Source organism: Hyperoodon ampullatus (genome assembly GCF_949752795.1).
Source record: "Hyperoodon ampullatus genome assembly, contig: SUPER_X_unloc_1, whole genome shotgun sequence".
NCBI classification, from domain to species: Eukaryota; Metazoa; Chordata; class Mammalia; order Artiodactyla; family Ziphiidae; genus Hyperoodon; species Hyperoodon ampullatus.
Window position 1 is genome coordinate 4,154,234 of NW_027641097.1, and position 576,716 is coordinate 4,730,949.

Consider the following 576,716-nt stretch of genomic DNA (forward strand, 5'->3'; position numbering starts at 1 on the left):
AGCTCCATGACGCATGTCATCAGAATGATTCATGGCCTTCTCATTCAAAATGCACCATGCCCTTGTCATCACAATGCTCCATGACCCCTGTCATCACAATGCTCCATGACCACAGTCATCACAACGATCCATCACCCTTGACAACACAATGATCTTGGACTCTTGTCATCAAAATGCTCCATGACCCTTGTCATCACAATGATCCATGCCCTTGTTATCCCAATGCTCCATGACCCCTGTAATCACAATGTTCTGTGACGCTTTTCATCACAGTGCTCCATAACCCTTGTCATCAAAATGTTCCATGCATTTGTCAGCAAAATGCTTCATGAACTTGTCATCACAATGCTCCATTCCCATTGTCATCAAAATCCTCGATGAAACTTCGGTTCACATTGCTTGATGCCCTTGTCATCACAATGCACCATGGTCCTTGAAATGAAAATGATCCATGACCTCTGTCATCACAATGCTCCATGCCCACTGTCATAGCAATAATCCATGAAACTTGTCAGACCCATGCTCCATGCCCTTGTAATCACAATGCTCCATTACCCCTCACATCATAATGTTCCTTGACTCCAGTCATCACAATGCTTTATGACCTTTGTCATCACAATGGTCCATCCCCTCGTCATCACAATGCTCTGTAACACTTGTCATCACAATGCTCCATGACTTTGTCAGCACAATGCTCCATGACCCTTGTCATCACAATGCTCCATGTGCTTCTCAAAACAATGCTCCAAGACACATGTAATAACAATGTACCATGCACTTGTAATCACAATGCTCCACAATCTTGTCATCAAAATGCTCCATAAACCTTTTTATCACAATGCTCCATGCACTTCTCATCTAAATGCTCTCTCACCACTGATATCACAATGTTCCATCACTAGTCATCACAATACTCCCTCACCCCTGTCATCACAATGTTCCATGACCCCTGTCATCAAAATGCTACATGCCCTTATCATCACAATGCTCCATGACCACTGACATCACAATGTTCCATGACCCCTGTCATCAAAATGTTCCCTGACCCTTTTCATCAAATTGCTCCATGACCCTGTCATCACAATGGTCCCTGCCCTTCTCATCACAATGCACCACGCACTTGTCATCAAAATGCTCCATGACCTTTGTCATCACAAAGCTCCATGACCCTTGGCATCACAATACTCCATGCCATTGTCATCACAATGCTCCATGAACACTCTCATCATATTGCTCCTTGCCCTTGTCATCACAATGCTCAATGGCCTTTTCATACAAAGCTCCATGCAATTGTCATCATAATACTCCACAAGCTTGTCATCCGAATGCTCCATGAACATTGTCATCACAATGCTCCATGACCCCTGTCATCACAATGCTCCATGACACCAGTTATCACAATGCTCCATGCCCCTTGTCACTACAGTGCTCCCTGACACCCGTCATCACAATTATCCATGGTCTACACATCACAATGCTCCCCGGTCTTGCCATCACAATGCTCCATGCCCTGGTCATCAGTATTCTCCACGTCCTTGTCATCACAGTGCTCTTTGACACATCTCATCACAATTTTACATGCTCTTTTCATCAAAATTCTCCATGCCCTGGTCATTGCAATGCTCCATGACCCCTGTCATAGCAAGCTTCATGCCCTTGTCATCACAATGCTTCACGAATTTGTCATCAGAATTCTCAATGGCCCTTGTCATCACAATGCTCCAAGCCCTTGTCATCACAATGCTCCATTACCTTTGTCATCACAATCCTCCATGACACTTGGCATCACAATGCTCCATGCCATTGTCATCACAATTGTCCATGACCTAGGTCATCACAATGCTCCCTGACACCTGTCTTCACAATTCTGCATGATGTTGTCATCACAATGTTCCATGCCCTTGTCATCACAAGGAGCCATGCCCATAGCCATCACAATAATCCATAAAACTTGTCAGACCAAAGCTCCATGTCCCTGTCATCACAATGCTCCATGCCATTGTCATCACAATGATCCGTGACTCCAGTCATCAAAATGCTTCATGACCTTGGTCATCACAATGGTCTATGCCCTCGTCATCACAAGGCTCTGTGACAATTGTCACCACAATGCTCCATGAACTTTTCATCAAAATGCTTTGTGACACTTGTCATCACAATGCTCCATGCCTTTATCAGCACAATGCTCCATGAACCTTGTCATCACAATGCTCCATGCCCTTGTTAGCACAGTGCTCCATGAACTTTGTCATCACAATGCTCCAAGGCCTTGTCATCACAATGCTCCATTACCTTTGTCATCACAATCCTTCATGACACTTGGAATCACAATGCTCCATGCCATTGTCATCACAATGGGCCATGACTTAGGTCTTCACAATGCTCCCTGACACCTGTCTTCATAATACTGCATGACTTTGTCACCACAATGCTCCGTGCCATTGTCATCACAATGCGCCATTCCCACTGTCATCACAATAATCCATGAAACTTGTAAGACCAATGCTCCATGGCCCTGTCATCATAATGCTCCATGCCCTTGTCATCACAATGCTCCATGACCCCTGTCATCACAATGCTCTCTGACACCAGTCATCATAATGCTTCATGACCTTTCTCATCAAAATGGTCCATGCCCTCGTCATCACAAGTCTCTGTGACCTTTGTCACCACAATGCTCCATGATCTTTTCATCACAATGCTCTGTGACCCTTGTCATCACAATTCTCTATGCCTTTCTCAGCACAATGCTCCATGACCCTTGTCATCACAATGCTCCATGCGCTTCTCAGCACAATGCTCCACATCCTTTTCATCACAATGCTGCTTAAACATTGTCATTACAGTGCTCCTTGCACTTTTCATCAAAATGCTCTCTCACCACTGATATCACAATGTTCCATCAATATTCATTCCAATACTCCATCACCCCTGTCATCACAATGTTCCATGACCCCTGTCATTAAAATGCTACATGCACTTATCATCACAATCTTCGCTGACCCCTGACATCACAATATTCCATAACCCCTGTCATCAAAATGCTCCATGAGACTTTTCATCACAAAGCTCCATGACCCCTGACATCACAATATTCCATAACCACTGTAATCAAAATGTTCCATGACCCTTTTCACCAAATTACTCAATCACCCTGTCATCACAATGCTCCCTGCCCTTCTCATCACAATGCACGTCACCCTTGTCATCAGAATGCTCCATGACATTTGTCATCACAAAGCTCCATAACACTGGGCATCACAATGCTCCATGCCATTGTCATCACAATGCTCCATGAACCCTCTCATCACTTTGCTCCATGACATTGTCATCACAAAGCTCCATGACGCTTTTCATCACAATGCTCCATGCCCACTCACATCACATTAATCCATGAAACTTTTCAGACCAATGCTCCATGCCCTTGTCATCACAATGCTCCATTCCCCCTGTCATAACAATGCTCCATGACACCTGCCATCACAAGGATCCACAGCCTTGTCATCACAAGACTCCATGACCCTTTTCATCACAATGCTCCAAGACCCTGTAATCACAATGCTCCATGCAATTGTCATCAGAAAGCTCCATGACTCATGTCATCAGAACGCTCCATGGACTTCTCATTCACTATGCTCCATTTCCTTTTCATCACAATGCTCCAAGACCCATGTAATCACAATGCTCCATGCCCCTTTTAATCTCAATGCTCCAAGAACCCTGTCATCCCATGCACCATACCCATCATCATAATGATTCATGCTATTGTCATGACAATGAAATCAATATGCTCCATGACTTCTGTCATCACAATGCTCCAAACACTTGTGATCCCAATGTTCCATAACACTTGTCATCACAATGCCCCATGACGCTCCTCATCACAGTTAACCATGGTCTTCTCATCACAATGCTCCATGAACTTTGTCATCACAATGCTCAATACAATTGTCATCACAATGCTCCCTGACATTTGTCGAGAGTATGCTCCTAGAACCCAGCCCTGACAAGGCTCCATGCCTTTTTCATCACAATGATCCATGCCTTTTTCATCACAATGCTCAAAGACCCCTGTAATCACAATGCTCCATTCCCCTTTTCATCAAAAACATCCATGACACATGTCATCAGAATGCTCCATGGCCTTCTCATCACAATGCTCCATGCCCTTGTTATCACAGTGCTCCAAGACCCCTGTCATCACAATACTCCATGAATATTTTCAGCCCAATGCTCCATGATCTTCTCATCACAATGCTCCATGATCCCTGTCATCACAACGCTCCGTGCTCCTTGAAATCAAAATGATCCATGATCTCTGTCATCACAATGCTCCAAACCCTTGTGATCACATTGTTCCACAACACTTGTCATCACAAAACTCCATGATGCCTGTCATCACAATACTCCATAACCGTGTCATCACAATGCTCCATGACTTTTGTCATCACAATGCTCAATACACTTGTCATCACAATGCTCCCTGACACTTGTCGTCAGAATGCTCTTTGAACGCTGTCATGAAAAGCCTCCATGCCTTTTACATCACAATGCTCCATGCCCATTTCATCACAATGCTCCATGCCATTGTAAACACATTACTCCACAAGCTTGTCATCAGAATGCTCCTCGGCACATGTCATCACAATGCTCCATGCCCCTTGTCATTACAGTGCTGCACGATGCTCGACATCACAATTATCCATGGTCTTCTCATCACAGTGCTCCACGGTCTTGCCATTACAATGCTCCATGACACTTCTCATCACAATGTTACATGATGTTGTCATCACAATTTTCCATGCACTTGTCATCGCAATGATCCATGAACCCTGTCATAGCAAGCTCCAAGTGCATTTCATCACAGTGCTTCACGACATTGTCAACAAAATTCTCAATGGCCGTTGTCATCACAGTGCTCCATACCCTTGTCATCAGAGTGCTCCATGACCGTTGTCATCAAAAAGCTCCAAGCCCTTGTCATCACAATGCTCCATTACCTTTGTCATCACAATCCTCCATGACACTTGGCTTCACAATGCTCCATGCCATTGTCATCACAATACACCAAGACATATGTCATCACAATGCTCCCTGACACCAGTCTGCACAGTGCTCCATGACCTTCTCATAACAATGCTGCATGCCCTTGTCATCACAATGTGCCATGCCCACTGTCATCTCAATAATCCATGAAACATCTCAGACCAATGCTCCATGCCATTGTCATCACAATGCTCCATGCCCTTGTCATCACAATGCTCCGTGACTCCAGTCATCACAATGCTTCATGACCTTTGGCATCAAAATGGTCCATACCCTCGTAATCACAGGGCTCAGTGAAATTTGTCACCATAATGCTCCATGAACTTTTCATTCACAATGCTCTGTGACCCTTGCCATCACAATGCTCCATTCCTTTGTCAGCAGAGTGCTCCATGACACTTGTTATCACAATGCTCCATGCGCTTGTTATCAAAATTTTCCACAAACTTATCATCAGAATCCTCCATAAAACTTGTCATCACAATGCTCCATGTACTTATCATCAAAATGCTCTCTCACCACTGATATCAAAATGTTCCATCACTAGTCATCACAATACTCCCTCACCACAGTCAAGACAATGTTCCACGGCCTTGTCATCACAAGGCTCCATGAACCTTGTCAGCACAATGCTCCAAGACCCCTCTAATCACAATACTCCATGCTATTGTCATCACAAAGCTCCATGACGCATGTCATCAATCTGCTCCATGGCCTTATCATCACAATGCTCCATGCCCTTGTCATCACAAGGCTCCAAGGCAACTGTAATCAAAATGCTCCATGCCACTTTTCATCTCAATGCTCCATGATCTCTGTAATCACAATGAACGAGGCCCATCATCAAGGAGACTTATCAATACATAGGTTTTAAGATTCTTACTAGTCAGATATATTCCTCTGCGAGAAATATGGGGTTTTCAGTCCATTTCACTGAGGAAAGTGTAGGTCTTGTCTATTCCGTATTTGGTTTTTGGAACGGTAACTGTACTAATATCAAACTCTGGATTTATGCATCACCCCACCTCTCCTTCCCCATTAAGCAGGCATAAGAGTGTTTTCTAAATGGGAGACTCTGTTCTCTTTCCTAACTCAGATCATGTGTAGCCATGTTTACAGGACCTTCATAAGTGATATCTAATGATAAGTTTCTTTTTCTCTGTGACTTATTTCACTTAGAATCATCGTAGCTGAATCCACTCATTTTGCTGCTACTGGCCTTATAACATTGATTTCATGGCTGAGGGATATTCCATCGTACGTAAGTAACACAATTCCTTAAACCATTTTTGTCTTTCCTAGGATATTTAAGGTGTACCCAAGTAGAGGTTCTTGTAAGCAGTGCAGCACTAAATTTTGCGGTGGCTTTGTCTTATTGATATTCAGTATTCCCAAGGTATATTCCCTAGACTGTCATGGCCCTTGGCTCTGTAGCTCTGCTGTTTCCTTGTTTTAGGGAACACAATGCACTCCGCCAGAGAGGCAGTTGGCAATTTACATCCTGCCCATCAGCATAACTAGGCTCCCTGTTCCCCAGGGCCTGTCTTGCCTTTCTGGTTTTTACACATTTTACGGATGACCCTTTTGACCGGTGGGAAGTGATACTTCATTGTAGTGCAGATTTGCATTGCCCGCTTTCTTGCTTGGCAAAAAAGGGCGAATGAGTTTTCTCCTGAACATATTCAGGAGAAAACGCATACGCCCTTTTTGGCCAAGTGCATCATTGTCAAAGTTGTGCCCCTCTTCCTGTGCTTTAAAGGCGATTCCTATGTACCTCTTGAAATCTGATTCCTGCTATTCTGGCTCGATTTCAAGTCCACCTCGTTGCCTTCCCTCAACAGATTTTTGGACGATTGTTGTCCTTTATTACTCTGCCAGTTTGTGCAATGCTGTGCCCCTGAGCTCCATTTTTCAACTCGTTTTTTCTGAGCTGACCGCAAGTCCAAAATTTTGGTTCAGGAACTATACTGGTTCCCGGCGGGTGTCTGAGAATTTGGTTAATTCATCTTCCTGCCGGGAAATTAGAATGATATGTGCCCGTCCAAATGCCTAACAGCTACTCTCTCATTGGTTCTCCCTCTTCCCTTTCATTGTCAACCAAATTGGCCACCTGTGAGAACCAGGAGCTTAAAAGGGCTGTCTCTCCAAGTTGGGAGATTGATACTAAAGCAGTTGGAAAGTCAAACCGGAGCACCAGGAGAGGGATTATTAGTTGAGTTTTAGAATCCTTTCATATTCACAGTGTGTCCATTCTGTAGGTCTCCCGTACCTGTTATAGCTGTAGTAATATTCCCTTCATCCTGGAGAGTTGGGACCCTAGGAATGTGTGCCACGCATTATTGCTTTAAAGGGTCTGCATTTGCTCACTGAATCTCACCAATGCTCTCAGTCGCAAGTGACCAGCCTTATGCCATCCAGCTGTCTTTGTAGATAGGGTCATTCCAGGTTTCATCAGAGCCCCTGAAGGAATTGTAAAGAATTTCCCTGTTTTTTTGTTTTGTTTTTGAAATTCCTTTTTATAGTGGGTTTCAACTGATACTCACTGCCATGTTTATGCCAGTTTAGACAAACTTAATTCCCTTACGGAGACATATCAATACATAGATTTTAAGATTCTTACCAGTCAGATATATTCCTCTGAGGGAAATATGGCGTTTTGAGTCCCTTTCACTGAGGAAAGTGTAGGTCTTGTTTATTCCGTATTTGGTTTTTGGAACGGTACCTGTACTAATATCAAACTCTGGTTCTATGTATCACCCCACCTCTCCTTCCCCCTTAAGCAGGCAAAAGAGTGTTTTCTAAATGTGAGTCTGTGTTCTCTTTCCTAACTCAGTTCATGTGTAGCCATGTTTAGAGGACCTTCATAAGTGATATCTTATGATAAATTTATTTTTCTCTGTGACTTATTTCACTTAGAATCATCGTACCTGAATCCACTCATTTTGATGCTACTGGCCTTATGACATTTATTCCATTGCTGAGGGATATTACATCGTATGTAAATAACATAATTTTTTGAAACATTTTTGTCTTTCCTGGTATATTTAAGGTGTACCCAAGTTGAGGTTCTTGTAAGCAGTGCAGCCCTAAATTTTGGGGTGGCTCTATCTTATTGATTTTCAGTTTTCCCAAGGTATATTCCCTAGACTGGAAGTGCACTTGGCTCTGTAGCTCTCTTGTTTACTTGTTTTACGGAACACACTGCACTCCTCCAGAGAGGCAGTTGGCAATTTACATCCTGCCCATCAGCATAACTAGGCTCCCTGTTCTCCATTGCCTGTCTTGCCTTTCTGGCTTTTACACATTTTGCGGATGTCCCTTTTGACCGCTGGGAAATAATACTTCATTGTAGTTCAGATTTGCATTGCCCGCTTGCTTGCTTGGCCAAGAAGGACGTATGCGTTCCCTCCTGATTATATTCAGGAGGAAATGCATACGTCCTTTTCGGCCAAGTGCATCATTGTCGAAGTTGTGCCCCTCTTCCTGTCCTTTAAAGGCGATTCCAATGTACCTCTTGAAATCTGTTTCCTGCTATTCTGGCTCGGTTTCAATTCCGCCTCGTTGTCTTCCCTCAACAGATATTTGGACGATTGTTTTCCTTTATTACTCTGCCAGTGTGTGAATTGCTGTGCCCCTGAGCTCCATTTTTCAACTCGGTTTTTGTGAGCTGACCACAAGTCCAAAATTTTGGTTCAGCACCTATACTGGTTCCCGGAGGGTGGCTGAGACTTTGTTTAAATCTTCTTCTTGACGGGAAATTAGAGTGACATGTGCCCGTCCAAATGCCTAACAGCTACTGTCTCATAGGTTCTCCCTCTTCCCTTTCATCCTCTGCCAAATTGGCAACCTGTTCGAACCAGGAGGTTAAAGGGGCTGTCTCTCCAAGTTGGGAGATTGATAGTAAAGCAGTTGGAAATTCAAACCAGAGCACCAGGAGAGGGACTATTAGTTGAGTTTTAGAAACCTTTTATATTCACACTGTGTCCATTCTCTAGGTTTCCGGTACATGTTATAACTGTAGTAATATTCCCTACAACCTGGAGAGTTGGGACCCTTGGAATGTGTGCCACGCATTATTGCTTTAAATGGTCTGCATTTGCTCACCAATCCTCTCAGTCCCAAGTGTGCAGCCTAATGCCACATCCAGGTGTCATTGTAGAGAGTGTACTTCCAGGTTTCCTCAGAGTCCCTGAAGGAATTGTAAAGAATTTCCCTGTTTTTTTGTTTTGTTTTTGAAATTCTTTTTTATAGTGGGTTTGAGCTGATTCTAACTGCCATGTTTATGCCAGTCTAGACACACTTGATTCCCTTATGGAGACTTCTCAATACATAGGTTTTAAGATTCTTACTAGTCAGATATATTCCTCTGCGAGAAATATGGGGTTTTGAGTCCATTTCACTGAGGAAAGTGTAGGTCTTGTCTATTCCGTATTTGGTTTTTGGAACGGTACGTGTACTAATATCAAACTCTGGTTTTATGCATCACCCCACCTCTCCTTCCCCCTTAAGCAGACATAAGAGTGTTTTCTAAATGTGAGACTCTGTTCTCTTTCCTAACTCAGTTCATGTGTAGCCATGTTTACAGGACCTTCATAAGTGATATCTTAGGATAAGTTTCTTTTTCTCTGTGACTTATTTCACTTAGAATCATCAAACCTGAATACACTCATTTTGCTGCTACTTGCCTTATAACATTGATTTCATGGCTGAGGGATATTCCATCGTACGTAAGTAACACAATTTCTTGAACCATTTTTGTCTTTCCTAGGATATTTAAGTTGTACCCAAGTTGAGGTTCTTGTAAGCAGTGCAGCACTAAATATTGAGGTGCCTCTGTCTTATTGATTTTCAGTATTCCCAAGGTATATTCCCTAGACTGGAAGTGCCCTTGGCTCTGTTGCTCTGTTGTTTCCTTGTTTTAGGGAAAACAATGCACTCCTCCAGAGAGGCAGTTGGCAATTTACATCCTGCCAATCAGAATAACTAGGCTCTCTGTTCTCCAGCGCCTGCCTTGCCTTTCTGGTTTTTACACATTTTGCGGATGTCCCTTTTGACCGGTGGGAAGTGATACTTCATTGTAGTTCAGATTTCCATTGCCCGCTTGCTTGCTTGGCCAAAAAGGACGTATGAGTTTTCTCCTGAATATATTCAGGAGAAAACACATACGGCATTTCTGGCCAAGTGCATCATTGTTGAAGTTGTGCCCCTCTTCCTGTGCTTTAAAGGTGATTCCAATGTACCTCTTGAAATCAGTTTCCTGCTATTCTGGCTCACTTGCAAGTCCGCCTAGTTGCCTTCCCTCAAAAGATTTTTGGACGATTGTTGTCCTTTATTTCTCTGACAGTTTTTGCATTGTTGTGCCCCTAAGATCCATTTTTCAACTCGTTATTTGTGAGCTGACCGCAAGTCCAAAATTTTGGTTCCGGAACTATACTGGTTCCCGGCGGGTGTCTTACACTTTGGTTAATTCTTCTTCCTTCCGGGAAATTAGAGTGACATGTGCCCGTCCAAATGCCTAACAGCTACTCTCTCATTGGTTCTCCCTCTTCCCTTTCATCCTCTGCCAAATTGGCAACCTGTGCGAACCAGGAGGTTAAAGGGGCTCTCTTTCCAAGTTGGGAGATTGATAGTAAAGCAGTTGGAAAGTCAAACCGGAGCAGCAGGAGAGGGACTATTAGTTGAGTTTTAGAAACCTTTCATATTCACAGTGTGTCCATTCTCTAGGTTTCCCGTACAGGTTATAGATTGAGTAATATTCCCTTCAACCTGGAGAGTTGGGACCCTTGGAATGTGTGCCACACATTATTGCTTTAAATGGTCTGCATTTGCTCACCGAATCTCACCAATCCTGTCAGTCCCAAGTGTCCAGACTTATGCCACATCCAGCTGTCATTGTAGATAGGGTCATTCCAGGTTTCATCATAGCCCCTGAAGGAATTGGAAAGAATTTCCCTGTTTTTTTGTTTTGTTTTTGAAATTCTTTTTATAGTGGGTTTGAGCTGATTCTCACTGCCATGTTTATGGCAGTCAAGAAACACTTCATTCCCTTACGGAGACATATCAGTACATAGGTTTTAAGTTTCTTACTAGACAGATATATACCTCTGCGGGAAATATGGGGTTTTGAGTCCCTTTCACTGAGGAAAGTGTAGGTCTTTTCTATTCCGTAGTTGGTTTTTGGAGCGGTACATGTACTAATATCAAACTTTGGTTTTATGCATCACCCCACCTCTCCTTCCCCTTTAAGCAGGCATAAGAGTGTTTTCTAAATGGGAGACTCTTTTCTGTTTCCTAGCTCAGATCATGTGTAGCCATGTTTACAGGACCTTCATAAGTGATATCTTATGATAAGTTTCTTTTTCTCTGTGACTTATTTCACTTAGAATCATCGTACCTGAATCCACTCATTTTGCTGCTACTGGCCTTATGACATTGATTTCATGGCTGACTTATATTCAATCGTATGTAAGTAACACAATTTCTTCAATCATTTTTGTCTTTCCTGGGATATTTAAGGTGTACCCAAGTTGAGGTTCTTGTTAGCAGTGCTGCCCTAAATTTTGCGGTGGCTGTGTCTTATTGATTTTCAATTTTCCCAAAGTATACTCCCTAGACTTGTATTGACCTTGGCTCTGTGGCTCTGTTGTTTCTTTGTTTTACGGAACACAGTACACTCCTCCGTAGAGGCAGTTGGCAATTTACATACTTTCCTTCAGCATAACTAGGCTCCCTGTTCTCCAGGGCCTATCTTGCCTTTCTGGATTTTACACCTTTTGCGGATGTCCCTTTTGACCGGTGGGAAGTGATACTTCATTGTAGTGCAGATTTGCATTGCCCGCTTGCTTGCTTGGCGAAGAAGCGTGTATTCGTTTTCTCCTGAATATATTCAGGAGAAAACGAATAAGCCCTTTTTGGCCAAGTGCATCATTTTCGAAGTTGTGCCACTATTCCTGTGCTTTAAAGGTGATTCCAATGTACATCTTGAAATCTGTTTCCTGCTATTCTGGCTCGCTTTCAAGTCCACCTCTTTGCCTTCCCTCAACAGATTTTCGAACTATTGTTGTCCTTTACTACTCTGCCAGTTTGTGCATTGCTGTGCCCCTGAGCTCCATTTTTCAACTCGTTTTTTGTGAGCTGACCGCAAGTCCAAAATTTTGGTTCAGGACCTATACTGGTTCCCGGCGGGTGTCTGAGACTTTGGCTAATTCTTCTTCCTGCCAGGAAATTAGAATGACATGTGCCCGTCCAAATGCCTAACAGCTACTCTCTCATTGGTTCTCCCTCTTCCCTTTCATCCTCTACAAAATTGGCCACCTGTGATAACCAGGAGGTTAAAGGGGCTGTCTCTCCAAGTTGGGAGATTTATAGTAAAGCAGTTGGAAAGTCAAACCGGAGAACCAGAAGGGCGATTATTAGTTGAGTTTTAGAAACCTTTCGTATTCACAGTGTGTCCATTCTCTAGGTTTCCAGTACATGTTATAGATGTAGTAATATTCCCATCAACCTGGAGAGTTGGGAACCTTGGAATGTGTGCCACGCGTTTTTGCTTTAAAGGGTCTCCATTTGCTCACCGAATCTCACCAATCCTCTCAGTCCCAACTGTCCAGCCTTATGCCACATCCAGCTGTCGTTGTAGATAGGGTCATTCCAGGTTTCATCAGAGCCCCTGAAGGAATAGTAAAGAATTTCCCAGTTTTTCTGTTTTGTTTTTGAAATTCCTTTTTATAGTGGGTTTGAACTGATTCTCACTGCTATGTTTATGCCAGTCTAGACAAACTTGATTCCCTTACGGAGACATATCAATACATAGGTTTTAAGATTCTTATCAGTCAGATATATTCCTCTGCGGGAAATATGGGGTTTTGAGTCCCTTTCACTGAGGAAAGTGTAGGTCTTGTCCATTCCATATTTGGTTTTTGGAACGGTACCTGTACTAATATCAAACTCTGGTTTTATGCATCACCCCACCTCTCCTTCCCCCTTAAGCAGGCATAAGAGTGTTTTCTAAATGTGAGACTCTGTTCTCTTTCCTAACTCAGTTCATGTGTAGCCATGTTTACAGGACCTTCATAAGTGATATCTTAGGATAAGTTTCTTTTTCTCTGTGACTTATTTCACTTAGAATCATCGAACCTGAATACACTCATTTTGCTGCTACTTGCCTTATAACACTGATTTCATGGCTGAGGGATATTCCATCGTACGTAAGTAACACAATTTTTGAACCATTTTTGTTTTTCCTGGGATATTTAAGGTGTACCCAAGTTGAGGTTCTTGTAAGCAGTGCAACCCTAAATTTTGCGGTGGCTCTGTCTTATTGATTTTCAGTTTTCCCAAGGTATATTCCCTAGACTGGAAGTGCCCTTGGCTCTGTTGATCTGTTGTTTCCTTGTTTTAGGGAACACAATGCACTCCTCCATAGAGGCAGTTGGCAATTTACATCCAGCCCATCATCATAACTAGGCTCCCTATTCTCCAGGGCCTGTCTTCTCTTTCTGGCTTTTACACATTTTGCGGATTTCCCTTTTGACAGGTGGGTAGTGATACTTCATTGTAGTTCAGATTTGCGTTGCCCGCTTGCTTGCTTGGCCAAAAAAGGACCTACGCATTTTCTCCTGAATATATTCAGGAGAAAACACATACGCTCTTGCTGGCCAAGTGCATCATTGTCGAAGTTGTGCCCCTCTTCCTGTGCTTTAAAGGCGATTCCAATGTACCTCTTGAAATCTGTTTCCTGCTATTCTGGCTCGCATTCAATTCCGCCTCGTTGCCTTCCCTCAACAGATTTTGGTACGATTGTTGTCCTTTATTACTCTGTCAGTTTGTGCATTGTTGTGCCCCTGAGCTCCATTTTTCAACTCGTTTTTTGTGAGCTGACCGCAAGTACAAAATTTTGATTCAGGACCTATACTGGTTCCCGGCGGATGTCTGAGACTTTGGTTCATTCTTCTTCCTTCCAGAAAATTAGAATGACATGTGCCGTCCAAATGCCTAACAGCTACTCTCTCATTGGTTCTCCCTCTTCCCTTTCATTCTCTCCCAAATTGGCCACCTGTGCGAACCAGGAGGTTAAATGGACTGTCTCTCCAAGTTGGAAGAATGATAGTAAAGCAGTTGGAAAGTCAAACCGGAGCACCAGGAGAGGGATTATTAGTTGAGTTATAGAAACCTTTCGTATTCACAGTGTGTCCATTCTCTAGGTTTCCCGTACATGTTATAGCTGTAGTAATATTCCCTTCATCCTGTAGAGTTGGGACCCGTGGAATGTGTGCCACGCATTACTGCTTTAAAGGGTCTGCATTTGCTCACCGAATCTCACCAATCTTCTCAGTCCCAAGTGTCCAGCCTTATGCCATATCCAGCTGTCATTTTACATAGGGTCATTCCAGGTTTCATCAGAGCCCCTGAAGGAATTGTAAAGAATTTCCCTGTTTTTTTGTTTTCTTTTTGATATTCGTTTTTATAATGGGTTTTAGCTGATTCTCACTGCCATGTTTATGCCAGTCTAGAAACACTTGATTCCCTTACGGACACATATCAATACATAGATTTTAAGATTCTTACCAGTCAGATATATTCCTCTGTGGGAAATATGGGGTTTTGAGTCCCTTTCACTGAGGAAAGTGTAGGTCTTGTCTATTCCGTATTTGGTTTTTGGAACGGTACCTGTACTAATATCAAACTCTGGTTTTATGCATCACCCCACCTCTCCTTCCCCCTTAAGCAGGTACAAGTGTGTTTTCTAAATGTGAGGCTCTGTTCTCTTTTCTAACTCAGTTCATGTGTAGCCATGTTTAAAGGATCTTCATAAGTGATATCTTATGACAAATTTATTTTTCTCTGTGCCTTATTTCACTTAGAGTCATCGTACCTGAATCCACTCATTTTGATGCTACTGGCCTTATGACATTGATATCATGGCTGAGGGATATTACATCGTATATAAATACCACAATTTTTTGAACCATTTTTGTCTTTCCTGGGATATTTAAGGTGCACCCAAGTTGAGGTTCTTGTAAGCAGTGCAGGCCTAAATTTTGGGGTGGCTCTATCTTATTGATTTTCAGTTTTCCCAAGGTGTATTCCCTAGACTGGAAGTGCCCTTGGCTCTGTAGCTCTGTTGTTTCCTTGTTTTAGGGAACAGAGTGCACTCCTCCAGAGAGGCAGTTGGCAATTTACATCCTGTCCATCAGCATATCTAGGCTCCCTGTTCTCCAGTGCCTATCTTGCCTTTCTGGATTTTACACCTTTTGCGGATGTCCCTTTTGACCGGTGGGAAGTGATACTTCATTGTAGTGCAGATTTGCATTGCCCACTTGCTTGCTTGGCCAAAAAGCGCGTAAGCGTTTTCTCCTGAATATATTCAGGAGAAAACGCATAAGCCCTTTTTGGCCAAGTGCATCATTGTCGAAGTTGTGCCCCTATACCTGTGCTTTAAAGTCGATTCCAATGTACCTCTTGAAATCTGTTTCCTGCTATTCTGGCTCACTTTCAAGTCCACCTCGTTGCCTTCCGTCAACAGATTTTCGGACGATTGTTGTCCTTTACTACTCTGCCAATTTGTGCATTGCTGTGCCCCTGAGCTCCATTTTTCAACTCGTTTTTTGTGAGCTGACCGCAAGTCCAAAATTTTGGTTCAGGACCTTTACTGGTTCCCGGCGTGTGTCTGAGACTTTGGTTAATTCTTCTTCCTCCCGGAAATTAGAATGACATGTGCCCGTCCAAATGCCTAACAGCTACTCTCTCATTGGTTCTCCCTCTTGCCTTTCATCCTCTACAAAATTGGCCACCTGTTAGAACAAGGAGGTTAAAGGGGCTGTCTCTCCAAGTTGGGACATTGATAGAAAAGCAGTTGGAAAGTGAAACCGGAGCACCAGGAGGGGGATTATTAGTTGAGTTTTAGAAACCTTTCGTATTCACAGTGTGTCCATTTTCTAGGTTTCCCGTACATGTTATAGCTGTAGTAATATTCCCTTCAACCTGGAGAGTTGGGACCCTTGGAATGTGTGCCACGCATTATTGATTTAAATGGTCTGCATTTGCACACTGAATTTCAAAATACCTCTCAGTCCCAAGTGTCCAGGCTTATGCCACATCCAGCTGTCCTTGTACAGAGGGCCTTTCCAGGTTTCATCAGAGCCCCTGTAGGAATTGTAAAGAATTTCCCTGTTTTTTTGTTTTGTTTTTGAAATTCCTTTTTATAGTGGGTTTGATCTGATTCTCACTGCCATGGTTATGCCCGTCTAAACCCACTTGATTCCCTTATGGAGACATATCAATACATAGGTTTTAAGATTCTTACTCGTCAGATATATTCCTCTGCAGGAAATATGGGGTTTTGAGTCCCTTTCACTGAGGAAGGTGTAGGTCTTGTCTATTCCATATTTCTTTTTGGAAAGGTAGCTGTACGAATATGAAACTCTGGTTTTATGCATCACCCCTCCTCTCCTTTCCCCTTAAGAAGGCATAAGAGTGTTTGCTAAATGTGAGACTCTGTTCTCTTTCCTAACTCAGTTTATGTGTAGCCATGTTTACAGGACGTTCATAAGTGATATCTTATGATAATTTTCTTTTTCTCTGTGACTTATTTCACTTAGAATCATCGTAGCTGAATCCACTCATTTTGCTGCTTCTGGCCTTATGACTTTGATTTCATGGCGGAGGGATATTCCATCGTACGTAAGTACCACAATTTCTTGAAGCAATTTTGTCTTTCCTGGGGTATTTAAGTTGTACCCAAGTTGAGGTTCTTGTAAGCAGTGCAGCCCTAAATTTTGGGATGGTTCTGTCTTACTGATTTTCACTTTCCCCAAGGTATATTCCCTAGACTGGAAGTGCCCTTGGCTCCATAGCTCTGTTGTTTAATTGTTTTAAGGAACACAATGCACTCCTTCAGAGAGGCAGTTTCCAATTTACATCCTGCCCATCAGCATAACTAGGCTCCCTGTTCTCCAGGGCCTGTCTTGCCTTTCTGGTTTTTACACATTTTGAGGATGTCCCTTTTGACTGCTGGGAAGTGATACTTCTTTGTACTGCAGAATTGCATTGCCCGCTTGTTTGCTTGGCCAAAAAGGGCGTATGTGTTTCCTCCTGAATATATTCAGGAGGAAACCCATACGCCCTTTTTGGCCAAGTGCATCATTGTCGAAGTTGTGCCCCTCTTCCTGTGCTTTAAAGGCGATTCCAATGTACCTCTTGAAATCTGTTTCCTGCTATTCTGGCTCGCTTTCACGTCCGCCTCGTTGCCTTCCCTCAACAGATTTTTGGACGGTAGTTGCCCTTTATTACTCTGCCAGTTTGTGAATTGCTGTGCCCTTCAGCTCCATTTTTCAACTCGTTTTTTGTGAGCTGACCGCAAGTCCAAAATTTTCCTTCAGGATCTATACTGGTTCCCTGCGGGTTGCTGAGACTTTGGTTAATTCTTCTTTCTGCCAGGAAATTAGAGTGACATGTGCCCATCCAAATGCCTAACAGCTACTCTCTCATTGGTTCTCCATCTTTCGTTTCATCCTTTTCCTAATTTGCAACCTGTGAGAACCAGGAGGTTAAAGGGGCTGTCTCTCCATTTGGGAGATTGATAGTAAAGCAGTTGGAAATTCAAACCAAAGCACCAGGAGAGGGACTATTAGTTGAGTTTTAGAAACCTTTCGTATTCACAGTGTGTCCATTCTCTTGGTTTCCCGTACATGTTATAGCTGTAGTAATATTCCCTTCTACCTGGAGAGTTGGGACCCTTGGAATGTGTGCCACTCATTATTGCTTTCAATGGTCTGAATTTGCAGACCCAATCTCACAAATTCTCTCAGTCCCAAGTGTCCAGCTTATGCCACATCCAGCTGTCGTTGTAGATAGTGTCATTCCAGGTTTCATCAGAGCCCCTTAAGGAATTGTAAAGAAATTCCCTATTTTATTGTTTTGTTTTTGAAATTCCTTTTTATTGTGGGTTCGAGTTGATTCTCACTGCCGTATTTATGCCAATCTAGACACACTTGATTCCCGTACGGAGACATATCAATACATACGTTTTAAGATTCTTTCAAGTCAGATATATTCCTCTGTGGGAAATATGCGGTTTTGAGTCCCTTTCACTGAGGAAGGTTTAGGACTTGTATAATACATAGTTGGTTTTTGGAACGGTACCTGTACTAATATCAAACTCTGGTTTTATGCATCACCCCACCTCTCCTTCCCCCATAAGCAGGCATAAGAGTGTTTGCTAAATGTGAGACTCTGTTTTCTTTCCTAACTCAGTTCATGTGCAGCCATGTTTACAGGACCTTCATAAGTGATATCTTATGATAAGTTACTTTTTCTCTGTGACTTATTTCACTTAGAATCATCGTACCTGAATCCACTCATTTTGCTGCTACTGGCCTTATGACATTGATTTCATGGCTGAAGGATATTCCATCCTACGAAAGTAACACAATTTCTTGAACCATTTTTGTCTTTCCTGGGATATTTAAGGTGTACCCAAGTTGAGGTTCTTGTAAGCAGTGCAGCCCTAAATTTTAGGGTGGCTCTGTCTTATTGATTTTCAGTTTTCCCAAGGTATATTCCCTAGACTGGAAGTGCACTTGTCTCTGTAGCTCCGGTTTTTACCTGTTTTAGGGAACACAATGCACTCCTCCAGAGAGGGAGTTGGCAATTTACATCTCACCCATCAGCATAACAAGGCTCCCTGTTCTCTTGGGCCTGCCTTGCCTTTCTGATTTTTACACATTTTGTGGATGTCCCTTTTGACCAGTGGGAAGTGATACTTCTTTGTAGTGGAGATTTGCATTGCTGGCTTGCTTGCTTGGCCGAAAGGGGCGTATGCTTTTTCTCTTGAATATATTCAGGAGAAAACGCATAAACCCTTTTTGGCCAAGTGCATCATTTTCGAAGATGTGCCCCTCTTCCTGTTCTTTGAAGGTGATTCCAATATAACTCTTGAAATCTGTTTCCTGCTATTCCAGCTCGCATTCAGGTCCACCTCGTTGCCTTCCCCCAACAGATTTTTGGACGATATTTGCCCTTTAGTACTCTGCCAGTTTGTGAATTGCTGTGCCCCTGGGCTCCAATTTTCAACTCATTTTTTTGTGAGCTGACCACAAGTCTAAAATTTTGGTTCAGGACCTATAGAGGTTCTCAGTGGGTGGCTGAGAATTTGATTATTTCTTCTTCCTTCCACGAAATTAGAGTGACATGTGCCGTCCAAATGTCTAACAGCTATTCTCTCATTGGTTCTCCCTCTTCCCTTTCATTCTCTGCCAAACAGGCAACCTGTGAGAAACAGGAGGTTAAAGGGGATGTTTGTCCAAGTTGGGAGATTGATAATAAAGCAGTTGGAAATTCAAACCGGAGCACCATAAGAGGGACTCTTAGTTGAGTTTTAGAAACCTTTCGTATTCACAGTGTGTCCATTCTCTAGGTTTCCCGTACATGTTATAGCTGTAGTAATATTCCCTTCAACCTGGATATTTGGGACCCTTGGAATGTGTGCCACGCATTTTTGCTTTAAATGGTCTGAATTTACTCACTGAATCTCACCAAACCTCTCAGTCCCAAGAGTCCAGGCTTATGCCACATCCAGCTGTCCTTGTAGAGAGGGTCATTCCAGGTTTCATCAGAACCCCTGTAGGAATTGTAAAGAACTTCAATGCTTTTTTGTTTTGTTTTTGAAATTCCTTTTTATAGAGGGTTTGAGCTGATTCTCAATGCCATGTTTATGCCTGTCTAAACCAACTTCATTCCCTTACGGAGACATATCAATACATAGGTTTTAAGCTTCTTACTAGTCATATATATTCCTCTGTGGGAAATATGGGGTTTTGAGTCCCTTTCACTGAGGAAGGTGTAGGTCTTGTCTATTCCATATTTGGTTTTTGGAGCGGTAGCTGTACGAATATCAAACTCTGGTTTTATGCATCACCCCTCCACTCCTTTCCCCTTAAGCAGGCATAAGAGTGTTTTCTAAACGTGAGACTCTGTTCTCTTTCCTAACTCTGTTCATGTGTAGCCATGTTTACAGGACCTTCATAAGTGATATCTTATTATAAGATTTTTTTGTGTCTGCCTTACTTCACTTAGAATCATCGTACCTGTATCAACTCATTTTGCTGCTACTGGCCTTATGACATTGATTTCATGTATGAGGGATATTCCATCGTGCGTAAGTACAATTTCTTGAACCAATTTTGTCTTTCCTGGGATATTTAAGGTGTACCCAAGTTGAGGTTCTTGTAAGCAGTGCAGCCCTAAATTTTGGGGTGCCTCTGTCTTATTGATTTTTACTTTTCCCAATGTATATTCCTTAGACTGGAAGTGCCCTTGGCTCTGTAGCTCTGTTGTTTACTTGTTTTAGGGAACTCAATGCACTCCTCCAGAGAGGCAGTTGGCAATTTACATCCTGCCCATCAGCATAACTAGGCTCCCTGTTTTCCAGGGCCTGTCTTGCCTTTCTGGTTTTTACACATATTGCGGATGTCCCTTTTGACCGGTGGGAAGTGATACTTCTTTGTAGTGCAGATTTGCATTGCCCGCTTGCTTGCTTGGCCAAAAAGGGCGTATGCGTTTTCTCCTGAATATATTCAGGAGAAAACGCATACGCCCTTTTTGGCCAAGTGCATCATTGTCGAAGTTGTGCCCCTCTTCCTGTCCTTTAAATGCGATTCTTATGTACCTCTTGAAATCTGTTTCCTGCTATTCCGGCTCGCTTTCTTGTCCGCCTCGTTGCCTTCCCTCAACAGATTTTTGGACGATAGTTGCCCTTTAGTACTCTGTCAGTTTGTGAATTTCTGTGCCCCTGAGCTCCATTTTTCAACTCATTATTTGTGAGCTGACCACAAGTCCAAAATTTTGGTTCAAGAACTATACAGGTTCCCAGTGGGTGGCTGAGAATTTGATTAATTTTTCTTCCTTCCGGGAAATTAGAGTGACATGTGCCCGTCCAAATGCCTAACAGCTATTCTCTCATTGGTTCTCCATCTTCCCTTTCATCCTCTGCCAAACTGGCAACCTGTGCGAACCGGGAGGTTAAACGGGCTGTCTCTCCAAGTTGGGAGATTCATAATAAAGCAGTTGGAAATTCAAACTGGAGCACCAGGAGAGGGACTATTAGTTGAGTTTTAGAAACATTTCGTATTCACAGTGTGTCCATTCTCTAAGTTTCCCGTACATGTAATAACTGTAGTAATATTCCCTTCAACCTGGAGAGTTGGGACCATTGGAATGCGTGCCACGCATTATTGTTTTAAATGGTCTGCATTTGCTCACCGAAACTCACCAATCATCTCAGTCCCAAGTGTCCAGGCTTATTCCACATCCAGCTGTCATTGTAGATATGGTCATTCCAGGTTTCATCACAGCCCCTGAAGGAATTGTAAAGATTTTCGCTCTTTTTTTGTTTTGTTTTTGAAATTCTTTTTCATAGTGGGTTTGAGCTGATTCTCACTGCCATGTTTATGCCAGTCTAGACACACTTGATTCCCTTATGGAGACATATGAAAGCATAGGTTTTAAGATTCTTACTAGTCAGATATATTCCTCTGCGCGAAATATGGGGTTTTGAGTCCCTTTCACTGAGGAAAGTGTAGGTCTTGTCTATTACGTATTTGATTTTTGGACCGGTACCTGTACTAATATCAAACTCTAGTTTTATGCATCACCCCACCTCTCCTTCCCCCTTATGGAGTTATAAGAGTGTTTTCTAAATGTGAGACTCTGTTCTTTTTCCTAACTCAGTTCATGTTTAGCCATGTTACAGGACTTTCATAAGTGATATCTTATGATTACTTTCTTTTTCTCTGTGACTTATTTCAGTTAGGATCATGGTACCTGAATCCACTCATTTTGCTGCTACTGGCCTTATGACATTGATTTCATGGCTGAAGGATATTCCATCGTACGTAAGTAACACAATTTCTTGAAGCATTTTTGTCTTTCCTGGGATATATATGTTGTACCCAAGTTGAGGATATTGTAAGCAGTGCAGCCCTAAATTTTGGGGTGGCTGTGTCTTATTGATTTTCAGTTTTCCCAAGTTATATTCCCTAGACTGGAATGCCCTTGGCTCTGTATCTCTGTTGTTTACCTGTTTTAGGGAGCACAGTGCACTCCTCCAGAGAGGCAGTTGGAAATTTACATCCTGCCCATCAGCATAACTAGGCTCCCTGTTCTCCAGGGCCTGTCTTTCTTCCTGATTTTTACATATTTTGCGGATGTCCCTTTTGAACGGTGGGAAGTGATACTTCTTTGTAGTGCAGATTTGCATTGCCCGCTTACTGGCTTGGCCAAACAGGGCATATGCGTTTCCTCCTGAATATATTCAGGAAAAAACACATACGCCCTTTTTGGCCAAGTGCATCATTGTCGAAGTTGTGCCCCTCTTCCTGTGCTTTGAAGGCGATTCCAATGTACCTTTTGAAATCTGTTTCCTGCTATTCTGGCTCGCTTTCAAGTATGCATCGTTGCCTTCCCTCAACAGATTTTTGGATGATAGTTGTCCTTTATTTCTTTGCCACTTTGTGAATTGCTGTGCCCCTGAGCTCCATTTTTCAACTCTTTTTTTGTGAGCTGACCGCAAGTCCAAAATTTTGGTTCAGGAACTATACTGATTCCCGGCGGGTGGCTGAGACTTTGATTAATTCTTCTTCCTGCCGGGAAATTAGAGTGACATGTGCCCGTCCAAATGCCTAACAGCTACTCTCTCATTGGTTCTCCCTTTTCCCTTTCATCCTCTGCCAATTTGACAACCTGTGCGAACCAGGAGGTTAAAGTGTCTGTCTCTACAAGTTGAGAGATTGATAGTAAAGCAGTTGGAAAGTCAAACTGGAGCACCAGGATAGGGACTATTAGTTGAGTTTTAGAAACCTTTCATATTCACAGTGTGTCCATTCTCTAGGTTTGCCGTATATGTTATAGCTGTAGTAATATTCCCTTCAACCTGGAGAGTTGGGACCCTTGGAATGTGTGACACGCATTATTGCTTGTAAGGGTCTGCATTTGCTCACCCAATCTCACCAATCTTCTCAGTCCCAATTATCCAGCATTATGCCACATCCAGCTCTCATTGTAGATTTGGTCATACAAGGTTTCATCAGAGACCCTGAAGGAATTGTAAAGAATTTCCCTGTTTTTCTGTTTTGTTTTTGAAATTCCTTTTTATCGTGGGTTTGAGATGATTCTCACTGCCATGTTTCTGCCAGTCTAGACAGACTTGATACCCTTACGGAGACATATGAATATATAGGTTTTAAGTTTCTGACTAGTGAGATATATTCCTCTGCGTGAAATATGGGGTTTTGAGTCCCTTTCACTGAGGAGAGTATAGGTCTTGTCTATTAAGTATTTGGTTTTTGAAACGGTACCTGTACTAATATCAAACTCTGGTTTTATGCATCACCCCACCTCTCCTTCCCCTTAAGCAGTCATAAGAGAGTTTTCTAAATGTGAGACTCTGCTCTCTTTCCTAAATCAGTTCATGTTTAGCCATGTTACAGGACCTTCATAAGTGATATCTTTTGATAAGTTTCTTTTTCTCTGTGACTTATTTCACTTAGAATCATGGTACCTGAATCCACTCATTTTGCTGCTACTGGCCTTATGACATTTATTTCATGGCTGAGTGATATTCCATCCTACGTAAGTAACACAAGTTGTTGAACCATTTTTGTATTTCCTGGGATATATATGGTGTACCCAAGTTGAGGTTATTGTAAGCAGTGCAGCCCTAAATTTTGGGGTGGCTCTGTCTTATTGATTTTCAGTTTTCCCAAGTTATATTCCCTATACTGGAAGTGCCCTTGGCTCTGTAACTCTGTTGTTTACCTCTTTTATGGAGAACAATGCACTCCTCCAGAGAGGTAGTGGGAAATTTACATCCTGCCCATCAGCATAACGAGGCTCCCTGTTCTCCAGGGCCTGTCTTGCCTTTGATGTTTTTACACATTTTGCGGGTGTCACTTTTTAACGGTGGGAAGTGATCCTTCTTTGCAGTGCCAAATTGCATTGCCCGCTTGCTTGCTTGGCCAAACAGGGCGTATGCATTTCCGCGTGAATATATTCAGGAGAAAACACATACGCCCTGTTTGGCCAAGTGCATCATTGTCGAAGTTGTGCCCCTCTTCCTGTGCTTTAAAGGCGATTCCAATGTACCTCTTGAAATCTGTTTCCTACTATTCTGCCTCGCTTTCAAGTCTGCCTCGTTGCCTTCCCTGAACAGATTTTTGGACGATAGTTGTCCTTTATTACTCTGCCAGTTTGTGAATTGCTGTGCCCCTGAGCTCCAATTTTCACCTCTTTTTTTGTGAGCTGACCACAAGTCCAAAATTTTGGTTCAGGACCTATACTGGTTCCCGGCGGCTGCCTGAGACTTTGGTTAATTCTTCTTCCTGCCGGGAAATTAGAGTGACATGTGCCCGTCCAAATGCCTAACAACTGCTCTCTCATTGGTTCTCCCTCTTCCCTTTCATCCTCTGTCAAATTGGCAACCTGTGCGAACCAGGAGGTTAAAGGGACTGTCTCTTCAATTTGGGAGATTGATAGTTAAGCAGTTGGAAAGTCAAACTGGAGCACCAGGAGAGGGACTATTAGTTGAGTTTTGGAATCCTTTAGAATTCACAGTGTGTACACTCTCTACGTTTCTCATACATGTTATAACTGTAGTGATATTCCCTTCTACCTGGAGAGTTGGGACCCATGGAATTGGTGGAATGCATTATTGCTTTAAAGCGTCTGCATTTTCTCACTCAATCTCACCAATCCTCTCAGTCCCAAGTGACCAGCCTTATGTCTCATACAGCTGTCGTTTTAGATAGGGTCATTACAGGTTTCATCATATCACCTGAAGGAATTGTGTTAGAATTTCGCTTTTTTTTTTGTTTTGTTTTTGAAATTCATTTTTATAATGAGGTTGAGCTGATTTTCACTGACGTGTTTATGCCGGTCTAGACAGATTTGATTCCCTTACGGAGACATATTGATACATTGGTTTTAAGATTCTTACTAATCAGGGGCTTCCCTCTTGGCGCAGTGGTTGAGGGTCTCCCTGCCGATGGAGGAGACACGGGTTCGTGCCCCTGTCTGGGAGGATCCCACAGGCCGGGGAGCAGCTTGGCCCATGAGCCATGGCCATTGAGCCTGCGTGTCCGGAGCCTGTGCTCCGCAACGGGAGAGGCAACATCAGTGAGAGGCCCACATACCGCAAAAAAAAAAAAAAAAAAAAAAAAAAGATTCTTACTAATCAGATATATTCCTCTGCGGGGAATAGGGGTGTTGAGTCCCGTTCACTGAGGAAGGAGTAGGTCTTTTCTATTCTGTATTTAGATTATGGAACGGTACCTGTGCTAATATCAAACTCTGGTTTTGTGCATCTTCCCACCTTTCTTTCCCCTAAGCAGCCATAAGTATGTTTTCTAAATGTGAGACTCTGTTCTCTTTCCTAATTCAGTTCATGTTTAGCCATGTTTACATTTCCTTCATAAGTGATATCTTATGTCAGAATGCTCCATGGCTCTTTTCATCATAAAGCTCCATGATGCTCGTCATCACAATTATCCATGGTCTTCTCATCACAATGCTCCACTGTCTTGCCATCACATTGCTCCATGTCCTGATCATCACAATGCTCCTTTACCTTTGTCATCACAATCCTCCATGACACTTGGCATCACAATGCTCCAAGTCATTGGCATCACAATGGACCGTGACATATGTCATCACATTGTTCCCTGACACCTGTCTTAACAATAATCCATGACGTTGTCTTCACAATGTTCCATGCTCTTTTCATCACAATGCACCATGCCCACTGTCATCACAATAATCCATGAAATTTGTGAGACCAATGCTCCATGCCCCTGTCATCACAATGCTCCATGCCCTTGACATCACAATGCTCCACGACCCCTGTCATCACAATGCCCCGTGACTCCATTCACCACAATGCTTCATGATCTTTGTCATCACAATGGTCAATGCCTCGTCATCACAAGGCTCTGTGACCTGTGTCACCACAATGCTCCATGAACTTTTCATCACAATTCTCCATGACCCTTGTCATCACAATGCTCTATGCCTTTCTCAGCACAATACTCAATGAAACTTGTCATCACAATGCTCCATGCACTTGTCAGCAAAATGCTCCACCAGCTTGTCATCACAATGCTGCATGCACTTCTCATCAAAATGATCCGTCACCACTGATATCACAATGTTCCATCACTAGTCATAACAATACTCCCTCACCCTTCTCATCACAATTTTCCCTGACCTCTGTCATCACAATACTACATGCCCTTATCATCACAGTGCTCCATGACACCTGGCATCACAATGCTCCATTAGCCATGTAATCAAAATGCTCCATGATCCTTTTCATCACAATGCTCCATGACCCCTGACCTCACAATGATCCATAACACATGTCATCAAAATCCTCCATGACATTTGTCATCACAAAGCTCCATGACCATTGGCATCACAATGCTCCATTCCAATGTCATCACAATGCTCCATGAACCCTCTCATCACATTGCTCCATGCACTTGTCATCCCAGATCTCCGTGACTCTTGTAATCACAATGCTCGATGTCCTTCTGAACACAATGCTACATGCCCTAGTCATTACAATCCTGCATGATCTATGTATCACAGTGTTCCGTGCCCTTGTCATCACAATGCTCCATGCCCACTCTCATCAAAATAATCCATGAAACTTTTCAGACCAATGCCCCATACCCTTGTCATCACAATGCTCAATTACCCCTGTCATAACAATGCTCCATGAACCCTGCTATCACAATGTTCCACGGCCTTGTCATCACAAGCCTCCATGACCATTGTCATCACAATGCTCCAAGACCCCTGTAATCACAATGCTCCTTGCCCTTGTCATCACAATGCTCCAACACCCCTGTAATCACAATGCCCCATGCCACTTTTCTTCTCAATGCTTCATGAACCATGTCATCACAATGCACCGTGCCCATCACCATAATATTTCATGCTATTGTCATCACAAGGAAATCAAAATGCTCAATGACCTCTGTCATCACAATGCTCCAAAACCTTCTGATCACAATGTTCCATAACACTTGTCATCACAATGCTCCATGACTCTTGGCATCACAATGCTCCATGCCGTTGTCATCACAATGAGCCATGCCCACTGTCATCACAATAATCTATGAAAATTGTCAGACCAATGTTCCAGGCCCCTGTCATCACAATGCTCCATGCCTTTGTCATCACAATGCTCCATGACCCCTGTCATCACAATGCTCCGTGACTCTAATCATCACAATGCTATATGACATTTTATATCACAATGGTCCATGCTCTGGTCACACAAGTCTCTGTGACCTTTGTCACCACAGTGCTCCATGCCCTTGTCATCACAATGTGAAATGCCCACTGTCATCACAATATTCCATGAAATTTGTCAGACGAATGTTTCATGCCCCTTTTATCACAATGCTCCATGCCGTTGTCATCACAATGCTGAAAATCCTTCTGAGCAAAATGTTCCATAACACTTATCATCACAGCGCCCCATGATGCTCGCAATCACAATTATCCATGGTCTTCTCATCACAATGCTCCATGACCTTTGTCATCACAATGCTCAATACCCTTCTCATCACAATGCTCCCTGACACTTGTCGTCACTCTGCTCCTGGAACCCTGTCATGACAAGGCTCCATGGCTTTTTCATCACAATGATCCATGCCCTTTTCATCACAGTGCTCCAAGACCCATGTAATCACAATGCTCCTTACCCTTGTCATCACAGTGCTCCGTGATGCATGTCATCAGAACGCTCCATGGCCTTCTCATCCCAATGCTCCATGCCCTTGTCATCACAATGCTTCAAGACCCCTGTAATCACAATGTGCCATGCCCCTTTTCATCACAATGCTCCATGAGACTTGTCATCACAAGGCTCCATGGTCTTCTTATCACAATGCTCCAGTACCTTGTTATCACAATGCTCCATGATCCCTGTCATCACAATACTCCATGAATATTTTCAGCCCAATGCTCCTTGACCTTCTTACCACAATGCTCCATGACCCCTGTCATCACAATGCTCCAGGACCACTGTCATCACAACGCTCCATGAACCCTGACAACACAATGATCCGGGACTCTTGTGATCAAAATGCTCCATGACCCTTGTCATCACAATGATCCATGCCCTTGTCATCCCAATGCTCCATGACCACTCTAATCACAATGCTCCTTGAGGTTTGTCATCACAGTGCTCCATGAACCTTGTCATCACAATGCTCCATGCCTTTGTCAGCAAATGCTACATAATCTTGTCATCACAATGCTCCATGCACTTGTCATCACAATCCTCCATGACCCTTGGGATCACATTGCTTCATGCCCTTGTCATCTCTCTCTTGCCTTTGTGGTTTTTACAGATTTTCAGATATCCCTTTTTACTGGTGGGAAGTGTCAATTCTTGGTAGTGTGGATTTGCATTGTGTGCTTGCTTGATTGGCCAAAAAGGGCGTATGCGTTTTCTCCTGAATATATTCAGGAGAAAAGTCATACACCCTTTTTGGCCAAGTGCATCATTGTCGAAGTTGTGATGCTTTTCCTGAGCTTTAAATGTGATTCTAATTTACCTCTTGAAATATGTTTTGTGCAATTCTGCCTCATTTTCAAGTCCACTTCTTTGCCTTTCCTCAACAGATTCTTGGAATTGAGTAGTTCTTTATAACTGCAGGTTTGTGAATTTCTGTGCCCCTGAGCTCAAATTTTGAAATCTCATTTTTGTGAGCTGACCGCAAATCCACAATATTGCTTCAGGACCTATACTGGTTCCAGGGCTGACTATACTGGTTCCCTGCTGTTGGCTGAGGCTTTGGTTAATTCTTCTTCCTGAACGGGAAATTAGAGTGACATGTGCCCGTCCAAATGCCTTCATCTACTCTCTGATTGGTTTTCCCTCTTCCCTTTCATCCTCTGCACAATTAGCAAACTGTGCGAACCAGGAGGTTATAGGGGTTGACTCTCCAAAGTTGGGAGATTGATAGTAAAGCAGTTGGAATGCCAAATTGGAGCACAAGGAGAGGAAAAATTAGGAGACTTTTAGAAACCTTTTGCCAAAACAGTGTGTTCATTCTCTAGGTTTCCCATACATGTTATAACTGTAGTGATATTCCCTTCTACCTGGAGATTTGGGACCCATGGAATGGTGGCATGCATTACTACTTTAAAGGGTCTGCATTTTCTCTCCCAATCTCACCAGTCCTCTCATTCCCCGGTGTCCAGCCTTATGTCTCATCCAGCTGTCTTTGCAGATAGGGTCATTCCAGGTTTCATCAGAACCCCTGAAGGAATTGTGTAAGAATTTCAGTGTTATTTTGTTTTGTTTTTGAAATTCATTTTTATAATGGGGTGCAACAGATTTTCACGGACGTGTTTATGCCGGTCTAGACACAACTGATTCCCTTACAGAGACATATCAATACATAGGTTTTAAGTTTTTTTACTAGTCACATATATTCCTCTGCGTGGAATAGGGGTGTTGAGTCCCGTTCACTGAGGAAAGTGTAGGTCTTGTCTATTCTGTATTTGGTTTATGGAATGGTACCTGTGCTAATATCAAACTCTGGTTTTATGCATCACCCCACCTCTACTTTCCCCTTAAGCAGGCATAAGAGTGTTTTCTAAATGTGAGACTCTGTTCTCTTTCCTAATTCAGTTCATGTGTTGTCATGTTGACATTACCTCAATAAGTGATATCTTACGATTAGATTCTTTTTCTCTGTGACTTATTGCACTTAGAATCATCGTTCCTTAATCCACTCATTATGTTGCTACTGGCCTTATGGCATTGATATCACGTCTGAGTGATATTCCGTTGTACAAAATTACCACAAGTTCTTTATGCATTTCTCTTTTTCCTTGGATATTTTATGTGTACCGAAGTGGAGGTTCTTGTATGCAGAGCAGTCCTAAATTTTGGGGTGCCTGTGTCTTGTTGATATTTAGTCTTCCCAAGTCATATGCCCATGAGTTGAAGTCCCCTTTGCTCGGGGGCTTTGTATTTTAGATGTTTTAGGAAACAGCATACACTTCTTCAGATTGGCTCTTGGATATTTATACCCCAGCCATCAGCGTGACCAGGCTCCGTGTTCTCCATGGCCTCTCCTGCATTTCTGGTTTGTACATATTTTTGGATGGCCTTTCTGAGCAGTGGAAATTGAGACTTCTTTGTTGAGCGGACTTGCATTTCCCGCTTGCTTGGTTGGCCAAAAACTCCGTATTTGTTTTTTTCCTGAAGATATTCACGAAAAAATGCATACACCCTTTTGCCCAACTGCATCATTTTAGAAATTCTGCTGCTTTTCATATGCTTTAAAAGTGAGTACAATCTACCTTTTGAAATCTATTTCCTGCAATTCTGCCACTCATTCAGATCCTCTTCGTTGCCTTACCTGAATATATTTTTTGACGTTGGTTATCATTTATATCTTTGCAGGTCTTCGAATTGTCTGCTCCCGAGCTCCATTTTTCAACTCGCATTTTTTGTGAGCTGGCCGCCAAACCATTGTATTGCTTCCAGGCTTATTCTGGTTCTTGGGAGGTAGGCTGTGCCTTTGGTTAATTCTTCTTCCTAATGGGAAATTAGAGTGACATGTGCCTGTCAAAACTCCTACAGCTAGTCTCTCATTGGTTCCCCCTCTTCCCGTTTATCCTCTGCAGAAATTGCAAACTGTGTGAAACAGGAGGTTAAAGGTGCTGATTCTCCAAGTGGGGAGATTGTTAGTAATGTGGCTGGAATGGCGAAACCCAGCAACAGGAGATCAAAAATGAGGTGCATTTTAGACACCTTTCCTGAGCACATGGTGTACGTTCATCTTGGTTTTCCAGGCATGTTTTCGCTGTCAGAAGATTCCCTTGAACCTACAGATTTGGGACCCATGGATAGGGTACCAGGCAGTATTACTTTAAAAGGTGTGCATTTCCTCACCCAGCCTCTCTAACATCTCTTAGCGTGCATAGCTTCCAGCCTTATATATCATCCTGCTGTGGGTCTACATGTGTTCAATCCATGTTACATCATAGCCCTCCAACAAAAGTTGTAAGAATTTTTGTCTGTCTCACTGTTTTTATACATATTTTTAAATTTATTTTTATATTGGTTACAGCTGAATTTCAAAGCTCTGTTTTTTACTGCTGTGCATCCACTTGATTCATGTGCTGTGAGACAACAATAAATTCTTTTTCAGATGCTTACCAGTCATATGTATTATTTTCCAGTGACTTGAGTGTGCTGAGTGCAGTTCTTTGAGGTACGGTGTAGGCCTTGTCAGTTATTCAATTTGGTACTTGGAATGGTATCTTTGCTAATTTCAACCTCCTGGATAATACCTCAAGCTTCTCCACCTTTCCCATTTAGCAGCCTTATGTCTATTTCCTACATATTTGACTATGTTTATGTTTTATAATTTATTTCATATGTAGCCATTTTTGATTCCACCTTTAAGTGACATCTTATGATATGTGTCTTTTTCTTTCTGACATACGTCACTTAGAATGATCGTATGTATCTCCTACAGAGTTGTTACAACTGGCCTTATTTCATTGATTTCTGGATGAGTAATATTCCACTCTACATAAGCACCCCATCTCTTTTATCCATTTTATCCTTCCAGGGATATTTATTTTATATCCAACTTGAGGCCCTTTTTAACAGAGAGGTGGTAAACGTTGGGATGCCTGTTTTCTGTCGATTTTTGTTTTTCCCAAGGTATACGCCCATGAGTGCAAGTGCCCTATGCTTTGTAGCTCATTTTTTAGATCTTTTAGGAAACACAATACACTTCTCCAGAGTGGCGGTTGGCAAATTACATTTCCACTATCAGCCTCACAGGGCTATCTTTTCTCCTCACCCTGTCCTGCATTTCGGGTGTTTACACTTTATGTGGATGGCCCTTCTGACTGATGTGAAGTGATACATTTTGTAGTATTGATTTCCAGTTCCCACCTGTTTGGTTGGATAAAAAGTGTGTATGGCCTTTACTTGTATATATTCAGAAAAAATGCATACGCCCTTTTCGGCCAACTGCATCATTGGCGATGTTCAGCCCCTTTTCTTTTGCTTTAATGGGGAGTCCTTTCTACCTCTTCAAATCTGTTTCCTGCCACTCTCCCTTGCTTAAAAGTCCTTTTCTGTGACTTACCTCAAGACATTTTTTGACGATAGATATTTTCAACTCTGCAGTTTCATGAATTTTAGTCCCCCTGAGTTCCATTTTTCAACTTGTGTTTTTGGAAACAGGACACAAAACAGCGGGATTTCCTCTAGCCCTATTCTGTTTCCGTGGGCAATTCTAGCCTTTGATGAATTTGTCTTCCGGATTGGAAATTAGAGTGGCATGTGCCTGTCCGAACACCTAGGACTTGTCTCTAAATTTTTCTCATCCTTCCGCTTCATCCTCTGGACAAATTCCAAAATATGTGCAACAGGATGTTGACGGTGCTGATATCCCCAAGTGAGGAGATTGTTAGGAAAGATGCTGGAGGGGTGAACCCGAGCACCAGGCGATGAGGAGATGAGGTGCCTTTTCCAAACTGTTTCCGATCAAACGGTGTACCATCCTCTAGGTGTGACAGGCATATTTTAGCCGTAGGAATGGTCCCGTGCATGTAAGGAGAACACCAGGGATTTTTCCAAATCAGTGCCTCCCTGAACCCCAATCTGGGGAATTTTTAAGCTATGGCTACATATATGTCCAATAAGGGCCTTGGGAAATAGGCAGAGTCCAAACTTTAGATGATTGAAATCTTCAGAGTCAGAAGTGCTCACCATTGGCCTTGCTTAGGTTACATTTTATCTGTCATTCACAGATGATGTCAATAAAAATATCTATTATTTTCCAGATTATTTCCCCTTATAGGTTATTGCAAAATATTCTGTGTAGTTCCCTGTGCTATACAGTAGTTCCTTGTTGATGATCTGTTTTATACATAGCAGTGTGTATGTGTTAATCCCAAACTGTTAATTTATCCCTTCTCCTACCTTTCCCCTTTGGTAATAATAAATTATAAGATTTTATACTTCTCTGAAATGGGGAAGCTGAAAGAGAGGTATCATTTTCAATGGAAAAACATTCAAAACAGGATTAAAGCTTCAGCCAAGAGTATTCAATGTACATCCTTGGGAATAAATCACTTCATTTCTCTAATGTTGACCTGACAAATAAGACAGACGTCTTCACTAAAGTTGCTTATAATAAAGTGATGAAAATATCAGATGTAAGTCTTAGAAACATCTTATTTTACCCGAGCCTTATACACTGCTCTAGGTTGACTACAGTTTGGCTCACACATCTGTTCATTGAAGTTACAATGTTCTCAATTTCTGTTACTGATCCTCCAGAGTGGACCCCAACAGGAGTCCCCGTGCCCAGTTTCTTTGGAGCCAACAGATCAAGTCTGAGTTTGGTTCAGAAGCAAAGGAAACTTTATATTTTGAAAACAGAATGGAGAGGTGAGAGCGTGCACTCCCCCGCGGCCTTTGGGCTGGGCTGCTGTGTAGGGATCCTGGCAGCATCAGCAGGAGGGTGGGGATGGAGATCTCGAGGGCTGGGCTGGCTGCAGCTCAGGCTCTATGTCGCAGAGTCTACATGGGACCCCGCTAGCTGAGGTGTCGACCCAGCTATTCTGCACTAGGAAATCGGGTCTGAAGTGCCGGGTGTGGGACCTCTGCATGCGGAACTCTAGGAGCACATGCAATTAGACAAAGCACAAAGGAAAAACAAGATAGACTTTATTTTATTGCCCAGATTCTCTTTTTATCTCCCAGGAATTTTTAATGAACGTTGCAGGAGACGAACACTTCCTCTGCTTTTTGTCCCGTTCCTCATTCTTGGTGTGCAGAGGGTGCAGACACCACTTTTGTAACTGTTTCATGCTGAGGTGGGAGCCCTCATACACGGGGGAAGGGGCAAAACTTCTACCCAGGAGCCTCCATGTGAGGTTGATTGTCCCAAGGCCTCCTGCCTCACTGCTCGTCCACCTGAGCACCAGCATTGGAAGTGTTATAGATTCGATTGACCTTTAAGGGTCCAGGAAAGAGATTGCCAGAGATGCTGCGTTGGCAGGTTTCACCCCACCCCACATTTCTTCGGCGACCTTAGGCTGACGGTTTTTGCCAGCCTAGATGCTCTGACCAGTAGTCTGTGCTTTCTTTAATTAGGTCCCTGAATTAATGTACAAAGAGCACCATGTGTCAGAGCCCTGCCCGCTCAACTCCCAGACAGTCCAGGGTCGGTGGTGATCCAGGACCATGACGTCCACTGAGTCAACGGCCTTTTGAAGTAGCCAGCAGTGCAGCCGGTCATATTGGCCACCATCACCGCGGTGTCTGTAGGGTTTTCTATGGTGAAATCGTGATATATGTTTCCTCCGCCAAGCTTGTTAGCTCCTGTCTGCGTGCAGTAAGCCCTGCAAGCAGTAGTCTGCTCTTTAGAGGCACAGACTTGTATTCTGAGAGAAACTCCAGGTCAAGTGATGGTCACACGAGTCATCTTGGGGGCCCATTGCCCCCGTTTGTCTCTCTGGAGGTTGGAGTTGGAGGGCCTCCTCACTCGAGGTCAGTGTGTCCGCAGCGCGACCCCTGCAACTTCAGGGCATGATGGGTGGTTAGGATCAACACGTGGGCTCCTTTTCCCTTAGGAGGGAGCTGGCCTTACGGGCTGCTGATTTCCAGCTTTTTAGATAGCCCAGTATCCTGGCCTGATGGGGCAGTGGGCAAAGCCCTTGGTGACCATAGCTTATCATACATGAAGGGCATTCTTGTGTTGCTCCATTTCAAGTGGTCCCAGTTTTTGCACTAAGGCTCCAAGGGCGATTAACCTTTGACCGGGTATGTAAAGGTCAAAGGGTTTAGCTAAATTAGGGAGTTCCTGGGCAAGGGCCTGAATTGACTGCTCTTTCCATTCTTGAAAGGCTGCTTCTGGATTCTATTCAAAAGAATCATCATCATTTCGTGTCAGTGTTTCATGAAGAGGCCCAGCTATTAGACTGTAGTTAGGGATCCAGATGCATAAAACCTTGGCCTCCCCAGGAACCCCTAAGCTGTCTTCTAGTTTTAGAAGAGGTAAGGCTGCAAATGGCTTCTTCCCTATCCTGGGATGCTTTTCTCCGAATATCTGTGAGAATGAAGCCCAGGCATGTCACCTTAGCCTGGGATATTTGAGCCTTTTCCTTGGACACCTTCTATCCTTTCTTGGCTAGGTAGTTCAGAGGCGTCTTTAGTAGGCCTGGCGATCAGAATGTCATCTGCATATTGAAGGAGGGTTCCCTTTTACAGAGGTAGAGCTTTTAGGTCTTTAGAGGACTTTTCCCCAATGATGGTGTGGGGATATTTGAACCATTGGGACAGGACGGCCTAGCATTATTGCATTTGCTGCATCTTGTGTTCTGCCACTCACAAGCCAAAAGTTCTTGTGACTCTGAGATGAATGGAATACAGAAGAAGTCATCATTGAAGTCTAATACAGAATGCCATGGCCTGGTGGATGGTAGAATGACCAGCAGGGTGTAGGAAATAGGAGCTACTGGATGTATATCCTCGGTGGCTTCACTGACTGTCCTGATATACATTACCAGGTCTCCAGCAGCCCATGGGGCTCTCGTGGTCAGGCCAATACCAGGATATGGAGCTCACCTGGGCTGCGCCGCCCACCCCACAGCCCACGGGGCTCTCGTGGTCAAGTCCCTCCCAGGGTATGGAGCTCACCTGTGCAGCTACCCAGCAGCCCATGGGGCTCTCCTAGTCAGGCCCTTCCCAGGATACAGAGCTCCCCTGGGCAGGTACCCCAGCAGGGCTGGACACACAGTAACTGTGCACATAGCCCACCTTGCAGAGAACCCCCAGCTCACCTGTCGCTCACAGCTGACACAGAACACCTCAGAGCAGGGCTTGAACTAACAAACAGCAGCTCTGACAGTTCTGTGACCATGGGTATCACTCTGTGCAGCCTCTCTCTGCCTGCTCTTCCAGACACTTCCACTGCAGCCAGGGCACCAGGACTCTCTCTCCACCCACCATCACTCCTCTCCCTGACTCCTGGGTTCCTCTCATTAGGATAGGGTCTTCTTGAAGTTGTTTTTCACTCATGGACCAGATAAAATGATAAGAAAACAAGCCGCAGCTGCAGACCCTTGTCTATCCTGACTCTCAGGAGCCCACACCTGTTCCTTTGGCCTGGCCCGTTTAGCAAGTTTCATTTTCTGCAACTGTGAGCCCCTGAGGGGTGAGGATTGGCTGATTTGGTCAGCCTGACACTGCTTGCCTGCCCTCCCCAGGTGTGCCTGGGTTGAGGTCAATATAAACACCTCTCCAGTCAGCAAGAGACCCTGTTGCTGTGCCTGGCACCATATTCTCTGCCCCGTCAGCAGTGCCGGGGCTGGGGTGGTGGGAGGGAATGAGGGGCCGTGGCTTTGTGAGTGGCCCAGTTTGATGGGGGCTCTGATGGACATTCTGCAGGAGTTGCCAGGCTGCCACCTGCTAAAGAAGAGGATATGTCACCCATACCTGCCGCTGGAATTTCTCCCCAGGCAGAGGTGAGGAAGTAAAAAAGCAGTGGGGGCTGTGGCAGGAGGGGTATCTCAGGCAGGGAAATGGAAAGCTTCCAGAAGATCATCTGGGACCAGGACCATCCTGGCTGGCCTGCAGGCACCAAGTCGGCCTACGTGCTGTCGCTTGTGTGACTCCACAGCCCTTCCTCTAGGCTTGCAAGTTCTTGTACATATTCAGGTGTTTTACCTGGAAAGGGTGGGAAGAGTTCAGCTGCAGCAGGACTGGGGCTCAGCTCACATTTACTCACAGACGCCTCGACACAGTCCCCCAGCTTTGCAATGAGGATGCTCCTTGTGGGGGGGAGCACTGCTGACTGCATGGGACACGATTTCCCACCTCTGACCAACGTAAGAATTTTTACCACTGGAGCAAGTGCCCTGATACAATTTTCCTCTGTATAACTGGTAGGTTCTGTTTTTTTTTTTTCTTTTTTTCTTTTTGGTTCAAGGTAGATTTTATTCATTCCTCTTTTTTTTAATTTACAGATATAAACATGGAAATAATGCATTAATATAAAGATGTTTATATGAAGGGAAAAACTTTTTTCTGTTTTTTTTAATTAAATGATATTTATTTATTTTTAATTTTTTAAAATTTATTTATTTCTTTTATACAGCAGTTTCTTATTGGATATCTATTTTATACATATAAGTGTGCACATGTGAATCCCAGTCTCCCAATTCATCCCACCACCACCGTCACATGGCATTCCCCCCTTGGTGTCCATATGTTTGTTCTCTACATCTGTGTCTCTATCTCTGCCCTGCAAACCGGTTCACCTGTACCATTTTTCTAGGTTCCACATATATGCATTAATATACAATATTTGTTTTTCTCTTTTTGACTTACTTCACTCTGTATGACAGTCTCTAGATCCATCAAGGTCTCTACAAATGACCCAATTTCATTCCTATGTATGGCTGAGTAATATTCCATTGTATATATGTACCACATCTTTATCCATTCGTCTGTCTGTGGGCACTTAGGTTGTTTTCATTACCTGGCTATTGTAAATAGTGCTGCAATGAACATTGTGGTGAATGTGTCTTTTTGATATATGGTTTTCTCTGGGTATATGCCCAGTAGTGGGATTGCTGGTTTATATGGTAATTTTATTTTTAGTTTTTAAAGGAACCTCCATACTGTTCTCCATAGAGATTGTATTGATTTACATTCCCAACAATAGTGGAAGAAGATTCCTTTTCTCCACACCCTCTCCAGCATTTGTTGTTTGTAGATTTTCTGATGATGCCCATTTTAACAGGTGTGAGGTGATACCTCATTGTAGTTTCGATTTCCATTTCTCTAATAATTAGAGATGTTGAGCAGATTTTCATGTGTGTCTTGGCCATCTCTATGTCTTCTTGGAAAAAATGTCTATTTAGATCTTCTTCCATTTTTGTATTGGGTTGTTTGTTTTATTAATATTGAGCTGCATGAGCTGTTTATATATATTGGAGATTAAGCAATTGTCCATTGATTCGTTTGCAAATATTTTCTGCCATTCTGAGGGTTGTCTTTTCGTCTTGTTTGTAGTTTCCTTTGCTTTGCAAAAGCTTTTACGTTTCATTAGGTCCCAGCTGCTTAGTTTTCTTTTTTATTTTATTAGTATAGGAGGTGGATCAAAAAAGATCTTGCTGTGATTTACGTCAGAGTATTCTTCGTAAGTTTTCCTCTCAGAGTTTTATACTGTCCAGTCTTACATTAAAGTCTCCAATCCATTTGAATATATTTTTATGGATGGTGTTGGGGAGTGTTCTAATTTCATTCTTTTACATGTAGCTGTCCAAATTTCCCAGCACCACTGATTGAAGAGACTGTCTTATCTCCATTGTATAGTCTTGCCTCCTTTGTCATAGATTAGTTGACCATAGGTGTGTAGGTTTATCCCTGGGCTTTCTTTTTTTTTTTCTTTCCTTTTACACGTTTGTTGGAGTATAATTGCTTTACAATGGAGTGTTTGTTTCTGCTGTATAACAAAGTGAATCAGCTATACATATACAAATGTCACCAGATCCCCTCCCTCTTGCATCTCCCTCCCACACTCCATATCCCACACTTTTAGGTGGTCACAAAGCACCGAGCTGATCTCCCTCTTCTATGTGGCAGCCTCCCAGTAGCTATCAGTGTTACATTTGGTAATGTATTTATGTCCATGCCACTCTCTCACTTCGTCCCAGCTTACCCATCCCCTTTCCAGTGTCCTCAAGTCCTTTATCTACTCCTGTGTCCTTAATCCTGTCCTGCCACTAAGTTCTTCAAAATCTTTTTTTTTTTTTTTTTGCCTCATTAGATTCCGTATATCTCTGTTAACATACAGTATTTGTTTTTCCCTTTCTGACTTACTTCACTTTGTAGGACAGATTCTAAGCCCATCCACCTCAGTACAAATAACTCAGTTTTGCTTCTTTTTATGGCTGAGTAATATTCCATTGTATATATGTGCCAGATCTTCTTTATCCATTCATCTGTCGGTGGACACTTAGGTTGCTTCCATGTCCTGGCTATTGTAAATAGAGCTGAAATGAACATTTTCGTACATAACTCTTTTTGAATTATGGTTTTCGCAAGGCAAATGCCCAGTAGTTGGATTGTTGTGTCGTTTGGTACTTCTATTGTAAGTTATTTAAAGGAACCTCCGTACTGTTCTCCCTAGTGCCCATATCAATTTACATTCCCACGCACAGTGCAAGTGTGTTCCCTTTTCTCCAATAAAGGCCTCTCCAGCATTTATTGTTTTGTAGATTTTTTTTTATGATTGCCGCTCTGACTGCTGTGAGGTGATACCTAACGGTAGTTTTGACTTACATTTCTCTAATGATTAGTGATGTTCAGCATCCTTTCATGTATTTCTTGGTAATCTGTATATCTTCTTTGGAGAAATGTCTATTTAGGTCTTCTGCCCGTTTTTGAATTGGGTTGTTTGTTTTTGTGATATTGAGCTACATGAGGTGCTTGTAAAGTTTGGAGATTAATCCTTTGTCAATTGCTTCATTTGAAAATATTTTCTCCCATTCTGAGGGTTGTTTTTGCATCTTGTTTATGTTTTCCTGTACTGTGTAAAAGCTTTTAAGTTTCATTAGGTCCCATTTGTTGATTTCTGTTTTTATTTCCATTTCTCTAGGAGGTGGGTCAAAAAGGATCTTGCTGTGATTTATGTCATAGAGTGTTCTGCCTATGGTTTCCTCTAAGTGTTTTATAGTGTCTGGTCTTATATTTAGATCTCTAATCAATTTAGAGTTTATTTTTGTGTATGGTGTTATGGAGTGTTCTAATTTCATTTTTTTATGTGTAAGGGTCCAGTTTTCCCAGCACCAATTACTGAAGAGACTGTCTTTTCTCCATTGTATATCCTTAGCTCCTTTGTTATAGATGAGATAGCCATAGGTATGTAGGTTTATCTCTGGGCTTTCTGTCCTGTTCCATTGAACTGTGTTTATGCCAATCTACATACACTTGATTCCATTATGGAGACATATAAATACATAGGTTTCAAGATTTTTACCAGTCAGATATATTCCTCTTCAGTGAATAGGGTGTTTTGTGTCCAGTTCATTGAGAAAGGAGTAGGTCTTGTCTGTTAGATATTTGTTATATGGAATGGTATCTGTGCTAATTTCAAACTCTGGTTTTACGCATCACCCCACGTCACCTTTCTCCTTAAGGAGGCATAAGTGTGTTTTCTAAATGTGTAACTCTGTTCTTTTTTGAAATTCAGTTCATGTGTAGCCATGTTTACATTCCGTCTATAAGTGATATATTACCATAAGTTTCTTTTTCTTTGTGGCTCATTTCACTTAGCATCATGGTTCCTAAAGCCACTCATTATGCTGCTATTGGCCTTATGACATTGATTTTATGTCTGAGTGACATTCCATTGTATATAAGTACCACAACATCTTTATCCATTATTTTTTTCCTTTCCTGGGGTATTTAAACTGTACCGAAGTTGAGGTTCTTGTAAACAGAGCAGCCCTAAATTTTGGGGTGGCTGTGTGTTGTGGATTTTTAGTTTTCCCAAAATACACGCCCATGAGTGGAAGTGTGCTATGCTCTGTACCTCTGTTTTAGAAAACAACATACAGTTCTCCAGAGAGGCTGTTGACAATTTACATTCTGTCCATCGGCGTAACCAGGCTCCCTTTTCTCCATGGCCTGTCTTGTATTTGTGGTTTTTACACTATTTGCAGATGGCCCTATTGCCCGGAGATAAGTGACACTTCTATGTAGTGTGGATTTGCAATGCCTGATGGCTTGCTTGGCCAAAAAGGGCGTATGCATTTTTTCCTGAATATATTCAAGAAAATACACATACTCCCTTTTTGGCCAAGGACATCATTGTCAAAGTTCTGTCGCTTTTCATGTGCTTTAAAGATGACTCCAATCTACCTCTTGAAATCTGTTTCCTTAAATTCTGCCTTGCATTCAAATCCTCTTCACTGCCTTACCTCAATATAATTCTGGATGATAGTTGTCCTTTATAACTCTGCAAGTTTGTGAATTGCTGTGCCCCTGATTTCCATTTTTCAACTCGCCTATTTGTGAGCTGGCTGCAATACCACAGGATGGCTTTAGGCCCTAGTCTGGTTCCGGGGCAGCAGGCTGAGCCTTTGGTTAATTCTTCTTCTAGAGGTGAAACTAGAGAGACATGTGCCCTTCCAAACACCTACAGCTAATGTCTCATTTGTTTCCCCTCTTCCTGTTCATCCTCTGCACAAATTGCAAACTGTGCATAACAGGAGGGTAAAGGCGCTGACACTCCAAGTGGGGAGATTTTCAGTAATGCGGATGGAATGGCAAAGCCGAGCACGACGAAAGGAAAAATGATGTACCTTTTAGAAAACTTTCCCGATTACACAGTGTACCAAACACTGGGTTTCCCAGGCATTTTTAACTGTAGGAAGATTCCCTTAAACCTGGAGAGTTGGGACCACTAGAATGGGTAGCACAAAGTATTGCTCTAAGTGGTGTTCTTTTGCTCACACAACCTCAGCAATCTTGTCAGCTCCAAGGGTCCAGTCTTATGTCTCATCCAGAGGTGGGTGTAAAGTTGCTCAATCCACGTTGCATCACAGGCCCTGAACCTAATTTTTAAGAATTTCTCTCTGTTTCGCTGTTTTTGCATTTTGCTTTGAAATTTATTTTTATATGGGGGTTTAGCTGAATTTCAGTGCAGTGTTCATGCCGTTATACACACACATGACTCCTTCATGGAGAGATGAGAATACATATGTTTTAAAATTCTTAAAGTCAGATATATTCCTCTGCAATGAATAGGGGGTGTTGAGTCCAGTTCATTGTGCTGGGAGTAGGTGTTGTCTATTACATACTTGGTTTATGTATTGGTATCTGTGCTAATTTAAAACTGTGCTTTTATGCATTACCCCACCTCGCCTTTCCCCTTAAGCAGGTAGAAGATTGTTTTCTAAATGTGTGACTCTGTTGTGTTTGTAATTCAGTTCATGTGTAGCCATGTGTACATTCCCACTATGAGTCATATCTTATGATAAGATTCGTTACTCTGTTCTCTTTCCTAACTAAGTTCATGTGTAGCCATGTTTACAGGACCTTCATAATTGATATCTCATGATATGTTTCTTTTTCTCTGTGACTTATTTGACTTAGAATCATCGTACCTGAATCCACTCATTTTGCTGCTAATGGCCTTATGACATTGATTTCATGGCTAAGGGATATTCCATCGTACGTAAGTACCACAATTTCTTGATCCATTTTTGTCTTTCCTGGGATATTTAAGGTGTACCCAAGTTGAGGTTCTTGTAAGCAGAGCAGCCCTAAATATTGGGGTGTCTCTGTCTTATTGATTTCCAGTTCTCCCAAGGTATATTCCATAGACTAGAAGTGCCCTCGGCTCTGTAGCTCTGTTTTTTACTTGTTTTAGGGAACACAATGCACTCTTCCAGAGAGGCAGTTGGCAATTTACATCCAGCCCATCAGCATACCTAGGCTCCCTGTTCTCCAGGGCATGTCTTGCCTTTCTGGTATTTACACATTTTGTGGTGTCCGTTTTGACTGGTGTGTACTGATACTTCTTTGTAGTGCAGATTTGCATTGCCCGCTTGCTGGCTTGACCATATAGGGCGTATGCATTTTCTCCTGAATATATTCAGGAGAAAACGCATACGCCCTGTTTGGCAAAGTGCATCATTGTCGAATTTGTGCCCCTCTTCCTGTGCTTTAAAGGTGATTGCAATGTACCTCTTTAAATCTGTTTCCTGCATTTCTGCCTTGCTTTCAAGTCTGCCTCGTTGCCTTCCCTCAACAGATTTTTGGACGATAGTTGTCCTTTATTACTCTGCCAGTTTGTGAATTGCTGTGCCCCTGAGCTCCATTTTTCAACTCGTTTTTTGTGAGCTGACCACAAGACCAAAATTGTGCTTCAGTAACTATACTGGTTCCTGGCGGGTGGCTGAGACTTTGGTTAATCCTTCTTCCGTCAGGGAAATTAGTGTGTCATGTGCCAGTCCAAATGCCTAACAGCTACTCTCTCATTGGTTCTCCATCTTCCCTTTCATCCTCTGCCAAATTGGCAACCTGTGCTAACCAGGAGGTTAAAGGGTCTGTCTCTCCAAGTTGGGAGATTGATAGTAAAGCAGTTGGAAGTTCAAACCGGAGCACCAGGTGAGGGACTATTTGTTGAGTTTCAGAAACCTTTCGTATTCACAGTGTGTTCATTCTCTAGGTTTCCTATACATGTTATAGCTGTAGTAATATTCCCTTAAATCTGGAGATTTGGTTCCCTAGGAATGTGTGCCACGCATTATTGCTTTAAATGGTCTGCATTTGCTCACTGAATCTCACCAATCCTCTCAGTCCCACGGGTCCAGCCTTATGCCACATCCAGCTGTCGTTGTAGATAGGGTTATTCCATGTTTCATCAGAGCCCCTGAAGGAATTGTAAAGAATTTCCCTGTTTTTTTGTTATGTTTTTGAATTTCCTTTTTATACTGAGTTGGAGCCGATTGTCACTGCCATGTTTATGCCTCTCTAGACACACTTGATTCCCTTACAGAGACATATCAATACATAGGTTTTAAGATTCTTACTAATCAGATATATTCCTCTGCGGGAATTATGGGGTTTTGTGTCCATTTCACTGAGGAAGGTGTAGGGATTGTCTCTTCCGTATATGGTTTTTGGGACAGTACCTGTAATAGTATCAAACTCTGGTTTTATGCATCACCCCACCTCTCCTTCCCCCTTAAGCAGGCATAAGAGTGTTTTCTCAATGTGAGACTCTGTTCTCTTTCCTAACTCAGTTCATGTGTAGCCATGTTTACAGGACCTTAATAAGTGATATCTTATGATAAGTTTCTTTTTCTCTGTGACTTATTTCACTTAGAATCATCGTACCTGAATCCACTCAATTTGCTGCTACTGGCCTTATGACATTGATTTCATGGCTGAGGGATATTCCATTGTACATAAGTACCACAATTTCTTGAACCATTTTTGTCTTTCCTGGGATATTTCAGGTGTACCCAAGTTGAGGTACTTGTAAGCAGTGCGGCTCTAAATTTTGTGGTGGCTCTGTCTTATTGATTTTCAGTTTTCCCAAGGTATATTCCCTAGACTGGAAGTGCCCTTGGCTCTGTAGCTCTGTTGTTTACTTGTTTTAGGGAACACAATGCACTCCTCCAGAGAGGCAGTTGGCAATTTACATCCCGCGCATCAGCATAACTAGGCTCCCTTTTCTTCAGGGCCAGTGTTGCCTTTGTAGTTTTTACACATTTTGTGGATGTCCATTTTGTCGGGTGGGAAGTGATACTGCTTTGTAGTGCAGATTTGCATTGCCCACTTCCTTGCTTGACCAAAAAGGGCGTATGCGTTTTCTCCTGAATATATTCAGGAGAAAACGCATACGCCCTTTTTGGCCAAGTGCATCATTGTCGAAGTTGTACCCCTCTTCCTGTGTTTTAAAGGTGATTCCAATGTACCTCTTTAAATCTGTTTCCTGCATTTCTGGATCACTTTCAATTCTGCCTCGTTGCCTTCCCTCAACTGATTTTTTGACGATACTTGTCCTTTATAACTCTGCCAGTTTGTGAATTGCTGTGCCCCTGAGCTCCATTTTTCAACTCGTTTTTTGTCAGGTGACCGCAAGTCCAAAATTGTGCTTCAGGACCTATACTGGTTCCCGGCAGGTGGCTGAGACATTGGTTAATTCTTCTTCCTGTCGGGAAATTAGAGTGACATTTGCCTGTCCAAATGCCTAACACCTACTCTCTCATTGGTTCCCCCTCTTCCCTTTCATCCTCTGCCAAATTGGCAACCTGTGCGAACCAGGAGGTTAAAGGGTCTGTCTCTCTAATTTGGGAGATTGATAGTAAAGCAGTTTGAAAATCAGACCGGAGCACCAGGAGAGGGAATATTAGTTGTGTTTTAGAAACCTTTCTTATTCACAGTGTGTCCATTCTCTAGGTTTCCCGTACATGTTATAGCTGTAGTAATATAACCTTCAACCTGGAGAGTTGGGACCCGTGGAATGTGTGCCACGCATTTTTGCTTTCAATGGTCTGCATTTGCGCACCGAATCTCACCAATCCTCTCAGTCCCAAGTGTCCTCCCTTATGACACATCCAGCTTTCTTTGTAGATAGTGTCATTCCAGGTTTCATCAGAGCCCCTGAAGGAATTGTAAAGAATTTCCATGTTTTTTTCTTTTGTTTTTGAAATTCTTTTTATAGTGGGTTTGAGCTGATTCTCACTGTCATGTTTATGCCAGTCTAGACACACTTGATTCCCTTATGGAGACATATCAATACATAGGTTTTAAGATTCTTACTAAGCAGATATATTCCTCGGAGGGAAATAATGAGTTTTGAGTCCCTTTTACTGAGGATGGTGTAGGTCTTGTCTATTCCGTATTTGGTTTTTGGAACGGTACCTGTACTAATATCAAACTCTGGTTTTATGCATCACCCCACCTCTCCAGCACCCTTAAGCAGGCATAAGAGTGTTTTCTCAATGTGAGACTCTGTTCTCTTTCCTAACTCAGTTCATGTGTAGCCATGTTTACAGTACCTTCATATGTGATATCTTATGATAAGTTTCTTTTTCTCTGTGACTTATATCACTTAGAATCATCGTACCTGAATCCACTCATTTTGCTTCTACTGGCCTTATGACATTGATTTCATGGCTCAGGGATATTCCATCGTACGTAAGTACCACAATTTTTTGAACCATTTTTTTCTTTCCTGGGATATTTCAGGTGTACCCAAGTTGAGGTTCTTGTAAGCAGTGCAGCCCTAAATTTTGGGGTGGCTCTGTGTTATTGATTTTCAGTTTTCCCAAGGTATATTCCCTAGACTGGAAGTGCCCTTGGCTCTGTAGCTCTGTTGTTTACTTGTTTTAGGGAACACAATGCACTCCTCCAGAGAGGCAGTTGGTAATTTACATCCCGCCCATCAGCATAACTAGGCTCCCTTTTCTCCAGGGCAAGTGTTGACTTTCTAGTTTTTACACATTTTGCGGATGTCCCTTTTGTCTGGTGGGAAGTGATACTGCTTTGTAGTGCAGATTTGCATTGCCCACATCCTTGCTTGACCAAAAAGGGCGTATGCGTTTTCTCCTGAATATATTCAGGAGAAAACGCATACGCCCTTATTGGCGCATTGCATCATTGTCGAAGTTGTGTCCCTCTTCCTATGCTTTAAAGGCGATTGCAATGTACCTCATGAAATCTGTTTCCTTCTACTCTGGCTCGCTTTCAAGTCCACCTCGTTGCCTTCCCTCAACAGATTTTTGAACGATAGTTTTCCTTTATTACTCTGCCCTTTTGTGAATAGCTGTGCCCCTGAGCTCCATTTTTCAACTCGTTTTTTGTGAGCTGACTGCAAGTCCAATATTTTGGTTCAGGATCTCTACTGGATCCCGGCGAGTGGCTGAGACTTTGATTAATTCTTCTTCCTGCCGGGAAATTAGAGTGACATGTGCCCGTCCAAATGCCTAACAGCTACTCTCTCATTGGTTCTACCTCTTCCCTTTCAGCCTCAGCCAATTGGCAACATGTGAGAACGAGGAGGTTAAAGTGGCTGTCTCTCCAAGTTGGGAGATTGATAGTAAAGCAGTTGGAAATTCAAACCGGAGCAACAGGAGCGGGATTATTAGTTGATTTTTAAAAACCTTTCGTATTCACAGTGTGTCCATTGTCTAGGTTTCCCGTAAATGTTATAGCTGTAGTAGTATTCCCTTCAACCTGGAGAGATGGGACAATTGGAATGTGTGCCACACATTTTTATTTTAAACAGTCTGCATTTGCTCACCGAATCTCACCAATCCTCTCAGGCCCAAGTGTCCAGACTTATGCCACATCCAGCTGTCATTGTAGATAGGGTCATTACAGGTTTCATCAGAGCCCCTGAAGGAATTGTAAACAGTTTCCCTGTTTTTTTTGTTTTGTTTTTGAAATTCCTTTTTATATTGGGTTTGATCTGATTCTCAATGCCATGTTTATGCCAGTTAGGGCACACTTGATTCCCTTATGGAGACATATCAATACATATGTTTTAAGATTCTTACTAATCAGATATATTCCTCTGTGGGAAATATGGGGTTTTCAGTCCCTTTCACTGAGGAAGGTGTAGGGATTGTCTCTTCCGTAGTTGGTTTTTTGAAAGGTCATGTACAAATATCAAACTCTGGTTTTATGCATCACCCCACCTCTCCTTCCCCCTTAAGCAGGCATAAGAGTGTTTTCTCAATGTGAGACTCTGTTCTCTTTCCTAACTCAGTTCTTGTGTAGGCATGTTAACAGGACCTTCATAAGTGATATCTTATGATAAATTTCTTTTTCTCTGTGACTTATTTCAATTAGAATCATCGTACCTGAATCCACTCATTTTGCTTCTACTGGCCTTATGACATTGATTTCATGGCTGAGGGATATTCCATCTTACGTAAGAACCACAATTTCTTGAACCATTTTTGTCTTCCCTGGGATAATTCAGGTGTACCCAAGTTGAGGTTCTTGTAAGCAGTGCAGCCCTAAATTTTGGGGTGGCTCTGTCTTATTGATATTCACTTTTCCCAAGGTTTATTCCCTAGACTGGAAGAGCACTTGGCTCTGTAGCTCTGTTGTTTACTTGTTTTAGGGAACACAATGCACTCCTCTAGAGAGGGAGTTGGCAGTTTACATCCCGCCCATCAGCATAACTAGGCTCCCTGTTCTCCAGGGCCTGTGTTGCCTTTCTTGTTTTTACACATTTTGCGGATGTCCCTTTTGTCTGGTGGGAAGTGATACTGCTTTGTAGTGCAGATTTGCATTGCCCACATCCTCGCTTGACCAAAAAGGGCATATGCGTTTTCTCCTGAATATATTCAGGAGAAAACGCATATGCCCTTATTGGTGCATTGCATCATTGTCGAAGTTGTGTCCCTCTTCCTGTGCTTTAAAGGCGATTGCAATGCACCTCTTGAAATCTGTTTCCTGCTACTCTGGCTCGCTTTCAAGCACACCTCGTTGCCTTCCCTCAACAGATTTTTGAACGATAGTTTTCCTTTATTACTCTGCCCTTTTGTGAATAGCTGTGCCCCTGAGCTCCATTTTTCAACTCGTTTTCTGTGAGCTGACTGCAAGTCCAAAATTTTGGTTCAGGACCTCTACTGGATCCCGGCGAGTGGCTGAGACTTTGATTAATTCTTCTTCCTGCCGGGAAATTAGAGTGACATGTGCCCGTCCAAATGCCTAACAGCTACTCTCTCATTGGTTCTACCTCTTCCCTTTCAGCCTCTGCCAATTGGCAACATGTGAGAACGAGGAGGTTAAAGTGGCTGTCTCTCCAAGTTGGGAGATTGATAGTAAAGCAGTTGGAAATTCAAACCGGAGCAACAGGAGAGTGATTATTAGTTGATTTTTAAAAACCTTTCGTATTCACAGTGTGTCCATTGTCTAGGTTTCCCGTAAATGTTATAGCTGTAGTAGTATTCCCTTCAACCTGGAGAGTTGGGACATTTGGAATGTGTGCCACACATTTTTGCTTTAAACGGTCTGCATTTGCTCACCGAATCTCACCAATCCTCTCAGTCCCAAGTGTCCAGACTTATGCCACATCCAGCTGTCATTGTAGATAGGGTCATTACAGGTTTCATCAGAGCCCCTGAAGGAATTGTAAACAATTTCCCTGTTTTTTTTGTTTTGTTTTTGAAATTCCTTTTTATATTGGGTTTGATCTGATTCTCAATGCCATGTTTATGCCAGTTAGGGCACAGTTGATTCCCTTACAGAGACATATCAATACATATGTTTTAAGATTCTTACTAATCAGATATATTCCTCTGCGGGAAATATGGGGTTTTCAGTCCCTTTCACTTAGGAAGGTGTAGGGATTGTCTCTTCCGTAGTTGGTTTTTTGAAAGGTCATGTACTAATATCAAACTCTGGTTTTATGCATCACCCCACCTCTCCTTCCCCCTTAAGCAGGCATAAGAGTGTTTTCTCAATGTGAGACTCTGTTCTCTTTCCTAACTCAGTACATGTGTAGCCATGTTTACAGGACCTTCATAAGTGATATCTTATGATAAGTTTCTTTTTCTCTGTGACTTATTTAAATTAGAATCATCGTACCTGAATCCACTCATTTTGCTGCTACTGGCCTTATGACATTGATTTCATGGCTGAGGGATATTCCATCTTACGTAAGTACCACAATTTCTTGAACCATTTTTGTCTTCCCTGGGATATTTCAGGTGTACCCAAGTTGAGGTTCTTGTAAGCAGTGCAGCCCTAAATTTTGGGGTGGCTCTGTCTTATTGATATTCACTTTTCCCAATGATTATTCCCTAGACTGGAAGTGCACTTGGCTCTGTAGCTCTGTTGTTTACTTGTTTTAGGGAACACAATGCACTCCTCCAGAGAGGGAGTTGGCAATTTACATCCCGCCCATCAGCATAACTAGGCTCCCAGTTCTCCAGGGCCTGTGTTGCCTTTCTTGTTTTTACACATTTTGCGGATGTGCCTTTTGTCCGGTGGGAAATGATACTGCTTTGTAGTGCAGATTTGCATTGCCCAATTGCTTGCTCAGCCAAAAAGGGCGTATGCGTTTTCTCCTGAATATATTCAGGAGAAAATGCATACGCCCTTTTTGGCCCATTACATCATTTTCGAAGTTGTGCCCCTCTTCCTGTGCTTTAAAGGCGATTCCAATTTCCCTCTTGAAATCTGTTTCCTGCTATTCTGCCTCGCTTTCAAGTCCACCTCGTTGCCTTCCCTCAACAGATTTTTGGACGATAGTTTTCCTTTATTACTCTGCCCGTTTGTGAATTGCTGTGCCCCTGAGCTCCATTTTTCAACACGTTTTTGGTGTGCTGACCGCAAGTCTAAAATTTTGGTTCAGGACCTATACTGGTTCCCGGCGGCTGGCTGAGACTTTGGCTAATACTTCTTCCTGCCCGTAAATTAGAGTGACTAACGCCGGTCAAAATGCCTAATAGCTACTCTCTCATTGGTTGTCCATCTTCCCTTTCATTCTCAGCCAAATTGGCAACATGTGAGAACCAGGAGGTTAAAGGATGGGCTGTCTCTCCAAGTTGGGAGATTGATAGTAAAGCATTTGGAAATTCAAATCGGATCACCAGGAAAGGGACAATTAGTTGAGTTTTAGAAACCTATCGTATTCACAGTGTGTCCATTCTCAAGGTTTCCCGTACATGTTATAGCTGTAGTAATATTCCCTTCAACCTGGAGAGTTGGGACCCTTGGAATGTGTGCTACGCATTATTGCTTTAAATGGTCTGCATTTGCTCACCGAATCTGACCAATCCTCTCAGACGCAAGTGTCCTGCCTTATGCCACATCCAGCTTTCTTTGTAGATAGGTCATTCCAGGTTTCAGCAGAGCCCATGAAGGAATTGTAAAGAATTTCCCTGTTTTTTTTGTTTTGTTGTTGAAATTCCTTTTGATAGTGGGTTTGAGCTGATTCTCACTGCCATGTTTGTGCCAGTTAGGACACACTTGATTCCCTTACGGAGACATATCAATACATAGGTTTTAAGAATCTTACTAGTCAGATATATTCCTCGGCGGGAAATATTGGGTTTTGACTCCCTTTTACTGAGTATGGTGTAGGTCTTGTCTATTCCGTATTTGGTTTTTGGAACGGTACATGTACGAATATCAAACTCTTGTTTTACACATCACTCCACCTCTCCTTCCCCCTTAAGCAGGCATAAGAATGTTTTCTAAATGTGAGACCCTGTTTTCCTTCCTAACTCAGTTCATGTGTAGCCATGTTTACAAGACCTTCATAAGTGATATCTTATGATAAGTTTCTATTTCTCTGTGACTTATTTCACTTAGAATCATCGTACCTGAATCCACTCATTTTGAAGCTACTGGCCTTATGACATTGATTTCATGGCTGAGGGATATTCCATCGTACGGAAATACCACAATTTCTTGAACCATTTTTGTCTTTCCTGGGATATTTCAGGTGTACCCAAGTTGAGGTTCTTGTAATCAGTGCAGCCCTAAATTTTGGGGTGGCTCTGTCTTATTGATTTTCAGTTTTCCAAATGTATATTCCCTAGACTTGAAGTGCACTTGGCTCTGTAGCTCTGTTGTTTACTTGTTTTAGGGAACACAATGCACTCCTCCAGAGAGGGAGTTGGCAATTTACATCCTGCCCATCACCATAACTAGGCTCCCTGTTCTCCAGGGCCTGTGTTGCCTTTCTAGTTTTTACACATTTTGCGGATGTGCCATTTGTCCGGTGGGAAGTGATACTGCTTTGTAGTGCAGATATGCATTGCCCACTTGCTTGCTGGGCCAAAAAGGGTGTATGCATTTTCTCCCTAATATATTCAGGAGAAACCGCATAGGCACTTTTTGGCCCATTGCAGCATTTTCGAAGTTCTGCCCTTCTTCCTGTGCTTTAAAGGTGATTCCAATTTACCTCTTGAAATCTGTTTCCTGCTATTCTGGCTCGCTTTCAAGTCCACCTCGTTGCCTTCCCTCAACAGATTTTTGGACGATAGTTTTCCTTTATTACTCTGCCCGTTTGTGAATTGCTGTGCCCCTGAGCTCCATTTTTCAACTCGTTTTTTGTGAGCTGACCGCAAGTCCAAAATTTTGGTTCAGGACCTATACTCGTTCTCAGCGGGTGTCTGAAAATTTGATTAATTCTTCTTCCTGCCGGGAAATTAGAGTGACATGTGCCAGAACAAATGCCTAACAGCAGTTCTGTCATTGGTTCTCCATCTTACCTTTCATCCTCTGCCAATTGGCAACATGTGAGAACCAGGATGTTAAAGGGGCTGTCTCTCCAAGTTGGGAGATTGATAGTAAAGCAGTTGGAAATTCAAACTTGAGAACCAGGAGAGGGACTATTAGTTGAGATTTAAAAGCCTTTTGTGTTCACAGTGTGTCCATTCTCTAGGTTTCCCGTACATGTTATAAGTGTAGTAATATTCCCTTCAACCTGGAGAGTTGGAACCCTTGGAATGTGTGCCACGCATTATTGCTTTAAATGGTCTGCATTTGTTCACCGAATCTCACCTGTCCTCTCAGGCCCAAGAGTTCAGAATTATGCCACATCCATCTGTCACGGTAGATATTGTCATTACAGGTTTCATCATAGCCCCTGAAGGAATTGTAAAGAATTTCGCTGTTTTATTGTTTTGTTTCTGAAATTCATTTTTATAGTGGTTTTGAGCTGATTATCACTGCCAAGTTTATAACAGCCTAGACACAATTGATTCCCTTATGGATACATATTAATACATAGGCTTTAAAATTCTTACTAGTCAGATATATTCCTCGGTGGGAAATATGGGGTTTTGAGTCCCTTTCACTGCGGAAATTGTAGGTCTTGCTCTTCCATAGTTGGTTTTTGGAACGGTACCCGTACTAATATCAAACTCTGGTTTTATGCATCACCCCACCTCTCCTTCCCCCTTTAGCAGGCATAAGTGTGTTTTCTAAATGTGAGACTCTCTTCTCTTTCCTTACTCAGTTCATGTGTAGCCATGTTTACAGGATCTTCATAAGTGATATCTTATGATAATTTCATTTTCTCTATGACTTATTTCACTTAGAATCATCGTAACTGAATCCACTCATTTTGCTGCCACTGGCCTTATGACATTGATTTCATGGCTCAGGGATATTCCATCGTACGTAAGTACCACAATTTTTTGAACCATTTTTTTCTTTCCTGGGATATTTCAGGTGTACCCAAGTTGAGGTTCTTGTAAGCAGTGCAGCCCTAAATTTTGAGGTGGCTCTGTGTTATTGATTTTCAGTTTTCCCAAGGTATATTCCCTAGACTGGAAGTGCCCTTGGCTCTGTAGCTCTGTTGTTTACTTGTTTTAGGGAACACAATGCACTCCTCCAGAGAGGCAGTTGGTAATTTACATCCCGCCCATCAGCATAACTAGGCTCCCTTTTCTCCAGGGCATGTGTTGACTTTCTAGTTTTTACACATTTTGCGGATGTCCCTTTTGTCTGGTGGGAAGTGATACTGCTTTGTAGTGCAGATTTGCATTGCCCACATCCTTGCTTGACCAAAAAGGGCGTATGCGTTTTCTCCCCTGAATATATTCAGGAGAAAACGCATACGCCCTTATTGGCGCATTGCATCATTGTCGAAGTTGTGTCCCTCTTCCTATGCTTTAAAGGCGATTGCAATGTACCTCATGAAATCTGTTTCCTTCTACTCTGGCTCGCTTTCAAGTCCACCTCGTTGCCTTCCCTCAACAGATTTTTGAACGATAGTTTTCCTTTATTACTCTGCCCTTTTGTGAATAGCTGTGCCCCTGAGCTCCATTTTTCAACTCGTTTTTTGTGAGCTGACTGCAAGTCCAATATTTTGGTTCAGGATCTCTACTGGATCCCGGCGAGTGGCTGAGACTTTGATTAATTCTTCTTCCTGCCGGGAAATTAGAGTGACATGTGCCCGTCCAAATGCCTAACAGCTACTCTCTCATTGGTTCTACCTCTTCCCTTTCAGCCTCTGCCAATTGGCAACATGTGAGAACGAGGAGGTTAAAGTGGCTGTCTCTCCAAGTTGGGAGATTGATAGTAAAGCAGTTGGAAATTCAAACCGGAGCAACAGGAGCGGGATTATTAGTTGATTTTTAAAAACCTTTCGTATTCACAGTGTGTCCATTGTCTAGGTTTCCCGTAAATGTTATAGCTGTAGTAGTATTCCCTTCAACCTGGAGAGATGGGACAATTGGAATGTGTGCCACACATTTTTATTTTAAACAGTCTGCATTTGCTCACCGAATCTCACCAATCCTCTCAGGCCCAAGTGTCCAGACTTATGCCACATCCAGCTGTCATTGTAGATAGGGTCATTACAGGTTTCATCAGAGCCCCTGAAGGAATTGTAAACAGTTTCCCTGTTTTTTTTGTTTTGTTTTGAAATTCCTTTTTATATTGGGTTTGATCTGATTCTCAATGCCATGTTTATGCCAGTTAGGGCACACTTGATTCCCTTATGGAGACATATCAATACATATGTTTTAAGATTCTTACTAATCAGATATATTCCTCTGTGGGAAATACGGGGTTTTCAGTCCCTTTCACTGAGGAAGGTGTAGGGATTGTCTCTTCCGTAGTTGGTTTTTTGAAAGGTCATGTACAAATATCAAACTCTGGTTTTATGCATCACCCCACCTCTCCTTCCCCCTTAAGCAGGCATAAGAGTGTTTTCTCAATGTGAGACTCTGTTCTCTTTCCTAACTCAGTTCTTGTGTAGGCATGTTAACAGGACCTTCATAAGTGATATCTTATGATAAATTTCTTTTTCTCTGTGACTTATTTCAATTAGAATCATCGTACCTGAATCCACTCATTTTGCTTCTACTGGCCTTATGACATTGATTTCATGGCTGAGGGATATTCCATCTTACGTAAGAACCACAATTTCTTGAACCATTTTTGTCTTGCCTGGGATAATTCAGGTGTACCCAAGTTGAGGTTCTTGTAAGCAGTGCAGCCCTAAATTTTGGGTGGCTCTGTCTTATTGATATTCACTTTTCCCAAGGTTTATTCCCTAGACTGGAAGAGCACTTGGCTCTGTAGCTCTGTTGTTTACTTGTTTTAGGGAACACAATGCACTCCTCTAGAGAGGGAGTTGGCAGTTTACATCCCGCCCATCAGCATAACTAGGCTCCCTGTTCTCCAGGGCCTGTGTTGCCTTTCTTGTTTTTACACATTTTGCGGATGTCCCTTTTGTCTGGTGGGAAGTGATACTGCTTTGTAGTGCAGATTTGCATTGCCCACATCCTCGCTTGACCAAAAAGGGCATATGCGTTTTCTCCTGAATATATTCAGGAGAAAACGCATATGCCCTTATTGGTGCATTGCATCATTGTCGAAGTTGTGTCCCTCTTCCTGTGCTTTAAAGGCGATTGCAATGCACCTCTTGAAATCTGTTTCCTGCTACTCTGGCTCGCTTTCAAGCACACCTCGTTGCCTTCCCTCAACAGATTTTTGAACGATAGTTTTCCTTTATTACTCTGCCCTTTTGTGAATAGCTGTGCCCCTGAGCTCCATTTATCAACTCGTTTTCTGTGAGCTGACTGCAAGTCCAAAATTTTGGTTCAGGACCTCTACTGGATCCCGGCGAGTGGCTGAGACTTTGATTAATTCTTCTTCCTGCCGGGAAATTAGAGTGACATGTGCCCGTCCAAATGCCTAACAGCTACTCTCTCATTGGTTCTACCTCTTCCCTTTCAGCCTCTGCCAATTGGCAACATGTGAGAAATAGGAGGTTAAAGTGGCTGTCTCTCCAAGTTGGGAGATTGATAGTAAAGCAGTTGGAAATTCAAACCGGAGCAACAGGAGAGTGATTATTAGTTGATTTTTAAAAACCTTTCGTATTCACAGTGTGTCCATTGTCTAGGTTTCCCGTAAATGTTATAGCTGTAGTAGTATTCCCTTCAACCTGGAGAGTTGGGACATTTGGAATGTGTGCCACACATTTTTGCTTTAAACGGTCTGCATTTGCTCACCGAATCTCACCAATCCTCTCAGTCCCAAGTGTCCAGACTTATGCCACATCCAGCTGTCATTGTAGATAGGGTCATTACAGGTTTCATCAGAGCCCCTGAAGGAATTGTAAACAATTTCCCTGTTTTTTTTGTTTTGTTTTTGAAATTCCTTTTTATATTGGGTTTGATCTGATTCTCAATGCCATGTTTATGCCAGTTAGGGCACAGTTGATTCCCTTACAGAGACATATCAATACATATGTTTTAAGATTCTTACTAATCAGATATATTCCTCTGCGGGAAATATGGGGTTTTCAGTCCCTTTCACTGAGGAAGGTGTAGGGATTGTCTCTTCCGTAGTTGGTTTTTTGAAAGGTCATGTACTAATATCAAACTCTGGTTTTATGCATCACCCCACCTCTCCTTCCCCCTTAAGCAGGCATAAGAGTGTTTTCTCAATGTGAGACTCTGTTCTCTTTCCTAACTCAGTACATGTGTAGCCATGTTTACAGGACCTTCATAAGTGATATCTTATGATAAGTTTCTTTTTCTCTGTGACTTATTTCAATTAGAATCATCGTACCTGAATCCACTCATTTTGCTGCTACTGGCCTTATGACATTGATTTCATGGCTGAGGGATATTCCATCTTACGTAAGTACCACAATTTCTTGAACCATTTTTGTCTTCCCTGGGATATTTCAGGTGTACCCAAGTTGAGGTTCTTGTAAGCAGTGCAGCCCTAAATTTTGGGGTGGCTCTGTCTTATTGATATTCACTTTTCCCAATGATTATTCCCTAGACTGGAAGTGCACTTGGCTCTGTAGCTCTGTTGTTTACTTGTTTTAGGGAACACAATGCACTCCTCCAGAGAGGGAGTTGGCAATTTACATCCCGCCCATCAGCATAACTAGGCTCCCAGTTCTCCAGGGCCTGTGTTGCCTTTCTTGTTTTTACACATTTTGCGGATGTGCCTTTTGTCCGGTGGGAAATGATACTGCTTTGTAGTGCAGATTTGCATTGCCCAATTGCTTGCTCAGCCAAAAAGGGCGTATGCGTTTTCTCCTGAATATATTCAGGAGAAAATGCATACGCCCTTTTTGGCCCATTACATCATTTTCGAAGTTGTGCCCCTCTTCCTGTGCTTTAAAGGCGATTCCAATTTCCCTCTTGAAATCTGTTTCCTGCTATTCTGCCTCGCTTTCAAGTCCACCTCGTTGCCTTCCCTCAACAGATTTTTGGACGATAGTTTTCCTTTATTACTCTGCCCGTTTGTGAATTGCTGTGCCCCTGAGCTCCATTTTTCAACACGTTTTTGGTGTGCTGACCGCAAGTCTAAAATTTTGGTTCAGGACCTATACTGGTTCCCGGCGGCTGGCTGAGACTTTGGCTAATACTTCTTCCTGCCCGTAAATTAGAGTGACTAACGCCGGTCAAAATGCCTAATAGCTACTCTCTCATTGGTTGTCCATCTTCCCTTTCATTCTCAGCCAAATTGGCAACATGTGAGAACCAGGAGGTTAAAGGATGGGCTGTCTCTCCAAGTTGGGAGATTGATAGTAAAGCATTTGGAAATTCAAATCGGATCACCAGGAAAGGGACAATTAGTTGAGTTTTAGAAACCTATCGTATTCACAGTGTGTCCATTCTCAAGGTTTCCCGTACATGTTATAGCTGTAGTAATATTCCCTTCAACCTGGAGAGTTGGGACCCTTGGAATGTGTGCTACGCATTATTGCTTTAAATGGTCTGCATTTGCTCACCGAATCTGACCAATCCTCTCAGACGCAAGTGTCCTGCCTTATGCCACATCCAGCTTTCTTTGTAGATAGGTCATTCCAGGTTTCAGCAGAGCCCATGAAGGAATTGTAAAGAATTTCCCTGTTTTTTTTGTTTTGTTGTTGAAATTCCTTTTGATAGTGGGTTTGAGCTGATTCTCACTGCCATGTTTGTGCCAGTTAGGACACACTTGATTCCCTTACGGAGACATATCAATACATAGGTTTTAAGAATCTTACTAGTCAGATATATTCCTCGGCGGGAAATATTGGGTTTTGACTCCCTTTTACTGAGTATGGTGTAGGTCTTGTCTATTCCGTATTTGGTTTTTGGAACGGTACATGTACGAATATCAAACTCTTGTTTTACACATCACTCCACCTCTCCTTCCCCCTTAAGCAGGCATAAGAATGTTTTCTAAATGTGAGACCCTGTTTTCCTTCCTAACTCAGTTCATGTGTAGCCATGTTTACAAGACCTTCATAAGTGATATCTTATGATAAGTTTCTATTTCTCTGTGACTTATTTCACTTAGAATCATCGTACCTGAATCCACTCATTTTGAAGCTACTGGCCTTATGACATTGATTTCATGGCTGAGGGATATTCCATCGTACGGAAATACCACAATTTCTTGAACCATTTTTGTCTTTCCTGGGATATTTCAGGTGTACCCAAGTTGAGGTTCTTGTAATCAGTGCAGCCCTAAATTTTGGGGTGGCTCTGTCTTATTGATTTTCAGTTTTCCAAATGTATATTCCCTAGACTTGAAGTGCACTTGGCTCTGTAGCTCTGTTGTTTACTTGTTTTAGGGAACACAATGCACTCCTCCAGAGAGGGAGTTGGCAATTTACATCCTGCCCATCACCATAACTAGGCTCCCTGTTCTCCAGGGCCTGTGTTGCCTTTCTAGTTTTTACACATTTTGCGGATGTGCCATTTGTCCGGTGGGAAGTGATACTGCTTTGTAGTGCAGATATGCATTGCCCACTTGCTTGCTGGGCCAAAAAGGGTGTATGCATTTTCTCCCTAATATATTCAGGAGAAACCGCATAGGCACTTTTTGGCCCATTGCAGCATTTTCGAAGTTCTGCCCTTCTTCCTGTGCTTTAAAGGTGATTCCAATTTACCTCTTGAAATCTGTTTCCTGCTATTCTGGCTCGCTTTCAAGTCCACCTCGTTGCCTTCCCTCAACAGATTTTTGGACGATAGTTTTCCTTTATTACTCTGCCCGTTTGTGAATTGCTGTGCCCCTGAGCTCCATTTTTCAACTCGTTTTTTGTGAGCTGACCGCAAGTCCAAAATTTTGGTTCAGGACCTATACTCGTTCTCAGCGGGTGTCTGAAAATTTGATTAATTCTTCTTCCTGCCGGGAAATTAGAGTGACATGTGCCAGAACAAATGCCTAACAGCAGTTCTCTCATTGGTTCTCCATCTTACCTTTCATCCTCTGCCAATTGGCAACATGTGAGAACCAGGATGTTAAAGGGGCTGTCTCTCCAAGTTGGGAGATTGATAGTAAAGCAGTTGGAAATTCAAACTTGAGAACCAGGAGAGGGACTATTAGTTGAGATTTAAAAGCCTTTTGTGTTCACAGTGTGTCCATTCTCTAGGTTTCCCGTACATGTTATAAGTGTAGTAATATTCCCTTCAACCTGGAGAGTTGGAACCCTTGGAATGTGTGCCACGCATTATTGCTTTAAATGGTCTGCATTTGTTCACCGAATCTCACCTGTCCTCTCAGGCCCAAGAGTTCAGAATTATGCCACATCCATCTGTCACGGTAGATATTGTCATTACAGGTTTCATCATAGCCCCTGAAGGAATTGTAAAGAATTTCGCTGTTTTATTGTTTTGTTTCTGAAATTCATTTTTATAGTGGTTTTGAGCTGATTATCACTGCCAAGTTTATAACAGCCTAGACACAATTGATTCCCTTATGGATACATATTAATACATAGGCTTTAAAATTCTTACTAGTCAGATATATTCCTCGGTGGGAAATATGGGGTTTTGAGTCCCTTTCACTGCGGAAATTGTAGGTCTTGCTCTTCCATAGTTGGTTTTTGGAACGGTACCCGTACTAATATCAAACTCTGGTTTTATGCATCACCCCACCTCTCCTTCCCCCTTTAGCAGGCATAAGTGTGTTTTCTAAATGTGAGACTCTCTTCTCTTTCCTTACTCAGTTCATGTGTAGCCATGTTTACAGGATCTTCATAAGTGATATCTTATGATAATTTCATTTTCTCTATGACTTATTTCACTTAGAATCATCGTAACTGAATCCACTCATTTTGCTGCCACTGGCCTTATGACATTGATTTCATGGCTCAGGGATATTCCATCGTACGTAAGTACCACAATTTTTTGAACCATTTTTTTCTTTCCTGGGATATTTCAGGTGTACCCAAGTTGAGGTTCTTGTAAGCAGTGCAGCCCTAAATTTTGGGGTGGCTCTGTGTTATTGATTTTCAGTTTTCCCAAGGTATATTCCCTAGACTGGAAGTGCCCTTGGCTCTGTAGCTCTGTTGTTTACTTGTTTTAGGGAACACAATGCACTCCTCCAGAGAGGCAGTTGGTAATTTACATCCCGCCCATCAGCATAACTAGGCTCCCTTTTCTCCAGGGCATGTGTTGACTTTCTAGTTTTTACACATTTTGCGGATGTCCCTTTTGTCTGGTGGGAAGTGATACTGCTTTGTAGTGCAGATTTGCATTGCCCACATCCTTGCTTGACCAAAAAGGGCGTATGCGTTTTCTCCTGAATATATTCAGGAGAAAACGCATACGCCCTTATTGGCGCATTGCATCATTGTCGAAGTTGTGTCCCTCTTCCTATGCTTTAAAGGCGATTGCAATGTACCTCATGAAATCTGTTTCCTTCTACTCTGGCTCGCTTTCAAGTCCACCTCGTTGCCTTCCCTCAACAGATTTTTGAACGATAGTTTTCCTTTATTACTCTGCCCTTTTGTGAATAGCTGTGCCCCTGAGCTCCATTTTTCAACTCGTTTTTTGTGAGCTGACTGCAAGTCCAATATTTTGGTTCAGGATCTCTACTGGATCCCGGCGAGTGGCTGAGACTTTGATTAATTCTTCTTCCTGCCGGGAAATTAGAGTGACATGTGCCCGTCCAAATGCCTAACAGCTACTCTCTCATTGGTTCTACCTCTTCCCTTTCAGCCTCTGCCAATTGGCAACATGTGAGAACGAGGAGGTTAAAGTGGCTGTCTCTCCAAGTTGGGAGATTGATAGTAAAGCAGTTGGAAATTCAAACCGGAGCAACAGGAGCGGGATTATTAGTTGATTTTTAAAAACCTTTCATATTCACAGTGTGTCCATTGTCTAGGTTTCCCGTAAATGTTATAGCTGTAGTAGTATTCCCTTCAACCTGGAGAGATGGGACAATTGGAATGTGTGCCACACATTTTTATTTTAAACAGTCTGCATTTGCTCACCGAATCTCACCAATCCTCTCAGGCCCAAGTGTCCAGACTTATGCCACATCCAGCTGTCATTGTAGATAGGGTCATTACAGGTTTCATCAGAGCCCCTGAAGGAATTGTAAACAGTTTCCCTGTTTTTTTTGTTTTGTTTTTGAAATTCCTTTTTATATTGGGTTTGATCTGATTCTCAATGCCATGTTTATGCCAGTTAGGGCACACTTGATTCCCTTATGGAGACATATCAATACATATGTTTTAAGATTCTTACTAATCAGATATATTCCTCTGTGGGAAATACGGGGTTTTCAGTCCCTTTCACTGAGGAAGGTGTAGGGATTGTCTCTTCCGTAGTTGGTTTTTTGAAAGGTCATGTACAAATATCAAACTCTGGTTTTATGCATCACCCCACCTCTCCTTCCCCCTTAAGCAGGCATAAGAGTGTTTTCTCAATGTGAGACTCTGTTCTCTTTCCTAACTCAGTTCTTGTGTAGGCATGTTAACAGGACCTTCATAAGTGATATCTTATGATAAATTTCTTTTTCTCTGTGACTTATTTCAATTAGAATCATCGTACCTGAATCCACTCATTTTGCTTCTACTGGCCTTATGACATTGATTTCATGGCTGAGGGATATTCCATCTTACGTAAGAACCACAATTTCTTGAACCATTTTTGTCTTGCCTGGGATAATTCAGGTGTACCCAAGTTGAGGTTCTTGTAAGCAGTGCAGCCCTAAATTTTGGGGTGGCTCTGTCTTATTGATATTCACTTTTCCCAAGGTTTATTCCCTAGACTGGAAGAGCACTTGGCTCTGTAGCTCTGTTGTTTACTTGTTTTAGGGAACACAATGCACTCCTCTAGAGAGGGAGTTGGCAGTTTACATCCCGCCCATCAGCATAACTAGGCTCCCTGTTCTCCAGGGCCTGTGTTGCCTTTCTTGTTTTTACACATTTTGCGGATGTCCCTTTTGTCTGGTGGGAAGTGATACTGCTTTGTAGTGCAGATTTGCATTGCCCACATCCTCGCTTGACCAAAAAGGGCATATGCGTTTTCTCCTGAATATATTCAGGAGAAAACGCATATGCCCTTATTGGTGCATTGCATCATTGTCGAAGTTGTGTCCCTCTTCCTGTGCTTTAAAGGCGATTGCAATGCACCTCTTGAAATCTGTTTCCTGCTACTCTGGCTCGCTTTCAAGCACACCTCGTTGCCTTCCCTCAACAGATTTTTGAACGATAGTTTTCCTTTATTACTCTGCCCTTTTGTGAATAGCTGTGCCCCTGAGCTCCATTTTTCAACTCGTTTTCTGTGAGCTGACTGCAAGTCCAAAATTTTGGTTCAGGACCTCTACTGGATCCCGGCGAGTGGCTGAGACTTTGATTAATTCTTCTTCCTGCCGGGAAATTAGAGTGACATGTGCCCGTCCAAATGCCTAACAGCTACTCTCTCATTGGTTCTACCTCTTCCCTTTCAGCCTCTGCCAATTGGCAACATGTGAGAAATAGGAGGTTAAAGTGGCTGTCTCTCCAAGTTGGGAGATTGATAGTAAAGCAGTTGGAAATTCAAACCGGAGCAACAGGAGAGTGATTATTAGTTGATTTTTAAAAACCTTTCGTATTCACAGTGTGTCCATTGTCTAGGTTTCCCGTAAATGTTATAGCTGTAGTAGTATTCCCTTCAACCTGGAGAGTTGGGACATTTGGAATGTGTGCCACACATTTTTGCTTTAAACGGTCTGCATTTGCTCACCGAATCTCACCAATCCTCTCAGTCCCAAGTGTCCAGACTTATGCCACATCCAGCTGTCATTGTAGATAGGGTCATTACAGGTTTCATCAGAGCCCCTGAAGGAATTGTAAACAATTTCCCTGTTTTTTTTGTTTTGTTTTTGAAATTCCTTTTTATATTGGGTTTGATCTGATTCTCAATGCCATGTTTATGCCAGTTAGGGCACAATTGATTCCCTTACAGAGACATATCAATACATATGTTTTAAGATTCTTACTAATCAGATATATTCCTCTGCGGGAAATATGGGGTTTTCAGTCCCTTTCACTGAGGAAGGTGTAGGGATTGTCTCTTCCGTAGTTGGTTTTTTGAAAGGTCATGTACTAATATCAAACTCTGGTTTTATGCATCACCCCACCTCTCCTTCCCCCTTAAGCAGGCATAAGAGTGTTTTCTCAATGTGAGACTCTGTTCTCTTTCCTAACTCAGTACATGTGTAGCCATGTTTACAGGACCTTCATAAGTGATATCTTATGATAAGTTTCTTTTTCTCTGTGACTTATTTAAATTAGAATCATCGTACCTGAATCCACTCATTTTGCTGCTACTGGCCTTATGACATTGATTTCATGGCTGAGGGATATTCCATCTTACGTAAGTACCACAATTTCTTGAACCATTTTTGTCTTCCCTGGGATATTTCAGGTGTACCCAAGTTGAGGTTCTTGTAAGCAGTGCAGCCCTAAATTTTGGGGTGGCTCTGTCTTATTGATATTCACTTTTCCCAATGATTATTCCCTAGACTGGAAGTGCACTTGGCTCTGTAGCTCTGTTGTTTACTTGTTTTAGGGAACACAATGCACTCCTCCAGAGAGGGAGTTGGCAATTTACATCCCGCCCATCAGCATAACTAGGCTCCCAGTTCTCCAGGGCCTGTGTTGCCTTTCTTGTTTTTACACATTTTGCGGATGTGCCTTTTGTCCGGTGGGAAATGATACTGCTTTGTAGTGCAGATTTGCATTGCCCAATTGCTTGCTCAGCCAAAAAGGGCGTATGCGTTTTCTCCTGAATATATTCAGGAGAAAATGCATACGCCCTTTTTGGCCCATTACATCATTTTCGAAGTTGTGCCCCTCTTCCTGTGCTTTAAAGGCGATTCCAATTTCCCTCTTGAAATCTGTTTCCTGCTATTCTGCCTCGCTTTCAAGTCCACCTCGTTGCCTTCCCTCAACAGATTTTTGGACGATAGTTTTCCTTTATTACTCTGCCCGTTTGTGAATTGCTGTGCCCCTGAGCTCCATTTTTCAACACGTTTTTGGTGTGCTGACCGCAAGTCTAAAATTTTGGTTCAGGACCTATACTGGTTCCCGGCGGCTGGCTGAGACTTTGGCTAATACTTCTTCCTGCCCGTAAATTAGAGTGACTAACGCCGGTCAAAATGCCTAATAGCTACTCTCTCATTGGTTGTCCATCTTCCCTTTCATTCTCAGCCAAATTGGCAACATGTGAGAACCAGGAGGTTAAAGGATGGGCTGTCTCTCCAAGTTGGGAGATTGATAGTAAAGCATTTGGAAATTCAAATCGGATCACCAGGAAAGGGACAATTAGTTGAGTTTTAGAAACCTATCGTATTCACAGTGTGTCCATTCTCAAGGTTTCCCGTACATGTTATAGCTGTAGTAATATTCCCTTCAACCTGGAGAGTTGGGACCCTTGGAATGTGTGCTACGCATTATTGCTTTAAATGGTCTGCATTTGCTCACCGAATCTGACCAATCCTCTCAGACGCAAGTGTCCTGCCTTATGCCACATCCAGCTTTCTTTGTAGATAGGTCATTCCAGGTTTCAGCAGAGCCCATGAAGGAATTGTAAAGAATTTCCCTGTTTTTTTTTGTTTTGTTGTTGAAATTCCTTTTGATAGTGGGTTTGAGCTGATTCTCACTGCCATGTTTGTGCCAGTTAGGACACACTTGATTCCCTTACGGAGACATATCAATACATAGGTTTTAAGAATCTTACTAGTCAGATATATTCCTCGGCGGGAAATATTGGGTTTTGACTCCCTTTTACTGAGTATGGTGTAGGTCTTGTCTATTCCGTATTTGGTTTTTGGAACGGTACATGTACGAATATCAAACTCTTGTTTTACACATCACTCCACCTCTCCTTCCCCCTTAAGCAGGCATAAGAATGTTTTCTAAATGTGAGACCCTGTTTTCCTTCCTAACTCAGTTCATGTGTAGCCATGTTTACAAGACCTTCATAAGTGATATCTTATGATAAGTTTCTATTTCTCTGTGACTTATTTCACTTAGAATCATCGTACCTGAATCCACTCATTTTGAAGCTACTGGCCTTATGACATTGATTTCATGGCTGAGGGATATTCCATCGTACGGAAATACCACAATTTCTTGAACCATTTTTGTCTTTCCTGGGATATTTCAGGTGTACCCAAGTTGAGGTTCTTGTAATCAGTGCAGCCCTAAATTTTGGGGTGGCTCTGTCTTATTGATTTTCAGTTTTCCAAATGTATATTCCCTAGACTTGAAGTGCACTTGGCTCTGTAGCTCTGTTGTTTACTTGTTTTAGGGAACACAATGCACTCCTCCAGAGAGGGAGTTGGCAATTTACATCCTGCCCATCACCATAACTAGGCTCCCTGTTCTCCAGGGCCTGTGTTGCCTTTCTAGTTTTTACACATTTTGCGGATGTGCCATTTGTCCGGTGGGAAGTGATACTGCTTTGTAGTGCAGATATGCATTGCCCACTTGCTTGCTGGGCCAAAAAGGGTGTATGCATTTTCTCCCTAATATATTCAGGAGAAACCGCATAGGCACTTTTTGGCCCATTGCAGCATTTTCGAAGTTCTGCCCTTCTTCCTGTGCTTTAAAGGTGATTCCAATTTACCTCTTGAAATCTGTTTCCTGCTATTCTGGCTCGCTTTCAAGTCCACCTCGTTGCCTTCCCTCAACAGATTTTTGGACGATAGTTTTCCTTTATTACTCTGCCCGTTTGTGAATTGCTGTGCCCCTGAGCTCCATTTTTCAACTCGTTTTTTGTGAGCTGACCGCAAGTCCAAAATTTTGGTTCAGGACCTATACTCGTTCTCAGCGGGTGTCTGAAAATTTGATTAATTCTTCTTCCTGCCGGGAAATTAGAGTGACATGTGCCAGAACAAATGCCTAACAGCAGTTCTCTCATTGGTTCTCCATCTTACCTTTCATCCTCTGCCAATTGGCAACATGTGAGAACCAGGATGTTAAAGGGGCTGTCTCTCCAAGTTGGGAGATTGATAGTAAAGCAGTTGGAAATTCAAACTTGAGAACCAGGAGAGGGACTATTAGTTGAGATTTAAAAGCCTTTTGTGTTCACAGTGTGTCCATTCTCTAGGTTTCCCGTACATGTTATAAGTGTAGTAATATTCCCTTCAACCTGGAGAGTTGGAACCCTTGGAATGTGTGCCACGCATTATTGCTTTAAATGGTCTGCATTTGTTCACCGAATCTCACCTGTCCTCTCAGGCCCAAGAGTTCAGAATTATGCCACATCCATCTGTCACGGTAGATATTGTCATTACAGGTTTCATCATAGCCCCTGAAGGAATTGTAAAGAATTTCGCTGTTTTATTGTTTTGTTTCTGAAATTCATTTTTATAGTGGTTTTGAGCTGATTATCACTGCCAAGTTTATAACAGCCTAGACACAATTGATTCCCTTATGGATACATATTAATACATAGGCTTTAAAATTCTTACTAGTCAGATATATTCCTCGGTGGGAAATATGGGGTTTTGAGTCCCTTTCACTGCGGAAATTGTAGGTCTTGCTCTTCCATAGTTGGTTTTTGGAACGGTACCCGTACTAATATCAAACTCTGGTTTTATGCATCACCCCACCTCTCCTTCCCCCTTTAGCAGGCATAAGTGTGTTTTCTAAATGTGAGACTCTCTTCTCTTTCCTTACTCAGTTCATGTGTAGCCATGTTTACAGGATCTTCATAAGTGATATCTTATGATAATTTCATTTTCTCTATGACTTATTTCACTTAGAATCATCGTAACTGAATCCACTCATTTTGCTGCCACTGGCCTTATGACATTGATTTCATGGCTGAGGCTTATTCCATCGTACATAAGTTACACGATTTCTTCAACCATTTTTGTCTTTCCTGGGAAATTTATGGTGTACCCAAGTTGAGGTTCTGTAAGCAGTGCAGCCTTAAATTTTGAGGTGGCTCTGTCTTATTGATTTTCAGTTTTCCCATGGTATATTCCCTAGACTGGAAGTGCCCTTGGCTCTGTAGCTCTGTTGTTTACTTGTTTGAGGGAACACAATGCACTCCTCCAGAGAGGCAGTTGGCAATTTACATCCAGCCCATCAGCATAACTAGGCTCCCTGTTCTCCAGGGCCTGTCTTGCATTTCTCGTTTTTACACATTTTGCGGATGTCCCTTTTGACCGGTGGGAAGTGATACTACTTTGTAGTGCAGATTTGCATTGCCCGCTTGCTTGCTTGGCAAAAAAGGGTGTATGCGTTTTCTCCTGAATATATTCAGGAGTAAACCAATACGCCCTTTCTGGTCAAGTGCATCATTGTCGAATTTATGCCCCTCTTCCTGTGCTTTAAAGGCGAATCCAATGTACCTCTTGAAATCTGTTTCCTGCTATTCTGGATCGCTTTCAAGTCCGCCTTGTTGCCTTCCCTCAACAGATTTTTGGACGAGAGTTGTCCTTTATTACTCTGCCAGTTTGTGAATTGCTGTGCCCATGAGCTCCATTTTTCAACTCGTTTTTTGTGAGCTGACCGCAGGTCCAAAATTTTGGTTCAGGACCTATACTGGTTCCCGGCGGGCAGCTGAGACTTTGGTTAATACTTCTTCCTGCCAGGAAATTTGAATGACATGTGCCGGTCCAAATGACTAACAGCTACTCTCTCATTGGTTCTCCCTCTTCTCTTTCATTATCTGCCAAAATGGCAACCTGTGCGAACCAGGAGGTTAAAGGGGCTGTCTCTCCAAGTTGGCAGATTGATAGTAAAGCAGTTGGAAAGTCAAACCGGAGCACCAGGAGAGGGACTATTAGTTGAGTTTTAGAAAGCTTTCGTATTCACAGTGTGTCCTTTCTCTCTGTTTCCCATATATGTTATAGCTGTAGTAATATTCCTTTCAACCTGGAGAGTTGGGACTGTTGGAATGTGTGCCACGCATTATTGCTTTAAATGGTCTGCATTTGCTCATCTAATCTCACCAATCCTCTCAGTCCCAAGTGTCCAGCCTTATGCCACAATCAGCTGCCTTTGTAGATAAGGTCATTCCAGGTTTCATCAGAGACCCTGAAGGAATTGTAAAGAATTTGCCTGATTTTTTGTTTTGTTTGTGAAATTCCTTTTTATATAAGTGGGTTTGAGCTGATTCTCACTGCCATGTTTATGCGAGTGTAGACACACTTGATTCCCTTATGGAGACGTATCAATACATTGGTTTTAAGATTCTTACTAGTCAGATATATTCCTCTGCGGGAAATATGGGGTTTTGAGTCCCTTTCACTGAGGAAGTTGTAGGTCATTTCTATTCCGTAGTTGGTTTTTGGAATAGTACATGTACTAATAGAAAACTCTGGTTATATGCATCACCCCACCTCTCCTTCCCCCTTAAGCAGGCACAAGGGTGTTTTCTAAATGTGAGACTCTGTTCTCTTTCCTAACTCAGTTCAGGTGTAGCCATGTTTACAGGACCTTCATAAGTGATATCTTATGATAAGTTTATTTTTCTCTGTGACTTATTTCACTTAGAATCATCGTACCTGAATCCACTGATTTTGCTGCTACAGTCATTATGACATTGCTTTCATGGCTGAGGGATATTCCATCGTACGTAAGTACCACAATTTTTTGAAACATTTTTGTCTTTCCTGATATATTTAAGGTGTACCTTAGTTGAGCTTCTTGTAAGCAGTGCAGCCCTAAATTTTGGGGTGGCTCTGTCTTATTGATTTTCAGTTTTCCCAAGGTATATTCCCTAGAGTGGAAGTGCCCGTGGCTCTGTAGCTCTGTTTTTACCTGTTTTAGGGAGCACATTGCACTCCTCCAGAGAGGCTGTTGACAGTTTACATTGTGCCCATCAGCATAACTAGGCTCCCTGTTCTCCAGGGCCTGTCTTGCCTTTCTGGTTTTTACACATTTTGCGGATGTCCCTTTTGACCGGTGGGAACTGATACTTCATTGTAGTGCAGATTTGCATTGCCCGCTTGCTTGCTCGGCTAAAAAGGGCATATGCGTTTTTTCCTGAATATATTCTGGAGAAAACGCATATGCACTTTTTGGGCAAGTGCATCATTGTCGACAATGAGCCCCTCTTGCTGTGCTTAAAAGGCGATTCCAAAGTACCTCTTGACATTTCTTTCATGCTATTGTGCCTCGTTTTCAAGTCCACCTCATTGCCAACCCTCAACAGATTTTTGGACGATAGTTGTCCTTTATTACGCTGCCAGTTTGTGAATTGCTGTGCCCCAGAGCTCCATTTTTCAACTCGTTTTTTGTAAGCTGACAACAAATCCACAATTTTGGTTGAGGACCTATTTTGGTTCCAGGCGGGTGTCTGAGACTTTGGTTAATTTTTCTTCCTGACGGGATATTAGAGTGACATGTGACCATCCAAATGCCTAACAGCTACTCTCTCATTGGTTCTCCCTCTTCCCTTTCATCCTCTGCCAAATTGGCAACATGTGCGAACCAGGAGGTTAAAGGGCCTGTCTCTCCAAGTTGGGAGCTTGATAGTAAAGCAGTTGGAAACTCACACCAGAGCACCAGGATAGGGACTGTTAGTTGTGTTTTAGAATCCTTTCATATTCACAGTGTTTCCATTTTCCACGCTTCCCATACATGTTATAACTGTAGTGATATTCCCTTTTACCTGTCGAGTTGGGACCCATGGAATTGGTGGCATGTATTATTGCTTTAAACGGTCTGCATTTTCTCATCCAATCTCATCAATCCTCTCAGTCCAAAGTGTCCAGCCTTATGTCTCATCCAGGTGTCATTTTAGATGGGGTCATTCCAGGTCTCATCAGAACACCTGAAGGAATTGTGTTAGAATTTCACTGTTTTTTTGTTTTGTTTTTGAAATTCATTTATATAATGAGGTTGAGCTGATTTTCACTGACGTGTTTATGCCGGTCTAGACACACTTGATTCCCTTACGGATACATATCAATACGTAGGTATTAATATTCTTACTAGTCATCACAATGCTCCACGCCATTGTCATCACAATGGACAATTACATATGTCATCACAATGCTCCCTGACACCTGTCTTCACAATATTCCATGACCTTGTCATCACAATGTTCCATGCCCTTGTCATCACAATGCGCCATGCCCACTGTCATAACAATAATCCATGAAACATGTCAGACCAATGTTCCATGCCCCTGTCATAACAATGCTCCATGCCCTTGTCATCACAATGCTCCATGACACCTGTCATCACAATGCTCCGTGACTCCAGTCATCACAATGCTTCATGACCTTTGTCATCACAATGGTCCATGCCCTGGTCACACAAGGCTCTGTGATCTTTGTCACCACAATGTTCCATGCCCTTGTCATCACAATGCTCCATGCCCAATGTCATCACAATAATCCATGAAAATTGTCAGACCAATGATCCATGCCCTCGTCACCGAGGGTCGGTGATCATTGTCACCACAATGCTCCATGAGCTTTTCTTCACAATGCTCTGTGTCCCTTGTCATCACAATGCTCCATGCCTTTGTCAGCACAATGCTCCATGACACTTGTCATCACAAGGCTCCATGGCCCTCTCATCACAATGCTCCAGGACCTTCTCATCGCATTGCTCCATTCCTTTCTCATCACAATGCTCCATGACCCCTGTCATCACAGTACTCCATGAATATTTTCAGCCCAATGCTCCATGACCTTCTCATCACAAAGTTCCATGACCCATGTCATCACAATGCTACATGACCACAGCAATCAAAATGATCCATGCCACTTGTCATCAGAATATTCCATGCGCTTCTCATCCCCATGCTCCATGACCCCTGTAATCACAATGGTCCTTGACGCTTGTTTTCACATAGCTCCATGACACTTGTCATCACGGTGCTCCATGCCTTTGTCAGCAAAATGCTACATGACCTTGTCATCACAATGCTCCATGCACTTGTCCTCACAATTCTCCATTACCAGTGTCATCACAATCCTCCATGAACCTTGGGATCACATTGTTTCATGCCTTTGTCATCACGATGCTCCATGCCCTTGTCATCACAATGGACAATGACATATGTCATAACAATTCTTCCTGACACCTGTCTTCAAAATACTCCATGACCTTGTCATCACAATGTTCCATGCCTTTGTCATCACAATGTGCCATGCCCACTGTCATCACAATAATCCATGAAACTTGTCAGACCAATGTCCCATGCCCCTGTCATCACAATGCTCCATGCCCTTGTCATCACAATGCTCCATGACCCCTGTCATCACAGTGCTCCGTGACTCCAGTCATCACAATGCTTCATGACATTTTTCATCACTATCCTCCATGAGCCTGGGGATCACATTGCTTCATGCCCTTGTCATCACAATGCTCCATGATTCTTGAAATCAAAATGATCCATGACCTCTCTCATCACAATGCTCCATGCCCTTCTTCAAACAATGCTCTATGCCATTGTCATCACAATACTCCACAACCTTGTCATCAGAATGCTCCAAGACCCTTGTCATCACAATGCTCCATGACCCCTCTCATCACAATTCTCCATGACCCATGTCATCACAATGCTCCATGAACCCTGGCAACACAATGATCCGGGACTTTTGTCATCAAAATGCTCCATGATCCTTCTCATCACAATGATCCATTCCCTTGTCATCACAATGCTCCATTACCCTTGTCATCACAATACTCCATGACACTTGGCATCACAATGCACAATGCCATTGTCATCACAATGCACCGTGACATATATCACCACAATGCTCCCTGACACATTTCTTCACAATAATCTATGATCTTGTCATCAAAATGCTCCATGCACTAGTTATCACAATGTGCCATGCCCTCTGTCATCACAATAATCCACTAAACATGTCAGACCAATGCTCCATGCCCCTTTCATCCCAATTCTCCATGTACTTGTCATCACAATGCTCCATGACTCCTGTCATCACAGTGCTCGGTGTCTCCACTCATCACAATGCTTCATGACATTCGTCATCACAATGTTCCATGCCACTTTTCATCTCAATGCTCCATGAACCCTGTCATCACAATGCACCATGCCCATCATCATAATGCTTCATGCTACTGTCATCACAATGAAATCAAAATGCTCCATGACTTCTGACACCAAAATGTCCCAAACCCTTGTAATCACAATGTTCCATAACACTTGGCATCACAACGCCCCATTACGCTCATCATCACAATTATCCATGGTCTTCTCATCACAATGCTCCATGACCTTTGTCATCACAATGCTCCCTGACACTTGTCCTCAGTGTGCTCCTTGAACCCTGTCATGACAAGGCTCCATGCATTTTTCATCACAATGATCCATGCCCTTTTCATCACAATGCTCCAAGTCCCCGGTAATCACAATGCTCCATGTGATTGTCTTCAAAAAGCTCCATGACGCATGTCATCAGAATGCTCCATGGCCTTCTCATCACCATGCTCCATGCCCTTGTCATCTCAGTGCTCCAAGACCCCTGTAATTACAATTCTCCATGCTGCTTTTCATCAGAAAGGTCCTTGAGACTTGTCATCACAAGACTCCATGGTCTTCTCAACACAATGCTCCAGGAACTTGTCATCACAATGCTCCATTCCCTTGTCATCACAGTGCTCCATGACCCCTGTCATCAAAATACTCCATGAACATTTTCAGCCCAATGATCCATGACCTTCTCATCACAATGCTCCATGAACCCTGTCATCACAATGCTCCATGAAGCCTGACAACACAATGATCCGGGATTCTTGTCATCAAAATGCTCCATGACTCTTGTTATCACGATGATCCATGCCCTTGCCATCCCAATGCTCCATGACCCCTGTAATCACAATGCTCCGTGACGCTTCTCATCACAGTGCTCCTTGACTCCAGTCATCACAGTGTTTGAAGACTTTGTCTTCACAATGGTCCATGCCCTCATGATCACAATTCTCTGTGACATTTGTCACCACAATGCTCCATGAACTTTTCATCACAATGCTCTGTGACCCTTGTCATCACAATGCTCCATGCCTTTGTCAGCACAATGTTCCATGACACTTGTCATCACAATGCTCCATGAGCTTGTCAGCACAATGCGCCATGACCAATGTGATCACAGTGTGCCATGCGGTTGTTATCACAATGCTCCACATCCTTGTCATCACAATGCTCCATAAACATTGTCATCACAATGCTCCATGCACTTCTCATGAAAATGCTCTCTCACCAATGATATCACAATGTTCCATCACTAGTCATCACAATACTGCCTCACCCCTGCCATCACAATGTTCCATGACCCCTACGATCACAATGCTACATGCCGTTATCATCACAATGCACCACTCCCTTGTCATCAAAATGTTCCATGACCTTTGTCATCACAAAGCTCCATGACCCTTGCCATCACAATGCTCCATGCCATTGTCATCACAATGCTTCATGAAGCCTCTCATCACATTTCTCCATGCCCTTGTCACCACAAAGCTCCATGACACTTGTCATCACAATGCTCAATGCCCTTCTCATCACAATGCTCCATGACATTGTCATTACAATCCTCCATGACCCATGTATCACAGTGTTCCGTGTCCTTGTCATCACAATGCTCCATGCCCACTCTCATCACAATAATCCATGAAAATTTTCAGACAAATGTTCCATGCACTTGTCATCACAAAGCTCCATGACGCATGTCATCAGAATGCTCCATGGCCTTCTCATTCACAATGCTCCATGCCCTTGTCATCACAATGCTCCAAGACACCTGTAATCACAATGCTCCATGTCCCTTTTCATCTCAATGCTCCATGAACCCTGTCATCACAATGCACCATGCCCATCATCATAATGCTTCATGCTATTGCCATCACAATGAAATCAAAATGCTCCATGACCTCTGTCATCACAGTGCTCCAAACCCTTGTGATCACAGTGTTCCATAACACTTGTCATTACAATGCCCCATGACGCTCGTCATCACAATTATCCATGGTCTTCTCATCACAATGCTCCATAACATTTGTCATCACAATGCTCAATACACTTGTCATCACAATGCTACCTCACTCTTGCCATCAGTATGCTCCTTGAACACTGTCATGACAAGGCTCCATGCCTTTTTCATCACAATGATCCATGCCCATTTCATCACAATGTTCCAAGACCCCTGTAAGCACAATGCTCCTTGCCCTGGACATCACAAACCTCCATGACACATGTCGTCAGAATGCTCCTTGGACATCTCTCACTATTCTCCATGCCCTTGTAATCACAAGGCTCCAAGACCCCTGTAATCACAATGCTCCATGCCCCTTTTCATCAGAATGCTCCATGAGACTTCTCATCACAAGGCTCCATGGTCTTCTCATCAGAGTGCTCCAGGACCTTGTCATCACAATGCTCCATGACCCCTGTCATCACAATGCTCCATGCTCCTTGATATCAAAATGATCCATGACCTCTGTCATCACAGTGCTCCAAACCCTTGTGATCACATTGTTCCATAACACTTGTCATCACAACGCTCCATGCTGCCTGTCATCACAATACTCCATGCCCTTGTCAGCACAATGCTCAATGAACTTTGTCATCACAATGCTCAATACACTTGTCATCACAATGCTCCCAGACACTTGTCATCAGAATGCTTCTCGAAACCTGTCATGAAAAGGCTCTATGCCTTTTTCATCACAATGCTCCATGCCCTTGTCATCACATTGCTTCAAAATCCCTGTAATCTCAATGCTCCATGCACCTTTTCATCAGAATGCTCCATGCCCTTGTCATCACAATGCTCCATGACCCTTTTGATCGCAATGTTCCAAGCCCCTGTCATCCAAATGCTCCATTACCTTTGTCATCACAATCCTCCATGACACTTGGTATCACAATGCTCCATGCCATTGTCATCACAATGGACAATGACATATTTCATCACAATGCTCCCTGACACCTGTCTTCACAATACTCCATGAACTTGTCAGCACAATGCTCCATGCCCTTGTCATCACAATGCTCCATGACCACTGTCATCACAATGCTCCGTGATTCCAGTCATCACAGTGCTTCATTACGTTTGTCCTCACAATGGTCCATGCCCTCGTCACATAAGGCTCTGTGATCTTTGTCACCACAATGCTCCATGGAATTTTCATCACAATGCTCTGTGTCCCTTGTCATCACAATGCTCCATGCCTTTTTCAGCACTATGCTCCATGACACATGTCATCACCATGTGCCATGCTCTTTTCATAACAATGCTCCTCATTCTTTTCATCGCTATGCTCCATAAAACTTGTCGTCACAATGCTCCATGCACTTCTCATCAAAATGCACTCTCAACACATATATCACAATGTTCCATCACTAGTCGTCACAATACTCCCTCACCCCTGTCATCACAATTTTCCATGACCAATGTCAGCACCGTGCTACATGCCCTTATCATCACAATGCTCCATGACCCCTGACATCACAACGTTCCATGGCCTTGTCATCTCAAGGCTCCATTACCCTTGTCATCACAATGCTCCAAGACCTCTGTAATCACAATTCTCCATGCCACTTTTCATCTCAATGCTCCATGAACACTGTCATCACAATGCACCATGCCCATCATCATAATGATTCATGCTATTGTCATCACAATGAAATCAAAATGCTCCATGTCCTCTGTCATCACAATGCTCCAAACACTTCTGATCACAATGTTCCATAACACTTGTCATCACAGGCCCCATGACGCTCCTCATAACAATGATGCAAGGTCTTCTCATCACAATGTTCCATGACCTTTGTCACCACAATGCTCAATACACTTGGCATCATAATGCTCGCTGACACTTGTCATCAGTATGCTCCTTGAACACTGTCATGACAAGGTCCCATGCCTTTTTCATCACAATGATCCATTCCCTTTTCATCACAATGCTCCAAGACCCCTGTAATCACAATGCTCCATGTCCTTGTCATCACAAAGCTCCAGGACGCATGTCATCAGAATGCTCCATTGCCTTCTCCTCACAATGCTCCATGCCCTTTTCATCACATTGCTTCAAATCCCCTGTAATCTCAATGCTCAATGCATCTTTTCATCAGAATGCTCCATGACCCTTGTCATCGCAATGTTCCAAGCACTTGTCATCAAAATGCTCCATTACCTTTGTCATAACAATCCTCCATGACACTTGGTATCACAATGCTCCATGCCATTGTCATCACAATGGACAATGACATATGTCATCACAATGCTCCTTGATACCTGTCTTCACAATACTCCATGACCTGGTCATCACAATGTTCCATGCCCTTGTCATCACAATGTGCCATGCCCACTGTCATCACAATAATCCATGAAACATGTCAGACCAATGTTCCATGCCCCTGTCATCACAATGATCCATGACCCATGTCATCACAATGCTCCGTGACTCCAGTCATCACAATGCTTCATGACCTTTGTCCTCACAATGGTCAATGCCCTCGTCACAAAAGGCTCTGTGACCTTTGTCACCACAATGTTCCATGCCCTTGTCATCTCAATGCTCCATGCCCACTGTCATCAAAATAATCCATGAAACATGTCAGACTAATGTTCCATGCCCCTGTCATCACATTGCTCCATGCCCTTGTCATCACAATGCCCCATGACCACTGTCATCACAATGAACCGTGACTTCAGTCATCACTATGATTCAGGACCTTTGTCCTCACAATGGTCCATGCCCTCGTCACACAAGGCTCTGTGATCCTTGTCACCACAACCCTCCATGAAATTTTCATCACAATGCTCTGTGTCCCTTGTCATCACAATGCTCCATGCCTTTGTCACCACAATGCTCCATGACACTTGTCATCAAAATTCTCCATGCCCTTGTCAACACAATGCTCCATGACACATGTCATCACAATGTGCCATGCTCTTTTCATCACAATGCTCCACATCCTTTTCATCGCTATGCTCCATAAAACTTGTCATCACAATGCTCCATGCACTTCTCATCAAAATGCTCTCTCACCACATATATCACAATGTTCCATCACTAGTCATCACAATACTTGCTCACCCCTGTCATCACAATGTTCCATGACCACTGTCATCACAGTGCTACATGCCCTTATCATCACAATGATCCATGACCCCTGACATCACAATGTTCCATTACCCCTGTCACAAAATGCTCCATGACCAATTTCATCACAATGCTTCATGACCCCTGACATCACAATGTTCCATAACCCCTGTCATCAAAATATACCATGACCCTGTAATCACAATTCTCCATGCCCTTGTCATCACAAAGCTCCATGACTCATGTCATCAGAATGCTCCATAGCCTTCTCATCACAATGCTCCATGCCCTTGTCATCACAATGCTCCAACACCACTGTAATCACAATGCTCCATGCCACTTTTCATCTCAATGCTCCATGAAACCTGTCATCACAATGCACCGTGCCCATCACCATAATATTTCATGCTATTGTCATCACAATGAAATCAAAATGCTCAATGACCTCTGTCATCACAATGCACCAAACCCTTCTGATCACAATGTTCCATAACACTTGTCATCACAATGCCCCATGACGCTGGTCATCACAATTATCCATGGTCTTCTCATCACAATGCTCCATGATCTTTGTCATCACAATGCTCAATACACTTATCATCACAAAGCTCCCTGACAGTTGTCATCAGTATGCTCCTTGAACCCTGTCATGACAAGGCTCCGTGCATTTTTCATCACAATGATCGATTCTCTTTTCATCACAATGCTCCAAGACCCCTGTAATCACAATGCTGCATGTAGTTGACATCACAAAGCTCCATGACGCATGTCATCAGAATGCTCCATTGCCTTCTCATCACAATGCTCCATGCCCTTGTAATCGCATTGCTTCAAAACCCCTGTAATCTCAATGCTCCATGCAACTTTTCATCAGAATGCTCCATGCCCTTGTCATCACAATGCTCCATGACCCTTGTCATCGTAATGTTCCAAGCCCTTGTCATCAAAATGATCCATTACCTTTGTCATCACTATCCTCCATGACAATTGGTATCACAATGCTCCATGCCATTGTCATCACAATGGACAATGACATATGTCATCACAATGCACCCTGACACCTGTCTTCACAATACTCCATGACCTTGTCATCACAATGTTCCATGCCCTTGTCATCCCAATGCACCATGCCCACCGTCATCACAATAATCCATGAAACATGTCAGACCAATGCTCCATGCCCCTGTCATCACAATGATCCATACCATTGTCATCACAATGCTCCATGACCCCTGTTATCACAATGCTCCGTGACTCCAATCATCACAATGCTTCATGACCTTTGTCCTCACAATGGTCCATGCCCTCGTCACACAAGGCTCTGTGACCTTTGTCACCACAATGCTCCATGCCCTTGTCATCTCAATGCTCCATGCCCACTGTCATCACAATAATCCATGAAATTGTCAGACCAAAGTTCCATGCCCCTGTCATCATATTGCTCCATGCCCTTACCATCACAATGCTCCAAGACCCATGTCATCACAGTGCTCCGTGACTCCAGTCATCACAATGATTCATGTCTTTTCTCATCACAATTGTCCATGACCTCGTCACAAAAGGCTCTGTGACCTTTGTCACCACAATGCTCCATGAAATTTTAATCACAATGCTCTGTGTCCCTTGTCATCACAGTGCTCCATGCCTTTGTCAGCACAATGCTCCATGACACTTGTCATCGAAATGCTCCCTGCTCTTGTCAGCACAATGCTCCATGACACATGTCATCACAATGTGCCATGCTCTTTTCATCACAATGATCCACATCCTTTTCATCGCTATGCTCCATAAAATTTGTCATTACAATGCTCCATGCACTTCTCATCAAAATGCTCTCTCAACACATATATCACAATATTCCATCACTAGTCATCACAATACTCGCTCACCCCTGTCATCACAATGTTCCATGACCACTGTCATCACAGTGCTACCTGTCCTTATCATCACAATGCTACATGACCCCTGACCTCACTACGTTCCACGCCCTTCTCATCTCAAGGATCCATGACCCTTGTCATCACAATTCTCCAAGACCTCTGTAATCACAATTCTCCATGCCACTTTTCATCTCAATGCTCCATGAACACTGTCATCAAAATGCACCATGCCCATCATCATAATGATTCATGCTATTGTCATCACAATGAAATCAAAATGCTCCATGTCCTCTGTCATCACAATGCTCCAAAACCTTCTGATCACAATGTTCCATAACACTTGTCATCACATGCCCCATGACGCTCGTCATCACAATTATGTAAGGACTTCTCATCACAATGCTCCATGACCTTTGTCACCACAATGCTCAATACACTTGGCATCACAATTCTCGCTGACACTTGTCATCAGTATGCTCCTTGAACACTGTCATGACAAGGCTCCATGCCATTTTCATCACAATGATCCATTCCCTTTTCATCACAATGCTCCAAGACCCCTGTTATCACAAAGCTCCGTGACTCCAGTCATCACAATGCTTCCTGACATTTTTCATCACAATGGTCCCTGACCTCGTCACACAAAGCTCTGTGACCTTTGTAACCACAATGCTCCATGAAATTTTTATCACAATGCTCTGTGACTCTTGTCATCACAAAGCTCCATGCCTTTGTCAGCACAATGCTCCATGACCCTTGTTATCACATTGCTCGATGCGCGTGTCAGCACAATGCTCCATAACCCATGTCATCACAATGCACCATGCACTTGTCATCATAATGCTCTACATCCTTGTCATCAAAATGCTCCATAAAACTTGTCATCACAATGCTCCATGCACTTCTCCTCAAATGCCTTCTCACCACTGATATCACAATGTTCCATCACTAGTCATCACAATACGCCCTCACCTTTGTCATAACAATATTCCATGACCCCTGTAATCACAATTCTCCATGACCTTGTCATCACAAAGCTCCATGTCGCATGTCATCACAATGTTCCATGGTTTCTCATCACAATGCTCCATGCCCTTGTCATCATAGTGCTCCAACACCCCTGTAATCACAATGTTCCATGCCCCTTTTCATCACAATTCTCCATTACAACTGTCATAACAATGCTCCATGACCCCTACCATCACAATGTTCCACGGCCTTGGCATCACAAGGCTCCATGACCCTTGTCATCACAATGCTCCAAGACTTCTGTAATCACAATTCTGCATGCCCCTTTTCATCTCAATGCTCCATGAACCCTGTCATCACAATGCACCATGCCCATCATCATAATGATTCATGCTATTGTCATCACAATGAAATCAAAATGCTCCATGTCTTCTGTCATCACAATGCTCCAAACCCTTCTGATCACAATGTTCCATAACACTTGTCATCACATGCCCCATGATGTTCGTCATCACAATTATGCAAGGTCTTCTCATCACAATGCTCCATGACCTTTGTCACCACAATGCTCAATACACTTGGCATCACAATGCTCGCTGACTCTTGTCATCAGTATGCTCCTTGAACACTGTCATGACAAGGCTCCATGCCTTTTTCATCACAATGATCCATTCCCTTTTCATCACAATGCTCCAAGACCCCTGTTATCACAATGTTCCGTGACTACAGTCATCACAGTGCTTCATGACACTTGTCATCAAATGGTCCATTACTTCGTCACACAAAGCTCTTTGACCTATGTCACCACAATGCCCCATGAAATTTTTATCACAATGCTCTGTGACCCTGGTCATCACAAAGCTCCATGCCTTTGTCAGCACAAGGCTCCATGACCCTTGTCATCACAATGCTCGATGCGCGTGTCAGCACAATGCTCCATAACCCATATAATCACAATGCACCATGCACTTGTCATCAAAATGTTCCACATCTTTGTCATCAAAACGCTCCATAAACATTGCCATCACGATGCTACATGCACTTCTCCTCAAAATGGCTTCTCACAACTGATATCACAATGTTCCATCACTAGTCATCACAATACCCCCTCACCCCTGTCATCACAATATTCCATGCCCACTGTAATCACAATTCTCCATGCCCTTGTCATAACAAACCTCCATGACGCATGTCATCAGAATGCTCCATGGTCTTCTCATCACAATGCTCCTTGCCCTTGTCATCACAATGCTCCAACACCCCTGTAATCACAATGCTCCATGCCCGTTTTCAGTTCAATGATCCATGAACCCTGTCATCACAATGCACCGTGCCCATCACCATAATATTTCATGCTATTGCCATCACAATGAAATCAAAATGCTCAATGACCTCTGTCATCACAATGCACCAAACCCTTCTGATCACAATGTTCCATAACACTTGTCATCACAATGCCCCATGATGCTGGTCATCACAATTATCCATGGTCTTGTCATCACAATGCTCCATAATCTTTGTCATCACAATGCTCAATACACTTATCATCACAAAGCTCCCTGACAGTTGTCATCACTATGCTCCTTGAACACTGTCATGACAAGGCTCCATGCATTTTTCATCACAATGATCCATTCCCTTTTCATCACAATGCTCCAAGACCCCTGTAATCACAATGCTCCATGTCCTTGTCATCACAAAGCTCCATGACGCATGTCATCAGAATGCTCCATGGCCTTCTCATCACAATGCTCCATGCCCTTGTAATCACATTGTTTCAAAACCCCTGTAATCTCAATGCACCATGCAACTTTTCATCAGAATGCTCTATGCACTTGTCATCACAATGCTCCAGGACCCTTGTCATCGCAATGTTCCAAGCCCTTGTCATGAGATTGCTCCTTTACATTTGTCAAAACAATTCTCCATGACACTTGGTATCACAATGCTCCACGCCATTGTCATCACAATGGACAATGACATATGTCATTACAATGCTCCTTGATACCTGTCTTCACAATACTCCATGACCTTGTCATCACAATGTTCCATGCCCTTGTCATCACAATGTGCCATGCCCACTGTCATCACAATAATCCATGAAATATGTCAGACCAATGTTCCATGCCCCTGTCATCACAATGCTCCATTCCCTTGTCATCACAATGCTCCATAACCACTGTCATCACAATGCTCCATGCCCTTGTCATCACAATGCTCCATGACACTCGTCATCACAATGCTCCGTGACTCCAGTCATCACAGTGCTTCATGAACTTTGTCCTCACAATGGTCCATGCCCTCGTCACAAAAGGCTCTGTGACATTTGTCAGCACAATTTTCCATGCCCTTGTCGTCTCAATTCTCCCTGCCCACTGTCATCACAATAATCCATGAAACATATCTGACCAATGTTCCATGCCCCTGTCATCACATTGCTCCATGCCCTTGTCATCACAATGCCCCATGACCACTGTCATCACAATGAACCGTGACTCCAGTCATCACAATGATTCAGGACCTTTGTCCTCTCAGTGGTCCATGCCCTCGTCACACAAGGCTCTGTGATCCTTGTCACCACAACAATCCATGAAATTTTCATCACAATGCTCTGTGTCCCTTGTCATCACAATGCTCCATGCCTTTGTCAGCACAATGCTCCATGACACTTGTCATCAAAATTCTCCATGCCCTTGTCAGCACAATGCTCCATGACACATGTCATCACAATGTGCCATGCTCTTTTCATCACAATGCTCCACATCCTTTTCATCGCTATGCTCCATAAAACTTGTCATCACAATGCTCCATGCACTTCTCATCAAAATGCTCTCTCACCACATATATCACAATGTTCTATCACTAGTCATCACAATACTCGTTCACCCCTGTCATCACAATTTTCCATGACCACTGTCATCACAGTGCTACATGCCCTTATCATCACAATGCTCCATGACCCCTGACATCACAATGTTCCATTACCCCTGTCACAAAATGCTCCATGACCAATTTCATCACAATGCTTCATGACCCCTGACATCACAATGTTCGATAACCCCTGTCATCAAAATATTCCATGACCCTGTAATCACAATTCTCCATGCCCTTGTCATCACAAAGCTCCATGACTCATGTCATCAGAATGCTCCATGGCCTTCTCATCACAATGCTCCATGCCCTTGTCATCACAATGCTCCAACACCACTGTAATCACAATGCTCCATGCCCCTTTTCATCTCAATGCTCTATGAAACCTGTCATCACAATGCACCGTGCCCATCACCATAATATTTCATGCTATTGTCATCACAATGAAATCAAAATGCTCAATGACCTCTGTCATCACAATGCACCAAACCCTTCTGATCACAATGTTCCATAACACTTGTCATCACAATGCCCCATGACGCTGGTCATCACAATTATCCATGGTCTTCTCATCACAATGCTCCATGATCTTTGTCATCACAATGCTCAATACACTTATCATCACAATGCTCCCTGACAGTTGTCATCAGTATGCTCCTTGAACCCTGTCATGACAAGGCTCCATGCATTTTTCATCACAATGATTGATTCCCTTTTCATCACAATGCTCCAAGACCCCTGTAATCACAATGCTGCATGTACTTGACATCACAAAGCTCCATGACGCATGTCATCAGAATGCTCCATTGCCTTCTCATCACAATGCTCCATGCCCTTGTAATCACATTGCTTCAAAACCCCTGTAATCTCAATGCTCCATGCAACTTTTCATCAGAATGCTTCATGCCCTTGTCATCACAATGCTCCATGACCCTTGTCATCACAATGTTCCAAGCCCTTGTCATCAAAATGATCCATTAACTTTGTCATCACTATCCTCCATGACAATTTGTATCACAATGCTCCATGCCATTGTCATCACAATGGACAATGACATATGTCATCACAATGCACCCTGACACCTGTCTTCACAATACTCCATGACCTTGTCATCACAATGTTCCATGCCCTTGTCATCCCAATGCGCCATGCCCACCGTCATCACAATAATCCATGAAACATGTCAGACCAATGTTCCATGCCCCTGTCATCACAATGATCCATACCCTTGTCATCACAATGCTCCATGACCCCTGTCATCACAATGCTCCGTGACTCCAATCATCACAATTCTTCATGACCTTTGTCCTCACAATGGTCCATGCCCTCGTCACACAAGGCTCTTTGACCTTTGTCACCACAATGCTCCATGCCCTTTTCATCTCAATGCTCCATGCCCACTGTCATCACAATAATCCATGAAATTGTCAGACAAAAGTTCCATGCCCCTGTCATCATACAGCTCCATGCCCTTGTCATCACAATGCTCCATGACCCATGTCATCACAGTGCTCCGTGACTCCAGTCATCACAATGATTCATGTATTTTCTAATCACAATGGTCCATGACCTCGTCACAAAAGGCTCTGTAATCTTTGTCACCACAATGCTCCTTGAAATTTTATAAACAAAGCTCTGTGTCCCTTGTCATCACAGTGCTCCATGCCTTTGTCAGCACAATGCTCCATGACACTTGTCATCGAAATGCTCCCTGCGCTTGTCAGCACAATGCTCCATGACACATGTCATCACAATATGCCATGCTCTTTTCATCACAATGCTCCACATCCTTTTCATCGCTATGCTCCATAAAATTTGTCATTACAATGCTCCATGCACTTCTCATCAAAATGCTCTCTCAACACATATATCACAATGTTCCATCACTAGTCATCACAATACTCGCTCACCCCTGTCATCACAATGTTCCATGACCACTGTCATCACAGTGCTACATGCCCTTATCATCACAATGCTACATGACCCCTGACATCACTACGTTCCACGGCATTCTCATCTCAAGACTCCATGACCCTTGTCATCACAATGCTCCAAGACCTCTGTAATCACAATTCTCCATGCCACTTTTCATCTCAATGCTCCATGAACACTGTCATTACAATGCACCATGCCCATCATCATAATGATTCATGCTATTGTCATAACAATGAAATCAAAATGCTCCATGTCCTCTGTCATCACAATGCTCCAAAACCTTCTGATCACAATGTTCCATAACACTTGTCATCACATGCCCCATGACGCTCGTCATCACAATTATGCAAGGTCTTCTCATCACAATGCTCCATGACCTTTGTCACCACAATGCTCAATACACTTGGTATCACAATTCTCGCTGACACTTGTCATCAGTATGCTCCTTGAACACTGTCATGACAAGGCTCCATGCCATTTTCATCACAATGATCCATTCCCTTTTCATCACAATGCTCCAAGACCCCTGTTATCACAAAGCTCCGTGACTCCAGTCATCACAATGATTCCTGACATTTTTCATCACAATGGTCCCTGACCTCGTCACACAAAGCTCTGTGACCTTTGTAACCACAATGCTCCATGAAATTTTTATCACAATGCTCTGTGACTCTTGTCATCACAAAGCTCCATGCCTTTGTCAGCACAATGCTCCATGACCCTTGTTATCACATTGCTCGATGCGCGTGTCAGCACAATGCTCCATAACCCATGTCATCACAATGCACCATGCACTTGTCATCACAATGCTCTACATCCTTGTCATCAAAATGCTCCATAAAACTTGTCATCACAATGCTCCATGCACTTCTCCTCAAATGCCTTCTCACCACTGATATCACAATGTTCCATCACTAGTCATCACAATACGCCCTCACCCTTGTCATAACAATATTCCATGACCCCTGTAATCACAATTCTCCATGCCCTTGTCATCACAAAGCTCCATGTCGCATGTCATCACAATGTTCCATGGTTTCTCATCACAATGCTCCATGCCCTTGTCATCACAGTGCTCCAACACCCCTGTAATCACAATGTTCCATGCCCCTTTTCATCACAATTCTCCATTACACCTGTCATAACAATGCTCCATGACCCCTGCCATCACAGTGTTCCATGGACTTGTCATCACAAGGCTCCATGACCCTTGTAATCACAATGCTCCAAGACCTCTGTAATCACAATTCTCCATGCCACTTTTCATCTCAATGCTCCATGAACCCTGTCATCACAATGCACCATGCCCATCATCATAATGATTCATGCTATTGTCATCACAATGAAATCAAAATGCTCTATGCCCTCTGTCATCACAATGCTCCAAACCCTTCTGATCACAATGTTCCATAACACTTGTCATCACATGCCCCATGACGCTCGTCATCACAATTTTGCAAGGTCTTCTCATCACAATGCACCATGACCTTTGTCACCACAATGCTCAATACACTTGGCATCACAATGCTCGCTGACACTTGTCATCAGTATGCTCCTTGAACACTGTCATGACAAGGCTCCATGCCTTTTTCATCACAATGATCCATTCCCTTTTCATCACAATGCTCCAAGACCCCTGTTATCACAATGCTCCGTGACTCCAGTCATCACAGTGCTTCATGACACTTGTCATCACAATGGTCCATGACCTCGTCACACAAAGCTCTGTGACCTATGTCACCACAATGCTCCATGAAATTTTTATCACAATGCTCTGTGACCCTGGTCATCACAAAGCTCCATGCCTTTGTCAGCACAAGGCTCCATGACCCTTGTCATCACAATGCTCGATGTGCGTGTCAGCACAATGCTCCATAACCCATATAATCACAATGCACCATGCACTTGTCATCACAATGCTCCACATCCTTGTCATCAAAACGCTCCATAAACATTGTCATCACAATGCTACATGCACTTCTCCTCAAAATGCCTTCTCACAACTGATATCACAAAGTTCCATCACTAGTCATCACAATACCCCCTCACCCCTGTCATCACAATATTCCATGCCCACTGTAATCACAATTCTCCATGCCCTTGTCATCACAAAGCTCCATGACGGATGTCATCAGAATGCTCCATGGTCTTCTCATCACAATGTTCCTTGCCCTTGTCATCACAATGCTCCAACACCCCTGTAATCACAATGCTCCATGCCCCTTTTCATCTCAATGCTCCATGAACCCTGTCATCACAATGCACCGTGCCCATCACCATAATATTTCATGCTATTGTCATCACAATGAAATCAAAATGCTCAATGACCTCTGTCATCACAATGCACCAAACCCTGCTGATCACAATGTTCCATAACACTTGTCATCACAATGCCCCATGATGCTGGTCATCACAATTATCCATGGACTTGTCATCACAATGCTCCATGATCTTTGTCATCACAATGCTCAATACACTTATCATCACAAGGCTCCCTGACAGTTGTCATCAGTATGCTCCTTGAACACTGTCATGACAAGGCTCCATGCATTTTTCATCACAATGATCCATTCCCTTTTCATCACAATGCTCCAAGACCCCTGTAATCACAATGCTCCATGTCCTTGTCATCACAAAGCTCCATGATGCATGTCATCAGAATGCTCCATTGCCTTCTCATCACAATGCTCCATGCCCTTGTAATCACATTGTTTCAAAACCCCTGTAATCTCAATGCACCATGCACCTTTTCATCAGAATGCTCTATGCACTTGTCATCACAATGCTCCAGGACTCTTGTCATCACAATGTTCCAAGCCCTTGTCATGAGAATGCTCCATTACATTTGTCATCACAATTCTCCATGACACTTGGTATCACAGTTCTCCACGCCATTGTCATCACTATGGACAATGACATATGTCATCACAATGCTCCTTGATACCTGTCTTCACAATACTCCATGACCTTGTCATCACAATGTTCCATGCCCTTGTCATCACAATGTGCCTTGCCCACTGTCATCACAATAATCCATGAAACATTTCAGACAAATGTTCCATGCCCCTGTCATCACAATGCTCCATTCCCTTGTCATCAGAATGCTCTATGACCCCTGTCATCACAATGTTCCATGCCCTTGTCATCACAATGCTCCATGACACTCGTCATCACAATGCTCCGTGACTCCAGTCATCACAATGCTTCATGACCTTTGTCCTCACAATGGTCCATGCCCTCGTCAAAAAAGGCTCTGTGACATTTGTCAGCACAATTTTCCATGCCCTTGTCATCTCAATGCTCCCTGCCCACTGTCATCACAATAATCCATGAAACATATCTGACCAATGTTCCATGCCCCTGTCATCACATTGCTCCATGCCCTTGTCATCACAATGCCCCATGACCACTGTCATCACAATGAACCATGACTCCAGTCATCACAATGATTCAGGACCTTTGTCCTCACAATGGTCCATGCCCTCGTCACACAAGGCTCTGTGATCCTTGTCACCACAACAATCCATGAAATTTTCATCACAATGCTCTGTGTCCCTTGTCATCACAATGCTCCATGCCTTTGTCAGCACAATGCTCCATGACACTTGTCATCAAAATTCTCCATGCCCTTGTCAGCACAATGCTCCATGACACATGTCATCACAATGTGCCATGCTCTTTTCATCACAATGCTCCACATCCTTTTCATCGCTATGCTCCATAATACTTGTCATCACAATGCTCCACGCACTTCTCATCAAAATGCTCTCTCACCACATATATCACAATGTTCCATCACTAGTCATCACAATACTCGCTCACCCCTGTCATCACAATGTTCCATGACCACTGTCATCACAGTGCTACATGCCCTTATCATCACAATGCTCCATGACCCCTGACATCACAATGTTCCATAACCCCTGTCACAAAAAGCTCCATGACACATTTCTTCACAATGCTTCGTGATCCCTGATATCACAATGTTCCATAACCCGTGTCATCAAAATATTCCATGACCCTTTTATTCAAATTGCTCCATGTCCCTGTCATCACAATGCTCCCTGCCCTTCTCATCACAATGCACCACGCCCTTGTCATCACAATGCTCCATGCCCTTGTCATCTCAATGCTCCTTGCCCACCGTCATCACAATAATCCAGGAAACTTGTCAGACCAATGCTCCTTGCCCCTGTCATCCCAATGCTCCATGCACTTGTCATCACAATGCTCCATGACCCCTGTCATCACAATGCTCCGTGACTCCAGTCATCACAATGCTTTATGACATTTGTCATTACAATGATCCATGCCCTCATCACACAAGGCTCTGTGACGTTTGTCACCACAATGCTCCATGCTCTTGTCATCACAATGTGCCATACCACTGTCATCACAATGCTCCATGCCCTTGTCATCACAATGCTCCATGACCCTTGTCATCACGATGCTCTAAGCCCTTGTCATCAAAATGTTCCATTACGTTTGTCATCACAATCCTCCATGACACTTGGCATCACAATGCTCCATGCAATTGTCATCGCAATGGACCATGACATATTTCATCAAAATGCTCCCTGACACCTGTATTCACAATACTCCCTGACCTTGTCATCACAATGCTACATGCCCTTGTCATCACAATGCTACATGCCCTTGTCATCACAATGCGTCATGCCCACTGTCATCACAATAATCAATGAAACTTGTCAGACCAACGTTCCATGCCCCTGTCATCAAAATGCTCCATGCCTTTGTCATCACAATGCTTCCTGACCCCTGTCATAACAATGCTCCATGATCCCTGCCATCACAATGTTCCATGGCCTTGTTATCCAAGGCAACATGACCCTTGTCATCACAATCCTCCAAGACCCCTCTAATCACAATGCTCCATTCCCTTGTCATCACAATGCTGCAAGACCCCTGTAATCACAGTGCTCCATGCCCCTCTTCATCTCAATGGTCCATGAACTCTGTCATCACAATGCACCATGCCCATCACCATAATATTTCATGCTGTTGTCATCACAATGAAATCAAAATGCTCAATGACCTCTGTCATCTCAATGCTCCAAACCCTTCTGATCACAATGTTCCATAACTCTTGTCATCACAATGCCCCATGAGGCTGGTCATCACAATTATCAGTGGTCTTCTCATCACAATGCTCCATGATCTTTGTCATCACAATGCTCAATACACTTATCTTCACAATGCTCCTTGAATCTTCTCATCAGTATGCTACTTGAACCCTGCCATGACAAGGCTCCATGCAATTTTCATCACAATGATCCATGTCCTTGTCATCACAAAGCTCCATGATGCATGTCATCAGAATGCTCCATGGCCTTCACATCACAATGCTCCATGCCCTTGTCATCACAATGCCACAAAACCCCTGTAATCACAATGCTCCAAGCACCTTTTCATCAGAATGCTCCATGACACTTGTCATCACAAGGCTCCATGGTCCTCTCATCACAATGCTCCAGGACCTTGTCATCACAGTGCTCCATTCCCTTGTCATCACAATGCTCCATGACCCCTGTCGTCACAATATTCTATGTACATTTTCAGCCCAATGCTCAATGACCGTCTCATTACAATGCTCCATGACCCATGTCATCACAATGCTCCATGAACACAGTCATCAAAATGATCCATGACCCCTGTCATCACAATGGTGCATGCCCTCGTCATCAAAAGGCTCTGTGACAATTGTCACCACAATGCTCCATGAAATTTTCATGACAATATTCTCTTACTCATGTCATCACTATGCTTCATGCCTTTGTCAGCACAATGCTCCATGACCCTTGTTATCACAGTGCTCCATGTGCTTGTCCGTACAATGCCCCATGACCTGTGTCATCACAATGCGACATGCGTTTGTCATCACAATGCTCCACAACCTTGTCATCACAGTGCTCCATAAACCTTGTCGTCACAATGCTCCATGCACTTCCCATCAAAATGCTCTCCCATCAGTGATATCATAATATTCCATCACTAGTCATCACAATACTCCCTCACCCCTGTCATCACAATGTTCCATGACCCCTGTCATCACAATACTCAATGACACTTTTCATCACAATGCTCCCTGACCCCTGACATCACAATGTTCCATAACCCCTGTCATCAAAATGTCCCATGACATTTTTCATCAAATTGCTCCATGACCCTTTCATCACAATGCTCCCTGCCCTTCTCATCACAGTGCACCACGCCCTTGTCATCAAAACCCTCCATGTCCTTTGTCATCACAAAGCTCCGTGACCCTTGGCATCACAATGATCCATGCCATTGTCATCAAAATGCTTCATGAACCCTCTCAACACATTGTTATATGTCCTTGTCATCACAGGCTCCATGATGCTTTTCATCACAATGCTCTATGCCCTTCTTTTTTTTTTTTTTTTTTTTTTTTTTTTTTTTTTTTTTTGCGGTATGTGGGCCTCTCACTGTTGTGGCCTCTCCCGTTGCGGAGCACAGGCTCCGGACGCACAGGCCCAGCGGCCATGGCTCACGGGCCCAGCCGCTCCACGGCATGTGGGATCCTCCCAGACCGGGGCACGAACCCGTTTCCTCTGCACCGGCAGGCGGACTCTCAACCACTGCGCCACCAGGGAAGCCCTCTATGCCCTTCTTAACACAAAGCTCCAAGGCTTGTCATTACAATCCTCCATGACCCATGTATAACAGTGTTCCGTGCCCTTGTCATCACAATGCCCCATGCCCCCTCTCATCACAATAATCCATGAAAATTTTCAGACCAATGCTCCATGCCCTTGTCATGAAAATGCTCCATTACCACTGTTATAACAATGCTCCATGAAAACTGCCATTACAATGTTCCACGACCTTCTCATCACAAGGCTCCATGACACTTGTCATCACAATTCTCCAAGACACCTGTAATCACAATGCTCCATGGCCTTGTCATCACAAAGCTCAATGATGCATGTCATCAGAATGCGCCTTCGCCTTCTCATCACAATGCTCCATGACCTGGTCATCGCAATGCTCCAAGACCCCTGTAATCACAATGCCCCATGCCCCTTTTCATCTCAATGCTCCATGAACCCTGTCATCACAATGCACCATGCCCATCATCATAATGCTTCATGCTATTGTCATCACAATGAAATCAAAATGCTCCATGACCTCTGTCATCACAATGCTCCAAACCCTTGTGATCACAATGTTCCATAACACTTTTCATCACAACGCCCCATGACGCTCATCATCACAATTATCCATGGTCTTCTATTCACAATACTCCATGACCTTTTTCATCACAATTCTCAATAAACATGTCATCACAATGCTCCCTGACAATGGTCGTGAATATGCTCCTTGAAACCTGTCATGACAAGGCTCCATGCATTTTTCATCACAATGATCCATGCACTTTTCATCACAATACTCCAAGACTCCTGTAATCACAATGCACCATGCCCTTGTCATCACAAAGCTTCATGAAGCATGTCTTCAAAATGCTCCATGGCCTTCTCATCACCATGCTCCATGCCCTTTTCATCACAATGCTCCATTCCCTTGTCATCAAAATGCTCCATGACCATTGTCATCCCAATACTCTATGAATATTTACAGCCCAATGCTCCATGACCTTCACTTCACAATGCCCCATGAACCCTGTCATCACTATGCTCCATGACCACTGTCATCACAACGATCCATGACCCCTGACAACACAATGATCCTGGACTCTTGTCATCAAAATGCTCCATGACTCTTGTCATCACAATGATCCATTCCCTTGTCATCACAATGCTCCATAACCCTTGTCATCACAAGGCTCCAAGCCCTTGTCATCACAATTCTCCAATATATTTGTCATCACATTTCTCCATGACACTTGGCATCACAATGCTCCATTCCCATTGTCATCAAAATCCTCGATGAAACTTGGGTTCACATTGCTTGATGCCCTTGTCATCACAATGCGCCATGGTCCTTGAAATGAAAATGGTCCATGACCTCTGTCATCACAATGCTCCATGCCCACTGTCATAGCAATAATCCATGAAACTTCTCAGACCAATTCTCCATGCCCCTGTCATCACAATGCTCCATGCCCTTTTAATCACAATGCTCCATTACCCCTGACATCATAATGTTCCTTGACTCCAGTCATCACAATGCTTTAGGACCTTTGTCATCACAATGGTCCATTCCCTCATCATCACAATGCTCTGTAACACTTCTCATCACAATGCTCCATGCCTTTGTCAGAACAATGCTCCAGGACCCTTGTCATCACAATGCTCCATGTGCTTCTCAGCACAATGCTCCAAGACACATGTCATCACAATGTGCCATGCACTTGTCATCACAATGCTCCACAACCTTGTCATCACAATGCTCCATAAACCTTTTTATCACAATGCTCCATGCACTTCTCATCTAAATGCTCTCTCACCACTGATATCACAATGTTCCATCACTAGTCATCTCAATACTCCCTCACCCCTGTCATCACAATGTTCCATGACCCCTGTCATCAAAATGCTACATGCCCTTATCATCACAATGCTCCATGACCACTGACATCACAATGTTCCATGACCCCTGTCATCAAAATGTTCCGTGACCCTTTTCATCAAATTGTTCCATGACCCTGTCATCACAATGCTCCCTGCCCTTCTCATCACAATGCACCACGCACTTGTCATCAAAATGCTCCATGACCTTTGTCATCACAAAGCTCCATGACCCTTGGCATCACAATACTCCATGCCATTGTCATCACAATGCTCCATGAACACTCTCATCACATTGCTCCCTGCCCTTGTCATCACAATGCTCAATGGCCTTTTCATCACAATGCTCCATGCAATTGTCATCATCATACTCCTCAAGCTTGTCGTCTGAATGCTCCATGAACATTGTCATCACAATGTTCCATGACCCCTGTCATCACAATGCTCCATTACACCAGTTATCACAATGCTCCATGCCCCTTGTCACTACAGTGCTATATGACGCCAGTCATCACAATTATCCATGGTCTACTCATCACAATGCTCCCCGGTCTTGCCATCACAATGCTCCATGCCCTGGTCATCAGTATTCTCCACGTCCTTGTCATCACAATGCTCTTTGACACATCTCATCACAATTTTACATGCTCTTTTCATCAAAATTCTCCATGCACTTGTCATCGCAATGCTCCATGACCCCTGTCATAGCAAGCTTCATGCGCATATCATCACAATGCTTCACGAACTTGTCATCAAAATTCTCAATGACCCTTGTCATCACAATGCTCCAACCCCTTGTCATCACAATGCTCCATTACCTTTGTAATCACAATCCTCCATGACACTTGGCATCACAATGCTCCATGCCATTGTCATCACAATTGTCCATGGCATAGGTCATCACAATGCTCCCTGACACCTGTCTTCACAATTCTGCATGACGTTGTCATCACAATGCTCAATGCCCTTGTCATCACAAGGAGCCATGCCCATTGCCATCACAATAATCCATGAAACATGTCAGACAAATGTTCCATGCCCCTGTCATCACAATGCTCCATGCCATTGTCATAACAATGATCCGTGACTCCAGTCATCAAAATGCTTCATGACCTTGGTCATCACAATGGTCCATGCCCTCGTCATCACAAGGCTCTGTGACATTTGTCACCACAATGCTCCATGAACTTTTCATCAAAATGCTTTGTGACACTTGTCATCACAATGCTCCATGCCTTTCTCAGCACAATGCTCCATGAACCTTGTCATCACAATGCTCCATGCCCTTGTCAGCACAGTGTTCCATGACCTTTGTCATCACAATGCTCCAAGCCCTTGTCATCACAATGCTCCATTACCTTTGTCATCACAATACTCCATGACACTTGGCATCACAATGCTCCATGCCATTGTCATCACAATGGACCATGACATAGGTGTTCACAATGCTCCCTGACACCTGTCTTCACAAAACTGCATGAGCTTGTCATCACAATGCTCTGTGCCCTTGTCATCACAATGCGCCATTCCCACTGTCGTCACAATAATCCATGAAACATGTCAGACCATTGATCCACGCCCCTGTCATCTCAATGCTCCATGCCCTTGTCATCACAATGCCCCATGACCCCTGTCATCATAGTGCTCTGTGACTCCAGTCATCACAATGCTTCATGACCTTTCTCATTAAAATGGTCCATGCCCTCATCATCACAAGTCTCTGTGACCTTTGTCACCACAATGCTCCATGAACATTTCATCACAATGCTCTGTGACCCTTGACATCGCAATGCTCTATGCCTTCCTCAGCACAATACTCCATGATCCATGTCATCACAACGTGCCATGTGCTTGTCATCACAATGCTTCACATCCTTTTCATCACAATGCTGCTTAAACCTTGTCATTACAGTGCTCCATGCACTTCTCATCAAAATGCTCTCTCACCACTGATATCACAATGTTCCATCACTATTCATTCCAATACTCCATCACCCCTGTCATCACAATGTTCCATGACACCTGTCATTAAAATGCTACATGCACTTATCATCACAATGTTCGATGAGCCCTGACATCACAATATTCCATAAACCCTGTCATCAAAATGCTCCATGACACTTTTCATCACAAAGCTCCATGACCCCTGACATCACAATATTCCATAACCACTGTAATCAAAATGTTCCATGACCAGTTTCACCAAATTGCTCAATGACCCTGTGATCACAATGCTCCCTGCCCTTCTCATCACAATGCACGTCACCCTTGTCATCAGAATGCTCCATGACATTTGTCATCACAAAGCTCCATAACCCTGGGCATCACAATGCTCCATGCCATTGTCATTACAATGCTCCATGAACCCTCTCATCACATTGCTCCATGCCCTTGTCATCACAAAGCTCCATGACGCTTGTCATCACAATGCTCGATGCATTTCTCATCACAATGCTCCATGCCCTTGTCATTACAATCCTCCATGACACATGTATCACAGTGTTGCGTGAACTTGTCATCACAATGCTCCATTCCCCCTGTCATAACAATGCTCCATGACACCTGCCATCACAAGGTTCCACAGCCTTGTCATCACAGGACTCCATGACCCTTTTCATCACAATGCTCCAAGAACCTGTAATCACAATGCTCCATGCAATTGTCATCAGAAAGCTCCATGACGCATGTCATCAGAATGCTCCATGGACTTCTCATTCACTATGCTCCATGCCCTTGTCATCACAATGCTCCAAGACCCCAGTAATCACAATGCTTCAAGCCCCTTTTAATCTCAATGCTCCAAGAACCCTGTCATCCCATGCACCATGCCCATCATCATAATGCTTCATGCTATTGTCATCACAATGAAATCAATATGCTCCATGACTTCTGTCATCACAATGCTCCAAACACTTGTGATCACAATGTTCCATAACACTTGTCATCACAATGACCCATGACGCTCCTCATCACAGTTAACCATGGTCTTCTCATCACAATGCTCCATGAACTTTGTCATCACAATGCTCAATACACTTGTCATCACAAGGCTCCCTGACATTTGTCGAAAGTATGCTCCTTGAACCCTGCCATGACAAGGCTCCATGCCTTTCTCATCACAATGATCCATGCCCTTTTCATCACAATGCTCAAAGTCCCCTGTAATCACAATGCTCCATTTCCCTTTTCATCACAAACATCCATGACACATGTCATCAGAATGCTCCATGGCCTTCTCATCACAATGCTCCATGCCCTTGTTATCACAGTGCTCCAAGACCCCTGTCATCACAATACTCCATGAATATTTTCAGCCCAATGCTCCATGATCTTCTCATCACAATGCTCCATTATCCCTCTCATCACAACGCTCCGTGCACCTTGAAATCAAAATGATCCATGACCTCTGTCATCACAATGCTCCAAACACATGTGATCACATTGTTCCACAACACTTGTCATCACAACGCTCCATGATGCCTGTTATCACAATACTCCAAGCCCTTGTCATCACAATGCTCCATGACCTTTGTCATCACAATGCTCAATACACTTGTCATCACAATGCTCCCTGACACTTGTCATCAGAATGCTCCTTGAACGCTGTCATGAAAAGCCTCCATGCCTTTTACATCACAATGCTCCATGCCCTTTTCATCACAATGCTCCATGCCATTGTCATCACATTACTCCACAAGGTTGTCATCAGAATGCTCCTTGACCCTTGTCATCACAATGCTCCATGACCCCTGTCATCACAATGCTCCATGACACCTGTCATCACAATGCTCCATGCCCCTTGTCATTACAGTGCTGCATGACGCTCGACATCACAATTATCCATGGTCTTCTCATCACAATGCTCCACGGTCTTGCCATCACAATGCTCCATGACACTTCTCATCACAATGTTACATGATCTTGTCATCACAATTCTCCATGCAATTGTCATCACAATGCTCCATGACCCCTGACATAGCAAGCTCCAAGTGCTTTTCATCACAGTGCTTCACGACATTGTCATCAAAATTCTCAATGGCCGTTGTCATCACAGTGCTCCATGACCATTGTCATCAAAAAGCTCCAAGCCCTTGTCATCACAATGCTCCATTACAGTTGTCATCACAATCCTCCATGACACTTGGCTTCACAATGCTCCATGCCATTGTCATCACAATGCACCAAGACATATGTCATCACAATGCTCCCTGACACCTGTCTGCACAATAATTCATGACCTTCTCATAACAATGATCCATGCCCTTGTCATCACAATGTGCCATGCCCACTGTCATCTCAATAATCTATGAAACTTTTCAGACCAATGTTCCATGCCCCTGTCATCACAGTGCTCCATGACGACTGCCATCACAATTCTCAATGAGTATTGTCAGCCTAATGCTCCATGAACTTCTCAACACAGTGCTCCATGACCCCTGTCATCACAATGCTGCATGACGACTGTCATCACAGTGCTGCATGACACCGGACAACACTATGATCCGTGACTCTTGTCATCAAAATGCTCCATGACCCTTGTCATCACAATGATCCATGCCCTTGCCATCCCAATGCTCCGTGACCCCTGTAATCACAATGCTCCATGACGCTTGTCATCACAGTGTTCCATGACACTTGTCATCAAAATGCTCCATGCATTTGTCAGCAAAATGCTACATGACCTTGTCATCACAATGCTCCATGCGCTTGTCATCACAATACTCCATTCCCATTGTCATCAAAACCCTCCATGAACTTTGGGTTCACAAAGCTTCATGCCCTTGTCATCACAATGCTCCATGCACCTTGAAATGAAAATGATACATGACTTCTGTCATCACAATGCTCAAAACCCTTGTGATCACAATGTTCCATAACATTTGTCATCACAACGCTCCATGATGCCTGTCATCACAATGCTCCATGATCTTTGTCATCACAATGCTCAATACACTTGTCATCACAATGCTCCCTGACACTTGTCGTAAGAATGCTCCTTGAACCCTGTCATGAAAAGGCTCCAAGCCTTTTTCATCACAATGCTCTATGCACTTTTCATCACAATGCTCCATGCCATTGTCATCACATTACTCCAGAAGCTTGTCATCAGAATGGTCCATGACCCTTGTCATCACAATGATCCATGACACCTGTCATCACAATGCTCTATGCCCCTTGTCATTACAGTTCTCCATGACGCTCATCATCACAATTACCCATGGTCTTCTCATCACAGTGCTCCACGGTCTTTCCATCACAATGCTCCATGCACTGGTCATCACAATTCTACATGTCCTTATCATCAAAATGCTCCATGACACTTCTCATCACAATGTTACATGATCTTGTCAATACAATTCTCCATGCACTTGTACATCACAATGTTCCATGACCCCTGTCATAGCAAGCTCGGTGCGCTTTTCATCACAATGCTTCATGACCTTCTCATCAAAATTCTCAATGGCCCTTCTCCTCACAATGCTCCAAGATCTTGTCATCACAGTGCTCCATGACCCTTGTCATCATGATGCTCCAAGCCCTTTTCATCACAATGGTCCATTACTTTGTCATCACAATCCTCCATGACACTTGGCATCACAATGCTCCATGCCATTGTCATCATAATGGACCATGACATATGTCATCACAATGCTCCTTGACACCTGTCTTCACAATATTCCTTGACCTTGTCGTCACAATGCTCCATGCGCCTGTCATCACAATGTGCCATGCCCACTGTCATCACAATAATCCATAAAAACTGTCAGAGCAATGCTCTATGCCCCTGTCATCACAATGCTCCATGCCCTTGTCATCACAATGCTCCATGTCCCCTGTCATCACAATGCTCCGTGACTCCAGCAACCACAATACTTCATGACTTTGTCATCAAAATGGTCCATGCCCGCATCATCACAATGTTCCGTGACCTTTGTCATCACAATGCTACATGCAATTATCATCACAATGCTCCATGACGCCTGATATCACAATGTTCCATACACCCAGGATCAAAAAGCTCCATGACCCTTTTCATCACAAAGCTCCATGACCCCTGACATCACAATGTTCCATATCCCCTGTCATCAAAATGTTCCATGACAGTTTTCATCAAATTGCTCTATGATCCTGTCATCACAATGCTCCCTGCCCTTCCAATCACAATGCACAACGCCCTTGTAATCAAAATGCTCCATGACCTTTGTCATCACAAAGCTCCATGACCCTTGGCATAACAATGCTCCATTCCATTGTCATCACAATGCTCCATGAACCCTTTCATCACATTGCTTCATGCCCTTGTCATCACAAAGCTCCATGACGCTTGTCATCACAATGCTCGATGACCTTCTATTCACAATGCTCCATGCTCTTGTCATTACAATCCTCCATGACCCATGTATCACAGTGTTCCTTGCCCTTGTCATCACAATGCTCCAGTACCACTGTAATCACAATGCTCCATGCCCTGGTCATCACAAAGCTTCATGACGCATGTCGTAAGTATGTTCCATGGCCTTCTCATCACAATGCTCCAGGCCCTGGTCATCACAATGCTCGAAGGCTAATGTAATCAAAATGCTCCATGCCCCATTTCATCAGAATGCTCCATGAGACTTCTCATCACAAGGCTCCATGGACTTCTCATCACAATGCTCCAGGACCTTGTCATCACGATGATCCATTCCCTTGTCATCACATTACTCCATGAACATTTTCAGCCAATGCTCCATGATCTTCTCATCACACTGCTCAATGACCCCTGTCATCACAATGCTCCATGACCACTGTCTTCACAATGCTCTATGACCCCTTACAACACAATAATCCGGGACAGTTGTCACCACAATGCTCCATGATCATTGTCATCACAATGCTCAATACACTTGTCATCACAATGCTCCCTGACACTTGTTGTCAGAATGCTCCTTGAAACCTGTCATTAAAAGGCTCCATGCATTTTTCATCACAATGATCCATGCCCTTTTCATCACAATGATCCATGCCATTTTCATCACAGTACTCCACAAGCTTATCATCAGAATGCTCCATGACCCTTGTCATCACAATGCTCCATGACCCGTCTTCACAATGTTCCATGACCCATGTCATCACAATGCTCCATGACGCCTGTCATCAGAATGCTCCATGCCCCTTGTCATTACAGTGGTCCATGACGCTCGTCATCACAGTTATCCATGGTCTTCTCATCACAGTGCTCCACGGTCCTGCCATCACAATGCTCCATTCCCTGGTCATAACAATGCTCCATGTCCCTTGTCATCACAATTCTCCACGTCCTTGTCATCACAATGCTCCATGACACTTCTCATCACAATGTTACATGCTCTTGTCATCACAATTCTCCATGCACCTGTCATCGAAATGCCACATGACACCTGTCATAGCAAGCTCCATGCCTTTGTCATCAAAATGCTTCATACATTTTCATCAAAATTCTCAGTGTCCGTTGTCATCACAGTGCTCCATGCCCTTGTCATCACAATGCTCCATGTCCCTTGTGATCACAAAGCTCCAAGCCGCTGTCATCACAATGCTCCATGACCCTTGTCATCACAATCCTCCATGACACTTGGCATCACAATGCTCCATGACATTGGCATCTCCATGGACCATGACATATGTCATCACAACGCTCCCTGTCACCTGTCTTCACAATATTCCATGATATTGAAATCACAATGCTCCATGCCCTTGTCATCAAAATGCACCATGTCCACCATCATCACAATAATCCATGAAACTTGTTAGACCAATTTTGAATGCCACTGTCATCACAATGCTCCATGCCCTTGTCATCACAAAGCTCCATTACGCATGTCATCAGAATGCTCCATTGCCTTCTCATCACAATGCTCCATGACCTTGTCATCACACTGCTCCAAGACCATTTTAATCACAATGCTCCATGCCCCTTTTCATCTCAATGCTCCATGAACCCTGTCATCACAATGCACCATGCCCATCATCATAATGATTCATGCTATTGTCATCAAAATGAAATCAAAATGCTCCATGACCTCTGTCATCACAATGTTCCAAACCCTGGTGATCACAATGTTCCACAACACTTGTCATCACAACGCCCCATGACGCTCTTCACCACATTTATCCATGGTTTTCTCATCACAATGCTCCATGACATTTGTCATCACAATGCTCAATACACTTGTCATCACAATGCTCCCTGATACATGTCGTCAGTATGCTCCTTGAACCCTGTCATGACAAGGCTCCATGCCTTTTCCATCACAATGATACATGCCCTTTTCATCACAATGCTCCAAGACCCCTGTAATCAAAATGCTCCATGCCCTTGTCATCACAAAGCTCCATGACGCATGTCATCAGAACGTTCCATGGTCTTCTCATCCCAATGCTCCATGCCCTTGTCATCACAATGCTCCAAGACCCCTGTAATCACAATTCTCCATGCCCCTTTTCATCAGAATGCTCCATGAGACTTGTCATCACAATGCTCCATGGTCTTCTCATTACAATGCTCCAGGACCTTTTCATCACAATGCTCCATGACCCATGTCATCACAATACTCCATGAATATTTTCAGCCCAAAGCTCCATGACCTTCTCATCTCACTTCTCCATGACCCTTGTCATCACAATGCTCCATGACCACTGTCATCACAACCCTCCATGACCCCTGACACACATTGATCCTGGACTCTTGTCATCAAAATGCTCCATAACCCTTGTCATCACAATGATCCATGCCCTTGTCATCCCAATTCTCCATGACCCCTGTAATCACAATGCTCCGTGACGCTTGTCATCACAGTGCTCCCTGACCCTTGTCATCACAATGCTCCATGCATTTGTCAGCACAATGCTCCATGACCTTGTCATCACAGTCCTCAATGACCCTTGGGATCACATTGCAACATGCTCTTGTTATCTCTGTCTTTATTTTCTGGTTTTTACAGATTTTCGAATGTCCCTTTTGAGTGGTGGGAAGAGACAATTCTTTGTAGTGTGGATTTGCATTGCGGGCTTGTTTGATTGGCCAAAAAGGGCGTATGCATTTTCTCCTGAATATATTCAGCAGAAAATGCATACGCCCTTTTTGGCCAAGTGCATCATTGTCGAAGTTGTTACGCTTTTCCTGTGCTTTAAAGGCGATTCCAATTTACCACTTGAAATATGTTTTGTGCAATTCTGCCTCATTTTCAAGTCTGCTTCGTTGCCTTCCCTCAACAGATTTTTGGAAAAGAGTTGTCCTTTTTAACTCTGCAGGTTTGTAAATTGCTGTGCCCCTGAGCTCCAATTTTCAACTCGTGTTTTTGTGAGCTGACCGCAAATCCACAGTTTTGCTACAGGACCTATACTGGTTCCGGGGGTGCAGGCTGACACTTTGGTTAATTCTTCCTTCCAGAGGGGAAATTAGAGTGACATGTGTCCGTCCAAATGCCTACAGCTACTCTCAGATTGGTTCTCCCTCTTCCATTTCATCCACTGCACAATTTGCAAACTGTGCGAAGCAGGAGCTTACAGGGGCTGACTCTCCAAGTTGGGAGATTGATAGTAAAGCAGTTGGAATGCCAAACTGGAGAACAACGAGAGGAAAAAATTAGGAGCCTTTTAGAAATCTTTTGCCATCACAGGGTGTCCATTCTCTAGGTTTCCCATACATGTTATAAATGTAGTGATATTCCCTTCTACCTGGAGAGTTGGGACCCATGGAATGGGTGGCATGCATTACTGCTTTAAAGGGTCTGCATTTTCTCACCCAATCTCACCAGTCCTCTCAGCCACAAGTGTCCAGCCTTATGTCTCATCTAGCTGACTTTGCAGAGAGGGTAATTCCAGGTTACCTCAGAACCCCTGAAGGAATTGTATAAGAATTTCACTGTTTTTTTTTGTTTTGTTTTTGAAATTCATTTTTATAATGAGTTTGAGCTGATTTTCACCGACATGTTTATGCCGGTCTAGACACACTTGATTCCCTTATGGAGACATATCAATATATAGGTTTTAAGATTCTTACTAGTCAGATATATTCCTGTGCTGGGAATTGGGGTTTTGAATCCCATTCACTGAGGAAGGTGTAGGTTTTGTCTATTCTGTATTTGCTTCATGGAATGCTACATGTGCTAATATCACACTCTGGTTTTATGCATCACCCCACCTCTCCTTCCCCCTTAAGCAGGCATAAGAGTGTTTCCTCAATGTGAGACTCTGTTCTCTTTCCTCAGTTCATGTGTAGCCATGTTTACAGGACCTTCATAAGTGATATCTTATGATAAGTTTCTTTTTCTGTGTGACTTATTTCACTTAGAATCATCGTACCTAAATCCACTCATTATGCTGCTACTTGCCTAATGACATTGATTTCATGTCTGAGTGATATTCCATTGTACAAAATTACCACAAGTTCTTTACACAAATTTCTCTTTCCTGGAATATTTAAGTTGTACCGAAGTTGAGGTTCTTGTATGCAGAGAAGCCCTAAACTTTGGGGTGCCTGTGTCTTGTTGATATTTAGTCTTCCCAAGTTATATGCCCATGAGTGGAAGTGCCCTATGCTCGGTAGCTTTGTATTTTAGATGTTTTAGGAAACAGCATACACTTCTTCAGAGTGGCTCTTGGATATTTATACCACACCCATCAGCGTGACTAGTTCCCTGTTCTCCATGGCCTCTCCTGCATTTCTGGTTTGTACACATTTTTTGGATGGCCTTTCTGAGCAGTGGAAATTGAGACTTCTTTGCTGTGCAGATTTGCATTTCCCGCTTGCTTGGTTGGCCAAAAAATCTGTATGTGTTTTTTTCCTGAAGTTATTCATGAAAAAAACGCATACACCCTTTTGCCCAACTACATCATTTTAGAAATTCTGCTGCTTTTCATATGCTTTAAATGTGAGTCCAATCTCCCTTTTGAAATCTGTTTCCTGCAATTCTGCCTCTCATTCAGATCCTCTTCGTTGCCTTACCTGAATATATTTTTGGACGTTGGTTATCATTTTTATCTTTGCAGGTCTTTGAATTGTCTGCTCCTGAGGTCCATTTTGCAACTCGCTTTTTTTGTGAGCTGGCCGCCAAACCATTGTGTTGCTTCCGACCCTATTCTGGTTCTGGGGAGGCAGGCTGAGCCTTTGGTTAATTTTTCTTCCTAATGGGAAATTAGAGTGACATGTGCCTGTCAAAACTCCTACAGCTAGTCTCTCATTGGTTCCCCCTCTTCCCGTTTATCCTCTGCACAAATTGCAATCTGTGTGAAACAGGAGGTTAAAGGTGCTGATTCTCCAAGTGGGGAGATTGTTAGTAATTTGGCTGGAATGGCGAACCCCAGCACCAGGCGATCAAAAATGAGGTGCATTTTAGACCCCTTTCCTGATCACACGGTGTACATTCGTCTCGGTCTCCCAGGCATGTTTTTGCTGTCAGAAGATTCCCTTGAACCTGCAGATTTGGGACCCATGGAATGGGAATCAGGCAGTATTTCTTTTAAAGGTCTGCATTTCCTCACCCAGCCTCTCTAACATCTCTTAGCGTGCATAGCTTCCTGCCTTATATATCATCCTGCTGTGGGTCTACATGTGTTCAATCCATGTTACATCATAGCCCTTCAACAAAAGTTGTAAGAAATTTTGTCTGTCTCACAGTTTTTCTAAATATTTTTAAATTTATTTTTATATTGGTTACAGCTGATTATCAAAGCTCTGTTTTTTGCTGCTGTACATCCACTTGATTCATGTACTGTGAGACAACAATGAATTCTTTTTCAGATGCTTACCGTTCATATGTATTATTTTCCAGTGACTTGAGTGGGCTGAGTGCAGTTCTTTGAGGTACCGTGTAGGCCTTGTCAGTTATTCAATATGGTACTTGGAATGGTATCTTTGCTAATTTCAACCTCCTGGATAATACCTCACCCTTCCCCACCTTTCCCATTTAGCAGCCTTATGTCTATTTTCTACATATTTGACTATGTTTCTGTTTTGTAATTTATTTCATGTGTAGCCATTTTTTTTTTTTTTTTTTTTTTTTTTTTTTTTTTTTTTTTTGCGGTAGGCGGGCCTCTCACTGTTGTGGCCTCTCCCCTTGCGGAGCACAGGCTCCGGAGCACAGGCTCAGTGGCCATGGCTCACGGGCCCAGCCGCTCCGCGGCATGTGGGATCTTCCCAGACCGGGGCACGAACCCGTGTCCCCTGCATCGGCAGGCGGACTCTCAACCACTGCGCCACCAGGGAAGCCCACATGTGTAGCCATTTTTGATACCACCTTTAAGTGACATCTTATGATATGTGTCTTTTTCTTTCTGACATACGTCACTTAGAATGATCGTATGTAACTCCTCCAGAGTTGTTACAACTGGCCGTATTTCATTGATTTCTTGATGAGTAATATTCGACTCTACATAAGTAACCCATCTCTTTTAACCATTTTATCCTTCCAGGGACATTTAGGTTATATCCAAGTTGAGGCCCTTTTTAACAGAGAGGTGGTAAACGTTGGGGTGCCTGTTTTCTGTCGATTTTTGTTTTTCCCAAGGTATACGCCCATGAGTGCAAGTGCCCTATGCTCTGTAGCTCATGTTTTAGATGTTTTAGCAAACACAATACACTTCTCCAGAGAGGCCGTTGGCAAATTACATTTCCACTCTCAGCCTCACAGGGCTCCCTTTTCTCCTCACCCTGTCCTGCATTTCATGTGTTTACATTTTATGTGGATGGCCCTTCTGACTGATGTGAAGTGATACATTTTGTAGTATTGATTTCCAGTGCCCACCTGTTTGGTTGGATAAAATGTGTGTATGGCCTTTACTTGAATATATTCAGAAAAAATGCATACGCCCTTTTTGGCCAACTGCATCATTGGCGATGTTCAGCCCCTTTTCTTGTGCTTTAATGGGGAGTCCTTTCTACCTCTTCAAATCTGTTTCCTTCTACTCTTCCTTGCTTACAAGTCCTTTTCTGTGACTTACCTCAAGATATTTTTTGACGATAGATATTTTCAACTCTGCAGTTTCATAAATTTTAGTGCCCCTGAGTTCCATATTTCAACTTGTGTTTTTGGAAACTGGACACAAAACAGTGGGATTTCCTCTAGTCCTATTCTGTTTCCATGGGCAATTCTAGCCTTTGATGAATTTGTCTTCCGGATTGGAAATTAGAGTGGCATGTGCCTGTCCAAAAACCTAGGGCTTGTCTCTAAATTTTTCTCATCCTTCCGCTTCATCCTCTGGACAAATTCCAAACTGTGTGCAACAGGATGTTGACGGTGCTGATATCCCAAAGTGAGGAGATTGTTAGGAAAGATGCTGGAGGGGTGAACCCGAGCACCAGGCGATGAGGAGATGAGGTGCCTTTTCCAAACTGTTTCCGATCAAACGGTGTACCATGCTCTAGGTGTGACAGGCATGTTTGAGCCGTAGGAATGGTCCCGTGCATGTAAGGAGAACATCAGGGATTTTTCCAAATCAGTGCCTCCCCGAACCCCAAACTGAGGAATTTTTAAGCTACGGCTACACATATGTCCATTAAGGGCCTTGGGAAATAGGCAGAGTCCAAACTTTAGATGATTGAAATCTTCAGAGTCAGAAGTGCTCACCATCGGCCTTGCTTAGGTTACATTTTATCTGTCATTGATAGATGATGTCAAAAAATATATCTATTCTTTTTCAGGTTATTTCCCCTTATAGGTTATTGCAAAATATTCAGTGTAGTTCCCTGTGCTAAACAATAGTTCCTTGTTGATGATCTGTTTTATACATAGCAGTGTGTATGTGTTAATCCCAACTGTTAACTTACCCCTTCTCCTACCTTTCCCCTTTGGTAATAATAAATTATAAGATTTTATACTTCTCAGAAATGGGGAAGCTGAAAGAGAGGTATCATTTTCAATGGAAAAGCATTCAAAACAAGATTGAAGCTTCAGCCAAGAGTATTCGATGTACATCCTTGGCAATAAATCACTTCATTTCTCTAATGTTGACCTGACAAATAAGACAGACGTCTTCACTGAACTTGCTTATAATAAAGTGATGGAAATATTAAATGTAAGTCTTAGAAACATCTTATTTTACCCGAGCCTTATACACTGCTCTAGGTTGAGTACAGTTTGGCTCACACATCTGTTCATTGAAGTTACAATGTTCTCAATTTCTGTTACTGATCCTCCAGAGTGGACCCCAACAGGAGTCCCCGTGCCCATTGTCATTGGAGCCAACAGATCAAGACTGAGTTTGGTTCAAAAGCAAAAGAAACTTTATATTTTGAAAACAGAATGGAGAGGTGAGAGCGTGCACGCCCCCGTGGGCTGTGGGCTGGGCTGCTGTGTAGGGATCCTGGCAGCGTCAGCAGGAGGGAGTGGATGGAGCTCTCGAAGGCTAGCTTGGATGCAGCTCAGGCTCTATGTCGCAGAGTCTGCATGGGACCCCGCTAGCTGAGGTGTCGACCCAGCCATTCTGCACTCGGAAATCGGGTCTGAAGTGCCGGGTGTGGGACCTCTGCATGTGGAAACCTAGGAGCAGGTGAAATTAGACAAAGCACAAAGGAAAAACAGGTTAGACTTTATTTTATTGCCCAGATTCTCTTTTTATCTCCCAGGAATTTTTAATGAACATTGCCGGAGATGAACACCTCCTCTGCTTTTTGTCCCGTTCCTCATTCTTGGGGTGCTGAGGGTGCAGACACCTCTTTTGTAACTGCTTCATGCTGAGGTGGGAGCCCTCATACACGGGGGGAGGGGCAAAACTTCTTCCCAGCAGCCTCCATGTGAGGTTGATTGTCCCCAGGACTCCTGCCTCACTGGTCTTCCAACTAAGCACCAGCATTGGAAGTGTTATAGATTCTAATGACCTGTAAGGGTCCAGGAAAGAGATGCACAGTGATGCTGCGGTTGCAGGTTTCACCCCACCCCACATTTGTTCGGCGACCTTAGGCTGACGGTTTTTGCCAGCCTAGATGTACTGACCAGTAGTCTGTGCTTTCTTTAATTAGGTCCCTGAATTAATGTACAAACAGCACCATGTGTCAGAGCCCTGCCCGCTCAACTCCGAGACAGTCCAGGTTCGGTGGTGATCCAGGACCATGACGTCCACTGAGTCAACGGCCTTTTGAAGTAGCCAGCAGTCCAGCCAGTCATATTGGCCACCATCACCGCGGTGTCTGTAGGGTTTTCTATGGTGAAATCGTGATATACGTTTCCTCCGCCAAGCTTGTTAGCTCCCGTCTGGGTGCAGTAAGTCCTCCAAGCAGTAGTCTGCTCTTTCGGGGTACAGACTTGTATTCTGAGAGAAACTCCAGGTCAAGTGATGGTCACACGTGTCTTCTTGGGGGCCCAATGCCCCCGTTTGTCTCTCTGGAGGTTGGAGTTGGAGGGCCTCCTCACTCGAGGTCAGTGTGTCCACAGAGCGACCCCTGCAACTTCAGGGCATGATGGGTGGTTAGGATCACCACGTGGGGTCCTTTTCCCTTAGGAGGGAGCTGGCCTTGTGGGCTGCTGATTTCCAGCTTTTTAGATACCCCAGTATCCTGGCCTGATGGTGCGGGGGGCAAAGCCCTTGGTGACCATAGTTTATCATACCTGAAGGGCTTTCTTGTGTTGCCCCATTTCAAGTGGTCCCAGTTTTTGCACTAAGGCTCCAAGGGCGTTTAACCTTTGACGGGGTATGTAAAGGTCAAAGGTTTTAGCTAAATTAGGGAGTTCCTGGGCAAGGGTTTGAATTGACTGCTCTTTCCATTCTTGAAAGGCTGCTTCTGGATCCTATTCAAAAGCATCATCATCTTTTCGTGTCAGTGTTTCATGTAGAGGCCCAGCTATTAGACTGTAGTTAGGGATCCCGATGCAGAAAACCTTGGCCTCCCCAGGAACCCCTAAGCTGTCTTCTAGTTTTAGAAGAGGTAAGGCTGCAAATGGCTTCTTCCCTATCCTGGGATGCGTTTCTCTGAATATCTGTGAGAATGAAGCCCAGGCATGTCGCCTTAGCCTGGGATATTTGAGCCTTTTCCTTGGACACCTTCTATCCTTTCTTGGCTAGGTAGTTCAGAGTCGTCTTTAGTAGGCCTGGCGATCAGAATGTCATCTGCATATTGAAGGAGGGTTCCCTTTTACAGAGGTAGAACTTTTATGACTTTAGAGGAAATTTCCCCAATGATGGTGTGGGGATTCTTGAACCATTGGGGCAGGACGGCCCAGCATTATTGCTTTTGTTGCATGTTGTGTCCTGCCACTCACAAGCCAAAAGTTCCTGTGACTCTGAGATGAATGGAATACAGAAGAAGGCATCATTGAAGTCTAATACAGAATGGCATGGCCTGGTGGATGTTAGAATGACCAGCAGGGTGTAGGAAATAGGAGCTACTTGATGTATATCCTCGGTGGCTTCACTGACTGTCCTGATATACTTTACCAGGTCTCCAGCAGCCCATGGGGCTCTCGTGGTCAGGCCAATCCCAGGATATGGAGCTCACCTGGGCTGCACACCCCACCGTACAGCCCACGGGGCTCTCGTGGTCAAGTCCCTCCCAGGGTATGGAGCTCACCTGTGCAGCTACCCAGCAGCCCATGGGTCTCTCATAGTCAGGCCCTTACCAGTATACGGAGCTCCCCTGGGCATGTACCCCAGCAGGGCTGTACACACAGGAACCGTTCACATAGCCCACCTTGCAGAGAAACCCCAGCTCACCTGTCGCTCACAGCTGACACAGAACACCTCAGAGCAGGACTTGAACTAACAAACAGCAGCTCTGACAGGTCTGTGACCCTTGGTATCACTCTGTGTGGCCTCTCTCTGCCTGGTCTTCCAGACACTTCCACTACAGCCAGGGCAACAGGCCTCTGTCTCCACCCACCATCACTCCTCTCCCTGACTCCTGGGTTCCTCTCGTTATGATAGGGTCTTCTTGAAGTTGTTTTCCACTCATGGACCACATAAAATGATAAGAAAATAAGCCGCAGCTGCAGCCCCTTGTCTATCCTGACTCTCAAGAGCCCACACCTGTTCCTTTGGCCTGGCCCATTTAGCAAGGCTCATTTTCTGCAACTGTGAGCCCCGGAGGGGTGAGGATTGGCTGATTTGGGCAGCCTGACACCGCCTGCCAGCCCTCCCCAGGTGTGCCTGGGTTGAGGTCAATATAAACACCTCTCCAGTCAGCAAGAGCTCCTGTAGCTGTGCCTGACGCCATATTCTCTGCCCCATCAGCAGTGTCGGGGCTGGGGTGGTGGGAGGGAGTGAGGGGCCGTGGCTTTGTGGGTTGCCCAGTGTGAGTGGGGCTCTGCTGGACTTTCTGCAGGAGTTGCCAGTCTGCCACATGCTAAAGAAGAGGATGTGTCACCCATACCTGCCGCTGGAATTTCTCCCCAGGCAGAGGTGAGGAAGTAAAAAAGCAGTGGGGGCCGTGGCAGGAGGGGTATCTCAGGCAGGGAAATGGAAAGCTTCCAGAAGAGCATCTGGTGCCAGGACCATCCTGGCTGTCCTGCAGGCACCAAGTCGGCCTGCATGCTGTCACTGGTGTTGCTCCACAGTCCTTCCTCTAGGCTTGCAAGTTCTTGTACATATTCAGGTGTTTTACCTGGAAAGGGTGGGAAGATTTCAGCTGCAGCAGGACTGGGGCTCAGCTCACATTTACTCACAGACGCCTCGACATAGTCCCCCAGCTTTTCAATGAGGATGCTCCTTGTGGGGGGGAGCGCTGCTGACTGCATGGGTGATGATTTCCCACTTCCGACCAAGGTAGGAATTTTTTACTACTGGAGCAAGTGCCCTGATACGATTTTCCTCTGTATAACTGGTGGGTTCTGTTTTTTTTTTTTTTTTCCTTTTTTCTTTTTGGTTCAAGGTAGGTTTTATTTATTCCTCTTTTTTTTAATTTAGAGATATAAACATGGAAATAATGCATTAATATAAAGACGTCTATATGAAGGGAAAAAACTTTTTTTCTGTTTTATTTTTTTAAATGTTATTTATTTATTTTTAATTTTTTAAAATTTATTTATTTCTTTTATACAGCAGGTTCTTATTGGATATCTATTTTATACATATAAGTGTGCACATGTGAATCCCAGTCTCCCAATTCATCCCACCACCACCCTCCCATGGTGTTCCCCCCTTGGTGTCCATATGTTTGTTCTCTACATCTTTGTCTCTATCTCTGCCCTGCAAACTGGTTCATCTGTACCAATTGTCTAGGTTCCACATGTATGCATTAATATACAATATTTGTTTTTCTCTTTCTGACTTACTTCACTCTGTATGACACTCTCTAGATCCATCAAGGTCTCTACAAATGATCCAATTTCATTCCTATGTATGGCTGAGTAATATTCCATGGTATATATGTACCACATCTATATCCATTCGTCTGTCTGTGGGCACTTAGGGTGATTTCATTACCTGGCTATTGTAAATAGTGCTGCAATGAACATTGTGGTGAATGTGTCTTTTTGATTTATGCTTTTCTCTGGGTATATGCCCAGCAGTGGGATTGCTGGATTATATGGTAATTCTATTTTTAGTTTTTTAAGGAACCTCCATTCTGTTCTCCATAGAGATTCTATCGATTTACATTCCCAACAATAGTGGAAGAAGGTTCCTTTTCTCCACACCCTCTCCAGCATTTGTTGTTTGTAGATTTTCTGATGATGCCCATTCTAACAGGTGTGACGTGATACCTCATTGTAGTTTCGATTTCCATTTCTCTAATAATTAGTGATGTTGAGCAGATTTTCATGTGCGTCTTGGCCATCTCTATGTCTTCTTGGAAGAAATGTCTATTTAGATCTGCTTCCATTTTTGTATTGGGTTTTTTGTCTTATTAATGTTGACCTGCATGAGTTGTTTATATATATTGGAGATTAATCATTTGTCCATTGATTCGTTTGCAAATATATTCTGCCATTCTGAGGGTTGTCTTTTCGTCTTGTTTGTAGTTTCCTTTGCTTTGCAAAAGCTTTTACGTTTCATTAGGTCCCATCTGTTTAGCTTCTTTTTTTTTATTTCATTAGTATAGGAGGTGGATCAAAAAAGATCTTGCTGTGATTTACGTCAGAGTATTCTTCGTAAGTTTTCCTCTCAGAGTTTTATACTGTCCGGTCTTACATTAAGGTCTCTAATCCATTTTGAATATATTTTTATGTATGGTGTTGGGGAGTGTTCTAATTTCATTTTTTACATGTAGCTGTCCATATTTCCCAGCACCACTGATTGAAGAGACTGTCTTATCTCCATTGTATAATCTTGCCTCCTTTGTCATAGATTAGTTGACCATAGGTGTGTAGGTTTATCCCTGGGCTTTCTTTTTTTTTTTTTTTTTCCTTTTACACGTTTATTGGAGTATAATTGCTTTTCAATGGAGTGTTAGTTTCTGCTGTATAACAAAGTGACTCAGCTATACATATACAAATATCACCAGATCCCCTCCCTCTTGCATCTCCCTCACACACTCCATATCCCACCTCTTTATGTGGTCATAAAGCACCGAGCTGATCTCCCTTTTGTATGTGGCTGCTTCCCAGTAGCTGTCGGTGTTACATGTGGTAATGTATTTATGTCCATGCCACTCTCTCACTTCGTCCCAGCTTACCCATACCCTTTCCGATGTCCTCAAGTCCTTTCTCTACATCTGTGTCCTTAATCCTGTCCTGCCACTAGGTTCTTCATAATCTTTTTTTTTTTTTTCCTCATTAGATTCCGTATATCTCTGTTAACATACAGTATTTGTTTTTCCCTTTCTGACTTACTTCACTGTGTAGGACAGATTCTAATCCATCCACATCAGTACAAATAACTCAGTTTTGCTTCTTTTTAGGGCTGAGTAATATTCCATTGTATATATGTGCCAGATCTTCTTTATCCATTCATCTGTCGATGGACACTTAGGTTGCTTCCATGTCCTGGCTATTGTAAATAGAGCTGCAATGAACATTTTTGTACATAACTCTTTTTGAATTATGGTTTTCGTAAGGCAAATGCCCAGTAGTTGGATTGTTGTGTCGTATGGTACTTCTATTGTTAGTTATTTAAAGGAACCTCTGTACTATTCTCCCTAGTGCCTATATCAATTTACATTTCCACCCACAGTACAAGTGTGTTCCCTTTTCTCCAATAAAGGCCTCTCCATCATTTATTGTTTTGTAGAATTTTTGGATGATTGCCACTCTGACTGCTGTGAGGTGATACCTCACGGTAGTTTTGATTTGCATTTCTCTAATGATTAGTGATGTTCAGCATCATTTCATGTGTTTCTTGGTAATCTGTATATCTTCTTTGGAGAAATGTCTATTTAGGTCTTCTGCCCGTTTTTGGATTGGGTTGTTTGTTTTTGTGATATTGAGCTACATGTGGTGCTTGTAAACTTTGGAGATTAATCCTTTATCAATTGCTTCATTTGAAAATATTTTCTCCCATTCTGAGGGTTGTTTTTGCATCTTGTTTATGTTTTCTTGTACTGTGTAAAAGCTTTTAAGTTTCATTAGGTCCCATTTGTTGATTTCTGTTTTTATTTCCATTTCTCTAGGAGGTGGGTCAAAAAGGATCTTGCTGTGATTTATGTCATAGAGTGTTCTGCCTATGGTTTCCTCTAAGTGTTTTATAGTGTCTGGTCTTATATTTAGATCTCTAATCAATTTAGAGTTTATTTTTTGTGTATGGTGTTATGGAGTGTTCTTATTTCATTCTTTTATGTGTAGGGGTCCAGTTTTCCCAGCACCAATTACTGAAGAGACTGTCTTTTCTCCATTGTATATCCTTAGCTCCTTTGTCATAGATGAGATAGCCATAGGTATGTAGGTTTATCTCTGAGCTTTCTGTCCTGTTCCATTGATCTGTGTTTATGCCAATCTACATACACTTGATTCCATTATGGAGACGTATAAATACATGGGTTTCAAGATTATTACCAGTCAGATATATTCCTCTTCAGTGAATAGGGAGTTTTGTGCCAGTTCATTGAGAAAGGAGTAGGTCTTGACTATTACATATTTGGTATATGGAATGGTATCTGTGCTAATTTCAAACTCTGCTTTTACACATCACCCCACGTCACCTTTCCCCTTAAGGAAGCATAAGTGTGTTTTCTAAATGTGTAACTCTGTTCTCTTTTGAAATTCAGTTCATGTGTATCCATGTTTACATTCCCTCTATAAGTGATATATTAAAATAAGTTTCTTTTTCTTTGTGGCTCATTTCCCTTAGCATCATCATACCTAAAGCCACTCATTATGCTGCTATTAGCCTTATGACATTGATTTTATGTCTGAGTGACATTCCATTGTATATAAGTACCACAACATCTTTATCCATTATTTTCCCTTTCCTGGGATATTTAAAGTGTACCAAAGTCGAGGTTCTTGTAAACAGAGCAGCTCTAAACTTTGGGCTGGCTGTGTTTTGTGGATTTTTAATTTTCCCAAAATAAAAGCCCATGAGTGGAAGTGTGCAATGCTCTGTAGCTCTGTTTTAGAAAAAAACATACAGTTCTCCAGAGAGGCTGTTGGCAATTTACATCCTGTCCATCGGCGTAACCAGGCTCCCTTTTCTCCATGGCCTGTCCTGTATTTGTGGTTTTTACACTATTTGCGGATGGCCCTTTTGACCGGAGGTAAGTGACACTTCTATGTAGTGTGGATTTGCAATGCCTGATGGCTTGCTTGGCCAAAAAGGGTGTATGCATTTTTTTCCCGAATATATTCAAGAAAATACACATACTCACTTTTCGGCCAAGGGCAACATTTTCGAAGTTCTGTCGCTTTTCATGTGCTTTAAAGACGACTCCAATCTACCTCTTGAAATCTGTTTCCTTCAATTCTGCCTTGCTTTCAAATCCTCTTCACTGCCTTACCTCAATATATTTCTGGATGATAGTTGTCCTTTATAACTCTGCAATTTTGTGAATTGCTGTGCCCCTGATTTCCATTTTTCAACTTGCTTATTTGTGACCTGGCTGCAATACCGCAGGATGGCTTTAGGCCCTAGTCTGGTCCCGGGTATGCAGGCTGAGCCTGTGTTTAATTCTTCTTCCTGATGGGAAACTAGAGTGGCATGTGCCCATCCAAACACCTACAGCTAATGTCTCATTTGTTTCCCCTCTTCCTGTTCATCCTCTGCACAATTTGCAAACTGTGCATAACAGGAGGGTAAAGGCGCTGACACTCCAAGTGGGGAGATTTTTAGTAATGCAGATGGAATGGCGAAGCCGAGCACGAGGAAAGGAAAAATGAGGTACCTATTAGAAAATTTTCCCGATTACACAGTGTACCATCCACTGGGTTCCCCAAGCATGTCTTAAGTGTAGGAAGATTCCCTTAAACCTGGAGAGTTGCGGCCACTAGAATGGGTAGCACACAGTATTGCTCTAAGTGGTGTTCTTTTGCTCACACAACATCAGCATTCTTGTCAGAACCAAGTGTCCAGTCTTATGTCTCATCCAGCTGTGGATGTAAAGGTGGTCCATCCAGGTTGCATCACAGGCCCTGAACGTAATTTTTAAGACTTTCTCCCTGTTTCACTGTTTTTGCATTTTGCTTTTGAAATTTATTTTTATAAGGGGGTTTAGCTGAATTTCAGTGCTGTGTTCATGATATTATACACACACATGATTCATTTATGGAGACATGAGAATACATATGTTTTAAAATTCTTACTAGTCAGATATATTCCTCTTCAATGAATAGGGGTTGTTGAGTCCAGTTCATTGTGCCGGGAGGAGGTGCTGTCTGTTACATACTTGGTTTATGGAACGATATCTTGTGCTATTTAAGGACTGTGGGTTTATGCATCACCCAACCTCGCCTTTCCCCTTAATCAGGCAGAAGTTTGTTTTCTAAATGTGTGACTCTGTTGTGTTTGTAATTCAGTTCATGGGTAGCCATGTGTACATTCCCGCTATGAGTGATATCTTATGATAAGTTTCATTGTTCTGTTGCCTTTCCTAACTCAGATCATGTGTAGCCATGTTTACAGGACTTTCATAAGTGATATCTTATGATAAGTTTCTTCTTCTCTGTGACTTATTTCACTTAGAATCATCGTATCTGAATCCACTCATTTTGAAGCTACTGGCCTTATGACATTGATTTCATGGCTGAGGGGTATTCCATTGTACGTAAGTACCACAATTTCTTGAAGCATTTTTGTCTTTCCTGGGATATTTTAGGTGTACCCAATTTGCGGTTCCTGTAAGCAGTGCAGCCATCAATTTTGTGTTTGCTATGTCTTATTGATTTTCAGTTTTCCCAAGGTATTTTCCCTAGACTGCAAATGCCCTTGGCACTGTAGCTCTGTTGTTTACTTGTATTAGGGAACACAATGCACTCCTCCAGAGAGGCAGTTGGCAATTTACATCCTGCCCATCAGCATAACTAGGCTCCCTGTTCTCCAGGGCCTTTCTTGCCTTTCGGGTTTTTACACATTTTGCGGATAACCCTTTTTACAGGTGGGAAGTGATACTTCTTTATAGTGCAGGTTTGCATTGCGCGCGTGATTGCTTGGCCAAAAAGGGCCTATGCGTTTTCTCCTGAATATATTCAGGAGAATACGCATACCCCCTTTTTGGCCAAGTGCATCATTGTGGAATTTGTGCCCCTCTTCCTGTGCTTTAAAGGTGATTCCAATGAACCTCTTGAAATCTGTTTCCTGCTATTCTGGCTCACTTTCAAGTCCACCTCGTTGACTTCCCTCAACAGATTTTTGGACGATAGTTGTCCTTTATTACTCTGCCTGTTTGTGAATTGCTGTGCCCCTGAGCTCCATTTTTCAACTCGTTTTTTGTGAGCTGACGGCAGGTACAAAATTTTGGTTCAGGATCTATATTGGTTCCCGGCGGTTGGATGAGACTTTGGTTAGTTCTACTTCCTGCCAGGAAATTAGAGTGACATGTACGCGTCCTAATGCCAAACAGCTACTCTCTCATTAGTGTTCCCTCTTCCCTTTCATCCTCTGCCAAATTGGCAACATGTGCGAACCAGGAGTTTAAAGGGGCTGTCTCTCCAAGTTGGGAGATTGATAGTAAAGCAGTTGGAAATTCAAACAGGACTACCAGGAGAGGGACTATTAGTAGAGTTTTAGAAATCTTTCGTATTCACAGTGTGTCCATTCTCTAGGTTTCCCGTACATGTTATAGCTGTAGTAATATTCCCTTCAACCCAGAGAGTTGGGACCCTTGGAATGTGTGTCACGCATTATTGCTTTAAATGGTCTGCATTTCTTCACCCAATCTCACCAATCCTCTCAGTCCCAAGTGTCCAGCCTTATGCCACATCCAGCTGTCATTATAGATAGGGTCATTGCAGATTTCATCAGAGTCCCAGTAGGAATTGTAAAGAGTTTCCCATTTTTTTGTTTTGTTTTTGAAATTCCTTTTTATAGTGGGTTTGAGCTGATTTTCACTGCCATGTTTATGCCAGTCTAGACACACTTGTTTCCCTTATGGAGGCTTATCAATACATTGGTTTTAAGATTCTTACTAGTCAGATATATTCCTCTGCGGGAAATATGGGATTTTCAGTCCCTTTCACTGAGGAAGGTGTAGGTCTTGTCTATTCCATAGTTGGTTTTTGGAACGGTACATGTACTAATATCAAAATCTGGTTTTATGCATCACCCCACCTCTCCTTCCCCCTTCAGCAGGCATTAGAGTGTTTTTTAAATGTGAGACACTGTTCTCTTTCCTACCTCAGTTTATGTGTATCCAGCCAATTTTAAAGGACCTTCATAAGTGATATCTTATGATAAGTTTCTTTTTCTCTGTGACTTATTTCACTTAGAATCATCGTACCTGAATCCACTCATTTTGCTGCTACTTGCCTTATGACATTGATTTCATGGCTGAGGAATATTCCATCGTACGTAAGAAACACAACTTCTTGAACCATTTTTGTCTTTCCTGTGATATTTTACGTGGACCCAAGTTGAGGTTCTTGTAAGCAGTGCAGCCCTAAATTTTGGAGTGCCTCTGCCTTATTGATTTTCAGTTTTCCGAAGGTATATTCCCTAGACTGGAAGTGCCCTTGGCTCTGTAGCTCTGTTGTTTACTTGTTTTAGAGAACACAGTGCACTCCTCCAGAGAAGCAGTTGGCAATTTACATCCTGCCCTTCTGCCTAAGTAGGCTCCCTGTTCTCCAGGGCCTGTCTTGCCTTTCTGTTTTTTTACACATTTTGCGGATGTCCCTTTTCACCGGTTGAAAGTGATACTTCTTTGTAGTGCAGATTTGCATTGCCCGCTTGCTTGCTTGGCCAAATAGGGCGTATGCGTTTTCTCCTGAATACAATCTGGAGAAAACGCATATGCCCTTATTGGCCAAGTGCATCATTGGCGAAGTTGTGCCCCTCTTCCTGTGCTTTAAAGGCAATTCCAATGTACCTCTTGAAATCTGTTTCCTGCTGTTCTGGCTCGATTTCAAGTTCACTTAGTTGCCTTTCCTCAAAAGACTTTTGGACGATAGTTGTCCTTAATTACTCTGCCAGTTTATGAATTGCTGTGCCTCTGAGCTCCATTTTTCAACTCGTTTTTGGTGAGTTGACCACAAGTCCCAAATGTTGGTTCAGGACCTATACTGGTTCCTGGTGGGTGGCTGAGACTTTGGTTAATCCTTCTTCGTGTCGGGAAATTAGAGTGACATATGCCTGTCCAAATGCTTAAGAGCTACTCTCTCATTGGTTTTCCCTCTTCCCTTTCATCCTCTGCCAAATTGGCAACCTGTGTGAAACAGGTGGATAAAGGGCTGTCTCTCCAAGTTGGGAGATTGATAGTAAAGCAGTGGGAAATTCAAACCGCAGCACCAGGAGAGGGAATATTAGTTGTGTTTAGAAACCTTTCATATTCACAGTGTGTCCACTCTCTGTGTTCCCCATACATGTTATAGCTGTAGTAATATTCCCTTCTACCTGGAGAGTTGGGACCCAAGGATTGGGTGCCACGCAGTATTGCTTTAAATGGTCTGCATTTGCTCACTGAATCTCACCAATCCTCTCAGTCCCAAGTGTCCAGCCTTATGCCACATCCAGCTATCGTTGTAGATAGGGTCATTCCTGGTTTCATCAGAGCCCCTGAAGGAATTGTTAAGAATTTCCCTGTTTTTTGGTTTTGTTTTCGAAATTCATTTTTATAGTGAGTTTGAGCTGATTCTCACTGCCATGTTTATGCCAGTCTAGACACACTTGATTCCCTTACAGAGACATATCAATACATAGGTTTTATGATTCTTACTAGTCACAAATATTCCTCTGCGGGAAATATTGGGTTTTGAGTCCCTTTCACTGAGGAAGGCGTAGGTCTTGTCTATTCCGTAGTTGGTTTTTGGAACGGTACCTGTACTAATATCAAACTCTGGTTTTATGCATCACCCCAACTCTCCTTCCCCCTTAAGAAGGCATAAGTGTGTTTTCTAAATGTGAGATTCTGATCTCTTTCCTAACACAGTTCATGTGTAGCCATGTTTACAGGACCTTCATAAGTGATATCTTATGATAAGTTTCTTTTTCTCTGTGACTTATTTCACTTAGAATCATCGTAACTGAATCCACTCATTTTGCTGCTACTGGCCTTATGACATTGATTTCATGGCTGAGGGATATTCCATCGTACGTAAGTAACACAATTGCTTGAACCATTTTTGTCTTTCCTGGGATATTTAAGGTGTACCGAAGTTGAGATTCTTGTAAGCAGTGCAGCCCTAAATTTTGGGGTGGCTCTGTCTTATTGATTTTCAGTTTTCCCAAGGTTTATTGCCTAGAAATGAAGTGCCCTTGGCTCTGTAGCTCTGTTGTTTACTTGTTTTAGGGAACACATTGCACTCCTCCAGAGAGGCAGTTGCCAGTTTACATCCCATCAATCAGCATAACGAGGCTCCCTGTTCTCCAGGGCAGGTCTTGCCATTCTGGTTTTTACATATTTTGTGGATGTCCTTTTTAACCGGTGGGAAGTGATACATTTTGTAGTGCAGATTTGCATTGCCTGCTTGCTTGCTTGGCCAAAAAGGGCGTATGCATTTTCTCCTGAATATAATCTGGAGAAAACGCATACACACTTATTGGCCAAGTGCATCATTGTCTAAGTTGTGCCCCTCTTCCTGTGCTTTAAAGGCAATTCCAATGTACCTCTTGAAATCTGTTTCCTGCAATTCTGGCTTGCTTTCAATTCCACCTCATTGCCTTCCCTCAACAGATTTTTGGAAGATTGTTGTCCTTTATTACTCTGCCCGTTTGTGAATTGCTGTGCCCCTGAGCTCCATTTTACAACTCGTTTTTTTGTGAGCTGACCGCAAGTCCCAAATGTTGGTTCAGGACCTATACTGGTTCCCAGCAGTTGGCTGAGAATTTGGTTACTTCTTCTTTGTGCCGGGAAAGTAGAGTGACATGTGCCCGTCCAAATGCCTAACAGCTACTCTCTCATTGGTACTCCCTCTTCCCTTTCATCCTCTGCCAATTTGGCAACCTGTGCGATCCAGGAGTTAAAGGGGCTGTCTCTCCAAGTTGGGAGATTGATAGTAAAGCAGTTGGAAAGTCAAACCAGAGCACGAGGAGAGGGACTATTAGTTGAGTTTTAGAAACCATTCGTTTCTTCACAGTGTGTCCATTCTCTAGGTTTCCCGTACATGTTATAGCTGTAGTAATATTCCCTTCTACCTGGAGAGTTGGGACCCAAGGAATGGGTGCCACGCATTATTGCTTTAAAGCATCTGCATTTGCTCACCGAATCTCACCAATCCTCTCAGTCCCAAGTGTCCAGCCTTATGCCACATCCACCTGTCGTAGATAGGGTCATTCCAGGTTTCATCAGAGCCCCTGAAGGAATTGTAAAGAATTTCCCTGTTTTTTGGTTTTGTTTTTAAATTCCTTTTTATCGTGCGTTTCACCTGATTTTCACTGTCATGTTTATGCCCGTCTAGACACACTTGATTCCCTTACGGAGACATATCAATACATAGCTTTTAAGATTCTTACTAGTCAGATATATTCCTCTGCGGAGAATAGGGGTGTTGAGTCCCGTTCACTAAGGAAGGAGTAGGTCTTGTCTATTCTGTATTTGGATTATGGAATGGTACCTGTGCTAATATCAAACTCTGGTTTTTTGCATCTCCCCACCTCTCCTTTCACCTTAAGCAGGCATAAGTATGTTTTCTCTATGTGAGACTCTGATCTCTTTCCTAATTCAGTTCATGTGTACCCATGTTTACATTTCCTTCATAAGTGATATCTTATGTCAGAATGCTCCATGGCTCTTGTCATCATAATGCTCCATGATGCTTGTCACCACGATTATCCATGGTCTTCTCATCACAATACTCCACGGTCTTGACATCACATTGCTCCATGCCCTGGTCATCACAATGCTCCATGTCCCTTGTCATCACAATTCTCCACCTCTTTGTCATCACAATGTTCCATGACACTTCTCATCACCATGTTACATGCGCTTGTCATCACAATTCTCCATGCACTTGTCATCGCAATGCTCCCTGAACACTGTCATAGCAAGCTCCATATCCTTGTCATCACAATTCTTCATGACATTGTTATAAAAATTCTCAATGTCCCTTGTCATCACAATGCTCCAAGCCCTTGTCATCACAATGCTCCATGCCCTTGTCATCACAATGCTACATGACCCATGTCATCACAATGTTCCCTGACACCTGTCATTACAATGCTCCTTGCCCCTTGTCAGTACATTGTGCCATGATGTTCGTCATCACAATTACCCAAGGTCTTCTCATCACAATGCTTCACGGTTTTACCATCACAATGCTCCATGCCCTGGTCATCTCAATGCTCCATGTCCCTTGTCATCACAATTCTCCACGTCCTTTTCATCACAGTGCTTCTTGACACTTCTCATCACAATGATATATGCTCTTGTCATCACAATTCTGCATGCACTTGTCATCACAATGCTCCATGACCCCTGTCATAACAAGCTCCATGTGCTTGTCATCACGATGTTTCAAGACCTGGTCATTAAAATTCTCAGTTGCCCTTGTCATTACAATGATCCATGCACTTCTCATCAAAATGCTCTGTCAACACTGATATCACAATGTTCCATCAGTAGTCATCACAATACTCCCTCACCCTTGTCATCACAATGTTCCATGACCCCTGTCATCGCAATACTACATGCCCTTATCATCACAGTGCTCCATGACGCCTGACAACACAGTGCTCCATAACCCATGTCATCAAAATTCTCCATGACACTTTTCATCACAATGCTCCATGACCCCTGACCTCACATTGCTCCATAACACATGTCATCAAAATGCTCCATGACCTTTGTCATCACAAAGCTCCATGACCCTTGGCATCACAATGCTCCATGTCATTGTCATCACAATGCTCCATGAAACTTCTCGTCACATTGCGCCATGCCCTTGTGATCACAAATCTCCATGACGCTTGTCATCAAAATGCTCGATGCCCTTCTCATAACACTGCTCCATGCCCTTGTCATTACAGTTCTCCATGAACCCTGTACCACAGTATTCCGGGCCCTGGTCATCACAATGCTCCATGACCACTCTCATAACAATAATCCATGAAACTTTTCAGACCAATTCCACATGGCCTTGTCATCACAATGCTCCATTACTCCTGTCATAACAATGCTCCATGACCCTTGTCATCACAAGGCTCCAAGACCCATGTACTAACAGTGCTCCATGCCCTTGTCATCACAAAGATCCATGATGGATGTCATAAGAATGCCCCTTGGCTTTCTCATTGCAATGCTCCTTTCCCTTGTCATCAGAATGCTCCAAGACACCTGTAATCACAATGATCCATGCCCATTTACATCAGAATGCTCCAGGACCTTGTCATCACAATGCTCCATTCCCTTGTCATCACAATGCTCCATGACTGCTGTCATCACAGTACTCCATGAACATTTTCAGAACAATGCTCCATGACATTCTCATCACAATGCTCCATGACCCCTGTCATCACAATGCTCCATGACCACTGTCATCACAGTGCTCCATGACCCCTGACAAAACAGTGATCCGGGACTCTTGTCATCAAAATGCTCCATGACACTTGTCATCACAATGATCCTGCCCTTGTCATCCCAATGCTCCATGAAGCCGTAATCACAATGCTCCGTGACACATGTCATCACAGTGCTCCATGACACTTGTCATCACAATGCTCCATGCCTTTGTCATCAAAATGCTCCATGACCTTGTCATCACAATGCAATATGCCCTTCTCATCACAATGCTCCATGACATTTGTCATCACAAAGCTCCATGACCATTGGCATCACAGTGCTCCATGCTCCTTGAAATCAAAATGATCCATGACCCCTGTCATCACAATGCTCCAAACCCTTGTGATCACAATGTTCCATAATTCTTGTCATCACAACGCTCAATGATGCCTGTCATCACAATACACCATGCCCTTGTCATCACAATGCTCCATGACCTTTGTCATCACAATTCTCAATACACTTGTCATCACAATGCTCCCTAACTCTTGTCGTTAGAATGCTCCTTGAACCCTGTAATGAAAAGGCTCCATGTATTTTTCATCACAATGCTCCATGCCATTTTCATCACAATGCTCCATGCCATTGTCATCACAATACTCCACAAGCTTGTCATCAGAGTGCTCAATGACACTTGTCATCAGAATTCTCTATAACACCTGCCATCACAATGCTCAATGCCCCTTGTCATTACAGTGCTCCATGACACTCGTCATCACAATTATCCATGGTCTTCTCATCACAATGCTCCACGGTATTGCCATCATAATGCTGCATGCCCTGGTCATCACAATGCTCCATGTCTTCGGTGATCACAGTTCTCCACGTCCTTGGAATCACTATGCTCCATGACACTTCTCCTCACAGTGTTAAATGCTTTGTCATCACAATTCTCTACGCACTTTTCATCGCAATGCTCCATGACCCCTGTCATAGCAAGCTCCATGTGGTTGTCATCACAATGCTTCATGATTTGTCATCAAAATTATCAATGGCCCTTGTTATCACAATGCTCCATGCCCTTGTCAACACAGTGCTCCAAGTCCATGTCATCACAATGCTCCATTACCTTTGTCATCACAATCCTCCATGACACTTGGTATCACAATGCTCCATGGCATTGTCATCACAAGGGACCATGACATATGTCATCACAATGCTCCCTGACACAGGTCTTCACAATAATCCATGACCTTGTCATCACAATGATCCATGCCCTTGTCATAACAATGCACCATGCCCACTGTCATCACAATAATCCATGAAACTTGTCAGACCAATGCTCCATGCCCCTGTCATCACAATGCTCCATGCCCTTTTCATCACAATGCTCCAAGAACCCTGTAATCACAATACTCTATGCCCCTTTTCATCAGAATGCTCCATGAGACTTGTCATCACAAGGCTCCATGGTCTTCTCATCACAATGCTCCAGCACCATGTCATCACAATGCTCCATTCCCTTGTCATCACAATTTTCTATGACACCTGTCATCACAATACTCCATGAACATTTTCAGCCCAATGTTCCATGACCTTCTCATCACAATGCTTCATGACCCATGTCATCAAAATGCTCCATGACCACTGTCATCAAAATGCTCCATGACCATTGTCATCACATTGATCCATGCCCTTGTCATCCCAGTGTTAGATGGCCACTGTAATCACAATGCTCTGTGACGCTTGTCATCACATTGCTCCGTGACCCTTGTCATCACAATGCTCCATGCTTTCTCAGCAAAATGCTACATGACATTGTCATCACAATGCTCCATGTGCTTGTCATCATAATTCTCCATTACCATTGTCATCAAAATCCTACATGAACCTTGGGATCACATTGCTTCAAGCCCTTGTCATCAAAATGCTCCATGTTCCTTGAAATCAAAATGATCCATGACCTCTGTCATCACAATGCTCCAAACACTTGTGATCACAATGTTCCATAACACTTGTTATCACAACACACTTTGATGCCTGTCATCACAATTATCCATGGACTTCTCATGACAATGCTCCATGAACTTTGTCATCACAATGCTCAATACACTTATCATAACAATGCTCCCTGTCATTTCTCATCAGAATGCTCCTTGAACCGTGTCATGAAAAGGCTCCATGCACTTTTCATCACAATGCTCCATGCCATTGTCATCACAACACTTCACAAGCTTGTTATCAGTATCCTCCATGACCCTTGTCATCACAATGCTCCACGCCCATGTCATTACAGTGCTCCATGAAGCTCGTCATCACAATTATCCATGGATTTCTCATCACAATGCTCCACGGTCTTGCCATCACAATGCTCCATGACACTTCTCATCACAATGTTACATGATCTTATCATCACAATTCTCCATGCACGTGTCATCGCAATGCTCCATGACCCGTCATAGCAAGCTCCATGTGCTCTTCATCACAATGCTTCACGAACTTGTCAACAAAATTCTCAATGGCGCTTGTCATCACAGTGCTCCATGCACTTGTCATCACAATTCTACATGACCCTTGTCATCTCAATGTTCCAAGCCCTTGTCATCAAAATGCTCCATTACCTTTGTCATCACAATCCTCCATGACACTTGGTATCACAATGCTCCATGCCATTGTCATCACAATGGACAATGACATATGTCATCACAATGCACCCTGACACCTGTCTTCACAATACTCCATAACCTTGTCATCACAATGTTCCATGCCCTTGTCATCACAATGCGCCATGCCCACTGTCATCACAATAATCCATGAAATATATCAGACCAATGTTCCATGGCCCTGTCATCACAATGCTCCATGCCCTTGTCATCACAATGCTCCGTGACTCCAGTCATCACAATACTTCATGACCTTTGTCCACACAATGGTCCATGCCCTCGTCACAAAAGGCTCTGTGACCTTTGTCACCACAATGTTCCATGCCCTTGTCATCTCAATGCTCCATGCACACTGTCATCACAATAATCCATGAAACTTGTCAGACCAATGTTCCATGACACTGTCATCATATTGCTCCATGCCCTTGTCCTCACGATGCTCCATGACCCCTTTCATCACAGTGCTCCGTGACTCCTCTCATCACAATGATTCATGACTTTTCTCATCACAGTGGTCCATGCCCTCGTCACACAAGGCTCTGTGATCTTTGTCACCATAATGCTCCATGAAATTTTCATCACAATGATCTGTGTCCCTTGTCATCAGAATGCTCCATGCCTTTGTCAGCACAATGCTCCATGACCCTTCTCATCGCAATATTCCAAGCCCTTGTCATCAAAATGCTCCATTACCTTTGTCATCACAATCCTCCATGACACTTGGTATCACAATGCTCCATGCCATTGTCATCACATTGGACAATGACATATGTCATCACAATGCTCCCTGACACCTGTCTTCACAATACTCCATGACCTTTTCATCACAATGCTCCATGCCTTTGTTAGCACAATGCTCCATGACACTTGTCATCACGATGCGCCATGCTCTTTTCATCACAATATTCCACATCCTTTTCATCGCTATGCTCCATAAAACTTGTCATCACAATGCTCCATGCACTTCTCATCAAAATGCTCTCTCACCACATATATCACAATGTTCCATCACTAGTCATCACAATACTCCCTCACCCCTCTCATCAAAATGTTCCATGACCACTGTCATCACAGTGCTACATGCCCTTATCATCACAATGCTCCATGACCCCTGGCATCACAATGTTCCATAACCCCTGTCACAAAATGCTCCATGACCCATTTCAACACAATGCTTCATGACCCCTGACATCACAATGTTCCATAACACCAGTCCTCAAAATATCCCATGACCCTTTTATTTGCTCCATGACCCTGTCATCACAATGCTCCCTGCCTTTCTCATCAAAATGCACCACGCCCTTGTCATCAAATGCCCCATGACATTTGTCTTCACAAAGCTCCATGACCCTTGGCATCACAATGCTCCATGCCATTGTCATCACAATGCTCAATGAAATCTCTCATCACATTGCTCCATGCCCTTGTCATCACAATGCTCCATTACACCTGTCATAACAATGCTCCATGACCCCTGCCATCACAATGTTCCACGGCCTTGTCATCACAGGGCTCTATGATCCTTGTCATCACAATGCTCCAAGACCTCTGTAATCACAATTCTCCATGACACTTTTCAACTCAATGCTCCATGAACACTGTCATCACAATGCACCATGCCCATCATCATAATGATTCATGCTATTGTCATCACAATGAAATCAAAATGCTCCATGTCCTCTGTCATCACAATGCTCCAAACCTTTCTCATCACAATGTTCCATAACACTTGTCATCACATGCCCCATGACGCTCGTCATCACAATTATGCAAGGTCTTCTCATCACAATGCTCCATGACCTTTGTCACCACAATGCTCAATACACTTGGCATCGCAGTGCTCGCTGACACTTGTCATCAGTATGCTCCTTGAACCCTGTAATGACAAGGCTCCATGCCATTTTCATCACAATGATCCATTCCGTTTTCATCACAATGCTCCAAGACCCCTGTTATCACAATGCTCCATGACTCCAGTCATCATGATGCTTCATGACATTTGTCATCACAATGGTCCATGACCTCATCACACAAAGCTCTGTGACCTTTGTCACCACAATGCTCCATGAAATTTTTATCACAATGCTCTGTGACCCTGGTCATCACAAAGCTCCATGCCTTTGTCAGCACAATGCTCCACATCCTTGTCATCAAAATGCTCCATAAACCTTGTCATCACAATGCTCCATGCACTTCTCCTCAAAATGCCTTCTCACCACTGATATCACAATGTTCCATCACTAGTCAGCACAATACTCCATCACACCTGTCATCACAATATTCCATGACCCCGGTAATCACAATTCTCCATGCCCTTGTCTTCACAATGCTCCATGACGCGTGTCATCAGATTGGTCCATGGCCTTCTCATCACAATGCTCCATGCCCCTTTACATCTCAATGCTCCATGAACCCTGTCATCACAATGCACCGTGCCCATCACCATAATATTTCATGCTATTGTCATCACAATGAAATCAAAATGCTCAATGACCTCTGTCATCACAATGCACCAAACCCTTCTGATCACAATGTTCCATAACACTTGTCATCACAATGCCCTATGACGCTGGTCATAACAATTATCCATGGTCTTCTCATCACAATGCTCCATGATCTTTGTCATCACAATGCTCAATACACTTATCATCACAATGCTCCCTGACAGTTGTCATTAGTATGCTCCTTGAACCCTGTCATGACAAGGCTCCATGCATTTTTCATCACAATGATCCATTCCCTTTTCATCACAATGCTCCAAATCCCCTGTAATCACAATGCTCCATGTCCTTGTCATCACAAAGCTCCATGACGCATGTCATCAGAATTCTCCATTGCCTTCTCATCACAATGCTCCATGCCCTTGTAATCACATTGCTTCAAAATCCCTGTAATCTCAATGTTCCATGCACCTTTTCATCAGAATGCTCCATGCCCTTTTCATCACAATGTTCCATGACCCTTGTCATCACAATGTTCCAATCCCTTGTCATCAAAATGCTCCATTATCTTTGTAATCACAATCCTCCATGACACTTAGTATCACAATGCTCCATGCCATTGTCATCACAAAGGACAATGACATATGTCATCACAATGCACCCTGACAACTGTCTTCACAATACTCCATGACCTTGTCATCACAATGTTCCATGCCCTTGTCATCACAATGCGCCATGCCCACTTTTATCACACTAATCCTTGAAACATGTCAGACCAATGTTCCATGGCCCTGTCATCACAATGCTCCATTCCCTTGTCATCACAATGCTCCATGACCCCTGTCATCACAATGCTCCGTGACTCCAATCATCACTATGCTTCATGACTTTTGTCCTCACAATGGTCCATGACCTCGTCACACAAGGCTCTGTGACCTTTGTCACCACAATGCTCCATGCCCTTGTCATCTCAATGCTCCATGCACACTGTCATCACAATAATCCATGAAACTTGTCAGACCAATGTTCCATGACACTGTCATCATATTGCTCCATGCCCTTGTCCTCACAATGCTACATGACCCTTGTCATCACAGTGCTCCGTGACTCCAGTCATCAAAATGGTTCATGACCTTTCTCATCACAGTGGTCCATGCCCTCGTCACACAAGGCTCTGTGATCTTTGTCACCATAATGCTCCATGAAATTTTCTTCACAATGCTCTGCGTCCCTTGTCATCAGAATTGTCCATGCCTTTGTTAGCACAATGCTGCATGACACTTGACATCACAGTTTGCCATACTCTTTTCATCACAATGCTCTACATCCTTTTCATCGCTGTACTCCATAAAACTTGTCATCACAATGCTCCATGCACTACTCCTTAAAATGCTCTCTCACCACATATATCACAATGTTCCATCACTAGTCATCACAATACTCGCTCACCCCTGTCATCACAATGTTCCATGACCACTGTCATCACAGTACTACATGCCCTTATCATCACAATGCTCCATGACCCCAGACATCACAATGTTCCATAACCCCTGTCACAAAATGCTCCATGACCCATTTCATCAAAAGGCTTCATGAACCCTGACATCACAATGTTCCATAACCCCTGTCATCAAAATATTCCATGACCCGTTTATTCAAATTGCTCCATGACCCTGTCATCACAATGCTCCCTGCCCTTCTCATCACAATGCACCACGCCATTGTCAACAAAATGCCCCATGACATTTGTCATCACAAAGTTATGACCCTTGGCATTACAATGCTCCATGCCATTGTCATCACAGTGCTCAATGAAATCTCTCATCACATTGCTCCATGCCCTTTTCATCACAGTGCTCCATTACACCTGTCATAAAAATGCTCCATGACCCCTGCCATCACAATATTCCACGGCCTTGTCATCACAAGGCTCCATAACCCTTGTCATCACAATGCTCCAAGACCTCTGTAATCACAATTCTCCATGCCACTGTTCATCTCAATGCTCCATGAACACTGTCGTCACAATGCACCATGCCCATCATCATAATGATTCATGCTATTGTCATCACAATGAAATCAAAATGCTCCATGTCCTCTGTCATCACAATGCTCCAAACCCTTCTGATCACAATGTTCCATAACACTTGTCATCACATGTCCAATGACGCTCAACATCACAATTATGCAAGGTCTTCTCATCACAATTCTCCATGACCTTTGTCACCACAATGCTCAATACACTTGGCATCGCAATGCTCGCTGACACTTGTCATCAGTATGCTCCTTGAACACTGTAATGACAAGGCTCCATGCCTTTTTCATCACAATGATCCATTCCCTTTTCATCACAATGCTACAAGACCCCTGTTATCACAATGCTCCGTGACTGAAGTCATTACGATGCTTCATGACATTTGTCATCACAATGGTCCATGACCTCATCACACAAAGCTCTGTGACCTTTGTCACCACAATGCTACATGAAATTTTTATCACAATGCTCTGTGACACTTGTCATCACAAAGCTCCATGCCGTTGTCAGCACAATGCTCCATGAAAGTTTTATCACAATGCTCTGTTACCCTTGTCATCACAAAGATCCATGCCTTTGTCAGCACAATGCTCCATAACCCATATCATGACAATGCACCATGCACTTGTCATCACAATGCTCCACATCCTTGTCATCAAAATGCTCCATAAACCTTGTCATCACAATGCTCCATGCACTTCTCCTCAAAATGCCTTCTCACCACTGATATCACAATGTTCCATCACTAGTCATCACAATACTCCCTCACCCCTGTCATCACAATATTCCATGACCCCTGTAATCACAATTCTCCATGCCCTTGTCACCACAAAGCTCCATGACGCGTGTCATTAGAATGCTCCATGGCCTTCTCATCACAATGCTCCATGCCCTTGTCATCACAATGCGCCAACACCCATGTAATCTCAATGCTCCATGCCCCTTTTCATCTCAATGCTCCATGAACCCTGTCATCACAATGCACCATGCCCATAACCATAATAATTCATGCTATTGTCATCACAATGAAATCAAAATGCTCAATGACCTCTGTCATCACAATGCACCAAACCCTTCTGATCACAATGTTCCATAACACTTGTCATCACAATGCCCCATGACGCTGGTCATCACAATTATCCATGGTCTCCTCATCACAATGCTCCATGGTCATTGTCATCACAATGCTCAATACACTTATCATCACAATGCTCCCTGACAGTTGTCATCAGTATGCTCCTTGAACCCTGTCTTGACAAGGCTCCATGCATTTTTCTTCACAATGATCCATTCCCTTTTCATCACAATGCTTCAAGACCCCTGTAATCACAATGCTCCATGTCCTTGTCATCAAAAAGCTCCATGATGTATGTCATCAGAATGCTCCATTGCCTTCTCATCACAATGCTCCATGCCCTTGTAACCACATTGATTCAAAACCACTGTAATCTCAATGCTCCATGCACATTTTCAACAGAATTCTCCATGCCCTTGTCATCACAATGCTCCATGACCCTTGTCATCGCAATGATCCAAGCCCTTGTCATCAAAATGCTCCATTACCTTTGTCATCACAATCCTCCATGACACTTGGTATCACAATGCTTCATGCCATTGTCATTACAATGGACAATGACATATGTCATCACAATGCTCCCTGACACCTGTCTTCACAATACTCCATGACCTTATCATCACAATGTTCCATGCCATTGTCATCACAATGCGCCATGCCCACTGTCATCACAATAATCCATGAAACATGTCAGACAAATGTTCCATGCCCCTGTCATCAAAATGCTCCTTGCCCTTGTCAATACAATGCTCCATGACCCCAGACATCACAATGTTCCATAACCCCTGTCACAAAATGCTCCATGACCCATTTCATCAAAAGGCTTCATGAACCCTGACATCACAATGTTCCATAACCCATGTCATCAAAATATTCCATGACCCGTTTATTCAAATTGCTCCATGACCCTGTCATCACAATGCTCCCTGCCCTTCTCATCACAATGCACCACGCCATTGTCAACAAAATGCCCCATGACATTTGTCATCACAAAGTTATGACCATTGGCATTACAATGCTCCATGCCATTGTCATCACAGTGCTCAATGAAATATCTCATCACATTGCTCCATGCCCTTTTCATCACAGTGCTCCATTACACCTGTCATAAAAATGCTCCATGACCCCTGCCATCACAATATTCCACGGCCTTGTAATCACAAGGCTCCATGACCCTTGTCATCACAATGCTCCAAGACCTCTGTAATCACAATTCTCCATGCCACTTTTCATCTCAATGCTCCATGAACACTGTCGTCACAATGCACCATGCCCATCATCATAATGATTCATGCTATTGTCATCACAATGAAATCAAAATGCTCCATGTCCTCTGTCATCACAATGCTCCAATCCCTTCTGATCACAATGTTCCATAACACTTGTCATCACATGCCCAATGACGCTCGTCATCACAATTATGCAAGGTCTTCTCATCACAATGATCCATGACCTTTGTCACCACAATGCTCAATACACTTGGCATCGCAATGCTCGCTGACACTTGTCATCAGTATGCTCCTTGAACACTGTAATGACAAGGCTCCATGCCTTTTTCTTCACAATGATCCATTCCCTTTTCATCACAATGCTCCAAGACCCCTGTTATCACAATTCTCCCTGACTCCAGTCATCACGATGCTTCATGACATTTGTCATCACAATGGTCCATGACCTCATCACACAAAGCTCTGTGACCTTTGTCACCACAATGCTACATGAAATTTTTATCACAATGCTCTGTGACACTTGTCATCACAAAGCTCCATGCCGTTGTCAGCACAATGCTCCATGAAAGTTTTATCACAATGCTCTGTTACCCTTGTCATCACAAAGATCCATGCCTTTGTCAGCACAATGCTCCATAACCCATATCATGACAATGCACCATGCACTTGTCATCACAATGCTCCACATCCTTGTCATCAAAATGCTCCATAAACTTTGTCATCACAATGCTCCATGCACTTCTCCTCAAAATGCCTTCTCACCACTGATATCACAATGTTCCATCACTAGTCATCACAATACTCCCTCACCCCTGTCATCACAATATTCCATGACCACTGTAATCACAATTCTCCATGGCCTTCTCATCACAATGCTCCATGCCCTTGTCATCACAATGCGCCAACACCCCTGGAATCACAATGCTCCATGCCCCTTTTCATCTCAATGCTCCATGAACCCTGTCATCACAATGCACCGTGCCCATAACCATAATATTTCATGCTATTGTCATCACAATGAAATCAAAATGCTCAATGACCTCTGTCATCACAATGCACCAAACCCTTCTGATCACAATGTTCCATAACACTTGTCATCACAATGCCCCATGACGCTGGTCATCACAATTATCCATGGTCTCCTCATCACAATGCTCCATGATCTTTGTCATCACAATGCTCAATACACTTATCATCACAATGCTCCCTGACAGTTGTCATCAGTATGCTCCTTGAACCCTGTCTTGACAAGGCTCCATGCATTTTTCTTCACAATGATCCATTCCCTTTTCATCACAATGCTTCAAGACCCCTGTAATCACAATGCTCCATGTCCTTGTCATCAAAAAGCTCCATGATGTATGTCATCAGAATGCTCCATTGACTTCTCATCACAATGTTCCATGCCCTTGTAACCACATTGATTCAAAACCACTGTAATCTCAATGCTCCATGCACATTTTCAACAGAATGCTCCATGCCCTTGTCATCACAATGCTCCATGACCCTTGTCATCGCAATGATCCAAGCCCTTGTCATCAAAATGCTCCATTACCTTTGTCATCACAATCCTCCATGACACTTGGCATCACAATGCTCCATGTCATTGGCATCACAATGGAACATGACATATGTCATCACAATGCTCCCTGACACCTGTCTTAAAAATAATCCATGACGGTGTCATCACAATCCTCCAAGACATTGTCATCACAATGCTCCATGACACTTGTCATCACAATGCTCCAAGCCCTTGTCATCACAATACTCCATGCCCTTGTCACCACAATGCTCCATGACCTCTGTCATCACAATGTTCCCTGACACCTGTCATCACAATGCTCAATGCCCCCTTGTCAGTACAGTGCTCCATGATGCTCGTAATCACAATTACCCAAGGTCTTTTCATCACAATGCTTCAGGGATTTACCATCAAAATGCTCCATGACCGCTGTCATCACAATGCTCCGTGACTCCATTCATCACAATGCTTCATGATCTTTGTCATCACAATGGTCAATGCCCTCGTCATCACAAGGCTCTGTGACCTGTCACCACAATGCTCCATGACCCTTGTCATCACAATGCTCCATGCCTTTCTCAGCACAATACGTAAAGACACTTGTCATCACAATGCTCCATGCGCTTGTCAACACAATGCTCCACCAGCTTTTCATCACAATGCTCCATGCACTTCTCATCAAAATGCTCTGTCACCACTGATATCACAATGTTCCATAACTAGTCATCACAAGACTCCATCACCCTTCTCATCACAATGTTCTATGACCCCTGTCACCACAATACTACATGCACTTATCATCACAGTGCTCCATGACCCCTGTCCTCACAATGCTCCATAACACATGTCATCAAAATGCTCCATAACTTTTGTCATCACAAAGCTCAATGACCCTTGGCATCACAATGCTCCATGTCATTGTCATCACAATGCTCCAGGAAATTTCTCATCACATTGCTCCATGCCATTGTCATCACAAATATCCATGACGCTTGTAATCAAAATGTTCGTTGCCCTTCTCATAACAATGCTCCATGCCCTTGTCATTACAGTCCTCCATGAACTCTGTACCACAGTGTTCCAGGCCGTTTTCATCACAATGCTCCAGGCCCACTCTCATCACAATAATCCATGAAACTTTTCAGACCAATGCCCCATGGCCTTGTCATCACAAGGCTCCATTACCCCTGTCATAACAATGCTCCATGATCTCAGTCATCACAATGTTCCACAGCCTTGTCATCACAAGGCTCCATGACCCTTGTCATCACAAGGCTCCATGCACATGAAATCACAATGCTCCATGCCCTTGTCATCACAAAGCTCCATGATGCATGTCTTCAGAATGCTCCATGGCTTTCTCATCACAATGCACCATTCCCTTGTCATCAGAATGCTCCACGACAACTGAAATCACAATGCTCATTGCCCATTTTCATTAGAATGCTCCATGAGAATGTCATCACAAGGCTCCATGGTTTTCTCATCACAGTGCTCCAGGACCTTGTCATCACAATGCTCCTTTCTCTTGTCATCAGAATACTCCATGACTCCTGTCATCACAATACTCCATGAACATTTTCAGCACAGTGTTCCATGACATTCTCATCACAGTGCTCCTTGACCCCTGTCATCACAATGCTCCATGACCAATGTCATCACAGTCCTCCATGACCCCTGACAACACAATGATCCGGGACTCTTGTCATCAAAATGCTCCATGACACTTGTCATCACAATGATCCATGCCCTTGTCATCACAATGTGCCATGCCTACTGTCATCACAATAATCAATGAAACTTGTCAGATTAATGATCCATGCCCCTGTATCACAATGCTCCATGCCCTTGTCATCACAATGCTCTATGACACCTGTCATAACAATGCTCCGTGACTCCAGTCATCACAATGCTTCATGACCTTTGTCATCACAATGGTCCATGCCCTGGTCACACAAGGCTCTGTGATCTTTGTCACCACAATGCTCCATGCCCTTGTCATCACAATGCTCCATGCCCACTGTCATCACAATAATCCATGAAAATTGTCAGACCAATGATCCTTGCCCTCGTCACACGAGGCTCTGTGATCTTTGTCACCACAATGCTCCATGAACATTTCTTCAAAATGCTCTGTGTCCCTTGTCATCACAATGCTCCATGCCCTTGTCAGCAGAAGGCTCCATGACACTTGTCATCACAAGGCTCCATGGCCCTCTCATCACAATGCTCCAGGACCTTCTCATTGCATTGCTCCATTCTTTCTCATCACAATGCTCCATGACACCTGTCATCACAGTACTCCATGAATATTTTCAGCCCAGTGCTCCATGACCTTCTCATTACAAGGCTCCAAGACCCATGTCATCACAATGCTACATGACCACAGCCATCAAAATGATCCATGCCACTTGTCATCAGAATATTCCATGCGCTTGTCATCCCCATGCTCCATGACCCCTGTAATCACAATGGTCCTTGACGCTTGTTGTCACATAGCTCCATGAGACTTGTCATCACGTTGCTCCATGCCTTTTTCAGCAAAATGTTACATGACCTTGTCATCACAATGCTCCATGCACTTGTCCTCACAATTCTCCATTACCAGTGTCATCACAATCCTCCATGAACCTTGGGATCACATTGCTTCATGCCCTTGTCATCACAATGCTCCATGATTCTTGAAATAAAAATGATCCATGACCTCTCTCATCACAATGCTCCAAACATTTGTGATCACAATGTTCCATAACACTTGTCATCACAATGCTCCATAATACTTGTCATCACAACGCTCCATGATGCCTGTCATCACAATAATCCATGCCCTTGTCATCACAATGCTCCATGAATTTTGTCATCACAATGCTCAATACACTTGTCATCACAATGCTCCCGGACACTTTTCCTCAGAATGCTCCTTGAACCCTGTCTTGAAAAGGCTCCATGCCTTTTTCATCACAATGCTCCCTGCCCTTTTTCTCACAGTGCTCCATGCCATTGTCATCACAATACTCCACAAGCTTGTCATCAGAATGCTCCAAGAACCTTGTCATCACAATGCTCTATGACCCCTCTCATCACAATGCTCCATGACCCATGTCATCACAATGATCCATTCCCTTGTCATCATAATGCTCCATTACCCTTGTCATCAAAATGCTCCCAGCCCTTGTCATCACAATGCTCCATTACATTTGTCATCACATTTCTCCATGACACCTGGCATCACAATGCTCAATGTCATTGTCATCACAATGCACCATGACATATGTCACCACAATGCTCCCTGACACCTTTCTTCACAATAATCAATGACCTTGTGATCACAACGCTCCATGCGCCAGTTATCACAATGTGCCATGCCCTCTGTCATCACAATAATCCATGAAACATGTCAGACCAATGCTCCATGCCCCTTTCATCCCAATTCTCCATGCCCTTGTCATCACAATGCTCCATGACCCCTGACATCACAATGCTCCGTGACTCCAGTCATCAGAATGCTTCATGATATTTGTCATCACAATGTTCCATGCCACTTTTCATCTCAATGCAGCATGAATCCTGTCGTCACAATGCACCATGCCCATCATCATAATGCTTCATGCAATTGTCATCACAATGAAATCAATATGCTCCATGACCTCTGACACCAAAATGCCCCAAACCCTTGTGATCACAATGTTCCATAACACTTGGCATCACAACGCCCCATTACGCTCGTCATCAAAATTATCCATGGTCTTCTCATCACAATGCTCCATGACCTTTGTCATCACAGTGCTCCATACACTTGTCATCTCAATGCTCCCTGACACTTGTCCTCAGTGTGCTCCTTGAACCCTGTCATGACAAGGCTCCATGCATTTTTCATCGCAATGATCCATGCCCTTTTCATCACAATGCTCCAAGACCCCGGTAATCACAATGCTCCATGTGCTTGTCTTCACAAAGCTCCATGACGCATGTCATCAGAAAGCTCCATGGCCTTCTCATCACCATGCTCCATGCCCTTGTCATCTCAATGCTTCAAGACCCCATTAATTACAATGCTCCATGCCGCTTTTCATCAGAATGCTCCATGAGAATTGTCATCACAAGACTCCATGGTCTTCTCAGCAGAAGCTCCATTCCCTTGTCATCACAATGCTCCATTCCCTTGTCATCACAATGCTCCATGACCCCTGTCATCACAATACTCCATGAACATTTTCAGCCCAATGATCCATGACCTTCTCACCACAATGCACCATGACCCCTGTCATCACAATTCTCCATGACCACTGTCTTCCCCGCGCTCCATGACCCCTCACAACACAATGATCCGGGACTCTTGTCACCAAAAATCTCCATAATACTTGTTATCAGAATGATCCATGCCCTTGTCATCCCAATGCTCCATGACACCTTTAATCAGAATATTCCATGACGCTTGTCATCACAATGCTCCATGACCCTTGTCATCACAGTGCTCCATGACCCCTGTAATCACAATTTTCCAAGAACATTTTCAGCCCCATGCTCCATGACCTTCTCATCACAATGCTCCAAGACCCCTCTAATCACAATGCTCCATGCCCCTTTCCATCTCCGTGCTCCATGAACCCTGTCATCACAATGAACCATGCCCATCATCATAAGGTTTCATGCTATTTTCATTACAATGAAATCAAAATGCTCCATGACCTCTGTCATCACAATGTTCCAAACCCTTGTGATCACAGTGTTCCATAAAACTTGTCATCACAACGCCCCATGACGCTCGTCATCTCAATTATCCATGGTCTTCTCATCACAGTGCTCCATGAACTTTGTCATCACATTGTTCAATACACTTGTCATCACAATGCTCCCTGACTCTTGTCGTCATTATGCTCCTTGAACCCTGTCATGACAAGGCTCCATGACTTTTTCATCACAATGATCCATGCCCTTTTCTTCACAATGTTCCAAGACCCATGTAATCACAATTCTCCATACCCCTTTTCATCAGAATGCTCCATGAGACTCTTCAATACAAGGCTCCAATGTTTTCTTATCACAATGCTTCAGTACCTTCTCATCACAATGCTCCATTCCCTTGTCATCACAATGTTCCATGACACCCGCCTTCACAATACTCCATGAATATTTTTAGCCAAATACTCTATGACCTTCTCATCACAATGCTCCATGAACTTGTCATCACATTGCTCCATTAGCACTGTCATGACAATGCTTCATGACCACTGACAACACAATGATCCGGGAATCTTGTCATAAAAATGCTCCATGACACTTGTCATCACGATGATCCATGCCCTTGCCATACCAATGCTCCATGACCCCTGTAATCACAATGCTCCGTGACGCTTGTCATCACAGTGCTCCATGACTCATGTCATCAAAATGCTCCGTGCCTTTGTCAGCAAAATGCTTCATGACATTGTCATCACAATGCTCCATGCACTTGACATCACAATACTCCATTCCCATTGTCATCTAAATCCTCGGTGAACCTTGGGTTCACATTGCTTCATGCCCTTGTCATCACAATGATCTATGCTTCTTGATATGAAAATGATCCAAGACCTCTGTCATCACAATGCTCCAAACCATTGTGATCACAATGTTCCATAACACTTGTCATCACAACGCTCCATGATGCTTGTCATCACAATGCTGCATGAAATTTGTCATCAAAATGCTCAACACACATGTCATCACAATACTCCCTGACACTTGTCGTCAGAATGCTCCTTGAACCATGTCATGAAAAGGCTCCATGCCTTTTTCATCACAATGCTCCATGCCCTTTTCATCACAATGCTCCATGCTAGTATCATCACAATACTCCACAAGCTTGTCATCAGATTGTTCCATGACCCCTGTCATCACAATGATCCATGACACCTGTCATCAAAATGTTCCATTTCCCTTGTCATTACAGTGCTCCATGACGCTCGTCATCCCAATTATCCATGACCTTCTCATCACAAGGCTCCACGGTCTTGTGATCACAATGCTCAATGACCTGGTCATCACAGTGCTCCATGTCCCTTGTCATCACAATTCTCCACGTCCTTGTCATCACAATGCTCCATGACACCTGTCATAGCAAGGTCCATGTGCTTGTCATCACAATGTTTCACGACGTTGGCATCAAAATTCTCAATGGCATTGGTCATCACAATGCTCCATGCCCTTGTCATCACAATGCTCCATGACACTTCTCATCACAGTGCTCCAAGCGCTTGTCATCACAATGCTCCATTACCTTTGTCATCACAATCCTCCATGACACTTGTCATCACAATGCTCCATGCCATTGTCATCACAATGCACCATGACATAGGTCATCACAATGCTCCATGACACCTGACTTCACAATACTCCATGACCTTTTCTTCACAGTGCTCCATGCCCTTGTCATCACAATGTGCAATGCCCACTGTCATCACAATAATCCATGAAATTTTTCAGACCGATGCTCCATGCCCCTGTCATCACAATGCTCCATGCACTTGTCATCACAATGCTCCATGACACCTGTCATCACAATGCTCCTTGACTCCAGTCATCACAATGCTTCAAGACTTTGTCATCACAATGGTCCATGCCCTCATCATCACAAGTCTCTGTGACATTAGTCATCAAAATGCTCCATGAACTTTTCATCACAGTGCTCTGTGACCCTTGGCATCACAATGCTCCATGCCTTTGTCAGCACAATGTTCCATGACACTTGTCATCACAATGCTCCATGCACTTCTCATGAAAATGCTGTCTCACCACTGATATCACAATGTTCCATCACTAGTCATCACAATACTCCCTCACCCCTGTCATAACAATGTTCCATGACCCCTATCATCACAATGCTACATGCCGTTATCATCACAATGCACCACTCCCTTGTCATCAAAATGCTCCATGACCTTTGTCATCACAAAGCTCCATGACCCTTGGCATCACATTGCTCCATGCCCTTGTCATCACAAAGCTCCATGACGCTTGTCATCACAATGCTCGATGCCCTTCTCATCACAATGCTCCATGACCTTGTCATTACAATCCTCCATGACACATGTATCACAGTGTTCCGTGTCCTTGTCATCACAAGGCTCCATGTCCACTCTCATCACAATAATCCATGAAAATTTTCAGACAAATGCTCCATGCCCTTGTCATCACAAAGCTCCATGACACATGTCATCAGAATGCTCCATGGCCTTCTCATTCACAATGCTCCATGCCCTTGTCATCACAATGGTTCAAGACACCTGTAATCAGAATGCTTCATGTCACTTTTCATCTCAATGCTCCATGAACCCTGTCATCAAAATTCACCAGGCCCATCATCATAATGCTTCATGCTATTGTCATCACAATGAAATCAAAATGTTCCATGACCTCTGTCATCACAATGCTCCAAACCCTTGTTATCACAATGTTCCATAACACTTGTCATCACAACGCCCCATGACGCTCGTCATCACAATTATCCATGGTCTTCTCATCACAATGCTCCATAGCATTTGTCATCACAATGCTCAATACACTTGTCATCAAAAGGCTCCCTGACTCTTGCCATCCGTATGCTCCTTGAACACTGTCATGACAAGGCTCCATGCCTTTTTCATCACAATGATCCATGACCTTTTCATCGCAATGCTCCAAAACCCATGTAATCACTATGCTCCTTGCACTGGTCATCACAAAGCTCCATGACGCATGTCATCAGAATGCTCCTTGGACATCTCTCACAATGCTCCATGCCCTTGTAATCACAATGCATCAAGACCACCGTAATCACAATGCTCCATGCCCCTTTTCATCAGAATGCTCCATGAGACTTCTCATCACAAGGCTCCATGGTCTGCTCATCACAATGCTCCATGCCATTGTCATCACAATACTCCACAAGCTTGTCATCACAATGCTCCATGACCCCTGTCATCACAATGCTCCATGCTCCTTGATATCAAAATGATCCATGACCTCTGTCATCTCAGTGCTCCAAACCCTTGGGATCACATTGTTCCATAACACTTGTCATCACAACTCTCCTTGATGCCTGTCATCACAATACTCCATGCCCTTGTCATCACAATGCTCCATGACCTTTGTCATCACAGTGCTCAATACACTTGTCATCACAATGCTCCCTGACACTTGTCGTCAGAATGCTTCTCGAACCCTGTCATGGAAAGGCTCTATGCCTTTATCATCACAATGCTCCATGCCCTTTTCATCACAATGCTCCATGCCTTTGTCATCACAATATTCCACAAGCTTGTTATCAGAATGCTCCATGACCCTTGTCATCACAATTCTCCATGACCCCTGTCATCACAATGCTCCATGCCATTGTCATCACAATGCTTCATGAAGCCTCTCATCACATTTCTCCGTGCCCTTGTCATCACAATGCTCCATGACGCTTGTCATCACAATGATCGATGCCCTTCTCATCACAATGCTCCATGACGTTTTCATTACAATCCTCCATGACCCATGTATCATAGGGTTCCGTGTCCTTGTCATCACAATGCTCCATGCACACTCTCATCACAATAATCCATGAAAATTTTCAGACAAATGCTCCAGGCCCTTGTCATCACCAAGCTCCATGACACATGTCATCAGAATGCTCCATGGCCTTCTCATTCACAATGATCCATGCCCTTGTCATCACAATGCTCCAAGACACCTGTAATCACAATGCTCCATGCCCCTTTTCATCAGAATACTCCATGAACATTTTCAGCTCAATGCTCCATGATCTTCTCATCACAATGCTCCATGACCCCTGTCATCACAATGCTCCATGCTCCTGATATCAAAATGATCCATTACATCTGTCATCACAGTGCTCCAAACGCTTGTGATCACATTTTTCCATAACACTGGTCATCACAACGCTTCATGATGCCTGTCATCACAATACTCCATGCCCTTGTCATCACAATGCTTCATGACCTTTGTCATCACAGTTCTCAATACACTTGTCATCACAATGCTCCCTGACACTTGTCGTCAGAATGCTTCTCGAACCCTGTCATGAAAAGGCTCTCTGCCATTTTCATCACAATGCTCCATGCCCTTCTCATTACAATGCTCCATGCATTTGTCATCACAATACTCCACAAGCTTGTCATCAGAAAGCTCCATGACCCTTGTCATCACAATGCTCCATGACCCCTTTCATCACAATGCTCCATGACACCTGTCATCACAATGCTCCAGGCCCCTTGTCATTACAGTTCTCCATGACACTCGTCATCACAGTTATCCATGGACTTCTCATCACAATGCTCCACTGTCTTGCCATCACAGTGCTCCATGACACTTCAAATCACAATGATACATGCTCTTGTAATCACATTCTCCATGCAGTTGTCATCACAATGCTCCATGACCCCTGTCATAGCAAGCTCCATGTGCTTTTCATCACAGTGCTTCACGAACTTGTCATCAAAATTCTCAAAAGCCCTTGTCATCACAATGCTCCATGCGCTTTTCATCACAATGCTCCATGACCATTGTCATCACAATGCTCCATTACCTTTGTCATCACAATCCTCCATGACACTTGTCATCACAATGCTCCATGACACCTGTCATAGCAAGGTCCATGTGCTTGTCATCACAATGTTTCACGACGTTGGCATCAAAATTCTCAATGGCATTGGTCATCACAATGCTCCATGCCCTTGTCATCACAATGCTCCATGACACTTCTCATCACAGTGCTCCAAGCGCTTGTCATCACAATGCTCCATTACCTTTGTCATCACAATCCTCCATGACACTTGTCATCACAATGCTCCATGCCATTGTCATCACAATGCACCATGACATAGGTCATCACAATGCTCCATGACACCTGACTTCACAATACTCCATGACCTTTTCTTCACAGTGCTCCATGCCCTTGTCATCACAATGTGCAATGCCCACTGTCATCACAATAATCCATGAAATTTTTCAGACCGATGCTCCATGCCCCTGTCATCACAATGCTCCATGCACTTGTCATCACAATGCTCCATGACACCTGTCATCACAATGCTCCTTGACTCCAGTCATCACAATGCTTCAAGACTTTGTCATCACAATGGTCCATGCCCTCATCATCACAAGTCTCTGTGACATTAGTCACCAAAATGCTCCATGAACTTTTCATCACAGTGCTCTGTGACCCTTGGCATCACAATGCTCCATGCCTTTGTCAGCACAATGTTCCATGACACTTGTCATCACAATGCTCCATGCACTTCTCATGAAAATGCTGTCTCACCACTGATATCACAATGTTCCATCACTAGTCATCACAATACTCCCTCACCCCTGTCATAACAATGTTCCATGACCCCTATCATCACAATGCTACATGCCGTTATCATCACAATGCACCACTCCCTTGTCATCAAAATGCTCCATGACCTTTGTCATCACAAAGCTCCATGACCCTTGGCATCACATTGCTCCATGCCCTTGTCATCACAAAGCTCCATGACGCTTGTCATCACAATGCTCGATGCCCTTCTCATCACAATGCTCCATGACCTTGTCATTACAATCCTCCATGACACATGTATCACAGTGTTCCGTGTCCTTGTCATCACAAGGCTCCATGTCCACTCTCATCACAATAATCCATGAAAATTTTCAGACAAATGCTCCATGCCCTTGTCATCACAAAGCTCCATGACACATGTCATCAGAATGCTCCATGGCCTTCTCATTCACAATGCTCCATGCCCTTGTCATCACAATGGTTCAAGACACCTGTAATCAGAATGCTTCATGTCACTTTTCATCTCAATGCTCCATGAACCCTGTCATCAAAATTCACCAGGCCCATCATCATAATGCTTCATGCTATTGTCATCACAATGAAATCAAAATGTTCCATGACCTCTGTCATCACAATGCTCCAAACCCTTGTTATCACAATGTTCCATAACACTTGTCATCACAACGCCCCATGACGCTCGTCATCACAATTATCCATGGTCTTCTCATCACAATGCTCCATAGCATTTGTCATCACAATGCTCAATACACTTGTCATCAAAAGGCTCCCTGACTCTTGCCATCCGTATGCTCCTTGAACACTGTCATGACAAGGCTCCATGCCTTTTTCATCACAATGATCCATGACCTTTTCATCGCAATGCTCCAAAACCCATGTAATCACTATGCTCCTTGCACTGGTCATCACAAAGCTCCATGACGCATGTCATCAGAATGCTCCTTGGACATCTCTCACAATGCTCCATGCCCTTGTAATCACAATGCATCAAGACCACCGTAATCACAATGCTCCATGCCCCTTTTCATCAGAATGCTCCATGAGACTTCTCATCACAAGGCTCCATGGTCTGCTCATCACAATGCTCCATGCCATTGTCATCACAATACTCCACAAGCTTGTCATCACAATGCTCCATGACCCCTGTCATCACAATGCTCCATGCTCCTTGATATCAAAATGATCCATGACCTCTGTCATCTCAGTGCTCCAAACCCTTGGGATCACATTGTTCCATAACACTTGTCATCACAACTCTCCTTGATGCCTGTCATCACAATACTCCATGCCCTTGTCATCACAATGCTCCATGACCTTTGTCATCACAGTGCTCAATACACTTGTCATCACAATGCTCCCTGACACTTGTCGTCAGAATGCTTCTCGAACCCTGTCATGGAAAGGCTCTATGCCTTTATCATCACAATGCTCCATGCCCTTTTCATCACAATGCTCCATGCCTTTGTCATCACAATATTCCACAAGCTTGTTATCAGAATGCTCCATGACCCTTGTCATCACAATTCTCCATGACCCCTGTCATCACAATGCTCCATGCCATTGTCATCACAATGCTTCATGAAGCCTCTCATCACATTTCTCCGTGCCCTTGTCATCACAATGCTCCATGACGCTTGTCATCACAATGATCGATGCCCTTCTCATCACAATGCTCCATGACGTTTTCATTACAATCCTCCATGACCCATGTATCATAGGGTTCCGTGTCCTTGTCATCACAATGCTCCATGCCCACTCTCATCACAATAATCCATGAAAATTTTCAGACAAATGCTCCAGGCCCTTGTCATCACCAAGCTCCATGACACATGTCATCAGAATGCTCCATGGACTTCTCATTCACAATGATCCATGCCCTTGTCATCACAATGCTCCAAGACACCTGTAATCACAATGCTCCATGCCCCTTTTCATCAGAATACTCCATGAACATTTTCAGCTCAATGCTCCATGATCTTCTCATCACAATGCTCCATGACCCCTGTCATCACAATGCTCCATGCTCCTGATATCAAAATGATCCATTACATCTGTCATCACAGTGCTCCAAACGCTTGTGATCACATTTTTCCATAACACTGGTCATCACAACGCTTCATGATGCCTGTCATCACAATACTCCATGCCCTTGTCATCACAATGCTTCATGACCTTTGTCATCACAGTTCTCAATACACTTGTCATCACAATGCTCCCTGACACTTGTCGTCAGAATGCTTCTCGAACCCTGTCATGAAAAGGCTCTCTGCCATTTTCATCACAATGCTCCATGCCCTTCTCATTACAATGCTCCATGCATTTGTCATCACAATACTCCACAAGCTTGTCATCAGAAAGCTCCATGACCCTTGTCATCACAATGCTCCATGACCCCTTTCATCACAATGCTCCATGACACCTGTCATCACAATGCTCCAGGCCCCTTGTCATTACAGTTCTCCATGACACTCGTCATCACAGTTATCCATGGACTTCTCATCACAATGCTCCACTGTCTTGCCATCACAGTGCTCCATGACACTTCAAATCACAATGATACATGCTCTTGTAATCACATTCTCCATGCAGTTGTCATCACAATGCTCCATGACCCCTGTCATAGCAAGCTCCATGTGCTTTTCATCACAGTGCTTCACGAACTTGTCATCAAAATTCTCAAAAGCCCTTGTCATCACAATGCTCCATGCGCTTTTCATCACAATGCTCCATGACCATTGTCATCACAATGCTCCATTACCTTTGTCATCACAATCCTCCATGACACTTGTCATCACAATGCTCCATGCCGTTGTCATCACAATGCACCATGACATAGGTCATCACAATGCTCCCTGATACCTGACTTCACAATACTCCATGACCTTTCCTTCATAGTGCTCCATGCCCTTGTCATCACAATGTGCAATGCCCACTGTCATCACAATAATCCATGAAATTTTTCAGACCGATGCTCCATGCCCCTGTCATCACAATGCTCCATGCACTTGTCATCACAATGCTCCATGACACCTGTCATCACAATGCTCCGTGACTCCAGTCATCACAGTGCCTCAAGTCTTTGTCATCATAATGGTCCATGCCCTCATCATCACAAGTCTCTGTGAATTTTGTCACCACAATGCTCCATGAACTTTTCATCACAATGCTCTGTGACCCTTGGCATCACAATGCTCCATGCCTTTGTCAGCACAATGTTCCATGACACTTGTCATCACAATGATCCATGAGCTTGTCAGCACAATGCTCCATGACCGATGTGATCACAATGTGCCATGCGGTTGTCATCACAATGATTCACATCCTTGTCATCACAATGCTCCATAAACATTGTCATCACAATGCTCCATGCACTTCTCATGAAAATGCTCTCTCACCACTGATATCACAATGTTCCATCACTAGTCATCACAATACTCCCTCACTCCTGTCATCACAATGTTCCATAACCCCTATCATCACAAGGCTACATGCCGTTATCATCACAATGCACCACTCCCTTGTCATCAAAATGCTCCATGACCTTTGTCATCACAAAGCTCCATGACGCTTGTCATCACAATGCTCGATGCCCTTCTCATCACAATGCTCCATGACCTTGTCATTACAATCCTCCTTGACCCATGTATCACAGTGTTCCGTGTCCTTGTCATCACAATGCTCCATGCCCACTCTCATCACAATAATCCATGAAAATTTTCAGACAAATGCTCCATGCCCTTGTCATCACAAAGCTCCATGACGCATGTCATCAGAATGCTCCATGGCCTTCTCATTCACAATGCTCCATGCCCTTGTCATCACAATGCTCCAAGACACCTGTAATCACAATGCTCCATGTCCCTTTTCATCTCAATGCTCCATGAACCCTGTCATCACAATGCACCATGCCCATCATCATAATGCTTCATGCTATTGTCATCACAATGAAATCAAAATGCTCCATGACCTCTGTCATCACAATGCTCCAAACCCTTGTGATCACAATGTTCCGTAACACTTGTCATCACAACGCCGCATGACGCTCGTCATCACAATTATCCATGGCCTTCTCATCAAAATGCTCCATAACATTTGTCATCACAATGCTCAATACACTTGTCATCACAATGCTCCCTGACTCTTGCCATCAGTATGCTCCTTGAACTCTGTCATGACAAGGCTCCATGCCTTTTTCATCACAATGCTCCATGCCCTTGTAATCACAATGCTCCAAGACCCCTGTAATCACAATGCTCCATGCCCCTTTTCATCAGAATGCTCCATGAGACTTCTCATCACAAGGCTCCATGGTCTTTTCATCAGAGTGCTCCAGGACCTTGTCATCACAATGCTCCATGACCCCTTTCATCAGAATACTCCATGAACATTTTCACCTCAATACTCCATGATCTTCTCATCACAATGCTCCATGACCCCTGTCATCACAATGCTCCATGCTCCTTGATATCAAAATGATCCATGACCTCTGTCATCACAGTGCTCCAAATCCTTGTGATCACATTGTTCCATAACACTTGTCATCACAACGCTCCATGATGCCTGTCATCACAATACTCCATGCCCTTGTCATCACAATGCTCCATGACCTTTGTCATCACAATGCTCAACACACTTGTCATCACAATGCTCCCTGACAATTGACGTCAGAATTCTCCTTGAACCCTGTCATGAAAAGGTTCCATGCCTTTTTCATCACAATGATCCATGCCTTTTTCATCACAATGCTCCATGCCATTGTCATCACAATACTCCACAAGCTTGTCCTCAGAATGCTCCATGACCCTTGTCATCACAATTCTCCATGCCCCGTGTCATTACAGTGCTCGATGACACTCGTCATCAAAATGCTCCAAGGTCTTGCCATCACAATGCTCCATGACCTGGACATCACAATGCTCCATGTCCCTTTTCATCACAATGCTCCATGCGCTTCTCAGCACAATGCTCCATGACCCATGACATCACAATGCGCCATGAACTTTTCATCACAGTGCTCTACATCCTTTTCATCGCTATGCTCCATAAAACTTGTCATCACAGTGCTCCATGCACTTCTCACCAAAATGCTCTCTCACCACTGATATCACAATGTTCCATCACTAGTCATCACAATACTCCCTCACCCCTGTCATCACAATGTTCCATGACCACTGTAATCACAATGCTCCATGCCCTTGTCATCACAAAGCTCCATGATGCATGTCATCAAAATGCTCCATGGACTTCTCATCACAATGCTCCATGCCCTGGCCATCACAATGCTCCATTACACCTGACATCACAATGCTCCATGACCACTGTCATCACAGCGCTCCCTGACCCCAGACAACACAATGATCTGGGACTCTTGTCATCAAAATGCTCCAAGACACTTGTCATCACAATGATCCATGCGCTTGTCATCCCAATGCTCCATGACACCTGTAATCCGAATGCTCCGTGACGCTTGTCATCCCAGTGCTCCATGACCCTTGGCATCACAATGTTCCATGCCATTGTCATCACCATGCTCCATGAACACTCTCATCACATTGCTCCATACCCTTGTCATCACAAAGCTCCATGACGCTTGTCATCACAATGCTCGATGTTCTTCTCATCACAGTGCTCCATGCCCTTGTCATTACAATCCTCCATGATCCATGTATCACCGTATTCCTTGCCCTTGACATCACAATGCTCCATGTCCACACTCATCACAATAATCCATGAAACTTTTCACACAAATGCTCCATGCCCTTGTCATCAAAAGGCTCCATTACCCATGTCAAAACAATGCTCCATGACCCCTGCCATCACAATGTTCCATGGCCTCGTCATCACAAGGCTCCATGACCCTTGTCATCACAATTCTCCAAGACCCCTGTAATCACAGTGCTCCATGCCCTTTTCATCACGAAGCTCAATGACTTATGTCATCAGAATGCTCCATGGCCTTCTCATCAGAATGCTCCATGTCCTTGTCATCACTGTGCTCCAAGACCGCTGTATTCACAATGCTCCATGCCCCTTTTCATCACAATGCTCAATGAACACTGTCATTCCAATGCACCATGCCCATCATCATAATGCTTAATGCTAATGTCATCACAATGAAATCAAAATGTTCCATGACTTCTGTCATCACAATGTTCCAAACCATTGTGATCACAATGTTCCATAACACTTGTCATCACAACGCCCCATTACGCTCATCATCACAATTATCTATGGTCTTCTCATCACAATGCTCCATAACATTTATCATCACAATGCTCAATACACTTGTCATCACAATACTCCCTGACTCTTGCCATCAGTATGCTCCTTGAACACTGTCATGACAAGGCTCCATGCCTTTTTCATCACAATGATCCATGCCAGTTTCATCACAATGCTCCAAGACCCCTGTAATCACAATGCTCCTTGCCCTGGTCATCACAAAGCTCCATGACGCATGTCATCAGAATGCTCCTTGGACATCTCTCACAATGCTCCATGCCCTTGTAATCACAATGCTCCAAGACCCCTGTAATCACAATGCTCCATGCCCCTTTTCATCAGAATGCTCCATGAGACTTCTCATCACAAGGCTCCATGGTCTTCTCATCAGAGTGCTCCAGGACCTTGTCATCACAATGCTCCATGACCTCTTTCATCCGAATACTCCATGAACATTTTCAGCTCAATGTTCCATGATCTTCTCATCACAATGCTCCATGACCCCTGTCATCACAATGCTCCATGCTCCTTGATATCAAAATGATCCATGACCTCTGTCATCACAGTGCTCCCAACCCTTGTGATTACATTGTTCCATAACACTTGTCATCACAACTCTCCATGAGGCCTGTCATTACGGTACTCCTTGCCCTTGTCATCACAGTGCTCCATGACCTTCGTCATCACAATGCTCAATACACTTGTCATCACAATGCTCCCTGACACTTGTCATCAGAATGCTTCTCGAACCCTGTCATGAAAAGGCTCTCTGCCATTTTCATCACAATGCTCCATGCCCTTCTCATTACAATGCTCCATGCATTTGTCATCACAATACTCCACAAGCTTGTCATCAGAAAGCTCCATGACCCTTGTCATCACAATTCTCCATGACCCCTTTCATCACAATGCTCCATGACACCTGTCATCACAATGCTCCAGGCCCCTTGTCATTACAGTTCTCCATGACACTCGTCATCACAATTATCCATGGTCTTCTCATCACAATGCTCCACTGTCTTGCCATCACAATGCTCCATGACACTTCAAATCACAATGTTACATGCTCTTGTAATCACATTCTCCATGCAGTTGTCATCACAATGCTCCATGACCCCTGTCATAGCAAGCTCCATGTGCTTTTCATCACAATGCTCCATGACCATTGTCATCACAATGCTCCATTACCTTTGTCATCACAATCCTCCATGACACTTGTCATCAAAATGCTCCATGCCGTTGTCATCACAATGCACCATGACATAGGTCATCACAATGCTCCCTGATACCTGACTTCACAATACTCCATGACCTTTCCTTCATAGTGCTCCATGCCCTTGTCATCACAATGTGCAATGCCCAATGTCATCACAATAATCCATGAAATTTTTCAGACCGATGCTCCATGCCCCTGTCATCACAATGCTCCATGCACTTGTCATCACAATGCTCCATGACACCTGTCATCACAATGCTCCGTGACTCCAGTCATCACAGTGCCTCAAGTCTTTGTCATCATAATGGTCCATGCCCTCATCATCACAAGTCTCTGTGAATTTTGTCACCACAATGCTCCATGAACTTTTCATCACAATGCTCTGTGACCCTTGGCATCACAATGCTCCATGCCTTTGTCAGCACAATGTTCCATGACACTTGTCATCACAATGATCCATGAGCTTGTCAGCACAATGCTCCATGACCGATGTGATCACAATGTGCCATGCGGTTGTCATCACAATGATTCACATCCTTGTCATCACAATGCTCCATAAACATTGTCATCACAATGCTCCATGCACTTCTCATGAAAATGCTCTCTCACCACTGATATCACAATGTTCCATCACTAGTCATCACAATACTCCCTCACTCCTGTCATCAAAATGTTCCATGACCCCTATCATCACAATGCTACATGCCGTTATCATCACAATGCACCACTCCCTTGTCATCAAACTGCTCCATGACCTTTGTCATCACAAAGCTCCATGACGCTTGTCATCACAATGCTCGATGCCCTTCTCATCACAATGCTCCATGACCTTGTCATTACAATCCTCCATGACCCATGTATCACAGTGTTCCGTGTCCTTGTCATCACAATGCTCCATGCCCACTCTCATCACAATAATCCATGAAAATTTTCAGACAAATGCTCCATGCCCTTGTCATCACAAAGCTCCATGACGCATGTCATCAGAATGCTCCATGGCCTTCTCATTCACACTGCTCCATGCCCTTGTCATCACAATGCTCCAAGACACCTGTAATCACAATGCTCCATGTCCCTTTTCATCTCAATGCTCCATGAACCCTGTCATCACAATGCACCATGCCCATCATCATAATGCTTCATGCTATTGTCATCACAATGAAATCAAAATGCTCCATGACCTCTGTCATCACAATGCTCCAAACCCTTGTGATCACAATGTTCCATAACACTTGTCATCACAACGCCGCATGACGCTCGTCATCACAATTATCCATGGTCTTCTCATCACAATGCTCCATATCATTTGTCATCACAATGCTCAATACACTTGTCATCACAATGCTCCTTGACTCTTGCCATCAGTATGTCCTTGAACCCTGTCATGACAAGGCTCCATACCTTTTTCATCACAATGCTCCATGTCCTTGTAATCACAATGATCCAAGACCCCTGTAATCACAATGCTCCATGCCCCTTTTCATCAGAATGCTCCATGAGACTTCTCATCACAAGGCTCCATGGTCTTCTCATCAGAGTGCTCCAGGACCTTGTCATCACAATGCTCCATGACCCTTGTCATCACAATTCTCCATGCCCCGTGTCATTACAGTGCTCGATGACACTCATCATCAAAATGCTCCAAGGTCTTGCGATTACAATGCTCCACGGTCTTGCCATCACAATGCTCCATGACCTGGACATCACTATGCTCCATGTCCCTTTTCATCACAATGCTCCATGCGCTTCTCAGAACAATGCTCCATGACCCATGACATCACAATGCGCCATGAACTTTTCATCACAATGCTCTACATCCTTTTCATCGCTATGCTCCATAAAACTTGTCATCAAAGTGCTCCATGCACTTCTCACCAAAATGCTCTCTCACCACTGATATCACAATGTTCCATCACTAGTCATCACAATACTCCCTCACCCCTGTCATCACAATGTTCCATGACCACTGTAATCACAATGCTCCATGCCCTTGTCATCACAAAGCTCTATGATGCATGTCATCAAAATGCTCCATGGACTTCTCATCACAATGCTCCATGCCCTGGCCATCACAATGCTCCATTACACCTGACATCACAATGCTCCATGACCACTGTCATCACAGCGCTCCCTGACCCCAGACAACACAATGATCTGGGACTCTTGTCATCAAAATGCTCCAAGACACTTGTCATCACAATGATCCATGCGCTTGTCATCCCAATGCTCCATGACACCTGTAATCCGAATGCTCCGTGACGCTTGTCATCCCAGTGCTCCATGACCCTTGGCATCACAATGTTCCATGCCATTGTCATCACCATGCTCCATGAACCCTCTCATCACATTGCTCCATGCCCTTGTCATCACAAAGCTCCATGACGCTTGTCATCACAATGCTCGATGTTCTTCTCATCACAGTGCTCCATGCCCTTGTCATTACAATCCTCCATGATCCATGTATCACCGTATTCCTTGCCCTTGACATCACAATGCTCCATGTCCACACTCATCACAATAATCCATGAAACTTTTCACACAAATGCTCCATTCCCTTGTCATCAAAAGGCTCCATTACCCGTGTCAAAACAATGATCCATGACCCCTGCCATCACAATGTTCCATGGCCTCGTCATCACAAGGCTCCATGACCCTTGTCATCACAATTCTCCAAGACCCCTGTAATCACAGTGCTCCATGCCCTTGTCATCACGAAGCTCAATGACTTATGTCATCAGAATGCTCCATGGCCTTCTCATCAGAATGCTCCATGTCCTTGTCATCACTGTGCTCCAAGACCGCTGTATTCACAATGCTCCATGCCCCTTTTCATCACAATGCTCAATGAACTCTGTCATTCCAATGCACCATGCCCATCATCATAATGCTTAATGCTACTGTCATCAAAATGAAATCAAAATGCTCCATGACCTCTGTCATCACAATGTTCCAAACCCTTGTGATCACAATGTTCCATAACACTTGTCATCACAACGCCCAATTACGCTCATCATCACAACTATCTATGCTTCTGTCATCACAATATTCCAAACCCTTGTGATCACAATGTTCCATAACACTTGTCATCACAACGCCCAATTACGCTCATCATCACAATTATCTATGGTCTTCTCATCACAATGCTCCATAACATTTATCATCACAATGCTCCCTGACCCTTGCCATCAGTATGCTCCTTGAACACTGTCATGACAAGGCTCCATGCCTTTTTCATCACAATGATCCATGCCAGTTTCATCACAATGCTCCAAGACCCCTGTAATCACAATGCTCCTTGCCCTGGTCATCACAAAGCTCCATGACGCATGTCATCAGAATGCTCCTTGGACATCTCTCACAATGCTCCATGCCCGTGTAATCACAATGCTCCAAGACCCCTGTAATCACAATGCTCCATGCCCCTTTTCATCAGAATGCTCCATGAGACTTCTCATCACAAGGCTCCATGGTCTTCTCATCAGAGTGCTCCAGGACCTTGTCATCACAATGTTCCATGACCCCTTTCATCAGAATACTCCATGAACATTTTCAGCTCAATGCTCCATGATCTTCTCATCACAATGCTCCATGACCCCTGTCATCATAATGCTCAATGAACTCTGTCATTCCAATGCACCATGCCCATCATCATAATGCTTAATGCTACTGTCATCACAATGAAGTCAAAATGCTCCATAACCTCTGTCATCACGATGCTCCAAACCCTTGTGTTCACAATGTTCCATAACACTTGTCATCACAACTCCCCATGACGCTCGTCATCACAATTATCCATGGTCTTCTCATCACAATGCTCCATGAACTTTGTCATCACAATGTTCAATACACTTGTCATCACAATGCAACCTGACACTTGCCGTCAGTATGCTCCTTGAACCATCTCATGACAAGGCTCCATGCTTTTTCATCACAATCATCCATGCGCTATTCATCTCAATGCTCCAAGACCCATGTAATCACAATTCTCCAAGCCCCTTTTCATCAGAATGCACCATGATACTTGTCATCACAAGGCTCCATGGTCTTCTCCTCACAATGCTCCAGGACATTTTCATCACAATGCTCCATTCCATTGGCATCACAATGCTCCATTACCCCTGCCATCACAATGCTCAATGATTATTTTCAGCCCAATGCTCCATGAACTTCTGATCACAATGCTCCATGACCCGTCATCACAATGCTCCATGACCACTGTCATCACAACGCTCCATGACACCAGACAACACAAGGATCCGGGACTATTGTTATCAAAATGCTCCATGACACTTGTCATCACAAGGATTCATGCCCTTTCCATCCCAATGCTCCAAGACCCCTGTAATCCCAATGCTCCATGACGCTTGTCATCAGAGTGCTCCATGACCCTTGTCATCAAAATGTAACATGCATTTGTCATTACAATGCTCAATACACTTGGCATCACAAGGCTCCCTGACACTTGGCTTCAGAATGCCCCTTTAACACACTCATGAAAAGGCTCCATGCCTTTTTCATCACAATGCTCCGTGCACTTGTCATCACAATCCTCCATGACCCTTGGGATCACTTTGCTTCATGCCCTTGTCATCTCTCTCTTGCCTTTGTGGTTTTTACAGATTTTCGGATATCCCTTTTTACCGGTGGGAAGTGACAATTCTTTGTAGTGTGGATTTGCATTGTGTGCTTGCTTGATTGGCCAAAAAGGGCATATGCGTTTTCTCCTGAATATATTCAGGAGAAAAGTCATACGCCCTTTTTGGCCAAGTGCATCATTGTCGAAGTAGTGATGCTTTTCCTGAGCTTTAAAGGCCATTCTAATTTACCTCTTGAAATATGTTTTGTGCAATTCTGCCTCATTTTCAAGTCCACTTATTTACCTTTCCTCAACAGATTTTTGGAATTGAGTAGTTTGTTATAACTGCAGGTTTGTGAATTTCTGTGCCCCTGAGCTCCAATTTTGAAATCCCATTTTTGTGAGATGACCGCAAATCCACAATATTGCTTCAGGACCTATACTGGTTCCAGGGGTGGCTATACTGGTTCCCTGCTGTTGGCTGAGGCTTTGGTTAATTCTTCTTCCTGAACGGGAAATTAGAGTGACATGTGCCCGTGCAAATGCCTTCATCTACTCTCTGATTGGTTCTCCCTCTTCCCTTTCATCCTCCGCACAATTAGCAAACGGTGCGAAACAGGAGGTTATAGGAGTTGACTCTCCAAAGTTGGGAGATTGATAGTAAAGCAGTTGGAATGCCAAATTGGAGCACAAGGAGAGGAAAAATTAGGAGACTTTTAGAAACCTTTTGCCTAAACAGTGTGTTCATTCTCTAGGTTCCCCATACATGTTATAACTGTAGTGATATTCCCTTCTACTTGGAGATCTGGGACCCATGGAATGGTGACATTCATTACTACTTTAATGGGTGTGCATTTTCTCTCCCAATCTCACCAGTCCTCTCATTCCCCGGTGTCCAGCCTTATGTCTCATCCAGCTGTCTTTGCAGATAGGGTCATTCCAGGTTTCATCAGAACCCCTGAAGGAATTGTGTAAGAATTTCGCTGTTATTTTGTTTTGTTTTTGAAATTCATTTTTATAATGGGGTTGAACTAATTTTCACGGACGTGTTTATGCCGGTCTAGACACAATTGATTCCCTTACGGAGACATATCAATACATAGGTTTTAAGATTTTTACTAGTCAGATATATTCCTCTGTGTGGAATAGGGGTGTTGAGTCCCGTTCACTGAGGAAAGTGTAGGTCTTGTCTATTCTGTATTTGGTTTATGGAATGGTACCTGTGCTAACATCAAACTCTGGTTTTATGCATCACCCCACCTCTACTTTCCCCTTAAGCAGGCATAAGAGTGTTTTCTAAATGTGAGACTCTGTTCTCTTTCCTAATTCAGTTCATGTGTTGTGATGTTGACATTACCTCTATAAGTGATATCTTATGATTAGATTCTTTTTCTGTGTGACTTATTGCACTTAGAATCATCGTACCTTAATCCACTCATTATGCTGCTACTGGCCTTATGGCATTGATATCACGTCTGAGTGATATTCCGTTGTACAAAATTACCACATGTTCTTTATGCATTTCTCTTTATCGTGGGATATTTTAGGTGTACCGAAGTGGAGGTTCTTGTATGCAGAGCAGCCCTAAATATTGGGGTGCCTCTGTCTTATTGATATTTAGTCTTCCCAAGTCATGTGCCCATGAGTTGAATTCCCCTTTGCTCGGGGGCTTTGTATTTTAGATGTTTTAGGAAACAGCATACACTACTTCACAGTGGCTCTTGGATATTTATACGCCACCCATCAGCGTGACGAGGCTCCCTGTTCTACATGGCCTCTCCTGCATTTCGGGTTTGTACACATTTTTTGGATGGCCTTTCTGAGCAGTGGAAATTGAGACTTCTTTGTTGTGCGGATTTGCATTTCCCACTTGCTTGGTTGGCCAAAAACTCTGTATGTGTTTTTTTCCTGAAGATATTCACGAAAAAAACGCATACACCCTTTTGCCCAACTGCATCATATTAGAAATTCTGCTGCTTTTCATATGCTTTAACTGTGAGTACAATCTGCCTTTTGAAATCTGTTTCCTGCAATTCTGCCTCTCATTCAGATCCTCTTCGTTGCCTTTCCTGAATATATTTTTGGACGTTGGTTATCATTTATATCTTTGCAGGTCTTTGAATTGTCTGCTCCTGAGCTCCATTTTTCAACTCGCATTTTTTGTGAGCTGGCCGCCAAACCATTGTATTGCTTCCGGCCCTATTCTGGTTCTGGGGAGGCAGCTGAGCCTTTGGTTAATTCTTCTTCCTAATGGGAAATTAGAGTGACATGTGCCTGTCAAAATTCCTACAGCTAGTCTCTCATTGGTTCCCCCTCTTCCCGTTTATCCTCTGCACAAATTGCAAACTGTGTGAAACAGGAGGTTAAAGGTGATGATTCTCCAAGTGGGGAGATTGTTAGTAATGTGGCTGGAATGGCGAACCCCAGCACCAGGAGATCAAAAATGAGGTGCATTTTAGACCCCTTTCCTGATCACACGGTGTACATTCGTCTCGGTCTCCCAGGCATGTTTTTGCTGTCAGAAGATTCCCTTGAACCTGCAGATTTTGGACCCATGGAATGGGAATCAGGAAGTATTTCTTTTAAAGGTCTGCATTTCCTCACCCAGCCTCTCTAACATCTCTTAGCGTGCATAGCTTCCTTCCTTATATATCATCCTGCTGTGGGTCTACATGTGTTCAATCCATGTTACATCATAGCCCTTCAACAAAAGTTGTAAGAAATTTTGTCTGTCTCACTGTTTTTCTAAATATTTTTAAATTTATTTTTATATTGGTTACAGCTATTTTCAAAGCTCTGTTTTTTGCTGCTGTACATCCACTTGATTCATGTACTGTGAGACAACAATAAATTCTTTTTCAGATGCTTACCATTCATATGTATTATGTTCCAGTGACTTGAGTGAGCTGAGTGCAGTTCTTTGAGGTACCGTGTAGGCCTTGTCAGTTATTCAATATGGTACTTGGAATGGTATCTTTGCTAATTTCAACCTCCTGGATAATACCTCACCCTTCCTCACCTTTCCCATTTAGCAGCCTTATGTCTATTTTCTACATATTTGACTATGTTTCTGTTTTGTAATTTATTTCATGTGTAGCCATTTTTGATTTCACCATTAAGTGACATCTTATGATATGTGTCTTTTTCTTTCTGACATACGTCACTTAGAATGATCGTATGTAATTCCTCCAGAGTTGTTACAACTGGCCTTATTTCATTGATTTCTGGATGAGTAATATTCCACTCTACATAAGTACCCCATCTCTTTTATCCATTTTATCCTTCCAGGGACATTTAGGTTATATCCAAGTTGAGGCCCTTTTTAACAGAGAGGTGGTAAACGTTGGGGTGCCTGTTTTCTGTCGGTTTTTGTTTTTCCCAAGGTATACGCCCATGAGTGCAAGTGCCCTGTGCTCTGTAGCTCATTTTTTAGATGTTTTAGCAAACACAATACACTTCTCCAGAGTGGCCGTTGGCAAATTACATTTCCACTATCAGCCTCACAGGGCTCCCTTTTCTCCTCACCCTGTCTTGCATTTCGGGTGTTTACACTTTATGTGGATGGCCCTTCTGACTGATGTGAAGTGATATATTTTGTAGTATTGATTTCCAGTGCCCACCTGTTTGGTTGGATAAAAAGTGTGTATGGCCTTTACTTGAATATACTCAGAAAAAATGCATACGCCCTTTTTGGCCAACTGCATCATTGGCGATGTTCAGCCCCTTTTCTTTTGCTTTAATGGGGAGTCCTTTCCACCTCTTCAAATCTGTTTCCTGCCACTCTCCCTTGCTTATAAGTCCTTTTCTGTGACTTACCTCAAGACATTTTTTGACGATAGATATTTTCAACTCTGCAGTTTCATGAATTTTAGTCCCCCTGAGTTCCATTTTTCAACTTCTGTTTTTGGAAACTGGACACAAAACAGCGGGATTTCCTCTAGCACTATTCTGTTTCTGTGGGCAATTCTAGCCTTTGATGAATTTGTCTTCCGGATTGGAAATTACAGTGGCATGTGCCTCTCCGAAAACCTAGGACTTGTCTCTAAATTTTTCTCATCCTTCCGCTTCATCCTCTGGACAAATCCAATCTGTGTGCAACAGGATGTGGACGGTGCTGATATCCCCAAGTGAGGAGATTGTTAGGAAAGATGCTGGAGGGGTGAACCCGAGCACCAGGCGATGAGGAGATGAGGTGCCTTTTCCAAACTCTTTCCGATCAAACGGTGTACCATCCTCTAGGTGTGACAGGCATGTTTTAGCCGTAGGAATGGTCCCGTGCATGTAAGGAGAACACAAGGGATTTTTCCAAATCAGTGCCTCCCTGAACCAAAAACTGGGGAATTTTTAAGCTACGGCTACATATATGTCCATTAAGGGCCTTGGGAAATAGGCAGAGTCCAAACTTTAGATGATTGAAATCTTCAGAGTCAGAAGTGCTCACCATCGGCCTTGCTTAGGTTACATTTTATCTGTCATTGATAAATGATGTCAATAAAAATATCTATTCTTTTTCAGATTATTTCCCCTTATAGGTTATTGCAAAATATTCAGTGTAGTTCCCTGTGCTATACAGTAGTTCCTTGTTGATGATCTGTTTTATACATAGCAGTGTGTATGTGTTAATCCCAAACTGTTAATTTATGCCTTTTCCTACCTTTCCACTTTGGTAATAATAAATTATAAGATTTTATACTTCTCAGAAATGGGGAAGCTGAAAGAGAGGTATCATTTTCAATGGAAAAGCATTCAAAACAAGATTAAAGCTTCAGCCAAGAGTATTCAATGTACATCCTTGGGAATAAATCACTTCATTTCTCTAATGTTGACCTGACAAATAAGACAGACGTCTTCACTAAACTTGCTTATAATAAAGCGATGGAAATATCAGATGTAAGTCTTAGAAACATCTTATTTTACCCGAGCCTTATACACTGCTCTAGGATGACTACAGTTTGGCTCACACATCTGTTCATTGAAGTTACAATGTTCTCAATTTCTGTTACTGATCCTCCACAGTGGACCCCAACAGGAGTCCCCGTGCCCAGTGTCATTGGAGCCAACAGATCAAGACTGAGTTTGGTTCAGAAGCAAAGGAAACTTTATATTTTGAAAACAGAATGGAGAGGTGAGAGCGTGCACTCCCCCGTGGGCTGTGGGCTGGGCTTCTGTGTAGGGTTCCCGGCAGCGTCAGCGGGAGGGAGGGGATGGGCCTCTCGAGGCCTGGGTTGGCTGCAGCTCAGGCTCTAAGTTGCAGAGTCTGCATGGGACCCCGCTAGCTGAGGTGTCGACCCAGCCATTCTGCACTAGGAAATCGGGTCTGAAGTGCCGGGTGTGGGACCTCTGCATGTGGAACCCTAGGAGCACGTGAAATTAGACAAAGCACAAAGGAAAAACAGGTTAGACTTTATTTTATTGCCCAGATTCTCTTTTTATCTCCCAGGTATTTTTAATGAACGTTGCCGGAGACGAACACCTCCTCTGCTTTTTGTACTGTTCCTCATTCTTGGGGTGCTGAGGGTGAAGACCCCTCTTTTGTAACTGCTTCATGCTGAGGTGGGAGCCCTCATACACGGGGGTAGGGGCAAAACTTCTCCCCAGGAGCCTCCAGGTGAGGTTGATTGTCCCAAGGCCTACTGCCTCACTGCTCGTCCACCTGAGCACCAGCATTGGAAGTGTTATAGATTCTAATCACCTTTAAGGGTCCAGGAAAGAGATGCACAGAGATGCTGCTGTGGCAGGTTTCACCCCACCCCACATTTGTTCGGTGACCTTAGGCTGACGAATTTGCCAGCCTAGATGCTCTGACCAGTAGTGTGTGCTTTCTTTAATTAGGTCCCTGAATTAATGTACAAACAGCACCATGTGTCAGAGCCCTGTCCGCTCAACTCCCAGACAGTCCAGGGTCAGTGGTGATCCAGGACCACAACGTCCAATTAGTCAACGGCCTTTTGAAGTAGCCAGCAGTCCAGCCAGTCATATTGGCCACCATCACCGCAGTGTCTGTAGGGTTTTCTATAGTGAAATCATGATATACTTTTCCTCCGCGAAGCTTGTTAGCTCCCGTCTGGGTGCAGTAAATCCTGCAAGCAGTAGTCTGCTCTTTCGGGGCACAGACTTGTATTCTGAGAGAAACTCCAGGTCAAGTGATGGTCACACGAGTCATCTTGGGGGCCCATTGCCCCCGTTTGTCTCTCTGGAGGTTGGAGTTGGAGGGCCCCCTCACTCGAGGTCAGTGTGTCCGCACAGCGACCCCTGCAACTTCAGGGCATGATGGGTGGTTAGGATCACCACGTGGGTTCCTTTTCCCTTAGGAGGGAGCTGGCCTTGCAGGCTGCTGATTTCCAGCTTTTTAGATACCCCAGTATCCTGGCCTGATGGGGCGGTGGGCAAAGCCCTTGGTGACCATAGTTTATCATACCTGAAGAGCATTCTTTTGTTGCTCCATTTCAAGTGGTCCCAGTTTTTGCACTAAGGCTCCAAGGGTGATTAACCTTGACCGGGTATGTAAAGGTCAAAGGTTTTAGCTAAATTAGGGAGTTCCTGGGCAAGGGCCTGAATTGACTGCTCTTTCCATTCTTGAAAGTCTGCTTCTGGATTCTGTTGAAAAGGATCATCATCATTTCATGTCAGTGTTTCATGTAGAGGCCCAGGTATTAGACTGTAGTTAGGGATCCAGATGCATAAAACCTTGGCCTCCCCAGGAACCCCTAAGCTGTCTTCTAGTTTTAGAAGAGGTAAGGCTGCACATGGCTTCTTCCCTATCCTGGGATGCGTTTCTCTGAATATCTGTGAGAAAGAAGCCCAGGCATGTCACCTTAGCCTGGGATTTTTGAGCCTTTTCCTTGGACACCTTCTATCCTTTCTTGGCTAGGTAGTTCAGAGGCGTCTTTAGTAGGCCTGGCGATCAGGATGTCATCTGCATATTGAAGGAGGGTTCCCTTTTACAGAGGTAGAACTTTTAGGTCTTTAGAGGACATTTCCCCAATGATGGTGTGGGGATTTTTGAACCATTGGGGCAGGACGGCCCAGCATTATTGCTTTCATTGCATGTTGTGTCCTGCCACTCACAAGCCAAAAGTTCTTGTGACTCTGAGATGAATGGAATAGAGAAGAAGGCATCATTGAAGTCTAATACTGAATGCCATGGCCTGGTGGATGGTAGAATGACCAGCAGGGTGTAGGAAATAGGAGCTACTGGATGTATATCCTCGGTGGCTTACCTGACTGTCCTGATATCCTTTACCAGGTTTCCAGCAGCCCATGGGGCTCTCGTGGTCAGACCAATACCAGGATATGGAGCTCACCTGGTCTGTGCCGCCCACCCCACAGCCCACGGGGCTCTCGTGGTCGTCCCTCCCAGGGTATGGAGCTCACCTGTGCAGCTAACCAGCAGCCCATGGGGATTTCCTAGTCAGGCCCTTCCCAGGATAGAGAGCTCCCCTGGGCCTGTACCCCAGCAGGGCTGGACATATAGGAACTGTGCACATAGCCCACCTTGCAGAGAACCCCCAGCTCACCTCTCGCTCACAGCTGACACAGAACACCTCAGAGCAGGACTTGAACTAACAAACAGCAGCTCTGACAGTTCTGTGACCCTGGGTATCACTCTGTGCAGCCTCTCTCTGCCCGGACTTCCCGACACTTCCACTTCAGCCAGGGCACCAGGCCTCTGTCTCCAACCACCATCACTCCTCTCCCTGACTCCTGGGTTCCTCTCATTAGGATAGGGTCTTCTTGAAGTTGTTTTCCACTCATAGACCAGATAAAATGATAAGATAAAAAGCTGCAGCTGCAGGCCCTTGTCTATCCTGACTCTCAGGAGCCCACACCTGTTCCTTGGGTTTGGCCCTTTTAGCAAGTTTCATTTTCTGCAACTGTGAGCCCCTGAGGGGTGAGGATTGGCTGATTTGGGCAGCCTGACACTGCCTGCCAGCCCTCCCCAGGTGTGCCTGGGTTGAGGTCAATATAAACACCTCTCCAGTCAGCAAGAGCCCCTGTTGCTGTGCCTGGCGCCATATTCTCTGGTCCGTCAGCAGTGCCGGGGCTGGGGACATGGGAGGGAGTGAGGGGCCGTGGCTTTGTGGGTGGCCCAGTATGAGGGGGGCTCTGATGGACATTCTGCAGGAGTTGCCAGGCTGCCACCTGCTAAAGAAGAGGATGTGTCACCCATACCTGCCACTGGAATTTCTCCCCAGGCAGAGGTGAGGAAGTAAAAAAGCAGTGGGGGCCGTGGCAGGAGAGGAATCTCAGGCAGAGAAATGGAAAGCTTCCAGAAGAACATCTGGAGCCAGGAACATCCTGGCTGGCCTGCAGGCACCAAGTTGGCCTGCGTGCTGTCGCTTGTGTGACTCCACAGCCCTTCCTCTAGGCTTGCAAGTTCTTTTACATATTCAGGTGTTTTACCTGGAAAGGGTGGGAAGAGTTCAGCTGCAGCAGGATTGGGGCTCAGCTCACATTTACTCACAGACGCCTCGACACAGTCCCCCAGCTTTGCAATGAGGATGCTCCTTGTGGGGGGGGGAGCGCTGCTGACTGCATGGGAGATGATTTCCCACTTCTGACCAACTTAAGAATTTTTACCACTGGAGCAAGTGCCCTGATACAATTTTCCTCTGTATAACTGGTAGGTTCTATTTTTTTTTTTGTTTGTTTGTTTGTTTTTTCTTTTTGGTTCAAGTAGATTTTATTTATTCCTCTTTTTTTTAATTTACAGATATAAACATGGAAATAATGCATTAATATAAAGACGCCTATATGAAGGGAAAAACTTTTTTTCTGTTTTTTTATTAAATGTTATTTATTTATTTTTAATTTTTTTTAAATTTATTTATTTCTTTTATACAGCAGGTTCTTATTGGATATCTATTTTATACATATAAGTGTGCACATGTGAATCCCAGTCTCCCAATTCATCCCACCACCACCCTCACATGGCATTCCACCCTTGGTGTCCATGTTTGTTCTCTACATCTGTGTCTCTATCTCTGCCCTGCAAACCGGTTCACCTGTACCATTTTTCTAGGTTCCACATATATGCATTAATATACAATATTTGTTTTTCTCTTTCTGACTTACTTCACTCTGTATGACAGTCTCTAGATCCATCAAGGTCTCTACAAATGACCCAATTTCATTCCTACGTATGGCTGAGTAATATTCAATTGTATATATGTACCACATCTTTATCCATTCGTCTGTCTGTGGCCACTTAGGTTGCTTTCATTACCTGGCTATTGTAAATAGTGCTGCAATGAACATTGTGGTGAATGTGTCTTTTTGATTTATGGTTTTCTCTGGGTATATGCCCAGTAGTGGGATTGCTGGATTATATGGTAAATATATTTTTAGTTTTTAAATGAACCTCCATACTGTTCTCCATAGAGATTGTATTGATTTACATTTCCAACAATAGTGGAAGAAGGTTCCTTTTCTCCACACCCTCTCCAGCATTTGTTGTTTGTAGATTTTCTGATGATGCCCATTCTAACAGGTGTGAGGTGATACCTCATTGTAGTTTCAATTTCCATTTCTCTAATAATTAGAGATGTTGAGCAGATTTTCATGTGTGTCTTGGCCATCTCTATCTCTTCTTGGAATAAATGTTTATTTAGATCTTCTTCCATTTTTGTATTGGGTTGTTTGTTTTATTAATATTGAGCTGCATGAGCTGTTTATATATATTGGAGATAAAGCATTTGTCCATTGATTCGTTTGCAAATATTTTCTGCCATTCTGAGGGTTGTCTTTTCGTCTTGTTTGTAGTTTCCTTTGCTTTGCAAAAGCTTTTACGTTTCATTAGGTCCCAGCTGTTTAGTTTTCTTTTTCATTTCATTATTATAGGAGGTGGATCAAAAAAGATCTTGCTGTGATTTACGTCAGAGTATTCTTCGTAAGTTTTCCTCTCAGAGTTTTATACTGTCCAGTCTTACATTATGTTCTCTAATCCATTTTGAATATATTTTTATGGATGGTGTTGGGGAGTGTTCTAATTTCATTCTTTTACCTATAGCTGTCCATATTTCCCAGAACCACTGATTGAAGAGACTGTCTAATCTCCATTGTATAGTCTTGCCTCCTTTGTCATAGATTAGTTGAACATAGGTGTGTAGGTTTATCCCTAGGCTTTCTTTTATTTTTTTCCTTTTACACCTTTATTGGAGTATAATTGCTTTACAATGGAGTGTTTGTTTCTGCTGTATAACAAAGTGAATCAGCTATACATATGCAAATGCCACCAGATCCCCTCCCTCTTGCATCTCCCTCCCACACTCCATATCCCACCCCTTTAGGTGGTCACAAAGCACCGAGCTGATCTCCCTCTTCTATGTGGTTGCATCCCAGTAGCTATCAGTGTTACATTTGGTAATGTATTTATGTCCATGCCACTCTCTCACTTCGTCCCAGCTTACCCATCCCCCTTCCGGTGTCCTCAAGTCCTTTCTCTACTTCTGTGTCCTTAATCCTGTCCTGCCACTAAGTTCTTCAAAATCCTTTTTTTCCTTCATTAGATTCCATATATCTCTGTTAACATACAGTATTTGTTTTTCCCATTCTGACTTACTTCACCGTATAGGACAGATTCTAAGTCCATCCACCTGAGTACAAATAAGTCAGTTTTGCTTCTTTTTATGGCTGAGTAATATTCCATTGTATATATGTGCCAGATCTTCTTTATCCATTCATCTGTCGATGGACACTTAGGTTGCTTCCATGTCCTGGCTATTGTAAATAGAGCTGAAATGAACATTTTGTACATAACTATTTTTGAATTATGGTTTTCGCAAGGCAAATGCCCAGTAGTTGGATTGTTGTGTCGTTTGGTACTTCTATTGTTAGTTATTTAAAGGAACCTCCGTACTGTTGTCCCTAGTGGCCATATCAATTTACATTCCCACCCACAGTGCAAGTGTGTTCCCTTTTCTCCAATAAAGGCCTCTCCAGCATTTATTGTTTTGTAGATTTTTTTGATGATTGCCACTCTGACTGCTGTGAGGTGATACCTCACTGTAGTTTTGATTTGCATTTCTCTAATGATTAGTGATGTTCAGCATCCTTTCATGTGTTTCTTGGTAATCTGTATATCTTCTTTGGAGAAATGTCTATTTAGGTCTTCTGCCCGTTTTTGGATTGGGTTGTTTGTTTTTGTGATATTGAGCTACATGTGGTGCTTGTAAAGTTTGGAGATTAATCCTTTGTCAATTGCTTCATTTGAAAATATATTCTCCCATTCTGAGTGTTGTTTTTGCATCTTGTTTATGTTTTCCTGTACTTTGTAAAAGCTTTTAAGTTTCATTAGGTCCCATTTGTTGATTTCTGTTTTTATTTCCATTTCTCTAGGAGGTGGGTCAAAAAGGATCTTGCTGTGATTTATGTCATAGAGTGTTCTGCCTATGGTTTCCTCTAAGTGTTTTATAGTGTCTGGTCTTATATTTAGATCTCTAATCAATTTAGAGTTTATTTTTGTGTATGGTGTTATGGAGTGTTCTAATTTCATTCTTTTATGTGTAGGGGTCCAGTTTTCCCAGCACCAATTACTGAAGAGACTGTCTTTTCTCCATTGTATATCCTTAGCTCCTTTGTCATAGATGAGATAGCCATAGGTATGTAGGTTTATCTCTTAGCTTTCTCTCCTGTTCCATTGACCTGTGTTTATGCCAATCTACATACACTTGATTCCATTATGGAGACATATAAATACATAGGTTTCAAGATTTTTACCACTCAGATATATTCCTCTTCAGTGAATAGGGTGTTTTGTGTCCAGTTCATTGAGAAAAGAGTAGGTCTTGTCTATTAGATATTTGGTATATGGAATGGTATCTGTGCTAATTTCAAACTATGGTTTTACGCATCACCCCATGTCACCTTTCCCCTTAGGGAGGCATAAGTGTGTTTCCTAAATTTGTAACTCTGTTCTCTTTTGAAATTCAGTTCATATGTAGCCATGTTTACATTCCCTCTATAAGTGATATATTACAATAAGTTTCTTTTTCTTTGTGGCTCATTTCAATTAGCATCATCGTACCTAAAGCCACTCATTATGCTGCTATTGGCCTTATGACATTGATTTTATGTCTGAGTGACATTCCATTGTATATAAGTACCACAACACCTCTATCCATTATTTTTTCCTTTCCTGGGATATTTAAAGTGTACCGAAGTTGAGGTTCTTGTAAACAGAGCAGCCCTAAACTTTGGGGTGGCTGTGTGTTGTGGATTTTTAGTTTTCCCAAAATACACACCCATGAGTGGAAGTGTGCTATGCCCTGTACCTCTGTTTTAGAAAACAACATACAGTTCTCCAGGGAGGCTGTTGACAATTTACATTTTGCCCATCGGGATAACCAGGCTCCCTTTTCTCCATGGCCTGTCCTGTATTTGTGGTTTTTACACTATTTGCGGATGGTCCTTTTGACAGGAGGTAAGTGACACTTCTATGTAGTGTGGATTTGCAATGCCTGATGGCTTGCTTGGCCAAAAAGGGCGTATGCATTTTTTCCCGAATATATTCAAGAAAATACACATACTCCCTTTTTGGCCAAGGACAACATTGTTGAAGTTCTGTCGCTTTTCATGTGCTTTAAAGACGACTCCAATCTACCTCTTGAAATCTGTTTCCTTCAGTTCTGCCTTGCATTCAAATCCTCTTCACTGCCTTACCTCAATATATTTCTGGATGATAGTTGTCCCTTATAACTCTGCAAGTTTGTGAATTGCTGTGCCCCTGATTTCCATTTTTCAAATCGCCTATTTGTGAGCTGGCTGCAATACCGCAGGAAGGCTTTAGGCCCTAGTCTGGTTCCGGGGCTGCAGGCTGAGCCTGTGTTTAATTCTTCTTCCTGTTGTGAAACTAGAGAGACATGTGCCCATGCAAACACCTACAGCTAATCTCTCATATGTTTCCCCTCTTCCTGTTCATCCTCTGCACAATTTGCAAACTGTGCATAACAGGAGGGTAAAGGTGCTGACACTCCAAGTGGGGAGATTTTCAGTAATGCGGATGGAATGGTGAAGCCGAGCACGATGAAATGAAAAATGAGGTACCTTTTAGAAAACTTTCCCGATTACACAGTGTACCATCCACTGGGTTTCCCATGCATGTTTTAACTGTAGGAAGATTCCCTTAAACCTGGAGAGTTGGGACCACTAGAATGGGTAGCACACAGTATTGCTCTAAGTGGTGTTCTTTTGCTCACACAACCTCAGCAATCTTGTCAGCTCCAAGTGTCCAGTCTTATGTCTCATCCAGCTGTGGGTGTAAAGGTGGTCAATCCAGGTTGCATCACAGGCCCTGAACGGAATTTTTAAGAATTTCTCTCTGTTTCGCTGTTTTTGCATTTTGCTTTTGAAATTTATTTTTATAAGGGGGTTTAGCTGAATTTCAGTGCAGTGTTCATGCCGTTATACACACACATGATCCCTTTATGGAGACATAAGAATACATATGTTTTAAAATTCTTAAAGTCAGATATATTCCTCTGCAATGAATAGGGGGTGTTGAGTCCAGTTCATTGTGCTGGGAGTAGGTTTTGTCTATTACATACTTGGTTTATGTAACGGTATCTGTGCTAATTCAAAACTGTGGTTTTATGCATTACCCCACCTCGCCTTTCCCCATAAGCAGGTAGAAGATTGTTTTCTAAATGTGTGACTCTGTTGTGTTTGTAATTCAGTTCATGTGTAGCCATGTGTACATTCCCGATATGAGTCATATCTTATGATATGATTTGTTACTCTGTTCTCTTTCCTAACTAAGTTCATGTGTAGCCATCTTTACAGGACCTTCATAAGTGATATCTTATGATAACTTTCTTTTTCTCTGTGACTTATTTCACTTAGAATCATCGTACCTGGTCCACTCATTTTGATGCTACTGGCCTTATGACATTGATTTCATGGCTGAGGGATATTCCATCGTATGTAAGTATCACAACTTCTTGAAGCATTTTTGTCTTTCCTGGGATATTTAAGATGTACCCAAGTTGAGGTTCTTGTAAGCAGAGCAGCCCTAAATTTTGGGGTGGCTCTGTCTTATTGATTTTCATTTATCCCAAGATATATTCCATAGACTGGAAGTACCCTCGGATCTGTAGCTCTGTTTTTTACTTGTTTTAGTGAACACAATGCACTCCTCCAGAGAGGCAGTTGGCAATTTACATCCTGCCCATCAGCATAACTAGGCTCCCTGTTCTCCAGGGCATGTCTTGCCTTTCTGGTTTTTACACAATTTGCGATGTCCGTTTTGACTGGTGGGTAGTGATACTTCTTTGTAGTGCAGATTTGCATTGCCCGCTTGCTTGCTTGGCCATACAGGGCGTATGCGTTTTCTCCTGAATATATTCAGTAGAAAACGGATACGCCCTGTTTGGCCAAGTGCATCATTGTCGAAGTTGTGCCCCTCTTCCTGTGCTTTAAAGGGGATTCCAATGTACCTCTTGAAATCTGTTTCCTGCAATTCTGGTTCGCTTTCAAGTATGCCTCGTTGCCTTCCCTCAACAGATTTTTGAACGATAGTTGTCCTTTATTACTCTGCCAGTTTGTGAATTGTTGTGCCCCTGAGTTCCATTTTTCAACTCCTTTTTTGTGAGCTGACCGCAAGTCCAAAATTTCGGTTCAGGACCTATACTGTTTCCCGGCGGGTGGCTGAGACATTGGTTAATTCTTCTTCCTGCCGGGAAATTAGAGTGTCATTTGCCCGTCCAAATGCCTAACAGCTACTCTCTCATTGGTTCTCCCTTTTCCCTTTCATCCTCTGCCACATTGGCAGCCTGTGCTAACCAGGAGGTTAAATAGTCTGTGTCTCCAAGTTGGGAGATTGATAGTAAAGCAGTTGGAAATTCAAACCAGAGCACCAGGAGAGTTTGTTGAGTTTCAGAAACCTTTCGTATTCACAGTGTGTCCATTCTCTAGGTTTCCCGTACATGTTATAGCTGTAGTAATATTCCCTTCAACCTGGAGAGTTGGGACCATTGCAATGTGTTCCACGCATTATTGATTTAAATGGTCTGCATTTGCTCACCGAATGTCACCAATCCTCTCAGTCCCAAGTGTCCAACCTTATGCCACATACAGCTGTCGTTGTAGATAGGGTTATTCCAGGTTTCATCAGAGCCCCTGAAGGAATTGTCAAGAATTTCCCTGTTTTTTTATTTTGTTTTTGAAATTCCTTTTTATACTGTGTTTGAGCTGATTCTCACTGCCATGTTTATGCCAGTCTAGAAACACTTGATTCCCTTATGGAGACATATCAATACATAGGTTTTAATAATCTTACTAGTCAGATATACTCCTCTGTGGGAAATAGGAGGTTTTGAGTCATTTTCACTGAGTAAGGTGTAGGGCTTGTCTCTTCCGTAGTTGGTTTTGGAACGGTACATGTACTAATATCAAACTCTGGTTTTATGCATCACCCCACCTCTTCTTCCCCCTTAAACAGGCATAAGAGTGTTTTCTAAATGTGAGACTCTGTTCTCTTTCCTAACTCAGTTCATGTGTAGCCATGTTAACAGGACCTTCATAAGTGATATCTTATGATAAGTTTCTTTTTCTCTGTAACTTATTTCACTTAGAATCATCGTACGTGAATCCACTCATTTTGCTGCTAATGGCCTTATGACATTGATTTCATGGCTGAGGGATATTCCATCGTACCAAAGTAACACAAAGTCTTGAACCATTTTTGTTTTTCCTGGGATATTTAAGGTGTACCCAAGTTGAGGTTCTTGTAAGCAGTGAAGCCCTAAATTTTGGGGTGGCTCTGTCTTATTGATTTTCAGGTTCCCCAAGGTATATTCTCTAGACTAGAAGTGCCCTCGGCTCTGTAGCTCTGTTGTTTACTTGTATTAGGGAACACAATGCACTCCTCCAGAGAGGCAGTTGGCAATTTACATCCTGCCCATCAGCATAACTATGTTCCCTGTTCTCCAGTGCCTGTCTTCCCTTTCTGGTTTTGACACATTTGTGGATGTCCCTTTTCACTGGCGGGAAGTGATACTTCTCTGTAGTGCAGATTTGCATTGCCCGCTTGCTTGCTTGGCCAAAAAGGGCGTATGCGTTTTCTCCTGAATATATTCAGGAGAAAACGCATACGCACTTTTTGGACAAGTGCATCATTGTCAATGTTGTGCCCCTCTTCCTGTGCTTTAAAGGCAATTCCAATGTACCTCTTGAACTCTGTTTCCTGCTATTCTGGCTCGCTTTCAAGTCCGCCTCGTTGCCTTCCCTCAATAGATTTTTGGACGATAGTTGTCCTTTATTACTCTGCCAGTTTTTGAATTGCTGTGCGCCTGAGCTCCATTTATCAACTCGTTTTTTGTGAGCTGACCACAAGTCCAAAATTTTGGTTCAGGACCTATACTGGTTCCCGGCGGGTGGCTGAGACTTTGGTTAATTCTTCTTCCTGCCGGGAAATTACAGTGACATATGCCCGTCCATATGCCTAACAGCTACTGTCTCTTTGGTTCTCCCTCTTCCCTTTCATCCTCTGCAAATTGGCAACCTTTGCGAACGAGGAGGTTAAAGGGGCTTTCTCTCCAAGTTGGGAGATTGATAGTAAAGCTGTTGGAAAGTCAAACCAGAGCTCCAGGAGAGGGACAATTAGTTGAGTTTTAGAAACCTTTCGTATTCACAGTGTGTCCATTCTCTAGGTTTCCCATACATGTTATAGCTATAGTAATATTCCCTTCAACCTGGAGAGTTGGGACCTTTGGAATGTGTGCCACGCATTATTGCTTTAAATGGTCTGCATTTGCTCACCGAATCTCACCAATCCTCTCTGTCCCAAGTGTGCAGACTTATGCCACATCCAGCTGTCCTTGTAAATAGTGTCATTCCAGGTTTTCTCAGAGCCCCTGAAGGAAATGTAAAGAATTTCCTTTATTTTTTTTGTTTTGTTTGTGAAATTCCTTTTTATAGTGGGTTTGAGATGATTCTCACTGCCATGTTTATGCCAGTTAGGACAGACTTGATTCCCTTACGGAGACATATCAATACATAGGTTTTAAGATTCTTACTAGTCAGATATATTCCTCTGCGGGAAATATGGGGTTTTGAGTCCCTTTCACTGAGGAGGGTGAAGGTCTTGTCTATTCCGTAGTTGTTTTTTTTGGAACTGTACTTGTACTAATATCAAACTCTGTTTTTATGAATCACCCCACCTCTCCTTCCCCTTAAGCAGGCATAAGAGTGTTTTCTAAATGTGAGACTCTGTTCTCTTTCTTAACTCAGTTCATGTGTAGCCATGTTAACAGCACCTTCATAAGTGATATCTTATGATAAGTTTCTTTTTCTCTTTGACTTATTTCACCTAGAATCATCGTACCTAAAAGCACCATTTTACTGCTTCTGGCCTTATGACATTGATTTCATGGCTGAGGGATATTCCATCGTACGTAAGTACCACAGTTTCTTGAGCCATTTTTGTCTTTGCTGGGATATTTAAGGTGTACCCAAGTTGACGTTTTTGTAAGGAGTGCAGCCCTAAATTTTGGGGTGGCTCTGTCTTATTGATTTTCAGGATTCCCAAGGTATATTCCCTAGACTGGAAGTACCCTTGGCTCTGTAGCTCTGTTGTTTACTTGTTTTAGGGAACACAATGCACTCCACCCGTGAGGCAGTTGGCAATTTACATCCTGCCCATCAGCATAACTAGGCTCCCTGTTCTCTAGGGCCTGTCTTGCCTTTCTGGTTTTTACACATTTTGCGGATGTCCCTTTTGACCGGTGGAAAGTGACACTTCTTTGTAGTGCAGATTTGCATTGCTTGCTTGGCCGAAAAGTTCATATGCGTTTTCCCCTGAATATATTCAGGGGAAAACGCATACGCCCTTTTTGCCTCAGTGCATCATTGTCGAAGTTGTGCCCCTCTTGCTGTGCTTTAAAGGCGATTCCAATGTACCTCTTGAAATCTGCTTCCTGCTGTTCTGGCTCGCTTTGAAGTCCGCCTCGTTGCCTTCCCTCAACAGATTTTCGGACGACAGTTTTCCTTTATTACTCGGCCAGTTTTTGAATTGCTGTGCCCCTGAGCTCCATTTTTCAACTCGTTTTTTGTGAGCTGACCGGAAGTCCAAAATTTTGGTTCAGGACCTATACTGGTTCCAGGCGGGTGGCTGAGACATTGATTAATTCTTCTTCCTGCAGGGAAATTAGAGTGGCATGTGCTAGTGCAACTGCCTAACAGCTACTCTCTCATTGGTGCTCCATCTTACCTTTCATCCTCTGCCAATTGGCAACTTGTGAGAACCAGGAGTTTAAAGGGGCTGTCTCTCCAAGTTGGGAGATTAATAGTAAAGCAGTTGGAAAATCAGACCAGAGCACCAGTAGAGGGAATATTAGTTGAGTTTTAGAAACCTTTCATATTCACAGTGTGTCCATTCTCTAGGTTTCCCATACATGTTACAGCTGGAGTAATATTCCCTTCAACCTGGAGAGTTGGGACCCGTGGAATGTGTGCCACACATTATTGCTTTAAATGGTCTGCATTTGCTCACCAAATCTCACCAATCCTCTCAGTCCCAAGTGTCCTGCCTTATGTCACATCCAGGTTTCTTTGTAGATAGTGTCCTTCCAGGTTTCATCAGAGCCCCTGAAGGAATTGTAAGGAATTTCCCTGTTTTATTGTTTTGTTTTTGAAATTCCTTTTTATACTGGGTTTGACCTGATTCCCACTGCCATGTTTATGCCAGTGTAGACACACTTGATTCCCTTACAGAGACATATCAATACATAGGTTTTAAGATTCTTACTAATCAGATATATTCCTCGTCGGGAAATATAGGGTTTTGAGTCCCTTTTACTGAGGATGGTGTAGGTCTTGTCTATTCCGTATTTTGTTTTTGGAACGGTACCTGTACTAATATCAAACTCTGGTTTTATGCATCACCCCACCTCTCCTTCCCCCTTAAGCAGGCATAAGATTCTTTTCTAAATGTGAGACTCTGTTCTCTTTCCTAACTCAGTTCATGTGTCGCCATGTTTACAGGACCTTCATAAGTGACATCTTATGATATGTTTCTATTTCTCTGTGACTTATTTCACTTAGAATCATTGTACCTGAATCCACTCCTTTTGCTGCAACTGGCCTCATCACATTGATTTCATGGCTGAGGGATATTCCATCGTACGTAAGTACCAAAATTTCTTGAACCATTTTTGTCTTTCCTGGGATATTTCAGGTGTACCCAAGTTGAGTTTCTTGTAAGCAGTGCAGCCATAAATTTTGGGGTGGCTCTGTCTTATTGATTTTCAGTTTTCCCTCGGTATATTCCCTAGACTGGAAGTGCACTTGGCTCTATAGCTCGGTTGTTTAATTGTTTTAGGGAACACAATGCACTCCTCCAGATAGGGAGTTGGCAATTTACATCCCGCCCATCAGCATAAGTAGGCTCCCTGTTCTCCAGGACCTGTGTTGCCTTTCTAGTTTTTACACATTTTGCGGATGTCCCTTTTGTCCAGTGGGAAGTGATACTGCTTTGTAGTGCAGATTTGCATTGCCCGCTTGCTTTCTCGGCCAAAAAGAGCGTATGCGTTTTCTCCAGAATATATTCAGGAGATAACGCATACACCCTTTTTGGCCCTTTGCATCATTGTCGAAGTTGTGCCCCTCTTCCTGTGCTTTAAAGGCGATTCCAATGTACATCTTGAAATCTGTTTCCTGCTATTCTGGCTCGCATTCAAGTCCACCTCGTTGCCTTCCCTCAACAGATTTTTGGACAATAGTTTTCCTTTATTACTCTGCCCGTTTGTGAATTGCTGTGCCCCTGAGCTCCATTTTTCAACTCGTTTTTGTGAGCTGACCTCAAGTCCAAAATTTTGGTTCAGGACCTATACTGGTTCCAGGCGGGTGGCTGAGACATTGATTAATTCTTCTTCCTGCCAGGAAATTAGAGTGACATGTGCCCATCCAAATGCCTAACAGCTACTCTCTCATTGTTTCTCCATCTTACCTTACATCCGCTGCCAATTGGCAACATGTGAGAACCAGGAGGTTAAAGGGGCTGTCTCTCCAAGTTGGGAGATTGATAGTAAAGCAGTTGGAAAATCAGACCGGAGCACCAGGAGAGTGAATATTAGTTGAGTTTTAGAAACCTTTCGTATTCACAGAGTGTCCATTCTCTATGTTTCCCGTACATGTTACAGCTGTAGTAATATTCCCTTCAACCTGGAGAGTTGGGACCATTGGAATGTGTGCCACGCATTATTGCTTTAAATGGTCTGCATTTGCTCACGGAATCTCACCAATCCTCTCAGTCCCAAGTGTCCTGCCTTATGTCACATCCAGCTTTCATTGTAGATAGGGTCATTCTAGGTTTCATAAGAGCCCCTGAAGGAATTGTAAAGAATTTCCCTGTTTTTTTGTTTTGTTTTTGAAATTCTTTTTATAGTGGGTTTGAGCTCATTCTCACTGCCATGTTTATGCCAGTATCGACACACTTGATTCCCATATGGAGACATATCAATACATAGGTTTTAAGATTCTTACTAATCACATATATTCCTCGGCGGGAAATATTTGGTTTTCGGTACATTTTACTGAGGATGGTGTAGCTCTTGTCTATTCCTTATTTTGTTTTTGGAACGGTACCTGTACTAATATCAAACTCTGGTTTTATGCATCACCCCACCTCTCCTTCCCCCTTAAGCAGGCATAAGATTGTTTTCTAAATGTGAGACTCTGTTCTCTTTACTAACTCAGTTCATGTGTAGCCATGTTTACAGGACCTTCATAAGTGATATCTTATGATATGTTTCTATTTCTCTGTGACTTATTTCACTTAGAATCATCATACCTGAATCCACTCCTTTTGCTGCTACTCACTGCCATGTTTATGCCAGTCTAGAAACACCTGATTCCCTTACAGAGACATATCAATACATAGGTTTTAAGATTCTTACTAATCAGATATATTCCTCAGCAGGAAATATAGGGTTTTGAGTCCCTTTCACTGAAGATGGTGTAGGTCTTGTCTATTCCTTTTTTTGTTTTTGGAACGGTACCTGTACTAATATCAAACTCTGGTTTTATGCATAACCCCACCTCTCCTTCCCCCTTAAGCAGGAATAAGATTGTTTTCTAAATGTGAGACTCTGTTCTCTTTCCTAACTCAGTTCATGTGTAGCCATGTTTACAGGACCTTCATAAGTGACATCTTATGATATGTTTCTATTTCTCTGTGACTTATTTCACTTAGAATCATTGTACCTGAATCCACTCCTTTTGCTGCAACTGGCCTCATCACATTGATTTCATGGCTGAGGGATATTCCATCGTACGTAAGTACCAAAATTTCTTGAACCATTTTTGTCTTTCCTGGGATATTTCAGGTGTACCCAAGTTGAGTTTCTTGTAAGCAGTGCAGCCATAAATTTTGGGGTGGCTCTGTCTTATTGATTTTCAGTTTTCCCTCGGTATATTCCCTAGACTGGAAGTGCACTTGGCTCTATAGCTCGGTTGTTTAATTGTTTTAGGGAACACAATGCACTCCTCCAGATAGGGAGTTGGCAATTTACATCCCGCCCATCAGCATAACTAGGCTCCCTGTTCTCCAGGACCTGTGTTGCCTTTCTAGTTTTTACACATTTTGCGGATGTCCCTTTTGTCCAGTGGGAAGTGATACTGCTTTGTAGTGCAGATTTGCATTGCCCGCTTGCTTTCTCGGCCAAAAAGAGCGTATGCGTTTTCTCCAGAATATATTCAGGAGATAACGCATACACCCTTTTTGGCCCTTTGCATCATTGTCGAAGTTGTGCCCCTCTTCCTGTGCTTTAAAGGCGATTCCAATGTACATCTTGAAATCTGTTTCCTGCTATTCTGGCTCGCATTCAAGTCCACCTCGTTGCCTTCCCTCAACAGATTTTTGGACAATAGTTTTCCTTTATTACTCTGCCCGTTTGTGAATTGCGGTGCCCCTGAGCTCCATTTTTCAACTCGTTTTTGTGAGCTGACCTCAAGTCCAAAATTTTGGTTCAGGACCTATACTGGTTCCAGGCGGGTGGCTGAGACATTGATTAATTCTTCTTCCTGCCAGGAAATTAGAGTGACATGTGCCCATCCAAATGCCTAACAGCTACTCTCTCATTGTTTCTCCATCTTACCTTACATCCGCTGCCAATTGGCAACATGTGAGAACCAGGAGGTTAAAGGGGCTGTCTCTCCAAGTTGGGAGATTGATAGTAAAGCAGTTGGAAAATCAGACCGGAGCACCAGGAGAGTGAATATTAGTTGAGTTTTAGAAACCTTTCGTATTCACAGAGTGTCCATTCTCTATGTTTCCCGTACATGTTACAGCTGTAGTAATATTCCCTTCAACCTGGAGAGTTGGGACCATTGGAATGTGTGCCACGCATTATTGCTTTAAATGGTCTGCATTTGCTCACGGAATCTCACCAATCCTCTCAGTCCCAAGTGTCCTGCCTTATGTCACATCAGCTTTCATTGTAGATAGGGTCATTCTAGGTTTCATAAGAGCCCCTGAAGGAATTGTAAAGAATTTCCCTGTTTTTTTGTTTTGTTTTTGAAATTCTTTTTATAGTGGGTTTGAGCTCATTCTCACTGCCATGTTTATGCCAGTATCGACACACTTGATTCCCATATGGAGAAATATCAATACATAGGTTTTAAGATTCTTACTAATCACATATATTCCTCGGCGGGAAATATTTGGTTTTCGGTACATTTTACTGAGGATGGTGTAGCTCTTGTCTATTCCTTATTTTGTTTTTGGAACGGTACCTGTACTAATATCAAACTCTGGTTTTATGCATCACCCCACCTCTCCTTCCCCCTTAAGCAGGCATAAGATTGTTTTCTAAATGTGAGACTCTGTTCTCTTTACTAACTCAGTTCATGTGTAGCCATGTTTACAGGACCTTCATAAGTGATATCTTATGATATGTTTCTATTTCTCTGTGACTTATTTCACTTAGAATCATCATACCTGAATCCACTCCTTTTGCTGCTACTCACTGCCATGTTTATGCCAGTCTAGAAACACCTGATTCCCTTACAGAGACATATCAATACATAGGTTTTAAGATTCTTACTAATCAGATATATTCCTCAGCAGGAAATATAGGGTTTTGAGTCCCTTTCACTGAAGATGGTGTAGGTCTTGTCTATTCCTTTTTTTGTTTTTGGAACGGTACCTGTACTAATATCAAACTCTGGTTTTATGCATAACCCCACCTCTCCTTCCCCCTTAAGCAGGAATAAGATTGTTTTCTAAATGTGAGACTCTGTTCTCTTTCCTAACTCAGTTCATGTGTAGCCATGTTTACAGGACCTTCATAAGTGATATCTTATGATAAGTTTCTTTTTCTCTGTTACTTATGTCACTTAGAATCATCGTACCTGAATCCACTCATTTTGCTGCTACTGGCCTTATGACATTGATTTCATGGCTGAGGGATATTCCATCTTACGTAAGTAACACAATTTCTTGAACCATTTTTGTCTTTCCTGGGATATTTAAGATGTTACCCAAGTTGAGGTTCTTGTAAGCAGTGCAGCCCTAAATTTTGGGGTGGCTGTGTCTTATTGATTTTCACTCTTTCCAAGGTATATTCCCTGGACTGGAAGTGCCCTTGGCTCTGTAGCTCTGTTGTTAACTTGTTTAAGGGAACCAATGCACTCTTCCAGACAGGCAGTTGGCAATTTACATCCTGCCCTTCAGCATAACTAGGCTCCCTGTTCTCCAGGGCCTTTCTTGCCTTTCTGGTTTTACACATGTTACGGATGTCCCATTTCACCGGTTGGAAGTGATATTTCTTTGTAGTGCAGATTTGCATTGCCCGCTTGCTTGCCTGGCCAAAAACGGCGTATGCGTTTTCTCCTGAATATATTCAGGAGAAAATGCATACGCCCTTTTTGGCCAAGTGCATCATTGTCGAAGTTGTGCCCCTCTTCCTGTGTCTTAAAGGTGATTCCAATGTACCTCTTGAAATCTGTTTCCTACTATTCTGGCTCGCTTTCAAGTCCACCTCGTTGCCCTCCCTCAACAGATTTTTGGAAGATTGTTCTCCTTTTTTACTCTGCCAGTTTGTGAATTGCTGTGCCCCTGAGCTCCATTTTTCAACTCGTTATTTTGTGAGCTGACCGCAAGTCCAGAATTTTGGTTCAGGAACTATACTGGTTCCCGGTGGGTGGCTGAGACTTTGGTTAATTCTTTTTCCTGCTGGTAAATTAGATTGACATGTGCCCGTCCAAATGCCTAACAGTTATGCTCTCATTGGTTCTCCCTCTTCCCTTTCATCCTCTGGCAATTTGGCAACCTGTGCGAACCAGGAGGTAAAAGAGGCTGTCTCTCCAAGTTGGGAGATTGATAGTAAAACAGTTGGAAATTCAAAGTGAAGAAGCACCAGGAGAGGGACTCTTAGTTGAGTTATGGAAACCTTTCGTTTTCACAGTGTGTCCATTCTCTAGGTTTCTCGTACATGTTATATCTGTAGTAATATTCCCTTCAATGTGGAGAGTTGGAACCATTGAAATGTGTGCCACGCGTTATTGCTTTAAATGGTCTGCATTTGCTCACTGAATCTCGCAAATCCTCTCAGTCCCAAGTGTCCAGCCTTATGCCACATCCAGCTGTCATTGTAGATAGGGTCATTCCTGCTTTCATTAGAGCACCTGAAGTAATTGTAAAGAATTTTCCTGTTTATGCGTTTTGTTTTTGAAATTCCTGTTTATAGTGGGTTTGAGCTGATTCTCATTGCCATGTATATGCCAGTCTTGACACACTTGATTCCCTTATGGAGACATATGAATACATAGGTTTTAAGATTCTTACTGGTCAGATATATTCGTCTGCAGGAAATATGGGGTTTTGAGTCCCTTTCACTGAGGAAGGTGTAGGTCTTGCCTATTCCGTAGTTGATTTTTGGAACGGTCCCTGTACAAATATCAAACTCTGGTTTTATGCATCACCCCACCTCTCCTTCCCCCTTATGCAGGCATAAGTGTGTTTTTTCAATGTGAGACTCTCTTCTCTTTCGTAACTCAGTTCATGTGTAGCCAAGTTTACAGGACCTTCATAAGTGATATCTTATGATAAGTTTCTTTTTCTCTGTGACTTATTTCACTTAGAATCATCATACCTAAATCCACTCATTTTGATGCTACTGGCCTTATGACATTGATTTCATGGCTGAGGGATATTCCATCTTACGTAAGTACCACAATTTTTTGAACCATTTTTGTCTTTCCTGGGATATTTAAGGTGTACACAAGTTGAAGTTCTTGTAAGCAGTGCAGCCCTAAATTTTGGGGTGGCTCTGTCTTACTGATTTTCAGTTTTCCCAAGGTATATTCCCTAGACTGGAAGTGCCCTTGGATCTGTAGCTCTGTTGTTTACTTGTTTTAGGGAACACAATGCTCTCCTCCAGAGAGGCAGATGGCAATTTACATCCTGCCCATCAGCATAACTAGTCTCTCTGTACTTCAGGGCCTTTCTTGCCTTTCTGGATTTTACACATTTTGCGGATGTCCCTTTTGATCGGTGGGAAGTGATACTTCTTTGTAGTGCAGATTTGCATTGCCCGCTTGCTTGCTTGGCCACAGAGGGTGTATTCGGTTTCTCCTGAATATATTCAGGAGAAAACACATACGCCCTTTCTGGCCAAGTGCATCATTGTCGAAGTTGTGCCCCTCTTCCTGTTCTTTAAAGGTGATTCCAATGTACCTCTTGAAATCTGTTTCCTGCTATTCTGGCACGCATTCAATTCCGCCTCGTTGCCTTCCCTCAACAGATTTTTGGACGATAATTGTCCTTTATTACTCTGCCAGTTTGGGAATTGCTGTGCCCCTGAGCTCCATTTTTCAACTCGTTTTTTGTGAGCTGACGGCAGGGCCAAATCTTTGTTTCAGGAACTATACTGGTTCCCGGCGCGTGGCTGAGACTTTGGCTAATTCTTCTACCTGCCAGGAAATTAGAGTGACATGTGCCCGTCCAAATGCCTAACAGCTACTCTCTCATTGGTTCTCCCTCTTTCCTTTCATCCTCTGCCAAATTGGCAACCTGTGCGAACACGGAGGTTAAAGGGGCTGTCTCGCGAAGTTGGGACATTGATAGTAAAACAGTTGGAAAGTCAAACCGGAGCCCCAGGAGAGGGACTATTAGTTGAGTTTTAGAAACCTTTCGTATTCACAGTGTGTCCATTCTCTAAGTTTCCCGTACATGTTATAGCTGTAGTAATATTCCCTTCAACCTGGAGAGTTGGGACCCTTGGAATGTGTGCCACACATTATTGCTTTAAATGGTCTGCATTTGCTCACCGAATCTCACCAATCCTCTCAGTCCCAACTGTCCAGCCTTATGCCACATCCAGGTGTCATTGTAGATAGGGTCATTCCAGGTTTCATCAGAGACCCTGAAGGAATTGTAAAAAATTTCCCTGTTTTTTTGTTTGGCTTTTGAAATTCCTGATTATAATGGGTTTGAGCTCATTCTCACTGCCATGTTGATACCGGTGTAGACACACTTGATTCCCTTACGTAGACATATCAATACATAGGTTTTAAGATTCTTACTACTCAGATATATTCCTCTGCTGAAATATGGGGTTTTGAGTCCCTTTCAATGAGGAAGGTGTAGGTCTTGTCTTTTCTGTAGTTGGTTTTTGGAACAGTACCTGTACTAATATCACACTCTGGTTTTTTTCATCACCCCACCTCTCCTTCCCCCTTAAGCAGGCATAAGAGTGTTTTCTAAATGTGAGAGTCTGTTCTCTTTCGTAAATCAGTTCATGTGTAGCCATGTTAACAGGACCTTCATAAGTGATATCTTACGATAAGTTTCTTCTTCTCTGTGACTTATTTCACTTAGAATCATCGTACCTGAATCCACTCATTTTACTGCTACTGGCCTTATGACTTTGATTTCATGGCTGAGGGATATTGCGTCGTATGTAACTACCACAATTTCTTCAACCACTTTTCTCTTTCCTGGGAAATTTAAGGTCTACCCAAGTTAAGATTCTTGTAAGCAGTGCAGCCCTATATTTTGGGGTGGCTCTGTCTTATTGATTTTCAGTTTTCCCAAGGTATATTCCCTAGACTGGAAGTGCCCTTGGCTCTGTAGCTCTGGTGTTTACTTGTTTTAGGGAACACAATGCACTCCTCAAGAGCGGCAGTTTGCAATTTACATCCCGCCCATCAGCATAACTAGGCTTCCTGTTCTACAGGGCCTGTATTGCCTTTCTGGTTTTACACATTTTGTGGATGTCCCTGTTCACCTGTGGGAAATAATACTTCTTAGTAGTGCAGATTTGCATTGCCCGCTTGGTTGCTTGGCCAAATGGGCCTATGCGTTTTCTCCTGAATATATTCAGTTGAAAACGCATATGCACTTTTTGGCCAAGTGCATCACTGTCGAAGTTGTGCCCCTCTTCCTGTGCTTTAAAGGCGATTCCAATGTACCTCTTGAAATCTGTTTCCTGCTATTCTGCCTTGTTTTCAATTCCGCCTCATTGTCTTCCCTCAACAGATTTTTGGACGATAGTTGTCCTTTATTATTCTGCCAGTTTTTGAAATGCTGTGCCCTGGAGCTCCAATGTTCAACTCGTTTTTTGTGAGCAGATCGGAAATGCACAATTCTGGTTCAGGTCATATACTGGTTCCTGGCGGGTGGCTGAGACTTTGGTTAATTTTTCTTCCTTAACGGAATTTAGAGTGACAAATGCCAGTCCAAATGCCTACCAGCTACTCTCTCATTGGTTCTCCCTCTTCCCTTTCATTCTCTGCCAAATTGGCAACTTCTGCGAACCAGGAGGTTAAAGGGGCTGTCTCTGCAAGTTGGGAGATTGATAGTAAAGCAGTTGGAAATTCAAACCGGAGCACCAGGAGAGGTACTATTAGTTGAGTTTTAGAAAGCTTTCGTATTCACAGTGTGTCCATTCTCTATGTTTCCCTTACATGTTATAGCTGTAATAATATTCCCGTCAACCTGGAGAGTTGGGACCCTTGGAATGTGTGCCACGCATTATTGATTTAAATTGTCTGCATTTGCTCACTGAATCTCACCAAACCGCTCAGTCCCAAGTGTTCAGGCTTATGCCACATCCAGCTGTCCTTGTACACAGGGCCATTCCAGGTTTCATCAGAGCCTCTGTAGGAATTATAAAGAATTTCCCCGTTTTTTTCTTTTGTTTTTGAAATTCATTTTTATAGTGGGTTTGAGCTGATTCTCACTGCCACGTTTCTGCCAGTCTAGACCCAATTGATTCCCTTATGGAGACATATCAATACATAGGTTTTAAGATTCTTACTAGTCAGATATATTCCTCTGTAGGAAATATGGGGTTTTGAGTCCCTTTCACTGAGGAAGGTGTAGGTCTAGACTATTCAATATTTTGTTTTTGGAACGGTAGCTGTATGGATATAAAACTCTGGTTTTATTCATCACACCTCCTCTCCTTTCCCCTTAAGCAGGCATAAGAGTGTTTTCTAAATGTGAGACTCTGTTCTCTTTCCTAACTCAGTTCATGTGTAGCCATGCTTACAGGACCCTCATAAGTGATATCTTATGAAAAGTTTCTTTTTCTCTGTGACTTATTTCACTTAGAATCATCGTACCTGAATCCACTCATTTTGCTGCTACTGGCCTTATGACATTGATTTCATGCCTGAGGGATATTCCGTCGTACGTAAGTACCACAATTTCTTGAACCAATTTTTCTTTCCTGGAATATTTAAGGTGTACCCAAGTTGAGGTTCTTGTAAGCAGTGCAGCCCTAAATTTTGGGGTGGCTCTGACTTATTGATTTTCAGTTTTCCCAAGGTATATTCTCTAGACTGGAAGTGCCCTTGGCTCTGTAGCTCTGTTGTTTAATTGTTTTAGGGAACACATTGCACTCCTCCAGAGAGGCGGTTGGCAATTAATATGCTGCCCATCACCATAACTAGGCTCCCTCTTCTCCAGGACCTGTCTTGCCTTTCTGGTTTTTACACATTTTGCGGATGTCCCTTTTGACCGCTGGGAAGTGATACTTCTTTGTACTGCAGAATTGAATTGCTCGCTTGCTTGCTTGCCCATAAACGGCGTATGCGTTTTCTGCTGAATATATTCAGGAGGAAACACATACGCCCTTTTTGGGCAAGTGCATCATTGTCGAAATTGTGCCCCTCTTCCTGTGCTTTAAATGTGATTCCAATGTACCTCTTGAAACCTGGTTCCTGATATTCTGGCTCACTTTCAAGTCCACCTCGTTGCCTTGCCTCAACAGATTTTTGGACGATAGTTGCCCTTTATTACTCCACCAGTTTGTGAATTGCCGTGCCCCTGAGCTCCATTTTTCAAGTCGTTTTTTGTGAGCTGACCGCATGTCCAAAATTTTGGTTCAGGATCTATACTGGTTCCCGGCGGGTGGCTGAGACTTTGGTTAATTCTTCTTTCTGCCGGGAAATTAGAGTGACATGTGCCCGTCCAAATGCCTAACAGCTACTCTCTCATTGGTTCTCCATCTTTCCTTTCATCCTCTGCCTAATTTGCAACCTGTGAGAACCAGGAGTTCAAAGAAGCTGTCTCTCCAAGTTGGGAGACTGATAATAAAGCAGTTGGAAATTCAAACCGAAGCACCAGGAGAAGGAGTATTAGTTGAGTTTTAGAAACCTTTCGTATTCACAGTGTGTCCATTCTCTTGGTTTCCCTTACATGTTATAGCTGTAGTAATATTCCCTTCAACCAGGAGAGTTGGGATCCTTGGAATGTGTGCCACGCATTATTGCTTTAAGTTGTCTGCATTTGCTGACCCAATCTCACCAATCCTCTCAGTCCCAAGTGTCCAGCCTTATGCCACATCCAGCTGTCGTTGTAGATAGGGTCATTCCAGGTTTCATCGGAGCCCCTGAAGGAATTGTAAAGAATTTCCCTGTTTTTTTGTTTTGTTTTTGAAATTCCTTTTTATACTGGGTTTGAGATGATTCTCACTGCCATGTTTATGCCTGTCTAGACACACTTGATTCCCTTACGGAGACATATCAATAAATAGGTTTTAAGATTCTTACTAGTCAGATATATTCCTCTGCGGGAAATATGGGGTTTTCAGTCCCTTTCACTGAGGAAGGTTTAGGACGTGTATAATCCGTAGTTGGTTTTTGGAACGGTACCTGTCCTAATATCAAACTCTGGTTTTATGCATCACCCCACATCTCCTTTCCCCTTAAGCAGGCATAAGAATGTTTTCTAAATATGAGACTCTGTTCTCTTTCTTAACTCAGTTCATGTGTAGCCGTGTTTACAGGACTTCATAAGTGATATCTTATGATAAGATTCTTTTTCTCTGTGACTTATTTCATTTAGAATCATCGTACCTGAATCCAATCATTTTGCTGCTACTGGCCTTATGACATTGATTTCATCGAAGATGGGTATTCCATTGTACTTATTTACACAATTTCTTGAACCATTTTTGTCTTTCCTGGGATATTTAAGGTGTATGCAAGTTGAGGTTCTTGTAAGCAGTGCAGCCCTCAAACTTGTGTTTGCTCTGTCTTATTGATATTCAGTTTTCCCAAGGTATCTTCACTAGACTGGAAGTGCCATTGGCTCTGTAGCTCTGTTGTTTACTTGTTTTAGGGAACACAATGCACTCCTCCAGAGAGGCAGTTGTCAATTTACATCCTGCCCATCAGCATAAATAGGCTCCCTGTTATCGAGGGCCTTTCTTGCCATTCTGGTTTTTACACATTTTGCGGATGTCCCTTTTGACCGGTGGGAAGTGATACTTCTTTGTAGTGCAGATTTGCATTGCCAGCTTGCTTGCTTGGCCAAAAAGGGCGTATGCGTTTTCTCCTGAATATATTCAGGAGAAAATGCATAGCCATTCTTGGCCAAGTGCCTCATTGTCGAAGTTGTGCCCCTCTTCCTGATCTTTAAATGGGATTCCAATGTAACTCTTGAAATCTGTTTCCTGCTATTCTGGCTCACGTTCAAGTCCGCCTCGTTGCCTTCCCTCAACAGATTTCTGGACGATAGTTGTCCTTTACTACTCTGCCAGTTTGTGAATTGCTGTTCCCCTGAGCTCCATTTTTCAACTCTTTTTTTGTGATCTGACGGCAGGTCCAAATCTTTGGTTCAGGAACTATACTGGTTCCCGGCGGGTGGCTGAGACTTTGGCTAATTCTTCTACCTGCTGGGAAATTAGAGTGACATGTGCCCGTCCAAATGCCTAACTCCTACTCTCTCATTGGTTCTCCCTCTTCCCTTTCATCCGCTGCCAAATTGGCAACCAGGGTGAAACAGGAGGTTAAAGGGGCTGTCTCTCCAAGTTGCTAGATTGATTGTAAAGCAGTTGGAAATTCAAACCAGAGCACCAGGAGACGGACTATTAGTTGAGTTTTAGAAACATTTCGTATTCACAGTGTGTCCATTCTTTAGGTTTCCCGTCATTGTTATAGCTGTAGTAATATTCCGTTCAACCTGGAGAGTTGGGACCCTTGGAATTTGTGCCACACATTACTGCTTTAAATGGTCTTCATTTGCTCAACGAATCTCACCAATCCTCTCAGTCCCAAGTGTCCAGCCTTATGCCACATCCAGCTCTCGTTGAAAATATGGTCATTCCAGGTTTCATCAGAGCCCCTTAAGGAATTGTAAATAATTTACCTGTTTTTTGTTTTGTTTTCGAAATTCCTTTTTATAGTGGGTTTGAGCTGATTCTCCCTGCCCTGTTTATGCCAGTCTAGACACACTTGATTCCCTTACGGAGACATATCAATACATTGGATTAAAGATTCTTTCTAGTCAGATATATTCATCTGCGGGAAATATGGGGTTTTGAGTCCCTTTCACTGAGGAAAGTGTAGGTCTTGTCTATTCCGCAGTTGGTTTTTGGAATGTTACCTGTACTAATATCAAACTCTGGTTTTATGCATCACCCCACCTTTCCTTCACCCTTAAGCAGGCACAAGAGTGTTTTCTAAATGTGAGACTCTGTTCTCTTTCCTAACTCAGTTCATGTGTAGCCATGTTTACAGGACCCTCCTAAGTGATATCTTATGAAAAGTTTCTTTTTCTCTGTGACTTATTTCACTTAGAATCATCGTACCTGAATCCACTCATTTTGCTGCTACTGACCTTATGACATTGATTTCATGCCTGAGGGATATTCCGTCGTACGTAAGTACCACAATTTCTTGAACCAATTTTTCTTTCCTGGAATATTTAAGGTGTACCCAAGTTGAGGTTCTTGTAAGCAGTGCAGCCCTAAATTTTGGGGTGGCTCTGACTTATTGATTTTCAGTTTTCCCAAGGTATATTCTCTAGACTGGAAGTGCCCTTGGCTCTGTAGCTCTGTTGTTTAATTGTTTTAGGGAACACATTGCACTCCTCCAGAGAGGCGGTTGGCAATTAATATGCTGCCCATCACCATAACTAGGCTCCCTCTTCTCCAGGACCTGTCTTGCCTTTCTGGTTTTTACACATTTTGCGGATGTCCCTTTTGACCGCTGGGAAGTGATACTTCTTTGTACTGCAGAATTGAATTGCTCGCTTGCTTGCTTGCCCATAAACGGCGTATGCGTTTTCTGCTGAATATATTCAGGAGGAAACACATACGCCCTTTTTGGGCAAGTGCATCATTGTCGAAATTGTGCCCCTCTTCCTGTGCTTTAAATGCGATTCCAATGTACCTCTTGAAACCTGGTTCCTGATATTCTGGCTCACTTTCAAGTCCACCTCGTTGCCTTGCCTCAACAGATTTTTGGACGATAGTTGCCCTTTATTACTCCACCAGTTTGTGAATTGCCGTGCCCCTGAGCTCCATTTTTCAAGTCGTTTTTTGTGAGCTGACCGCATGTCCAAAATTTTGGTTCAGGATCTATACTGGTTCCCGGCGGGTGGCTGAGACTTTGGTTAATTCTTCTTTCTGCCGGGAAATTAGAGTGACATGTGCCCGTCCAAATGCCTAACAGCTACTCTCTCATTGGTTCTCCATCTTTCCTTTCATCCTCTGCCTAATTTGCAACCTGTGAGAACCAGGAGTTCAAAGGGGCTGTCTCTCCAAGTTGGGAGATTGATAATAAAGCAGTTGGAAATTCAAACCGAAGCACCAGGAGAAGGAGTATTAGTTGAGTTTTAGAAACCTTTCATATTCACAGTGTGTCCATTCTCTTGGTTTCCCTTACATGTTATAGCTGTAGTAATATTCCCTTCAACCAGGAGAGTTGGGATCCTTGGAATGTGTGCCACGCATTATTGCTTTAAGTTGTCTGCATTTGCTGACCCAATCTCACCAATCCTTTCAGTCCCAAGTGTCCAGCCTTATGCCACATCCAGCTGTCGTTGTAGATAGGGTCATTCCAGGTTTCATCAGAGCCCCTGAAGGAATTGTAAAGAATTTCCCTGTTTTTTTGTTTTGTTTTTGAAATTCCTTTTTATAGTGGGTTTGAGATGATTCTCACTGCCATGTTTATGCATGTCTAGACACACTTGATTCCCTTACGGAGACATATCAATAAATAGGTTTTAAGATTCTTACTAGTCAGATATATTCCTCTGCGGGAAATATGGGATTTTCAGTCCCTTTCACTGAGGAAGGTTTAGGACGTGTATAATCCGTAGTTGGTTTTTGGAACGGTACCTGTCCTAATATCAAACTCTGGTTTTATGCATCACCCCACATCTCCTTTCCCCTTAAGCAGGCATAAGAATGTTTTCTAAATATGAGACTCTGTTCTCTTTCTTAACTCAGTTCATGTGTAGCCATGTTTACAGGACTTCATAAGTGATATCTTATGATAAGATTCTTTTTCTCTGTGACTTATTTCATTTAGAATCATCGTACCTGAATCCAATCATTTTGCTGCTACTGGCCTTATGACATTGATTTCATCGAAGATGGGTATTCCATTGTACTTATTTACACAATTTCTTGAACCATTTTTGTCTTTCCTGGGATATTTAAGGTGTATGCAAGTTGAGGTTCTTGTAAGCAGTGCAGCCCTCAAACTTGTGTTTGCTCTGTCTTATTGATATTCAGTTTTCCCAAGGTATCTTCACTAGACTGGAAGTGCCATTGGCTCTGTAGCTCTGTTGTTTACTTGTTTTAGGGAACACAATGCACTCCTCCAGAGAGGCAGTTGTCAATTTACATCCTGCCCATCAGCATAAATAGGCTCCCTGTTATCGAGGGCCTTTCTTGCCATTCTGGTTTTTACACATTTTGCGGATGTCGCTTTTGACCGTTGGGAAGTGATACTTCTTTGTAGTGCAGATTTGCATTGCCCGCTTGCTTGCTTTGCCAAAAAGGGTGTATGCGTTTTCTGCTGAATATATCGAGGAGAAAATGCATACACACTTTTTGGCCAAGTGCATCATTGTTGAAGTTGTGCCCCTCTTCCTGTGTCTTAATGGTGATTCCAATGTACCTCTTGAAATCTGTTTCCTACTATTCTGGCTCGCTTTCAAGTCCACCTCATTGCCTTCCCTTAACAGATTTTTGGAAGATTGTTGTCCTTTATTACTCCGCCAGTTTGTGAATTGCTGTGCCCCTGAGCTCCATTTTTCAACTCGTTTTTTGTGAGCTGACCGCAAGTCCCAAATGTTGGTTCAGGACGTATACTGGTTCCCGGCGGTTGGCTGAGACTTTGGTTTATTCTTCTTCGTGCTGGGAAATTAGAGTGACATGTGCCCGTCCAAATGCCTAACAGCTACTCTCTCATTGGTACTCCCTCTTCCCTTTCATCCTTTGCCAATTTGGCAACCTGTGCGAACCAGGAGGTTAAAGGGGCTGTCTCTCCAAGTTGGGAGACTGATAGTAAAGCAGTTGGAAAGTGAAACCGGAGCCCGAGGAGAGGGACTATTAGTTGAGTCTTAGAAACCTTTCATATTCACAGTGGGTCCATTCTCTAGGTTTCCCGTACATGTTATAGCTGTAGTAATATTCCCTTTTATTTGGAGAGTTGGGACCCAAGGATTGGGTGCCACACATTATTGCTTTAAAGGGTCTGCATTTGCTCACCCAATCTGACCAATCGTATCAGTCTCAAATTTCCAGCCTTATGCCACATCCAGCTGTCGTTGTAGAAAGGGTCATTCCAGGTTTAATCAGAGCCCCTGAAGGAATTGTAAAGAATTTCCCTGTTTTTTTGTTTTGTTTTTAAATTCCTTTTTATCGTGGGTTTCCGCTGATTTTCACTGCCATGTTTATGCCAGTCTAGACACACTTGATTCCCTTACAGAGACATATCAATACATAGGTTTTAAGATTCTTACTAGTCAGATATATTCCTCTGCCGAGAATAGGGGTGTTGAGTCCCGTTCACTGAGGAAGCAGTTGGTCTTGTCTATTCTGTATTTGGATTATGGAATGGTACTGGTGCTAATATCAAACTCTGGATTTATGCATCTCGCCACATCTCCTTTCCCCGTAAGCAGGCATAAGTATGTTTTCTATATGTGAGACTCTGTTCTCTTTACTAATTCCGTTCATGTGTACCCATGTTTACATTTCCTTCATAAGTGATATCTTATGTCAGAGTGCTCCATGGCTCTTGTCATCATAATGTTCCATGATGCTTGTCACCACGATTATCCATGGTCTTCTCATCACAATGCTCCACGGTCTTGCCATCACATTGCTCCATGTCCCTTGTCATCACAATTCTCCACCTCTTTGTCACCACAATATTCCATGACATTTCTCATCAAAATGTTACATGCTCTTGTCATCACAATTCTCCGTGCAATTGTCATCGCAATGCTCCCTGAACCCTGTCATAGCAAGTTCCATATGCTTGTCATCACAATGCTTCATGATATTGTTATAAAAAATTATCAATGTCCCTTGACATCACAATGCTCCCTACCATTGTCAACACAATTCTCCATGACACTTGTCATCACAATGCTCCAAGCCCTTGTCATCACAATGCTCCATGACCCTTATCATCACAATGCTCCAAGACCTCTGTAATCACAATGCTCCTTGCCCCTTTTCATCTCAATGCTCCATGAACCCTGTCATTACAATGAACCGTGCCAATCACCATAATATTTCATGCTATTGTCATCACAATGAAATCAAAATGCTCAATGACCTCTGTCATCTCAATGCACAAAACCCTTCTGATCACAATGTTCCATAACACTTGTCATCACATTCCACATGACGCTCGTCATCACAATTATGCAAGGTCTTCTCATCACAATGCTCCATGACCTTTGTCACCACAATGCTCAATACACTTGGCATCACAATACTCGCTGACACTTGTCATCAGTATGCTCCTTGAACACTGTCATGACAAGGCTCCATGCCTTTTTCATCACAATGATCCATTCTCTTTTCATCAAAATGATCCAAGATCCCTGTGATCACAATGCTCCGTGACTCCAGTCTTCACAGTGCTTCATGACACTTATCATCAAAATGGTCCATGACCTCGTCAAACAAAGCTCTGGGACCTTTGTCACCACAATGCTCCATGAAATTTTAATCACAATGCTCTGTGACCCTTGTCATCACAAAGCTCCATGCCTTTGTCAGCACAATGCTCCATGACCCTTCTCATCACAATGCTCGATGCGTGTGTCAGCACAATGCTCCATAACCCATGTCATCACAATGCACCATGCGCTTGTCATCACAATGCTCCACATCCTTGTCATCACAATGCTCCATAAACCTTGTCATCACAATGCTCCATGCACTTCTCATCAAAATGCTCTTTTACCACTGATATCACAATGTTCCATCACTAGTCTTCACAATACTCCCTCACCCCGGTCATCACAATGTTCCATCACTTGTCTTCACAATACTCCCTCACCCCTGTCATCACAATGTTCCATGACCACTATCATCACTATGCTACATGCACTTATCATCAAAATGCTCCATGACCAATGACATCACAATGCTCCATAATCCCTGTCATCAAAATGCTCCATTACCATTTTCAGCACAATGCTCCATGACCCCTGACATCACAATTTTCCATATCTACTCTCATCAAAATATTCCATGACATTTTCACCAAATTGCTCCATGACCCTGTTAGCACAATGCTCCCTGCCATTCTCATCACAACGCACCACGACCTTGTCATCAAAATGCTCCATGACCTTTGTCATCACAAAACTCCATGACACTTGGCATCAAAATGCTCCATGCCATTGTCATCACAATACTCCATGAAGCCTCTCATCACATTGCTCCATGCCCTTGTCACCACAATGCTCCATGACGCTTGTCATCACAATGCTCGATGCCCTTCTCATCACAATGCTCCATGCCCTTGTTATTACAATCCTCCATGACCCATGTATCAAAGTGTTCTGTTCCCTTGTCATCACAATGCTCCATGCCCACTATCATCACAATAATCAATGAAACATTTCAGACCAATGCTCCATGCCCTTGTTATCACAATACTCCATTACTCCTGTCATAACAATGCTCCATGACAACTGCCTTCACAAGTTTCCACGGCCTTGTCATCACAAGACTCCATGATACCTGTCATCACAATGCTCCAAAACTGTAATCACAATTCTTCATACATTTGTCATCACAAAGCTCCATGAGGCATGTCATCAGAATGCTCCATGGCCTTCTCATTCAAGATGCTCCATGCCCTTGTCATCACAATGGTCCAAGACACCTGTAATCACAATGCTCCATGCCCCTTTTCATCTCAATGCTCCATGAACCGTGTCATCACAATGCACCATGCCCATCGTCAAAATGCTTCATGCTATTGTCATCAAAATTAAATCAATATGCTCCATGACCTCTGTCATCACAATGCTCAAAACACTTGGGATCTCAATGATCCATAACACTTGTCATCACAAGGCCCAATGATGCTCATCATCACAGTTATCCTTGGGCTTCTATTCACAGTACTCCATTACCTTTGTCATCACAATACTCAATACACTTGTCATCACAATGCTCCCTGACACTTGTCGTCAGTATGCTCCTTGAACCCTGTCATGACAAGGCTCCATGCATTTTTCAACACAATGATCCACGCCCTTTTCCTCACAATGGTCCAAGACCCCTGGAATCACAATGCTCCATGCCATTGTCATCACAAAGCTTCATGACACATGTCTTCAGAATGCTCCATGGCCTTCTCATCACCATGCTCCATGCCCTTTTCATCACAATGCTCCATTCCCATGTCATCAAAATACCCCATGACCCCTGTCATCACAATACTCCATGAATATATTGAGCCCAATGCTCCATGACCTTCTCATCCCAATGCCCCATGAACCCTGTCATCACAGTGCTCCATGACCCCTCTCATTACAATGCACCGTGACTCCAGTCATCACAATGCTTCTTGACATTTGTCATCTCAATGGTCCATGCCATTGACACACAAGGCTCTGTGACCTTTGTCACCACAATGATCCATGAACTTTTCATCACAATACTCTGTGACCCTTGTCATCAAAATGCACCATGCCTTTGTCAGCACAGTGCTCCATGACCCATGGCATCGCAATGAGCCATGCGCTTGTCATCACAAATCTCCATGATGCTTGTCATCACAACGCTCGATGCACTTCTCATCACAATGCTCCATGACCTTGTCATTACAATCCTGCATGATCTATGTATCACAGTGTTCCGTGCCCTTTTCATTACAATGCTCCATGCCCATGTCATCACAATGCTCCATGACCCTTGTCATCACGGTGCTCCAAACGCTTGTCATCAAAATGCTCCATTACCTTTGTCATCACAATCCTCCATGATCCTTGGCATCACAATGCTCCATGCCACTGTCATCACAATGGACCATGACATATGTCATCACTATGCTCCATGAAACCTGTCTTCACAATACTCCATGACCTTGTCATCACAATGCTCCATGCCCTTGTCATCACAATGAGCCATGCCCACTGTCATCACAATAATCCATGAAACTTGTCAGACCAAAGTTCCATGGCCCTGTCATCACAGTGCTCTATGCCATTCTCATCACAATGCCCCATGAACCCTGTCATCACAATGCCCCGTGACTCCAGTCATCACAATGCTTTATGACATTTGTCATCACAATGTTCCATGCCCACGTCACACAAGGCTCTGTGACCTTTGTCACCACAATGCTCCATGCTCTTGTCTTCACAATGTGCCATGCCCACTGTCATCACAATAATCCATGAAACTTGTCAGAACAAAGTTCCATGCCCCTGTCATCACAGTGCTCCATGCCCTGTCATCACAATGCTCCAAGACCCTTGTCATCATGATGCTCTAAACCCTTGTCATCAAAATGCTCCATTACGTTTGTCATCACAATCCTCCATGACACTTGGCATCACAATGCTCCATGCAATTGTCATCGCAATGGAACATGACATATTTCATCACAATGGAACATGACATATTTCATCAAAATGCTCCCTGATACCTGTCTTCACAATACTCCCTGACCTTGTCATCACAATATTCCATGCCATTGTCATCACAATGCGTCATGCCCACTCTCATCAAAATAATCCATGAAACTTGTCAGACCAAAGTTCCATGCCCCTGTCATCACAATGCTCCATGCCTTTGTCAACACAATGCTCCATAACCCCTGTCATAACAATGCTCCATGATCCCTGCCATCACAATGTTTCACGGCCTTGTCATCCAAGGCTCCATGACCCTTGTCCTAACAATGCTCCAAGACCCCTGTAATCACAATGCTCCATGCCCTTGTCATCACAAAGATCCATGACGCATGTCATCAGAATGCTCCATAGCCTTCTCATCACAATGCTTCATGCCCTTTTCATCACAATGCTCCAAGACACCTGTAATCACAGTGCTCCATGCCCCTTTTTATCTCAATGCTCCATGATCCCTGTCATCACAATGCACCAGGCACATCATCATAATGCTTCATGCTGTTGTCATCACAATGAAATCAAAACGCTCCATGACATTTGTCATCACAATGCTAAAAACACTTTTGATCACAATGTTCCATAACACTTGTCATCACAATGCCCCATGACGCTCGTCATCACAATCCTCAATACACTTATAACCACAATGCTCCCTGACAATTGTCATCAGTATGCTCCATGAACACTGTCATGAAAAGGCTCCATGCCTTTTTCATCACAATGATCCTTTCCCTTTTCATCACAATGCTCCAAGACCCCTGTAATCACAATGCTCCCTGCCCTTGTCATCACAAAACTCCATGACACATGTCATCTGAATGCTCCATGGCATTCTCATCACTATGCTCCATGCCCTTGGCATCACAATGCTCCAAGTACACTGTCATCACAATGCTCCGTGACTACAGTCATCACAGTGCTTCATGACATTTGTCATCACAATGTTCCATGACCTCGTCACACAAGGCTTTGTGACCTTTGTCACCACAATGCTCCATGAACTATTCATCACAGTGCTCTGTGACCCTTGTTATCACAAAGCTCCATGCCATTGTCAGCACAATGCTCCATGACCGTTGTCAGCACAATGCTCGATGCGCGTGTAAGCACAATGTTCCATAACCCATGTCATCACAATGCTCCCTGCACTTCTCATCACAATCCACCACGCACTTGTTATCAAAATGCTCCATGACCTTTGTCATCACAAAGTTCCATGACACTTGGCATCACAATGCTCCATTCCATTGTCATCACAATGCTCCATGAACACTCTCATCACATTGCTCCATGCACTTGTCATCACAAATCTCCATGAGGCTTGTCATCACAACGCTCGATGCCCTTCTCATCACAATGCTACATGTCCTTGTCATTACAATCCTGCATGATCTATGTATCACCGTGTGCCGTGCCCTTTTCATAACAATGCTCCATGACCCCTGCCATCACAAAGTTCCACAGCCTTGTCATCACAAGCCTCCATGAACATTGTCATCACAATGCTCCAAGACCCCTATAATCAAATGCTCCATGCCCTTGTCATAACAAAGCTCCATGATGCAAGTCATCACAATGCTCCATGGGCTTCTCATCACAATGCTCCATGCCCTTGTGATCACAATGCTCCAAGACCACTGTAATCACAGAGCTCCATGCCCCTTTTCATCTCAATGCTCCATGAACCCTGTCATCACAATGCACCATCCCCATCACCATAATATTTCATGCTATTTTCATCACAATGAAATCAAAATGCTCAATGACTTCTGTCATCACAATGCTCCAAACCCTTCTGATCACAATGTTCCATAACTCTTGTCATCACAGTGCTCCATGAGGCTGGTCATCACAATTATCAATGGTCTTCTCAACACAATTCTCCTTGACCTTTGTCATCACAATGCTCAATACACTTATCATAACAATGCTCCCTGACACTTCTCATCAGTATGCTCCTTGAACCCTGTCATGACAAGGCTCCATGCAAATTTCATCACAATGATCCATGCCCTTTTCATCTCAATGCTCCAAGACTCCTGTAATCACAATGCTCCTTGTCCTTGTCATCACAAAGCTCCATGATGCATGTCATCACAATGCTAAATGCCCTTGTCATCACAATGCTACAAAACCCCCGTAATCACAATGCTCCATGCACCTTTTCATCAGAATGCTCCATGACACTCGTCATCACAAGGCTCCATGGTCCTCTCATCACAATGCTCCAGGACCTTGTCATCACAGTGCTCCATTCCCTTGTCATCACAATGCTCCATGACCCCTGTCATCACAATACTACATGTATATTTTCAGCCCAATGCTCAATGACTGTCTCATTACAATGCTCCATGACCCATGTCTTCACAATGCTCCATGAGCACAGTCATCAAAATGCTCCATGACCCCTGTCATCACAATGGTCCATGCCCTCATCATCAAAAGGCTCTGTGACATTTGTCACCATAATTCTCCATGAAATTTTCATCACAATGTTCTCTTCCTCATGTCATAACTATGCTAAATGCCTTTGTCAGCACAATGCTCCATGACACTTGTCATCACAATGCTCCATGCGCTTGTCCACAAAATGCCCCATGACCTGTGTCATCACAATGCGACATGCGCTTGTCATCACAATGCTCCACAACCTTGTCATCACCGTTCTCGATAAACCTTGTTGTCACAATGCTCCATGAACTTCCCATCAAAATGCTCTCCCATCACTGATATCATAATGTTCCATCATTTGTCATCACAATACTCCCTCACCCCTGTCATCACAATGTTCCATCACCCCTGTCATCACAATGCTCCATGACCCTTTTCATCACAATGCTCCCTGACCCCTGACATCACAATGTTCCATAACCCCTGTCATCAAAATGTCCCATGACACTTTTCATCAAATTGCTCCATGACCCTTTCTTCACAATTCTCAATGCCCTTCTCATCACAGTACACCACGCCCTTGTCATCAAATCCCTCCATGACCTTTGTCATCACAAAGCTCCGTGACCCTTGGCATCACAATGCTCCATGCCATTGTCATCAAAATGCTCCATGAACCCTCTCATCACATTGTTACATGTCCTTGTCATCACAGGCTCCATGATGCTTTTCATCACAATGCTCGATGCACTTCTTAACACAAAGCTCCAAGGCTTGTCATTACAATCCTCCATGACCCATGTATCACAGTGTTCCGTGCCCTTGTCATCACAATGCTCCATACACCCTCTCATCACAATAATCCATGAAAATTTTCAGACCAATGCTCCATGCCCTTGTCATGAAAATGCTCCATTACACCTGTTATAACAATGCTCCATAAAAACTGACATTACAATATTCCACGGCCTTCTCATCACAAGGCTCCATGACCCTTGTCATCACAATGCTCCAAGACACCTGTAATCACAATGCTCCATGCCTTTGTCATCACAAAGCTCCATGACGCATGTCATCAGAATGCGCCTTCGCCTTCTCATTACAATGCTCCATGACCTGGTCATCGCAATGCTCCAAGACCCCTGTAATCACAATGTTCCATGCCCCTTTTCATCTCAATGCTCCATGAACCCTGTCATCACAGTGCACCATGCCCATCATCATAATGCTTCATGCTATTGTCATCACAATGAAATCAAAATGCTCCATGACCTCTGTCATCACAATGCTCTAAACCCTTGTGATCACAATGTTCCATAACACTTGTCATCACAACGCCCCATGACGCTCATCATCACAATTATCCATGGAATTTTATTCACAATACTCCATGACCTTTGTCATCACAATGCTCAATAAACTTGTCATCACAATGCTCCATGAGCTTGTCAGCACAATGCTCCCTGACACTTGTCATCAGTATGCTCCTTGAACACTGTCATGACAAGAATGCATGCCTATTTCATCACAATGATCCATTCCCTTTTCATCACAATGCTCCAAGACCACTGTTATCACAATGCTCCGTGACTTCAGTCATCACAATGCTTCATGACGTTTGTCATCAAAATGGTACATGACCTCGTCACACAAAGCTCTGTGACCTTTGTCACCACAATGCTCCATGAACTTTTAATCACAATGCTCTGTGACCCTTGGCATCACAAAGCTCCATGCCTTTGTCAGCACAATGCTCCATGACCCTTGTCATCACAATGCTCCATGAGCTTGTCAGCACATTGCTTCACATCTTTGTCATCACAATGCACCATAAAACTTGTCATCACAATACTCCATGCACTTCTCAAGAAAATGCTCTCTCACCACTGATATCACAATGTTCCATCACTAATCATCACAATACTCCCTCACCCATTTCATCACAATGTTCCATGACCCCAGTCATCACAATGCTACATGCTCTTATCGTCACAATATACCACTCCCTTGTCATCAAAATGCTACATGACCTTTGTCATCACAAAGATCCATGACCCTTAGCATCACAATGCTCCATGCCATTGTCATCACAATGCTCCATGAACCCTCTCATCATATTGCTCCATGCCCTTGTCATCACAAAGCTCCAAGACGCTTGTCATCACAATGCTCGATGCCCTTCTCATCACAATGCTCCATGCCCTTGTCATTACAATCCTCCATGACCCATGTATCAAAGTGTTCCTTGCCCTTGTCATCATAATGCTCCATGCACACTCTCATCCCAATAATCCATGAAACATTTCAGACCAATGCTCCATGCCCTTGTCATCAAAATGCTCCATTACTCCTGTCATAACAATGCTCCATGACCCCTGCCATCACAAGGTTTCACGGCCTTGTCATCACAAGACTCCATGACACTTGTCATCACAATGCTCCAAGACCCTGTAATCACAATGCTCCATGCCCTTGTCATCACAAAGCTCCATGACGCATGTCATCAGAATGCTCCATGGACTTCTCATTCACAATGCACCATGCCCTTGTCATCACAATGCTCCATGACCACAGTCATCACAACGATCCATCACCCCTGACAACACAGTGATCCGGGACTCTTGTCATCAAAATGCTCCATGACCCTTGTCATCACAATGATCCATGCCATTGTTATCCCAATGCTCCATGACCCCTGTAATCACAATGTTCAGTGACGCTTGTCATCACAGTGCTCCATAACCCTTGTCATCAAAATGTTCCATGCATTTGTCAGCAAAATGCTTCATGAACTTTTCATCACAATGCTCCATTCCCATTGTCATCAAAATCCTCGATGAAACTTGGGTTCACATTGCTTGATGCCCTTGTCATCACAATGCGCCATGGTCCTTGAAATGAAAATGATCCATGACCTCTGTCATCACAATGCTCCATGCCCACTGTCATAGCAATAATCCATGAAACTTGTCAGACCAATGCTCCATGCCCCTTTCATCACAATGCTCCATGCCCTTTTAATCACAATGCTCCATTACCCCTGACATCATAATGTTCCTTGACTCCAGTCATCACAATGCTTTAGGACCTTTGTCATCACAATAGTCCATCCCCTCGTCATCACAATGCTCTGTAACACTTGTCATCACAATGCTCCATGACTTTGTCAGCACAATGCTCCATGACCCTTGTCATCACAATGCTCCATGTGCTTCTCAGCACAATGCCCCAAGACACATGTCATCACAATGAGCCATGCACTTGTCATCACAATGCTCCACAACCTTGTCATCAAAATGCTCCATAAACCTTTTTATCACAATGCTCCATGCACTTCTCATCTAAATGCTCTCTCACCACTGATATCACAATGTTCCATCACTAGTCATCACAATACTCCCTCACCCCTGTCATCACAATGTTCCATGACCCCTGTCATCAAAATGCTACATGCCCTTGTCATCACAATGCTCCATGACCACTGACATCACAATGTTCCATGACCCCGTCATCAAAATGTTGCCTGAGACTTTTCATCAAATTGCTCCATGACCCTGTCATCACAATGCTCCCTGCCCTTCTCATCACAATGCACCACACACTTGTCATCAAAATGCTCCATGACCTTTGTCATCACAAAGCTCCATGACCCTTGTCATCACAATAATCCATGCCAATGTCATCACAATGCTCCATGAACACTCTTATCACATTGTTCCTTTCCCTTGTCATCACAATTCTCCATTCCCTTTTCATCACAATGTTCCAAGACCCCTGTAATCACAATGCTCCATGCCCCTATTCATCAGAATGCTCCATGAGAATGTCATCACAAGGCTCCAGGGTTTTCTCATCACAATGCTCCAGGACCTTGTCATCACAATGATCCTTTCTCTTGTCATCACAATGCTCCATGACTCATGTCATCACAATACTCCATGAACATTTTCAGCACAGTGTTCCATGACATTCTCATCACAGTGCTCCTTGACACCTGTCATCACAATGCTCCAAGACCAAAGTCATCACAACCCTCCATGACCTCTAACAACACAATGATACGGGAATCTTGTCATCAAAATGCTCCATGACACTTGTCATCACAATGATCCATGCCCTTGTCATCACAATGCGCCATGCCCACTGTCATCACAATAATCCATGAAACTTGTCAGATTAATGTTCCATGCCCCTGTCATCACAATGCTCCATGCCCTTGTCATCACAATGATCCATGACACCTGTCATCACAATGCTCCGTGACTCCAGTCATCACAATGCTTCATGACCTTTGTCATCACAATGGTCCATGCCCTGGTCACACAAGGCTCTGTGATCTTTGTCACCACAATGCTCCATGCCCTTGTCATCACAATGCTCCATGCCCACTGTCATCACAATTATCCATGAAAATTGTCAGACCAATGATCCATGCCCTCGTCACAAGAGGCTCTGTGATCTTTGTCACCACAGTGCTCCATGAACTTTTCTTCACAATGCTCTGTTTCCCTTGTCATCACAATGCTCCATGCCTTTTTCAGCACAATGCTCCATGACACTTGTCATCACAAGGCACCATGGCCCTCTCAGCACAATGCTCCAGGACCTTCTCATCGCATTGCTCCATTCCTTTCTCATCACAATGCTCCATGACCCCTTTCATCACAGTACTCCATGAATATTTTCAACCCAATGCTCCATGACCTTCTCATCACAATGCTCCATGACCCATGTCATCACAATGCTACATGACCACAGACATCAAAATGATCCATGCCACTTGCCATCAGAATATTCCATGCGCTTGTCATCCCCATGCTCCATGACCCCTGTAATCAAAATGGTCCTTGACGCTTGTTGTCACATTGCTCCATGACACTTGTCATCACGGTGCTCCATGCCTTTGTCAGTAAAAGGCTACTTGACCTTGTCATCACAATGCTCCATGCACTTGTCCTCACAATTCTCCATTACCAGTGTCATCACAATCCTCCATGAACCTTGGGATCACATTGCTTCATGCCCTTGTCATCACAATGCTCCATGATTCTTGAAATAAAAATGATCCATGACCTCTCTCATCACACTGCTCCAAACACTTGTGATCACAATGTTCCATAACACTTGTCATCACAACGCTCCATAACACTTGTCATCACAACGCTCCATGATGCCTGTCATCACAATAATCCATTCCCTTGTCATCACAATGCTCCATGAACCCTGTCATCACAATGCACCATGCCCATCATCATAATGCTTCATGCTATTGTCATCACAATGAAATCAAAATGCTCCATGACCTCTGTCATCACAATGCACCAAACTCTTGTGATCACAATGTTCCATAACACATGTCATCACAGTGCCCCATGACGCTGTTCATCACAATTATCCATGGACTTCTCATCACAATGCTCCATGATCTTTGTCATCACAATGCTCAATACACTTATCATCACAATGCTCCCTGACTGTTGTCATCTGTATGCTCCTTTAACCCTGTCATGACAAGTCTCCATGCATTTTTCATCACAATGATCCATTCCCTTTTCATCGCAATGCTCCAAGACCCCTGTAATCACAATGCTCCATGTCCTTGTCATCACAAAGCTCCGTGAAGCATGTCATCAGAATGCTCCTTTGCCTTCTCATCACAATGCTCCATTCCCTTGTCATCACAGTGCCTCAAAACCCCTGTAATCACAATGCTCCATGCACCTTTTCATCAGAATTCTCCATGACACTTTTGATCAAAATGCTCCATGACCCCTGACATCACAATGTTCCATAACACCTCTCATCAAAATGTTCCATGACACTTTTCATCAATTTGCTCAATGACACTGTCATCACAATGCTACCTGCCCTTCTCATCACAATGAACCATGACCTTGTCATCAAAATGCTCCAACACATTTGTCATCACAAAACTTCATGACCCTTGGCTTCACAATGCTCCATGCCATTTCATCACAATGCTACATGAAACCTCTCATCACACTGCTCCATGCCCTTGTCAGCACAATGCTCCATGAAGCTTATCATCACAATGCTCGATACCCTTCTCATCACAATGCTCCATGCACTTGTCATTACAATCCTCCATGACACATGTATCACAGTGTTCCTTACCCTAGTCATCACAATGCTCCATGCCGAATCTCATCACAATAATCCATGAAATATTCTGACCAATGTTCCATGCCCTTGTCATCACAATGTTCCATTACCCCTGTCATCGCAATGCTCCATTACCCCTGTCATTACAATGCTCCATGACACATGCCATCTCACTGTTCCACGGCCTTGTCATCCAAGGCTCCATGACTCTTGTCATCACAGTGCTCCAAGACCCCTGTAATCACAATGCTCCATGCCCTTGTCGTCACAAAGATGCATGACGCATGTCATCAGAATGCTCCATCGCCTTCTCATCACAATGTTCCATGCCCTTGTCATCACAATGCTCCAAGAGCCCTGTAATCACAATGCTCCATGCCCCTATTCTTCAGAATGCTACATGAGACTTGTCATCACAAGGCTCCATGCACTTCTCATCACACTGCTCCAGGACCTTGTCATCACAATGCTCCATTCCCTTGTCATTACAATGCTCCTTGACCACTGTCATCACAATACTCCATGAACATTTTCAGGCCAAAGCTCCATGACCTTCTCATCACAATGCTCCATGACCCTTGTCATCACAATGCTCCATGAAGCCTCTCATCACAATGCTCCATGACACCTGTCATCACAATGCTTCATGCCCTTTGTCATTACAGTGATCCATGACCCTCTTCATCATGATTATCCATGGTCTTTTCATCACAATGCTCCACGGTCTTGCCATCACAATTTCCCATGCCCTGTTCATCAAAATGCTCCCTGCCCCATGTCATTACAATTCTCCCCGTCCTTGTCATCACAATGCATCGTGACACTTCTCATCACTATGTTACATGATCTTGTCATCACAATTCTCCATGCACTTGTCATCGCAATGCTCTATGACCCCTGTCATAGCAAGCTCCATGCGCTTGTCATCACAATGCTTCACGACGTTGTCATCAAAATTCTCAATGTCGCTTGTCATCACAATGCTCCATGCACTTGTCATCACAACGCTCCATGACCCCTGTCATCACAATGTTCCAAGCCCTTGTCATCAAAATGCTCCATTACCTTGGTCATCACAATCCCCCATGACACTTTGTATCACAATGCTCCATGCCATTGTCATCACAATGGACAATGACATATGTCATCACAATGCTCCCTGACACCTGTATTCACAATACTCTATGAACTTGTCATCACAATGTTCCATGCCCTTGTCATCACAATGCACCATGCGCACTGTCATCACAATTATCCATGAGACTTGTCAGACCAATGTTCCATGCCCCTGTCATAACAATGCTCCATGCCTTTGTCATCACAATGCTCCATGACCCCTGTCATCACAATGCTCCATGACTCCAGTCATCACAATGCTTCATGACCTTTGTCATCACAATGGTCCATACCTTCGTCACACAAGGCTCTGTGACCTTTGTCACCACAATGCTCCATACCATTGTCATCACAATTTTCCATGCCCACTGTCATCACAATAATCCATGAAACTTGTCAGACCAATGATCCATGCTGTCTTCACAAAAGGCTCTGTGATCTTTGTCACCACAATGCTCCATGAAATTTTCATCACAATGCTCTGTGTCCCTTGTCATCCCAATGCTCTATGCCTTTGTCAGCACAATGCTCCATGACACATTTCATCAAAATGCTCCATGCGCTTGTCAGCACAATGTTCCATGACCCATGTCATCACATTGTGCCATTCGCTTTTCATCACAATGCTCCACATCCTTTTCATCGCTATGCTCCATAAAACTTGTCATCACAATGCTCCATGCACTTTTCATCAAAATGTTCGCTCACCACATCTATCACAATGTTCCAGCACTAGTCATCACAATACTCGCTCACACCTGTATTCACAATGTTCCATGACCACCGTCATCACAGTGCTACATCCCCTAACCATCACAATGCTCCATGACCACTGACATCACAATGTTCCATAACCCCTGTCACAAAATGTTCCATGACCCATTTCATCACAATGCTTCAGGACCCCTGACACCACAATGTTCCATAACCCCTATGATCAAAATATTCCTTGACTCTTTTCATCAGATTGCTCCATGATGCTCTCATCACAATGTGCCCTGCCGTTCTCATCACAGTGCACCACGCCCATGTCATCAAAATGCCCCATGACCTTTATCATCACAAAGCTCCATTACACCTGTCATAACAGTGCTCCATGACAACTGCCATCACATGTTTCCACGGCCTTGTCATCACAAGACTCCATGACCCTTGTCATCACAATGCTCCAGACCACTCTAATCACAATGCTCTATGCCCTTTTCATCATAAAGCTCAATGACGCATGTCATCAGAATGCTCCATGGCCTTCTCATCACAATGCCCCATGCCCTTGTCATCAAAATCCTCGAACATCCCTGTAATCACAATGCTCCATGCCCCTTTTCATCTCAATGCTCCATGAACCCTGTCATCACAATGCACCATGCCCATCACCATAATATTTCATGCTATTGTCATCACAATGAAATCAAAATGCTCAATGACCTCTGTCACCACAATGCACCAAACCCTTCTGATCACAATGTTCCATAACACTTGTCATCACAATGCCCCATGATGCTGGTTATCAAAATTATCCATGGTCTTCTCATCACAATGCTCCATGATCTTTGTCATCACAATGCTCAATACATTTATCATCACAATGCTCCCTGACAGTTGTCATCAGTATGCTCCTTGAACCCTGTCATGACAAGGCTCCATGCATTTTTCATCACAATGATCCATTCCATTTTCATCACAATGCTCCAAGACCCCTGTAATCACAATGCTCCATGTCCTTGTCATCACAAAGCTCCATGACACATGTCATCAGAATGCTCAATGAAATCTCTCATCACATTGCTCCATGCCCTTTTCATCACAATGCTCCATTACACCTGTCATAACAATGCTCCATGACCCCTGCCATCACAATGTTCCACGGCCTTGTCATCACAAGGCTCCATGACCCTTGTCATCACAATGCACCAAGATCTCTGTAATCACAATTCTCCATGCTTCTTTTCATCTCATTGCTCCATGAACACTGTTATCACAATGCACTGTGCCCATCATCATAATGATTCATGCTGTTGTAATCACAATGAAATTAAAATGCTCCATGACCTCTGTCATCACAATGCTGCAGACCCTTCTGATCACAATGTTCCATAATACTTGTCATCACAATACGCCATGACGCTTGTCATCACAGTTATGCAAGGTCTTCTCATCACAATGCTCCATGACCCTTTTCACCACAATGCTCAATACACTTTTCATCACAATGCTCCCTGACACTTGTCATCAGTATGCTCCTTGAACACTGTCATGACAAGGATCCATGCCTATTTCATCACAATGATCCATTCCCTTTTCATCACAATGCTCCAAGACCACTGTTATCACAATGCTCTGTCACTTCGGTCATCACAATGCTTCATGACATTTGTCATCACAATGGTCCATGACCTGGTCACACAAAGCTCTGTGACTTTTGTCACCACAATGCTCCATGAAATTTTTATCACAATGCTCTGTGACCATTGTCATCACAAAGATCCATGCCTTTGTCAGCACAATGCTCCATGACCCTTGTCATCACAATGCTCGATGCGCGTGTCAGCACAATGCTCCATAACAAATGTCATCACAATGCACCATGCACTTGTCATCACAATGCTCCACATCCTTGTCTTCAAAATGCTCCTTAAACCTTTTCATCACAATGCTCCATGCACTTCTCCTCAAAATGCCTTCTCACCACTGATATCACAATGTTCCATCACTAGTCATCACAATACTCCCTCACCCCTGTCATCACAATATTCCGTGACCCCTGTAATCACAATTCTCCAGGCCATTGTCATCACAAAGCTCCATGACGCATGTCATTAGAATGCTCCATAGCCTTCTCACCACAATGCTCCTTGCCCTTGTCATCTCAATGCTCCATGCACACTGTCATCACAATAATCCATGAAACTTGTCAAACCAATGTTCCATGCCCCTGTCATCACATTGCTCCATGCCCTTGTCATCACAATGCTCCATGAACCCTGTCATCACAATGCTCCGTTACTCAATTCATCACAATGATTCATGACCATTCTCATCACAGTGGTCCATGCCGTCGTCACAAAAGTCTCTGTGATCTTTGTGACCACAATGCTCCATGAAATTTTCATCACAATGCTCTGTGTCCCTTGACATCACAATGCTCCATGCCTTGTCAGCACAATGCTGCATGACCCATGTCATCACAATGTGCCATGCTGTTTTCATCACCATGCTCCACATCTTTTTCATCGCTATCCTCCATAAAACTTGTCATCACAATGCTCCATGCACTTCTCATCAAAATGCTCTCTTACCACATATATCACAATGTTCCATCACTAGTCATCAAAATACTTGCTAACCCCTGTCATCACAATGTTCCATGACCCCTGTCATCACAGTGCTACATGCCCTTATCATCACAATGCTCCATGACCCCTGACATCACAATTATCCATAACCCCTGTCACAAAATGTTCCATGACCCATTTCATCACTATGCTTCATGACCCCTGACATCACAATGTTCCATAACCCCTGTCATCAAAATATTCCATGACTCTTTTTTTCAAATTGCTCCATGACCCTGTCATCAAAATGCACCCTGCCCTTCTCATCACAATGAACGACGCCCTTGTCATCAAAATGCCCCATGACATTTGTCATCACAAATCTCCATGACCCTTGGCATCACAATGCTCCATGCCATTGTCATCACAATGCTCAATGAAATCTCTCATCACATTGCTCCATGCCCTTGTCATCACAATGCTCCATTACACTTGTCATAACAATGCTCCACGACCCCTGCCATCACAATGTTCCACGGCCTTGTCATCACAAGGCTCCATGACCCTTGTCATCACAATGCTCCAACACCTCTGTAATCACAATTCTCCATGCCACTTTTCATCTCAATGCTCCATGAACACTGTCATCACAATGCACCATGCCCATCATCATAATGATTCATACTATTGTCATCACAATGAAATCAAAATGCTCCATGTTCTCTGTCATCACAATGCTCCAAAACCTTCTGATCACAATGTTCCATAACACTTGTCATCACATGCCCCATGACGCTCGTCTTCACATTTATGCAAGGTCTTCTCATCACAATGCTCCATGACCTTTGTCACCACAATGCTCAATACACTTGGCATCACAATACTCGCTGACACTTGTCATCAGTATGCTCCTTGAACACTGTCATGACAAGGCTCCATGCCATTTTCATCAAATGATCCATTCCCTTTTCATCACAATGCTCCAAGACCCCTGTTATCACAATGCTCCATGACTCCAGTCATCACAATGCTTCATGACACTTGTCATCACAATGGTCCATGACCTCGTCACACAAAGCTCTGTGACCTTTGTCACCACAATGCTCCATGAAATTTTTATCACAAAGCTCTGTGACCCTTGTCATCACAAAGCTCCATGCCTTTGTCAGCACAATGCTCCATGACCCTTTTCATCACAATGCTCGATGCGTGTTTCAGTACAGTGCTGCATAACCCATGTCATCACAATGCACCATGCACTTTTCATCACAATGCTCCACATCCTTGTCATCAAAATGCTCCATAAACATTGTCATCACAATGCTCCATGCACTTCTCCTCAAAATGCCTTCTCACCACTGATATCACAATGTTCCATCACTAGTAATCACAGTATTCTCTCAACCCTGTCATCACAATATTCCATGACCCCTGTAATCACAATTCTCCATGCCCTTCTCATCACAAAGCTCAATGACACTGGTCATCATAATTATCTATGGTCTTCTCATCACAATGCTCCATGATCTTTGTCATCACAATGCTCAATACACTTATCAGCACAATGCTCCACAGTCTTGCCATCACAATGCTCCATGCCCTCGTCATCACAATGCTCCATGTCCCATGTCATCACAATTCTCCACGTCCTTGTCATCACAATGCTCCATGACACTTCTTATCACAATTTTACATGATTTGTCATCACAATTCTCCATGCACTTGTCATTGCAATGCTCTATGACCCCTGTCATAGCAAGCTCCATGCGCTTGTCATCACAATGCTTCACGACGTTGTCATCAAAACTCTCAATGGCCTTTGTCACCACAATGCTCCATGCCCTTGCCATCACAATGCTCCATGACGCTTGTCAGCACAATGCCCCAAGAACTTGTAATCAAAATGCTCCATTACCTTTGTCATCACAATCCTCCATGACACTTGGTATCACAATGCTCCATGCCATTTTCATCACAATAGACAATGACATATGTCATCACAATGATCCCTGACACCTCTCCTCACAATACGCCAAGACCTTGTCATCAGAATGTTCCATGCCCTTGTCATCACAATGCGCCATGCCCACTCTCATCACAAGAATCCATGAAAGTTGTCCGACCACTGTTCCATGCCCCTGTCATCACAATGATCCATGCCCTTGTCATCACAATGCTCCATGAACTCTGTCATCACAATGCTCCGTGACACCAGTCATCACAATGCTTCATGACTTTGTCATAACAATGGTCCATGCCCTCGTCACCCAAGGCTCTGTGACCTTTGTCACCACAATGCTCCATGCCCTTGACATCTCAATGCTCCATGCCCACTGTCATCACAATAATCCATGAAACTTGTCAGACCAATGTTCCATGACACTGTCATCATATTGCTCCATGCCCTTGTCCTCACAATGCTCCATGACCCCTGTCATCACAGTTATCCGTGACTCCAGTCATCACAATGATTCCTGACCATTCTCATCACAGTGATCCATGCCCTCTTCACACAAGGCTCTGTGATCTTTGTCACCACAATGCTCCATGAATTTTTCATCACAATGCTCTGTGTCCCTTGTCATCATAATGCTCTATGCCTTTGTAAGCACAATGCGCCATGACTCTTGTCATCAAAATGCTCCATGCGCTTGTCAGCACAATGCTCCATGAAAAATGTCATCACAATGCGCCATGCGCTTTTCATCACAATGCTCCACATCCTTTTCATCGCTATGCTCCATAACATTTGTCATCACAATGCTCCATTTACTTCTCATCAAAATGCTCTGTCACCACATATATCACAATGTTCCAACACTAGTCATCACAATACTCCCTCACCCCTGTCATCACAATGTTCCATGACCACTGTCATCACAGTGCTACATGCCCTTATCATCACAATGCTCCATGACCCCTGACATCACAATGTTCCATAACCCCTGTCACAAAATTCTCCATGGCCCATTTCATTACAAGGCTTCATGACCCCTGACATCACAATGTTCCATAACCCCTGTCATCAAAATATTCTATGACCCTTTTATTCAAATTGCTCCAAGACCCTGTCATCACAATGCTCCCTGCCCTTCTCATCAAAGTGCACCACGCCCTTGTCTTCAAAATGCCCCATGACATTTGTCATCACAAAGTTATGACCCTTGGCATCACAATGCTCCATGCCTTTGTCAGCACAATGCTCCATGACGCTTGTCATCAAAATGCTCCATGCCATTGTCATCACAATGCTCAATGAAATATCTCATCACATTGCTCCATGCCCTTGTCATCACAATGCTCCATTACACCTGTCATAACAATGCTCCATGACCCCTGCCATCACAATGTTCCACGGCCTTGTCATTACAAGGCTCCATGACCCTTGTCATCACAATGCTCCAAGACCTCTGTAATCACAATTCTCCATGCCACTTTTCATCTCAATGCTCCATAACCCATGTCGTCACAATGCGCCATGCACTTGTCATCACAATATTCCACATCCTTGTCATCAAAATGCTCCATAAAACTTGTCATCACCTTCTTCCTTCCGCCATCACAGAACTGCCCCGGAGCCCGAGGGGAGGGCGGCCTCACTGAGGCTGCCGGCTCTGGAGGGGCCGCGGCGGCCGAAGCCGCGACAATCGTGCGGACGGCGGGCCGGACAAAGGGAAGATGTCGGAAGAGTAAGACGCGGAGATCACCTTCCTCCCCACAGATACATCAGAAATTCATCTACACGTGGAACAACTCCAACAGAACACCTACTGAACGCTGACAGAAGACCTCAGACCCCCCAAAAGGCAAGAAACTCCCCACATACCTGGGTAGGTCAAAAGAAAAAAAAAAGAATAAACAGAGACAATAGGATATGGACGGGACCTGCACCAGTGGGAGGGAGCCGTGAAGGAGGGAAGGTTTCTACACACTACTAGCCCATTCGCGGGCGGAGACTGCAGGTGGCGGAGGGGGAAAGCTTCGGAGTAGCGGAGGAGAGCACAGCAACAGGGGTGCGGAGGGCAAAGCGGAGAGATTCTGGCACAGAGGATCGGTGCCCTCAGGCACACACCAGCCCGAGAGGCTTGTCTGCTCGGCCGCCGGGGCGGGCGGGGATGGGAGCTGAGGATCGGGTATCGGCTTTCAGTCGGAGCGCAGGGAGAGGACTGGGGCTCGCGGCAGGAAGAGAGCCTGAAGGAGTTAGTGCACCATGGCTAGCCCGGAGGGAGTCCGGGGAAAGGGTCTGGAGATACCGGAGAGGCAAGAGACTTTTTTTCCCTTTTGTTGCCTGGTGCGCGAGGAGAGGGCATTAAGAGGGCTGCTTGGGGAGGCGCTGGAGACAGGCGCGAGCCCCGGGTAAGGCGCGGACCTCGGAGACGGGCGTGGGACGCTGGGGCGGCTGCTGCTGCCGCCGCCGCCGCCGCCGCCGCCGCCCGCCGCTGCCGCCGCCCGCCGCCACCGCCGCCCGCCGCCGCCGCCGTGGGGCCTGTGTGCGAGCGCGGGTCACTGTCCGCCCCGCCTTCCGGGGGGCCTGTGCACCCCGCCACTGCCGGGGTCCCGGGACCCGGGGACGGCTTTCCCAGGAGGGCGCACGGAGCGCCACGGGCTGCTGCAGCGTCACGCCGGCCTCTGCCGCCGCAGGCCCGCCCCACACTGCGCGCCCCTCCCTCCCCTCTGCCTGAGTGAGCCAGAGCCCCCGAATCAGCGGCTCCTTTAAACCCGTCCTGTCTGAGCGAAGAACGGACGCCCTCCGGTGACCTACGCGCATAGGCGGGGCCAGGTCCAAGGCTGAGACCAGGGAGTTGTGAGAGCAGAGACAGGGAAATCTCTCTGTGCAGCCTCGGAGGCAGCGGATTAAAGCTCCACAGTCCGTTTGATGTACCCTGCGTCTGTGGAGTGCATAAATAGACAGCGAACCATCCCAAATTGAGGAAGTGGACTTTGAGGACAAGATTTAAGACTTTCCCCCCTTTTTCCTCTTTTTACAACGAATTATCCCAGATTAAGGAGGTGGACTTAGCAAGATTTCAGACTTCTCGCCCTTTTCCTCTTTTTACAACGAATTATCCCAAATTGAGGAGGTGGACTTGGAGAGCAAGATTTTTGATTTTTCCCCCTGCTCTCTTTTTGCGAATGTGTATGTGTAATCTTCTGTGTAAGGTTCTTACTGTATAGCTTTGCTTCCACCATATGTCCCTGGGTTCTATCGGTCCGTGTTTTTTTTCAATAATTACTTTTTAATTTTAATAACGCTACTATATTTCATACTTTATTCTATTTTACTTTACCTGCTCTTTCTTTTTTTCCTACCTTCCCTTCCTCCCTCCCTCCCTCCGCTCCTCCTTTCCTTCTTTCTTTTTATTTCCTCCCTCCCTCCCACCCTTCCTCTTTCCACTTTCTTTTTCTTTCCTTCCTCCCTCCCTCCCTCCGCTCCTCCTTTCCTTCTTTCTTTTTCTATCCTCCCTCCCTCCCTCCCACCCTTCCTCTTTCCACTTTCTTTTCCTTTCCTTCCTCCCTCCCTCCCTCCGCTCCTCCTTTCCTTCTTTCTTTTTCTTTCCTCCCTCCCTCCCACCCTTCTTCTTTCCACTTTCTTTTTCTTTCCTTCCTCCCTCCCTCCCTCCTGTCTTTCTTTCTTTCTTTCCTTCCTCCCTCCCTCCCTCCCTTCTTCCATTCACTCTTCCTTTTGCTTTCATTCTTCCCTCCCTCCCTCCTTTCTTTCCTTCTTTCTTTCCATCCTTCCTCCCTCCCTCCCTCCTTTCTTTCTTCCTTCCTTCCTTCCTTCCCTTCTTCCTTTCTTCCCCTCTCTCTTTCTTTCTTCTACTAATTCTTTCTTTCTACTTTTTCTCACTGTTATTCTGAGCCGGGTGGATGAAAGGCTCTTGGTGCTGCAGCCAGGAGTCAGTGCTGTGCCTCTGAAGTGGGAGAGCCAACTTCAGGACACGGGTCCACAAGAGACCTCCCAGCTCCACATAATATCAAGCAGCGAAAATCTCCCAGGGATCTCCATCTCAACACCAGCACCCAGCTTCAGTCAACGACCAGCAACCTACAGTGCTGGTCACCCTATGCCAAGCAACTAGCAAGGCAGGAACCCAACCCCACCCATTAGCAGAGAGGCTACCTAAAAACATAATAAGGCCACAGACACCCCAAAACACACCACCGGACGTGGACCTGTCCACCAGAAAGGCAAGATCGAGCCTCGGCCACCAGAACACAGGCATTAGTCCCCCCCACCAGGAAGCCTACACAACCTACTGAAACAACCTTAGCCACGGGGGACAGACACCAAAAACAACGGGAACTACGAATCTGCAGCCTGCAAAAAGGAGACCCCAAACACAGTAACATAAGCAAAATTAGAAAGCAGAAAAACACACAGCAGGTGAAGGAGCAAGATAAAACCCTACCAGACCTAACAAATGAAGAGGTAATAGGCAGTATGCCTGAAAAAGAATTCAGAATAATGATAGTAAAGCTGATCCAAGATTCTATTTCCAAGATCCAAAATCTTGGAAATAGAATAGACAATATGCAAGAAACAGTTAACAAGGACCTAGAAGAATTAAAGATGAATCAAGCATCGATTAAAAACACAATAAATGAAATGAAAAATACTCTAGATGGGATCAGTAGCAGAATAACTGAGGCAGAAGAACGGATAAGTGAGGTGGAAGATAAAATAGTGGAAATAACTAATGCAGAGCAAAATAAAGAAAAAAGAATGAAAAGAACACAGGACAGTCTCAGAGACTTCTGGGACAACATTAAACGCACCAACATTCGAATTATAGGGGTTCCAGAAGAAGAAGAGAAAAAGAAAGGGACTGAGAAAATATTTCAAGAGATTATAGTTGAAAACTTCCCTAATATGGGAAAGGAAATAGTTAATCAAGTCCAGGAGGCACAGAGAGTCCCATACAGAATAAATCCAAGGAGAAATACGCCAAGACACATATTAATCAAACTGTCAAAAATTAAACACAAAGAAATCATATTAAAAGCAGCAAGGGAAAAACAACAAATAACACACAAGGGAATCCCCATCAGGTTAACAGCTGATCTCTCAGCAGAAACTCTACAAGCCAGAAGGGAGTGGCAGGACATAATTAAAGTGATGAAGGAGAGAAACCTGCAACCAAGATTACTCTACCCAGCAAGGATCTCATTCAGATTTGATGGAGAAATTAAAACGTTTACAGACAAGCAAAAGCTGAGAGAGTTCAGCACCACCAAACCAGCTTTACAACAAATGCTAAAGGAACTTCTCTAGGCAAGAAACACAACAGAAGGAATATACCTACAATAACGAACCCAAAGCCATTAAGGAAATGGGAATAGGAACATACATATCAATAATTACCTTAAATGTAAATGGACTAAATGCTCCCACCAAAAGACACAGAGAGGCTGAATGGATACAAAAACAAGACCCATATATATGCTGTCTACAAGAGACACACTTCAGACCTAGAGACACATACAGATTGAAAGTAAGGGGATGGAAAAAGATATTCCATGCAAATGGAAATCAAAAGAAAGCTGGAGTAGCAATTCTTATATCAGACAAAATAGACTTTAAAATAAAGGCTATTAGAAGAGACAAAGAAGGACACTACATAACGATAAAGGGATCGATCCAAGAAGAAGATATAACAATTGTAAATATTTATGCACCCAACATAGGAGCACCTCAACACATAAGGCAAATACTAACAGCCATAAAAGGGGAAATCGACAGTAACACAATCATAGTAGGGGACTTTAACACCACACTTTCACCAATGGACAGATCATCCAAAATGAAAATAATTAAGGAAACACAAGCTTTAAATGATACATTAAACAAGATGGACTTAGTTGATATTTATAGGACATTCCATCCAAAAACAACAGAATACACATTTTTCTCAAGTGCTCATGGAACATTCTCCAGGATAGATCATATCTTGGGTCACAAATCAAGCCTTGGTAAATTTAAGAAAATTGAAATTGTATCAAGTATCTTTTCCGACCACAATGCTATGAGACTAGACATCAATTACAGGAAAAGATCTGTAAAAATTACAAACACATGGAGGCTGAACAATACACTACTCAATAACGAAGTGATCACTGAAGAAATCAAAGAGGAAATTAAAAAATACCTAGAAACAAATGACAATGGAGACACGACGACCCAAAACCTATGGGATGCAGCAAAAGCAGTTCTAAGGGGGACGTTTATAGCAATACAATCCCACCTTAAGAAACAGGAAACATTTCGAGTAAACAACCTGACCCTGCACCTAAAGCAATTAGAGAAAGAAGAACAAAAAACCCCCAAAGTTAGCAGAAGGAAAGAAATCATAAAGATCAGATCAGAAATAAATGAAAAAGAAGTGAAGGAAACGATAGCAAAGATCAACCAAACTAAAAGCTGGTTCTTTGAGAAGATAAACAAAATTGACAAACCATTAGCCAGACTCATCAAGAAAAGAAGGGAGAAGACTCAAATCAATAGAATTAGAAATGAAAAAGGAGAAGTAACAACTGACACTGCAGAAATACAAAAGATCCTGAGAGATTACTATAAGCAACTCTATGCCAATAAAATGGACAACCTGGAAGAAATGGACAAATTCTTAGAAATGCACAACCTACCAAGACTGACTCAGGAAGAAATAGAAAATATGAATAGACCAATCACAAGCACTGAAATTGAAACTGTGATTAAAAATCTTCCAACAAACAAAAGCCCAGGACCAGATGGCTTCACAGGCGAATTCTATCAAACATTTAGAGAAGAGCTAACACCCATCCTTCTCAAACTCTTCCAAACAATATCAGAGGAAGGAACACTCCCAAACTCATTCTACGAGGCCACCATCACCTTGATACCAAAACCAGGCAACGATGTCACAAAGAAAGAAAACTACAGGCCAATATCACTGATGAACATAGATGCAAAAATCCTCAACAAAATACTAGCAAACAGAATCCAACAGCGCATTAAAAGGATCATACACCATGATCAAGTGGGGTTTATTCCAGGAATGCAAGGATTCTTCAATATACGCAAATCAATCAATGTGATACACCATATTAACAAGTTGAAGGAGAAAAACCATATGATCATCTCAATAGATGCAGAGAAAGCTTTCGACAAAATTCAACACCCATTTATGATAAAAACTCTGCAGAAAGTAGGCATAGAGGGAACTTTCCTCAATATAATAAAGGCCATATATGACAAACCCACAGCCAACATTGTCCTCAATGGTGAAAAACTGAAACCATTTCCACTAAGATCAGGAACAAGACAAGGCTGCCCACTCTCACCACTCTTATTCAACATAGTTTTGGAAGTTTTAGCCACAGCAATCAGAGAAGAAAAGGAAATAAAAGGAATCCAAATTGGAAAAGAAGAAGTAAAGCTGTCATTGTTTGCAGATGACATGATACTATACATAGAGAATCCTAAAGATGCTACCGAAAAACTACTAGAGCTAATCAATGAATTTGGTAAAGTAGCAGGATACATAATTAACGTACAGAAATCTCTGGCATTCCTGTACACTAATGATGAAAAATCTGAAAATGAAATCAAGAAAACACTCCCATTTACCATTGCAACAAAAAGAATAAAATATCTGGGAATAAACCTACCTAAGGAGACAAAAGACCTGTATGCAGAAAATTATAAGACACTGATGAAAGAAATTAAAGATGATACAAATAGATGGAGAGATATACCATGCTCCTGGATTGGAAGAATCAATATAGTGAAAATGACTCTACTACCCAAAGCAATCTACAGATTCAATGCAATCCCTATCAAACTACCACTGGCATTTTTCACAGAACTAAAACAAAAAATTTCAAAATTTGTTTGGAAAAACAAAAGACCCCGAATAGCCAAAGCAATCTTGAGAACGAAAAACGGAGCTGGAGGAATCAGGCTCCCTGACTTCAGACTATACTACAAAGCTACAGTAATTAAGACAGTATGGTACTGGCATAAAAACAGAAAGATAGATCAGTGGATCAGGATAGAAAGCCCAGAGATAAACCCACGCACATATGGCCAACTTATCTTTGATAAAGGAGGCAGGAATGTACAGTGGAGAAAGGATAGCCTCTTCAATAAGTGGTGCTGGGAAAACTGGACAGGGACATGTAAAAGTTTGAGACTAGATCATTCCCTAACACCATACACAAAAATAAGCTCAAAATGGATTAAAGACCTAAATGTAAGGCCAGACACTATCAAACTCTTAGAGGAAAACATAGGTAGAACACTCTATGACATAAATCACAGCAAGATCCTTTTGGACCCACCTCCTAGAGAAATGGAACTAAAAACAAAGATAAACAAATGGGACCTAATGAAACTTCAAAGCTTTTGCACAGCAAAGGAAACCATAAACAAGACCAAAAGACAACCCTCAGAATGGGAGAAAATATTTGCAAATGAAGCAACTGACAAAGGATTAATCTCCACAATTTATAAACAGCTCATGCAGCTCAATAGCAAAAAAACAAACAACCCAATCCAAAAATGGGCAGAAGACTTAAATAGGCATTTCTCCAAAGAAGATATACAGACTGCCAACAAACACATGAAAGAATGCTCAACATCATTAATCATTAGAGAAATGCAAATCAAAACTACAATGAGATATCATCTCACACCAGTCAGAATGGCCATCATCAAGAAATCTAGAAACAATAAATGCTGGAGAGGGTGTGGAGAAAAGGGAACACTCTTGCACTGCTGGTGGGAATGTGAATTGGTACAGCCACTATGGAGAACAGTATGGAGGTTCCTTAAAAAACTAAAAATAGAACTACCATATGATCCAGCAATCCCACTACTAGGCATATACCCTGAGAAAACCATAATTCAAAAAGAGACGTGTACCAAAATGTTCATTGCAGCTCTATTCACAATAGCCCGGAGCTGGAAACAACCTAAGTGTCCATCAACGGATGAATGGATAAAGAAGATGTGGCACATATATACAATGGAATATTACTCAGCCATAAAAAGAAACGAAACTGAGCTATTTGTAATGAGGTGGATAGACCCAGAGTCTGTCATACAGAGTGAAGTAAGTCAGAAAGAGAAAGACAAATACCGTATGCTAACACATATGTATGGAATTAAAAAAAAAATGTCAGGAAGAACCTAGGGGTAAAACGGGAATAAAGACACAGACCTACTTGAGAATGGACTAGAGGATATGGGGAGGGGGAAGGGTAAGCTGTGACAAAGCGAAAGAGAGGCAAGGACATATATACACTACGAAGCGTAAGGTAGATAGATAGTGGGAAGCAGCTGCAGAACACAGGGAGATCAGCTCGGTGCTTTGTGACCGCCTGGAAGGGTGGGATGGGGAGGGTCGAGGGAGGGAGATGCATGAGGGAAGGGATGTGGGAACAGATATATATGTATGACTGATTCACTTTGCTATAAAGCAGAAACTAATAAAAAATTTAAAAAAAAAATTAAAAAAAAAAAAAAAACTTGTCATCACAATGCTCCATGCACTTCTCGACAAAATGTTTTCTCACCACTGATATCACAATGTTCCATCACTAGTCATCACAATACTCCCTCACACCTGCCATCACAATGTTCCATGACCCCTGTCATCACAATGCTACATGCCCTTATCATCACAATGCTCCATGAAACCTGACATCACAATTTTCCATAACCCCTGTAATCAAAATGCTCCATGACACTTTTCATCAAAAAGCTCCATGACCACTGACATCACAATGTTCTATAACCTCTGTCATCAAAATATTCCATGACCCTTTTCATCAAATTGTTCCATGACCCTGTCATCACAATGCTCCCTGCCCTTCTCATCACAATGCACCACGCCGTTGTCATCAAAATGCTCCATGACCTTTGTCATCACAAAGGTCCATGACCCTTGGCATCACAATGCTCCATTCCATTGTCATCACAATGCTCCATGATCCCTCTCATCACATTGCTCCATGCACTTGTCATCCAAATCTCCATGACGGTTGTAATCACAATGCTCGATGCCCTTCTCATCACAATGATCCATGGCCTTGTCATTCCAATCCTGCATGATCGATGTATCACAGTGTTCCGTGCCCTTGTAATCACAATGCTCCATGCCAATACTCATCACAAAAATCCATGAAACTTTTCAGACCAATGCCCCATTCCCTTGTCATCACAAGCCTCGGTGACACTTGGTATCAAAATGCTCCAAGACCCCTGTAATCACAATGCTCCATGCCCTTGTCATCACAAAGCTCCATGACGCATGTCATCAGAAAGTTCCATGGCCTTCTCATCACAATGGTCCATGCCCGTGTAATCACAATGTTCCAACACCACTGTAATTACAATGCTCCATGCTCCTTTTCATCTCAAGGCTCCATGAACCCTGTCATCACAATGAACCGTGCCCATCACCATAATATTTCATGCTATTGTCATCACAATAAAATCAAAATGCTCAATGACCACTGTCATCACAATGCACCAAACCCTTCTGATCAAAATGTTCCATAACACTTCTCATCACAATGCCCCATGATGCTGGTCATCACAATGATCCATGCCATTTTCATCACAATGCTCCAAGACCCCTGTAATCACAATGCTCCATGTGCTTGTCATAACAAAGCTCCATGACGCATGTCATCAGAATGCTCCATTGCCTTGTCATCACAATGCTCCACGCCCTTGTCATCCCAATGCTTCAAAACCCTTGTAATCACAATGCTCCATGCAACTTTTCATTAGAATTCTCCAGGTCCTTGTCATCACAATGCTCCATGACACTTCTCATCACAATGTTACATGATCTTGTCATTACAATTCTCCTTGAACTTGTCATTGCAATGCTCTATGACCCCTGTCATAGCAAGCTCCATGCGCTTGTCATCACAATGCTTCACGAGGTTGTCATCAAAATTCTCAATGGCTCTTGTTATCACAATGCTCAATGCACTTCTCATCACAATGCGCCATGACACTTGTCATCACCGTGTCCCAAGCCCTTGTCATCAAAATGCTCCATTAACTTTGTCATCACAATCCTCCATGACACTTTTTATCCCAAAGCTCCATGCCATTGTCATCACAAGGGACAATGACATATATCATCACAATGCTCCCTGACACCTGTCTTCACAATACTCCATGACCTTGTCATCACAATGTTCCATGCCCTTGTCATCACAATGCGCCATGCCCACTGTCATCACAATAATCCATGAAACTTGTCAGACAAATGTTCCATGCCCCTGTCATCACAATGCACCATGACCTTGACATCACAATGCTCCATGACCACTGTCATCACAATGCTCCGTGATTTCAGTCATCACAATGCACCACGACCTTGTCATCAAAATGCTCCATGACCTTTGTCATCACAAAACTCCATGACCCTTGGCATCACAATGCTCCATGCCATTTCATCACAATGCTACCTGAAACCCCTCATCACATTGCTCCATGCCCTTGTCAGCAGAATGCTCCATGACGCTTGTCATCACAATGCTGGATACTCTTCTCATCACAATGCTCCATGCCCTTGTCATTACAATCCCCCATGACACATGTATCACAGTGTTCCGTGCCCTAGTCATCACAATGCTCCATGCCGAATCTCATCACAATAATCCATGAAATTTTCCGACTAATGTTCCATGCCCTTGTCATCACAATGCTCCATTACCCCTGTCATAACAATGCTCCATGAACCGTGCCATCACAATGTTCCACGGCCTTCTCATCCAAGGCTCCATGACCCCTGTCATCACAGTGATCCAAAACCCCTGTAATCACAATTTTCCATGCCCTTGTCATCACAAAGATACATGACACATGTCATCAGAATGCTCCGAGGACTTCTCATCACAATGCTCCATGCCCTTGTCATCAAAATGCTCCATTACCTTTGTCATCACAATCCTCCATGACACTTGGTATCACAATGCTCCATGCCATTTTCATCACAATGGACAATTACATATGTCATCACAATGCTCCCCGACAACTGTCTTCACAATACTCCATGACCTTGTCATCACAATGTTCCATGCCCTTCTCATCGCAATGCTCCATGCACTTGTCATCACAACAATCCATGAAACTTGTCAGACCAATGTTCCATGCCCCAGTCATCACAATGCTTCATGACCTTGGTCATCACAATGCTCAATGACCCCTGTAATCACAATGCTCCGTGACTCCAGTCATCACAATGCTTCATGACCTTTGTCATCACAATGGTCCATTCCCTCGTCACACAAGGCTCTCTGACCTTTGTCACACCAATGCTCCATGTCCTTGTCATCACAAAGCTCCATGACGCATGTCATCAGAATGCTCCATTGCCTTCTCATCACAATGCTCCTTGCCCTTGTCATCACAATGCTTCAGAACCCCTGTAATCACAATTCTCCATGCACCTTTTCATCAGAATGCTCCATGACACTTTTCATCAAAATGCTCCCTGACCCCTGACATCAAAATGTTACATAACCCTTGTCATCAAAATGTTCCATGACACTTTTCATCAGTTTGCTCCATGACCCTGTCATCACAATGCTCCCTGCCCTTCTCATCACAATGCACCACGACTTTGTCATCAAAATGCTCCATGACCTTTGTCATCACAAAGCTCCATGACCCTTGGCATCACAATGCTCCATGTCATTTCATCACAATGCTACATGAAACCTCTAATCACATTGCTCCATTCCCTTGTCAGCACAGTGTTCCATGACGCTTGTCATCACAATGCTCGATACTCTTCTCATCACAATGCTCCATGCCCTTGTCATTACAATCCCCCATGACACATGTGTCACAGTGTTCCGTGCCCTAGTCATCACAATGCTCCATGCCGAATCCCATCACAATATTCCATGAAATTTTCAGACCAATATGCCATGCCCTTGTCATCACAATGCTCCATTAACCCTGTCATAACAATGACCCCTGCCATCACAATGTTCCATGGCATTGTCATACAAGGCTCCATGACCCTTGTCATCCCAGTGCTCCAAGAACCCTGTAAGCACAATTTTCCATGCCCTTGTCGTCACAAAGATTCATGACGCATGTCATCAGAATGCTCCGAGGGCTTCTCATCACAATGCTCCATGCACTTGTCATCACAATGCTCCAAGACCCCTGTAATCACAATGCTCCATGCCCCTTGTCATTACAGTGCTCCATGACGTTCGTCATCACAATTATCCGTGATCTTCTCATCACAATGCTCCACGGTCTTGCGGTCACAATGCTCCATATGTCATGTCATCACAATTCTCCAAGTCCTTGTCAACACAATGCTCCATGATACTTCTTATCACAATGTTACATGATATTTTCATCACAATTCTCCATGCACTTTTCATCGCAATGCTCTATGACCCCTGTAATCACAATGCTCCATGTCCTTTTCATCACAAAGCTCCATGACGCATGTCATCAGAATGCTCCATTGCCTCCACATCACAATGCTACATGCCCTTATCATCACAATGCTCCATGACTCCTGACATCACAATGTTCCATAACCCCTGTAATCAAAATGCTCCATGACCCTTTTCATCACAAAGCTACATGATCCCTGACATCACAATGTTCTATAACACCTGTCATCAATATGTTCCATGACACTTTTCATCTAATTGCTCCATGACCCTGTCATCACAATGCTCCCTGTCCTTCTCATCACAATGCACCACACCCTTGTCATCAAAATGCTCCATGACCTTTGTCATAACAAAGGTCCATGACGCTTGGCATCACAGTGCTCCATTCCATTGTCATCACAATGTTCCATGAACCCTCTGATCACATTGCTTCACGCACTTTTCATCCCAAATCTCCATGACGCTTGTCATCACAATGCTCGATGCCCTTCTCATCACAATGCTCCATGCCATTGTCATTACAATCCTGCATCGTCTATGTACCACAGTGTTCCGTGCCCTTTTCATCACAATGTTCCATGACCACACTCATCACAATAATCCATGAAAATATTCACACCAATGCCCCATGCACTTGTCATCACAATGCTCCATTACGCTTGTCATAACAATGCTCCATGACCAATGCCATCACAATGTTCAACGGCCTTGTCATCACAAGCCTCCATGAACCTTGTCATCAAAAGGCTCCATGGCCCTCTCATCACAATGCTCCATTAACTTCTCATCACATTGCTCCATTCCCTTCTCATCACAATGCTCCATGACCGCTTTTATCACAGTACTCCATGAACATTTTGATCCCAATGCCCCATGACCTTCTCATCACAAAACTCCATGACCCATGTCATCACAATGCTACATGACGACAGTCATCAAAATGATCCATGCCACTTGTCATCAGAATGTTCCATGCGGTTGACATCCCAATGCTCCATGACCCATGTAATCACAATGCTCCTTGACGCTTCTCATCACAGAGCTCCTGACACTTGTCATCACAATTCTCCATGCATTTGTCAGCAAAATGCTACATGACATTGTCATCACAATGCTCCATGCACTTGTCATCACAATGCTCCATGACCCTTGACATCAAAATTTTCCATATCCTCTGTCATCAGAATGCTCCATCACCCTTTTCATCACAATTCTCCAAGACCCCTGACATCACAATGTTCCATAACCACTCTCATCAAAATGTTCCATGACACTTTTCATCAAATTGCTCCATGACCCTGTCATCACAATGCACCATGTCCATCATCATAATGCTTCATGCTATTGTCATCACAATGAAATCAATATGCTCCATGACCTCTGTCATCAAAATGCTCCAAACCCTTGTGATAACAATGTTCCATAACACTTGTGATCACAATGCCCCATGACGCTCATCATCACATTTATCCATGGTCTTCTCATCACAGTGCTCCATGACCTTTGTCAACACAATGCTCAATAAACTTGTCATCACAATGCTCCCTGACACTTGTCATCAGTATGCTCCTTGAACCCTGTCATGACAAGGCTCCATGCCTTTTTCATCACAATGATCCATACCATTTTCATCACAATGCTCCAAGACCCCTGCAATCACAATGCTCCATGCACCTTTTCATCAGAATGCTCCATGAGACTTGTCATCACAAGTCTCCATGGTTTTCTCATCACAATGCCCCAGGACCTTGTCATCACAATACTCCATTCCCTTGTCATCACAATGCCCCATTACCCCTGTCATCACAATACTCCATGAATATTTTCAGCCCAATGCTCCATGACCTTCTTATCACAATGCTCCATGACCCTGTCATCACAATACTCCATGACCACAGTCATCACAGCTATCCTTGACACCTGACAACACAATGATCTGGGAATCTTGTCATCAAAATGCTCCATGACCCTTGTCATCACAATGCTCCATGCTCTTGTCATCACATTGCTCCATGAAGCCTCTCATCACATTACTCAATGCCCTTGTCGTTACAATCCTACATAACCCATGTATCACAGTGTTCCGTGCCCATGTCATCACAATGCTCCTTCCCCACTCTCATCACAATAATCCATGAAACTTTTACGACCAATGCTCGATGCCCTTGTCATCACAATGCTCTATTGCCCATGTCATAACCATGCTCCATGACGCCTGCCATCACCATGTGCTATGGCCTTTTCATCACAAGGATCCAATACCCCGGTAATCACAATGCTCCATGCCCCTTTTCATCAGAATGCTCCATGAGAATTGTCATCTCAAGGCTCCATGGTCCTCTCATCACAATGCTCCAGGACTTTGACATCACAATGGTCCATGCCCACGTCATCAAAAGGCTCTGTGAAATATGTCACCACATTGCTCCATGAAATTTTCATCACAATGCTCCGTGACTCCAGTCATCACAATGCTTCATGACCTTTGTCCTCACAATAGTCCATGCCCTCATCACACAAGGCTCTGTGACCTTTGTCACCACAATGCTCCATGCCCTTGTCATCTCAATGCTCCATGCCCACTGTCATCACAATAATCCATTAAACTTGTCAGACCAATGTTCCATGCCCCTGTCATCACATTGCTCCATGCCCTTGTAATCACAATGCTCCATGGCCCCTGTCATCACAATGCTCCGTGACTCCAGTCATCACAATGATTCATGACCTTTGTCCTCACAATGGTCCATGCCCTCGTCAAACAAGGCTCTGTGATCTTTGTCACCACAATGCTCCATGAAATTTTCATCACAATGCTCTATGTCCCTTGTCATCACAATGCTCCATGCCTTTGTCAGCACAATTCTCCATGACAATATTCCTCACAATGCTCCATGTGCTTGTCCGCACAAGGCCCCATGACCTGTGTCATCACAATGCGCCATGCGCTTGTCATCACAATGCTCCACAACCGTGTCATCACAGTGCTCCATAAAACTTGTCATCACAATGCTCCATGCACTTCACATCAAAATGCTCTCCCACCACTGATATCATGAAGTTCCATCACTAGTCATCACAATACTCCCTCACCCCTGTCATCAAAATGTTCCAGGACCCCTGTCATCAAAATGCTCCATGACCTTTTTCATCATAAGCCTCCATGACCCCTGACATCACAGTGTTCCATAACCACTGTCATAAAAATGTCCCATGACAATTTTCATCAAATTACTCCATGACCCTTTCATCACAATGATCCCTGCCCTTCTCATACACAGTTCACCACGCGCTTGTCATCAGAATGCTCCATGACTTTTGTCATCAAAAAGCTACATGACCCTTGGCATCACAATGCTCCATGCCCTTGTCATCAAAATGCTCCATGAACACTCTCATCACATTGTTCCTTGCCCTTGTCATCACAGGCTCTGTGATGCTTTTCATCACAATGCTCGATGCTCTTCTTAACACAATGCTCCATGCCCTTGTCATTACAATCTGCCATGACCCATGTATCACAGTGTTCCGTGCCCTTGTCATCACAATGCTCCATGCCCCCTGTCATCACAATAAACCATGAAGCTTTTCAGACCAATGCTCCATGCCCTTGTCATCGAAATGCTCCATTACCCCTGTTATAACAATGCTCCATGACACCTGCCATTACAGTGTTCCACGGCCTTGTCATCACAAGGCTCCATAAACCTTGTCATCACAATGCTCCATGTCCTTGCCATCAAAAAGCTCCATGACGCATGTCATCAGAATGCTCCATGGCGTTCTCATTCACGATGCTCCATGCCCTTGTCATCACAATTCCCCTAGACCTCTGTAATCACAATGCTCAATGCCCCTTTTCATCTCAATGCTCCATGAACCGTTTCATCACAATGCACCATGCACATCATGATAATGCTTCATGCTATTGTCATCAAAATGAAATCAAAATGCTCCATGACCTCTGTCATCACAATGATCCAAACCTTTGTGATCACAATCTTCCATAGCACTTGTCATAACAACGCCCCATGACGCACATCATCACAATTATCCATCGCCTTCTATTCACAATACTCCATGACCTTTGTCATCACAATGCTCAATACACTTGCCATCACAATGCTCGCTGACACTTGTCATCAGTATGCTCCTTGAACCCTGTCATGACAAGGCTCCATGAATTTTGCATCACAGTGATCCATGTGCTTTTCATCACAATGCTCTGTGATCCTTGTCATCGCAATGCACCATGCCTTTGTCAGCACAATGATCCATGACACTTGTCATCACAATGCACCATGCGTTGTCATCACAATGCTCCAAGACCCCTGTAATCACAATTCTCCATGCACATTTTCATCAGAATGCTCCATGAGACTTCTCATCACAATGCTCCATGGTCTTCTCATTACAATGCCCCAGGACCTTGTCATCACAATGCTCCATGACCCAAGTCATCACAATACTCCATGAACATTTTCATCCCAAAGCTCCATGACCTTCTCTTCTCACTTCTACATGACCCTTGTCATCACAATGCTCCATGACCACTCTCATCACAACCTTCCATGACCCCTGACAACACAGTGATCCTGGACTCTTGTCTTCAAAATGCTCCTTAACCCTTGTCATCAAAATGATCCATGCCCTTGTCATCCCAATGCTCCATGACCCCTGTAATCACAATGCTCTGTGACGCTTGTTATCACAGTGCTCCGTGAACCTTGTCATCACAATGCTCCATGCCTTTGTCAGCAAAATGCTCCATGGCCTTGTCATCACAGTCCTCCATGACCCTTGGGATCACATTGCAACATTCTCTTTTTATCTCTGTCTTTATTTTCTGGTTTTTACAGATTTTCAGATGTCCCTTTTTACCGGTGGGAAGTGACAATTCTTTGTAGTGTGGATTTGCATTGCGGGCTTGCTTGATTGGCCAAAAAGGGCGTATTCATTTTCTCCTGGATATATTCAGCAGAAAATGCATACGCCCTTTTTGGCCAAGTGCATCATTGTCGAAGTTGTTACGCTTTCCCTGTGCTTTAAAGGCGATTCGAATTTACCACTTGAAATATGTTTTGTGCAATTCTGCCTCATTTTCAAGTCTGCTTCGTTGCCTTCCCTCAACAGATTTTTGGAAGAGAGTTGTCCTTTATAACTCTGCAGGTTCGTGAATTGCTGTGCCCCTCAGCTCCAATTTTCAACTCGTGTTTTTGTGAGCTGACCACAAATCCACAATTTTGCTACAGGACCTATACTGGTTCCGGGGGTGCAGGCTGACGCTTTGGATAATTTTTCCTTCCAGACGGGAAAATAGAGTGACATGTGTCCGTCCAAATGCCTACAGCTACTCTCTGTTTGGTTCTCCCTCTTCCCTTTCATCCACTGCACAATTTGCAAACTGTGCGAAGCAGGAGCTTATAGGGGCTGACTCTCCAAGTTGGGAGATTGATAGTAAAGCAGTTGGAAAGCCAAACTGGAGCACAAGGAGGGGAAATATTAGGAGCCTTTTAGAAATCTTTTGCCATCACATGGTGTCCATTCTCTAGGTTTCCCATACATGTTATAACTGTAGTGATATTCCCTTCTACCTGGAGAGTTGGGACCCATGGAATGGGTGGCATGCATTACTGCTTTAAAGGGTCTGCATTTTCTCACCTAATCTCACCAGTCCTCTCAGCCCCAAGTGTCCAGCCTTATGTCTCATCTAGCTGTCTTTGCAGATGGGGTCATTCCAGGTTTCATCAGATCCCCTGAAGGAATTGTGTAAGAATTTCGCTGTTTTTTTTGTTTTGTTTTTGAAATTCATTTTTATAATGGGGTTGAGCTGATTTTCACCGACATGTTTATGCCGGTCTAGACATACTTGATTCCCTTATGGAGACATATCAATATATAGGTTTTAAGTTTCTTACTAGTCAGATATATTCCTGTGCTCGGAATTGGGGTTTTGAGTCCCGTTCACTGAGGAAGGTGTAGGTTTTGTCTATTCTGTATTTGCTTCATGGAATGGTACATGTGCTAATATCACACACTGGTTTTATGCATCATCCCAACTCTCCTTCCCCCTTAAGCGGTCATAAGAGTGTTTTCTCAATGTGAGACTCTGTTCTCTTTCCTCAGTTCATGTATAGCCATGTTTACAGGACCTTCATAAGTGATATCTTATGATAAGTTTCTTTTTCTGTGTGACTTATTTCACTTAGAATCATCGTACCTAAATCCACTCATTATGCTGCTACTGGCCTTATGACATTGATTTCATGTCTGAGTGATATTCAATTGTACAAAATTACCAGAAGTTCTTTACGCTATTTTCTCTTTCCTGGAATATTTAAGTTGTACTGATGTTGAGGTTCTTGTATGCAGAGCAGCCATAAACTTTAGGGTGCCTGTGTCTTGTTGATATTTAGTCTTCCCAAGTTATATGCCCATGAGTGGAAGTGCCCTATGCTCGGTAGCTTTGTATTATAGATGTTTTAGGAAACAGCATACACTTCTTCAGAGTGACTCTAGGATATTTATACCCCACCCATCAGCGTGACTAGCTCCCTGTTCTCCATGGCCTCTCCTGAATTTCTGGTTTGTACATATTTTTTGGATGGCCTTTCTGAGCAGTGGAAATTGAGACATCTTTGTTGTGCAGATTTGCATTTCCCGCTTGCTTGGTTGGCCAAAAAGTCTGTATGTGTTTTTTTCCTGAAGTTATTCATGAAAAAACGCATACACCCTTTTGCCCAACTACATCATTTTAGAAATTCTGCTGCTTTTCATATGCTTTAAATGTGAGTCCAATCTCCCTTTTGAAATCCGTTTCCTGCAATTCTGCCTCTCATTCAGATACTCTTCGTTGCCTTACCTGAATATATTTTTGGACGTTGGTTATCATTTTTATCTTTGCAGGTTTTTGAATTGTCTGCTCCTGAGCTCCATTTTGCAACTCGCTTTTTTTGTGAGCTGGCCGCCAAACCATTGTATTGCTTCCGGCCCTATTCTGGTTCTGGGAAGGCAGGCTGAGCCTTTGTTTAATTCTTCTTCCTAATGGGAAATTAGAGTGACATGTGCCTGTCAAAACTCCTACAGCTAGTCTCTCATTGGTTCCCCCTCTTCCCGTTTATCCACTGCACAAATTGCAAGCAGTGTGAAACAGGAGGTTAAAGGTACTGATTCTCCAAGTGGGGAGATTGTTAGTAATTTGGCTGGAATGGCGAACCCCAGCACCAGGAGATCAAAAATGAGGTGCATTTTAGACCCCTTTCCTGATCACACGGTGTACATTCGTCTCGGTCTCCCAGGCATGTTTTCGCTGTCAGAAGATTCCCTTGAACCTGCAGATTTGGGACCCATGGAATGGGAATCAGGCAGTATTTCTTTTAAAGGTCTGCATTTCCTCACCCAGCCTCTCTAACATCTCTTAGTGTGCATAACTTCCTGCCTTATATATCATCCTGCTGTGGGTCTACATGTGTTCAATCCATGTTACATCATAGCCCTTCAACAAAAGTTGTAAGAATTTTTGTCTGTCTCACTGTTTTTATAAATATTTTTAAATTTATTTTTATATTGGTTACAGCTGATTTTCAAAGCTCTGTTTTTTGCTGCTGTACATACACTTGATTCATGTACTGTGAGAGAACAATAAATTCTTTTTCATATGCTTACCATTCATATGTATTATTTTCCAATATCTTGAGTGGGCTGAGTGCAGTTCTTTGAGGTACGGTGTAGGCCTTGTCAGTTATTCAATTTGGTACTTGTAATGGTATCTTTGCTAATTTCAACCTCCTGGATAATACCTCACCCTTCCTCACCTTTCCATTTAGCAGCCTTATGTCTATTTTCTACATATTTGACTATGTTTCTGTTTTGTAATTTATTTCATGTGTAGCCATTTTTGATTCCACCTTTAAGTGACATCTTATGATATGTGTCTTTTTCTTTCTGACATACGTCACTTAGAATGATCGTATGTAAATCCTCCAGAGTTGTTACAACTGGCCTTATTTCATTGATTTCTGGATGAGTAATATTCCCCTCTACATAAGTAAACCATCTACATAAGCAGCCCTAAATTTTGGGGTGGCTCTATCTTATTGATTTTCAGTTTTCCCAACGTATATCCCCTAGACTAGAAGTGGCCTTGGCTCTGTAGCTCTGTTGTTTCCATGTTTTAGGGAACACAATGCACTCCTCCAGAGAGGCAGTTGGCAATTTACATCCTGTTCATCAGCATAACTAGGCTCCCTGTTCTCCAGGGCCTATCTTGCCTTTCTGGTTTTTACACATTTTGCGGATGGCCCTTTTGACCGGTCTGAAGTGATACTTCATTGTAGTGCAGATTTGCATTGCCCGCTTGCTTGCTTGGCCAAAAAGCACGTATGCGTTTTCTCCTGAATATATTCAGGAGAAAACGCATACGCCCTTTTTGGCCAAGTGCATCATTGTCGAAGTTGTGACCCTATTCCTGGGCTTTAAATGCGATTCCAATGTACCTCTTGAAATCTGTTTCCTGCTATTCTGGCTCGCTTTCAAGTCTGCCTCGTTGCCTTCCCTCATCAGATTTTCGGGCGATTGTTGTCCTTTACTACTCTGCCAGTTTGTGCATTGCTGTGCCCCTGAGCTGCATTTTTCAACTCGATATTTGTGAGCTGACCGCAAGTCCAAAATTTTGGTGCAGGACCTATACTGGTTCCCAGCAGGTGTCTGAGACTTTGGTTAATTCTTCTTCCTGCTGGGAAATTAGATTGACATTTGCCCGTCCAAATGCCTAACAGCTACTCTCTCATTAATTCTCCCTCTTCCCTTTTATCCTCTACAATATTGGCCACCTGTGAGAACCAGGAGGTTAAAGGGCCTGTCTCTCCAACTTGGGAGATTGATAGTAAAGCAGTTGGAAAGTCAACCTGGAGAACAAGGAGAGGGATTATTAGTTGAGATTTAGAAACCTTTCATATTAACAGTGTGTCCATTCTCTAGGTTTCCAGTACATGTTATAGCTGTAGTAATATTCCCTTCAACCTGGAGAGTTGGGACCCGTGGAATGTGTGCCACGCATTATTGCTTTAAATTGTCTGCATTTGCTCACCGAATCTCACCATTCCTCTCAGTCCCAAGTGTCCAGCCTTATGCCACATCCAGCTGTCATTGTAGATAGGGTCATTCCAGGTTTCATCAGAGCCCGTGAAGGAATTGTAAAGAATTTCCCTGTTATTTTGTTTTGTTTTTGAAATTCCTTTTTATAGTCGGTTTGAACTGATTCTCACTGCCATGTTTATGCCAGTCTAGACAAACTTGATTCCCATACGGAGACATATCAATACATAGGTTTTAAGATTCTTACCAGTCAGATATATTCCTCTGCAGGAAATATGGGGTTTTGAGTCCCTTTCACTGAGGAAAGTGTAGGTTTGTCTATTCCGTATTTGGCTTTGGAACGGTACCTGTACTAATATCAAACTCTGGTTTTATGCATCACCCCACCTCTCCTTCCCCCTTAAGCAGGCATAAGAGTGTTTTCTAAATGTGAGACTCTGTTCTCTTTCCTAACTCAGTTCATATGTAGCCATGTTTAGAGGACCTTCATAAGTGATATCATATTATAAGTTTCTTTTTCTCCGTGACTTATTTCACTTAGAATCATCGTACGTGAATCCCCTCATTTTGCTGCTACTGGCCTTATGACATTGATTTCATGGCTGACTGATATTCCATCGTATGTAAGTAACACAATTTCTTGAAACATTTTTGTCTTTCCTGGGATATTTAGGTGTACCCAAGTTGAGGTTCTTGTAAGCAGTGCAGCCCTAAATTTTGGGGTGGCTCTGTCTTATTGATTTTCAGATTTCCCAAGGTATATCCCCTAGACTGGAATTGCCCTTGGCTCTGTAGCTCCGTTTTTTCCTTGTTTTAGGGAACATAATGCACTCCTCCAGAGAGGCAGTTTGCAGTTTACATCCTTTCCATCAGCATAACTAGGCTATCTGTTCTCCAGGGCCTATATTGCCTTTCTGATTTTTACACATTTTGCGGATGTCCCTTTTCACCGGTGGGATGTGATACTTCATTGTAGTGCAGATTTGCATTGCCCGCTTGCTTGCTTGGCCAAAAAGCATGTATGTGTTTTCTCCAGAATATATTCTGGAGAAAACTCATATGCCCTTTTGGGCCAAGTGCATTATTGTCGATGTTGTGCCCCTATTTCTGTGCTTTAAAGGCGATTCCAATGTACCTCTTGAAATCTGTTTCCTGCTATTCTGGCTCGCTTTCAAGTCCGCATCGTTGCCTTGCCTCAACAGATTTTTGGACGATTGTTGTCCTTTATTTCTCTGACAGTTTGTGTATTGTTGTGCCCCTAAGCTCCATTTTTCAACTCGTTTTTTGTGAGCTGACCGCAAGTCCAAAATTTTGGTTCAGGACCTATACTGGCTCCCGGTGGGTGGCTGAGACTTTGGTTAATTCTTCTTCCTTCCGGGAAATTAGAGTGACATGTGCACGTCCAATGCCCTAACAGCTACTCTCTCATTGGTTCTCCTTCTTCCCTTTCTTCCTCTGCCAAATTGGCCACCTGTGCGAACCAGGAGGTTAAAGGGGCTGTCTTTCCAAGTTCGGAGATTGATAGTAAAGCAGTTGGAATGTCAAACCGGAGCACCAAGAGAGGGATTATCAGATGAGTTTTACAAACCTTTCATATTCCCAGTGTGTCCATTCTCTAGGTTTCCCGTACATGTTATAGCTGTAGTAATATTCCCTTCAACCTGGAGAGTTGGGACCCTTGTAATGTGTGCCACATATTATTGCTTTAAATGGTCTGCATTTGCTCACCGAATCTCACCAATCCTCTCAGTCCCAAGTGACTAGGCTTATGCCACATCCAGGTGTGGTTGTAGATAGGGTCATTCCAGGTTTCATCAGAGCCCCTGTAGGAATTGTAAAGAATTTCCCTGTTTTTTTGTTTTGTTTTTGAAATTCCTTTTTATAGGGGGTTTGAGCTGATCCTCACTGCCATGTTTATGGCAGTCAAGACACACTTCATTCCCTTACGGAGACATATTAGTACATAGCTTTTAAGTTTCTTACTAGTCAGATATATACCTCTGCGGGAAATATGAGGTTTTGAGTTCACTTCACTGAGGAAAGTGTAGGTCTTTTCTATTCCGTAGTTGGTTTTTTGAACGGTACCTCTACTAATATCAAACTCTGGTTTTATGCATCACCCCACCTCTCCTTTCCCCTTAAGCAGGCATAAGAGTGTTTTCTAAATGTGAGACTCTGTTCTGTTTCCTAACTCAGTTCATGTGTAGCCATGTTTACAGGACCTTCATAAGTGATATCGTATGATAAGTTTCTTTTTCTCCGTGACTTATTTCACTTAGAATCATCGTACCTTAATCCAATCATTTTGCTGCTACTGGCCTTATGACATTGATTTCATAGCTGACTGATACTCTATCGTATGTAAGTAACACAATTTCTTGAACTATTTTGTCTTTGCTGGTATATTTAAGGTGTACCCAAGTTGAGGTTGTTGTAAGCAGTGCAGCCCTAAATTTTGGATGGCTCTGTCTTATTGCTTTTCAGTTTTCCCAAGGTATATTCCCTAGACTGGAAGTGCCCTTGGCTCTTTAGCTCTGTTGTTTACTTGTTTTGTGGAACACAGTGCACTCCTCCAGAGAGGCAGTTGGCAATTTACATCCTGTCCAGTAGCATAACTAGGCTCCCTGTTCTCCATTGCCTGTCTTGCCTTTCTGGCTTTTACACATTTTGCGGATGTCCCTTTTGACTGGTGGGAAATGATATTTCTTTGTAGTGCAGATTTGAATTGCCCCCTTGCTTGCTTGGCCAAAAAGGGCGTATGCATTTTCTCCTGAATATATTCACGAGAAAACGCATAAGCCCTTTTTGGCCAAGTGCATCATTGTCGAAGTTGTGACCCACTTCCTGTGCTTTAAAGGCGATTCCAAAGTACCTCTCGAAATCTGTTTCCTGCTATTCTGGCTCGCTTTCAAGTCCGCCTCGTTGCCTTCCCTCAACAGATATTTGGACGATTGTTGTCCTTTATTTCTCTGCCAGTTTGTGCATTGCTGTGGCCCTGAGCTCCATTTTTCAACTCGTTTTTTGTGAGCTGACCGCAAGTCCAAAATATTGGTTCAGGACCTATACTGGTTCCCGGCGGGTGGCTGAGACTTTGGTTAATTCTTCTTCCTGCCGGGAAATTAGAGTGACATGTGCCCATCCAAATGCCTAACAGCTACTCTCTCATTGGTTCTCCATCTTCCCTTTCATCCTCTGCCAAATTGGAAACCTGTGCGAACCAGGAGGTTAAAGGGCCTGTCTCTCCAATTTGAGAGATTGATAGTAAAGCAGTTGGAATTTCAAACTGGAGCACCAGGAGAGGGACTATTAGTTGAGTTTTAGAAACCTTTTGTTTACACACTGTGTCCATTCTCTATGTTTCCCGTACATGTTATAGCTGTAGTAATATTCCCTAGAACCTGGAGAGTTGGGACCCTTGGAATGTGTGCCATATAATATTGCTTTAAAGGGTCTGCATTTGCTCACTGAATCTCACCAATCCTCTCAGTCCCAAGTGTCCAGCCCTATGCCACATCAAGCTGTCGTTGTAGATAGCGTCATTCCAGGTTTCATCAGAACCCCTGAAGGAATTGTAAAGAATTTCCCTGTTTTTTTGCTTTGTTTTTGAAATTCCTTTTTATAGGGGGATTGAGCTGATTCTCACTGCCATGTTTATGGCAGTCAAGACACACTTCATTCCCTTATGGAGACATATCAATACATAGGTTTTAAGTTTCTTACTAGTCAGATATATAGATCTGTGGGAAATATGGGTTTTTGAGCCCATTTCACTAAGGAAAGTGTAGGGCTTTTCTATTCCGTAGTTGGTTTTTGGAACGGTACATGTACTAATATAAACTCTGGTTTTATGCATCACCCCACCTCTCCTTCCCCCTTAAGCAGGCATAAGATTGTTTTCTATATGTGAGACTCTGTTCTGTTTCCTAACTCAGTTCATGTGTAGCCATGTTTACAGGACCTTCATAAGTGATATCTTATGATAAGTTTCTTTTTCTCTGTGACTTATTTCATTTAGAATCATCGTACCTGAATCCACTCATTTTGCTGCTACTGGCCTTATGACATTGATTTCATGACTGACTGTTATTCCATCGCATGTAAGTAAAACAATTTCTTGAACCATTTTTGTCTTACCTAGGATATTTAAGGTGTACCCAAGTTGAGGTTCTTGTAAACAGTGCAGACCTAAATTTTGGGTGGCTCTGTCTTATTGATTTTCTGTTTTCCCAAGGTATAATCCCTAGACTGGTAGTGCCCTTGGCTCTGTAGCTCTGTTGTTTCCTTGTTTTAGGGAACACAGTACACTCCTTCAGAGATGCAGTTGTCAATTTACATCCTGTCCATCAGCAAAACTAGGCTCCCTGTTCTTCAGGGCGTATGTTGTCTTTCTGGATTTTACACATTTTGCGGATTTCCTTTTGACCGGTGGTAAGTGATACTTCTTTGTATTGCAGATTTGCATTGCCCGCTGCTTGCATGGACAAAAAGCGCGTATGCGTTTTCTGCTGAATATATTCAGGAGAAAACGCATAAGCCCTTATTGGCCAAGTGAATCATTGTCGAAGTTGGGCCCCTATTCCTGTGCTTTAAAGTCGATTCCAGTGTACTTCTTGAAACCTGTTTCCTGCTATTCTGGCTCGCTTTCAAGTCCGCCTCGTTGCCTTCCCTCAACAGATTTTCGGACGATTGTTGTCCTTTACTACTCTGCCAGTTTGTGCATTGCTGTCTCTGAGCTCCATTTTTCAACTCGTTTTTTCTGAGCTGAAAGCAAGTCCAAAATTTTGGTTCCGGACCTATACTGGTTCCAGGCGGGTGTCTGAGAATTTGGTTATTTCTTCTTCCTGCCGGGAAATTAGAATGACATGTGCCCGTTCATATGCCTAACAGCTAATCTCTCATTGGTTCTCCCTCTTCCCTTTCATCCCCTACAAAATTGGCCACCTGTGAGAACCAGGATGTTAAAGGAGATGTCTCTCCAACTTGGGAGATTGATAGTAAAGGAGTTGGAAAGTCAAACCGGAGCACCAGGAGAGGGATTATTAGTTGAGTTTTAGAAACCTTTCGTATTCACAGTGTGTATATTCTCTAGGTTTCCCGTACATGTTATAGCTTTAGTAATATTCCCTTCAACCTGGAGAGTTGGGACCCTTCGAATGTGTGCCATGCATTATTGCTTGAAATGCTCTGGATTGCTCACCGAATCTCACCAATCCTTTCAGTCCCAAGTGTCCAGCCTTATGCCACATCCAGCTGTCGTTGTAGAAAGGGTCATTCCAGGGTTCATCAGAGCCCCTGAATGAATTGTAAAGAATTTCCCTGATTTTTGTTTTGTTTTTGAAATTCCTTTTTATAGTGGGTTTGAGCTGATTCTCACTGCCATGTTTATGCCAGTCTAGACGCACTTCATTCCCTTACGGACACATATGAATACATAGGATTTAACATTCTTACTAGTCAGATATATTCCTCTGCGGGAAATATGGGGTTTTGCGTCCCTTTCACTGAGGAAGGTGTAGGTCTTGTCTATTCCATATTTGGGTGTTTGAACGGTAGCTGTACGAATATCAAACTCTGGTTTTATGCATCACCCCTCTGCTCCTTTCCCCTTAAGCAGGCATAAGATTGATTTCTAAACGTGAGACTCTGTTCTCTTTCCTAAATCAGTTCATGTGTAGCCATGTTTACAGGAACTTCATAAGTGATATCTTATTATAAGTTTCTTTTTCTCTGTGACTTATTTCACTTAGAATCATCGTACCTGAATCCAATCATTTTGCTGCTACTGGCCTATGACATTGATTTCATGGCTTAGGGATATTCCATCGTACGTTAGTAACACATTTTTTTGAACCATTTTTGTCTTTCCTGCGATATTTAAGGTGTACCCAAGTTGAGGTTCGTGTAAGCAGTGCAGCCCTAAATTTTGGAGTGGCTCTGTCTTATTGATTTTCAGTATGCCCAAGGTATATTCCCTAGACTGGCAGTGCCGTTGGCTCTGTAGCTCTGATGTTTACCTGTTTTAGGGAACACAATTCACTCCTCCAGAGAGGGAGTTGGCAATTTACATCCCGAACATCAGCATAAAAAGGCTCCCTGTTCTCCAGTGCCTGTCTTGCCTTCCTGGTTTTTACACATTTTGCGGATGTCCCTTTTCACCACTGGGAAGTGATACTTCTTTGTAGTGCAGATTTGCATAACTGGCTTGCTTGCTTGGACAAAAAGGGTGTATGCGTTTTCTCCTTAATATCTTCAGGAGAAAACACATACGCCCTTTTTGGCCAAGTGCATCATGGTCGAAGTTGTGCCCCTCTTCCTGTGCTTTGGAGGCGATTCTAATGTACCTCTTGAAATCTGTTTCCTGCTATTCCGGCTCGCATTCAGGTCCACCTCGCTGCCTTCCCCCAACAGATTTTTCGACGATATTTGCCCTTTAGTACTCTGCCAGTTTGTGAATTGCTGTGCCCCTGATCTCCATTTTTCAACTCATTTTTTGTGAGCTGAACACAAGTCCAAAATTTTCGTTCAGGAACTCTACAGTTTCCCATTGGGTGGCTGAGAATTTGATTAATTCTTCTTCCTGCCGAGCAATTAGAGTGACATGTGCCCGTCGAAATTCCTAACAGCTATTCTCTCATTGGTTCTCCCTCTTCTCTTTCATCCTCTGCCAAACAGGCAACCTGTGAGAACCCGGAGGTTAAAGGGGATGTCTCTCCAAGTTGGGAGATTGATAATAAAGCAGTTGGAAATTCAAACCGGAGCACCAGAAGAGGGACTCTTAGTTGAGTTTTAGAAAACTTTCGTATTCACAGTGTGTCCATTCTCTAGGTTTCCCGTACATGTTATAGCTGTAGTAATATTCCCTTCAACCTGGAGAGTTGGGACCCTTTGAATATGTGCCACGCATTATTGTTTTGAATGGTCTGCATTTGCTCACTGAATCTCAACAAACCTCTCAGTTCCAGGTGTCCAGGCTTATGCCACATCCAGCTGTCCTTGTAGAGAGGGTCATTCCAGGTTTCATCAGAGCCCCTGTAGGAATTGTAAAGAATTTCGCTGTTTTTTTTGTTTTGTTTCTGAAATTCCTTTTTATAGTGGGTTTGAGCTGATTCTCATTGCCATGTTTATGCCAGTCTAGACCCACTTCATTCCCTTACGGACACATATCAATACATAGGTTTTAATCTTCTTACTAGTCAGATATATTCCTCTGCGGAAAATATGGGTATTTGTGTCCCTTTCACTGAGGAAGGTGTAGGTCTTGTCTATTCCATATTTGGGTTTTGGAACGGTAGCTGTACGAATATCAAACTCTGGTTTTATGCATCACCCCTCCGCTCCTTTCCCCTTAAGCAGGCATAAAAGTGTTTTCTAAACGTGAGACTCTGTTCTCTTTCCTAACTCAGTTCATGTGTAGCCATATTTATAGGAACTTCATAAGTGATATCTTATTGTAAGTTTCTTTTTCTCTGTGACTTATTTCACTTAGAATCATCGTACCTGAATTCAATGATTTTGCTGCTACTGGCCTTATGACATTGATTTCATGGCTGAGGGATATTCCATCGTACGTAAGTACAATTTCTTGAACCAATTTTGTCTTTCCTGGGATATTTAAGGTGTACCCAATTTGAGGTTCTTGTAGGCAGTTCAGACCTAAATTTTGGGGTGGCTCTGTCTTATTGATTTTCAGTTTTCCCAAGGTATATTCCCTAGACTGGAAGTGCCCTTGGCACTGTAGCTGTGTTGTTTACTTGTTTTAGGGAACACAGTGCCCTCCCCCATACAGGTAGTAGGAAATTTACATCCCGCCCATCAGCATAACTAGGCTCCCTGTTCTCCAGGGCCTGCCTTGCGTTTCTGGTTTTTACACATTTTGCGGATGTCCCTTTTGACCCTTGGGAAGTGACACTTCTTTGTAGTGCAGATTTGCATTGCCTGCTTGCTTGCTTGGCCAAAAAGGGCGTATGCATTTTCTCCTGAATATATTCAGGAGAAAACGCATACGACCTTTTTGGCCAAGTGCATCATTGTCGAAATTGTGTCCCTCTTCCTGTGCATTGAAGGCAATTCCAATGTACCTCTTGAAATATGTTTTCTGCTATTCTGGCTCGCATTCAAGTCTGCCTCGTTGCCTTTCCTCAACAGATTTTTGGTCGATACGTGTCCATTATTACTCTGCCAGTTTGTGAATTGCTGTGCCCCTGAGCTCCATTTTTCAACTCGTTTTTTGTGAGCTGACCGCAAGTCCAAAATTTTGGTTCAGTACCAATACTGGTTCCCGGTGGTTGGCTGAGACTTTGATTAATTCTTCTTCCTGCCGGGAAATTGGAGTGACATGTGCCCGTCCAAATGCCTAACAGCTATAATCTCATTGGTTCTCCATCTTTCCTTTCATCCTCTGCCAAATTGGCAACCTGTGAGAAACAGGAGGTTAAAGGGGCTGTCTCTCCAAGTTGGGAGATTTATAGTAAAGCAGTTGGAAAGTCAAACCGGAGCACCAGCAGAGGGACTCTTAGTTGAGTTTTAGAAACCTTTCATATTCACACTGTGTCCATTCTCTAGGTTTCCCGTACATGTTATAGCTGTAGTAATATTCCCTTCTACCTGGAGAGTTGGGATCCTTGGAATGTGTGCCACGCATTATTGCTTTAAATGGTCTGCTTTTGCTGACCCAATATCACCAATCCTCTCAGTCACAAGTGTCCAGCCTTATGCCACATCCAGCTGTCGTTGTAGATAGGGTTATTCCAGGTTTCATCAGAGCCCCTGAAGGAATTGTAAAGAATTTCCCTATTTTTTTGTTTTGTTTTGAAATTCCTTTTTATATTGGGTTTGAGCTGATTCTCACTGCCATGTTTATGCCAGTCTAGACACACTTGATTCCCTTACGGAGACATATCAATACATAGGTTTTAAGTTTCTTACTAGTCAGATATATTCCTCTGCGGGAAATATGGGGTTTTGAGTCCCTTTCACTGACGAACGTGTAGGACTTGTATAATCCATAGTTGGTTTTTGGAACGGTACATGTACTAATATCAAACTCTGGTTTTATTCATCAACCCACCTCTCCTTCCCCCTTAGGCAGGCATAAAAGTGTTTTCTAAATGTGAGTCTCTGTTCTCCTTCCTAACTCAGTTAATGTGTAGCCATGTTTACAGGACCTTCATAAGTGATATCTTATGATAAGTTTCTTTTTCTCTGTGACTTATTTCACTTAGAATCATCTTACCTGAATCCACTCATTTTGCTGCTACTGGCCTTATGACATTGATTTCATGTCTGAGGGATATTCCATCGTACTATATTAACACAATTTCTTGAACCATTTTTGTCTTTGCTGGGATATTTAAGGTGTACCCAAGTTGAGGTTCTTGTAAGCAGTGCAGCCCTAAATTTTGGGGTGGCTCTATCTTATTGATTTTCAGTTTTCCCAAGGTATTTTCCCTAGACTGGAAGTGCCCTTGGCTCTGTAGCTCTGGTTTTTACCTGTTATAGGGAACACAATGCACTCCTCCAGAGAGGGCGTTGGCAATTTACATCCCGCCCATCAGCATAACAAGGCTCCCTGTTCTCTTGGGCCTGTGTTGCCTTTCTGGTTTTTACACATTTTGCGGATGTCCCTTTTGACCGGTGGGAAGTGATACTTCTTTGTAGTGCAGATTTGCATTGCTGGCTTGCTTGCTTGGACAAAAAGAGAGTATGCGTTTTCTCCTTAATATATTCAGGAGAAAACACATACGCCCTTTTTGGCCAAGTGCATCATGGTCGAAGTTGTGCCCCTCTTCCTGTGCTTTGGAGGCGATTCCAATGTACCTCTTGAAATCTGTTTCCTGCTATTCCGGCTCACATTCAGGTCCACCTCGCTGCCTTCCCCCAACAGATTTTTCGACGATATTTGCCCTTTAGTACTCTGCCAGTTTGTGAATTGCTGTGCACCTGATCTCCATTTATCAACTCATTTTTTGTGAGCTGACCACAAGTCCAAAATTTTGGTTCAGGAACTCTACAGTTTCCCAGTGGGTGGCTGAGAATTTGATTAATTTTTCTTCCTTCCGCCCAATTAGAGTGACATGTGCCCGTCCAAATTCCTAACAGCTATTCTCTCATTGGTTCTCCCTATTCCCTTTCATCCTCTGCCAAACAGGCAACCTGTGAGAACCAGGAGGTTAAAGGGGATGTCTCTCCAAGTAGGGAGATTGATAATAAAGCAGTTCGAAATTAAAACCGGAGCACCATAAGAGGGACTCTTAGTTGTTTTAGAAACCTTTCGTATTCACAGTGTGTCCACTCTCTAGGTTTCCCGTACTTGTTATAGCTGTAGTAATATTCCCTTCAACCTGGAGAGTTGGGACCTTTGGAATGTGTGTGACGCATTATTGCTTTAAATGGTCTGCATTTGCTCACTGAATCTCACCAAACAACTCAGTCCCAGGTGTCCAGGCTTATGACACATCCAGCTGTCCTTGTAGAGAGGGTCATTCCAGGTTTCATCAGAGCCCCTGTAGGAATTGTAAAGAATTTCTCTGTTTTTGTGTTTTGTTTTTGAAATTCCTTTTTATAGTGGGTTGGAGCTGATTCTCACTGCCATGTTAATGCCAGTCTTGACCCACTTCATTCCCTTACGGACACATATCAATACATAGGTTTTAAGATTCTTACTAGTCAGATATATTCCTCTGCGGGAAATATAGGGTTTTGAGTCCCTTTCACTGAGGAAGGTGTAGGTCTTGTCTATTCCATATTTGGGTGTTGGAACGGTAGCTGTACGAATACCAAACTCTGGTTTTATGAATCACCCCTCCGCTCCTTTCCCCTTAAGCAGCCATAAGAGTGTTTTCTAAACGTGAGACTCTGTTCTCTTTCCTAACTCAGTTCATGTGTAGCCATGTTTACAGGAACTTCATAAGTGATATCTTATTATAAGTTTCTTTTTCTCTGTGACTTATTTCACTTAGAATCATCGTACCTGAATCCAATCATTTTGCTGCTACTTGCCTTATGACATTGATTTCATGGCTGAGGGATATTCCATCGTACGTAAGTACAATTTCTTGAACCAATTTTGTCTTTCCTGGGATATTTAAGGTGTACCCAAGTTGAGGTTCTTGTAAGCAGTGCAGACCTAAATTTTGGGGTGGCTCTGTCTTATTGATTTTCAGTTTTTCCAAGGTATATTCCCTAGACTGGAAGTACCCTTGGCACTGTAGCTGTGTTGTTTACTTGTTTTAGGGAACACAGTGCACTCCCCCATAGAGGCAGTTGGTAATTTACGTCCCGCCCTTCAGCATAACTAGGCTCCCTGTTCAACATGGCCTGCCTTGCCTTTCTGTTTTTTACACATTTTGTGGATGTCCCTTTTGAGCCGTGGGAAGTGATACTTCTTTGTAGTGCAGATTTGCTTTGCCTGCTTGCTTGCTTGGCCAAAAATGGCCTATGCATTTTCACCTGAATATATTCAGGAGAAAACGCATACGACCTTTTTGGCCAAGTGCATCATTGTCGAAATTGTGCCACTCTTCCTGTGCATTGAAAGCAATTCCAATGTACCTCTTGAAATCTGTTTCCTGCTATTCTGGCTCGCTTTCAAGTCTGCCTCGTTGCCTTCCCTCAACAGATTTTTGGTCGAAAGTTGTCCTTTATTACTCTGCCAGTTTTTGAATTGCTGTGCCCCTGAGCTCCATTTTTCAACTCGTTTTTTGTGAGCTGACCGCAAGTCCAAAATTTTGGTTCAGGACCAATACTGGTTTCCGGCGGTTGGCTGAGGCTTTGATTAATTCTTCTTCCTGCCGGGAAATTGGAGTGACATGTGCCCGTCCAAATGCCTAACAGCTATTCTCTCATTGGTTCTCCATCTTCCCTTTCATCCTCTGCCAAATTGGCAACCTGTGAGAACCAGGAGGTTAAAGGGGCTGTCTCTCCAAGTTGGGAGATTGATAGTAAAGCAGTTGGAAAGTCAAACCGGAGTAACAGGAGAGGGACTTTTTGATGAGTTTTAGATACCTTTCATATTCACACTGTGTCCATTCTCTAGGTTTCCCGTACATGTTATATCTGTAGTAATATTCCCTTCAACCTGGAGAGTTGGGAACCTTGGAATGTGTTCCACGCATTACTGCTTTAAATGGTCTGCATTTGCTCACTGAATCTCGCAAATCCTCTCAGTCCCAGGTGTCCATCCTTATGCCACATCCAGCTGTCGTTGTAGATAGGGTCATTCTTGGTTTCATCAGAGCCCCTGAAGGAATTGTAAAGAATTTCCCTGTTTATGTGTTTTGTTTTTGAAATTTCTCTTTATAGTGGGTTTGAGCTGATTCTCACTGCCATGTTTATGCCAGTCTAGACACACTTGATTCCCTTACAGAGACATATCAATACAAATGTTTTAATATTCTTACTAGTCAGATATATTCCTCTGCAGGAATATTGGGTTTTGAGTCCCTTTCACTGACGAAAGTGTAGGTCTTGTCTATTCTGTAGTTGGTTTTTGGAACGTTACCTGTACTAATATCAAACTCTGGTTTTATGCATCACCCACCTCTCCTTCCCCCTTAAGCAGACATAAGAGTGTTTTCTAAATGTGAGACTCTGTTCTGTTTCCTAACTCAGTTCATGTGTAGCCATGTTTACAGGACCTTCATAAGTGATATCTTATGATAAGTTTCTTTTTCTCTGTGACTTATTTCACTTAGAATCATCGTACCTGAATCCACTCATTTTGCTGCTACTGACTTATGACTTTGATTTCATGGCTTAGGGATATTCCATCGTACGTTAGTAACACATTTTCTTGAACCATTTTTGTCTTCCCTGCGATATTTAAGGTGTACCCAAGTTGAGGTTCGTGTAAGCAGTGCAGCCCTAAATTTTGGGGTGGCTCTGTCTTATTGATTTTCAGTATGCCCAAGGAATATTCCCTAGACTGGAAGTTCCCTTGGCTCTGTAGCTCTGGTGTTTAACTGTTTTAGGCAACACAATGCACTCCTCCAGAGAGGGAGTTGGCAATTTACATCCCGCACATCAGCATAAAAAGGCTCCCTGTTCTCCAGTGCCTGTCTTGCCTTCCTGGTTTTTACACATTTTGCGGATGTCCCTTTTCACCACTGGGAAGTGATACTTCTTTGTAGTGCAGATTTGCATTGCTGGCTTGCTTGCTTGGACAAAAAGGGTGTATGCGTTTTCTCCTTAATATATTCAGGAGAAAACACATACGCCCCTTTTGGCCAAGTGCATCATGGTCGAAGTTGTGCCCCTCTTCCTGTGCTTTGGAGGCGATTCCAATGTACCTCTTGAAATCTGTTTCCTGCTATTCCGGCTCACATTCAGGTCCACCTCGTTGCCTTCCCCCAACAGATTTTTCGACGATATTTGCCCTTTAGTACTCTGCCAGTTTGTGAATTGCTGTGACCCTGATCTCCATTTTTCTACTCAATTTTTGTGAGCTGACCACAAGTCCAAAATTTTCGTTCAGGAACTCTACAGTTTCCCAGTGGGTGGCTGAGAATTTGATTAATTCTTCTTCCTGCCGAGCAATTAGAGTGACATGTGCCCGTCGAAATTCCTAACAGCTATTCTCTCATTGGTTCTCCCTCTTCCCTTTCATCCTCTGCCAAACAGGCAACCTGTGATAACCAGGAGGTTAAAGGGGATGTCTCTCCAAGTTTGGAGATTGATAATAAAGCAGTTGGAAATTCAAACCGGAGCACCATAAGAGGGACACTTAGTTGAGTTTTAGAAACCTTTCGTATTCACAGTGTGTCCATTCTCTAGGTATCCCGTACATGTTATAGCTGTAGTAATATTCCCTTCAACCTGGAGAGTTGGGACCCTTGGAATATGTGCCACGCATTATTGCTTTGAATGGTCTGCATTTGCTCAGTGAATCTCAACAAACCTCTCAGTTCCAGGTGTCCAGCCTTATGCCATATCCAGCTGTCGTTGTAGATAGGGTTATTCCAGGTTTCATCAGAGCCCCTGAAGGAATTGTAAGGAATTTCCCTATTTTTTTGTTTTGTTTTGAAATTCCTTTTTATAGTGGGTTTGAGCTGATTCTCACTGCCATGTTTATGCCAGTCTAGACACACTTGATTCCCTTATGGAGACATATCAATACATAGGTTTTAAGATTCTTACTAGTCAGATATATTCCTCTGCGGGAAATATGGGGTTTTGAGTCCCTTTCACTGACGAAGGTGTAGGACTTGTATAATCCATAGTTGGTTTTTGGAATGGTACCTCTACTAATATCAAACTCTGGTTTTCTTCATCACCCCACCTCTCCTTCCCCCTTAGGCAGGTATAAAAGTGTTTTCTACATGTGAGTCTCTGTTCTCCTTCCTAACTCAGTTCATGTGTAGCCATGTTTACAGGACCTTCATAAGTGATATCTTATGATAAGTTTCTTTTTCTCTGTTACTTATTTCACTTAGAATCATCTTACCTGAATCCACTCATTTGCTGCTACTGGCCTTATGACATTGATTTCATGTCTGAGGGATATTCCATCGTACTATATTAACACAATTTATTGAACCATTTTTGTCTTTGCTGGGATATTTAAGGTGTACCCAAGTTGAGGTTCTTGTAAGCAGTGCAGCCCTAAATTTTGGGGTGGCTCTTTCTTATTGATTTTCAGTTTTCCCAATGTATATTCCCTAGACTGGAAGTGCCCTTCGCTCTGTAGCTCTGGTTTTTACCTGTTATAGGGAACACAATGCACTCATCCAGAGAGGGCATTGGCAATTTACATCCCGCCCATCAGCATAACAAGGCTCCCTGTTCTCTTGGGCCTGTCTTGCCTTTCTGGTTTTTACACATTTTGCAGATGTCCCTTTTGACCGGTGGGAAGTGATACTTCTTTGTAGTGCAGATTTGCATTGCTGGCTTGCTTGCTTGGACAAAAACGGCGTATGAGTTTTCTCCTTAATATATTCAGGAGAAAACACATACGCCCTTTTTGGCCAAGTGCATCATGGTCGAAGTTGTGCCCCTCTTCCTGTGCTTTGAAGGCGATTCCAATGTACCTCTTGAAATCTGTTTCCTGCTATTCCGGCTCGCATTCAGGTCCACCTCGTTGCCTTCCCCCAACAGATTTTTCGACGATATTAGCCCTTTAGTACTCTGCCAGTTTGTGAATTGCTGTGCACCTGATCTCCATTTATCAACTCATTTTTTGTGAGCTGACCACAAGTCCAAAATTTTGGTTCAGGAACTCTACAGTTTCCCAGTGGGTGGCTGAGAATTTGATTAATTTTTCTTCCTTCCGCGCAATTAGAGTGACATGTGCCCGTCCAAATTCCTAACAGCTATTCTCTCATTGGTTCTCCCTCTTCCCTTTCATCCTCTGCCAGACAGGCAACCTGTGAGAACCAGGAGGTTAAAGGGGATGTCTCCCCAAGTAGGGAGATTGATAATAAAGCAGTTCGAAATTAAAACCGGAGCACCATAATAGGGACTCTTAGTTGAGTTTTAGAAATCTTTCGTATTAACAGTGTGTCCATTCTCTAGGTTTCCCGTACTTCTTATAGCTGTAGTAATATTCCCTTCAACCTGGAGAGTTGGGACCTTTGGAATGTGTGTGAAGCATTATTGCTTTAAATGGTCTGCATTTGCTCACTGAATCTCACCAAACCTCTCAGTCCCTGGTGTCCAGGGTTATGCCACATGCAGCTGTCCTTGTAGAGAGGGTCATTCCAGGTTTCATCAGAGCCCCTGTAGGAATTGTAAAGAATTTCCCTGTTTTTGTGTTTTGTTTTTGAAATTCCTTTTTATAGTGGGTTTGAGCTGATTCTCACTGCCATGTTAATGCCAGTCTTGACCCACTTCATTCCCTTACGGACACATATCAATACATAGGTTTTAAGATTCTTACTAGTCAGATATATTCCTCTGCGGGAAATATAGGGTTTTGAGTCCCTTTCACTGAGGAAGGTGTAGGTCTTGTCTATTCCATATTTGGGTGTTGGAACGGTAGCTGTATGAATATCAAACTCTGGTTTTATGAATCACGCCTCCACTCCTTTCCCCTTAAGCAGCCGTAAGAGTGTTTTCTAAACGTGAGACTCTGTTCTCTTTCCTAACTCAGTTCATGTGTAGCCATGTTTACAGGAACTTCATAAGTGATATCTTATTATAAGTTTCTTTTTCTCTGTGACTTATTTCACTTAGAATCATCGTACCTGAATCCAATCATTTTGCTGCTACTGGCCTTATGACATTGATTTCATGGCTGAGGGATATTCCATCGTACGTAAGTACAATTTCTTGGACCAATTTTGTCTTTCCTGGGATATTTAAGGTGTACCCAAGTTGAGGTTCTTGTAAGCAGTGCAGACCTAAATTTTGGGGTGGCTCTGTCTTATTGATTTTCAGCTTTCCCAAGGTATATTCCCTAGACAGGATGTGCCCTTGGCACTGTAGCTGTGTTGTTTACTTGTTTTAGGGAACACAATGCACTCCCCCATAGAGGCAGTTGGTAATTTACATCCCGCCCATCAGCATAACTAGGCTCCCTGTTCTCCAGGGCCTGCCTTGCCTTTCTGTTTTTTACACATTTTGCGGATGTCCCTTTTGACCGGTGGGAAGTGATACTTCTTTGTAGTGCAGATTTGCATTGCCTGCTTCCTTGCTTGGCCAAAAAGGGCGTATGCATTTTCTCCTGAATATATTCAGGAGAAAACACATACGACCGTTTTGGCCAAGTGCATCATTGTCGAAATTGTGCCCCTCTTCCTGTGCATTGAAGGCAATTCCAATGTACCTCTTGAAATCTGTTTCCTGCTATTCTGGCTCGCATTCAAGTCTGCCTCGTTGCCTTCCCTCAACAGATTTTTGGTCGATAATTGTCCTTTATTACTCTGCCAGTTTTTGAATTGCTGTGCCCCTGAGCTCCATTTTTCAACTCGTTTTTTGTGAGCTGACCGCAAGTCCAAACTTTTGGTTCAGGACCAATACTGGTTTCCGGCGGTTGGCTGAGACTTTGATTAATTCTTCTTCCTGCCGGGAAATTGGAGTGACGTGCCCGTCCAAATGCCTAACAGCTATTCTCTCATTGGTTCTCCATCTTCCCTTTCATCCTCTGCCAAATTGGCAACCTGTGAGAACCAGGAGGTTAAAGGGGCTGTCTCTCCAAGTTGGGAGATTGATAGTAAAGCAGTTGGAAAGTCAAACCGGAGTACCAGCAGAGGGACTTTTTGATGAGTTTTAGAAACCTTTCATATTCACACTGTGTCCATTCTCTAGGTTTCCCGTCCATGTTATATCTGTAGTAATATTCCCTTCAACCTGGAGAGTTGGGACCCTTGGAATGTGTTCCACGCATTAATCCTTTAAATGGTCTGCATTTGCTCACTGAATCTCGCAAATCCTCTCAGTCCCAGGTGTCCAGCCTTATACCACATCCAGCTGTCGTTTTAGATAGGGTCATTCTTGGTTTCATCAGAGCCCCTGAAGGAATTGTAAAGAATTTCCCTGTTTATGTGATTTGTTTTTGAAATTTCTCTTTATAGTGGGTTTGAGCTGATTCTCACTGCCATGTTTATGCCAGTCTAGACACACTTGATTCCCTTACAGAGACATATCAATACAAATGTTTTAATATTCTTACTAGTCAGATATATTCCTCTGCAGGAATATTGGGTTTTCAGTCCCTTTCACTAACGAAAGTGTAGGTCTTGTCTATTCTGTAGTTGGTTTTTGGAACGTTACCTGTACTAATATCAAACTCTGGTTTTATGCATCACCCCACCTCTCCTTCCCCCTTAAGCAGACATAAGAGTGTTTTCTAAATGTGAGACTCTGTTCTGTTTCCTAACTCAGTTCATGTGTAGCCATGTTTACAGGACCTTCATAAGTGATATCTTATGATAAGTTTCTTTTTCTCTGTGACTTATTTCACTTAGAATCATCGTACCTGAATCCACTCATTTTGCTGCTACTGGCCTATGACATTGATTTCATGTCTGAGGGATATTCCATCGTACTATATTAACACAAGTTCTTGAACCAATTTTGTCTTTGCTGGGATATTTAAGGTGTACCCAAGTTGAGGTTCTTGTAAGCAGTGCAGCCCTAAATTTTGGGGTGGTTTTGTCTTATTGATTTTCAGTTTTCCCAAGGTATATTCCCTAGACTGGAAGTGCTCTTGGCTCTGTAGCTCTGGTTTTTACCTGTTTTAGGGAACACAATGCACTCCTCCAGAGAGGGCGTTGGCAATTTTCATCCCGCCCATTAGCATAACAAGGCTCCCTGTTCTCTTGGGCCTGTCTTGCCTTTCTGGTTTTTACACATTTTGCGGATGTCCATTTTGACCGGTGGGAAGTGATACTTCTTTGTAGTGCAGATTTGCATTGCTGGCTTGCTTGGTTGGACAAAAAGGGTGTATGCGTTTTCTCCTTAATATATTCAGGAGAAAACACATACGCCCTTTTTGGCCAAGTGCATCATGGTCGAAGATGTGCCCCTCTTCCTGTGCTTTGAAGGCGATTCCAATGTACCTCTTGAAATCTGTTTCCTGCTATTCTGGCTCACATTCAGATCCACCTCGTTGCCTTCCCCCAACAGATTTTTCGACGATATTTGCCCTTTAGTACTCTGCCAGTTTGTGAATTGCTGTGCACCTGATCTCCATTTATCAACTCATTTTTTGTGAGCTGACCACAAGTCCAAAATTTTGGTTCAGGAACTCTACAGGTTCCCAGTAGGTGGCTGAGAATTTGATTAATTTTTCTTACTTCCGCGCAATTAGAGTGACATGTGCCCGTCCAAATTCCTAACAGCTATTCTCTCATTGGTTCTCCCTCTTCCCTTTCATCCTCTGCCAAACAGGCAACCTGTGAGAACCAGGAGGTTAAAGGGGATGTCTCTCCAAGTTGGGAGATTGATAGTAAAGCAGTTGGAAAGTCAAACCGGAGCACCATAAGAGGCACTCTTAGTTGAGTTTTAGAAACCTTTCGTATTCACAGTTTGTCCATTCTGTAGGTTTCCCGTACATGTTATAGCTGTAGTAATATTCCCTTCAACCTGGAGAGTTGGGACCTTTGGAATGTGTGTGATGCATTATTGCTTTAAATGGTCTGCCTTTGCTCACTGAAACTCACCAAACCTCTCAGTCCCAGGTGTCCAGGCTTATGCCACATCCAGCTGTCCTTGTAGAGAGGGTCATTACAGGTTTCATCAGAGCCCCTGTAGGAATTGTAAAGTATTTCCCTGTTTTTGTGTTTTGTTTTTGAAATTCCTTTTTATAGTGGGTTTGAGCTGATTCTCACTGCCATGTTTATGCCAGTCTTGACCCACTTCATTCCCTTACGGACACATATCAATACATAGGTTTTAAGATTCTTACTAGTCAGATATATTCCTCTGCGGGAAATATAGGGTTTTGAGTCCCTTTCACTGAGGAACGTGTAGGTCTTGTCTATTCCATATTTGGGTGTTGGAACGGTAGCTGTACGAATATCAAACTCTGGTTTTATGAATCACCCCTCCTCTCCTTTCCGCTTAAGCAGCCATAAGAGTGTTTTCTAAACGTGAGACTCTGTTCTCTTCCCTAACTCAGTTCATGTGTAGCCATGTTTACAGGACATTCATAAGTGATATCTTATTGTAAGTTTCTTTTTCTCTGTGACTTATTTCACTTAGAATCATTGTACCTGAATCCAATCATTTTCCTGCTACTGGCCTTATGACATTGATTTCATGGCTGAGGGATATTCCATCATACGTAAGTACAATTTATTGAACCAATTTTGTCTTTCCTGGGATATTTAAGGTGTACCCAAGTTGAGGTTCTTGTAAGCAGTGCAGACCTAAATTTTGGGGTGGCTCTGTCTTATTGATTTTCAGTTTTCCCAAGGTATATTCCCTAGACTGGAAGTGCCCTTGGCACTGTAGCTGTGTTGTTTACTTGTTTTAGGGAACACAATGCAGTCCCCCATAGAGGCAGTTGGTAATTTACATCCCGCCCATCAGCATAACTAGGCTCCCTGTTCTCCAGGGCCTGCCTTGCCTTTCTGTTTATTACACATTTTGCGGATGTCCCTTTTGACCCGTGGGAAGTGATACTTCTTTGTAGTGCTGATTTGCATTGCCTGCTTCCTTGCTTGGCCAAAAAGGGCGTATGCATTTTCTCGTGAATATATTCAGGAGAAAACGCATACGACCTTTTTGGCCAAGTGCATCATTGTCGAAATTGTGCCCCTCTTCCTGTGCATTGAAGGCAATTCCAATGTACCTCTTGAAATCTGTTTCCTGCTATTCTGGCTCGCATTCAAGTCTGCCTCGTTGCCTTCCCTCAACAGATTTTTGGTCGATAGTTGTCCTTTATTACTCTGCCAGTTTTTGAATTGCTGTGCCCCTGAGCTCCATTTTTCAACTTGTTTTTTGTGAGCTAACCGCAAGTCCAAACTTTTGGTTCAGGACCAATACTGGTTTCCGGCGGTTGGCTGAGACTTTGATTAATTCTTCTTCCTGCCGGGAAATTGGAGTGACATGTGCCCGTCCAAATGCCTAACAGCTATTCTCTCATTGGTTCTCCATCTTCCCTTTCATCCTCTGCCAAATTGGCAACCTGTGAGAACCAGGAGGTTAAAGGGGCTGTCTCTCCAAGTTGGGAGATTGATAGTAAAGCAGTTGGAAAGTCTAACCGGAGCACCAGGAGAGGGACTTTTTGATGAGTTTTAGAAACCTTTCATATTCACACTGTGTCCATTCTCTAGGTTTCCCGTACATGTTATATCTGTAGTAATATTCCCTTCAACCTGGAGAGTTGGGACCCTTGGAATGTGTTCCACGCATTATTGCTTTATTTTTTTTATTAGTTTCTGCTTTATAACAAAGTGAATCAGTCATACATATACATCTGTTCCCACATCCCTTCCCTCATGCATCTCCCTCCCTCCCACCCTCCCCATCCCACCCCTCTAGGCGGTCACAAAGCACCGAGCTGATCTCCCTGTGCTCTGCGGCTGCTTCCCACTATCTATCTACCTTACGTTTGGTAGTGTATATATGTCCATGGCTCTCTTTCCCTTTGTCACAGCTTACCCTTCCCCTTCCCCATATCCTCAAGTCCATTCTCAAGTAGGTCTGTGTCTTTATTCCCGTTTTACCCCTAGGTTCTTCATGACATTTTTTTTTTAAATTCCATATATATGTGTTAGCATACGGTATTTGTCTTTCTCTTTCTGACTTACTTCACTCTGTATGACAGACTCTAGGTCTATCCACCTCATTACAAATAGCTCAGTTTAGTTTCTTTTTATGGCTGAGTAATATTCCATTGTATATATGTGCCACATCTTCTTTATCCATTCATCCGATGATGGACACTTAGGTTGTTTCCTGCTCCGGGCTACTGTGAATAGAGCTGCAATGAACATTTTGGTACATGTCTCTTTTTGAATTATGGTTTTCTCAGGGTATATGCCTAGTAGTGGGATTGCTGGGTCATATGGTAGTTCTATTTGTAGTTTTTTAAGGAACCTCCATACTGTTCTCCATAGTGGCTGTACCAATTCACATTCCCACCAGCAGTGCAAGAGTGTTCCCTTTTCTCCACACCCTCTCCAGCGTTTATTGTTTCTAGATTTCTTGATGATGGCCATTCTGACTGGTGTGAGATGATATCTCATTGTAGTTTTGATTTGCATTTCTCTAATGATTAATGATGTTGAGCATTCTTTCATGTGTTTGTTGGCAGTCTGTATATCTTCTTTGGAGAAACGCCTATTTAAGTCTTCTGCCCATTTTTGGATTGGGTTGTTTGTTTTTTTGCTATTGAGCTGCATGAGCTGTTTATAAATTGTGGAGATTAATCCTTTGTCAGTTGCTTCATTTGCAAATATTTTCTCCCATTCTGAGGGTTGTCTTTTGGTCTTGTTTATGGTTTCCTTTGCTGTGCAAAAGCTTTGAAGTTTCATTAGGTCCTATTTGTTTATCTTTGTTTTTAGTTCCATTTCTCTAGGAGGTGGGTCCAAAAGGATCTTGCTGTGATTTATGTCATAGAGTGTTCTACCTATGTTTTCCTCTAGGAGTTTGATGGTTTCTCGCCTTACATTTAGGTCTTTAATCCATTTTGAGCTTATTTTTGTGTATGGTGTTAGGGAATGATCTAATCTCATACTTTTACATGTCCCTGTCCAGTTTTCCCATCACCACTTATTGAAGAGGCTGTCCTTTCTCCACTGTACATTCCTGCCTCCTTTATCAAAGATAAGTTGGCCATATGTGCGTGGGTTTATCTCTGGGCTTACTATCCTGATCCACTGATCTATCTTTCTGTTTTTATGCCAGTACCACACTGTCTTAATTACTGTAGCTTTGTAGTATAGTCTGAAGTTAGGCAGCCTGATTCCTCCAGCTCCGTTTTTCGTTCTCAAGATTGATTTGGCTATTCGGGGTCTTTTGTTTTTCCAAACAAATTTTGAAATTTTTTGTTCTACTTCTGTGAAAAATGCCAGTGGTAGTTTGATAGGGATTGCATTGAATCTGTAGATTGCTTTGGGTAGTACAGTCATTTTCACAATATTGATTCTTCCAATCCAGGAGCATGGTATATCTCTCCATCTATTTATATCATCTTTAATTTCTTTCATCAGTGTCTTATAATTTTCTGCATACAGGTCTTTTGTCTCCTTCGGTAGGTTTATTCCTAGATATTTTATTCTTTTTGTTGCAATGGTAAATGGGAGTGTTTTCTTGATTTCATTTTCAGATTTTTCATCATTAGTGTACAGGAATGCCAGAGATTTCTGTGCATTAATTTTGTATCCTGCTACTTTACCAAATTCATTGATTAGCTCTAGTAGTTTTTCGGTAGCATCTTTAGGATTCTCTATGTATAGTATCATGTCATCTGCAAACAGTGACAGCTTTACTTCTGCTTTTCCAATTTGGATTCCTTTTATTTCCTTTTCTTCTCTGATTGCTGTGGCTAAAACTTCCAAAACTATGTTGAATAAGAGTGGTGAGAGTGGGCAGCCTTGTCTTGTTCCTGATCTTAGTGGAAATGGTTTCAGTTTTTCACCATTGAGGACAATGTTGGCTGTGGGTTTGTCATATATGGCCTTTATTATGTTGAGGAAAGTTCCCTCTATGCCTACTTTCTGCAGGGTTTTTATCATAAATGGGTGTTGAATTTTGTCGAAAGCTTTCTCTGCATCTATTGAGATGATCATATGGTTTTTCTCCTTCAACTTGTTAATATGGTGTATCACATTGATTGATTTGTGTATATTGAAGAATCCTTGCATTCCTGGAATAAACCCCACTTGATCATGGTGTATGATCCTTTTAATGCGCTGTTGGATTCTGTTTGCTAGTATTTTGTTGAGGATTTTTGCATCTATGTTCATCAGTGATATTGGCCTGTAGTTTTCTTTCTTTGTGATATCCTTGCCTGGTTTTGGTATCAAGGTGATGGTGGCCTCGTAGAATGAGTTTGGGAGTGTTCCTTCCTCTGATATTGTTTGGAAGAGTTTGAGAAGGATGGGTGTTAGCTCTTCTCTAAATGTTTGATAGAATTCGCCTGTGAAGCCATCTGGTCCTGGGCTTTTGTTTGATGGAAGATTTTTAATCACAGTTTCAGTTTCAGTGCTTGTGATTGGTCTATTCATATTTTCTATTTCTTCCTGAGTCAGTCTTGGTAGGTTGTGCATTTCTAAGAATTTGTCCATTTCTTCCAGGTTGTCCATTTTATTGGCATAGAGTTTCTTATAGTAATCTCTCATGATCTTTTGTATTTCTGCAGTGTCAGTTGTTACTTCTCCTTTTTCATTTCTAATTCTACTGATTTGAGTCTTCTCCCTTCTTTTCTTGATGAGTCTGGCTAATGGTTTGTCAATTTTGTTTATCTTCTCAAAGAACCAGCTTTTAGTTTGGTTGATCTTTGCTATCGTTTCCTTCATTTCTTTTTCATTTATTTCTGATCTGATCTTTATGATTTCTTTCCTTCTGCTAACTTTGGGGGTTTTTTGTTCTTCTTTCTCTAATTGCTTTAGGTGCAGGGTCAGGTTGTTTACTCGAAATGTTTCCTGTTTCTTAAGGTGGGATTGTATTGCTATAAACTTCCCCCTTAGAACTGCTTTTGCTGCGTCCCATAGGTTTTGGGTCGTCGTGTCTCCATTGTCATTTGTTTCTAGGTATTTCTTAATTTCCTCTTTGATTTCTTCAGTGATCACTTCGCTATTGAGTAGTGTATTGTTTAGTCTCCATGTGTTTGTATTTTTTACAGATCTTTTCCTGTAATTGATGTCTAGTCTCATAGCGTTGTGGTCGGAAAAGATACTTGATACAATTTCAATTTTCTTAAATTTACTGAGGCTTGATTTGTGACCCAAGATATGATCTATCCTGGAGAATGTTCCATGAGCACTTGAGAAAAATGTGTATTCTGTTGTTTTGGGGTGGAATGTCCTATAAATATCAATTAAGTCCATCTTGTTTAATGTATCATTTAAAGCTTGTGTTTCCTTATTTATTTTCATTTTGGATGATCTGTCCATTGGTGAAAGTGGGGTGTTAAAGTCCCCTACTATGATTGTGTTACTGTCGATTTCCCCTTTTATGGCTGTTAGTAATTGCCTTATGTATTGAGGTGCTCCTATGTTGGGTGCATAAATATTTACAATTGTTATATCTTCTTCTTGGATCGATCCCTTTATCGTTATGTAGTGTCCTTCTTTGTCTCTTCTAATAGTCTTTATTTTAAAGTCTATTTTGTCTGATATAAGAATTGCTACTCCAGCTTTCTTTTGATTTCCATTTGCATGGAATATCTTTTTCCATCCCCTTACTTTCAATCTGTATGTGTCTCTAGGTCTGAAGTGGGTCTCTTGTAGACAGCATATATATGGGTCTTGTTTTTGTATCCATCCAGCCACTTTGTGTCTTTTGGTGGGAGCATTTAGTCCATTTACATTTAAGGTAATTATTGATATGTATGTTCCTATTCCCATTTCCTTAATGGCTTTGGGTTCGTTATTGTAGGTATAGTCCTTCTGTTGTGTTTCTTGCCTAGAGAAGTTTCTTTAGCATTTGTTGTAAAGCTGGTTTGGTGGTGCTGAACTCTCTCAACTTTTGCTTGTCTGTAAACGTTTTAATTTCTCCATCAAATCTGAATGAGATCCTTGCTGGGTAGAGTAATCTTGGTTGCAGGTTTCTCTCCTTCATCACTTTAATTATGTCCTGCCACTCCCTTCTGGCTTGTAGAGTTTCTGCTGAGAGATCAGCTGTTAACCTGATGGGGATTCCCTTGTGTGTTATTTGTTGTTTTTCCCTTGCTGCTTTTAATATGATTTCTTTGTTTTTAATTTTTGACAGTTTGATTAATATGTGTCTTGGCGTATTTCTTCTTGGATTTTTTCTGTATGGGACTCTCTGTGCCTCCTGGACTTGATTAACTATTTCCTTTCCCATATTAGGGAAGTTTTCAACTATAATCTCTTCAAATATTTTCTCAGTCCCTTTCTTTTTCTCTTCTTCTTCTGGAACCCCTATAATTCGAATGTTGGTGCGTTTAATGTTGTCCCAGAGGTCTCTGAGACTGTCCTCTGTTCTTTTCATTCTTTTTTCTTTATTTTTCTCTGCATCAGTTATTTCCACTATTTTATCTTCCACCTCACTTATCCGTTCTTCTGCCTCAGTTATTCTGCTATTGATCCCATCTAGAGTATTTTTCATTTCATTTATTGTGTTTTTAATCGATGCTTGATTCATCTTTAGTTCTTCTAGGTCCTTGTTAACTGTTTCTTGCATATTGTCTATTCTATTTCCAAGATTTTGGATCTGGGAAATAGAATCTTGGATCAGCTTTACTATCATTATTCTGAATTCTTTTACAGGTAGACTGCCTATTACCTCTCCATTTGTTAGGTCTGGTAGGTTTTTATCTTGCTCCTTCACCTGCTGTGTGTTTTTCTGCTTTCTCATTTTGCTTATGTTACTGTGTTTGGGGTCTCCTTTTTGCAGGCTGCAGATTCGTAGTTCCCGTTGTTTTTGGTGTCTGTCCCCCGTGGCTAAGGTTGTTTCAGTAGGTTGTGTAGGCTTCCTGGTGGGGGGGACTAATGCCTGTGTTCTGGTGGTTGAAGCTCGATCTTGTCTTTCTGGTGGACAGGTCCACGTCTGGTGGTGTGTTTTGGGGTGTCTGTGGCCTTATTATGTTTTTAGGTAGCCTCTCTGCTAATGGGTGGGGTTGTGTTCCTGCCTTGCTAGTTGCTTGGCATAGGGTGACCAGCACTGTAGCTTGCTGGTCATTGACTGAAGCTGGGTGCTGGTGTTGAGATGGAGATCCCTGGGAGATTTTTGCTGTTTGCTATTATGTGGAGCTGGGAGGTCTCTTGTGGACCCGTGTCCTGAAGTTGGCTCTCCCACTTCAGAGGCACAGCACTAACTCCTGGCTGCAGCACCAAGAGCCTTTCATCCACCCGGCTCAGAATAACAGTGAGAAAAAGTAGAGAGAAATAATTAGTAGAAGAAAGAAAGAGAGATTGAAAGAAAGGAAGAAGGGAAGAAAGGAAGGAAGGAAGGAAGGAAGAAAGAAAGGAGGGAGGGAGGAAGGATGGAAAGAAAGAAGGAAAGAAAGGAGGGAGGGAGGGAGGAATGAAAGCAAAAAGAAGAGTGAATGGAAGAAGAGAGGGAGGGAGGGAGGAAGGAAAGAAAGAAAGAAAGACAGGAGGGAGGGAGGGAGGGAGGAAGGATAGAAAAAGAAAGTGGAAAGAAGAAGGGTGGGAGGGAGGGAGGGATGGAGGAAAGAAAAAGAAAGAAGGAAAGGAGGAGCGGAGGGAGGGAGGGAGGAAGGGAAGGGAGGAAAAAAAGAAAGAGCAGATAAAGTAAAATAGAATAAAGTATGAAATATAGTAGCATTATTAAAATTAAAAAGTAATTATTGAAAAAAAACACGGACCGATAGAACCCTGGGACATATGGTGGAAGCAAAGCTATACAGAGAGAATCTTACACAGAAGATTACACATACACATTCACAAAAAGAGAGCAGGGGGAAAAATCAAAAATCTTGCTCTCCAAGTCCACCTCCTCGATTTGGGATAATTCGTTGTAAAAAGAGGAAAAGGGCGAAAAGTCTGAAATCTTGCTAAGTCCACCTCCTTAATTTGAGATAATTCGTTGTAAAAAGAGGAAAAAAAAAGGGGGGGAAAGTCTTAAATCTTGTCCTCAAGGTCCACATCCTCAATTTGGGATGATTCGCTGTCCATTCATGCACTCCACAGACGCAGGGCACATCAAATGGACCGTGGAGCTTTAATCCGCTGCCTCCGAGGCTGCACAGAGAGATTTCCCTGTCTCTGCTCTCACAGCTCCCGGGTCTCAGCCTTGGACCTGGCCCCGCCTCTGCGCGTAGGTCGCCGGAGGGCGTCCGTTCTTCGCTCAGACAGGACGGGTTTAAAGGAGCCGCTGGTTCGGGGGCTCTGGCTCACTCAGGCAGAGGGGAGGGAGGGAAATGCCCTCTGCTCGCGCACCAGGCAACAAAAGGGAAAAAAGTCTCTTCCCTCTCCGGTAGCTCCAGACCCTTTCCCCGGACTCCCTCCGGGCTAGCACTAACCCCTTCAGGGTCTCTTCCTGCTGCCAGCCCCAGTCCTCTCCCTGCGCTCCGACTGAAAGCCGATACCCGAGCCTCAGCTCCCAGCCCCGCCCGCCCTGGCGGCCGAGCAGACAAGTCTCTCGGGCTGGTGTGTGCCTGAGGGCACCGATCCTCTGTGCCAAAATCTCTCTGCTTTGCCCTCCGCACCCCTGTTGCTGTGCTCTCCTCCGATACTCCAAAGCTTTCCCCCTCCGCCACCTGCAGTCTCCGCCCACGAAGGGGCTTGTAGTGTGTAGAAACCTTCCCTCCTTCACGGCTCCCTCCCACTGGTGCAGGTCCCGTCCATATCCTATTGTCTCTGTTTATTCTTTTTTTCTTTTGACCTACCCAGGTATGTGGGGAGTTTCTTGCCTTTTGGGGGGTCTGAGGTCTTCTGTCAGCGTTCAGTAGGTGTTCTGTTGGAGTTGTTCCACGTGTAGATGAATTTCTGATGTATCAGCAAGTGCGGGGGCCGCATCCCGAGAGCTGGCGAGGCGAGGCGCACAAGCAAAGGAGCTCCTCCAACGCCCGCGGCGACCGGATGCAGGTACGGGTCCCAGCGGCTGGCAGACCCGAGGCGCCTCCGAGGCGCAGGCCTCCGCCGCCGCAGCAGCCTTCCAGCTCACGCCGAGGGTCCGAGCCTCCGGGGCGCATTATTGCTTTAAATGGTCTGCATTTGCTCACTGAATCTCGCAAATCCTCTCAGTCCCAGGTGTCCAGCCTTATGCCACATCCAGCTGTCGTTGTAGATAGGGTCATACTTGGTTTCATCAGAGCCCCTGAAGGAATTGTAAAGAATTTCCCTGTTTATGTGTTTTGTTTTTGAAATTCCTCTTTATAGTGGGTTTGAGCTGATTCTCACTGCCATGTTTATGCCAGTCTAGACACACTTGATTCCCTTACAGAGACATATCAATACAAATGTTTTAATATTCTTACTAGTCAGATATATTCCTCTGCAGGAATATTGGGTTTTGAGTCCCTTTCACTGACGAAAGTGTAGGTCTTGTCTATTCTGTAGTTGTTTTTTGGAACGTTACCTGTACTAATATCAAACTCTGGTTTTATGCATCACCCCACCTCTCCTTCCCCCTTAAGCAGACATAAGAGTGTTTTCTAAATGTGAGACTCTGTTCTGTTTCCTAACTCAGTTAATGTGTAGCCATGTTTACAGGACCTTCATAAGTGATATCTTATGATAAGTTTCTTTTTCTCTGTGATTTATTTCACTTAGAATCATCGTACCTGAATCCACTCATTTTGCTGCAACTGGCCTATGACATTGATTTCATGGCTTAGGGATATTCCATCGTACATTAGTAACACATTTTCTTGAACCATTTTTGTCTTCCCTGCGATATTTAAGGTGTACCCAAGTTGAGGTTCGTGTAAGCAGTGCAGCGCTAAATTTTGCGGTGGCTCTGTCTTATTGATTTTCAGTATGTCCAAGGTATATTCCCTAGACTGGAAGTGCCCTTGGCTCTGTAGCTCTGGTGTTTACCTGTTTTAGGCAACACAATGCACTCCTCCAGAGAGGCAGTTGGCAATTTACATCCCGCACATCAGCATAAAAAGGCTCCCTGTTCTCCAGCGCCTGTCTTGCCTTCCTGGTTTTTACACATTTTGCAGATGTCCCTTTTGACCGGTGGGAAGTGATAATTCTTTGTAGTGCAGATTTGCATTGTTGGCTTGCTTGCTTGGACAAAAAGGGAGTATGCTTTTTCTCCTTAATATATTCAGGAGAAAACACATACGCCCTTTTTGGCCAAGTGCATCATGGTCGAAGTTGTGCCCCTCTTCCTGTGCTTTGGAGGCGATTCCAATTTACCTCTTGAAATCTGTTTCCTTCTATTCCGGTGCGCATTCAGGTCCACCTCGTTGCCTTCCCCAACAGATTTTTCGACGATATTTGCCCTTTAGTACTCTGCCTGTTTGTGAATTGCTGTGCCCCTGATCTCCATTTTTCAACTCATTTTTTGTGAGCTGACCACAAGTCCAAAATTTTCGTTCAGGAACTCTACAGTTTCCCAGTGGGTGGCTGAGAATTTGATTAATTCTTCTTCCTGCCGAGAAATTAGAGTGACATGTGCCCGTCCAAATTCCTAGCAGCTATTCTCTCATTGGTTCTCCCTCTTCCCTTTCATCCCCTGCCAAACACGCAACCTGTGAGAACCAGGAGGTTAAAGGTGATGTCTCTCCAAGTTGGGAGATTGATAATAAAGCAGTTGGAAATTCAAACCGGAGCACCATAAGAGGGACTCTTAGTTGAGTTTTAGAAACCTTTCATATTCACAGTGTGTCCATTCTCTAAGTTTCCTGTACATGTTATAGCTGTAGTAATATTCCCTTCAACCTGGATAGTTGGGACCCTTGGAATGTGTGCCACGCATTATTGCTTTGAATGGTCTGCATTAGCTCACTGAATCTCAACAAACCTCTCAGTCCCAGGTTTCCAGGCTTATGCCACATCCAGCTGTTCTTGTAGAGAGTGTCATTCCAGGTTTCATCAGAGCCCCTGTAGGAATTGTAAAGAATTTCCCTGTTTTTTTGTTTTGTTTTTCAAATTCCTTTTTATTGTGGGTTTGAGCTGATTCTCACTGCCATGTTTAAGCCAGTCTAGACCCACTTCATTCCCTTACGGACACATATCAATACATAGGTTTTAAGATTCTTACTAGTCAGATATATTCCTCTGTGGAAAATATGGGGTTTTGTGTCCCTTTCACTGAGGAAGGTGTAGGTCTTGTCTATTCCATATTTGGGTTTTGGAACGGTAGCTGTACGAATATCAAACTCTGGTTTTATGCATCACCCCTCCGCTCCTTTCCCCTTAAGCAGGCATAAGAGTGTTTTCTAAACGTGAGACTCTGTTCTCTTTCCTAACTCAGTTCATGTGTAGCCATGTTTACAGGAACTTCATAAGTGATATCTTATTGTAAGTTTCTTTTTCTCTGTGACTTATTTCACTTAGAATCATTGTACCTGAATCCAATCATTTTCCTGCTACTGGCCTTATGACATTGATTTCATGGCTCAGGGATATTCCATTGTACATAAGTACAATTTCTTGAACCAATTTTGTCTTTCCTGGGATATTTAAGGTGTACTCATGTTGAGGTTCTTGTAGGCAGTGCAGACCTAAATTTTGGGGTGGCTCTGTCTTATTGATTTTCAGTTTTCCCAAGGTATATTCCCTAGACTGGAAGTGCCCTTGGCACTGTAGCTGTGTTGTTTACTTGTTTTAGGGAACACAATGCCCTCCCCTATACAGGCAGTTGGAAATTTACATCCTGCCCATCAGCATAAATAGGATCCCTGTTCTTCAGGGCCTGTCTTGTCTTTCTGGTTTTTACAGATTTTGCAGTTGTCCCTTTTGACCGGTGGGAAGTGATACTTCTTTGTAGTGCAGATTTGCATTGCCCGGTTGCTTGCTTTGCCAAAATGTGAGTATGCGTTTTCTCCTGAATATATTCAGGAGTAAACGCATACGCCCTTTTTGGCCAAGTGCATCATTGTCGAAGTTGTGCCCCTCTTCCGGTGTTTTAAAGGCAATTCCAATGTACCTCTTGAAATCTGTTTCCTGCTATTCTGGCCCGCTTTCAAGTCCGCCTCGTTGCCTTCCCTCAAAAGATTTTTGGACGATAGTTGTCCTTTATTACTCTGCCAGTTTGTGAATTGCTTTGCCCCTGAGCTCCATTTTCAACTTGTTTTTTGTGAGCTGACGCCTAGTACAAAATTTTGGTTCAGGACCTATATTGGTTCCTGGAGCGTTGCTGAGACTTTGGTTAATTCTTCATACTGCCAGAAAATTAGAGTGACATGTGACAATCCAAATGCGTAACAGGTACTCTCTCTTTGATTCTACCTCTTCCCTTTCAGCCTCTGCCATATTGGCAACCTGTGTGAACCAGGAGGTTAAAGGGGATGTCTCTCCAAGTTGGGATATTGATAGTAAATCAGTTGGAAAGTCAAACCGGAGCACCAGGAGAGGGATTATTAGTTGAGTTTTAGAAACCTTTCATATTCACAGTGTGTCCATTCTCTAGGTTTCCCGTACATGTTATATCTGTAGTAAAATTCCCTTCAACCTGCAGAGGTGGGACACTTGGAATGTGTTCCACGCATTATTGCTTTAAAAGGTCTGCATTTGCTCACCGAAGCTCACCAATCCTCTCAGTCCCACGTGTCCAGCCTTATGCCACATCCAGCTGTCATTGTAAATAGGATCATTCCAGGTTTCATCAGAGTCCCTGAAGGAATTGTAAAGAATTTCCGTGTTTTTTTGTTTTGTTTTTGAAATTCCTTTTTATAGTGGATTTGAACTGATTCTCACTGCCATGTTTAAGCCAGTCAAGACACACTTGATTCCCTTACAGAAACATATCAATACATAGGTTTTAAGATTCTTACTAGACAGATATATTCCTCTGCTGGAAATATGGGGTTTTGAGTCCCTTTCATTGAGGAAGGTGTAGGTCTTGTCTAATCCATAGTTGGTTTTTTTAATGGTACCTGTACTAATATCAAACTCTGGTTTTATGCATCACCTAACCTCTCTTTCCCCCTTGAACAGGCATAAGAGTGTTTTCTAAATGTGAGACTCTATTCTCTTTCCTAACTCAGTTCATGTGTAGCCATGTTTACAGGACCTTCATAAGTGATATCTTATGATAAGTTTCTTTTTCTCTGTGACTTATTTCACTTAGAATCCTCGTACATGAATCCACTCATTTTGCTGCTACTGGCCGTATGACATTGATTTCATGGCTTAGGGATAATCCAGCATACGTAAGTACCAAAATTTCTTGAACCAATTTAGTCTTTCCTGGATTATTTAAGGTGTACCCAAGTTGAGGTTCTTGTAAACAGTGCAGCGCTAAATTTTGGGGTGGCTCTGTCTTATTGATTTTCAGTTTTCCCAAGGTATATTCCCTAGACTGGAAGTGCCCTTGGCTCTGTAGCTCTGTTGTTTAATTGTTTTAGGGAACACATAGCACTCCTCCAGAGAGGCGGTTGGCAATTTACATCCTGCCCATCAGCATAACTAAGCTCCCTGTTCTCCAGGGCCTTTCTTGCCTTTCTGGTTTTTACACATTTTGCGCATATACCTTTTGACCGGTGCGAAGTGATACTTTTTTGTAGTGCAGATTTGCATTGCCCGCTTGCTTGCTTGCCCAAAAAGGGCGTTTGCCTTTTCTCCTGAATATACTCAGGAGAAAAGACATACGACCTTTTTGGGCAAGTGTATCATTGTCGACGTTGTGCCCCTCTTCCTGTGCTTTAAAGGCGATTCCAATGTACCTCTTGAAATGTTTTTCCTGCTATTCAGGCTAACTTTCAAGTCCGCCTCGTTGCCTTCCCTCAACAGACTTTTGGACAATAGTTGTTCTTTATTACTCTGCCAGTTTGTGAATTGCTGTGCCCCTTAGCTCCATTTTTCAACCTGTTTTTTGTGAGCTAACCGCGAGTCCAAATTATTGGTTCAGGACCTATACTGATTCCCAGTGGGTTCCTGAGACTTTGGTTAATTCTTCTTACTGCCGGGAAATTAGAGTGACATGTGACCGTCCGAATGCATAACAGCTACTCTCTCATTGGTTCTCCCTCTTCCCTTTCAATTTCTACCAAATAGGCAACCTGTGCGAATCAGGATGTTAAAGTGGCTGTCTCTCCAAGGTGCGAGATTGATAGTAAAGCTATTGGAAAATCAAGCCGGAGCAACAGGAGAGGGATTATTAGTTGAGTTTTAGAAACATTTCGTATTCACAGTGTGTCCATTCTCTAGGGTTCCCGTACATGTTATAGCTGTAGTAATATTCCCTTCAACCTGGAGAGTTGGGACCCTTGGAATGTGTGCCACGCATTATTGCTTTAAATGGTCTGCATTTGCTCACCAAATCTCACCAATCCTCTCAGTCCCTAGTTTCCAGCCTTATGCCACATCAAGCTGTCGTTGTAGATAGGATCATTCCAGGTTTCATCAGAGGCCCTGAAGGAATTGTAAAGAAATTCCCTGTTTTTTTGTTTTGTTTTTGAAATTCCTTTTTATAGTCGGTTTGAGCTGATTCTCACTGCCATGTTTATGCCAATCTAGACACACTTGTTTCCCTTACGGAGACATATCAATACATAGGTTTTAAGGTTCTTACTAGTCAGATATATTCCTCTGCAGGAAATATGGGGTTTTGTGTCCCTTCACTGAGGAATGTTTATGTCTTGTCTATTCCATATTTGGTTTTTGGAACAGTACCTGTACTACTATCAAACTCTGGTTTTATGCATCACCCCACCTCCCCTTCCCCCTTAAGCAGGCATAAGAGTGTTTCCTAAATCTGAGACTCTGTTCTCTTTCCTAAATCAGTTCATGTGAAGCCATGTTTACAGGACCTTCATAAGTGATATCTTATGATAAGTTTCTTTTTCTCTGTGACTTATTTCACTTAGAATCATCGTACCTTAATCCACTCATTTTGCTGCTACTGGCCTTATGACATTGATTTCATGGCTGAGGGATATTCCATCATACGTAAGTAACACTATTTCTTGAAACATTTTTGTCTTTCCTCGGATATTTAAGGTGTACGCAAGTTGAGGTTCTTGTAAGCAGTGCAGCCCTAAATTTTGGGGTGGCTCTGTCTTATTGATTTTCAGTTTTCCCAAGTTATATTCCCTAGAGAGGAAGTGCCCTTGGCTCTGTAGCTCTCTTGTTTACTTCTTTTAGGGAACACAGTGAACTCCTCCACAAAGGCAGTTGGTAATTTACATCCCACCCATCAGCATAACTAGGCTTCCTGTTCTCCAGGGCCTGTCTTGCCTTTCTGATTTTTACACATTTTGCAGATATCCCTTTTGACCGGTGGGAAGTGATACATTTTGTAGTGCAGATTTGCATTGCCCGCTTGCTTGCTTGGCCAAAATGGGCGTATGCGTTTTCTCCTAAATATATTCAGGAGAAAATGCATACGTGCTTTTTGGCCAAGTGCATCATTGTCGAAATTGTGCCCCTCTTCCTGTGCTTTAAAGGAGATTCCAATGTACCTCTAGAAATCAGTTTCCTGCTATACTGGCTCGCTTTCAAGTCCACCTGGTTGCCTTCCCTCAGCAGGTTTTTGGACTATAGTTGTCCTTTATTACTCGGCCAGTTTGTGAATTGCTGTGCCCCTGAGCTCCATTTTTCAACTCCTTTTTTGTGAGCTGACCGCAACTCCAAACTTTTGGTTCAGGACCTATACTGGTTCCCGGCGTGGTGGCTGAGACTTTGGTTAATTCTTCTTCCTGCTGGGAAATTAGAGTGACATGTCCCCGTCCAAATGCCTAACAGCTAATCTCTCATTGGTCCTCCATCTTCCCTTTCATCCTCTGCCAAATTGGCATACTGTGTGAACCAGGAGGTTAAAGGGGCTGTCCCTCCAATTTGGGAGATTGATAGTAAAGCAGTTGGAAATTCTAGCTGGAGAACCAGGAGAGGGACTATTAGTTGTGTTCTAGAAACCTTTCTTATTCAGAGTGTGTCCATTCTCTAGGTTTCCCGTACATGTTATAGCTGTAGTAATATTCCCTTCAACCTGGAGAGTTGGGACCCTAGGAATGTGTGCCATGCATTATTGCTTTAAATGGTCTGCATTTGCTCACCGAATGTCACCAATACTCTCAGTCCCAAGTGTCCAGCCTTATGCCACATCCAGCTGTCGTTGTAGATAGGGTCATTCCAGGTTTCATCAGAGCCCCTGAAGGAATTGTAAAGAATTTCCCATTTTTTTTTTGTTTGTTTGTTTTTGAAATTCTTTTTTATAGTGGGTTTGAACTGATTCTCGCTGCCATGTTAATGCCAGTATAGACACACTTGATTCCCTTATGGAGACATATCAATATATAGGTTTTAAGATTCTTACTACTCAGATATATTCCTCTGCAGGAAATATGGGGTTTTGAGTCCCTTTCACTGAGGAAAGTGTAGGTCTTTTTATTACGTATTTGGTTTTTGGAATGCTACCTGTACTAATATCAAACTCTGGTTTTATGCATCACCCCACCTCTCCTTCCCCCTTAAGCTGTCATAAGAGTGTTTTCTAAATGTGAGACTCTGTTCTCTTTCCTAATTCAGTTCATGTTTAGCCATGTTTACATTTCCTTCATAAGTGATATCTTATGTCAGAAGGCTCCATGGCTCTTTTCATCATAAAGCTCCATGATGCTCGTCATCACAATTATCCATGGTCTTCTCATCACAATGCTCCACTGTCTTGCCATCACATTGCTCCATGTCCTGATCATCACAATGCTCCTTTACCTTTGTCATCAAAATCCTCCATGACACTTGGCATCACAATGCTCCATGTCATTGGCATCACAATGGACCGTGACATATGTCATCACATTTTTCCCTGACACCTGTCTTCACAATAATCCATGACGTTGTCATCACAATGTTCCATGCTCTTTTCATCACAATGCACCATGCCCACTGTCATCACAATAATCCATGAAATTTGTGAGACCAATGCTCCATGCCCTTGACATCCCAATGCTCCATGACCCCTGTCATCACAATGCTCCGTGACTCCATTCACCACAATGCTTCATGATCTTTGTCATCACAATGGTCAATGCCTTCGTCATCACAAGGCTCTGTGACCTGTGTCACCACAATGCTCCATGAACTTTTCATCACAATGCTCCATGACCCTTGTCATCACAATGCTCCATGCCTTTCTCAGCACAATACTCAATGACCCTTGTCATCACAATGCTCCATGCGCTTGTCAGCAAAATGCTCCACCAGCTTGTCATCACAATGCCACATGCACTTCTCATCAAAATGATCCGTCACCACTGATATCACAATGTTCCATCAACTAGTCATAACAATACTCCCTCACCCGTTTCATCACAATTTTCGCTGGCCTCTGTCATCACAATACTACATGCCCTTATCATCACAGTGCTCCATGACCCCTGATATCACAATGCTCCATAACCCATGTAATCAAAATGCTCTGTGACCCGTTTCATCACAATGCTCCATAACACATGTCATCAAAATGCTCGATGACATTTGTCATCACAAAGCTCCATGACCATTGGCATCACAATGCTCCATTGCAATGTCATCACAATGCTCCATGAAGCCTCTCATCACATTGCTCCATGCACTTGTCATCCCAAATCTCCATGACCCTTGTAATCACAATGCTCCATGTCCTTCTCAACACAATGCTACATGCCCTTGTAATTACAATCCAGCATGATCTACGTATCACAGTGTTTCGTGCCCTTGTCATCACAATGCTCCATGCCCACTCTCATCAAAATAATCCATGAAATTTTTCAGACCAATGTCCCATACCCTTGTCATCACAATGCTCCATTACCCCTGTCATAACAATGCTCCATGACACCTGCTTTCACAATGTTCCACGGCCTTGTCATCACAAGCTTCCATGACCCTTGTCATCACAATGCTCCAAGACCCCTGTAATCACAATGCTCCATGCCACTTTTCTTCTCAATGCTTCATGAACCATGTCATCACAATGCACCGTGCCCATCACCATAATATTTCATGCTATTGTCATCACAAGGAAATGAAAATGCTCAATTACCTCTGTCATCACAATGCTCCAAACCCTTCTGATCACAATGTTCCATAACACTTGTCATCACAATTCTCCATGACACTTGGCATCACAATGTTCCATGCCATTGTCATCGCAATTGACCATGACATATGTCATCACAATGCTCCCTGACATCTGTCTTCACAATACTCCATGCCCTTGTCATCACAATGCTCCATGCCCTTGTCATCACAATGAGCCATGCCCACTGTCATCACAATAATCCATGAAAATTGTCAGACCAATGTTCCATGCCCCTCTCATCACAATGCTCCGTGACTCTAGTCATCACAATGCTTTATGACATTTTATATCACAATGGTCCATGCTCTTGTCACACAAGGCTCTGTGACCTTTGTCAATGCAGTGCTCCATGCCCTTGTCATCACAATGTCCCATGCCCACTGTCATCACAATAATCCATGAAACTTGTCAGACCAATGTTCTATGCCCCTTTTTTCACAATGCTCCATGCTCTTGTCATCACAATGCTCCCTGACCCATGTCATCACAATGCTCCGTTACTCCAATCATCACAATGCTTCATGACCTTTGTCATCACAATGGTCCATGCCCTCGTCACACAAGGCTCTGTGACATTTGTCATCACAATGCTCCATGATCTTGTCATCACAATGCTCCATGACCCTTGTCATCACGATGTTCTAAGCCCTTGTCATCAAAATGCTCCGTTACATTTGTCATCACAATCCTCCATGACACTTGGCATCACAACACTCCATGCCATTGTCATCGCAATGGACAATGACATATGTCATCAAACTGCTCCCTGACACCTGTCTTCACAATAATCCATAACCTTGTCATCACAATGCTCCATGCCCTTGTCATCACAATGTGTCATGCACACTGTCATCACAATAATCCTTGAAACTGGTCAGACCAATGTTCCATGCGCCTGTCATCACAGTGCTCCATGCCCTTGTCATCACAGTGCTCCATGCCTCCAGTCATCACAATGAATCGTTACCTTTGTCATCACAATGGTCCATGCCCTCGTCACACAAGGCTCTGTGACCTTTGTCACCACAATGCTCCATGAACTTTTCATCACAAAACCCTATGAACCTTGTCATCACAATGCTACATGCCTTTGTCAGCACAATGCTCCATGACGCTTGTCATCACAATGCTCCATGCACTTGTCAGCACAATGCTCCATGACCCATGTCATAACAATTCGCCAAGCGCTTGTCATCACAATGCTCCACATACTTTTCATCGCTATGCTCCATAAAACGTGTCATCACAATTCTCCATGCACTTCTCATCTAAGTGCTCTCTCACCACATATATCACAATGTTCCATCACTAGTCATCACAATACTCCCTCACCCCGTCATCACCATGTTCCATGAACCCTGTCATAAAAATGCTACATGCCCATATCATCACAATGTTACATGTCCATATCTTCACAATGCTCCATGACCCCTGACATCACAATGTTCCATAACCCCTGTCACAAAATGCTCCATGACACTTTTCATCACAATGCTCCATGACCCCTGACATCACAATGTTCCATAACCCCTGTCATCAAAATGTTCCATGATACATTTCATCAGATTGCTCCATGACTGTCATCACAATGCTCCATGAACTATTCATCACAATGCTCTGTGACCCTTGTCATCACAAAGCTCCATGCAATTTTCAGCACAATGCTCCATGACATTTGTCATCACAATGCTCGATGCGCATGTAAGCACAATGCTCCATAACCCATGTCATCACAATGCTCCCTGCACTTCTTATCACAATGCACCACGCCCTTGTCATCAAAATGCTCCATGACCTTTGTCATCACAAAGCTCCATGACCCTTGGCATCACAATGCTCCATTCCATTGTCATAACAATGCTCCATGAACCCTCTCATCACACTGCTCCATGCATTTGTCATCACAAATCTCCATGAGGCTTGTCATCACAACGCTCGATGGACTTCTCCTCACAATGCTCCATGCCCTTGTCATCACAAAGCTCCATGACGCATGTCATCAGAATGCTCCATGCCATTGTCATCAAAATACTTCTCAAGCTTGTCATCAGAGTGCTGCATGACACTTGTCACCACAATTCTCCATGCACTTGTCAGTACAATGCTCCCTGACCCTTGTCATCACAATGCTCCAAGCGATTGTCATCGCAATGCTCCATTACCTTTGTCATCAGAATCCTCCATGACACTTGTCATCACAATGCTCCATGCCCTTGTTGTCACAATGCTCCATGACCCCTGTCATCACAATGCTCCGTGACTCCAGTCATCTCAATGCTTCATGACCTTTGTCGTCACAATGGTACATGCCCTAGTCATCAACAATCTCTGTGATATTTTTCACCACAATGCTCCATGAACTTTTCATCACAATGCTATTTGACCCTTGTCACCACAGTGCTCCACAATCTTTTCATCACAGTGCTCCATAAATCTTGTCATCACAAAGCTCCATGCACTTCTCATCAAAATGATCTCTCACCAGTGATATCACAATGTTACATCACTATTCATCACAATACTCCCTCACCCCTGTCATCACAATGTTCCATGACTCCTGTCATCACAATGCTAAATGCACTTATCATCACAATGTTCGATGACCCCTGACATCAAAATGTTCCATAATCCTTGTCATCAAAATGCTCCATGACCCTTTTCATCAAAATGCTCCAGGACCCCTGACATCACAACGTTCCATAACCACTTTCATCAAAATGTTCCATGACAATTTTCATCAAATTTCTCCATGACCCTGTCATCACAGTGCTCCCCGCCATTCACAACAGAGTGCACCACACACTTGTCATCAAAATGCTCCATGACCTTTGTCATCACCAAGCTCCATGACCCTTGGCATCACAATGCTGCATGCCATTGTCATCACAATGCTCCATGAACCCTCTCATCACATTGCTCCATGGCCTTGTCATCACAAAGCTCCATGACGCTTTTCCTCACAATGCTCGATGTCCTTCTTATCACAATGCTCCATGCGATTGTCATTACAATCCTGCATGACCCATGTATCTCAGAATTCCGTGCCCTTGTCATCACAATGCTCCTTCCCCCTCTCATCACAATAATCCATGAAATATTTCAGATGAATGCTCCATGCTCTTGTCATCACAATGCTCCATTACCCCTGTCATAACAATGCTCCATGACCACTGCCATCACAATGTTCCACAGCCTTGTCATCACAAGGCTCCATGACCCTTGTCATCATAATTCTCCACCGCCCCTGTAATCACAATGCTGCATGCCCTTGTCATCACAATGCTCCAAGACTGCTGTTATCACAATGTTCCATACCCCTTTTCATCTCCCTGCTCCATGAACCCTGTCATCAAAATGCACCATGCCCATCACCATAATATTTCATGCTATTGTCATCACAATGAAATCAAAATGCTCTATGACCTCTATCACCACAATGCACCAAACCCTTCTGATCACAATGTTCCATAACACTTGTCATCACAATGCTCTATGCACTTCTCCTCAAAATGCCTTCTCACCACTGATATCACAATGTTCCATCACTAGTCATCACAATACTCCCTCACCCCTGTCATCACAATATTCCATGACCCCTGTAATCACAATTCTCCATGCCCTTGTCATCACTAAGCTCCATGACGCATGTCATCAGAATGCTCCATGGCCTTCTCATTACAATGCTCCATGCGCTTGTCATTACAATGCTCCAACACCCCAGTAATCTCAATGCTCCATGCCCCTTTTCATCTGAATGCTCCATGAACCCTGTCATCACAATGCACCATGCCCATCACCATAATATTTCATGCTATTGTCATCACAATGAAATCAAAATGCTCAATGACCTCTGTCACCACAATGCACCAAACCCTTCTGATCACAATGTTCCATAACACTTGTCATCACAATGCCCCATGACGCTGGTCATCACAATTATCCATCGTCTTCTCATCACAATGCTCCATGGTCTTTGTCATCACAATGCTCAATACACTTATCATCACAATGCTCCCTGACTGTTGTCATCAGTATGCTCCTTGAACCCTGTCATGACAAGGCTCCATGCATTTTTCATCACAATGATCCATTCCCTTTTCATCACAATGCTCCAAGACCCCTGTAATCACAATGCTCCATGTCCTTGTCATCACAAAGCTCCATGACGCATGTCATCAGAATGCTCCATTGCCTTCTCATCACAATGCTCCATGCCCTTGTAATCACATGGCTAAAAAACCCCTGTAATCTCAATGCTCCATGCAACTTTTCATCAGAATGCTCCATGCCCTTGTCATCACAATGCTCCATGACCCTTGTCATCGCAATGTTCCAAGGCCTTGTCATCAAAATGCTCCATTACCTTGGTCATCACAATCTTCCATGACACTTGGTATCACAATGCTCCATGCCATTGTCATCACAATGAACAATGACATATGTCATCACAATGATCCCTGACACCTGTCTTCACAATACTCCATGATCTTGTCATCACAATGTTCCATGCCCTTGTTATCACAATGTGCCATGCCCACTGTCATCACAATAATCTATGAAACATGTCAGACCAATGTTCCATGCCCCTCTCATCACAATGCTCCATGCCACTGTCATCATAATGCTCCATGACCCCTGTCATCACAATGCTCCGTGACTGCAGTCATCACAATGCTTCATGACATTTGTCCTCACAATGATCCATGCCCTCGTCACAAGAGGCTCTGTGACCTTTGTCACCACAGTGCTCCATGCCCTTGTCATCTCAATGCTCCATGCCCACTGTCATCACAAAAATCTATGAAACTTGTCAGACCAATTTTCCATGCCCCTGTCATCAAATTGTTCCATGCCCTTGTCATCACAATGCTCCATGACCCCTGTCATCACAATGCTCCATGACTCCAGTCATCACAATGATTCATGACCTTTGTCCTCACAATGGTCCATGCCCTCATCACACAAGGCTCTGTGATCTTTGTCACCACAATGCTCCATGAAATTTTCATCACAATGTTCTGTGTCCGTTGTCACCACAATGCTCCATGCCTTTGTCAGCACAATGCTCCATGACACTTGTCATCAAAATGCTCCATGCGCTTGTCAGCACAATGCTCCATGACACATGTCATCACAATGTGCCATGCTCTGTTCATCACAATGCTCCACATCCTTTTCATCGCTGTGCTCCATAAAAATTGTCATCACAATGCTCCATGCACTTCTCATCAAAATGCTCTCTCACCACTTATATCACAATGTTCCATCACTAGTCATCACAATACTCGCTCACGCCTGTCATCACAATGTTCCATGATCACTGTCATCACAGTGCTACATGCCCTTATCATCACAATGCTCCATGTCCCCTGACATCACAATGTACCATAACCCCTGTAACAAAATGCTCCATGACCCATTTCATCACAATGCTTCATGACCCCTGACATCACAATGTTCCATAACCACTGTCATCAAAATATTCCATGACACTTTTATTCAAATTGCGCCATGACTCTGTCCTCACAATGCTCCCTGCCCTTCTCATCACAATGGACCACGCCCTTGTCATCCAAATGCCCCTTGACATTTGTCATCACAAAGCTCCATGACCCTTTGCATCACAATGCTCCATGCCATTGTCATCACAATGCTCAATGAAATCTCTCATTACATTGTTCCATTCCCTTGTAATCACAATGCTCCATTACACCTGTCATAAAAATGCTCCATGAAACCTGCCATCACTATGTTCCACGGCCTTGTCATCACAATGCTCCAAGACCTCTGTAATCACAATTCTCCATGCCACTTTTCATCTCAATGCTCCATGACCACTGTCATCACAATAATCCTTGACACATGTCAGACCAATGTTCCATGACCCTGTTATCACAATGCTCCATGAACTAGTCATCACAATGCTCCATGACCCCTGTCATCACAATAATCCATGAAACATGTCAGACCAATGTTCCATGCCCCTGTCATCACAATGATCCATGCCCTTGTCATCACAATGCTCCGTGACCCGTATCATCACAATGCTCCGTGATTCCAGTCATCACAATGCTTCATGACGTTTGTCCTCACAATGGTCCATGCCCTCGTCACACAAGGCTCTGTGACCTTTGTCCCCACAATGTGCCATGCCCTTGTCATCTCCATGCTCTATGCCCACTGTCATCACAATAATTCATGAAAATTGTCAAACCAATATTCCATCCCCCTGTCATCACATTGCTCCATGCCCTTGTCATCACAATGCTCCATTCCACTCTCATAACAGTGTTTGGTGACTCCAGTAATCACAATGATTCATGTCCTCTCTCCTCACAGTGGTCCATGCCCTCGTCACACAAGGCTCTGTGATCTTTGTCACCACAATGCTCCATGAAATTTTCATCACAATGCTCTGTGTCCCTTGTCATCACAATACTCCATGCCTTTGTCAGCACAATGCTCCATGACACTCGTCATCAAAATGCTCCATGCGCTTGTCAGCACAATGCTCCATGACACATGTCATCACACTGCGCCATGCTCTTTTCATCACAATGCTCCACATCCTTTTCATCGCTATGCTTCATATAACTTGTCATCACAATGCTCCATGCACTTCTCATCAAAATGCTCTCTCACCACATATATCACAATGTTCCATCACTAGTCATCACAATACTCGCTCACCACTGTCATCCCAATGTTTCATGACCCCTGACATCACAATGCTCCATTTCCTTGTCATCACAAAGCTCTATGACACATGTCATCAGAATGCTCCATTGCCTTCTCATCACAATGCTCCTTGCCCTTGTAATCACATTACTCCAAACCACTGTAATTCAATGCTCCATGCACCTTTTCATCAGAATGCTTCATGACCCTTTTCATCAAAATGCTGCATGACCCCTGACATCACAATGTTTCATAACCCCTGTCATCAAAATGTTCCATGACACTTTTCATCAATTTGCTCCATGACACTGTCATCACAATGTTCCACCGCCTTGGCATCCAAGGCTCCATGACCCTTGTCATCACAATGCTCCAAGACCCCTGTAATCACAATGTTCCATGCCCCTATTCATCAGAATGCTCCATGAGACTTGTAATCACAAGGCTCCATGGTCTTCTCATCACACTGCTCCAGGATATTGTCATCACAAAGCTCCATTCCCTTGTCATCACAATGCTCCACGACCTTTGTCATCACAAAGCTCCATGACCCTTGGCATCACAATACTCCATGCCATTTCATCACAATGATACATGAAACCTTTCATCACATTGCTCCTTGCCCTTGTCACCACAATGCTCCATGACGCTTGTCATCACATTGCTCGATAAACTTCTCATCACAATGCTCCATGCCCTTGTCATTACAATCCTCCATGACACATGTATAACAGTGTTCCGTGCCCTAGTCATCACAATGTTCCATGCCGAATCTCAACACAATAATTCATGAAATTTTCAGACCAATGTTCCATGCCCTTTTCATCACAATGCTCCATTACCCCTGTCATAACAATGTTCCATGACCCCTGCCATCAAAATGATCCACCACCTTGGCATCCAAGGCTCCGTGACCCTTGTCATCACAATGCTCCAAGACCCCTGTTATCACAATGTTCCATGCCCTTGTCATCACAAAGATCCATGACACATGTCATCAGAATGCTCCATGGCCTTCTCATAACAATGCTCCTTGCCCTTGTCATCACAATGCTCCAAGACCCCTGTAATCACAATGTTCCATGCCTCTATTCATCAGAATGCTCCATGAGACTTGTAATCACAAGGCTCCATGGTCTTCTCATCACACTGCTCCAGGACCTTGTCATCACAAAGCTCCATTCCCTTGTCATCACAATGCACCTTGACCACTATAATCTCAATACTCCATGAACATTTTCAGGCCAATGCTCCATGACCTTCTCATCACAATGCTCCATGACCCTTGTCATCACAATGTTCCAAGCCCTTGTCATCAAAATGCTCCATTACCTTTGTCATCACAATCCTCCATGACACTTGGTATCACAATGCTCCATGCCATTGTCATCACAATGGACAATGACATATGTCATGACAATGCTCCCTGACACCTGTCTTCACAATACTCCATGACCTTGTCATCACAATGTTCCATGTCCTTGTCATCACAATGCGCCATGCCCACTCTCATCACAATAATCCATAAATCTTGTCATCACAATGCTCCATGACTCCTGTCATCACAATGATCCGTGACTCCAGTCATCACAATTCTTCATGACATTTGTCATCACAGTGGTCCATGCCCTCTTCAAACAAGGCTCTGTGATCTTTTTCACCACAATGCTCCATGAATATTTCATCTCAATGCTCTGGGTCCCTTGTCATTAAAATGCTCCAGGCCTTTGTAACCACAATGCTCCATGCCCTAGTCATCACAATGCACCTTGCGCTTGTCATCACAATACTCCACATCCTTATCATTGCTATGCTCCATAACACTTGTCATCACAATGTTCCATGCACTTCTCATCAATATGCTCTCTCACCACATATATCACAATGTTCCATCACTAGTCATTACAATACTGGCTCACCCCTGTCATCACAATGTTCCATAACCCCTGTCATCAAAATGTTCCATTACCTTTGTCATCACAATCCCCCACGACACTTGGTATCACAATGCTCCATGCCATTGTCATCACAATGGACAATGACATATGTCATGACAATGCTCCCTGACACCTGTCTTCACTATATTCCATGACCTTGTCATCACAATGTTCCATGCCCTTGTCATCACAATGCGCCATGCCCACTGTCATCACAATAATCCAGGAAACTTGTCAGACAAATATTCCATGCCACTGTCATCACAATGCTCCATGCCCTTGTCATCACAATGCTCCATCAACCCTGTTATCACAATGCTCCGTGACTCCAGTCATCACAATGCTTCATGACCTTTGTCATCACAATGGTCCATGCCCTCGTCACACAAGGCTCTGTCACCTTTGTCAACACAATGCTCCATGCCCTTGTCATCACAATGATCCATCCTCACTGTCATCAAAATAATCCATGAAACTTGTCAGACCAATGTTCCATGCCCTCGTCACACAAGGCTCTGTGATCTTTGTCACCACAATGCTCCATGAACTTTTCATCACAATGCTCTGTGTCCTTTGTCATCACAATGCTCCATGCCTTTGTCAGCACAAGGCTCCATGACACTTGTCATCAAAATGCTCCATGCACTTTTCAGCACAATGCTCCATGAACCCTGTCATCACAATGCTCCATGACTCCAGTCATCACAATGCTTCATGACCTATCTCATCACTATGGTCCATGCCCGCGTCACACAAGGCTCTGTGATCTTTGTCACCACAATGCTCCATGAATATTTCATCACAATGCTCTGTGTACCTTGTCATCAAAATGCTCCATGCCTTTGTCAGCACAATGCTCCATGACACTTGTCATCAAAATGCTCCATGCGCTTGTCAGTACAATGCTGTATGACACATGTCATCACAATGTGCCAAGCACTTGTCATCACAATACTCCATATCCTTATCATTGCTATGCTCCTTAACATTTGTCATCACAATGATCCATGCACTTCTCATCAAAATGCTCTCTCACCATATATATCACACTGTTCCATCACTAGTCATCACAATACTCCCTCACCCCTGTCACCACAGTGTTCCATGACCCCTGTCTTCACACTGCTACATGACCTTATCATCACAATGCTCCATGAGCCCTGAGGTCACAATGTTCCATAACCCCTGTCACAAAATGCTCCATGACCCATTTCATCACAATGCTTCATGACCCCTTACAACACAAAGTTCCATAACCCCTGTCATCAAAATATTCCATGACACTTTTATTCAAATTGCTCCATAACCCTGTCATCACAATGCTCCCTTCCCTTCTCATCACAATGCACCACACCCTTGTCTTCAAAATGCCCCATGACCTTTGTCATCACAAAGCTCCATGACCCTTGGCATCGCAATGCTCCTTCTCATTGCCAGCACAATGCTCAATCAAATATCTCATCACTTTGCTCCATGCCCTTGTCATCACAATGCTCCATTACACCTGTCATAACAATGCTCCATGACCCCTGCCATCACAATGTTCCACGGCCTTGTCATCACAATGGTCCTTGCCCTTGTAATCACAATGTTCCAACACCACTGTAATTACAATGCTCCATGCTCCTTTTCATCTCAATGCTCTATGAAACCTGTCATCACAATGAACCGTGCCCATCACCATAATATTTCATGCTATTGTCATCACAATGAAATCAAAATTCTCAATGACCACTGTCATCACAATGCACCAAACCCTTCTGATCAAAATGTTCCATAACACTTCTCATCACAATGCCCCATGATGCTGGTCATCACAATGATGCATGCCCTTTTCATCACAATGCTCCATGTGCTTGTCATCTCAAAGCTCCATGACGCATGTCATCAGAATGCTCCATTGTCTCTCATCACAATGATCCATGCCCTTGTCACCACAATGCTTCAAAACCCCTGTAATCACAATGCTCCATGCACCTTTTCATCAGAATGCTCCATGACCCTTTTCATCACAATGCTCCATGACCCCTGACATCACAATTTTCCATAACCCCTGTCATCAAAATGTTCCATGACACTTTTCATCAATTTGCTCCATGACCCTGTCATCACAATGCCCCCTACCCTTCTCATCACAATGCACCACGACTTTGTCATCAAAATGCTCCATGACCTTTGTCATCACAAAGCTCCATGACACTTGGCATCACAATGCTCCATGCCATTTCATCACAATGCTACATGAAATCTCTCATCACATTGCTACATGCCCTTTTCATCACAAGCCTCCATGACCCTTGTCATCACAGTGCTCCAAGACACCTGTAATCACAATGCTCCATGCCCTTGTCATCGCAAAGCTCCATGACGCATGTCATCTAAATGCTCCATGGCCTTATCATCACAATGTTCCATGCCCTTGACATCACAATGCTCCAACAGCCCTGTAATCACAATGCTCCATGTCTTTTTTATCTCAATGCTCCATGAACCCTTTCATCACAATGCACCGTGTCCATCACCATAATATTTCATGCTATTGTCATCACAATGAAATCAAACTGCTCAATGATCTCTGTCATCACAATGCACCAAAACCTTCTGATCACAATGTTCTATAACACTTGTCATCACAATTCCCCATGAGTCTGGTCATCACAATTATCCAAGGACTTCTCATCACAATGCTCCATGATCTTTGTCATCACAATGCTCAATACACTTATCATCACAATGCTCCCTGACAGTTGTCATCAGTATGCTCCTTGAACCCTGTCATGACAAGGCTCCATGCATATTTCATCACAATGATCCATTCCCTTTTCATCACAATGCTCCAAGACCCCTGCAATCACAATGCTCCATGTACTTGTCATCACAAAGCTCCATGACGCATGTCATCAGAATGCTCCATTGCCTTCTCATCACAATACTCCATGCCCTTGTCATCACAATGCTTCAAAACCCCTGTAATCACAATGCTCCATGCACCTTTTCATCAGAATACTCCATGACCCTTTTCATCAAAATGCTCCATGACCCCTGACATCACAATGTTCCATAACCCCTCTCATCAAAATGTTCCTTGACACTTTTCATCTGTTTGCTCCATGACCCTGTCATCACAATGCTCCCTGCCCTTCTCATCACAATGCACCACGACCTTGTCATCAAAATGCTCCATGACCTTTGAAATCACAAATCTCCATGAACCTTGGCAGCACAATACTCCATGCCATTTTATCACAATGCTACATGAAACCTCTCATCACATTGCTCCATGACCCTTTGCATCACAATACTCCATGCCATTTTATCACAATGCTACAGGAAACCTCTCATCACATTGCTCCATGTCCTTGTCAGCACAATGCTCCATGATGCTTGTCATCACAATGCTTCAAAACCCCTGTAATCTCAATGCTCCTTGCACCTTTTCATCAGTATGCTCCATGACCCTTGTCATCACAAGGCTCCATGGCCCTCTCATCACAATGCTCCAGGACATTCTCATCACATTGCTCCATTCCCTTCTCATCACAATGCTACATGATCACAGTCATCAAAATGATCCATGCCACTTGTCATCAGAATGTACCATGTGCTTCTCATCCCAATGCTCCATGACCCCTGTAATCACAATGCTCCTTGACGCTTGTCGTCTCAGAGCTCCATGACACTTGTCATCACAATTTTCCATGCCTTTGTCAGCAAAATGCTCCATGACCTTGTCATCACAATGCTCCATGGAATTGTCATCACATTTCTCCATTACCAGTGTCTTCACAATCCTCCGTGAACCTTGGGATCACATTGTTTCATGCCCTTGTCATCACAATGCTTCGTGATTCTTGAAATCAAAATGTTCCATGACCTGTGTCATCACAATGCTCCAAACTCTTGTGATCACAATGTTCCATAACAGTTGTCATCACAACGCTCCATGATGCCTGTCATCACAATACTCCATGCCCTTGTCATTACAATGCTCCATGAACTTTGTCATCACAATGCTCAATACACTTGTCATCACAATGCTCCCTGACACTTTTCGTCAGAATGCTCCTTGAACCCTGTCATGAAAAGGCTTCATGAGTTTTTCATCACAATGCTCCATGCCCTTTTCATCACAATGCTCCATGCCATTGTCATCACAATACTCCACAAGCTTGTCATCAGAATGCTCCATGACTCTTGTCATCACAATGCTCCATGACCCATGTCATCACAATGCTCCATGACACCTGTCTTCACAATGCTCCATGCCCCTTGTCATTACAGTGCTCCATGACGCTCGTCATCAAAATTATCCATGGTCTTCTCATCACAATGCTCCACGGTCTTGACATCACAATGCTCCATAACACTACTCATCAAAATGTTACATGCTCTTGTCATCACAGTTCTCATGCACTTGTCATCGCAATGCTCCATGACCCCTGTCCTAGCAAGCTCCATGTGCTTTTAATCACAATGCTTCAGGAACTTCTCATCAAAATTCTCAATGGCCCATGTCATCACAATCCTCCATGCCCTTGTCATCAAAATGCTCCATGACCCTTTTCATCCCAGTGCTCCAAACCCCTGTCATCACAATGCTCTATTAACGTTGTCATCACATTCCTCCATGACACTTGGCATCACATTACACCAGGGCATTGTCATCACAATGGACCATGACATATGTCATCACAATGACCCCACACCCCTGTCTTCACAGTACTCCATGAACTTCTCATCATAATGCTCCATGCCCTTGTCATCACAATGCTTCAAAACCCCTGTAATCACAATGCTCCATGCACCTTTTCATCAGAATACTACATGACCCTTTTCATCAAAATGCTCCATGACCCTTGTCATCACAATGCTCCATGCCCTTGTCAGCACATTGGTCCATGAAGCCTCTCATCACATTGCTCCATGCCCTTGTCATTACAATCCTACATGACCCATGTATCACAGTGTTCCGTGCCCTTGTCATCACAATGCTCCTTGCCCACTCTCATCACAATAATCCATAAAACTTTTCAGACCAATGCTCGATGCCCTTGTCATCACAATGCTCCATTGCCCATGTCATAACCATGCTCCATGACCGCTGCCATCACAATGTTCTACGGCCTTGTCATCACAAGGATCCAATACCACTGTAATCACAATGCTTCATGCCCCTTTTCATCAGAATGCTCCATGAGAATTGTCAACACAAGGCTCCATGGTCCTCTCATCACAATGCTCCAGGACCTTGTCATCACAATGGTCCATGCACACGTCATCAAAAGGCTCTGGGAAATTTGTCACCACAATTCTCCATGAAATTTTCATCACAATGCTCTTTTACCCAGGTCATCACTATGCTCCATGCCTTTGTCAGCACAATTCTCCATGACAATTTTCATCACAATGCTCCATGCGCTTGTCCGCACAATGCCACATGACCTGTGTCATCACAATGCGCCATGTGCTTGTAATCACAATGCTCCACAACCTTGTCATCACAGTGCTCCATAAACCTTGTCATCACAATGCTCCATGCACTTCACATCAAAATGCTCTCCCCCCACAGATATCATAATGTTCCGTCAGTAGTCATCACAATACTCCCTCACCCCTGTCATCACAATGATCCAGGACACCTGTCATAAAAATGTTCCATGACCCTTTTCATCATAATCCTCCATGACCACTGACATCACAATGTTCCATAAACCTGTCATCAAAATGTCCCATGACAATTTTCATCAAATTGCTCCATGACCCTTTCATCACAATGATCCTTGTCCTTCTCAACAAAGTTCACCACGTGCTTGTCATCAAAATGCTCCATGACCTTTGTCATCACAAAGCTACATGACCCTTGGCATCACAATGCTCCATGCCATTGTCATCAAAATGCTCCATGAACACTCTCATCACATTGTTCAATGCCCTTGTCATCACAGGCTCTGTGATGCTTTTCTTCACAATGCTCGATGCTCTTCTTAACACAATGCTCCATGCCCTTGTCATTACAATCTGCCATGACCCATGTATCACAGTGTTCCGTGCCCTTGTCATCACAATGCTCCATGCCCCCTCTCATCACAATAATCCATGAAGCTTTTCAGACCAATGCTCCATGCCCTTGTCATCAAAATGCTCCATTACCCCTGTTATAACAGTGCTCCATGACACCTGCCATTACAATATTCCACGGCCTTGTCATCACAAGGCTCCATAACCCTTGTCATTACAATGCTCCATGTCCTTGTCATCACAAAGCTCCATGACGCATGTCATCAGAATGCTCCATGGCCTTCTCATTCACGATGCTCTATGGCCTTGTCATCACAATTCTCCTAGACCTCTGTAATCACAATGCTCAATGTCCCTTTTCATCTCAAATCTCCATGAACCGTGTCATCACAATGCACCATGCCCATCATCATAATGCTTCATGCTATTGTCATCAAAATGAAATCAAAATGCTCCCTGACCTCTGTCATCACAATGTTCCAAACCCTTGTGATCACAATGTTCCATAACACTTGTCATAACAACGCCCCATGATGCTCATCATCACAATTATCCATGGCCTTCTATTCACAATACTCCATGAACTTTGTCATCACAATGCTCAATACACTTGTCATCACAATGCTCGCTGACACTTGTCATCAGTATGCTCCTTGAACCCTGTCATGACAAGGCTCCATGAATTTTGCATCACAATGATCAATGTCCTTTTCATCACAATGCCCTGTGACCCTTGCCATCACAATGCACCATGCCTTTGTCAGCACAATGATCCATGACACTTGTCATCACAATGCTCCATGTGCTTTTCATCACAATGCTCCTTGAAACATGTCATCACAATGCACCATGCGCTTGTCATCACAATGCTCCACATCCTTGTCATCACAATGCTCCATAAACCTTGTCATCACAATGCTCCATGCACTTCTCATCAACATGCTCTCTCACCACTGATATCACAATGTTCCATCACTAGTCTTCACAATACTCCCTCACCCCTGTCATCACAATGTTCCATGAGCCCTATCATCACTATGCTACATGCACTTATCATCAAAATGCTCCATGACCAATGACATCACAATGCTCCATAATCCCTGTCATCAAAATGCTCCATTACCATTTTCATCACAATGCTCCATGAACCCTGACATCACAATTTTCCATAACCACTCTCATCAAAATATTTCATGACTTTTTCACCAAATTGCTCCATGACCCTGTTAGCACAATGTTCCCTGCCCTTCTCATCACAACATACCACGACCTTGTCATCAAAATGCTCCATGACCTTTGTCATCACAAAACTCCATGACACTTGGCATCACAATGCTCCATGCCATTGTCATCACAATGCTCCATGAAGCCTCTCATCACATTGCTCCATGCCCTTGTCATCACAAACCTCCATGTGGCTTGTCATCACAATGCTCGATGCCCTTCTCATCACAATGCTCCATGTCCTTGTCATTACAATGCTCCATGACCCATGTATCAAAGTGTTCTGTGCCATTGTCATCACAATGCTCCATGCCCAATCTCATCACAATAATCGATGAAACATTTCAGAAAAATGCTCCATGCCCTTTTCATCACAATGCTCCATTACCCCTGTCATAACAATGCTCCATGACACCTGCCTTCACAAGTTTCCAAGGGCTTCTCATCACAAGACTCCATGACACTTGTCATCACAATGCTCCAAACACTGTAATCACAATTCTGCATACACTTGTCATCACAAAGCTCCATGACGCATGTCATCAGAATGTTCAATGGCCTTCTCATTCACGATGATCCATGCCCTTGTCATCAGAATGGTCCAAAACACCTGTAATCACAATGCTCCATGCCACTTTTAATCTCAATGCTCCATGAACCGTGTCATCAAAATGAACCATGCACATCATCATAATGCTTCATGCTATTGTCATCAAAATGAAATCAATATGCTCCATGACCTCTGTCATCACAATGCTCCAAACACTTGTGATCACAATGTTGCATAACACTTGTCATCACAACGCCCAATGACGCTCATCATCACAGTTATCCATGGGCTTCTATTCACCGTATTCCATTACCTTTGTCATCACAATGCTCAATACACTTGTCATCACAATGCTCCCTGACACTTGTCGTCAGTATGCTCCTTGAACCCTGTCATGACAAAGCTCCATTCATTTTTCAACACAATGATCCATGCCCTTTTCCTCACAATGCTCCAAGACCCCTGGAATCACAATGCTCCATGCCATTGTCATCACAAAGCTTCATGACTCATGGCTTCAGAATGCTCCATGGCCTTCTCATCACCATGTCCCATGCCCTTTTAATCACAATGCTCCATTCCCATGTCATCAAAATACACCATGACTCCTGTCATCACAATACTCCATGAACATTTTGAGCCCAATGCTCCATGACCATCTAATCACAATGCCCCATGAAACCTGTCATCACAATGCCCCATGACCCCTGTCCTCACAATGCTCCATGACTCCAGTCACCACAAAACTTCATGACCTTTGTCATCTCAATTGTCCATGCCATTGTCACACAAGGCTCTGTGACCTTTGTCACCACAATGTTCCATGAAGTTTTCATCACAATACTCTCTGACCCTTGTCATCAAAATGCACCATGCCTTTGTCAGCACAGTTCTCCATGACCCATGTCATCACAATGTGCCATGCGCTTGTCATCACAAATCTCCATGAGGCTTGTCATCACAACGATCGATGCACTTCTCATCACAATGCTCCTTACCCTTGTCATTACAATCCTGCATGATCTATGTATCACAGTGTTCCGTGCCGTTGTCATCACAATGCTCCATACCCTTGTCATCACAATGCTCCATGACCCTTGTCATCACGATGCTCCAGACCCTTGTCATCAAAATGCTCCATTACCTTTGTCATCACTATCCTCCATGACTCTTGGCATCACCATGCTCCATGCCACTGTCATCACAATGGAACATGACATATGTCATCACTATGCTCCCAGTCACCTGTCTTCACAATACTCCATGACCTTGTCATCACAATGCTCCATGCCCTTGTCATCACAATGAGCCATGCCCACTGTCATCACAATAATCCATGAAACTTGTCAGACCAATGTTCCATTTCCCTGTCATCAGAATGCTCCATGCCCTTGTCATCACAGTGCTCCATGACACCTGTCATCACAATGCTCCGTGACTCCAGTCATCACAATGCTTCATGACCTTTGTCCTCACAATGGTCCATGCACTCGTCACACAAGGCTCTGTGCCCTTTGTCACCACAATGCTCCATGCCCTTGTCATCTCAATGCTCCATGCCCACTGTCATCACAATAATCCATGAAATTTGTCAGACCAATGTTCCATGCCCCTGTCATCACATTGCTCCATGCCCTTGTCATCACAATGCTCCATGACCCCTGTCATCACAGTGCTCCGTGACTCCAGTCATCACAATGATTAATGACATTTCTCATCACAATGTTCCATGCCCTCGTCACACAAGGCTCTGTGATCTTTGTCACCACAACGCTCAATGAAACTTTCATCACAATGCTCTGTGTCCCTTGTCATCACAATGCTCCATGCATTTGTCAGCACAATGCTCCATGACACTTGTCATCAAAATGCTCCATGCACTTGTCAGCACAATGCTCCATGACACATGTCATCACAATGTGCCATGCTCTTTTCATCACAATGCTCCACATCCTTTTCATCGCTATGCTCCATAAAACTTGTCATCACAATGCTCCATGCACTTCTCATCAAAATTCTCTCTCACCACATATATCACAATGTTTCATCCCTAGTCATCACAAAAATCGCTCACCCCTGCCATAACAATGTTCCACGGCCGTGTCATCACTAGGCTCCATTATCCTTGTCATCACAATGCCCCAAGACATCTGGAATCACAATTCTCCATGGCATTTTTCATCTAAATGCTCCATGAACACTGTCATCAAAATGTACCGTGCCCATCACCATAATATTTCATGCTATTGTCATCACCTTGAAATCAAAAGGCTCCATGTCCTCTGTCATCACAATGCTCCAAACCCTTCTGATCACAGTGTACCATAACACTTGTCATCACATGCCCCATGACGCTCGTCATCACAATTATGCAAGGTCTTCTCATCATAATGCTCCATGACCTTTGTCACCACAATGCTCAATACAATTGGCATCACAATGCTCGCTGACACTTGTCATCAGTATGCTCCTTGAACACTGTCATGACAAGGCTCCATGCCTTTTTCATCACAATGATCCATTCCCTTTTCATCACAATGCTCCAAGACCCCTGTTATCACAATGCTCCATGACTCCAGTCATCACAATGCTTCATGACATTTGTCATCACAATGGTCCATGACCTCGTCACACAAAGCTCTGTGACCTTTGTCACCACAATGCTCTGTGAAATTTTTATCACAATGCTCTGTGACACTTGTCATCAAAAATCTCCATGCCTTTTTCATTACAATGCTCCATGTCCTTGTCATCACAATGCTCCATGAACACTGACATCACAATGCTCCGTGACTTTAGTCATCACAATGCTTCATGAATTTGTCTTCACAATGGTCCATGCCCTCGTCACACAAGGCTCTGTGACCTTTGTCATCACAAAGCTCCATGCCTTTGTCAGCACAATGCTCCATGACCCTTGTCATCACAATGCACGTGTCAGCAGAATGCTCCATAACCCATGTCATCACAATGCACCATGAACTTGTTATCACAATGCTCCACATCCTTGTCATCAAAATGCTCCATAAACCTTGTCATCCCAATGCTCCTTGCACTTCTCCTCTAAATGCTTTCTCAGCACTGATATCACAATGTTCCATCACTAGTCAACACAATACTCCCTCACCCCTGTCATCACAATAATCCATGCCCCTGTAATCACAATTCTCCATTCCCTTGTCATCACAAAGCTCCATGACGCATGTCATCAGAATGCCCCATGGCCTTCTCATCACAATGCTCCATGCCCTTGTCATCACAATGCTCCAACACCCCTGTAATCACAATGCTCCATGCCCCTTTTCATCTCAATGCTCTATGAAACCTGTCACCACAATGCACCGTGCCCATCACCATAATATTTCATGCTATTGTCATCACGATGAAATCAAAATACTCAATGACCTCTGTCATCACAATGCACCAAACCCTTCTGATCAAAATGTTCCATAACACTTGTCATCACAATGCCCCATGACGCTGGTCATCACAATTATCCATGGTCTACTCATCACAATGCTCCATGATCTTTGTCATCACAGTGCTCAATACACTTATCATCACAATGCTCCCTGACAGTTGTCATCAGTATGCTCCTTGAATCCTGTCATGGCAAGTCTCCATGTATTTTTCATCACAATGATCCATTCCCTTTTCATCACAATGCTCCAAGACCCCTGTAATCACAATACTCCATGTCCTTGTCATCACAAAGCTCCATGACGCATGTCATCAGAATGCTAGATTGCCTTCTCATCACAATGCTCCATGCCCTTGTAATCACATTGCTTCAAAACCCCTGTAATCTCAATGCTCCGTGCATCTTTTCATCAGAATGCTCCATGCCCTTGTCATCACAATGCTCCATAACACTTGTCATCGCAATGTTCCAATCCTTTGTCATCAAAACGCTCCATTACCTTTGTCATCACAATCCTCCATGACACTTGGTATCACAATGCTCCATGCCATTGTCATCACAATGGACAATGACATATGTCATCACAATGCTCCCTGACACCTGTCTTCACAATACTCCATGACCTTGTCATCATAATGTTCCATGCCCCTCTCATCACAATGCGCCATGCCCACTGTCATCACAATAATCCATTAAACATGTCAGACCAATGTTTCATGTCCCTGTCATCACAATGCTCCATGCCCTTGTCATCACAATGCTCCATGACCATTGTCATCACAATGCTCCGGGACTCCAGTCATCACAATGCTTCATGACCTTTGTCCTCACAATGGTCCATGCCCTCGTCACACAAGGCTCTGTGACCTTTGTCACCACAATGCTCCATGCCCTTGTCATCTCAATGCTCCATGCCCACTGTCATCAAAATAATCCATGAAACTTGTCAGACCAATGTTCCATGCCCCTGTCATCACATTGCTCCATGCCCTTGTCATCACAATGCTCCATGACCCCTGTCATCACAATGCTCCATGACTCCAGTCATCACAATGATTCATGACCTTTCTCATCACAATGGCACATGTCCTCGTCACACAAGGCTCTGTGATCTTTGTCACCACAATGCTCCATGAAATTTTCATCACAATGCTCTGTGTCCCTTGTCATCACAATGCTCCATGCCTTTGTCAGCACAATGCTCCATGACACTTGTCATCAAAATGCTCCATGCGCTTGTCAGCACAATGCTCCATGACACATGTCATCACAATGTGCCATGCTCTTTTCAAAACAATGTTCCACATCATTTTCATCGCTTTGCTCCATAAAATTTGTCATCACAATGCTCCATGCACTTCTCATCAAAATGCTCTCTCACCACATATATCACAATGTTCCATCACTAGTCATCACAATACTCGCTCACCCCTGTCATCACAATGTTCCATGACCACTGTCATCACAGTTCAACATGCCCTTATCATCACAATGCACCATGACCCCTGACATCACAATGTTCCATAACCCCTGTCACAAAATGCTCCATGACCCATTTCATCACAGTGCTTCATGATTCCTGACATCACAATGTTCCATAACCCCTGTCATCAAAATATTCCATGACCCTTTTATTCAAATTGCTCCATGACCCTGTCATCACAATGCTCCCTGCTCTTCTCATCACAATGCACCACGCCCTTGTCATCAAAATGCCCCATGACATTTCTCATCACAAAGCTCCATGACCCTTCGCCTCACAATGCTCCATGCCATTGTCATCACAATGCTCAATGAAACCTCTCATCACATTGCTCAATGCCCTTGTCATCACAATGCTCCATTACACCTGTCATAACAATGCTCCATGACCCCTGCCATCACAATGTTCCACGGCCTTGTCATCACAGGGCTCCATGATCCTTGTCATCACAATGCTCCAAGACCTCTGTAATCACAATTCTCCATGCCACTTTTCGTCTCAATGCTCCATGAACACTGTCATCACAATGAACCATGCCCATCATCATAATGATTCATGCTATTGTCATCACAATGAAATCAAAATGTTCCATGTCCTCTGTCATCACAATGCTCCAAACCCTTCTCATCACAATGTTCCATAACACTTGTCATCACATGCCCCATGACGCTCCTCATCACAATTATGCAAGGTTTTCTCATCATAATGCTCCATGACCTTTGTCACCACAATGCTCAATACACTTGGCATCACAATGCTCGCTGACACTTGTCATCAGTATGCTCCTTGAACACTGTCATGACAAGGCTCCATGCCTTTTTCATCACAATGATCCATTCCCTTTTCATCACAATACTCCAAACCCCTGTAATCACAATGCTCCGTGACTCCAGTCATCACAATGCTTCATGACATTTGTCATCACAGTGGTCCATGACCTCGTCACACAGAGCTCTGTGACCTTTGTCTCTACAATGCTCCATGAAATTTTTATCACAATGCTCTGTGACCCTTGTCATCACAAAGCTCCATGCCTTTTTCATCACAATGCTCCATGTCCTTGTCATCACAAAGCTCCATGAACCCTGTCATCACAATGCTCCGTGACTTCAGTCATCACAATGCTTCATGAATTTGTACTCACAATGGTCCATGCCCTCGTCACACAAGGCTCTGTGACCTTTGTCACCACAATGCTCCATGCCCTTGTCATCTCAATGCTCCATGCCCACTGTCATCACAAAAATCCATGAAACTTGTCAGACCAATGTTCAATGCCCCTGTCATCACATTGCTCCATGCCCTTGTCATCACAATGCTCCATGACCCCTGTCATCACAGTGCTCCGTGACTCCAGTCATCACAATGCTTCATGACACTTGTCATCACAATGGTCCATGACCTCGTCACACAAAGCTCTGTGACCTTTGTCACCACAATGCTCCATGAAATTTTTATCACAATGCTCTGTGACCCTTGTCATCACAAAGCTCCATGCCTTTGTCAGCACAATGCTCCATGACCCTTGTCATCACAATGCTCGATGCGCGTGTCAGCACAATGCTCCATAACGCATGTCATCACAATGCACCATGCACTTGTCATCACAATGCTCCACATACTTGTCATCAAAATGCTCCATAAATATTTTCATCACAATGCTCCATGCACTTCTCCTCAAAATGCCTTCTCACCACTGATATCACAATGTTCCATCACTAGTCATCACAATACTCGCTCACCCCTGTCATCACAATATTCCATGACCCCTGTAATCACAATTCTCCATGCCCTTGTCATCACAAAGCTCAATGACGCATGTCATTAAAATGCTCCATGGCCTTCTCATCACAATGCTCCATGCCCTTGTCATCACAATGCTCCAACGCCTGTAATCACAATTCTCCATGGCACTTTTCATTTCAATGCTCCATGAACCCTATCATCACAATGCACCGTGCCCATCACCATAATATTTCATGCTATTGTCATCACAATGAAATCAAAATGCTCAGTGACCTCTGTCATCACAATTCACCAAACCCTTCTGATCACTATGTTCCATAACACTTGTCATCACAATGCCCCATGACGCTGGTCATCACAATTATCCATGGTCTTCTCATCACAATGCTCCATGATCTTTGTCATCACAACGCTGAATACACCTATCATCACAATGCTCCTGACAGTTGTCATCTGTATGCTCCTTGAACCCTGTCATGACAAGGCTCCATGCATTTTTCATCACAATGATCCATTCCCGTTTCATCACAATGCTCCAAGACCCCTGTAATCACAATGCTCCATGTCCTTGTCATCAAAAACCTCCATGACGCATGTCATCAGAATGCTCCATTGCCTTCTCATCACAATGCTCCATGCCCAAGTAATCACATTGCTTCAAAACCCCTATAATCTCAATGCTCCATGCACCTTTTCATCAGAATGCTCCATGCCCTTGTCATCACAATGCACCACGCCCTTGTCATCAAAATGCCCCATGACATTTGTCATCCCAACGTTCCATGACCCTTGGCATCACAATGTTCCTTGCCATTGTCATCACAATGCTCTATGAAATCTCTCATCATATTGCTCCATGCCCTTTTCATCACAATGCTCCATTAAACCTGTCATAAAAATGCTCCATGACCCCTGCCATCACAATGTTCCACGGCCTTGTTATCACAAGGCTCCATGACCCTTGTCATCACAGTGCTCCAAGACCTCTGTAATCACAATTCTCCATGCCACTTTTCATCTCAATGCTCCATGAACCCTGTCATCACAATGCACCGTGCCCATCATCATAATGATTCATGCTATTGTCATCACAATGAAATCAAAATGCTCCATGTCCTCTGTCATCACAATGCTCCAAACTCTTCTGATCACAATGTTCCATAACACTTGTCATCACATGCCCCATCACGCTCATCATCACAATTATGCAAGGTCTTCTCATCACAATGTTCCATGACATTTGTCACCACAATGCTCAATACACTTGGCATCACAATGCTCGCTGACACTTGTCATCAGTATGCTCCTTGAACACTGTCATGACAAGGCTCCATGCCTTTTTCATCACAATGATCCATTCCCTTTTCATCACAATGCTCCAAGACCCCTGTTATCACAATGCTCCGTGACACCAGTCATCACAATGCTTAATGACACTTGTCATCACAATTGTCCATGACCTCGTCACACAAAGCTCTGTGACCTTTGTCACCACAATGCTCCATGAAATTTTTATCACAATGCTCTGTAACCTTTGTCATCACAAAGCTCCATGCCTTTGTCAGCCCAATGCTCCATGACAGTTGTCATCAAAATGCTCCATTAACCCTGATATCACAATGTTCCATAACCCCTGTTATAAAAATGTTCCATGATACTTTTCAACAATTTGCTCCATCACCCTGTCATCACAATACTCCCTGCCCTTCTCATCACAATGCACCACGCCCTTGTCATCAAAATGCCCCATGAGCTTTGTCATCAGAAAGCTCCATTACCCTTGGCATCACAATGCTCCAGGCCATTGTCATCACAATGCTCAATGAAATCTCTCATCACATTGCTCCATGCCCTTGTCACCACAGTGCTACATGATGCTTCTCATCACAATCCTCGATACTCTTCTCATCACAATGTTCCATGCCCTTGTCATTACAATCCTCCATGACACATATATCACAGTGTTCCGTGCCCTAGTCATCACAATGTTCCATGCCTAAACTCATCAAAATAATCCATGAAATTTTCATACCCATGTTCCATGCCCTTGTCATCAAAATGCTCCTTTACCCCTGTCATAATAATGCTCCATGACCCCTGCCATCACAATGTTCCACCGCCTTGGCATCCAAGGATCCATGACCCTTGTCATCACAATGCTCCAAGACCCCTGTAATCACAATGCTCCATGCCCTTGTAATCACAAAGATACTTGACACATGTCATCAGAATGCTCCATGGCCTTCTCATCACAATGCTCTATGCCCTTGTAATCACAATGCTCCAAGACCCCTGTAATCACAGCGCTCCATGCCCCTATTCATCAGAATGCTCCATGAGACTTGTCATCACAAGGCTCCATGGTTTTCTCATCACACTGCTCCAGGACCTTGTCATCACAGTGCTCCATTCCCTTGTCATCACAATGCTCCATGACCCCTCTCATCACAATGCTCCATGACACCTGTAATCACAATGCTCCATGCCCCTTGTCGTTACAGAGATCCATGACGCTCTTCATCATAATTATCCATGGTTTTTTCATCATAATGCTCCACTCATTGGTATCACAATTCTCCATTTCCTGTTCATCACAATGCTCCATGTCCCATGTCATTACAATTCTCCACGTACTTGTCATCACAATGCTTAGTGACACTTCTCATCAAAATGTTCCATGATCTTGTCATCAAAATTCTCCTTGCACTTGTCATAGCAATGCTTTATGACGCCTGTCATAGCAAGCTCCATGAGCTTGTCATCACAATGCTTCAGGACGTTGCCATCAAAATTCCCAATGGCCCTTGTCATCACAATGATCCATGCCCTTTTCATCACAATGCTCCATTACCCTTGTCATAACAATGTTCCAAGCCCTTGTCATCAAAATGCTCCATTACTTTTGTCATCACAATCCTCCATGACACTTGGTATCACAATGCTCCATGCCATTGTCATCACAATGGACAATGACATATGTCATCACAATGCTCCCTGACACTTGTCTTCACAATACTCCATGACCTTGTCATCACAATGTTCCACGACCTTGTCATCACAAGGCGCCATGCCCACTCTCATCACAATAATCCATAAATCTTGTCAGAACAATGCTCCATGACCCATGCCTTCACAATGTTCCACGGCCTTGTCATCACAAGGCTCCATGACCCTTGTCATCACAATGCAACAAGACCTCTGTAATCACAATTCTCCATGCCCCTTTTCATCTCAGTGCTCCATAACCCATGTCATCACAATGCACCATGCACTTGTCATCACAATGCTCCACATCCTTGTCATCAAAATGCTCCATAAACCTTGTCATCACAATGCTCCATGCACTTCTCCTCAAAATGCTTTCTCACCACTGATATCACAATGTTCCATCAATAGTCATCACAATACTCCCTCAACCCTGTCATCACAATATTCCATGACCCCTGTAATCACAATTATCCATGCCCTTGTCATCACAAAGCTCCATGATGCATGTCATCAGAATGCTCCATGGCCTTCTCATCACAATGCTCCATGCCCTTGTCATCACAATGCTTCAACACCCCTGTAATCACAATGCTCCATGCCCCTTTTCATCTCAATGCTCCATGAACCCTGTCATCACAATGCACCGTGCCCATCACCATAATATTTCATGCTATTGTCATCACAATGAAATCAAAATGCTCAATGACCTCTGTCATCACAATGCACCAAACCCTTCTGATCACAATGTTCCATAACACTTGTCATCACAATGCCCCATGACGCTGGGCATCACAATTATCCATGGCTTTCTCATCACAATGCTTCATGATCTTTTCATCACAATGCTCAATACACTCATCATCACAATGCTCCCTGACAGTTGTCATCAGTATGCTCCTTGAAACCTCTCATGACAAGGCTCCAGGCATTTTTCATCACAAAGATCCATTCCCTTTTCATCACAATGCTCCAAGACCCCTGCAATCACAATGCTCCATGTCCTTGTCATCACACAGCTCCATGACGCATGTCATCAGAATGCTCCATTGCCTTCTCATCAATTTGCTCCATGCCCTTGTAATCACATTGCTTCAAAACCCCTGTAATCTCAATGCTCCATGCACCTTTTCATCAAATGTTCCATGACCCTTTCCATCAAAATGCTCCATTACCCCTGACATCACAATGTTCCATAACCCCTGTCATCAAAATGTTCCATGACACTTTCCATCAATTTGCTCCATGACCCTGTCATCACAGTGCTCCCTGCCCTTCTCATCACAATGCCCCACGACCTTGTCATCAAAATGCTCCATGACGTTTGTCATCACAAAGCTCCATGACCCTTGGCATCACAATGCTCCATGCCATTTCACCACAATGCTACATGAAACCTCTCATCACATTGCTCCATGCACTTGTCACCACAATGCTCCATGACGCTTGTCATCACAATGCTCGATACTCTTCTCATCACAATGCTCCATCCCTTGTCATTACAATCCTCCATGACACATGTATCACAGTGTTCCGTGCCCTAGTCATCATAATGTTCCATGCCGAATCTCATCACAATAATCCATGAAATTTTCAGACCAATGTTCCATGCCCTTGTCATCACAATGCTCCATTACCCTTGTAATAACAATGCTCCATGACCCCTGCCATCACAATGTTCCACCGCCTTGGCATCCAAGGCTCCATGACCCTTCTCATCACAATGCTCCAAGACCCCTGTGATCACAATGCTCCATGCCCTTGTCATCACAAAGATCCATGACACATGTCATCAGAATCCTCCGAGGCCTTCTAATCACAATGCTCCATGCCCTTGTCATCAGAATGCTCCAAGACCCCTGTAATCACAATGCTCCATGCCCCTATTCATCAGAATGCTCCATGAGACTTGTCATCACAAGGCTCCATGGTCTTCTCATCACACTGCTCCAGGACCTTGTCATCACAATGCCCCATTCCCTTGTCATCACAATGCTCCTTGACCACTGTCATCACAATACTCAATGAATATTTTCAGGCCAATGCTCCATGACCTTCTCATCACAGTGCTCCATGATCCTTGTCATCACAATGCTCCATGCCCCTTGTCATTACAATTCTCCACGTCCTTGTCATCACAATGCTTCATGATCTATCTCATCACAATGTTCCATGCACTCGTCACACAATGCTCTGTGATCATTTTCACCACAATGCTCCATGAATATTTCATCACAATGCTCTGTGTCCCTTGTCATCAAAATGCTCCATGCCTTTGTCAGCACAATGCTCCATGACACATGTCATCAAAATGATCCATGCGCTTGTCAGCACAATGCTCCATGACCCATGTCATGAAAACGTGCCATGCGCTTGTCATCACAATACTCCACATCCTTATCATTGCTATTATCCATAACCCTGGTCATCACAATGCTCCATGCACTTCTCATCAAAATGCTCTCTGACCACATATATCACAATTTTACATCACTAGTCATCAAAATAGTCCCTCAGCCCTGTCATCACAGTGTCCCAAGACCTCTGTAATCACAATTCTCCATGCCACTTTTCATCTCAATGCTCCATGAACACTGTCATCACAATGCACCATGCCCATCATCATAATGATTCATGCTATTGTCATCACAATGAAATCAAAATGCTCCATGTCCTCTGTCATCACAATACTCCAAACCCATCTGATCACAATGTTCCATAACACTTGTCATCACATGCCCCATGACGCTCGTCATCACAATTATGCAAGGTCTTCTCATCACAATGCTCCATGACATTTGTCACCACAATGCTCAATACACATGGCATCACAATGCTCGCTGACACTTGTCATCAGTATGCTCCTTGAACACTGTCATGACAAGGCTCCATGCCTTTTTCATCACAATGATCCATTCCCTTTTCATCACAATGCTCCAAGACCCCTGTTATCACAATGCTCCGTGACTCCAGGCATCACAATCCTTCATGACATTTGTCATCACAATGGTCCATGACCTGGTCACACAAAGCTCTGTGACCTTTGTCACCACAATGCTCCATGAAATTTTTATCACAATGCTCTGTGACCCTTGTTATCACAAAGCTCCATGCCTTTGTCAGCACAATGCTCCATGAGCCTTGTCATCACAATGCTCGATGCGTGTGTCAGCACAATGCTCCATAACCCATGTCATCACAATGCACCATGCACTTGTCATCACAGTGCTCCACATCCTTGTCATCAAAATGCTCCATAAACCTTGTCATCACAATGCTCCATGCACTTCTCCTTAAAATGCCTTCTCACCACTGATATCACAATGTTCCATCACTAGTCATCACAATACTCGCTCACCCCTGTCATCACAATGTTCCATGACCACTGTCATCACAGTGCTACATGCCCTTATCATCACAATGCTCCATTACCCCTGACATCACAATGTTCCATTACCCCTGTCACAATATGCTCCATGACCCATTTCATCACAATGCTTCATGACCCCTGACATCACAATGTTCCATAACCACTGTCATCAAAATATTCCATGACACTTTTATTCAAATTGATCCATGACCCTGTCATCACAATGCTCCCTGCCCTTCTCATCACAATGCACCACGCCCTTGTCATCAAAATGCCCCATGACATTTGTCATCACAAAGCTCCATGACACGTGGCATCACAATGCTCCATGCCATTTTCATCACAATGCTCAATGAAAACTCTCATCACATTGCTCCATGCCCTTGTCATCAAAATGCTCCATTACACCTGTCATAACAATGCTCCATGACCCCTGCCATCACAATGTTCACGGCCATGTCATCACAAGGCTCCCGGACCCTTGTCATCACAAAGCTCCATGACGCATGTCATCAGAATGCTCCATGGGCTTCTCAATCCAATGCTCCATGCCCTTGTCATCACAATGCTCCAACACCCCTGTAGTCAAAAAGCTCCATGCACCTTTTCATCTCAATGCTTCATGAACCCTGTCATCACAATGCACCGTGCCCATCACCATAATATTTCATGCTATTGTCATCACAATCAAATCAAAATGCTCAATGACCTCTGTCATCACAATGCACCAAATCCTTCTGATCACAATGTTCCATAACACTTGTCATCACAATGCCCCATGACGCTGGTCATCACAATTATCCATGGTCTTCTCATCACCATGCTCCATGATCTTTGTCATCACAATGCTCAGTACAGTTATCCTCACAGTGCTCCCTGACAGTTGTCATCAGTATGCTCCTTGAAACCTGTCATGACATGGCTCCATGCATTTTTCATCACAATGATCCATTCCCTTTTCATCACAATGCTCCAAGACCCCTGTAATCACAATGCTCCATGTCCTTGTCATCACAAAGCTCCATGATTCATGTCATCAGAATGCTCCATTGCCTTCTCTTCACAATGCTCCATGCCCTTGTAATCACATTGCTTCAAAACCCCTGTAATCTCAATGCTCCATGCACCTTTTCATCAGAATGCTCCATGCCCTTGTCATCACAATGCTCCATGACCCCTGTCATCACAGTGCTCCGTGACTCCAGTCATCACAATGATTCATGACCTTTCTCATCACTATGGTCCATGCCTTCGTCACACAATGCTCTGTGATCTGTGTCACCACAATGCTCCATGAAATTTTCATCACAATGCTCTGTTTCCCTTGTCATCACAATGCTCCATGCCTTTGTCAGCACAATGCTCCATGACACTTGTCATCAAAATGCTCCATGCGCTTGTCAGCACAATGCTCCATGACACATGTCATCACAATGTGCCATGCCCTTTTCATCACAATGCTCCATGACACCTGACATCACCATGTTCCATAACCCCTGTCACAAAATGCTCCATGACCCATTTCATCACCGTGCTTCATGACCCCTGACATCACAATGTTCCATAAACCCTGTCATCAAAATATTCCATGACCCTTTTATTCAAATTGCTCCATGACCTCTGTCATCACAATGCACCAAACCCTTCTGATCACAGTGTTCCATAACACTTGTTATCACAATGCCCCATGACCCTGGTCATCACTATTATCCATTGTCTTCTCAGCACATTGCTCCATGATCTTTGTCATCACAATGCTCAATACACTTATCATCACAATGCTCCCTGACAGTTGTCATCAGTATGCTCCTTGAACCTTGTCATGACAAGGCTCCATGCATTTTTCATCACAATGATCCATTCCCTTTTCATCACAATGCTCCAAGACCCCTGTAATCACAATGTTCCCTGTCCTTGTCATCAGAAGGCTACATGACGCATGTCATCAGAATGCTCCATTGCCTTCTCATCACAATGCTTCATGCCCTTGTGATCACATTGCTTCAAAACCCCTGTAATCTCATTGCTCCATTCACGTATTCATCAGAATGCTCCATGAGAATTTTCATCACAAGGCTCCATGGTCCTCTCATCACAATGCTCCAGGACCTTGTCATCACAATGGTCCATGCCCACGTCATCAAAAGGCTCTGTGAATTATGTCACCACATTGCTCCATGAAATTTTCATCACAATGCTCCGTGACTCCAGTCATCACAATGCTTCATGACTTTGTCCTCACAATGGTCCAAGCCCTCGTCACACAAGGCTCTGTGACCTTTGTCACCACAATGCTCCATGCCCTTGTCATCTCAATGCTCCATGCCCACTGTCATCACAATAATCCATGATACTTGTCAGACCAATGTTCCATGCCCTTGTCATCACAGTGCTCTATGACCCCTGTCATCACAATGCTCCGTGACTCCAGTCATCACAATGATTCATGACCTTTCTCATCACAATGGTCCATGATCTCGTCACACAAGGCTCTGTGATCTTTGTCACCACAATGCTCCGTGAAATTTTCATCACAAAGCTCTGTGTCCCTTGTCATCACAATACTCCATGCCTTTGTCAGCACAATGCTCCATGACAATATTCACCACAATGCTCCATGCGCTTGTCCGCACAATGCCCCATGACCTGTGTCATCACAATGCGCCATGCACTTGTCATCACAATGCTCCACAACCGTGTCATCACAGTGCTCCATAAACCTTGTCATCACAATGCTCTATGCACTTCACATCAAAATGCTCTTCCACCACTGATATCATAAAGTTCCATCACTAGTCATCACAATACTCCCTCACCCCTGTCATCACAATGTTCCAGGACCCCTGTCATCAAAATGCTCCATGACCCTTTTCATCATAATCCTCCATGACCCCTGACATCACAATGTTCCATAACCCCTGTCATAAAAATGTCCCATGACAATTTTCATTAAATTGCTCCATGACCCTTTCATCACAATGATCCCTGCCCTTCTCATACACAGTTCACCACGTGCTTGTCATCAAAATGCTCCATGACCTTTGTCATCACAAATCTACAAGACACTTGGCATCACAATGCTCCATATCCTTGTCATCAAAATGCTCCATGAACACTCTCATCACATTGTTCCATGCCCTTGTCATCACAGGCTCCGTGATGCTTTTCATCACAATGCTCGATGCTCTTCTTAACACAATGCTCCATGCCCTCGTCATTACAATCTGCCATGACCCATGTATCACAGTGATCCGTGCCCTTGTCATCACAATGCTCCATGCCCCCTCTCATCACAATAATCCATGAAGCTATTCAGACCAATGCTCCATGCCCTTGACATCAAAATGCTCCATTACCCCTGGCATAACAATGCTCCATGATCCCTGCCATCACAATGTTCCACGGCCTTGTCATCCAAGGCTCCATGACCCTTGTCATAACAATGCTCCAAGACACCTGTAATCACAATGCCCCATGCCCTTGTCATCACAAAGATCCATGACGCATGTCATCATTATCCTCCATGGCCTTCTCAAAACAATGCTCCATGCCCTTGTCATCACAATGCTCCAAGACCCCTCTAATCACAGTGCTCCATGCCCCTTTTTATGTCAATGCTCCATGAACCCTGTCATCACAATGCACCATGCACATCATCATAATGCTTCAAGTTATTGTCATCAAAATGAAATCAAAACGCTCCATGACATCTGTCATCACAATGCTAAATACCCTTGTGATCACAATGTTCCATAGAACTTGTCATCACAATGCCCCATGATGCTCGTCATCACAATTATGAATGGTTTAATCATCACAATGCTCCATGACCTTTGTCACCACAATCCTCAAAACACTTATCACCACAATCCTCCCTGACACTTGTCATCAGTATGCTCCATGAACACTGTCATGAAAAGGCTCCATGCCTTTTTCATCACAATGATCCTTTCCCTTTTCATCACAATGCTCCAAGACCCCTGTAATCACAATGCTCCCGGCCCTTGTCATCACAAAGCTCCATGACACATGTCATCTGAATGCTCCATGGCATTCTCATCACAATGCTCCATGCCCTTGGCATCAAAATGCTCCAAGTACACTGTCATCACAATGCTCCGTGACTACAGTCATCACAGTGCTTCATGACATTTGTCATCACAATGTTCCATGACTTCATCACACAAGGCTTTGTGACATTCGTCACCACAATACTCCATGAACTATTCATCACAGTGCTCTGTGACCCTTGTCATCACAAACCTCCATGCCATTGTCAGCACACTGCTCCATGACCGTTGTCAGCAAAATGCTCGATGCGCGTGTAAGCACAATCCTCCATAACCCATGTCATCACAATGCTCCCTGCACTTCTCATCACAATGCACCACACACTTGTTATCAAAATGCTCCATGACTTTGTCATCACAAAGTTCCATGACACTTGGCATCACAGTGCTCCATTCCATTGTCATCACAATGCTCCATGAACACTCTCATCACATTGCTCCATGCACTTGTCATCACAAATCTCCATGAGGCTTGTCATCACAACGCTCGATGCCCTTCTCATCACAATGCTACATTTCCTTGTCATTACAATCCTGCATGATCTATGTATCACCGTGTTCCGTGCCCTTGTCATAACAATGCTCCATGACCCCTGCCATCACAAAGTTCCACGGCCTTGTCATCACAAGCCTCCATGAACCTTGTCATCACAATGCTCCAAGACACCTGTAATCACAATGATCCATGCATTTATCATCACAAAGCTCCATGACGCATGTCATCAGAATGCGCCTTCGACTTCTCATCACAATGCTCCATGACCTGGTCATCGCAATGCTCCAAGACCCCTGTAATCACAATGCTCCATGCCCCTTTTCATCTCAATGCTCCGTGAACCCTGTCATCTCAATGCACCATGCCCATCACCATAATATTTCTTGCTATTGCAATCACAATGAAATCAAAATGCTCAATGACCTCTGTCATCACAATGCTCCAAACCCTTCTGATCACGATGTTCCATAACTCTTGTCATCACAATGCCCCATGAGGCTGGTCATCACAATTATCAGTGGTCTTCTTATCACAATGCTCCTTGATCTTTGTCATCACAATGCTCAATACACTTATCATCACAATGCTCCCTGACTCTTCTCATCAGTATGCTCCTTGAACCCTGTCATGACAAGGCTCCATGCAATTTTCATCACAATGATCCATGCACTTTTCATCACAATGCTCCAAGACACCTGTAATCACAATACTCCATGTCCTAGTCATCACAAAACTCCATGACGCATGTCATCAGAATGCTCCATGGCCTTCACATCACAATGCTCCATGCCCTTGTCATCACAATGCTACAAAACCCCTGTAATCACAATGCTGCATGCACCTTTTCATCAGAATGCTCCATGACACTTGTCATCACAAGGCTCCATGGTCCTCTCATCACAATGCTCCAGGACCTTGTCATCACAGTGCTCCATTCCCTTGTCATCACAATGCTCCATGACCCCTGTCATCACAATACTACATGTACATTTTCAGCCCAATGCTCAATGACCATCTCATTACAAGGCTCCATGACCCATGTCTTCACAATGCTCCATGACCACAGTCATCAAAATGCTCCATGACCCCTATCATCACAGTGGTCCATGCGCTCGTCATCAAAAGGCTCTGTGACATTTGTCACCACAATTCTCCATGAAATTTTCATCACAATGTTCTCTTACTCATGTCATAACTATGCTAAATGCCTTTGTCAGCACAATGCTCCATGACACTTGTCATCACAATGCTCCATGCGTTTTTCCGCAAAATGCCCCATGACCTGTGTCATCGCAATGCGACATGCGCTTGTCATCACAATGCTCCACAACCTTGTCATCACAGTTCTCGATAAACCTTGTTGTCATAATGCTCCATGCACTTCCCATCAAAATGCTCTCCCATCACTGATATCATAATGTTCCATCACTTGTCATCACAATACTCCCTCACCCCTGTCATCACAATGTTCCATGACCCCTGTCATCACAATGCTCCATGACCCTTTTCATCACAATGCTCCCTGACCCCTGACATCACAATGTTCCATAACCCCTGTCATCAAAATGTCCCATGACATTTTTCATCAAATTGCTCCATGACCCTTTCATCACAATGCCCACTGCCCTTGTCATCACATTACACCACACCCTTGTCATCAAAACCCTCCATGACCTTTGTCATCACAAAGCTCCGTGACACTTGCCTCACAATGCGCCATGCCATTGTCATCAAAATGCTCCATGCACCCTCTCAACACATTGTTACCTGTCCTTGTCATCACAGGCTCCATGATGCTTTTCATCACAATGCTCGATGCTCTTCTTAACACAAAGCTCCAAGGCTTGTCATTACAATCCTCCATGACCCATGTATCACAGTGTTCCATGCCCTTGTCATCACAATGCTCCATGCGCCCTCTCATCACAATAATCCATGAAAGTTTTCAGACCAATGCTCCATGCCCTTGTCATGAATATGCTCCATTACCCCTGTTATAACAATGCTCCATAAAAACTGCCATTACAATGTTCCACGGCATTCTCATCACAAGGCTCCATGACCCACGTCATCACAACACGCCATGTTCTTGTCATCACAAAGCTCCACATCCTTTTTATCACAAAGCTGCTTAAACCTTGTCATTACAGTGCTCCATGCACTTCTCATCAAAATGCTCTCTCACCACTGATATCACAATGTTCCATCACTATTCATTCCAATACTCCATCACCACTGTCATCACAATGTTCCATGACCCCTGTCATTAAAATGCTACATGCACTTATCATCATAATTTTCGATGACTCCTGACATCACAATATTCCATAACCCCTGTCATCAAAATGCTCCATGACACTTTTCATCACAAAGCTCCATGACCCCTGAAGTCACAATATTCCATAACCACTGTAATCAAAATATTCCATGACACTTTTCACCAAATTACTCAATGACCATGTCATCACAATGCTCCCTGCCCTTCTCATCACAATGCACGTCATCCTCGTCATCAGAATGCTCCATGACATTTGTCATCACAAATTTCCATAACCCTGGGCATCACAGTGCTCCATGCCATTGTCATCACAATGCTCCATGAAACCTCTCATCACATTGCTCCATGCCGTTGTCATCACAAAGCTCCATGACGCTTTTCATCACAATGCTCCCTGCCCACTCTCATCACAATAATCCATGAAACGTTTCAAACCAATGCTCCATGCCCTTGTCATCACAATGCACCATTGCCCCTGTCATAAAAATGCCCCATGACACCTGCCATCACAAGGATCCACAGCCTTGTCATCACAAGACTCCATGACCCTTTTCATCACAATGCTCCAAGACCCTGTAATCACAATGCTCCATGCAATTGTCATCAGAAAGCTCCATGAGGCATGTCATCAGAATGCTCCGTGGACTTCTCATTCACTATGCTCCATGCCCTTGTCATCACAATGATCCAAGACCCATGTAATCACAATGCTCAATGCCCCTTTTAATCTCAATGTTCCAAGAACCCTGTCATCCCATGCACCATGCCCATCATCATAATGATGCATGCTATTGTCATCACAATGAAATCAATATGCTCCATGACTTCTGTCATCACAATGCTCCAAACACTTGTGATCACAATGTTCCATAACACTTGTCATCACAATGCCCCATGACGCTCTTCATCACAGTTAACCATGGTCTTCTCATCACAATGCTCCATGAACTTTGTCATCACAATGCTCAATACAACTGTCATCACAATGCTCCCTGACATTTGTCGAAGGTATGCTCCTTGAACCCTGCCCTGACAAGGCTCCATGCCTTTTTCATCACAATGATCCATGCCCTTTTCATCACAATGCTTAAAGACCCCTGTAATCAAAATGCTCCATTCCCCTTTTCATCACAAACATCCATGACACATGTCATCAGAATGCTCCATGGCCTTCTCATCACAATGTTCCATGCCCTTGTTATCACAGTGCTCCAAGACCCCTGTCATCACAATACTCCATGAATATTTACAGCCCAATGCTCCATGATCTTCTCATCACAATGCTCCATGATCCCTGTCATTACAACGCTCCGTGCTCCTTGAAATCAAAATGATCCATGACCTCTGTCATCACAATGCTCCAAACACTTGTGATCACATTGTTCCACAACACTTGTCATCACAACGCTCCATGATGCCTGTCATCACAATACTCCATGCCCTTGTCATCACAATGCTCCATGACCTTTGTTATCACAATGCTCAATACACTTGTCATCACAATGCTCCCTGACACTTGTCGTCAGAATGCTGCTTGAACGCTGTCATGAATAGCCTCCATGCCTTTTACATCACAATGCTCCATGCCCTTTTCATCACAATGCTCCATGACATTGTCATCACATTACTCCACAAGCTTGTCATCAGAATGCTCCTCGACCCTTGTCATCACAATGCTCCATGATCCCTGTCATCACAATGCTCCATGCCCCTTGTCATTACAGTGCTGCATGATGCTCGACATCACAATTATCCATGGTCTTCTCATCACAGTGTTCCACTGTCTTGCCATCACAAGGCTCCATGACATTTCTCATCACAATGTTACATGATCTTGTCATCACAATTCTCCATGCACTTGTCAGACCAATGCTCCATGCCCCCGTCATCACAATGCTCCATGCCCTTGTCATCACAATGATCCGTGATTCCAGTCATCACAATGCTTCATGACCTTTGGCATCAAAATGGTCCATGCCCTCGTCATCACAGGGCTCTGTGAAATTTGTCACCATAATGCTCCATGAACTTTTCATTCACAATGCTCTTTGACCCTTGCCATCACAACGCTCCTTGCCTTTGTCAGCAGAGTGCTCCATGACCCTTGTTATCACAATGCTACATGCGCTTGTTATCAAAATTTTCCACAAACTTGTCATCAGAATGCTCCATAAAACTTGTCATCACAATGCTCCATGTACTTCTCATCAAAATGCTCTCTCACCACTGATATCAAAATGTTCCATCACTAGTCACCACAATACGCCCTCACCCCTGTCATGACAATGTTCCACGGCCTTGTCATCACAAGTCTCCATGATCCTTGTCATCACAATGCTCCAAGACCCCTGTAATCACAATGCTCCATGCTATTGTCATCACAAAGCTCCATGACGCATGTCATCAATCTGCTCCATGGCCTTCTCATCACAATGCTCCCTGCCGTTGTCATCACAATGCTCCAAGACAACTGTAATCAAAATGCTCCATGCCACTTTTCATATCAATCCTCCATGAACTCTGTAATCACAATGAACCATGCCCATCATCATAATGCTTCATGCTATTTTCATCACAATGAAATCACAATGCTCCATAACCTCTGTCAACAAAATGCTCCAAACCCTTGTGATCACAATGTTCCATAACACTTGTCATCACATCGCCCCATGATGCTCATCATCACAATTATCCATGGTCTTCTCATCACAATGCTCCATGACCTTTGTCATCACAATGCTCAATACACTTGTCATTACAATTCTCCCTGACACTTGTCGTCAGTATGATCCTTGAACCCTGTCATGACAAGGCTCCATGCATTTTGCATCACAATCATCCATGCCATTTTCATCACAATGCTCCAAGACCCGTGTAATCACAATGGTCCACACCCCTTTTCATCAGAAAGCTCCATGACACTTGTCATCACAAGGCTCCATGGTCTTCTCCTCAAAATGCTCCAGGACCTTGTCATCACAATGCTCCATTCCATTGTCATCGCAATGCTCCATGACCACTGCCATCACAATACTCAATGAATATTGTCAGCTGAATGCTCCATGAACTTCTCATCACAGTGCTCCATGACCCCTGTCATCACAATGCTCCATGCCCCTTGTCATTACAGTGCTGCATGACGCTCGACATCACAATTATCCATGGTCTTCTCATCACAGTGCTCCACGGTCTTGCCATCACAATGCTCCATGACACTTCTCCTCACAATGCTCCAGGACCTTGTCATCACAGTGCTCTATGACCACTGTCATCACAGTGCTCCATGACACCGGACCACACAATGATCCAGGACTCTTGTCATCAAAATGCTCCATGACCCTTGTCATCACAATGATCAATGCCCTTGCCATCCCAATGCTCCGTGACCACTGTAATCACAATGCTCCATGACGCTTGTCATCACAGTGTTCCATGACACTTGTCATCAAAATGCTCCATGCATTTGTCAGCAAAATGCTACATGACCTTGTCATCACAATGCTCCATGTGCTTGTCATCACAATACTCCATTCCCATTGTCATCAAAACCCTCCATGAATCTTGGGTTCACAATGCTTCATGCTCTTGTCATCACAATGCTCCATGCACATTGAAATGAAAATGATACATGACTTCTGTCATCACAATGCTCAAAACCCTTGTGATCACAATGTTCCATAACATTTGTCATCACAACGCTCCATGATGCCTGTCATCACAATGCTCCATGACCTTTGTCATCACAATGCTCAATACACTTGTCATCACAATGCTCCCTGACACTTGTTGTCAGAATGCTCCTTGAACCCTGTCATGAAAAGGCTCCAAACATTTTTCATCACAATGCTCCATGCCATTGTCATCACATTACTCCACAAGCTTGTCATCAGAATGGTCCATGACACTTGTCATCACAATGATCCAAGACAACTGTCATCACAATGCTCTATGCCCCTTGTCATTACAGTGCTCCATGACGCTCATCATCACAATTATCCATGGTCTTCTCATCACAGTGCTCCACGGTCTTTCCATCACAATGCTCCAGGCACTGGTCATCAAAATTCTACATGTCATATCATCAAAATGCTCCATGACACTTCTCATCACAATGTTACATGCTCTTGTCAATACAATTCTCCATGCACTTGTCATCGCAATGCTCTATGACCCCTATCACAGCAAGCTCCATGCCCTTGTCATCAAAATGCTCCATGCACCTGAAAATGAAAATGATACATGACTTCTTTCATCACAATGCTCAAAACCCTTGTGATCACAATGTTCCATAACATTTGTCATCACAACGCTCCATGATGCCTGTCATCACAATGCTCCATGACCTTTGTCATCACAATGCTCAATAAACTTGTCATCACAATGTTCCCTGACACTTGTTGTCAGAATGCTCCTTGAACCTTGTCATGAAAAGGATCCAAGCATTTTTCATCACAATGCTCCATGCCCTTTTCCTCACAATGCTCCATGCCATTGTCATCACATTACTCCACAAGCTTGTCATCACAATGATCCATGACACCTGTCATCACAATGCTCTATGCCCCTTGTCATTACAGTGCTCCATGATGCTCATCATCACAATTGTCCATGGTCTTCTCATCACAGTGCTCCACGGTCTTTCCATCACAATGCTCCATGCACTGGTCATTACAATTCTACATGTCCTTATCATCAAAATGCTCCATGACACTTCTCATCACAATGTTACATGCTCTTGTCAATACAATTCTCCATGCACTTGTCATCGCAATGCTCCATGACCCCTGTCATATAGCAAGCTCGGTGCAATTTTCATCACAATGCTTCACGACCTTCTCATCAAAATTCTCAATGGCCCTTCTCCTCACAATGCTCCAAGATCTTGTCATCACAGTGCTCCATGACCCTTGTCATCACGATGCTCCAAGCCCTTGTCATCAAAATGCTCCATTACTTTGTCATCACAATCCTCCATGACACTTGGTATCACAATGCTCCATGACATTGTCCTCTCAATGGACCATGACCTATGTCATCACAACACTCCCTGTCACCTGTCTTCACAATATTCCATGACCTTGAAATCACAATGCTCCATGTCCTTGTCATCAAAATGCACCATGTCCACCGTCATCACAATAATCCATGAAACTTGTTAGACCAATTTTGAATGCCACTGTCATCACAATGCTCCATGACCTTTGTCATCACAATGCTCAATACACTTGTCATCCCAATGCTCCCTGACACTTGTAATCAGTATGACCCTTGAACCCTGTCATGACAAGGCTCCATGCCTTTTCCATCACAATGATCCATTCCCTTTTCATCACAATGCTCCAAGACCCCTGTAATCACAATGCTCCATGCCCTTGTCATCACAAAGCTCCATGACACATGTCATCAGAACGCTCCATGGTCTTCTCATCCAAATGCTCCATGCCCTTGTCATCACAATGCTCCAAGACCCCTGTAATCACAATTCTCCATGCCCATTTTCATCAGAATGCTCCATGAGACTTGTCATCACAAGGCTCCATGGTCTTCTCATTACAATGCTCCATGACTCATGTTATCACAATACTCCATGAATATTTTCAGCCCAAAGCTCCATGACCTTCTCATCTCACTTCTACATGACCCTTGTCATCACAATGCTCCATGACCACTGTCATCACAGCCCTCCATGACCCCTGAAAACACAGTGATCCGGGACTCTTGTCATCAAAATGCTCCATAACACTTGTCATCACAATGATCCATGCCCTTTTCATCCCAATGCTCCATGACCCATTTAATCACAATGCTCCGTGATGCTTGTCATCACAGTGCTCCGTGACCCTTGTCATCACAATGCTCCATGCCTTTGTCAGCAAAATGCTCCATGACCTTGTCATCACAGTCCTCCATGACCCTTGGGATCACATTGCAACATGCTCTTGTTATCTCTGTCTTTATTTTCTGTTTTTTCCAGATTTTCGGATGTCCCTTTTGACCGGTGGGAAGTGCCAATTCTTTGTAGTGTGGATTTGCATTGCGGGCTTGCTTGATTGGCCAAAAAGGGCGTATTCATTTTCTCCTGGATATATTCAGCAGAAAATGCATACGCCCTTTTTGGCCAAGTGCATCATTATCGAAGTTGTTACGCTTTTCCTGTGCTTTAAAGGCGATTCCAATTTACCTCTTGAAATATGTTTTGTGGAATTCTGCCTCATTTTCAAGTCTGCTTCGTTGCCTTCCCTCAACAGATTTTTGGAAGAGAGTTGTCCTTTATAACTCTGCAGGTTTGTGAATTGCTGTGCCCCTGAGCTCCAATTTTCAACTCGTGTTTTTGTGAGCTGACCACAAATCCACAATTTTGCTACAGGACCAATACTGGTTCCGGGGGTGCAGGCTGACACTTTGGATAATTCTTCCTTCCAGACGGGAAATTAGAGTGACATGTGTCCGTCCAAATGCCTACAGCTACTCTCTGATTGGTTCTCCCTCTTCCCTTTCATCCACTGCACAATTTGCAAACTTTGCGAAGCAGGAGCTTATAGGGGCTGACTCTCCAAGTTGGGAGATTGATAGTAAAGCAGTTGGAATGCCAAACTGGAGCACAAGGAGGGGAAAAATTAGGAGCCTTTTAGAAATCTTTTGCCATCACAGGGTGTCCATTCTCTAGGTTTTCCATACATGTTATAACTGTAGTGATATTCCCTTCTACCTGGAGAGTTGGGACCCATGGAATGGGTGGCATGCATTACTGCTTTAAAGGGTCTGCATTTTCTCACCCAATCTCACCAGTCCTCTCAGCCCCAAGTGTCCAGCCTTATGTCTCATCTAGCTGTCTTTGCAGATGGGGTCATTCCAGGTTTCATCAGATCCCCTGAAGGAATTGTGTAAGAATTTCGCTGTTTTTTTTGTTTTGTTTTTGAAATTCATTTTTATAATGGGGTTGAGCTGATTTTCACCAACATGTTTATGCCGTTCTAGACACACTTGATTCCCTTATGGAGACATATCAATATATAGGTTTTAAGTTTCTTACTAGTCAGATATATTCCTGTGCTGGGAAATGGGGTTTTGAGTCCCGTTCACTGAGGAAGGTGTAGGTTTTGTATATTCTGTATTTGCTTCATGGAATGGTACATGTGCTAATATCAAACTCTGGTTTAATGCATCACCCCAACTCTCCTTCCCCCTTAAGCAGGCATAAGAGTCTCAATGTGAGACTCTGTTCTCTTTCCTCAGTTCATGTGTAGCCATGTTTACAGGAACTTCATAAGTGATATCTTATGATAAGTTTCTTTTTCTGTGTGACTTATTTCACTTAGAATCATCGTACCTAAATCCACTCATTTTGCTGCTACTGGCCTTATGACATTGATTTCATGTCTGAGTGATATTCAATTGTACAAAATTACCACAAGTTCTTTACGCAATTTTCTCTTTCCTGGAATATTTATGTTGTACTGATGTTGAGGTTCTTGTATGCAGAGCAGCCCTAAACTTTGGGGTGCCTGTGTCTTGTTGATATTTAGTCTTCCCAAGTTATATGCCCATGAGTGGAAGTGCCCTATGCTCGGTAGCTTTGTATTTTAGATGTTTTATGAAACAGCATACACTACTTCAGAGTGGCTCTTGGATATTTATACCCCACCCATCAGCGTGACTAGCTCCCTGTTCTCCATGGCCTCTCCTGCATTTCTGGTTTGTACATATATTTTGGATGGCCTTTCTGTGCAGTGGAAATTGAGACTTTTATGTTGTGCAGATTTGCATTTCCCGCTTTCTTGTTTGGCCAAAACTCTGTATGTGTTTTTTTTCCTGAAGTTATTCATGAGAAAAACGCATACACCCTTTTGCCTAACTACATCATTTTAGAAATTCTGCTGCTTTTCATATGCTTTAACTGTGAGTACAATCTCCCTTTTGAAATCTGTTTCCTGCAATTCTGCCTCTCATTCAGATCCTCTTCCTTGCCTTACCTGGATATATTTTTGGACGTTGGTTATCCTTTTTATCTTTGCAGGTCTTTTAATTGTCTGCTCCTGAGCTCCATTTTGCAACTCGCTTTTTTTGTGAGCTGGCCGCCAAACCATTGTATTGCTTCCGGCCCTATTCTGGTTCTTGGGAGGCAGGCTGAGCCTTTGGTTAATTTTTCTTCCTAATGGGAAATTAGAGTGACATGTGCCTGTCAAAACTCCTACAGCTAGTCTCTCATTGGTTCCCCCTCTTCCCGTTTATCCTCTGCACAAATTGCAATCTGTGTGAAACAGGAGGTTAAAGGTGCTGATTCTCCAAGTGGGGAGATTGTTAGTAATTTGGCTGGAATGGCCAACCCCAGCACCAGGAGATCAAAAATGAGGTGCATTTTAGACCTCTTTCTGATCACGCGGTGTACATTCGTCTCGGTCTCCCAGGCATGTTTTCGCTGTCAGAAGATTCCCTTGAACCTGCAGATTTGGGACCCATGGAATGGGAATCAGGCACTATTTCTTTTAAAGTTCTGCATGTCCTCACCCAGCCTCTCTAACATGTCTTAGCGTGCATAGCTTCCAGCCTTATATATCATCCTGCTGTGGGTCTACATGTGTTCAATACATGTTACATCATAGCCCTTCAACAAAAGTTGTAAGAATTTTTGTCTGTCTCATTGTTTTTCTAAATAATTTTTAATTTATTTTTATATTGGTTACAGCTGATTTTCAAAGCTCTGTTTTTTGCTGCTGTACATCCACTTGATTCATGTACTGTGAGACAACAATAAATTCTTTTTCAGATGCTTACCATTCATATGTATTATTTTCCAGTGACTTGAGTGGGCTGAGTGCAGATCTTTGAAGTACAGTGTAGGACTTGTCAGTTATTTAATTTTGTACTTAGAATTGTATCTTTGCTAATTTCAACCTCCTGGATAATACCTCACCCTTCCTCACATTTCCATTTAGCAGCCTTATGTCTATTTTCTACATATTTGACTATGTTTCTGTTTTGTAATTTATTTCATGTGTAGCCATTTTTTATTCCACCTTTAAGTGACATCTTATGATATGTGTCTTTTTCTTTCTGACATACGTCACTTAGAATAATCGTATGTAACTCCTCCAGAGTTGTTACAACTGGCCTTATTTCATTGATTTCTGGTTGAGTAATATTCCACTCTACATAAGTAAACCATCTACATAAGCAGCCCTAAATTTTGGGGTGGCTCTATCTTATTGATTTTCAGTTTTCCCAAGGTATATTCCCTAGACTGGAAGTGCCCTTGGCTCTGTAGCTCTGTTGATTCCTTGTTTTAGGGAACACAATGCACTCCTCCAGAGAGGTAGTTCGCAATATACATCCTGTACATCAGCATAACTAGGCTCCCTGTTCTCCAGGGCCTATCTTGCCTTTCTGGTTTTTACACATATTGCGGATGGCCCTTTTGACCGGTGGGAAGTGATACTTCATTTTAGTGCAGATTTGCATTGCCCGCTTGCTTGCTTGGCCAAAAAGGGCATATGCGTTTTCTCCTCAATATATTCAGGAGAAAACGCATATGCCCTTTTTGGCCAAGTGCATCAATGTCGAAGTTGTGCCCCTATTCCAGTGCTTTAAATGTGATTCCAATGTACCTCTTGAAATCTGTTTCCTGCTATTCTGGCTCGCTTTCAAGTCCGCCTCGTTGCCTTCCTTCAACAGATTTTCAGACGATTGTTGTCCTTTACTACTCTGCCAGTTTGTGCATTGCTGTGCCCCTGAGCTCCATTTTGCAACTCGTTTTTTGTGAGCTGACCGCAAGTCCAAAATTTTGGTTCAGGACCTATACTGGTTCCCGGCGGGTGTCAGAGACTTTGGTTAATACTTCTTCCTGCCGGAAAATTAGAATGATATGTGCCCGTCCAAATGCCTAACAGCTACTCTGTCATTGGTTCTCCCTCTTCCCTTTCATCCTCTACAACACTGGCCACCTGTGATAACAAGGAGGTTAAAGGGGCTGTCTCTACAAGTTGGGAGATTGATAGTAAAGCAGTTGGAAAGTCAAACCGGAGCACCAGGAGAGGGAATATTAGTTGAGTTTTAGAAACCTTTCATATTCACATTGTGTCCATTCTCTAGGTTTCCAGTACATGTTATAGCTGTAGTAACATTCCCTTCAACCTGGAGCATTGGGACCCTTGGAATATGTGCCACATATTATTATTTTAAATGGTCTACATTTACTCACTGAATCTCACCAATTGTCTCAGTCCCAAGTGTCCAGTCTTATGCCACATCCGGTTGTGGTTGTAGATAGGGTCATTCCAGGTTTCATCAGAGCCACTGAAGGAATTGTAAAGAATTTCCCTGTTTTTTTGTTTTGTTTTTGAAATTCCTTTTTATAGTGTTTTTGAACTGATTCTCACTGCCATGTTTATGCCAGTCTAGACAAACTTGATTCCCTTACGGAGACATATCAATACATAGGTTTTAAGATTCTTACCAGTCAGATATATTCCTCTGCGGGAAATATGGGGTTTTGAGTCCCTTTCACTGAGGAAGGTGTAGGGATTGTCTCTTCCGTAGTTGGTTTTTCGAACTGTACCTGTACTAATATCAAACTCTGGTTTTATGCATCACCCCACCTCTCCTTCCCCCTTAAGCAGGCATAAGAGTGTTTTCTAAATGTGAGACTCTGTTCTCTTTCCTAACTCAGTTCATATGTAGCCATGTTTACAGGACCTTCATAAGTGATATCTTATGATAAGTTTCTTTTTCTCTGTGACTTATCTCACTTAGAATCATCGTACCTGAATCCACTCACTTTGAAGCTACTGGATTTATGACATTGATTTCATGGCTGACTGATATTCCATCGTACGTAAGTAACACAATTCCTTGAAACATTTTTGTCTTTTCTGGGACATTTAAGGTGTACCCAAGTTGAGGTTCTTGTAAGCAGTGCAGCCCTAAATTTTGGGGTGGCTTTGTCTTATTGATTTTCAGTTTTCCCAAGGTATATCCCCTAGAGTGGAATTGCCCTTGGCTCTGTAGCTCTTTTGTTTCCTTGTTTTTGGGAACACAATGCACTCCTCCAGAGAGGCAGTTTGCAATTTACATCCTTTCCATCAGCATAACTAGGCTCCCTGTTCTCCAGGGCCTGTCTTGCCTTTCTGGTTTTTACACATTTTGCGGATGTCCCTTTTGACCGGTGGTATGTGATACTTCATTGTAGTGCAGATTTGCATTGGCCTCTTGCTTGATTGGCCCAAAAGCGTGTATGCGTTTTCTCCTGAATATATTCAGGAGAAAACGCATACACCCTTTTGGGCCAAGTGCATCATTGTCAAAGTTGTGCCCCTATTCCTGTGCTTTAAAGGCGATTCCAATGTACCTCTTGAAATCTGTTTCCTGCTATTCTGGCTCGTTTTCAAGTCTGCCTCGTTGCCTTCCATCAACAGATTTTCGGACGATTGTTGTCCTTTATTACTCTGCAAGTTTCTGCATTGCTGTGCCCCTGATCTCCATTTTTCAACTCGATATTTGTGAGCTGACCGCAAGTCCTAAATTTTGGTTCAGGATCTATACTGGTTCCCGGCGGGTTTCTGAGACTTTGGTTAATTCTTCTTTCTGCTGGGAAATTAGAATGACATGTGCCCGTCCAAATGCCTAACAGCTACTCTCCAGCTACTCTCTCATTGGTTCTCCCTCTTCCCTTTCATCCTCTCCCAAATTGGCCACCTCTGAGAACCAGGAGCTTAAAGGGGCTGTCTCTCCAAGTTGGGAGATTGATAGTAAAGCAGTTGGAAAGTCAAACCAGAGCACGAGGAGAGGGATTATTAGTTGAGTTTTAGAAACCTTTCGTATTCACAGTGTGTACATTCTCTAGGTTTCCCGTACATGTTATAGCTGTAGTAATATTCCCTTCATCCTGAAGAGTTAGGACCCTTCGAATGTGTGCCACGCATTTTTGCTTTAAAGGGTCTGGATTGCTCACTGAATGACACCAATCCTCTCAGACCCAAGTGTCCAACCCTATGCCACATCCAGCTGTCGTTGTGGATAGGGTCATTCCAGGTTTCATCAGAGACCCTGAAGGAATTGTAAAGTATATCCCTGATTTTTGTTTTGATTTTGAAATTCATTTTTATAGTGGGTTTGAACTGATTCTGACTGCCATGTTTATGCCAGTCTAGACAAACTTGATTCCCTTACGGAGACATATCATTACATAGATTTTAAGATTCTTACCAGTCAGATATATTCCTCTGTGGGAAATATGGCGTTTTGAGTCCCTTTCACTGAGGAAAGTGTAGGTCTTGTCTATTCCGTATTTGGTTTTTGGAACGGTATCTGTACTAGTATCTAACTCTGGTTTTATGCATCTCTCCACCTCTCCTTCCCCCTTAAGCAGGCACAAGAGTGTTTTCAAATGTGAGGCTCTGTTCTCTTTCCTAACTCAGTTCATGTGTAGCCATGTTTAGAGGACCTTCATAAGTGATATCTTATGATAAATTTATTTTTCTCTGTGACTTATTGCACTTAGAATCATCGTACCTGAATCCACTCATTTTGCTGCTACTGGCCTCATGACATTGATTTCATGGCTGAGGGTTATTACATTGTATGTAAATACCACAATTTTTTGAAACATTTTTGTCTTTCCTGGGATATTTAAAGTGTACCCAAGTTGAGGTTCTTGTAAGCAGTGCAGCCCTAAATATTGGGGTGGCTCTATCTTATTGATTTTCAGTTTTCCCAATGTATATTCCCTAGACTGGAAGTGCCCTTGGCTCTGTAGCTCTGTTGTTTACTTGTTTTAGGGAACACAGTGCATTCCTCCAGAGAGGCAGTTGGCAATTTACATCCTGCCCATCAGCATAACTAGGCTCCCTATTCTCCATTGCCTGTCTTGCCTTTCTGGGTTTTACACATTTTGCGGATGTCCCTTTTGACCGGTGGGAAATGATACTTGTTTGAAGTGCAGATTTGTATTGCCCGCTTGCTTGCTTGGCCAAAAAGGGCCTATGCATTTTCTCCTGAATATATTCACGAGAAAACGCACACGCCCTTATTGGCCAAGTGCATCATTTTCGAAGTTGTGCCCCTCTTCCTGTGATTTAAAGGCGATTCCAATGTACCTCTTGAAATCTGTTTCCTGCTATTCTGGCTCACTTTCATGTCCGCCTCGTTGCCTTCCCTCAACAGATATTTGGAAGATTGTTGTCCTTTACTTCTCTGGCAGTTTGTGAATTGTTGTGGCCCTGAGCTCCATTTTTCAACTCGTTTTTTGTGAGCTGACCGCAAGTCTAAAATTTTGATTCAGGACATATACTGGTTCCCGGCGGGTGTCTGAGACTTTGGTTAATTCTTCTTCCTGCCGGGAAATTAGAATGACATGCAGCCGTCCAAATGCCTAACAGCTACTCTCTCATTGGTTCTCCCTCGTCCCTTTCATCCTCTCCCATATTGGCCACCTGTGAGAACCAGGAGCTTAAAGGGGCTGTCTCTCCAAGTTGGGAGATTGATAGTAAAGCAGTTGGAAAGTCAAACCAGAGCACCAGGAGAGGGATTATTAGTTGAGTTTTAGAAACCTTTCATATTCACAGTGTGTACATTCTCTAGGTTTCCCGTACATGTTATAGCTGTAGTAATATTCCCTACATCCTGGAGAGTTGGGACCCTTCGAATGTGTGCCACGCATTATTGCTTTAAAGTGTCTGGATTGCTCACTGAATCTCACCAATCCTCTCAATCCCAAGTGTCCAACCTTATGCCAAATCCAGCTGTCGTGGATAGGGTCATTCCAGGTTTCATCAGAGCCCCTGAAGGAATTGTAAAGAATTTCCCTGATTTTTGTTTTGTTTTTGAAATTCCTTTTTATAGTGGGTTTGAACTGATTTTCACTGCCATGTTTATGCCAGTGTAGACAAACTTGATTCCCTTACGGAGACATATCAATACATAGATTTTAAGATTCTTACCAGTCAGATATATTCCTCTGCGGGAAGTATGGCGTTTTGAGTCCCTTTCACTGAGGAAAGTGTAGGTCTTGTCTATTCCGTATTTGGTTTTTGGAACGGTATCTGTACTAATATCTAACTCTGGTTTTATGCATCTCTCCACCTCTCCTTCCCCTTTAAGCAGGCACAAGAGTGTTTTCAAATGTGAGGCTCTGTTCTCTTTCCTAACTCAGTTCATGTGTAGCCATGTTTAGAGGACCTTCCTAAGTGATATCTTATGATAAATTTCTTTTTCTCTGTAACTTATTGCACTTAGAATCATCATACCTGAATCCACTCATTTTGCTGCTACTGGCCTCATGACATTGATTTCATGGCTGAGGGTTATTACATTGTATGTAAATACCACAATTTTTTGAAACATTTTTGTCTTTCCTGGGATATTTAAAGTGTACCCAAGTTGAGGTTCTTGTAAGCAGTGCAGCCCTAAATATTGGGGTGGCTCTATCTTATTGATTTTCAGTTTTCCCAATGTATATTCCCTAGACTGGAAGTGCCCTTGGCTCTGTAGCTCTGTTGTTTACTTGTTTTAGGGAACACAGTGCATTCCTCCAGAGAGGCAGTTGGCAATTTACATCCTGCCCATCAGCATAACTAGGCTCCCTATTCTCCATTGCCTGTCTTGCCTTTCTGGGTTTTACACATTTTGCAGATGTCCCTTTCGACCGGTGGGAAATGATACTTGTTTGTAGTGCAGATTTGTATTGCCCGCTTGCTTGCTTGGCCAAAAAGGGCCTATGCATTTTCTCCTGAATATATTCAGGAGAAAACGCACACGCCCTTATTGGCCAAGAGCATCATTTTCGAAGTTGTGCCCCTCTTCCTGTGCTTTAAAGGTGTTTCCAATTAACCTCTTGAAATCTGTTTCCTGCTATTCTGGCTTGCTTTCAAGTCCGCCTCATTGCCTTCCCTCAACAGATATTTGGACGATTGTTGTCCTTTATTTCTCTGCCAGTTTGTGAATTGCTGTGGCCCTGAGCTCCATTTTTCAACTCGTTTTTTTGTGAGCTCACCGCAAGTCCAAAATTTTGGTTGAGGACCTATACTGGTTCCCGGCGGGTGTCTGAGACTTTGGTTAATTCTTCTTTCTGCCGGGAAATTAGAATGATATGTGCCCGTCCAAATGCCTAACAGCTACTCTCTCATTGGTTCTCCCTCTTCCCTTTCATCCTCTACAAAATTGGCCACCTGTGAGAACAAGGAGGTTAAAGGGGCTGTCTCTCCAATTTGGGAGATTGATAGTAAAGTAGTTGGAAAGTCAAGCAGGAGCACCAGGACAGGGATTATTAGTTGAGTTTTAGAAACCTTTCGTATTCACAGTGTGTCCATTCTCTAGGTTTCCCTTACATGTTATAGCTGTAGTAATATTCCCTTCAACCTGGAGAGTTGGTACCATTGAATTGTGTGCCACGCATTATTGCTCTAAAGGGTCTGCATTTGCTCACCGAATCTCACCAAGCCTCTCAGTCCCAAGTGTCCACCCTTATGCCACATCCAGCTGTCATTGTAGATAGGGTCATTCCAGGTTTCATCGGAGCCCCTGAAGGAATTGTAAAGAATTTCCCTGTTTATTTGTTTTGTTTTTGAAATTCCTTTTTATAGTGGGTTTGAACTGATTCTCACTGCCATGTTTATGCCAGTCTAGACAAACTTGATTCCCTTACAGAGACATATCAATACATTGGTTTTAAGATTCTTACCAGTCAGATATACTCCTCTGCGGGAAATATGGGGTTTTGAGTCCCTTTCACTGAGGAAAGTGTAGGTCTTGTCTATTCCGTATTTGGTTTTTGGAATGGTAACTGTACTAATATCAAACTCTGGTTTTATGCATCACCCCACCTCTCCTTCCCCCTTAAGCAGGCATAAGAGTGTTTTCTAAATGTGGGACTCTGTTCTCTTTCCTAACTCAGTTCATATGTAGCCATGTTTACAGGACCTTCATAAGTGATATCTTATGATAAGTTTCTTTTTCTCTGTGACTTATCTCACTTAGAATCATCGTACCTGAATCCACTCACTTTGAAGCTACTGGCCTTATGACATTGATTTCATGGCTGACTGATATTCCATCGTACGTAAGTAACACAATTTCTTGAAATATTTTTTTCTTTCCTGGGATATTTAAGGTGTACCCAAGTTGAGGTCCTTGTAAGCATTGCAGCCCTAAATTTTGGGGTGGCTCTGTCTTATTGATTTTCAGTTTTCCCAAGGTATATCCCCTAGACTGGAATTGCCCTTAGCTCTGTAGCTCTGTTGTTTCCTTGTTTTAGGGAACACAATGCACTCCTCCAGAGATGCAGTTTGCAAATTACATCCTTTCCATCAGCATAACTAGGCTCCCTGTTCTCCAGGGCCTATCTTGCCTCTCTGGTTTTTACACATTTTGCGGATGTCCCTATTGACCGGTGGGATGTGATACTTCATTGTAGTGCAGATTTGCATTGCCCGCTTGCTTGCTTGGCCAAAAAGCACGTGTGTGTTTTCTCCTGATTATATTCTGGAGAAATCTCATATGTATTTTTGGGCCAAGTGCATCATTGTCGATGTTGTGCCCCTATTCCTGAGCTTTAAAGGCGATTCCAATGTACCTCTTGAAATCTGTTTCTTGCTATACTGGCTCGCTTTCAAGTCCGCATCGTTGCCTTGCCTCAACAGATTTTTGAACGATTGTTGTCCTTTATTTCTCTGACAGTTTGTGCATTTTTGTGCCCCTAAGTTCCATTTTTCAACTCGTTTTTTGTGAGCTGACCGCAAGTCCAAAATTTTGGTTCAGGACCTATACTGTTTCCCGGCGGGTGGCTGAGACTTTGGTTAATTATCCTTCCTTCCGGGAAATTAGAGTGACATGTGCCCGTCCAAATGCCTAACAGCTACTCTCTCATTGGTTCTCCTACTTCCCTTTCATCCTCTGCCAAATTGGCAACCTGTGCGAACCAGGAGGTTACAGGGGCTGTCTTTCCAAGTTGGGAGATTGATAGTAAAGCAGTTGGAAAGTCAAACCGGAGCACCAGGAGAGGGATTATTAATTGAGTTTTAGAAACCTTTCATATTCACAGTGTGTCCATTCTCTAGGTTTCCAGTACATGTTATAGCTGTAGTAATATTCCCTTCAACCTGGAGAGTTGGGACCCTTGGAATGTGTGCCACATATTATTGCTTTAAATGGTCTGCATTTGCTCACCGAATCTCACCAATCGTCTCATTCCCAAGTGTCCAACCTTATGCCACATCCAGCTGCCGTTGTGGATAGGGTCATTCCAGGTTTCATCAGAGCCCCTGAAGGAATTGTAAAGAATTTCCCTGATTTTTGTTTTGTTTTTGAAATTCCTTTTTATAGTGGGTTTGAACTGATTCTCACTGCCATGTTTATGCCAGTCTAGACAAACTTGATTCCCTTACGGAGACATATCAATACATAGATTTTAAGATTCTTACCAGTCAGATATATTCCTCTTCGGGAAATATGGCGTTTTGAGTCTCTTTCACTGAGGAAAGTGTAGGTCTTGTCTATTCCGTATTTGGTTTTTGGACCGGTATCTGTACTAATATCTAACTCTGGTTTTATGCATCTCTCCACCTCTCCTTCCCCCTTAAGCAGGCACAAGAGTGTTTTCTAAATGTGAGGCTCTGTTCTCTTTCCTAACTCAGTTCATGTGTAGCCATGTTTAGAGGACTTTCATAAGTGATATCTTATGATAAATTTATTTTTCTCTGTGACTTATTTCACTTAGAATCATCGTACCTGAATCCACTCATTTTGCTGCTACTGGCCTCATCACATTCATTTCATGGCTGAGGGTTATTACATTGTATGTAAATACCACAATTTTTTGAAACATTTTTGTCTTTCCTGGGATATTTAAGGTGTACCCAAGTTGAGGTTCTTGTAAGCAGTGCATCACTAAATATTGGGGTGGCTCTATCTTATTGATTTTCAGTTTTCCAATGTATATTCCCCAAACTGGAAGTGCCCTTGGGTCTGTAGCTCTGTTGTTTACTTGTTTTAGGGAACACAGTGCATTCCTCCAGAGAGGCAGTTGGCAATTTACATCCTGACAATCAGCATAACTAGGCTCCCTATTCTCCATTGCCTGTCTTGCCTTTCTGGCTTTTACACATTTTGCGGATGTCTCTTTTGACCTGTGGGAAATGATACTTGTTTGTAGTGCAGATTTGAATTGCCTGCTTGCCTGCTTAGCGAAAAAGGGCCTAAGCATTTTCTCCTGAATATATTCACGAGAAAACGCATACGCCCTTTTTGGCCAAGTGCATCATTGTCGAAGTTGTGCCCCTCTTCCTGCGCTTTAAAGGCGATTCCAATGTACCTCTTGAAATCTGTTTCCTGCTATTCTGGCTCGCTTTCAAGTCCGCCTCGTTACGTTCCCTCAACAGATATTTGGAAGATTGTTGTCCTTTACTTCTCTGCCAGTTTGTGAATTGTTGTGGCCCTGAGCTCCATTTTTCAACTCGTTTTTTGTGAGCTGACCGCAAGTCTAAAATTTTGATTCAGGATCTATACTGGTTCCCGGCGTGTTTCTGAGACTTTGGTTAATTCTTCTTCCTGCCGGGAAATTAGAATGACATGCGGCCGTCCAAATGCCTAACAGCTACTCTCTCATTGGTTCTCCCTCTTCCCTTTCATCCTTTCCCAAATTGGCCACCTGTGAGAACCAGGAGCTTAAAGGGGCTGTCTCTCCAAGTTGGGAGATTGATAGTAAAGCAGTTGGAAAGTCAAACCAGAGCACCAGGAGAGGGAATATTAGTTGAGTTTTAGAAACCTTTCATATTCACAGTGTGTACATTCTCTAAGTTTCCCGTACATGTTATAGCTGTAGTAATATTCCCTTCATCCTGGAGAGTTGGGACCCTTCGAATGTGTGCCACGCATTATTGCTTTAAAGTGTCTGGATTGCTCACTGAACCTCACCAATCCTCTCAATCCCAAGTGTCCAACCTTATGCCACATCCAGCTGTCGTTGTGGATAGGGTCATTCCAGGTTTCATCAGAGCCCCTGAAGGAATTGTAAAGAATTTCCCTGATTTTTGTTTTGTTTTTGAAATTCCTTTTTATAGTGGGTTTGAACTGATTCTCACTGCCATTTTTTGCCAGTCTAGACAAACTTGATTCCCTTACGGAGACATATCAATACATAGATTTTAAGATTCTTACCAGTCAGATATATTCTTCTGCGGGAAGTATGGCATTTTGAGTCCCTTTCACTGAGGAAAGTGTAGGTCTTGTCTATTCCGTATTTGGTTTTTGGAACGGTATCTGTACTAGTATCTAACTCTGGTTTTATGCATCTCTCCACCTCTCCTTCCCCCTTAAGCAGGCACAAGAGTGTTTTCAAATGTGAGGCTCTGTTCTCTTTCCTAACTCAGTTCATGTGTAGCCATGTTTAGAGGACCTTCATAAGTGATATCTTATGATAAATTTATTTTTCTCTGTGACTTATTGCACTTAGAATCATCGTACCTGAATCCACTCATTTTGCTGCTACTGGCCTCATGACATTGATTTCATGGCTGAGGGTTATTACATTGTATGTAAATACCACAATTTTTTGAAACATTTTTGTCTTTCCTGGGATATTTAAAGTGTACCCAAGTTGAGGTTCTTGTAAGCAGTGCAGCCCTAAATATTGGGGTGGCTCTATCTTATTGATTTTTAGTTTTCCCAATGTATATTCCCTAGACTGGAAGTGCCCTTGGCTCTGTAGCTCTGTTGTTTACTTGTTTTAGGGAACACAGTGCATTCCTCCAGAGAGGAAGTTGGCAATCTACATCCTGCCCATCAGCATAACTAGGCTCCCTATTCCCCATTGCCTGTCTTGCCTTTCTGGGTTTTGCACATTTTGCGGATGTCCCTTTTGACCGGTGGGAAATGATACTTGTTTGTAGTGCAGATTTGTATTGCCCGCTTGCTTGCTTGGCAAAAAAGGGCCTATGCATTTTCTCCTGAATATATTCAAGAGAAAACGCACACGCCCTTATTGGCCAAGTGCATCATTGTCGAAGTTGTGCCCCTCTTCCTGTGCTTTAATGGCGATTCCAATATACCTCTTGAAATTTGTTTCCTGCTATTCTGGCTCGCATTCAAGTCCGCCTCGTTGCCTTCCCTCAACAGATATTTGGACGATTGTGGTCCTTTACTTCTCTGCCAGTTTGTGAATTGTTGTGGCCCTGAGCTCCATTTTTCAACTCGTTTTTTGTGAGCTGACCGCAAGCCTAAAATTTTGATTCAGGACCTATACTGGTTCCCGGCGGGTATCTGAGACTTTGGTTAATTCTTCTTCCTGCCGGGAAATTAGAATGACATGCGGCCGTCCAACTGCCTAACAGCTACTCTCTCATTGGTTCTCCCTCTTCCCTTTCATCCTCTCCCAAATTGGCCACCTGTGAGAACCAGGAGCTTAAAGGGGCTGTCTCTCCAAGTTGGGAGATTGATAGTAAAGCAGTTGGAAAGTCAAACCAGAGCACCAGGAGAGGGATTATTAGTTGAGTTTTAGAAACCTTTCATATTCACAGTGTGTACATTCTCTAGGTTTCCCGTACATGTTATAGCTGTAGTAATATACCCTACATCCTGGAGAGTTGGGACCCTTCAAATGTGTGCCACGCATTATTGCTTTAAAGTGTCTGGATTGTTCACTGAATATCACCAATCCTCTCAGTCCCAAGTGTCCAACCCTATGCCACATCCAGCTGTCGTTGAGGATAGGGTCATTCCAGGTTTCATCAGAGCCCCTGAAGGAATTGTAAAGAATTTCCCTGATTTTTGTTTTGTTTTTGAAATTCCTTTTTATAGTGGGTTTGAACTGATTCTCACTTCCATGTTTATGCCAGTCTAGACAAACTTGATTCCCTTACGGAGACATATCAATACATAGATTTTAAGATTCTTACCAGTCAGATATATTCCTCTGCGGGAAGTATGGCGTTTTGAGTCCCTTTCACTGAGGAAAGTGTAGGTCTTGTCTATTCCGTATTTGGTTTTTGGAACGGTATCTGTACTAATATCTAACTCTGGTTTTATGCATCTCTCCACCTCTCCTTCCCCTTTAAGCAGGCACAAGAGTGTTTTCAAATGTGAGGCTCTGTTCTCTTTCCTAACTCAGTTCATGTGTAGCCATGTTTAGAGGACCTTCATAAGTGATATCTTATGATAAATTTCTTTTTCTCTGTGACTTATTTCACTTAGAATCATCGTACCTGAATCCACTAATTTTGCTGCTACTGGCCTCATGACATTGATTTCATGGCTGAGGGTTATTACATTGTATGTAAATACCACAATTTTTTGAAACATTTTTGTCTTTCCTGGGATATTTAAAGTGTACCCAAGTTGAGGTTCTTGTAAGCAGTGCAGCCCTAAATATTGGGGTGGCTCTATCTTATTGATTTTCAGTTTTCCCAATGTATATTCCCTAGACTGGAAGTGCCCTTGGCTCTGTAGCTCTGTTGTTTACTTGTTTTAGGGAACACAGTGCATTCCTCCAGAAAGGCAGTTGGCAATTTACATCCTGCCCATCAGCATAATTAGGCTCCCTATTCTCCATTGCCTGTCTTGCCTTTCTGGGTTTTACACATTTTGCAGATATTCCTTTTGACCGGTGGGAAATGATACTTGTTTGTAGTGCAGATTTGTATTGCCCGCTTGCTTGCTTGGCCCAAAAGGGCCTATGCATTTTCTCCTGAATATATTCACGAGAAAACGCACACGCTCTTATTGGCCAAGTGCATCATTTTCGAAGTTGTGCCCCTCTTCCTGTGCTTTAAAGGCGTTTCCATTGTACCTCTTGAAATCTGTTTCCTGCTATTCTGGCTCACTTTCAAGTCCGCCTCGTTGCCTTCCCTCAACAGATATTTGGCCAATTGTTGTCCTTTATTTCTCTGCCAGTTTGTTAATTGCTGTGGCCCTGAGCTCCATTTTTCAACTCGTTTTTTTGTGAGCTGACTGCAAGTCCAAAATTTTGGTTGAGGACCTACACTGGTTCCCGGCGGGTGTCTGAGACTTTGGTTAATTCTTCTTTCTGCCGGGAAATTAGAATGATATGTGCCCGTCCAAATGCCTAACAGCTACTCTCTCATTGGTTCTCCCTCTTCCCTTTCATCCTCTACATAATTGGCCACCTGTGAGAACAAGGAGGTTAAATGGGCTGTCTCTCCAAGTTGGGAGATTGATAGTAAAGCAGTTGGAAAGTCAAGCTGGAGCACCAGGACAGGGATTATTAGTTGAGTTTTAGAAACCTTTCGTATTCACAGTGTGTCCATTCTCTAGGTTTCCTGTACATGTTATAGCTGTAGTAATATTCCCTTCAACCTGGAGAGTTGGTACCATTGGAATGTGTGCCACGCATTATTGCTTTAAAGGGTCTGCATTTGCTCACCAAATCTCACCAATCCTCTCCGTCCCAAGTGTCCAGCCTTATGCCACATCCAGCTGTCATTGTAGATAGGGTCATTCCAGGTTTCATCGGAGCCCCTGAAGGAATTGTAAAGAATTTCCCTGATTTTTTGTTTTGTTTTTGAAATTCCTTTTCAGAGTGGGTTTGAACTGATTCTCACTGCCATGTTTAGCCAGTCTAGACAAACTTGATTCCCTTACGGAGACATATCAATACATAGGTTTTAAGATTCTTACCAGTCAGATATATTCCTCTGCGGGAAATATGGGGTTTTGAGTCCCTTTCACTGAGGAAACTGTAGGTCTTGTCTATTCCGTATTTGGTTTTTGGAATGGTACCTGTACTAATATCAAACTCTGGTTTTATGCATCACCCCACCTCTCCTTCCCCCTTAAGCTGGCATAAGAGTGTTTTCTAAATGCGAGACTCTGTTCTCTTTCCTAACTCAGTTCATATGTAGCCATGTTTACAGGACCTTCATAAGTGATATCTTATGATAAGTTTCTTTTTCTCTGTGACTTATCTCACTTAGAATCATCGTACCTGAATCCACTCACTTTGAAGCTACTGGCCTTATGACATTGATTTCATGGCTGACTGATATTTCATCGTACGTAAGTAACACAATTTCTTGAAAGATTTTTGTCTTTCCTGGGATATTTAAGGTGTACCCAAGTTGAGGTCCTTGTAAGCAGTGCAGCCCTAAATTTTGGGGTGGCTCTGTCTTATTGATTTTCAGTTTTCCCAAGGTATATCCCCTAGACTGGAATTGCCCTTGGCTCTGTAGCTCTGTTGTTTCCTTGTTTTAGGGAACACAATGCACTCCTCCAGAGAGGCAGTTTGCAATTTACATCCTTTCCATCAGCATAACTAGGCTCCCTCTTCTCCAGGGCCTATCTTGCCTCTCTGGTTTTTACACATTTTGCGGATGTCCCTATTGACCGGTGGGATGTGATACTTCATTGTAGTGCAGATTTGCATTGCCCGCTTGCTTGCTTGGCCAAAAAGCGCGTATGTGTTTTCTCCTGAATATATTCTGGAGAAATCTCATATGCATTTTTGGGCCAAGTGTATCATTGTCGATGTTGTGCCCCTATTCCTGTGCTTTAAAGGCGATTCCAATGTACCTCTTGAAATCTGTTTCTTGCTATACTGGCTCGCTTTCAAGTCCGCATCGTTGCCTTGCCTCAACAGATTTTTGGACGATTGTTGTCCTTTATTTCTCTGACAGTTTGTGCATTGTTGTGCACCTGAGTTCCATTTTTCAACTCGTTTTTTGTGAGCTGACCGCAAGTCCAAAATTTTGGTTCAGGACCTATACTGGTTCCCGGCGGGTGGCTGAGACTTTGGTTAATTCTCCTTCCTTCCGGGAAATTAGAGTGACATGTGCCCGTCCTAATGCCTAACAGCTACTCTCTCATTGGTTCTCCTTCTTCCCTTTCATCCTCTGCCAAATTGGCAACCTGTGCGAACTAGGAGGTTACAGGGGCTGTCTTTCCAAGTTGGGAGATTAATAGTAATGTAGTTGGAAAGTCAAACCGGAGCACCAGGAGAGGGATTATTAATTGAGTTTTAGAAACCTTTCATATTCACATTGTGTCCATTCTCTAGGTTTCCAGTACATGTTATAGCTGTAGTAATATTCCCTTCAACCTGGAGAGTTGGGACCCTTGGAATGTGTGCCACATATTATTGCTTTAAATGGTCTGCATTTGCTCACTGAATCTCACCAATCCTCTCAGTCCCAAGTGTCCAGGCTTATGCCACATCCAGCTGTGGTTGTAGATAAGGTCATCCAGGTTTCATCACAGCCCCGGAAGGAATTGTAAAGAATTTCCCTGTTTTTTAGTTTTATTTTAGAAATTCCTTTTTATAGGGGGTTTGAGGTGATTCTCACTGCCATGTTTATGGCAGTCAAGACACACTTCATTCCCTTACGGAGACGTATCAATACATAGGTTTTAAGTTTCTTACTTGTCAGATATATACCTCTGCGAGACATATGGTGTTTTGAGTCCATTTCACTGAGGAAAGTGTAGGTCTTGTCTATTCCGTAGTAGGTTTTTGGAACAGTACCTGTACTAATATCAAACTCTGGTTTTATGCATCACCCAACCTCTACTTCCCCCTTAAGCAGGCATAAGAGTGTTTTCTAAATGTGAGACTCTGATCTCTTTCCTAACTCTGTTCATATGTAGCCATGTTTACAGGACCTTCATAAGTGATATCTTATGAGAAGTTTCTTTTTCTCTGTGATTTATTTCACTTAGAATTATCGTACCTGAATCCACTCAGTTTGAAGCTACTGGCCTTATGACATTGATTTCATGGCTGACTGATATTCCATCGTACGTAAGTAACACAGTTTCTTGAAACATTTTTGTCTTTCCTGGGATATGTCAGGTGTACCCAAGTTGAGGTTCTTGTAAGCAGTGTAGCCCTAAATTTTGGGGTGGCTCTGTCTTATTGATTTTCCGTTTTCCCAAGGTATATCCCCTAGACTGGAATTGCCCTTTGCTCTGTAGCTGTGTTGTTTCCTTGTTTTAGGGAACACAATGCACTCCTCCAGAGAGACAGTTTGCAATTTACTTCCGTTCCATCAGCATAACTAGGCTCCCTGTTCTGCAGGGCCTATCTTGCCTTTCTGGTTTTTACAAATTTTGTGGATGTCCCTTTTGACCGGTGGGGTATGATACTTGTTTGTAGTGCAGATTTGAATTGCCCGCTTTCTTGCTTGGCCAAAAAGGTCCTATGCATTTTCTCCTGAATATATTCACGAGAAAACGCATACGCCCTTTTTGGCCAAGTGCATCATTGTCGAAGTTGTGCCCCTCTTCCTGTGCTTTAAAGGCGATTCCAATGTACCTCTTGAAATCTGTTTTCTGCTATTCTGGCTCGCTTTCAAGTCCGCCTCGTTGCCTTCCCTCAACAGATATTTGGACGATTGTTGTCCTTTATTTCTCTGCCAGTTTGTGAATTGCTGTGGCTCTGAGCTCCATTTTTCAACTCGTTTTTTGTGAGCTGACCGCAAGTCCAAAATTTTGGTTCAGTACCTATACTGGTTACCGGCGGGTGGCTGAGACTTTGTTTAATTCTTCTTCCTTCCGGGAAAATAGAGTGACATGTGCCCGTCCAATTGCCTTACAGCTACTCTCTCATTGGTTCTCCCTCTTCCCTTTCATTCTCTGCCAAATTGGCAACCTTTGCGAACCAGGAGGTTAAAGGAGCTGTCTCTCCAAGTTGGGAGATTGATAGTAAAGCAGTTGGAAATTCAAACTGGAGCACCAGGAGAGGGACTATTAGTTGAGTTTTAGAAACCTTTTGTATTCACACTGTGTCCATTCTCTAGGTTTCACGTACATGTTATAATTGTAGTAATATGCTCTACAACCTGGAGAGTTGGGACCCTTGGAATGTGTGCCACGCATTATTGCTTTAAATGGTCTGCATTTGCTCACCGAATCTCACCAAACCTCTCAGTCCCAAGTGTCCAGCATTATGCCACAACCAGCTGTCATTGTAGATAGTGTCATTCCAGGTTTCATCGGAGCACCTGAAGGAATTGTAAAGAATTTCCCTGTTTTTTTGTTTTGTTTTTGAAATTTCTTTTTATAGTGGGTTTGAGCCGATTCTAACTGCCATGTTTATTCCAGTCTAGACGCACTTGATTCCCTTATGGAGACTTATCAATACATAGGTTTTAAGATTCTTACTAGTCAGATATATTTCTCCGTGAGAAATATGGGGTTTTGAGACCATTTTACTGAGGAAAGTGTAGGCCTTGTCTATTCCATATTTGTTTTTTTGGAACGGTACCTGTACTAATATCAAACTCTGGTTTTATGCATCACCCCACCTCTCCTTCCCCCTTAAGCAGGCATAAAAATGTTTTCTAAATGTGAGACTCTGTTCTCTTTCCTAACTCAGTTCATGTGTAGCCATGTTTATAGGACCTTCATAAGTGATATCTTATGATAAGTTTCTTTTTCTCTGTGACTTATTTCACTTAGAATCATCGTACCTGAATCCACTCATTTTGTTGCTACTGGCCTATGACATTGATTTCATGGCTTAGCGATATTCCATCATACGTTAGTAACACAATTTCTTTAACCATTTTTGTCTTTCCTGGGATATTTATGGTGTACCCAAGTTGAGGTTCTTGTAAGCAGTGCAGCCCTAAATTTTGGGGTGGCTCCGTCTTATTGATTTTCAGATTTCCCATGGTATATTCCCTAGACTGGAAGTGCCTTGGGTCTGTAGCTCTGGTGTTTACCTGTTTTAGGGAACACAATGCACTCTTCCAGAGAGGGAGTTGGAAATTTACATCCCGCCTATCATCATAAAAAGGCTCCCTGTTCTCGAGGGGTTGTCTTGCCTTTCTGGTTTTTACACATTTTGCGGATGTCCCTTTTGACCGGTGGGAAGTGATACTTCTTTGTAGTGCAGATTTGCATTGACTGCTTGTTGCTTGACCAAAAAGGGTGTATAGATTTTCTGCTGAATATAATCAGGAGAAAATGCATACACCCTTTTTGGCCAAATGCATCATTGTCGAAGTTGTGCCCCTCTTCCTGTGCTTTGAAGGTGATTCCAATGTACCTCTTGAAATCTGTTTCTTCCTATTCAGACTCGCTTTCAAGTCCGCCTCGTTGACTTCCCTCAACAGATTTTTGGACGGTAGTTGCCCTTTAGTACTCTGCCAGTTTGTGAATTGCTGTGCCCCTGAGCTCCATTTTTCGACTCATTTTTTTGTGAGCTGACCACAGGTCCAAAATTTTGGTTCAGGACCTATACAGGTTCCCAGTGGGTGGCTGAGAATTTGATCAATTCTTCTTCCTGCCGGGAAATTAGAGTGACATGTGCCCGTCCAAATGCCTAACAGCTATTCTCTCATTGTTTCTCCATCTTCCCTTTCATCCTCTGCCATACTGGCAACCTGTGAGAACCAGGAGGTTAAAGGGGCTGTCTCTCCAATTTGGGAGATTGATAGTAAAGCAGTTGGAAATACAAACTGGAGCACCAGGAGAGGGACTACTAGTTGAGTTTTAGAAACCTTTGGTATTCACATTGTGTCCACTCTCTAGGTTTCCCATACATGTTATAGCTGTGGTAATATTCCCTTCAACCTGGAGAGTTGGGAAACTTGGCATGTGTGCCACGCATTATTACTTTAAATGGTCTGCATTTGCTCACTGAATCTCACCAAACCTCTCAGTCCCTGGTGTCCAGGCTTATGCCACATCCAGCTGTACTTGTAGAGAGGTTCATTCCAGGTTTCATCAGAGCTCCTGTAGGAATTGTAAAGAATTTCCTTGTTTTTCTGTTTTTTTTTTATGAAATTCCTTTTTATAGTGGGTTTGAGCTGATTCTCACTGCCATGTTTATGCCAGTCTAGACCTACATCATTCCCTTACAGAGACATATCAATACATAGGTTTTAAGATTCTTACTAGTCAGATATATTCCTCTGCGGGAAATATGGGGTTTTGAGTCCCTTTCACTGATGAAGGTGTAGGTCTTGTCTATTCCATATTTGGGTTTTGGAACAGTAGCTGTACGAATATCAAACTCTGGTTTTATGCATCACCCATCCGCTCCTTTCCCCTTAAGAAGGCATAAGAGTGTTTTCTAAACGTGAGACTCTTTTCTCTTTCCTAACTCATTTCATGTGTAGCCATGTTACAGGAACTTCATAAGTGATATCTTATTATAAGTTTCTTTTTCTGTGTGACTTATTTCACATAGAATCATCGTACCTGAATCCACTCATTGTGCTGCTACTGGCCTTATGACATTGATTTCATGGCTGAGGGCTATTCCATCGTACGTAGGTAACACAGTTTCTTGAACCATTTTTGTCTTTCGTGGGAAATTTAAGGTGTACCCAATTTGAGGTTTTTGTAAGCAGTGCAGCCCTAAATTTTGGAGTGGCTCTGTCTTATTGATTTTCCGTATGCCCAAAGTATATTCCCTGGACTGGAAGTGCCCTTGGCTCTGTAGCTCTGTTGTTTCCTTGTTTTAGGGAACACAATGCACTCCTCCAGAGAGGCAGTTGGCAATTTACATCCTGCCCATCAGCATAACTAGGCTCCCTTTCTCCAGAGCCTGTCTTGCCTTTGTGGTTTTTCACATTTTGGGGATGTCCCTTTTGACTGGTGGGAAGTGATAATTCTTTGTAGTGCAGATTTGCATTGCTCGCTTGTTGCTTGGCCAAAAAGGGCGTATGCATTTTCTCCGGAATATATTCAGGAGAAAATGCATACGCCCTTTTTGGCCAAATGTATCATTGTCGAAGTTGTGCCCCTCTTCCTATGCTTTAAAGGCAATTCCATTGTACCTCTTCATATCAGTTTCCGGCTCTTCTGGCTCGCTCTGAAGTCCACATCGTTGCCTTCCCTCAACAGATTTTTAGACGATAGTTGTCCTTTATTACTCTGCCAGTTTGTGAATTGCTGTGCCTCTGAGCTACATTTTTCAACTCATTTTTTTGTGAGCTGACCGCAAGTCCAAAATTTTGGTTCGGGACCTATACTGTTTGCCGGCAGCTGGCTGAGACTTTGGTTCATTCATTTTCCTGCCCGGAAATTAGAGAGACATGTGCCCGTCCAAATGCCTAACAGCTACGCTCTCATTGGTTCTCCCTCTTCCCTTTCATCCTCTGCCAAATAGGCAACCTGTGAGAACCAGGAGGTTAAAGGGGCTGTCTCTCCAAGTTGGGAGATTGATAGTAAAGCAGTTCGAAAGTCAAACTGGAACACCAGGAGAGGGACTATTAGTTGAGTTTTAGAAACATTTCGTATTCACATGGTGTCCATTCTCTAGGTTTCCCGTACATGTTATAGCTGTAGTAATATTCCCTTCCACCTGGAGAGTTGGGACCCTTGGAATGTGTGCCACGCATTATTGCTTTAAATGGCCTGCATTTGCTCACCCAATCTCACCAATCCTCTCAGTCCCACCTGTCAGGCCTTATGCCACATCCAGATGTTTTTGTAGATAGGGTCATTCCAGGTTTCATCAGAGCCCCTGAAGGAATTGTAAAGAATTTCCCTGTTTTTTGTTTTGTTTTTGAAATTCCTTTTTATACTGGGTTTGAGCTGATTCTCACTGCCATGTTTATGCCAGTCTACACACTCTTGATTCCCTTATGGAAACATATCAATACATAGGTTTTAAGATTATTACTAATCAGATATATTCCTCTGCGGGAAATATGGGGTTTTGAATCCCGTTCCCTGAAGAAGGTGTAGGTCTTGTCTAATCCGTAGTTAGTTTCTGGAACAGTACCTGTACTAATATCAAACTCTGGTTTTATGCATCACCCCACCTATCCTTCCCCCTTAAGCAGGGATATGAGTGTTTTCTAAATGTAAGACACTGTTCTATTTCCTAACTCAGTTCATGTGTTGCCATGTTTACAGGACCTTCATAAGTGATATCTTATGATAAGTTTCTTCTTCTCTGTGACTTATTTCACTTAGATTCATCGTACCTGAATCCACTCATTTTGCTGCTACTGGCCTTATGACATTGATTTTGTGGCTGAGGGATATTCCATCGTACGTAAGTACCACAATTTCTTAAACCATTTTTGACTTTCCTGGGATATTTATGGTGCACCCAAGTTGAGGTTCTTGTAAGCAGTGCAGCCCTGAATTTTGGGGTGGCTCTGTCTTATTGATTTTCAATTTTCCCAAGGTATATTCCCTAGACTGGAAGTGCCCTTGGCTCTGTAGCTCTGTTGTTTAATTGTTTTAGGGAACACATTGCACTCCTCCAGAGAGGCGGTTGGCAATTTACATACTGCCCACCAGCATAACTAGGCTCCCTGTTCTCCAGGGCCTGTCTTGCCTTTCTGTTTTTTAAAAATTTTTCAGAGGTCCCTTTTGACCGCTTGGAAGTGATACTTATTTGTACTGCAGAATTTCATTGCCCGATTGCTTGCTTGGCCAAAAAGGGCGTATGCATTTCCTCCTGATTATATTCAGGAGGAAACGCATACACCCTTTTTGGTCAAGTGCATCATGGTCGAAAGTGTGCCCCTCTTCCTGTGATTTAATGGAGATTCCAATGTACCTCTTGAAATCTGTTTCCTGCTATTCTGGCTACCTTTCAAGTCCGCCTCGTTGCCTTCCCTCAACAGATTTTTGGACGATAGTTGCCCTTTATTACTCTGCCAGTTTGTGAATTGCTGTGCCCCTGAGCTCCATTTTTCAACTCGTTTTTTGTGAGCTGACTGCAAGTCCAAAATTTTGCTTCAGGATCTATACTGGTTCCCGGCGTGTGGCTGAGACTTTGGTTAATTCTTATTTCTGCCGGGAAATTAGAGTGACATGTGCCCGTCCAAATGCCTAACAGCCACTCTCTCATTTGTTCTCCATTTTTCCTTTCATCCTCTGCCAAATTGGCAACCTTTGAGAACAAGGAGGTTAAAGGGGCTGTCTCTCCAAGTTGGAGATTGATAGTAAAGCAGTTGGAAATACAGACCAAAGCACCAGGAGAGGGACTATAAGTTGAGTTTTATAAACCTTTCGTATTCACAGTGTGTCCATTCTCTTAGTTTCCCGTACATGTTATAGCTGTAGTAATATTCCCTTCAACCTGGAGAGTTGGGATCCTTGGAATGTGTGCCTCGCATTATTGCTTTAAATGGTCTCCTTTTGCTGACCCAATCTCAGCAATCCTCTCAGTCCCAAGTGACCAGCCTTATGCCACATCCAGCTGTCGTTGAAGATAGGGTCATTCCAGGTTTCATCAGAGGCCCTGAAGGAATTGTAAAGAATTTCCATATTTTTTTGTTTGGTTTTTGAAATTCCTTATTATAATGGGTTTGAGCTGATTTTCACTGCCATGTTTATGCCAGTCTAGACACACTTGATTCCCTTATGGAGACATATCAATACATAGGTTTTAAGATTCTTACTAGTCAGATATATTCCTCTGCGGGAAATATGGGGTTTTGAGTCCCTTTCACTGACGAAGTGTAGGACTTGTATAATTCGTAGTTGGTTTTTGGAAAGGTACCTGTACTAATATCAAACTCTGGTTTTATGCATCACCCCACCTCTCCTTCCCCCTTAGGCAGGCATAAGATTGTTTTCTAAATGTGAGACTCTGTTCTCTTTCCTAACTCAGTTCATGTGTAGCCATGTTTACAGGACCTTCATAAGTGATATCTTATGATAAGTTTCCTTTTCTCTGTGACTTATTTCACTTAGAATCATCATACCTGAATCCACTCATTTTGCTGATACTGGCCTTATGACATTGATTTCATGGCTGTGGGATATTCCATCTTACTTAAGTAACACAATTTCTTGAACCAATTTTGTCTTTCCGGGATATTTATGGTGAACCCAAATTGAGGTTCTTGTAGGCAGTGCAGCCATAAATATTGGGGTGGATCTGTCTTACTGATTTTCAGTTTTCCCATGGTATATTCCCTAGACTGGAAGTGCTCTTGGATCTGTAGCTCTGGTATTTACTTGTTTGAGGGAACACAATGCACTCCTCCAGAGAGGCAGTTGGCAATTTACATCCTGCCCATCAGCATAACTAGGCTCCCTGTTCTCCAGGGCCTGTCTTGCCTTTCTGGTTTTTAGACATTTTGCGGATGTCCCTTTTGACTGGTGGGAAGTGATACTTCTTTGTAGGGCAGATTTGCATTGCCTACTTGCTTGCTTGGGCAAAAAGGTCGTTTGTGTTTTCTCCTAAATATATTCAGGAGAAAACACATACACCCTTTTTGGCCAAGTGCATCATTTTCGAAGTTGTGCCCCTCTTCCTGTGCTTTAAACGCGACTCCAATGTACCTCTTGAAATCTGTTTCCTGCTATACTGGCTCGCTTTCAAGTTCCCCAGGTTGCCTTCCCTCAACAGGTTTTTGGACTATAGTTGTCCTTTATTACTCTGCCAGTTTGTTAATTGCTGTGGCCCTGAGCTCCATTTTTCAACTTGTTTTTTGTGAGCCGACCGCAAATCCAAAATTTTGGTTCAATACCTATACTGGTTCCCGGCAGGTGGCTGAGACTTTGGTTAATTCTTCTTCCTTCTGGGAAATTAGAGTGACATGTGCCCGTCCAAATGCCTAACAGCTACTCTCTCTTTGGTTGTCCATCTTCCCTTTCATCCTCCGCCAAATTGGCAACATGTGAGAACCATGAGGTTAAAGGGGGTGCTGTCTCTCTAAGTTGGGAGATTGATAGTAAAGCATTTGGAAATTCAAATCGGAGCACCAGGAAAGGGACTATTAGTTGAGTTTTAGAAACCTTTCATATTCACACTGTGTCCATTCTCTAGGTTTCCCGTACATGTTATAGATGTAGTAATATTCCCTTCAACCTGGAGAGTTGGGACCCTTGGAATGTGTGCCACAGATTATTGCTCTAAATGGTCTGCATTTGCTCACTGAATCTCACCAATCCTCTCAGTCCCAAGTGTCCAGCCTTATGCCACATCCAGCTGTCATTGTAGATAGTGTCATTCCAGGTTTCATCAGAGCCCCTGAAGGAATTTTAAAGAATTTCCCTGCTTTTTTGTTTTGTTATTGAAATACCTCCTTAGTGGGTTTGAGCTGATTCTCTCTGCCATGTTTATGCCTGTCTAGACACACTTGATTACCTTATGGAGACATATCGATACATAGGTTTTAAGATTCTTACTAGTCAGATATATTCCTCTGCGGCAAATATGGGATTTTGAGTTCCTTTAACTGAGGAAAGTTTAGGTCTTTTCTATTCTGTATTTGGATTTTGGAACGGTACCTGTACTAATATCAATCTCTGGTTTTATGCATCACCCCACCTCTCCTTCCCCCTTAAGAAGGCATAAGGGTGTTTTCTGAATGTGAAACTCTGTTTTCTTTCCTAACTCACTTCATGTGTAGCCATGTTTACAGGACCTTCATAAGTGATATCTTATGATAAGTTTCTTTTTATCTGTGACTTATTTTCCTTAGAATCATCATACCTGAATCCACTCATTTTGCTGCTACTGGCCTTATGACATTGATTTCATGGCTGAGAGATATTCAGTCGTACGTAAGTACCACAATTTCTTGAACCATTTTTGTCTTTCCTGGGATATTTCAGGTGTACCCAAGTTGAGGTTCTTGTAAGCAGTGCAGCCCTAAATTTTGGGGTGGCTCTGTCTTATTGATTTTCAGTTTTCCCAAGGTATATTCCCTAGACTGGAAGTGCACTTGGCTCTGTAGCTCTGTTGTTTACTTTTTTGGGGGAACACAATGCATTCTTCCAGAGAGGCAGTTGGCAATTTACATCCCGCCCATCAGCATAACTAGGCTCCCTGTTCTCCAGGGCCTGTGTTGCCTTTCTAGTTTTTACACATTTTGCAGATGTCCCTTTTTTCCAGTGGGAAGTGATACTTCTTTGTAGTGCAGATTTGCATTGCCCGCTTGCTTGCTTGGCCAAAAAGGGCATATGCATTTTCTCCTGAATATATTCTGGAGAAAACTCATATGCACTTTTTGGCCAAGTGCATCATTATCAACAATGAGCCCCTCTTGCTGTGCTTAAAAGGCCATTCCAAAGTACCTCTTGAAATTTGTTTCATGCTATTGGGCCTCGTTTTCAAGTCAGCCTCATTGCCATCCCTCAAAAGATTTTTGGACGATAGTTGTCGTTCATTACACTGCCAGTTTTTGAATTGCTGTGCCCCAGATGTCCATTTCTCAACTCGTTTTTTGTAAGCTGACAGCAAATCCACAATTTTGGTTGAGGACCTGTACTGGTTCCTGGCGGGTGACTGATACTTTGGTTAATATTTCTTCCTGACGGGAAATTAGAGTGACATGTGCCCGTCCAAATGCCTAACAGCTAGTCTCTCATTGGTTCTCCCTCTTCCCTTTCATCCTCTGCCAAATTGGCAACCTGTGCGAACCAGGAGGTTAAAGGGTCTGTCTCTCCAAGTTGGGAGATTGATAGTAAAGCAGTTGGAAACTCAAACTGGAGCACCAGGATAGGGACTATTAGTTGAGTTTTAGAATCCTTTCGTATTCACAGTGTGTCCATTCTCTACGTTTCCCCTACATGTTATAACTGTAGTGATATTCCCTTTTACCTGTCGACTTGGGACCCGTGGAATCGGTGGCATGCATTATTGCTTTAAACGGTCTGCATTTTCTCATCCAATCTCACCAATCCTCTCAGTCCCAAGTGTCCAGCCTTATGTCTCATCCAGCTGCCATTTTAGATACGGTCATTCCAGGTTTCATCAGAACACCTGAAGGAATTGTGTTAGAATTAGCTGTTTTTTTTGTTTTGTTTTTGAAATTAATTTATATAATGTGGTTGAGCTGATTTTCACTGACGTGTTTATGCCGGTCTAGACAGACTTGATTCCCTTATGGAGACATATCAATACATAGGTGTTAAGACTCTTACTAGTCAGATATATTCCTCTGCGGGAATAAGGCTGTTGAGTCCCGTTTACTGAGGAAGGAGTAGGTCTTGTCTCTTCTGTATTTGGATTATGCAACGGTACCTGTGCTAATATCAAACACTGGTTTTGTTCATCTCCCCACCTCTCCTTTCCCCTTAAGCAAGCATAAGCAAGTTTTCTAAATGTGAGACTCTGTTCTCTTTCCTTATTCTGTTCATGTGTAGCCATGTTTACATTTCCTTCATAAGTGATATCTTATGTCAGAATGCTCCACGGCTCTTGTCATCATAATGCTCCATGATCCCAGTCATCCCAATGTTCCACAGCCTTGTCATCACAAGGCTCCATGACCCTTGTCATCACAAGGCTCCATACACATGAAATCACAATGCTCCATGTCCTTGTCATCACAAAGCTCCATGATGCATGTCTTCAGAATGCTCCATGGCTTTCTCATCACAATGCATCATTCCCTTGTCATCAGAATGCTCCACGACCCCTGTAATCACAATGCTCCATGCCCATTTTCATTAGAATGCTCCATGAGAATGTCATCAAAAGGCTCCATGGTTTTCTCATCACAATGCTACAGGACCTTGTCATCACAATGCTCCTTTCTCTTGTCATCACAATGCTCCATGACTCTTGTCATCACAATACTCCATGAACATTTCAGCACAGTGTTCCATGACATTCTCATCACAGTGCTCCTTGACACCTGTCATCACAATGCTCCATGACCAATGCCATCACAACCCTACATGACCTCTGACAACACAATGATCCGGGACTCTTGTCATCAAAATGCTCCATGACACTTGTCATCACAATGGTCCATGCCCTTGTCATCACAATGCGCCATGTCCACTGTCATCACAATAATCCATGAAACTTGTCAGATTAATGTTCCATGTCCCTGTCATCACAATGCTCCATGGCCTTGTCATCACAGTGCTCCATGACACCTGTCATCACAATGCTCCGTGACTCCAGTCATCACAATGCTCCATGCCCCTGTCATCACAATGCTCCATGCCCTTTTCATCACAATGCTCCAAGAACCCTGTAATCACAATGCTCTATGCCCCTTTTCATCAGAATGCTACATGAGACTTTTCACCACAAGGGTCCATGGTCTTCTCATCACAATCCTCCAGAACCTTGTCATCACAATTCTCCATTACCTTTTCATCACAATGCTCCATTACACCTGCCATCACAACACTCAATGAATATTGTCAGCCCAATGCTCCATGACCTTCTCATCACAATGCTCCATGACCCTGTCATCACAATGCTCCATGACCACTGTCATCACAGCGCTCCATGACCCCTGACAACACAGTGATCTGGGAATCTTGTCATCAAAATGTTCCATGCCCTTGTCATCACAATGCTCCAAGACCCCTGTAATCACAGTGCTCCATGCCCCTTTTTATCTCAATGCTCCATGAACCCTGTCATTACAATTCACCATGCACATCATCATAATGTTTCATGCTATTGCCATCACAATGAACTCAAAATGCTCCATGACATCTCTCATCACAATGCTAAAAACCCTTGTGATCACAATGTTCCATAATGCTTGTCATCACAATGCCCCATGACGCTCGTCATCACAATTATGAATGGTTTAATCATCACAATGCTCCATGACTTTTGTCACCACAATCCTCAATACACTTATCACCACAATGCTCCCTGACACTTGTCATCAGTATGCTCCATGAACCCTGTTATGAAAAGGCTCCATGCCTTTTTATTCACAATGATCATTTCCCTTTTCATCACAATGCTGCAAGACCCCTGTAATCACAATGCTCCCTGCCCTTGTCATCACAAACTCCATGACACATGTCATCTGAATGCTCCATGGCCTTCTCATCACAGTGCTCCATGCCCTTGGCATCACAATGCTCCAAGTACACTGTCATCACAATGCTCCGTGACTACAGTCATCACAGTGCTTCATGACATTTGTCATCACAATGTTCCATGACCACGTCACACAAGGCTTTGTGACCTTTGTCACCACAATGCACCATGAACTATTCATCACAGTGCTCTCTGACCCTTGTCATCACAAATTTCCATGCCATTGTCAACACAATGCTCCATGACCGTTGTCAGCACAATGCTCGATGCGCGTGTAAGCACAATGCTCCATAACCCATGTAATCACAATGCTCCCTGCACTTCTCATCACAATGCACCACGCACTTGTTATCAAAATGCTCCATGACCTTTGTCATAACAAAGTTCCATGACACTTGGCATCACAATGCTCCATTCCATTGTCATCACAATGCTCCATGAACACTCTCATCACATTGCTCCATGCACATTTCATCACAAATCTCCATGAGGCTTGTCATCACAACGCTCGATGCCCTTCTCATCACAATGCTACATGTCCTTGTCATTACAATCCTGCATGATCTATGTATCACCGTGTTCCGTGCCGTTGTCATAACAATGCTCCATGACCACTGCCATCACAAAGTTCCACGGCCTTCTCATCACAAGCCTCCATGAACCTTGTCATCACAATGCTCCAAGACCCCTCTAATCAAATGCTCCATGCCCTTGTCATCACAAAGCTCCATGACGCAAGTCATCAGAATGCTCCATGGCCTTCTCATCACAATGCTCCATGCCCTTGTCATCACAATGCTCCAAGACCACTGTAATCACAGTGCTCCATGCCCCTTTTCATCTCAATGCTCCATGAACCCTGTCATCACAATGCACCATGCCCAACACCATCATATTTCATGCTATTGTCATCACAATGAAATCAAAATGCTCAATGACCTCTGTCATCACAATGCTCCAAACCCTTCTGATCACAATGTTCCATAACTCTTGTCATCACAATGCACCATGAGGCTGGTCATCACAATTATCAATGGTCTTCTCATCACAATGCTCCTTGATCTTTGTCATCACAATGCTCAATACACTTATGATCACAATGCTCCCTGACACTTCTCATCAGTATGCTCCTTGAACCCTGTCATGACAAGGCTCCATGCAATTTCATCACAATGATCCATGCCCTTTTCATCACAATGCTCCAAGACTCCTGTAATCACAATGCTCCATGTCATTGTCATCACAAAGCTCCATGACGCATGTCATCAGAATGCTCCATGGCCTACGCATCACAATGCTCCATGCCCTTGTCATCACAATGCTACAAAACCCCTGTAATCACAATGCTCCATTCACCATTTCATCAGAATGCTCCATGACACTTGTCATCACAAGGCTCCATGGTCCTCTCATCACAATGCTCCAGGACCTTGTCATCACAGTGCTCCATTCCCTTGTCATCACAATGCTCCATGACCCCTGTCATCACAATACTACATGTACATTTTCAGCGCAATGCTCAATGACCATCTCATTACAATGCTCCATGACCAATGTCTTCACAATGCTCCATGACCACAGTCATCAAAATGCTCCATGACCCCTGTCATCACAATGGTCCATGCCCTCATATTCAAAAGGCTCTGTGACATTTGTCACCACAATTCTCCATGAAATTTTCATCACAATGTTCTCTTACTCATGTCATAACCATGCTCCTTGCCTTTGTCAGCACAAAGCTCCAAGACACATGTCATCACAATGTTCCATGCGCTTGTCCACAAAATGCCCCATGACCTGTGTCATCACAATGCGACATGTGCTTGTCATCACAATGCTCCACAACCTTGTCATCACAGTTCTTGATAAACCTTGTTGTCACAATGCTCCATGCACTTCCCATCAAAATGCTCTCCCATCACTGATATCATAATGTTCCATCACTTGTCATCACAATACTCCCTCACCCCTGTCATCACAATGTTCCATGACCCCTGTCATCACAATGCTCCATGACCCTTTTCATCACAATGCTCCCTGACCCCTGACATCACAATGATCCATAACCCCTGTCATCAAAATATCCCATGACACTTTTCATCAAATTGCTCCATGACCCTTTCATCACAATGCTCACTGCCCTTCTCATCACAGTACACCACGCCCTTGTCATCAAAACCCTCCATGACCTTTGTCATCACAAAGCTCCGTGACCCTTGGCATCACAATGCTCCATGCCATTGTCATCAAAATGCTCCATGAACCCTCTCATCACATTGTTACATGTCCTTGTCATCACAAGCTCCATGATGCTTTTCATCACAAGGCTCGATGATCTTCTTAACACAAAGCTCCAAGGATTGTCATTACAATCCTCCATGACCCATGTATCACAGTGTTCCGTGCCCTTGTCATCACAATGCCCCATGCCCCCTCTCATCACAATAATCCATGAAAATTTTCAGACCAATGCTCCATGCCCTTGTCATGAAAATGCTCCATTACCCCTGTTATAACAATGCTCCATAAAAACTGCCATTACAATGTTCCACGGCCTTCTCATCACAAGGCTCCATGACCCTTGTCATCACAATGCTCCAAGACACCTGTAATCAAAATGCTCCATGCCTTTGACATCACAAAGCTCCATGACGCATGTCATCAAAATGCGCCTTCAACTTCTCATCACAATGTTCCATGACCTGGTCATCGCAATGCTCCAAGACACCTGTAATCACAATGCTCCATGCCCCTTTTCATCTCAATGCTCCATGAACCCTGTCATCACAGTGCACCATGCCCATCATCATAATTCTTCATGCTATTGTCATCACAATGAAATCAAAATGCTCCATGACCTCTGTCATCACAATGCTCTAAACCCTTGTGATCACAATGTTCCATAACCCTTGTCATCACAACGCCCCATGACGCTCATCATCACAATTATCCATGGTATTTTATTCACAATACTCCATGACCTTTGTCATCACAATGCTCAATAAACTTGTCATCACAATGCTCCCTGACAATGGTCGTCAATATGCTCCTTGAAACCTGTCATGACAAGGCTCCATGCATTTTTCATCACAATAATCCTTGCACTTTTCATCACAATACTCCAAGACCCCTGTAATCACATTGCTCCATGCCATTGTCATCACAATGCTTAATGAAGCATGTCTTCAAAATGCTCCATTGCCTTCTCATCAGTATGCTCCATACCCTTTTCATCACAATGCTCCATTCCCTTGTCATCAAAATGCTCCATGACCCGTGTCATCACAATACTCAATGAATATTTACAGCCCAAAGCTCCATGACCTTCTCTTCACAATGCACCATGAACCCAGTCATCACTATGCTCCATGACACTTGTCATCACAATGATCCATTCCCTTGTCATCACAATGCTCCATAACACTTGTCATCACAAGGCTCCAAGCCCTTGTCATCACAATGCTCCATTATATTTGTCATCACATTTCTCCATGACACTTGGCATCACAGTGTTCCATGCCATTGTCATCACAATGGATCATGACATATGTCACCACAATGCTCCCTGACACCTGTCTTCACAATAATCTATGACCTTGTCATAACAATGCTTCATGCCCTTTTTATCACAATGCGCCATGCCCACTGTCATCACAATAATCCAAGAAATTTATCAGACCAATGCCCCATGAACCCTGTCATCCCAATGCTCCTTGACCCCTGTAGTCAGAATGCTCCATGACGCTTTTCATCACAGAGCTCCATGACCCTTGTCATCACAATGCTCCATGACCCCTGCCATCACAATACTCCATGAATATTTTCAGCCTAATGCTCCATGACCTTCTCATCACAATGCTCCAAGATCCCTTTAATCACAATTCTCCTTGCCCCTTTTCATCTCAATGCTCCATGAACCCTGTAATCACAATGATCCATGCCCATCATCATAATGCTTCATGCTATTTTCATCACAATGAAATCAAAATGCTCCGTGACCTCTGTAATCACAATGTTCCAAACACTTGTGATCACAATGTTCCATAACAGTTGTCATCACAATGCCCCATTACGCTCGTCATCACAATTATCAATGGTCTTCTCATCACAATGCTCCATGACATTTGTCATCACAATGCTCAATACACTTGTCATCACAATGCTCCATGAGCTTGTCAGCACACTGCTCCATGACCGATGTCATCACAAGGTGCCATGCGCTTGTCAACACAATGCTTCACATCTTTGTCATCACAATGCACCATAAAACTTGTCATCACAATACTCCATGCACTTCTCAAGAAAATGCTCTCTCACCACTGATATCACAATGTTCCATCACTAATCATCACAATACTCCCTCACCCCTTTCATCACAATGTTCCATGACCCCAGTCATCACAATGCTACATGCGCTTATCGTCACAATGTACCACTCCCTTGTCATCAAAATGCTACATGACCTTTGTCATCACAAAGCTCCATGACCCTTGGCATCACAATGCTCCATGCAATCGTCATCACAATGCTCCATGAAGCCTCTCATCATATTGCTCCATGCCCTTGTCATCACAAAGCTCCAAGACGCTTGTCATCACAATGCTCGATGCCCTTCTCATCACAATGCTCCATGCCCTTGTCATTACAATCCTCCATGACCCATGTATCTAAGTGTACCTTGCCCTTGTCATCATAATGCTCCATACACACTCTCATCACAATAATCCATGAAACTTTTCAGACCAATGATCCATGCCCTTGTCATCACAATGCTCCATTACTCCTGTCTTAACAATGCTCCATGACCCCTGCCATCACAAGTTTCCACGGCCTTGTCATCACAAGACTCCATGACACTTGTCATCACAATACTCCAAGACCCTGTAATCACAATGCTCCATACCCTTGTCATCACAAAGCTCCATGACGCATGTCATCAGAATGCTTCATGGCCTTCTCATTCACAATTCACCATGCCCTTGTCATCACAATGCTCCATGACCCCTGTCATCACAATGCTCCATGACCACAGTCATCACAACGATCCATCTCCCCTGACAACACAATGATCTGGGACTCTTGTCATCAAAATGCTCCATGACCCTTGTCATCACAATGATCCATGCCCATGTTATCCCAATGCTCCATGACCCCTGTAATCACAATGTTCAGTGACGCTTGTCATCACAGTGCTCCATAACCCTTGTCATCAAAATGTTCCATGCATTTGTCAGCAAAATGCTTCATGAAAATGTCATCACAATGCTCCATTCCCATTGTCATCAAAATCCTCGATGAAACTTGGGTTCACATTGCTTGATGCCCTTGTCATCACAATGCGCCATGGTCCTTGAAATGAAAATGGTCCATGACCTCTGTCATCACAATGCTCCATGCCCACTGTCATAGCAATAATCCATGAAACTTGTCAGACCAATGCTCCATGCCCCTGTCATTACAATGTTCCATGCCCTTGTAATCACAATGCTCCATTGCCCCTCACATCATAATGTTCCTTGACTCCAGTCATCACAATGCTTTATGACCATTGTCAACACAATGGTCCATCCCCTCGTCATCACAATGCACTGTAACACTTGTCATCACAATGCTCCATTCCTTTGTCAGCACAATGCTCCATGACCCTTGTCATCACAATGCTCCATGTGCTTCTCAACACAATGCTCCGAGACACATGACATCACAATGTGCCATGCACTTGTCATCACAATGCTCCACAACCTTGTCATCAAAATGCTCCATAAATATTTTTATCACAATGTTCCATGCACTTCTCATCTAAATGCTCTCTCACCACTGATATCACAATGTTCCATCACTAGTCATCACAATACTCTCTCACCCCTGTCATCACAATGTTCCATGACCCCTGTCATCAAAATGCTACATGCCCTTATCATCACAATGCTCCATGACCCCTGACATCACAATGTTCCATAACCCCTGTCACAAAATGCTCCAAGACCTATTTCATCACAATGCTTCATGACCCCTGACATCACAATATTCCATAACCCCTGTCATCAAAATATTCCATGACTCTTTTATTCAAATTGCTCCATGACCCTGTCATCACAATGCTCCCTGCACTTCTCATCACAATGCACCACGCCCATGTCATCAAAATGCCCCATGACATTTTTCATCACAATGCTCCATGACCCATGTCATCAAAATGCATCATGCGTTGTCATCACAATACTCCACATCTTTATCATTGCTATGCTCCATAACAATTGTCATCACATTGCTCCATGCACTTCTCATCAAAATGCTCCCTGACCACATATATCACAATATTCCATCACTAGTCATTACAATACTCGCTGATCACTGTCATCACAGTGCTACAGGCCCTTATCATCACAATGCTCCATGACCCCTGATATCACAATGTTTCATGACCCCTGTCATCAAAATGTTCCCTGACCCTTTTCATCAAATTGCTCCATGACCCTGTCATCACAATTCTCCCTGCCCTTCTCATCACAATGCACCACACACTTGTCATCAAAATGCTCCATGACCTTTGTCATCACAAAGCTCCATGACCCTTGGAATCACAATACTCCATGCCATTGTCATCACAATGCTCCATGAACACTCTCATCACATTGCTCCTTGCCCTTGTCATCACAATGCTCAATGGCCTTTTCATCACAATGCTCCATGCAATTGTCATCATAATACTCCACAAGCTTGTCGTCCGAATGCTCCATGAACATTGTCATCACAATGCTCCATGACCCCTGTCATCACAATGATCCATGACACCAGTTATCACAATGCTCCATGCCCCTTGTCACTACAGTGCTCCATGACGCCCGTCATCACAATTATCCATGGTCTACACATAACAATGCTCCCCAGTCTTGCCATCACAATGCTCCATGCCCTGGTCATCAGTATTCTCCACGTCCTTGTCATCACAATGCTCTTTGACAAATCTCATCACAATTTTACATGCTCTTTTCATCAAAATTCTCCATGCCCTTGTCATTGCAATGCTCCATGAACCCTGTCATAGCAAGCTTCATGCGCTTGTCATCACAATGCTTCACGAATTTGTCATCAAAATTGTCAATGGCACTTGTCATCACAAAGCTCCAAGCCCTTGTCATCACAATGCTCCATTACCTTTGTCATCACAATCCTCCATGACACTTGGCATCACAATGCTCCATGCCATTGTCATCACAATTGTCCATGACATAGGTCATCACAATGCTCCCTGACACCTGTCTTCACAATTCTGCATGACGTTGTCATCACCATGCTCCATACCTTTGTCATCACAAGGAGCCATGCCCATTGCTACCACAATAATCCATGAAACTTGTCAGACCAAAGCTCCATGCCACTGTCATCACAATGCTCCATGCCATTGTCATCACAATGATCCATGACTCCAGTCATCAAAATGCTTCATGACCTTGGTCATCACAATGGTCCATGCCCTCGTCATCACAAGGCTCTATGACATTTGTCACCAAAATGCTCCATGAAATTTTCATCAAAATGCTTTGTTACACTTGTCATCACAATGCTCCATGCCTTTCTCAGCACAATGCTCCATTGAACCTTGTCATCACAATGCTCCATGCCCTTGTCAGCACAGTGCTCCATGACCTTTGTCATCACAATGCTCCAAGCCCTTGTCATCACAATGCTCCATTACCTTTGTCATCACAATCCTCCATGACACTTGGAATCACAATGCTCCATGCCATTGTCATCACAATGGGCCATGAGTTAGGTCTTCACAATGCTCCCTGACACCTGTCTTCATAATACTGCATGACATTGTCATCACAATGCTCCGTGCCATTGTCATCACAATGCGCCATTCCCACTGTCATCACAATAATCCATGAAACTTGTAAGACCAATGTTCCATGACCCCTGTCCTCACAATGCTCTGTGACTCCAGTCATCACAATGCTTCATGACCTTTCTCATCAAAATGGTCCATGCCCTCGTCGTTACAAGTCTCTGTGACCTTTGTCACCACAATGCTGCATGAACTATTCATCACAATGCTCTGTGACCCTTGTCATCACAATTCTCTATGCCTTTCTCAGCACACTGCTCCATGACCCTTGTCATCACAATGCTCCATGCGCTTCTCAGCACAGTACTCCATGACCCACGTCATGACAACGCGCCATGTGCCTGTCATCACAATGCTCCACATCCTTTTCATCACAATGCTGCATAAACCTTGTCATTACAGCGCTCCATGCACTTCTCATCAAAATGCTCTCTCACCACTGATATCACAATGTTCCATCACTATTCATTCCAATACTCCATCACCCCTGTCATCACAATGTTCCATGACCCCTGTCATTAAAATGCTACAGGCACTTATCATCACAATGTTCGATGACCCCTGACATCACAATATTCCATAACCCCTGTCATCAAAATGCTCCATGACACTTTTCATCACAAAGCTCCACGACCCTTGAAATCACAATAATCCATAACCACTGTAATCAAAATGTTCCATGACCCTTTTCAGCAAATTACTCAATGACCCTGTCATCACAATGCTCCCTGCCCTTCTCATCACAATGCACGTCACCCTTGTCATCAGAATGCTCCATGACATTTGTCATCACAAAGCTCCATAACCCTGGGCATCACAATGCTCCATGCCATTGTCATCACAATGCTCCATGAACCCTCTCATCACATTGCTCCATGTCGTTGTCAACACAAAGCTCCATGACGCTTGTCATCACAATGCTCCATGCCCACTCTCATCACAATAATCCATGAAACATTTCAGACCAATGCTCCATGCCCTTGTCATCACAATGCTCCATCCCCCCTGCAATAACAGTGCTCCATGACACCTGCCATCACAAGGATCCACAGCCTTGTCATCACAAGACTCCATGACACTTTTTATCACAATGCTTCAAGACCCTGTAATGACAATTCTCCATGCAATTGTCATCAGAAAGCTCCATGACGCATGTCATCAGAATGCTCCGTGGACTTCTCATTCACTATGCTCCATGCCCTTGTCATCACAATGCTCCAAGACCCATGTAATCACAATGCTCCATGCCCCTTTTAATCTCAATGCTCCAAGAACCCTGTCATCCCATGCACCATGCCCATCATCATAATGATTCATGCTATTGTCATCACAATGAAATCAATATGCTCCATGACTTCTCTCATCACAATGCTCCAAACACTTGTGATCACAATGTTCCATAACACTTGTCATCACAATGCCCCATGACGCTCCTCATCACAGTTAACCATGGTCTTCTCATCACAATGCTCCATGAACTTTGTCATCACAATGCTCAATACAATTGTCATCACAATGCTCCCTGACATTTGTCGAGAGTATGCTCCTTGAACCCTGCCCTGACAAGGCACCATGCCTTTTTCATCACAATGATCCATGCCCTTTTCATCACAATGCTCAAAGAACCCTGTAATCACAATGCTCCATTCCCCTTTTCATCACAAACATCCATGACACATGTCATCAGAATGTTCCATGGCCTTCTCATCACAATGCTCCATGCCCTTGTTATCACAGTGCTCCAAGACCACTGTCATCACAATACTCCATGAATATTTTCAGCCCAATGCTCCATGATCTTCTCATCACAATTCTCCATGATCCCTGTCATCACAACGCTCCGTGCTCCTTGAAATCAAAATGATCCATGACCTCTGTCATCACAACGCTCCAAACACTTGTGATCACATTGTTCCACAACACTTGTCATCACAACGCTCCATGATGCCTGTCATCACAATACTCCATGACCTTTGTCAGCACAATGCTCTCTGACACTTGTCGTCAGAATGCTCCTTGAATGCTGTCATGAAAAGCCTCCATGCCTTTTATATCACAATGCCCCATGCCCTTTTCATCACAATGCTCCATGCCATTGTCATCACATTACTCCACAAGCTTGTCATCAGAATGCTCCACGACCCTTGTCATGACAATGCTCCATGCCCCTTGTCATTACAGTGCTGCATGACGCTCGACATCACAATTATCCATGGTCTTCTCATCACAGTGCTCAACGGTCTTGCCATCACAATGCTCCATGACACTTCTCATCACAAGGTTACATGATCTTGTCATCACAATTCTCCATGCACTTGTCATCACAATGCTCCATGACCACTGTCATAGCAAGCTCCAAGTGCTTTTCATCACAGTGCTTCACGACATTGCCATCAAAATTCTCAATGGCCGTTGTCATCACAGTGCTCCATGCCCTTGTCATCACAGTGCTCCATGACCATTGTCATCAAACAGCTCCAAGCCCTTGGCATCACAATGATCCATTACCTTTGTCATCACAATCCTCCATGACACTTGGCTTCACAATGCTCCATGCCATTGTCATCACAATGCACCAAGACATATGTCATCACAATGCTCCCTGACACTTGTCTGCACAGTACTCTATGACCTTCCCATGACAATGTTGCATGCCCTTGTCATCACAATGCGCTATGCCCACTGTAATCTCAATAATCCATGAAACTTGTCAGACCAATGCTCCATGCCCCTGTCATCACAATGCTCCATGCCCTTGTCATCACAATGCTCCGTGATTCCAGTCATCACAATGCTTCATGACCTTTGGCATCAAAATGTTCCACGCCCTCGTCATCAGAGGGCTCTGTGAAATTTGTCACCATAATGCTCCATGAACTTTTCATTCACAGTGCTCTGTGACCCTTGCCATCACAATGCTCCATGCCTTTGTCAGCAGAGTGCTCCATGACCCTTGTTATCACAAAGCTCCATGCGCTTGTTATCAAAATTTTCCACAAACTTGTCATCAGAATGCTCCATAAAACTTGTCATCACAATGCTCCATGTACTTCTCATCAAAATGCTCTCTCACCACTGATATCAAAATGTTCCATCACTAGTCATCAGAATACTCCCTCACCCCTGTCATGACAATGTTCCACGGCCTTGTCATCACAAGGCTCCATGACCCTTGTCATCACAATGCTCCAAGACCCCTGTAATCACAATGCACCGTGCTATTGTCATCACAAAGCTTCATGACGCATGTCATAAATCTGCTCCATGGCCTTCTCATCACAGTGCTCCATGCCCTTGTCATCACAATGCTCCAAGACAACTGTAATCAAAATGCTCCATGCCACTTTTCATCTCAATGCACCATGAATTCTGTAATCACAATGAACCATGCCCATCATCATAATGATTGATGCTAATGTCATCACAATGAAATCAGAATGCTCCATAAACTCTGCCAACACAATGCTCCAAACCCTTCTGATCACAATGTTCCATAACACTTGTCATCACAACGCCCCATGATGCTCATCATCACAATTATCCATGCTCTTCTCATCACAATGCTCCATGACCTTTGTCATCACAAAGCTCAATACACTTGTCATTATAATGCTCCCTGACACTTGTCGTCAGTATGCTCCTTGAACCCTGTCATGACAAGGCCCCATGCACTTTGAATCACAATCACCCATGCCATTTTCATCACAATGCTCCAAGACCCATGTAATCACAATGCTCCACACCCCTTTTGATCAGAATGCTCCATGACACTTGTGTTCACAGGGCTCCATGGTCTTCTCCTCACAATGCTCCAGGACCTTGTCATCACAATGCTCCATTCTATTGTCATCACAATGCTCCATGACCACTGCCATCACAATACTCCATGAATATTGTCATCCCAATGCTCCATGAACTTCTCATCACAGTGCTCCATGACCCCTGTCATCACAATGCTCCATGCCCCTTGTCATTACAGTGCTGCATGACGCTCGACATCACAATTATCCATGGTCATCTCATCACAGTGCTCCACGGTCTTGCCATCACAATGCTCCATGACACTTCTCATCACCATGTTACATGACCTTGTCATCACAATTCTCCATGCACTTGTCATCACAATGTTCCATGAACCCTGTCATAGCAAGCTCCAAGTGCTTTTCATCACAGTGCTTCACGACATTGTCATCAAAATTCTCAATGTCCGTTGTCATCACAGTGCTCCATGCCCTTGTCATCACAGTGCTCCATGACCATTGTCATCAAAAAGCTCCAAGCCCTTGGCATCACAATGCTCCATTACCTTTGTCATCACAATCCTCCATGACACTTGGCTTCACAATGCTCCATGCCATTGTCATCACAATGAACCAAGACATATGTCATCACAATGCTCCCTGACACCTGTCTGCAGAGTACTCCATGACCTTCTCATAACAATGCTGCATGCCCTTGGCATCACAATGCGCCATGCCCACTGTCATCTCAATAATCCATGAAACTTGTCAGACCAATGCTCCATGCCCCTGTCATCACAATGCTCCATGCCCTTGTCATCACAATGCTCCGTGATTCCAGTCATCACAATGCTTCATGACCTTTGGCATCAAAATTGTCCATGCCGTCGTCATCACAGTGCTCTGTGAAATTTGTCACCATAATGCTCCATGAACTTTTCATTCACAGTGCTCTGTGACCCTTGCCATCACAATGCTCCATGCCTTTGTCAGCAGAGTGCTCCATGACCCTTGTTATCACAATGCTCCATGCGCTTGTTATCAAAATTTTCCACAAACTTGTCATCAGAATGCTCCATAAAACTTGTCATCACAATGCTCCATGTACTTCTCATCAAAATGCTCTCTCACCACTGATATCAAAATGTTCCATCACTAGTCATCAGAATACTCCCTCACCCCTGTCATGACAATGTTCCATGGCCTTGTCATCACAAGGCTCCATGACCCTTGTCATCACAATGCTCCAAGACCCCTGTAATCACAATGCTCCGTGCTATTGTCATCACAAAGCTCCATGACGCATGTCATCAATCTGCTCCATGGCCTTCTCATCACAATGCTCCATGCCCTTGTCATCACAATGCTCCAAGACAACTGTAATCAAAATGCTCCATGCCACTTTTCATCTCAATGCTCCATGAACTCTGTTATCACAATGAACCATGCCCATCACAATGGAGACTAATCAATACATAGGTTTGAAGATTCTTACTAGTCAGATATATTCCTCTGCGAGAAATATGGGGTTTTGAGTCCATTTCACTGAGGAAAGTGTAGGTCTTGTCTATTCAGTATTTGGTTTTTGGAACGGTAACTGTACTAATATCAAACTCTGGTTTTAGGCATCACCCCACCTCTCCTTCCCCGTTAAACAGGCATAAGAGTGTTTTCTAAATGTGATACTCTGTTCTCTTTCCTAACTCAGTTCATGTGTAGCCATGTTTACAAGACCTTCATAAGTGATATCTTATGATAAGTTTCTTTTTCTCTGTGACTTATTTCACTTAGAATCATCATACCTAAATCCAATCATTTTGCTGCTACTGGCCTTATAACATTGATTTCATGGCTGAGGGATATTCCATCAAACGTAAGTAACACAATTTCATGAACCATTTTTGTCTTTCCTAGGATATTTAAGGTGTACCCAATTTGAGCTTCTTGTAAGCAGTGCAGCACTAAATTTTGGGGTGGCTCTGTCTTATTGATTTTCAGTATTCCAAAGGTATATTCCCTAGACTGGAAGTGCCCTTGGCTCTGTTGTTCTGTTGTTTCCTTGTTTTAGGGAACACAATGCACTCCTCCAGAGAGGCAGTTGGCAATTTACATCCTGCCCATCAGCATAACTAGGCTCCCTGTTCTCCAGGGCCTGCCCTGCCTTTCTGGTTTTTACACATTTTGCGGATGTCCCTTTTGACCGGTGGGAAGTGATACTTCATTGTAGTTCAGATTTGCATTGCCCGCTTGCTTGCTTGGCCAAAAAGGACCTATGCGTTTTCTCCTTAATATATTCAGGAGAAAACACATACGCCCTTTATGGCCAAGGGCATCAATGTCGAAGTTGTGCCCCTTTTCCTGTGCTTTAAAGGTGATTGCAATGTACCTCTTGAAATCTGTTTCCTGCTATTCTGGCTCGCTTTCAAGTCCGCCTCGTGGCATTCCCTCCACAGATTTTTGGACGATTGTTGTCCTTTACTTCTCTGACAGTTTGTGCATTGCTGTGAACCTAAGCTCCATTTTTCAACTCGTTTTTTGTGAGTTGACCGCAAGTCCAAAATTTTGGTTCAAGACCTATACTGGTTCCCGGCGGGTGTCTGAGACTTTGGTTAATTCTTCATCCTTCCGGGAAATTAGAGTGACATGTGCCCGTCCTAATGCCTAACAGCTATTCTCTCATTGGTTCTCCCTCTTCCCTTTCATCCTCTACAAATTTGGCCACCTGTGAGAACCAGGAGGTTAAAGGGGCTGTCTCTGCAAGTTGTGAGATTGACAGTAAACAGTTGGAAATTCAAACCGGAGCACCAGGAGAGGGATTATTAGTTGAGTTTTAGAAACCTTTCGTATTCACAGTGTGTCCATTCTTTAGGTTTCCCGTACATGTTATAGATGTAGTAATATTCCCTTCAACCTGGAGAGTTGGGAACCTTGAAATGTGTGCCACGCGTTATTGCTTTAAATGGTCTGCATTTGCTCACCGAATCTCACCAATCCTCTCAGAGCCAAGTGTCCAGGCTTATGCCACATCCAGCTGTCGTTGTAGAAAGCGTCATTCCAGGTTTCATCAGAGCCCCTGAAGGAATTGTAAAGAATTTCCCTGTTTTCTTGTTTTGTTTTTGAAATTCCTTTTTATAGTGGGTTTGAACTGATTCTCACTGCCATGTTTATGCCAGTCTAGACAAACTTGATTCCCTTACGGAGACATATCAATACATAGGTTTTAAGATTCTTACCTGTCAGATATATTCCTCTGCGGGAAATATGGGGTTTTGAGTCCCTTTCACTGAGGAAAGTGTAGGTCTTTTCTATTCCGTATTTGGTTTTTGGAATGGTACCTGTACTAATATCAAACTCTGGTTTTATGCATCACCCCACCTCTCCTTCCCCCTTAAGCAAGCATAAGAATTTTTTCTAAATGTTAGACTCTGTTCTCTTTCCTAACTCAGTTCATATGTAGCCATGTTTACAGGACCTTCATAAGTGATATCTTATGATAAGTTTCTTTTTCTCTGTGACTTATTTCACTTAGAATCATCGTACCTGAATACACTCATTTTGAAGCTACTGGCCTTATGACATTGATTTCATGGCTGACTGATATTCCATCGTACGTAAGTAACACAATTTCTTGAACCATTTTTGTCTTTCCTGGGATATTTAAGGTGTACGCAAATTGACGATCTTGTAAGCACTGCAGCCCTATATATTGTGGTGGCACTGTCTTACTGATTTTCAGTTTTCCCAAGGTATATTCCCTAGACTGGAAGTGCGCTTGGCTCTTTTGCTCTGTTGTTTCCTTCTTTTAGGGAACACAATGCACTCCTCCAGAGAGGCAGTTGGCAATTTACATGCTGCCCATCATCATAACTAGGATCCCTGTTCTCCAGGGCCTGTCTTGCCTTTCTGGTTTTTACACATTTGGTGGATGTCCCTTTTGAACGGTGGGAAGTGTTACTTCATTGTTGTTCAGATTTGCGTTTCCCCCTTGCTTGCTTGGCCAAAAAGGACGTACACGTTTTCTCCTTAAGATATTCAGGAGAAAACGCATACACTCTTGCTGGCCATGTGCATCATTGTTGAAGTTGTGCCCCTCTTCCTGTGCTTTAAAGGCAATTGCAATGTACCTCTTGAAATCTGTTTCCTGCTATTCTGGCTCGCTTTCAAGTCCGCCTCGTTGCCTTCCCTCAACAGATTTTTGGACGATAGTTGTCCTTTATTACTCTGCCAGTTTGTGCATTGTTGTGCCCCTGAGCACCATTTTTCAACTCTTTTTTTGTGAGCTGACCGCAAGTCCAAAATTTTGGTTCAGAACCTATACTGGTTACCGGCGGGTGTCTGAGACTTTCGTTAATTCTTCTTCCTGCTGGAAAATTAGAATGACATGTGCCGTCCAAATGCCTAACAGCTACACTCTCATTGGTTCTCCCTCTTCCCTTTCATTCTATACCATATTGGCCACCTGTGTGAACCAGGAGGTTAAATGGACGGTCTCTACAAGTTGGGAGATGGATAGTAGAGCAGTTGGATAGTCAAACCGGAGCACCAGGAGAGGGATTATTAGTTGAGTTTTAGAAACGTTTCGTATTCACCGTGTGTCCATTCTCTAGGTTTCCCATACATTTTATAGCTGTAGTAATATTCCCTTCATCCTGTAGAGTTTGGAACCTTGGAATGTGTGCCACGCATTATTGCTTTAAAGGGTCTGCATTTGTTCACCGAATCTCACCAATACTCTCAGTCCCAAGTATCCAGCCTTATGCCACATCCAGCTGTCGTTGTAGATAGGGTCATTCCAGGTTTCATCAGAGCCCCTGAAGGAATTGTAAAGAATTTCCCTGTGTTTTTGTTTTCTTTTTCAAATTCGTTTTTATAATGGGTTTTAGCTGATTCTCACTGACATGTTTATGCCATTCTAGACACAATTGACTCCCTTACGGAGACATATCAATACATAGATTTTAAGATTCTTACCAGTCAGATATATTCCTCTGCGGGTAACAGGGCGTTTTGAGTCCCTTTCACTGAGGAAAGTGTAGGTCTTTTCTATTCCGTATTTGATTTTTGGAACGGTACCTGTACTAATATGAAACTCTGGTTTTATGCATCACACCACCTCTCCTTCCCCCTTAAGCAGGCACAAGAGTGTTTTCTAAATGTGAGGCTCTGTTCTCTTTCCTAACTCAGTTCATGTGTAGCCATGTTTAGAGGACCTTCATAAGCGATATCTTATGATAAATTTATTTTTCTCTGTGTCTTATTTCACTTAGAATCATCGTGCCTGAATCCACTCATTTTGATGCTACTGGCCTTATGACATTGATTTCATGGCTGAGGGTTGTTACATCGTATGTAAATACCACAATTTTTTGAACCATTTTTGTCTTTCCTGCGATATTTAAGGTTTACCCAAGTTGAGGTTCTTTTAAGCAGTGCAGCCCTAAATTTGGGGTGGCTCTATCTTATTGATTTTCAGTTTTCCCAAGGTATATTCCCTAGACTGGAATTGCCCTTGGCTCTGTACCTCTGTTGTTTCCTTGTTTTAGGGAACACAATGCACTCCTCCTGAGAGGCAGTTGGCAATTTACATCCTGCCCATCAGCATAACTAGGCTCCCTGTTCTCCATTGCCTGTCTTGCCTTTCTGGCTTTTACACATTTTGCGGATGTCCCTTTTGACCCCTGGGTAATGATACTTCATTGTAGTTCAGATTTGCATTGCCCGCTTGCTTGCTTGGCCAAAAAGGACTTATGCGTTTCCTCCTGATTATATTCAGGAGGAAACGCATACACCCTTTTTGGCCAAGTACATCATTGTCGAAGTTGTGCCCCTCTTCCTGTGCTTTAAAGGCGATTCCAATGTACCTCTTGAAATCTGTTTCCTGCTATTCTGGCTCGCTTTCAAGTCCGCCTCGTTGCCTTCCCTCAACAGATTTTCGGACGATTGTTGTCCTTTATTTCTCTGCCAGTTTGTGCATTGTTGTGCCCTGAGCTCCATTTTTCAACTCGTTTTTCGTGAGCTGACCGCAAGTCCAAAATTTTGGTTCAGGACCTATACTGGTTCCCGGCGGGTGTTTTAGACTTTGGTTAATTCTTCTTCCTGCCGGAAAATTAGAATGACATGTGCCGTCCAAATGCCTAGCAGCTACTCTCTCATTGGTTCTACCTCTTCCCTTTCATTCTCTACCAAATTGGCCACCTGTGCGAACCAGGAGGTGAAATGGGCTGTCTCTCCAAGTTGGGAGATTGATAGTAAAGCAGTTGGAAAGTCAACCTGGAGCACCAGGAGAGGGATTATTATTTGAGTTTTAGAAACCTTTCGTATTCACAGTGTGTCCATTCTCTAGGTTTCCCGTATATGTTATAGCTGTAGTAATATTCCCTTCATCCTGTAGAGTTGGGACCCTTGGAATGTGTGCCACGCATTATTGCTTTAAAGGGTTTGCATTTGCTCACCGAATCTCACCAATCCTCTCAGTCCCAAGTGTCCAGCCTTATGCCACATCCAGCTGTCGTTTTAGTTAGGGTCATTCCAGGTTTCATCAGAGCCCTGAAGGATTGTAAAGAATTTCCCTGTTTTTTTGTTTTCTTTTTGAAATTCGTTTTTATAATGGGTTTTAGCTGATTCTCACTGCCATGTTTAAGCCAGGCTAGACACACTTGATTCCCTTACGGAGACATATCAATACATAGATTTTAAGATTCTTACCAGTCAGATATATTCCTCTGCGGAAAATATGGCGTTTTGAGTCCCTTTCACTGAGGAAAGTGTAGGTCTTTTCTATTACGTATTTGGTTTTTGGAACGGTACCTGTATTAATATCAAACTCTGGTTTTATGCATCACCCCACCTCTCCTTCCCCCTTAAGCAGGCACAAGAGTGTTTTCTAAATGTGAGGCTCTGTTCTCTTTCCTAACTCAGTTCACGTGTAGCCATGTTTAGAGGACCTTCATAAGTGATATCTTATGATAAATTTATTTTTCTCTGTGACTTATTTCACTTAGAATCATCGTACCTGAATCCACTCATTTCACTGCTATTGGCCTTATGACATTGATTTCATGGCTGAGGGATATTACATCGTATGTAAATACCAAAATTTTTTGAACCATTTTTGTCTTTCCTGGGATATTTAAGGTGTACCCAAGTTGAGATTCTTGTAAGCAGTGCAGCCCAAAATTTTGGGGTGGCTCTATCTTATTGATTTTCAGTTTTTCCAAGGTATATTCCCTAGACTGGAAGTGCCCTTGCCTCTGTAGCTCTGTTGTTTACTTGTTTTAGCGAACACAATGCACTCCTCCAGAGAGGCAGTTGGCAATTTACATCCTGCCCATCAGCATAACTAGGCTCCCTATTCTCCATTGCCTGTCTTGCCTTTCTGGCTTTTACACATTTTGCAGATGTCCCTTTTGACCGGTGGGAAATGATACTTCATTGTAGTTGAGATTTGCATTGCCCGCTTGCTTGCTTGGCCAAAAAGGGCGTACACGTTTTCTCTGAATATATTCAGGAGAAAATGCATACACCCTTTTTGGCCAACTGCATCATTGTTGAAGTTGTGCCCCTCTTCCTGTGCTTTAAAGGAAATTCCAATGTACCTCTTGAAATCTGTTTCCTGCTAATCTGGCTCGCTTTGAAGTCTGCCTCGTTGCCTTCCCTCAACAGACATTTGGACGATTGTTGTCCTTCACTTCTCTGACAGTTTGTGCATTGTTGTGCCCCTAAGATCCATTTTTCAACTCGTTTTTTGTGAGCTGACCACAAGTCCAAAACTTTGGTTCAGGACCTATACTTGTTCCCGGCAGGTGGCTGAGACTTTGGTTAATACTTCTTCCTGCCGGGAAATTAGAGTGACATGTGCGCGTCCAAATGCCTAACAGCTACTCTCTCATTGGTTCTCCCTCTTCCCTTTCATCCTCTGCCTTATTGGCAACGTGTGCGAACCAGGAGGTTAAAGGGTCTTTCTTTCCAAGTTGGGAGATTGATAGTAAAGCAGTTGGAAAGTCAAACCGGAGCAGCAGGAGAGGGACTATTAGTTGAGTTTTAGAAACCTTTCATATTCACAGTGTGTCCATTCTCTTGGTTTCCCGTACATGTTATATCTGTAGTAATATTCCCTTCAACATGGTGAGTTGGGACCCTTGGAATGTGTGCCACACATTATTGCTTTAAATGGTTTGCATTTGCTCACCGAATCTCACCAATCCTCTCAGTCCCAAGTGTCCAACCTTATGACACATCCAGCTGTCATTGTAGATTGGGTCATTCCAGGTTTCATCAGAGCCCCTGAAAGAATTGAAAAGAATTTCTCTGTTTTATTGTTTTGTTTTTGAAATTCTTTTTTATAGTGGGTTTGAGCTGATTCTCACTTCCATGTTTATGGCAGTCAAGACAAATTTGTTTCCCTTAGGGAGACATATCAATACATAGGTTTTAAGATTCTTATCAGTCAGATATATTCCTCTGCGGGAAATATGGGGTTTTGAGTCCCTTTCACTGAGGAAAGTGTGGGTCTTGTCTATTCCATATTTGGTTTTTGGAACGGTACCTGTACTAATATCAAACTCTGGTTTTATGCATCACCCCACCTCTCCTTCCCCCTTAAGCAGGCATAAGAGATTTTTCTAAATGTTAGACTCTGTTCTCTTTCCTAACTCAGTTCATATGTAGCCATGTTTACAGGACCTTCATAAGTGATATCTTATGATAAGTTTCTTTTTCGCTGTGACTTATTTCACTTAGAATCATCGTACCTGAATACACTCATTTTGAAGCTACTGGTCTTATGACATTGATTTCATGGCTGACTGATATTCCATCGTACGTAAGTAACATAATTTCTTGAACCATTTTTGTCTTTCCTGTGATATTTAAGATGTACGCATGTTGACGTTCTTGTAAGCAGTGCAGCCCTAAATTTTGCGGTGGCACTGTCTTATTGACTTTCAGTTTTCCCAAGGTATATTCCCTAGACTGGAAGTGCCCTTGGCTCTGTTGCTCTGTTGTTTCCTTCTTTTAGGGAACACAATGCACTCCTCCAGAGAGGCAGTTGGCAATTTACATGCTGCCCATCATCATAACTAGGCTCCCTGTTCTCCAGGGCCTGTCTTGCCTTTCTGGTTTTTAAACATGTTGCGGATGTCCCTTTTGACCGGTGGGAAGGGATACTTAATTGTAGTTCAGATTTTAGTTGCCCGCTTGCTTGCTTGGCCAAAAAGGACGTACGCGTTTTCTCCTTAATATATTCAGGGGAAAACACATACACTCTTGCTGGCCAAGTGCATCATTGTCGAAGTTGTGCCCCTCTTCCTGTGCTTTAAAGGTGATTCCAATGTACCTCTTGAAATCTGTTTCCTGCTATTCTGGCTCGCTTTCAAGTCCGCCTCGTTGCCTTCCCTCAACAGATTTTCGGACGATTGTTGTCCTTTATTACTCTGCCAGTTTGTGCATTGTTGTGCCCCTGAGCTCCATTTTTCAACTCGTTTTTTGTGAGCTGACCGCATGTTCAAAATTATGGTTCAGGACCTATACTGGTTCCCGGCGGGTGTTTGAGACTTTGGTTAATTCTTCTTCCTGCCGGAAAATTAGAATGACATTTGCCGTCCAAATGCCTAGCAGCTACTCTCTCATTGGTTCTACCTCTTCCCTTTCATTCTCTACCAAATTGGCCACCTGTGCGAACCAGGAGGTGAAATGGGCTGTCTCTCCAAGTTGGGAGATTGATGGTAAAGCAGTTGGAAAGTCAAACCGGAGCACCAGGAGAGGGATTATTAGTTGAGTTTTAGAAACCTTGCATATTCACAGTGTGTCCATTCTCTAGGTTTCCCGTACATGTTATAGCTGTAGTAATATTCCCTTCATCTTGTAGAGTTGGGACCCTTGGAATGTGTGCCACGCATTATTGCTTTAAAGGGTTTGCATTTGCTCACCGAATCTCACCAATCCTCTCAGTCCCAAGTGTCCAGCCTTATGCCACATCCAGCTGTCATTTTAGATAGGGTCATTCCAGGTTTCATCAGAGCCCCTGAAGGATTGTAAAGAATTTCCCTGCTTTTTTGTTTTCTTTTTGAAATTCGATTTTATAATGGGTTTTAGCTGATTCTCACTGCCATGTTTATGCCAGTCTAGACACACTTGATTCCCTTACGGAGACATATCAATACATAGATTTTAAGATTCTTACCAGTCAGATATATTCCTCTGCGGAAAATATGGCGTTTTGAGTCTCTTTCACTGAGGAAAGTGTAGGTCGTTTCTATTCCGTATTTGGTTTTTGGAACGGTACCTGTACTAATATCAAACTCTGGTTTTATGCATCACCCCACCTCTCCTTCCCCCTTAAGCAGGCACAAGAGTGTTTTCTAAATGTGAGGCTCTGTTCTCTTTCCTAACTCAGTTCATGTGTAGCCATGTTTAGAGGACCTTCATAAGTGATATCTTATGATAAATTTATTTTTCTCTGTGACTTATTTCACTTAGAATCATCGTACCTGAATCCACTCATTTCGCTGCTACTGGCCTTATGACATTGATTTCATGGCTGAGGGATATTACATCGTATGTGAATACCACAATTTTTTGAACGATTTTTGTCTTTCCTGGGATATTTAAGGTGTACCCAAGTTGAGGTTCTTGTAAGCAGTGCAGCCCAAAATTTTGGGGTGGCTCTATCTAATTGATTTTCAGTTTTTCCAAGGTATATTCCCTAGACTGGAAGTGCCCTTGCCTCTGTAGCTCTGTTGTTTACTTGTTTTAGGGAACACAATGCACTCCTCCAGACAGGCAGTTGGCAATTTACATCCTGCCCATCAGCATAACTAGGCTCCCTATTCTCCATTGCCTGTCTTGCCTTTCTGGCTTTTACACATTTTGCGGATGTCCCTTTTGACCGGTGGGAAGTGATACTGCATTGTAGTTCAGATTTGTATTGCCCGCTTGCTTGCTTGGCCAAAAAGAACGTATGCGTTTTCTCCTCAATATATTCAGGAGAAAACACATACGGCATTTCTGTCCAAGTGCATCATTGTTGAAGTTGTTCCCCTTTTCCTGTGCTTTAAAGGTGATTCCAATGTACCTCTTGAAATCTGTTTCCTGCTATTCTGGATCGCTTTCAAGTCCCCCTCGTTGCCTTCCCTCAACAGATTTTTGGACGATTGTTGTCCTTTATTTCTCTGACAGTTTGTGCATTTTTGTGACCCTATGATCCATTTTTCAACTCGTTTTTTGTGAGCTGACCACAAGTCCAAAATTTTGGTTCAGGACCTATAATGGTTCCCGGCGGGTGTCTGAGACTTTGGTTAATTCTTCTTCCTTCTGGGAAATTAGAGTGACATGTGACCGTCCAAATGCCTAACAGCTACTCTCCCATTGGTTCTGCCTCTTCCCTTTCATCCTCTGCCAAATTGGCAACCTGTGCAAACCAGGTGGTTAAAGGGGCTGTCTTTACAAGTTGGGAGATTGATAGTAAAGCAGTTGGAAAGTCAAACCGGAGCACCGGGAGAGAGACTATTAGTTGAGTTTTAGAGACCTTTCATATTCACAGTGTGTCCATTCTCTAGGTTTCCCGTACATGTTATAGCTGTAGTAATATTCCCTTCAACATGGAGAGTTGGGACCCTTGGAATGTGTGCCACACATTACTGCTTTAAATGGTCTGCATTTGCTCACCGAATCTCACCAATCCTCTCAGTCCCAAGTGTCCAGCCTTATGCCACATCCAGCTGTCATTGTAGATAGGGTCATTCCAGGTTTCATCAGAGCCCCTGAAGGAATTGTAAAGAATTTCTCTGTTTTGTTGTTTTGTTTTAGAAATTCCTTTTTATAGTGGGTTTGAGCTGATTCTCACTGCCATGTTTATGGCAGTCAAGACAAATTTGTTTCCCTTAGGGAGACATATCAATACATAGGTTTTAAGATTCTTATCAGTCAGATATATTCCTCTGCGGGAAATATGGGGTTTTGAGTCCCTTTCACTGAGGAAAGTGTGGGTCTTGTCTATTCCATATTTGGTTTTTGGAACGGTACCTGTACTAATATCAAACTCTGGTTTTATGCATCACCCCACCTCTCCTTCCCCCTTAAGCAGGCATAAGAGTTTTTTTCTAAATGTTAGACTCTGTTCTCTTTCCTAACTCAGTTCATATGTAGCCATGTTTACAGGACCTTCATAAGTGATATCTTATGATAAGTTTCTTTTTCGCTGTGACTTATTTCACTTAGAATCATCGTACCTGAATACACTCATTTTGAAGCTACTGGCCTTATGACATTGATTTCATGGCTGACTGATATTCCATCGTACGTAAGTAACACAATTTCTTGAACCATTTTTGTCTTTCCTGGGATATTTAAGGTGTAAGCAAGTTGACATTGTTGTAAGCAGTGCAGCCCTAAATTTTGTGGTGGCACTGTCTTATTGATTTTCAGTTTTCCCAAGGTATATTCCCTAGACTGGAAGTGCCCTTGGCTCTGTTGCTCTGTTGTTTCCTTCTTTTAGGGAACACAATGCACTCCTCCAGAGAGGCAGTTGGCAATTTACATGCTGCCCATCATCATAACTAGGCTCCCTGTTCTCCTGGGCCTGTCTTGCCTTTCTGGTTTTTAAACATTTTGCGGATGTCCCTTTTGACCGGCGGGAAATGATACTACATTTTAGTTCAGATTTTAGTTCCCCGCTTGCTTGCTTGGCCAAAAAGGACGTACGCGTTTTCTCCTTAATATATTCAGGGGAAAACACATACACTCTTGCTGGCCAAGTGCATCATTGTCGAAGTTGTGCCCCTCTTCCTGTGCTTTAAAGGCGATTGCAATGTACCTCTTGAAATCTGTTTCCTGCTATTCTGGCTCGCTTTCAAGTCCCCCTCGTTGCCTTCCCTCAACAGATTTTCGGACGATTGTTGTCCTTTATTACTCTGCCAGTTTGTGCATTATTGTGCCCCTGAGCTCCATTTTTCAACTCGTTTTTTGTGAGCTGACCGCAAGTCCAAAATATTGGTTCAGGACCTATACTGGTTCCCGGCGGGTGTTTGAGACCTTGGTTAATTCTTCTTCCTGCCTGAAAATTAGAATGACATGTGCCGTCCAAATGCCTAGCAGCTACTCTCTCATTGGTTCTACCTCTTCCCTTTCATTCTCTACCAAATTGGCCACCTGTGCGAACCAGGAGGTGAAATGGGCTGTCTCTCCAAGTTGGGAGATTGATAGTAAAGCAGTTGGAAAGTCAAACCGGAGCACCAGGAGAGGGATTATTAGTTGAGTTTTAGAAACCTTTCGTATTCACAGTGTGTCCATTCTCTAGGTTTCCCGTACATGTTATAGCTGTAGTAATATTCCCTTCATCCTGTAGAGTTGGGACCCTTGGAATGTGTGCCACGCATTATTGCTTTAAAGGGTTTGCATTTGCTCACCGAATCTCACCAATCCTCTCAGTCCCAAGTGTCCAGCCTTATGCCACATCCAGCTGTCGTTTTAGTTAGGGTCATTCCAGGTTTCATCAGAGCCCCTGAAGGATTGTAAAGAATTTCCCTGTTTTTTTGTTTTCTTTTTGAAATTCGTTTTTATAATGGGTTTTAGCTGATTCTCACTGCCATGTTTATACCAGTCTAGACACACCTGATTCCCTTACGGAGACATATCAATACATAGATTTTAAGATTCTTACCAGTCAGATATATTCCTCTGCGGAAAATATGGCGTTTTGAGTCCCTTTCACTGAGGAAAGTGTAGGTCTTTTCTGTTCGTTATTTGTTTTTGGAACGGTACCTGTACTAATATCAAACTCTGGTTTTATGCATCACCCCACCTCTCCTTCCTCCTTAAGCAGGCACAAGAGTGTTTTCTAAATGTGAGGCTCTGTTCTCTTTCCTAACTCAGTTCATGTGTAGCCATGTTTAGAGGACCTTCATAAGTGATATCTTATGATAAATTTATTTTTCTCTGTGACTTATTTCACTTAGAATCATCGTACCTGAATCCACTCATTTCGCTACTACTGGTCTTATGACATTGATTTCATGGCTGAGGGATATTACATCGTATGTAAATACCAAAATTTTTTGAACCATTTTTGTCTTTCCTGGGATATTTAAGGTGTACCCAAGTTGAGGTTCTTGTAAGCAGTGCAGCCCAAAATTTTGGGGTGGCTCTATCTTATTGATTTTCAGTTTTTCCAAGGTATATTCCCTAGACTGAAAGTGCCCTTGCCTCTGTAGCTCTGTTGTTTACTTGTTTTAGGGAACACAATGCACTCCTCCAGAGAGGCAGTTGGCAATTTACATCCTGCCCATCAGCATAACTAGGCTCCCTATTCTCCATTTCCTGTCTTGCCTTTCTGGCTTTTACACATTTTGTGGATGTCCCTTTTGACCGGTGGGAAATGATACTTCATTGTAGTTGAGATTTGCATTGCCCGCTTGTTTGCTTGGCCAAAAAGGGCGTACGCGTTTTCTCCTGAATATATTCAGGAGAAAATGCATACAACCTTTTTGGCCAAGTGCATCATTGTTGAAGTTGTGCCCCTCTTCCTGTGCTTTAAAGGTGATTCCAATGTACCTCTTGAAATCTGTTTCCTGCTATTCTGGCTCGCTTTCAAGTCCCCCTCACTGCCTTCCCTCAACAGATTTTTGGACGATTGTTGTCCTTTATTTCTCTGACAGTTTGTGCATTGTCGTGACCCTATGATCCATTTTTCAACTCGTTTTTTGTGAGCTGACCGCAAGTCCAAAATTTTGGTTCAGGACCTATACTGGTTCCTGGCACGTGGCTGAGACTTTGGTTAATTCTTCTTCCTTCCGGGAAATTAGAATGACATGTGACCATCCAAATGCCTAACAGCTACTCTCTCATTGGTTCTCCCTCTTCCCTTTCATCCTCTGCCAAATTGGCAACGTGTGCACACCAGGTGGTTAAAGGAGCTGTCTTTCCAAGTTGGGAGATTGATAGTAAAGAAGTTGGAAAGTCAAACCGGAGCACCGGGAGAGAGACTATTAGTTGAGTTTTAGAAACCTTTCATATTCACAGTGTGTCCATTCTCTAGGTTTCCCGTACATGTTATAGGTGTAGTAATATTCCCTTCAACATGGAGAGTTGGGACCCTTGGAATGTGTGCCACGCATTATTGCTTTAAATGGTCTGCATTTGCTCACCGAATCTCACCAATCCTCTCAGAGCCAAGTGTCCAGCCTTATGCCACATCCAGGTGTCGTTGTAGATAGGGTCATTCCTGGTTTCATCAGAGACCCTGAAGGAATGTAAAAAATTACCCTTTTTTTGTTTTGTTTTTGAAATTCCTTATTATAGTGGGTTTGAGCTGATTCTCAATGCCACGTTGATACCAGTGTAGACAAACTTCATTCCCTTACGTAGACATATCAATACATTGGTTTTAAGATTCTTACTAGTCAGATATATTCCTCTGTGGGAAATATGGGGTTTTGAGTCCCTTTCACTCAGGAAGGTGTAGGTCTTGTCTTTTCCATAGATGGTTTTTGGAACGGTACCTGTACTAATATCACACTCTGGTTTTATGCATCACCCCACCTCTCCTTCGCACTTAAGCAGGCATAAGAGTGTTTTCTAATTGTGAGACTCTGTTCTCTTTCGTAACTCAGTTCATGTGTATCCATGTTTATAGGACTTTCATAAGTGATATCTTATGATAAGTTTCTTCTTCTCTGTGACTTATTTCACTTAGAATCATCGTACCTGAATCAACTCATTTTGCTGCTACTGGCCTTATGACATTGATTTCATCGCAGACGGGTATTCCATTGTACATAAGTAACACAATTTCTTGAACCATTTTTGTCTTTCCTGGGATATTTGAGGTGTATGCAAGTTTAGGTTCTTGGAAGCAGTGCAGCCCTCAAATTTGTGTTTGCCTGTCTTATTGATATTCAGTTTTCCCAAGGTATCTTCCCTAGACTGGAAGTGCCCTTGGCTCTGTATCTCTGTTGTTTACTTGTTTTAGGGAACACAATGCACTCCTCCAGAGAGGCAGTTGGCAATTTACATCCTGCCGATCAGCATAACTAGGCTCCCTGTTCTCGAGGGCCTTTCTTGCCATTCTGGTTTTTACACATTTTGCGGATGTCCCTTTTGACCGGTGGGAAGTGATACTTCTTTGTAGTGCAGATTTGCATTGCCCGCTTGCTTGCTTGGCCAAAAAGAGCATATGCGTTTTCTCCTGAATATATTCAGGAGAAAATGCATGCACCCTTTTTGGCCAAGTGCATCATTGTCGAAGTTGTGCCCCTCTTCCTGTTCTTTAAAGGGGATTCCAATGTACCTCTTGAAATCTGTTTCCTGCTATTCTGGCTCGCGTTCAAGTCCGCCTCATTGCCTTCCCTCAACCGATTTCTGGACGATAGTTGTCCTTTATTACTCTGCCAGTTTGTGAATTGCTGTGCCCCTGAGCTCCATTTTTCAACTCGTTTTTTGTGAGCTGACCACAAGTCCCAAATGTTGGTTCAGGACCTATACTGGTTCCCGGCGGTTGGCTGAGTCTTTGGTTTATTCTTCTTCGTGCTGGGAAATTAGAGTGACATGTGCCCGTCCAAATGCCTAACAGCTACTCTCTCATTGGTACTCCCTCTTCCCTTTCATCCTTTGCCAATTTGGCAACCTGTGCGAACCAGGAGTTTAAAGGTGCTGTCTCTCCAAGTTGGGAGATTGATAGTAAAGCAGTTGGAAAATGAAACCAGAGCACGAGGAGAGGGACTATTAGTTGAGTTTTAGAAACCTTCCGTATTCACAGTGGGTCCATTCTCTTAGTTTCCAGTACATGTTTTAGCTGTAGTAATATTCCATTTTATTTGGAGAGTTGGGACCCAAGGAATGGGTGCCACGCATTATTGCTTTAAAGGGTCTGCATTTGCTCACCCAATCTGACCAATCGTCTAAGTCTCAAGGTTCCAGCCTTATGCCACATCCAGCTGTCATTGTAGATATGGTCATTCCAGGTTTCATCAGAGCCCCTGAAGGAATTGTAAAGAATTTCCTTGTTTTTTTTTTTTGTTTATAAATTCCTTTTTATCGTGGGTTTCCGCGGATTTTCACTGCCATGTTTATGCCAGTCTAGACACACTTGATTCCCTTGCGGAGACATATCAATACATAGGTTTTAAGATTCTTACTAGTCAGATATATTCCTCTGCAGTGAATAGGGGTGTTGAGTCCCGTTCACTGAGGAAGGAGTTGGTCTTGTCTATTCTGTATTTGGATTATTGAATGGTACTGGTGCTAATATCAAACTCTGGTTTTATGCCTCTCGCCACATCTCCTTTCCCCGTAAGCAGGCATAAGTATGTTTTCTATATGTGAGACTCTGTTCTCTTTACTAATTCAGTTCATGTGTACCCATGTTTACATTTCCTTCATAAGTGATATCTTATGTCAGAATGCTCCATGGTTCTTGTCATCATAATGCTCCATGATGCTTGTCACCACGATTATCCATGGTCTTCTCATCACAGTGCTCCACGGTCTTGCCATCACATTGCTCCATGTCCCTTGTCATCACAATTCTCCACCTCTTTGTCACCACAATATTCCATGACATTTCTCATCAAAATGTTACATGCTCTTGTCATCACAATTTTCCGTGCACTTGTCATCGCAATGTTCCCTGAAAACTGTCATAGCAAGGTCCATATGCTTGTCATCACAATGCTTCATGGCATTGTTATAAAAATTATCAATGTCCCTTGACATCACAATGCTCCCTGCCTTTGTCATCAAAATTCTCCATGACACTTGTCATCACAATGCTCCAAGCCCTTGTAATCACAATGCTCCATGACCCTTGTCATCACAATGCTCCAGGACGTCTGTAATCACAATTCTCCATGCCCCATTTCATCTCAATGCTCCATGAACACTGTCGTCACAATGCACCATGCCCATCATCATAATGATTCATGCTATTGTCAGCACAATGAAATCAAAATGCTCCATGTCCTCTGTCATCACAATGCTGCAAACCTTTCTGATCACAATGTTCAATAACACTTGTCATCACATGCCCCATGACGCTCGTCATCAAAATTATGCAAGGTCTTCTCATCACAATGCTCCGTGACCTTTGTCACCACAATGCTCAATACACTTGGCATCACAATACTTGCTGACACTTGTCATCCGTATGCTCCTTGAACACTGTCATGACAAGGCTCCATGCCGTTTTCATCACAATGATCCATTCTCTTTTCATCAAAATTATCCAAGATCCCTGTTATCACAATGCTCCGTGACACCATTCATCACAGTGCTTCATGACACTTATCATCAAAATGGTCCATGACCTCATCACACAAAGCTCTGTGACCTTTGTCACCACAATGCTCCATGAAATTTTAATCACAATGCTCTGTGACCCTTGTCATCACAAAGCTCCATGCCTTTGTCAGCACAATGCTCCATGACCCTTGTCATCACAATGCTCGATGCGTGTGTCAGCACAATGCTCCATAACCCATGTCATCACAATGCGCCATGCACTTGTCATCACAAGGCACCACATCCTTGTCATCAAAATGCTCCATAAACTTTGTCATCACAATGCTCCATGCACTTCTCCTAAAAATGCCTTCTCACCACTGATATCACAATGTTCCATCACTAGACAACACAATACTCCCTCACCCCTGTCATCACAATATTCCATGACCCCTGTAATCACAATTCTCCATGCCCTTGTCATCACAAAGCTCCATGACGCATGTCATCAGAATGCTCCATGGCCTTCTCATCAAAATGTTCCATGCCCTTGTCATCACAATGCTCCAACACCCCTGTAATAACAATGCTCCATGCCCCTTTTCATCTCAATGATCCATGAACCCTGTCATCACAATGCACCGTGCCCATCACCATAATATTTCATGCTATTGTCATCACAATGAAATCAAAATGCTCAATGACCTCTGTCATCACAATGCACCAAACCCTTCTGATCACAATGTTCCATAACACTTGTCATCACAATGCCCCATGACGCTGGTCATCACAATTATCCATGGTCTTCTCATCACCATGCTCCATGATCTTTGTCATCACAATGCTCAATACACTTATCATCACAATGCTCCCTGACAATTGTCATCAGTATGCTCCTTGAAGCCTGTCATGACAAGGCTCCATGCATTTTCCATCACAATGATCCATTCCCTTTTCATCACAATGCTCCAAGACCCCTGTAATCACAGTGCTCCATTTCCTTGTCATCACAAAGCTCCATGACGCATGTCATCAGAATGCTCCATTGCCTTCTCATCATAATTCTCCATGCCCTTGTAATCACATTGCTTCAAAATCCCTGTAATCTCAAGGCTCCATGCACCTTTTCATCAGAATGCTCCATGCCCTTGTCATCACAATGCTCCATAACCCTTGTCATTCCAGTGTTCCAAGCCCTTGTCATCAAAATGCTCCATTACCTTTGTCATCACAATCCTCCATGACACTTGGTATCACAATGCTCCAAGCCATTGTCATCACAATGGACAATGACATATGTAATCACAATGATCCCTGACACATGTCTTCACAATACTCCATGACCTTGTCATCACAATGTTCCATGCCCTTGTCATCACAATGCGCCATGCCCACTGTCATCACAATAATCCATGAAACATATCAGACCAATGTTTCATTCCCCTGTCATCACATTGCTCCATGCCCTTGTCATCACAAAATTCCATGACCCCTGTCATCACAATGCTCCGTGACACCAGTCATCACAATGATTCATGACCTTTCTCATCACAGTGGTCCATGCCCTCGTCACTCAAGGCTCTCTGACCTTTGTCACCACAATGCTCCATGCCCTTGTCATCTCAATGCTCCATGCCCACTGTCATCAAAATAATCCATGAAACTTGTCAGAAAAATGTTCCATGCCCCTGTCATCACATTGCTCCATGCCCATGTCATCACAATGCTCCATGACCCCTGTCATCACAATGCTCCGTGACTCCAGTCATCACAATGATTCATGACCATTCTCATCACAATGGTCCATGCCCTCGTCACACAAGGCTCTGTGATCTTTGTCACCACAATGCTCCATGAAATTTTCATCACAATGCTCTTTGTCCCTTGTCATCACAATGCTCCATGCCTTTGTCAGCACAATGCTCCATGACACTTGTCATCAAAATGCTCAATGCGCTTGTCAGCCCAATGCCCCATGACACATGTCATCACAATGTGCCAAGCTCATTTCATCCCAATGCTCCACATCCTTTTCATCGCTATGCTCCATAAAACTTGTCATCACAATGCTCCATGCACTTCTCATCAAAATGCTCTCTCACCACATATATCACAATGTTCCATCACTAGTCATCACAGTACTCGCTCACCCCTGTCATCACAATGTTCCATGACCACACTCATCACAGTGCTACATGCCCTCATCATCACAATGCTCGATGACCCCTGACATCACAATGTTCCATAACCCCTGTCACAAAATGCTCCATGACCCATTTCATCACAATGCTTCATGACCCCTGACATCACAATGTTCCATAACCCCTGTCATCAAAATAATCCATGACACTTTTATTCAAATTGCTCCTTGACCCTTTCATCCCAATGCTCCCTGCCCTTCTCATCACAATGCACCACGCCCTTGTCATCAAAATGCCCCATGACATTTGGCATCACAAATCTCCATGACCCTTGGCATCACAATGCTCCATGCCATGGTCATCACAATGTTCAATGACATCTCTCATCACATTTCTCCATGCCTTTGTCATCACAATGCTCCATTACACCTGTCATAACAATGCTCCATGACCCCTTCCATCACATTGTTCCACGGCCTTGTCATCACAAGGCTCCATGACCCTTGTCATCACAATGCTCCAAGACCTCTGTAATCACAATTCTCCATGCCACTTTTCATCTCAATGCGCCATGAACACTGTCATCACAATGCACCAGGCTCATCATCATAATGATTCATGCTATTCTCATCACAACGAAATCAAAATGTTCCATGTCTTCTGTCATCACAATGCTCCAAATCCTTCTGATCACAATGTTCCATAACACTTGTCATCACATGCCCCATGACACTCATCATCACAATTATGCAAGTTCTTCTCATCACAATACTACATGACATTTTTAAACACAATGCTCAATACACTTGGCACCACAATGCTCGCTGACACTTGTCATCAGTATGATCCTTGAACACTGTCATGACAAGTTTCCATGCCTTTTTCATCACAATGATCCATTCCCTTTTCATCACAATGCTCCAAGACCACCGTTATCACAATGCTCTGTGACTCCAGTCATCACAATGCTTCATGATATTTGTAATCACAATGGTCCATGACCTCATCACACAAAGCTCTGTGACCTTTGTCACCACAATGCTCCATGAAATTTTTATCACAATGCTCTGTGACCCTTGTCATCACAAAGCTCCATGCCATTGTCAGCACAATGCTCCATGACCCTTGTCATCCCAATGCTCGATGCGCGTGTCAGCACAATGCTCCATAACCCATGTCATCACAATGCACCATGCACTTGTCATCACAATGCTCCACATCCTTGTCATCAAAATGCTCCATAAACCTTGTCATCACAATGCTCCATGCACTTCTCATCAAAATGCCTTCTCACCACTGATATCACAATGTTCCATCACTAGACATCACAATACACCCTCACCCCTGTCATCACAATATTCCATGACCCCTGTAATCACAATTCTCCATGCCCTTGTCATCACAAAGCTCCATGACGCATGTCATCAGAATGCTCCATGGCCTTCTCATCACAATGCTCCATGCCCTTGTCATCACAATGCTCCAACACCCCTGTAATCACAATGCTCCATGCCACTTTTCATCTCAATGCTCCATGAACCCTGTCTTCAAAATGCACTGTGCCCATCACCATAATATTTCATGTATTGTCATCACAATGAAATCAAAATGCTCAATGACATCTGTCATCACAATGCACCAAACCCTTCTGATCACAATGTTCCATAACACTTGTCATCACAATGCCCCATGACGCTGGTCATCACAATTATCCATGGTCTTCTCATCACCATGCTCCATGATCTTTGTCATCACAATGCTCAATACACTTATCATCACAATGCTCCCTGACAATTGTCATCAGTATGCTCCTTGAAGCCTGTCATGACAAGGCTCCATGCATTTTTCATCACAATGATCCATTCCCTTTTCATCACAATGCTCCAAGACCCCTGTAATCACAATGCTCCATGTCCTTGTCATCACAAAGCTCCATGAAGCATGTGAACAGAATGCTCCATTGCCTTCTCATCATAATTCTCCATGCCCTTGTAATCACATTGTTTCAAAACCACTGTAATCTCAATGCTCCATGCACCTTTTCATCAGAATGCTCCATGCCCTTGTCATCACAATGCTCCATAACCATTGTCTTCGCAGTGTTCCAAGCCCTTGTCATCAAAATGCTCCATTACCTTTGTCATCACAATCCTCCATGACACTTGGTATCACAATGCTCCATGCCATTGTCATCACAATGGACAATGACATATGTCATCACAATGTTCCCTGACACCTGTCTTCGCAATACTCCATGACCTTGTCATCACAATGTTCCATGCCCTTGTCATCACAATGCGCCATGCCCACTGTCATCACAATAATCCATGAAACATGTCAGAACAATGTTTCATTCCCCTGTCATCACATTGCTCCATGCCCTTGTCATCACAAAATTCCATGACCCCTGTCATCACAATGCTCCTTGACACCAGTCATCACAATGATTCATGATATTTCTCATCACAGTGGTCCATGCACTCGTCACACAAGGCTCTCTGAACTTTGTCACCACAATGCTCCGTGCCCTTGTCATCTCAATACTCCATGCCCACTGTCATCAAAATAATCCATGAAACTTGTCAGACCAATGATCCATGCCCCTGTCATCACATTGCTCCATGCCCTTGTCATCACAATGCTCCATGACCCCTGTCATCACAATGCTCGGTGACTCCAGTCATCACAATGATTCATGAAATTTCTCATCACAATGGTCCATGCCCTCGTCACACAAGGCTCTGTGATCTTTGTCACCACAATGCTCCATGAAATTTTCATCACAATGCTCTGTGTCCCTTGTCATCACAATGCTCCATGCCTTTGTCAGCACAATGCCCCATGACACTTGTCATCAAAATGCTCCATGCGCTTGTCAGCACAATGCTCCATGACACATGTCATCACAATGTGCCAAGCTCATTTCATCCCAATGCTCCACATCCTTTTCATCGCTATGCTCCATAAAACTTGTCATCACAATGCTCCATGCACTTCTCATCAAAATGCTCTCTCACCACATATATCACAATGTTCCATCACTAGTCATCACAATACTCGCTCACACCTGTCATCACAATGTTCCATGACCACTCTCATCACAGTGCTACATGCCCTTATCATCACAATGCTCCATGACCCCTGACATCACAATGTTCCTTAACCCCTCTCACAAAATGCTCCATGACGCATTTCATCACAATGCTTCATGACCCCTGACATCACAATGTTCCATAACCCCTGTCATCAAAATATTCCATGACACTTTTATTCTAATTGCTCCATGACCCTGTCATCACAATGCTCCCTGCCCTTCTGATCACAATGCACCAGGCCCTTGTCATCAAAATGCCCCATGACATTTGTCATCACAAATCTCCATGACCATTGGCATCACAATGCTCCATGCCATTGTCATCACAATGCTCAATGAAATCTCTCATCACATTGCTCCATGCCCTTGTCATCACAATGCTCCATTACACCTGTCATAACAATGCTCCATGACCCCTGCCATCACAATGTTCCACGGCCTTGTCATCACAAGGCTCCATGACCCTTGTCATCACAATGCTCCAAGACCTCTGTAATCACAATTCTCCATGCCACTTTTCATCTCAATGCTCCATGAACACTGTCGTCACAATGCACGTTGCCCATCATCATAATGATTCATGCTATTGTCATCACAATGAAATCAAAATGCTCCATGTCCTCTGTCATCACAATGCTCCAAACCCTTCTGATCACAATTTTCCATAACACTTGTCATCACATGCCCCATGACGCTCGTCATCACAATTATGCAAGGTCTTCTCATCACAATACTCCATGACATTTTTCACCACAATGCTCAATACACTTGGCACCACAATGCTCGCTGACACTTGTCATAAGTATGCTCCTTGAACACTGTCATGAAAAGGCTCCATGCCTTTTTCATCACAATGATCCATTCCCTTTTCATCACAATTCTCCAAGACCCCCATTATCAAAATGCTCCGTGACTCCAGTCATCACAATGCTTCATGACATTTGTCATCACAATGGTCCATGACCACGTCAAACAAAGGTCTCTGACCTTTGTCACCACAATGCTCCATGAAATTTTTATCACAATGCTCTGTGACCTTTGTCATCACAAAGCACCATGCCTTTGTCAGCACAATGCTCCATGACACTTGTCATCACAATGCTCGATGCGCGTGTCAGCACAATGCTCCATAACCCATGTCATCACAATGCACCATGCACTTGCCATCACAATGCTCCATAAACATTGTAATCACAATGCTCCATGCACTTCTCCTCAAAATGCCTTCTAACCAATGATATCACAATGCTCCATCACTAGTCATCACAATACTCCCTCACCCCTGTCATCACAATATTCCATGACCCCTGTAATCACAATTCTCCATGCCCTTGTCATCACAAAGCTCCATGACGCATGTCATCAGAATGCTCCATGGCCTTCTCATCACAATGCTCCATGCCCTTGTCATCACAATGCTCCAACACCCCTGTAATCACAATGCTCCATGCCCCTTTTCATCTCAATGCTCCATGAACCCTGTCATCACAATGCACCGTGCCAATCACCATAATATTTCATGCTATTGTCATCACAATGAAATCAAAATGCTCAATGACCTCTGTCATCACAATGCACCAAACCCTTCTGATCACAATGTTCCATAACACTTGTCATCACAATGCCCCATGACGCTGGTCATCACAATTATCCATGGTCTTCTCATCACAATGCTCAATGATCTTTGTCATCACAATGCTCAATACACTTATCATCACAATGCTCCCTGACAGTTGTCATCAGTATGCTCCTTGAAGCCTGTCATGACAAGGCTCCATGCATTTTTCATCACAATGATCCATTCCCTTTTCATCACAATGCTCCAAGACCCCTGTAATCACAGTGCTCCATGTCCTTGTCATCACAAAGCTCCATGACGCATGTCATCAGAATGCTCCATTGCCTTCTCATCATAATTCTCCAAGCCCTTGTAATCACATTGCTTCAAAACCCCTGTAATCTCAATGCTCCATGCACCTTTTCATCAGAATGCTCCATGCCCTTGTCATCACAATGCTCCATAACCCTTGTCATTCCAGTGTTCCAAGCCCTTGTCATCAAAATGCTCCATTACCTTTGTCATCACAATCCTCCATGACACTTGGTATCACAATGCTCCAAGCCATTGTCATCACAATGGACAATGACATATGTAATCACAATGATCCCTGACACCTGTCTTCACAATACTCCATGACCTTGTCATCACAATGTTCCATGCCCTTGTCATCACAATGCGCCATGCCCACTGTCATCACAATAATCCATGAAACATGTCAGACCAATGTTTCATTCCCCTGTCATCACATTGCTCCATGCCCTTGTCATCACAAAATTCCATGACCCCTGTGATCACAATGCTCCGTGACACCAGTCATCACAATGATTCATGACCTTTCTCATCACAGTGGTCCATGAACTCGTCACACAAGGCTCTCTGAACTTTGTCACCACAATGCTCCGTGCCCTTGTCATCTCAATGCTCCATGCCCACTGTCATCAAAATAATCCATGAAACTTGTCAGACCAATGATCCATGCCCCTGTCATCACATCGCTCCATGCCCTTGTCATCACAATGCTCCATGACCCCTGTCATCACAATGCTCCGTGACTCCAGTCATCACAATGATTCATGACCTTTCTCATCACAATGGTCCATGCCCTCGTCACACAAGGCTCTGTGATCTTTGTCACCACAATTCTCCATGAAATTTTCATCACAATGCTCTGTGTCCCTTGTCATTACAATGCTCCATGCCTTTGTCAGCACAATGCTCCATGACACTTGTCATCAAAATGCTCCATGCGCTTGTCAGCACAATGCCCCATGACACATGTCATCACAATGTGCCAAGCTCATTTCATCCCAATGCTCCACATCCTTTTCATCGCTATGCTCCATAAAACTTGTCATCACAATGCTCCATGCACTTCTCATCAAAATGCTCTCTCACCACTTATATCACAATGTTCCATCACTAGTCATCACAATACTCGCTCACCCCTGTCATCACAATGTTCCATGACCACTCTCATCACAGTGCTACATGGCCTTATCATCACAATGCTCCATGACCCCTGACATCACAATGTTGCATAACCCCTGTCACAAAATGCTCCATGACCCATTTCATCAGAATGCTTCATGACCCCTGACATCAAAATGTTCCATAACCCATGTCATCAAATTATTCCATGACCCTTTTATTCAAATTGCTCCATGCCCTTGTCATCACAATGCTCCATAACCCTTGTCATCGCAGTGTTCCAAGCCCTTGTCATCAAAATGCTCCATTCCCTTGTCATCACAATGCTCCTTGACCACTGTCATCACAATACTGTATGAACATTTTCAGCCCAATGCTCCATGACCTTCTCATCACAGTGCTTCATGACCCTTGTCATCACAATGCTCCATGATCTTTTCATCACAATGCTCCATGACACCTGTCATCACAATGCTCCATGCCCCTTGTCATTAGAGTGATCCATGACGCTCTTCATTATAATTATCCATGGTCTTTTCATCACAATGCTCCACGGTCTTGCTATCACAATTCTCCATGCCCTGTTCATCACAATGCTCCATGTCCCATGTCATTACAATTCTCCACGTCCATGTCATTACAATGCTTCGTGACACTTCTCATCACAATGTTACATGATCTTGTCATCACAATTCTCCGTGCACTTGTCATCACAATGCTCTATGACCCCTGTCATAGCAAGCTCCATGCGCTTGTCATCACAATGCTTCACGACGTTGTCATCAAAATTCTCAATGGCCCTTGTCATCACAGTGCTCTATGCCCTTGTCATCACAATGCTCCATGACCCTTGTCATCACAATGTTCCAAGCCCTTGTCATCAAAATGCTCCATTATCTTTGTCATCACAATCCTCCATGACACTTGGTATCACAATGCTCCATGCCATTGTCATCACAATGGACAATGGCATATGTCATCACAATGCTCCCTGACACCTGTCTTCACAATAATCCATGACCTTGTCATCACAATGTTCCATGCCCTTGTCATCACAATGCGCCATGCCCACTCTCATCACAATAGTCCATAAATCTTGTCATCACAATGCTCCATGACCCCTGTCATAACAATGCTCCGTGACTCCAGTCATCACAATGATTCATGACATATCTCAACAGAATGGTCCATGCCCTCGTCACTCAAGGCTCTGTGATCTTTTTCACCACAATGCTCCATGAATATTTCATCACAATGCTGTGAGTCCCTTGTCATCAAAATGCTCCATGGCTTTTTCAGCACAATGCTCCCTGACACTTTTCAACAAAATGCTCCATGCGCTTGTCAGCACAATGCTCCATGACCCATGTCATCAAAATGCGCCATGCGCTTGTCATCACAATACTCCACATCCTTATCATTGCTGTGCTCTATAACACTTGTCATCACAATGCTCCATGCACTTCTCATCAAAATGCTCTCTGACCACTAATATCACAATGTTACATCACTAGTCATCACAATACTCCCTCACCCGTGTCATCACAGTGTTCCATGACCCCTGTCATCACAGGGCTTCATGCTCTTATCATCACAATGCTCCATGCCACTGACATCACAGTGTTCCATAACCCCTGTCATCAAAATGTTCCATGACACTTTTCATCAATTTGCTCCATGACCCTGTCATCACAATGCACCGTGCCCATCACCATAATATTTCATGCTATTGTCATCACAATGAAATCAAAATGCTCAATGACCTCTGTCATCACAATGCACCAAACCCTTCTGATCACAATGTTCCATAACACTTGTCATCACAATGCCCCGTGACGCTGGTCATCACAATTATCCATGGTCTTCTCATCACAATGCTCCATGATCTTTGTCATCACAATGCTCAATACACTTATCATCACAATGCTCCCTGACAGTTGTCATCAGTATACTCCTTGAACCCTGTCATGACAAGGCTCCATGCCTTTTTCATCACAATGTTCCATGCCCTTGTCATCACAATGCTCCATGCCCTATCTCATCACAATAATCCATAAAACTTTTCAGACCAAAGCTCCATGCCATTGTAATCACAATGCTCCATTACACCTTCATGACAGTGCTCCATTACCCCAGCCATGAAAATGATCCACGGCCTTGTCATCACAAGGCTCCATAACCCTTGTCATCAAAATGATCCAAGACCACTGTAATCACAATTCTCCATGCCTTTGTCATCACAAAACTCCATGACACATGTCACCAGAATGCTCCATGGCCTTCTCATCACAATGCTCCATACACTTGCCATCACAGTACTCCATTAGCCCTGTCATAACAATGCTCCATGACCCATGACAAAACAATGATCGGGGACTCTTGTCATCAAAATGCTCCATGACACTTGTCATCACAATGCTCCATGCCCTTGTCATCCCAATGCTCCATGACCCCAGTAATCAGAATGCTCCATGACGCTTGTCATCACAGTGCTCCATGACCCTTGTCATCACAATGCTCCATGCCTTTGTTAGCAAAATGCTACATGACCTTGTCATCACAATGCTCCATGTGCTTGTCATCAAAATACTCCATTACCTTTGTCATCACAATCCTCCATGAATCTTGGGATCACATTGCTTCATGCCCTTGTCATCACAATGGTCCATTCTACTTGAAATAAAAATGATCTATGATCTCTGTCATCACAATGCTTCAAGCCCTAGTGATCACAATGTTCCATAACACTTGTCATCACAACGCTCCATTATGCCTGTCATCACAATACTCAATGCCCTTGTCATCACAATGCTCCCTGACTTTTGTCATCACAATGCTCAATACACTTGTCATCACAATGCTCCCTGACACTTGTCATCAGAATGCTCCTTGAACCCTGTCATGAAAAGGCTCCATGCCTTTTTCATCACAATGCTCCATGCCCTTTGCATCACAATGCTCCATGCCATTGTCATCACAATACTCCACAAGCTTGTCATCAGAATGCTCCATGCCATTGTCATCACAATACTCCACAAGCTTGTCATCAGAATGCTTCATGACCCTTGTCACCACAATGCTCCATGAAAATTTTATCACAATGCTCTCTGACCCTTGTCATCAAAAAGCTCCATGCCTTTGTCAGCACAATGCTCCATGACCCTTGTCATCACAATGCTCGATGCGCGTGTCAGCACAATGCTCCATAACACATGTCATCACAATGCACCATGCACTTGTCATCATAATTCTCCACATCCTTGTCATGAAAATGCTCCATAAACATTGTCATCAAAATGCTCCATGCACTTCTCCTCCAAATGCCTTCTCACCACTGATATCACAATGTTCCATCACTAGACAACACAATACTCCCTCACCCCTGTCATCAAAATATTCCATGAACCCTGTCATCACAGTGCTACATGCCCATATCATCACAATGCTCCATGACACCTGACATCACAATGTTCCATAACCCCTGTCACAAAATGCTCCATGACCCATTTCATCACAATGCTTCATGAACCCTGACATCACAATGTTCCATAACCCCTTTCATCAAAATATTCCATGACTCTTTATTCAAATTGCTCCATGACCCTGTCATCACAATGCTCCCTGCCCTTCTCATCACAATGCACCACACCCTTGTCATCAAAATGCCCCATGACATTTGTCATCACAATGCTCCATGATCCTTGTCATCACAATGCTCCAAGACCTCTGTAATCACAATTCTCCATGCCACTTTTCATCTCAATGCCCCATGAACACTGTCATCACAATGCACCATGCCCATCATCATAATGATTCATGCTATTGTCATCACAATGAAATCAAAATGCTCCATGTCCTCTGTCATCACAATGCTCCAAACCCTTCTGATCTCAATGTTCCATAACACTTGTCATCACATGCCCCATGACGCTCGTCATCACAATTATGCAAGGTCTTCTGATCACAATGTTCCAAGACCTTGGTCACCACAATGCTCAATACACTTGTCATCACAATGCTCCCTGACACTTGTCATCAGTATGCTCCTTGAACACTGTCATGACAAGGATCCATGCCTATTTCATCACAATGATCCATTCCCTTTTCATCACAATGCTCCAAGACCACTCTTATCACAATGCTATGTGACTTCAGTCATCACACTGCTTCATGACATTTGTCATCACAATGGTCCATGACCTCATCACACAAAGCTCTGTGACCTTTGTCACCACAATGCTCCATGAAATTTTTATCACAATGCTCTGTGACCCTTGTCATCACAAAGCTCCATGCCTTTGTCAGCACAATGCTCCATGAGCCTTGTCATCAAAATGCTCGATGCGCGTGTCAGCACAATGCTCCATAACACATGTCATCACAATGCACCATGCACTTGTCATCACAATGCTCCACATCCTTGTCATCAAAATGCTCCATAAAACTTTTCATCAAAATGCTCCATGAACTTCTCCTCAAAATGCCTTCTCACCACTGATATCACAATGTTCCATCACTAGTCATCACAATAATCCCTCACCCCTGTCATCACAATATTCCATGACTCCTGTAATCACAATTCTCCATGCCCTTGTCATCACAAAGCTCCATGACGCATGTCATCAGAATGCTCCATGGCCTTCTCATCACAATTCTCCATGTCCTTGTCATCACAATGCTCCATCACCCCTGTAATCACAATGCTCCATGCTCCTTTTCATCTCAATGCTCCATGAACCCTGTCATCAAAATGCACCGTGCCCATCACCATAATATTTCATGCTATTGTCATCACAATGAAATCAAAATGCTCAGTGAACTCTGTCATCACAATGCACAAAACCCTTCTGATCACAATGTTCCATAACACTTGTCATCACAATGCCCCATGACGCTGGTCATCACAGTTATCCTTGCTCTTCTCATCACAATGCTCCATGATATTTGTCATTACAATGCTCAATACACATATCATCACAATGCTCCCTGACAGTTGTCATCAATATGCTCCTTGAACCCTGTCATGACAAGGCTCCATTCATTTTTCATCACAATGATCCATTCCGTTTTCATCACAATGTTCCAAGAACCCTGTAATCACAATGCTCCATGTCCTTGTCATCACAAAGCTCCATGACGCATGTCATCAGAATGCTGCATTGCCTTCTCATCACAATGCTCCATGCCCTTGTAATCACATTGCTTCAAAACACCTGTAATCTCAATGCTCCATGCACCTTTTCATCAGAATACTCCATGCCCCTGTCAACACAATGCTCCATGACCCTTGTCATCGCAGTGTTCCAAGCCCTTGTCATCAAAATGCTCCATTACCTTTGTCATCACAATCCTCCATGACACTTTGTATCACAATGCTCCATGCCATTGTCATCACAATGAACAATGACATATGTCATCACAATGCTCCCTGACACCTGTCTTCACAATACTCCATGACCTTGTCATCACAATGTTCCATGCCCTTGTCATCACAATGTGCCATGCCCACTGTCATCACAATAATCCATGAAACATGTCAGAACAATGTTCCATGCCCCTGTCATCACATCGCTCCATGCCCTTGTCATCACAATGCTCCATGAACCCTGTCATCACAATGCTCCGTGACTCAAGTCATCACAATGCTTCATGACCTTTGTCCTCACAATGATCCATCCCCTCATCACACACGGCTCTGTGATCTTTGTCAAAACAACGCTCCATGAAATTTTCATCAAAATGCTCTGTGTCCCTTGTCATCACAATGCTCCATGCCGTTGTCAGCACAATGCTCCATGACACTTGTCATCAAAATGCTCCATGCGCTTGTCAGCACAATGCTCCATGACACATGTCATCACAATATGCCATGCCATTTTCATCACAATTCTCCATGACCCCTGAAATCACAATATTCCCGAACCCCTGTCACAAAACGCTCCATGACCCATTTCATCACAATGCTTCATGACCCCTGACATCACAATGTTCCATAACCCCTGTCATCAAAATATTCCACGACACTTTTTTTCAAATTGCTCCATAACCCTGTCATCACAATGCTCCCTGCCCTTCTCATCACAATGCACCACGCAATTGTCTTCAAAATGCCCCATATCATTTGTCATCACAAAGCTGCATGACACATGGGATCACAATGCAACATGCCATTGTCATCACAATGCTCAATGAAATCTCTCATCACATTGCTCCATGCCCTTGTCATCACAATGCTCCATTACACCTGTCATAACAATGCTCCATGACCCCTGCCATCACAATGTCCCACGGCCTTGTAATCACAAGGCTCCATGACACTTTTTATCACAATGCTCCACATCCTTTTCATCGGTATGCTCCATAAAATTTGTGATCACAATGCTCCATGCACTTCTCATCAAAATGCTCTCTCACCACATATATCACAATATTCCATCACTAGTCATCACAATACTCGCTCACCCCTGTCATCACAATGTTCCATGACCAGTCATCACAGTGCTACATGCCTTTATCTTCACAATGCTCCATGACCCCTGACATCACAATGTTCCAAAACCCCTGTCATCAAAATATTCTATGACCCTTTTATTCAAATTGCTCCATCACCCTGTCATCACAATGCTCCCTGCCCTTCTCATCACAATGTACCACGCCCTTGTCATCAAAATGCCCCATGACATTTGTAATCACAAAGCTCCATGACACTTGGCATCACAATGCTCCATGCCCTTGTCATCACAATGCTCCATTACACCTGTCATAACAATGCTCAACGACCCCTGCCATCACAATGTTCCACGGCCTTGTCATCCCAAGGCTCCATGACCCTTGTCATCACAATGCTCCCTGACACCTGTCTTCACAATACTCCATGACCTTTTCATCACAATGTTCCATGCCCTTGTCATCACAATGCGCCATGCCCGCTGTCATCACAATAATCCATGAAACATGTCTGACCAATGTTCCATGCCCCTGTCATCACAATGCTCCATGACCCCTGTCATCACAATGCTCCGTTCCTCCAGTCATCACAATTCTTCATGAACTTTGTACTCACAATGGTCCATGCCCTCATCACACAAGGCTCTGTGACATTTGTCACCACAATGCTCCATGCCCTTGTCATCTCCATGCTCCATGCCCTTGTCATCACAATGCTCCATGACCCCTGTCATCACAGTGCTCCGTGACTCCAGTCATCAGAATGATTCATGAACTTTCTCATCACAATGGTCCATGCCCTCGTCACACAAGGCTCTGTGATCTTAGTCACCACAATGCTCCATGAATTTTTCATCACAATGCTCTGTGTCCCTTGTCATCACAATGCTCCATTCCTTTGTCAGCACAATGCTCCATGACACTTGTCATCAAAATGCTCCATGCGCTTGTCAGCACAATGCTCCATGACACATGTCATCACAATGTGCCATGCCCTTTTCATCACAATACTCCATGATCCCTGACATCACTATGTTCCATAACCACTGTCACAAAATGCTCCATGACCCATTTCATCAGAATGCTTCATGACCCCTGACATCACAATGTTCCATAACCCCTGTCATCAAAATATTCCATGACACTTTTATTCAAATTGCTCCATGACCCTGTCATCACAATCCTCCCTGCCCTTCTCATCACAATTCACCATGCCCTTGTCATCAAAATGCCCCATGACATTTTTCATCACAAAGCTCCCTGACACATGGCATCACAATGCTCCAGGCCATTGTCATCACAAACCTCAATGAAATCTCTCATCACATTGCTCCATGCCCTTGTCATCACAATGCTCCATTACACCTGTCATAACAATGCTCCATGACCCCAGACATCACAATGTTCCACGGCCTTGTCATCATAAGGCTCCATGACCCTTTTCATCACAATGCTCCACTTCCATTTCATCGCTATGCTCCATAAATCATGTCATCACAATGCTCCATGCACTTCTCATCAAAATGCTCTCTCACCACGTATATCACAATGTTCCATCACTAGTCATCACAATACTCGCTCACACCTGTCATAACAATTTTCCATGACCACTGTCATCACAGTGCTACATGCATTTATCTTCACAATTTTCCATGACCCGTGACATCACAATGTTCCATAAACCCTGTCACAAAATGTTCCAAGACCCATTTCATCACAATGCTTCATGACCCCTGACATCACAATGTTCCATAACCCCTGTCATCAAAATATTCCATGACACTTTTATTCAAATTTCTCCATGACACTGTCATCACAATGCTCCCTGCCCTTCTCATCACAATGCACCACGCCCTTGTCAGCAAAATGCCCCATGAAACTTGTCATTACAAAGCTCCATGACCGTTGAAATCACAATGCTCCATGCTTTTGTCATCACAATGCTCCATTACACCTGTCATAACAATGCTCAATGACCACTGCCATCACAATGTTCCACGGCCTTGTCATCCCAAGGCTCCATGACCCTCCTCATCACAAATCTCCAAGACCTCTCTAATCACAATTCTCCATGCCACTTTTCATCTCAATGCTCCATGAACACTGTTATCACAAGGCACCGTGCCCGTAACCATAATATTTCATGCTATTGTCATCACATTGAAATCAAAATGCTCAATGACCTGTGTCATCGCAAAGCACCAAAACCTTCTGAGCACAGGTTTACATAACACTTGTCATCACAATGCCCCATGACCCTGGTCATCACAATTATCCATGGTCTTCTCATCACAATGCTCCATGATCTTTGTCATCACAATGCTCAATACACTTATCATCACAATGCTCCCTGACAGTTGTCATCAGTATGCTCCTTGAACCCTGTCATGACAAGGCTCCATGCATTTTTCATCACAATGATCCATTCCCTTTTCATCACAATGCTCCAAGACCCCTGTAATCACAATGCTCCATGTCCTTGTCATCACAAAGCTCCATGACGCATGTCATCAGAATGCTCCATTGCCTTCTCATCACAATGCTCTATGCCCTTGTTATCACATTGCTTCAAAATCCCTGTAATCTCAATGCTCCATGCACCTTTTCATCAGAATGCTCCATGCCCTTGTCATCACAATGCTCCATGACCCTTGTCATCGCAATGTTCCAAGCCCTTGTCATCAAAATGCTCCATTACCTTTGTCATCACAATCCTCCATGACACTTCGTATCACAATGCTCCATGCCATTGTCATCACAATGGACAATGACATATGTCATCACAATGCTCCCTGACACCTGTCTTCACAATACTCCATGACCTTGTCTTCACAATGTTCCATGCCCTTGTCATCACAATGCGCCATGCCCACTGTCATCACAATAATCCATGAAACATGTCAGACCAATGTTCCATGACACTGTCATCACAATGCTCCATGCCCTTGTCATCACAATGCTCCATGACCCCTGTCATCACAATGCTCCGTGACTCCAGTCATCACAATGCTTCATGACCTTTGTCCTCACAATGGTCCATGCCCTCGTAACACAAGGCTCTGTGACCTTTGTCACCACAATGCTCCATGCCCTTGTCATCTCCATGCTCCATGCCCACTGTCATCACAATAATCCATGAAGCTTGTCAGACCAATGTTCCATGCCACTGTCATCATATTTCTCCATGCCCTTGTCATAACAATGCTCCATGACCCCTGTCATAGCAGTGCTCCGTGACTCCAGTCATCACAATGATTCATGATATTTCTCATCACAATGGTCCATGCCCTCGTCACACAAGGCTCTGTGATCTTTGTCACCACAATGCTCCATGAAATTTTCATCACAATGCTCTGTGTCCCTTGTCATCACAATGCTCCATGCCTTTGTCAGCACAATGCTCCATGACACTTGTCATCAAAATGCTCCATGCGCTTGTCATCACAATGCTCCATGACATATGTCATCACAATGTGCCATGCTCTTTTCATCACAATGCTCCACATCCTTTTCATCGCTATGCTCCATAAAACTTGTCATCACAATTCTCCATGCACTTCTCATCAAAATGCTCTCTCACCACATATATCACAATGTTCCATCACTAGTCATCACAATACTCGCTCACCCCTGTCATCACAATGTTCCATGACCACTGTCATCACAGTGCTACATGCCCTTATCATCACATTGCTCCATGACCCATGATATCACAATGCTCCATGCCCTTGTCATCACAAAGCTCCATGACACATGTCATCAGAATGCTCCATTGCCTTCTCATCACAATGCTCCATGCCCTTGTAATCACATTGCTTCAAAACCCCTGTAATCTCAATGCTCCATGCAGCTTTTCATCAGAATGCTCCATGACCCTTTTCATCAAAATGCTCCATTACCCCTGACATCCAATGTTCCATAAAACCTGTCATCAAAATGTTCTATGACACTTTTCATCAATTTGCTCCATGACCCTGTCATCACAATGCTCCCTGCCCTTCTCATCACAATGCACCACGAAATTGTCATCAAAATGCTCCATGACCTTTGTCATCACAAAGCTCCATGACCCTTGGAATCACAATACTCCATGCCATTTCATCACAATGCTACATGAAACCTCTCATCACATTGCTCCATGCCCTTGTCACCGCAATGCTCCATGACGCTTGTCATCACATTGCACAATACTCTTCTCATCACAATGCTCCATGCCCTTGTAATTACAATCCTACATGACACATGTATCACAGTGTTCCGTGCCCTAGTCATCACAATGTTCCATGCTGAATCTCATCACAATAATCCATGAAATTTACAGACCAATATTCCATGCCCTTGTCATCACAATGCTCCATTACCCCTGTCATAATTATGCTCCATGACCCCTGCCATCACAATGTTCCACCGCCTTGGCATCCAAGGTTCCATGACCCTTGTCATCACAATGCTCCAAGACCCCTGTAATCACAATGCTCCATGCCCTTGTCATCACAAAGATCTATGACAAATGTCATCAGAATGCTCCATGGCTTTCTCATCACAATGCTCCATGACCTTGCCATCACAATGCTCCAAGACCCCTGTAATCACAATGTTCCATGCCCCTATTCATCAGAATGCTCCATGAGACTTGTCATCACAAGGCTCCATGGTCTTCTCATCACACTGCTCCAGGACCTTGTCATCACAAAGCTCCATTCCCTTGTCATCACAATGCTCCTTGACCACTGTCATCACAATACTCCATGTACATTTTCAGGCCAATGCTCCATGACCTTCTCATCACAATGCTCCATGACACTTGTCATCACTATGCTCCATGACCACTCTCATCACAATGCTCCATGACACCTGTCATCACAATGCTCTATGCCCCTTGTCATTACAGTGATCCATGACGCTCTTCATCATAATTATCCATAGTCTTTTCATCACAATGCTCCACATCATTTTCATCGCTATGTTCCATAAAGCATGTCATCACAATGCTCCATGACATTTGTCATCACAATGTTCTAAGCCCTTGTCATCAAAATGCTCCATTACCTTTGTCATCACAATCCTCCATGACACTTGGTATCACAATGCTCCATGCCATTGTCATCACAATGGACAATGACATATGTCATCACAATGCTCCCTGACACCTGTCTTCACAATAATCCATAAATCTTGTCATCACAATGCTCCATGACCCCTGTCATCACAATGCTCCGTGAGTCAAGTCATCACAATGCTTCATGACCTTTGTCATCACAGTGGTCCATGCCCTCTTCAAACAAGACTCTGTGATCTTTATCACCACAATGATCCATGAATATTTCATCACAATGCTCTGTGTCCCTTGTCATTAAAATGCTCCATGCCTTTGTCACCACAATGCTCCATGCCCTTGTCATCACAATGCTCCATGCACACTGTCATCACAATAATCCAAAAAACTTGTCAGACCAATGTTCCATGCCCCTGTCTTCACATTGCTCCATGCCCTTGTCATCAAAGTGCTCCTTGACCCCTGTCATCACAATGCTCCGTGACTCCAGTCATCACAATGCTTCATGACCTTTGTCATCACAGTGGTCCATGCCCGTTCAAACAAGGCTCTGTGATCTTTTTCACCACAATGCTCCATGAATATTTCATCACCATGCTCTGTGTCCCTTGTTATCAAAATGCTCCATGCCTTTGTCAGCACAATGCTGCACGACACTTCTCATCACAATGCCCCATGACGCTGGTCATCACAATGATACATGCCCTTTTCATCACAATGCTCCAAGACCCCTGTAATCCCAATGCTCCATGCCCTTGTCATCACAAATCTCCATGACGCATGTCATCAGAATGCTCCATTGCCTTCTCATCACAATGCTCCATGCCCTTGTCATCACAATGCTTCAAAACCCCTGTAATCACAATGCTCCATGCACCTTTTCATCAGAATGCTCCATGACCCTTTTCAACACAATGCTCCATGACCCCTGACATCACAATGTTCCATAACCCCTGTCATCAAAATGTTCCATGACACTTTTCATCAGTTTGCTCCATGACCCTGTCATCACAATGCTCCCTGCCCTTCTCATCACAATGCACCACGACCTTGTCATCAAAATGCTCCATGACATTTGTCATCACAAAGAACCATGACCCTTGGCATCACAATGCTCCATGCCATTTCATCACAATGCTACATGAAACTCACATCACATTGTTCCACGCCCTTGTCAGCACAATGCTCCATGACACATGTCATCACAATGCTCGATACTCTTCTCATCACAATGCTCCATGCCCTTGTCATTACAATCCTCCATGACACATGTATCACAGTGTTCCGTGCCCTAGTCATCACAATGCACCATGCCTAATCTCATCACAATAATCCATGAAATTTTCTGACCAATGTTCCATGCCCTTGTCATCACAATGCTCCATTACCCCTGTCATAACAATGCTCCATGATCGCTGCCATCACAATGTTCCATGGCCTTGACATCCAAGGCTCCATGACCCTTGTCATCACAATGCTCCAAGACCCCTGTAATCAAAATGCTCCATGCCCTTGTCGTCACAAAGATCCAGGACCCATGTCATCAGAATGCTCCATGGCCTTCTCATCACAATGCTCCATGCCCTTGTATTCACAATGCTCCAAGACCCCTGTAATCAAAATGCTCCATGCCCCTATTCATCAGAATGCTCCATGAGACTTGTCATCACAAGACTCCATGGTTTTCTCATCACACTGCTCCAGGACATTGTCATCACAATGCTCCATTCCCTTGTCATCACAATGCTCCATGAACATTTTCAGCCCAATGGTCCATGACCTTCTCATCAAAATACTCCATTCCCTTGTCATCACAATGCTCCAAGTCCCCTGTAATCACAATGCTCCATGCCCCTTTTCATTACAGTGCGCCATGACGCTCGTCATCACAATTATCCGTGATCTTCTCATCACAATGCTCCACGGTCTTGCCATCACAATGCTCCATGCCCTGGTCATCACAATGCTCCATGTCCCATGTCATAAGATTCTCCACGTCCTTGTCATCACAATGCTCCATGACACTTTTTATCACAAAGCACCGTGCCATTGTCATCACAATGGACAATGACATATGTCATCACAATGACCCCAGACCACTGTCTTCACAGTACTCCATGACCTTCTCATCATAATGCTCCATGCTCTTCTCATCAGAATTCGCCTTGCCCACTGTCATCACAATAAACCATGAAACTTGTCAGATCAATACACCATGCCCCTGTCATCAGAATGATCCATACCATTGTCATCAAAATGTTCCGTGACTCCAGTCGTCACAGTTCTTCATGACCTTTGTCATCACAATGGTCCTTGACCTCGTCATCACAAGACTCTGTGACCATTGTCACCAAAATGCTCCATGAACTTTTCATCACAATGCTCTGTGACGGTTGTCGTCACAATGTTCCATGCCTTTTTCATCACAATGCTCCATGCGCTTCTCAGCACAATGCTCCATGACCCATGTCATCAAAATGCGCCATGTAATTGTCATCACAATGCTCCACAGCCTTGTCATCACAATGCTCCTTAAACCTTGTCATCACAATGCTCCATAAACCTTGTCATCACAATGCTCCATGCACTTCTCATCAAAATGCTTTCTCACCACTGATATCACAATGTTCCATCAGTAGTCATCACAATACTCCCTCACCACTGTCATCACAATTTTCCATGACCTCTGTCATCACAATGCCACATGCCATATCATCACAAAGCTCCATGACCCCTGACATCAAAATGTTCCATATCCTCTGTCATCAGAATGCTCCATCACCCTTTTCATCACAATGCTCCAAGACACCTGACATCACAATGTTCCATAACCACTGTCATCAAAATATTCCAGGACCCTTTTCATCAAATTGCTTCATGACCCTGTCATCACAATGCACCATGTCCATCATCATAATGCTTCATGCTATTGTCATCACAGTGAAATCAATATGCTCCATGACCTCTGTCATCAAAATGCTCCAAACCCTTGTGATCACAAAGTTCCATAACCATTGTCATCACAATGCACCATGACGCTCATCATCACAATTATCCATGGACTTCTCATCACAGTGCTCCATGAAATTTGTCATCACAATGCTCAATACACTTGTCATCACAGTGCTCCCTGACCCTTGTCGTTAGTTTGCTCCTTGAACCCTGTCATGACAATGCTCCATTCCTTTTTCATCACAATGATCCATACCATTTTCATCACAATGCTCCAAGACCCCTGTAATCACAATGATCCATGACCTTTAATCACAAAACTCCATGATGCATGTCATCAGAATGCTCCATGGCCTTCTCATCACAATGCTCCATGTCCTTGTCATCAAAGTGCTCCAAGACCTCTGTCATCTCAATGCTCTGTGACTCCAGTCATCACAAGGCTTCATGACATTTGTCATCACAATGGTCCATGTCCTCGTCACACAAGGCTCTGTGACTTTTTCACCACAATGCTCCATGAACTTTTCATCACAATGCTCTGTGATCCTTGTCATCACCATGCTGCATGCCTTTGTCAGCACAATGCTCCATGACCCGTGTCATCACAGTGCTCCATGCGCTTGTGAGCACAATGCTCCATAACCCATGTCATCACATTGCGCCATGCGCTTGTCATCACAATGCTGAACAATCTTGTCTTTACAGTGCTGCAAAAACCTTGTCATCACAATGCTCCATGCACTTCTTCTCAAAATGCTCTCTCCCACCTGTCATCACAATGTTCCATGATCCCTGTCATGACAATGCTGCATGACCTTATCATCACAATGCTCCATGAACCCTGACATCACAATGTTCCATAACCCCTGTCATCAAAATGCTCCATCAGCCTTTTCATCACAATGCTCCAAGACCCCTAACATCACAATGTTCCATAACCCCTGTCATCTAAATGTTCCATGATACTTTTCATCAAATTGCTTCATGACCCTGTCATCAAAATGCTCCCTGCACTTCTCATCACAATGCACCACGACCTTGTCATCAAAATGCTTCATGAACTTTGTCATCACAAAGCTCCATGACCCTTGGCATCACAATGCTCCATGCCATTTTCATCACAATGCTTCATGACCCCTGTAATCACAATGCTCCATGCACCTTTTCATCAGAATGCTCCATGAGACTTGTCATCACAAGGCTCCATGGTTTTCTCATTACAATGCCCCAGGACCTTGTCATCACAATGCTCCATTCCCTTCTCATCAAAATGCCCCATTACCCCTGTCATCACAATACTCCATGAACATTTTCAGCCCAGTGCTCCATGAACTTCTTATCACAAAGCTCCATGACCCTGTCATCACAATGCTCCATGACCACTGTCATCACAGAGCTCCATGACCCCTGACAACACGATGATATGGGAATCTTGTCATCAAAATGCTCCATGACCCTTGTCATCACAATGCTCCATGCACTTGTCATCACAATGCTCCATGAAGCCTCTCATCCCATTGCTCCACGCCATTGTCATTACAGTCCTCCATGATCCATGTATCACAGTGTTCCGTGCCCTTGTCATCACAATGCTCTATGCCCACTCTCATCACAATAATCCATGAAACTTTTCAGACCAATGCTCAATGCCCTTGTCATCACTATGCTCCATTGCCCATGTCTTAACCATGCTCCATGAACCCTGCCATCACAATATTCTATGGCTTGTCATCACAAGGATCCAATACACCTGTAATCACAATGCTCCATGACCCTTTTCATCACAATGCTCCATGAGAATTGTCACCACAAGGCTCCATGGTCCTCTCATCACAATGCTCCAGTACCTTGTTATCTCACTGGTCCATGCCCACTTCATCAAAAGGCTCTGTGAAATTTGTCACCACAATGCTCCATGAAATTTTCATCACAATGCTCTTTTACCCATGTCTTCACCATGCTCCATGCCTTTGTCAGCACAATGCTCCATGACGCTTGTCAACACAATGCTCGATATCTTTTCATCACAATGCTCCATGCCTTTGTCATTACAATCCTCCATTACACATATATCAAGTGTTCCGTGCCCTAGTCATCACAATGCTCCATGCCGAATCTCATCACAATAATCCATGAAATTTTCAGACCAATGTTCCATGCCCTTGTCATCACAATGCTCCATTACCCCTGTCATAACAATGCTCCCTGACCCCTGCCATCACAATGTACCACGGCGCTGTCATCCAAAGCCCCATGACCCTTGTCATCACAGTGCTCCAAGACCTCTGTAATCACAATGCTCCATGCCCTTGTCATCACAATGATTCATGACGCATGTCATCAGAATGCTCCATGGCCTTCTCATGAAAATGCTCCATGCCCTTGTCATCACAATGCTCCAGGAACCCTGTAATCACAATGCTCCATGCCCCTTGTCATTACAGAGCTCCATGACGCTCGTCATCACAGTTATCCATGATCTTCTCATCACAATGCTCTACGGTCTTGCCATCACAATGCTCCATGCTCTGGTCATCACAATGCTCCATGTCCCATGTCATCACAATTCTCCACGTCCTTGTCATCACAATGCTCCATGACACTTCTTATCACAATGTTACATGATCTTGTCATCACAATCCTCCATGCACTTGTGATCGCAATGTTCTATGACCCCTGTCAGAGCAAGCTCCATGCGCTTGTCATCACAATGCTTCACAACGTTGTCATCAAAATTCTCAATGGCCCTTGTCATCACAATGCTCCATGCCCTTGTCATCACAATGATCCAAGCCCTTGTCATCAAAATGCTCCATTACCTTTTTCATCACAATCCTCCATGACACTTGGTATCACAATGCTCCATGCCATTGTCATCACAATGGACAATGACATATGTCATCACAATGCTCCCTGACACCTGTCTTCACAATACTCCATGACCTTGTCATCACAATGTTCCATGCCCTTGTCATCACAAAGTGCCATGCCCACTGTCATCACAATAATCCATGAAACATGTCAGACCAATGTTCCATGCCCCTATCATCACAATGCTCCATGCCCTTGTCATCACAATGCTCCGTGACTCCAGTCATCACAATGCTTCATGAACTTTGTCCTCACAATGGTCCCTGCCCTCATCACACAAGGTTCTGTGACCTTTGTCACCACAATGCTCCATGCCCTTGTCATCTCAATGCTCTATGCCCACTGTCATCACAATAATCCATGAAACATGTCAGACCAATGTTCCATGCCCCTGTCATCACATTGCTCCATGCCCTTGTCATCACAATGCTCCATGACCCCTGTCATCACAATGCTCCGTGACTCCAGTCATCACAATGATTCACGACTTTTCTCATCACAATTGTCCATGCCCTCGTCACACAAGGCTCTGTGATCTTTGTCACCACAATGCTCCATGAAATTTTCATCACAATGCTCTGTGTCCCTTGTCATCAAAATGCTCCATGCGCTTGTCAGCACAATGCTCCATGACACATGTAATCACAATGTGCCATGCTCTTTTCATCACAATGCTCCACATCCTTTTCATCGCTATGCTCCATAAAAATTCTCATCACAATTCTCCATGCACTTCTCATCAAAATTCTCTCTCACCACATATATCACAATGTTCCATCACTAGTCATCACAATACTCACTCACCCCTATCATCACAATGTTCCATGACCACTGTCATCACAGTGCTACATGCACTTGTCATCACAATGCTCCATGACCCCTGTCATCACAATGCTCCGTGACTCCAGTCATCACAATTCTTCATTACCTTTATCATCACAATGGTCCAAGCCCTCGTCACACAAGGCTCTGTGACCTTTGTCACCACAATGCTCCATGTCCTGGTCATCACAAAGCTCCATGACGCATGTCATCAGAATGCTCCATTGCCTTCTCATCACAATGCTCCTTTACCTTGTCATCACAATGCTTCAAAACCCTTGTAATCACAATTCTCCATGCACCTTTTCATCAGAATGCTCAATGACCCTTTTCATCAGAATGCTCCATGACCCCTGACATCACAATGTTCCATAACTCCTGTAATCAAAATGTTCCACGACACTTTTCATCAATTTGCTCAATGACCCTGTCATCACAATGCTCCCTGCCCTTCTCATCACAATGCACCACGACCTTGTCATCAAAATGCTCCATGACGTTTGTCATCAAAAAACTCCATGACCCTTGGCATCACAATGCTCCATGCCATTTCATCACAATGCTACATGAAACCTCTCATCACATTGCTCCATGCCGTTGTCAGCACAATGCTCCATGACGCTTGTCATCACAATGCTCGATACTCTTCTCATCACAATGCTCCATGCTCTTGTCATTACAATCCTCAATGACACATGTATCACAGTGTTCCGTGCCCTAGTCATCACAATGCTCCATGCCGAATCTCATCACAATAATCCATGAAATTTTCAGACCAATGTTCCATGCCCTTGTCATCACAATGCTCCATTAACCCTGTCATAACAATGCTCCATGACCCCTGCCATCACAAGGTTCCACGGCCTTGTCATCCAAGGCTCCAAGACCCCTGTAATCACAATGCTGCATGCCCTTGTCGTCACAAAGATCCATGACGCATGTCATCAGAATGCTCCATGGCCTTCGAATCACAATGCTCCATGCCCTTGTCATCACAATGCTCCAAGACCCCTGTAATCACAATGCTCCATACCACTTTTCATCTCAATGCTCAATGAACACTGTCATCAGAATGCACCATGCCAATCATCATAATGCTACATGCTATTGTCATCACAATGAAATCAAAATGCTCCATTACCTCTGTCATCACAATGTTCTAATCCCTTGTGATCACAATGTTCCATAACAGTTGTCATCACAATGCCCCTTGACGCTGGTAATCACAATTATCCATGGTCTTCTCATCACAATGCTCCATGACCTTTCTCATCACAATGCTCAATACACTTACCATCACAATGTTCCCGGACACTTATCATCAGTATGCTCCTTGAACACTGTCATGACAAGGCTCCATGCATTTTTCATCACAATGATCCATTCCCTTTTCATCACAATCCTCCAAGACCCCTCCTATCACAATGCTCCATGTCCCTCTCATCACAAACCTCCATGACGCATGTCATAAGAATGTTCCATGGGCTTCTCATCACAATGCTCCATGCCCTGGTCTTCACAATGCTACAAAACCCCTGTAATCACAATGCTCCATGAACCTTTTCATCAGTATGCTCCATGACACTTGTCATCACAAGGCGCCATGACCCTTTCATCACAATGCTCCAGGACCTTCTCATCGCATTGCTCCATTCCCTTCTCATCACAATGCTCCATGACCCCTGTCATCACAGTACTCCATGAACATTTCCAGCCCAATGCTCCATGACCTTCTCATCAAAAAGCTCCATGACCCATGTCATCACAATGCTACATGACCACAGTCATCAAAATGATCCATGCCACTTGTCATCAGAATGTTCCCTGTGTTTTTCATCCCAATGCTCCATGACCCCTGTAATCACAATGCTCCTTGACGCCTGTCATCTCAGAGCTCCATGACACTTGTCATCACAATTCTCCATGCCTTTGTCAGCAAAATGCTACATGACTTTGTCATCACAATGCTCCATGCACTTGTCATCACAATTCTCCTTTACCAGTGTCATCACAATCCTCCGTGAACCTTGGGGTCACATTGTTTCATGCCCTTGTCATCACAATGTTCGATGATACTTGAAATCAAAATGATCCATGACCTGTGTCATCACAGTGCTCCAAACACTTTTGATCACAATGTTCCATAACAATTGTCATCACAACGCTCCATGATGCCTGTCATCACAATACTCCATGCCCTTGTCATCACAATGCTCCAACAGCCCTGTAATCACAATGCTCCATGCCCCTTTTCATCTCAATGCTCCATGAACCCTGTCATCACAATGCACCGTGCCCATCACCATAATATTTCATGCTATTTTCATCACAATGAAATCAGAATGCTCAATGACCTCTGTCATCACAATGCACCAAACCATTCTGAACACAATGTTCCATAACACTTGTCATCACAATGCCCCATGACGCTGGTCATCACAATTATCCATGGACTTCTCATCATAATGCTCCATGATATTTTTCATCACAATGCCCCCTGACACTTTTCGTCAGAATGCTCCTTGAATACTTTCATGAAAAGGCTCCATGCCTTTTTCATCACAATGCTCCATTCCCTTTTCCTCACAATGCTCCATGCCATTGTCATCACAATACTCCACAAGCTTGTCATCAGAATGCTCCATGACCCTTGTCATCACAATGCTCCATGTCCCTTGTCATCACAATGTTCCAAACCCCTGTCATCACAATGCTCCATTAACTTTGTCATCACATTCCTCCATGACACTTGGCATCACAATGCTCCGTGCCATTGTCATCACAATGGACCATGACATATGTCATCACAATGCTCCCAGACCACTCTATTCACAGTACTCCATGACCTTCTCGTCACAATGCTCCATGATCTTCTCATCAGAATTCGCCTTGCCCACTGTCATCACAATAAACCATGAAACTTGTCAGACCAATGCACCATGCCCCTGTCATCAGAATGCTCCATACCCTTGTCATCACAGTGTTCCGTTACTCCAGTCATCACAATCCTTCATGACCTTTGTCATCACAATGGTCCTTGAACTCCTCATCACAAGGCTCTGTGACCATTGTCACAATGCTCCATGAACTTTTCATCACAATGCTCTGTGACGGTTGTCATCACAATGTTCCATGCCTTTGTCAGCAGAATGCTCCCTGACCCTTGTCATCACAATGCTCCATGCGCTTCTCAGCACAATGCTCCATGACCCATGTCATCAAAATGCGCCATGCACTTGTCATCACAATGCTCCACAGCCTTGTCATCACAATGCTCCATAAACCTTGTCATCACAATGCTCCATAAACCTTGTCATCACAATGCTCCATGCACTTCTCATCAACATGCTTTCTCACCACAGATATCACAATGTTCCATCACTAGTCATCACAATACACCCTCACCACTGTCATCACAATTTTCCATGACCTCTGTCATCACAATGCTACATGCCTTATCATCACAATGCTCCATGACCCCTGACATCAAAATGTTCCATATCCTCTGTCATCAGAATGCTCCATCACCCTTTTCATCACAAGGCTCCAAGACCCCTGACATCACAATGTTCCATAACCACTGTCATCAAAATGTTCCATGACACTTTTCATCAAATGGCTCCATGACCCTGTCATCACAATGCACCATGTCCATCATCATAATGCTTCATGCTATTGTCATCACAATTAAATCAATATGCTCCATGACCTCTGTCATCAAAATGCTCCAAACCCTTGTGATCACAATGTTCCATAACCATTGTCATCACAATGCACCATGACGCTCATCATCACAATTATCCATGGTCTTCTCATCACAGTGCTCCATGACCTTTGTCATCACAATGCTCAATACACTTGTCATCACATTGCTCCCTGACACTAGTCATCAGTATGCTCATTGAACCCTGTCATGACAAGGCTCCATGCCTTTTTCATAACAATGCTCCAAGACCCCTGTAATCACAATGCTCCATGACCTTTAATCACAAAGCTCCATGATGCATGTCATCAGAATGCTCCATGGCCTTCTCATCACAATGCTCCATGTCCTTGTCATCACAGTGCTCCAAGACCCCAGTCATCTCAATGTTCTGTGTCTCCTGTCATCACAAGGCTTCATGACATTTGTCATCACAATGGTCCATGTCCTCGTCACACAAGGATCTGTAACTTTTCGCACCAAAATGCTCCGTGAACTTTTCATCAAAATGCTCTGTGATCCTTCTCATCACCATGCTCCATGCCTTTGTCAGCACAATTCTCCATGATCCTTGTCATCACAATGCTCCATGCTCTTGTCATCACAATGCTCCACATTCTTGTCATTACAGTGCTCCAAAAACCTTGTCATCACAATGCTCCATGCACTTCTCATCAAAATGCTCTCTCCCCCCCGTCATCACAATGTTCCATGATCCCTGTCATGACAATGCTACGTGACCTTATCATCACAATGCTCCATGAACCCTGACATCAAAATGTTTCATAACCCCTGTCATCAAAATCCTCCATGACCCTTTTCATCACAATGCTCCATGACCCCTGACATAACAGTGTTCCATAACCACTGTCATCAAAATATTCCATGATACTTTTCATCAAATTGCTCCATGACCCTGTCATCAAAATGCTCCCTGCCCTTCTCATCACAATGCACCACGAACTTGTCATCAAAATGCTCCATGAACTTTGTCATCACAAAGCTCCATGACACTTGGCATCACAATGCTCCATGCCATTTTCATCACAATGCTCCATGACCCCTGTAATCACAATGCTCCATGCACCTTTTCATCAGAATGCTCCATGAGACTTGTCATCACAAGGCTCCATGGTTTTCTCATCACAATGCCCCAGGACCTTGTCATCACAATACTCCATTCCCTTGTCATCACAATGCCCCATTACCCCTGTCATCACAAAACTCCATGAATATTTTCAGCCCAATGCTCCATGACCTTCTTATCACAATGCTCCTTGAACCTGTCATCACAATGCTCCATGACCACTGTCATCACAGCGCTCCATGACACCTGACAACACAATGATCTGGGAATCTTGTCATCAAAATGCTCCATGACCCTTGTCATCACAGTGCTCCATGCCCTTGTCATCACATTGCTCCATGAAGCCTCTCATCACATTGCTCCATGGCCTTGTCATTACAATCCTACATGACCCATGTATCACAGTGTTCCGTGCCCTTGTCATCACAATGCTCCTTGCCCACTCTCATCACAATAATCCATGAAACTTTTCAGACCAATGCTCGATGCTCTTGTCATCACAATGCTCCATTGCCCATGTCATAACCATGCTCCATGAACCCTGCCATCACAATGTTCTAAGGCTTTGTCATCACAAGGATCCAATACCACTGTAATCACAATGCTCCATGCCCCTTTTCATCAGAATGCTCCATGAGAATTGTCATCACAAGGCTCCATGGTCCTCTCATCACAATGCTCCAGGACCTTCTCATCACAATGGTCCATGCCCACGTCATCAAAAGGCTCTGTGAAATTTGTCACCACAATTCTCCATGAAATTTTCATCACAATGCTCTTTTACCCATGTCATCACTATGCTCCATGCCTTTGTCAGCACAATTCTCCATGACAATTTTCATCACAATGCTCCATGCGCTTGTGCGCACAATGCCCCATGACCTGTGTCATCACAATGCTCCATCTGCTTGTCATCACAATGCTCAACAACCTTGTCATCACAGTGCTCCATAAACCTTGTCATCACAATGCTACATGCACTTCACATCAAAATGCTCTCCCACCACTGATATCATAATGTTCCATCACAAGTCATCACAATACTCCCTCACCCCTGTCATCACAATGTTCCAGGACCCCTGTCATCAAAATGCTCCATGACCCTTTTCATCATAATCCTCCATGACTTCTGACATCACAATGTTCCATAACACCTGTCATCAAAATGTCCCATGACAATTTTCATCAAATTGCTCCATGACCCTTTCATCACAATGATCCCTGCCCTTCTCAACACAGTTCACCACGTGCTTGTCATCAAAATGCTCCATGACCTTTGTCATCACAAAGCTCCATGACCCTTGTCATCACAATGCTCCATGCCATTGTCATCAAAATGCTCTATGAACACTCTCATCACATTGTTCCATCCCCTTGTCATCACAGGTTCCGTGATGCTTTTCATCACAATGCTCGATGCTCTTCTTAACACAATGCTCCATGCCCTTGTCATTATAATCCGCCATGACCCATGTATCACAGGGTTCCGTGCCCTTGTCATCACAATGCTCCATGCCACCTCTCATCACAATAATCCATGAAGCTTTTCAGACCAATGCTCCATGCCCTTGTCATCAAAATGCTCCATTACCCCTGTTATAACAATGCTCCATGACACCTGCCATTACAATATTCCACGGCCTTGTCATCACAAGGCTCCATAACCCTTTTCATTACAATGCTCCATGTCCTTGTCATCAAAAAGCTCCATGACGCATGTCATCAGAATGCTCCATGGTCTTCTCATTCACGATGCTCCATGCCCTTGTCATCACAATTCTCCTAGACCACTGTAATCACAATGCTCAATGCCCCTTTTCATCTCAAATCTCCATGAACCGTGTCATCACAATGCACCATGCACATCATCATAATGCTTCATGCTATTGTCATCAAAATGAAATCAAAATGCTCCATGACCTCTGTCATCACAATGCTCCACACCCTTGTGATCACAATGTTCCATAACACTTGTCATAACAACGCCCCATGATGCTCATCATCACAATTATCCATGGCCTTCTATTCACAATACTCCATGAACTTTGTCATCACAATGCTCAATAAACTTGTCATCACAATGCTCGCTGACACTTGTCATCAGTATGCTCCTTGAACCCTGTCATGACAAGGCTCCATGAATTTTCCATCACAATGATCAATGTCCTTTTCATCACAATGCCCTGTGACCTTTGTCATCACAATGCACCATGCCTTTGTCAGCACAATGATCCATGACACTTGTCATCACAATGCTCCATGTGCTTTTCAGCACAATGCTCCTTGAAACATGTCATCACAATGCACCATGCGCTTGTCATCACAATGCTCCACATCTTTTTCATCACAATGTTCCATAAACCTTGTCATCACAATGCTCCATGCACTTCTCATCAAAATGCTCTCTCACCACTGATATCACAATGTTCCATCACTAGTCTTCACAATACTCCCTCAGCCCTGTCATCACAATGTTCCATGACCCCTATCATCACTATGCTACATGCACTTAACATCAAAATGCTCCATGACCAATGACATCACAATGTTCCATAATCCCTGTCATCAAAATGCTCCATTACCATTTTCATCACAATGCTCCATGACCCCTGACATCACAGTTTTCCATAACCACTCTCATCAAAATATTCCATGACTTTTTTACCAAATTGCTCCATGACCCTGTTAGCACAATGTTCCCTGCCCTTCTCATCACAACGCACCACGACCTTGTCATCAAAATGCTCCATGACCTTTGTCATCACAAAACTCCATGACACTTGGCATCACAATGCTCCATGCCATTGTCATCACAATGCTCCATGAAGCCTCTCATCACATTGCTCCATGCCCTTGTCATCACAAACCTCCATGTCGCTTGTCATCACAATGCTCGATGAGCTTCTCATCACAATGCTCCATGTCCATGTCATTACAATCCTCGCTGACCCATGTATCAACGTGTTCTGTGCCCTTGTCATCAGAATGCTCCATGCCCACTCTCATCACAGTAATCGATGAAACATTTCAGAACAATGCTCCATGCCCTTTTCATCACAATGCTCCATTACCCCTGTCATAACAATGCTCCATGACACCTGCCTTCACAAGTTTCCACGGCCTTGTCATCACAAGACTCCATGACACTTGTCATCACAATGCTCCAAACAATGTAATCACAATTCTGCATACACTTGTCATCATAAAGCTCCATGACGCATGTCATCAGAATGTTCAATGGCCTTCTCATTCAAGATGCTCCATGCCCTTGTCATCACAATGCTCCAAGACCCCTGTAATCACAATGTTCCATGCCCCTATTCATCAGAATGCTCCATGAGACTTGTAATCACAGGGCTCCATGGTCTTCTCATCACACTGCTCCAGGACCTTGTCATCACAAAGCTCCATTCCCTTGTCATCACAATGCTCCTTGACCACTGTCATCACAATACTCCATGAACATTTTCAGGCCAATGCTCCATGACCTTCTCATCACAATGCTCCATGACACTTGTCATCACAATTCACCATGACCACTCTCATCACAATGCTCCATGACACCTGTCATCATAATGCTCCATGCCCCTTGTCATTACAGTGATCCATGACGCTCTTCATCATAATTATCCACAGTCTTTTCATCACAATGCTCCATGGTCTTGCTATCACAATTCTCCATGCCCTGTTCATCACTATGCTCCATGTCCCATGTCATTACAATTCTCCACGTCCTTGTCATCACAATGCTTCGTGACACTTCTCATCACAATGTTACATGATCTTGTCATCACAATTCTCCATGCACTTGTCATCAGAATGCTCTATGACCACTGTCATAGCAAGTTCCATGCGCTTGTCATCTCAATGCTTCACGACGTTGTCATCACAATTCTCAATGGCCTTTGTCATCACAATGCTCCATGCCCTTGTCATCACAATGCTCCATGACCATTGTCATCGCAATGTTCTAAGCCCTTGTCATCAAAATGCTCCATTACCTTTGTCATCACAATCCTCCATGACACTTGGTATCACAATGCTCCATGCCATTGTCATCACAATGGACAATGACATATGTCATCACAGTGCTCCCTGACACCTGTCTTCACAATAATCCATGACCTTGTCATCACAATGTTCCATGCCCTTGTCATCACAATGCGCCATGCCCACTCTCATCACAATAATCCAAAAATCTTGTCATCACAATGCTCCATGACCCCTGTCATCACAATGCTCCGTGACTCCAGTCATCACAATGCTTCATGACCTCTCTCATCACTATGGTCCATGCCCTTGTCACACAAGGCTCTGTGATCTTTTTCACCACAATGCTCCATGAATATTTCATCACAATGCTCTGTGTCCCTTGTTATCAAAATGCTCCATGCCTTTGTCAGCACAATGCTCCATGACACTTTTCATCAAAATGCTCCATGCGCTTGTCAGCACAATGCTACATGACCCATGTCATCACAATGCGCCATGCGCTTGTCATCACTATACTCCACATCCTTATCATTGGTGTGCTCCATAACACTTGTCATCACAATGCTCCATGCACTTCTCATCAAAGTGGTCTCTCACCACATATATCACAATGTTACATCACTAGTCATCACAATACTCCCTCACCCCTCTCATCACAGTGTTCCATGACCCCTGACATCACAGTGCTACATGCCCTTATCATCACAAAGCTCCATGACCACTGACATCACAATGTTCCATAACCCCTCTCACAAAATGCTCCATGACCCATTTCATCACAATGCTTCATGACCCTTGACATCACAATGTTCCATAACCCCTGTCATCAAAATATTCCATGACACTTTTCATCAAATTGCTCCATGACCCTGTCATCACAATGCTCCCTGTCCTTCTCATCTCAATGCACCATGCCCTTGTCGTCAAAATGCCCCATGACCTTTGTCATCACAAAGCTCCATGACACTTGACATCACAATGCTCCATGCCATTGTCATCACAATGCTCAATGAAATCTCTCATCACATTGCTCCATGCCCTTGTCATCACAATGCTCCATTACAACTGTCATAACAATGCTCCATGACCCCAGCCATCACAATGTTCCACGGCCTTGTCACCACAAGGCTCCATGGCCCTTGTCATCACAATGCACCAAGACCTCTGTAATCACAATTCTCCATGCCCCTTTTCATCTCAATGCTCCATGAAGCCTGTCATCACCATGCACCATGCCCATCATCATAATGATTCATGCTATCGTCATCACAATGAAATCAAAATGCTCCATGACCTCTGTCATCACAATGCTCCAAACCCTTCTGATCACAATGTCCCATAAAACTTGTCATCACAATTCCCCATGACGCTCGTCATCACAATTATGCAAGGTCTTCTCATCACAATGCTCCATGACCTTTGTCACCACAATGCTCAATACAATTGTCATCACAATGCTCCGTGACACTTGTCATCAGTATGCTCCTTGAACACTGTCAGGACAAGGATCCATGCCTATTTCATCACAATGATTCATTCCCTTTTTATGACAATGCTCCAAGACCACTGTTATCACAGTGCTCTGTGACTTCAGTCATCACAATCCTTCATGACATTTGTCATTACAATGGTCCATGCCCTTGTCACACAAAGCTCTGTGACCTTTGTCACCACAATGCTCCCTGAAATATTCATCACAATGCTCTGTGACACTTGCCATCAAAATGCACCATGCCTTTGTCATCACAAAGCTCAATGACTCTTGGCATCACAATGCTCCTTGTAATTGTCATCACAATGCCTCAGGAAACTTCTCATCACATTGCTCCATGAGCTTGTCATCACAAATCTCCATGACGCTTGTCATCACAATGCTCGATGCAGTTCTCAAAACAATGCTCCATGGCCTTGTCATTACAGTCCTCCATGAACCCTCTACCACAGTGTTCCAGGCCCTTGTCATCACAATGCTCCAGGCCCACTCTCATCACAATAATCCATGAAATTTTTCAGACCAATGCCCCATGGCCTTGTCATCACAATGCTCCATTACTCCTGTCATAACCGTGCTCCATGTCCCAGTCATCACAATGTTCCACAGCCTTGTCATCACAAGGATCCATACACATGAAATCACAATGCTCCATGCCCTTGTCATCACAAAGCTCCATGATGCATGTCTTCAGAATCATCCATGGCCTTCTCATCACAATGCACCATTCCCTTGTCATCAGAATGCTCCACGACCCCTGTAATCACAATGCTCCATGCCCATTTTCATTAGAATGCTCCATGAGAATGTCATCACAAGGCTCCATGGTTTTCTCAACACAATGCTCCAGGACCTTGTCATCACAATGCTTCTTTCTCTTGTCATCACAATGCTCCATGACCCTTGTCAACTCAATACTCCATGAACATTTTCAGCCCAGTGTTCCATGACATTCTCATCACACTGCTCCATGACACCTGTCATCACAATGCTCCATGACAAATGTCATCACAACCTCCATGACCCCTGACAACACAATGATCCGGGAGTCTTGTCATCAAAATGCTCCATGACCCTAGTCATCACAATGATCCATGCCCATGTCATCCCAATGCTCCATGACCCCGTAATCACAATGCTCCGTGACGCTTGTCATCACAGTGCTCCATGACACTTGTCATCACAATGCTCCATGCCTTTGTCATCAAAATGCTCCATGACCTTTTCATCACAATGCTCCATGCCGTTCTCATCACAGTGCACCACCACCTTGTCATCAAAATGCTCCATGACATTTGTCATCAAAAAGCTCCATGACCATTGGCATCACAATGCTCCATGCTCCTGTAAATCAAAATGGTCCATGACCCCTCTCATCACAATGATCCAAACCTTTGTGATCACAGTGTTCCATAACACTTGTCATCACAACGCTCCATGATGCCTGTCATCACAATACACCATGCCCTTGTCATCACAATGCTCCATGACCTTTGTCATCACAATTCTCAATACACTTGTCATCACAATGCTCCCTAACCCTTGTCTTCAGAATGCTCCTTGAACCCTGTCATGATAAGGCTCCATGCGTTTTTCATCACAATGCTCCATGCCCTTTTCATCACAATGCTCCATGCCATTGTTGTCACAATACTCCACAAGCTTGTCATCAGAATGCTCCATGACCCTTGTCATCACAATGCTCCATGACCTCTGTCATCACAATTCTCCATAAAACCTGTCATCACAATGCTCCATGCCCCTTGTCATAACAGTGCTCCATGACAGTCATCTTCACAATTATCCATGGTCTTCTCATCACAATGCTCCACGGTCTTGCCATCACAATGCTGCATGCCCTGGTCATCACAAAGCTCCATGTCTTTGGTGATCAAAATTCTCCACGTCCTTGGCATCACTACGCTCCATGACACTTCTACCCAAAGTGTTATATGCTTTGTCATCACAATTCTCTATGCACTTTTAATCGCAATCCTCCATGACCCCTGTCATAGCAAGCTCCATTTGGTTGTCATCACAATGCTTCATGAATTGCCATCAAAATTATCAATGGCCCTTTTCATCACAATGGTCCATGCCCTCGTCATCACAATGCTCCAAACCTATGTCATCACAATGCTCCATTACCTTTGTCATCACAATCCTCCATGACACTTGGCATCACAATGCTCCATGCCATTGTCATCACAATGGACCATGACATATGTCATCACAATGCTCCCTGACACCGGTCTTCAAAATTCTCCATGACCTTGTCATCACAATGCTCCATGTCCTTGTCATCACAATGCACCATGTCCACTGTCATCAAAATAATCCATGAAAATTGTCAGACCAATGCTCCATGTCCCTGTAATCACAATGCTCTATGCCCTTTTCATCACAATGCTCCAAGAACCCTGTAATCACAATGCTCTATGCCCCTTTTCATCAGAATGCTCCATGAGACTTTTCATCACAAGGGTCCATGATCTTCTCATCACAATGCTCCAGGACCTTGTTATCACAATGCTCCATGCCTTTGTCAGCAAAATGCTCAATACACATGTCATCACAATGGTCCCTGTCACTTCTCATCAGAATGCTCCTTGAACGGTCTCATGAAAAGGCTCCATGCCCCTTTCATCACAATGATCGATGCCATTGTCATCACAATACTTCACAAGTTTGTCATCAGTATCCTCCATGACACCTGTCATCACAATGCTCCATGCCCCTTGTCATTACAGTGCTCCATGATGCTCGTCATCACAATTATCCATGGTTTTCTCATCACAATGCTCCACGGTCTTGCCATCACAATGCTCCATGTGCCTTGTCATTATAATACTCCACGTTCATGTCATCACAATGATACTTAACCCTTCTCATAACAATGTTACATGATCTTGTCATCACAATTCTCCATGCACTTGTCATCGCAATGCTCTATGACCACAGTCATAGAAAGCTCCATGTGCTTTTCATCACAATGCTTCACGACGTTGTCATCAAAATTCTCAATGGCCATTGTCATCACAATGTTCCATGCCCTTGTCATCACAATGCTCCATGACCATTGTCATCACAATGTTCCAAGCCCTTGTCATCAAAATGCTCCATTACCTTTGTCATCACAATCCTCAATGACACTTGGTATCACAATGCTCCATGCCATTGTCATCACAATGGACAATGACATATGTCATCACAATGCTCCCTGACACCTGTCTTCACAATACGCCATGACCTTGTCATCACAATGTTCCATGCCTTTGTCATCACAATGTGCCATGCCCACTGTCATCACAATAATCCATGAAACTTGTCAGACCAATGTTCCATGCCCCTGTCATCAAATTGCTCCATGCCCTTGTCATCACAATGCTCCATGACCCCTGTCATCACAGTGCTCTGTGACTCCAGTTATCACAATGCTTCATGACCTTTGTCATCACAATGGTGCCTGACCTCATCACACAAGGCTCTGTGACCTGTGTCACCACAATGCTCCATGCCCTTTTCATCACAATTCTCCAAGCTCACTGTCATCACATTAAACCATGAAACTTTTCAAACCAATGTTCCATGCCCCTGTGATCACATTGCTCCATGCCCTTGTCAACACGGTGCTCCATGACCCCTGTCATCACAATGCCCTGTGATTCCAATCATCACAATGCTTCATGACCAATCTCATCACAATGGTCCATGCCCTCGTCACACAAGGCTCTGTGATATTTGTCACCACAGTGCTCCATGAAATTTTCATCACAACTCTCCATAAACCTTGTCATCACAATGCTCCATGCACTTCTCATCAAAATGCTCTCTCAACACATATATCACAATGTTCCATCACTAGTCATCACAATACTCCCTCACCCCTGTCCTCACAGTGTTCCATGACCCCTGTCATCACAGTGCTTCATGCCCTTATCTTCACAATGCACCATGACCCCTGACATCACAATGTTCCATAACCCCTGTCACAAATTGCTCCATGACCCATTTCATCACAATGCTTCATGACCCATGACATCACAATGTTCCATAACCCCTGTCATCAAAATATTCCATGACGCTTTTCATCAAATTTCTCCATGACCCTGTCATCACAATGCTCCTTGCAATTCTCATCTCAATGCACCACGCCCTGGTCACCTAATGTCCCATGTCTTTGTCATCACAAAGCTCCAAGAACCTTTGCATCACAATGCTCCATGCCATTGTCATCACAATGCTCAATGAAATCTCTCATCACATTGCTCCATGCCCTTGTCATCACAATGCCCCATTACAACTGTCATAACAATGCTCCATGACCGCTGCCATCACAATGTTCCACGGCCTTGTCATCACAAGGCTCCATGACCCTTGTCATCACAATGCTCCAAGACCCCTGTAATCACAATGCTCCATGCCCCTTTTCATCTCAATGCTCCATGAACCCTGTCATCACAATGCACCATGCCCATCATCTTAATGCTTCATGCTATTGTCATCACAATGAAATCAAAATGCTCCATGACATCTGTCACCACATTGCTCCAAATCCTTGTGATCACAGTGTTCCATAACACTTGTCATCAAAATGCCCCCTGACGCTCGTCATCACTATTATGAATGGTTTTCTCATCACAATGCTCCATTATCTTTGTCACCGCAATCCTCAATACATTTATCATCACAATGCTCCCTGACACTTGTCATTAGTATGCTTCATGAACACTGTCGTGAAAAGGCTCCATACCGTTTTTATCACAATGATCTATTCCCTTTTCATCAAAATGCTCCAAGACCCCTGTAATCACAATGCTCCCTGCCCTTGTCATCACAAAGCTCCATGACACATGTCATCAGAATGCTCCATGGCCTTCTCATCACAATGATACATGCCCTTGGCATCACAATGCTCCAAGAACCCTATAATCACAATACTCCGTGACTACAGTCATTGCAGTGCTTCATGACATTTGTCATCACAATGGTCCATGACCTCGTCACAGAAGGCTCTGTGACCTTTGTGACCACAATGCTCCATGAACTTTTCATCAAAATTATCTGTCACCCTTGTCATCACAATGCTCCATGCGTTTGTCAGCACCATGCTCAATGACCCTTGTCATCACAATGCTCCATGCGCTTGTCAGCACAATGCTTCATAACCCATGTCATCACAATGCGCCATGTGCTTGTCATCACAATGCTCCACATCCTTGTCATCAAAATGCTCCATAAACCTTGTCATCACAATGCTCCATGCACTTCTCATCAAAATGCTCTCTCACAACTGATATCACAATGTTCCATCACTAGTCATCACTATACTCCCTCACCCCTCTCATCACAGTGTTCCATGACCTCTGTAATCACAATGCTCCATGCCCTTGTCATCACAAAGCTCCATGATGCATGTCATCAGAATGCTCCATGGCGTTCTCATCACAATGCTCCATGCCCTTGCCATCACAATGCTCCATTAGCGCTGTCATCACAATGCTCCATGACCACTGTCAACAGAGCGCTCCATGACCAATGACAGCACAATGATCTGGGACAGTTGTCATCAAAATGCTCCATGACACTTGTCATCACAATGATCCATGGGCTTGTCATCCCAATTCTCCATGACCCCTGTAATCAGAATGTTCCATGACGCTTGTCATCCCAGTGCTCCATGACCCTTGGCATCACAATGCTCCATGCCATTGTCATCACAATGCTCCATGAACCCTCTCATCACATTGCTCCATGCCCTTGTCATCACAAAGCTCCATAACGCTTGTCATCACACAGCTCGATGCCATTCTCATCACAATGCTGCAGGCCTTTGTCATTACAATGTTCCATGGTCCATGTATCACCGTGTTCCGTGCCCTTGTCATCACAATGTTCCATGCCCACTCTCATCACAATAATCCATAAAACTTGTCACATCAATGCTCCATGCACTTGTCATCAAAAGGCTCCATTAACCGTGTCATAACAATGCTCCATGACCCCTGCCATCAAAATGTTCCACGGCCTCATCATCACAAGGCTCCATGACCCTTGTCATCACAATTCTCCAAGAACCCTGTAATCGCAATGCTCCATGCACTTGTCATCACAAAGCTCCATGATGCATGTCATCAGAATGCTCCATGGCCTTCTCATCGAAACGCTAAATGACCTCTGTCATCTCAATGCTCCAAACAATTGTGATCACAATGTTCTATAACACTTGTCATCACAATTCCCCATGACGCTCCTCATCACAATTATCCATGGTCTTCTCATCACAATGCTCCATGACCTTTGTCATCACAATGCTCAATACACTTGTCAGCTCAATGCTCCCTGACACTTGTCCTCAGTATGCTCCTTGAACCCTGTCATGACAAGGCTCCATGCCTTTTTCATCACAATGATCCATGCACTTTTCATCACAATGCTCCAAGACCCCTGTAATCACAATGCTCCTTGCCCTTGTCATCACAAAGCTCCATGACCCATATCATCAGAAGTCTCCATGGCCTTCTCATCACCATGCTCCATGCCCTTGTCATCACAATGCTCCCTGACATTTGTCTTCAGAATGCTCCTTGAAACCTGTCATGAAAAGGCTCCATGCCTTTTTCATCACAATGCTCCATGCCCTTTTCATCACTATGCTCCAGGCCATTGTCATCACAAAACTCCACAAGCATGTCATCAGAATGCTCCATGACCCATGTCATCACAATGCTCCATGACCCCTGTCATCACAATGCTCCATGACACCTGTCATCACAATGCTCCATGCCCCTTGTCATTACAGTGCTCCATGACTCTCGTCATCACAATTATCCATGGCCTTCTCATCACACTGCTCCACGGTCTTGCCATCACTATGCTCCATGCCCTGGTCATCACAATGCTCCATGTCCCTTGTCATCACAATTCTCCTCGTCCTTGTCATCACAATACTCCATGACACTTCTCATCACAATGTTACGTGGTCTTGTCATCACAGTTCTCCATGCACTTTTCATAGCAATGCTCCATGTCCCCTGACATAGAAAGCTCCGTGCGCATGTCATCACAATGCTGCACGACGTTTGCATCAAAATTCTCAATGGCCCTTGTCATCACAATGCTCCATGTCCTTGTCATCACAATGCTCCATGACCCTTTTCTTCACAATTCTAAAAGAAATTGTCATCACAATGCTCCATTACCTTTGTCATTACAATCCTCCATGACACTTGGCATCACAATGCTCCATGCCATTGTCATCACAATGCACCATGACATATGTCATCACAGTGATCCCTGACACCTGTCTTCACAATACGATATGACCTTGTCATGACTATGTCCCATGCCCTTGTCATCACAATGTGCCCTGTCCACTCTCATAGCAATAATTCATGAAAATTGTCAGACCAATGCTCCATGCCCCTGTCATCATAATGCTCCATGCCCGTGTAATCACAATGCTCCATGACCCCTCACATCATAATGCTCTGTGACTCCAGCCATCACAATGCTTTATGAACTTTTTCATCACAATGGTTAATTCCCTCGTCATCACAATGCTCTGTAACACTTGTCATCACAGTGCTCCATGCCATTGTCAGCACAATGCTCCATGACCCTTGTCATCACAATGCTCCATGCGCTTGTCAGCACAATGCTCCAAGACACATGTCATCACAATGTGCCATGCACTTGTCATCACAATTTTCCATAAACCTTGTCATCACAATGCTCCATGCACTTCTCATCTAAATGCTCTCTCACTACTGATATCACAGTGTTCCATCACCAGTCATCACAATACTCCCTCAACACTGTCATCACAATGTTCCATGACCCCTGTCATGAAAATGCTACATGCCCTTATCATCACAATGCTCCATGACCACTGACATCACAATGTTCCATAACCCCTGTCATCAAAATATTCCCTGACCCTTTCCATCAAATTGTTCCATGAACCTGTCATCAGAATGCTCCCTGCCCTACTCATCACAATGCACCACGCCCTTGTCATCAAAATGCTCCATGACATTTGTCATTACAAATCACTATGACCCTTCACATTACAATGCTCCATTCCATTGTCATCATAATGCTCCAGGAAACATCTCATCACATTACTCCATGCACTTGTCATCCCAAATCTCCATGACGCTTGTCATCACAATGTTCGATGGCTTTCTCATCACAATGATCCATGCCTTGTCATTACAATCCTCCATGACCCATGTATCACCGTGTTCCCTGCCCTTGTCATCACAATGCTCCATGCCCACACTCATCACAATAATACATGAAACTTTTCAAACCAATGCTCCATGCCCTTGTGATCACAATGCTCCATTACCCCTGTCATAACAATGCTCCATTACCCCTGCCATCACAATGTTCCACGGCGTTGTCATCACAAGGCTCCATGAACATTGTCATCACAATGCTCCAAGACCCCTGTAATCACAATACTCCATACCCGTTTTCATCTCAATTCTCCATGAACACTGTCATCAAAATGCACCATGCCAATCATCATAATGCTTCATGCTATTGTCATCACAAAGAAATCAAAATGCTCCATTGCATCTGTCATCACAATGCTCCAAACACTTCTGATCACAAGGTTCCATAACACTTGTCATCACAATGCACCATGACGCTCGTCATCACATTTATCCATGGTCTCCTCATCAAAATGCTCCATAACCTTTGCCAACACAATGCTCAATACACTTGTCATCACAATGCTCCCTGACACTTGTCTTCAGTATGCTACTTGAAACCTGTCATGACAAGGCTCTTTGCCTTTTCCTCACAATGATCCATGCACTTTTCATCACAATGCTCCAAGACCCCTGTAATCACAATGCTCCATGTGCTTGTCATCACAAATCTCCAGGACGCATGTCATCAGAATTCTCCATGGCATTCTCATCACCATGCTCCATGCCCTTGTCATCACAATGCTCAAACACCCCTCTAATCACAATGCTCCATGCACTTGTCATCGCAATGCTCCATGACCCATGTCATAGCAAGCTCCATGCGCTTGTCATAACTATGCTTCACGACCTTGTCATCAGAATTCTCAATGGCCCTTGTCACCACAATGCTCCAAGCCCTTGTCATCACAATGCTCCATTACCTTTGTCATCACAATCCTCCATGACACTTGGCTTCACAATGCTCCATGACATTGTCATCACAATGCACCAGGACATATGTCATCACAATACTCCCTGATACCTGTCTTCACAATAATCCATGACCTGGTCATAACAATGCTCCATGCCCTTGTCATCACAATGCGCCATGCACACTTTCATCACAATAATCCATGATACTTCTCAGACCAATGCTCCATGCCCCTGTCATCACAATGCTCCATGCCCTTGTCATCACAATGCTCTGTGACTCCAGTCTTCACACTGCTTCTTGACCTTTGTCGTCACAATGGTCCATGCCCTCGTAATCACAGGGCTCTGTGAATTTTGTCACCATAATGCTCCATGAAATTATCATCACAGTGCTCTGTGACCCTTGTCATCACAATGCTCCATGCCTTTGTCAGCAGAGTGCTCCATGTCCCTTGTCATCACAATGCTCCATGCGCTTGTCAGCACAATGCTCCATGACCCATGTCATCACAATATGCCATGCGCTTGTCATCACAATGTTCCACATCTTTGTCATCCCAATGCTCCATAATCCTTGTCAGCACAGAGCTCCATGCACTTCTCATTAAAATGCTCTTTCACCACAGATATCAAAATGTTCCATCACTAGTCATTACAATACTCCCACACCCCTGTCATGACAATGTTCCACTGCCTTGTCATCACGAGGCTTCATGACCCTTGGCATCACAATGCTCCAAGACCCCTGTAATCACACTGCTCCATGCTCTTGTCATCACAAAGCACCATGACGCATGTCATCAGACAGCTCCATGGCCTTCTCATCACAATGCTCCATGCCCTTTTCATCACAATGCTCCATGAACTCTGTCATCACAATGAACCATGCCCATCATCATAATGCTTCATGCTATTGTCATCACAATGAAATCAAAATGCACCATAACCTCTGTCATCACAATGCTCCAAACCATTGTGTTCACAATGTTCCATAACACTTGTCATCACAACTCCCCATGACGCTCATCATCACAATTATCCATGGTCTTCTCATCACAATGCTCCATGACCTTTGTCATTACAATGCTCCATACACTTGTCATCACAATGCTCCCTGACACTTGTCGTTAGTTTGCTCCTTGAACCCTCTCATGACAAGGCTCCATGCTCTTTCATCACAATCATCCATGCCCTATTCTTCACAATGCTCCAAGACCCATGTAATCACAATGTTCCATGCCCCTTTTCATCAGAATGCTCCATGATACTTGTCATCACATGGCTCCATGGTCTTCTCCTCACAATGCTCGAGGACCTTGTCATCACAATGCTCCATTCCATTGTCATCACAATGCTCCATGACCCATGCCATCACAATACTCAATGAATACTGTCAGTCCAATGCTCCATGAACTTCTGATCACAATGCTCCATGACCCCTGTCATCACAATGCTCCATGACCCCTGTCATCACAACGCTCCATGACACCAGACAACACAATGATCCGGGACACTTGTCATCAAAATGCTCCATGACACTTGTCATCACAATGATCCATGCCCTTGACATCACAATGCTCCATGAGCCCTGTCATCACAATGCTCCATGACTCCAGTCATCACAATGCTTCATGACCTTTGTCATCACAATGGTCCATGCCCTCGTTTTCACAAGGCTCTGTGATATTTGTCACCACAATGCTCCATGAAATTTTCATCATAATGGTCTGTGACCGTTGTCATCACAATGCTCCAAGCCTTTCTCAGTACAATGCTCCATGCCTTTTTCATCACAATGCTCCATGCCCTTTTCATCACTATGCTCCAGGCCATTGTCATCACAAAACTCCACAAGCTTGTCATCAGAATGCTCCATGACCCATGTCATCAAATTGCTCCATGACCCCTGTCATCACAATGCTCCATGACACCTGTCATCACAATGCTCCAAGCCCCTTGTCATTACAGTGCTCCATGACTCTCATCATCACAATTATCCATGGCCTTCTCATCACACTGCTCCACGGCCTTGCCATCACTATGCTCCATGCCCTGGTCATCACAATGCTCCATGTCCCTTGTCATCACAATTATCCACGTCCTTGTCATCACAATACTCCATGACACTTCTCATCACAATGTTACGTGGTCTTGTCATCACAGTTCTCCATGCACTTTTCATAGCAATGCTCCATGTCCCTTGTCATAGCAAGCTCCGTGCGCTTGTCATCACAATGCTTCACGACGTTTGCATGAAAATTCACAATGGTCCTTGTCATCACAATGCTCCATGACCCTTTTCTTCACAATTCTAAAAGAAATTGTCATCACAATGCTCCATTACATTTGTCATCACAATCCTCCATAACACTTGGCATCACAAGGCTCCATTACATTTGTAATCACAATTCTCCATGACACTTGGCATCACAATGCTCCATGCTATTGTCATCACAATGCACCATGACATATGTCATCACAGTTCTCCTTGACACCTGTCTTCACAATACTACATGACCTTGTCATAACTATGTTCATGCCCTTGTCATCACAATGTGCCCTGTCAACTCTCATAACAATAATTCATGAAAATTGTCAGACCAATGCTCCATGCCCCTGTCATCACAATGCTCCATGCCCTTGTAATCACAATGCTCCATGACCCCTCACATCATAATGCTCCGTGACTCCAGCCATCACAATGCTTTATGAACTTTTTCATCACAATGGTAAATTCCCTCGTCATCACAATGCTCTGTAACACTTGTCATCACAATGCTCCATGCCATTGTCAGCACAATGCTCCATGACCCTTGTCATCACAATGCTCCATGAGCTTGTCAGCACAATGCTCCAAGACACATGTCATCACAATGTGCCATGCACTTGTCATCACAATGCTCCACAACCTTGTCATCACAATTTTCCATAAACCTTGTCATCACAATGGTCCATGCACTTCTCATCTAAATGCTCTCTCACTACTGATATCACAGTGTTCCATCACCAGTCATCACAATACTCCCTCAACACTGTCATCACAATGTTCCATGACCCCTGTCATCAAAATGCTACATTCCCTTTATCATCACAATGCTCAATGACCACTGACATCACAATGTTCCATAACCCCTGTCATCAAGATATTCCCTGACCCTTTCCATCAAATTGTTCCATGAACCTGTCATCAGAATGCTGCCTGCCCTACTAATCACAATACACCACGCCCTTGTCATCAAAATGCTCCATTACATTTGTCATCACATAGCTCCATGACCCTTGACATCACAATGCTCCATTCCATTGTCATCACAATGCTCCATGAAACATCTCATCACATTACTCCATGCACTTGTCATCCCAAATCTCCATGACGCTTGTCATCACAATGCTCGATGCCTTTCTCATCACAATGATCCATGCCTTGTCATTACAATCCTCCATGACCCATGTATCACCGTGTTCCCTGCCCTTGTCATCACAATGCTCCATGACCCATGTCATAGCAAGCTCCATGTGATTGTCATAACTATGCTTCACGACCTTGTCATCAGAATTCTCAATGGCCTTTGTCACCACAAGGCTCCAAGCCCTTGTCATCACAATGCTCCATTACCTTTGTCATCACAATCCTCCATGACACTTGGCTTCACAATGCTCCATGACATTGTCATCACAATGCACCAGGACATATGTCATCACAATACTCCCTGATACCTGTCTTCACAATAATCCATGACCTGGTCATAACAATGCTCCATGCCCTTGTCATCACAATGCACCATGCACACTTTCATCACAATAATCCATGATACTTCTCAGACCAATGCTCCATGCCCCTGTCATCACAATGCTCCATGCCCTTGTCATCACAATGCTCCGTGACTCCAGTCATCACACTGCTTCTTGACCTTTGTCATCACAATGGTCCATGCCCTCGTAATCACAGGGCTCTGTGAACTTTGTCACCGTAATGCTCCATGAACTTATCATCACAATGCTCTCTGACCCTTGTCATCACAATGCTCCATGCCTTTGTCAGCAGAGTGCTCCATGACCCTTGTCATCACAATGCTCCATATGCTTGTCAGCACAATGCTCCATGACCCATGACATCACAGTGCTCCATGCGCTTGTCATCACAATGTTCCACATCTTTGTCATCCCAATGCTCCATAAACCTTGTCATCACAAAGCTCCATGCACTTCTCATTAAAATGCTCTTTCACCACAGATATCAAAATGTTCCGTCACTAGTCATTACAATACTCCCACATCCCTGTCATGACAATGTTCCACGGCCTTGTCATCACAAGGCTCCATGACCCTTGTCATCACAATGCTTCAAGACCCCTGTAATCACACTGCTCCATGCTCTTGTCATCACAAAGCACCATGACGCTTGTCATCAGACAGCTCCATGGCCTTCTCATCACAATGCTCCATGCCGTTTTCATCAAAATGCTGCATGAACTCTGTCGTCACAATGAACCATGCCCATCATCATAATGCTTCATGCTATTGTCATCACAATGAAATCAGAATGCACCATAAACTCTTTCATCACAATGCTACAAACCCTTGTGTTCACAGTGTTCCATAACACTTGTCATCACAACTCCCCATGACGCTCATCATCACAATTATCCATGGTCTTCTCATCACAATGCTCCATGACCTTTGTCATCACAATGCTCCATACACTTGTCATCACAATGCTCCCTGACACTTGTCGTTAGTATGCTACTTGAACCCTCTCATGACAAGGCTCCATGGTCTTTCATCACAATCATCCATGCCCTATTCTTCACAATGCTCCAAGACCCATGTAATCACAATGCTCCATGCCCCTTTTCATCAGAATGCTCCATGATACTTGTCATCAAAAGGCTCCATGGTCTTCTCCTCACAATGCTCAATTCCATTGTCATCACAATGCTCCATGACCCCTGCCATCACAATACACAATGAACACTGTCAGCGCAAAGCTCCATGAACTTCTGATCAAAATGCTCCATGACCCTTTTCATCACACTGCTCCATGACCCCTGACATCACAATAGTCTATAACCCCTCTAATCAAAATGTTCCATGACACTTTTCATCAAATTTCTCCATGACCCTGTCATCACAATGCTCCCTGCCCTTCTAATCACAATGCTCCATGCCCTTGTCATAAAATTGCTCCATGACATTTGTCATCACAAAGTTCCATAACCTTTGGCATCACAATGCTCCATGTCATTGTCATCACAATGCTCCATGAACCCTCTCATCAAATTGCTCCATGCACTTGTCATCACAAAGCTCCATGACGCTTGTGATACCAATGCTCGATGCCCTTCTCATCACAATGCTCCATGCCCTTGTCATTACAATCCTCCATGACCCATGTAACACAGTGTCCCGTGACCTTGTCATCACAATGCTCCATGCCCACTCTCATCACAATAATCCATGAAACTCTTCAGACCAATGCTGATGCCCTTGTCATCACAATGCTCCATTACCCCTGTCATAACAATGCTCCATGACACCTGCCATCACAAGGTTCCACGGCCTTGTAATCACAAGACTCCATGACCCTTGTGATCACAATGCTCCAAGACCCTGTAATCACAATGCTCCATGCAGTTGTAATCACAAAGCTCCATGGCGCATGTCATCAGAATGCTCCATGGCCTTCTCATTCACAATGCTCCATTCCCTTGTCATCACAATGCTTCAAGACACCTCTAATCACAATGCTCCATGCCCCTTTTCATCTGAATGCTGCATGAACCCTATCATCACAATGCACCATGCCCATCATCATAATGCTTCATGCTTTTGTCATCACAATCAAATCAAAATGCTCCATGACCTCTGTCATTGCAATGCTACAACCCTTGTGATCACAATGTTCGCTAACACTTGACATCACAATGCCCCATGACGCTCCTCATCACAGTTATCCATGGTCTTCTCATCACAATGCTCCATGAACTTTGTTAAAACAATGCTTAATACACTTGTCATCACAATGCTCCCAGACACTTGTCATCAATGTGCTCCTTGAACCCTGTCATGACAAGGCTCCATGCCCTTTTCATCACAATGCTCCAAGACCCCTGTAATCACAATGCTCCTTTCCCTTATCATCACAAACCTCCATGACACATGTCATCAGAATGCACTATGGCCTTCTCATCACAATTCTCCATGCCCGTGTTATCACAATGCTCCAAGAACCCTGTCATCACAATACTCCATGAATATTTTCAGCCCAATTTTCTATAATATTCTCATCACAATGTTCCATGACCCCTTTCATCACAACGCTCCGTGCTCCTTGAAATCAAAATGATCCCTGATCTCTATCATCACAATGCTCCAAACCCTTGTGATCACATTGTTCCACAACACTTTTCATTGCAACGCTCCATGATACCTGTCATCATAATACTCCATGCCCATGTCATCACAATGCTCCGTGAACATTGTCATCACAATGCACAATACACTTGTCATCACAATGCTCACTGACACTTGTCATCAGAATGCTCCTTGAACCCTGTCATGAAGAGCTCCATGCCTTTTCCATCACAATGCTCCATGCCCTTTTCATCACAATGCTCCATGACCACTGTCATCACAATTCTCCATGCACTTTTCATCGCAATGCTCCATGTCCCCTGTCATAGCAAGCTCCGTGCACTTGTCATCACAATGCTTCACGATGTTGGCATCAAAATTCTAAATGGCCCTTGTCATCACAATGCTCCATGACGCTCGTCATCACAATTATCCATGGTGTTCTCATCACAGTGTTCCACGGTCTTGCCATCACAATGCTCCATGACACTTCTCATCACAATGTTACATGCTCTTGTCATCACAATTCTCCATGCACTTGTCATCGCAATGCTCCATGACCCCTGTCATAGCAAGCTCCATATGCTTTTCATCACAGTGCTTCACGAACTTGTCATCACAATTCTCAATGGCCCTTGTCATCACAATGCTCCATTACCGTTGTCATCACAATCCTCCATGACACTTGGCTTCACAATGCTCCATGCCTTTGTCATCACAATGCACCATGACATATGTCATCACAATGCTCCCTGACACCTGTCTTCACAGTACTCATGACCTGGTCATGACAATGCTCCATGCGCTTGTCATCACAATGTGCCATGCCCACTATCATCACAATAATCCATGAAACTTGTCAGACCAATGCTCCATGCCCCTATCATCACAATGCTCCATGCATTTGTCATCACAGTGCTCCGTGACTCCAGTCATCACATTGCTTCCTGACCTTTGTCATCACAATGGTCCATGCCCTCCTCATCACAGTGCTCTTTGAAATTTGTCACCATAATGCTCCATGAACTTTTCATCACAATGCTCTGTGACCCTTGTCATCACAATGCTCCATGCCTTTGTCAGCAGAGTGCTCCATGACCCTTGGCATCACAATGCTACATGCGCTTGTGAGAACAATGCTCCATGAACCATGTCATCACAATGTGCCATGCGCTTGTCATCACAATGTTCCACAACCTTATCATCACAATGCTCTGTAAACATTGTCATCACAAAGCTCCATGCACTTCTCATCAAAATGCTCTTTCACCACTGATATCAAAATGTTCCATCACTAGTCATTACAATATTCCCTCAACCCTGTCATGACAATGTTCCACGGCCCTGTCATCACAAGGCTCCATGACCCTTGTCAACACAATGCTCCAAGACCCCTGTAATCACATTGCTCCATGCCCCTGTCATCAGTGTGCTCCATGAGACTTGTCATCACAAGGCTCCATGGTCTTCTCATCACAATGCTCCAACACCTTGTCATCACAATGCTTCACGATCTCCACATCAAAATTCTCAATGTCCCTTCTCATCATAATATTCCAAGCCCTAATCATCACAATGCCCATTATCTTTGTCATCACAATCCTCCATGACACTTGGCATCACAATGCCCCATGCCACTGTCATCGCAATGGAACATGACATATGTCATCACAATGCTCCCTGACACCTGTCTTCACAATACTCCATGACCTTGTCATGAGAATGCTCAATACACTTGTCATCACAATGCTCAATACACTTGTCATCACAATGCTCCCTGACACTTGTCGTCATTATGCTCCTTGATCCCTGCCATGACAAGGTTCCATGCCTTTTTCATCAAAATGATCCATGCCCTTTTCTTCAGAATGTTCCAAGACCCATGTAATCACAATTCTCCATGCCCCTTTTCATCATAATGCTCCATGAGACTCGTCAATACAAGGCTCCAATGTTTTCTCATCACTATGCTTCAGTACCTACTCACCACAATGCTCCATTCCCTTGTCATCACAATGCTCCATGACCTCCGCCTTCACAATACTCCATGAACATTTTTAGCCCAATGCTCTATGACCTTCTCATAACAATGCTGCATGAACCCTGTCATCACAATGCTCCATTACCACTGTCATCACAATGCTCCATGACCCCTAACAACACAATGATCCGGGACTCTTGTCATCAAAATGCTCCATGACACTTGTCATCACGATGATCCATGCCCTTGCCATCCCAATGCTCCATGACCTCTGTAATCACAATGCTCCATGACGCTTGTCATCACAGTGCTCCATGACACTTGTCATCAAAATGCTCCATGCCTCTGTCAGCAAAATGCTTTATGACATTGTCATCACAAAGCTCCATGTGCTTGTCATCACAATACTCCATTCCCATTGTCATCAAAATCCTCGGTGAACCTTGGGTTCACATTTCTTCATGCCCTTGTCATTACAATGCTCGATGCCCATTGAAATGAAAATGATCCATGACCTCTGTCATCACAATGCTACAAAGCCTTGTGATCACAATGTTCCATAACACTTGTCATCACAACGCTCCATGATGCCTGTCATTACAATGCTGCATGAACATTGTCATCACAATGCTAAGTACACTTGTCAACACAATGCTCCCTGACACTTGTCGTCAGAATGCTCCTTGAACCCTGTAATGAAAAGGCTCAATTCCTTTTTCATAACAATGCTCCATGCCCTTTTCATCACAATGCTCCATGCCAGTGTCATCACAATACTCCACAAGCTTGTCATCAGAATGCTCCATGACCCCTGTCATCACAATGATCCATGACACCTGTCATCAAAATGCTCTATTTCCCTTGTCATTACAGTGCTCCATTACGCTCGTCATCACAATTATCCTTGACCTTCTCATCACAATGCTCCACGGTCTTACAATCACAATGCTCAATTCCCTGGTCATCACAGTGCTCCATGTCCCTTGTCAACACATTTCTCCACGTCCATGTCATCACAATGCTCCATGAAACTTATCGTCACAAAGTTACATGCTATTGTCATCACAATTATACATGCACTTGTCATCACAATGCTCCACGACACCTGTCAGAGCAAGTTCCGTGTGCTTGTCATCACAATGTTTCACGAAGTTGGCATCAAAATTCTCAATGGCTCTAGTCATCAAAATGCTCCATGCCCTTGTCATCACAATGCTCCATGACACTTCTCATCACAATGATCCAAGCGCTGGTCATCACAATGCTCCATTACCTTTGTCATCACAGTCCTCCATGACACTTGTCATCACAATGCTCCATGCCATTGTCATCACAATGCACCATGACATAGGTCATCACAATGCACCCTGACAACTGACTTCACATTACTCCATGACCTTTTCTTCACAGTGCTCCATGCCCTTGTCATCACAATGTGCAATGCCCACAGTCATCACAGTAATCCATGAAATTTTTCAGACCGATGCACCATGCCCCTCTCATCACAATGCTCCATGCACTTGTCAACACAATGCTCCATGACACCTGTCATCACAATGCTCCGTGACTCCAGTCATCACAGTGCTTCAAGACTTTGTCATCACAATGGTCCATGCCCTGGTCATCACAAAGCTCCATGATTCATGTCATCAGAATGCTCCTTGGACATCTCTCACAATGCTCCATGCCCTTGTAATCACAATGCTCCAAGACCCCTGTAATCACAATGCTCCATGCCCCTTTTCATCAGAATGCTCCATGAGACTTCTCATCACAAGGCTCCATGGTCTTCTCATCAGAGTGCTCCAGGACCTTGCATTCACAATGCTCTATGATAACTTTCATCAGAATATTCCATGAACATTTTCAGCTCAATGCTCCATGATCTTCTCATCACAATGCTCCATGACCCCTGTCATCACAATTCTCCATGACACCTGTCATCACAATGCTCCAGGCCCCTTGTCATTACAGTTCTCCATGACGCTCGTCATCACAATTATCCATGGTCTTCTCATCAGAATGCTCCACCGTCTTGCCATCACAATGCTCCCTGACACTTCTCATCAAAATGTTCCATGACCTTTGTCATCACAATGCTCCCTGACGCTTGTCGTCTGTATGCTCCTTGAACCATGTCATGACAAGGCTCCATGCCTTTTTCATCACAATGATCCATGCTCTTTTCATCACAATGCTCCGAGACCTCTGTAATCAAAATGCTCCATGCCCTGGTCATCACAAACTGCATGACGCATATCATCAGAATGCCCCTTGGACATCTCTCACAATGCTCCATGCCCTTGTAATCACAGTGCTCCAAGACCCCTGTAATCACAATGCTCCATGCCCCTTTTCATCAGAATGCTCCTTGAGACTTCTCATCACAAGGCTCCAGGACCTTGTCATCACAATGCTCCATGACCCCTTTCATCAGAATACTCCATGAATATTTTCAGCTCAGTGCTCCATGATCTTCTCATCACAATGCTCCATGACCTCTGTCATCACAATGCTCCATGCTCCTTGATATCAAAATGATCCATGACCTCTGTCATCACAGTGCTCCTAACCCTTGTGATCACATTGTTCCATAACATTTGTCATCACAACGCTCCATGATGCCTGTCATCACAATACTCCATGCCCTTGTCATCACAATGCTCCATGCCATTGTCATCACAATACTCCACAAGCTTGTCTTCAGAATGTTCCATGACCCTTGTCATCAGAATGTTCCATGACCCTTGTCATCACAATGCTCCATTACCACTTTCATCAGAATATTCCATGAATATTTTCAGCTGAATGCTCCATGATCTTTTCATCACAATTCTCCAAGACCCCTGTAATCACAAAGCTTCATCCCCCTTTTCATCTCCGTGCTCCATGAACCCTGTCATCACAATGAACCATGCCCATCATCATAATGCTTCATGCTATTTTCATTACAATGAAATCAAAATGCTCCATGACCTCTGTCATCACAATGTTCCAAACCCTTGTGATCACAATGTTCCATAAAACTTGTCATCACAATGCCCCAAGACGCTCGTCATCACAATTATCCATGGCCTTCTCATCACAATGCTCCATGACCTTTGTCATCACAATGCTCAATACACTTGTCATCACAATGATCCCTGACTCTTGTCGTCATTATGCTCCTTGAACCCTGGCATGACAAGGCTCCATGCCTTTTTCATCACAATGATCCATCCCCTTTTCATCACAATGTTCCAAGACCCATGTAATCACAATTCTCCATGCCCTTTTTCATCAGAATGCTCCATGAGACTCGTCAATACTTGGCTCCAATGTTTTCTCATCACAATGCTTCAGTACCTTCCCATCACAATGCTCCATTCCCTTGCCATCACAATGCTCCATGACCCCTGCCTTCACAATACTCCATGAATATTTTTAGCCCAATTCTCTATGACCTTCTCATCACAATGCTCCATGAACCATGTCATCACAATGCTCCATAACCACAGTCATCACAATGCTCCATGACCCCTGAGAACACAATGATCTGGGACTCTTGTCATCAAAATTCTCCATGACACTTGTCATCACGATGATCCATGCCCTTGCCATAACAATGCTCCATGACCCCTGTAATCACAATGCTCCATGACGCTTGTCATCACAGTGCTCCATGACTCTTGTCATCAAAATGCTCCATGCATTTGTCAGCAAAATGCTTCATGACCTTGTCATCACAATGCTCCATGCGCTTGTCATCACAATACTCCATTCCCATTGTCATCAAAATCCTCAGTGAACCTTGGGTTCACATTGCTTCATGCCCTTGTCATCACAATGCTCCATGGTCCTTGAAATGAAAATGATCCATGACCTCTGTCATCACAATGCTCCAAACACTTGTGATCACAATGTTCCATAACACTTGTCATCACAACGCTCCATGATGCCTGTCATCACAATGCTGCATGAACTTTGTCATCACAATGCTCAATACACTTGTCATCACAATGCTCCATGACAGTTGTGGTCAGAATGCTCCTTGATCCCTGTCATGAAAAGGCTCCATGCCTTTTTCATCACAATGCTCCATGCCAGTGTCATCACAATACTCCAGAAGCTTTTCATAAGAAGGCTCCATGACCCCTGTCATCACAATGATCCATGACACCTGTCATCACAATGCTCCATTCCCCTTGTCATTACAGTGCTCCATGAAGGTCGTCATCACAATTACCCATGACCTTCTCATCACAATGCTCCACCATCTTGCCATCACAATGCTCAATGCCCTGGTCATCACAATGCTCCAGGTCCCTTGTCATCACAATTCTCCTCGTTCCTGTGATCACAATGATCCATGATACTTCTCATCACAATGTTACATGCTCTTGTCATCACAATTATCCATGCACTTGTCATCACAATGCTCCATGACCCCTGTCATAGCAAGCTCCATGTGCTTCTCATCACAATGCTTCACGACGTTGTCATCAAAATTCTCAATGGCCGTTGTTATCACAATGCTCCGTGCCCTTGTCATCACAATGCTCCATGCCCTTGTCATCAAAATGCTCCATGACCCTTGTCATCACGATGCTCCAAGCCCTTGTTTTCACAATGCTCCATTACCTTTGTCATCACATTCCTCCATGACACTTGTCATCACAATGCTGCAAGCCATTGTCATCACAATGCACCATGATATATGTCATCACAGTGCTCCCTGACACCTCTCTTCACAGTAATCTATGACCTTGTCATCACAAAGCTCCATTCCCTTGTCATCACAAGGCGCCATGCCCAATTTCATCACAATAATCCATGAAACTTGTCAGACCAATGCTCCATGCCCCTGTCATCACAATGCTCCATGCCCTTGTCATCACAATGCTCCATGACCCCTGTCATCACAATGCTCCGTGACTCCAGTCATCACAATGATTTATGACCTTTGTCATCACAATGGTCCATGAACTTTTCATCACTTTGCTCTGTGACCCTTGGCATCAAAATGCTCCATGACTTTGTCAGCACAATGCTCCATGACGCTTTTCATCACAATGCTCCATGAGCTTGTCAGCACAATGCTCCATGACACATGTCATCACAGGGCGTCATGTGCTTGTCATCACAATGCTCCACATCCTTGTCATCACAAAGCTCCATAAAACTTGTCATCACAAAGCTCCATAAAACTTGTCATCACAATGCTCCATGCACTTCTCATGAAAATGATCTCTCACCACTGATATCACAATGTTCCATCACTAGTCATCACAATACTCCCTCACACTTGTCATCACAATGTTCCATGACCCCAGTCATCACAATGCTACATGCCCTTTTCATCACAATGTACCACTCCCTTGTCATCACAATGCTCCATGACATTTGTCATCACAAATCTCCATGAACCTTGGCATCACAATGCTCCATGCCATTGTCAACACAATGATCCATGAAGCCTCTCATCACATTGATCCATGCCCTTGTCATCAAAAATCTCCATGACGCTTGTCATCACAATGATCGATGTCCTTCTCATCACAATGCTCCATGCCATTGTCACTACAGTAGACCATGACCCATGTATCACAGTGTTACTTCCCTTGTCATCACAATGCTCCATGCTCACTCTCATTACAATAATCCATGAAACTTTTCAGACCAATGCTCCATGCCCTTGTCATCACAATGCTCCATTACCCCTTTAATAACAATGCTCCATGACCCCTGCCATCACAAGGTTCCATGGCCTTGTGTTCACAAGACTCTATGACCCTTGTCATCACAATGCTCCAAGACCCTGTAATCACAATGCTCCATGTCCTTGTCATCATAAAGCTCCATGACGCATGCCATCAGAATGCTCCACGGCCTTCTCATTCACAGTGCTCCATGCCCTTGTCATCACAATGCTCCATGACGACTGTCATCACAATGCTCCATGACCACTGTCATCACAACGCTCCTTGACATTTGACAACACAGTGATCCGGGACTCTTGTCATTAAAATACTCCATGACATCTATCATCACAGTGCTCCATGACACCAGTCATCACAGTGCTCCATGCCCTTTGTCATTACAGTTCTCCATAACGCTCGTCATCACAATTATCCATGGACTTCTCATCACAATGCTCCACCGTCTTGCCATCAAAATGCTCCATGACACTTCAAATCACAATGTTACATGCCCTTGTCATCACATTCTCCATGCACTTGTCATCACAATGCTCCATGACCCCTGTCATAGCAAGCTCCATGTGCTTTTCATCACAGTGCTTCACGAACTTGTCACCAAAATTATCAAAAGCCCTTGTCATCACAATGCTCCATGCCCTTTTCATCACAATGCTCCATGACCGTTGTCATCACAATGCTCCAAGCCCTTGTCATCACAATGCTCCATTACCTTTGTCGTCACAATCCTCCATGACACTTGGCATCACAATTCTCCATGCAATTGTCATCACAATGGAACATGACATATGCCATCACAATGCACCCTGACACCTGTCTTAACAATACACCATGACCTTGTCATCACAATGCTCCATGCCCTTGTCATCACAATGCGCCTTGCCGACTGTCATCACAATAATCCATGAAACTTGTCAGACCAATGCTCCATGACCCTGTCATCACAATGCTCCATTCCCTTGTCATCACAATGCTCTGTGACTTCAGTTATCACAATGCTTCATGACTTTGTCATCACAATGGTCCATGCCCTCGCCATCACATGGCTCTGTGAACTTTGTCACCACAATGCTCCGTGAACTTTTCATTCCAATGCTCTCTGAGCCTTGTCATCACAATGCTCCATGCCTTTGTCAGCACAATGCTCCATGACACTTGTCATCACAATGCTCCATGCACTTGTCAGCACAATGCTCCATTACCCATGTCATCACAGTGCGCCATGCACTTGTCATCACAATGCTCCCAGAATTTGAAATCACAATGCTCCACAAACATTGTCATCACAAAGCTCCATGCACTTCGCATCAAAATGCCCTCTCACCACTGATATCACAATTTTCCATCACTAGTCATCACAATACTCCCTCACCCCTGTCATCACAATGTTCCAGGGCTTTGTCATCACAAGGCTCCATGACCTGAGTAATCACAGTGCTCCATACCCCTTTTCATCTCAATGCTCCATGAACCCTGTCATCACAACGAACCATGCCAATCACCATAATGCTTCATGCTATTGTCATCACAATGAAATCAAAATGCTCCATGACCTCTGTCATCACAATGCTCCAAAAACTTGTCATCACAATGTTCCATAACACTTGTCATCACAATGCCCCATGACGCTCCTCATCACAGTTATCCATAGTCCTCTCAGCACAATGCTCCATGAACTTTGTCATCACAATGCTCAATACACTTGTCATCACAATGCTCCCTGACACTTGACGTCAGAATGCTCCTTGATCCCTGTCATGAAAAGGTTCCATGCCTTTTTCATCACAATGCTCCATGCCTTTTTCATCACAATGCTCCATACAATTGTCATCACAATACTCAACAAGCTTGTCATCAGAATGCTCCTTGACCCTTGTCATCACAATGATCCATGACACTTGTCAACACAATTCTCCATGCCCCGTGTCATTACAGTGCTCAATGACACTCGTCATCAAAATGCTCCATGGTCCTGCGATTACAATGCTCCACGGTCTTGCCATCACAATGCTCCATGACCTGGACATCACAATGCTCCATGTCCCTTGTCATCACAATGCTCCATGCGCTTCTCAGCACAATGCTCCATGACCCATGACATCACAATGTGCCAAGCGCTTCTCATCACAATTCTCCACAACCTTATCATCACAATGCTCCATAAACCTTGTTATCACAATGCACCATGCACTTCTCATCAAAATGCTCACTCACCACTGATATCACAATGTTCCATCACTAGTCATCACAATACTCCCTCACCCCTGTCATCACAATGTTCCATGACCCCTGTAATCACAATGCTCCATGCCCTTGTCATCACAAACCTCCATGATGCATCTCATCAGAATGTTCAATGGACTTCTCATCACAATGCTCCATGACCTTTGTCACCACAATGCTCCATGAACTTTTCATTACAATGCACTGTGACCCTTGTCATCACAATGCTCTATGCGTTTCTCAGCACAATGCTCCATGACTCTTGTCATCACAATGCTCCATGAGCTTTTTAGCACAATGCTCCATGACCCATGTCATCACAATGCACCATGTGCTTGTCATCACAATGCTCCACATCCTTGTCATCACAATGCTTCATAAACTTTGTCATCACAGTGCTCCATGCACTTCTTATCAAAATGCTCTCTCACCACTGATATCACAATGTTCCATCACTAGTCATCCCAATACTCCATCACCCCTGTCTTCACATTGTTGCATGACACCTGTCATCAAAATGCTACATGCACTTATCATCACAATGTTACATGCTCTTGTCATCACAATTCTCCATGCTCCTTGAAATCAAAATGATCTATGACCTGTCATCACAATGCTCCAAAACCTTGTGATCACAATGTTCCATAACCCTTGACATCACAATGATCCATGATGCCTGTCATCACAATACTCCATGCCATTGTCATCACAATGCTCCATGACCATCGTCATCACAATGCTCAATACACTTGTCATCACAATGCTCACTGACACTTGTTGTCAGAATGCTCCTTGAAACCTGTCATGAAAAGGCTCCATGCATTTTTCATCACAATGATCCATGCCATTTTCATCACAATGCTCCATGCCATTGTCATCACAATACTCCACAAGCTTATCATCAGAATGCTCCATGCCCTTGTCATCAAAATAATCCATGCCCACTGTCATCACAATAATCCATGAAACTTGTTAGACCAATTTTCCATGCCACTGTCATCACAATGTTCCATGCCCTTGTAATCACAAAGGTCCATGACGCATGTCATCATAATGCTACATTGCCTTCTCATCACAATGCTCCATGCCCTTGTCATCACAATGCTCCAAGACCAATTTAATCACAATTCTCCATGCCGCTTTTCATCTCAATGCTCCATGAACCCTGTCATCACAATGAACCATGCTCATCATCATAATGCTTCATGCTATGGTCATCACAATGAAATCAAAATGCTCCATGACCTCTGTCATCACAATGCTCCAAACCCTTGTGATCACAATGTTCCATAACACTTGTCATCACAATGTCCCATGACGCTGGTCATCACAATTATCCATGGTCTTCTCATCACAATGCTCCATGACCTTTGTCATCACAATGCTCAATTTACTTGTCATCACAATGCTCCCTGACACTTGTCGTCAGTATGCTCCTTGAACCCTGTCATAACAAGGCTCCATGCCTTTTCCATCACAATGATCCATTCCCTTTTCATCACAATGCTAAAAGACCCCTGTAATCACAATGCTCCATGCCCTTTTCATCACAATGCTCCATGACCCTTGTCATCACAATGCTCCAAGCTCTTGTCATCACAATCCTCCATGACACTTGACATCACAATGCTCCATGCCATTGTCATCACAATGGACCTCCGCATATGTCATCACAGTGCTCCCTGACACCTGTCTTCACACTACTGTATCACCTTGTCATCACAATGCTCCATGCACTTGTTATCACAAAGCGCCATGCCCACTGTCATCACAATAATCCATAAAACTTGTCAGAGCTATGCTCTATGGCCCTGTCATCACAGTGCTCCATGCCCTTTTCGTCACAGTGCTCCATGACCCCTGTCATCACAGTCCTCCTTGACTCCAGTCATAAAAATGATTCATGACGTTTGTCATCACAATGGTCCATGCCCTCTTCATCACAAGTCCCTGTGACCTTTGTCACCACAATGCTCCATGAACATTTGATCACAATGCTCCTTGACCCTTGTCATCACAATGCTCCATGCCTTCCTCAGCAGAATGCTCCATTACCATTGTCATCACAATGCTCCATGTGCTAATCAGAACAATGCTCCATAAATTATGTCATAACAATGTGTCATGCACTTGTCATCACAATGCTCCACAACCTTGTCATCACAATGCTCCATAAACATTGTCATCACAATGCTCCATACACTTCTCATCAAAATGCTCTCTCACCACTGATATCACAATGTTCCATCATTAGTCATCACAATAGTCCCTCACCCCTGTCATCACAATGTTCCATGACCCCTGTCATCACAATGGTACATGTCCTTATCATCACAATGTTCAATGACCCCTGACATCACAATGTTCCATAACACCTGTCATCAAAATTCTCCATGACCCATTTCATCAAAATGCTCCATGAACCCTGTCATCACAATGTTCCATAACCCCTGTCATCAAAAGGTTCGATGACACTTTTCATCAAATTGCTCCATGACCCTGTCAGCACAATGCACGCTGCCCTTCTAATCACAATGCACGATGCACTTGTCATCAAAGTGCTCCATGACCTTTGTCATCACAAAGCTCCATGACCCTTTGCATCACAATGTTCCATGCCATTGTCATCACAATGCTTCATGAAGCCTCTCATCACATTGTTCCATGTCCTGGTCATCACAAACCTCCAAGATGCTTGTCATCAAAATGCTTGATGCCCTTCTCATCACAATGCTCCATGCCCTTGTCATTACAATCCTTCATGACCCATGTATCAGAGTGTTCCATGACATGTCATCACAATGCTCTAAACCCTTGTGATCACAATGTTCCATAACACTTGACATCACAATGCTCCATGATGCCTGTCATCAAAATACTACATGCCCTTGTCATCACAATGCTCCATGACCATTTTCATCACAATGCTCAACACACTTGTCATCACAATGCTCCCTGACACTTGTTGTCAGAATGCTCCTTTAAATCTGTCATGAAAAGGCTACATGCATTTTTCATCACAATGATCCATGCCCTTTTCATCACAATGCTCCATGCCATTGTCATCACAATACTCCACAAGCTTATCATCAGAATGCTCCATGACCCCTGTCATCACAATGTTCCATGACCTCTGTTATCACAATGCTCCATGACGCCTGTCATCATAATGCTCCATGCCCCTTGTCATTACAGTGTTCCATGATGCTCGTCATCACAGTTATCCATTTTTCTTCTCATCACAGTGCTCCATGGTCTTTCGATCACAATGCTCCATTCCCTGGTCATAACAATGCTGCATGTACCTTGTCATCACAATTCTCCACGTTCTTGTCATCACAATGCTCCATGACACTTCTCATCACAATTTTACATGCTCTTGTCATCACAATTCTCCATGCACTTGTCATCGAAATGTCCCATGACACCTGTCATAGCAAGATCCATGGCTTTGTCATCATAATGCTTCATACCATGTCATCAAAATTCTCAATGCCCGTTTTCATCACAATGCTCCATGACCCTTGTTATCACAATGCTCCATGCCCTTGTCATCACAATGCTCCATTACATTTGTCATCACAATCCTCCATGACACTTGGCGTCACAATGCTCCATGCCCTTGTCATCACAATTCGCCATGGCCACTGTCATCACAATGATCCATAAAACTTGTTACACCAATTTTCCATGCCACTGTCTTCACAACGCTCCATGCCCTTGTCATCACAAAACTACATGACGCATGTCATCAGAATGCTCCATTGCCTTCTCATCACAATGCTCCATGCCCTTATCATCATAATGTTCCAAATCCACTTTAATCACAATGCTCCTGGCCACTTTTCATCTCAATTCTCCATGAACCCTGTCATGACAATGCACCATGCCCATCATCATAATGCTTCATGCTATTATCATCACAATGAAATCAAAATGCTCCATGACCTCGGTCATCACCATGCTCCAAACCCTGGTGATCACAATGTTCCATAACACATGTCATCACAACGCCCCATGACGCTCATCATGACAATTATCCATGGTTTTCTCATCACAATGCTCCATGACCTTTGTCATCACAATGCTCAATACACTTGTCATCACAATGCTCCTTGATCCCTGTCATCACAATACTCCATGAATATTTTCAGCCCAATGTTCCATGAACTTCTCATCACAATGCTCCATGACCGTTGTCATCACAATGCTCCATGACCCCTCTCATCACAATGCTCCATGACCCTTGTCATCACAATGTTCCAAGCCCTTGTCATCAAAATGCTCCATTACCTTTGTCATCACAATCTTCCATGACACGTGGTATCACAATGCTCCATGCCACTGTCATCACAATGGACAATGACATATGTCATCACAATGCTCCCTGACACCAGTCTTCACAGTACTCCATGACCTTGTCATCACAATTTTCGATGCCCTTGTCATCACAATGCGCCATGCCCACTCTCATCAGAATAATCCATGAAACTTGTCCAGACAAATGTTCCATGCCACTGTCATCACAATGCTCCATGCCCATGTCATCACAATGCTCCATTACCCATGTCATCAAAATGCTCCGTGACTCCAGTCATCACAATGCTTCATGACTTTTGTCATCAAAATGCTCCATGCCCACTGTCATCACAATAATCCATGAAACATGTCAGACCAATTGTCCATGCCCCCGTCACACAAGGCTCTGAGATCTTTGTCACCACAATGGTCCATGAATATTTCATCACAATGCTCTGTGTCCCTTGTCATCACCATGCTCCATGCCTTTGTCAGCACAATGCTCCATGACACTTGTCATCAAAATGCCCCATGCGCTTGTCAGCACAATGCTCCATGACACTTGCCATCACAATGCTCCGTGACTCCAGTCATCACAGTGCTTCATGACCTTTGTCAACACAGTGGTCCATGCTCTCTTCACACAAGGCTCTGTGACCTTTGTCATCACAATGCTCCATGCCCACTGTCATTACAATAATCCATGAAACTTGTCAGACAAATGTTCCATGCCCCTGCCATCATATTGCTCCGTGCCCTTGTCATCACAATGCTCCATGACCCCTGACATCACAATGTTCCATAAACCCTGTCACAAAATGCTCCATGACACATTTCATCACAATGCTTCATGACCCCTGACATCACAATGTTCCATAACGCCTGTCATCAAAATATTCCATGACGCATTTAATCAAATTGCTCCATGACCCTGTCATCACAATGCTCCCGGCCCTTCTCATCACAATGCTCCACGCACTTGTCATTAAAATGCCCAATGACCTTTTTCATCACAAAGCTCCATGACACTTGGCATCACAATGCTCCATGCCATTGTCAACACAATGCTCAATGAAATCTCTCATCACATTGCTCCATGCCCTTGTCATCACAATGCTCAATTACACCTGTCATAACAATGCTCCATGACCCCTGCCATCACAATGTTCCACGGTTTGTCATCACAAGGCTCCATGACCCTTGTCATCACAATACTCCAAGACCCCTGTAATCACAATGCTCCATGCCCCATTTCATCAGAATGCTCCATGAGACTTGTCATCAGAATGCTCCATGGTCTGCTCATCACAATGCTCCAGGACATTGTCATCCCAATGCTACATTCCCTTGTCATCACAATGCTCCATGAGCCCTGCCATCACAATACTCAAGGAATATTGTCAGCTCAGTGCTCCATGAAATTCTCATCACAATGCTCCATGACCCCTGTATTCACAATGCTCCATGACCACTGTCATCACAACGCTGCATGACACCAGACAACACAATGATCTGGGAATCTTGTCATCGAAAGGCTCCATGACACTTGTCATCACATTGATCCATGTGCTTGCCGTCCCAATGCTCCATGACCCCTGTAATCACAATGCTCTATGACGCTTGTCATCACAATGCTCCATGACACTTGTCATCAAAATGCTCCATGCATTTGTCAGCAAAATGCTACATGACCTTGTCATCACAATGCTGCATGCGCTTGTCATCACAATACTCCATTCCCATTGTCATCAAAATCCTCCATGAACCTTGGGTTCACATTGCTTCATGCCCTTGTCATCACAATGATCCATGCTCCTTGAAATGAAAATGATACATGATTTCTGTCATCACAATGCTCCAAAGACTTGTGATCACAATGTTCATAACACTTGTCATCATAACGCTCCATGATGCCTGTCATCACAATGCTCCATGAAATTTGTCATCACAATGCTCAATACACTTGTCATCACAATGCTCCCTGAGACTTGTCATCAGAATGCTCCTTGAACACTGTCATGAAAAGGCTCCATGCCATTTTCATCACAATGCTCCATGCCCTTTTCATCAAAATGCTCCATGCCATTGTCATCACATTACTCCACAAGCTTGTCATCAGAATGGTCCATGACACTTGTCATCACAATGATCCATGACACCTGTCATCACAATGCTCCATGCCCCTTGTCATTACAGTGCTCCATGACGATCCTCATCACAATTATCCGTGGTCTTCTTATGACAATGCTCCACGGTCTTGTAATCCCAATGCTCCATGCCCTGGTCATCACAATTCTACATGTCCTTTTCCTCACAATGCTCCATGACACTTCTCATCAAAATGTTACATGCTCTTGTCAATACAATTCTCCATGCACTTGTACATCACAATGCTCCATGACCCCTGTCATAACAAGCTCCATGCGCTTGTCATCACAATGCTTCACGACCTTGTCATCAAAATTCTCAAAGGCCCTTGTCATCACAATGCTCCATGATGTTGTCATCACAATGTTTCATGACCTTGTCATCACGAAGCTCCAAGCCCTTGTCATCACAATGCTCCATTACCTTTGTCATCACAATCCTCCATGACACTTGGCATTCCAATGCCCCATGCACTTCTCATCACAATGGACCATGACATATGTCACCCCAATACTCCCTGACACCTGTCTTCACAATATTGTATGATCTTGTCATCACAATGCTCCATGCCCTTGGAATCACAATGTGCCATGCCCACTGTCATCACAATAATCCATAAAACTTGTCAGAGCAATGCTCTATGCCCATGTCATCACAATGCTCCATTCCCGTGTCATCACAATCCTCCGTGACTCCAGTCATCACAGTGCTTTATGAACTTTGTCATCACAATGGTCCATGCTTTCATCATCACAAGTCTCTGTGACTTTGTCACCACAATGCTCCATGAACTTTTCATAACAATGCTCTCTGACCCTTGTCATCAAAATGCTCTATGCCTTTCTCAGCACAGTGCTCCATCCCCCTTTTCCTCACAATGCTCCATGTGCTTGTCAGCACATTGCTCCATGACCCATGTTATCACAATGTGACATGCGCCTGTCATCACAATGCTCCACAACCTTGTCATCACAATGCTCCATAAACCCTGGGCATCACAATGCTCCATGCACTTCTCAACAAAATGCTCTCTCACAACTGATATCACTATGTTCCATCACTAGTCATCACAATACTTCCTCAACCCTGTCATCACAATGCTCCACAACCTTGTCATCACAGTGCTCCATAAACCCTTGTCATCACAATGCTCCATGCACTTTTCAACAAAATGCTCTCTCACAACTGATATCACTATGTTCCATCAATAGTCATCACAATACTTCCTCACCCCTGTCATCACAATGTTCCATGACCCCTGACATCACAATGTTCCATAACCCATATCATCAAAATCTTCCATGACAATTTTCATCAAATTGCTGCTCGACTCTGTCATCACAATGCTCCCTTCCCTTCACAACACCATGCACCACGCCCTTGTCATCAAAATGCTCCATGACATTTGTCGTCACATATCTCCATGACCCTTGGCATCACAATGATCCATGCCATTGTCATCAAGATGCTCCATGAACCCCCTGATCCCATTGTTCCATGCTCTTGTCATCACAAAGCTCCATGACATTTGTCATCACAATGCTCGATGCCCTTCTCATCACAATGCTCCATGCCCTTGTCATTACAATCCTCCATGACCCATGTATCACAGTGTTCCGTGCCCTTGTCATCAAAATGCCCCATGCCCACTCTCATCACATAATCCATGAAATTTTCAGACCAATGCTCCATGCCCTTGTCATCACAATGCTCCATGACGCCTGATATCACAATGTTCCATAACCCCTGGCATCAAAATGCTCCATGACCCTATTCATCACAAAGCTCCATGACCCCTGACATCACAATGTTCCATATCCCCTGCCATCAAAATGATCCATGACCCTTTTCATCACATTTTTCCATGACCCTGTCTTCACAATGTTCCCTGCCTTTCTCATTACAATGCACAACGCCATTGTCATCAAAATGCTCCATGACCTTTGTCATCACAAAGGTCCATGACTCTCGTCATCACAATTTTCCATCGTCTTCTCATCACAAGGCTCCATGACCTTTGTCATCACAGTGCTCAATACACTGGTCATCACAATGCTTCCTGACACTTGTCATCAGTATGCTCCTTGAAACCCTCATGACAACGCTCCATGCCTTTTTCATCACAGTGATCTATGCCCTTTTCATCACAATGCTCCATGCCATTGTCATCACAATACTCCACAAGCTTATCATCAGAATGCTCCGTGACCCTTGTCATCACAATGCTCCATGACCCCTGTCATCACAATGTTCCATGACCCCTGTCATCACAATGCTCCATGACAACTGTCATCAGAATGCTCCATGCCCCTTGTCAATACAGTGCTCCATGAGGCTCGTCATCACAGTTATTCATGGCCTTCTCATCACAGTGCTCCACGGTTTTGCTATCACAATGCTCCATTCCCTGATAATCACAATGCTCCATTCCCTGGTAATAACAATGCTCCATGTCCCTTGTCATCACAATTCTCCACGTCCTTGTCATCACAATGCCCCATGACACTTCTCATCACAATGTTACATGCAATTGTCATGAAAATTTTCCATGAAATTGTCATCTCAATGCCATATGACCCCTGTCATAGCAAGCTCCATGCCTTTGTCATCAAAATTCTTCACGATATTGTCATCAAAATTCTCAATGTCCGTTGTCATCACAACGCTCCATGCCCTTGTCATCACAATGCTCCATGACCCTTGTTATCACAGTGCTCCAAGCCGTTGTCAACACAATACTCCATTACCTTTGTCATCACAATACTCCATGACACCTGGCATCACAATGCCCCATGCCATTGTCATCACAATGGGCCATGACATATGTCATCACAGTGCTCCCTGACACCTCTCTTCACAATACTCTATGACCTTGTCATCACAATGCTCCATGCCCTTGTCATCACAATGATTCCATGACCCTTTCATCACAATTCTCCGTGACTCTTCATAACAATGATTCATGACCTTTGTCATCACAATGGTCCATACCCTCGTCATCACAAGTCTCTGTGACTTTGTCACCACAATGCTCCATGAACTTTTCATCACAATGCTCTCTGACACTGGTCATCACCATATTCTATGCCTTCCTCAGCACAATGCTCCCTGACCCTTGTCATAAGAGTGCTCCATGTGCTTGTCAGCACATTGCTCCATGACCCATCTTATCACAATGCGCCATGCTCTTGTCATCAAAATGTAACCAAGTTGAGGTTCTTGTAAGCAGTGCAGCCCTAAATTTTGGGGTGGCTCTGTCTTTTTATTTTCAGTTTTCCGAAGGTATATTCCCTAGACTGGAAGTGCACTTGGCTCTGTAGCTCTGTTGTTTAATTGTTTTAGGCATCACATTGCACTCCTCCAGATAGGCGGTTGGCAATTTACGTCCTGCCCATCAGCATATCTAGGCTCCCTGTTCTCCAGGGCCTGTCTTGCCTTTCTGTTTTTACACATTTTGCGGATGTCCCTTTTGACCGCTAGGGAGTGATACTTCTGTGTACTGCAGAATTGCATTGCCCGCTGGCTTGCTTGGCCAAAAAGGGTGTATACGTTTCCTCCTGAATATATTCAGGAGGAAACGCATACACCCTTTTTGGGCAAGTGCATCATTGTCGAAATTGTGCCCCTCTTCCTGTGCTTTAAATGCGATTCCAATGTACCTCTTGCAATCTGTTTCCTGATATTCTGGCTCACTTTCAAGTCCACCTTGTTGCCTTCCCTCAAGAGATTTTTGAACGATAGTTGCCCTTTATTACTCTGCCAGCTTGTGAATTGCCATGCCCCTGAGCTCCATTTTTCAAGTCGTTTTTTGTGAGCTGACCACAAGTCCAAAATTTTGGTTCAGGACCTATACTGGTTCCCGGCGGATGGCTGAGACTTTGGTTAATTCTTCTTTCTGCCTGGAAATTAGAGTGACATGTGCCCGTCCAAATGCCTAACAGCTACTCTCTCACTGGTTCTCCATCTTTCCTTTCATCCTCTGCCTAATTTGCAACCTGTGAGAACAAGGTGGTTAAGGGGCTGTCTCTCCAAGTTGGGAGATTGATAGTAAAGCAGTTGGAAATTCAAACCGAAGCACCAGGAGAGGGACTATTAGTTGTGTTTTAGAAACCTTTCATATTCACAGTGTGTCCATTCTTTTGGTTTCCCATACAGGTTATAGCTGTAGTGATATTCCCTACAACCTGGAGAGTTGGGACCCTTGGAATGTGTGCCACGCATTATTGCTTTAAATGGTCTGCATTTGCTGACCCAATCTCACCAATCCTCTCAGTCCCAAGTGTCCAGCCTTATGCCACATCCAGCTGTCGTTTTAGATAGGGTCATTCCAGGTTTCATCAGAGCCCCTGAAGGAATTGTAAAGAATTTCCCTGTTTTTTTGTTTTGTTTTTGAAATTCCTTTTTATAGTGTGTTTGAGCTGATTCTCACTGCCATGTTTATGCCTGTCTAGACACACTTGATTCCATTACGGATACATATCAATACATAGGTGTTAATATTCTTACTAGTCAGATATATTCCTCTGCGGGAAATATGGGGTTTTGAATCCCTTTCACTGAGGAAGTTGTAGGACTTGTATAATCCGTAGTTGGTTTTTGGAACGGTATATATACTAATGTCAAACTCTGGTTTTATGCATCACCCCACCTCTACTTCCCCCTTAAGCAGGCATAAGAGTCTTTTATAAATGTGAGACTCTGTTATATTTCATAACTCAGTTCATGTGTAGCCATGTTTACAGGACCTTCATAAGTGATATCTTATGATAAGTTACATTTTCTCTGTGACTTATTTCACTTAAAATCATCGAACATGAATCCACTCATTTTGCTGCTACTGGCCTTATGACATTGATTTCATGGATGAGGGATATTCCATCCTACGAAAGTAACACAATTTCTTAAACCATTTTTGTATTTCTTGGGATATTTAAGGTGTATCCAAGTTGAGGTTCTTGTAAGCAGTGCAGCCCTAAATTTTGGGGTGGATCTGTCTTTTTGATTTTCAGTTTTCCCAAGGTATATTCCCTAGACTGGAAGTGCCCTTGGCTCTGTAGCTATTTTGTTTACTTGTTTGAGGGAACACAATGCACTCCTCCAGAGAGGCAGTTGGCAATTTACATCCCACCCATCAGCTTAACTAGGCTCCCTGTTCTCCAGGGCCTGTATTGCCTTTCTGGTTTTTACACATTTTGCGGATGTCCCTTTTGACCGGTGGGAAGTGATACTTCTTTGTAGTGCAGATTTGCATTGCACACTTGCTTGCTTGGGAGAAATTTCGTTTGTGTTTTCTCCTGAATATATTCAGGAAAAAACGCATACGCCCTTCTTGGCCAAGTGCATCATTGTCGAAGTTGTGCCCGTCTTTCTGTGCTTTAAAGGCGATTCCAATGTACCTCTTGAAATCTGTTTCATGCTATTCTGGCTCGCTTTCAAGTCCACCTCGTTGCCTTCCCTCAACAGATTTTTGGACGATAGTTGTCCTTTATTACTCTGCCAGTTTGGGAATTGCTATGACCCTGAGCTCCATTTTTCAACTCGTTTTTCTGTGAGCTGACCACAAGCCCAAAATTTTGGTTCAGGAACTATACTGGTTCCCGGTGGGTGGCTGAAACTTTGGTTAATTCTTCTTCCTGCCGGGAAATTAGAGTGACATATGCCCGTCCAAATGCCTAACAGCTAGTGTCTCATTGGTTCTCTCTTTTCCCTTTCATCCTCTGCCAAATTGGCAACCTCTGCGATCCAGGAGGTTAAAGGGGCTGTCTCACCAAGTTCGGAGATTGATAGTGAAGCAGTTGAAAATTCAAACCGAAGCACCAGGAGAGGGACTATTAGTTGAGTTTAGAAACCTTTTGTTTTCACAGTGTTTCCATTCTCTATGTTTCCCGTACATGTTATAGCTGTAGTAATATTCCCTTCAACCTGGAGAGTTGGGACCCTGGCATGTGTGCCACATATTATTGTTTTAAATGGTCTGCATTTGGTGACCCAATCTCACCAATCCTCTCAGTCCCATGTTTCTAGCCTTATGCCACATCCAGCTGTCATTGTAGATAGGGTCATTCCAGGTTTCTTCAGAGCCCCTGAAGGAATTGTAAAGAATTTCCCTGTTTGTTTTTTTTTTTTTTTTTTGAAATTCCTTTTTATAGTGGGTTTGAGCTGATTCTCACTGCCATGTTGATACTAGTGTAGACACACTTGATTCCCTTACGGAGACCTATGAATACATAGGTTTTAAGATTCTTACTAGTCAGATATATTCCTCTGCGGGAACTATGGGGTTTTGAGTCCCTTTCACTGAGGAAGGTGTAGGTCTTTCCTATTCCGTAGTTGATTTTTGGAACGGTACCTGTATTAATATCAAACTCTGGTTTTATGCATCACCCCAACTCTCCTTCCCCCTTAAGCAGGCATAAGAGTGTTTTCTCAATGTGAGACTCTGTTCGCTTTCATAACTCAGTTCATGTGTAGCCATGTTTACAGTACCTTCTTAAGTGATATCTTATGATAAGTTTCTATTTCTCTGTGACTTATTTCACTTAGAATCATCGTACCTGAATCCACTCATTTTGATGCTACTGGCCTTATGAAATTGATTTCATGGCTGAGGGATATTCAATAATACGTAAGTACCACAATTTCTTGAACCATTTTTGTCTTTCCTGGGATATTTACGGTGTACCCAAGTTGAAATTCTTGTAAGCAGTGCAGCCCTAAATTTTGGGGTGGCTCTGTCTTATTGATTTTCAGTATTCCCAAGGTATATTTCCTAGACTGGAAGTGCCCTTGCCTCTGTAGCTCTGTTGTTTACTTGTTTTAGGGAACACAGTGCACTCCTCCAGAGAGGCAGTTGGTAATTTACATCCTGCCCATCAGCATAACTAGTCTCCCTGTTCTTCAGGGCCTTTCTTGCCTTTCTGGATTTTACACATTTTGCAGATGTCCCTTTTGACCGGTGGGAAGTGATACTTCTTTGTAGGGCAGATTTGCATTGCCTGCTTGCTTTCTTGGCCACAAAGGGCATATGCGGTTTCTCCAGAATATATTCAGGAGAAAAGGCATACGCCCTTTTTGAGCGAGTGCATCATTGTGGAAGTTGTGCCCCTCTTCTTGTTCTTTAAAGGGGATTCCAATGTACCTCTTGAAATCTGTTTCCAGCTATTCTGGCTCACTTTCATTTCCGCCTCGTTGCCTTCCCTCAACAGATTTTTGGACGATAGTTGTCCTTTATTACTCTGCCAGTTTGTGAATTGCTGTGCCCCTGAGCTCCATTTTTCAACTCGTTTTTTGTGAGCTGACGGCAGGTCCAAAAGTTTGGTTCAGGAACTCTACTGGATACCGGCGTGTGTCTGAGACTTTGGCTAATTCTTCTACGTGCCGGGAAATTAGAGTGACATGTGCCCGTCCTAATGCCTAACAGCTAATCTCTCATTAGGGCTACCTCTTCCCTTTCATCCTCTGCCAAATTTGCAACCTGTGCGAAACAGGAGGATAAAGGGGCTGTCACTCCAAGTTGGGAGATTGATAGTAAATCAGTTGGAAATTCAAACCAGAGCACCAGGAGAGGGACTATTAGTTGAGTTTTAGAAACCTTTCGTGTTCACTGTGTGTCCATTCTCTATGTTTCCCGTACATGTTATAGCTGTAGTAATATTCCCTACAACCTGGAGAGTTGGGACCCTTGGAATGTGTGCCACACATTATTGCTTTAAATGGTCTGCATTTTCTCACCGAATCTCACCAATCCTCTCAGTTGCAAGTGTCCAGCCTTATGCCACATCCAGCTGTCGTTGTAGATAGGGTCATTCCAGGTTTCATCAGAGCCCCTGAAGGAATTGTAAAGAATTTCCCTGTTTTTTTGTTTTGTTTTTGAATCTCCTTTTTATAGTGGGTTTGAGCTGATTCTCACTGCCATGTTTTTGCCAGTCTATACACACATGATTCCCTTACGGAGACACATCAATACATAGGTTTTAAGATTCTTACTAGTCAGATATATTCCTCTTGGGAAATATGGGGTCTTGAGTCCCTTTCACTGAGGAAGGTGTAGGTCTTGTCTATTCCGAGTGTGGTTTTTGGAACAGTACCTGTACTAATATCACACTCTGGTTTATGCAGCACCCCACCTCTCCTTCCCCCTTAAGCAGGCATAAGAGTGTTTTCTAAATGTGAGACTCTGTTCTCTTTCCTTACTCAGTTCATGTGTAGCCATGTTTACAGTACCTTCATAAGTGATATCTTATGTTAAGTTTCTTTTTCTCTGTGACGTATTTCACTTAGAATCATCGTACCTGAATCCAATCCTTTTGCTGCTACTGGCCTTATGACATTGATTTCATGGCTGAGGGATATTCCATCTTACGTAAGTAACACAATTTCTTGAACCATTTTTGTCTTTCCTGGGATATTTAAGGTTTTACCCAAGTTGAGGTTCTTGTAAGCAGTACAGCCCTAAATTTTGGGGTGGCTCTGTCTTATTGATTTTCAATTTTCCGAATGTATATTCCCTAGACTGGAAGTGCCCTTGGCTCTGTAGCTCTGTTGTTTACTTGTTTTAGGGAAAACAATGCACTCCTCCAGAGAGGCAGTTGGCAATTTACATCCTTCCGATCAGCATAAGTAGGCTCACTCTTCTCCAGGCCCTGTCTTGCCTTTCTGGTTTTTCCACATTTTGTGGATGTCCCTTTTGACCAGTGGGAAGTGATACTTCTTTGTAGTGCACGTTTGCATTGCCCGCTTGCTTGCTTGGCCAAAAAGGGCATATGAGTTTTCTCCGGAATATATTCAGGAGAATATGCATACACCCTTTTTTAGCCAAGTGCATCACTGTCGAAGTTGTGCCCCTTTTCCTGTGCTTTAAAGGTGATTCAAATGTACCTATTGAAATCTGTTTCCTGCATTTCTGGTTCGCATTCAAGTCCGCCTCGTTGCCTTCCCTCAACAGATATTTGGACGATAGTTGTCCATTATTTCTCTGCCAGTTTGTGAGTTGCTGTGCCACTGAGCTCCATTTTTCAACTCGTTTTTTGTGAGCTGACCGCAAGTCCAAAATTTTGGTTCAGGACCTATATTGGTTCCCGGAGGGTGGCTGACACTTTGGTTAATTCTCCTTCCTGCGGGAAATTAGAGTGACATGTGCCCGTCCAAATGCATAAAAGCTACTCTCTCATTGGTTCTCCCTCTTCCCTTTCATCCTCTGCCAAATTGGCAATCTGAGCTAACCAGGAGGTTTGAGGGCCTGTCTCTCCAAGAAGGGAGACTGATAGTAAAGCAGTTGGAAAGTCAAACCGGACAACCAGGAGAGGGAATATTAGTTGAGTTTTAGAAACCTTTCGTGTTCACTTTGTGTCCATTCTCTATGTTTCCTGTACAAGTTATAGCTGTAGTAATATTCCCTTAAACCTGGAGAGTTGGAACCTTTGGAATGTGTGCCACGCATTATTGCTTTAAATTGTCTGCATTTGCTCACCCAATCTCACCAATCCTCTCAGTCCCAAGTGTCCACCCTTATGCCACATCCAGCTGTCGTTGTAGATAGGGTCATTCCAGGTTTCATCAGAGCCCCTGTAGGAATCACAAAGAATTTCCCCGTTTTTTGTTGTGTTTTTGAAATTCCTTTTATTAGTGAGTTTGAGCTGATTCTCACTGCCATGTTTATGCCCGTCTAGACACACTTGATTCCCTTACGGAGACTTATCAATACATTGGTTTTAAGAATCTTACTAGTCAGATATATTCCTCTGCGGGAAATATGGGTTTTTGAGTCCCTTTCACTGAGGAAGGTGTAGGTCTTGTCTATTCCGTAGTTGGTTTTTGGAACGGTACATGTACTAATATCAAACTCTGGTTTTATGCATCACCCCACCTCTCCTTCCCCCTTTAGCATGCATAAGAGTGTTTTCTAAATGTGAGAATCTGTTCTCTTTCCTAACTCAGTTCATGTGTATCCAGCCATGTATAAAGGACCTTCATAAGTGTTATCTTATGATAAGTTCCTTTTTTTTCTGTGACTTATTTCACTTAGAATCAACGTACCTGAATCCACTCATTTTGCTGCTACTGGCCTTATGACATTGATTTCATGGCTGAGGGATATTCCATCTTACGTAAGTAACACAATATCTTGAACCATTTTTGTCTTTCCTGTGATATTTTAGGTTGACCCAAGTTGAGGTTCTTGTAAGCAGAGCAGCCCTAAATTTTGGGGTGGCTCTGTCTTATTGATTTTCAGTTTTCCCAAGGTATATTCCCTAGACTGGAAGTGCCCTTGGCTCTGTAGCTCTGTTGTTTACTTGCGTTAGGGAACACAATGCACTCCTCCAGAGAGGCAGTTGGCAATTTAAATCCTGCCCTTCAGCATAAGTAGGCTCCCTGTTCTCCATGGCCTGTCTTGCCTTTCTAGTTTTTTACACATTTTGCGGATGACCCTTTTGACCGTTGGGAAGTGATACTTCTTTGTAGTTCATATTTGCATTGCCCGCTTGCTTGCTTGGCCAAAAAGCGCTTATGCGTATTCTCCTGAATATATTCAGGAGAAAACACATACGCACTTTTTGGCCATGTGCATCATTGTCGAAGTTGTGCCCCTATTCCTGTGCTTTAAAGGTGATTCCAATGTACCTCTTGAAATCTGTTTGCTGCTATTCTGGCTCACTTTCCATTCTGCCTCGTTGCATTCACTCAACAGATTTTTGGACGATAGTTGTCCTTTATTACTCTGCCAATTTGTGAATTGCTGTGCTCCTGAGCTCCATTTTTCAACTCGTTTTTTTGTGAGCTGACCGCAAGTCCAAAATTTTGGTTCACGACCTATATTGGTTCCTGGAGGGTGGCTGAGACTTTGGTTAATTCTCCTTCCTGCCGGGAAATTAGAGTGACATGTGCCCGTCCAAATGCCTAACAGCTACTCTCTCATTGGTTCTCCCTCTTCCCTAGCATCCTCTGCCAAACTGGCAACCTGTGCGAACCAGGAGGTTAAAGGGGCTGTCTCTCCAAGTTGGGACATTGATAGTAAAGCAGTTGGAAAGTCAAACCGGAGCACCAGTAGAGGGACTATTAGTTGAGTTTTAGAAACCTTTCGTATTCACAGTGTGTCCATTCTGTAGGTTTCCCGTACATGTTATAGATGTAGTAATATTCCCTTCAACCTGGAGAGTTGGGACCCTTGGAACGTGTGCCACGCATTTTTGCTTTAAATGGTATGCATTTGCTCACCGAATCTCATCAATCCTCTCAGTCCCAAGTGTCCAGCCTTATGCCACATCCAGCTGTCGTTGTAGATAGGGTCATTCCAGGTTTCATCAGAGCCCCTGTAGGAATTGTAAAGAATTTCCCTGTTTTTTGTTTTGTTTTTGAAATTCCTTTTTATAGTGGGTTTGAGCTGATTCTCCCTGCCATGTTTATTCCAGTGTAGACACACTTGATTCCCTTACAGAGACATATCAATACATAGGTTTTAAGATTCTCACTAGTCAGATATATTCCTCAGTGGGAAATATTGGTTTTGAGTCCCTTTCACTGTGGAAGGTGTATGTCTTGTATAACCCGTAGTTGGTTTTTGAATGGTACCTGTACTAATATCACACTTTGGTTTTATGCATCACCCCACTTCTCTTTCCCCCTTAAGCAGGCACAAGAGTGTTTTCTAATTGTGAGACTCTGTTCTCTTTCCTAACTCAGTTCATGTGTAGCCATGTTTACAGGACCGTCATAAGTGACATCTTATGTTAAGTTTCTTTTTCTCGGTGACTTATTTCACTTAGAATCATCGTACCTGAATCCACTCATTTTGCTGCTACTGGCCTTATGACATTTATTTCATGGCTGAGGGATATTCCATCTTACATCAGTAACACAATTTCTTGAACCATTTTTGTCTTTCCTGGGATATTTAAGGTGTACCTAAGTTGAGGTTCTTGTTAGCAGTGCAGCCCTAAATTTTGGGTGGCTCTGTCTTATTGATTTTCCGTTTTCCCGAGTTATATTCCCTAGACTGGAAGTGCCCTTGGCTCTGTAGCTCTGTTGATTACTTGTTTTAGGGAACACAATGCACTCCTCCAGAGAGGCAGTTGTCAATTTACATCCTGCCCATCAGCATAACTAGGCTGCCTGTTCTCCAGGGCCTGTCTTGCCTTTTTGGTTTTACACATTTTGCGGATGTCCCTTTTGTCCGGTGGGAAGTGACACTTCTTTGTAATGCAGATTTGCATTGCCCGCTTGCTTGCTTGGCCAAAAATGGCGTATGCGTTTTCTCCTGAATATATTCAGGAGAAAACGCATACGCTGTTTTTTGCCAAGCGCATCATTGTCGAAGTTGTGCCCCTCTTCCTGTGCTTTAAATGCAATTCCAATGTACCTGTTGAAATCTGTTTCCTGCTATTCTGGCTCGCTTTCAAGATGGCCTCGTTGCCTTCCCTCAACAGATTTTTGGACGAGAGTTGTTTTTTATTACTCTGCCAGTTTGTGAATTGCTATTCATCTGAGATCCATTTTTCAATTCATTTTTTGTGAGCTGACCGCAAGTCCCAAATATTGGTTCAGGACCTATACTGGTTCCCGGCGGGTGGCTGAGACTTTGGTTAATTCTTCTTCCTGCTGGGAAATTAGAGTGACATGTGCCATTCCCAATGCCTAACAGCTACTCTCTCTTTGGTTCTCCCTCTTCCCTTTCATCCTCTGCCAAATTAGCAACCTGTGCGAACCAGGAGTATAAAGGGGCTGTCTCTGCAATTTGGGAGATTGATAGTAAAGCTGTTGGAAATTCAAACCGGAGCACCAGGAGAGGGACTATTAGTTGAGTTTTAGAAACCTTTTGTATTCACAGTGTGTCCATTCTCTTGGTTTCTCTTACATGTTATAGCTGTAGTAATATTCCCTTCAACCTGGAGATTTGGGACCCTTGGAATGTGTGCCATGCATTATTGCTTTAAATGGTCTGCATTGGCTCACCGAATCTCATCAATCCTCTCAGTCACAAGTGTCCAGCCTTATGCCACATCCAGCTGTCATTGTAGATAGGGTCATTCCAAGTTTCATCAGAGCCCCTGTAGGAATTGTAAAGAATTTCCCTGTTTTTTGTTTTGTTTTTGAAATTCCTTTTTATAATGGGTTTGAGATGATTCTCAGTGCCAAGTTTATGCCAGTGTAGACACACTTGATTCCCTTACAGAGACATATCAATAGATTGGTTTTAAGATACTTACAAGTCACATATATTCCTCTGTGGGAAATATGGGGTTTTGAGTCCCTTTCACTGAGGAAAGTGTAGGTCTTGTCTATTCCATAGTTGGTTTTTGGAACGGTACCTGAACTAATATCAAACTCTGGTTTTATGCATCACCCCACCTTTCCTTCAACCTTAAGCAGGCACAAGAGTGTTTTCTGAATGTGAGACTCCGTTCTCTTTCCTAACTCAGTACATGTGTATCCAGCCATGTTTACAGGACCTTCATAAGTTATATCTTATAAGTTTCTTTTTCTCTGTGACGTATTTCACTTAGAATCATCGTACCTGAATCCACTCATTTTGCTGCTACTGGCCTTATGACATTGATTTCATGGCTGATGGGTATTCCATTGTACGTAAGTAACAAAATTTCTTGAACCAATTTTGTCTTTCCTGGGATATTTAAGGTGTACCCAAGTTGAGGTTCTTGTAAGCAGTGCAGCCCTAAATTTTGGGGTGGCTCTGTCTTATTGATTTTCAGTTTTCCCAAAGTATATTTCCTAGACGGGAAGTGTCATTGGCTCTGTAGCTCTGTTGTTAACTTGTTTTAGGGAACACAATGCACTCCTCCAGAGAGGCAGTTGGCAATTTACATCCTGCCCATCATCATAACTAGGTTCCCTGTTCTCCAGTGCCTGACTTGCCTTTCTGGTTTTTACACATTTGTTGATTTCCCTTTTGACATGTGGGAACTGATACTTCTTTGTAGTGCAGATTTGCATTGCCCGCTTGCTTGCTTGGCCAAAAAGGGCGTACACGTTTTCTCCTGAATATAATCTGGAGAAAACGCATACGCCTTTATTGGCCAAGTGCATCATTGGCGATGTTGTGCCCCTCTTCCTGTGCTTTAAAGGTGATTCCAATGTACCTCTAGAAATCTATTTCCTGCTATTCTGGCTCGCTTTCAAGTCCGTCTCGTTGCCTTCCCTCAACAGATTTTTGAACGATAGTTGTCCTTTATTACGCTGCCAGTTTGTGAATTGCTGTGCCCCTGAGCTCCATTTTTAATCTCGTTTTTTGTGAGCTGACCGCAAGTCCAAAATTTTGGTTCAGGACCTATACTGGTTCCCAGCAGGTGGCTGACACTTTGGTTAATTCTTCTTCCTGATAGGAAATTAGAGTGACATGTGCCCGTCCAAATGCCTAACAGCTAGTCTCCCATTGTTTCTCCCTCTGCCCTTTCATCCTCTGCCAAATTGGCAACCTGTGCGAACCAGGAGATTAAAGGGGCTGTCTCTCCAAGTTGGGAGACTGATTTTAAAGCAGTTGGAAAGTCAAACCAGAGAACCAGGAGAGGGACTATTAGTTGAGTTTTAGAAACCTTTTGTATTCACAGTGTTTTCATTCTCTAGGTTTCCCTTACATGTTATAGCTGTAGTAATATTCCCTTCAACCTGGAGAGTTGGGATCCTTGGAATGTTTGCCACGCATAACTGCTTTAAATTGTCTGCATTTGCTCATCCAATCTCACCAATCCTCTCTGTCCCAAGTGTCCAGCCGTATGCCACATCGTGCTGTCGTTGTAGATATAGTCATTCCAGGTTTCATCAGAGCCCCTGTAGGAATTTTAAAGAATTTCCCTTTTTTTTTGTTTTGTTTTTGAAATTCCTTTTTATAGTGGGTTTGAGCTGATTCTCACTGCCATGTTTCTGCCAGTCTAGACACACTTGATTCCCTTACGGAGACTTATCAATACATTGGTTTTAAGATTCTTACTAGACAGATATATTCCTCTGCGGGAAATATGGGTTTTTGACTCCCTTTCAGTGAGGAAAGTGTAGGTCTTGTCTATTCCGTAGTTGGTTTTTGGAACGGTACATGTACTAATATCAAACTCTGGTTTTATGCATCACCCCACCTCTCCTTCATCCCTTAAGCAGTCATAAGAGTGTTTTCTGAATGTGAGACTCCGTTCTCTTTCCTAACTCAGTACATGTGTATCCAGCCATGTTTACAGGACCTTCATAAGTTATATCTTATAAGTTTCTTTTTCTCTGTGACGTATTTCACTTAGAATCATCGTACCTGAATCCACTCATTTTGCTGCTACTGGCCTTATGACATTGATTTCATTGCTGAGAGATATTCCATCTTACGTAAGTAACACAATATCTTGAAACATTTTTGTCTTTCCTGGGATATTTTAGGTGGAACCAAGTTGAAGTTCTTGTAAGCAGAGCAGCCCTAAATTTTGGGGGGGCTCTGTCTTATTGATTTTCAGTTTTACCAAGGTATATTCCCTAGACTGGAAGTGCCCTTGGCTCTGTAGCTCTGTTCATTACTTGTTTTAGGGAACACAATGCACTCCTCCAGAGAGGCAGTTGGTAATTTACATCCTGCCCTTCAGCATAAGTAGGCTCCCTGTTCTCCATGGCCTCTCTTGCCTTTCTGGTTTTTTACACATGTTGCGGATGTCCCTTTTGACCATTGCGAAGTGATACTTCTTTGTAGTGCAGATTTGCATTGCCCGCTTGCTTGCTTGGCCAAAAAGGGCGTATGCGTTTTCTCCTGAATATATTCAGGAGAAAACGCATACGCCCTTTTTGGCCAAGTGCATCATTGTCGAAGTTGTGCCCCTCTTCCTGTGCTTTAAAGGTGATTCCAATGTACCTCTTGAAATTTGTTTGCTTCTATTCTGACTCAATTTCCAGTTTGCCTCGTTGCCTTCCCTCAACAGATTTTTGGACGATAGTTGTCCACTATTACTCTGCCAGTTTGTGAATTGCTGTGCCCCTGAGCTCCATTTTTCAACTCTTCTTTTGTGAGCTGACCGCAAGGCAAAGTTTTGGTTCAGGACATATATTGGTTCCCGGAGGGTGGCTGAGACTTTGGTTAATTCTCCTTCCTGCCGGGAAATTAGAGTGACATGTGCCCGTCCAAATGCCTAACAGCTACTCTCTCATTGGTTCTCCCTCTTCCCTAGCATCCTCTGCCAAATTGGCAACCTGTGCGAACCAGGAGCTTAAAGGGTCTGTCTCTCCAAGTTGGGACATTGATAGTAAAGCAGTTGGAAAGTCAAACCGGAGCACCAGGAGAGGGACTACTAGTTGTGTTATAGAAACCTTTCGTATTCACAGTGTGTCCATTCTCTAGGTTTCCCGTACATGTTATAGATGTAGTAATATTCCCTTCAACCTGGAGAGTTGGGACCCTTGGAACGTGTGCCACGCATTATTGCTTTAAATGGTCTGCATTTGCTCACGGAATCTCATTAATCCTCTCAGTCCCAAGTGTCCAACCTTATGCCACATCCAGCTGTCATTGTAGATAGGGTCATTCCAGGTTTCATCAGAGCCCCTGTAGGAATTGCAAAAAATTTCCCTGTTTTTTGTTTTGTTTTTCAAATTCCTTTTTATAGTGGGTTTGAGCTGATTCTCACTGCCATGTTTATGCCAGTCTAGACACATGTGATTCCCTTACAGAGACATATCAATACATAGGTTTTAAGATTCTCACTAGTCAGATATATTCCTCGGCGTGAAAAATTGGGTTTTGAGTCCCTTTCACTGTGGAAGGTGTAGGTCTTGTCTATTCCGTAGCTGGTTTTTGGAACGGTAGCTGTACTAATATCACACTCTGGTTTTATGCATCACCCCACCTCTCCTTCCCCCTTAAGCAGGCACAAGAGTGTTTTCTATATGTGAGACACTGTTCTCTTTACTAATTCAGTTCATGTTTACCCATGTTTACATTTCCTTCAAAAGTGATACATTATGTCAGAATGCTCCATGGCTCTTGTCATCATAATGCTCCATGATGCTTGTCACTACGATTATCCATGGTCTTCTCATCACAATGCTCCACGGTCTTGCCATCACATTTCTCCATGTCCCTTGTCATCACAATTCTCCACCTCTTTGTCATCACAATATTCCATGACATTTCTCATCACAATGTTACATGCTCTTGTCATCACAATTCTCCGTGCAATTGTCATCGCATTGCTCCCTGAACCCTGTCATAGCAAGATCAATATGTTTCTCATCACAATGCTTCATGACATTGTTATAAAAATTCTCAATGTCCTTTGACATCACAACGCTCCCTGCCATTGTCATCACAATTCTCCATGATACTTGTCATCACAGTGATCCAAGCCCATGTCATCACAGTGCTCCATGACCCTTGTCATCACAATGCTCCAAGACCTCTAAATCACAATTCTCCATGCCACTTTTCATCTCAATGCTCCATGAACAGTGTCATCACAATGCACCATGCAAATCATCATAATGATTCATGCTATTGTCATCAGAATTAAATCAAAATGCTCCATGTCCTCTGTCATCACAATGCTCCAAACCCTTCTGATCACAATGTTCCATAACACTTGTCATCACATGCCCCATGACGCTCGTCATCACAATTATGCAAGGACTTCTCATCACAATGCTCCATGACCTTTGTCACCACAATGCTCAATACACTTGGCATCACAATGCATGCTGACACTTGTCATCAGTATGCTCCTTGAACACTGTCATGACAAGGCTCCATGCCTTTTTCATCACAATGATCCATTCCCTTTTCATCACAATGCTCCAAGACCCCTGTTATCACAATGCTCCCTGACTCCAGTCATCACAATGCTTCATGACATTTGTCATCACAATGGTCCATGACCTCGTCACACTAAGCTCTGTGACCTTTGTCACAACAGTGCTCCATGAAATTCTTATCACAATGCTCTGTGACCCTTGTCATCACAGAGCTCCATGCTTTTGTCAGCACAATGCTCCATGACCATTGTCATCACAATGCACGATGCGTGTTTCAGCAAAATGCTCCATAACACATGTCATCAGAATGCACCAAGCACTTGTCATCACAATGCTCCACATCCTTGTCATGAAAATTCTCCATAAAACTTGTCATCACAATGCTCCATGCACTTCTCCTCAAAATGCCTTCTCACCACTGATATCACAATGTTCCATCACTAGTCATCACAATACTCCCTCACCCCTGTCATCACAATGTTCCATGACCCCTGTAATCACAATTCTCCATGCCCTTGTCATCACAAAGCTCCATGATGCATGTCGTCAGAATGCTCCATGGCCTGCTCATCACAATGCTCCATGCCCTTGTCATCACAATGCTCCAACACCCCTGTAATCACAATGCTCCATGCCCCTTTTCATCTCAATGCTCCATGAACCCTGTCATCACAATGCACCTTGCCCATCACCATAATATTTCATGCTATTGTCATCACAATGAAATCAAAATGCTCAATGACCTCTGTCGTCACAATGCACCAAACCCTTCTGATCACAATATTCCATAACACTTGTCATCACAATGCCCCATGACGCTGGTCATCACAATTATCCATGGTTTTCTACTCACAATGCTCCATGATCTTTGTCATCACAATGCTCAATACACTTATCATCACAATGCTCCCTGACAGTTCTCGTCAGTATGCTCCTTGAACCCTGTCATGACAAGGCTCCATGCATTTTTCATCACAATGATCCATTCCCTTTTCATCACAATGCTCCAAGACCACTGTTATCACAATGCTCCGTGACTCCAGTCATCACAATGCTTCATGACATTTGTCATCACAATGGTCCATGACCTCGTCAAACAAAGCTCTGTGACCTTTGTCACCACAATGCTCTATGAAATTTTTATCACAATGCTCTGTGACCCTTGTCATCACAAAGCTCCATGCCTTTGTCAGCCCAATGCTCCATGACTCTTGTCATCACAATGCTCGATGCGTGTGTCAGCACAATGTTCCATAACCCATGTCATCAAAATGCACCATGCTCTTTTCATCACAATGCTCCACATCCTTGTCATCAAAATTCTCCATAAACCTTTTCATCACAATGCTCCATGCACTTCTCATCAAAATGCCTTCTCACCACTGATATCACAATGTTCCATCACTAGTCATCACAATACTCCCTCACCCCTGTCATCACATTATTCCATGACCCCTGTAATCACAATTCTCCATGCACCTGTCATCACAAAGCTCCATGACGCATGTCATCATAATGCTCCATGGCCTTCTCACCACAATGCTCCATGCCCTTGTCATCACAATGGACAATGACATATGTCATCAAAATGTTCCCTGACAACTGACTTCACAATACTCCATGACCTTGTCATCACAATGTTCCATGCCCTTGTCATCACAATGCGCCATGCCCACTGTCATCACAATAAAACATGAAACATGTCAGACCAATGTTCCATGCCCGTTTCATCACATGCTCTATGCCCTTGTCATCACAATGCTCCATGACCCCTGTCATCACAATGCTCCGTGACTCCAGTCATCACAATGCTTCATGACCTTTGTCCTCACAGTGGTCCATGCCCTCGTCACACAAGGCTCTGTGATCTTTGTCACCACAATGCTCCATGAAATTTTCATCACAATGCTCTTTGTCCCTTGTCATCACAATGATCCATGCCTTTGTCAGCACAATGCTCCACGACACTTGTCATCACAATGTACCATGCTCTTTTCTTCACAATGCTCCATATTATTTTCATCGCTATTCTACATAAAGATTGTCATCACAATGCACCATGCACTTCTCATCAAAATGCTCTCTCAACACATATATCACAATGTTCCATCACTAGTCATCACAATACTCGCTCACCCCTGTCATCACAATATTCCATGACCACTGTCAACACAGTGCTACATGCCCTTATCATCACAATGCTCCATGACCCCTGACATCAACGTGTTCCATAACCCCTGTCACAAAATGCCTCATGCACCATTTCATCGAATTGATTCATGACCCCTGACATCACAGTGTTCCATAACCCCTGTCATCAAAATATTCCATGACACTTTTATTCAAAATGCTCCATGACCCTTGTCATCACAATGTTCCAAGCCCTTGTCATCAAAATAATCCATTACTTTGTCATCACATTCCTCCATGACACTTGGTATCACAATGCTCCATGCCATTGTCATCACAATGGACAATGACATATGTCATCACTATGCTCCCTGACACCTGTCTTCACAATACTCCATGACCATGTCATCACAATGCTTCATGTCCTTGTCATCACAAAGCTCCTTGACGCATGTCATCAGAATGCTCCATTGCCTTCTCATCACAATGCTCCATGCCCTTGTAATCACATTGCTTCAAAACCCCTATAATCTCAATGCTCTATGCACCTTTTCATCAGAATGCTCCCTGCCCTTGTCATCACAATGCTCCACATACTTTTCATCGCTATGCTCCATAAAACTTGTCATCACAATGCTCCATGCACTTCTCATCAAAATGCTCTCTCACCACATATATCACAATGTTCCATCACTAGTCATCACAATACTCGCTCACCCCTGTCATCACAATGTTCCATGACCCCGGTCATCACAATGTTCCATGACCACTGTCATCACAGAGCTACATGCCCTTATCATAACAATGCTCCATGACCCCTGACATCACAATGTTCCTTAAACACTGTCACAAATTGCTCCATGACCCAATTCATCCCAATTATTCATGACCCATGACATCACAATGTTCCATAACCCCTGTCATCAAAATATTCCATGACCCTTTTATTCAAATTGCTCCATGACCCTGTCATCACAATGCTCCCTGCCCTTCTCATCACAATGCACCGCGCCCTTGTCATCAAAATGCCCCATGACATTTGTCATTACAAATCTCCATGACCCTTGGCATCACAATGCTCCATGCCATTGTCATCACAATGTTCAATGAAATCTCTCATCACATTGCTCCATGCCCTTGTGATCACAATGCTCCATTACACCTGTCATAACAATGCTCCATGACCCATGCCATCACAATGTTCCACGGCCTTGTCATCACAAGGCTCCATGACCCTTGTCTTTACAATGCTCCAAGAACTCTGTAATCACAATGCTCCATGCCCCATTTCATCTCAATGCTCCATGAAACCTGTCATCAAAATGCACCGTGCCCATCACCATAATATTTCATGCTGTTGTCATCACAATGAAATCAAAATGCTCCATGTCCTCTGTCATCACAATGCTCCAAACCCTTCTGATCACAATGTTCCATAACCCTTGTCATCACATGCCCCATGACGCTCATCTTGACAATTATGCAAGGTCTTCTCATCACAATACTCCATGACCTTTGTCACCACAATGCTCAATACACTTGGCATCACAATGCTCGCTGACACTTGTCATCAGTATGCTCCTTGAACACTGTCATGAGAAGGCTCCATGCCTTTTTCATCACAATGATCCATTCCCTTTTCATTACAATTCTCCAAGACCCATGTTATCACAATGCTCCGTGACTCCAGTCATCACAATGCTTCATGACATTTGTCATCACAATGGTCCATGACCTCGTCACACAAAGCTCTCTGACCTTTGTCACCACAATGTTCCATGAAATTTTTATCAGAAGGCTCTGTGACCCTTGTCATCACAAATCTCCATGCCTTTGTCAGCACAATGCTCCATGACCCTTGTCATCACAATGCGCCATGCTCTTTTCTTCACAATGCTCCACGTCATTTTCATCGCTATGCTTCATAAATATTGTCATCACAATGCTTCATGCACTTCTCATCAAAATACTCTCTCAACACATATATCAAAATGTTCCATCACTAGTCATTCACAATACTCGCTAACCCCTGTCATCACAATGTTCCATGACAACTGTCATCACAGTGCTACATGCCCTTATCATCACAATGCTCCATCACCAATGACATCACAGTGTTCCATAACCCCTCTCACAAAATGCTCCATGACCCATTTCATCACAATGATCCATGACCCATGACATCACAATGTTCCATAACCCCTCTCATCAAAATATTCCATGACCATTTTATTCAAATTGCTCCATGACCCTGTGATCACAATGCTCCCTGCCCTTCTCATCACAATGCACCACGCCCTTGTCATCAAAATGCCCCATGACATTTGTCATCACAAATCTCCATGACCTTTGGCATCACAGTGCTCCATGCCATTGTCATCACAATGTTCAATGAAATCTCTCATCACATTGCTCCATGCCCTTGTCATCACAATGCTCCATTACACCTGTCATAACAATGCTCCATGACCCCTGCCATCACAATGTTCCACGGCCTTGTCTTCACTATGCTCCATCCACTTGTCATCACAATGCTCCAACACCCCTGTAATAACAATGCTCCATGCCCCTTTTCATCTCAAGGCTCCATGAAACCTGTCATCACAATGCACCGTGCCCATCACCATAATATTTCATGCTATTGTCATCAAAATGAAATCAAAATGCTCAATGACCTCTGTCATCACAATGCTCCAAACCCTTCTGATCACAGTGTTCCATAACACTTGTCATCACAATGCCCCATGAAGCTGGTCATCACAATTATCCATGGTCTTCTCATCACAATGCTCTATGATCTTTGCCATCACAATGCTCAATACACTTATCATCACAATGCTCCCTGACAGTTGTCATCAGTATGCTCCTTGAACACTGTCATGACAAGGCTCCATGCATTTTTCATCACAATGATCCATTCCCTTTTCATCACAATGTTCCAAGACCCCTGTAATCACAATGCTCCATGTCCTTGTCATCACAAAGCTCCATGACGCATGTCATCCTAATGGTCCATTGATTTCTCATCAGAATGCTCCATGCCCTTGTAATCACATTGCTTCAAAGCCCCTGTAATCTCAATGATCCATGCACCTTTTCATCAGAATGCTCCATGCCCTTGTCATCACAATTCTCCATGACCCTTGTCTTCGCAATGTTCCAAGCCCTTGCCATCAAAATGCTCCATTACCTTTGTCATCACAATCCTCCATGACACTTGGTATCAAAATGCTCCATGCCATTGTCATCACAATGGACAATGACATATGTCATCACAATGCTCCCTGACACCTGTCTTCACAATATTCCATGACCTTGTCATCACAATGTTCCATGCCCTTGTCATCACAATGCGCCATGCCCACTGTCATCACAATAATCCATGAAACATGTCAGACTAATGTTCCATGCCCCTGTCATCACAATGCTCCATGCCCTTGTCATCACAAAGCTCCATGACCCCTGTCATCACAGTGCTCCGTGACTCCAGTCATCACAATTATTCATGACCTTTCTCATCACAATGGTCCATGCCCTCGTCAAACAAGGATATGTGATCTTTGTCACAACAATGCTCCATGAAATTTTCATCACAATGCTCTGTGTCCCTTGTCATCACAATACTCCATGACCTTGTCATCACAATGTTCCATGCCCTTGTCATCACAATGCTCCATGCCCTTGTCATCACAATGCTCCATGACCACCGTCAGCACAATGCTCCGTGACTCCAGTCATCACAATGCTTCATGACCATTGTCCTCACAATGGTCCTTGCCCTCCTCACACAAGGCTCTGTGACCATTGTCAACACAATGCTCCATGCCCTTGTCATCTCAATGCTCCATGCCCACTGTCATCACAATAATCCATGAAAGTTTTCAGACCAATGTTCCACGCCCCTGTCATCATATTGCTCTATACCCTTGTCATCACAATGCTCCATGACCCCTGTCATCACAGTGCTCCTTGACTCCACTCATCACAATGATTCATGAAATTTCTCATCACAATGGTCCATGCCCTCGTCACACAAGGCTCTGTGATCTTTGTCACCACAATGCTCCATGAAATTTTCATCACAATGTTCTGTGTCCCTTGTCATCAAAATGTTCCATGCCTTTGTCAGCACAATGCTCCATGACACTTTTCATCAAAATGCTCAATGCGCTTGTCAGCACAATGCTCCATGAGACATGTCCTCACAATGTGCCATGTTCTTTTCATCACAATGCTCCACATCCTTTTCATCGCTATGCTCCATAAAACTTGTCATCACAATGCTCCATGCACTTCTCATCAAAATACTCTCTCACCACATATATCACAATGTTCCATCACTGGTCATCACAATACTGGCTCACACCTGTCATCACAATGTTCCATGACCACTGTCATCACAGTGCTACATGCCCTTATCATCACAATGCACCATGACCCATGACATCACAAAGTTCCATAACCCCTGTCACAAAATGCTCCATGGCCAATTTCATCACAATGATTCATGACCCCTGACATCACAATGTTCCATAATCCCTGTCATCAAAATATCCCATGACACTTTTATTCAAATTGCTCCATGACCCTGTCATCACAATGCTCCCTGCCCTTCTCATCACAATGCACCACGCCCTTGTCATCAAAATGCCCCATGACATTTGTCATCAAAAAGATCCATGACCCTTGGCATCACAATGCTCCATGCCATTTTCATCACAATGCACAATGACATATGTCATCACAATGCTCCCTGACACCTGTCTTCACAATATTCCATGACCTTGGCATCACAATGTTCCATGCCCTTGTCATCGCAATGCGCCATGCCCACTGTCATCTCAATAATCCATGAAACATGTCAGACCAATGTTCCATGCCCCTGTCATCACATTGCTCCATGCCCTTGTCATCACAATGCTCCATGACCCCTGTCATCACAATGCTCCGTGACTCCAGTCATCACAATGATTCATGACCTTCCTCATCACAATGGTCCATGCCCTCGTCACACAAGGCTCTGTGATCTTTGTCACCACAATGCTCTATGAAATTTTCATCACAATGCTCTCTTTCCCTTATCATCACAATGCTCCATGCCTTTGTCAGCACAATGCTCCATGACACTTTTCATCAAAATGCTCAATGCGCTTGTCAGCACAATGCTCCTTGACACATGTCATCACAATGTGCCATGCTCTTTTCTTCACAATCCTGCACATCCTTTTCATCGCTATGCTCCATAAAACTTGTCATCACAATGCTTCATGCACTTCTCATCAAAATACTCTCTCAACACATATATCACAATGTTCCATCACTAGTCATCACAATACTCGCTCACCCCTGTCATCACAATGTTCCATGACAACTGTCATCACAGTGCCACATGCCCTTATCATCAGAATGCTCCATCACCAATGACATCACAATGTTCCATAACCCCTGTCACAAAATGCTCCATGACCCATTTCATCACAATGCATCATGAACGCTGACATCACAATGTTCCGTAACCCATGTCATCAAAATATTCCATGACCCTTTCATTCAAATTGCTCCATAACCCTGTCATCACAATGCTCCCTTCGCTTCTCATCACAATGCACCACGCCCTTGTCATCAAAATACCCCATGACATTTGTCATCACAAATCTCCATGACCCTTGGCATCACAATGCTCCATGCCATTGTCATCACAATGTTCAATGAAATCTCTCATCACATTGCTCCATACCCTTGTCATCACAATGCTCCATTACACCTGTCATAACAATGCTCCATTAACCCTGCCATCACAATGTCCCAAGGCCTTGTCTTAACAATGGTCCATGCCCTTGTCATCACAATGTTCCAACACCCCTGTAATCACAATGCTCCATGCCCCTTTTCATCTCAATGCTCCATGAACCCTGTCATCACAATGCACCGTGCCCTTCACCATAATATTTCATGCTATTGTCATCACAATGAAATCAAAATGCTCAATGACCTCTGTCATAACAATGCACCAAAACCTTCCGATCACAATGTTCCATAACAGTTGTCATCACAATGCCCCATGACGCTGGTCATCACAATTATCCATGGTCTTCTCATCACAATGCTCCATGACAGTTGTCATCACAATGCTCAATACACTTATCATCACAATGCTCCCTGACATTTGTCATCAGTATGCTCCTTGAACCGTGTCATGACAAGGCTCCATGCATTTTTCATCACAATGATCCCTTCCCATTTCATCACAATGCTCCACGACCCCTGTAATCACAATGCTCCATGTCCTTGTCATCACAAAGCACCATGACACATGTCATCAGAATGCTCCATTGCCATCTCATCACAATGCTCCATGCTCTTGTAAACACATTGCTTCAAAATCCCTGTATTCTCAATGCTCCATGCAAATTTTCATCAGAATGCTCCATGCCCTTGTCATCACATTGCTCCATGACCCTTGTCATCGCAATGTTCCAAGCCCTTGCCATCAAAATGCTCCATTACCTTTGTCATCACAATCCTCCATGACACTTGGTATCACAATGCTCCATGCCACTGTCATCACAATGGACAATGACATATGTCATCACAATGCTCCCTGACAACTGTCTTCACAATACTCTATGACCTTGTCATCACAGTGCTCCATGCCCTTGTCATCACAATGCTCCAGGACCCCTGTCATCACAGTGCTCCATGCCCTTGTCATCACAAAGCTCCATGACCCCTGTCATCACAGTGCTCCGTGACTAGGGTCATCACAATGATTCATGACCTTTGTCCTCACAATGGTCCATGTCCTCGTCACACAAGGATCTGTGACCTTTGTCACAACATTGCTCCATGAAATTTTCATCACAATGCTCTGTGTCCCTTGTCATCACAATGATCCATGCCTTTGTCAGCACAATGCTCCATGACACTTGACATCAAAATGCTCCATGCGCTTGTCAGCACAATGTTCCATGACACATGTCATCACAGTGTGCCATGCTCTTTTCTTCACAATGCTCCACATCCTTTTCATCGCTATGCTCCATAAAACTTGTCATCACAATGCTCCATGCACTTCTCACCAAAATACTCTCTCAACATATATATCACAATGTTCCATCACTAGTCATCACAATACTTGCTCACACCTGTCATCACAATGTTCCATGACAACTGTCATCAGAGTGCTACATGCCCTTATCATCACAATGCTCCATGACCCCTGACATCACAAAGTTCCATAAACCATATCATCAAAATGTTCAATGACACTTTTCATCAATTTGCTCCATGACCCTGTCATCACAATGCTCCCTGCCCTTCTCATCACAATGCACCACGACCTTGTGATCAAAGTGCCCCATGACATTTGTCATCACAAAGCTCCATGACCCTTTGCATCACAATGCTCCATGACATTGTCATCACAATGCTCAATGAAATCTCTCATCACATTGCTCCATGCCCTTGTCATCACAATGCTCCATTACACCTGTCAGAACAATGCTCCATGACCCCTGCCATCACAATGTTCCACGGCCTTGTCTTCACAATGCTCCATGCCCTTGTCATCACAATGCTCCAACACCCCTGTAATCACAATGCTCCATGCCCCTTTTCATCTCAATGCTCCATGAACCCTGTCAACACAATGCACCGTGCCCATCACCATAATATTTCATGCTATTGTCATCAAAATGAAATCAAAATGCTCAATAACCTCGGTCATCACAATGCTCCAAACTCTTCTGATCACAGTGTTCCATAACACTTGTCATCACAATGCCCCATGACGCTGGTCATCACAATTATCTATGGTCTTCTCACCACAATGCTACATGATCTTTGTCATCACAGTGCTCAATACACTTATCATCACAATGCTCCCTGACATTTGTCATCAGTATGCTCCTTGAACCCTGTCATGACAAGGCTCCATGCATTTTTCATCACAATGATCCATTCCCTTTTCATCACAATGCTCCAAGACCCCTGTAATCACAATGCTCCATGTCCTAGTCATCACAAAGCTCCATGACGCATGTCATCAGAATGCTCCATTGATTTCTCATCACAATGCTCCATGCCCCTGTAATCACATTGCTTCAAAACCCCTGTAATCTCAATGCTCCATGCAACTTTTCATCAGAATGCTCCATGCCCTTGTAATCACAATGCTCCATGACACTTGTCATCGCAATGTTCCAAGCCCTTGCCATCAAAATGCTCCATTACCTTTGTCATCACAATCCTCCATTACACTTGGTATCACAATGCTCCATGCCATTGTCATCACAATGGACAATGACATATGTCATCACAATGCTCCCTGACAACTGTCTTCACAATACTCCATGACCTTGTCATCACAATGTTCCATGCCCTTGTCATCACAATGCGCCATGCCCACTGTCATCACAATAATCCATGAAACATGTCAGACAAATGTTCAATGCCCCTGTCATCACAATGCTCCATGCCCTTGTCATCACAATGCTCCATGACCCCTGTCATCACAATGCTCCGTGACTCCAGTCATCACAATGCTTCATGACCATTGTCCTCACAATGGTCCTTGCCCTCGTCACACAAGGCTCTGTGACCATTGTCAACACAATGGTACATGCCCTTGTCATCTCAATGCTCCATGCCCACTGTCATCACAATAATCCATGAAAGTAGTCATACCAATGTTCCATGCCCCTGTCATCATATTGCTCCATGCCCTTGTCATCACAATGCTCCATGACCCCTGTCATCACAGTGCTCCGTGACTCCAGTCATCACAATGATTCATGAAATTTCTCATCACAATGGTCCATGCCCTCATCACACAATGCTCTGTGATCTTTGTCACCACAATGCTCCATGAAATTTTCATCACAATGTTCTGTGTCACTTGTCATCACAATGCTCCATGCCTTTGTCAGCACATGCTCCATGACAGTTTTCATCAAAATGCTCAATGCGCTTGTCAGCACAATGCTCCATGAGACATGTCATCACAATGTGCCATGCTGTTTTTATCACAATGCTCCACATCCTTTTCATTGCTATGCTCCATAAAACTTGTCATCACAATGCTCCATGCACTTCTCATCAAAATGCTCTTTCACCACATATATCACAATGTTCCATCACTAGTCATCACAATACTCGCTCACCCCTGTCATCACAATATTCCATGACCACTCTCATCACAGTGCTACATGCCCTTATCATCACAATGCTCCATGACCCCTGACATCACAAAGTTCCATAACCCCTGTCACAAAATGCTCCATGACCAATTTCATCACAATGATTCATGATCCCTAACATCACAATGTTCCATAATCACTGTCATCAAAATATTCCATCACCCTTTTATTCAAATTGCTCCATGACCCTGTCATCACAATGCTCCCTGCCCTTCTCATCACAATGCACCACGCCCTTGTCATCAAAATGCCCCATGACATTTGTCATCACAAAGATCCATGACCCTTGGCATCACAATGCTCCATGCCATTTTCTTCAAAATGCACAATGACATATGTCATCACAATGCTCCCTGAAACCTGTCTTCACAATATTCCATGACCTTGATATCACAATGTTCCATGCCCTTGTCATCACAATGGGCCATGCCCACTGTCATATCAATAATCCATGAAACATGTCAGACCAATGTTCCGTGCCCCTGTCATCACATTGCTCCATGCCCTTGTCATCACAATGCTCCATGACCCCTGTCATCACAATGCTCCGTGACTCCAGTCATCACAATGATTCATGACCTTCCTCATCACAATGGTCCATGACCTCGTCACACAAGGCTCTGTGATCTTTGTCACCACAATGCTCCATGAAATTTTCATCACAATGCTCTGTGTCCCTTATCATCACAATGCTCCAAGCCTTTGTCAGCACAATGCTCCATGACTCTTGACATCAAAATGTTCCATGTGCTTGTCAGGACAATGCTCCATGACACATGTCATCACAATGTGCCATGCTCTTTTCTTCACAAAGCTTCACCTCCTTTTCATCGCTATGCTCCATAAAACTTGTCATCACAATGCTCCATTCACTTCTCATCAAAATGCTCTCTCACCACATATATCACAATGTTCCATCACTAGTCATCACAATACTCGCTGACACCTGTCATCACAATGTTCCATGACCACTGTCATCACAGTACTACATGCCCTTATCATCACAATGCTCCATCACCCCTGACATCACCATGTTCCCTAACCCCTGTCACAAAATGCTCCATGACCCATTTCATCACAATGCATCATTAAACCTGACATCACAATGTTTCATAACCCCTGTCATCAAAATATTCCATGACACTTTTATTCAAATTGCTCCATGACCCTGTCAACACAATGCTCCCTGCCCTTCTCATCACAATGCACCACGCCCTTGTCATCAAAATGCCCCATGACATTTGTCATCACAAATCTCCATGACCCTTGGCATCACAGTGCTCCATGCCATTGTCATCACAATGTTCAATGAAATCTCTCATCACATTGCTACAAGCCCTTGTCATCACAATGATCCATTACACCTGTCATAACAATGCTCCATTAACCCTGCCATCACAATGTCCCAAGGCCTTGTCTTAACAATGGTCCATGCCCTTGTCATCACAATGTTCCAACACCCCTGTAATCACAATGCTCCATGCCCCTTTTCATCTCAATGCTCCATGAACCCTGTCATCACAATGCACCGTGCCCATCACCATAATATTTCATGCTATTGTCAACACAATGAAATCAAAATGCTCAATGACCTCTGTCATCACAATGCACCAAACCCTTCTGATCACAATGTTCCATAACAGTTGTCATCACAATGCCCCATGACGCTGGTCATCACAATTATCCATGGTCTTCTCATCACAATGCTCCATGACAGTTGTCATCACAATACTCAATACACTTATCATCACAATGCTCCATGAGAGTTTTCATCACAGTGCTCAATACACTTATCATCACAATGCTCCCTGACAGTTGTCATCAGTATGCTCCTTGAACCATATCATGACAAGGCTCCATGCATTTTTCATCACAATGATCCCTTCCCATTTCATCACAATGCTCCAGGACCCCTGTAATCACAATGCTCCATGTCCTTGTCATCACAAAGCTCCATGACACATGTCATCAGAATGCTCCATTGCCTTCTCATCACAATGCTCCATGCCCTTGTAATCACATTGCATCAAAACCCCTGTAATCTCAATGCTCCATGCACCTTTTCATCAGAATTCTCGATGCCCTTGTCATCACATTGCTCCATGACACTTCTCATCGCAATGTTCCAAGCCCTTGCCATCAAAATGCTCCATTACCTTTGTCATCACAATCCTCCATGACACTTGATATCACAATGCTCCATGCCATTGTCATCACAATGGACAATGACATATGTCACCACAATTCTCCCTAACACCTGTCTTCACAATACTCCATGACCTTGTCATCACAATGTTCCATGCCCTTGTCATCACAATGTGCCATGCCCACTGTCATCACAATAATCCATGAAACATGTCAGACCAATGTTCCATGCCCCTGTCATCACAATGCTCCATGCCCTTGTCATCACAATGCTCCATGACCCCTGTCATCACAATGCTCCGTGACTCCAGTCATCACAATGCTTCATGACCATTGTCCTCACAATGGTCCTTGCCCTCGTCACACAAGGCTCTGTGATCTTTGTCAACACAATGCTCCATGCCCTTGTCATCCCAATGCTCCATGCCCACTGTCATCACAATAATCCATGAATGTTGTCAGACCAATGTTCCATGCCCCTGTCATCATATTGCTCCATGCCCTTGTCATCACAATGCTCCATGACCCCTGTCATCACAGTGCTCCGTGACTCCAGTCATCACAATTATTCATGAAATTTATCATCACAATGGTCCATGCCCTCGTCACACAAGGCTCTGTGATCTTTGTCACCACAATGCTCCATGAAATTTTCATCACAATGTTCTGTGTCCCTTGTCATCACAATGCTCCATGCCTTTGTCAGCACAATGCTCCATGACACTTTTCATCAAAATGCTCAATGCGCTTGTCAGCACAATGCTCCATGAGACATGTCATCACAATATGCCATGCTCTTTTCAGCACAATGCTCCACATACTTTTCATCGCTATGCTCCATAAAACTTGTCATAACAATGCTCCATGCACTTCTCATCGAAATGCTCTCTCTCCACATATATCACAATGTTCCATCACTGGTCATCACAATACTGGCTCACACCTGTCATCACAATGTTCCATGACCACACTCATCACAGTGCTGCATGCCCTTATCATCACAATGCTCCATGACCCCTGACATCACAAAGTTCCATAACACCTGTCACAAAATGCTCCATGACCAATTTCATCACAATGATTCATGACCCCTGACATCACAATGATCCATAACACCTGTCATCAAAATATTCCATGACCCTTTTATTCAAATTGCTCCATGACCCTGTCATCACAATGCTCCCAGCCCTTCTCATCACAATGCACCACACCCTTGTCATCAAAATGCCCCATGACATTTGTCATCACAAATCTCCATGACCCTTGGCATCATAATGCTCCATGCCATTGTCATCACAATGTTCAATGAAATCTCTCATCACATTGCTCCATGCCCTTGTCATCACAATGCTCCATTACACCTGTCATAACAATGCTCCATGAACCCTGCCGTCACAATGTCCCAAGGCCTTGTCTTAACAATGCTCCATGCCCTTGTCATCACAATGCTCCAACACCCCTGTAATCACAATGCTCCATGCCCCTTTTCATCTCAATGCTCCATGAACCCTGTCATCACAATGCACCGTGCCCATCACCATAATATTTCATGCTATAGTCATCACAATGAAATCAAAATGCCCAATGACCTCTGTCATCACAATGCACCAAACCCTTCTGATCACAATGTTCCATAACACTTGTCATCACAATGCCCCATGACGCTGGTCATCACAATTATCCATGGTCTTCTCATCACAATGCTCCATGACAATTGTCATCACAATGCTCAATACACTTATCATCACAATGCTCCCTGACATTTGTCATCAGTATGCTCCTTGAACCCTGTCATGAGAAGGCTGCATGCATTTTTCAGCACAATGATCCCTTCCAATTTCATCACAATGCTCCAGTACCCCGTAATCACAATGCTCCATGTCCTTGTCATCACAAAGCTCCATGACACATGTCATCAGAAAGCTCCATTGCCTTCTCATCACAATGCTCCATGCCCTTGTAATCACATTGCTTCAAAACCCCTGTAATCTCAATGCTCCATGCAACTTTTCATCAGAATGCTCCATGCCCTTGTCATCACATTGCTCCATGACCTTGTCATCGCAATGTTCCAAGCCCTTGCCATCAAAATGCTCCAGTACCTTTGTCATCACAATCCTCCATTACACTTGGTATCACAATGCTCCATGCCATTGTCATCACAATGGACAATGACATATGTCATCACAATGCTCCCTGACAACTGTCTTCACAATACTCCATGACCTTGTCATCACAATGTTCCATGCCCTTGTCATCACAATGCGCCATGCCCACTGTCATCACAATAATCCATGAAACATGTCAGACCAATGTTCCATGCCCCTGTCATCACAATGCTCCATGCCCTTGTCATCACAATGCTCCATGACCCCTGTCATCACAGTGCTCCGTGTCTCCAGTCATCACAATATTTCATGAAATTTCTCATCACAATGGTCCATGCCCTCGTCACACAAGGCTCTGTGATCTTTGTCACCACAATGCTCCATGAAATTTTCATCACAATGTTCTCTGTCCCTTGTCATCACAATGCTCCATGCCTTTGTCATCACAATGCACCATGCCCACTGTCATCACAATAATCCATGAAACATGTCAGACCAATGTTCCATGCCCCTGTCATCACAATGCTCCATGCCCTTGTCATCACAATGCTCCATGACCCCTGTCATCACAATGCTCCGTGACTCCAGTCATCACAATGCTTCATGACCATTGTCCTCACAATGGTCCTTGCCCTCGTCACACAAGGCTCTGTGACCTTTGTCAACACAATGCTCCATGCCCTTGTCATCTCAATGCTCCATGCCCACTGTCATCACAATAATCCATGAAAGTTGTCAGACCAATGTTCCATGCCCCTGTCATCATATTGCTCCATGCCCTTGTCATCACAATGCTCCATGACCCCTGTCATCACAGTGCTCCGTGTCTCCAGTCATCACAATATTTCATGAAATTTCTCATCACAATGGTCCATGCCCTCGTCACACAAGGCTCTGTGATCTTTGTCACCACAATGCTCCATGAAATTTTCATCACAATGTTCTCTGTTCCTTGTCATCACAATGCTCCATGCCTTTGTCAGCACAATGCTCCATGACACTTTTCATCAAAATGCTCAATGCGCTTGTCAGCACAATGCTCCATGAGACATGTCATCACAATGTGCCATGCTCTTTTCATCACAATGCTCCACATCCTTTTCATCTCTATGCTCCAGAAAACTTGTCATCACAATGCTCCATGCACTTCTCATCAAAATGCTCTCTCACCACATATATCACTATGTTCCATCACTGGTCATCACAATACTGGCTCACACCTGTCATCACAATATTCCATGCCCACTGTCATCACAGTGCTACATGCCCTTATCATCACAATGCTCCATGAACCCTGTCATCACAATGCTCCATGAACACTGTCATCACAATGCTCCGTGACTCCAGTCATCACAATGCTTCATGACCTTTGTCCTCACAGTGGTCCATGCCCTCGTCACACAAGGCTCTGTGACCTTTGTCACCACAATGCTCCATGCCCTTGTCATCTCAATGCTCCATGCCCACTGTCATCACAATAATCCATGAAACTTGTCAGACCAATGTTCCATGCCCCTGTCATCACATTGCTCCATGCCTTTTTCATCACAATGCTCCATGAACCCTGTCATCACAGTGCTTCGTGACTCCAGTCATCACAATGATTCATGACCTTTCTGATCACAATGGTCCATGCCCTCATCACACAAGGCTCTGTGATCTTTGACACCACAATGCTCCATGAAATTTTCATCACAATGTTCCTTTTCCCTTCTCATCACAATGTTCCATGCCTTTGTCAGCACAATGCTCCATGACACTTGTCATCCAAATGCTCCAAGCGCTTGTCAGCACAATGCTCCATGACACATGTCATCACAATGTGCCATGTTCTTTGCATCACAATGCTTCCACTTCCTTTTCATCGCTATGCTCCATAAAACTTGTCACCACAATGCTCCATGCACTTCTCATCAAAATGCTCTCTCACCACATATATCACACTGTTCCATCACTAGTCATCACAATACTCGCTCACCCCTGGTATCACAATGTTCCATGACCACTGTCATCACAGTGCTACATTCCCTTATCATCACAATGCTCCATGACCAATGACATCACAATGTTCCATAAACCCTGTCACAAAATTCTCCATGACCCATTTCATCACAATGCTTCATGACCCCTGACATCACAATGTTCCATAAGCCCTGTCATCAAAATATTCCATGACCCTTTTATTCAAATTGCTGCATTAAACTGTCATCACAATGCTCCCTGCCCTTCTCATCACAATGCACCACACCCTTGTCATCAAAATGCCCCATGACATTTGTCATCACAAAGCTCCATGACCCTTGGCATCACAATGCTCCATGCCATTGTCATCACAATGCTCAATGAAATCTCTCATCACATTGCTCCATGCCCTTGTCATCACAATGCTCCATTACACCTGTCATAACAATGCTCCATGATCCCTGCCATCACAATGTCCCAAGGCCTTGTCTTAACAATGCTCCATGCCCTTGTCATCACAATGCTCCAACACCCCTGTAATCACAATGCTCCATGCCCCTTTTCATCTCAAAGCTCCATGAACCCTGTCATCACAATTCACCGTGCCCATCACCATAATATTTCATGCTATTGTCATCACAATGAAATCAAAATGCTCAATGACCTCTGTCATCACAATGCACCAAACCCTTCTGATCACAATGTTCCATAATACTTGTCATCAAAACGCTCCATGACCCTTGTCCTCACAATGCTCCAAATCCCTGTCATCACAATGCTCCATTAACTTTGTCATCACATTCCTCCATGACCCTTGGCATCACAATGCTCCATGCCATTGTCATCAAAATGGACCATGACATATGTCATCACAATGCTCCCTGACCCCTGTCTTCACAGTACTCCATGATCTTCTCATCACAATGCTCCATGACCTTGTCATCAGAATGTGCCATGCCCACTGTCATCACAATAAACCATGAAACTTGTCAGAACAATGAACCATGCCCCTGTCATCACAATGCTCCATAGCGTTGTCATCACAATGCTCCGTGACTCCAGTCATCACAATGCTTCATGACCTTTTTCATCAAAATGCTCCATGCCCTCGTCATCACAAGGCTCTGTGACCATTGTCACCACAATGCTCCATGAATTTTTCATCACAATGCTCTGTGATCGTTGTCATCACAATGTTCCATTCCTTTGTCAGCACAAGGCTCCATGACTCTTGCCTTCACAATGCTCCATTCGGTTCTCAGCACAATGCTCCATGATCCATGTCATCAAAATGTGCCATACACTTGTCATCACAATTCTCCACAGCCTTGTCATCACAATGCCCCATAAATCTTGTCATCACAATGCTCCATAAACTTTGTTATCACAATGCTCCAGGCACTTCTCATCAAAATGCTCTCTCAGCACTGATATCACAATGTTCCATCACTAGTCATCACAATACTCCCTCAACACTGTCATCATAATTTTCCATGACCTCTGTCATCACAATGCTACATGCCCTTATCATCACAATGCTCCATGACCCCTGACATCAAAATGTTCCATATCCTCTGTCATCAAAATGCTCCATCACCCTTTACATCACAATGCTGCAAGACCCCTGAAATCACAATGTTCCATAACCACTGTCATCAAAATGTTCCATGACACTTTTCATCAAATTGCTCCATGACCCTGTCATCACAATGCACCATGTCCATCGTCATCATGCTTCATGCTATTGTCATCACAATGAAATCAATATGCTCCATGACCTCTGTCATCAAAATGCTAAGAACCCTTGTGATCACAATGTTCCATAACCATTGTCATCACAATGCACCATGACACTCATCATCACAATTATCCATGGCCCTTTCATCACAGTGTTCCATGAACTTTGTCATCACAATGCTCAATACACTTGTCATCACAATGCTCCCTGACACTTTTCATCAGTATGCTCCTTGAACCCTGTCATGACAAGGCTCCATTCCTTTTTCATCACAATGATCCATACCATTTTCATCACAATGCTCCAAGACCCGTGTAATCACAATGGTCCATATCCTTAACCACAAAGCTCCGTGATGCATGTCATCAGAATGCTCCATGGCCTTCTCATCACAATGATCCATGTCCTTGTCATCACAGTGCTCCAAGACCCCTGTCATCTCAATGCTCTGTGATTCCAGTCATCACAAGGCTTCATGACATTTGTCATCACAATGGTCCATGTCCTCGTCACACAAGGCTCTGTGACCATTGTCACCACAATGCTCCATGAACTTTTCATCACAATGCTCTGTGATCCTTGTCATCACCATACTCCATGCCTTTGTCAGCACAATGCTACATGACCCTTGTCATCACAATGCTCCATGCACTTGTCAGCACAATGCTCCATAACCCATGTCATCACAATGTGGCATGCGCTTGTCATCACAATGCTCCACATCCTTGTCGTTACAGTGCTCCAAAAACATTGTCATCACAATGCTCCATGCACTTCTCATCAAAATGCTCTCTCCCCCCTGTCATCACAATGTTCCATGATCCCTGTCATGACAATGCTACATGATCTTATCATCACAATGCTCCATGAACCATGACATCACAATGTTCCATAACCCCTGCCATCAAAATGCTCCATGACCCTTTTCATCACAATGCTCCATGAGCTCTGACATAACAATGTTCCATAACCACTGTCATCAAAATGTTCCATGATCCTATTCATCAAATTGCTCCATGACCCTGTCATCACAATGCTCCCTGCCCTTCTCATCACAATGCACCACGACCTTGTCATCAAATTGCTCCATGAACTTTGTCATCACAAAGCTCCATGACCCTTGGCATCACAATGCTCCATGCCCTTGTCATCACAATGCTTCATGACCCCTGTAATCACAATGCTCCATGCACTTTTTCATCAGAATGCTCCATGAGACTTGTCATCACCAGGCTCCATGGTCTTCTCATCACAATGCTCCAGGACCTTGTCATCACAATGCTCCATTCCCTTGTCATCACAATGCCCCATTACCCCTGTCATCACAATACTCCATGAACATTTTCAGCCCAATGCTCCATGACCATCTTATCACAATGCTCCACGACCCCTGTCATCACAATGCTCCATGACCACTGTCATCACTACGCTCCATGACCCTTGACAACACAATGATCTGTGAATGTTGTCATCAAAATGCTCCAAGACCTTTGTCATCACAATGCTCCCTGGCCTTGTCATCACAATGCTCCATGGTGCCTCTCATCACATTGCTCCATGCCCTTGTCATTAAATTCCTCCATGACCCATGTATCACAGTGTTCCATGCCCATGTCATCACAATGCTCCATGCCAACTCTCATCACAATAATCCATGAAAATTTTCAGACAAATGCTCGATGTCCTTGTAATCACAATACTCCATTGCCCATGTCATAACAATGCTCCATGACCCCTGTCATCACAATGTTCCACGGCCTTGTCATCACAAGTATCCAAGACCCCTGTAATCACAATGCTCTATGCCAGTTTTCATCAGAATGCTCCATGAGAATTGTGATCACAAGGCTACATCGTCCTCTCATCACAATGCTCCAGGACCTTGTCATCACAATGCTCCGTGACTCCAGTCATCACAATGCTTTATGACCTTTGTCAACACAGTGGTTCATTCCCTCGTCATCAAAAGGCTCTGTGATATTTGTCACCACAATGCTCCATGAAATTTTCATCACAATGCTCTGTTACCCATTTCATCACTCTGCTCCATACATTTGTCAGCAAAATGCTCCATGACCATTGTCATCACAATGCTCCATGTGCTTGTCCGCACAATGCCCCATGACCTGTGTCATCACAATGCGCCATGCGCTTGTCATCACAATGCTCCACAACCTTTTCATCACAGTGCTCCATAAATCTTGTCATCACAATGCTCCATGCACTTCCCATCAAAATGCTGTCCCACCACGGATATCATAATGTTCCATCAATAGTCATCACAATACTCCCTCACCCCTTTAATCACAATGTTCCAGGACCCCTGTCATCAAAATGCTCCATGACCCTTTTCATCATAATGCTCCATGACCCCTGACATCACAATGATCCATAACCCCTTTCATCAAAATATCCCATGACACTTTTCATCAAATTGCTCCATGACCATTTCATCACAATTCTCTCTGCCCTTCTCATCACAGTGCATCACGCCCTTGTCATCAAAATGCTCTATGACCTTTGTCATCACAAAGCTCCATGACCCTTGGCATCACAATGCTCCATGCAATTGTCATCAAAATGCTCCATGAACACTCTTATCACATTGATCCATGCAATTGTCATCACAGGCTCCATGATGCTTTTCATCACAAGGCTCGATGCTCTTCTTAACACAATGCTCCATGCCCTTTTCATTAAAAACCGCCATGACCCATGTATCACAGTGTTCCGTGCCCTTGTCATCACAATGCTCCATGCCCCCTTTCATCACAATAAGCTATGAAACTTTTCAGACCAATGCTCCATGCCCTTTTCATCAAAATGGTCCATTACCCGTTATAACAATGCTCCATGACACCTACCATTACAATGTTCCACGGCCTTGTCATCACAAGGCTCCATAACCCATATCATCACAATGCTCCATTTCCTTGTCATCACAAAGCTCCATGACGCATGTCATCAGAATGCTCCATGGCCTTCTCATTCACGATGCTCCATGCCCTTGTCATCACAATTCTCCTAGACCCCTGTAATCACAATGCTCCATGCCCCTTTTCATCTCAATGCTCCATGAACCGTGTCATCAAAATGCACCATGCCCATCATCATAATATTTCATGCTATTGTCATCAAAATGAAATCAAAATGCTCCATGACCTCTGTCATCACAATGCTCCAAACCCTTGTGATCACATTGTTCCATAACACTAGTCATCACAACGCCCCATGACACTCATCAACACAATTATCCATGGCCTTCTATTCACAATACTCCATGAACTTTGTCATCACAGTGCTCAATACACTTGTCATCACAATGCTCCCTGACACTTGTCGTCAGTATGCTCCTTGAAACCTGTCATGACAAGGCTCCAAGCCTTTTTAATCAAAAAGATCCATGCCCTTTTCCTGACAATGCTCCAAGACCCCTGTAATCACAATGCTCCATGCCCTTGTCATCACAAAGCTTCATGACATATGTCTTCAGAATGCTCCATGGCCTTCTCATCACCATGCTCCATGCCCTTTTCATCACAATGCTCCTTTCCCTTGTCATCAAATTGCCCGATGACCCCTGTCATCACAATACTCCTTGAATATTTTCACCCCAATGCTCCATGACCTTCTCATCACAATGCCCCATGAATCCTGTCATCACAATGCTCCATGACGCCTGTCATCACAATGATCCGTGACCACAGTCATCACAATGCTTCATGACATTTGTACTCAGAATGGTCCATGCCCTTTTCACACAAAGCTCTGTGTCATTTGTCACCACAATGCTCCATGAACATTTCATCACAATGCTCTGTGACCCTTGTCATCACAATGCACCATGCATTTGTCAGCACAATGATCCATGACACTTGTCATCACAATGCTCTATGCGCCTGTCATCACAATGCTCCTTGACCCTTGGCATCACAATGTACCATGCGCTTGTCATCACAATGCTCCACATCATAGTCATCACAATGCTCCATAAACCTTTTAATCACAATGTTCCATACACTTCTCATCAAAATGCCCTCTCACCACTGGTATCACAATATTCCATCGCTAGTCTTCACAATATTCCCTCACCCCTGTCATCACAATGTTCCATGACCCCTATCATCACAATGCTACACGCACTTATCATCAAAATGCTCCATGACCCCTGCCATCACAATGTTCCATAACCCGTGTCATCAAAATGCTACATTACCCATTTCATCTCAATGCTCCATGACCCCTATCATCACAATTTTCCATAACCACTCTCATCAAAATGTTCCATGACACTTTTCATCAAATTGCTCCATGAACCTATTATCACAATGCTCACTGCACTTCTCATCACAATGCACCACGACCTTGTCATCAAAATGCTCCATGACCTTTGTCATCACAAAGCTCCATGACCCTTGGCATCACAATGCTCCATGCCATAGTCATCACAATGCCCCATGAAGCCTCTCATCACATTGCTCCATGCCCTTGTCATCACAAAGCTCCATGACGCTTGTGATACAAATGCTCGATGCCTTTTTCATCACAGTGTTCCATGCACTTGTCATTAAAATCCTCCATGACCCATGTATCAAAGTGTTCTGTGCCCTTGTCATCACAATGCTCCATGCCCACTCTGATCATAATAATCCATGAAATATTTCAGACCAGTGCTCCATGCCCTTGTCATCACAATGCTCCATTACCTCTGTCATCGCAAAGCTCCATGACACATGTCATCAGAATGCTCCATGGCCTTCTCATTTACGATGCTCCATGCCCTCATCATCACAATGCTCCAAGACCCCTGTAATCACAATGCTCCATGCCCCTTTTCATCTCAATGCTCCATGAACCGTGTCATCACAATGCACCATGACCATCATCATAATGCTTCATGCAATTGTCATCAAAATGAAATCATTATGCTCCATGACCTCTGTCATCACAATGCTCCAAACCCTTGTGATCACAATGTTCCATAACACTTGTCATCACAACGCCCCATGACGCTCATCATCACAATTATCCATGGTCTTCTATTCACAATACTCCATGACCTTTGTCATCACAATGCTCAATACTCTTGTCATCACAATGCTCCCTGACACTTGTTGTCAGTATGCTCCTTGAACCCTGTCATGACAAGGCTCCATGCCTTTTTAATCACAATGATCCATGCCATTTTCCTCACAATGCTCCAAGACCCCTGTAATCACAATGCTCCATGCCCTTGTCATCACAAAGCTTCATGACACCTGACTTCAGAATTCTCCATGGCCTTCTCATCACCATGCTCCATGGCCTTTTCATCACAATGCTCCATTCCGTTGTCATGAAAATGCCACATGAGCCCTGTCATCACAATACTCGATGAACATGGTCAGCCCAATGCTCCATGACCTTCTCATCACAATGCCCCATGAAACCTGTCATCACAATGCTCCATGACCCCTGTCATCCCAATGCTCCGTGACTCCAGTCATCAAAATGCTTCATGACCTTTGTCATCACAATGGTCCATGCCCTTGTCACAGAAGGCTCTGTGTCATTTGTCACCACAGTGCTCCCTGAAATATTCATCACAATGCTCTGTGACCCTTGTCATCAAAATGCACCATGCTTTGTCAGCACAATGATCCATGACACTTGTCATCACAATGCTCCATGAAGCCTCTCATCACATTGCTCCATGCCCTTGTCATCACAAAGCTCCATGACGCTTGTGATCCCAATGCTTGATGTCCTTCTCATCACAATGCTAAATGCCATTGTCATTACAATCCAACATGACCCATGTATCAAAGTGTTCCGTGCCCTTGTCATCACAATAATCCATGAAACTTTTCAGACCAATTCACCATGCCCTTGTCATCACAACGCACCATTACCACTGTCAATACACTGCTCCATGACACCTGCCCACACAAGGTTCCACGACCTTGTCATCACAAGACTCCATAACACTTTTCATCACAATGCTCCAAGACAATGTAATCACAATTCTCCATACCCATGTCTCACAAAGATCCATGACACATGTAATCAGAATGCTCCATGTCCTTCTCATTCACGATGCTCCATACCTTTGTCATCACAATTCTCCAAGACTCCTGTAATGACAATGCTCCCTGCCCCTTTTCATCTCAATGTTCCATGAACCCTGTCATCACAATGCACCATGCCCATCATCAAAATGCTTCATACTATTGTCATCACAATGAAATTAAAATGCTCCATGACCTCTGTCATCACAATGCTCCAAACCCTTGTGATCACAATGTTCCATAACACTTGTCATCACAATGCCCCATGACTCTGGTCATCACAATTCTCCATGGTCTTCTCATCACAATGCTCCATGATCTTTGTCATCACAATGTTCAATACACTTGTCATCACAATGCTCCATGACACTTGTCCTCAGAATGCTCCTTGAACCCTTTCAGGACAAGGCTCCATGCATTTTTCATCAAAATGATCCATGCACTTTTCATCACAATGCTCCAAGACCACTCTAATCTCAATGCTCCATGCCATGGTCATCACAACGCTCCATTATGCATGTCATTAGAATGCTCCATGTCCTTCTCATCACTATGCTCCATGAGCTTGTCATCTCAATACTCCAAGACCACTGTCATCATAATGATTCATGCCCCTTTTCATCAGAATGCTCCATGAGACTTGTCATCACAAGGCTCCATTGTCTTCTCATCACAATGCTCCAGGACCTTGTCATCACAGTGCTCCATTCCCTTGTCATCACAATGCTCCATGACCCCTTTCATAACAATACTCCAAGAACATTTTCAGCCCAATGCTCCATGAACTTCTCATCACAATGCTCCATTACCCTATCATTACAATTCTCCATGCCCCTTGAAATCAAAATGATCCATGACATCTCTCATCACAATGTTCCAAATCATTGTGATCACATTGTTCCATAACACTTGTCTTCACAACACTCCAGGATTCCTTTCATCACAATACTCCATGCCCTTGTCTTCACAATGCTCCACGACCTTTTTCATCACAATGCTCAATACACTTGTCATCACAATGCTCCCTGACACTTGTCATCAGAATGCTCCTTGAACACTGTCATGAAAAGGCTCCATGCCTTTTTCATCACAATGCTCCATGCCCTTTGCATCACAATGCGCCATGCCATTGTCATCACAATACTCCACAAGCTTGTCATCAGAATGCTCCATAACACCTGTCATCACAATGCTCCATGACCCCTGCTATCACAATGCTCCATGACACCTGTCATCAAAATGCTCCTTGCCCCTTGTCATTACAGTGCTCCATGACGCTCGTCATCACAATTATACATGGTCTTCTCATCACAGTGCTCCACGGTATTGCCATCACAAGGATCCATGACACTTTTCATCACAATGTTACATGATCTTGTCATCACAATTCTCTATGCAATTGTCATCACAATGCTCCATGAACCCTGTCATAGCCAGCTCCATATGTTTTTTATCACAATGCTTCACGACCTTGTCATCATAATTATCAATGGCCCTTGTCATCACAATGCTCCATGCTCTTCTCATCAAAATGCTCCATGACCCTTGTCATCACAATGCTCCAAGCCCTTGTCATCACAATGCTCCATTACCTTTGTCATCACAATCCTCCAAGACACTTGGCATCACAATGCTCCATGCCATTGTCATCACAATGGACCATGACATATGTCAATAAAACGCTCCCTGACACCTGTCTTCACAATACACTTGACTTTGTCATCACAATTCTCCATGCCCTTGTCATCACAATGGACCATGACATATGTCATCACAATGCTCCCTGACACCTGTCTTCACAATACCCCATGAACTTGTCATCACAATGACCCATGCCCTTGTCATCACAATGCTCCATGCCCTTGTCTTCACAATGCACCATGCCTACACTCATCACAATAATCCATGAAAGTTGTCAGACCAATTCTCCATGCCCCTATTATCACAGTGCGCCATGCCATTGTCATCACAATGCACCATGAACCCTGTCATCACATTGCTCCGTGACTCCACTCATCACAATGCTTCATGACCTTTGACATCACAGTGGTCCATGCCCTGGTCATCAGAAGTCTCTGTGACCTTTGTCACCACAATGCTCCATGAACTTTTCATCACAATGCTCCATGACCCTTGTCATCACAAAGCGCCATGCGCTTCTCAGCACAATGCTCCATGACACATGTCATCAAAATGTGTCATGCTCTTGTCATCACAATGCTCCACAACCTTGTCATCACAGTGCTCCATAAACCTTGTCATCACAATGCACCATGCACTTCTCATCAAAATGCTCTCTCACAACTGATATCACAATGTTCCATCACTAGTCATCACTATACTCCCTCAGCCCTCTCATCACAATGTTTCATGACCCCTGTAATCACAATGCTCCATGCCCTTGTCATCACAAAGCTCCATGATGCATGTCATCAGAATGCTCCATGGCCTTCTCATCACAATGCTCCATGCCCTTGCCATCACAATGCTCCATTACCCCTGTCATCACAATGCTCCATGACCACTGTCAACATAGCGCTCCATGACCCCTGACAGCACAATGATCTGGGACACATGTCATCAAAATGCTCCATGACACTTGTCATCACAATGATCCATGGGCTTGTCATCCCAATTCTCCATGACCCCTGTAATCAGAATGTTCCGTTATGCTTGTCATCCCAGTGCTCCATGACCCTTGGCATCACAATGCTCCATGCCATGGTCATCACAATGCTCCATGAACCCTCTCATCACATTGCTCCATGCCCTTGTCATCACAAAGCTCCATGACGCTTGTCATCACACTGCTCGATGCCATTCTCATCACAATGCTGCAGGCACTTGTCATTACAATGTTCCATGGTCCATGTATCACCGTGTTCCGTGCTCTTGTCATCACAATGCTCCATGCCCACTCTCATCACAATAATCCATAAAATTTGTCACATCAATGCTCCATGCACTTGTCATCAAAAGGCTCCATTACCCGTGTCATAACAATGCTCCATGACACCTGCCATCACAAGGTTCCACGGCCTTGTCATCACAAGACTCCATGACCCTTGTGATCACAATGCTCCAAGACCCTGTAATCACAATGCTCCATGCACTTGTCATCACAAAGGTCCGTGGCGCATGTCATCAGAATGCTCCATGGCAATCTCATTCACAATGCTCCATTCCCTTGTCATCACAGTGATTCAAGACACCTGTAATCACAATGCTCCATGACCCTTTTCATCTCAATGCTCCATGAACCCTGTCATCACAATGCACCATGACCATCATCATAATGTTTCATGCTTTTGTCATCACAATGAAATCAAAATGCTACATGACCTCTGTCATCACAATGCTCCAAACCCTTGTGATCACAATGTTCCATAAAACTTGTCATCACAATTCCCCATGACGCTCCTCATCACAGTTATCCATGGTCTTCTCATCACAATGCTCCATGAACTTTGTTAAAACAATGCTCAATAAACTTGTCATCACAATGGTCCCAGACATTTGTCATCAGTGTGCTCCTTGAACCCTGTCATGACAAGGCTCCATGCCCTTTTCATCACAATGCTCCAAGAACCCTGTAATCACAATGCTCCTTGCCCTTATCATCACAAACCTCCATGATGCATGTCATCAGAATGCACTATGGCCTTCTCATCACAATTCTCCATGCCCGTGTTATCACAATGCTCCAAGAACCCTGTCATCACAATACTCCATGAATATTTTCAGCCCAATTCTCTATGATATTCTCATCACAATGCTCCATGACCCCTTTCATCACAATGCTCCATGCTCCTTCAAATCAAAATGATCCCTGACCTCTATCATCACAATGCTCCAAACCCTTGTGATCACATTGTTCCACAACACTTGTCATTGCAACGCTCCATGATACCTGTCATCATAATACTCCATGCCCGTGTCATGACAATGCTCCATGAACTTTTTCATCACAATGCACAATACACTTGTCATCACAATGCTCACTGACACTTGTCGTCAGAATGCTCCTTGAACCCTTTTATGAAAAGCTCCATGCCTTTTCCATCACAATTCTCCATGCCCTTTTCATCACAATGCTCCATGACCCCTGTCATCACAATTCTCCATGCACTTTTCATCGCAGTGCTCCATGTCCACTCTCATAGAAAGCTCCGTGTGCTTTTCATCAAAATGCTTCACGACGTTGGCATCAAAATTCTCAATGGCCCTTGTCATCACAATGCTCCATGACGCTTGTCATCACAATTATCCATGGTCTTCTCATCACAGTGCTCCACGGTGTTGCCGTCACAATGCTCCATGACACTTCTCATCACAATGTTACATGCTCTTGTCATCACAATTCTCCATGCACTTGTCATCGCAATGCTCCATGACCCCTGTCATAGCAAGCTCAATGTGCTTTTCATCACAATGCTTCACGAACTTGTCATCACAATTCTCAATGGCCCTTGTCATCACAATGCTCCATTACCGTTGTCATCACAATCCTCCATGACACTTGGCTTCACAATGCTCCATGCCATTGTCATCACAATGCACCATGACATATGTCATCACAATGCTCCCTGACACCTGTCTTCACAGTACTCATGACCTGGTCATAACAATGCTCCATGCCCTTGTCATCACAATGTGCCATGCTCACTATCATCACAATAATCCATGAAACTTGTCAGACCAATGCTCCATGCCCCTATCATCATAATGCTCCATGCCTTTGTCATCACAGTGCTCAATGACTCCAGTCATCACATTGCTTCATGACCTTTGTCATCACAATGGTCCATGCCCTCCTCATCACAGTGCTCTTTGAAATTTGTCACCATAATGCTCCATGAACTTTTCATCAAAATGCTCTGTGACCCTTGTCATCACAATGCTCCATGCCTTTGTCAGCAGAGTGCTCCATGACCCTTGGCATCAGAATGCTCCATGCGCTTGTCAGAACAATGCTCCATGACACATGTCATCACAATGTGCCAGGCGCTTGTCATCACAATGTTCCACAACCTTATCATCACAATGCTCCGTAAACATTGTCATCACAAAGCTCCATGCACTTCTCATCAAAATGTTCTTTCACCACTGATATCAAAATGTTCCATCACTAGTCATTACAATACTCCCTCACCCCTGTCATGACAATGTTCCACGGCCTTGTCATCACAAGGCTCCATGATCTTTGTCATCACAATGCTCCCTGACACCTGTCTTCACAATACTCCTTGACTTTGTCATCACAATGCTCGATTCACTTGTCATCACAATGCTCAATACACTTGTCATCACAATGCTCCCTGACACTTGTCGACAGTATGCTCCTTGAACCCTGACATGACAAGGCTCCATGCATTTTTCATCACAATGATCCATGCCCTTTTCCTCACAATGCTCCAAGACCCCTGTAATCACAATGCTCCATGACGTTGTCATCACACAGCTTCATGACGAATGTCTTCAGAATGCTCCATGGCCTTCTCATCACCATGCTCCATGATATTTTCATCAAAATGCTCCATTCCCTTGTCATCAAAATGCCCCATGACCCCTGTCACCACAATACTCCATGAACATTTTCAGCCCAATGTTCTATGACCTTCTCATCACCATGCCCCATGAACCCTGTCATCAGAATGCTCCATGACCCATGTCATCACAATGCTCCATGAACCCTGACAACACAATGATCCGGGACTTTTGTTATCAAAATGCTCCATGACCCTTGTCATCACAATGCTCCATTACCCTTGTCATCACAATGCTCCAAGCCCTTGTCATCACAATGCTCCATTACTTTAGTCATCACATTTCTCCATGAGACTTGGCATCACAATGCTCAATGCCATTGTCATCACAATGCACCATGACATATGTCACCACAGTGCTCCCTGACACCTTTCTTCACAATAATCAATGACCTTGTCATCACAATGCTCTATGCGCTAGTTATCACAATATGCCATGCCCTCTGTCATCACAATAATCCATGAAACATGTCAGACCAATGCTCCATGCCCCTTTCATCCCAATTCTCCATGCCCTTGTCATCACAATGCTCCATGACCCCTGTCAACACAATGCTCCGTGACTCCAGTCATCACAATGCTTCGTGACATTTGTCATCACAATGTTCCATGCCACTTTTCATCTCAATGCTGGATGAACCCTGTCATCACAATGCACCATGCCCATCATCATAATGCTTCATGCTATTGTCATCACAATGAAATCAAAATGTTCCATGACCTCTGACACCAAAGTGACCCAAACCCTTGTGATCACAATTTTCCATAACACTTGGCATCACAACGCCCCATTACGCTCGTCAACACAATTATCCATGGTCTTCTCATCACAATGTTCCATGACCTTTGTCATCACAATGCTCAATACACTTGTCATCTCAATGCTCCCTGACACTTTTCCTCAGTGTGCTCCTTGAACCCTGTCATGACAAGGCTCCATGCATTTTTCATCACAATGATCCATGCCCTTTTCATCACAGTGCTCCAAGAGCCCGTTAATCACAATGCTCCATGTGCTTGTCTTCACAAAGCTCCATGACGCATGTCATCAGAATGCTCCATGGCCTTCTCATCAACATGCTCCATGCCCTTGTCATCTCAATGCTCCAAGACACCTGTAATTACAATGCTCCATGCTGCTTTTCATCCGAATGCTCCATGAGACATGTCATCACAAGACTCCATGGTCTTCTCAACACAATTCTCCAGGAACTTGTCATCACAATGCTCAATTCCCTTGTCATCACAATGCTAAATGACCCCTGTCATCAAAATACTCCATGAATATTTTCAGCCCAATGATCCATGACCTTCTCATCACAATGCACCATGACCCCTGTCATCACAATGCTCCATGACCACTGTCATCCCCGTGCTGCATGACCCCTCACAACACATTGATCCGGGAATCTTGTCATCAAAAATCTCCATGACACTTGTCATCACAATGATCCATGCCCTTGTCATCCCAATGCTCCATGACACCTTTAATCAGAATGTTCCGTGATGCTTGTCATCACAATGCTCCATGACCCTTGTCATCATAGTGCTCCATGACCCCTGTAATCACAATGCTCCATGAACATTTTCAGCCCAATGCTCCATGACCTTCTCATCACAATGCTCCAAGACCCCTGTAATCACAATGCTCCATGCTCCTTTTCATCTCCGTGCTCCATGAACCCTGTCATCACAATGAACCATGCACATCATCATAATGTTTCATGCTATTTTCATTACAATGAAATCAAAATGCTCCATGACCTATGTCATCACAATGTTCCAAACCCTTGTGATCACAATGTTCCATAACACTTGTCATCACAATTCCCCATGACACTCCTCATCACAATTATCCATGGGCTTCTCATCACAATGCTCCATGACCTTTGTCATCATAATGCTCAGTACACTTGTCATCACAATGCTCCCTGACACTTGTCGTCATTATGCTCCTTGATCCCTGTCATGACAAGGCTCCATGCCTTTTTCATCACAATGATCCATGCTCTTTTCTTCATAATGTTCCAAGACCCATGTAATCACAATTCTCCATGCCCCTTTTCATCAGAATGCTCCATGAGACTCGTCAATACAAGGCTCCAATGTTTTCTCATCACAATGCTTCAGTACCTGCTCACCACAATACTCCATTCCCTTGTCATCACAATGCTCCATGACCCCCGCCTTCACAATACTTCATGAACATTTTTAGCCCAATGCTCTATGACCTTCTCATAACAATGCTCCATGAACCCTGTCATCACAATGCTCCATTACCACAGTCATCACAATGCTCCATGACCCCTGACAACACAATGATCCGGGACTCTTGTCATCAAAATGCTCCATGACACTTGTCATCACGATGATCCATGCCCTTGCCATCCCAATGCTCCATGACCCCTGTAATCACAATGCTCCATGACTCTTGTCATCACAGTGCTCCATGACACTTGTCATCAAAATGCTCCATGCCTTTGTCAGCAAAATGCTTCATGACATTGTCATCACAATGCTCCATGCGCTTGTCATCAAAATACACCATTCCCATTGTCATCAAAATCCTCGTTGAAACTTGGTTTCACATTGCTTCATGCCCTTGTCATTAAAATGCTCCATGCTCCTTGAAATCAAAATGATCCATGACCTCTGTCATCACAATGCTACAAACCCTTGTGATCACAATGTTCCATAACACTTGTCATCACAACGCTCCATGATGCCTTTCATTACAATGCTGCATGAACTTTGTCATCACAAAGCTAAATACACTTGTCAACACAATGTTCCCTGACACTTATCGTCAGAATGCTCCTTGAACCCTGTAATGAAAAGGCTCCATGCCTTTTTCATAACAATACTCCATGCCCTTTTCATCACAATGCTCCATGACAGTGTCATCACAATACTCCGCAACCTTGTCATCAGAATGCTCCATGACCCCTGTCATCACAATGATCCATGACACCTGTCATCAAAATGCTCCATTTCCCTTGTCATTACAGTGCTCCATGACGCTCGTCATCACAATTATCCATGACCTTCTCATCACAATGCTCCACGGTCTTGCGATCACAATTCTCAATGCCCTGGTCATCACAGTGCTCCATGTCCCTTGTCATCACATTTCTCCACGTCCATGTCATCACAATGCTCCATGACACTTATCTTCACAAAGTTACATGCTATTGTCATCACAATCATACATGCACTTGTCATCACAATGCTCCATGACACTTGTCATAGCAAGTTCCATGTGCTTGTCATCACAATGTTTCACGACGTTGGCATCAAAATTCTCAATGGCTCTAGTCATCACAATGCTCCATGCCCTTGTCATCACAATGCTCCATGACACTTCTCATCACAATGCTCCAAGCGCTGGTCATCACAATGCTCCATTACCTTTGTCATCACAATCCTCCATGACACTTGTCATCACAATGCTCCATGCCATTGTCATCACAATGCACCATGACATACGTCAGCACAGTGCTCCCTGACACCTGACTTCACAGTACTTCATGATCTTTTCTTCACAGAGCTCCAGGCCCTTGTCATTACAATACGCAATGCCCACAGTCATCACAATATTCCACGAAATTTTCAGACCGATGCTCCATGCCCCTGTCATCACAATGCTCCATGCACTTGTCATCACAATGCTCCATGACACCTGTCATCACAATGCTCCATGACTCCAGTCATCACAAGGCTTCAAGACTTTGTCATCACAATGGTCCATGCCCTCATCATCACAAGTCTCTGTGACCTTTTTCACCACAATGCTCCATGAACTTTTCATCACAATGCTCTGTGACCCTTGGCATCACAATGCTCCATGCCTTTGTCAGCACAATGTTCCATGACACTTGTCATCACAGTGCTCCATGAGCTTGTCAGCACAATGCTCCATGACCGATGTGATCACAATGTGCCATGCGGTTGTCATCACAATGCTCCACATCCTTGTTATCACAATGCCCCATAAACATTTTCATCACAATACTCCATGCACTTCTCATGAAAATTATCTCTCACCACTGATATCACAATGTTCCATCACTAGTCATCACAATCCTCCCTCATCCCTGTCATCACAATGCTCCACGGCCTTGTCATCACAAGGCTCCACGACCCGAGTAATCACAATGCTCCATACCAATTTTCATCTGAATGTTCCCTGAACCCTGTCATCAAAACGAACCATGCCCTTCATCATAATGCTTCATGCTATTTTCATCACAATGAAATCAAAATGCTCCATGACCTCTGTTAGCACAATGTTCCAAACCCTTGTGACCACAATGGTCCGAAACACTTGTCATCACAACTACCCATGAGGCTCGTCATCACAATTATCCATGCACTTCTCATCACAATGTTCCATGACCTTTGTCATCACAATGCTCAATACACTTGTCATCACAATGCTCCCTGACACTTGTCGTCACTATGCTCCTTGAACCCTGTCATGAAAAGGCTCCATGCCTTTTTCCTCACAATGATCCATGCCCTTTTCATCATAATGCTCCAAGACCACTGTCATCACAATGCTCCATGCCCTGGTCATCACAAAGCTCCATGACGCATGTCATCAGAATGCTCCTTTGACATCACTCACAATGCTCCATGCCCTTGTAATCACAATGCTCCAAGACCCCTGTCATCACAATGATCCATGCACCTTTTCATCAGAATGCTCCATGAGACTTCTCATTACAAGGCTCCATGGCCTTCTCATCACAATGCTCCAGGACCTTGTCATCACAATGCTCCATGACCCCTTTCATCAGAATACTCCATGAACATTTTCACCTCAATGCTCCATGATCTTCTCATCACAATGCTCCATGACCCCTGTCATCACTATGCTCCATGCTCCTTGATATCAAAATGATCCATGACCTCTGTCATCACAGTGCTCCAAACACTTGTGATCACATTGCTCCATAACACTTGTCATCACAACGCTCCATGATGCCTGTCATCACAATAATCCATGCCCTTGTCATCACAATGCTCCATGAAATTGTCATCACAATGCTCAATACACTTGTCATCACAATGTTCCCTGACCCTTGTCGTCAGAATGCTTCTAGAACCCTCTCATGAAAAGGCTCTATGCCTTTTTCATTACAATGCTCCATGCCCTTTTCATCACACTGCTCCATGCCATTGTTATCACAATACTCCACAAGCTTGTCATCAGAACGCTCCATGACCCTTGTAATCACAATTCTCCATGACCCCTGTCATCACAATGCTCCATGACACTTGTCATCACAGTGCTCCAGGCCCCTTGTCATTACAGTTCTCCATGATGCTCGTCATCACAATTATCCATGGTCTTCTCATCACAATGCTCCACCGTCTTGCCATCACAATGCTCCATGACACTTCAAATCACAATGTTACATGTTCTTGTAATCACATTCTCCATGCACTTGTCATCGCAATGCTCCATGACCCATGTCATAGAAAGCTCCATGTGCTTTTCATCACAGTGCTTCACGAACTTGTCATCAAAATTCTCAAAAGCCCTTGTCATCACAATGCTCCAAGCCCTTTTCATCACAATGCTCCATCACCAATGTCATCACAATGCTCCATTACCTTTGTCATCACAATCCTCCATGACACTTGTCATCACAATGCTCCATGCCGTTGTCATCACAATGCACCATGACATAGGTCATCACAATGCTCCCTGATACCTGACTTCACAATACTCCATGAACTTTTCTTCACAGTGCTCCATGCCCTTGTCATCAAAATGTGCAATGCCGACTGTCATCACAATAATCCATGAAATTTTTCAGACCGATGCTCCATGCCCCTGTCATCACAATGCTCCAAGCGCTTGTTAGAACAATGCTCCATGACCCATGTCATCACAGTGTGCCCTGCACTTGTCATCACAATGCTCCCCAAACTTGTCATCACAATGCTCCATAAATATTGTCATCACAAACCTCCATGCACTTCGCATCTAAATGCTCTCTCACCACTGATATCTCTATTTTCCATCACTAGTCATCACAATACTCCCTCACCCCTGTCATCACAATGTTCCAAGGCCTAGTCATCACAAGGCTCCATGACCCGAGTAATCACAATGCTCCATACCCCTTTTCATCTCAATGCACCATGAACCCTGTCATCACAACGAACCATGCCCATCATCATAATGCTTCATGCTATTGTCATCACAATGAAATCAAAATGCTCCATGACCTCTGTCATCACAATGCTCCATGCACTTGTCATCACAATGCTCCATGCCATTGTCATCACAATACTCCACAAGCTTGTCATCAGAATGCTCCATGACCCATGTCATCACAATTCTCCTTGACCCTTGTCATCACAACGATCCATGCCCCTGTCATCACAGTGCTTCATGCACTTGTCATCACAATGCTCCATGACCCCTGTCATCACAATGCTCCGTGACTCCAGTCATCACAATGCTTCATGACATTTGTCATCACAATGGTCCATGACCTCATCATCAAAAGTCTCTGTGACATTTGTCACCACAATGCTCCATGAACTTTTCATCACAATGCTCTGTGACCCTTGGCATCACAATGCTCCATGCCTTTGTCAGCACAATGTTCCATGACACTTGTCATCACAATGCTCCATGAGCTTGTCAGCACAATGCTCCATGAGCGATGTGATCACAATGGGCCATGCGGTTGTCATCACAATGCTCCATAAACATTGTCATCACAGTGCTCCATGCACTTCTCATGAAAATGCTATCTCACCACTGATATCACAATGATCCATCACTAGTCATCACAATACTCCCTCACCCCTGTCATCACAATATTCCATGACCCCTATCATCACAATGCTACATGCCGTTATCATCACAATGCACCACTCCCTTGTCATCAAAATGCTCCATGACCTTTGTCATCACAAAGCTCCATGACACTTGGCATCACAATGCTCCATGCCATTGTCATCACAGTGCTTCATGAAGCCTCTCATCACATTGCTCCATGCCCTTGTCATCACAATGCTCCATGACGCTTGTCATCACAATGCTCGATGCCCTTCTCATCACAATGCTCCATGACCTTGTCATTACAATCCTCCATGACCCATGTATCACAGTGTTCCGTGTCCTTGTCATCACAATACTCCATGCCCAATCTTATCACAATAATCTAAGAAAATTTTCAGACAAATGCTCCATGCCCTTTTCATCACAAAGCTCTCTGACGCATGTCATCAGAACGCTCCATGGTCTTCTCACACATAATGTTCAATGCCCTTGTCATCACAATGCTCCAAGACACCTGTAATCACAATGCTCCATGTCCCTTTTCATCTCAATTATCCATGAACCCTGTCATCACAATGCACCATGCCCATCATCATAATGCTTCATGCTATTGTCATCAAAATGAAATCAAAATGCTCCATGACCTCTGTCATCACAATGCTCCAAACCCTTGTGATCACAATGTTCCATAACAGTTGTCATCACAACGCCGCATGACACTCGTCATCACAATTATCCATGGTCTTCTCATCACAATGCTCCATAACATTTGTCATCACAATGCTCAATGCACTTGTCATCACAATGCTCCCTGACTCTTGCCATCAGTATGCTCCTTGAACACTGTCATGACAAGGCTCCATGCCTTTTACATCACAATGATCTGTGCCCATTTCATCATAATGCTCCAAGACCCCAACAATCACAGTGATTCATGCCCTTGTCATCACAAATCTCCATGACGCATGTCATCAGAATGCTCCTTGGATATCTCTCACAATGCTCCATGCCCTTGTAATCACAATTATCCAAGACCCCTGTAATCACAATGCTCCATGCCCCTTTTCATCAGAATGTTCCATGAGACTTTTCATCACAAGGCTCCATGGTCTTCTCATCAGAGTGCTCCAGGAACTTGTCATCACAATGCTCCATGACGCTTGTCATCACAATTCTCCATGCTCCTTGATATCAAAATGATCCATGACCTCTGTCATCACAGTGCTCCAAACACTTGTGTTCACATTGTTCCATAAAACTTGTCATGACAATGCTCCATGATTCCTGTCATCACAATACTCCATGCACTTGTCATCACAATGCTCCATAACATTTGTCATCACAATGCTCAATGCACTTGTCATCACAATGCTCCCTGACTCTTGCCATCAGTATGCTACTTGAACACTGTCATGACAAGGCTCCATGCCTTTTACATCACAATGATCCGTGCCCATTTTATCATAATGCTCCAAGACCCCATCAATCACAGTGATTCATGCCCTTGTCATCACAAATCTCCATGACGCATGTCATCAGAATGCTCCTTGGAAATCTCTCACAATGCTCCATGCCCTTGTAATCACAATTATCCAAGACCCCTGTAATCACAATGCTCCATGCCCCTTTTCATCAGAATGCTCCATGAGACTTTTCATCACAAGTCTCCATGGTCTTCTCATCAGAGTGCTCCAGGACCTTGTCATCACAATGCTCCATGACGCTTGTCATCACAATGCTCCATGCTCCTTGATATCAAAATGATCCATGACCTCTGTCATCACAATGCTCCAAACCCTTGTGATCACAATGTTCCATAACACTTGTCATCACATGCCCCATGACGCTCATCATCACAATGATGCAAGGTCTTCTCATCACAATGCTCCATGACCTTTGTCACCACAATGCTCAATACACTTGTCATCACAATGCTCCCTGACTCTTGCCATCAGTATGCTCCTTGAACACTGTCATGACAAGGCTCCATGCCTTTTTCATTACAATGATCCATGCCTTTTTCATCACAATGCTCCAAGACCCCTGTAATCACAATGCTCCTTGCAATGGTCATCACAAAGCTCCTTGACACATGTCATCAGAATGCTCCTTGGACATCTCTCACAATGCTCCATTCCCTTGTAATCACAATGCTCCAAGACCCTGTAATCACAATGCTCCATGCCCCTTTTCATCAGAATGCTCCATGAGACTTCTCATCACAAGGCTCCATGGTCTTCTCATCAGAGTGCTCCAGGACCTTTTCATCACAATGCTCAATGACCCATTTCATCAGAATACTCCATGAACATTTTCAGCTCAATGCTCCATGATCTTCTCATTACAATGCTCCATGACCCCTGTCATCACAATGCTCCATGTTCCTTGATATCAAAATGATCCATGACCTCTGTCATCACAGTGCTCCAAACCTTTGTGATCACATTGTTCCATAACACTTGTTATCACAACTCTCCATGATGCCTGTCATCACAATGTTCCATGACCTTTGTCATCACAATGCTCAATACACTTGTCATCACAATGCTCCCTGACACTTGTCGTCAGAATGCTTCTCGAACCCTGTCATGGAAAGGCTCTATGACTTTTTCATCACAATGCTCCATACCCTTTTCATCACAATGCTCCATGCCATTGTCATCACAATACTCCACAAGCTTGTCATCAGAATGCTCCATGACCCTTGTCATCACAATGCTCCATGAACCCTGTCATCACAATGCTCCATGACACCTGTCATCACAATGCTCCATGCCCCTTGTCATTACAGTTCTCCATGACGCTCGTCATCACAATTATCCGTGGTCTTCTAATCACAATGTGCCACCGACTTGCAATCACAATGCTCCATGACCCTTGAAATCACAATGTTACATGCTCTTGTAATCACATTCTCCATGCACTTGTCATTGCAATGCTCCATGACCCTTGTCATAGCAAGCCTCATGTGCTTTTCATCACAGTGCTTCACGAACTTGTCATCAAAATTCTCAAAAGCCCTTGTCATCACAATGCTCCAAGCCCTTTTCATCACAATGCTCCATGACCATTGTCATCACAATGCTCTGTGACTCCAGTCATCACAATACGTCATGACATTTTTCATCACAATGGTCCATGCCCTCGTCATCACAAGGCTCTGTGAACTTTGTCACCACAATTCTCCATGATCTTTTCATCCCAATGCTCTCTGAGCCTGGTCATAACAACGCTCTATGCCTTTGTCAGCACAATGCTCCATGACCCTTGTCATCACAATGCTCCATGCGCTTGTCAGAACAATGCTCCATGACCCATGTCATCACAGTGTGCCATGCACTTGTCATCACAATGCTCCCCAAACTTGTCATCACAATGATCCATAAACATTGTCATCACAAAGCTCCATGCACTTCGAATCAAAATGCTCTCTCACCACTGATATCTCAATTTTCATCACTAGTCATCACAATACTCCCTCACCCCTGTCATCACAATGTTACACGGCCTTGTCATCACAAGGCTCCATGACTCGAGTAATCACAATGCTCCATACCCCTTTTCATCTCAATGCTCCATGAACCCTGTCATCACAACAAACCATGCCCATCATCATAATGCTTCATGCTATTGTCATCACAATGAAATCAAAATGCTCCATGACCTCTGTCTTCACAATGCTCCCAACCCTTGTGATCACAATGCTACATAACACTTGTCATCACAACGCCCCATGAGGCTCATCATCACAATTATCCATGCACTTCTCATCACAACGTTCCATGACCTTTGTCATCACAATGCTCAATACACTTTTCATCACAATGCTACCTGACACTTGTCATCAGTATGCTCCTTGTACCCTGTCATGACAAGGCTCCATGCCTTTTTCATGACAATGATCCATGCCCTTTTCATCACAGTGCTCCAAGACCCCTGTAATCACAATGCTCCATGCCCGTTTTCATCAGAATGCTCCATGAGACTTCTCATCACAAGGCTCCATGGTCTTCTCATCAGAGTGCTCCAGGACCTTGTCATCACAATGCTCTATGACCCCTTTCATCAGAATACTCCATGAACATTTTCAGCTCAATGCTCCATGATCTTCTCATCACAATGCTCCATGACCCCTGTTATCACAAAGCTCCATGACACCTGTCATCACCATGCTCCAGGCCCCTTGTCATTACAGTTCTCCCAGACACTCGTCATCACAATTATCCATGGTCTTCTCATGACAATGCTCCACCGTCTTGCCATCACAATGCTCAATGCCCTGGTCATCACAATGCTCCAGGTCCCTTGTCATCACAATTCACCTCGTCCCTGTGATCACAATGCTCCATGATACTTCTCATTACAATGTTACATGCTCTTGTCATCACAATTATCCATGCACTTGTCATCTCAATGCTCCATGACCCCTGTCATAGCAAGCTCCATGTGCTTGACATCACAATGCTTCACGACGTTGTCATCAAAATTCTCAGTGGCCGTTGTCATCACAATGCTTCTTGCCCTTGTCATCACAATGTTCCATGCCCTTTTCATCACAATGCTCAATGACCGTTGTCATCACGATGCTCCAAGCCCTTGTCTTCACAATGCTCCATTACCTTTGTCATCACATTCCTCCATGACACTTGTCATCACAATGCTGCAAGCCATTGTCATCACAATGCACCATGATACATGTCATCACAATGCTCCCTGACACCTGTCTTCACAATAATCTATGACCTTGTCATCACAAAGCTCCATTCCCTTGTAATCACAAGGCGCCAAGCCGAATGTCATCACAAGAATCCATGAAAATTGTCAGACCAATGTTCCATGCCACTGTCATCACAATGCTATATGCCCTTGTCATCACAAAGCTGCATGACACATGTCATCAGAATGCTCCATTGCATTCTCATCACAATGGTCCATGCCCTTGTCATCACAATGCTCCTAGACCACTTTAATCACAATGCTCCATGCCCCTTTTCATCTCAATGCTCCATGAACCCTTTCATCACAATGCTCCAAACCCTTGTGATCACAATGTTCCATAACACTTGTCATCAAAACGCCCCATGACGCTCGTCATCACAATTATCCATGGTTTTCAAATCACGATGCTCCATGACCTTTGTCATCACAATGCTCAATACACTTGTCATCACAATGCTCCCTGATACTTGTCGTCACTATGCTCCTTGAACCCTGTCATGACAAGGCTCCATGCATTTTCCGTCACAATGATCCATGCCCTTTTCATCACCATCCTCCAAGACCCCTGAAATCACAATGCTGCATGCCCTTGTCATCACAATGCTCCATGAACCCTCTCATCACATTGCTCCATGCACTTGTCATCACAAAGCTCCCTGACGCTTGTCATCACAATGCTCAATGCCCTTCTCATCACAATAATACATGAACCTTTTCACACCAATGCTCCATGCCCTTGTCATCGAAAGGCTCCATTACCCGTGTCATAACAATGCTCCATGACCCCTGCCATCACAATGATCCATGGCCTCGTGATCACAAGGCTCCATGACACTTGTTATCACAATGCTCCAAGACCTCTGTAATCACAATTCTCCATGCCCCTTTTCATCTCAATGCTCCATGAACACTGTCATCACAATGCACCATGCCCATCATCATAATGCTTCATGCTATTGTCATAACAATGAAATCAAAATGTTCCATGACCTCTGTCATCACAATCCTCCAAACCCTTGTGATCACAATGTTCCATAACACTTGTCATCACAATTCCCCATGACACTCCTCATCACAATTATCCATGGGCTTCTCATCACAATGCTCCATGACATTTGTCTTCACAATGCTCAATACACTTGTCATCTCAATGCTCCCTGACACTTGTCGTCAGTATACTCCTTGAATCCTGTCATGACAAGGCTCCATGCATTTTTCATCACAATGATCATTGCGATTTTCATCACAATGCTCCAAGACCACTGTAATCACAATGCTGCATGTCCTTGTCATCACAAAGCTCCATGACACATGTCATCAGAATGCTCCATGGCCTTCTCATCACAATGCTCCATGATGCCTGTCATCACAATGCTCCATGACCATTGTTATCACAATGCTCAATACACTTGTCATCACAATGTTCCCTGACACTTGACGTCAGAATGCTCCTTGATCCCTGTCATGAAAAGTTTCCATGTCTTTTTCATCACAATGCTCCATGCCTTTTTCATCACAATGCTCCATGCCATTGTCATCACAATACTCCACAAGCTTGTCATCAGAATGCTCCATGCCATTGTCGTCACAATGCTCCATGACACTTGTCATCACAATGTTCCAAGATCTTGTCATCAAAAGGCTCCATTACCTTTGTTATCACAATCCTACAAGACACTTGGTATCACAATGCTCCATGCCATTGTCATCACAATGGACAATGACATATGTCATCACAATGCTCCCTGACACCTGTCTTCACAATACTCCATGACCTTGTCATCACAATTTTCCATGCCCTTGTCATCACAATGTGCTATGCCCACTCTCATCACAATAATCCATATATCATGTCAGAGCAATGCTCCATGACCCCTGTCATCACAATGCTCCGTGACTCCAGTCATCACAATTCTTCATGAGCTTTGTCATCACAATGGTCCATGCCCTCGTCACACAAGGCTCTGTGATCTTTGTCACCACAATGCTCCATGAAATTTTCATCACAATGCTCTCTGTCCCTTGTAATCACAATGTTCCATGCCTTTGTCAGCACAATGCTCCATGACACTTGTCATCAAAATGCTCCATGCGCTTGTCAGCACAATGCTCCATGACACATGACATCACAATGTGCCATGCTCTTTTCATCACAATGCTCCACATCCTTTTCATCGCTATGCTCCATAAAACTTGTCATCACAATGCTCCATGCACTTCTCATCAAAATGCTCTCTCACCACATATATCACAATGTTCCATCACTAGTCATCACAGTACTCGCTCACCCCTGTCATCACAATGATCCATGACCACTGTAATCACAGTGCTACATGCCCTTATCATCACAATGCTCCATGACCACTGACATCACAATGTTCCATAACCCCTGTCACAAAATGCTCCATGACCCATTTCATCACTATGCTTCATGACCGCTGACATCACAATGTTCCATAACCCCTGTCATCAAAATATTCCATGACCCTTTTCATCAAATTGCTCCATAACCCTGTCATCACAATGCTCCCTGCCCTTCTCATCACAATGCACCACGCCCTTGCTATCAAAATGTCCCATGACATTTGTCATCACAAAGCTCCATGACCCTTGGCATCACAATGCTCCATGCCATTTTCATCACAATGCTCAATGAAATCTCTCATCAAATTGTTCCATGCCCTTGTCATCACAATTCTACATTACACCTCTCATAACAATGCTCCATGACCCCTGCCATCACAATGTTCCACGGCCTTGTCATCTCAAGGCTCCATGCCATTGTCATCACAATGCTCCAAGACCTCTGTAATCACAATTCTCCATGCCACTTTTCATCTCAATGCTCCATGAACACTGTCATCACAATGCACCATGCCCATCATCATAATGATTCATGCTATTGTCATCACAATGAAATCAAAATGCTCCATGTCCTCTGTCATCACAATGCTCCAAACCCTTCTGATCACAATGTTCCCTAACACTTGTCATCACATGCCCCATGACGCTCGTCATCACAATTATGCAAGGCCTTCTCATCACAATTCTCCACGATCTTTGTCACCACAATGCTCAATACACTTGGCATCACATTGAGCGCTGACACTTGTCATCAGTATGCCCCTTGAACACTGTCATGAAAAGGCCAAATGCCTTTTTCATCACAATGATAAATTCCCTTTTCATCACAATGCTGCAAGACCCCTGTTATCACAATGCTCCGTGACTCCAGTCATCACAATGCTTCATGATATTTGTCATCACAATGGTCCATGACCTCGTCACACAAAGCTCTGTGATCTTTGTCACCACAATGCTCCATGAAATTTTTATCACAATGCTCTGTGACCCTTGTCATCACAAAGCTCCATGCCTTTGTCAGCTCAATGCTCCATGACCCTTGTCATCACAATGCTCGATGCGCGTGTCAGCACAATGCTCCATAACCCATGTCATCACAATGCACCATGCACTTTTCATCACAATGCTCCACATCCTTGTCATCAAAATGCTCCATAAACCTTGTCATCACAATGCTCCATGCACTTCTCCTCAAAATGCCTTCTCAACACTGATATCACAATGTTCCATCACTAGTCATCACAATACTCCCTCACCCCTGTCATCACAATATTCCATGACCCCTGCAATCAAAATTCTCCATGCCCTTGTCATCACAAAGCTCCATGACGCATGTCATCAAAATGCTCCATGGCCTTCTCATCACAATGCAGCATGCCATGTCATCACAATGCTCCAACACCCTGTAATCACAATGCTCCATGCCCCTTTTCATCTCAATGCTCCATGAACCCTGTCATCACAATGCACCGTGCCCATCACCATAATATTTCAAGCTATTGTCATCACAATGAAATCAGAATATTCAATGACCTCTGTCATCACAATGCACCAAACCCTTCTGATCACAGTGTTCCATAACACTTGTCATCACAATGCCCCATGACGCTGGTCATCACAATTGTCCATGGTCTTCTCATCACAATGCTCCATGATCTTTGTCATCACAATGCTCAATACACGTATCATCACAATGCTCCCTGACAGCTGTCATCAGTATGCTCCTTGAACCCTGTCATGACAAGGTTCCATGTATTTTTCATCACAATGATCCATTCCCTTTTCATCACAATGCTCCAAGACCCCTGTAATCACAATGCTCCATGTCCTTGTCATCACAAAGCTCCATGACGCACGATATCTGAATGCTACATTGCCTTCACATCAAAATGCTCCATGCCCTTGTCATCACATTGCTTCAAAACCCCTGTAATCTCAATGCCCCATGCACCTTTTCATCAGAATGCTCTATGCCCTTGTCATTACAATGCTCCATGACCCTTGTCATCGCAATGTTCCAAGGCCTTGTCATCAAAATGCTCCATTACATTTGTCATCACAATCCTCCATGACCTTGTCATCACAATGTTCCATGCCCTTGTCATCACAATGTGCCATCCCCACTGTCATCACAATAATCCATGAAACATGTCAGACCAATGTTCCATGCCCCTGTCATCCCAATGCTCCATGCCCTTGTCATCACAATGCTCCATGACCCATGTCATCACAATGCTCCGTGACTCCAGTCATCACAGTGCTTCACGACCTTTGTCCTCACAATGGTCCATGCCCTCGTCACACAAGGCTCTGTGATCCTTGTCACAACAACGCTCCATGAACTTTTCATCACAATGCTCCGTGTCCCTTGTCATCACAGTGCTCCATGCATTTGTCAGCACAATGCTCCATGACACTTTTCATCACAATGTGCCATGCTCCTTTCATCACAATGCTCCACATTCTTTTCATCGCTATGCTCCATAAAACTTGTCATTACAATGCTCCATGCACTTCTCATCAAAATGCTCTCTCAACACATATATCACAATGTTCCTTCACTAGTCATCACAATACTCCCTCACCCCTGTCATCACAATGTTCCATGACCACTGTCATCACAGTGCTACATGCCCTTATCATCACAATGCTCCATGACCACTGACATCAATATGTTCCATAACCCCTGTCACAAAATGCTCCATGACCCATTTCATCACAATGCTTCATGACCCCTGACATCACAATGTTCCATAACCCCTGTCATCAAAATATTCCATGACACTTTTATTCAAATTGCTCCATGACCCTGTCATCACAATGCTCCCTGCCCTTCTCATCACAATGCACCACGCCCTTGTCATCAAAATGCCCCATGACATTTGTCATCACAAAGCTCCATGACCCTTGGCATCACAATGCTCCATGCCATTGTCATCACAATGCTCAATGAAATCTCTCATCACATTCCTCCATGCCCTTGTCATCACAATGCTCCATTACACCTGTCATAACAATGCTCCATGACCCCTGCCATCACAATCTTCCACGGCCTTGTCATCACAAGGCTCCATGACCCTTGTCATCACAATGCTCCAAGACCTCTGTAATCACAATTCTCCATGCCACTTTTCATCTCAATGCTCCATGAACTCTGTCTTCACAGTGCACCATGCCCATCATCATAATGATTCATGCTATTGTCATCACAATGAAATCAAAATGCTCCATGTCCTCTGTCATCACGATGATCCAAACCCTTCTGATCACAATGTTCCATAACACTTGTCATCACATGCCCCATGACGCTCGTCATCACAATTATGCAAGGTCTTCTCATCACAATGCTCCATGACCTTTGTCACCACAATGCTCAGTACACATGGCATCACAATGCTCGCTGACACTTGTCATCAGTATGCTCCTTGAACACTGTCATGACAAGGCTCCATGCCTTTTTCATCACAATGATCCATTCCCTTTTCATCACAATGCTCCAAAACCCCTGTTATCACAATGCTCCGTGACTCCAGTCATCACAATGCTTCATGACACTTGTCATCACAATGGTCCATGCACTCGTCACACAAAGCTCTGTGACCTTGGTCACCACAATGCTCCATGAAATTTTTATCACAATGCTCTCTGACACTTGTCCTCACAAAGCTCCATGCCTTTGTCAGCACAATGCTCCATGACCCTTGTCATCACAATGCTCGATGCGCATGTCAGCACAATGCTCCATAACCCATGTCATCACAAGGCACCATGCACTTGTCATCACAATGCTCCACATCCTTGTCATCAAAATGCTCCATAAACCTTGTTATCACAATGCTCCATGCACTTCTCCTCAAAATGCCTTCTCACCACTGATATCACAATGTTCCATCACTAGTCATCACAATACTCCCTCACCACTGTCATTACAATATTCCAAGACCCCTGTAATCACAATTCTCCATGCCCTTGTCATCACAAAGCTCCATGACGCATGTCATCAGAATGCTCCATGGCCTTCTCATCACAATGCTCCAACACCACTGTAATCAAAATGCTCCATGCCACTTTTCATCTCAATGCTCCATGAACCCTGTCATCACAATGCACTGTGCCCATGACCATAGTATTTCATGCTATTGTCATCACAATGAAATCAAAATGCTCAATGTCCTCTGTCATCACAATGCACCAAACCCTTCTGATCACAATGTTCCATAACACTTGTCATCACAATGCCCCATGACGCTGGTCATCCCAATTATCCATGTTCTTCTCATCACAATGCTCCATGATCTTTGTCATCACAATGCTCAATACACTTATCATCACAATGCTCCCTGACAGTTGTCATCAGTATGCTCCTTGAACCCTGTCATGACAAGGCTCCATGCATTTTTCATCACAATGATCCATTCCCTTTTCATCACAATGCTCCAAGACCCCTGTAATCAAAATGCTCCATGTCATTGTCATCACAAAGCTCCATGACGCATGTCATCAGAATGCTCCATTGCCTTCTCATCACAATGCTCCATGCAGTTGTCATCACATTGCTTCAAAACCCCTGTAATCTCAATGCTCCATGCACCTTTTCATCAGAATGCTCCATGCCCTTGTCATCACAATGCTCCATGACCCTTGTCATCGCAATGTTCCAAGCCCTTGTCATCAAAATGCTCCATTACCTTTGTCATCACAATCCTCCATGACACTTGGTATCACAATGCTCCATGCCATTGTCATCAAAATGGACCATGATATATGTCATCACAATGCTCCCTGACACCTGTCTTCACAATACTCCATGACCTTGCCATCACAAAGATACATGCCCTTGTCATCACAATGCGCCATGCCCACTGTCATCACAATAATCCATGAAACATGTCAGACCAATGTTCCATGCCCCTGTCATCACAATGTTCCCTACCCTTGTCATCACAATGCTCCATGACCCCTGTCATCACAATGCTCCGTGACTACAGTCATCACAATGCTTCATGACTTTTGTCCTCAAAATGGTCCATGCCCTCGTCACACAAGGCTAGGTGATCTTTGTCACCACAGTGCTCCATGAAATTTTAATCACAATGCTCTGTGTCCCTTGTCATCACAGTGCTCCATGCCTTTGTCAGCACAATGCTCCATGACACTTGTCATCACAATGTGCCATGCTCTTTTCATCACAATTTTCCACATCCTTTTCATCGCTATGCTCCATAAAACTTATCATTACAATGCTCCATGCACTTCTCATCAAAATGCTCTCTCAACACATATATCACAATGTTCCATCACTAGTCATCACAATACTCCCTCACCCCTGTCATCACAATGTTCCATGACCACTGTCATCACAGTGCTACATGCCCTTATCATCGCAATGCTCCATGACCCCTGACATCACAATGTTCCATAACCCCTGTCACAAAATGCTCCATGACACATTTCATCACAATACTTCATGAACCCTGACATCACAATGTTCCATAACCCCTGTCATCAAAATATTCCATGACACTTTTATTCAAATTGCTCCATGACCCTGTCATCACAATGCTCCCTGCCCTTCTCATCACAATGCACCACGCCCATGTCATCAAAATGCCCCATGACATTTGTCATCACAAAGCTCCATGACCCTTGGCATCACAATGCTCCATGCCATTGTCATCACAATGCTCAATGAAATCTCTCATCACATTGCTCCATGCCATTTTCATCCCAATGCTCCATTACACCTCTCATAACAATGCTCCATGACCCCTGCCATCACAATCTTCCACGGCCTTGTCATCACAAGGCTCCATGACCCTTGTCATCACAATGCTCCAAGACCTCTGTCATCACAATTCTCCATGCCACTTTTCATCTCAATGCTCCATGAACACTGTCATCACATTGCACCATGCCCTTCATCATAATGATTCATGCTATTGTCATCACAATGAAATTAAAATGCTCCATGTCCCCTGTCATCACAATGCTCCAAAGCCTTCTTATCACAATGTTCCATAACACTTGTCATCACATGCCACATGACGCTCGTCATCACAAATATGCAAGGTCTTCTCATCACAATGCTCCATGACCTTTGTCACCACAATGCTCAATACACTTGGCATCACAATGCTCGCTGACACTTGTCATCAGTATGCTCCTTGAACACTGTCATGACAAGGCTCCATGCCTTTTTCATCACAATGATCCATTCCCTTTTCATCACAATGCTCCAAGACCCCTGTTATCACAATGCTCCATGACTCCAGTCATCACAATGCTTCATGACCTTTGTCACCACAGCGCTCCATGAAATTTTTATCACAATGCTCTTTGACCCTTGTCATCACAAAGCTCCGTGCCTTTGTAAGCTCAAGGCTCCACGACCATTGTCATCACAATGCTCGATGCGCGTGTCAGCACAATGCTCCATAACCCATGTCATCACAATGCACCATGCACTTGTCATCACAATGCTCCACATCCTTGTCATCAAAATGCTCCATAAACCTTGTCATCACAATGCTCCATGCACTTCTCCTCAAAATGCCTTCTCACCACTGATATCACAATGTTCCATCACTAGTCATCAAAATACTCCCTCACCCATGTCATCACAATATTCCATGACCCCTGTAATCACAATTCTCCATGCCCTTGTCATCACAAAGCTCCATGACGCATGTCATCAGAATGCTCCATGACCTTCTCATCACAATGCTCCATGCCCTTGTCCTCACAATGCTCCAACACCCCTGTAATCACAATGCTCCATGCCCCTTTTCATCTCAATGCTCCATGAAGCCTGTCATCACAATGCACCGTGCCCATCACCATAATATTTCATGCTATTGTCATCACAATGAAATCAACATGCTCAATGACCTCTGTCATCACAATGCACCAAACCCTTCTGATCACAATGTTCCATAACACTTGTCATCACAATGCCCCATGACCCTGGTCATCACAATTATCCATGGTCTTCTCATCACAATGCTCCATGATCTTTGTCATCACAATGCTCAATTCACTTATCATCACAAAGCTCCCTGACCGTTGTCATCACTATGCTCCTTGAAACCTGTCATGACAAGGCTCCATGCATTTTTCATCACAATGATCCATTCCCTTTTCATCACAATGCTCCAAGACCCCTGTAATCACAATGCTCCATATCCTTGTCATCACAAAGCTCCATGTCGCATGTCATCAGAATGCTCCATTGCCTTCTCATCACAATACTCCATGCCCTTGTAATCACATTGTTTCAAAACCCATGTAATCTCAATGTTCCATGCACCTTTTCATCAGAATGCTCCATTCACTTGTCATCACAATCCTCCAGGACACTTGTCATCGCAATGTTCCAAGCCCTTGTCATCAAAATGCTCCATTACATTTGTCATCACAATTCTCCATGACACTTTGTATCACAATGCTCCATGCCATTGTCATCACAATGGACAATGACATATGTCATCACAATGCTCCTTGACACCTGTCTTCACAATACTCCATGACCTTGTCATCACAATGTTCCATGCCCTTGTAATCACAATGCACCATGCCCACTGTCATCACAATAATCCATGAAACATGTCAGACCAATGTTCCTTGCCCCCGTCATCACAATGATCCTTGCTCTTGTCATCACAATGCTCCATGACCCCTGTCATCACAATGCTCCGTGACTCCAGTCATCACAATGCTTCAAGACCTTTGTCCTCACAATGGTCCATGCCCTCGTCACACAAGGCTCTGTGACCTTTGTCACCACAATGTGCCATGCCATTGTCATCTCAATGCTCCATGCCCACTGTCATCACAATAATCCATGAAATTTGTCAGACCAATGTTCCATACCCCTGTCATCATATTGCTCCATGCCCTTGTCATCAAAATGCTCCATGACCCATGTCATCACAGTGCTCCGTGACTCCAGTCATCACAATGATTAATGACCTTTCTCAACACAATGGTCCATGCACTCGTCACACAAGGCTCTGTGAGCTTTGTCACCACAATGCTCCATGAAATTTTAATCACAATGCTCTGTGTCCCTTGTCATCAAAGTGCTCCATGCCTTTGTCAGCACAATGCTCCATGACACTTGTCATCAAAATGCTCCCTGCGCTTGTCAGCACAATGCTCCATGACACGTCATCACAATGTGCCATGCTCTTTTCATCACAATGCTCCACATCCTTTTCATCGCTATGCTCCATAAAACTTGCAATTACAATGCTCCATGCACTTCTCATCAAAATGCTCTCTCAACACATATATCACAATGTTCCATCACTAGTCATCACAATACTCCCTCACCCCTGTCATCACAATGTTCCATGACCACTGTCATCACAGTGCTACATGCCCTTATCATCGCAATGTTCAATGACCCCTGACATCACAATGTTCCATAACCCATGTCACAAAATGCTCCATGACCGATTTCATCACAATGCTTCATGACCCCTGACATCACAATGTTCCATAACCCCTTTCATCAAAATATTCCATGACACTTTTATTCAAATTACTCCATGACCCTGTCATCACAATGCTCCCTGCCCTTCTCATCACAATGCACCATGCCCTTGTCAACAAAATGCCCCATGACATTTTTCATCACAAAGCTCCATGACCCTTGGCATCACAATGCTCCATGCCATTGTCATCACAATGCTCAATGAAATCTCTCATCATGTTGCTCCATGCCATTTTCATCCCAATGCTCCATTACACCTGTCATAAGAATGCTCCATGACCCCTGCCATCACAATGTTGCACGGCCTTGTCATCACACGGCTCCATGACCCTTGTCATCACAATGCTCCAAGACCTCTGTCATCACAATTCTCCATGCCACTTTTCATCTCAATGCTCCATGAACACGGTCATCACATTGCACCATGCCCATCATCATAATGATTCATGCTATTGTCATCACAATGAAATCAAAATGCTCCATGTCCTTTGTCATCACAATGCTCCTAACACTTCTGATCACAATGTTCCATAACACTTGTTATCACATGCCCCATGACGCTCGTCTTCACAATTATGCAAGGTCTTCTCATCACAATGCTCCATGACCTTTGTCACCACAATGCTCATTACACTTGGCATCACAATCCTCGCTGACACTTGTCATCAGTATGCTCCTTGAACACTGTCATGACAAGGCTCCATTCCTGTTTCATCACAATGATCCATTCCCTTTTCATCACAATGCTCCAAGACCCCTGTTATCACAATGTTCCATGACTCCAGTCATCACAATGCTTCATGACTTTTGTCACCACAGTGCTCCATGAAATTTTTATCACAATGCTCTTTGACCCTTGTCATTACAAAGCTCCATGCCTTTGTAAGCACAAGGCTCCATGACCATTTTCATCACTATGCTCGATGCACGTGTCAGCACAATGCTCCATAACCCATGTCATCACAATGCACCATGCACTTGTCATCACAATGCTCCACATCCTTGACATCAAAATGCTCCATAAAACTTGTCATCACAATGCTCCATGCACTTCTCCTCAAAATGCCTTCTCACCACTGATATCACAATGTTCCATCACTAGTCATCAAAATACTCCATCACCCATGTCATCACAATATTCCATGACCCCTGTAATCACAATTTTCCATGCCCTTGTCATCACAAAGCTCCATGACACATGTCATCAGAATGCTCCATTGCCTTCTCATCACAATGCTCCATGACCTTGTCATCACAATGATCCAACACCCCTGTAATCACAATGCTCCATGCCCCTTTTCATCTCAATGCTCCATGAACCCTGTCATCACAAAGCACCGTGCCCATCACCATAATATTTCATGCTATTGTCATCACAATGAAATCAAAATGCTCAATGACCTCTGTCATCACAATGCACCAAACCCTTCCGATCACAATGTTCCATAACACTTGTCATCACAATGCCCCATGACGCTGGTCATCACAATTATCCATGGTCTTCTCATCACAATGCTCCATGAACTTTGTCATCACAATGCTCAATACACTTATAATCATAATGCTCCCTGACAGTTGTCATCAGTATGCTCCTTGAACCCTGTCATGACAAGGCTCCATGCATTTTTCATCACAATGATCCATTCCCTTTTCATCACAATGCTCCAAGACCCCTGTTATCACAATGCTCCATGTCCTTGTCATCACAAAGCTCCATGTCGCATGTCATCAGAATGCTCCATTGCCTTCTCATCACAATGCTCCATGCCCTTGTAATCACATTGCTTCAAAACCCCAGTAATCTCAATGCTCCATGCACATTTTCATCAGAATGCTCCATGCACTTGTCATCACAATGCTCCAGGACACTTGTCATCGCAATGTTCCAAGCCCTTGTCATCAAAATGCTCCATTACATTTGTCATCACAATTCTCCATGACACTTTGCATCACAATGCTCCATGCCATTGTCATCACAATGGACAATGACATATGTCATCACAATGCTCCTTGATACCTGTCTTCACAATACTCCATGACCTTATCATCACAATGTTTCATGCCCTTGTCATCACAATGCACCATGCCCACTGTCATCACAATAATCCATTAAACATGTCAGACCAATGTTCCATGCCCCCGTCATCACAATGATCCATGCCCTTGTCATCACAATGCTCCGTGACTCCAGTCACCACAATGCTTCATGACCTTTGTCCTCACAATGGTCCATGCCCTCGTCACACAAGGCTCCGTGACCTTTATCACCACAATGCTCCATGCCCTTGTCATCTCAATGCTCCATGCCCACTGTCATCACAATAATCTATGAAACTTGTCAGACCAATGTTCCATGCCCCTGTCATCATATTGCTCCATGCCCTTGTCATCAAAATGCTCCATGGCCCATGTCATCACAGTGCTCCGTGACTCCAGTCATCACAATGATTAATGACCTTTTTCATCACAATGGTCCATGCCCTCGTCACACAAGGCTCTGTTGTCTTTGTCACCACAATGCTCCATGAAATTTTAATCACAATGCTCTGTGTCCCTTGTCATCACAGTGCTCCATGCCTTTGTCAGCACAATGCTCCATGACACTTGTCATCAAAATGCTCCATGGACATGTCAGCACAATGCTCCATGACACATGTCATCACAATGTGCCATGCTGTTTTCATCACAATGCTCCACATCCTTTCCATCGCTATGCTCCATAAAACTTGTCATTACAATGGTCCATGCACTTTTCATCAAAATGCTCTCTCAACACATATATCACAATGTTACGTCACTAGTCATCACAATACTCCCTCACCACTGTCATCACAATGTTCCATGACCACTGTCATCACAGTGCTACATGCCCTTATCATCACAATGCTCCATGAGCCCTGACATCACAATGTTCCATATCCCCTGTCACAAAATGCTCCATGACCTATTTCATCACAATGCTTCATGAACACTGACATCACAATGTTCCTCAACCACTGTCATCAAAATATTCCATGACACTTTTATTCAAATTGCTCCATGACCCTGTCATCACAATGATCCCTGCCCTTCTGATCACAATGCTCCATGCCCTTGTCATTAAAATCCTCCATGACACATGTATCACAGTGTTCCGTGCCCTAGTCATCACAATGTTCCCTCCCGAATCTCATCACAATAATCCATGAAAATTTCAGACTAATGTTCCATGCCCTTGTCATCACAATGCTCCATTACACGTGTCATAACAATGCTCCATGACCCCTGCCATCACAATGTTCCACCGCCTTGGCATCCAAGGCTCCATGACTCTTGTCATCACTTTGCTCCAAGACACCTGTAATCACAATACCCCATGCCCTTTTCATCACAAAGATCCATGACACATGTAATCAGAATGCTCCATGGCTTTCTCATCACAATGCTCCATGCCCTTGTCATCACAATGCTCCAAGACCCCTGTAATCACAATGCTCCATGCCCCTATTCATCAGAATGCTCCATGACAGTTGTCATCACAAGGCTCCATGGTCTTCTCATCACACTGCTCCAGGACCTTGTCATCACAATGCTCCTTTCCCTTGTCATCACAATGCTCATTGACCACTGTCATCATTATACTCCATGAATATTTTCAAGCCAATGCTCCATGACCTTCTCATCACAGTGCTCAATGACCCTTGTCAACACAATGCTCCATGACCCCTCTCATCACAATGCTCCATGACACCTGTCATCACAATGCCCCATGCCCCTTGTCATTACAGAGATCCATGACGCTCTTCATCATAATTGTCCATGGTCTTTTCATCACAATGCTCCACGGTCTTGGTATCACAATTCTCCATGCCCTGTTCATCACAATGCTCCATGTCCCATGTCATTACAATTCTCCACGTCCTTGTCATCACAATGCTTCGTGACACTACTCATCACAATGTTACATGATCTTGTTGTCACAATTCTCCATGCACTTGTCATCGCAATGCTCTATGACTCCTGTCATAGCAAGCTCCATGTGCTTGTCATCACAATGCTTCACAACGATGTCATCAAAATTCTCAATGGCCCTTGTCATCACAATGCTCCATGACCTTGTCATCACAATGCTCCATGCCCTTGTCATCACAATGCTCCATGACCCTTGTGATCACAATGATCCAATCCCTTGTCATCAAAATGCTCCATTACCTTTGACATCACAATCCTCCATGACACTTGGTATCACAATGCTCCATGCCATTGTCATCACAATGGACAATGACATATGTCATCACAATGCTCCCTGACACCTGTCTTCACAATACTCCCTGACCTTGTCATCACAATGTTCCAAGCCCTTGTCATCACAATGCGCCATGCCCACTCTCATCACAATAATCCATAAATCTTGTCAGAGCAATGCTCCTTGACCCCTGTCATCACAATGCTCTGTGACTCCATTCATCAAAATGCTTCATGAACTTTGTCATCACAGTGGTCCATCCCCTCTTCACACAAGGCTCTTTGATCTTTTTCACCACAATGCTCCATGAATATTTCATCACAATGCTCTTTGTCCCTTGTCATCAGAATGCTCCATGCCTTTGTCAGCACAATGCTGCTTGCCCTTGTCATCACAATGCTCCATGCCCACTGTCATCACAATAATCCATGAAACTTGTCAGAACCATGTTCCATGCCCCTGTCATCACATTGCTCCATGCCCTTGTCATCACAATGCTTCATGACCCCTTTCATCACAATGTTCCGTGACTCCAGTCATCACAATGCTTCATGAACTATCTCATCACAATGGTCCATGCCCTCGTCACACAAGGCTCTGTGATCTTTTTCACCACAATGCTCCATGAATATTTCATCACAATGCTCTGTGTCCCTTGTCATCAAAATGCTCCATGCCTTTGTCAGCACAATGCTCCATGACACATGTCACCAAAATGCTCCATGCGCTTGTCACCACAATGCTCCATGACCCATGTCATCACAATGCACCATGCGCTTGTCATCAAAATACTCCACATCCTTAAAATTGCTATGCTCCATAACACTTTTCATCAGAATGCTCCATGCACTTCTCATCAAAATGCTCTCTCACCAAATATATCACAATGTTACATCACTAGTCATCAGAATAGTCCCTCACCCCTGTCATCACAGTGTTCCATGACCCCGGTCATCACAGTGTTACATGCCCTTATCTTCACAATGCTCCATGACCCCTGTCATCACATTGCTACATGCCCTTATCATCACAATGCTCCATGACCCCTGACATCACAATGTTCCATAACCCCTGTCACAAAATGCTCCATGACCCATTTCATCACAATGCTTCATGACCCCTGATATCACAGTGTTCCATAACCACTGTCATCAAAATATTCCACGACCCTTTTCATCAAATTGCTCCATGACCCTGTCATCACAATGCTCCCTGTCCTTCTCATCTCAATGAACCATGCCCTTGTCGTCAAAATGCCCCATGACATTTGTCATCACAAAGCTCCATGACACTTGGCATCACAATGCTCCATGCCATTTTCATCACAATGCTCAATGAAATCTCTCATCACATTGTTCCATGCCCTTGTCATCACAGTGCTCCTTTACACCTGTCATAACAATGCTCCATGACCCCTGCCATCACAATGTTCAACGGCGTTGTCATCACAAGGCTCCATGAGGATTGTAATCACAATGCACGAAGACCTCTGTAATCACAATTCTCCATGCCCCTTTTCATCTCAATGCTCCATAACCCATGTCATCACAATGCACCATGCAATTGTCATCACAATTCTCCACATTCTTTTCATCAAAATGCTCCATAAACCTTGTCATCACAATGCTCCATGCACTTCTCCTCAAAATGTTTTCTCACCACTGATATCACAATGTTCCATCACTAGTCATCACAATACTCCCTCACCCCTGTCATCACAATATTCCATGACCCCTGTAATCACAATTCTCCATGTCCTTGTCATCACATAGCTCCATGAAGCATGTCATCAGAATGCTCCATGGCCTTCTCATCACAATGCTCCATGCCCTTGTCATCACAATGCTCCAACACCCCTGTAATCACAATGCTCCATGCCCATTTACATCTCAATGCTCCATGAACCCTGTCATCACAATGCACCGTGCCCATCACCATAATATTTCATGCTATTGTCATCACAATGAAATCAAAATGCTCAATGACCTCTGTCATCACAATGCACCAAACCCTTCTGATCACAATGTTCCATGACACTTGTCATCACAATGCCCCATGACGCTGGTCATCACTATTATCCATGGACTTTTCATCACAGTGCTCCATGATCTTTCTCATCACAATGCTTAATACACTTATCATCACAATGCTCCCTGACAGTTGTCATCAGTATGCTCCTTGAACCCTGTCATGACAAGGCTCCATGCATTTTTCATCACAATGATCCATTCCCTTTTCATCACAATGCTCCAAGACCCGTGTAATCACAATGCTCCATGTCCTTGTCATCATAGAGCTCCTTGATGCATGTCATCAGAATGATCCATTGCCTTCTCATCACAATGCTCCATGCCGTTGTAATCACATTGCTTCAAAACCAGTGTAATCTCAAAGCTCCAAGCACCATTTCGTCAGAATGCTCAATGAACCTTTTCATCAAAATGCTCCATTACCTCTGACATCACAATGTTCCATAACCCCTGTCATCAAATTGTTCCATGACACTTTTCATCAATTTGCTCCATGACCCTGTCATCACAATGCTTCCTGCCCTTCTCATCACAATGCACCTCGACCTTGTCATCAAAATGCTCCATGACGTTTGTCATCACAAAACTCCATGACCCTTGGCATCACAATGCTCCATGCCATTTCATCACAGTGCTACATGAAACCGCTCATCACATTGCTCCATGCACTTGTCACCACAATGCTCCATGACGCTTGTCATCACAATGCTCGATACTCTTCTCATCACAATGCTCCATGCCCTTGTCATTACAATCCTCCATGACACATGTATCACAGTGTTCCGTGCCCTAGTCATCACAATGTTCCATGCCGAATCTCATCACAATAATCCATGAAATTTTCAGACCAATGTTCCACACCCTTGTCATCACAATGCTCCATTACCCCTGTCATAACAATGCTCCATGACCCCTGCCATCACAATGTTCCACCGCCTTGGCATCCAAGGCTCCATGACTCTTGTCATCACTTTGCTCCAAGACCCCTGTAATCACAATGCCCCATGCCGTTGTCATCACAAAGATCCATGACACATGTCATCAGAATGCTCCATGGCCTTCTCATCACAAGGCTCCATGACCTTGTCATCACAATGCTCCAAGACCCATGTAATCACAATGCTCCATGCCCCTATTCATCAGAATGCTCCATGAGACTTGTCATCACAAGGCTCCATGGTCTTCTCATCACACTGCTCCAGGACCTTGTCATCACAATGCTCCATTCCCTTGTCATCACAATGCTCCTTGACCAATGTCATCACAATACTCCATGAACATATTCAGGCCAATGCTCCATGACCTTCCATCACAGTGCTCAATGACCCTTGTCATCACAATGCTCCATGACCCCTCTCATCAAAATGCTCCATGACACCTGTCATCACAATGCTCCATGCCTCTTGGCATTACAGTGATCCATGACTTTCTTCATCATAATTATCCATGGTCTTTTCATCACAATGCTCCACGGTCTTGCTATCACAATTCTCCATGCCCTGTTCATCACAATGCTCCATGTCCCATGTCATTACAATTCTCCACGTCCTTGTCATCACAATGCTTCGTGACACTTCTCATCACAATGTTACATGATCTTGTCATCACAATTCTCCATGCACTTGTCATCGCAATGCTCTATGACCCCTGTCATAGCAAGCTCCATGCGCTTGTCATCACAATGCTTCATGACGTTGTCATCAAAATTCTCAATGGCCCTTGTCATCAGAATGCTCCATGCCATTGTCATCACAATGCTCCATGACCCTTGTCATCACAATGTTCCAAGCCCTTGTCATCAAAATGCTCCATTACTTTTGTCATCACAATCCTCCATGACACTTGGTATCACAATGCTCCATGCCATTGTCATCACAATGGTCAATGACATATGTCATCACAATGCTCCCTGACACCTGTCTTCACAATACGCCATGACGTTGTCATCACAATGTTCCAAGCCCATGTCATCACAATGTGCCATGCCGACTATCATCACAATAATCCATAAATCTTGTCAGAGAAATGCTCCATGACCCCTTTCCTCACAATGCTCCGTGACTCCAGTCATCACAATGCTTCATGACCTTTGTCATCACAATAGTCCATGAACTCGTCACACAAAGCTCTGTGACCTTTGTCACCACAATGCTCCATGAAATTTTTATCACAATACTCTGTGACCCTTGTCATCACAAAGCTCCAAGCCTTTGTCAGCACAATGCTCCATGACCCTTGTCATCACAATGCTCGATGTACGTGTCAGCACAATGCTCCATAACCCATGTCATCACAATGCACCATGCACTTGTCATCACAATGCTCCACATCCTTGTCATCAAAATGCTCCATAAACCTTGTCATCACAATGCTCCATGCACTTCTCCTCAAATTGCTTTCTCACCACTGATATCACAATGTTCCATCACTAGTCATCACAATACTCCCTCTCCCCTGTCATCACAATATTCCATGACCCCTGTAATCACAATTCTCCATGCCCTTGTCATCACAAAGCTCCATGACGCATGTCATCAGAATGCTCCATGGCCTTCTCATCACAATGCTCCATGCCCTTGTCATCACAATGCTCCAACAACCCTGTAATCACAATGCTCCATGCCCCTTTTCATCTCAATGTTCCATGAACCCTGTCATCACAATGCACCGTGCCCATCACCATAATATTTCATGCTATTGTCATCACAATGAAATCAAAATGCTCAATGACCTCTGTCATCACAATGCACCAAACCCTTCTGATCACAATGTTCCATAACACTTGTCATCACAATGCCCCATGACGCTGGTCATCACAATTATCCATGGTCTTCTCATCACAATGCTCCATGATCTTTGTCATCACTATGCTCAATACACTTATCATCACAATGCTCCCTGACAGTTGTCATCAGTATGATCCTTGAACCCTGTCATGACAAGGTTCCATGCATTTTTCATCACAATGATCCATTCCCTTTTCATCACAATGCTCCAAGACCCCTGTAATCACAATGCTCCAGGTCCTTGTCATCACAAAGCTCCATGACGCATGTCATCAGAATGCTCCTTTGCCTTCTCATCACAATGCTCCATGCCCTTGTAATCACATTGCTTCAAAACCCCTGTAATCTCAATGCTCCATGCACCTTTTAATCAGAATGCTCCATGACCCTTTTCATCAAAATGCTCCATTACCCCTGGCATCACAATGTTCCATAACCCCTGTCATCAAATTGTTCCATGACACTTTTCATCAATTTGCTCCATGACCCTGTCATCACAATGTTCCCTGCCCTTCTCATCACAATGCACCACGACCTTGTCATCGAAATACTCCATGACGTTTGTTATCGCAAAGCTCCATGACCCTTGGCACCACAATGCTCCATGCAATTTCATCACAATGCTACATGAAACCTCTCATCACAATGCTCCATGCCCTTGTCATTACAATCCTCCATAACACATGTATCACACTGTTCTGTTCCTTAGTCATCACAGTGTTCCATGCCGAATCTCATCACAATAATCCATGAAATTTTCAGACCAATGTTCCATGCCCTTGTCATCACAATGCTCCATTACCCCTGTCATAACAATGCTGCATGACCCCTGCCATCACAATGTTCCACCGCCTTGGAATCCAAGGCTCCATGACCCTTGTCATCACAATGCTCCAAGACCCCTGTAATCACAATGCTCCATGCCCTTTTCATCACAAAGATACATGACACATGTCATCAGAATGCTCCATGGACTTCTCAACACAATGCTCCATGCCCTTGTCATCACAATGATCCAAGACCCCTGTAATCACAATGCTCCATGCGCCTATTCATCAGAATGCTCCATGAGACTTGTCATCACAAGGCTCCATGGTCTTCTCATCACACTGCTCCAGGACCTTGTCATCACAATGCTCCATTCCCTTGTCATCACAATGCTCCGTGACCACTGTCATCACAATACTCCATGAATATATTCAGGCCAATGCTCCATTACCTTCTCATCACAGTGCTCCATGACCCTTGACATCACAATGCTCCAAGACCCCTGTAATCACAATGCTCCATGACCCTTGTCATCACAATGTTCCAAGCCCTTGTCATCAAAATGCTCCATTACCTTTGTCATCACAATCCTCCATGACACTTGGTATCAGAATGCTCCATGCCATTGTCATCACAATGGACAATGATATATGTCATCACAATGCTCCCTGACACCTGTCTTCACAATACTCCCTGACCTTGTCATCACAATTTTCCATGCCCTTGTCATCACAAGCGCCATGCCCACTCTCATCACAATAATCCATAAGTCTTGTCAGAGCAATGCTCCATGACTCCAGTCATCACAGTTCTTCATGACATTTGTCATCACAATAGTCCATGAACTCGTCACACAAAGCTCTGTGACCTTGGTCACCACAATGCTCCATGAAATTTTTATCACAATGCTCTGTGAACCTTGCCATCCCAAAGCTCCATGCCTTGTCAGCACAATGCTCCATGACCCTTGTCATCACAATGCTCGATGCACGTGTCAGCACAATGCTCCATAACCCATGTCATCAAAATGCACCATGCACTTGTCATCACAATGCTCCACATCCTTGTCATCAAAATGCTCCATAAACCTTGTCATCACAATGCTCCATGCACTTCTCCTCAAAATGCTTTCTCACCACTGATATCACAATGTTCCATCACTAGTCATCACAATACTCCCTCACCCCTGTCATCACAGTATTCCATAACCCCTGTAATCACAATTCTCCATGCCCTTGTCATCACAAATCTCCATGAAGCATGTCATCAGAATGCTCCATGGACTTCTCATCACAATGCCCCATGCCCTTGTCATCACAATGCTCCAAAACCCCTGTTATCACAATGCTCCATGCCCCTTTTCATCTCAATGCTCCATGAACCCTGTCATCAAAATATACCGTGCCCATCACCATAATATTTCATGCTATTGTCATCACAATGAAAACAAAATGCTCAATGACCTCTGTCATCACAATGCACAAAACCCTTCTGATCACAGTGTTCCATAACACTTGTCATCACAATGCCCCATGACGCTGGTCATCAAAATTATCCATGGTCTTCTCATCACAATGCTCCATCATCTTTGTCAACACAATGCTCAAAACGCTTATCATCACAATGCTCCCTGACAGTTGTCATCAGTATGATCCTTGAAGCCTGTCATGACAAGGCTCCATGCATTTTTCATCACAATGATCCATTCCCTTTTCATCACAATGCTCCAAGACCCCTGTAATCACAATGCTCCAGTCCTTGTCATCACAAAGCTCCATTAAGCATGTCATCAGAATGCTCCATTGCCTTCTCATCAAATTGCTCCATGCCCTTGTAATCACATTGCTTCAAAACCCCTGTAATCTCAATGCTCCATGCAACTTTTCATCAGAATGCTCCATGACCCTTTTCATCAAAATGCTCCATTACCCCTGACATCACAATGTTTCATAACCCCTGTCATCAAAATGTTCCATGACACTTTTCATCAATTTGCTCCATGACCCTGTCATCACAATGCTCCCTGACACCTGTCTTCACAATACTCCATGACCTTGTCATCAGAATGCTCCATTGCCTTCTCATCACAATGCTCCATGCCCTTGTCATCACATTGCTTCAAAACCCTTTGTAATCTCAATACTCCATGCACCTTTTCATCAGAATGCTCCATGCCCTTGTCATCACAATGCTCCATGACCCTTGTCATCGCAATATAACAAGCCCTTGTCATCAAAATGCTCCATTACATTTTTCATCACAATCCTCCATGACACTTGGTATCACAATTCTCCATGCCATTGTCATCACAATGGACAATGACATATGTCATCACAATGCTCCTTGATACCTGTCTTCACAATACTCCATGACCTTTTCATCACAATGTTCCATGCCCTTGTCATCACAATGTGCCATGCCCAATGTCATCACAATAATCCATGAAATATGTCAGACCAATGTTCCATGCACCTGTCATCACAATGCTCCACGCCCATGTCATCACAATGCTCCATGACCCCCGTCATCACAATGCTCCGTGACTCAAATCATCACAATGCTTCATGACCTTTGTCCTCACAATGGTCCATGCCCTCGTCACAAAAGGCTCTGGAACCTTTGTCACCACAATATTCCATGCCCTTGTCATCTCAATGCTCCATGCCCACTGTCATCACAATAATCCTTGAAACATGTCAGACCAATGTTCCATGCACCAGTCATCACATTGCTCCAAGCCTTTGTCTTCACAATGCCCCGTGACTCAAGTCATCACAATGATTCATGACCTTTGTCTTCACAATGGTCCATGCCCTCGTCACACAAGGCTCTGTGATCCTTGTCAACACAACGCTCCATGATATTTTTATCCCAATTCTCCGTGTCCCTTGTCATAACAATGCTCCATGCATTTGTCAGCACAATGCTCCATGACACTTGTCATCAAAATTCTCCATGCCCTTGTCAGCACAATGCTCCATGACACATGTCATCATAATGTGCCATGCTCTTTTCATCACAATGCTCCACATACTTTTCATCGTTATGCTCCATAAAATTTGTCATCACAATGCTCCATGCACTTCTCATCAAAATGCTCTCTCACCACATATATCACAATGTTCCATCACTAGTCATCACAATACTCGCTCACCCCTGTCATCACAATGTTCCATGACCACTGTCATCACAGTGCTACATGCCCTTATCATCACAATGCTCCATGACCCCTGACATCACAATGTTCCATAACCCCTGTCACAAAATGCTCCATGACCCATTTCATCACAATGCTTCATGACCCCTGACATCACAATGTTCCATAACCCCTCTCATCAAAATATTCCATGACACTTTTATTCAAATTGCTCCATGACCCTGTCATCACAATGCTCCCTGCCCTTCTCATCACAATGCACCACGCCCTTGTCATCAAAATGCCCCATGACATTTGTCATCACAAATCTCCATGACCCTTGGCATCACAATGCTCCATGCCATTGTCATCACAATGCTCAATGAAATCTCTCATCACATTGCTCCATGCCATTTTCATCCCAATGCTCCATTACACCTCTCATAACAATGCTCCATGACCCCTGCCATCACAATGTTCCACGGCCTTGTCATCACAAGTCTCCATGACCCTTGTCATCACAATGCTCCAAGACCTCTGTAATCACAATTCTCCTTGCCACTTTTCATCTCAATGCTCCATGAACACTGTCATCACAATGCACCATGCACATCATCTTAATGATTCATGGTATTGTCATCACAATGAAATCAAAATGCTCCATGTCCTCTGTCATCACAATGCTCCAAACCCTTCTCATCACAATGTTCCATAACACTTGTCATCACATGCCCCATGACGCTCGTCATCACAATTATGCAAGGACTTCTCATCACAATGCTCCATGACCTTTGTCACCACAATGCTCAATACACTTGGCATCACAATGCTCGCTGACACTTGTCATCAGTATGCTCCTTGAACACTGTCATGACAAGGCTCCATGCCTTTTTCATCACAATGATCCATTCCCTTTTCATCACAATGCTCCAAGACCCCTGTTATCACAATGCTCCGTGACTCCAGTCATCACAATGCTTCATGACACTTGTCATCACAATGGTCCATGACCTCGTCACACAAAGTTCTGTGACCTTGGTCACCACAATGCTCCATGAATTTTTTATCACAATGCTCTGTGACCCTTGTCATCACAAAGCTCCATGCCTTTGTCAGCACAATGCTCCATGACCCCTCTCATCACAATGCACCATGCAATTGTCATCACAATGCTCCACATCCTTGTCATCAAAATGCTCCATAAACCTTGTCATCACAATGCTCCATGCACTTCTCCTCAAAATGCCTTCTCACCACTGATATCACAATGTTCCATCATTAGTCATCACAATACTCCCTCACCCCTGTCATCACAATATTCCATGACCCATGTAATCACAATTCTCCATGCCCTTGTCATCACAAAGCTCCATGATGCATGTCATCAGAATGCTCTATGGACTTCTCATTACAATGCTCCATGCCCTTGTCATCACAATGCTGCAACACCACTGTAATCAAAATGCTCCATGGCCCTTTTCATCTCAATGCTCCATGAACCCTGTCATCACAATGCACCGTGCCCATCACCATAATATTTCATGCTATTGTCATCACAATGAAATCAAAATGCTCAATGACCTCTGTCATCACAATTCACCATACCTTTCTGATCACAATGTTCCATAACACTTGTCATCACAATGCCCCATGACGCTGGTCATCACAAATATCCATGGTCTTCTCATCACAATGCTCCATGATCTTTGTCATCACAATGCTCAATACACTTATCATCACTAAGCTCCCTGACAGTTGTCATCAGTATGCTCCTTGAACCCTGTCATGACAAGGCTCCATGCATTTTTCATCACAATGATCCATTCCCTTTTCATCACAATGCTCCAAGACCGCTGTAATCACAATGCTCCATGTCCTTGTCATCACAAAGCTCCATGAAGCATGTCATCAGAATGCTCCATTGCCTTCTCATCAAATTGCTCCATGCCCTTGTAATCACATTGCTTCAAAACCCCTGTAATCTCAATGCTCCAAGCACTTTTTCTTCAGAATGCTCCATGACCCTTTTCATGAAAATGCTCCATTACCCCTGACATCACAATGTTTCATAACCCCTGTCATCAAAATGTTCCATGACACTTTTCAACAATTTGCTCCATGACCCTGTCATCACAATGCTACCTGCCCTTCTCATCACAATGCACCACGACCTTGTCATCGAAATGCTCCATGACTTTTGTCATCACAAAGCTCCATGACCCTTGGCATCACAGTGCTCCATGCCATCTCATCACAATGCTACATGAAACCTCTCATCACATTGCTCCATGCCCTTGTCACCACAGTGCTCCATGACGCTTGTCATCACAATGCTCGATACTCTTCTCATCACAATGCTCCAGGCCCTGGTCATTACCATTCTCCATGACACATGTCATCAGAATGGTCCATGGACTTCTCATCACAATGCTCCTTGCCCTTGTCATCACAATGCTCCAAGACCACTGTAATTACAATGCTCCATGCCCCTATTCATTAGAATGCTCCACGAGACTTGTCATCACATGGCTCCATGGTCTTCTCATCACACTGCTCCAGGACATTGTCATCACAATGCTCCATTCCCTTGTCATCACAATGCTTATGACCCCTCTCATCACAATGCTCCATGACCCCTGTAATCACAATGCCCCATGCCCCTTGTCATTACAGAGATCCATGATGCTCTTCATCATAATTATCCATGGTGTTTTCATCACAATGCTCTACGGTCTTGGTATCACAATTCTCCATGCCCTGTTCATCACAATGCTCCATGTCCCATGTCATTACAATTCTCCACGTCCTTGTCATCACAATGCTTCGTGACACTTCTCATCACAATGTTACATGATCTTGTCATCACAATTCTCCATTCACTTGTCATCGCAATGCTCTATGACCCCTGTCATAGCAAGCTCCATGCGCTTCTAATCACAATGCTTCATGGCGTTGTCATCAAAATTCTCAATGGTCCTTGTCATCAGAATGCTCCATGCCCTTGTCATCACAATGCTCCATGACACTTGTCATCACAATGATCCAAGCCCTTGTCATCAAAATGCTCCATTGCCTTTATCATCACAATCCTCCATGACAATTGGTATCACAATGCTCCATGCCATTGTCATCACAATGGACAATGACATATGTCATCACAATGCTCCCTGACACCTCTCTTCACAATACTCCATGACCTTGTCATCACAATGTTCCATGACCTTGTCATTACAATGCGCCATGCCCACTCTCATCACAATAATCAATAAATCTTGTCAGAGCAATGCTCCATGACCCCTGTCATCACAGTGCTCTCCGACTTCAGTCATCACAATGTTTCATGACCTTTGGCATCACAGTGGTCCATCCCCTCTTCACACAAGGCTCTTTGATCTTTTTCACCAAAATGCTCCATGAATATTTCATCACAATGCTCTTTGTCCCTTGTCATCAAAATGCTCCATGCCTTTGTCACCACAATGCTCCATGCCCTTGTCATCACAATGCTCCATGCCCATTGTCATCACAATAATCCATGAAAATTGTCAGACAAATATTCCATGCCCCTGTCTTCACATTGCTCCATGCCCTTGTCATCACAATGCTCCATGACCCCTTTCATCACAATGCTCCGTGACTCCATTCATCACAATGCTTCATGACCTATCTCATCACAATGGTCCATGCCCTCGTCACACAAGGCTCTGTGATCTTTTTCACCACAATGCTCCATGAATATTTCATCACAATGCTCTGTGTCCCTTGTCATCAAAATGCTCCATGCCTTTGTCAGCACAATGCTCCCTGACACATGTCATCAAAATGCACCATGCGCTTGTCATGACAATGCTCCATGACCCATGTCATCACAATGCACCATGGGCTTGTCATCAAAATACTCCACAACCTTATCATTACTATGCTCCATAACACTTGTCATCAGAATGCTCCATGCACTTCTCATCAAAATGCTCTCTCACCACATGTATCACAATGTTACATCACTAGTCATCACAATACTCCCTCACTTCTGTCATCACAGTGTTCCATGAACCCTGTCATCACAGTGTTACATGCCCTTATCATCACAATGCTCCATGACCACTGTCATCACATTGCTACATTCCCTTATCATCACAAATCTCCATGACCCCTGACATCACAATGTTCCATAACCCCTGTTACAAAATGCTCCATGACCCATTTCATCACAATGCTTCATGAACCCTGATATCACAATGTTCCATAACCACTGTCAACAAAATATTCCATGACCATTTTCATCAAATTGCTCCATGACCCTGTCATCACAATGCACCCTGTCCTTCTCATCTCAATGCACCATGCCCTTGTCATCAAAATGCCCCATGACATTTGTCATCACAAAGCTCCATGACACTTGGCATCACAATGCTCCATGCCATTGTCATCACAATGCTCAATGAAATCTCTCATCACATTGCTCCATGCCCTTGTCATCACAGTGCTCCTTTACACATGTCATAAAAATGCTCCATGACCCCTGCCATCACAATGTTCAACGGCCTTGTTATCAGAAGGCTCCATGACCCTTGTCATCACAATGCAGCAAGACCTCTGTAATCACAATTCTCCATGCCCCTTTTCATCTCAATGCTCCATAACTCATGTCATCACAATGCACCATGCAATTGTCATCACAATGCTCCACATCCTTTTCATCAAAATGCTCCATAAACCTTGTCATCCCAATGCTCCATGCACTTCTCCTCAAAATGCTTTCTCACCACTGATATCACAGTGTTCCATCACTAGTCATCACATTACTCCCTCACCCCTGTCATCTCAATATTCCATGACTCTTGTAATCACAATTCTCCATGCCCGTGTCATCACAAAGCTCGATGACGCATGTCATCAGAATGCTCCATGGCCTTCTCATCACAATGCTCCATGACCTTGTCATCACAATGCTCCAACACCACTGTAATCACAATGCTCCATGCCCCTTTTCATCTCAATGCTCCATGAACCCTGTCATCACAATGCACCAAACCCTTCTGATCACAGTGTTCCATAACACTTGTCATCACAATGCCCCATGACGCTGGTCATCACAATTACCCATGGTCTTCTCATCACAATGCTCCATGCCCTTGTCGTCAAAATGCCCCATGGCCTTTGTCATCACAAAGCTCCATGACACTTGACATCACAATTCTCCATGCCATTGTCATCACAATGCTCAATGAAATCTCTCATCACATTGCTCCATGCCCTTGTCATCACAATGCTACATTACACCTGTCCTAACAATGCTCCATGAACCCTGCCATCACAATGTTCCACGGCCTTGTCACCACAAGGCTCCATGGCCCTTGTCATCACAATGCACCAAGACCTCTGTAATCACAATTCTCCATGCCCCTTTTCATTTCAATGCTCCATGAACCCTGTCATCACAATGCACCATGCCCATCACCATAATGATTCATGCTATTGTCATCACAATGGAATTAAAATGCTCCATGACCTCTGTCATCACTATGCTCCAAACCCTTCTGATCACAATGTTCCATATCACTTGTCATCACAATACCCCATGACGCTCGTCATCACAATTATTCAAGGGCTTCTCATCACAATGCTCCATGACGTTTGTTACCAAAATGCTCAATACACTTGTCATCACAATGCTCCCTGACACTTGTCATCAGTATGCTCCTTGAACACTGTCATGACTAGGATCCATGCCTATTTTATCACAATGATCCATTCCCTTTTCATCACAATGCTCCAAGATCACTTATATCACAGCGCTCACTGACTTCAGTCATCACAATGCTTCATGACATTTGTCATCACAATGGTCCATGACCTCGTCACACAAAGCTCTGTGACCTTTGTCACCCAAATGCGCCATGAACTTTTAATCACAATGCTCTGTGATCCTAGTCATCACAAACCTCCATGTCTTTGTCAGAACAGTGCTCCATGACCATTGTTATAACAATGCTCGATGCGCGTGTCAGCACAATGCTCCATAACCCATGTCACCACAATGCTCCATGAAATTTTTATCACAATGCTCTGTGACCCTTGTCATCACAAAGCTCCATGCCTTTGTCAGCACAATGCTCCTTGACCCTTGTCATCACAATGCTCGATGCGCGTGTCAGCACAATGCTCCATAACCCATGTCATCACAAAGTGCCATGCACTTTTCATCACAATGCTCCACATCCTCGTCATCAAAATGCTCCATAAACCTTGTCATCACAATGCTCCATACACTTCTCCTCAAAATGCTCTCTCACCACTGATATCACAATGTTCCATCACTAGTCATCACAATACACCCTCACCCCTGTCACCACAATGTTCCATGACCCCTGTCATCACAATGCTACATGCCCTTATCATCACAATGCTCCATTACACCTGACATAACAATGTCCCATAACCCCTGTAATAAAAATGCTCCATGACCCTTTTCATCACAAAGCTCCATGACCCCTGGAATCACAATGTTCTATAACCCATGTCATCAAAATATTCCATGACACTTTTCATCAAACGGCCCCATGACCCTGTCATCACAATGCTCCCTGCCCTTCTCATCACAATGCACCACGCCCTTGTCATCAAAATGCTACATGACCTTTGTCATCACAAAGGTCCATGACCCTTAGCATCACAATGCTCCATTCCATTGTCATCACAATGCTGCATGAACCCTCTCATCAAATTGTTCCATGCAATTGTCATCCCAAATATCCATGACGCTTGTAATCACAATGCTTGATGCCCTTCTCATCACAATGCTCCATGCCTTTGTCATTACAAGCCTGCATGATCTATGTATCACAGTGTTCCGTGCCCTTGTCATCACAATGCTCCATGCCCACTCTCATCACAATAATCCATGAAAATTTTCAGACCAATGCCCCATGCCCTTGTCATCACAATGCTCCATTACCCCTGTAATAACAATGCTCCATGAACCCTGCAATCACAAGGTTCCACGGCCTTGTCAGCACAAGCCTCGATGAACCTTGTGATCAAAATGCTCCAAGACACCTGTAATCACAATGCTCCATGCCCTTGTCATGACAAAGCTCCATGACGCATGTCATCAGAATACTCCATGGACATCTCATCACAATGCTCCATGCCCTTGTCATCACAATGCTCCAACACCCCTGTAATCACAATGCTCCATGCCCCTTATCATCTCAATGCTCCATGAACCGTGTCATCACAATGCACCGTGCCCAACACCATAATATTTCATACTATTGTCATCACAATGAAATCAAGATGCTCAATGACCTCTGTCATCACAATGCACCAAACCCTTCTGATCACAATGTTCCATAACACTTGTCATCACAATGCTCCATGACGCTGATCATCCCAATGATCCATGCCCTTTTCATCACAAAGCTCCAAGACCCCTGTAATCACAATGCTCGATGTATTTGTCATCACAAACATCTATGACGCATGTCATCAGAATGCTCCATTGGCTTCTGATGACAATGCTCCTTGCCCTTGTCATCACAATGCTTCAAAACCCCTGTAATCACAATGTTCCATGCACCTTTTCATCAGAATGCTCCATGACACTTTTCATCAAAATGCTCCATGACCCCTGACATCACAATGTTCCATAACCCCTGTCATCAAAATGTTCCATTACCTTTGTCATCACAATCCTCCATGACACTTGGTATCACAATGCTCCATGCCATTGTCATCACAATGGACAATGACATATGTCATCACAATGCTCCCTGACACCTTTCTTCACAATATTCCATGAACTTGTTATCACAATGTTCCATGCCCTTGTCATCACAATGCGCCATGCCCACTGTCACCACAATAATCCAGGAAACTTGTCAGACAAATATTCCATGCCACTGTTATCACAAAGCTCCATGCCCTTGTAATCACAATGTTCCATCACCCCTGTCATCACAATGGTCCGTGACTCCAGTCATCACAATGCTTCATGACCTTTGTCATCACAATGGTCCATGCCCTCGTCACACAAGGCTCTGTGACATTTGTCAACACAATGCTCCATGAAATTTTCATCACAATGCTCTGTGTCCCTTGTCATCACAATGCTCCATGCCTTTGTCAGCACAATGCTCCATGACACTTGTCATCAAAATGCTCCATGCACTTTTCAGCACAATGCTCCATGACCCCCGTCAAAACAATGCTCCGTGACTCCAGTCATCACAATGCTTCATTACCTTTATCATCACAATGGTCCATGCCCTCGTCACACAAAGCTATGTGACCTTTGTCACCACAATGCTCCATGTCCTGGTCATCACAAAGCTCCATGACGCATGTCATCAGAATGCTCAATTGCCTTCTCATCACAATGCTCCTTGCCCTTGTCATCACAATGCTTTAAAATCAATGTAAGCACAATGCTCCATGCACCTTTTCATCAGAATGCTCAATGACCCTTTTCATCAAAATGCTCCATGACGCCTGACATCACAATATTCCATAACTCCTGTAATCCAAATTTTCCACGACACTTTTCATCAATTTGCTCCATGACCCTTTCATCACAATGCTCCCTGCCCTTCTCATCACAATGCACCACGACCTTGTGATCAAAATGCCCCATGACATTTGTCATCACAAAGCTCCATGACCCTTGGCATCACAATGCTCCATGCCATTGTCATCACAATGCTCAATGAAATCTCTCATCACATTGCTCCATGCACTTGTCATCACAATGCTCCATTACACCTGTCATAACAATGCTCCATGACCCCTGCCATCACAATGTTCCACGGCATTGTCATCACAAGGCTCCATGACCCTTGTCATCAGAATGCTCCAAGACCTCTGTAATCACAATTCTCCATGCCAATTTTCATCTCAATGCTCCATGAACACTGTCATCACAATGCACCATGCCCATCATCATAAAGATTCATGCTATTGTCATCACAATGAAATCAAAATGCTCCATGTCCTCTGTCATCACAATGCTCCAAACCCTTGTGATCACAATGTTCCATAACACTTGTCATTACTTGCCCCATGACGCTCGTCATCACAATTATGCAAGGTCTTCTCATCACAATGCTCCATGACCTTTGTCACCACAGTGCTCAATACACTTGGCATCACAATGCTCGCTGACACTTGTCATCAGTATGCTCCTTGAACACTGTCATGACAAGGCTCCATGCCTTTTTCATCACAATGATCCATTCCCTTTTCATCACAATGCTCCAAGACCCCTGTTATCACAATGCTCCATGACTCCAGTCATCAAAATGCTTCATGACATTTGTCATCACAATGGTCCATGACGTCATCACACAAAGCTCTATGACATTTGTCACCACAATGCTCCATGAAATTTTATCACAATGCTCTGTGACCCTTGTCATCACAAAGCTCCATGCCTTTGTCAGCACAATGCTCCCTGACCCTTGTCATCACAATGCTCGATGCGCATGTCAGCACAATGCTCCATAACCCATGTCATCACAATGCACCATGCACTTGTCATCACAATGCTCCACATCCTTGTCATCAAAATGCTTCATAGACCTTGTCATCACAACGCTCCATGCACTTCTCCTCAAAATGCCTTCCCACCACTGATATCTCAATGTTCAATCACTAGTCATCACAATACTCCCTCACCACTGTCATCACAATATTCCATGACCCCTGTAGTCACAATTCTCCATGCCCTTGTCATCACAAAGCTCCATGAAGCATGTCATCAGAATGCTCCATGGCCTTCTCATCACAATGCTCCATGTCTTTGTCATCACAATGCTCCAACACCCCTGTAATCACAGTGCTCCATGCCCCTTTTCATCTCAATGCTCCATGAACCGTGTCATCACAATGCACCGTGCTCATCACCATAATATTTCATGCTATTGTCATCACAATGAAATCAAAATGCTCAATGACCTCTGTCATCACAATGCACCAAACCCTTCTGATCACAATGTTCCATAACACTTGACATCACAATGCCCCGTGACGCTGGTCATCACAGTTATCCATGGTCTTCTCATCACAATGCTCCATGATCTTTGTCATCACAATGCTCAATACACTTATCATCACAATGCTCCCTGACAGTTGTCATCAGTATGCTCCTTGAACCCAGTCATGACAAGGCTCCATGCATTTTTCATCACAATGATCCATTCCCTTTTCATCACAATGCTCCAAGACCCCTTTAATCACAATGCTCCATGTCCTTGTCATCACAAAGCTCCATTACACGTGTCATCAGAATGCCCCATTGCCTTCTTATCACAATGCTCCATGCCCTTGTAATCACATTCCTTCAAAACCCCTGTAATCTCAATGCTCCATGCACCTTTTCATCAGAATGCTCCATGACCCTTTTCATCAAAATGCTCCATGACCCCTTACATCGCAATGTTCCATAACCCCTGTCATCAAAATGTTCCATGACACTGTTCATCAATTTGCTCCATGACCCTGTCATCACAATGCTCCCTGCCCTTCTCATCACAATGCACCACGACCTTGTCATCAAAATTCTCCATGACCTTTGTCATCACAAAGCTCCATGACCCTTGGCTTCACAATGCTCCATGACATTTCATCACAATGCTACATGAAACCTCTCATCATATTGCTCCATGCCCTTGTCACCACAATGCTCCATGACACTTGTCATCACAATGCTCGATACTCTTCTCATCACAATGCTCCATGCCCTTGTCATTACAATCCTCCATGACACATGTATCACAGTGTTACGTGCCCTAGTCATCACAAAGATCCATGCCGAATCTCATCACAATAATCTATGAAATTTTCAAACCAATGTTCCATGCCCTTTTCATCACAATGCTCCATTACCTCTGTTATAACAATGCTCCATGACGCCTGACATCACAATGTTCCACCGCCTTGGCATCCAAGGCTCCGTGACCCTTGTCATCACAATGCTCCAAGACCCCTGTAATCACAATGCTCCATGCCCCTCTCATCACAAAGATCCATGACACATGTCATCAGAATGCTCCATGACCTTCTCATCACTATGCTCCATGACCTTGTCATCACAATGCTCCAAGACCCCTGTAATCACAATGCTCCATGCCCCTATTCATCAGAATGCTCCATGTGACTTGTCATCACAAGGCTCCATGGTCTTCTCATCACACTGCTCCAGGACCTTGTCATCACAATGCTCCATTCCCTTGTCATCCCAATGCTCCTTGACCACTGTAATGACACTACTGCATGAACATTTTCAGGCCAATGCTCCATGACGGTCTCATCACAATGCTCCATTACCCTTGTCATCACAATGCTCCATGACCCCTCTCATCACAATGCTCCATGACACCTGTCATCACAATTCTCCATGCCCCTTGCCATTACAGTGATCCATGACGCTCTTCATCATAATTATCCATGGTCTTCTCATCACAATGCTCCACGGTCTTGCTATCACAATTCTCCATGCCCTGTTCATCACATTGCTCCATGTCCCAAGTCATTACAATTCCCCACGTCCTTGTCATCACAATGCTTCGTGACACTTCTCATCACAAGTTTACATGATCTTGTCATCACAATTCTCCATGCAATTGTCATCGCAATGCTCTATGACCACTGTCATAGCAAGCTCCATGCACTTGTCATCACAATGCTTCACGACGTTGTCATCAAAATTCTCAGTGGCTCTTGTCATCACAATGCTCCATGCCCTTGTCATCACAATGCTCCATGACACTTGTCCTCACAATGTTCCAAGCCCTTGTCATCAAAATGCTCCATTACCTTTGTCATCACACTCCTCCATGACACTTGGTATCACAATGCTCCATGCCATTGTCATCACAATGGACAATGACATATGTCATCACAATGCTCCCTGACACCTGTCTTCACAATACTCCATGACCTTGTCATCACAATGTTCCATGCCCTTGTCATCACAATGTGCCATGCCCACTGTCATCACAATAATCCATAAACTTGTCAGAGCAATGCTCCATGACCCCTGTCATCACAATGCTCCGTGACTCCAGTCATCACAATGTTTCATGACCTTTGTCATCACAGTGGTCCATGTCCTCTTCAAACAAGGCTCTGTGATCTTCTACACCATAATGCTCCATGAAGGTTTCATCACAATGCTCTGTGTCCCTTGTCATCAAAATGCCTCATGCTTTTGTCACCAAAATGCTCCATTCCCTTGTCATCACAATGCTGCATGCCCACTGTCATCACAATAATCCATGAAACTTGTCAGACCAATGTTCCATGCCCCTGTCATCACATTGCTCCATGCCCTTGTCTTCACAATGCTCCATGACCACTTTCATCACAATGCTCCCTGACTCCAGTCATCACAATGCTTCATGACCTATCTCATCACTATGGGCCATGCCCTCGTGACACAAGACTCTGTGATCTTTTTCACCACAATGCTCCATGAAAATTTCATCACAATGCTCTGTGTCCCTTGTCATCAAAATTCTCCATGCCTTTGTCAGCACAATGCTCCTTGACCCATGTCATCACAATGCACCATGCGCTTGTCATCACAATACTCCACATCCTTATCATTGCTATGCTCCATAACACTTGTCATCACAATGCTCCATGCACCTCTCATCAAAATGCTCTCGCACCACATATATCACAATGTTACATCACTAGTCATCACAATACTCCCTCACCCCTGTCATCACAGTGTACCATAACTCCTGTCACAAAATGCTCCATGACCCATTTCATCACAATGCTTCTTGACCCCTGACATCACAATGTTCCATAAACCCTGTCATCAAAATATTCCATGACCCTTTTCATCAAATTGCTCCATGACCCTGTCATCACAATGCTCCCTGTCCTTCTCATCTCAATGCACCATGCCCTTGTCGTCAAAACTCCCCATGATCTTTGTCATCACAAAGCTCCATGACACTTTGCATCACAATGCTCCATGCCATTGTCATCACAATGCTCAATGAAATCTCTCATCACATTGCTCCATGCCCTTGTCATCACAATGCTCCATTACACCTGTCATAACAATGCTCCATGACCCCTGCCATCACAATGTTCCACGGCGTTGTCATCACATGGCTCCATGACCCTTGTCATCAGAATGCACCAAGACCTCTGTAATCACAATTTTCCATGCCCCTTTTCATCTCAATGCTCCATGAACCCTGTCATCACAATGCACCATGCCTATCACCATAATGATTCATGCTATTGTCATCACAATGAAATTAAAATGCTCCATGACCCCTGTCATCACAATGCTCCAAACCCTTCTGATCACAATGTTCCATAACACTTGTCATCACATGCCCCATGACGCTCGTCATCACAATTATGCAAGGTCTTCTCATCACAATGCTCCATGACCTTTGTCACCACAATGCTCAATACACTTGGCATCACAATGCTCCCTGAACACTTGTCATCAGTATGCTCCTTGAACACTGTCATGACAAGGCTCCATGCCTTTTTCATCACAATGATACATTCCCTTTTCATCACAATGCTCCAAGACCCCTGTTATCACAGAGCCCCGTGACTCCAGTCATCATGATGCTTCATGACATTTGTCATCACAATGGTCCATGACCTCGTCATGCAAAGCTCTGTGACCTTTGTCACCACAATGCTCCATGAAATTTTTATCACAATGCTCTGTGACACTTGTCATCACAATGCTCGATGCGCATGTCAGCACAATGCTCCATAACCCATGTCATCACAGTGCACCATGCACTTGTCATCACAATGCTCCACATCCTTGTCATCAAAATGCTCCTTAAACCTTGTCATCACAATGCTCCATGCACTTCTCCTCAAAATGCTTTCTCACCACTGATATCATAATGTTCCATCACTAGTCATCTCAATACTCCCTCACCCCTGTCACCACAATATTCCAAGACACCTGTAATCACAATGATCCATGCACTTGTCATCAGAAAGCTCCATGACGCATGTCCTCAGAATGCTCCATTTCCTTCTCATCACAATGCTCAATGCATTTGTCATCACAATGCTCCATGACCCCTTTCATCACAATGCACCGTGACTCCACTCATCACAAAATTTCATGACCTATGTCCTCACAATGGTCCATGCCCTCGTCACACAAGGTTCTGTGATCTTTGTCCCCACAATGCTCCATGAAATTTTCATTCCAGTGCTCTGTGTCCCTTGTCATCACAATGCTCCATGCCTTTGTCAGTACAATGCTCCATGACACTTGTCATCAAAATGCTCTATGCACTTGTCGGCACAATGCTCCATGACACATGTCATCACAATGTGCCATGCTCTTTTCATCACAATGCTCCACATCCTTTTCATCGCTATGCTCCATAAAACTTGTCATCACAATTCTCCATGCACTTCTCATCAAAATTCTCTCTCACCACATATATCACAATGTTCCATCAATAGTCATCACAATACTCGCTCACCCCTGTGATCACAATGTTCCATGACCACTGTCATCACAGTGTTACATGCACTTATCATCACAATGCTCCATGATCCCTGACATCACAATGTTCCATAACCCCTGTCATCAAAATGTTCCAAGACACTTTTCATCAATTTGCTCCATGACCCTGTCATCATAATGCTCCATGACCTTTGTCATCACAAAGCTCCATGACCCTTGGCATCACAATGCTCAATGACATTTCATCACAATGCTACATGAAACCTCTCATCATATTGTTCCATGCCCTTGTCACCACAATGCTCCATGACACTTGTCATCACAATGCTCGATACTCTTCTCATCACAATGCTCCATGCCCTTGTCATTACAATACTCCATGACACATGTATCACAGTGTTCCGTGCCCTAGTCATCACAGTGTTCCATGCCGAATCTCATCATAATAATCCATGAAATTTTCAGACCAATGTTCCATGCCCTTGTCATCACAATGCTCCATTACCCCTGTCATAACAATGCTCCATGACCCCTGCCATCACAATGTTCCACAGCCTTGGCATCCAAGGCTCCATGACCCTTGTCATCACAATGCTCCAAGACCCCTGAAATCACAATGCTCCTTGCCTCTGTCATCACAAAGATCCATGACACATGTCATCAGAATGCTCCATGGCCTTCTCATCACTATGCTCCATGACCTTGTCATCACAATGCTCCAAGACCCCTGTAATCACAATGCTCCATGCCCCTTTTCATTACAGTGCTCCATGACGCTCGTCAACATAATTATCCCTGATCTTCTCATCAGAATGCTCCACTGTCTTGCCATCACAATGCTCCATGCCCTGGTCTTCAGAATGCTCCATGTCCCATGTCATCACAATTCTCCAAGTCCTTTTCATCTCAATGCTCCTTGACACTTCTTATCACAATGTTACATGATGTTTTCATCACAATTCTCCATGCACTTGTCATCGCAATGCTCTATGTCCCCTGTAATCACAATGCTCCATGTCGCTCTCATCACAAAGCTCCATGACGCATATCTTCAGTATGCTCCATTGCCTTCTCATCACAATGCTCCATGCCCTGGTCATCACAATGCTCCAACACACCTTTAATCACAATGCTCCATGCCCCTTTTCATCTCAATGCTCCATGAACCCTGCCATCACAATGCACCGTGCCCATCACCATAATATTTCATGCTATTGTCATCACAATGAAATCAAAATTCTCAATGACCTCTGTCATCACAATGCACCAAACCCTTCTGATCACAATGTTCCATAACACTTGTCATCACAATGCCCCATGACACTGGTCATCACAATTATCCATGGTCTTCTCATCACAAGGCTCCATGATCTTTGTCATCACAATGCTCAATACACTTATCATCACAATGCTCCCTGACAGTTGTCATCAGTATGCTCCTTGAACCCTGTCATGACAAGGCTCCATGCATTTTTCATCACAATGATCCATTCCCTTTTCATCACAATGCTCCAAGACCCCTGTAATCACAATGCTCCTTGTCCTTGTCATCACAAAGCTCCATGATGCATGTCATCAGAATGCTCCATTGACTTCTCATCACAATGTTCCATGCCCTTGTCATCACATTGCTTCAAAACCCCTGTAATCTCAATGCTCCATGCACCTTTTCATCAGAATGCTCCATGCCCTTGTCATCACAATGCTCCATGACCCTTGTCATCGCAATGTTCCAAGCCCTTGACATCAAATTGCTGAATTACCTTTGTCATCACAATCCTCCATGACACTTGGTATCACAATGCTCCATGCCATGGTCATCACAGTGGACAATGAAATATTTCATCACAATGCTCCCTGACACCTGTCTTCACAATACTCCATGACCTTTGTCCTCACAATGGTCCAGGCCCTCGTCACACAAGGCTCTGTGATCTTTTTCACCACAATGCTCCATGAAATTTTCATCACAATGCTCTGTGTCCCTTGTCATCACAATGCTCCCTGCCTTTGTCCGCACAATGCTCCATGACACTTGTCATCAAAATGTTCCATGCGCTTGTCAGCACAATGCTCCATGACACATGTCATCACAATGTGCCATGCTCTTTTCATCACAATGCTCCACATCCTTTTCATTGCTATGCTCCATAAAACTTGTCATCACAATGCTCCATGCACTTCTCATCAAAATGATCTCTCACCTCATATATCACAATGTTCCATCACTAGTCATCACAATACTCGCTCACCCCTGTCATCACAATGTTCCATGACCACAGTCATCGCAGTGCTACATGCCCTTATCATCACAATGCTCCATGACCCCTGACATCACAATGTTCCATAAACCCTGTCATCAAAATGTTCCATGACACTTTTCATCAATTTGCTCCATGACCCTGTCATCACAATGCTCCCTGACCTTCTCATCACAATGCACCACGAGCTTGTCATCAAAAGGCTCCATGACCTTTGTCATCACAAAGCTCCATGACCCTTGGCATCACCATACTCCATGCCATTTCATCACAATGCTGGATGAAACCTCTCATCACATTGCTCCATGCCCTTGTCACCACAATGCTCCATGACGCTTGTCATCACAATGCTCGATACTCTTCTCATCACAATGCTCCATGCACTTGTCATTACAATCCTCCATGACACATCTATCACAGTGTTCGGTGCCCTAGTCATCACAATGTTCCATGCCGAATCTCATCACAATAATCCATGAAATTTTCAGACCAATGTTCCATGCCCTTGTCATCACAATGCTCCATTACCCCTGTCATAACAATGCTCCATGACCCCTGCCATCACAATATTCCACCTCCTTGGCATCAAAGGTTCCATGACCCTTGTCATCACAATGCTCCATGACACCTGTCATCACAATGCTCCATGACCCTTGTCATCACAATGTTCCAAGCACTTGTCATCACAATGCTCCTTGACCACTGTCATCACAATACTCCATGAACATTTTCAGCCCAATGCTCCATGACTTTCTCATCACAATGCTCCATGACCCTTGTCATCACAATGCTCCATGACCCCTCTCATCACAATGCTCCAGGACACCTGTCATCACAGTGCTCCATGCCCCTTGTCATTACAGTGATCCATGACGCTCTTCATCATAATTATCCATGGTCTTTTCATCACAATGCTCCACGGTCTTGCTATCACAATTCACCATGCCCTGTTCAACACAATGCTCCATGTCCCATGTCATTACAATTCTCCAAGTCCTTGTCATCACAATGCTTCGTGACACTTCTCATCACAATGTTACATGATCTTGTCATCACAATTCTCCATGAACTTGTCATCGCAATGCTCTATGACCCCTGTCATAGCAAGCTCCATGCGCTTGTCATCACAATGCTTCACGACGTTGTCATCAAAATTCTCAATGGCCCTTGTCATCACAATGCTCCATGCCCTTGTCATCACAATGCTCCATGACACTTGTCATCACAATGTTCCAAGCCCTTGTCAACAAAATTCTCCATTACATTTGTCATCAGAACCCTCCATGATACTTTGTATCACAAAGCTCCATGCCATTGTCATCACAATGGACAATGACATATGTCATCACAATGCTCCCTGACACCTGTCTTCACAGTACTCCATGACCTTGTCATCACAATGTTCCATGCCCTTGTCATCACAATGCGACATGCCCACTCTCATCACAAAAATCCATAAATCTTGTCAGAGCAATGCTCCATGATCCCTGTCATCACAATGCTCCGTGACACCAGTCATCACAATGATTCATGACCTTTGTCCTCACAATGGTCCAGGCCCTCGTCACACAAGGCTCTGTGATCTTTGTCACCACAATGCTCCATGAAATTTTCATCACAATGCTCTGTGTCCCTTGTCATCACAATGCTCCATGCCTTTGTCAGCACAATGTTCCATGACACTTGTCATCAAAATGCTCCATGCGCTTGTCAGCACAATGCTCCATGACACATGTAACCACAATGTGCCATGCTCTTTTCATCACAATGCTCCACATCCTTTTCATCGCTATGCTCCATAAAACTTGTCATCACAATGCTCCATGCACTTCTCATCAAAATGCTCTCTCACCACATATATCACAATCTTCAATCACTAGTCATCACAATACTCCCTCAACCCTGTCATCACAATGTTCCATGACCACTGTCATCACAGTGCTACATGCCCTTATCATCACAATGCTCCATGACCCCTGACATCACAATGTTCCATAACCCCTGTCACAAAATGCTCCATGACCCATTTCATCACAATGCTCAAAGACCACTGTAATCACAATGCTCCATGTCCTTGTCATCACAAAGCTCCATGACGCATGTCATCAGAATGCTCCATTGCCTTCTCATCACAATGCTCCATGCCCCTGTAATCACATTGCTTCAAAACCCCTGTAATCTCAATGCTCCATGAATCTTTTCATCAGAAGTCTCCATGCCCTTGTCATCACAATGCTCCATGACCCTTGTCATCGCAATGTTCCAAGCCCCTGTCATTAAAAGGCTCCATTACCATTGTCATCACCATCCTCCATGACACTTGGTATCACAATGCTCCCTGCCATTGTCATCACAATGGACAATGACATATGTCATCACAATGTTCCCAGACTCCTGTCTTCTCAATAATCCATGACCTTGTCATCACAATGCGCCATGCCCACTGTCATCACAATAATCCATGAAACACGTCAGACCAATGTTCCATGCCCCTGTCATCCCATTGCTCCATGCCCTTGTCATCACAATGCTCCATGACCCCTGTCATCACAATGCTCCGTGACTCCAGTCATCACGATGATTCAGGAACTTTCTCATCACAATGGTCCATGCCCTCGTCACAAAAGGCTCTTGATCTTTGTCACCACAATGCTCCATGAAATTTTCATCACAATGCTCTGTGTCCCTTGTCATCACAATGCTCCATGCCTTTGTCAGCACAATGCTCCATGACACTTGTCATCAAAATGCTCCATGCGCTTGTCAGCACAATGCTCCATGACACATGTAACCACAATGTGCCATGCTCTTTTCATCACAATGCTCCACATCCTTTTCATCGCTATGCTCCATAAAACTTGTCATCACAATGCTCCATGCACTTCTCATCAAAATGCTCTCTCACCACATATATCACAATGTTCCATCACTAGTCATCACAATACTCGCTCAACCCAGTCATCACAATGTTCAATGACCACTGTCATCACAGTGCTACATGAACTTATCATCACAATGCTCCATGACCCCTGACATCACAATGTTCCATTATCTCTGTCATCAAAATTTTCCATGACACTTTTCATCAATTTGCTCCATGACCCTGTCATCACAATGCTCCCTGCCCTTCTCATCACAATGCACCACGACCTTGTCATCAAAATGTTCCATGACTTTTGTCATCACAAAGCTCCATGACACTTGGCATCACAATGCTCCATGCCATTTCATCACAATGTTACATGAAACCTCTCATCACATTGCTCCATGCCCTTGTCAACACAATGCTCCATGACACATTTCTCACAGTGTTCCGTGCCCAATCATCACAATGTTCCATGCCGAATCTCATCACAATAATCCATGAAATTTTCAGACCAATGTTCCATGCCCTTGTCATCACAATGCTCCATTACCCCTGTCATAACAATTTTCCATGACCCCTGCCATCACAATATTCCACCTCCTTGGCATCAAAGGTTCCATGACCCTTGTCATCACAATGCTCCATGACACCTGTCATCACAATGCTCCATGACCCTTGTCATCACAATGTTCCAAGCACTTGTCATCACAATGCTCCTTGACCACTGTCATCACAATACTCCATGAACATTTTCAGCCCAATGCTCCATGACTTTCTCATCACAATGCTCCATGACCCTTGTCATCACAATGCTCCATGACCCCTCTCATCACAATGCTCCAGGACACCTGTCATCACAATGCTCCATGCCCCTTGTCATTACAGTGATCCATGACGCTCTTCATCATAATTATCCATGGTCTTTTCATCACAATGCTCCACGGTCTTGCTATCACAATTCACCATGCCCTGTTCATCACAATGCTCCATGTCCCATGTCATTACAATTCTCCAAGTCCTTGTCATCACAATGCTTCGTGACACTTCTCATCACAATGTTACATGATCTTGTCATCACAATTCTCCATGAACTTGTCATCGCAATGCTCTATGACCCCTGTCATAGCAAGCTCCATGCGCTTGTCATCACAATGCTTCACGACGTTGTCATCAAAATTCTCAATGGCCCTTGTCATCACAATGCTCCATGCCCTTGTCATCACAATGCTCCATGACACTTGTCATCACAATGTTCCAAGCACTTGTCAACAAAATTCTCCATTACATTTGTCATCAGAATCCTCCATGATACTTTGTATCACAATGCTCCATGCCATTGTCATCACAAAGGACAATGACATATGTCATCACAATGCTCCCTGACACCTGTCTTCACAGTACTCCATGACCTTGTCATCACAATGTTCCATGCCCTTGTCATCACAAAGCGACATGCCCACTCTCATCACAATAATCCATAAATCTTGTCAGAGCAATGCTCCATGATCCCTGTCATCACAATGCTCCGTGACACCAGTCATCACAATGATTCATGACCTTTGTCCTCACAATGGTCCAGGCCCTCGTCACACAAGGCTCTGTGATCTTTGTCACCACAATGCTCCATGAAATTTTCATCACAATGCTCTGTGTCCCTTGTCATCACAATGCTCCATGCCTTTGTCCGCACAATGCTCCATGACACTTGTCATCAAAATGCTCCATGCGCTTGTAGGCACAATGCTCCATGACACATGTAACCACAATGTGCCATGCTCTTTTCATCACAATGCTCCACATCCTTTTCATCGCTATGCTCCATAAAACTTGTCATCACAATGCTCCATGCACTTCTCATCAAAATGCTCTCTCACCACATATATCATAATCTTCAATCACTAGTCATCACAATACTCCCTCAACCCTGTCATCACAATGTTCCATGACCACTGTCATCACAGTGCTACATGCCTTTATCATCACAATGCTCCATGACCCCTGACATCACAATGTTCCATAACCCCTGTCACAAAATGCTCCATGACCCATTTCATCACAATGCTCAAAGACCACTGTAATCACAATGCTCCATGTCCTTGTCATCACAAAGCTCCATGACGCATGTCATCAGAATGCTCCATTGCCTTCTCATCACAATGCTCCATGCCCCTGTAATCACATTGCTTCAAAACCCCTGTAATCTCAATGCTCCATGAACCTTTTCATCAGAAGTCTCCATGCCCTTGTCATCACAATGCTCCATGACCCTTGTCATCGCAATGTTCCAAGCCCCTGTCATTAAAAGGCTCCATTACCATTGTCATCACCATCCTCCATGACACTTGGTATCACAATGCTCACTGCCATTGTCATCACAATGGACAATGACATATGTCATCACAATGTTCCCAGACACCTGTCTTCTCAATAATCCATGACCTTGTCATCACAATGCGCCATGCCCACTGTCATCACAATAATCCATGAAACACGTCAGACCAATGTTCCATGCCCCTGTCATCCCATTGCTCCATGCCCTTGTCATCACAATGCTCCATGACCCCTGTCATCACAATGCTCCGTGACTCCAGTCATCACGATGATTCAGGAACTTTCTCATCACAATGGTCCATGCCCTCGTCACAAAAGGCTCTTGATCTTTGTCACCACAATGCTCCATGAAATTTTCATCACAATGCTCTGTGTCCCTTGTCATCACAATGCTCCATGCCTTTGTCAGCACAATGCTCCCTAACACTAGTCATCAAAATACTCCATGCGTTTGTCAGCACATTGCTCCATGACACATGTCATCACAATGTGCCATGCTCTTTTCATCACAATGCTCCACATCTTTTTCATCACTAAACTCCATAAAACTTGTCATCACAATGCTCCATGCACTTCTCATCAAAATGCTCTCTCACCACATATATCACAATGTTCCATCACTAGTCATCACAATACTCGCTCAACCCAGTCATCACAATGTTCAATGACCACTGTCATCACAGTGCTACATGACCTTATCATCACAATGCTCCATGACCCCTGACATCACAATGTTCCATTATCTCTGTCATCAAAATTTTCCATGACACTTTTCATCAATTTGCTCCATGACCCTGTCATCACAATGCTCCCTGCCCTTCTCATCACAATGCACCACGACTTTGTCATCAAAATGTTCCATGACATTTGTCATCACAAAGCTCCATGACACTTGGCATCACAATGCTCCATGCCATTTCATCACAATGTTACATGAAACCTCTCATCACATTGCTCCATGCCCTTGTCACCAAAATGCTCCATGACACATTTCTCACAGTGTTCCGTGCCCAATCATCACAATGTTCCATGCCGAATCTCATCACAATAATCCATGAAATTTTCAGACCAATGTTCCATGCCCTTGTCATCACAATGCTCCATTACCCCTGTCATAACAATGCTCCATGCCCTTGTCATCAAAAAATCCATGACACATGTCATCAGAATGCTCCATGGACTTCTCATCACAATGCTCCATGCTCTTGTCATCACAGTGCTCCAAGACCCGTGTAATCACAATGCTCCATGTCCCTGTTCATCAGAATGCTCCAAGAGACTTGTCATCACAAGCTCCATGGTTTTCTCTTCACACTGCTCGAGGACCTTGTCATCACAATGCTCCCTTCCCTTGTCATCACATTGCTCCTTGACCACTGTCATCACAATACTCCATGAACATTTTCAGCCCAATGCTCCATGATCTTCTCATCACAATGCTCCATGACACCTGTCATCACAATGTTCCATGCCCCTTGTCATTACAGTGATCCATGACGCTCTTCATCATAATTATCCATGGTCTTTTCAACACAATGCTCAACAGTCTTACTATCACAATTCTCCATGCCCTGTTCATCACAATGCTCCATGTCCCATGTCATTACAATTCTCCAAGTCCTGGTCATCACAATGCTTTGTGACACTTCTCATCACAATGTTACATGATCTTGTCATCACAATTCTCCATGCACTTGTCATCGCAATGCTCTATGACCCCTGTCATAGCAAGCTCCATGCGCTTGTCATCACAATGCTTCACGATGTTGTCATCAAAATTCTCAATGGCCCTTGTCATCACAATGCTCCATGCCCTTGTCATCACAATGCTCCATGACCCTTGTCATCGCAATGTTCCAAGCCCTTGTCAGCAAAGTGCTCCATTACATTTGTCATCACAATCCTCCATGACACTTCGTATCAAAATGCTCCATGCCATTGTCATCACAATGGACAAAGACATATGTCATCACAATGCTCCCTGACACCTGTCTTCACAATATTCCATGACCTTGTCATCACAATGTTCCATGCCTTTGACATCACAATGCGCCCTGCCCACTCTCATCACAATAATCCATAAATCTTGTCAGAGCAATGCTCCATGACCCCTTTCATCACAAGGCTCCGTGTCTCCAGTCATCACAATGCTTCATTACAGATCTCATCACAATTCTCCATGACCTCTGTCATCACAATGCTCCAAACACTTCTGATCACAATGTTCCATAACTCTTGTCATCACAATACACCATGAGGGTTGTCATCACAATTATGCAAGGTCTTCTCATCACAATGCTCCATCACCTTTGTCACCACAATGCTCAATACACTTTTCATCACAATGCTCCCTGACACTTGTCATCAGTATGCACCTTGAACACTGTCATGACAAGGATCCATGCCTATTTCATCACAATGATCCATTCCCTTTTCATTACAATGCTCCAAGACCACTGTTATTCCAATGCTCTGTGACTTCAGTCATCAGAATGCTTCATGACATTTGTCATCACAATGGTCCATGACCTCGTCACACAAAGCTCTGTGACCTTTGTCAACCCAATGCTCCATGAAATTTTTATTACAATGCTCTGTGACCCTTGTCATCACAAAGCTCCATGCCTTTGTCATCACAATGCTCCATGACCCTTGACATCACAATGCTCGATGCGCATGTCAGCACAATGCTCCATAACCCATGTCATCACAATGCACCATGCACTTGTCATCACAATGCTCCACAACCTTGTCATCAAAATGCTCCATAAACCTTGTCATCACAATGTTCCATGCACTTCTCCTCAAAATGCCTTCTCACCACTGATATCACAATGTTCCATCACTAGTCATCACAATACTCCCTCACCCCTGTCATCACAATATTCCATGACCCCTGTAATCACAATTCTCCATTCCCTTGTCATCACAAAGCTCCATGACGCATGTCTTTAGAAGGCTCCATTGCCTTCTCATCACAATGCTCCATGCCCTTGTCATCACAATGCTCCAACACCCCTGTAATCACAATGCTCCATGCCCCTTTTCATCTCAATGCTCCATGAACCCTGTCATCACAATGCACCGTGCCCATCTCCATAATATTTCATGCTATTGTCATCACAATGAAATCAAAATGCTCAATGACCTCTGTCATCACAATGCACCAAACCCTTCTGATCACAATGTTCCATAATACTTGTCATCACAATGCCCCATGACGCTGGTCATCCCAATTATCCATGGACTTCTCATCAAAATGCTCCATGATCTTTGTCATCACAATGCTCAATACACTTATCATCAGAATGCTCCCTGACAGTTGTCAACAGTATGCTCCTTGAAACCTGTCATGACAAGGCTCCATGCATTTTTCATCACAATGATCCATTCCCTTTTCATCACAATCCTCCAAGACCCCTGTAATCACAATGCTCCATGTCATTGTCATCACATAGCTCCATGACGCATGTCATCAGAATGCTCCATTGCCTTCTCATCACAATGCTCCATGCCCTTGTAATCACATTGCTTCAAAACCCCTGTAATCTCAATGCTCCATGCACCTTTTCATCAGAATGCTCCATGCCCTTGTCATCACAATGCTCCATGACCCTTGTCATCGCAATGTTCCAAGGCCTTGTCATCAAAATGCTCCATTACATTTGTCTTAACAATACTCAATGACCTTGTCACCACAATGTTCCATGCCCTTGTCATCACAATGCGCCATGCCCACTGTCATCACAATAATCTATGAAACATATCAGGCCTATGTTCCATGCCCCTGTCATCACAATGCTCCATGCCCTTGTCATTACAATGCTCCATGCCCCCTGTCATCACAATGCTCCGTGACTCCAGTCATCACAATGCTTCATGACCTTTGTCCTCACAATGGTCCATGACCTTGTCACACAATGCTCTGTGACCTTTGTCACCACAATGCTCCATTCCCTTGTCATCTCAATGCTCCATGCCCACTGTCATCACAATAATCCATGAAACTTGTCAGACCAATGTTCCATGCCCCTGTCATCACATTGCTCCATGCCCTTTTCATCAAAATGCTCCATGACCCCTGTCATCACAATGCTCCGTGACTCCAGTCATCACAATGATTCATGACCTTTCTCATCACAATGATCCATGCCCTCGTCACACAAGGCTTTGAGATCTTTGTCACCACAATGCTCCATGAAATTTTCATCACAATGCTCTACCTCATTTTCATCGCTATGCTCCATAAAACTTGTCACCACAATGCTCCATGCACTTATCCTCAAAATGCTCTCTCACCACCTATATAACAGTGTTCCATCACTAGTCATCACAATACTCCCTCACCCCTGTCATCACAGTGTTCCATGACCCCTGTCATCACAGTGCTACATGCCCTTATCTTCACAATGCACCATGACCTTGTCACCAGAATGTGCCATGCCCACTGTCATCACAATAAACCATGAAACGGTCAGAACAGTGCATCATGCCCCTGTCATCACAATGCTCCATACCCTTGTCATCACAATGCTCCGTGACTCCAGTCATCACAATGCTTCATGACCTTTTTCATCACAATGGTCCATAACCTCGTCAACACAAGGCTCTGTGACCATTGTCACCACAATGTTCCATGAATTTTTCCTCACAATGCTCTGTGATCGTTGTCATCACAATGTTCCATGCCTTTGTCAGCACAATGCTCCATGACCCTTGTCTTCACAATGCTCCATTCGGTTTTCAGCACAATGCTCCATGATCCCTGTCATCAAAATTCGCCATGCACTTGTCATCACAATGCTCAATACACTTGTCATCACAATGATCCCTGACACTTTTCATCAGTATGCTCCCTGAACCCTGTCATGACATGGCTCCATGCCTTTTTCATCACAATGATCCATAACATTTTCATCACATTGCTCCAAGACCCGTGTAATCACAATGCTCCATGACCTTAATCACACAGCTCCATGATGCATGTCATCAGAATGCTCCATGGCCTTCTCATCACAATGATCCATGTCCTTGTCATCACAGTGCTCCAAGACCCCTGTCATCTCAATGCTCTGTGATTCCAGTCATCACAAGGCTTCATGACATTTGTCATCACAATGGTCCATGTCCTCGTCACACAAGGCTCTGTGACCATTGTCACCACAATGCTCCATGAACTTTTCATCACAATGCTCTGTGGTCCTTGTCATCACCATGCTCCATGCCTTTGTCAGCACAATGCTATATGACCCTTGTCATCACAATGCTCCATGCACTTGTCAGCATAATGCTCCATAACCCATGTCATCACAATGCACCATGCGCTTGTCATCACAATGCTCCACATCCTTGTCGTTACAGTGCTCCAAAAATCTTGTCATCACAATGCTCCATGCACTTCTCATCAAAATGCTCTCTCCCCCCTGTCATCACAATATTCCATGATCCCTGTTATGACAATGCTACATGATCTTATCATCACAATGCTCCATGAACCATGACATCACAATATTCCATAACCCCTGTCATCAAAATGCTCCATGACCCTTTTCATCACAATGCTTCATGAGCCCTGACATAACAATGTTCCATAACCACTGTCATCAAAATGTTCCATGATCCTTTTCATCAAATTGCTCCATGACACTGTCATCACAATGCTCCCTGCCCTTCTCATCACAATGCACCACGAACTTCTCATCAAAATGCTTCATGAACTTTGTCATCACAAAGCTCCATGACCCTTGGCATCACAATGCTCCATGCCATTTTCATCACAATGCTCCATGACCCCTGTAATCACAATGCTCCATGCACTTTTTCATCAGAATGCTCCATGATACTTGTAATCACAAGGCTCCATGGTCTTCTCATCACAATGCTCCAGGACCTTGTCATCACAATGCTCCATTCCCTTGTCATCACAATGCCCCATTACCCCTGTCATCACAATACTCCATGAACATTTTCAGCCCAATGCTCCATGACCGTCTTATCACAATGCTCCATGACCCCTGTCATCACAATGCTCCATGACCACTGTCATCACTACGCTCCATGACCCCTGACAACACAATGATCTGGGAATGTTGTCATCAAAATGCTCCATGACATTTGTCATCACAATGCTCCATGCCCTTGTCATCACAATGCTCCATGAAGCCTCTCATCACATTGCTCAATTCCCTTCTCATTAAAATCCTCCATGACCCATGTATCACAGTGTTCCATGCCTGTTTCATCACAATGCTCCATGCCCACTCTCATCACAATAATCCATGAAACTTTTCAGACAAATGCTCGATTCCCTTGTAATCACAATGCTCCATTGCCCATGTCATAACAATGCTCCATGACCCCTGCCATCACAATGTTCCACGGCCTTGTCATCACAAGGATCCAAGACCCCTGTAATCACAATGCACTATGCCAGTTTTCATCAGAATACTCCATGAGAATTGTCATCACAAGGCTACATCGTCCTCTCATCACAATGCTCCAGGACCTTGTCATCACAATGCTCCGTGACTCCAGTCATCACAATGCTTCATGACCTTTGTCAGCACAATGGTCCATGCCCTCGTCATCAAAAGGCTCTGTGATATTTGTCACCACAATGCTCCATGAAATTTTCATCACAATGCTCTGTTACCCATGTCATCACTATGCTCCATACCTTTGTCAGCACAATGCTCCATGACCATTGTCATCACAATGCTCCATGCAGTTGTCTGCACAATGCCCCATGACCTGTGTCATCACAGTGCGCCATGCGCTTGTCATCACAATGCTCCACAACCTTTTCATCACAGTGCTCCATAAATCTTGTCATCACAATGCTCCATGCACTTCCCATCAAAATGCTGTACCACCACGGATATCATATTGTTCCATCAATAGTCATCACAATACTTCCTCACCCATTTCATCACAATGTTCCAGGACCCCTGTCATCAAAATGCTCCATGACCCTTTTCATCATCATGCTCCATGACCCCTGACATCACAATGTTCCATAACCCCTTTCATCAAAATATCTCATGACACTTTTCATCAAATTGCTCCAAGACCATTTCATCACAATGCTCTCTGCCCTTCTCATCACAGTGCACCACGCCCTTGTCATCAAAATGCTCCATGACCTTTGTCATCACAAAGCTCCATGACCCTTGGTATCACAATGCTCCTTGCCATTGTCATCACAATGCTCCATGAACACTCTCATCACATTGTTCCATGCAATTGTCATCACAGGCTCCATGATGCTTTTCATCACAATGCTCGATGCTCTTCTTAACACAATGCTCCATGCCCTTTTCATTAAAATCCGCCATGACCCATGTATCACAGTGTTCCGTGCCCTTGTCATCGAAATGCTCCATGCCCCCTCTCATCACAATAAGCCATGAAACTTTTCAGACCAATGCTCCATGCCCTTGTCATCAAAATGCTCCATTACCCGTTATAACAATGCTCCATGACACCTGCCATTACAATGTTCCACGGCCTTGTCATCACAAGGCTCCATAACCCTTGTCATCACAATGCTCCATGTCTTGTCATCACAAAGCTCCATGACGCATGTCATCAGAATGCTCCATGGCCTTCTCATTCACCAAGCTCCATGCCCTTGTCATCACAATACTCCTAGACCCCTGTAATCACAATGCTCCATGCCCCTTTTCATCTCAATGCTCCATGAACACTGTCATCAAAATGCACCATGCCCATCATCATAATGCTTCATGCTATTGTCATCAAAATGAAATCAAAATGCTCCATGATCTCTGTCATCACAATGCTCCAAACCCTTTTGATCACAATGTTCCATAACACTTGTCATCACAACGCCCCATGACGCTCATCATCACAATTATCCATGGCCTTCTATTCACAATACTCCATGCCATTTGTCATCACAGTGCTCAATACACTTGTCATCACAATGCTCCCTGACACTTGTCGTCAGTATGCTCCTTGAAACCTATCATGACAAGGCTCCATGCCTTTTTAATCACAATGATCCATGCCCTTTTCCTGACAATGCTCCAAGACCCCTGTAATCACAATGCTCCATGCCCTTGTCATCACAAAGCTTCATGACATATGTTTTCAGAATGCTCCATGGCCTTCTCATCACCATGCTCCATGCCCTTTTCATCACAAAGCTCCTTTCCCTTGTCATCAAATTGCCCCATGACCCCTGTCATCACAGTACTCCTTGAATAGTTTCAACCCAATGCTCCATGACCGTCTCATCACAATGCTCCATGACCCATGTAATCACAATGCTCCGTGACTCCAGTCATCACAATGCTTCATGACTTTTGTTATCAGAATGGTCCATGCCCTTGTCACACAAGGCTCTGTGTCATTTGTCACCACAATGCTCCATGAACATTTCATCACAATGCTCTGTGACCCTTGTCATCACAATGCACCATGCATTTGTCAGCACAATGATCCATGACCCTTGTCATCACAATGCTCCATGCGCTTGTCATCACAATGCTCCTTGACCCATGGCATCACAATGTACCATGCGCTTGTCATCACAATGCTCCACATCATAGTCATCACAATGCTCCATAAACCTTGTCATCACAATGTTCCATGCACTTCTCATCAAAATGCCCTCTCACGACTGGTATCACAATATTCCATCACTAGTCTTCACAATATTCCCACACCGCTGTCATCACAATGTTCCATGACCACTATCATCATAATGCTACATGCACTTATCATCAAAATGCTCCATGACCCCTGCCATCACAATGTTCCATAACCCCTGTCATCAAAATGCTACATTACCCATTTCATCTCAATGCTCCATGACCCGTGTCATCACAATTTTCCATAACCACTCTCATCAAAATGTTCCATGACCTTTTTCATCAAATTGCTTCATGAACCTATTATCACAATGCTCGCTGCACTTCTCATCACAACGCACCACGACCTCGTCATCAAAATGCTCCATGACCTTTGTCATCACAAAGCTCCATGACCCTTGGCATCACAATGCTCCATGCCATAGTCATCACAATGCTCCACGAAGCCTCTCATCACATTGCTCCATGCCCTTGTCATCACAAAGCTCCATGACGCTTGTGATCCCAATGCTCGATGCCTTTCTCATCACAATGTTCCATGCCCTTGTCATTACAATCCTCCATGACCCATGTATCAAAGTGTTCTGTGCCCTTGTCATTACCATCCTCCATGACCCATGTATCAAAGTGTTCTGTGCCCTTGTCATCACAATGCTCCATGCCCACTCTCATCATAATAATCCATGAAATATTTCAGACCAGTGCTCCATGCCCTTGTCATCACAATGCTCCATTACCCATGTCATAACAATGCTCCATGACCCCTGCCATCACAATGTTCCACGGCCTTGTCATCACAAGACTCCATGACACTTGTCATCACAATGTTCCAAGACACTGTAATCACAATTCTCCATACACTTGTCATCACAAAGCTCCATGACGCATGTCATCAGAATGCTCCATGGCCTTCTCATTTACGATGCTCCATGCTCTCATCATGACAATGCTCCAAGACCCCTGTAATCACAATGCTCCATGCCCCTTTTCATCTCAATGCTCCATGAACCATGTCATCAAAATGCACCATGCCCATCATCATAATGCTTCATGCAATTGTCATCAAAATGAAATCAAAACGCTCCAGGACCTCTGTCATCACAATGCTCCAAACCCTTGTGATCACAATGTTCCATAACACTTGTCATCACAATGCCCCATGACGCGCATCATCACAATTATCTATGGTCTTCTATTCACAATACTCCATGACCTTTGTCATCACAATGCTCAATACACTTGTCATCACAATGCTCCCTGACACTTGTCGTCAGTATGCTCCTTGAACCCTGTCATGACAAGGCTCCATGCATTTTTAAGCACAATGATCCATGCCCTTTTCCTCACAATGCTCCAAGACCCCTGTAATCACAATGCTCCATGCCCTTGTCATCCCAAAGCTTCACGACACATGACTTCAGAATTCTCCATGGCCTTCTCATCACCATGCTCCATGCCCTTTTCATCACAATGCTCCATTCCCTTGTCATCAAAATGCCACATGAGCCCTGTCATCACAATACTCGATGAACATTTTCAGCCCAATGCTCCATGACCTTCTCATCACAATGCCCCATGAACCCTGTCATCACAATGCTCCATGACCCCTGTCATCCCAATGCTCCGTGACTCCAGTCATCAAAATGCTTCATGACCTTTGTCATCACAATGGTCCATGCCCTTGTCACACAAGGCTCTGTGACCTTTGTCACCACAATGCTCACTGAAATATTCATCACAATGATATCTGACCCTTGTCATCAAAATGCACCATGCCTTTGTCAGCACAATGATCCATGACACTTGTCATCACAATGCTCCATGCGCTTTTCAGCACAATGCTTTTTCACACATGTCATCACAATGATCCTCATCCGTGTCACCACAATGCTCCATAAACCGTGTCATCACAATGCTCCATGCACTTCTCATCAAAATGCTCTCTCACCACTGATATAACAATGTTCCTTCACTAGTCTTCACTATACTCCCTCACCCCTGTCATCACAATGTTCCATGACCCATATCATCACAATGCTACATGCACTTATCATTAAATGCTCCATGACCCATGACATCACAATGTTCCATAAAACTTGTCATCAAAATACTCCAATACCCTTTTCATCACAATGCTCCATGACCCCTGACACCACAATTTTCCATAACCACTCTCATCAAAATGTTCCATGACCTTTTTCATCAAATTGCTCTATGACCCTGTTATCACAATGCTCCCTGCCCTTCTCATCACAATGCATGTCGAACTTGTCATCAAAATGCTCCATGACCTTTGTCATCACAAAGCTCCATGACCCTTAGCATCACAATGCTCCATGCCATTGTCATCACAATGCTCCATGAAGCCTCTCATCACATTGCTCCATGCCCTTGTCATCAAAAAGCTCCATGACGCTTGTGATCCCAATGCTTGATGCCCTTCTCATCACAATGCTTCATGCCCTTGTCATTACAATCCACCATGATCCATGTATCAAAGTGTTCCGTGCCCTTGTCATCACAATAATCCATGAAACTTTTCAGACCAATTCTCCATGCCCTTGTCATCACAACGCAACATTACCACTGTCATAACACTGCTCCATGACACCTGCCCACAAAAGGTTCCACGACCTTGTAATCACAAGACTCCATGACACTTTTCATCACAATGCTCCAAGACTATGTAATAACAATTGTCCATACCCATGTCTCACAAAGATCCATGACACATGTAATCAGAATGCTCAATGGCCTTCTCATTCACGATGCTCCATACCCTTGTCATCACAATGCTCCAAGGCTCCTGTAATGACAATGCTCCGTGCCCCTTTTCATCTCAATGCTCCATGAACCCTGTCATAACAATGCACCATGCCCATCATCAAAATGCTTCATACTATTGTCATCACCATGAAATTAAAATGCTCCATGACCTCTGTCATCACAATGCTCCAAACCCTTGTGATCACAATGTTCCATAACACTTGTCATCACAATGCCCCATGACTCTGGTCATCACAATTATCCGTGGTCTTCTCATCACAATGCTCCATGATCTTTGTCATCACAATGCTCAATACACTTGTCATCACAATGCTGCATGACACTTGTCGTCAGAATGCTCCTTAAACCCTTTCATGACAAGGCTCCATGCATTTTTCATCACAATGATCCATGCCCTTTTCATCACAATGCTCCAAGACAACTCTAATCTCAATGCTCCTTGCCCTTGTCATCACAAAGCTCCATTATGCATGTCATTAGAATGCTCCATGGCCTTCTCATCACTATACTCCATGACCTTGTCATCTCAATGCTCCAAGACCACTGTCATCAGAATGCTCCATGAGACTTGTCATCACAAGGCTCCATTGTCTTCTCATCACAATGCTCCAGGACCTTGTCATCACAATGTTCCATTCCCTTGTCATCACAATGCTCCATGACCCCTTTCATAACAATACTCCAAGAACATTTTCAGCCCAATGCTCCATGAACTTCTCATCACAATGCTCCATTACCCCTATCATTACAATTCTCCATGCTCCTTGAAATCAAAATGATCCATGACCTCTGTCATCACAATGTTCCAAATCATTGGGATCACATTGTTCCATAACACTTGTCTTCACAACACTCCAGGATGCCTGTCATAACAATACTGCATACCCTTGTCATCACAATGCTCCATGACCTTTTTCATCACAATGCTCAATACACTTGTCATCACAATGCTCCCTGACACTTGTCGTCAGAATGCTCCTTGAAACCTGTCATGAAAAGGCTCCATGCCTTTTTCATCACAATGCTCCATGCCCTTTGCATCACAATGCTCCATGCCATTGTCATCACAATACTCCACAAGCTTGTAATCAGAATGCTCCATAACACCTGTCATCACAATGCTCCATGACCCCTGCTATCACAATGCTCCATGACACCTGTCATTAAAATGCTCCTTGCCCCTTGTCATTACAGTGCTCCATGACGCTCCTCATCACAATTATACATGGTCTTCTCATCACAGTGCTCCACGGTATTGCCATCACGAGGATCCATGACACTTTTCATCACAATGTTACATGATCTTGTCTTCACAATTCTCCATGCAATTGTCATCGCAATGCTCCATGAACCCTGTCATAGCAAGCTCCATATGTTTTTTTATCACAACGCTTCACGACCTTGTCATCATAATTATCAATTGCCCTTGTCATCACAATGCTCCATGTTCTTCTCATCAAAATGCTCCATGACCCTTGTCATCACAATGCTCCAAGCCCTTGTCATCACAATGCTCCATTACCTTTGTCATCACAATCCTCCATGACAATTGGCATCACAATGCTCCATGCCATTGTCATCACAATGGACCATGACATATGTCAATAAAACGCTCCCTGACACCTGACTTCACAATACACTTGACTTTGTCATCACAATTCTCCATGCCCTTGTCATCACAATGTGCCTTGCCCACTGTCATCAAAATAATCCATGAAACTTGTGAGACCAATGTTCCATGCCACTGTTATCACAATGCTCCATGCCCTTGTCATCACAATGCTCCGTGACACCAGTCATCACAATGCTTCATGACCTTTGTCATCACAATGGGCCATGCCCTCGTCATCACAAGGCTCACTGACCTTTGTCACAACAGTGCTCCATGAACTTTTCGTCACAATGCTCTGTGAACCTTGTCATCACAATGCTCCTTGCCTTTGTCTGCACAATACTCCAGAAGCTTGTCATCAGAATGTTCCATGTCCCTTGTCATCACAATGCTCCATGCACTTCTCATCAAAATGCTCTTTTACCACTGATATCACAATGTTCCATCACTAGTCTTCACAATACTCCCTCACCACTCTCATCACAATGTTCCATGACCACTATCATCACTATGCTACATGCACTTATCATCACAATGCTCCATGACCAATGACATCACAATGCTCCATAAACCCTGTAATCAAAATGCTCCATTACCATTTTCAGCACAATGCTCCATGACCCCTGACTTCACAATTTTCCATATCTACTCTCATCAAAATATTCCATGACATTTTCTCCAAATTCCTCCATTACCCTGTTAGCACAATGCTCCCTGCCATTCTCATCACAACGCACCACGACCTTGTCATCAAAATGCTCCATGACCTTCGTCATCACAAAACTCCATGACAGTTGGCATCACAATGCTCCAAGCCATTGTCATCACAATGCTCCATGAAGCCTCTCATCACATTGCTCCATGCCCTTGTCACCACAATGCTCCATGACGCTTGTCATCACAATGCTCGATGCCCTTCTCATCACAATGCTCCATGCCCTTGTCATTACAATCCTCCATGACCCATGTATTAAAGTGTTCTGTGCCCTTGTCATCACAATGCTCCATGCCCACTATCATCACAATAATCGATGAAACATTTCAGACCAATGCTCCATGCCGTTGTCATCACAATGCTCCATTACCCCTGCCATAACAATGCTCCATGACACCTGCCTTCACAAGTTTCCACGGCCTTGTCATCACAAGACTCCATGACACTTGTCATCACAATGCTCCAAACACTGTAATCACAATTCTGCATACATTTGTCATCACAAAGCTCCATGAGGCTTGTCATCAGAATGCTCCATGGCCTTCTCATTCAAGATGCTACATTCCCTTGTGATCACAATGGTCCAAGACACCTGTAATCACAATGCTGCATGACCCTTTTCATCTCAATGCTCCATGAACCGTGTCATCACAATGCACCATGCCCATCATCATAATGCTTCATGCTATTGTCATCAAAATGAAATCAATATGCTCCATGACCTCTGTCATCACAATGCTCAAAACCCTTGTGATCACAATGATCCATAACACTTGTCATCACAACGCCCAATGATGCTCATCATCACAGTTATCCTTGGGCTTCTATTCACAGTACTCCATTAACTTTGTCATCACAGTGCTCAATACACTTTTCATCACAATGCTCCCTGACACTTGTCGTCAGTATGCTCCTTGAACCCTGTCATGACAAGGCTCCATGCATTTTTCAACACAATGATCCACACACTTTTCCTCACAATGCTCCAAGACCCCTGGAATCACAATGCTCCATGCCATTGTCATCACAAAGCTTCATGACACATGTCTTCAGAATGATCCATGGCCTTCTCATCACCATGCTCCATGCCCTTTTCATCACAATGCTCCATTCCCATGTCATCAAAATGCCCCATGACCCCTGTCATCACAATACTCCATGAACATTTTCAGCCCAATGCTCCATGACCTTCTCATCACAATGCCCCATGAACCCTGTCATCACAATGTTCCATGACCCCTCTCATCACAATGCACCGTGACTCCAGTCATCAGAATGCTTCATGACCTTTGTCATCTCAATGGTCCATGCCTTTGACACACAAGGCTCTGTGACCTTTGTCACCACAATGCTCCATGAACATTTCATCACAATACTCTGTGACCCTTGTCATCAAAATGCACCATGCTTTTGTCAGCACAGTGCTCCATGACCCATGTCATCACAGTGCACCATGCGCTTGTCATCACATATCTCCATGAGGCTTGTCATCACAACGCTCGATGCACTTCTCATCACAATGCTCCATGACCTTGTCATTACAATCCTGCATGATCTATGTATCACAGTGTTCCGTGCCCTTTTCATTACAATCCTCCATGCCCTTGTCATCACAATGCTCCATGACCCTTGTCATCACGGTGCCCCAACCCTTGTTATCAAAATGCTCCATTACCTTTGTCATCACAATCCACCATGACCCTTTGCATCACAATGCTCCATGCCATTGTCATCACAATGGACCATGACATATGTCATCACTATGCTCCCTGACACCTGTCTTCACAATACTCCATGACCTTGTCATCACAATGCTCCATTCCCTTGTCCTCACAATGAGCCATGCCCACTGTCATCACAATACTCCATGAAACTTGTCAACCAAAGTTCCATGGCCCTGTCATCACAGTTCTCTATGCCCTCATCATCACAGTGCTCCATGAACCCTGTCATCACAATGCTCCGTGACTCCAGTCATCACAATGCTTTATGACATTTGTCATCACAATGTTCCATGCCCACGTCACACAAGGCTCTGTGACCTATGTCACCACAATGCTCCATGCTCTTGTCATCACAATGTGCCATGCCCACTGTCATCAAAATAATCCATGAAACTTGTCAAAACAATGTTCCATACACCTGTCATCACAGTGCTCCATGCCCTTGTCATCACAATGCTCCAAGACCCTTGTCATCACGATGCTCTAAACCCTTTTCATCAAAATGCTCCATTACGTTTGTCATCACAATCCTCCATGACACTTGGCATCACAATGCTCCATGCAATTGTCATCGCAATGGACCATGACATATTTCATCAAAATGCTCCCTGACACCTGTCTTCACAATAATCCCTGACCTTGTCATAACAATGCTCCATGCCTTTGTCATCACAATGCGTCATGCCCACTCTCATCACAATAATCCATGAAACTTGTCAGACCAAGGTTCCATGCCCCTCTCATCACAATGCTCCATGCCTTTGTCATCACAATGCTCCATAACCCCTGTCATAACAATGCTCCATGATCCCTGCCATCACAATGTTCCACGGCCTTGTCATCCAAGGCTCCATGACCCTTGTCATAACAATGCTCCAAGACCCCTGTAATCACAATGCTCCATGCCCTTGTCACCACAAAGATCCATGACGCATGTCATCAGAATGCTCCATGGACTTCTCATCACAATGCTCCATGCCCTTGTCATCACATTGCTCCAAGACCCCTGTAATCACAGTGCTCCATGCCCCTTTTTATCTCAATGCTCCATGATCCCTGTCATCACAATGCACCAGGCACATCATCATAATGCTTCATGCTATTGTCATCAAAATGAAATCAAAACGCTCCATGACATCTGTCATCACAATGCTAAAAACCCTTGTGATCACAATGTTCCATAACACTTGTCATCACAATGCCCCATGACGCTTCTCATCACAATTATGAATGGTTTAATCATCACAATGCTCCATGACCTTTGTCACCACAATCCTCAATACACTTATCACCACAATGCTCCCTGACACTTGTCATCAGTATGCTCCATGAACACTGTCTTGAAAAGGCTCCATGCCCCTTTCATCACAATGATCCTTTCCCTTTTCATCACAATGCTCCAAGACCCCTGTAATCACAATGTTCCCTGCCCATGTCATCACAAAACTCCATGACACATGTCATCTGAATGCTCCATGGCATTCTCATCACAATGCTCCATGCCCTTGGCATCACAATGCTCCAAGTACACTGTCAGCACAATGCTCCGTGACTACAGTCATCACAGTGCTTCATGACATTTGTCATCACAATGTTCCATGACCTCGTCACACAAGGCTTTGTGACCTTTGTCACCACAGTGCTCCATGAACTATTCATCACAGTGCTCTGTGACCCTTGTTATCACAAAGCTCCATGCCATTGTCAGCACAATGCTCCATGACCCTTGTCATCACAATGCTCAATGCGCGTGTAAGCACCATGCTCCATAACCCATGTCATCACAATGCTCCCTAAACTTCTCATCACAATGCACCACGCACTTGTTATCAAAATGCTCCATGACATTTTTCATCACAAAGTTCCATGACACTTGGCATCACAATGCTCCATTCCATTGTCATCACTATGCTCCATGAATACTCTCATCACATTGCTCCATGCATTTGTCATCACAAATCTCCATGAGGCTGGTCATCACAATGCTCGATGCGCTTCTCATCACAATGCTACATTTCCTTGTCATTACAATCCTGCATGATCTATGTATCACCGTGTTCCGTGCCCTTGTCATAACAATGCTCCATGACCCCTGCCATCACAAAGTTCCACGGCCTTGTCATCACAAGCCTCCATGAACCTTGTCATCACAATGTTCCAAGACCACTCTAATCAAATGCTCCATGCCCTTGTCATCACAAAGCTCCATGACGCAAGTCATCAGAATGCTCCATGGCCTTCTCATCACAATGCTCTATGCCCTTGTCATCTCAATGCTCCAAGACCCCTGTAATCACAGTGCTCCATGCCCCTTTTCATCTCAATGCTCCATGAACCCTGTCATCACAATGCACCGTGTCCATAACCATAATATTTCATGCTATTGTCATCACAATGAAATCAAAATGCTCAATGACCTCTGTCATCACAATGCTCCAAACCCTTGTGATCACAATGTTCCATAACTCTTGTCATCACAATGCCCCATGAGGCTGGTCATCACAATTATCAATGGTTTTCTCATCACAATGCTCCTTGATCTTTGTCATCACAATGCTCCATACACTTGTCATCACAATGCTCCCTGACACTTCTCATCAGTATGCTCCTTGAACCCTGTCATGACAAGGCTCCATGCAATTTTCATCACAATGATCCATGCCCTTTTCATCACAATGCTCCAAGACTCCTGTAATCACAATGCTCCATGTCCTTGTCATCACAAAGCTCCATGACGCATGTCATCAGAATGCTCCATGGCCTTCGCATCACAATGCTCCATGCCCTTGTCATCACAATGCTACAAAACCCCTGTAATCACAATGCTCCATTCACCTTTTCATCAGAATGCTCCATGACACTTCTCATCACAAGGCTACATGGTCCTCTCATCACAGTGCTCCAGGACCTTGTCATCACAGTGCTCCATTCCCTTGTCATCACAATGCTCCATGACCCCCATCATCACAATACTACATGTACATTTTCAGCCCAATGCTCAATGACCGTCTCATTACAATGCTCCATGACCCATGTCTTCACAATGCTCCATGACCACAGTCATCAAAATGCTCCATGACCCCTGTCATCACAATGGTCCATGCCCTCGTCATCAAAAGGCTCTGTGACATTTGTCACCACAATTCTCCATGAAATTTTCATCACAATGTTCTCTTACTCATGTCATAACTATGCTAAAAGCCTTTGTCAGCACAATGCTCCATGCGCATTTCCGCAAAATGCCCCATGGCCTGTGTGATTACAATGTGGCATGTGCTTGTCATCACAATGCTCCACAACCTTTTCATCACAGTTCTCGATAAACCTTGTTGTCACAATGCTCCATGCACTTCCCATCAAAATGCTTTCCCATCACTGATATCATAATGTTCCATCACTTGTCATCACAATACTCCCTCACACCTGTCATCACAATGTTCCATGACCCCTGTCATCACAATGCTCCATGACCCTTTTCATCACAATGCTCCCTGACCCCTGACATCACAATGTTCCATAATCCCTGTCATCAAAATCTCCCATGACACTTTTCATCAAATTGCTCCATGACCCTTTCATCACAATGCTCACTGCCCTTCTCATCACAGTACACCACGCCCTTGTCATCAAAACCCTCCATGACCTTTGTCATCACAAAGCTCCGTGACCCTTGGCATCACAATGCTCCATGCCATTGTCAGCAAAATGCTCCATGAACCCTCTCATCACATTGTTACATGTCCTTGTCATCACAGGCTCCATGATGCTTTTCATCACAATGCTCGATGCTCTTCTTAACACAAAGCTCCAAGGCTTGTCATTACAATCCTCCATGACCCATGTATCAGACTGTTCCGTGCCCTTGTCATCACAATGCTCCATGCCCCCTCTCATCACAATAATCCATGAAAATTTTCAGACCAATGCTCCATGCCCTTGTCATGAAAATGCTCCATTACCCCTGTTATAACAATGCTCCATAAAAACTGCCATTACAATGTTCCACGGCCCTCTCATCACAAGGCTCCATGACCCTTGTCATCACAATGCTCCAAGACACCTGTAATCACAATGCTCCATGCCTTTGTCATCACAAAGCTCCATGACGCATGTCAATAAAATGCGCCTTCAACTTCTCATCACAATGCTCCATGACCTGGTCATCGCAATGCTCCAAGACCCCTGTAATCACAATGCTCCATGCCCCTTTTCATCTCAATGCTCCATGAACCCTGTCATCACAGTGCACCATGCCCATCATCATAATGCTTCATGCTATTGTCATCACAATGAAATCAAAATGCTCCATGACCTCTGTCATCACAATGCTCTAAACCCTTGTGATCACAATGTTCCATAACACTTGTCATCACAACGCCCCATGACGCTCATCATCACAATTATCCATGGTATTTTATTCACAATACTCCATGACTTTGGCATCACAATGCTCAATACACTTGTCATCACAATGCTCCCTGACAATGGTCGTCAATATGCTCCTTGAAACCTGTCATGACAAGGCTCCATGCATTTTTCATCACAATAATCCATGCACTTTTCATCACAATGCTCCAAGTCCCATGTAATCACAATGGTCCACACCCCTTTTCATCCGAATGCTCCATGACACTTGTCATCAAAAGTCTCCATGGTCTTCTCCTCACAATGATCCAGGACCTTGTCATCACAATGCTCCATTCCATTGTCATCGCAATGATCCATGACCATTGCCATCACAATACTCAATGAATATTTTCAGCACAATGCTCCATGAACTTCTCATCACAGTGCTACATGACCCCTGTCATCACAATGTTCCATGCCCCTTGTCATTACAGTGCTGCATGACGCTCGACATCACAATTATCCATGGTCTTCTCATCACAGTGCTCCACGGTCTTGCCATCACAATGCTCCATGACACTTCTCATCACAATGTTACATGATCTTGTCATCACAATTCTCCATGCACTTGTCATTGCAATGCTCCATGAACCTTGTCATAGCAAGCTCCAAGTGCTTTTCATCACAGTCCTTCACGACATTGTCATCAAAATTCTCAATGGCCGTTGTCATCACAGTGCTCCATGCCCTTGTCATCACAGTGCTCCATGACATTTGGCATCAAAATGGTCCATGCCCTCGTCATCACAGGGCTCTGTGAAATTTGTCACCATAATGCTCCATGAACTTCTCATTCACAATGCTCTGTGACCCTTGCCATCACAATGCTCCATGCCTTTGTCAGCAGAGTGCTCCATGACCCTTGTTATCACAATGCTCCATGCGCTTGTTATCAAAATTTTCCACAAACTTGTCATCAGAATGCTCCATAAAACTTGTCATCACAATGCTCCATGTACTTCTCATCAAAATGCTCTCTCACCACTGATATCAAAATATTCCATCACTAGTCATCACAATACTCCCTCACCACTGTCATGACAATGTTCCACGGCCTTATCATCACAAGGCTCCATGACCCTTGTCATCACAATGCTCCAAGACCCCTGTAATCACAATGCTCCATGCTATTGTCATCACAAAGCTCCATGACGCATGTCATCAATCTGATCCATGGCCTTCTCATCACTATGCTCCATGCCCTTGTCATCACAATGCTCCAAGACAACTGTAATCAAAATGCTCCATGCCACTTTTCATCTCAATGCTCCATGAACTCTGTAATCACAATGAAGCACGCCCATCATCATAATGCTTCATGCTATTGTCATCACAATGAAATCAGAATGCTCCATAACCTTTGTCAACACAATGCTCCAAACCCTTGTGATCACAGTGTTCCATAACACTTGTCATCACAACGCCCCATGATGCTCATCATCACAATTATCCATGGTCTTCTCATCACAATGCTCCATGACCTTTGTCATCACAATGCTCAATACACTTGTCATTACAATGCTCCCTGACACTTGTCATCAGTATGCTCCTTGAACCCTGTCATGACAAGGCTCCATGCCTTTTGCATCACAATCATCCATGCCATTTTCTTCACAATGCTCCAAGACCCATGTAATCACAATGCTCCACACACCTTTTCATCAGAATGCTCCATGACACTTGTCACCACAAGGCTCCATGACCACTGTCATCACAGTGCTCCATGACACAGGACAACACAATGATCCAGGACTCTTGTCATCAAAATGCTCCATGACACTTCTCATCACAATGATCAATGCCCTTGCCATCCCAATGCTCTGTGACCGCTGTAATCACAATGCTCCATGACGCTAGTCATCACAGTGTTCCATGACCCTTGTCATCAAAATGTTCCATGCATTGGTCAGCAAAATGCTACATGACCTTGTCATCACAATGCTCCATGCGCTTGTCATCACAATACTCCATTCCCATTGTCATCAAAACCTTCCATGAATCTTGGGTTCACAATGCTTCATGCCCTTGTCATCACAATGCTCCATGCACCTTGAAATGAAAATGATACATGACTTCTGTCATCACAATGCTCAAAACCCTTGTGATCACAATGTTCCATAACATTTGTCATCACAACGCTCCATGATGCCTGTCATCACAATGCTCCATGACCTTTGTCATCACAATGCTCAATACACTTGTCATCACAATGCTCCCTGACACTTTTAGTCAGAATGCTCCTTGAACCCTGTAATGAAAAGGCTCCAAGCATTTTTCATCACAATGCTCCATGCCCTTTTCCTCACAATGCTCCATGCCATTGTCATCACAGTACTCCACAAGCTTCTCATCAGAATGGTCCATGACACTTGTCATCACAATGATCCATGACACCTGTCATCACAATGCTCTAAGCCCCTTGTCATTACAGTGCTCCATGACGCTCATCATCACAATTATCCATGGTCTTCTCATCACAGTGCTCCACGGTCTTTCCATCACAATGCTCCATGCACTGGTCATCAAAATTCTACATGTCCTTATCATCAAAATGCTCCATGAAACTTCTCATCACAATGTTACATGCTCTTATCATCACAATTCTCCATGCAATTGTCATCACAATGCTCTATGACCCCTATCACAGCAAGCTCCGTGCCCTTGTCATCACAATGTTCCATGCACCTTGAAATGAAAATGATACATGACTTCTGCCATCACAATGCTCAAAAACCTTGTGATCACAATGTTCCATAACATTTGTCATCAAAACGCTCCATGATGCCTGTCATCACAATGCTCCATGACCTTTGTCATCACAATGCTCAATACAATTGTCATCACAATGCTCCCTGACACTTGTTGTCAGAATGCTCCTTGAACCCTGTCATGAAAAGGCTCCAAGCATTTTTCATCACAATGCTCCATGCCCTTTTCCTCACAATGCTCCATGCCATTGTCATCACAGTACTCCACAAACTTCTCATCAGAATGGTCCATGACACTTGTCATCACAGTGATCCATGACACCTGTCATCACAATGCTCTATGCCCCTTGTCATGACAGTGCTCCATGACGCTCATCATCACAATTATCCATGGTCTTCTCATCACAGTGCTCCACGGTCTTTCCATCACAATGCTCCATGCACTGGTCATCAAAATTCTACATGTGCTTATCATCAAAATGCTCCATGACACTTCTCATCACAATGTTACATGCTCTTGTCATCACAATTCTCCATGCACTTGTCATCGCAATGCTCCATGACCCCTGTCATAGCAAGCTCGGTGCGCTTTTCATCACAATGCTTCAGGACCTTCTCATCAAAATTCTCAATGGCCCTTCTCCTCAAAATGCTCCAAGATCTTGTCATCACAGTGCTCCATGACCCTTGTCATAACGATGCTCCAAGCCCTTGTCATCACAATGCTCCATTACTTTGTCATCACAATCCTCCATGACACTTGGTATCACAGTGCTCTATGACATTGTCATCTCAATGTTCAATGACATTTGTCATCACAACACTCCCTGTCACCTGTCTTCACAATATTCCATGACCTTGAAATCACAATGCTCCATGACCTTGTCATCAAAATGCACCATGTCCACCGTCATCACAATAATCAATGAAACTTGTTAGACCAATTTTGAATGCCACTGTCATCACAATGCTCCATGACTTGTCATCACAAAGCTCCATGACGCAAGTCATCAGAATGCTCCATGGCCTTCTCATCACAATGCTCCATGCCCTTGTCATCACATTGCTCCAAGACAACTTTAATCACTATGCTCCATGCCCCTTTTCATCTCAATGCTCCATGAACCCTGTCATCACAATGCACCATGCCCACCATCATAATGCTTCATGCTATTGTCATCACAATGAAATCAAAATGCTCCATGACCTCTGTCATCACAATGTTCCAAACCCTTGTGATCACAATGGTCCATAACACTTGTCATCACAACGCCCCATGACGCTCGTCATCACAATTATCCATGGTATTCTCATCACAATGCTCCATGACCTTTGTCATCACAATGCTCAATACACTTGTCATCACAATGCTCCCTGACACTTGTCATCAGTATGCTCCTTGAACCCTGTCATGACAAGGCTCCATGCCTTTTCCATCACAATGATCCATGCCCTTTTCATCACAATGCTCCAAGACCCCTGTAATCACAATGCCCCATGCCCTTGTCATCACAAAGCTCCATGACGCATGTCATAAGAACGCTCCATGGTCTTCTCATCCAAATGCTCCATGCCCTTGTCATCACAATGCTCCAAGACCCCTGTAATCACAATTCTCCATGCACATTTTCATCAGAATGCTCCATGAGACTTGTCATCACAAGGCTCCATGGTCTTCTCATTACAATGCTCCAGGACCTTGTCATCACAATGCTCCATGACCCATGCCATCACAATACTTCATGAACATTTTCAGCCCAAAGCTCCATGACCTTCTCTTCTCACTTCTACATGACCCTTGTCATCACAATGCCTCATGACCACTGTCATCACAACCCTCCATGACCCCTGACAACACAGTGATCCGGCACTCTTGTCATCAAAATGCTCCATAACACTTGTCATCAAAATGATCCATGTCCTTGTCATCCCAATGCTCCATGACCCCTCTAATCACAATGCTCCGTGACGCTTGTCATCACGGTGCTCCGTGACCCTTGTCATAACAATGCTCCATGCCTTTGTCAGCAAAATGCTCCATGACCTTGTCATCACAGTCCTCCATGACCCTTGGGATCACATTGCAACATGCTCTTGTTATCTCTGTCTTTATTTTCTGGTTTTTACAGATTTTCAGATGTCCCTTTTGACCGGTGGGAAGTGACAATTCTTTGTAGTGTGGATTTGCATTGCGGGCTTGCTTGATTGGCCAAAAAGGGCGTATTCATTTTCTCCTGGCTATATTCAGCAGAAAATGCATACACCCTTTTTGGCCAAGTGCATCATTGTCGAAGTTGTTACGCTTTTCCTGTGCTTTAAAGACGATTCCAATTTACCACTTGAAATATGTTTTGTGCAATTCTGCCTCATTTTCAAGTCTGCTTCGTTGCCTTCCCTCAACAGATTTTTGGAAGAGAGTTGTCCTTTATAACTCTGCAGGTTTGTGAATTGCTGTGCCCCTCAGCTCCAATTTTCAACGCGAGTTTTTGTGAGCTGACCGCAAATCCACAAATTTGCTACAGGACCTAAACTGGTTCCGGGGGTGCAGGATGACGCTTTGGATAATTCTTCCTTCCAGTCGGGAAATTAGAGTGACATGTGTCCGTCCAAATGCCTACAGCTACTCTCTGATTGGTTCTCCCTCTTCCCTTTGATCCACTGCACAATTTGCAAACTGTGCGAGGCAGGACCTTATAGGGGCTGACTCTCCAAGTTGGGAGATTGATAGTAAAGCAGTTGGAATGCCAAACTGGAGCACAAGAAGGGGAAAAATTAGGAGCCTTTTAGAAATCATTTGCCATCACATGGTGTCCATTCTCTAGGTTTCCCATACATTTTATAACTGTAGTGATATTCCCTTCTACCTGGAGAGTTGGGACCCATGGAATGGGTGGCATGCATTACTGCTTTAAAGGGTCTGCATTTTCTCACCCAATCTCACCAGTCCTCTCAGCCGCAAGTGTCCAGCCTCATGTCTCATCTAGCTATCTTTGCAGATGGGGTCATTCCAGGTTTCATCAGATCCCCTGAAGGAATTGTGTAAGAATTTCGCTGTTTTTTTTTGTTTGTTTTGTTTTTGAAATTCATTTTTATAATGGGGTTGAGCTGATTTTCACCGACATGTTTATGCCTTTCTAGACACACTTGATTCCCTTATGGAGACATATCAATATATAGGTTTGAAGTTTCTTACTAGTCAGATATATTCCTGTGCTGGGAATTCGGATTTTGAGTCCCGTTCACTGAGGAAGGTGTAGGTTTTTTCTATTCTGTATTTGCTTCATGGAATGGTACATGTGCTAATATCAAACTCTGGTTTTATGCATCACCCCAACTCTCCTTCCCCCTTAAGCAGGCATAAGAGTGTTTTCTCAATGTGAGACTCTGTTCTCTTTCCTCAGTTCATGTGTAGCCATGTTTACAGGACCTTCATAAGTGATATCTTTTGATAAGTTTCTTTTTCTGTGTGACTTATTTCACTTAGAATCGTCGTACCTAAATCCACTCATTATGCTGCTACTGGCCTTATGACATTGATTTCATGTCTGAGTGATATTCAATTGTACAAAATTACCGCAAGTTCTTACGCAATTTTCTCTTTCCTGGAATATTTATGTTGTACTGATGTCGAGGTTCTTGTATGTAGAGCAGCCATAAATTTTGGGGTGCCTGTGTCTTGTTGATATTTAGTCTTCCCAAGTTATATGCCCACGAGTGGAAGTGCCCTATGCTCGGTAGCTTTGTATTTTAGATGTTTTAGGAAACAGCATACACTTCTTCAGAGTGGCTCTTGGATATTTATACCCCACCCATCAGCGTGACTAGCTCCCTGTTCTCCATGGCCTCTCCTGCATTTCTGGTTTGTACACATTTTTTGGATGGCCTTTCTGAGCAGTGGAAATTGAGACTTCTTTGTTGTGCAGATTTGCATTTCCCGCTTGCTTGGTTGGCCAAAAAGTCTGTATGTGTTTTTTTCCTGAAGTTATTCATGAAAAAAACGCATACACCCTTTTGCCCAACTACATCATTTTAGAAATTCTGCTGCTTTTCATATGCTTTAAATATGAGTCCAATCTCCCTTTTGAAATCTGTTTCCTGAAATTCTGCCTCTCATTCAGATCCTCTTCGTTGCCTTACCTGAATATATTTTTGGACGTTGGTTATCATTTTTATCTTTGCAGGTCTTTGAATTGTCTGCTTCTGAGCTCCATTTTGCAACTCGCTTTTTTTGTGAGCTGGCCGCCAAACCATTGTATTGCTTCCGGCACTATTCTGGTTCTTGGGAGGCAGGCTGAACCTTTGGTTAATTCTTCTTCCTAATGGAAATTAGAGTGACATGTGCCTGTCAAAACTCCTACAGCTAGTCTCTCATTGGTTCCCCCTCTTCCCGTTTATCCTCTGCACAAATTGCAAACTGTGTGAAACAGGAGGTTAAAGGTGCTGATTCTCCAAGTGGGGAGATTGTTAGTCATTTGGCTGGAATGGCGAACCCCAGCACCAGGAGATCAAAAATGAGGTGCATTTTAGACCCCTTTCCTGATCACACGGTGTACATTCGTCTCGGTCTCCCAGGCATGCTTTCGCTGTCAGAAGATTCCCTTGAACCTGCAGATTTGGGACCCATGGAATGGGAATCAGGCAGTATTTCTTTTAAAGTTCTGCATTTCCTCACCCAGCCTCTCTAACATCTCTTAGTGTGCAAAGCTTCCAGCCTTATATATCATCCTGCTGTGGGCCTACATGTGTTCAATCCATGTTACATCATAGCCCTTCAACAAAAGTTGTAAGAATTTTTGTCTGTCTCACTGTTTTTCTAAATATTTTTAAATTTATTTTTATATTTGTTACAGCTGATATTCAAAGCTCTGTTTTTTGCTGCTGTACATCCACTTGATTCATGTACTGTGAGACAACAATAAATTCTTTTTCAGATGCTTAGCATTCATATGTATTATTTTCCAGTGACTAGAGTGGGCTGAGTGCAGTTCTTTGAGGTACTGTGTAGGCCTTGTCAGTTATTCAATTTGGTACTTGGAATGGTATCTTTGCTAATTTCAACCTCCTGGATGATACCTCACCTTTCTTCACCTTTCCATTTAGCAGCCTTATGTCTATTTTCTACATATTTGACTATGTTTCTGTTTTGTAATTTATTTCATGTGTAGCCATTTTTGATTCCATCTTTAAGTGACATCTTATGATATGTGTCTTTTTCTTTCTGACATACGTCACTTAGAATGATCGTATGTAAATCCTCCAGAGTTGTTACAACTGGCCTTATTTCATTGATTTCTGGATGAGTAATATTTCCCTCTACATAAGTAAACCATCTACATAAGCAGCCCTAAAATTTGGTGTGGCTCTATCTTATTGATTTTCAGTTTTCCCAAGGTATATTCCCTAGACTGGAAGTGCCCTTGGCTCTGTAGCTCTGTTGTTTCCTTGTTTTAGGGAACACAGTGCACTCCTCCAGAGAGGCAGTTGGAAATTTACATCCTGTCCTTCAGCATAACTAGGCTCCCTGTTCTCCAGGGCCTATCTTGCCTTTCTGGTTTTTACACATTTTGCGGATGGCCCTTTTGACCGGTGGGAAGTGATACTTCATTGTAGTGCAGATTTGCATTGCCCGCTTGCTTGCTTGGCCAAAAAGCACGTATGCGTTTTCTCCTGAATATATTCAGGTGAAAAGGCATACGCCCTTTTTGGACAAGTGCATCATTGTCGAAGTTGTGCCCCTATTCCTGTGCTTTAAATGCGATTCCAATGTACCTCTTGAAATCTGTTTCCTGCTATTCTGGCTCGCTTTCAAGTCTGCCACGTTGCCTTCCCTCAACAGATTTTCCGATGATTGTTGTCCTTTACTACTCTGCCAGTTTGTGCATTGCTGTGCCCCTGAGCTCCATTTTTCAACTCGTTTTTTGTGAGCTGACCGCAAGTCCAAAATTTTGGTGCAGGACCTATACTGGTTCCTGGCGTGTGTCTGAGACTTTGGTTAATTCTTCTTCCTGCTGGGAAATTAGAATGACATGCGCCCGTCCAAATGCCTAACAGCTACTCTCTCATTGGATCTCCCTCTTCCCTTTCATCCTCTACAAAATTGGCAACCTGTGAGAACCAGGAGGTTAAAGGGCCTTTCTCTCCAAGTTGGGAGATTGATAGTAAAGCAGTTGGAAAGTCAACCTGGAGCACCAGGAGAGGGATTATTAGTTGAGTTTTAGAAACCTTTCGTATTCACAGTGTGTCCATTTTCTAGGTTTCCAGTACATGTTATAGCTGTAGTAATATTCCCTTCAACCTGGAGAGTTGGGACCCGTGTTATGTGTGCCACACATTATTGCTTTAAAGGGTCTGCATTTGCTCACCGAATCTCACCATTCCTCTCAGTCGCAAGTGTCCAGCCTTATGCGATATCCAGCTGTCATTGTAGATAGGGTCATTCCAGGTTTCATCAGAACCCCTGAAGGAATTGTAAAGAATTTCCCTGTTTTTTTGTTTTGTTTTTGAAATTCCTTTTTATAGGGGGTTTGAGCTGATTCTCACTGCCATGTTTATGGCAGTCAAGACACACTTCATTCCCTTATGGAGACATATCAATACATAGGTTTTAAGTTTCTTACTAGTCAGATATATACCTCTGCGGGAAATATGGGGTTTTGAGTGCATTTCACTAAGGAAAGTGTAGGGCTTTTCTATTCCGTAGTTGGTTTTTGGAATGGTACAAGTACTAATATCAAACTCTGGTTTTATGCATCACCCCACCTCTCCTTCCGCCTTAAGCCGGCATAAGAGTGTTTTCTATATGTGAGACTCTGTTCTGTTTCCTAACTCAGTTAATGTGTAGCCATGTTTAC